The sequence below is a fragment of the Leptosomus discolor genome, chromosome 2, assembly GCF_034619465.1.
Source record: "Leptosomus discolor isolate bLepDis1 chromosome 2, bLepDis1.hap2, whole genome shotgun sequence".
In the NCBI taxonomy this organism is placed as follows: Eukaryota; Metazoa; Chordata; class Aves; order Leptosomiformes; family Leptosomidae; genus Leptosomus; species Leptosomus discolor.
The window spans coordinates 88,684,234-89,260,949 of NC_141392.1; the positions used below are offsets into that span (position 1 = coordinate 88,684,234).

Below are 576,716 nucleotides of genomic sequence, written 5' to 3' on the forward strand. Positions count from 1 at the left end.
GATCATAAGCAAAATTTTTTCTCTGATTCCAAATGGCTACTGTGAAACTGTCAGATGAGGTAAAGCATAAACCAGATGTTTAAAAGCTGTCTGATGGCAGATTCTTCTTTTGCCTAAATGAAGTGAGAGCAATAATTTTTGTAGTTGGTATTTCTCTTTTGAGAAATATAACACAGGGTGTGTAAGAACAAAAAAATAGAGGCTAAGTTTGTTGTCTAAAGCAGAAACATCCTCCATCACATTAGTAGTGACAAAGGACTAAGAGAACACAACATCAGCTTTATCTGTTTGATAAAGCATAAAAATTGGTTTCAACATCTACAGTAAAAGCAACAAAAGAAGAGGTGTCTTTGACCAATGACTCTTAATTGTCTCAGGGTTCTTTTCAGTACCTGCCCGAAATGAGAAAATGTCCTAGGGAGAAAGTGTGATTTAGTCATTAGAGAGCAAACTGAAACAGAGGTGTTGAAAGGATAAGGAGAAAATAATGACTAACAGCTGTTGTTCCCTTGCATATTTTCACACTATATGACTCTTCTTGGCTTTATAGTTTAGTAATGCAGTCCTGTTTATTGAGAGAAATACAAATGTCTGTCTTTGCAATAATAACTTACTATCATTGACACCATAAAAAAACCCCAAAAACCCAGATCCCTAACATTTTGCCGTCTTCACACTGACCTTGAAATATAGACTAGAAATCGTTAAATCAAGGCTAGAAAATTCTTTGTCATGGATGTCTTTTCTTCAGTTTGTGCATAGAGCAAGAATAACTGCGTTGGTAAGTTACTATCCAAGCCACAGTTTAATCATGCTAAAACCACTGTAGGCAGTAGCTACATGCAGCTGCTGAGCAAACGGTTGGTCAAATGAGAGTGATGGAACATGCTTAAAAATGTTTTTGGTTGGGTTTTTTTTTTTTTTTTATATAGTAGTGGAAAGCATAGTTCTGAATTCAGCGTAAAGTCTGATAGAGGCAGTCCCCTCATGCATTCTTGACTCATCTAATTAAATCGATGTTCTCCTTTCTGTGCCTTAGTTCCTGCTTTTTTGTATTTCAGCTTTTTAAAAAAAACTGTAACTCCTGAGCTGAAGGTTGTGGGTTGTATGTACATAACTTGGCTGCCTTTAGTAAAGCAAGGCTGGGAGTCTAATATAATCTAATCTAGATCTACACTGTGCTGTAAATATTATAGGGGAATGAAAATTGAAATATGATGTTATATGGTTATATTTACTGTCTTACAGGATAATAAAAATACCTAGGCATTCCATCAGTTCTCAGCTTCTTTAAAATTTCTCTCAAGATCATAGATATTTTTATTTCCTTATATCATTTTCCAAGTGGGTCATAGCTGGCAATTTACAGGTTTCAATTCTGTTTAGCCACAGTTTGATTTTTATAGGGATTTTTGTATAATTGCAATTGAACAATTTAAAATGCAGTACAAATAATTCTGGTTGTACAGTCACTCTGGTTTTTCAGCACTAGAACTAAAAACCCAATTTTGTTTTCTCAGAATGTATACGAAGTAGTATTTATCTAGAATTAAAGTAATTCACTTGGTTTGGTTTAAATTGATTAGAAGTGCTTTTGTGGCTTTCTGCAGTATGACATCTTGAAATGTAGTGTACTGTTAATAGGATACACAGAAGAGCAAACACAGAGGTCTGTGCAGATTTGAGTGTGCTACTATAAACAAAGAAGGTGTTCACAAATGGCTTAGAGCTACATTTGACAAGACAGTGCTAATCACACTTGGACATGGGAATATCTGGACAGAGCTGGCTTCACATTAGCCTCTCCAAAGGCAGTGATAGCTCTCACTTATTAGCAAAATAGGGATGTTGTATGATAATTACTGCATGAGTTGATATAGGGAGGGAATTGGCTTGATCTTGTTAGGACTTGTTTTTTTAGTGAGAAAGGCAAGGTCAAACATGCGGAACTCCTCCTCTGCTTGCTGAGACTGGAAACTGAGGAAACTGATCAACAGACAAAATTTGATCTTGAGTATTTTATAGCCTAACTTCATCGTGATGCTTTCAATTTTGGCAACACTTTAGGACTGCATTTTGGAAATTAAGTGTATGCCTGGTATTTGCATACAAATATTGACTGTACATGCGTATGTCATTTATTTACATGTTTGGTCTATTGGCTTGTAAGTGGGTCGGTTTTTGCCAGTAAATGCAAAGTTTGCGTAAGAGATTTATATGCACAGTTTTGGGAAATGTTCATCTGTGTGCAATTGTAATCACTTTCCTGGAAACTTTGCAGTAGTGTTTTATGAGGCATCAAGCATTTTTTTTTTTGATTTGTGATACGATATATAGGGCATTTTTTTCTGCTATAATTTGAAAGTAAAGCATCAGTTTGTAAAGAACAAAGAACAGCACAGATGGTTTTTCCAGCCTCTGTCCTCACCATTATTTGGTTTTGATACAGTATTTTCAACATCACTAATACCTGAAAGTCAGCTTGGTTCAACATTTCCACAAAATGGAATTTTTTGTCAGTAAATAATATGAGATACAAACTAGGTCCTAAGAAATAAAATAAATACAAATTAAGTTTTCATATTTAAAAAAAAAAAAAAAAAGGAACAGAACTTAATCAGCAGATTGGTCTATTATTCACATTACCAATGGCTATAAAACTATTGCTTGTCTAATAAAGACCATGTTCGTCCTATTGCTGTTGTGTATGTTTTCCATCTTATTCATATATAAAAACAGAGCACATATTAAAACAGCATAATTCCACTTAAGCCCAAGTCCCCAGCGTTTCCTACAGAGAGGTATGTTTGGAGGCCTGAAGATGGAACGCTTTTTCATGGAGGCATCCCTCCCAGTTCTCCCCATCTCTCTGGATTTTGACTCGGCTGTAACAGTATTAAACATCAATCTTTCATTTTATGGAGAAAATTATTCTTGCCCTTCCTTTATCCCACTGGACGTGAAGGGTTGCAGGAACGCTGTAGAGAAAACTTTGTGAAAAGGAGGGATGCATTTCCAGGAAAGCATATGTCTTTTCATCCTCTCAGTGCTATTGGGAACCTAGTTCCTGGTGACTTAGTGTTAGAGGATTCAGCAGCAAGTGGCCTCACTGGAAGGGGCACAGCTCTACAGTCCGCTCTGTCAATGAGACTGGAAACCTGCAACTTTCTCAGATTTATCCCAGCCCTGATGCTGTTATAAACTTTATGGTCACATGAGCATGTTTGGGTGATCATTGGTATCTGCTGGGGAATAAGCAATACATTTGTGTTTGTGTGTGTGGCACAGGCACACCTACTTGAGCCCCCCGTGTGCCCATGTGGCAAGGTGTGACTCCACACAGCAGGTTGGGCTTCCTCATTTCCCTCCCCCATTGCACTCTGCTCCCAGGCCCAGGCTGGCAAATGGTAAAGGATAATGTATCCACATGGGAAAGCAACACATAAGGGACTGCGAATGTGTAATGGGATAAGCCACCGGTTACAGGGATCTTTAAAAAAATCCAAATATAATTTGCTGTTGAGTTATGACACTATAAGTTCCATCCAGATAAGAAATGGAGACATTGGTGCTGAACACCAATCTTGTAACTTCTTTTAATAGAATGGGAGTCACTGAAACACTGATAACATCATTAATGCCAGGGCTCAGCAGAAGTGTCTGGCTCGCTCAGCGTAATGCAGCATACTGTCACAGCGTTTGCTGCAGCTGGAGCACGTGGTGCTGCAGTGTGGCACTGGCAGGGTTTGCCCTCTCGCCTCTAAAAAGAAGTGAGAAGCAGCCAAATGAAATGAAGTTACTCTAGCCCAACAGCTATTGACAGAAGAGATGAAGAAATAAGATAATCATCGGAATGTCCTGATCTGGCTCGTCTGGGGTAATACTGTCCCAGCAGTGTCATCTCTCCTCTCAGAATGTTCCATTCAATTAACTGTTTCTTCAGATTTATTGCTTTCCTGGCTACGAAGACAGTCATGGAAGCAGAGTGGTTGTTTTTCTATTTCCCCTGTATCTCTAAGACATCAGCACAGCATCAGCTCTCAAAAAGGGTGCATGTCACTAAGCTGGTGATGTGTATAATGCAGCATTTAACCTCTTGTCAGGAGGGAATGAATTGCAAGAAACAGTGCTGTGTGAGCCGTACCTCTGACAAACAAGCACCTGAGGAAGGCAACGTGAGTCCTAAAGATAGCAGTGCCAGCCCTGAGGAGTACACACAGTATCTTGTACTGCACTGCGGGGATGTCAGAGCTCTTACACAAGCGCCTGGAGATAAGCGCTGACAGAGATCCCCTAGCCCTGCGGTTCCTCCCTGGCTTCTGGTGACTGATGTTATGAGGCTGCAAATTCCATTGTGGCAGAATTTGAGTACTTCTTCAGTACTTAGTGATCCTTAACAGTAGCACTGAACACAGGGAAGAGAGAGCTCATTGTACACAGGCTGGTAGTCTGCCTGTCTTAATGAAGAGGCAGATAAATGGCAGAGGTACCAAAGGTAAATATTGGCATTACTTATTTTTAACACTGCCTCTCAGTACCCTTAAAAATCACAATTTCCATTGCTTATAACTTTCTGAATTTTATTTGGACTCTATTTTCCCATGGTAGGTTTATTCAGGCTTCGTTTGGGGGGAAACTGCAATCAAAACAAGACACTGCAAATCACTGAGCCATTTCCAAGATTGAGGGAGAAATGGTAGAAAGATCACCTTGCAACACAAAAAACATTCAGTACCTTTGGAGGGGGGGGTGAGGGGAGGGGGCGGGAGGAGTTTAACAAGTATAGGAGCTGTCACGGTTTGAGGCTGGGCCGGCCACTAATGAATGACAGACGCTCTCTACTAACCCCTCTCCCCTTCAAAAGGGAAAAGGAAAGAGAACGAGAGAGAGAGACTTTACGGTTTGGAAAAGAAAACTAAAACAGCTTTAATGAAACAATAACAATAAAAGAAAAGATAATAATAAGAATAAGGAAATAATGAAATCTATACAATATGTACAAATATATACAACACCAATACCGAACCCAACTCCCCCCACCCTGATGACGATACGTCACCACTACATCGCAGGGCTGGCACTGGGGCAGTCCCAGGCTGGACTCAGCAGCAGACAGGGACGGGATGCAGGAGCTGGACTCAGGCACTGGATTCAGGGATGCACGGATCGGGATCAACGACAGAAGAACAGACAGAGTCCTCCTCAGATGTCGGCCATCGAAGAAGAGAGGAAGAGAGCGAGACCCTCGTGATCTCTCATCTTTACACTGAATATGACAGCTATGGGATGGAATACTCTGTTGGTCAGGTTTGGGTCACCTGTCCAGTTCGCTCCTCCCTGTAGGTGCGACTCTTTTCACTTCTGGCACCCCAACACGGAGTACAAGATTTAGCAATGACCTTGGTCTCTATAAGAACAAGTATAAGCAAAGGCCTCTCTGCTCACCATTCCTTGGTATGAACTGTGAACATCAGGCCTTATCACTGCTGGGAGCAGTCCCTGTCTGGAAAAACAGGCTGCTGTTTCAGAAAATGCCGTTAGTTAGAGGAGACTTAACTGAAAAGTTTAAGCACTAAAACAGAATTAGTTCTGATTTAGCCCAAACCAGGACATTCCACCCCTTATTCCATACCATTTACGTCATACTCATTACTAGCTTATAATTTGTCTTTTTACATGAAAGTTCATTAGGTTTATTTAGTTCATGATTATGGGTTTCCATTCTTCCATAGTAGTCTCTCAGGGCAGGAAAGATGTCATGAAGTTCGTTGTGGTTCGTGCCCACAGTCTGCAAGTCCATCTTGAAGAAATTGTTGGACGTCACTCGATGAGGCTAGCTCCGATTATCCTGAAAGATAAATCCTGTCCCAAACCAGGACAGGAGCACTGCATGTTTTTCCCACCATGAAATTTGCCATCAGACCAGATATTTGCCTTCTGTTTTTCCTCTGAAAATCCATTCAGATTCAGCTGATTTCCAGGTCTATAAAAATGATAGTTTGAGTCGCTCACTAAAATGACTTTGAAGAATTACTTACTAAATTCCTTGAAGAATTAAATCTGCCTGGGGCTCATTATGTCCAGAATTGACCAGGACTCTCCTTGCAACCCATGCTTTGTGTTGCTGGAGGCTGGGATAGATCTTGAAGTGAGTTGTCCAGCTGGGAGGCACCTGCTTTTCTTCGGCTCTCCTCCACTTCCTTTGCATAGCCCAAACAGCCAGGCTGCAGCAAGAGGAGGGTGGCAGGAAGAGGAGGAGGAGGAGGGGAAGAAGTGGACAAATGCTTCAATGGCAGACACACATGGAGAAGTGTGGTTGAGGCTGGGGTTTGTGGGATACTGAGAATCAGGACTAGAACTTATGTTTAGGGGAGATGTGATAAGCTTAAGTCCTGGGGAGGCATCCTGGAGGAGTTGGCTCCAGTAGATGTGGGGAAGAGTAGCTTGAGGATGTGGGAAGAGCAGACCGTGTTTGGGCAAGGAGACTGGATCCAAATCCCCAATGAGCAGTGAAGAACAGGAGGAGGGAAGGGGCAGGACAAGTCACTGAGGAGCAAGGCTGCAGAAGCGAAGCAAGAATGGCTGAAACAGGAGCTGGCAAAAGAAAGCATTCAGCATGGGAAGGACAATTTGGACTGGAAAAGAGTAGTGTGGTGATATCAGACAGGAATAGGTTCTGTGTGAAGGGTGAAAGATGGATGGGAGGAGAAACTGGGAGAGAGAAATAGCACTAATAGGGTAAGAAGACTGAGGTGAAGGACTGAGGACAGGAAGAGCTCCAAGTGCTTACAAATGGGGAAAAGACTGGGAAAACAGTTGAAAGGCACAAGACAGGTTCTTCCTAGTGAAGGACATTGGGCCTGGATGTCTTGGTCCCAGAGGTGGTCTAGAGACAAGTCTGGAGGGTAGAATCTGGGATTGGTTAATAAGAAGTGAGATGAAGAGCCAAAATTGGGAAGACACGTGACTAAAATATTAGTACATTTTCGGGGAAGGGAGAGAGGAATCAAGTTTGGGAAAAAAATAGATATAGGAGTTGTGGGCCCAGTGTACACCTTCCCAAAGACTGGGATGGACCTTAGGAGACCCTACCCCAGCAAAGCCTGAAAAACCTGCTGGCAAGGTCCCATCACCTTCTAGGAAGGCTTCAAGTCAGTAACACTAAGAGTTATGCTGTTACTCAAGTAACAAGAGCTTGCATCATAGACCTGAAGTTTTCCTGTCCAGGTGCATTACCTGATGGGTTTTTTCACCCCAGTTTTTCCATTTGCATTTGTACAAACATAAGAATTTACCTCCAGACTGTGACGGGGAACACTTTTAACCCTGCAAAGTCAATCACTCAAAAATCCGGAAGCTTTTAGAAAAAATAAATTCTGTGAGGTTCACATGTGAGTTATGTCTCAACTAATTTAAGTGTTTACTGGTTAGTCATCTAAGTCTGAGGTGGTGAATTCAGGCTGCTGTTAGATAGGAACCTTCAGAGGACAACTCATTTCATCCTAAGATGAGATGTCTTAAGAAGTTTTAAATGTACAGATAAGATGACAAGCCCTCTGGCACAGTCTGTGTCTCTCTACTGACTAAAAGATGACTAGTTTAGCTTAGAAACATCTAGTTTAGCTTGAAAATAGCTTTTGGATGTCTCAAGGTAGGTCATGTGAATCCAAATTACACGTTTCTGTATTTGTGTGTCTGATATGAGAACCTGCAGTATGATTTGTAGAAATAAACATTTAAGTCCAGCCCTCCCAGGGTTTGTAAATGCAAATTCCCTCTTGCATTTGTGTGTCCTAAATAGCTTGGACACTCTGGCTCTGAGGCTCATGACTGCAGCTGAAATTAATGAGAGTCATGCCTTAAATGCAGGACTATGTAATTCAAGGCTAACAAAAAATGAGATCATAATTATCTCAAACTAGCCAGCCAAGTTTAAAGAGCCTTCTTAACATTAGTGTGTGTCCTTAGTTACCTATGTATAAAATGGCGGTGGTAGTAAGGCACCCACAATCCCTAAAGGCTCTGTGAAGTCCATTCATTAATTCCTGCAGCCACCACATTACTGGCACTGCAGAAAACTCATTACCATTTTGAAATCCTGTCTGTAAGTTTTCGCTATGCAAGAAAATCATCAGAGTGTGCAGGCTGTAGAGAGAACAAGTGATATATTGAATAGCAATTCACTACATTGTCGTTACTTATTCTGGGCACCGAGAGATGGAAGGGACTTATGAAAACAGAAGATGATGGTGCCATCGACTGCCATAATGCTTGTATGCACACAAACTGAATTTAAGTTGTGTAGACCACCATGATTCTGGCATTTTCCTAACTTTCTGGTGCTTGCTATGACAGTCTTAATAATGTTGTTTTGACACACGATTGTCTGGAAGTGTGAGGAAGATGAGTCTCTGGTTTATTCCATCTGGAGATTTTGCCTAAGATCCTCCCCTTTTTAATTTGCTTCTAAAGCTTCTGTGTATGTCTTTATATGCCCCACCTTCATATTCAAGACATTAGAGTATTCACTATAAAATATATCAAAATATTCAATGCATTTTATATTGGGTGATAAACTATGAGGTGCAATGTTTGGGTTTGAATGAATATATATACTTAGATTACTACTAGGAAAAATTTCCAAGTAGATGATAGCAAATTTTCTCTGATAGGCATAAATTTGTCATTTTTAAAGAACTCGAAGATCACTATCACAATGTTTTTAAAGCTGCATTCGCAATATTTTTATCAGCTTCCTCTGCTCAACCTTTTATTGATTTCTTTCCTCTTGGACCTGCAGCCACAGTCTCATTATCACATGTTGCGTTCTTGTACATCCTAGCATTCACAGTACGAAATACAGAATAGCAAATCAGTGTGATGTCAGTGTTACTGAAAATTTTCTTGTCTCATCTTTTAAATTTTCTCCTGACAGATTTTTTTTCATTAGAACGCTTTAAGAACGCCACAGATCACACTTTCCAAGTTACTGATGTGGCTTTACTCTGTGGAACAGAAGTCTCCAAATAATTAGCATTTTGTTAGTCAGCCAAGTGTCTCTCTGGCCTCCAGGCATTACTGCAGCATAAGTACAAAAAAAAAGTCTGAAATTTTTCCACTACATTTACCCTCTGTCTTCTTAAACTAGTTCTTTCTTCAGAACAACAGTTCGTATGATATGAAGATTTTTTGTTATTGAAATACTTTATGGCTATACTGGACACTGTAAATGCTTGCCATTTGTTTTTTCTTACCTTCACAGACTATTATATTTGTAATTGTATTCATATTTGTATTTGTACTTGTGTTTATGTTTATGTGGTGAAAATGTATTATATATAAAATATATATTATATAGAAGAATATATATATATATTCTTATGATCCCAAAATATATATATAACATATATATGGCATGAAAAAAAATATATGGCTATGTTTTTATATATATGAAATATATATTAAGTTAACTTTTACCTGAATATATATGACCTAGTTGGAAACTAGCACATAACAAATCTAAACCTCCTTGCCAAATATATCTTCCTAAGTACGTAAGTTTTGACATACATATATTTTTTAAAATAGTGCTGCTATTAAGAAAAGATAAGCTCTTAAGAAGAAATAATTTAAAATGCAAAGAATATTCATAGTCTTTTCCAGCTGAAATGCAGAGCTCATCATGAAAATTATTACAGTTCTCAGCACTGTAAGAGATCACTCATATTGTCCATGACATTAGCATTCAGCAAATACTCCAAAATAAAATACTGTTTGATAGGCGCACCAAGTAGCTTTTTGTTTGAAATAAATATTTTAAATACATTGAAACGTGTATATTTGATGGTGGCTTTATTTATTTACTGATTTATTTAGAGAGGATTCAGAGGACATGAATAAGGAGCGCTAGCTGTAATTTGTACAAATTTTAAGTAAGTGAACTGTCTCTTGAAGCAACTTTTATACATATACATTCTTAAGCACCTTGTTGAAACAAAGTCTTTTTCTTTGAATTTGGACCTGTGTTAGTAATGGATGAAAACCAGGGCTATGTAATAACTGCCAAATATGTGGAGGCTTCATTTCCTGCTGCATTTTTTTGCTTTTATCAGAAAAAACCCTCATGTTGACTGGCAGTACACTGGCAATCTAGAAGGGATTCAATGGCCTCAAAGGGAAATGCAGTTTTAAAGCCTGCCCTGGCTCCCTCTGAAACCTGCAGCCACTTTACTTTGAACTGCAAGGGAGTCGTATTGATTCTCAGCTGATGCCGCAGTGTCAATAATCACATTCCTGTTGGAGGGAGGGAAAGAAAGCGTTTTCTTGACACTGCAGGACCTGTGCCTGCTCAACCAGACAAAGAGAGAATACCAGCTTCTGAGGATCCATCCTTTCATTTCAATTCTTCAAAGAACTGTAGAGCTGAGATGCCCTTCACAAGATTGCTGATATCCATGAGCAAGGAGAAAGTGGAGGAGCTGTGCTTGTTTTTCACCACACTGAGACCAAGAAAAAAAATGTTTGAAGAAAAACTGATGGAGCTTTTCTAAAGAGTTTACTATTTTTCTTCCCTTTCTTGCTGCAGCCTTTGTTCTCTCTCATTGCTCTCTTTCCATGGCAGGAGAGCAGGTGCAAGGCAGACACTTTGGCAGATAAAGATGTTCTAGTACTATAATTATAATCAACATTTCTGTGTAAAATACCCAAGGGTTTCTGCATGCACAACACATATAGGAAGTTCCACAAGGAGTTTTCAGTTCCTTGCTCTCAGCCATCATATCATAAATTCTAATAGCTTTACTCTTCGGGAGAATTCCAGATTTTTTGCGTGGGTGGGAGGTAATATCCCTGGTAAGTACTGGCTTGACCAGGCTTAATCCTCCCTTGCATCCAAGATGCCCTTGATATAGTGGAATGAGAGAGGAAGCATTGGGAATACTCTGCAAAGGCTTAGATTTATGAATGGCATCAGTCTCAGCGTCCCCAGCACACCGTTTAGCTTTGTACATAAGGCTGATGGTGGAGAAAGAGCAGAGGCATGCGTGGCATAAGGCTTTGTTATTTTCATGGGCTTTACATGGGCACAGGATTCCTTCTCACAGGCAGGACAAATCTATATGGATCTCAAGGACAGAAAGCAGTGTCGGCATAAGCTTTCCGGGAACAGTCCCTGGAGGACAAGATGACAGGTGCAAGAGAGCACGCCAGTTGGAGTGACTCGTTATTGAAAGGGCAAAACCGAAAACACCCCACGTGCCTGAGAGAAACTGACAAAACCCAAAGATTTCCTATCCAAGATAGGAAACAACAAAGATTGGTGCAAACAATCCAAAGAAAATTGGGCATACAAAAAGGGATTAGATCAATATTCCATATAAAAAGTGCTCTGGGGGGCTGCGGGGAGTCTGATGTAGCTTAGTGAACTGGAACATTTAATTTTGAATGTTTGTAATAGTAGGCATCTGCTAGAATATAATCAGTAGGATACTGTAATACAGTAGAGTACAGATATATCTGAATAACAGAGAAGACTACACCATTAAAGGAGCAGTAGTCTTTGTTAAAAGAAAACTAAGTTTCAAATTGGTAACAGAATGAAGATGTGCTGTAAAATCAATTTGGGTTGAAATTCCCTGACTAAGAAGGAACAATAATCAAAAAAGAGTTGCCCTATATTTGGGGGTCAGACTGGCCTATCTAGAGGACAGCCCACCCCATCCCAAGGCAGGGTGCCAAATATGTGGAACCAGCCCCACTCTGCAAGTGCCTGTCCCTCTCTGCTGACGACAAGCTCAGGAGCCTGCCTGGTAAGCTCTGACAAACTGCTTACTTGGTCAAGGGGTAAAGTTCGTCGTGATAAACCCACCTGGTGATCGAGGCTGCACTGCTAGTGGAGTGGAGTGGAGTGGAGTGGAGTGGAGTGGAGTGGAGTGGAGTGGAGTGGAGTGGAGTGGAGTGGAGTGGAGTGGAAGGAGCAGTGACAACAGCTGCAAACCACCCTTAGATTAAAGGCTGCAAGGGTCAGTTAGGTGCAGTGGGAGACTTCAGCTGTCTGCAGGGGGATTAGGAAAAGTTCAGAACATGGTATTATTTGGAGATGACAGTTTTAGACAGTTTTACTTCTTAGCCCAACTGGTCAGATGATCCACAAGGGGAAAAGCCACTCTAGATTTAAACCTGAGTAGTTTGCAGGAGGCATTTCTACTTATAACTGTGGAGGAATAACTCTGTAGTGGTGAGTCCAAGGTATTCAAATCCAGTATCCTTGCAAAAATGGAAAAGGCACCAACATCCCAAGTTCAAGAAGGGAGCTGCTTACAAATGGTGAAGCTAGTCAAAAGTAAGCAAGAGTCGTAAAAGAATAAAATAAAGGTAGAAGTTTTATATGTGAGGGAGTAAGCATGGCATGTAAAGGTTGAAGTCACACTTCATCAATGTACTAGACATTGTTTAAGGTATCAACAACTCATTGAGGGCAGATATCAAAATGAAACAAAACCCATGGTTACACCACCCTGTAAGCCACTGGTGAAACTGTATCTTGAGTATTGCGTGGACTTTTGCTCCATTGATCCAGTATAGCTAGAAAAGGTACAGAAAGGCAGCAATTAGGATCAGATGCTGGAAACAGCATCTAGGCAAGGGGAGGAAACATTACAGGACTCTTCAGCTCAGAAGAAAGGTGACAAAGAATTTTAGTGGATATCTGTAAATCATTAATGATATAGCGATTGTAAACAGCTATTTCTCATAACCTAAGATCTGGAAGCATCATATAAAATTGCCATGTAGCAGACTTAAAATTAACAGAAGATGCTTTTTCATATAATGTGTAATTTAATTGAGAAACTCATTGCCACAGGGTGCCATATAGACCAAAAGTACAGAGAAGTTTTAGAAAGTGTCAGACATAGATAACGCAGATACATCCCAGCCTTTGCAGCATCCAGTGTCAGAGACTGAACTGGACAGGCACCCTGCCTAGCCAGGGGTAGCTGTTCTTACATTCTAACCAAAGTCATTGAAAAGTTGGAGGAAAAAAAGAGTTATTATCGTCTCCAATTCTACCGATAGATAATAACCTTTGATTATTGCAAACTGGGCTGGATTCCAAGTAATAATTTCAGGATTAACAGCTCCAGCTAAGTTACAATACCCTAGGGGCTCTCATTTGTAAATGGAAAATAAACATGAATACCTCAACTGAATGAAGCACAGCAGCCCCCTGTCTGGTTATTTCAATGAAGATAAACATCTTTAATTCATATGAAATATATACCTTTCAATGTGCAATGCAATTATTTCTACTTTCACATTCTTCTCTTATAGTGAGAATTTGGTAAGAAAAAAATGTGAAGTGATAGGGTTATTTTCAGACTGATATTTCCCCTCATTGCAGTTGGTTATTCAGAAAACATAGAAAATGAAGTTGTGCTTATCTGCCTTTTTCTGGTGGCTTGGTGCATTCTGTGACTTGTCTTGAGGCATCATGAGCCAGGAATGATAAATTTAATTAAGCTCCTTAAGCAACAGCGTTCTGACTCAGTAAACATTAACACTTCCCCTCATGCCTGAGCAAACACAAAGATCTGGTCTCGGCTTGGGAATAGTTCAAGAGTGCTAATACAAACAGCACAGCTTCAGCTATTTTTACAAATGGTCCTGAAGGGTTTTCTATCAAGTGTTGATCACACTTCTCACTGAAGAAAGTAATTTTAATGTTATTCTGTACCTTATGAGTGGAATCTCAGGTATGAATACATGAAATGATTTCTTTGGGATAAGGAGGGGGGAATCTGTGCTGAGTAGCCTCTAAATGGTCCTCCCACAGTTTAAAAATAATCAACAAAACCCAACCCCCCGAGTAACTAGTACTTAAATCTTCAGATATTCCCCAGTGACATGGAGTAGGCTGGATTTTTTACAGCCACTCCGCCCCAGGTCTGGAAAGGCTGGAGTTAGTTTTCTCCAAGTTTGTATCTGACCAATCTACATTTTACTCAGATGTGTAAGGCATGGGAACACAGGCACGTGTATGGTTATACGTGAGTTCGTATATCGATCAATAAGGGCCAACATTGGCATACCAGCATTCCCTAGAAATTTTGGGTGGCCCTATCAGCACAGGGATTGCATCTCTGTGCCAGACCAATCACTCGCTCACGCTGCCCCAGCAGACCTTTCTGCCCATCTGAGGGGCCATGTTAATGCTCCACTCTTCAGAATTCACTTTACTTACATGTTTTTTAAACTACTGACTGGTGTTTGAGGTGGGCGGGTGGGGATGCAGAGGAATTGTACAGGAGTTGTCCAACCTGATACTGTGGAAGCGCTGGATGATCGCACATGTTTGGAGCTTCTGGGTCTCTTGGAGAAGGAGGGCTTTGCTCAGGGCATACTCAGAAAGGAACAGCACTGAAGTCATTAACTCTTTAACTCATTCACAAGAAGAAGATTTGGGAGCAGCTATGTGGTAGAGCAATGGCATACCTGTGGCAGCATGGCTGAGATCCTGTGGGCATGCTGGAGGGTCTGTGATGCTTCCCTAGGGTTTTTGGGCAAGGCAGCTTTGGAGGACTGAGGGGATGTGTGCATTGCACCCTGGCCCAGTGATACATCAGAAATGCAGTAATTTTAACTTAGAGTTAATGAGACTGAGCAATGAAGTTGGATCTTGTTTCACATTTGAATTAAGACACTTTTAAAATCAGCAGTGAAAATATGGTAAAATGGGATTTTTATTGTTGTTTCTTATGCCTTTGATTGCAATGTAGAAAGAGGAAGCCGAAGGCATTTCGAAATTGTCAGTATTTGTGCAAAAGGAAACCAAAGCACCTGCATCCATTTGCGCTGGAAGGCATTTGGCCTCGGCCTGGTTACTTGCATTGATACTCTTTCCTATTTCTGTTTCATCCAAACTGGATGCAAAAAGAACAGATTCACTTGCTGAGTTTTTGTTTACTTGTTTTGTGTTCTACTGCTAAGTGTCAAATTTTGTGTTGCAAAATCTGAAAATAGGGAAGTGCTTGCATCCAAGATTATTTTTCATTTGAAATACAGGATAGGAATATTATTTAAATAAGTCTTTGAAGTTTTATGAGCAATTGACCCAATTAACGTTCCGTTCAGTCAACACATCATCTAGTCCTTACCCTTTTCCTGACTCCAAACTACGTCTTGTTTACAAATGCATACATGTTTAGCAATTAGCCTTTTTGGCCTGTGTGAATTTTGTGTCTTGTAGGTTCTGCAGGAAAGCCCTGAGTGGTTTAAAGGATCCCTATTATTTCACTATCTTTGTTTACAACTGTGTTTTGTTTCCTTTTAGGAGTCCCACTCTAATTCATCACAATTCTTTTGTTCTTTTTTATTACCAGGCTGTTGTCTCAGAGAACATGAGCTAAACACCAAACGCCCCTTTGTTAGTTAGTTGTCCTTATCGTTATCATCAGGATCAGTTCCCTTTACATTTTCACATCGGACCAGCCTTCCTGAAAGTAAAAAACATATTACAATTAGAAATGCCATAAACATAATGTGCACAGGAACTTCCTATTCATATCCACGGAGTTGTGTATCTTGAACTGAGCAGAAAAACAAATCACGGCATTTGGAGGGCTAAATTCAGGGATAAGGCAGAGTGGACCATGGACTGCTGTGGGATACATCCATTTTATCCGCCTTATGTATCAGCTGAAGAGGGGTTGGTGATTCTTATAAACTGTCTGGGAGATCTCAGCTGAGTCCTCCCAGGATATATCTGTTTAACTGTTTATCTCAGGCTGAAAAAAATTAAACTTAGGTCTCCAACTTCCCCAGAAAATGGCCTAATCAGGAGGCAAAAGGCCATCCTGATGCGAGAGGGAGAAGGTTTCTAACTCTCCTGAGGACAGTCATTCTGTTGTCCAGAAAGGTGTCTAGGATTCACTGGCCATAAGGTAGAGAAAAGCATCTTCTGAATCCACAGAGGTGAACAGATCACAAGAGAAGAGTAGAAGTCGAAGCCCTCTCAGTACGTCAGCTACATTGGCTAGGAAAATGGGTGTAAGGAGGGGGACACATGGAAAAACACCTAGAGGGGGTTGGGGGGAAAAGCGGCCAGACAGGGAACAGAGGCACTGGGCTGGCAGGAGGAGGACACAGCCATCGGGTGTGAGTGCCTTACTACCAAAACCTCTGCCTGCAGTCCACGTGAGGAGGTTGCTGTCAGATGCATAAATGTAATTTGTACCTGTCGGCATGATTATCCTGGGAGTAAGAAAGTCGCACTAGTCTCAAGATCCTCATTCACAGGTTAGGTAGTTAAAATGTATTTTGTAGCTTAAACATAGACGTTTATTTTTCCTTTGCTTTCAAAACTTCCTTATGCAGAAGCATTTCCAATGTCATCTTTTTTCCTCCTTGAGAACCTCCCTTGCCAACTGTGTCACTGATACAGTGGCTCTCAGAGCTGATTTTACCTTATTCTCCTGCTCATTCACCTTTCCTACATTCCGTGCAGGGTTTCTGAGTTCCAATTTTAACTCCGCCTGTCAGCAATTCAATATGAGAATGACCTGCCTTTTCTCCAGAGATCAGCGGAGAAAAGAAGCTGAATGTGTGCTGTCTGAATCTCTTCCCTCATTATCTCTGCTGCTAGTATGAAACCTTTCATTTTTTTCTTCCTTGCTGTAAACTTTGAGAGTGTATTTTGATATCCTTGGCAATTCTCTGTGCAAATCTGGCTGTACCTTCAATGGACTGAATGCACAAAACGAGGTGAGGAAAGTATAGGGTTTGCAGGTACGATTACTTGTAAGTATAGAGACTGCTTGTCCTTTCGTTAAGCAGCACCTATGGAGAGACTCCAAGTGAGCAGTCTTTGAGAGGATGATCCTTATATTCTCTCCTAACCCATGGAGATTTTGTGTAACATTCTTCTCAGGTTGGATATTTCCATCATGTAAAATAAAAATAGATTGAAAGTACATTCCTTGCTCCATGTGCACAAAAAGCAGTGGGAAATCTGCAGATCATTGTGTTGCACCCATTACCCTGTATATTGTTTCTCATATAACCTTTCCTTTCTGATATAGGTCCTCTGTGTCTGTAAGAGAAACTCTGTACAGTTATTGAGGTTTTGATTTCTTTCTTTCCAAATTTTTAATAGATCAAGATTAGATGCCAACATTCATAAGCTAAATTTCACTGCCTGTGCTAGTATTGATTTAACAAGAGGGCAGTGGAGGAAAACAGCAGTTGCATTGAATAAGGTCAAGACTTCTTCATGATGAAATTATATCAAAACTGGAGTCGCACCCTGACAAGAAAGCAAATGACATGAGGCTGGTCCTGGAGATTCGTTCAGTTCCCAGAGCATCCCTTCGCAATTGCCTTGAACCATGCTACACTATGCAGTGCTGGTGCCTCTCTGACTGAGGGATCCTGCTCCACTGCAGACCGCGTGCTTCTGCAGGACAATTTGCACAATCTCATGTAGAAAGCATAGAACCCGGGATGAAATCTTTGTTCACAATCTCTGTTTTTGTGTGTCTCAAGTCTGAAGAGCCTTACATAAGATATTTTAACACCTTGAGCCTGGTGAATAAACTAGCTTTCAGTAAGGGATGCTGCCACTTTTTAAAAAATGCATGACACAGAAAGAAATCAATTTGAGGTTATTTTTCTTACATTTAGAACATTCTGCTTTCTAATTATTTTCCTTATTTGAGAACTGAATGTTTTACTCTATCCCATTTGATACCTTAGGGCTGACCTTATACCGTATAAACTGAGGAAAGAGATTACACAATGTGGTTGCCTGTGTTCCTAAGTCAAAATGAATTTTGCCGTCAGTGAGAATGGCATCGTATCATAATTCCCACGACAGATTGTGATGACAAACAGGATTACAATCTGCAGTTTAGTATAGGAAAGAAATAGTGGAAGGAAACAAAGTCTTAAGAAACAAAGATCCTGTTTTCTTTCAGTTAGATTTAACAGCACAAAATAAGGCAATGTCCTGAGATTTTCAATTTGGGGTCCCCGACAGGCACTTTATCCTGAAGTGTTTCATCATCTCACATTTGTCCCAATCACTAAAGCATCAAAGTTGGAGTTTGCCGGCTGTGCAAGTACAACTGTATGTGTTACATTTCATGATATGGAGGAGGAGAAACAAGAAATCTGAGAAATGGAAACCTAATAACTGAATCTAAGGTAAAAGAAAAAACCCCAGGTCTTCCTATGATTAAATGTTCCCTAGTTAACTGCAGTGGAGACCAGGACTCACAGGGGTATTGAAGCATCTGAGACAACAAAAGCTGAAGGTCTGTAATGTTACAAATTAGGAGCCATCTTTTTAATTTCTCAGCCATGTAGAAAGCCTCAGAAATGCCCATTCAGCCTGTTCTAGTGCAGACATATTTACACTGGACACTTGATTAAAAAAGCTTTTTAATGGTAATGTTCCATTTGAGCATGTTCTATACTTTAATGCTTATTGTCTTTTCCTGCTCTACTAGCTTAGACATGTTAGAGAAGAAGATCTTTTTTCCAACTTAGTACAACCAAATCGTTAGTTCAGAACCAACTGCCAGTGAGGAATAACTCCTGAGTTACAGTCTGACATCTTTTAAGTAAAGCACTGCCCTTTAAATAAACTGTACCACATTATAGCTATAATTCCCAAATGGGTATCCCCTGAGAAGCATCATCAAAAAGCTATTATTCTTCCTGTGTTCAGATCAGCTCACTCAAAGCAACCGCCTTTGATTTCAGACTTGGCTGACCCATCACTCAAAGCATTCTTGGGGATTGCCGTTGTTTCAGGCTGAGGTGCCATGCAGACTGCAGAAGTCCCATGCCCTGTTAAAAGGATCTGGGGACAAAACCTCCCTACCAATTACCATCATTTGTGGCTCTGCTTGAGCACTGTAAGTTTTTGCACCCTCCATGCTACTCACAGAAGGAAGTAAGTGATGCTTTGGAAAGCTAATTGCGTTTCTAACAAGTAGCCAGGGAAATACACCTTCTCTTCTCCAACTATGAGGTGTTTCGTTTGATATTTTCATCATCCCTTCTCTGTCTCATTGGAGGAGGAGTGGAGGAACTCCCACAGAAAGCAAATGAATTTACAGATTTGCTTTATAATAAAAGCAATGCTTTCCCAGACGTACACTAACAGTTTTATTCCACTATGAATGCATGTGTGACTTGTGTTAATGTATCTTTTGAATCACTGCTTATCTAGGGAACCTGTAATTGTCGTGTGTAAAAAGCAGATTGATCTAAAAAGGCTCAGTTGTGATATTTAGTTGTTTTGATGCTATGCATCTTCGATACTTTAACAAAACCACAACTCAGCTGAAGGAAGCACCAGGCATGGAGGACCAGTAGCTGTTCTCAGACTGTGCATGGATCCAATGTCGGTGAGACTTACCAGGCTTTGCAGTTCCTTGGAGGACTGGCTTGGTTCATTTAGGATGAAAAATTCACCTTTAATTGTCTGTTTATGATTATGTTGCTTTTCAGCTGCTTCACATGCTTGTCCAACATAGGCCAGCGTTTAATCAACATATTTTAGAATTTCTCATCTGTACTTAGTGCTCTGGATCTGCTGTGTGCGTGATCCCGATGCAGAAGGGTTTGTTTTAACATCTACAACAGAAATATCCAGTTATTGGGGGAAAGACAGGGACACAGCTATTAATTATTAAAAATAGGTTCATATTTAATATTTCCCCTTAGTATTACATAACTTCCTTGAGAACTTGTCTCACTCAACAGGAGTGACAGGTTATATATGAATGCTGTAACATAGTAAGGATGAGTTAAGCTCACACATGTGCGCCTTGGAAAGGCATGTTAACTTAGGGAGATGCTATGACAATTTAAGTCCAAAATAGTATAATGCAATATTTAAGTATATCTGAGCATATCCCTTTCTCTTAGCTGGACATGATTTTGTCTACCTGCTTAGCTCTTGTGGACAATTTGGTTAAAGCATTACAAGTATTTTACAAAACCAACTGACAGCAGAAAGCCTTTAGGATTTATTTTAATATTTCAGTTAAAGTAGCTGGTGCTTAGGCTCTCATCCATAGTATGTGAGAACCAAACGAATTCCCAGCACTTTCACATCATGCTGTGAATTTTGTTCTTAAGCAAAGCTTTCTGAAGCTCCTAGAACAGCTTGCCTGGAAAGCAATGTCCCCATCCCTGGGAACATTCCAGGTCAGATTGGACAGGGCTCTGAGCAATCTGATCACTAGATGACCTTTAAAGGTCCCTTCCAGCCCAAACTATTCTACGATTCTATGAAGCAGCAAAATCTTTGTTGTGATTTTTCATTAGCAGTGATAGTCCAGAGAAAAAAAAAAACTACTGGCTGTCATTGTGCAACATGACAAGAAAAAAACAACTGAAGGTGGTTGTAGCTCATGTGGAACCTTCTGGAGTGCACTGAGCAATCCCAAACCACCCAGCAGTCGCCTGCTCAGGGTTACTGTGGCCACACTGTGATGTCTCCTAGAAATCCACTCCAGTGGCAGATGTAAGCTAGCTGTAGGAACGCCCCAGTAAAGGCAAAGTGATTTAAATAATCTACTCCCATTTATGCAATTTAAAATTCAATACACTAAAAATGGTAATTAGTATTTGGTGCAATCTGAGAGCAAATCACCCTACTGCAACAGAGAGGCAGAGTTCCCAAACCACAGTCATCAATAACATCAATATCAATTAGGCTCTTTAGGTGAAGGCCTGACATAGGTATCATAAGTAATAACTGTGGAGAGAAAACAGGACTGGTAATGCAATTACTGCCAAGATACACAGTAACTGCTTTGCTATCTGCTAAATTTTGTAGGGCTTAAATACACCCTGAAGATCAGAATTAAGTGTTGGAAAGAGAAAAGGTATAGAGCAGGTGGGGAGTAAAGGCACAGCGTATCATTAAACAGTGGTTAGAGTACTAAACCCAGAAATGCTGCTTACTTTGCAGCTCTCCGAATGCTTAGAAAAATCATCTGGTGAATCACATTGTACCTGATCAGGATGCAAATCCAAAACCTGCAAATTATGTAGCTGAAAGGGAATTCGATTTACAGCTGCTTCTCAAAAGGAAGCTGAAGATGAAATAGCCGTGAGTGTGCTGTGGGTGTCGGTAAATGTGGCAGGCATCACGGGATGTGCGGTACAGGGGACAACCCCGAACACCCACTGCTGTAGTGGCAGGGAGGGCTCCTCGAAGCCACTGACCAAGAGCCTTTGGGTGAAGTTCTCACACAAGGCTCAGATTTTCTCCATAGACGTCAGGGGTATGAAAGAACCAGCTCTCTGCTCAGCCTGTGTAGGGAAAAAGAAAAATACAAACCACAGAAACATTTTTTCAGCTGGCATAGAAGTTTTTAATTTTTATAAAATTAACACAGGAGAATGCGAACTGCTGCCTACTAAATTTAAACTTTTCAAATGTACAGGTCTAGAGATTTCGCACTGAGGACTTTAAAGGAAATATATGAAGAGATCTTGTAACCACTAGCACTAATATTTCAATGTATCGAAATATTTCAGTGTATTCATCTGCAATATTAAAAAGAGGGGGAAATATACAGAAGGTAACCTAATAGGCAAAACACTGGAGTGGTTTCTGTAAGACTGTAGCAGCAAAGGGGTAGAGGCTAAAAATGCAAGTAATAAGTGTCATGGTTTCGTGGAAGGTAGATCTTCTCAAATGAAATTTCATTGTCTGTAACTACAGTTGGGGCAATAGTGACAGTGTGTCAATACCATCTACTTGGGTTTCTGCAGAACATCGGTATAATTTTATATATATATATCTTTTAATATATTTATTTATATAGATCCAAAAGCTTTTATCTGGTGAAATTAAGATGGCAAGTGGTAAATCTGGACATTCACAGACAGGTCTCAATCTAGATGAGAATGGAGACCTCTGACAAACCGGGCTGATTTTGCTGGGTCTCCCAGCATTCAGTTTCTAGTCCCAGGCTATTCAGCACTTATGTTGATGATTCACAGGGTGAGTCACAAAGTCTTTACTGACAAGATTTTGGATCTCAGAAAACTGCATCAGTAACACGTACTAGGAATCAGCTGCTTAGTGCTCTGGATCCGCTGTGTACGTGGTCCTGATGCAGTAGAGTTTGTCCTAACACCTACAAAAGGAAGATCCAGTTATTGAGGGGAAAAGCTTATTTCCACTCATTTTCAGTGTGAGAGAATATATGATGGAAATGAGCAACTCTGAGGAGAAAGAAATGGGAAAGGGAAGACAAATCGTGAAGCATCACTGCTTCTGCAGCCGTAAGGAAGGAGAGGTCACCTCGGGATGATGGTAGTCTGTGAGCAAGGAAGCAAACCTGCCCCTGTGCAGCCCAGCTGGGAGAGTGCCACACTGCACAGGCCTTGAAAAGAGACCTAGAAACAATTCAGAAATTAGGAAAAAATGTTCACAAAAGGAAGCTAGGATGTGACTTGTTAACTGTGTCTCACATGGAGAAGCTGGGGTGGTTTCATCCTTGGAAACAGGAGCAAAATGTGGTCCAGGAATTATCAGCTGAGTTTAGGTGAAACAAAGCTTCCTTTGAACAGGAAGAGGAGTGAAAGACTGAACACTTTATCCAGGAAAGCAATAGATGCTGCTCATGTGTTTTCAGGTGAATTAGCTGTCTCCCTCCTACCTGTGGGTGTGGTAGGGAGAGATCTGTTTGTGTGTCTGCATGTGAAAGCTGGGGCTCACCCCATATACCCACATAGAGAAAAGGAAACTTGCTGCTGTGCTCTTAATGCTCATAAATTTTGCAGCTCTGCGATGGACAATGATTATAATCAAATCTCATGCTTCAAGGCTTCAGGGTCAGGAAAAAATAACACCCTCCATGCCACCACCAGTACATTCTCCGAATCCCTCTGGGACCTGACAGGAGAGTGTTTTTCTTTTTCCATGAGCTCCGGCATCCTGGGACCTTGGGAACTTTCTACCTGCCTGTGCATGTGGAGATGGTTTTACTGCCTGAGATCATACAAACCCACCGTCAGTGTTGCTAGGTTTATGAAAATGCTCAGCTTATCTAAAAAGCACCAGTTTGGTATTAGGTGTCCCGGGATCTGCAGGAAGGCAGATGAATTTATTTAGTATGCTGCTTTGGACTTAATTTATGTTAAGCAGATACTAGAAAATAAATTACAAACTGAAGGTGAAAATATTATTCTTTTTTTATACAAATATTAGTTCAGAGGGGGTAATTGGTAATACAGAAAAGCAATTCAGAAAAAAAAATGACTGAATGGCTAAAAGGAGTGGAAGGGCAAATGAAGTTCAGGGAAATCTATAAAATAAAATTGCTATTACATTATTAAACAAACAGAAAGAAGGACAGAAAGTGGTTGTTTAATTCCAGCAGGCTCAGATAAGGGTAGTGGCCTGTATAATTACCCCACCTCTTTTCCTGTAGCAAGCTGACATTAATCAACATTTCATTCTGTTTGATAGTTATGGAGAAATGTACTGTAAAGAAGAAAATATACAAATTACAGAAAACTTTTGAATATGGAATATAGCTATTATCTGGATGCATCACAGTAATCATGTATGACCAGTAGCAAGTACATTAGAAGGGGGATGCTTAGGATATTTTACTCTGTGCTAAGTGAGGGAAGAAGCTGTGATATCTGAGCTTGGGTATCAATTTATCTATTTTACATGTAATTCATGCATCTGCTCAACTAAATGTTGGTGTGTCGGAAGCCTTGGGACTACATTGGCTTTGGCACCACCACATGGTCAAAAGGAAAGGAACAGATGTCAAGGTCATGAAATGTCTAAGCATAAGCAACGAAAGCTGTTAGCCCTCACTTATTTAACAAGATGCAACTTCTCAAAGTGCATTTTTCTACAACGTTGAGATGAGTTGAGCATAAGCAGAACATGAACCAGAACAAGAGCCGGACTCCTGAAAACTGCAGGTGTAAAGCAGTATCCCTATATGTTCCCCCTGTTCTTTTGCCGTCTCCTAGGATGAAGACCCTATATGAATTTTTGAGCTGAGCCAATTGAGCCTTTTTTATATTCCAGTTCTGCACTTGTGTTCAATCTGTACTGAGGCAAAGCTCCCCATAGAATTATTATTGATTTCATAGCTAAATTGTGCCACAGAATTCACAACACAATCATTGATTTCTGGAGCTTATAATTTATCTTGAATGAGAGACCTGTGCTGAACAAAGTCTTAAAAACCTGAATTTGTGTTTGCAAAAAAAATTTGTCCATCCTGTTTCCGTATCCATGTGGTACTTTCCCCTTTTTAGTCCCAGAAGCATACACTCAGTATCAGTCAACGTTCATTGCCTAAAATGAAATGGAAATCTAATGAAAGGAAAGGAGTCCTCTCATATGTGATGTTGCATATCTGAGCTGAGGATTATGAAAGCAGACATTCAGACCCAGCAACATGCAAACTTCCCAGTCCCTGTTCTTAACTGAGGATACACAAAACTTCACTTCAGTGTATGCACTTAAGCTTGCAAAAAGAGCAGTAGAGCTGGACCAAAGTACAGCAGCTAAGCTTGGAGACAAATTGCCCACCTCTGGGTAGGTACCACAAATGAACCTCCAGTGTTGTCAGTACACCAGGTGGTTGTTTAATCTTACTCAGGCTCAGTTTCCTCTTTTTAAAATAAATGTTCTATTTCAGAGAGGAGAGGACCTCTGCAAAGTATTTAATAAGCCCTCCAGATGGAAAAAATATTAGCTCAACTGTACAAGGAAGTCGTGGTGAGGGGGGTTTCAAGGTGGCCATAGCTGAGGAGGAGGGAAGGAGAAGGAGGAATGGAGAATAACAGCACATTGTACTTGAAGGCCAGCAAATGATTTGAAGGAGGGTAGTCTGAGACATGCTGGAAGGTCACCACTGGTTTCCAGTTTAAAGGCCAAGTTTGGGGAGGTGCACACAGCTGCAGGACACCAGCGGATCAGGGGATCATCTGGCTAGCAAGCTGGAGGAGACTGATGACCCTAGCAGCAAGACTCCAGGACAACAGGTAATAGCTTGAAGTGAATTGAGAGAGGCCTTGACCTCACATGTGGTCCACAATGCCTATTTGCAAGCCTCCCTGGTATGGTCATAACAGGCAATGGCAGGATTCTCCAAAGCTAGTCAAGAGACACAGTCTACCCCAAGCCATCTGCATGCTGCTCAACCCCATTGCTCCTTCTCCCATCTCCTCACTTCTTTCCTCTTGTGTTTACTCCTTAATTATCTTTCCCCTAATCTTGAAGCCCTCCAGATGGCCCTCAGCAAGCTGATGTCTTTATAAGCCCTTTACCTGGGCTGTGATGCTCTAGCCTCAATAGCAGCCGGGCATTTTGTTGGGGGACAAGGAGGAAAAAGGGTATATCTTCAGGGTAGGGAGTTGAAGGCTAAAAGGGCACATGTCTTCCTCCCAGGCCTGTGACCACATGGCTGGGAGTCATGCAGTCTAATGGTCCTGATGGGAAGCTCTGTTGAGCAGGAAATACCAGGCAAGGAGAAGAACTATTTAAGCTAAAACACAATGTTGATATAGGAATGAAATATCCACAAACGAATCTAGGCTGGAAATTAAAATATTTCTGACCTTCAGAGGGGCACAGGAGCAAAACACCATCCTGATAGCTGTGGTAGGACTAAAACCCAGTAATTATGTTTTAAGATAAAGCTTCATCAGTTTATGAATAGGGCTACTTTGCCTAATTGCTTGCAAAAGCAAAAATTAGGCTTCATAACATACCATCCTATGCAACAGCCTATTCAGACTGCTGGGTCTTCAGAGTAGCAACAGTCCCTTCCCATGCTCTTTCAAAGTGCCAACACACTACATCCATGACTGTGGTAGAGCTTTTTTTGTACTGCTGTATTTAAAAAAAATAAAATAAAAAATTACCAGGGTGGAATTAAACAGGAAAAAATAATTGCGAGGCTTGGGAAGGCTATTTGATTTTGGGGGGATATACAGAATTGTGTCTTGGAAGAAGTTGTTTAGAAATTTCTAGAGTCTCATGGCAGACAGTCTGTTTGTCCGAGGGCGCAGCCACAAGCCAGCAGCAAGAAGGGATTGCTCCGCTTGTGGTCGTTTGGTGCCATCTACGGCCAGATACTCGTTCACACATCCTAGGATCATTTTAGGAATGCAAACACGCAGATGTGTTTTAATGAGATCAACAACTACACTGATACACAATGCATCTATAAATATACCTATGGATATTCATGTATCACTTCTCTGCCAGCTGTTGGATGCTACCAGTGAGCTCCTAAAGGCTGTTAGTAGCTTCTGGAGTTACTAAATACTTTTCAGATTGGCCTTCATAGCCAAACCATAGTATGTTAATTTTGGGTATAGAGTTAGGAAACTTTGCTGGAGAAAAGGAAAAGTGGTGCTGGAGAAGATACAACATTTGTTTTTCTACACAAACGATGTATTAATTACAGACATCAGATTTTGTGTCATCCCCTTCTTCCTCCCATGCATCTTCAAGGACAGGCAGCAGTCAGTCCCATGGCCAGAGGTCATTGTGTTGTTTCAGGAGATGCCGTCTGGCTGAAAAATTTTTACATCTCTCAGATGTAAAAACTACTGAGTGTCTAAGCAGAGGCCTCGGCAGCATTGTTCATCCCCAGCCACACTGCAGCATGTCTGTGTGTCCATCTCTTGGCAAGCCATTTTGGCAATGTTGCCTATTGACTCCCTCGCCAGCAGCAGATCCTCTGTTGGGGGCAGCCAGTGGTAGCAGTAAGTGCATGTGGGCAAACCCAGTGCTGCCCAGAGAGCTTCTCCGTCCTGAGGCAGAGGACTGTGTCTGCTCTCTCCCCCCTTTATGTTCAGTCCCACTGTCTGACTGTGTTTGTGGACAGCTGTGAGGCCTCCCAAAGTATCTCTGGAGAAATTTAGGGTGCACTAAGGCTAGGACCAACCCTGGGTATGCCTAAACAGGCTCTTGAAATAAGTCTCTCTCCTAGGCAACGTACAGGGAAGGATGCAAACACCTGCACATAGCATATCTAAGTCTACATGTTGGCCAGGCATCCAAACTCCCACCATCACTGAGAGAGGGCATGAGTGGGACGCAGTGCCTGTGCACAGGCACCTTGTGCCATGTGAGATGCCTTTGTGTATCTTATCTTCGCAGAGCTGCCACACGTGACAGTGGGACGTGCAGGAAACCCAAACCCTTCTGCAGCAGGAGGTGGTGGCCCAGCAGTACGCCCAAAGGATGTTCAAAAGGCTGTAGATGCCTGTGTGTGGGCAATGGTAGGCACTTAAATTCAGATGTGTTGACGTGGAGCTGAATCCCATTGACTGTATTGCTATCTTTCAGAGCTACTGACAACATGCGACCAGCTGGTGCGGTCTCTGTATAAAACAGACCTCAGAATTTCCTTCAATTACTCATAATATTGCACTAATAATTTCTACTGACATAATTAATGGTTGCAATGCCGTTAACAGCTGCAATGCTAGTTGATCTGTTCAGGTTGTGGAAACTTCTACTGAATTTAAAAGAATAATATTTTAGCTGGTTATTTAAATAGCCAAATAACTCTAAAATTGTCTACAAATCCCCGTCTATATTCCAAATCATCTGATGTTTGCTCATGGAGAGCATATTCTGATGTCAGTGAGGTTTCTGACATAATACTCAACTGAAGAAGGTGCGCATCTGCATGTGAGCCAGAGAGAGGGGGTGGGAGACACATTCCTGTATTTTGACTGGGATCAGCTGTTTCACATCGATAATAATGCTGCTGTAGAGTACACATGAGCCAGATTTTTACCACTCAGGGGTCTGAATGCTTAGAATTTGAAAGCCACTCACTATTTGTGACATTTACTTTGTCAATAGGCTGTAAATTACTTTGTCGGATTTTAGAAAAAAATAATACTTAGAAAGAGGTACTACTTCCAAGTATTCCATCATCTGTAGGAACCAAATGTAATGGATCAATCCTAGTTATCTAAACTATTTTATATATATATATATATATATAAATACGTATGTATATATATATAAAATAGAAAGCAATAAATGTAGCTGGGGAGTAGAAAAAAAAATCCACAGATGTTTATATCTGATATACAAAATATAGAAGAAATTAAAGAGAAACTGTCAATATATCAAAAGTGGGTGCAGGATCACTGAAAGAAAGGGTTTCATATGATGAAGTTGTCAAATAATAAAAATGGTGTAGTATCGGGACCTTTACTTCTCAAGGTGAATAGGTGCAACATTATAGCAGTCCTTATATGGAATTTTGATGGCTTTTGTAATATTGGAAGTACAAGAAACAGGATTCGACACGGTACTGTCAAGAGTGTCTGGATTTGGTCAGTGGTAGTAAAACTATTCCCTAATAGTCTAATAATCATAGCAATTTCTTAAGAGGTCTTTTATTCATTTATCCTCTTATTTTCCAGTTTAGGCTGGACGCAGAAGTAAGGCTGGACCAGGCAGACCTCTCTGACATGCTGTCATTCTCCTCCTGCCTGACAGAAAAGGATGAAACAGAAGAGGGAAAAACAAGGTACAATGAACTTTAGTAATACAGATATTTTCACTGAAGTGACTGTTGGTATGGCGCAACTGGCACTGTTTGTGGTTTGAGAGTATGGTGTGTAGAAGCCTTGAAGAGGTGTCTGGCTCTCTGACAGAGAACTAATGTTTTAAGCTTTACAAGTGCAATTACTTTAAGAGTAGTAAACATTGCATCAAGCCTCAGCAACACATACCTGAAATGATGGGTTTGATCTTCTTCAGACAACAGGATTGTTACACTGGCACTTAGAAGTGCATTTATTTCAGCAAGAGGGAAAACCTTTTTTGGTTTTGGCTAAGGAGATGAAGAAGAACTATGACTAAGTGAATCCTTTAGATCACAGGTCATGTCAGAAAAAGCGATGCAGAATTCATACATCCTGGGTCTAATTATCATGAAAAAACACAGCAATTTTATGCAAATCAAACATGTGAAAGTGAATGCAAATATATGGATGCTGAGTCGTCTTCCTTCCCGTTTGGATCTCAGCATATTCATACAATTTTTTTTACTAGGTTGCTCACTATAGTATAAACTGGTCCTAAATCCTTGTGATATATGTCCCAGAATTTCTTTTCTGGATTTATGGCTTGACATTTATATTCCTGTGATTAGATGATGAACTTTTTAGCCTAGCCGTTTATAAGAACTTTATAGTTTGTTTTGCATGAAGGTGTCCTAATCTGGGATTGGTAGCCCCAGCAGAGACTCACAGTAGATCATACGATGGTATAACATGTTGTCTCTTTCACAATATTGCTTTTAATGCAGCCTACCCTTCTTTTGACATTTTCACACAACAGACGTGTAAGACGATTCAGGAAAGTTTCTCGTGTTGCCTCAGTGCAGAGATTTAAGTTGGCTGTCTTGTCTTCCTAAAATCTGTCTCTGCTCAGCTGCATCAGACAGGCCCCAGCATCAGTCACTCCCAAGCAGAGGCCAAACTGAGACACTGTGGACCAGGTCCTAAAGGCTTCTGCCTCCTGAGAAAGACCAAGAGGACTAAGCTCTGCATTTGGATGGCTAGGGCAGAGGGGTATTCACTTAATCTTTGTTCCAAGATGAGGTTGTTACAAACTCAATTTGGAATTTAAGGGTTTTCTGAATGAGAAAGGCATATAACAGGCAGGGCTGACAACCTGGAACCCACTCATTTATGCATTTTTTTTCTCTCCATGCTCACAGGAGGAACTGGTATTTTCAAAGAGCTAAAGCATAAAATTAATAATTATCGTTTGACTATCCTGATAGCTTCAGCCTACATAATCACTATCAAAAATATTTGAAATATTTGATGTTGAAATCTTTTCGGGGGATACTTCACAGTCTTTCTGATCGATCGTACGTTTGTGGTTTTGCTTGTAGGTGTGCATTCATCTTGGACATATGTCCATATTCTACTGGATCATGTTCGTACCTTACAGGGACATCTTGCATTTCATGGTCCGGTGCCTCAAAATGCAAATCTAAATGAAAATGGGAAAATCAGAAGTATGCTTTCAGTATCTGCAGTGTTACCAGAGTATTTGCTGTACTTGACCTTTAAACCCAGAATATTTTTTATTATAGAAGATGTTCTAGCTCTTAATATGGAAGGGGTTAAATAACTGATCAGCCTTTTACGTGCCGGGTATGCTGCAGAGAGAAAGGAAAGAAGCATTTGCAGATTTGTAACATTTGAACACGTCTTTATTAAAAGAAACTAGTACATAGCCAGCAGCCTCACTTCTGGCAAGGCATCTAAATGCAGCTATACAAACAAGCCACTTTCTGAAGTTGAAGCAATAGTCAGCCCCGCTGAAGCAGAAGAATCTATCTTTTCTCTTGGCTCATTGACAGAGATGCAGTCATTTCCAAAGCCCAGAATTACCCACTACTGTTAATCCTGCTTCCCTTCACTGAGAACACAGATGACCTTCAATTTGCCCCATCTTTGACAACTTCACTGGCCTTCAATTACCAAAATTGCATCCATTCTTTCGGTGAAATCTGGATCACTAGGATCTCTGCTCTCATCTGCTGCCTTCCAAAGACTGTAATGCAGCCCTGGCTCCTGCTGTACACGGGGTTATGTCCCAGAGGTGTTCTATAATTAGAACTGACCACACAGATGTGCTTCAAGAGACTATGCAGCTGAAACACACAAAACAGTCATAAAAAAAAAAAAAAAAAAAAAAAAAGTTGGTTTCAACTTGCATCATTGCTGCTTTCTGTTGGCAGCTTTCCTCCATGGTATTGTGCATCACTCTGCCTCCGTTCACTTGAGCAGAGGTAATTAATACCTTTTCCATTATTAAAGACTTGGGAACAGAAGATGAAATCCTGCCTTCGTTAAAGTCAATAGCAGAACTCCTGTGAACTTCAGTTCCTTGTGTATCAGGCCAAAACAGATCATTAGATCGTCCTGTATATCATTGATATTGATGTTGTGTTGGACTACTGCCTGTCCTCCAGATGGCATCCAAGCTGTGAATCCAAAGGGACAGAAAATCCACCTCTATCCCTGGTGGTGACATGTTCCCATGATTAGTTACCATCCCAATTAAAAAAATCCTATCTTTTATCCTATTAAGCTTGCTCAGTTTAAAATTTCAGGCGCTGATTTTTTTATAGCTTTCCTTCCTGAATTGAAGACATTTATCCTACCTATCATATTTTCTCCAGAAAGATGCTGATTCACTGTAATTTAATCTCTTTTTAAAATTCTAACATCTTTAACTACTCCAAGTAACAACTGCAATTTCTGGCACTTTGCCGGCAAATATCTCGTTTCTGTGTCTTTTCATAGAATCATAGAATGGTTTGGGTTGGAAGGGACTTTAAAGATCATCTGGTTCCAACCCCCCTGCCATGGGCAGAGATACCTTCCACTAGACCAGGTTGCTCAAAGCCCCATCCAGCCTGGCCTTGAACACTTCCAGGGAGGGGGCAGCCACATCTTCTCTGGGCAACCTGTTCCACTGTCTCACCACACTCACAGAAAGAATTTCTTCCTAATATCTAATCTAAATCTACCCTCTCTCAGTTTAAAACAGATACCCCTCATCCTACCATTACACTCCCTGATTAAGAGTCCCTCCCCAACTTTCCTGTAGGCCCCCCTGAAGTACTGGAAGGCCGCTGTAAGATCTCCCTGGAGCCTTCCCTTCTCCAGGCTGAACAACCCCAACTCTCTCAGCCTGTCCTCACAGGGGAGGTGCTCCAGCCCCCTGGTCATCTTTGTGGCCCTCCTCTGGACCCACTCCAACAGATCCATGTCTTTCTTGTGCTGGGGGCCCCAGAGCTAGATGCAGCACTGCAGGTGGAGTGTCACCAGAGTGGAGTAGAGGGGGAAAATCACTTCCCTCGACCTGCGGACCACACTTCTCTTGGTGCAGGCCAGGATGTGATTTGCTTTCTGGGCTGCAAGCGCACACTGCTGGCTCATATTCAGATTTTTTTATCCACCAGCACCCCTGTGTCCTTCTTAGCAGGGCTGCTCTCATTGCCCAGCCTGTATCTGTGCTTGGGACTGCCTCGATCTAGGTGCAGGACCTTGCACTTGGCCTTGTCGAACTTCATGAGGTTGGCCTGGGCTCACCTCTCCAGCGTGTCACAGTCCCTCTGGATGGCATCCCTTCCCTCCAGTGTGTTGACTGCACCACACAGCTTGGTGTCATCAGCAAACTTGCTGAGGGTGCACTCAATCCCACTGTCTATGTCACCAACAAAGATGTTAAATAGCACTGGTCCCAATACAGGCCCCTGACGCATGCCACTCGTCACGGGTCTCCAATTGGACATCAAGCTGTTGATTCTTACCTTTTGACTGCACTTTTTTTCATTCTTCCTTACCTTCTAAAGATGTGTACAAAGGACTCTGTGTAGTGTAACAATATCCATCTCACCAGCTCCACTGGCAGCATTTTCTTCCCACACTTCTGCTGGTTGCAACCCCATCCAAGCACATCGTGTGTGGTGCTGGGTTCTTACCACGAGCTGCTGGTCTGTTGTGGTACTTACCTCCCGTCTTGGACACATCTCATAGAATCATAGCATCATAGAATCATTAGGTTGGAAAAGTCCAACTGTCAGCCCAACACCACCATGCCCACTAAACTGTGTCCTGAAGCACCACATCTACCCATTTTCTGTTGGTTTTGTTTGGTTGGTTGTTTGGTTTTTTTTCTTATATAGACATAGTTTGAGTATATCCTTCCCAGATGTATAAGACTGCTTTGGGCTATACTGAAATATATTTTGGTGTGGTCAGCCAAAGAGTTCAGATCTGTGTGTATGATAGCCCAGTCCTTATCATTACCATATTGCCAGTCCTTGTCCTCTGCAGACCAGAAGTGTTATAGATCTGTTATAGATCGCAGACAGCATTGTGTACACCACAGCCATGCACCCCATGTAGAGCTCCATTAGTAATATTCACATTTGATCCCAAGGATCATTCTGAAATGCTTCATTTAGATTTTTCACAATCCTGTTTAAATTTTCTTTACTGGCATTTTGCAGTTCTTAACCATACTTGGAAGGGTCTGGGACAACTCTGCATGGATGACTCTGCGCAGGGACAACCCTGCATAGTTTGGCAGATTTCACGGGTCCTTGGCACCATGCTGGTCCTCCTCGCTGCATGGCAAGCTCCGCAAAGCCCTTGAACATTGATGGGGGCTCTACATGGCACCATGGGGAGCCCCAAGTGCCTGGCAGCGAGCAGCCTCACAGAGCGGGGACTGCCTGCCATGTCTGCAGTGTGCATTACATTAGGGAGAGGAGGAGGGGGTGCACAGGCAGGGGGACAAGTGTGGGGGAGGTGGGGGGGAAGCAGTGGGGGGAGCAGCTCTAGGCACAGCTCTGGGCATGGGCGGGGATGCTGGCCACCTGAGCACTGCCTGGTGGAAGAGCCTGCCATTTTGTTTGCCTTGGCTTGGGTTTTTTTTCCCCTGCTTTTACGGGTGTGTTCTGTGGAGCTCGCCCTGCAGCAGGGAGGACCAACTGGGCGCCAAGGACCAGCAGAAGCTGCTGATCTTTGCAGAGTTGTCCCTGCGCAGAGTTGTCCCCATACAGAGTTGTCTGTACAGAGTTGTCCCGTTTCCTACTTAGAAAGCCAGGTAAATGTCCTTACAAAAGTCTCTCAGGTGGCAATCACATAGCTACATTTATCAACTAAAATTAGAGTCTCACAGAAAAGTGGAAAATGTGGGGCCAGGCTCCTATAACCAAGACTTCTACAAAGCTGACGAAGCTAAGGCTATAGCAGTAAATGGAAAAGGTAAAAAATTTGCTAGAAGCAGGGTACTACACTGTAGAAAACTACAGTGACATTCTGTTTGGACTCTGAGTCATCACAGTCAAAGGCAAGCTGTATGAATTTACTTGGTGTTCTAGGTAAACACAGCTCTCAAGCCAGGAAGTTATGCTGGACATTTTATACTAGCCATCAGAGCCTTTGTACCTAATCGTCACGGTCAGCGTAAGGAGAAAGAGTGATATTAATAAAAATGTCTTGTACAGCCAGTAGACAATTTCTAAAGGCTTATCTCCTAATACAATTATACCATTATTAGAATTTCATAACACCACCTTGTGTTTGACACTTCTATTGCAGCAAGCTATTGCATAATACTTCACACTTTCATAGCACATTCCAGCTGAGAATCTGACCCTCTACCAAGAATAATGAGTTGAGCTCCACAAAACTGGCCTGAAGCAGACCTTGTGCTAGTCCCAACCTCAAGATGATGAAAGGCAATGACAGCAAGGATAAGGAGTGCCCAAGGTCACTAAGAAAGTCTATGGCAGAACCAATTCTGGAACTAAATTTCCTATTTCCTTGCCTTAGGCTTTCACCGGAAGACCGTTCCTCTTCAGATCATAACACTGGAGAAAAAAAAAAAGAAAAAAAGACAAAGAAAAAGAAAAAGGAAAAGGCCTTTTATTAAGAAATCATTTCAATATTTTGCATGGAGATGCCCCCAGGATGTTAGTGTGTTGAAGTACTAGAGAAGGCTTAAGTAGCATGCAGTAAAAGAAAGCCGAGTTTGCAAAGTCAGACTCTCAATATCTGGGAAATGCTAGAATGAAAGCTCATGTGCAACTTGGTCTGTTTGCATTATGGTATTTTTCTGAAGATTGTTCTTCTCTGCACTGAATAAGTGGAAATAACTGGAAAAAAATCATATGCAATCATATAATTAAAGAGGGTTTCAGGGTCATGTAGCTAGTCTAGCTGTTGTCAGTGTGACTCCTGCTTCACTAGCTCCAGAAGTTATAAAATATGCAGTGAATGAGGCAGGGGACTGCAGGCAATTGAATGCTGCCCTGGAGAGATTGATGCTATCCCTGCCTCTGTCATTTTTAATTTTCTTGTGGCCCACCCGGAGACATCTGGGTCTAAATTAGAAAAGGGCTGAACATTCGCAGCTGCACTTAAAATTGCTAGCTGCGATTTCAACACATGGAAAAAATCAGGCTCTGAGCTTCTAAAATTGGGATCCCAAATTTAGATAATACTTGATAATTCTGGGTTTAACATATGTTCTTCAGGTCTCTTTGTCTCAGGTCCTTCGGCATAAAGTTGAGGGAAGAGTAACCTCAAAACAGAGCTGTAGGGATACATTAATTAATGTTGGTAAACAGTGATAATATTGCAAAGAGTTCATCATAGTAAATCTCATGAGGAGATTAATAATTCAATAAAGGATTTGAATAAGTGTGTTAACAATGTGTAAGCGAGGCTTGAGCTGACTGAAAGTGGAATATTTGATTAGCTTGCCCCTCAGTGAGGTCTGTCCATCCTCCAGACAAAATGAGGCAGGAGTGCTGTAGGAAAAGGATGTCACTGTGTCATTAGGTATGGTATTATTAACTGTGCTCACAAGTGAACTAAATTCAAGTTACTCTCCTAATTTTGTCACTCCTTAACTTTTAAGAGGCTGAATAGCTCTTTAAAACATTACCTCTGCATACTGAATTCTATGTATACTAATTTTTTTGTATAATTTGGGTGTAATTGCCATACACTCTGCTGCTCCTGAGAAGCTGGTGTATTTTCCACACGGAAAAATCTTTGGTCTCATGGTGGGAGCACAGGCTTTTACACACAACAAACCCTGCCTTCACTTACACAAGCACCTCCTTCACAGCGTTACAGAGCAATCTCCACAAGGTCCTTGACATCCCACTGGTGGGTTTTGTCAGACTGCACTCCAGGAGTGCCATACCAGGCATACATGCTGATTTTAAAGGGATTTTTGCTAACCGATGCATGGATATTATGTTTCAAAATATGTGTGGTGAAGGGATGCTAACAACTGCTAACGACCACTGCGCTGCTGTTCCTCTGCCCCAGGAAAAGTCCTCATAAGGCTTTACCACCACCAGCTTAATTTTGTCTCTCACACGGGCCCTCCCCATCATCAGGGAGAGTTCACTGGTAGTTTAGGGATGCAGAAATCCCATCCCACTGTCAGAAAGCGCCAGTATAATAAAGCTGGAATTTTTTTCACTGATAGTCACCAACCTACCTACTGCATCACCCTTCAGCTGCTGCTGGAAACCCAGGCTATGCAGACCTGTGGCCACAACACACCACTGGGTAATATATCGAAGGGACAATGTGGCTCAATGAAACACCACGAATCAGGTCTATCTTCTCTCTAGATAGCAAAATAATGCAAGCTCCAGTTGTTTCTTCTGATGCCACCAGCCAGCTCTCCTCAACTGCTTCCAGGTATTGGCAGTCCTCGCTTCAGTTTGGGAGCAGACCTCGCAGGCCGACTTCCACATCACTAGGAAATTGTGCTGGTACTTCTACTGATTTATGTCTACTCAAATATGAACAGGACTTTTTGCTTTTAAAAATCAGGTTTTTATCCACGTGCAAAATTACACAATGACAAAAACTAGAACCCTGTTATCTATTCCAACACCAAACCAGATACATAATATAGCTTAACTCTGGTGCCAACTTGTAATGAAATAATCTGTTTTATATTATTTCTCGACTAACTTCATACAACATATTTTAATGATTGGGTTTTTTTTACAGTATATGTTTTAATTTGGAAAGGAAGGACTTTTTCTTCTAGCTTCAGAGAACTTTTAAGGCAGTCAGCCAATATAGAAGGTGTATTTGGAAAATTTCCCTTTGTTCAATTAAGACAGCTGGGAGCAATCCAGATTCAATGTAATGCTTTCTTTAACCAGCTCTCATCAAATTTATTATTCATTTTTTTTAGCCTAGCTTTCAACTAAAACTGATGAGGATATTAAACTATGAAAAAATCCATTCAGATAAAGGGCTGACTTCCTTTCTCAAAAAGCAAGAGAGCCAAGGTTAAAACTGTCCCTACTAGGAGTCCTCTATCATATTGAAGAGATACAATGAGAGGAATCTAAAAGTGGTATTTCAGGATTAACTCCATTTTTGTGTGTGTATTTGCAGATTTGTTACAGAACCAACTCCTACTTATGCGAGGTGACTAATCTCATTGCAATGTAGTAACTCGCATAAGTGAGGCAAATAGGACTTTGCCTTTACTGACTGTTAGCCCACTGAATTAAATTATAGTTTATTTTAATAACTCTTTATATATATATACACCCTTATCTTAACAACTGCACTAATTTAGATTTTTGATATTTGGTCCTACCAATGACAGAATGAGTTGAATTTTAGAGGAAAAAATCAGGAAGAATAACTGTGTAAATCATGTTAAACAAGCATTGCTTGGCATGCTCTGAGCACTGCCATCACAAGTGAGACAGAAAGCAGGCATATAAAATCAATGTCGTATTTAACTCTGTTCCTTGGGCTCACAGATTTTTAATTTTTTAGAAAAAAAGATTAGCGTCTCCCATGTGTGCACATATTGGGCTGAATTCAAGGTTTAGAGTGGTGAATTGTTCCATGATTGGTTTTTAATAGTAGAATTAGTATTATGTCTAGTTGTGACTTCAAAAGCTGTAGCAAGAATGCTGGCTAGCTGGTGATCCAATACCCATTTGTTTTATTATAGAAACATGACATGGTAATCTGGAATGAATTATATACCTTATTGGTCATCTGTTAGTTAAAAAAAAAAAAAAAAAAAGTTTTGTTAGAAGGTAGAATAATATTTATTGAATTTTACATCCTGGCAGTGAAAGCGGTGCTTTTTTTTTGAACTAAAGAACTAAATACAAGAAATGTATGTATATTTGTCAGCAATCAAGTGCATCCTGAATTCACAGGAGGTACTGAATCGTAGAGAGAAACATTAAATGAAATGAAGACTATTTTCAGTTCTGAAAGATTATGCACCAGCTACTTGCTGCAAGACTGTTGGAGTAGTGTATGTTGTGATGATCTATGTCTGCCACTTCTATGCAAGTTAAAAAATTGGGGAACAGAAATTAAACTTATTCAGGATGCTCTCTTAGATTAGAAAATAAAACTTCTATTCACATCAAAGAATAATTTATTCCCTTCGTAGGCCCATAGTCAGCGCTCACCTTCCACAACAAGGGACTTTTCCGTAGATATACACAATGACCTGCATCTTTTCTAGCAGTTGCTTCCTTGGTGCTTACATATAAGCAAATTAAATTCTCTTCTCCTTAAATGAAAGATTTTTTTTTCCCAAGTTTACATGAGAATAGAAAAAGCAGCAAGGGCTACTGTGTGGGCACATCTTCATATACTTCCCATGTGTTGTGGTGCCTTCTTGTTCTGTTTGATTGCGATCTCTAAAGTCTCTATCGTGTTATGTGTGCTTGTTTGCACACTTGTGCACACGCACAGACACACAGAGTACCTCACTAAATTTTCTTCTGACAACCCCGCTAGCTAAAACGCACTAGTGCTGCCACTGGGTCTAAGTGTCATTGAACTGTACAACAGTACGGAGCATCTTTTCTAAATTTTGCAGTTTCTTCTCCTAAGATAAAATAACTCTGATTTACACTGCAGACCTTAGTGCTGTATTTCTAGTAAAATCTGTCAAATTGAACTCGACTTGCTGAGGGAATGGGATGGTAACAGTAAGGTAAAACCCTTTCACCCATCCTACACAGCTGCATGGACAGAGTGGGGATTAGCCTGTGAGGGGCCTGAGCAGTGCAAGAGGGAAGTCCCTGAAACAGCTATGTAGACAGATGAATAAATCATGGTAACTTTCTCTGCTCCAGTATTAGTGGGTCATGTAAGTAGCAGGAGATAAAAGGACATGGCACAAATAGGTCAGAAACCCTCCTGATGGTCTCTTCTAGGGAAGCAGCCACTACTGCAGCCTGCTGGAGGAGCAGATGTCCTGTTCCTCCTCCATCTGCGTCTGTGAAACAGAGGCAATTTTCCCTTCTCTTTCCCCACCTCTCCTACTCAGTTTCAAGGAAGAATATTAAAGCCCATTTACTCAGGATCTGTGGAAAGCTCTAATTTTGCCCCTTCTAAAATCTCTTTTCCTTTTAAAAGAGGACTACAAAGAAGGATGATCTGAAGTATTTTCAGCTGCTCAGCAGTTCTCAGGTTTTGTGACCTTTGATACAGCCTGGAGCCTTTATTATTACTGAAGACCAGGTGTTCATACTGCACTTCAGCAGCCTCTGAAATTGTCAGCTATAAGGAATCAGTGACACTCTTGAAATCCCTGGCAGAAGCATATGAAGACACTGGAGAAGTTCCAGTATGTTATGTGCTTTCCAGAGCTAATACTTGTCAAGTGTCCTACCCTGTTGTCTCAGCTTCTCATCATCCATTCAGGGATAACAGCAGTGTTAACAGGGACGTAAATGCCGGAGTTTAAATTAAATTGGTGAAGTCGCAACTAGGATTCATCTTAGGTCACTTTAGATGCCCGCAACATGGATATTTGTGAGGAAGCTCATTACCTGTCTTTCCTTTATTGTTAAGGGAGAGAAATACACAGGATTCATCTGGTCTTTTTGAAGACATCTATTTTATGATAATACGGATTGTACCTCAGAATTGCCACTTCTTGGCTAGAAAGCAGATAAATAGCTCAGATAAATATCCACATTTCAACAAATGAATCACATTCCTAGAGCTAGATCTCCATCTCTTCAAACTTGTGCTATTGGTAGAGCAATATACTCTGCTGTAATGGTGACAGGAGTGTAAATGAGAATTAACACCACACATAACTTTGAAGAAGGTTATAGAATATAGAAACAGCCAAAGAAAAGGACATCACCCTTTTGAGTGACAACTGGAGAGCAATGTTTCTGCAATGATCTCACATTTCCCCAGTTACAGGTGTCTAGCTTCTTTTCACTTTTTACCCTTTTTTTTTTTTTCCCAGTGATTATTTTTCTAAGAAACTTTCACATTGTTTACTCTTTCCAAGACAATACTTACATGTTAGGTGCTGTAAAAAACGGCACAAAAGCATTCCTTATTTAGGCAACCTCCTCTCAAGAAACTATCCCCAAAGTATCCTCAACTGATTTCAAGCTGAGTATGACTCAACTCATCTTTTTTAGATCATTAAATGTTAAGTAGCTGGTTTTTTACTTGTCCGAGTGGGTACTTGAAGCAGGTCCACTGCAGTTTTTATTATTATTTTAAGAATAGTCTGTTTTATTTTCTCTTTGCTGTGAATTTTTGTAATTTAGTTTTATCCTGTTGGGAGAACAGAAATATAACAACCCAAGCTGGAATATATCCAAAGCCACTCAAAACCATCCTCTAATTCTTTATTTGCTAATTCTTTATTTGCTATGTATGTTACATGGAGAAGAAAAGCTTACTTATCCTTGCTGTAAAAAGCCCACAACCTGAAGATGCATATGCACTTGAACAGACATCTCAGCTATGTAATTCTCCCCTAAAATACCAAAAGAAGTTTCTTGTTGCTGTGAATTGAACATGAGCCAGAACCAAGTTTATGAACTCACAGTGCTTAGCAATTGTGAAGAATGCACCTCATCCAATTCAAAATCAGCAAACTTCAGTGCAAAACTTAAAGACGGCTCAGTGAGTTTCAGAGAGCATTTTCATTTGTTTACAGCTTTGTGTGTGAGGTTTGACAGCACAGGTTACAACTAAACCTGACTCCAGAATCGTGAATAGAGAAATTTCTGAAAGTTTTGATAAACCTCTACAGCAATGTGAATGATAAAACCATAATTAAAAAACTATTATTGTATCTGGGTTCTTTGGATTCCTGCATTTGTGTGGAATTTTGCATCATAGAGAAAACCTGCTTGATTTTCATGAAGACTTCTGTCTGCCTTAACCCCACTCCAGCTCAGAAGAATCATGTCATTCTTACAGGGCCTTTGTGCAAAGTCTTACACTTACTGTAATTCAGACCACCGATTGTGAATGAAGCCTGTGAGATCCAGGTTCTTTTATACCTGCATCAAACACATACAGAAAATCTGTCAAATTTTAACATTCTATATTCTGTACTTTTATATACCCTCCTCTTACGTTCCGTGCTCTTATAAAGCATCTACATGAAAACTTTCTACAGGAATACTGGGCCAGAGCATGGCTGAATTGTAAAACAAGGCAATTGGACATTAACCCTTCAAGGCAACTAGTGCAGAGAACTGTAAGTGTGTGAGAGGTGCACAGGCAAGACTGCCTGTGTCTGATTTATTGGCTGAAGAGGTGTAACCTCATGATCTATTGCTGCCAGCAAACAAGAGAAAAGTAAGCTTGAAGAGTTCTGGTTCTGTTTTTCCCCATTTGTGAGCCAGTAATACAGGAGCAAACTTCTTTTTCTTTCTTTAGAATTTTTTGAGGCAGTTAATAACATTTCAAGGATGTCTGAGTGCAGTGAAGAACCAATACACTGAAAATCAGAGCAGGCAGGGGCATTCCTGAGTTGTCTCATATCATCCAAACAGTCTAAATGCTATGGTAAGCTCTAATAGTTTGAATTAACTCTACAAACTGCTCTGGCATTTTAAATAAAGGCTTACCACATAATTTAGGCCTAGCTTCATCAATATGGTTGAGCTATGGTCTATTTGAGGCATTGCACCAAATTCTCTTTGGTGCCCATTAAAATTCTCTTTGGTGCCTGATGCAGATTAGGAAAACCATGATGAAGGGCTGCAGTGTCCCCATTACTGTCATTCATGGTTGAGATTAGCCATCTTTCCTACCCAAGGGCTGGAAAGAGACAGCATGCCATCCATATATTGTTTTTATGCAAATAGAAATACTTGTGGGATGATCCTGGTAGGTTTCAAGACCCTTTGTAGGGCAGGAGTGGCATGAAAGGGTGGCAGCAGACTGGAAATCCAGCCCCACTATTCCACCCCGTTCTTTGTTTGCCAATGGAGATCGTCAACAGCTACTTTTAATCTTCATAAATGGGTGTTTTAAATTAATAATGATGTTGACAAGATGCAGTCTAAATGAGTTATTCCACTTCATTACATCTATTCCAAAGTCATTATTGGAGATCAGAATGACTATCAAACATTCTAGCTATCAGACTTCCATAATGCATTCAGTGAACCCTCCAATGTTACTCTTGAGAGAAAGAACAGTTCATCCCTATCGAAAAACTAATTTCTTTAATGATGATACTACTATTAATGTACATAAAATGCATACATTCCAGTTTTAAAGGAATAGTATGCACCTTCTGTCTTTTTCATGAGTAGTTATCAAATAGCTTTATAATTCCAGTGAAATTCAGTGTAAGTAAAAAGCAGTGTCTAACCCAGACATACAGAAAAAGCTGTTTATTCCTATGAATGCTCACCAAAGAGACATAAATGCGTATCATTAATTATTGAAAAGCTATATAAATACAAATATGTTAGCATTATGCAGTGGGCTAGCCTCCCTCTACAACAGTCCCACTCAAACTCATCAAGATGAAACACCCACAAATGCTGAGTATTCTGCCCTGATCTGCCAAGTCTGACACTGTAAAAGCAAAAAAGATGCAAAAGGATAAACTTCCATATTCTCAACTGCTAAGTACAGCTGTAAGCTCATTAACTGCCATTTACACAGCTGAAAGCCACACATATGCATTCATGTGCTTATTCATACTATACACCAATATAAATGGGATATAACATATGACATCCTTGCTGTGTCTTTTTAATTTTTTTTTTTCACCAGGCTGCATTTTCCTGTCCATTTTTAAACTTACTGCTTAGAGATTTACTATCAGAATTGTTTCACATTGAACAAAGATAGCCCTTTATTGGTTTTGTTCCTTAGGTTTCTTGTGCTGCAAACAGCTTAATATAGAAGGTGTCTAGCAGTGCCAGTAATGTGGTGTACACTTCCTCGACATAAAGAGAAGGCAGTCTCTGGGGGCAGTAATACTTACCTTCCGCACAGTGAAGGGGGGAGGTTAAATTAGCATTTGTGAAGTATTTGGAGTTCTTTGAATGGAGGATGCCATAGAAATTAAGGTTAAAGCAAAGTACATTGAGAAGCAAAAATGTCAACAATTAATGCTATTCAATAATGGCCATAATTTTACTATTAGCAACCCACAGAAATAAGACTCACGCTAGATCTGGATCAGTTATTATTTTAGACTGAAGTATTCCCTATAGGCACTTAATTATGTACCCAGGGACATGAATAAGTAGCCTACTAAATATAGTCAGATAGGCAATCCCTGTCCACATCTTGGTGTCGATCCACGTTTACTTCTAGAGGCTGTTCCTGTCTTTCAAGCGTAAGAATTTGTAATCGTCTTCAGCCTCCTGCTCTTGCAGGCCCTGCTATGCTTTCTTTTTCTAGCCTTGCCCTGGGAGAATCTGATTACCAAGCCACCTCCCTTATCACAGTTCCTCCTAGAGATCATTTCCACCATTCTGCCCATCAGAAGCAGCATTTCGTGATTAAACCATGCATGCTATGTATGTAAGTGTGCATGCTTAACAGCATCTCATTTCTAGTTCTAGCGCTGAATTCCCTACTTCACCCAAAATTTAGCATAATATTAGCTCCCACATACGTTATTTCTAATCTGAGGCAAGGTCAATAAGTTGCTTCTGTCAATCTTCAGATCTTAAAAAAACACCACCACTTTCCAGAGCTGCAAGATACTCATAGTACCACCACACTTCTAGAAAACAGGCTGGCTCATCAGATAGCTAAACAAACATTGAAAAATCTCAATAATGTTGGGCTTGTTCTTCGCACAGGCTGAACTCAACATGGCATCAGGAAATGTTTGGCTCTTTTTCTGAACACAAAGTAATTAACAGGTAATAGTTTTCCTCTTAGACTGAGTATTCTACAGCAGCAGGATAAAGACACTTTGCTTAGCTAAGGATGATGCTTAAACACCCCTTATCGTGTTTTGCATATTTTGAGCAGTCAACGTTGTGCTTACCCAAACTCAAGGACAAATTAACTTTGATGCATATTCTTTAAGTAGTAATTTAGTTTACTAACTAAGGTCAGGTCCTGCACCTCCTGTGGAAATTATGCTTTCTTGTGATAGCCTAACAGCGTAGTCTACAAGGAAACATTCCTACCTCAGTCTTCAGAATAAAATGAACTCATCTGTTTAGCCAGTGCCAAATCCATGACTCTGGTTTTTGTAGTCCTGATTTTCAAGAAGTTGAGGACTGCTTTTCTGGATTTGTCCAAGGATAAGCAGCTTTCATGAAATGAGAAAATCATCCCACAACCAGAAGATACAAGAAAAGAAATGGGGAATGCCCCGTAGGCAAGCAAACGTGGCCCCATTATGTGCACTGGATAGAACTGCTGAAGGAAGAGCAGCAGTGAGCATCAGGGTTGCACTGGGCAATGCCTGTGCCAAATACTTACCTGCATGGTGTGTGTGCAAACATAGGAGTGGCCAATTTTCCTCCTGTCCTGGAATGTTTTTTCCAAGTAAGCGGTCATTAGACTGCACAGTGAGATAAGGAATGGGCAGAGGAACTTATATTTGTCACTGTTCACTACAGTCCTCTGTGTCAGGACTAGAGATTGCAAACAGCCTAAGTACAGTCCTGCCCCTGTGATAGCCAGTGGAAAACTTCTCTTTTGGCTTGGAGGCAGCTTGAACCAACCATCCTGTGCAAAACAATGCATCTCTCTCTCTACAGAAATAGCAGCAACTGGGCAGAAAAAATGCCAGAAATAAAATCCTACCTGTTAAGGATGCTTCTGTCAAAGAAAATTATTTGTCCTCTTCTGCTTCCTCTTTTGTCAAATGATTTAGCTAATTTGGAGAAGTAGAAAAATTCTTCCCCTTTATGGGAAGTAGCCTACAGCCATAGTCCATATGTCTGCCATGAGGGGATACGGGGACCTGTCTATCAAGAGGACAGAAAAAGCCTCCTAATATTGTAGTACATTTTCTCAAAATTCTTTAAAGAGGACAAGAAAATCAGCAGTCTTGTAGAGCCAGTGTCATCCAGGCCGTACATAGAAATGAAAATCACACTCCGGTCCGGTTGGTGGCGTCTGATTACAAAGTCATAAGTCTGACCAGGTCCTTCCACAGAGCATCATACTGGAAGTTCAAGTATGTTGTTTGCCTGCTATGACCCCTAATCCTTTTTCAGAGTAAAAGCTTTCCAGCAAGTAATCTTACAGGATTTGCTTCTAGATATATGCACTTGACTGTATTACAGTATTGGTAATGATCCCAGTTTACCAAGCAATCCAAAATCAGAAGGGCTTAGTCCTTTAGATGGTTGTGACACAGTCAACATTGTGCAAGACCAATTAAATGTATAACGCATGAAGTCAAGAAGAGGGAGCTGACTGACTACATCACACTACTGAAATGGCCCTTAGGTTGCCACTGGAGGCCAGTACAATCAAAAGTGTCCTCCTGTGGGTGGACAGATTCTGTTAAAGAGCAACGTCAAGCTTGGAAGAGTAGGAAGTGAGAACATACCAAGCCATACCAGTCACGCTACTGCTTCAAAAGCATAGCTGAGGAATTTGGTCTTATATTAGCAGACTGAGCTTTATTCTCAGAGGCCTTAGCAAAATTATAATGTGCACTGAAAATACCAGACCTATTAAAAGATTAGGGATTAATTGTCACTAAAAACATAGGAAAAAATCCACATATCTGCATATATAAATTTTAGCATATGTTCATGTGTCTAATTGTCTAATCCAGCTTCTTTTCAAGTGAACAGAGGTCGGGTTTGGTCATAAGGTATTACAATTCATAATCTCCCTCCCCTATTAAATATGTGCTTATCTTTTTTTGCTTAACACTTATTCTACCTGCTGGGTTGGAAATTTTGTTTTTATTTGACATGTAACTGACATCTATTGAAGCTCTGCTGAACAAATCTGTCACTGAAATTATAACTTCAGAAATATCTTAGCAGACTTTGACAATACTTTGCTGTCACTTTACTGTACAGCTGTGTATTTCTGAGCTTAGAGCAGCACCAGACAGGACATGCGGTGTGTGGTTGAAAGCTCAGTCCTGAAGTTTGGTCACTTCCACTGACTGAGGAAAACGCATTATGCTGAACCCCAGCAACCTCCTCTTTGTAGTTCAGCTTCTTTCTACAATACACCAAGTTCTTATTTGGTTAAAACTTGCTTCCAGGATGCTGTCACCTGGCAGAGCTCTTGGACAGGAGGTGGGTCTTCCTTCCTGGCCTTGACTGAAGGCCCACTGCTTTAACAGCTTTTGCCTAACATTCTCTGTCCATCAGCTCCTGCAGAGACTGGACAACACGTAAAATAAAAACATGCTGTAAATCCATACCGAAAAGTATTCAGCATGCTAGTTACTGTTTAACAGCAGCCCCCCTTCTACAGAAATGGACAATTGGTCACCTAGATTTGCTGTCAAGAGACAGACAAATAGGTGACAGAGCAGGCTAGGCTTCAGGATGGCAGCAGTGCTTTACTAATTTGGCACAGCAAAGAAAGAGAATTGCCTCTCTCTACAGGGTTTTCTTTTTGCAAGAGTACAGAGAAGCTTTCTCCTTTGCAGATCATGGCTAACTGCCTCTCAGCCATAGTCTCAGCCACTTGTGCTGCTTCCCCTCAGTGTAAGCTACAGCAGCATAAGGCTTGCACTGGCAGAGCAGACAGAAGTTGGACAAGTGACAGTCGATGAAGCACCCCTGGCCATGATGGCAACAGCCAGAATATCACCACAATTGTATGAAAACACAGTCGTTACAATTGTACAATTATTGCAATTGTTAATGCAACAGCAATTCACCACTGACAGCAAAATGTTGGCATTTTCTCAAACAAAATAACACGCCTTCACCAAAAAAAATGTTTGGTTTGCTTGAACAGAAAAATTTAATGACCACAAAGCCAAGGTAGGCTAAATGTCTGTTGTCTGTTCCATGGATCATGGTTTCTTGTTAAATATGGCACATGGAAAAATGAAATTTGGACTTTTTTTCAGGCAGTGCCCTTCCCTCTTTGAGGAAACAATGCAGCTGTGATTCACGCCTTCAGTGTTACATCGTGTTCAAAGACAGGACTGTCAATTAGTTAATAAGTAATAAATTTTAAAAGTTAATTAGTAGCAAATTATGTGTTTCTGTGTACCCCTGCAAATCTGTTTCATGCTTATGTCTGTGAAGCCATGACTTCACCTAAATTGTTTGACAGATGTTCCCCTTCCTGCTATCAGCAGCTTCAACGAAATATTAAATATTTGTATTTAAGCTGACCTGCCGACTTTCTTAAATTAATTCTCACATCTGTCTAATATCAATATAAAGCTGCTATTTCTACATTGAATATATTAGAATACACATTACCTATACAGGCAGCAAGTTAGGTAGATTTTGGTACACAAATTTGTTTAAATAAATCTATAGATTAAGATTAGTGCTTGGGAAAAAAGAAAAGGTGAAAAAAAATCAAGCCTAGCTTGAGTCTGTTGTGTAGAAGTCCAATACACTTCATTACTCCAGACTTTTGCATTGGAGTCTCTACGAAGATTATGCAATTGATGACCAAAACCAATACCAAATAGTCAGGAGTTTCACAGGTACAGACTTTCATGGTCAGTGGACTTCTGTCCCATTTCTGATGTGTGTGTCCATCTCTCCCACTTCTGGTCTGTTAAGCTTGGAATCATTGCCAGACCCAATCCGAAAGCTACTCCAGCAGCAAACGTTATCCTTGTGATGTGGATGACTGGGATGACTGTGGATGACTAATGCATCAAACAACAGAGGTCTCTAAGATTATACAGATTTTAAGGTTGTCCTTGCGGGAACCAGGATGCTGGATAAGGGAAAGGAATATAGCTGGTTGCTCTGCACAGAACAGCAGAACAGCACAGCACACGCCAATTCCCACATTTCTGTAATCAGCAGCTCTGCAATATGCCAATCCCTCTGTATTCTGCAGAACATGACCTCGGTTTGACATGGCTTAGTGACCAATAAAAGAACCTGTTAGCTTATTTTTGTATAACTTTCTCTCTCATATCAATTCTCTCCCTTACCTAAATTATCTTATTCATTTTTGAAGTTTTTCAAAGACACAAAAAAGGCATTTCCTGTGGGGTGTAGAGTGTGTACTCACACCTCCTAGCCTGTACCCTTACCACTGTGTATTGTTATTCAGCAATTCAATTTGGTTCCCCAAAATGTAATGAATAGTCTACTTGGGATTTATGAGCACACCCAGGCTGTGTCCTTCTCGGGCCATCATTCTGACCGGAAAATTGACAGCCTCTAATTTCTCATTGATGGTTTTTGTCATGGTAACCAAAGGAACTTCTGGAACAGCTGCTACTAAGGAAGGCGAGTACAGAGGCTGAAAGAATTGTTGTGGACAGAAGCCGCACAAGACCAAGTGATGAGGTTATATTTAACAGCAGAAGCATGGAAACTCCTGGGTATTGTGTGATTTGGGTATCTACTGGTGTTCTGCAACTTCTGCTGCATGCACCATAAAGGGGGAATACTGCTACCTACTTGGCTCCATCAACCTGATGCAAAGTCAGGAGGATACTCCTCCTTTGAAAAGTCCTTCTCTCCCCCTTCTTAGAGCTAAACAGATTTGTTCAGGACTGCTGCTATCACTATGGTTACAGCCAGCCTCTCCAGGAGCTCTATTTGTACCATCGGCCCTAAGAGCAAGAGGGAGAAGCAAAGCAACAGTGCTGGGCTTGATGCAGGCTCAGGCATAAACAGGATGGGATCTGAACCTCTGCCTGGGCTGAGAAGACAGGAGGAAGAGGCATCGAAGTGGGTAAAAGAACTGGAAGACCTGAGAGGAAAAACTAGGAAACAAAAAAAAAAGCAGAAATATGGTGAGAAAATCCTAACTTGAAGTGCAGGAAATAGAGGTCTACATGCTTTACATCACCCGAGTCACGAGCATCTCTGGTGCAGAATTCAGGCGTGAGATGTGATGAATCAGCCTCTAGACATGTCTCCTTCCCTCCACGTGGGTGCCTGAACATGAGATTAACATAGACCGACTCTTTTTTCTCATTTCAAATTAAGTTAGGAATTATCTTTGAGCATTTGTCTCAAAATGGCTGTTCAGCTTGTCGTTAATATACAGTCTCTCTTTTAGGGTCTTCATTACGAAGTTGGAAGCACAGTCAAGAAAAAAAACCCCACAATTCTGGCTTATTCTTAACAGCAAGAACCCTTTCCAGCTGCTTATATGGTCCTCATCCAGACCTCCTGGTGCATGTCACCGGCCAAGCTGTGAACCTGGGTTTCACAGAGCCAGCACACCAGGCGACTTATCAGGACCAAATCTAAAACTACCTTGCCAAATGGTAGTTTAACCCAGTCTGTTTAGGTCTGGGCAGCTCCCTCCATTGTCTCTCCTTATTCAAGAGGGTTCCTATTTCCTGTGTGGCTTTTATTACAAATCTGACCTCCCGTTTTGTGGGGTTGTTGGGGATTTTTTTTGCGTGGTGGTGGTTGTTTTTAAATCCAAAAGCAATACACCTTCAGTAGATCACATCTCTCTACTCTGAATTTTAAGAGTACTGATGTTGTCTTCTTGTCTCACCCTCTTAAAGCATCTTAGGTTTTTGGAAAGATCATCATGTATCAAAAATTCAGACAACGTGCTTGTTGAGAATGAATTTTGTCTGAAATACCTCAAACATGCCAGGGTCAAGTGATGCTGGTTTTGCTCAACAAAAGCTCTGTTATGTGGTGGTCCATGGAGGTCCATCCACTGACTTTAAGAAGAAATAGAGGGCCCCCATGTAGAGCAGTACTGACCAAACACGATACAGATGTAAGACAGACACATTTTCATAGCAGTTTGTATTCATGACACTGGTTATTTGCTGCTGAATATGCAAGTAATGGGAGATAAATTAACATTTTACAAATGCTTCTGTAATTGTAATCTTGCAACGTGTTGTTCCTTTTGCATACTCCAGCTCATGACTTAGCAACCTGCTGGCTTATAACCAAAATACTGGAGGATTCCTTTATTCTTTGCATTTAAAATCAGTTTGCAATATATAAATTTTAACAAAATAGTACAAATTGTCTGACTTATCTTTTGCTCAAATATTTTGACAATATGAAGATACAAAATCAGCTGAGTATTAACAATCATAGTTTTTGGTGACACAGACAAGAATCTCAGTGACATAAATTGCTGATAACAATACAGACTAGTTCCAAAAGTATCTAGACCGTCACACTGAAGATGTACACTAGACATTAATAAAAAGTTACATTACTAATTAAATACTTTGCCTAGCATAATGTTGAAAACTATCTTGCTTGCAGCAAGTAAAGCTGCTCTAAATTTCTGCTGGGTGGAATTAGCAAAGTCTGAAACACTTTCTGTATTTTTTTTTCTTCTACAATATACCAGTTAAAAAGAAAAGTTCTGCCTTTTTTGAAACTCAAGCCATTCTAAACTCCTGTCAGTATTACCAAGAAGAGTTCAGAGTCACTCTTAATACTAGTAATGGCACATGAAGTATCTGTAGATCCCAATTGCTTCTTTCCTCTGAAATCAGTTGGCACTATGACCCCAATAACTGACCGTGATGAACAGTGGAAAAACTGTTTGTGTGCCTCTAAGACGTGGTTCTAGCTCCCCCAGATCACTCCATTAATGATGAATTTCTAGGAAAGGAAGCTAACATTTCTGTAGTAAATGAAATACAATTTCTAAATATTACTAAAATTAGTACTTGAACAGTAGACTGTAGTAATGCTAAAGAATACAATGTTATATTTTCCTGTGCAACTCCAGCATTTATTCATTTGCTACTCATTACTGAGCACAGCTGAGAAGCACAGACATGTTCTCAGTACTGGAATCTGAGAGTCTCACTTACCAGAACATTCAAAGTTTGCAGACCCCTAATGCTTATTGCTAGCAGTTAGCGATATACGCTTTACATCTTGAAATTAAATCTCTGCATTCAAACACCGCATTTGAATCTTGAAATCCAAACATCTGTACTTGCTCTGCAAAAATGAAGGAGAGTTAACCAACATCAAAAGCCTGAAAATTCAAACACGTTTCTTCAAAGGACACAGGCACCATTTGAACAGTTATTTTGGAAGAGATTTTCCATAGAAATGGTAACTTGAACTTTTGAGTATTGTTTTAACAGGATTCCCAAGCTTTCAGGCTATATAGGACTTGAAACATCTCTTGGTATTAGGTTAAAAAAAAAAAAAAAAAAAGTAGTAAAAAAGCTGCTGTTTCATACTGTCACAGACCACAATTCCTGTCAGTATTCTGCTCTTGGCATAATAAATGAAAATGGTGCCGTATGTCTTTGTATGCAACACAACCCAATTATCACTTCATATGCACAAATCTTCAATACTGACTGTACATACTGTTTTGTTCAGCTAATTAATAAAACACACTTCGTCTTCTGAAATTTGTTCTAACGGCAGCTCGAAGTAATTGCTATCAGTACCATTTCGTTTAGACCCCACCCACTTAAATCACTTCACTCCAAAACTAAGTTCAGCCAATTTATGGTAATATATGTACACCACATTTCTCAATACTCCAGAGATCACTCCATTGGGCTTCAATTCCACAATAAAGTTGTGGCAATATACCCTCTCTAGCGTAGCGCTGTGTCGTAACCAAGACTGTTAGGGTATCTTAGATAACAGAAAGAAAACCCTTCGGGGGACGTATTTCGGATATCTTTGATACCAACACCGGTTGTTTTGGCATCCCTCCGTGCCATCCCCTCAGTATCACAAGCGTTAACGACAGGACCACACTGCAGACAGGGGAAGCATCAGTGGCTTCGGCTCCCCCCGCCTCCCCCCAGCCTCCGTGCCCCGCGGATCCCCCCCGGGCTCCCCCAAACGGCACCCCCGTGGGGGTAGGTGGCAGCTCCGGCCGGCCGGCCGCCCCCGCCGCCAACCTCCGGGAAGCGGGAGGCGAGCGGGGCGGGGGGCAGCGGCCCGGGCCGCGCCTCGCCCCACGCTTCGCGGGCGGGCGGCGGGGCGCGGCGTCCCCTTTAAGAGGGGTGGCGCGGCGGGGCGGGGGGCTCTGCTCCACGGTACCGGGTGGCCCGGCTAGACCCGGCTGAGCCGAGCCGAGCCGCGGGGTCACCTGACTGCGCCGGGCCACCGACCTGCGGCGGCAACGGCAGCGCCGCTCCGCTCCGTCCCGCCCTCTGCACCGGGCTAGGGGGCGGCGCTGCTGCGGCAGTAGCGCGGGGATTAGGCTGCGGGAGGATTAAGCCGCCGGCTGGAAATAGCAGCGGCGGCTCCCGGGCGTGGACGCCCAGCGCATCCCCGGCGGCGGCGGCGGCGGCAGGAGGGGGCAGCCCGCCCCGCACCTGGGGCTACCGGGGCCGGGGGGAGGGAGGGAGGGAGGGACGGGGAGGCTGCTGCTGCTGTTGCGCCGCGGGGCGCCTGGCCGGCGGGCAGCGCGGCGGGCCGGGCCGGGGAGCGGTCGCGGCGGGAGGCGGCGGTGCCCTCCCCGGAGCGGCGGCAAGAGGACGGGAGGGAAGGACGCACTGACAGGTCGGCCGCTGGCGCGCTCGCTTCATCCTCTTCTTCCCCCCGCCGCGCCGCGCCGCCCCGGGTTGCTGCATGGCGCTGGGCGCCGCCGCAGCCAGCGGCGCCCCGTTTCCCGACGCGGGGTGTGTGTGTATGTGTGTGTGGGGGGGTTCCCCCATCGGGGCCGGGGGGTGGCGATGGGGGGAGGCACCGGGAGGGCATAACATGGCGCAATGGTGCCATAATCTCCCACCGGGGAGGCGGCGGGGCGGGCGCTGCGGCGGGGCCGGGGCGCGGCGGCGGCTCCTCCGCGGGCCGGCTCGGGGGGCGGGCGCTGCCGGGGCAGGTCGCGGGGGGGTGTGTGTGTGTGAAGGGTGTCCTTCCCCCTTCCCCCCCCGGGGTCTCGTACGTTATTTGTATGCAGCCTCCTTCTGCTACCATCATTATTTCCCCTTCATCCTCTCCCTGCAGCGTCTAAAATACCCTTTATTTTTGCCCCAGGTGGCTTCCAGTGAGGCAGAATCTTACACAACGGGGCGGGGGGGCTGCGCCTCGGGAGGGGCCGGGCTGCCTGAAAGACCATTGTGCGTGTGGCGTGGCTGTGTGTGTCCGTGTGCGTGTGGCTGTGCCGTGCTTCCCCTCATCCCCATCCCACCCCCCCTCCCCGCCTCCCCTCGGCGATAAACCCGGAATCTCCCCTTCCCCTCCCGTGTTTTCCGCCTCTGCAGAGCAGGCAGCAGCAGGCACGGCAGCCGAAGATGTCGGGTCAGACGCTGACAGATCGCATCGCAGCTGCTCAGTACAGCGTTACGGGATCAGCCGTAGCCAGAGCCGTCTGCAAAGCCACCACGCATGAAGTGATGGGGCCCAAGAAAAAGCACCTGGACTGTGAGCATCCCTTTTTTGTTTCCCCAGCGAAGGCCCGGGGCTGAGGAGGCTGCCCCCGGGGCTCTGTACTGTGCCTTTGGGCCGGCTGGCCATCGCGCTTGCTGTAATCCAGCTTGCAAACCGTAATGGTTATGAGAAATCTCCAGGAGAGGATGAGTTATTATTGCATTTCTTCTCTTATTGCATAATACTGCTCTTTCGGCCATATTTTTTTTTTTTTTTTAAATTTTTCCTCATGACCCTCTTGCCTTTTAGTCAGAAAGGCAGTGCAAAGTGTGCCTTGTGGAGAAGGGGCTCGGAAAGGGCGGGGGGGGAATTGGACACAGAGCAAAATGGACACGCGCTTGTCATTGCCTGCTTGGTCAGGATTAAGCTAGGCAGAGACTTAAATGCTACGCCAGGAGCTGGCCAAACACTGGTAGGAGTGTGGCCGTCTCCACAGCAGCATTCTGAAGAGGTTTAGATGGTGGCGTGCTTAAATGGCACAGCACTTGGATAATACTATGCTGTAGATCGGGACAGTCTTTGGAGAGTTTAAGGGCTGTTGCTGAGGTCCCAAATATCTGATGGCAACTTCATGAGCTGTCCAATAGTTTGCATCATGTTTTATTGAAGAGGGCTGGTAGCTTTGTCTCATGGATTTATGGTCTATGCTGGATTGGCATTAGCTAGTTAATGCATGAAACAAGGTTGCAGTCAAAACGTTTCTTAAAAAACAATGAGTTAGTGATGTTTTGTCTTGACAATTTTATTTCTGTTCAACCTACTCAACTGTCAGTCCCTGCTTGGAGACACCAAGGAGTAGAATGGTGAAAGAATTTTAATTGCGTGATGTTAGTTGGCCTTGTTTACCAGTATTAACTCTGTCCAGCATTGAACTCAGTAGATCAATAGCAGGTTTTAATGCCTGAAATTAAGTGTTTTTCCCTTTTTTTTTTTTTTTTTTGGACACGGTAAGAAATACTTTAAAATAGAAGATCGGCAGATTTTATACCAAGCAGTCTCTTGGCTGCTGGCCATTACTAAGTAATGCTGGTGCAGGTGTACGTAAGTACTATTCTGATGGTTGTGTGTTTCTTAAAAGGAGGTAGTATTACTTCTGGAAAAGAATTCCAGATTTCAGTTCTAAGCTAACCCTTAAAGTGGCAGACAGCATGCTGGTCTTCCGGTATATCTAAATACTCTTGTATGTGTCTAAGAGATGCTGATGTAAGCAGCATTGATTGAAGACTGACTTGAGTCTAAACCATTGTTTAAATAGATCAGTGATCTGGATATCATATATTCTCTTCTGTTTTCTTGTATATTTTAAGAAATCATCTTGGTTATTGTTGTCTCCTATGTTGCTGTTTGGTAGCTGTCAGCTCTTAATCTATACGTTGTGTCTGGACTGTCCTACTGTATCTGTAACTAGAAGCTTTAGCTTAAAAAAAAAAAAGCATAGTTTATGTATTTAAAAGCATGCTGTATGTCTGTGTGTGTATATATATATACACACGTATACATGCATGTATGTATAAAAATAAAATTACTGTCTATCTGGAATATGCAGGATTAAAGTGAGGTTGAAATAATTTACCAGTACTATATTAAGGTCTGGAAAGGGACTGTGTTTGGATATTGGTGCTAATATTACTACTTCAAAAAATGTGCATGGGGGAGACTGAAGCCGGTAGCATTCCATGTAATTTCATACCCACCTGCATGTAGGACACACAAGAGGAAGAGAAATGGTCATTTCCTGGGAAGACATATCCCTGTGGTTTTTGTTTGTTTGTTTTCCTTCTATTTTCCAAGCTGTATATAACAGTTGAGAGTTTAACTATCTGGTATCATTAAAGACAGACTCTTGTTGGTGGGAGATACACATATTCAAAATTGTGGACTATAAATGAAGATGAAGTTCATGTTTTCAAAGAAAAAAATCTTCTCAGGCCCTTAAACCTAAGGCATCTCCTCATAGCTATGAATTAATAGGCAATTCCTTGAACTCTGACATATATCTTGAGAACAAGTGTTAAAATGGGCTTTATATATTGTAATGAGAGAGTAAATTACAAGTTCATCCTCTGAAAGAGCAATGTCCCCATGCATGCAGGAGGTTCTACTAGGTGGAGATAGATCTGAGCCACGTAGCTGACTGCATTTCAAGTTAGATAAGCAGCATTTGAAGATGTGGAGAAAGGAATGAAAGGTAAAACTTGCCAATGCCTTAAAATAAGTTTTGAGCCAAGGTGTGAAGGATTTAGACAATTAAAACACCAGCTACCAGAGAGCGATGGAGTGATGCTCTTAAAGAGCTGTAATTCTAGTATTGGTGTGGGGGTTCTCTGTCCTTAGGGAACTCAATAATTTTATTTAGTGTCTTAGTGACCAGGTGTCATGTCACACAACCTATCTTCCATTGCCCTGCTTAGCAACTGAGCTTTGTAAATTAAATGCAGAGATCAGCTATTGAGCATGGGTTAAGTAGTCCTGTGAGGATGGGACATAATGATGCCTATCCTCTTAAGTTTTCTGCAGAAGATACTAGTTCCAGACAGTTATAGAAAGGTAGGTGACCAGGTGTGGGTTGATTTTTTTTTTTTTCTTTTCTTTTTTTCTTGTTCAGTTTAGGATTTTTTAGTGAGTACTACTTAGGGGGAGATTGCTCTGTTGAATAAAAAGCATGATTTGGATATGAGTGCATGTGTGTGAGGAAAGGAGAGGGGCATGAGTGTCTTCTGTGAACAAAAGCTGAGCTGCTAAGCATTTACCTTTGTGTGGTTTTATGTACTTGCATAGCTTTCAAATACAGGCTTTAATGTGGTTGCTGCATAGTGGCTGTCCTTTGGCATGGACTCTGGGTGTGGCACAGGCTTGTCAAGTAAAGAAGTACTGAAGTATGATTAGGTTGCTATTGTAAACTCATTAATTGGATTTACCATTTTCTTGAATTTCAGCTCTCCTACTAGTGGGTTTCCAGCAACTGCTGGAAGTAGTGCCAGATGGCATTAAATGTGTTTCCCAAGTCCCTGTGGGGAGAGAAGGAATGTAAATCTAGGATGCTCTGACGGCTTGGGGCAAGCCATTGCAGTTGGCGTGTTACAGTTCTGGCCCTTTTGGACTTACCAAACTGTTGTCATCTTAAAGTCACCAGAATGATACAGATTCGTCTCCCTCAGCTAACCATGTTGTTATAAACAAATTATGATTAGATACAGCAAATGAGGAAAGCATTCCCATGAAGAAGTGGGGATTACCATCTCGATTTTGCTGCAGTGAGAAGGGCCATTGCAGAGTAGTGAATATGTGGGCTACGTTGAGTGTATATATAAGCTGTGGTAACTGAAGTGGAATGGCAATCCTAGTACATAGCATAGAATTGTTCTGAAAGGCTTCACTGAGGGTTTAATTGTGTGGGGCAAGCAAAAGGCCGCTTCCAGCCTCAAATGGGGGTGACTGATGGTATCAACAGGGAGAAGCTTTGAAGAAGGGAAATAACTTGAGTTTCAAATGTTAAAACACACAACAGATGAGGGAAAATAGGTAGATCGGAACTTAGCTCCTTTTATAAAGGATGTCACTCAGACACAGACTGTCAAGTTTTCATTTAGGAAGTGAATTGGAAGCCAATGAGGTTATTTTGTCTGCAGTTGGTTGTAAAAAGTTCCCGTTTCTGAAAATGATCAAAATGGTTGGGGTTTTCCTTGACTTATTTAGAGTGAATTGTTTAGCAGTAGGAGGAAGTTCTGGAGTGTGTAGTCTAAAAAGACCATGTGGTGCCTCCTTACTTCTTCAAAATCATTCTTGTAAGGTAGAAGGCCTTTCTGGAGGCCTGAGCTAGGAGATTTCATGAAATGAGGAAACAAAGCAGGTGAAGATCAGGGCTGGATTTTCTGTGGCTGTGGAGATGACATGTATTTGTAGTAACATCTTTCCATCCCAAGTCTTGATTTTGCATATGTGTGTGTGCCTGGCAAACGAAGGCTCTAAAAGGAAATTTATAGTTTAATTCATGCTGGTAACTGAACTGCAGGGCTGAGATCAGTGTTTTGCTTATACTGACAATTTTATTCCTGCAGTGTTTTGCCTTTCTTCTGCAAAGGATGGGGATAACCTAACAAGTTTGAATCACTAGTGATGAAACAGAAGTGGCTGTTGACGAAAAGCACAGTGGGTTAAGCTTTTTTCCTAGGCTCAGTGAAGATAAAATTGCTAGATCCCACAGGTTGGTCTTAAAAACCTGTCTTGTTCCTGAGGAATATGTTTGTGTCTGTGTTTTGGGAGAAGTGGGGGGTCAGTGGAGCTGTCTTGAGTCACCAGACTTCAGTGACTGTAAAGGTTAACTTGGATGTGTATTTCAGTTGTTGTTTGCTGTTGAAGTGATTTGGGGAGTTTTCCAAGTCTGTTGGCACTTGAGGCCCTTTCCTAGCAGGAGTAGCGCAGATGTACAGGTACTGCATTGCTCTGCAGTCCAGGTGACCCTTTGGCTTTATGGCTGTGGAAGTACCTTTAAGAAAATTGCCAGGAACAAAGTCCCTGTACAAACTGGGCTTAATCCTTCACACTTCACTGACGAAATTACATTTGTATGTCTCACTGTATCTTGTATTGCAGTAATTTGTTGCAGTTCTCATGTATGAGAGAACTGACTTTGTTTAAAAGTTAGCGTTGAAGATCAGCTGTAATACGGTGTCTTGGTTTTTGTAGTCACAGCTGGGGTGTATTCTAAATTGTCAGGTCCTCCTTGTCACCCCGATGAATCTCGTTCACACCTGAAAAGAAAAAAAAATCTAAGCAAGCAATTCTTCTTTAAATCGTCAATGGATATTAGATTAGCACATTTATTTTTTTGGTGTGTGTGTAGGGACTTGTCATCAGTTTGTATGTTGAATAGCTCTCTGTTTCTTTGGGGTCCTCCCATGTCCTTTGCCAAAACAGCATTGAAGACTCACTTCATTTGGAGGTGTGTATATCACTGAATCGGAGTAGAAATATCTGTCATGTGTAAGGGGAGCCAATAAGGTGGCTTTTTGGATCAGTTGATCCTCAGTATTTCAATGGCATTAACTTTCACACCCCAACCCCCCCCCCGCCCCTTCCCCCGACCCCTTACTCTTTTAAGGTGCCAAGAGAAGGCTGCACTTTTAATTAACCTAAGATTTAACTAACTAATAATTTTTCAAAATATGTTTGAAGCTGGGTAGAAGTTTGAATTCATGTTAAGATACAGAGGTTGAAACATGGGCAGGATCACTTGATGTTGTGCATCAACTGTTCTGCGTTTAAGTCGTCTTACGGTACAATGCCTAAGGAAAGGCAAGGGAGGATGAGGCAACAGAGGAGTGGATAGACAGTGTAATACTAAACTTTCTTTCATCCCAACAGTGTAACTTGATAAAGCTAGATTGACTAGTCCTACCCTCCCTCCCCTTGTCTTTTCCTCAACTGAAGGCATGTATTCTTAGTCTGTTTTCAGTAGTCATTAAGATCCTCCTGTTAAACATGCTTCGTCAAGGTAATGAGTGACATATTCTGGGACAAGTCAGGTTATTCTGCTGTACCGACTTCCATTAGTAGACCTTGCTAATGGAGTAGCTGTGTCTGTCTTTGAGGCTTCTTGTTCATGAGATGGTCAGTATGACAGTGACCAGTCCATAGTTCTAATTGCTTCTATTTAGTAGTTGAAAATGTTTCATAGTAGTCTCATAGTGTTACTCCCTTAGATCCTGGGTGGCAGCAATTGAACTTTTTTTAAACAAACAAAAAAATATATCTGCAGTTTGATTTCCTGTGGTTTGATTCGGTCTGTGCCTCTGATTTCCCAGCCTGGCTCTTAAACTCTCCATCTTCTTACTTGGGCCTGTCCCACTAGTGAGGAATTCTGTGAAGTCTGCTCTGTTGGTGTGGTTGGTCCATGCTTCTGTGCCTGTGCCCTATGAAATGCTTAGAAGTAGACAACAATCAGGATAACTCTGAAGGACATATAGAACATTTTGGATGCTATTTGTCTTCCCTGCTTCTTGCTGGGTTGAGAAATTGGTAGCCAAAGAGGAGAACTTGCTGCCCTCTTAGTCCTCACTTCTGAAGCAATGGTAATATAGCAGAGGGACACCTGCTTCTAGTATTTATCTGCCTATGTTCAAGATACTCGAGAGTACTTTGCTCTTCCTACCCTACTTACCTTCCCGCCCCCCCGATACTGGGTGTCCATGGCAAGGTGTTGGCTGCAGGGGTGGCCTCTGAGAAGAGACCAGGGTGTGCTCCATGCATGAAAACACTGGGCATGCAGAGGAGGGAGGGAAAAAACGGGAAATGGCAGAGGGAACACCAAGGTCAGAGGTGAAGCAGGAGGTATCACCTGCAGCCTGTGGAAGAGACCCCTGTTCTCAGAGGTCACAGCTGCACCATCCTCCCCTGCTATCAAAACCTTGCCATGTGCACCCAATGTACCCCTCTATCCACGAAGAAAAGAAAGGGAGAGACCTTCCTTAGTCAGCTGTGGACATAAGATATTGCTGAAGGAGCTGGCTCCAGTGTTTCTGGAGGTGGGGAAAAATTGGGGGGGGCGGGAGGGATGACATGATATCCGTTCCCCTAGCCTTACTATAGTCTAAAGATGAGTCAGTGGTACCAAATGGTATCATTAAGTTAACATGCCTGGTTACTTTTTTACTTTTTTGGAGCTTCTTTTCTAGGCACAGATCAGGATGTGGGTAAGGGTGGAAAAGCACAATTTGTGGTGTGTGCCTAGAGGAAATACAGGTGTCACCAATGAGCGTAATAAAACAAATTTCCAAACTTCACCACACAGCATGCAGATTAGGAACAATATTCTGCCTGGCTTGGAAGGAGGGGTTTCAAATACCATGAAAACTGAAAAACGAAGAATAAAGCAAGCCAGGAAATCAGGGTCTGAATATCAGCAGAGGACATCTAGTGTGTTGAAAGAACGGGTCATCTAGCATGAGTCTGAACCCTGAACTCAGACTAAATGTAATGATAAAAAAAGCCTTCCTAGTAGCTTTGCAGGCAGTGATCTGTAGCATGGGATTTGCAGCAGTGCTTTGGTTCCCCTGAGTCAGCAGTACCAGCAAGATTGCAGTGTGAAGCTTCATTGGTAAGTTGATACTAGAGTATCGCACCCCATCAGACTCAGCACGGTTGCTTGATTTTCCTACTGGCCAAAGTTTTGCTTGGATGAGAGCTTGGTGGCTTAAATAAAACCTGAATAAACCAGATGTTGGCTGTTGCTAGAAGGCAATCAGAATACTTGGAAGAGGCTAGCTTGTCACTTTGGAGTATAGTTAAGTCTGCTTTTCTGGAGTCTTGCAAACTGCATGCTAGACCCTTAAACTGTTTTTAATACTTTTAATCTTGCTATTTTGATTGTGTTTACTTCTACAAAGCTGCTTGAAGACACTGGAAATCAATACAAAACAAGTTTTGCAAGGGTGGGTTCAGAGATATATTAGCAGTCACAGCTGGTAGCCAGTAAGTTGCTTGTACTCATAAAAAAATTCTTCTCTTCAGGTTGTGAAACACATTTGCCGAAGCAGTTGAGAGTTGTAGTCCACTAGGAGAGGGAATATACCAGCAATCTGGATTAGCGCCAGAAATGGTATTGGACATCAGCCTTGAAATGTCACTGTGAATGTAGGTGGAATGCTAGAACAGTGTTTTCTAGGCTGCTGGTAAGTGGTGCCTCCACTGAGTGTCTGAGGTTTGCAGCTTAGTTGTAGGCAGTGTATAGGAAATGGCAGTGCAATGTTACTGCCGACTTCCAGGCAAACCGACTCTAAATACTCTTCTGTTCCTCTTCCCTGCCCAGGATAATGCAATCTCATGCTTTGTTTTAGATTATATCTGTATCTCAACTTAGTTAAATGAAGGGAATTGGATGCTGAAAAGACCTGGTGTCATGCTAATGTTGTGCATTTATGTAATCTGTACTCTGGCCGTTTGAGCTGAGGCAGTGTGTCAGTTGATTGCCTTTCCTAGAGTCTGTTTTTTCTAGCTATTGATAAAGCTCACATGTGTTATGATACTTCCTGTAGAGGAGATTTTGCAGGTACATAGGCATGATCATGCTTGAAGGCCACCAGGAGAGCACACCCTGCCTCTCATGTACTGAGTACTGCAGGTTGCTGACAGGATGTGTCTGCAGCTTCGGTCTGACTTGTGGCAGTCAACTCTTTTCTTTGTCACATGCAAATATGCAAAATTACCACAGGTAGAAAGCAGGTTGGCAGGAACTCCTCTGTTGTAGTTGGGCCACAAGAGCTCCAACAGAACGGTTGAGCCATGTGTGTTTGCCAAGGTGGCTTTACTTTCTTGAAGTAATGAAAAAAAACCCCAATGTTCTTTGCTAGTTGTTTCTAGGTATTTGAGAGACTAGGTTATGGCTGAGATGTGAAACACCAGTTAAGGGTAGATCAGAGAGTTTGATGTCTACTTGAACTAAGATTGTTCTATCATATATTTAAAGGACCAAAGAATATGCCTTTTCAAGAAAGTGTCTTAAACTTTGTCCTAAAGAGGTGGGACAAGACTGTGGTTTGACTACTGACAGCATAGTCGATCACTTTGAACTGACTCTTGGCTTGGCACGAGCATGGATGACACAATGGCAGCGGGTGCTGCCATAGCAGATGGTCAGCAGTTAGCCTGCAGAGCCTGGCAAGCTCCTAGTGCCTCTGGCATAGTTTTGTTATATCTCTTAAGTCTCTCTGATAGTTTACAGAGTGTTCTAAAATGGTCCTCCATAGAAGTGAGAGAAAGATACGACTGCTCAAAGCATGAATAAAACATTCTGACTTGTCGCCCACATTCTTAAAATGTATGCAAGTTTACAAGCTTAGAGGAAAGCCCTCAAAATAAGGCAGTGATCAGTTATCTTGCCACAGTTGTGGGACTGCACTAGCTAGAGCATACATCTTTACATGTAACTGAAGAACCCACATAGATGCACTTAAGTGGGAGTTCAAACTGTTTTTAAAACGACTCTTCCTTTCACTTCTCATTTCAGAGAGTGTGGGACTTGCACGAAAGGAGGAAGCCAGCTGGCCTGTTTCCTGGCTCTGAAGGCTGCTGTTTCTCATTGTGCAGAGGTCAAATATAGATGAAAGCTTTAACATGTCATTGCATCAGTTCTTTAGCAACCCTGGAGTTTTAGAACCTAAACTTTTCAAATGGAGACTTGGGTTTGGATCTTGTTACGTGACTCTGGAATACAAAGTATGGTTATTGCGCCTGTAGCTCTTAATCATAAGTTTTATAACTTCATGTAAACCTATTTGTAGGAGAATGTACATTCTGCTAAGGGGCAGCAAGCCAAAGGAAGTCAGCATACATAGTGTGCCAGTGTTTTGAAAACATGTACATTTTATGATGAGTGTTTCGTTACTGGCATCTGCAATAGAACACTATTTTCATATGTGAACCTTTCCTGTGACTTTCTGATCTGATCTTTCATTCTAAGCCGTGTAGAGTCATTCTAGTTTTGCTAAGCTTGATTTAAACTTCAAATTGCTCTGTTATTTGTGAATGGCAAGAGTATTAACAGGCAGTTTGCTATGTGAGTTTAAAGAACTTTCTCTTGTTTGTCAGGAAGCTAGAAATTGCTTAGGCTGTATTATGAGAAACTACCTTTCAAAACTCACCTCCATATTGTGCTTAGGAGTTCGACACTTCTGCGTGTTCTGGTCTATAGATCTGACTCTGCGTGAAGCTTTGCCTGGATGTGAGACTGTGTGATGGATTCCAACTTCCCTGCTCATCAGTAGCTTGACAGGAGACTTCCACTGCCAGTGGCAAACACATCTTCCACAGGCATTGGTGACTTTGAACTGTTAGATAGCAACTTGCTACTGTCAGATTTTTTTAAAATGTTGGTAGACCTAACTGCATCTTCCATCTCTCAGGTGGATGTTCTGTTGAATTTAACAGATTTTTTTTTTTTCAACATCAAGAAATCTGCAGTGTAGGAGAGGCTGCAGGCTCATGTTGAAAAGTCTGCTGGTAGTTGATGTTAGGTTTTTCAAAACTTCTGAGACTTAAACTCACCTGTCTATGTGGCAGAAGCAAAGGATTCTCATTTAGAGGGGGGGAATGAACATAAAGGAATTTAATGTTTGGTTTCATATTCAATTTTTTCTTTTTAGCAAGGAGAAAGTAAAGCTCTGTCTAATTGTGAAGGACATCAGTCAATTTGTTAAAAAAAACAACAACAACAACAACAAAACCAAACAAAAAACCAAACCAAAACAAAAACCCCAACAAACAAACAAAACCCAACAAACAAACAAAAAACTTTAGGCACAGCATTCACATATGAGGCAGTGTCTGGTTTTAGGAGCTCTTATGGTCTCTCTGTTGCTTGTAGATACATAGATATAATACAAAATAGATTTAAATGACTGCACCCATATTATAAAGTACTCACTGTTTAGTTGCAACTGTTTTAGTGTGCCTCTAGGAGATCGTACTGTTGTGCCGACTGTATGGACAGGTTCGCATTACACTTCGTTTCTTTTTCCTACACATACATCTGTGTTTTCAAAAGGACTGTCTGCATAGTTGTGAGCATTTCATTCCCAGTTAAGAATTTCAACCCATGCTAAGCTTCTGGTGGCTTTTCAGCTTGACAGAGTGCATGGGCTCTCTGGCCTTGTTTGGTTATTTTTCAGGCTGACCCTGCTGAATTTGCATTGTCATGTGGCATCCACTGACAGAATAGCTGGACTCTCAGAAGAATCCCACTGAGCAAGTAGGAAAAACATGGACCGTGGTCTGGATGTTGGAAGCTGGATGTGTCAGCTGCTGAACCTGCCTACTCCACTGACCTGTTCCTAGCCTATAGGCTGTAGCTAATTAACATGTCACTGAAGCTGCTTGCACATTGTCTCATCCCCACCCTGCTTTTTGTGTGTTCCCAATGTGTTACAGCTAAGTAGTGCAGCTGAAACATCAGGCTGCTTCCAATATAGTTTCAGTCTCACTCAGATTTGTAGTGGATTATAAATTGCTGTTCTAGGCAGAGTTGGTAGGCTAGTGACAGCTTCACTTCTACAAGTTTATTGAAAAACAAATGTTTTTCTAAGGAAAGTAGATCATTTGGGGGTGAAAAGCACTAACCAGGCTTGATGCTTCTCAGAATAAAAATGACAGCAGCATGGCAACTCGAGTAGCTCATATACCATGCCTCAGTTGATGACCATTTTCTGCCAGATGTGGTTGGAGTGTAAGATCAGTCCAAGATGTAAAGGCTGATTAGAAAACAGTCTAGTGCAGAGATTACAGTAAATGACCCTATGCTGCTGTGGCAAACATGAAATCCTTACTTTTCTAGTGCTGTTCAAGATAAAAGTCACAGTTGATCCTGTTACTGATAGTCCAGTGAACAGCCAAATGATACGAGTTACGAGCTGATATAACCAACAGGTAATGTTAGGGGTTATTCACCCTCATGGACGGATAATCACAGGCTACAGCTGGAATCCTGGTAGCCAATTATAGTAGTCAATTAACTAGATCTTACTGACTTCTGTCCTTCTAAGCAATAATCGTGCAACAATATGCCACCTTTAGACTTGTTCTGTTGTTTGCAGCAAGACCTAGGATGCAACAGAACTGTTGGTTTTGTGCTTGCATGGATGGAGAGAACAATTCTACCCTTTAGAGGAAATTGAATAAATGTATTGAAACCTTGGCAGAAGATTGGCTGGTGGCAGCAGTTTCATATTTCTTCTCTAAATTAATGAGTATTTTGGTTAAGGCTTCCAGGTTTGAACTGCTGAAGGAAATGGCTTGTAGAATGAGGTCTGAGATTTGCCACGCAGGATAGAAGTTCCTTTTTCATGCAAAGTTATTGGTCAAATGCTTAACACAAATGCTACCTGTAATGTTACTAGGGTTTTTTCCATGTCCATTCCTCCCCTAGAGTTTGGCATCTGAGATGCCATATTACAATAGGATGGGGAATAGCATTTTTTCATGACAGTTGCTTTTATATTTGAACATTATAACCATCTGTTGGTGTCCACCAAATGCAAATGGCATTTTGTATATCTTGAACAATTGAGAGCTGTGCAAAAAAGGTAGTACAATGTTCATTTGTGGCTCAGCTATTTGCAGTAAGTCAGTAAAATAGAGAAGTGGCACATTTAGCTCCAGAATTACTTGATGTTTCATATTGACGTAAGCAGAAGTGATCAATTCTTGTCTTTGAGCAGAAAAATACACATTGCTGTTGAGCTAGTTGTGGAGCAGGATTTGGGTGGAGAGGGGGTCTGGAACGGAGTCTGTGGGTGATAGGAAGGGATCATTAGAGCAGTGATTTCTCTTCTTTCCCCCAATTTGCTAAGCTTGTATTCTTGCCTGAGATAAATTCAAAGTGACTGAATTCTGTACAAATGAGGTTCAAGACTGAGCTTCTTATTGCTTTGGACAGGGGAAAGATTCCATGCCTAGTAACTATGGCTTTTCCTATAGCGACACTGCTTGAGGAAGCTGCAGTAGCTGTGGTTGGGAAGAAACTAGGCAGGATTTTTGACCATGGGGCCTTTTTCCCTTTGCTCAGTGGTCTGGCTTCATGTATGTGAGGCTAAAAAGCTGCTTTCCTTAGTATGTTTGTGCTAGGGAGTTTGTGTAGCCCATTTTCTGTGTGACAGCTCTATTGTTTGAGATACTTAATTCCTGAGTAAAATTGAAGCTTTTATTCTTCTGAATAGTTGGATCATGGGTGTCAGTAAGGTCTCGGACTTCATCCATAAAATATATTAATCACTAATTAATTAGCAGTCTTAAAGACCATACTTGAAACCCCAATGACTGCTGCTTGAACTTAAGCTTCTGCAGCTGGCTTGAATGTCATTCTTCAGTTGTACTGCTCTCAAGGAGAGAACTCCAATGTAAATACTAAAGGTAATGCACATTATTCTCCCCCAGAGGCAATGGAGCTATAAATTCTGGGAATTTTTCTTTTGAGTAAAAAGTATTTGTAGCTCACGGAACTTGAAGGAGTTGCTTTATGGCAAGAATTTTTAACTCTTGTGTAGTCACACTTTTTCCCATTATTAGTATTTAGGGAGACAGCTGCCTTGGTTACACCCTTTCAGATCCAGTAGAGGACCACCTGATGGTTGGCTTTTCTTTTCCCCTTTCCAAGAGAGCTGCACTTGAACCTCTCAGGAGGAAAAGCAATATGTATAAATCAATAAGGACTAAAAGGGACACAAATCAAATGTAACTTGTTTAAAACTGCTAATGAGCTGGGGTGGTTTTTTGCAGATGACTTAAAGCCAAATATCGTGCCTTGATTTGGTGGGGAAGGAGGGGTGCAAACTGTATGAAAGTGTATTGGAATAAAATCCCGCTATGTATATGGGTAGTAGATTTTCAGCTTTGTTTTCAAAATAAGTGGTGCGCTGTTGTATTTAAAATGGAGTAGTGTGATAATAAGACGTTTCTAAGGCTAATTAAACTCTCAGTTTGAGAAATTGGAGGAAGCTCCAAGAGAAATTTGCTGGTACTCAAAGTCTTCTTCCCTGTCTCTCTGCAGACTCTTCATGTGATTGATAGGGAAGAAGAAACTCTTTTTCTCTTCTGCAAAACACTTAATACTGTGGGTAGTATGAGTATGCCTATGAGTAGGCAGAGAGGAAGACATTGTATATAAAAGGTTGTCTTGGTGTGGGATGCAGCTGAGCGGTTCAAAGACTGACTGCCATGACCTCTCAGACTTCAGGGTCTGCAGCAGATATTTGTCCTTGCAAGAGTCTGAGATATGTTCGGGAAGAAGGTCTATGAGTAAGGCTGGAGAGAGGAGGTGGCAGTCCCCCTAGTTATTTGTAGTCACAAGGACTGTAGCTGCATTACTGGGAAAGTGTAGCACGTGGAGAGCATGTGCTCTGTGGAAGATTGTGTTTAGGTTTGTTGAGTTCGCGTAGGCATGAAAGTGCATAGGCAAGATCTGGAAGATGCTGGGCTTGGATAAAGGGTAGGCTTGCTGGGGTCAAGAGGAGATGTAGTAACTCAAGGCAGAGTTTTGGGGAGGAAGGAGGAGACAGCACGAATTGCTGCTCTGCTTGGGGAGGTTATTACAATCCGGATGATGATGCGTGTTTGTGGAGACGGGGCAAGCTGGAGGTGAAAAGAGTAGATGGTAAACCTTAACCCCACAAACAAGAGTTTGAAATTTATCTGTGGAATTTGCTTGCTAGTCAAAGCCAACAACATCAAAATCATCTAATGTTCTCATGAGCAGTTATAGTATAAGCAGGAACTGGTAACTTTGTTCTGCCTTTCAGTACTGTTTTGTGATCAGTCTTCCGTAGACCTGGAAGTTCAGCTCTTGCATTGGTTAGCACAATGATGTAGTACCTTCCTGATACAGTTCTGTGTCTTGCAAGGGAGAACTTGTACTGTTACTTGCCTATTTAACTTTTTTTGGTTGGGGCTTGTAAACTCTTCCTTTAAGCCACTTCTTTGTTCTTGAGTAGCCTGGATTTGTAACAATCCCGCATTTCCTTTTCTATACGTTCAAGGCATTATTTAAATATTTAAATAAAATTAAATATAAAAACTTAACAATTATTTAAATAAGTATATTTAAATATAAGCAAGGAAAAAACCCACACCTATTGTAGTGTTCCGACACAATAGTGAGGAAGGTCTGTAAGGGGGTTACTGTCAGTGAGATTTGGCAAAGTTTAGGAACTGAGTGTATGACACAGCTCAGATGCTGAGGCAGCTCGCATGTTAATTCAGCCTGGAATGACAGCTGCTCTTAAGTTGGCACCAATATCCCTCTGAACAGAGAGGTCTTGTGCTCTGCTGCTGTTTTTCTGCATACTGAAATATAAATTGTGAATAATTAACTCTGAACTGGGGAATCCCAGGTCTGTTCATTAAAGAACTGACTTTAAAAAAAAACAACACCAAAACCCCACAACAAACCAGGAAGAAAACCCTGCCCAGATCCAGAATACAACCTGAAAAGGTAAAGGAATAAGAGATTCTTTAAAATATTGTATAATCTCTCTGATTAAAAAATAAAAAAAAAAAAAAAAATCCCTAAACCAGGAACTAGTTTTTAATGAGACTGAAGAAATCTGAAATTCTGAAGACTTTGAAACTTTTTTGCTGTTCTGTTTTTTGCCCTATGAGTTTAACAAACACCAAAACTAGTCACATCTTTTACTGATCTCTTTAAAAGGTCATGAAGAGCTAAGGTGTCCTAATTTCAGTCTTCCTCACTGAACCCTCTACTGGTCTTCCTCAGTTTGTCAGGTTTGCCTTTTTTTAATGAAGGTGCTAATCAGACTCTACCTTTTTGCTTCTCTTCCCTAATTAAGTTGCGAATGTCTTAAGATGGGGTCAAAAAGTTGGCTAGTCAAAGCGTTTAAAGACTGGTGTTGAGATTTAAGTCATGGTGTCAAAGAATTTACAACCATTTTTTTTTTCCTGCGTGCATTGGTTTTGCATCTCAAAACTTAACTAGGAGAAGTATATCAAAGTCCAAATTATAATTTAAACAAGGATCTCTGTGCTGAATAAGTATTCAAAATAACAGATCCCAAAATGTGAAGAGAGGAAATAGGAGAAATCATGTACTGTGATTTGGCAATTATAATTTAGTCCCATAGAAAACAAATGGATTCAAATGAAGGGTGTATAGGTCTTCATTCTCCAGCTGTTTTATTTCTGTGAAAGCTGCGATGAAAGCACTTGCTGCTACTGCTGTACAATTCCTGATTTCTTACTCTGCTTGGAATTTGTATTCGAGCTCAATTTCTGTGTTTGGGGATTAGCTGTCAGTGTACTTGACATGGATGCCTGCAGAGCAGAAACTTCGTCAGGAAGGTACCTTTTAATCCTTGTTTGTCCTACTTGTGTGTACCCCAAATGGAATCGACTTTGTAAGCTTGCTTCATATGGCTTCTGACGGGCTGTTCTTCATCTGATACTTCTTAATATTAGCTATTTTGTATTAACACGTCCACCTGTGGCTTGCTTGAAAGACTGAACTTCGTGGTCTCTTTTGAAAACTAAGCTTCTGTTCCACCAGTCAATATCTGAATACATACCTTGAAAATGTGGTTTCTATATTTTATTTTTCTCTTGTATGCATTTTCTTTTTCCTTGTGCTTCTTCTTCCCTACCACACTGAAGACAAATTAATTTCACCAAGTCTTATTTTAAAGTTTAGCTTAGCCACCAAACCTTGCTGTTCAGAATTGGTTCAAGTTAACCATGCTTGTGAATTGCTCTAGACGCTGATGATTGCTGATTAAGCTAAGGCTCTATGGTATTGGGGAAAGAAACCTAGGAACTTTGGCATGACCTAATGTGAAACAGCACTGCAAGAATTAACCCCCCCGTCTCCTTTTTTCCCCCCCTCAGATGATGAGTAAAATCTTTGTGTGGTTTAATTCTTTTTTGTGCACTGAAATTAGTAGGCTTAAATTTAATCATACCTCTCCACTCAGCACACTATAATTACTCGTGTCCTAAAACACTCAGAGCTGCAGACTGAGATGCTGTACCCTCCAGCATTTTGGAGAGGAGGCAGAAATGACGGAGTGACTTTAGAAGCAGTGCTATGGCAGTGTATAGGAGTAGTGCCTTGTAGCCTCCGTTGCCAATATTGCTGTGGGTGGACTCCTCTGAGCTGTCATTATCTAACATCCACGGACAGAATACATGATTTATAGCACCCCTTTTCCATAGTGAGCTATGTACTGAAACTTCAGACTGAAAGCTTGCAAATTTGATGCATGTTTCCTTATGCTAAGGACAAATACTGTCATCAGCAGTAAAACCTCTGAACCGGGTAAATGGTGAGCAAGCCACTTGTGACTTGCTTCTAGGCTTTTACAAACCACTGTCTTCCATAATGCATTAATCAGCAGTACAGATTATTGGCCTCTTTGTGCAAGATCAAGGAGAATTGTTGGAGCTCTGTGAGCTTGAACTGCTGTCATTCAATAGCATGGCTTTACTACTGTAATACTTTGCAGAACTGCCTCCTTCAAGGGTAGTATTACTGAAGTTATAAAAGTTAACTTTACATTTCAGAAGGTGTTCTCCAAAAAAACCCAACACCCACAGCCAAAACAAAAATCACCACGACAATAAACATTTTAAAGTCAAGTTAGGTGAACAGATCACAGAATTTTTGTCTTCTGTCTCATTATGGAAAATTGTTCTACTGACCTGAAACTGAAGACAACTTGCAGCTTTTTGGCCATAGGAAAGACAATTTTAAACACAAGCACTGCAGTTTCCACAAGCTTCTGACTGAGCTGTAGATTTCTTGTATCTTAAATGAGTCTGTTTAACAGAAGTAAAAAACCTGTAAAAAACCACTTGCTGTCAATTAAAAAAATGTAAAATTTACTCAACTTCTGAATGCTTCTGGTACAGCAGTGTGGGTTTCTGAACATACCAGGTGGTTCTCAATAGCTGATGCGAGTCATCGTCTGTTTAGACAGACCTGTCCTCTGGACTTTTCCTGCCCTGCAGAGGCAGAATCAGTAGTTTCACAGCAGTCTGAACCTTGACTTTCCTTTCTTAGCAGCATTAATGCCCTCCATTATATGGGGTTGTGTTGGGGAGGGAAAGCAAGTCTGCAAAGTGGTGACCCTGCTGCCCAGGTGAACTGAACTCCTATAGAATGTTTACAGCAGACTCATGTAGTTTAGGTGTGCAAGGATCAGTCACGGAATAGCCTGTCTGCTTCTAGGGTAGAATAATCTGTAATCACTGAATGACATGAGTGGCTGGGTGAACATTTCCAGTCTGGTGGGGGGTGTGTAGGTGGGAAGAAATACATGGAAAAATCATTAACAACGATTACTGTCCTTGGGGAAAGTAAAAGATGAGTATTTTTATTAGTAACACAGATAATACTTAGTCTAGTAGTTAAACTTTTTAATTTTTAACTTTTTCTACTTAGGTCTTCAAACTTTAAGCCTCAGCCCTACAGTTAGGTCTGTATTCTCTGCTCTGTGTTCCATGAAGTTGTCTTCTGCAGTCTTGCTAGGGCTGTGTCTGGCATCGTATGGGTTTTGGTCAAGCAGTTGCAGCATGCAGGTTCCAACTGTGTCTCAAAAATAGGTAATAGCTTGTAGAAGGTCGTTATTGGCTGCTTAGTAAGAATCTGTAGGTAATACATGATGTAGTAAATCAAAGATCCTATCAGTAGATGTGGGATATAGATGCTAGGGGAAAGCTTGTTGCCGTACAGTTTGAGATGTAAGTACTTATCTTAATTTCATGTACACTCCTGTGCAAGTCTACAGTTTCCTAATGCACGTGACACAAAGCTGTATTTTGGAACAAAGCTTGTTCCCTAAGACAGTCTAATGTCTTATTTCTTCTGGGTAAGGTGCAGTTGCTTGCAGAAGACTACTATTCTTCAGTATGAACTAATGTCTATCCTTGCCCTCTTTCCTACTGTTGAAGAGGTCTTAATGCGTGCCTAAATGCACTCTTCTGATGTCTAGGTCTGTAGAGACTCTAGGAGGTATGCTGTAGCATGCTGATGGAACTCTAACCTCTGAGATGTCTAGAGTATCTGTTTCTGGTGATACCTCTTTTTGCTGATGTGACTGAGTTCAGTGTGCTTGATGTATTACCTGTAAGTGAAGAATTCAGTAATACTTATTCTTCTAACCTGGAGGTAATGAACTGCCACAATTAACTTAAATGTGCAAGCGGTAAAGTTATGTGATGTTGCACACCCTAACTTCATTTGGGATGAAGATGGAGAAAGGCTGGAACATAGCTGAGGACGGAATTGTTGGAAGGCTAGTACTGGGGGATGAAAGAGTCAGACCAGTGTTGCTGTCAGCATGTACGAATATAATCTCAGGTTTTGGGGTTTTGTTTTATTTCAATGTACAATGTAAGTACCAAACTTGCTGTTTGTCACAACCATGGCCTGCAGCCTGGTGGTCTGAGAGCTTGGCTACGCTCCAGACTCTCATCTCATTTGTAGCACCTAACACCTTCCTTTTCTCTCTCTTACAGACTTGATCCAAGCAACTAATGAAACAAATGTGAATATTCCTCAGATGGCTGATACGCTTTTTGAACGAGCAACAAATAGTAGCTGGGTGGTTGTATTCAAAGCCTTAGTTACCACACATCATCTAATGGTTCATGGCAATGAGGTAAGTGTGATCAGCTTTCTCTTGAGACTGCACTGGCACTGAGCAGACTCCAAGCCAAAAAAATTAGTAGTGCAAAGGCATCTCTTCTGAACCAGTAAGGACCTGAGAACAAAGGGCAAGAATGGCTCTTGATGAGACGCAAACTTACCTTTAACAACATAGTTGGAGGCATGCCAGTCATGTCTCTTCATTTACAAAACTGTTGCATAAGAGCAATCAGCAGCCTGTTCCAGGATGTTGACAATTTATGTGCGCTCTGAAAACAGCTACGCAGTATTAAAGGCTACCTGGGACTTCTTGTCTGTAGCCAAAGTTGATGTTCTGGCACATGTATAATGCTGTCCAAATAGCTGCCTTCTCTGGATGAGTGTTAAAATCTTCCTAGAGCTCTAAATTCAACTTGATAGCCTTTTGGATTGCGTTTTCCTTGCCCTTGCTTTTTATTGACCTGTATAGACTGGTATGTCTGTTTAAAAACAAAAAGCATACTTAAAGAGCTTTAGTATGACTGCGAAACAATTCCTCCCTGGCTGTATATAAAGTGTTTTCATGCAATGAACTTTTCTAGTGTCACAGTGTAAATTTTTACTCCTGTCCTGTTTTTCCATTCTAAGTTTTGGCTGATATTCCTATTTGCTTTCTGTAACTGTTTCAGGCTGTTAGTCCATGTACTTGATGTGGGGCCTGCCTGTTTTTAAAACAGGCCCTCAACTTGGCTGAAACTGGGGGCTGCTGGATTGAAAAGTCTGGGACTAGCCTGGATGTGCTGCTTTGTAAGCAGATAAATCTCGTGCTTCCTCAGATCTCTTTGAGAATTAAGCATTTTTATTGCTTCTTCCACAATCTGGTTTGTATTTTGCACAGAATCTATTTTTTGTGTATACAGTAGGATATTTAGTAGAAAGTCAGGCTAAATGTAATTAATCTGAATGGATGAAAAAAGTTTTGAGGAAGGTATTGCAGGCTAAGACAAAAATCTGGGTTTTCAGTTATGTGTGCTGGAACTAGACTGGTAATCTTCCTGCTAGGAGGTACAAAGCCTTCAGATACGGACTGTGATAAGAAAATAACTTTATTTTGCAGAGATTTATTCAGTACCTGGCATCTAGAAACACATTGTTCAATCTCAGCAATTTTCTGGACAAAAGTGGATCTCATGGTAAGCCTACTCATATTTATAATCTTAATAAGATTCTGAATATCAAAGAATCATAGAATGGTTTGGGTTGGAAGGGACCTTAAAGATCATCCAGTTCCAGCCCTCCTGCCATGGCAGGGACACCTCCCACTAGACCAGGTGGCTCAAGGCTCCATCCAACCTGGCCTCGAACACTTCCAGGGATGGAGCATCCGCAACTTCCTTAGGCAACCTGTTCCAGTGTCTCACCACCTTCAGGGTGAAGAACTTCCTCCTTGTACCTAGTCTAAACCTGCCCTCTCCCAGCTTCCAACCGTTACCCCTCATCCTGTCACTGCAGGCCCTTGTAAAAAGTCCCTCCCTGTCCTTCCTGTAGCCCCCCTTCAGATATACAATAACATACTATTGTTAATTTGCTGCTTCATTCATAAGATGTAAATAATATAAAAAGGCTCCAGTAGCATGTTTTTATAAGTATTTTATGAATACAGGAGCTCAAGTGAGCTGCTGGACAACTTCAATACAATGTTTGTCAGTTCCTGGAAAATTTTTAACTCAAAAGATGGAACTGTACAACTCTCTTAGAAAGTGCTGGTTGAAATCAGGACCGGGTCAGCTAGCTCCTTGACTGTTATGGGAGTTAAGGATGAAATGGATAACTTTCCATTTAGTTTTTTGGTTTTTACTCAGTCTTAACTGGTAATTTGGTTGCTTGGAGACACAGTGCTTTTTAGGGATTGTCTATTAAGTGTTTAATTGTTGGGGAGGAGGCACCAAAAGAACTAGCTGGTTTTGATTTGAGTAGTGAATTTAGAAGAGTCTAGGCAGAAATTAAGGACTTCTCTCAAGCTTATAAAGTTTGCTTTTCTACTTTGACTCTGGAAGTTTTCCTGTTCCCTCACTTAAGAGGAAAAGCTTATTTCATGATACCTCTGTTAGAGAAGAGAGAATTCTGCAGCTGTCAGAATATTTGTAGACTGTATGCAGAATACAGGAATGCTACAATAATGGGCAAGATCGAAGCAATGCCATGTTACCTCGTCTCTGTATGGAGATGTGACACCAAGACTTGAGTATCTTAGAAATGGTGACACAAGTCAGGAACAAAGCCAAACAAATATTAAAACTGTGTTTGTCTAAGCAAAACATGCTATGGATGTTCAAAGATACTGGTATTTGGCAACAATGAATTCTGTTAAATACATGCTTTTGTGTTCTTTGCCACTTTCTTTAAACAAACTTAAATTGCTATTTCGTAGATAATACAACAATGTGTCATAGATGATGAGGCATCAGAGTTGGTAGTGTTAAGCCTGAGTTGGCAGAGATACTTAATGTTGAGAGATATTAAGGAAAAATACAGTCAATGACTAAGTTGAGGAGTGTGGATTTTAACAAAAGTAGCAAAAAGGGACTTGTATTGAAGAGGAGGATGACTTGCCATCTGCACACATTTCTGTAGCTTAAAGGAAGAAACTTTGTAAGACACACCTGAAGGATAGACTGTAACGCTAATTGTTCAGAAGTCTAATAGGCTTGAAGGTCACTGGGGTTTGAGGCTGCTTGTACAGTATCATGTGCCTTGAAGATCTCTGATGTACCACTTCAAAGAAGGCACTAATGTCTGTGAATGTCATCGTAATGTCTTTGTTCTGGTAAACCTAGTCAGGGGAATTTTGAAGGTCCATGTAAGAGCTGGAGTGATTGACATATGTAAAATAGCACGAGTGTTTGAAATTGATCTTTATCCTGGACATCATGTACCAGTTAAGTATAAACTTTTTGTTAAACTGGCATTTTTTCCCATTAGTAGAGGGGTAACTAATATTGCCATTAAGTAATGTTACCACATAACTGTGTAGGAGCCACTAGCAGTTTCCCCACAAACCATGTCACTGATGCATTGGATGAATGTGTTGGAAGCTGAGGATAGCGGTAAATTGTTTTGGTGCAGCACTACTGCTTTTTCTTGAGAAGATGGAAGATGTCTTGTGATGCTTGTTCTGTATGTGGAGTTGTATAGTGCAACAGAGATCACATAACCTTAGGATCTATTGACCATATATTATCGTTTACTAAAGTACCTCCAAACAGGCATGAAAATGAAGTGTAAAACATGTAACTGTTTTTTGCAGGTTATGACATGTCCACCTTTATAAGGCGTTATAGTAGGTACTTGAATGAAAAAGCATTTTCCTACAGACAAATGGCATTTGACTTTGCAAGAGTGAAGAAAGGGTAAGCAAATTGTAGATATGTAAAATGATAGGGTTGCCTGACCCATGAAAATCTTGTTTGTAGAATTACTCTTAATTTTATTGTCTCAGGGACTTCATTCTTATGTTCTTTATTTGGCCACAATGAAAGATTAAAATGGTTGGATTTCTTAAGTATTTATAATTGGTTAAAAATTGCACAAGGAGGAAAGGAAAAACTGTGGGTAGTAAGGCAAATACTGAAGACTAAAGTAAGGTGCCTTGCAGAACTGGAAGCTTTTACTGCTACGTGTTAAATCTGACTCTTATTAAATTGTGTTGCAGCGAGACTGTGTTTAGGATTTGGAGAAGGAAATGCTCTGAAACTATATTTAGGATATTTCTTACACTCCAGACACTTTCTTACAGAAAGATGACTGATTACAAAGGAAACCTGAAGTGAACACCTGAAGTTCTTAGGAGGCAATGAGCGAACAGTTATAAACTGTTCCTGGAAAGGCTTTCTATGCATGTTATTTCTGGTGCTCAAAACAAGGTGCTGCCTAGCAGTATAGCATAAAATAAGTAAGAATAGTGGTATGCAATTCCAGAGAGGAGTTGCTATACCTGTCCGCGTCCAGAATGGGGCAATACATAGTGGTTGTGCTGATCTGTGATATTCAGAGATAAAAATGGGTGTGCATGAAGACTGCTATACGACCATGGGCTGCAATTAAGGAACGCTAAACATCCATGACTGCTGTGTGATCCTATTGGAGTAATAGTTCAGGACTGATAAGGCAGGTCAAAGTCAATGGAAGTGTTAAGAAGGAGAATGGAATCAGTTAGTACCCAGGAATACTGAGGAAAGTGTCCTAGGGTAAGAAACTCTAAGCAAAGATTGCCCTGATTTAAATTGTCACTGAATTGACGTGCATATATTGTTGCACGTGATGGGGAAAAACCCCAGCAATCTATGGAGGTGTTTTGTCTTCAGTGACCATGGACACGTCATTAAAAAGGACTCTTAGCAATGAGTTGTCTTTAGTTACTCAAACAAAAAGTTAATGCACAAAGACTATCAGTTCTCAAAGTACTTCTTTGACAGTATTTCCTGTCAAGTTATTTAAACTGTCAGTGTCCTCTTTCCATAAAGAGATCAATCTCTTGCATTCATCACTCTTAATACAAAACCCTTCTTCACCTGCTGTCAGGGAGGGTGGCTGGATGAAGTATTTTCCATGACAGCTCCTGTGGTGTTGTGGGAAGCGGGAGAATCAGATAGTGCTCCAACTGTTTGAAATGGATTATAGCAGTTTTAAGCTTAAATTTAGACAACAGATCAGTTTGGGGAGAGAGGAAACACCATGGCTTCTAATCTGTGTTCTCTCTTGCAGGGCTGATGGTGTAATGAGAACAATGGCTCCTGAAAAGCTTCTAAAGAGTATGCCAATATTGCAGGAACAAATTGATGCACTACTTGAATTTGATGTATGTATTGAAGGTGACCCAGAATTAAGACTAGGCAGTGACTTATAAATGCTGCATTGTAATTAAAACATTTCACCTTGTAGGTAATGCTTTACTGATTATCACGTTTTGTGGACAAAAGATCCCCTTTTCCATAGCCTGCTGAGGTAGTGAGGTGAAGGATGGCCCTTTCCTATGTGTACAAAATGTGCAGATTCTACTTTTTTTTTTTGTGTAGAGAGGGTAGGGGAACAGCATGGGAAATGAGAGCTCTTGAGGAATGTGGACTTGGAGCTGGGAGATTCATCAGTGAGTGGAAGAAATGGACAAAGCAAGGAGACTGAAGAATTGTTTTTCTGTCTCTTGTCATTCTTATTTGGGGGAGAGAAAAAGCCATTTAAAATATCACATGTATATTGTCTGGCCTCCTCAATACTTTCATCAGGTTTTCAACTGTAAAATGGGTTGGATAAACTTTAAGCTAGACCATTCGTAGAAATAAGTGTCTACAATATATTTATGATGTAATAAGGTTATGAATGTTGGTGGGATTATTTATCTGCCTTAAGGATAAAAGCAGGAGTCAGTTGTTGTAGGAGGTACAGTGTAACATTGTAAAGAGATCTTTGAAGGAATCCACCTTGAAGTTCTGTTCTTGGTGGGCAGAAAGACATGCTCGCAGACGGAAGGCAGGGATCTTTTAATAAATAAGCATTTATTTTCTGCCCAACTTAATGTGAGAACTGGAAGGATCTTGACATCTTTAGCCCCACTGTATTACCTATAGACTACTAAGGTTTTGTTCAGCTCTGCTGTGAGCTGACATCTTTTGTCCAGTTTCATTAAAACTTTGTTAATAGCATCTCTGCCTTCCCCCTCTTTGGGATAGGTGGATGAGTCAAGACTAAGATGTTTACTGTTGATGGGGATACTCCTCTGCTGTAGTGGATTGTTTTGGAGTTGTGAAAAAAAACAGTGCTTGATCTGCTAACTGAAACAGAAACAGCTTTTGCTTGGTTTCTTTGTGTGAAAGCTTGTATTCAGTGCTTGATTCTGTCTATAACAGCGTCAGATACCTGGTGCAAGCTAAAACTTGATTGCATTCAATACATCTATTGTAAATAACTGGTATTTTATTTGTAGGTTCATCCAAATGAGCTGACAAATGGTGTCATAAATGCTGCGTTCATGCTTCTCTTTAAAGATCTTATCAAACTTTTTGCTTGCTACAATGATGGGGTTATTAACTTACTAGGTAAGTAACCTGGTGTCTGTATCTCACATACCATGAGCAACTGAAAAATTAGTTTCAGATCTGCTTCAGTGTTCTGTTTTTTTTTGTTTTTACTTAAATTTCTTTAAAACTTAATACATTTTTCTTGACTATTCTGTTCTGAAGTGAGAGAACACTTTAAGCCATAACCGCTTACATTAGTGTTCATCTGAGACTGGATTTTCATATGCCCTTAAAATTGTGCAGAAGTCTACTTAAAGATGGTGAGATTTGTGTGCCTAAAGAAATGTACAGTGCTGTGTGAGCTCCCGTAATATGTCCTGCAAGGTTAGAAAAGCAACTTTTGCTATTTGATTGCATTTTTAAGATGCCCAGGTTCTTCTCTTATATATGCTATGTGATAGCCTTATATGAAGTAATACACTCCTGAATAACATTCCTGATCTGTCTGAAAGCATGACTGGCAAAGCTGGATCTCCTCCAGAACCCTACCTACTGTCAGCCTACAAAGTCTATAGGAGGCTGTGAACGCATTCTGAAGCTCAGGCAGCTTGGCATGATCACCAGCATAACACACGTTAACCTGTCCCTGCAAAAGTCTTTGTTATGAAGTCTAAAACCAAGAGCTGCCCTAAACTGCAGGAAACATAACTGACCCTGTAGAAAATGAGCTTCAGCTATCCAAACTTGTGAGCACTTCAGCTGGTCTATACAGACAGCTGAAAAATGAGATTGCTTGGCCAGCATGACTGACGTAAAATTCTGCCTACAACTAGAATGGGAAGAAACAGAGAGGTTACAGAAACTGAACAGGCAAAATATGTTCCTGAGCTGTGAAGCTCAAACAATTTTTTTTTTTTTGTATTCATGTTGCAATGCTTTCTGGTGGTTTCATAAAAGTCCCAGGTGTTTTAACTGAAACGATAGGCATGGGAAGCTTATGGAGCAGATGCAAATGTGTTAGATATTGAGATTTTGCTGTCTACTGCTACTTAAAAGTGTAAGTTCAGGTTGAAATATGTGACAGTTGTGCTTGATAATGGACACAAACCAACTTTAGAGACCTACTCAAGTGGAAAAAGTACTATTCCTTGGAGTGAAGACAACTTGGGAGAGGACATTAATATATAGGTATCCTTAATTACTTTGAATTTTAAGTTTGGTAGCTACTTCACCTGCTTACTTTTTATCTTTAAAAAACTGGTTTACATCACACACAATGCTATGTCCAGTTGGGGTGCAATTTTCTGGTCTGTATAATTGTTTAGCAGCTCAGCAAGCCCAGCTTCTTAATTCTACTAAGGACTAAAAATGCCACTAGATTAGTGTCCGAGTAGGAAAATGTTAATGGAGTGCAATATTCTTGAAACGGGATTTTCCTGGAAACTGGAGTTGCTGATGAATGGAGACCTAATGTAAGATATCTTAACTGAAATTTGCCAAATTATTTCTCTAGAGAAATTTTTTGAAATGAAAAAGGGACAATGTAAAGATGCTCTTGAAATCTACAAACGGTTTCTTACTCGAATGACCAGAGTATCAGAGTTTCTTAAAGTTGCAGAGGTAAGTGACTTCCAGTGTTCTGGAGTCTGGCACTTAAGTATGTTGTGAATTTTTTAGCACCGATGTAGAGTATTAATTGCACTTGTTAAACATCTGACTCGCTGTGTGTAAATGTGAGGCAGTATGGAAGTTCCTGGATCTGCTTGTTCAGCACTTCTTGAAGTCATTAAGCCCTGCTTAGGACTTCCACATGTCTCTACTGTGCAGCTAACCTCAGCTTTCCTGGTAATGTAACAGTTGACGTGATTTCAAGCATATCAATGTTTCTTGGAAATGCTGTAATAAATGCATGCTTCTAGGACAGGGTTGAACATCAGAGAAAGATATAGCAATTAGGAATAAAAGCATAATGATTTTTTTAAGTCTTTGCAGCCAACTGTGAGTTAGCTGGGATGTGAGATTTTTCTGGTTTTGATCCTTATTATCATCCTTTTATGTGGATAATACAAATATTACATGGTTAATTAACTCTTTTGCTGGGCTCTCATTTGTGGTAGCTGGCTCCTTGGCACAAGATACACATTTTCCATGTTTCATGCTTCATTATAGTGGACAGCAGTAATGAGCTGAATAAAAAGCTTTTTCTTTGCTAGTTTAACTTAACTGTTTATGAAGGATCCTGCAAGACTCCCGAATGGCATGTAATGTCTGATATGAATGTTGAACTTGAGGCAGTAGAGTGCTTTATACCCCCTATAGGTCACATTTGCAGGACATGGATTATAGTGACTATACTTCAGGATTACTAGGTGCAGTGGAGATGCTTCTTCTGCAAAAGCTGAACCAACAGGCACTTTGGAGAGCCATAGTGAAGCAACAGGACAACTAATAGAAGACTGCAGACTTAGACCTCATCTTGCTGTACTTGAAATGCTAGGAGAGAAGGGTGGAACAGCAAAGTGACTTGAGCTTTAGCACTTTTTTCAGTGATGCCTTCTAGAGTTTGCTCACTGGTTGAATTTCAGAGAACTTCATTACGATAGCCAAGTATCTGGATAGTATATGTTCACTAATGCTGTCCTCTGAGACAACAGGGTATGACCAGAAAGCCTTGCCTGACTTGCAGTATGGAGTATGAACTTTACCTGAGTGGAATTGAACTCACCTTTTCTTTTTTAATGGATATTTAATTTGGAAAAAAAAACAAACCACCAACAAACTGCTACAGGTTGTTGAAGGTAGCTACTGTAAAGATGGGCATCTACCCTGGCTAACTTTGTAGTCTTTTTCTAGAGATAATGTGCATTATATGTTGTAGAGCGTACCACACTTCTAGTCAAAATTAGTGCCTGCTGCAGTAGAATAATGCGCTTACCTGTTACCTCTTTTATATCCACAGCAAGTTGGAATTGACAAAGGTGATATCCCTGATCTTACACAGGTAAGCTTCTCTTGTAGTCGTTTTGGATCTGTGTAATAACTAAAAGTTCTGTAATTAGGAAGCACACCAAGAGTGTAAATGTTGGTAGGAAATCATACCACCTAACATTTTAAAGCCCTCCCATTTTAAAGAACTGCCCAAAGCTATTTTTGAAGACTGATATAACTAACATAATGTATTTCACAATGATTTACAACCTATAGTTGAAGGGTAAACCGTTTCGCTCTTTCCTTGCTAAAGGACAGATTTTTCACAGGTTGTAGCTCAAGTTCATTTTTGGTGACACACTGCGTAGAGATTGTGGTGTGACTTGCTTCATAATCTCTCCCTGACACAGTCTTGGTCCAGAGATAAAGTTCAGAGAAGCAGCAGCACTACTGTCTTGGTCTGTGTACGGTGAACTTCAAGTTTAAATGCAGAAGTTATGATTTGATTGCTGAGCTTCTCTATAAGTGTGCATCCAAACTTTTAACATCAAAATTCATTTATGCTTTGGCTACTTAAATTCTATTGTGCTAGTCCATTTTCAATACCACTTGCAAGTTGGCCTGGGTTTCTGTCTTTGTCTAATGTGGAAAGGATATTTACTTGGAGGAAGAGGTCCATGCTGAAGAGGTCACTCATGGCAGTTTTGATGCTGGTAAAACTGGAATAGAGGAGCAGCCCAAACTGCTTAACACTTGTAAATCCTAAGTGTTCATATCCTGTGAATGTGTAGTTTTTGAAAGCCTGGTTTAAATCAGCATCAGAATAGTGGTTCTTTTGGTTAAAAAGCCAGTTAAAAATTCTGAAAGCGAGACATGATGTGAAGGTGGAGCATTTTAATCTTTATGGGTTTCAGATGCTACAGGGATATTGAGTCTGGCCACTCTTTCACCAGAGAATAGCTTAGACTTCTAGCAGGCTGTGGAATACCAAAGCCAATTCTGAAATAGCTGAAGTAGTATGTTCACCTAACTCTGTACCTCAGGGGCTCTTTTTTAACAAGGTCCAGTCAGTCATGAACTAAGTTCTTGAACCAGAAGAACTCTCCGTAAGCTCAGTTAATAAAATATGCTTTATAAATTCCTTTTTATCTGCTTCTGCTTGTGTTGCATCGGCCTGCTGGAAGGGCTGCCTGCTGGGACGGCACAAGCCCTGTTCTGCATCATCAGTCAGTGCTGCACTTGCTCAGTGGCACCTTAGTAACTGCCACCAGTAGGTCCCTTCCACCTCATTAACCAACAATTTAAAATATAGTAGAATAGTTGCTTTGGAAGGAAGGTATCTACAACAATCATACGATCCAACTGCCTGACCGCTTTGGTGGTCTTCTCAAGTAGTCACTTGCAGCTGTGTTGTCCCAAGACTGCTTGGGACTCACTTGCTTAAGGCTAATCTGCAACAAGCTGTAGATTGTATGTAAGACCTAGGCAGTGTATTTCAGGGAGAAATAAATAAAAGGTGAATAATAAAACTGATTTTCAGCTAATAAATAATATATAATTGTATATGGTCTCAATGGTATACCTAAATTCCTAAAGCAAGCAAGCCATGACAATAGTCAGTAATATTACGCCAGAAGTTGTTTGTGTTGACACTTGATGTGTGTATATACTCTGTAAATCCAAACAAGTGGTCACAGTACTCAAATGCAAGTTGATAGCAGTCATCTTTGGACTTTTTAGTTTGGCTCCAAGGTTTTGGAGGCTGAGGAGGCATCTTGGCAGCTAAAGAGCTTGGCTCATTTTTATTTATTAGTAGTTCTTAAAGTATGGCAGTCTTTCCCCAGATAGGTAGTAGGGAACCCATATCTAAGGTTCCACCGCCATGCTGACTGATAGATTAGTCCAATGGTGAAGCAGTATCTAGAAGAAATTAAGCAAACTTTAGTGTTGCAAATTGGATACCAGGCAATATTTAAGTTCCAAATTGTTGCATCAGGGTAGAAACTTTCCGAAGCTTCCTTGGAATTCAGTTGGTAGATGATTTTCATATTACCTTGTTGGCTTTTAAGAAACCTGTGAATAATATATTGGAAAGCTGTTTAAAGTGTGTAGAGGTAACTTGTAACAGGAAATAATGGATTTTTTTTTTGAAACATAGCTTTCTGCTTACATGTGTAAGTAGGCACAACTTGTATCTTATAGCATAGCCTTTTTGAATACATAGAAGTCTTTTTTTTGGTTGTTTTATTTTTAATCAACTGAGAGCCGTTGCTCATTGCTGCTGAAGAGTTCTTGTAACTAAGTCACTTGTGTTTAACTGAATTCTTTCTTGTGCTCAAATTAGTTGAAAATGAATAAATATGCCTATAAAAGCAGCAATGGTTAAGATATTTCTGCATTGCATATATGGGATATATTTAAACTCAAGCCATCATTTAAGGATTTTTTGAGTATTTTAAGCTTCGGTGTGTGTAGGATTACCTTAGTTCTCAGTTTAAATTATAAAATTAATATGCAGACACTGTAAGTACACTTAGCTGTGCATTGGTACTAGCAGGTACTAAGCATTCTGTAACATCTCGTTTAGCCAGCAAGATGGTTTTCAGCATACTGTACATAGAAGCAGTGGATAGTCTGTTTTGAAGCATTGCAGCTGACTTTTTTGATGCATATGTATACCCTGGAATTAAAGACATTATTTATGAAAAACACTGTAGGTATTGCTGTCAGGAATTATGGTTGATTTGAAAGAGACTGATAAAGAGAATTCCCCGTTTAAAGACTGTACCACTGATGAACCGGTAACCCTGATGAAATACTTGAATATGCTATTGTATCTCTCAAGGGTTTCCTCCTTGCTTGTTGATCTTGTAGGAATCCACTGATCTGGACTCTATTTTTACACTGGAGTAGCTAGGCACACTGTTGTTTGTATTTATGACTACTTTTCCTATCTACCATTGTAACAGCAAGTGCATGCCCAGGGGTATTGCCTGACCACAAAAAGGTTGCTTAAAATAAAACCTAAGATCAGGGAGGCTTGAAAAAGCTTAGTTTTTGTATGTGTCTAAAATAGTGATCTTCATGAATTTTGAGTTAGCTGCTGGGCTCAGTAACCTGTGCCTGGCTACCACTTTGAGAAGAAACAGCTATAAGGTTTTGCGATGTTGGGAGTCTTCAACCAAAGGTAGCTGCTTTGGGGGGCATTGGAAAGGACTTTTAGTTTGTTTTGTTTAGACTGCAAATACCTAACCCTCTGGTCATGAAAGAGGTGTTGGAGGTTTGACTAAAAACAAAACCGAAAGGATGACCTTGAACCTATTACTCTTAAAATTAACCCTATGGATGCCTGTGCTGTTGTCAATATTTAACACTGACTCAAAGCATGATGAGCAGCACATCCTGAATTTAGGCTTCAGGTGCTGCTTAGTAGAGGTAAATGTTTTATTTCTGCAAATTTGGACACAGTATTATCTTTCAAAATCTGTCTTTGCCTGAATGCTTCTAGAATGGAAATCCACTATTTTCAGTGGTGCAAATAAAATAACAGTATAAGCATGCACATGGTGGACTTTAGGGAAATTAGTGCTGGATTTCAAAGTATCATTAAGTCAATGCAATGTGTTTAGAAGTGTATCTTTCTCTTTGCTTTCAAGGCTCCTAGCAGTCTCATGGAGACCCTTGAGCAACACCTGAACTCACTGGAAGGAAAAAAACCTGGCAACAAGTAGGTGTATATGTTGTACCATGTATCAAGATGTACTAGTAACAATGTGAGATTAGCTGATGTTTAGGTTTGCCTCCCCCAACCTTCTTTTGTCACTTAGCTGGAAAATCAGCTGTAGCAAGACTGGGTTTTTCCTTTCCCTTACAAAGTCATCTTAATGGCAACATTTTTTCTTACTGGGGGGTGGGGGGGGAAAAACACACTGAACAACTAGATACTTTCCAAAATGAAGTAAAAATTTAACTGTGAAGACTCATAGAAGGAAGTGTTTTTTCTGCTGTTAAGGCTTTTATCATCAAAATTTGTTTTCTAATGGCTTTGCATCTTCTTACTAGATACTTGTCATGGCTAAGTCTAGGAAGGATTAAGCTAAACCTGTGTTTTCTCTTTTACTGTTGCTTTCCTTGCAATTTAGTGAAGGGTGAGTACATATGTTTACACATCACTTGCATGCAGACATGGTTATGTTTTTTAAGATGACTTGAACACTTAGAAATAGATGTCATCTTTAAATTGTACCTAAACTGTTGCTTGCTTTTGTATATCGTCATCCAATATTTTTCGTCATTTGTCGTAGCTCCAGGTCTCTAATCAGTTCTACAGCTTCTAGGACTTATCCAGTTCAAGTAACCTATAGGATGGATGCTAGTTCAATATTGGTGCAGTTTTAATTGGAACTCCTCCTTTTATCTCTTAGATAAAAGTAGCTCTAAATATCTGCAGCAGTGTCTTCATACCTCATAATGACAGTAAACAAATGCACTGATGTAAATTTTAACTTAGATTAAGGCTCTGTCAGTTAGTGCTACTGTGATTTTCTTGCATGTGGGAGTACTTTTTAGCTTGGACTTTCCAACTAACTGTTTCCATACTTTTAAATACTGTTATTTTAAAAGAAGTCTGACTTTCTTTAAAAGAAGAGTAGACTTTGAAGATTTGCTGACACAACCTCAGAAGACTTATGTTAGAGAACTGCTTCCATAATGGTGTTTCTGCTGCTATTGCATGATTTTATAGTATGGTGGCATCTTGCCCCAGTAACTTTTTCTTACTGGCTCCTGTAGGCCCCAAAGCAAGACATTTGCATGCATCTCTGCCTTTCCGCCATTTAGTAGAGCTTATTTAAAAGGCAGAATAATTCTGTGATACTAATTAGCTTAAAATATTAATTTAAGATTTGAAGTAAAAATTTGCATTCGTTGTTTGAAGTGGCACATGTGAGTTTGAGAAATGTGGGGGGCATGCACTTGTAGAGATCTTCAGAAAGCTGTCATGCATAGTTATTGGCCTTTTTCCAGGAGTTTTGATGACCAGAAGCATAGTTTCCAAAAGTGTACTTATCTGGAAAACCCACTTTTTTTTCTAGATCTGGGGCTCCTTCTCCTCTGAGCAAGGTAAATTCTGCCAATTGCTGTACTAGTTAATTCCTGTTCAGGTGATACACTTTAGAACATCTTAAGGGCACAAAGAGTTAAATTTCCATCTCCTAATATGCTTTTTAGACTTTGCCACCTAGGCTCTACCTAATTGACAAAATTGCATGTTTTAATGGCCTTGTAAATAATGGCTCCATAAAAGCACTTCTCTGATCTGAAGGGCTATGGTGTTTAGCCCAGTGCAGGTTGCTAAGCAGCTTTGCCAAGATGTGATGGTCATGCTTTGAAGTATATACATCTATCTTTATCTCAACTTTTTTTGTTGTTGTTGTTGTTTTTATTTTTTTTGTTCGTTTTCCCCTTAATCCTCATGCCAGTGAGAAAGTTACTCCGTATTGTTTCTCCTCTAAATTCTTCACTCAGTTTGCAACTTTTACTGAGGAAGTTCTGGCTCTTTTAAAACCATGTTTGTGTGAAAAGCCAGGAAGAAAACTTTCATCCAATATACCTACTTTCAGAGTTGACCTTATTAGTGAGACTATTCACTTTAAAGCAAGAGTTGCCAGTGAAACCATCTTGGTTTGAGTATCAGATAAACTAATGAGCTTTATAGTGTTAGTAATAGTAGTTCCTGGTATCCCTGAAGCATTGCTAGGTACCATAGTTCTGTGTCTAATAATGGGTATTGTGCAGGAAGAACTCAATGAAAAGTTCTGAATCTGAGAGAAACAATTCAATGGTTGATTCTAGTGAAAGTTCTTAAATTTCTTTCCCAAAAGCCCTTTTTAAAACCAACAAAAAGCGCTCTTGTTCAATACTATGACAGTTGGTGAGAACTACATGATGGCTCAGAAAGTGTTCTTACAACTTTAACCTCCTCTTCCTGATTTACATGAAGAATTTGGACCGCTCTAGTTTCAAACCTTAGTAAAGCCTTGAAGAGAGTCTAGAAAGCTTATATCCACCTCCTCTAGAGTTGTGATGTTGGGACAGCAGTAGCAGAACTCAAAATTGCTTCAAATTTGCTGTTCTTTTTCTTCCTTGAAAGTGGTTAGAATGGGAAACAGTACTTAACATAGGACTTGGGTTTTGTTCATTAAGAACAGGATCTCTCCAGTGTGTGAGATGCTGTAACAAAGCTCATAGTATCTTTGAGAATTAAATTGTTACTCTTCAAGGTAACTTGAGTCTTCAGGTGCACAGAAGGGTTGCAATATACTCTCCTGAGTGTTTGTCCTTGCCAGACTTAAAGTATCTTTATCCAGAATTGGAGGAGCCAATGAAGCAAAATCATAGGCTGAGCTGTCTTTTATATCTTCCCAAGGAGTTAACAGTTAGCACTGTTGATGGCTCTTCAAACTCTTCAGTCGGAAGGCTTATGCACATGCTTACCTTAGTTTCTAAGCATTTATCTTTGTGCACCATTTCTATGGTTAGAGTACTAAGGTGCTGTTGTGGATGAACACATAGCTTAGTGGTGGGCTTGGTAGTGTTAGGATAATGGTTGGACCTGATGATCTTAAAGGTCTTTTCCAACCAAAATGCTATTTCATTCTGTGGACAAAATTAAGGGTTTGACAAATGCAGAAACAAACCCATAAAAATACTTCTTCAGGGTGGTCTTGAAACCAAGAGGAGACAGTTTGATGGGGAGCAAATTATTTTCTTGGAACTTGCTGAGAATCCTTTGACACGTAGGAACTGTTAGTTACCCTAATCGATGATTTTTATTTTTTTTTTAAAAAAAAGGCAGATAAGGCAACTCTGGATTGCAAGCCTGAGTTAGTTGCCTAGATGTTGAGTGAGTCTTGAACCCAAAGGACTAAAGTTCATATGAGACTGGCCAGTGATGTCTGCAGGTACTTCGAATGCATGTAATAGGCATTTGCTCTTGAGCCAGGTGTTGCTAGGGAGAGTCACCTTGGAGTTTCTCAGCTGCACCACCCTCTGAAAACTTAGCCCAGTCTTCCTTAAATTCTTTGAAAGCAGGGAACAGCTCACAATAAGACGACCTGATGTCAAAATCAGATTTTTTTTTTTAAATATATGAATCTGTGCATGAGTTCATGGAGAAATTCTGGTATAATGAATGTATATTTAAAATATTTCTCCAGTCTTCTCCAGCCACAACTGTTACATCTCCTAGTTCTACTCCAGCAAAAACTATTGATACATCTCCTCCAGTTGACCTTTTTGCAACGTCATCTACAGCTGCTCCAGTCAGGTAAGTTAAAAAGCATATTTGAGTTACTGAGCTTGATACAGATGCCCAAGTCACACTTGTAACAGGAGGCTGGCCTGCAAGATTTTGCCTACTTTACAGGTAGTGTACATCAGTATTGAATGGGCTACATTATTCTACCAGTATAGATCACAAATGAGCTCTAACAGGAAAAAAAAAAGTAAATTGTGACTGCTCTTATTTGCTTTCAATGTAGTAGTGACATTGTAACATTCCGAAAATAAACTTTTAATTGAATAGACTGAAGTAATTTGCAAATCCAGAGTAGTCTTTGCTGACCTTCAGTATTCTGTTTCTAAAACTGCTGAATTAAGATTCCTTTTCCTTGCTGTTCAAATTAGCTAATGAAGCACAAAAATAATGAGCTTTTGGTGGTTAAAATAAAAAAACATTTGACCAATAAGAAAATCTAAACCTTGTTTTCAAGTCAAATCCAAAACAAACTCTTGCTGTTGCTTGTTGTAATGAGCAGAAATGAAAGAACTCTAGTCATGTAATGTTAAGCTTGAATCAAAAGCCTGAAGACTTGACTAACTTCAGGTAAATGCCAGATGAAGTATTTCGCTGAAGAAGGAGCTTCTATTGTTTATTTAAATGTTTTAAATGAACAAGACCTTGTTTCCTAAGCAAGTATCTAGCTGGCTTATGCCATAGAAGTTTTACCAACTCTGCCTAATGCCTATTTATTGCTTGGAAATGCATGTTTCTGATATGGCACAATGGAATACCAAAGTAGAATGGAGTTGTTTTCAGTCACAGCAGTTACTTTGCTCTGTTCTTACTGACCACTTGGGATTTTGGGGTTTGGGTTTTTTGTTTTGTTTTGCTTGTTTGATTTTTTTTGTTTGTTTTTTAGGGTTTTAAAAGTCTCCTAGATCTCTTAGCTTGTTGTTACCAAGTAATGGAAGTAATTAAGGTCCCATCCTGGGGTATAATGTGTTCTCGGTGTTACTGCAGTAGAGGTATTTATGGCCAGTGCTCTAATGTGAAGGCCTGAAAAAAAGTGTCTCTGAATATTTCATCAATCATCCAAACTAAGGGTATTTCCTACAATCTAGTCATGATTTGCTTTTGTAACTTGATTAAAATGGATGGATTCCTCCAGTATTTACTATTTCTATTCCTTTCCTTGGCAGCTCTTCCAAACCATCCAGTGATCTTCTGGATCTTCAGCCAGATTTTGCCGCTACTGGACAGGCGGCTCCAGCAGCCCCTGCTGGAGCCACTTCATGGGGAGGTAGAGAAACCTCACTGTCAGCGTCTTTTCTTGCAGTCTGTGTCATCTTGCCTGGCTGAACTGAAACCTGGCTCTTTCTCTTCTAGCACAGAATGTTCTCAGCTCACTCCCAGGCTTCTGCTGACCTGACAGTCAGGCATCCCTTTGTGGCACAAGGCTACTCCTTTTTCCAGGGATATGCATAATAATATAAGCTGCTTTTAAAGACCTGACTGCAAAGCTGGGGGGAGCCAGGATTATGTGGCTAAAAGTGAGCAGGAAGGGGGTGGCTGAAGGTGAACAGGCCGAGGGAGACACTTTAAAACAGAAGAACTAGAACTGCTCATGTGCTTATTGGCAGAAGGGCAGAAACCAACTCTTCTGTTCATAAAGCAAAACCCACAGATCAGTAGGGAAGGATCAAAAGTATATTTTACAACAAAAAATGCATCTAAAGCCAGTGATGGCAAATTAGTTCTGCTGCATGTGTGATTACCTCTGGCAACCCTTAACGTATTTTATTAAAATCTTAATTGTCTGCATAGAATAATAATATGAAAATAGAAGTAGAGAGCTAACTGCTTTCAAACAGGGATACCTAACCAGCTCTCTGAAATCTGAGCTCTGTGGTTAACTGAGCCTGTTGTTCGAGGCAGCACTAGCAGCTGGTGATCTGAAGAGGGCTGCAATAAATGTAGGCAACATTCACTTTGGTCCTGTGAAGACAAGGAATTAGGCCAGTAAATGTGGTTTAACTTACATAGTTATAAACCTACTGTGTTGTAATCTTAAGAGATCTTTACTTGTGTGGCAGCTTAATGAACTCATCAGCCCTCTCACGGCAGGAATGCTACACCGAGTCATGCTGACTCTGCTATGAATGCTAATACTGGGTACTAGTGGCTTCTGTATTCCCTGTTTCTGTTCTTAGCTTTAGTTCACTGAAGATGACATTGTATCTCAGCTGCTTTATTAGGAGAGGATAGCGGTGGCTGTCATGTACACCATGTTTTGTGTATTTCTATTTAATGCATTGAATTGATTTTTTTTTTTTTTCAGAAGTGTCAGTTTTATTAACTGAAATGTAATCTTACCCAGAAAGCAAGACCAAAGAGTCATCTATTCTAGGATGCCTGGGACTAATTATTCTGCAATTTTTTGATTGTGTCCTGTTTGTCTTGCTTAGTCATTGCCATGTACAGGCTTTTGAGATGTTTGAAAGAGCTCAGGCCTTTCAGCTAACTTTTTTAAGCAGTTGCTCATTTATGCAGAGTAAATAGCCATTAATATTGTAAAATACTGATTCACATTGCAATTGAAAGCTGATTTATTTGGTGTTTTGTTTTGCTGTTTTGGATAAAGCACCTGTAGTTTAGAACTTAGGTGTTTCTATTCATATGAATTACTGAAAACTTTTTTTTTCTTTTTTAAAGTCTTAAATAATTGCCAAGCACCATGTTAGACATGCATAAATTGAGAACTGGGATGGCTTTGTTATGAAAATACTGAAATTTCCATTAAAGATTCATCTGGTAATGAGAACATCTTTAAGCCTGTGTTAAGGGTTGAGGTTTTTTTATTTACTTATTTAAACTAAATCTGCAGGATGAAGCCAGTAGTCCTTATACATTGTATGGTCTCATAAGTCCTACAGAGCCTTCTAATTAGTGCAGGCAAGGCCACATCAGGAATACTGTGTCCAGTTCTGGGCTCCCCTGTTTAAGGGATAAGGGGGTGGCAGAAGGCTACCAGGACTCCAGGAATCTAAAGCACATCTCTGCGGTGAGAGATTGAGGGAGCTGGGCCTCTGTCATCTGGCAAAGAGGAGGCTAAAGAGGACTGTTAAAAGTGGCCTACACCACGTGAAGGGAAGTTACAGAGCAGAGCCAAAATTTTCTTGGAAATTATAGTTGATTATAACCAGGGGTAATAACAACAGATTGCAGCTTCAGAGGTTGATTGGACATGAGGAAAAAATTATTTCACTTGAAGGGCAGGGCAGTACTGGAGCAGATTGCCAATGTGAGCTAGTCTTGAAAAATCCCCATTCCTAGGGATTTTTCAAGACGTGACTAGACAAAGCTGTGACTGCCCTGATTTGGTGTTGGGTGTAATGTTGTTCTAAGCAGGAGGCTGAATAAGATGACCTTCCTTCCTCCCAGGACTTTTGGGAGGGTGTGTGATGGTGTCACCCTGCCACTTGAGCTTCTTCCTCATCTGCAAAACTCAACTGGCCCACAACAAGTTAACATGGGAACTCACAAGAGAAGTAGTAGGGGAGGAAGCTGCAAGAATCCTGCAGTTCAGAATAGCTAGGAAGATGTGAATTTCAAATACTTGAAGATACAGTATCAAACTGGCACTTTAGATGTCACATAAACCTCAGGAATACATGTCACCAGCAAATGACCCTGCTGTCTGTCTCGCTGGCAGTGTAGATTCTATGTATTCTGGCATATACTGTCTAGTTGGTACAGTAAACTATATATTTAGTGGTATATACAGTACACTGTATATTTTGTTGTATACCTCTAGTATATTTCTGAATACAATCTAAGTTATCTAGCAAATGAACTGTAACTTGTGAAAATCTACACTTCTGTGCTAACAGGAGAAGATCAGGGAAGGGTAATGCATTGCCTGCAGCATACTGCAAGGTGCATAGATAGGCATTTGGCAGGCAAACTAGACTGTTAGTATTACAAAAAATACAGTGGGTCAAATTCTGCATCCTCATGAGGTCTGACTCTTGGATATAAAACCAAATTTACTTGAATTTCTGCTCTGAACTACCTTGCAGTGTGCCTTAGAGCATGGGTTTGCTATTAGTATTGTTACTTTAATATTACTATAGAATAAAGTATTGGGGTTTTAATCCTTCCCATATTAAGAGTAAGTGTAGATTGCCATGCTGGATAATTGCAATTTCACTGTGTTGAGATCTGTAACATAACTGGATAACAAAAACACATTGAAGAATAAGCTAATAGAAGGCAAAAGTTTGCTAACAGTTGCTTATTTCAAGTCTAACTGTGAGACGTCCACCTGGTGTGCAGTAATGAGATACCAGAGTGCTGCATTTTTAATATACTGTTATGCTCTTTCAGAATGGTATTTTGACTTCCCTCAGCTTGTGCAGTCAGTCTCAAGTAGAGCTCTCCCAAGGAACCAATTACAGAAATAGCTACATGTGGCTTCTTGATGCCTTTTTAACAAGTGTGGTAAAATAAAGACAAACTTGTGAAGATGGAGCTGTGTTTGCTCAAAGCATTTTTACTTCCTACTTACTGACCAGTAAAGCTTGCTCTTCGGTGTGGATCAGACCCTGTTATGCGTACAATGAATCTAGAAGCAACACTGAGCTACTGGTTAGCAAATAAGTAGTTGTTGAGCTCAGACTATTCTAGTTGCAGTACAAAAATGTAATAGGCCAAACTGGTTAGTTTTCACAGGTTGTTATGGCTTCTAGTTGGTTTTTACGTAGGCAAAGCTTCCTCTGTCTTTGAGCTCAATGTGACTGATCTCAGAGGATATCAAATTGTAGGAAAGTCTGTCATTGAAGATGCTTCACTGGCTTCCAGAAACAGTTGACTAAGGAACCGAAATTGGAACAGAGACAACCTGTTTATGCTGTCAATCATTCATACTCCTCATAGCAAGTGTTGTTGGAGGTGGTTGTTTCTGCATAGTATGCTTGCTCTGTCACAAATGCAGGAAAAGCTTTCAAAGAGGAGCTGCTATTTTTTTCTCTTGCAGAATAGTAGGCTGAATTCTGTCTACATTTAATGACTATAGCGTTGATCTTGACTGATTTTGACTGCATTCTGACTACTTTGGTCCAGAAAATACTTACCACTGAGCAGAATTATCTTGAGATTCTCTTTGGTGTCTGGGTATGTTCTGCAAATAGCTCATTGATTTAAATAAGTTACAACTATGCTTGTTTCCTGTACTTATATGTGAGCACTGGAATTCGTTGGGGCTCACTCTTCCCATATACGGTTTTACCTGGTGAAAGCCTTGAATCATCTGTGTGCTGTTAGGCCCAGGAACTTGCATTTAAAATTTTCGTTGTTCTTGAGGGATGTTAGCTGTTCATAAACTTCAAAGTCTGCCTACTTCTGATGTTACTGTCACACTGCTAAGCCAAATGCAACAGAGAACTAGTTTAGTGGTGAACTGAGCTTCTGAAGAAGTGGTTCTTGGCTTTACCTTGGGGTACTGAAAGGTAGGAGACCTTCCTGTCAACCCTTACAGGCCACTACTTCGTGTTCTCTGTTACAGTGTAAGAAAAGAAAAACAGCTGTATGAAACAGAAGTAATAAATATTACCAGTGTTTGAACATGTTGCTGTTGGATGTTAAGGAACTTATCAAGTACGTGAAACATGTACTGGTTCTGTTTTGAATAGAGCTATTAAACAGAATGAGCTTTGTCGTGTAATGACAACTTCTTGAATGTTAGAAAATCAAGTGCAGAAATTATGTTTAACCTAGACATGTCACTTGGAGAATGAGCATATGGCTAATGAACATCTACAATCTGGCAGTTCTACTAATTGGTCTGTTTCTTTATTCTGCTGTCATTTTAATGGACAATCACTAGACCTCTTGGGAGAGGGTGAGTAATATTTTTGATTTCTAAGACTTGAATGTTAAGACTACTTATTAAAAGCTCCAACTTTCTGGAGATGAGTGATTGTGGTCTTTCTTCTTCTTCCCCTTACTTTTCCTGCTTGATCTTCATTATATGGTTGCATATAGATAATCTGGCTGCACTTTCCGGTGTTACCTCTGAGCCACAGATTTCAGATCCATTTGCCTCAGAGCCTAGTGCAACTACTGCTGCAACTACTGATACTACAACTACTTCAGCTGCTGCCGCTACAACTACAACTATTACTGCTGCCACTGCTGAAGTGGATCTCTTTGGAGGTTAGTTTGGTTGTTTTAGTGCTCTACTCCAGCTCGTAAGGTAGATGAAGCAATATTGGGTTCAGCTATTGTAACAAGGCCTCTAATTTAAGCAGCTATACCAGAGGTGCCTGCGTGTTGGGTGTTAGATGGAACAGGAAATGTAAACCATCCCACTATCTCTGTTTGCTGTGCTTTTAGCTAAAAGTCACCTCTGCATATATATGGAAATGGAGAACTGTATACACTTGAGACTGACTTACCTTATGGTGAAACAGCTAAGAATATTAGTTTTCAGGTCCACACTGGGATAAGCAGATATACTTTCCACATTATTCGATAACTATGCACTGTAGCACAATTTTTGGGAAAAGTAGTTATGCTTTCATAGTTGATAAGGATGGATGTGGCAGCTTCCTGCCTCTTCATAACATATTGTGCTTGAGTTGTATTGAGGGTTTTTTGACCTTTCTTGTAAATACAGTATTGAGCCAGCTGAAATGACTGTATTTCAGCATTCTTGAGTCTGGGTTTTCACTTTATCTTTAACAGTAAATTAAAGTGGCAATAAACTTGTACTTAATGCCAAATAAACAGCTAATGTATAGGAAGCATATAGTTTAGTTGCACTCTTTCAGTCTCTAATATTAGCTGCTAACCTCTTGAGGAAGAATAAATCTTCCTTTACATGTTGACAGTTTTCTTGTCACTCCCATGGAGCAAGAGGCTTCTCAACAGCAGGTCAGGTTGATGGAGAAATCTGCTGATTTACAAAATATTAACATGTTAAAGATTACCTGAGCATTGTATTTTTCTAGGTTTTTTCTTCCTCTCATGCATACTTCCAGCATGACAGTGGATGTCAGGAATTAGTAGTAACTTACTTGCTATCAAAACTGAATTCCAGTATGTTCTCTGTGGGGTGTGTTTATTGCTTCTAGAGACAGGAGTGCTGGAGAGGTCTCATACATAAAGAGTTTGACTACAAAGGTGTTTCCTAAAGACTGAAAGTTCCTGGTTAGTTTTTTACAACTGACTTCAAGAGACAGTTCGAAGATATCCCAAATAAAACTGTTGAGAAGCTGTAAGAAAGGAGTACAACTGCTACCTGCTATTTAACCCTTCCTTTTACAAAGGTGTATAATAGTCCAAGTGTCACAGGATCAGGCAGTTCAGAAGCAACTTTCAAATAGTCATGGGCAGTGGTTCTGGACACCACTAGGAGCAAGAGAAAGTCTGATCTTGGTTACTCACAGAAGCCTGTTGTAGAAGCCAAGGCCTGTGCTCATTAACACCCCTGCAGATGCATAGTGTGTGAAACATCTAGTGTGCAGACATTGGGAATGAGCCAGTGTTGGATACAGCACTTTCAAATTGTGTTATTAATTTAGCATACATATTACTTTAAAACAAACAAACAAAAAAGGTAATTAAATGTCTAGAAATCATTGTAAACTGGCAACAGGATTAGAAAAACACCTACCCTTGCCTGTTCTTCCAGTACTACAGTAGCAAGATGTACTTCTCTTTTTTTTCTACCTTTTCCACTATTCTGTGCCTGGAAAAATGGCTGCTACCAAATCATGTGTCTACTTCGATGTTTATAAAATGGCAACGAGCTGGATGCTTTTAGTTTCTAGAGATTTAATTGGTCATTAGATTACTTAGTGGCACATGTTAAGAAGTGGAGTTGCCTTCATCCTGCAGTGTGGAAAGAATTTTACTTTTGCAGCATCCAGACATCTGTGACTTGATCTCTTCTTTTAAAGAGAATGTATTTTGTTGCTCAAATACTATAAATCTCCAGTGGATTGTATATTAGATGAATACAGACTTTTTCCTGGAATGCTTCAGGACAAAGCAAGGTTTTATTATTTACAATAGCAGAAGACGTCTAGTTCCCAAGAAAAAAAAAGAAAAATCTCTAAACACAGTCAGCAGTACTTTGGCAGTGCCTTCAAGACACCCACAGGCCAGACCCCTTTAAGATCATGGAGTCCATATTGAACTTCCATCTCTCTACTCATGGGGGGTTTTGTTTCTGTTACGTTTTACTTTTTTTTTTTTTTTTTTTTTTTTTTTTTTTTCTGAAGCCTATGCTGTAAGTGATGTCCCATACTAACATTCCTTGTTACTTTAGGACTATGTAGTGCAAGAAGTGGTGGTTCTGGGGCAGATACTGGCTCTCTAGCTCTTGTGGTGCTAGGCATGCTTACACTTAATGAGTAGGTATTTGGCCTTTGAGGTCTGCTAGAGATGCAGTCTTCAAAGTCACCTTGACTTTTTGCAGCTTGCAAGTTCTTAGTTTCTTTACACTGTTACTTGCAGTGAGGTGCAGTAGAGGAAGGTACAGGAGCAGTGATCTCAGGAGAAAGAATGTAAAGAATCTTCAGGGAGTGGCTGGGTAGGTAAAGGAAGCTGAAAGCTGCAGGAGAAAGGCAGCCGAGTTGGTGGGAGAAGCAGAAGAGGAGACTGCAGGAATGACTGTTGGACTGTATCACTGGTACCTCAGCTTTAAGAGGAAAAGCAGTTCTGCATTATGTCTTCATCTCTAACATGGTCTTGGAAAGCAGATGAGAAATGCAGGATTGATCTGGCATAGCTTTTTTTTGAAAAATTCAGTCTGATGAATGGGCAAGCTTTCAGTTACCTGGGCCAACTTGAAGAATTCTTTATCTTGTTTCTAAAGATAAACAGGCTGTTTCCAAAGTGCAGCTGGAATCATTCCTGAGAGGGAGAAATGTAAAGGTAGAAGAAAGGTGAAATAACTTGAAAAGCCATGTATCTCAATAGAATTTGGACACCCTGTGTTTGGATGCTAGTAATATGCTCTTGAGTTATATTCTGTTGCGTGATTACACTGTACGCAGTGCAAATAACAGGTCATGGCAGGCCCTATACGAACGTCAGTTATTAGGCATTCAGATGACATGAATTGTAAGCAGTCAGGAACACTATGGTTTTCCCTTTAAAGAAACTAAAGGCAAAGTGATCAAAACTTCTTGGCACTTGAGGGCTAACGAATATCCCTTATGCTGTAACATGCTGGTTCAGCATACTAGGTCTTATTTTAAAAAACAAACAACAACAACAGAAAAATCCCGTAATTATGATGCTTTCCTAGCATGGAGCCTAGTGGAATATTTCTTGTTAGGTCAGGACAGGTTCTCCATGTCAAAAAGTAATGAAGGGTGACTGAAGAGGAAAAAAACCCTGTGGAAACAGAAAAAAAATTTTCACCTGTACACTTTAGTTCTATACTCTTTCCTATACTTGTGACTTTCCATAGGATTGTTTCATATGTTGCATAATACATGAAATTATTGTAAGTCAGCTGTATCATGTGTGAGTAACTTTTGTCATGTTTTTATGCCGCGGCATCAAATGAAGCCTAAATTTATGAAATTAAACACATCACTTCAGGAACACTTATTTTGTTGCAGACAAGATATACTGAAGCACTACTTTAGTGTTTCAGAACACTATCCTTGTTTGCATGTCATTTCAATAAGAACTATTTTTATTTAACAATTTAAGTGTTACATAATACATACTTATCACTCCTAATAGATGTTCCATACAGTGTGAACTTGCAAATGTTTTGGCAACATCTCTTTAAGTTTCTAGGCTGTGTATAAACCCAAGGGAGGATCATGTGCTACTTGATTCTAGAAGTCAAAAGCTAGATTCACTTTTGAAGCAGAAGATGCACAAATGTAAGGAAGTGGCATAAACTGAGTAAATATAGTAACAACTTTAAAGGGAGAAGATCACTTACAGTGCTGGATATGCAAATGTAGGGTTACTATGCCAATATGGAGGAACAAAAAAGAAAATAAACAGTGCAATACTTATTTGTATCCATTTCTGCATGTCATGCTAGATTTTAGCAGAGGGCATCTGTGCAGGTATAGCAGAGCCTTTTGAAAGGCTTCAAAGGACTTGATAAGCATTAACTGAAAAAACCAAACAACAAACCCCTGGTTTTAACTGTGAGTTGTAGGGTCACCTGTTCGGGTTGGCTTGTCTCTATGCTCATACAAGTTTCTTGAACTTCTCAGAGTAACTAATATGTCAGGTTCTTAATATGGCCATTTAGAAGTGGCAATAATTAATAAAGCTGGTGCCAAACTAGCTATTCTCTTCTATCTATGGGAGGGGAGGAATTTGTGCCCACCCAAATTTCTATGGCTCTTGCACATCGAACTTAAGTAGTCTACATCTGGACAGGAATAGGTATTACTCTTGAGGCTGAAGTGATCCCGACATAGAGCTAGTGAATAACTCTATGCATTCTGAAATCCCACTTTATATGACATCTGGAGTCTATCCATTCGTGCTGGGGAATAATAAGTAGTTTTGACCGACTTCTGTGCTGTTGGCCTACAAGCTTGTGTGGATAGAAATGCGCTCTTTTGAAAGAGAACCCAGGATGACCCTCCATCTGAAAACTGGCCATGTAGAGCAAAACCAAACACACATGACTATACACATAGCATATTCTCAATTAGTACGATTCAAAACTCTTCAGTCCAGTTCTGTGTTAAATTTCTTCTATGTGATGTATGCCAATGTCTGGTATACATACAATACTGTGATGTTTGACTAATTATCATTTTTTCTACATGGACAACTGCCATCCAGTTTTGTTGTCAAACCCTGTTATGTGAAAAATAGAATTGTATTTGAAATGGCTTATTAGCAGGCCTTTTTTTGCTACTAACTCATTTTAATTCTATTGTACAAGACTTTCATCTCTTGTGTTGAAGTTTCAATGCATGTCCTTTTGAGCTTTTTAGATTAACTGGCACAAACTTGTTTTTAAAATGGTTGTTTTCATTTTAAAATTGACACTCAAGTTAAAGCATGTTAAGCTCTTTCCTGTACTAGTTTGACAGTGCAATTGCAGTATTCCCCAGTAGATTATTTTTTTTAACTTGCTGACTTTGTAGCAGTAGAAAAGTGGCCTCTATGAGCATCTTGAAGTATTTATTCTTAATTGCACAATCTTTTTGTGAAGAAAACGCTTGCCTATGAGGATAGTCCAAATGGCGCTGTCCATTAGGACTACTTCATGGAATTAAGAGCTACAGATGGTGGTTTAAGCCTAGGAATAATGCTGTAAAATTTCAGAGCTTGAAGTTTAAACATACCACTTAGCAAGTGGCAAACAAAAAAACAGTCAAAGCAAACTCATGAGCAAGTCATTCCAAGACCCCAAAACAGTTGTTTTCCCTGACTTGACTGGTTGGCCTAGAGGTGATCCTAAAAGGGGAGACAAACTGAGGCTGGCCAGTAGTTAAGATGAACATTCTTGATCTGTCGGAAGCAAGCTGAATAAATATAACCTATGCATCAGGTTATGGCTTCAGAAAGATCCGATTGGAATACTGTTAATAAACAAGTAAGTTCAATTTCTCAGATGTTGCATGACTGACTTGGCTCAAAAACTAGAAACGGTAGATGCAGATCTCTACCAAAAAAAATAATTGGGTTATTATTCGTAACAGTGCTTAAGTTTGCAAAGCACTATGCAAGTAAATTCACAGTTGCAGATTAATGACGTGTATTACGGGCTTTGAGCATGCAAGTTTTTAGTATCTTTATTAATACCAACTTACTGCCATACCTCTGCTCTTTCTTCATTAGTTAATTTTGGGTAGTACCTGAGCATGCTGCTCTGAACCCTTATACAATGAGAATAATGCCTTCTTTTATAGTCACGCTACTTCCTGTGGGCAATCCAAGAAACTCCATCTTCAAACCCTGTCTAGAACCTGCTCATGTGGGGTTGGGGGAGAGACAAAGCGTTCTGCGCTGCATGACTGGTCTTGCTGTCAGAATAACAACATTCATGTTGTATAAGGGGATCTACCTGTGCAATTTAACTTGGTTCTTTTACTATATTTTTCTTCTCTTTATCCTTTTTCCTTTTAATTTCTGTTCTTAAACTGCACCCAAGATGCCTTTGCAGCTTCTCCTGGGGAAGCCCCTGCAGCAGCTGAAGGGGCAGCAGCACCAGCTACCCCAACCCCTGTAGCAGCAGCTCTTGATGCATGTTCAGGAAATGGTGGGTTTTATGTCATTAGATAGTATCTTATTTTGACTTTTTTTTTTTTGTTTAAACTACATGGCAGTGTGTTTTTCTGAAATTTTCGTAGTGTTTGCAATTGGTCAAAACAAACCTTAGACTGAAGAGCATGCTTAACAAAACTGCCTTTTTCCGAGTCTCAGTAACTTTGTGCTTATTTGGTAGTGCTAATAAACAATTCTGTCAGTGCTGAGTTTTGTAAGCAGTAACCTGCTAAACTGGATATTCTTTTGTCGTATTTCTGTCTTTTTTTGGCCTTGTCAAACAGCCTTTGAAAGTGTTCTCCTTTAACTAGACTGCTCAGCCTTTCAGATGGTCTTTATTTTGGAAAAACATAAGTAACATATCCATGTCTGGATAAGTAAGGTAGATGTTAGTGACCTCCTCTGTGTGTGTGGGTGTGTTTGCGGTATGTGCATTGCCTGTAGTTGCTTTGTTCTTGACTTCCTCCCTCACTGATCCTAAGTATGCATATACATATATTTCCCCTCTCCTTTTTACAAGACCCCTTTGCCCCATCTGAAGGTAGTGCAGAGGCTGCTCCTGAGCTGGACCTCTTTGCTATGAAGCCAACAGAGACTGCTGTTCCTGTAGTTACCCCTACAACTAGTGCAGCCACTCCAGTTCCTGCAACAACTCCTTCTCCAGCTGCTGCTGTTGCTGCTGCTGCTACTGCTACTACAGCTACCGCCACCACCACTACTGCCACCACTTCTGCTACCGCCACCACCTCCGCTCCTCCTGCTCTAGATATCTTTGGTGGTAAATTTGTTTTTAACTCTTTGATTCTGGTGGATTGATCTGTCAGGAGTACAGAACATACAAATCCTTGTTGCATGCATGCTGTGTGCTAGGCTTTCAGACCAGAGAGCCTATTAACTGCAATACGATGTGCAAAACTTGAAAGTTCTACTTTCAGTCCTGCCTTCCAAAAATGAGTTAAAGATGCGTTATGTTCTTGGCCTTAGATTTATTTGAGTCTGTTCCTGAAGTACCTGCAGCACCTAAACCAGATGCTACTCCTAGCATAGATCTCTTTGGTACAGGTAAAGAGAGAATTCTTCCAATACTGTGCTGATTTGATGCTGTGTAGTGGTGTAAACTGACTTAAGTGATACTTACTTCTCCTCGTTTTTTCTTTCATTTCTGGAAGATGCTTTTTCATCTCCACCGCATGGAGCTTCTCCTGTGCCTGAGAGTTCCCTCACTGCTGATCTCTTATCTGGTGAGTGCTTGTTTTCACAGGCCATCCTACAGACTTCCTGGTTGGATTTTTTTCCCAAGAGTGAAAAAAAAAAAAAAAAATATTATTGCCAGTTTACATCTTTAAGCTGAAATACTAAGTTGTGGGTTTGACGCTTTGGTCACAAGATGTGCAGTTGCTGAAGACGCAAACCATAAAGTGGCTGACACTGAAGTTGAGTGAGCAATGTGGTTGTTGAGAGAGTAAATCCTCCTCTAAGCATAAGAAAATTCTTAATAAGCAATGCTTTCTTTAAAATTCTGTGCTTTAGAGTTGCTGTGTGAGAAATGTAACACTTTCTGTTTGCAGTTCTGAAGACTGTTACCTGAATTTACCAACCCTGTGCTTCTAACTGGTGGAGCCCATGTGACTGAAATATTTAGCTATCATTGTTGCCATGCTGATACTAAATATTATTTATCCTATGCTTACTGCAGTGGATGCATTTGCAGCCCCCTCTCCTCTACCCACTGCCTCTCCAGCAAAGGTGGATTCTTCAGGTGTGATTGACCTATTTGGTGGTGGGTATTTTTCTTTCCTCACCACTTCAGAGTTGAATCACTTCGTTTCAGTTACCTTTGCGCTTTGCTGAAGCTGCGGGTTTTACCTTCTCACAGCTTTTCTGTGTAGCGTTACGGCTAAGGCTAGCATGTCCACTTCTTCATATTGCACAATAACGAACTGCAAATAAATTGTCATTGTGGTCATTTTGTTGTCATGACACTTGCCATTCTGTCTTCAGCCAATGCATGCATGGCTCTTCCTCAGAGGGCCAGTGGAAGTCTGTTGTGTTCTTTTTTTCTTTGCAACTCTCCATGGTCGCGTTGTCTTCTCTCAGTTCCGTTTCTCAAAGCAGCTAAAGTTTTGAGGGTGACTCCTCTCAAACTGGGTATCTGAATCACAGGATCATTGTTGGATTTGACAAGGTGGAAATTAGGATGGGCACAGCCAACTCTAGGAGTTCTGTAGAACAGGAATGTTGCTCAGAAGTAGTGAATTTTCAAACATTAGTGTAATATTCCTCTAGAAAGTCATAATGTGAGTCAGTAGGTACTGGATGGAGTTACTCCAAACTCTCATCCGATGCATTCATCTCCAGAGGACTTAACCCTCTTGTCTACGATGCTGTGGTTTTTATGGGTTTTCTGAGAAGAGCCCCAACTAAAAGAAAAGGTATTTCTTTCGAGTGCTGGTTTGTTGCACCTCCTTTTTTCCACCTGAACTTTGCGTCCATGGTACTGCTCTGCAATAAAGATGGCCAAGTGCTTTCGCTCTCTTCTGGTGAATGAAGTGGTTATCCTTTTGTCATCTTTTGTTTACAATAAGTGATTAATTGATGCATTTAATATTGAACTCTTTACCTTTTTTTGATGCTTCTGGAATTCCCTTTAGATGCTTTTGGAAGTAGTGCTCCTGAACCCCAGCCCACAACCCAGGCTGCTTCTAGTTCCTCAGCTTCTGCAGACCTACTTGCTGGTAATAATGAACTTCTAAAAACTTGTTATTTTAAGGCAAAACTAAGAAATGGTCTTTGAAATCTTTTAAGTTCCTTGGGTGCAAGTGGACTTTTGGAGTGGAATAAAATTCTTGTTCACAAGATTCCTTAGTACTTTAGATGTCTTAAATTAAAACTACAGTGATGTATAATGGAGGCACTATACTGAAGTACAAGTTAACTTCCTAGATTATCTTCTTTCCATGCTCTTCATTTTCCTATCTATATCTCCTACACAAGTTTTATTTTTCTGTACTGTTCACTCGGTAGGAGTGTATACATAAAGTTTGTTTGGCAGACTGTAGCAGTACTTAAGTTAAGCAGTATTGCAGGCTATGCTACTTGTTCCTTACTGCTAATTCATCTTCATTTCTTAGTTGGTTTAATTTAGGCAGGATACACACTTAATATGTTAAGAGCTTGAATGAGGGACTTGGTAGCAGTGTTACATTTGACCAAGGAGACTGGGGTAGTGAGAGCGTGCTTTTCTGAGCACAAGGGCATAGAAGTGATAGAGACCCTCTCCTTATACTGGATGAGATGAGGTCTCTGCTAGTGCTGAGTGTGGATCACTGTCACACCCTATTTCAAACACTGAATAACTGTATCATTGTAGTCTGCATCCTACAGATAAACAGCTTCAGCTGAGTTGTGTTGGTACCATTCTTTAAAATTCATGCTATACCATGTATTTTAATGGCTATAGTGATTGTGCTGAACAGTTGTGACTCTTCCCCTTGTCAATTTGAAGTCTTGAAGTTTGAAGTCAGTAGTGAACAAGATCCCAGCATGTTTTCCTCACTAATGCACTTCTAATGCATTTCTGGTTTGAGGAAGACTTGGCTTAGTTTCCCCCATGTTTCTGAAAGGTGAATTTGTCAGTAGAATTGATTGGTAGGTTATCCTTCATGAACTTCAAAGATGATTGTTAGCTTCATGTTGTACAGTTGTGGCTTTAATTCTGGGCTGGAGTGATAGTCTGCCCTTTATGTAGCTGCTAGCCACTCTAGGTATGGTGGGCCCTGACATCAGTTGCTGTCTGTATGTCTGAAGGTGTCTCATGCAAACTTATACTTTATCAGAAGTCCAATCCTTTGTATGTTTTACCTTTATATGCTCATGAGAGGTCCTCCGTTTAGTGAGGAACACACAAAGTAAGTGAGACACCTCAGTATGTCGTCTGCTCTAAGTGCTGTGAGTTGATACAAGCAGATGCTTGCATGCTGAAGCCATCTCAGAAGAGGACACACTTTCTAGTACCTGCTCTAAGTGTGGACATCACCTAGTAGTGCTGCAGGAAGGTAGAAGCAGTCTAGATAATAATAAAGTATAGGTCCGTTCTCAAACGGTTCCAGTGCTGGCAAGCCTGATACTTAAAGTGGAACATAAAGTGTAAATGCATGCTAAAGCTTTAGGCAGCTTCAGGATTTTAAGGTAGAAGACCACCTCTTGTTTTAATATTGCTTCAGTAGGTGTTTGATCAAGCTTTAACTAGTAGATTCTGAAACATACCAGTCATTTGTGATTGTGTGTGTTATCGAGGGGACTGGGTACAAAAATATTGTCAGGCAGAAGCTAATTCTGCTTATGCAAACATTACAATACAAAATGTTTTATGTCCTTATCTGTAACTAAGCTTAAATTCCAGTAGGAATTATGCTCCAGATGGCTTAAACTTCAGCAGTGTGCTCTGAGTCGCATAAAATCAAAACCTAAATTATAAAAGTGATGTTATAAGTCTAAATACTCAAGCAGACCTGAAGCAGTTGGGGTGAATAGATGACTTCTTAAGATTTTATTTTATTTTTTCTTTGAATATACATTCAAAAGGTATCTAAGTAGATTTGAATCTTTGTTTTTCAGCAGATAGAATCTGTAAATATCACAGCATATTGCTAAGCATTTGCTCACGCTAGATAATGGCAGATGTATAGCCTGCAGTGTAATCCAGTTTTAAATTTAAGAGTGTCCAGAGTTCATATGGTGGCTGACGACTTGTCCTTCATGGTTTATGAGTGTTTGGTTGTACTAAGTGTTTTTATGCATAACGTTACAAGTATACTTACTACACATTATTGTCTTAAGTGTTGTGTTGTCAAATAAATTTCTAGTCTCTTCTTGGCTCACTTAGAAAATATGGTAGAATTTTTTTCATACTCTTCTAAGCCTCTCAGCAGACAAGACTAGAACTGTGCTGATAAATGCAATAGTCTAGCCATTTTCCCTTCTAGATTTTTGTATCCAATTAAACTGTGTGCATGCGTATCCCTGTACACACTCTAATAGTGTGTTCTTAGAACAAATCTTATTTGAATGTGTAAGTAAAACCAACCTCAAAATTGGGCAGTTGGGGGTGTCCAGACAACACATCTCAGTTGCTGCCGTTTCTGCAGACTCACTCCAGGTCTTGTGCAAGCCCTAGACAACTAGAACTTAATCTGTTAAAGCATATTTATGGCTTCTGTGCCTCATGTTAAAGTTATATTGCAGAAGGCTAAAAGCTCTGGAATGAAGACCAATCATCACGCAATCTTCACCTGAAGCTAGGGAGAACTTTCTCTTCTGTAGCTGGAGAAGCAGACACTCTATGGGGCTTTGGAAAAGCTTACATAAATTTCTAAACAGAATCTTATAAATGGGTATTAAGATGTGTCCTGCTACCAAGCTCCTTGTTCTCACTCAGGAAATGGAAATGACCTAACTCAGCACAGGATCTTTAGATGGCTCCAGTACTTTAGAAGTTGCTGCTGTCAGCTGCCTTTGTCATCCCTGTATCCTGTCAACCTGCTTCCGGTCTACTTCTTTGGAGATTAGTACTTTTTTGGAGGTAGTTAAATGCATGGAGCTTTGCCTTTGGACAGGTGATGAACTAGGACAGAGCTTGTATTTAAAGATCAGAGGACAGGCCAGCATCACTGATGTTTTAGTAGGTGTTTGCTCCAGACCACCTGATCAAGAAGGTGCAGTAGAGGAAGCCTGTTGTAGGCAGCTGGAGAAAGAACTCACTGTCACAGTCTTTGGCACTCATGGGCAACTTTAGCCACCACAGTATGTGCTGGAAGGGCAATAGAGAATATGGCTGAGCACAGGTAATCCAGTGGACTTCTGGAATGTATTAGAGAATCTCTTGACATGGGTGATCAAGACATACCAGAGTGAGTTCCGTGGAGGGCCACCAAGATGGTGGCTGGTGCACATGACATCTGAGGAGAGGCTGAGAACTAGGTCCATTCAGCCTTAAGAAGAGAAGGCAAAAGAGAGGCCTTATAGGTGTCTAAACTACCTCACTGGAGGATACAGGGAAGACTATCCAGGTTCTTCTTGGAGGAGCATAACAATAGGAAAAATATGTGGGTGGGAAATTCCAGTTAAATGCTGGATATATATGTATTTTTTTTATTTTTACTATGAGGATGGTCAGATATGATAACAGGCCATGAAATCTCTCCTTTTGGAAGTGTCAAGACAAATCTCTGGACAACCTGATTCGATTAGACTGGCTTTGAGCGGGGTGCTGGGCTGGCTGCCCTCCAGAGGTTTCTTCCAACCTGAATAATCCTTTGACAAACCTGCTTCAAGAACAGACCTTGGAGAGCTGAGGGCAGATCTCTGATCCCAGTGTGCTTGTCCAGATTCAGAGTTAGTATCTTTGAGTGTGTGACTTGCTGTGGACTAGGATTTGGGTGATAAGGGCTTCTTGGAGCCAAAACCAAGGAGTAGGCCTGATAAACACAGGGAAGCTCACACAGGCCTTTGAAATGCTCTTTACTTCGGACTGCAGAAAGCGGGCTGCTCTGCTTCCCGCTTCTGCTTCCCTGGCTCCAGCCAGTGCCCTGGGTCAGTAGCATCTGAAGGGACCAATTTAAGTTATGAGCGAAGCATTTTCAGTCATTGCCTGCGATCCGGCAACCTTCAGCTGAAGGACATAATTTGAGGTGTTTCTAATCAGGTTGTGTTTTCCTGGCCCTGTAGCACAGAGTCAGGTTTGCTGTCCTCTCCCAGCTGTGTCTGGGGCCAATGTATTTGTTCATATAGGCCAGGCGTTCCACAAGTAAAGCCTGTCTGCTGGTGGTGCAGCAAGTTGCTGGCCTGGTGCCCAGGACCCAGTGATGGCACACCACTGTTATTTCTCTACTGAGGGTTTTGGTTTGAATACAGTTAGCTACTGCTAACAGTTGTTCTTCTAAAATATGCATCTGATGTGTAAATAAGTCTGATGCTTGCGTCAAGTGTGTGTATAAATTTCTCTTATTCTTTCAACATTTGTTAAGTGTTTGGTGTTTAGTCTTACTTTGTTCTCTGAGAAAGCAAAGTTTTTGGGGAGAATGTCTTGAGATATCACAGTAATGTGCTATAATGGATGCTCACAATTTAAGCACAAGCTCTTTATGTTGAGCTCTAGCCTGTCTCATAGTTAAATGCCTGGCAGATGCTTGCTTTCATAGCTGGGAAATGTGCTGTTGTCACTATTTGTAAGATGTCTGCATAATTTGCGGTAGTCAATATACCCTGTGACCATGGAAAGCAGTTTTGATAAAAAAGTGGTTAGAAAATCTTCAGAATTTTTTTTATTTTCCTGTTTTTAAAAAGCTGATTTCTCCACTGAACTGGTAGCGAAAGAAAGCTGAAGAAAGAAGAGGAAGAAAGGAATTAGTTGACTGCTTAGACAAGAGTGGTACAAACTATCTCAGTAAAAAGACAGAAGGCAATGATAAGAGTTTAATGTAAATAGATAATCTCTTCCAAATGGATAAGTTACTTAATTTCAACAATATGACTATTGGAGTACCACATGAAAAGATTTGTATATACTTTGGATGAGGTCTTTAAATGGTCTCTACAAATTCAAGATAATTATCTAAAGGAGAAATTTCAACTGAGTAAATGTTGAAGCTTCTGTCCATAGGCAGTGATGATTAGCGAGACAAATAAGGACAGTAGACTATAAGGTGGAACATTCCCTGAGAAGAAACTAAAGGTAGTGGTAGAGCACTGGCTTGCCATTGTCTTGTGCTCAGCTGTCGCAAAACAATATGCTTCCTACTCTGATACAGGGGGGAAAAGTACAGCCTGTAGCTTGTGCAGAGTGCTCTTTCTGCTGTATTTGTGTAGTCATGGTGGGAGCACTGAGCTCAGATCTGATCCTTTCTGTGCAAGGACACCTGGGAAAAAACAAGGCTGAGGGACTGAAGGTGTAGTATAGAGGTCTCAAACATCACTGTCAAGAAGAGATTAAATAAGAGGAATGGCTTGTAGACTGAAGAGAATTGAGAAAGTGTCATATATCCATTCTTGTTTTGACAGAGTCTTTGCGTATTTAATCAGTTTCCAGAACCTGCAGATAGTACAAATAAGCTTAAATTGCAAGGGGGATCAAATTATATAGAGGGCAAGGGAGGGATTTTAAGAATAGTCAAGCATGGGAGTGCCTTGCTTGTAGGCTAGAGAATCTCTGAGTGTGGTTTATTTATATAAATATAGGGTTTAATATACACATTAACCTTAATCATGGAGATTCTCCAGCCTGCATGCAGTTCACCTGATGCTGTTGATCCTGCTTTGGCATGGGAGCGGGGGGCAGGCAGCAGCTTGAAGACATCTTGATCAGGGAGACCAGGATGTTTTAAGATGGTTAGAGGGACTAAACTGGTTTAGTAAAACACTGCCTTGTGAACTGAGATTCCAAAGTAGCTGGTGGGTGATCATGTGCTTTTCTCAAGTTAGTCCTCTGTTTCTTTTTTTTCCAAACTCATTCTTGTTTGTTGCATTCTGCCTGTAAGATTACTTACCTAGAACGATAGCATGTAGTACTGGAAGAATTGTGTTCTCTACTCTGGTGGTCTGCCTCTGTAGGAACCTAAATAACAAACATTAAAGTTTTTATTGGTGAATCTCACAAAACCGTAAATTCACTGGGTTGTACCTGGCACTCCAAGGATGCTTGTGTAGTACTGAGTTATTTACAGTGGTCTAGTAAGAAATATCTGTGTAAGTCTGCCTTCTAAGGATTGAGCTTCTGTTAAACGCTGACCAACAAGACTGGCACTAATGTTCGCACCTCTCTTATATGGCTTCTTCAAGGCTTTGGAGGTTCTTTTATTGCTCCCTCTCCATCACCATCCCCAGTCACTCCAGCTCAAACCAGCTTACTACAGCCTAACTTTGATGCAGCTTTTGGGACAACAGCTCCAACAACTGGCAGTTCATTTGATGCATCAGGTGAGCCACAGAGTTTCTTGTGATTTTTCTAATGTGTGTTGTATGTTACATGAGTTAATGACACCATAATTAGGCTCTGAGTACAAGCGGTATCAGTGATTTCCCTGTTTCTTCTCTACTGGAAGAACTCAAGGTGGTGTTTAGGCTGATGTGTGCCCAAGAGCTCTCTGTACCCATTTTGTATTCTACCATGTTAGTTAAAATCAAACTAGTGTGAATATCATCCTTGCATGTGCTTTATTGCATGAATCAGGATTTATGCAAGGAAAACACTGTTCTGTTAACCAAGTATATAGGCAAGTCGTCTTGCTGCTCCTGCTGAAGCTGTTCTTGAGCTTGCATGGCACCTGAAGGTACACAAGAGAGAGACAGGTTGTGTTCTTTGCCTGACTATAAGCTTGAACTTTCATCACTGCTATCGTTTTGTTTGTATCTCTTCCATTCTATATTTTCCATGCTGGGTCCTTGCTACAAACTTAAAATTGGTGAGTTCTACAACTGTACAAGAAAAAAAAAAAAAAGGTTGAAGTAGTACTGCTGCGTGGTTGTTTGGTTGCTTGCCAGTGCACATGCTACCCCTTCCTGTTGACTTAACATTAGCATGTACCTCAAATGCAGATCAGAAGATAGAATGCTGGCATGAGAGGTACCAGGCGGTTTGACTTCCAGATCTAAAAAAATGAGCTTCTGAGTTAGATGGCTGGACTAAGGAGGCTAGCTCTATCAGTGTGGATGGTTCTGGTTCCTTCTGATCTCGTAGGTGGTTAGTAGGTTTTCCCGATTCCCTGCTGCTTGCAAGTGAATAGTTACATCTTGAGACTTTCAAATCTGTTTCCGTAAGATGTCAAGGTATAAGACTGCCTTTGCCACAGTAATTCTGACTGGTGTTTGCTGCAAGATGTTCATTTTAAAAACCTTTAAATGAATATCTCCTGACAAATGTGTGTACATATGTCATCTCTCTAAGGATGGCCATAAGAAAAAGTGTGATGTGGAAATCGTGCTGTATCTGTGTAGATTCACCTCTCCAATTAAAGTCCTTTTAGGCCTGTCTTCTCATATTAGTTCTTATTGGTATAGCTCTTTCAGGATTACTGTACATTCAGTGTCTAATAAAATGACATGCATGCCCTTGTTGGCATTACTTTTAATGTCAGTTGGTGTTTTGGTAAGACTTGTGACGTGGTTGTCTGTGCTATATTTGTAGGAGCAACAGCAAAGTGGCAGGTAGTGTTTTTCTTACCACAGCCACTGTTCTAACCCACTTTCCTTTCAATTCCAGTGTTTGATGGCTTAGGTGATCTTCTTATGCCAACTATGGTTCCTTCTGGTCAATCTATAGCACCTTCAGCCACAGCAACAGTCACTGCTTCAGCAGCAAGCAAAGGCCTCGGAAGTGATCTTGATTCATCTCTTGCAAACTTAGTAGGCAGTAAGTGACAATTTTTGCTTTTAAGTGGGGTGGTATACAACTATGTTACTTTTCCATGGAGCCAAATACCTGTCTATTTTAGCTTGCTTCAACTGAAGAGGCAAACAGTCTCTTCCCTCTTTCCCTGGGGAGACTGGAGAAGCTATAGGCAGGAATGAGGCCTCATTCAGATAGCTGGTAGTCTGGGTTCACAATTTTTCCCTCTTTGTGCCCAGGATCTGAGCCAAATAGCGGGATCTATTTAGTAGGTATGATTTGTAATGTGTGAATGTCTCGGGTACATTCAAGGGCACGTCAGACTCTTAATGGATGTGACCCTGTGTAATAACAGATGGAAATGTGAAAGTTGTCCAAGGCATCTGATAGCACTGTGGAGTTTAAGCAGAAAAGCTGGTGGACACAAATAGCTGACTTCTTGCTTAATGAGAGGAGTAGTAGTGGCGTGAGGAGCACACAACAGCCGAGAACAGACCTACTCTCAGACAGTGAACTTTCCAAATCATGTTCTAGAAAAGCTGAACTAAAAAAGTGTTCTCTTTCCTGTAATAGGAAGAGGGATAGGGCCTTTATAACTAGAGATGAGTAGCCCCTCAGAAAAGCCTAACAGAGGCCCACCTAAGCTAAGGTGTAATACTACTGAGGTTGTACTTTGGAAGGGCTCTAAAAATGGAATACTCTGTTAGTACATGTAAACACACCACAGCAAAGTGTTACAGAAGAGTCGGGGAAAACCCTCCTGCCGAGTCGCGAGGTTCAGACTGGACCCCCTTGCTTTCTAAACTTCCTGTCAGAGGTGAGTCTAGGTGTGGCTGGATCTAGTCTTAGCCCCTGACTATAAAGAAGAATTCAGACCCTAGGTTTTGCCACAGAGTTGGTTTATTTCAGCCTTGAACCGGGACCCTCTGAGAGGGACCCAGAGCAAAGAAATTCCTGGGCAATTATACTCACTTATTGTATAAGTTCCCCTCCTCTCACACAATGGTTCAGACCAATAGCAATATTTGGGTCTGGGGTCTTTGTTCTTCATTGGCTGCTTTTTCTGTTTTAATTCCCAACGCAAAGATATAACTGATCTTAAAATGCATACTCTTCTTTTAGGTGTTGGGGGCAACTACCATGCTTAAAGTCAGCAGGGCTCAATCACTTGAAACCTCTTCTGCAAGTCATTGGTACATCCAAGTTTGGGGGGGAAAATCAAACTTAGCGATTTGTGACTTGCAGGACTTGTACTGGTCGTGAGAAGAGTGTTCTTTAAAAATTGGCTTAAAACTTCTTCCAAAGAGTTATTAAGGAAACTACTTGGCGTTCCCATGAATGCTAGATCAGATAACAGTGCAAAACTTACAGGTAACACTCAGATTTGTGTATGAAAAATAACCTGTTATTTCCATATGTATGAGGAACAGAAACTAGTGTTGTCATTCATGGTGAGTACTTTGGTGCTCTTAAATAACTTAGCATTTTGTAGACTTAAATATATTATTACTTTGGTCTGCTTATGCAGAAAAAATGTCTTCCTTGAGTATAGGACATCTGCAGAGTTCCTTGAAGGTTTGTCCTGAAGAAGGGCTAGATATGGTCAGTCCTCTGATGCTGTCTAAATGAAAACAGACAAAGTTCTATTACCCTGTGTAAGCCCACGTGCAATGAAATGTGAGCTGTTACTTTGACATGCTTTAATTTACTGAACACATGACTTTTTTTTTTCCTTGCAATTTTCAGATCTTGGAATTTCTGGTACCACTTCAAAAAAGTAAGTTCAACTTTGTTTTTTTTTTTAAAAAAAAGGAAGTTTTCAACTCTGCTGTATAGTCTTACATCTATTTCAGTGTATATCAAGAATCAATGAATTGTTTATGTGCACCCTCCCCCCTCAAAAAAAATCAGTTCAGAAAAATTCTGGAAAAAACATTCTGTTCTGTACAGGTTCACTGAATAATTAAGGTTAAATGTTCCTGACATAGCTTTTAAACTTGCTGGGTTTAATCTGAGTCTTAGAAATTTTTTTTGTAAATTACTGTGTTCGGGTTAGATAGCTGATTTCTAAACAACTTAAAATAGACAAGTAGTCCAGATAATAAATTGTATAGCTCCCCTCAGTAAGCTAGGCTCATATGTAGTAGATTTGTTATCTTTTTGCAGGTGCTGGATGTGCTTATTGTGTAGGAATTGGAATACTTTTAAAATAGAAAAGAACTTCATTCTATACAGTGAAAAGCTTCTTTTCAAAGAGGAAATATTTGCAGCATTGCGTTTATTTTTTTAATGTATTACCTTAATCTAACTGATTGCTTACTTCTGTGCTGAGTATTCCTCTGTATGTGAGACCAGTTTGATGTGCATACTCCAAAATGTTTTGTGCCTCTGTGGAGATGATATGAGGGATATGTATAAACACATCATGACTTCTGTCCCCGAAACTTAGCTTCCTTCAATCTGCTTCATTGAAATGGTGCATCTTAGTCTGGATAGAGCAGCCTCTGACACAACCTGGTTTTGCAACAGCCCTTTTATTCTGTTGAATGATTTGTTTCTCTTGTATCTATCAACTTTTTTCAGAACTGAATGCTTTCCTCCTTCAGCTGTCTGAGCAAGACTTCCAGCAATGAAATGACCTTTCAAAGACTTCTAGCAGGCAGCTGCACTGCCTGGCCCCAGTAGAATAGGCAGTAGCAGTCCCTCTTCCTACTTTGCAAGGGTATATGTAATAATATGTTACCTTCAGTCAATACTAAGTAAAACTTCTTTTTAATTCTCACCACAAAGGCCATAACCATGGAACTGACTTCAGTATAGAGTGTATTGGTGTCTACCACTAACAACCCTTGAAACTGAGTGGCACTAAAAGTGTATCTTTCTGTTAACAACTTAAACTGCATACACCATAAACTAATGTAGCTGCAAGCCTAATGTTAATGTATACTGCAATTGGTTTTCATTTTCATTGTGGGGATATGTGAATAATAGCTCTGTCTCTTTACCTGTCTGTTAGGGGAGACCTTCAGTGGAATGCGGGAGAGAAAAAGTTAACAGGAGGAGCCAACTGGCAGCCAAAAGTAGCACCTGCAACATGGTCAACTGGTGGTGTCCCAAGTGGTCCATTGGTAGGTGGTTAATCCATTGCTACCACTGGTATCGAAACTTTGATGAGACTGTGCAAGCATATCTGTAGGCACTGCTCCTGTCTACTTCAGCTAAAGAGTTTGCTTCTGTATAAATGATATGATTTGTTTCAAGTCACATTTTTAAGACCAGATTTACAGCTGGCATAGGTAAATCCTTGAGTTCAGGTCAATGAAAATACACTAGCATATGTATTAAGACGTTGCTCTACAGCTACGCTTGATACTGGTGGACACTTCCAAGGGTGTGGTTAGCCAAATGAGTCTTGCCAGCACCAGGCCCAGGTCAATTGCCCAAAAGACATCAGTATTGATTCAAAGCTGAAGCGCTGCAAGGAGAGAAAATAAATAGGTTTTTCTCAAGCTTTCCTGAATAAAGTAGATCAAAAGACTACACAGTATTCATACTGATCAGGTGATTGATGTTAGGTTTGTTTAGCAGAGTAAAGCAGTCTGTTGGAAAAGTTAAGATTGCCCTGTAAAATGTATCAGAAGGCACTAACTTTGAGAGAAGAGGCTTGAATTGATCTAAAATTCTGAATTTGGCACAAGAGCAACTTGATCATGAGTAAGCTACAAGAGTAATCTAAAGTAGTATCTCATCAAAGTTGCACAGGACATAAACAGCCTCCATTTGAAAAAAGTTGGGTTGGGAAGGGAAGGGCTGTCAAGGGGGAATGTGACCCATTCAGTTCCATTCTGCCACAGCCAGATGTTAATGTGACTCTTGACCATGTTCCAGCTTGTTTCTTAACCTTAGGGAAGATACAAGAATTCCCTGAACTTGGTACTTCACTGACTGTATTAGTTGTAACATCAACTTTTTTTCTTAATAGAAAGGCTGGGCAATACTGTACAGTGTAAGTGGATTTTTTTCTTTATCTCTTATTATACTTACTAAACACGAAGATACTAACAGAACCTCATCTGCACTACAGTTATTACCGCTGGCTTAAAACTAGCTAGAAGCTACCTAACATGGCTCTTCTTGGACTGTCTGTCCAGCAGACAATTCTTGGGCAATATGGTAATAGTGATTAACCATTTCTGTGCTGTAAGCTTGAAAATAATGTCTTCAAACTGTCTTTGCTTTACTTGGATGTGAATTGATGACTTGTACTACCTGAAATTTCAAACTTATGTAACATCAGCCTGATTTTGTAATGGTTTTAGCATCTGATAAGTAACTAGCCTTTCTGGAAAGCTTGACGGTGTGATACCGTTTCATGAAACATGGGTGCTATATATATTTCTTCAAAATCATGTGCTTAGGAATTTTTTTAAATCAAAGAAAACCAAATCTGAAGGAAAAATAAATGTGGAGACCAAAATGAAGCTTTCCTTCACATCACTGTTGAGCCACTTAAGTTTTGGTCACTTCTTCCCTTCCTTATGAGTTTTCACCTTCTGGATTAAAATCAGCAGAATTTCATAAAAGCCCATTCCCTCGAGTGACCCTAGTGCTTTGAGGCAAAAGCAGATTCAGCTTGTGTGGCTGTTTTCTTGGCATCTGCCTAGCTGGATTTTGACCTATGATGTGTTCCTGTGGCTGCAGTCAGATCACTGCATCTGATGACATTAATCTATGGTTTTCTACTCCTTGCTTTCCATACTTGAGTGTCCAGACATTGGTTTTAGTTCAGGGACAATTGAAAAGCTGCTCAGAAAACTTTCAGACTGGAGAAGTAGGGTGTTTGCTGATTAATGGATCTGGAACAGGTTATCTTGACTTGTCTCCAGTTTCTTAACAAACTGGTATATTTTAGTCTGGAAGCAAGTATCAACCATGGACACTAGATGCAGCATTCACAGAAGTGGACTGTGCAGTGAGTAATTCTGACATATCTCCAGAGATGCACCGTCCTTTGAACTATATGTGTGCTAGCTGGTCTCCAAGTGTGGTGGGATATAACTGACTCAAGGTAGGCAGTAAGGATGTGGAGGCTCAGGCATCACCCTACAGCTTCTGTAATAGCTGGAGAAATTGTGCCAATATACTTAGGCCATATGACAGCAGTAATGAGATTCCTAAAAATCCTGCTACCATACTTATATCCCTTCCTCAAATGCTTCCAGCCTCTAATTTGGATTGTATATATTTTTGTGAAAAGGAGAGAACTGTATGCTTTCAAGGCCATAAGAAGACGCTGTGCCTGGGAAGTTACAGACAAGGGAATGAAAAGGGATGATGTGCAGGTTCTGCTAGCTAAGTGTGGTGGCCTTGTTCAAAGATGCTGTTGTGCTGTATATCCAGTTAGACTACTAAACTAACAGTTCTCTTTTCCTGAATCCTGGTGAAAGATCACCTTTTTTTTTCTTGTGTGATTTGAATGAAAATCACAAGTTAAGTATATGAATGAAAAACATAACAAGATAAACTCTCCTTAGTAAACTCTCCTTAGTAATGTATAGAATCAGTGGGTTGGAATAGACTTCTAAGATCATCAAGTCCAACCATTAACCTAACACCACCATGCCCGCTAAACCATGTCCCTAAGCACCACATCTACGCGTCTTTTGAACACCTCCAGGGATGGTGACTCCACCACCTCCCTGGGCAGCCTGTGCCAATGCCTGAGCACTCTTTCAGTAAAGAAATTTTTCCTAATATCCAATCTAAATCTCCCCTGGCGCAGCTTGAGGCCTTTTCCTCTTGTCGTGTCATTAGTTACTTGGGAGAAGAGACCAACACCGGCCTCACTACAACCTCCTTTCAGGTAGTTGTAGAGAGCGATAAGGTCTCCCCTCAGCCCCCTCTTCCCCCGACTAAACAACCCCAGTTCCCTCACCCGCTCCTCACAAGACCTGTTCTCCAAACCCTTCACCAGCTTCCTTGCCCTTCTCTGGACACGCTCCAGCACCTCAGTGTCTTTCTTGCAGTGAGGGGCCTAAAATACACACAGTGTTCGAGGTGCGGCCTCACCAGTGCTGAGTACAGGGGCACGATCACTTCCCTAATGTAGTGGTTGTGATTGTGGCTTAAGTGTGTGAACTTATTCTTTAACTTAAATGAATCTCACTGCATAAAAATACTATTTTTTTTAAATTTAATTGGAAACTAATTACAGCACTTATTTCCCTTAGCTTTACCATCTGCTTCAGCTTTTACTAAAATAGTGCCACACATGCTATAGTGTGTTGGCTATCAATTACAAATTTGGGATGCTTTCTTACACTATATAGAAGGAGGAGGAAAGTATATATCTTCTTGGGCCCATTTTGAATTGTATTCAGTAAATGGACTCTGTTCATGAAGAGAATGGAGTCTGTCACACTTGCTTTCTAATGAAGCAAACTGAGCATCAGCGTAAGGACTCATTCAACACTCATGCTTTGAAGCATTGTGGTTTTGAGGTTAGATATTATCTACTACATAAGTCCTACATTTCAGAACATTTTTGAGAATTCTGGAGACTCCGTGCAGTTTCCATATAGCTGGTGCTATAGAGATTCTCGCATTGTTTAATTTTTATAAAAAAAATTTTTTAGACAGGAGCTGTGCCTCCAGCAAGTCCTGTTCCTGCCACAGGAGGTACTCCACCTGTCCCACAGCCAGGAGCAGCATTTGGGATGGTGAGTCCCTTCTGTTACACTGCTCTCCTTTCTTCACCCAGAACCCTACTCACACTGCATTAATTTACAGCCCCCAGCAGGCGCAGGCGTACCCATGATGCCCCAGCAGCCAGTTATGTATGGGCAGCCTATGATGAGGCCACCATTTGGAGCTGCCACTGGCCCTGGTGTACAGGTGAGTGTTACTACTAGATAAATGTTTAATTGCTGTCCTTTTCTCTAGAAAGTAGCTTCTGTGTATGCATTATCTCAGTTGCAGCTATAGGTCTGTAAATGTGATTTCTTTAGTTTCAGCTGCCTGACTTGCAACAGATCACATGAACCACGTTGATTTTTTTTTTTTCAGTTCCCTTGTATGAGACCAAGGGAACAGGTTTGAAAAGTCTCCTACAGCTAACTACATGCGAGATCTGTTTTGGGGGGGATCTTTGAGTAAAGCTCAAAGTGGAGCTGATGGGCATTCCTATTCTGTTCAGAGCTTGTCAAAATTTACTAGAGCTGCACTCAGCATCTTCCCTTCCAGTCCACCAAGAGATTCTTCAGAAAACCACCCTTCTGCTTATGAACAAGCTAAGGTCTCCAGTTCTTGGATGACAGCTGTTTCTCAGTAAATACAACTCTATCTGTTTCAGGCTGATGGCTTGCTGGGTTTCTTTTGGTGCAAACCAGCTGCACTCGAGTATGAATTACCATAGAGTGTATAACACTGGAGTGCTCAGGATACACGCTTTTCACAGTAATGCACAAATTTAAACACTGAAGTTTTTCCTCTAACTTGCATTAAGGTGGAGGAATGCAAATGAATAATCTTAATCTTCAGTCACTCTATACTCTTTTGTAAGTGGGAGATACATGACACTGCTTCATTTTTCATGTTTTTAAACTGTATTTACCTTGTCTGATGTTGGCAATCACATATTTAGACATAAAGGGGACACAAGTTTAGCCACCTAAATGCAAAGCAAACCTATTCTTAATTCTATACTAACTAAAAATAATCAGGAAACATTGTGTCACAAGTTACTGGTTGCCAGGAGATGAGTCCTTTTTTTAATATGATGAAAAAATCTAATGGAGTAATCGATGATGAAGTAGGTTGAAAGAATGGAAACATCCTTCCTGTTGAACTGGGTGGTATCAGCTGCTTCTTGTAGTTTCCTAAGGATTCTTTTTAACTTGAAGCTAAAACCTGCAAGGCAGCACTCTACCCGCTCTGATGCAAAGCTTTTAGCTCATAGCTACTAGGTGATGCAACATAAGCCATGATACCAGTTTCAGGCGATTTTTTCAAAGTAGAATTTGGTTTGTAATAACTCTGAAAAGCCAAGGGCCCTTCCAGAGGAGAGGCAGGGAATGCTTAGCTGTAGTATTTTGCTTCTTTGTAAGTTGGAAGTCCATCTTGCCTTTCAAATAGGGTGGAAGTTGATGTTGCAGCTCTAAAATCTGACTTGTAACACTTCAAACCTCCCTTTTTTGCAAATACTAAGCATTCAACCTGTAGCAAACCACACTTTAAGTAGGGAAATATGTTCCCATTGAAGTTTGTCTGGGTTTTCTGTGTAGAGATGTGAAGAACTTGAAACTGCTCTAAGGAGGTAGGTTGTAGGTATTAGAGCTCTGCATTTCATATATAGCTACTTGGTCTTGCTTTTCCTCCCACTTTAACTGTCTCGGCACTTATATTATCAAGAATAATATGATGGAAGACAGTTTTTCCTTGGAGAGGGATAGTCATCAAGGTGCCAGGGCTACAAATAAAATAACTAGTGCCCTGAGTAAGGTAGGGATGGGGGGGGGGGGGTGTCATTTGGCTCCCTAGTGAGAAGAGTTGCATGGAATTTGAAAAACTGACATTTTCTGTGGATTAACTAATGATTTTTTTTATATCTACTAGAGGAGTAACAGAGTATAATATAGTCACGTCTCCAGTACACTTTGAACTCTTATTTCCATTACCAGTGTAGAACAACTTGTACTTAAATGCCAGTCGCTGGGGTTTTCAGACGTACTCTGCAGCAAACATTCTGCTTATTCTGCACCTTGGTGTTTAACATCTAACAATTGCTTAGCTTCTGTCTCAGTTGATGATCCTGGTGCCATTCTGTCTTAAAGGGAGAATGTGATTTGAAGCTACGCAAATTAGAATCTACGATGCCTATAGCCTTATCCATTAAACCAGCCAAACATTGTTAACCCTGTAGTAAGGATGGAGTCTAAACAATGCTTGAGCAAAATGGCAACATGTTGAACTTGCAGAAAAATGAGAACTCTGTATGCTTGCAATGTGCTTGTGCAAGAACCAGCTATATCTACCTAATGCTTGTATATCCTTGTCTGCTTTGTTTTTTTCTGCCTTCCTGGCTGGCGTCTGTTAGCTTTCTCCAAGCCCAACTCCTGCTACTCAGAGTCCCAAGAAACCTCCAACAAAGGACCCATTAGCGGATCTTAACATCAAGGATTTCTTGTAAACGAAAAGGTATTCTGTGGCTGCCTGCCTAAGCATGTTACGCTGTGGTACGTGTCTGGCACACAGATGTTGATTAGGCCAATGGATTGAATATGATTGTAGCTGCAGAGATAGTTAAAAACATGCACTGATAATGTGGTTTAAACAGAAAACCAAATTCCCTCTCCATACTCTTAATTTTAGCCTGCAAGCTTGACTTTTGGCTGCTTTTTTTTTTTTTGCCAAAAGTGACTTCCAGGAAAAGTTATCTTCAATCTAGAACTTCCACTTTTGCTTTGTTTCCATTCAATCCTAGAGTTCATGGTTGTTTGGTTTTTTTCTTTCCTGAACTTGATACTGAAACAAATAGAATCATAACAGGGTACAAATACTGGGAGAGAGACAGTGCTGTCCCAGTCTTGTAGGTGTAGAAACAGATTTGGTATCACAGGTGTGAAGGGATCAAAAGAGGAAAAGCTTTTGTATCCTCATTGTCAAGGGAAGGTCGGTTGCCTCTCAACTGCTGCCAGCTAATGTTCTTCCCCACCATACAATTTTCCAAGGCACTGCTTTTCTGAATGCTAAGGCGTGAAGTCCTGAGCAGCACTGTGTAGAGCAACAGTGGCGAAGATCAGAGGAGTAAATAAAAAGAAAAATGGAGGAGAAGCAAAAAAACAGTACTGTAGAATGGAAGGAAAAAGAAGTCAAAAACATTACTGTGAGGGTTTTGGAGAAGGATGTGAGGAGAGCGAAGTAGAAACATCAGATTGAACTGAACACTTAAGCTAATTGAAAAATAATAATGCAGAAGTAAGGTAGGCATTTTGTAATTGAGACTAGAATAATTTGCCAGGTGAGGACAATCATTACATATTTTTAAAGGCTTCTTCATAAGTCCCTTTTCTTTCTTCCTATAGCTTAATTCTAAGACTTGTTCTAAGCCCCCTGTGCACTGGAGTTAGCAGCAGTGGGTGGGATCAGGCTCCTCTTAGCAGGTACCGCCCAGTCCTGCTTCCTCCTTGTCCAAATTCCAGCCCCGGGGAGGTGTGCCTGGCACTTGGTAGAGATGGACGGGAGTGGAGATGCACCTTCATTGCTGGGACTCGCTGCTTTGAACTTGGGTTTACAGTAGGCAGATTCATATGTGTCTGTGGGAACAGAAGACTGCTGCTTCATTAAAAGCTGAGAATTTGTTTGAGGTGTGAAGCAGATTTGGTGCTCTTCCTAGAGTGTGCTTTATCTGAATCGTTATTCTGGTTTTGTCTAATACTTTTCTATATTCCCAGCTGCAATTTTTCTGACTGGATGATTAAAAACGTGAGTTTGGAGCCTACAAGCGGATGCTCAGAGTTTCAAAGTGAGCCACAAGTACCAAACCCAGCGCTTACTCAGACTTTCTCTTCCTCCTGAAACGTGTAGCACAGCTGTGAAAGTGAACATTAGGAATGTGTACTACCTTAGCTGTTATCCCTACTCTCGAAATTTGTGTACTTGGATTATTTGTGTTTTACAATTTAAACAATGGATGTATGTTTCTGATGCCTTCTAGTGCTTTTCTGAACCTATCCCACAGGGGCAGATTATGCAGCTGTTGTTTGGTGAGCCATTTGGAGCGATGTTTGTGGTTTTTGAAGGTTTCAATGTATATAACTTTTTGAGGACACCTAAAATTTCCCTAGGACTCAATTTCTCCTTTATCTGTTACAAAACATAGTGTGATAATACCAGATAGTAAGGAAAATACTTATGAAGTTGTGTGGAATACATTTTTTTTTCCAGTCACAGGAATCTCAATTGTTGTGAAAAAATGTTTTATTTTTGTGGCACTGTATAATGTTAAGATAATTTAAAGTAATATAAAGGTAAACTTCCATAACAAATACTTTTTTGATGATTTACCAATAATGAAAAATCGTATCTGAAAGAATACCATATTTATTACTGATTTAATTTTAAAATCTATTTTAATTATTTAAGTTTTCACATTTAAAATTGGCGTATTTATCAGTTCTTGCTAAATGCACTGAAAATAAGTAAAGGGTCAGTTTCTCTCCATGTAGTTGGAAAAAGCAACCATAGTTGTGCTGGCATTAAGGGATTTCAAATATGAGAGCACCCTTTGGTGTATCTGTAGTCAAAACATTACAAGTGATGTTTCTCATCTCTGTTCAGTTCTTATGTACATCTCTTAATTTAGTGCTTACCTGTGTATGCCTTAGGCTAGTGTTTTCTCCATTGCCCCGAATGCGCTGTGAGTAGCTTTTGTACTATTGGTGATTAGATTTAATTCTGATCCAGAGATCCATGCCCTTTACTGTACATACTGTGTTTCTTTGATTTTTTTTTTTTTTTAATTTGTTCTCATACTGTTTCTGCTGATGGCTTGGCGTAAGATCTTGACTCTTCAACGAGGTCACTGTTGATCAGTGTTACAAGTGGCTTGGCAGTTCTCTGTAAAAGCATATCGGGTTGGAAAGATATTCACCTAAAGTCTCTCAAATGAACTATTTAATCAATGTATGGTACCATTAAAAGTGGTTGTATCTGAATTTGCTGTGGGGATAACATACACAGTAATGGGAAAGTTCTATAAAAAAGTTAATTTCAAAATGGCTCTTCTTTGTATTTCAGTTTAAAACAAAAAAAAGAAACAAAAAACCCCAGTGCATGTGTGCCCTCTGAGATGCAATAAACACCTTGATCAAAGTAAATACCTTGTTGTTGCCAGTTTCATGATCACTGAGATGTTAAGCACAATAATACACTGGGGGGGTGCGAGCGGGGTGGGAAGTGTGTGTAGGTCCTGACACAGATTGCTGAGCCTGCTGCATCTGGTAATGACTTTTGCTGATCTTTAAGCAGTACAGGAGGGATCCATGCAAAGCCAGACTAAGCACAAAGCCTCAAGTAGAGTGGGGAGAAGGAGAGGAGAATTCTCTAGTTCAACCTGTAACAGTGCAGGAGGCTTCATTAAAGCTCTTCATCTAAACTAGGATAGTATTGGAATTGTGGAAGTTTATAATATGGGTCCTGACTTCTTTCCTATGAGGTATTCAACAGCTTACTGAGTGCTAGCACAGCTATGATGCTACAGGAATTGCTCGTGCTATGGCTCATCTGATGGCAGGATGGAAGGAGTAGAAAACATTTCATACAGTTTAGTATGTTAAAGTCTTCCTGGTATGAGATGAGTAACTAGAGACCTCCTTCATTTAGTTACAAAAATGATGAAGCAGTACTGAATGCCAGGGGCTGCTTCAAAGTACTTTATAAACAACATAACACAAATGACTCGATCACGCCTTGGTAAGGTTACGATCTTGAGTTGGATTTTGAAGACATTTCCGAGTTGTGCAACCAGTAGGGAAGTGCCATTGCTTAAGAGGTTTTTTTGGTTATTCATTTGGTTGTTTTTACTTGCTACTATGTTGATTTTCCAAATCTATCAAGTTTGGCCTTGGAAAAGTTGATTTCATACTTTGGCCTTAGGATGAGTGCCCTGCTGAGTTAGGGTGTTCTGGGCTCAGCAAATCATTGTGTTTTCTCCCTATTTGAGCACAAAAACCTGAACGAGGTCAGTAACTGCACCCCCAGAAAGGCTCCCCATGGCTTTGCCCATCCTTCTTATGTGCTATGTGTTGCCAAATGCAGGGAGTGCTCTGTAACTTAGCATGTTCTGCAGGTTTTCTCAAAGTAAAGACAGCATTTTCAGAGGACAGTCATAACCAAACGTAAATATTTGTAAATTTAGACCAGTTCATTAGTATCTCATTCAAATTAAGATGATGAACTGCTACTCACCGAGTTGCAAATGTATGTTTGCAATGTTAATGTTTCAAGGGGCCAAACCTCAGCGTGAGGGCTTTTTCTCTGCCAGGTACATGCCCCTGCCATGCAGTAATTTCCTTTCTGTATCAGCTTTGTCCATGTCCCCAGCCCTTGGTCCTTATTGTTGTTAGTAGACCTCTTGGCCAACAACTCTGTGCAAGCATGTGGTGTATGTGTGGCATTTGATATCCTGTGAGGAAATAGAAGCCTGGACAGAAAGCAAACTTGGTAGAAGAGCAAAAAGCTTGTGCACTGTGGGAAGCAAAACCAGTGTACTTCCCCGGTATGCTGAGTAAGGCTAGACAAAAGTGACTCTTAACTCCTTTGTGATGGGGAGAATGAATCTGGCTTGCAAGGAAAACAAGTGATTGTCTCCTGGCCTGTAGACAAGATCATGTTCTTGTCTACAACTCATGATGGAGTTTCATCATCCAGGCATGAACACATCTGTGTCCTGCTATGACTAACCACTTCTCAATACAAGCTATAGAGAAGAGTGGGTGGGGACAAGGGCTCCCATCTGTGGGAGGAAGAAACTCTCTCCTTCCCCTGCATTTTTCATGAGGGCAGAACAAGTTTGACAGCCAATATCTCCCTTACCCAAGCTTTTGCTATTCTGTATGCTGGCCGCTTTAGAAGCTGGTGCCTCTGGCCACATGAGATTTTGTAGCTCCCCATTAAGCCTTGGGTGCCTTAAGGGAGTGGTAAACACCTGGAGAACATGAACTCTGCTTACTGTGGAGGTTTGAAGAAAAAAAAACAACTTATTCCTCAGCACTGACTCCTTTTTTGAATGTTGGGGCTTAGTTACTCCCTTCCCCCGTTTGTCATTAAATTTAATTGGCTTTATTTGAGATTTTTAGCTGTGTTTTATAATGTATGCCTTTCAAAATGTACTGTGTGTTTCAAAATGTACTTGAGTTGAGGGTTTCTGGATTGATGCTGGTGAAAGGCTGGATGGTGAGAACTAAATTGTTGTTGTCTTCTAAGATCCTGGGGACCATCTTAGCATTTCAGGCTGATTGCAAAATCAGGCTGTTACCCAAACTTCCATTCTTAAGATTTAATAAAGCAACTGCGAAAGCTAGAGACTTGCCTTATAAAACAAGCAGGAAAGTCTAGAGCAGAAACTGTAGCTGGTGGGGGAGGCAAGGAAGATTTGCTTTGCCAAAATCTCAAATGCATTTACAATGTAAGGTGCTAATTACCGGTGGGTGACAGCATCTAGTTCATGAAATGTCCAGTAGCCACAGCTGGCATTGTTTTGACTTTTTGGAATGAATCCTGCCCCTCCTTCCCCATCTCTTACCCCAGAATAAGAGCTGGCTGCTCAGGTGACTTATTCTGCATGGGGGGAGAAGAGTCCCGAAACCTCTTAATGCCTAGAAGAGCCAACAGAAACTTCCTGTGCTAAAAGTAGTGACAGTGGCACAAATATGATACACTAAGTTAGTGATACAGCTTTTCCAGAACATGAAATATATCAGAAATTTTATTAGAAGAGAAAACCTTTTTCCATGTATTGTATATTGCTAGTGCTGTGAGCAGTGTGGGAAGTGGCAGACGCTGAGGGGTAACGAGGGGATGAGGTAAGAATTTCAGAGATGAGATTACAGAACGAGAGAGGCTAAACATATTTTAAAGCAGACAGCACTGCCATTTTTTCTGTTCCAGATCTTGGCTCCTAAAACTTCACCACCTCTTCCCCTTACCTTAATTAAACTCTGCAAACTATGTGGGTAGCAAAAGCCTGATGCTTGTTCTGTTGTCCAAGACATCTCTGACTGCAATTATGGGTGTAAGAATAGTTGCCTTTGGGAGTTAGCAAAGGTGGTAGAGTAGAAGCAGAAACTGAACCAAGTGAAAAAAATGTATGTTTGGGCGTGACATCCACTGCAAGTACTAAGGAGAGCAAACCTCTTCTCTGGTGGTGTAGGAGAACTTGTGACAGGTCTGATGAATGTCCGCCTTGCAACAGCACTGTAAAGCACCCACATCCGAAAGTTCATGGTTGAACCATGGTGAAGTGTGACCCGTATTTTCAAACTATAGTTTAGTATGGTAGAAGAGTTTTGTCAGTTTACCCCAATGCCATAAATACCTGAAGTAGCCGTCTCTTTTTGAAGGCCTTGCCAAAGTACTAACGCGCTCTGTGGGAAGCGGAGATTTCATACCGCTAAGCACAACAGCAGGTACATTGAAGCGACTGTACAGAGGCAAAGATCCAAGGAACTATGATCTCAGACAAGAGGGAAAGGTGAGTCAGTCTTTCAGAGTTAAACTGGTAGTTGGAGACAGGTTAGTTGTTATCAATGATAACTATGCAGAGGCTGGTGAGATCTCTGTCACATAAGGTAGGAGGGATCCTCACCTGCCCTCTTAAGAATGTCAGGTTGCTCCTTCCTGTCTTCCTTGTCTGTACTTTTGTCCACCCAGGCCTGGATAGAGGCTGCCTGTGTGAGAGTGGGGATAGTACTGCACTGAGGGAGGGCATGGGCGATGGAGCAGTGAGGGTACAGAGTGACCCCAGGAGCGGGCAGCTCTGTGCCCTCAGCCCTGTAAGCTGCTGCAGGCCTGCAGCTTGGGTGTGAAACATCAGCAAACAGAGCAAGGTACAGGTGCAACCAGACACCAGGCTTTAAAAGAAGCAGTATTTCATGCTCTGAGTGTGCCTGTGTAGAAATAAAGGGAATTTTTTTGAAACACTACTCAAAGGCAAGAGTAGGACATTAAATTCTAAAATTAATTGTAAGACTATACTTTATGTGTCTATGATGTGTCTATAATTATACCCTGTCAATCTGGGTTGATGACTCAAGAGGGTTTTTAGTGATTCTTCCTTACTGGAATAATCCCACACTGGCTTCAGCCAACTGAAAGAGCAGTTTCTTGGAACAGGTTGCCTAAGGAAGTTGTGGATGCTTCATCCCTGGAAGTGTTCAAGACCAGGCTGGATGGAGCCTTGAGCAACCTGGTCTAGTGGAAAGTGTTCATGGCAGGGAGGGTGGAACTAGATGATCTTTAAGGTCCCTTCCAACCCAAATCATTCTATGATTCTATGAAAACCTTGAAATTTGGCTTTATTTTGAAAAAATAAAGGAGGAGAATAGGTCACTTCTCTTTTGAAACATGGAAAAAACAAGTTAAGTAGATTAGCAAAGGAAGAAATGGGGAAAAAGATAGTCATATTGAAACCAGCTGTCCCGTCCCACTCAGTGGGTTTCGGGGTAGGTGAATCTTTTGTATCCTCCCTTTTAAAAGCGGTTTTCCTCTGCACAGCAGAGACTCTTTGCTCGGCAAAGGTAGCGAGTTAATAACCCTCTTATGTCAGTAGATTGGCAGCAATAACACACTTTATTAGTAATATTTCATCGATCAGATAAAGGTATGGCTTTCCCTAATTTTATCTAATAATATGGAGAGAGAAAAAAAAAAGTGAAAAAGAGAAAGAGAGCAAAAGAAAGATCACCACTCCTGGGGTCCAGCAACATCTTGCAAGTCCAGTCTGATCTTTGGTTCTTCAGTGGTGGGTGCACACTTGTGTCTTGATAATTAGTATTTTTATTGTCCCTGCTGTTATATTCATGAGTCCTGTTCACATTACCCCCTCCTCGCTTTTCATGCTAATTAGGACACAGGCGCAGTATACGATATTTTGGGGGCTCCAAGGGGGTTCTGTCCACTATAGACAGGTGAGTGGACCTTCTCAAGTCCAGTGTAAAACTGTAGATGAGGGAGTGGGCCTCCCCAAGTCTGGAAACACCCCTCTTCTGCAGGGTTTGTCCGTTTGGATAGGGGAGGTTGGGTAGCCGCTCCAACTGAAGGCCCCCTTTATCGATCACCCCAACTAAAGTTTCTGAAGAGCGGAACACTGCTCCACCCTCTTACCTCTGAGAAGAGAGCACTGCTCCAGCTTCACAGGGCTTGTTCCCACTGTGCAGCAGGCTGTACTGCAAAGCAGGCTGGTTTTAGGGCTAATCCGTAAAACTTGCACTGTAAAACAAGTTCGTTCAACACACATGCATAAAACCTGCAAAACAGGTTGTTTAAGGCAAAAAATCAGACTGTCCTTCATACCAGCATACTGTATAAATAAGATTGTCTTACTATACAAATTCTGGCTTAGGTACTAAAGCATCTTTGGACCTACTGATCTCTTTGCACAAACTATCTTCTGTTGTTCACAGGGCTTCAGCCACTTGGTGGTTTTGGTCTTTCTGCTTGTATAGGAGAACAAAATTTTAGGAGCTATTTCTGTGGGCATGCCTTTGGGATAGACCACACCATTTCCTTTGTGCTTGGAAGAAGAAGTTTCCAGCAGTGTATTGCAATCACCACTTCCCAGCTCACCTCCACCCCATCGTGAAAATATCTAGCACCTGTCTAGCATCCCTGCTGCTCAGGGATGAACAAACACACTAGGTCTTGCTCAGCCCTACACTTTGCAGGACATGAGCTGTCCTGAGTTTAAATATATGTTTAAATATACTAATAAATATGTATAGTTAAATATATATAAATCTGCAGGCAGCTAGCAACTTTGCCTTGCTGCCTGGGTCCTGTTCCACCAGCCTCACAATCTGCTTTGTGTTTCTTCCTGTGAACCTCTGCAGCAGCATGACTGAAACACTTTCCTGTAGCTCGATACAGCGCTCTCATTTCAGAAATGGCATTGATGGAAATCCGGCTGCTTACCTCATTATGCTTTCTTAAAGATCTGGTTGTGCAGAATTTGCTTATAGAGCCCTTGGATCCAAGGCAAGTCATGCTGGAAATTTGCTTCTCAAAATACTTGACCGCCTGCGATGCCTGTAGGATTGCTAAAATGGTTTTCTCTCTAAGGCATGGTCGGGGCCCAGAGAGGGAGATGGTCAAGGCAGCATTCAATACACAGTAGCTAATTTTTAATTGACACAAAAGCTCTGTTAATTCCAAGTGCAAACACATCACCCAGCGTTGCATCTGGTTTTGCATGAGCTGTTTTTAAGCATCCTCCTAAACTTATGTGAAATTAAATTAGGCTGGTTATTTGGCTAAGAGTTCATTCATTTTTTTCCCCTCTAAAACTCCCCTTTGTATTTTAAAATCCAAGATATGCAGATGAAGTCACTGTCTTATTACCATAGTCCTCGTACAGACTAGCGAGAGAGAGTTGATTCCCATTTATTAGCAAAAAGACCATACAAAAGATACTGTTCTTTTTCAAAGTAGTGTAAACAATTTGTGTAATGACAGTAGGCAGATTTTTCTAATAAATGCTCAGCTATTGTTTAGGACTGTAAGTAGTAATTACAAAACTAACGTGTGTGTGAGTGTATAAACCTGTAAAGCTCCTCACACTTTTTAGTCTGAGATACTACCAAATAAACCTATTTCTCCCGAGCATCTCTATAACCATGTTACTGGACGACAGCTAATACTTGTTTCCATGTTTGCTTAAGCCTTCCTGGTTTCTCCAGAACCTGGTGTCTTCAGTTGTCTAGAAAAAGTGCACCTTGTGGTTCCTAAGTGAAGTATTTATCTTCTGAAGATTTTAAAATATAGCCTGACAGATTATGTTCTTGATGGTTAGTAAGATGTAGCATTCGGTTTTGGTATATATATCTTGCGCATATGTAATCAGTACAGTTACATGTGATTTAGAAACATGTTACACTGTTCTGTCCACTCAAAATATAGTATTTTGTATCCAGGATTGTTTTCTCTAGGATTTCAGGTTCCTAGCAAACACATTGCAATAAAGTAGTTTATGTATCTGTTAAAATATTTTGCTTTTTTAGACATTTGGCTTTATCATCAATTTTTTAGACATTTGGCAATCATCAAGATCGACTCTAATCCTACTCTTGTCATTTGGCCTGGCTTGTGGATTTTTCAGACAACTCCTTGGGTTTTTTTTTTGCCAAGAGATGTTGAGGGCTGGATTTGGGCTGTTTGTGCTTTTAACAGCTTTTAGAAATACCTCAAAGAATTTGCTAACTTATCACAACCTCCATCTCTGTTTAGGTGAGGAGTATATACTGAGAAATGGGCAAATCATCTTATTCAAATGCAAATTTTAGAGGAAAAGAGAACTGCAAAAGACTTGCAAGCCCTGGGAGCTGCAGTGATACCTACGCCAGGCTGTATCCCACGGACGCTTTCTGTTCTTAGCAAGGAAAATCCCCCATCTCAAATGTGCAATGTTGTCTTTGCTGTACCTTTACACCTTTGGGGCTAATGTAGGAATAGCCCTCACTTACATTTTAAGTAAAACACTTTACACCAACGTGGTATTGCAAGTGGTTGGAAGTCTTAAAATGAAGTAGCTGGTCTCGTGTATTACTGTTTAGAGTCCAGTTCAGCACAGTCTGCATGAAGAGCCTGTTGTGGATGTGCTTCTGTCATTTAATGACCCTTAAACTAGCTGGCAGGCTTACAGAATATTATTCTTCTAATTGTATGTTCAGCTTGCCAGCCAGGCTTTACCATTTGAGACTGAACTTACAGTGGCTGGAAACTTTAACTGATAAGTCCAGTATTTTGATAGATCTGTCAGAGATGGAGGAGAGACGCAACTAAAATGAAATCACTTTCCCCTAGCCAAACTGAAGAACTGAACTGATTCAATCTACTCTGTGCTGGAACAGACTCTTGTGTGAAATACAATCTTCTTCTTTTGGCCGAAGCATTTTATTGCCTATATAAATGTTCTGTATAACTGTGCATGCTGTTTCACTTAAAAGTTGGCTTTCTGCTACAGATAAACAAGACCAACACAGCTTGCTGCACTCCACTGCAAAGGCAACACATTCAGAGCATTTGAAATTTCCACTTTAAGACTGCCGGGCAGGATCATAAGATAGAAATCACAGAAAATCGAAAGCAATCTACTCTATTCCCCTGCTCTAAAGCTGAAATTGTATAATTCCCAACAGATTTTTCTCAAAGACCTCCATCGCACCACATCCTTCCCAAATACCACTGTAGGACATCATCACCTTCACCCTGAGAAAGCTGCTGTTACTGTATTACCTGATTCTTCCTCACTGCGCGTTGAACTGCTATTTCTTCTGTCCGTGAGGATACTCCCTTTGTTCTTTGTCGCAGCAAAGATGATACTTGGACAGTTACCACAGTCATTCTTATGCCTTATGCCCTCTGCCTTCAATCTTTACTTGCCAGTCAAGTTTTCTAGATATTTGACCAATCTTGGTGTTCTCTGCACTCTCTTCAACTGGGTCCATGCCTCCTGTGAAGTGCAGCATGCAAAACAGGACACAGCAGCGGAGTGAAGGCACACCTGTGCTGTGTGTAACAGAAATACCACATCCCAAGGCTTGGGAGCCGGGCTCCCAGTTATAGATCCAAGTGTGGCATCTGCGCTTTCCCCAGCAGGATTGCCTTGTTGGGCCATGGTCAGCCGGCGCTCCTCTATGCTCTTAAAGCCCTTCCTGAAGTGCTGTGGTTTAAGTAATTGCCCTTCAGTGTACATTTGTGCTTAGTGTGTAGCCATTTGGGGGAAAAAAAAAAAGAAAAACAGGAATAAAAATTTAAAAGGGAATTAATTTTTGAAAGGAAGAAATTTTACAGTTTAAATAATTTCAGTATTGGGCATTGCTCTTTGTCTCTTTGTGAAGTTAATAAGACTCAGCACACTGCTAAATCTTTTCAGCAAGGAAATAAATTTGGGGAGGAGGAGGGAGGCCATGAGCTGAATGATTTTCCCCACCCTGCTTTTGAGCTGATTGGATCTCTGTGCGCATGGGGAGTTGTCCTGAGGCAGTTCAACATACAGCAAAGATGGCAGGGCAGAGCAGCTCTGTAGGAGATGGGACTGTCCATCCTCCCTCAGGCCTTTGAATGCAGGATCCTCAAACTGTTTCTCCCACATGCAGCTTGCTCAGGTGAGAGAGGAAAAAGCAGCAGCTGCAGGTCTCTGGAGGGTGATGGGAGAGATGAGGGAGAAGACAGGGAGTGTGTGGGCACAAGATCAGGGTCTCGGACACTGTGACAGCATTATTAGCTCCTCTTCAGATACTGCTTGAATATCACATTTACAATCACACTACTACGTATGTATTGTACATAGTTATATGTTCATATAGTGTATTCACTGAGGTACCATATATACGTATACATACACATACACATGATACACTTGATATCTATTTTTCAGCGGGGTCTCTGAAATCTGTAACTGTATGGTCTTCGTAACAAAGCTGCTTTGTGCAGGTTGGAAAATGTAAAATACCTTGTTTGGTAACCCTAGCTGGTTTTTGCCAGAGTAGTGATGATACATCAGCAGTTTCTCTGGATTGCAAGCCTGAGGTTGCCTCTGATAGAAAAGCATATGGAGCAGCACATTTGGTGTGAGATGTCCCACTGCGCAGGTAAGGGTCAGCAACAGGGCCCTCGCTTGTGGGGTGATGAATGTGCCCATCTGGGGGAATCTCCCAATTAATGTAATGATGCAAATAGCTAGAGACAGCAGAAGGGAGAATTTTAGGTGCCTCTTGAATAAGGATGGTGGTAGCTTTAACAGATCCAGAGCACAGGTTTCTTTTCCTTGCTAGCTGCGCTGCATTCGCATGCCATGAATGTGTAAGGGGCAATAAGGGGAGGCAGAATACAGCTAACAGCTGTAATCTGGCCATGACGCAGGTCTGAACTACTCTGATCTCATGGAACGTTTCATGGCTTTTAATGGCCATAATATCTAGGTATTGTTTAGATACCTGCGAAAACACTTATCAGTAGAAGGTTGATCTTTGCCACCAATGGGAGCTGCTGCTTTGGATTGCCCCAGGGCACGGAGCTCTACCTGCTGAACCCCTAATTCTGTCATTGGTGGAGCTGCCTAAAAAGCCCTCTGCTGAGAGAATGACTGGCAGCCCACTAAAACAAAAACAAAACAACCCCCCCAAAACCGCTAATTGCTTGAAAATTTTCTTTCCGTGCACTTAGTCAATAGGTAGCAGAAAAAAAAATCATGTCAAGTCTTCCTTTTCAGAATGGGTGTGAATTTTGCAGTTATTTTAGCAATTATCTGCTTCATAAGTAACCTTGTTTCCTACCAGTCTTGTATCTCTGAGCTGTGTCTTTGTCATGTAGAATTCTACCAAGATATACTTGGTTCCATGGTGACATTGCCAGACAGGCCTAAACATTTACAAAAAGTTTGCTTTCAAATTCGAAGGAGGGAACTGGCTTCTAGAAATGGGACTTTTTGTATGTCTAAAAATACTTGCCTTGAAGCTTAGCCTTTGGGGAATAAAAAAAGAGCTGCATTGTGGCCTGGAAAAGTATGTGGCTGCACCCGTCTGTCCCAGGACTGTGTAATTTTGGCTCTGTACACGGGCTCTAACTGATGTGGCAAGAGAGAGGCACACGAGGACCAGCATGGCCTCAGCAAACAGGCTGCATTTACAGCCCTGGCTCCACCTTGCACTTTAAAAAAGGGGCTGGTATAGGGATATAACAAATCATGGAGTTTCCTAAGTTCTATCCAATATCTACAGTGTTTTAAATTTATGCTGTTTAATGGTATTGAGCGGGGGAAAAAGCAGGAGCTCTTCACTGTACATGCTGGAATATGAAGGCTTTACCCTTTCTGTAAAGTTGTGATTTTCTCTTTTGCAAATTGTATGTAAAGGAATGCTGCAGATAAGACCTATCGACAACATCTATAGCTTTTATTTTCGAGGCTTAGTCCCTGGATTAGTCCTAGAAGGCTGTGCTGCTGCAACAGGACATTACCTTGGCAGCAGGCTTAAATAACTAGTGTGATAAACCTCACCCACAGCCAGCTACTGAGAAAGTCCCGGCTGAATTTCTCCAGGTGCTGAGCAGATGTGGATGCCACACAGGCACACGTCCCTGCCAGGGATCATTCACTTTTCACTTGAAACTGTTATTCCAGTGGATCTTGTGAGGCTGTGGGAGCCGTTTACAGCCCAGTTAGTATAACCTGATTAATAGCATCAAATTATTGTTATTTTTGCAGTCAGTTAAATCAATGAAATTAAATAAAGCTTCCCCTGGAGAGCAGGATGTGTCTAGGAGATTAAAGCTTGTGCTTGCTGCTGGGGTCCAGAGCCTGTGACCTCTCCCTCAGTCAGCATCTGTGGCAGGAGGAGCTGTCAGGGCAGCCTGGAGCTGTTTTCTGTTTTTTAAGGGACGTCACAAGATCGCTCCTTCAGCTGGCAGACTGCATTTATGTTGACCCAGAGCTTATGAAAGCATTTCTCAAGGCTGGCTCCAGATTCGATGTGTTATTTTGGAGCTATGAATGCTGGTTTGCTTGCAGTGATTTTGCCTTTAGTTCTCTGTTTGCAGCTGTTACCTTAATAGCACATTGAGAAAGCCAAGCCCCTCACTGTATAGCACCAGTGGTTGGGTATTATTTAGAATCATAGAATCATTCAGGTTGGAAAAGACCTTTGAGATCATCAAGTCCAACCATGACCCTGCTTTACCAGGTACACCCCTAAACCATATATCTCAGCATCACACCTAAACAACCTTTAACCACCTCCCTGGGCAGCCTATTCCAATGTCTGACAGTTTAATTTAATTTTAGGTGTTTGGTGTTTAAGTAGAAAATGAGGTGAAACCTCAAAGCGGGCACAACTGAAATTCTTTTTAAAAAAAAACAAAAACAAAAAATTAAAGGAGGAATTAGCAACAGAAAGAACCAAAGATGGGCAGGGAAGTGTGAGATAAAGTTGCAAACAGTGCATTAAAAATAGATCAAGTATGGCAAGAGAGACTAGCCCTGTACCAAAGGGCAGGACCCCAAGGAAGCACAGGCATAGTGGAACTGTGAAGATGCTCTGGTCAACTGAGGGGCTGAAGGAGAGACTGGAGCAAGCGGAGCCCTACAGGGAGCCCCCTCCCACTGGTGCTGCTCCTGGCTGGGCCCCTGGCTGGGCTCCTGGCTGGCAGCATCCCACTCAGTCGAGGGGCTTTCTTTCCTGGAGGGAGTTTGGGATGCGATGGGATGGGAGAGTGTGATGTGTATGGTGGGAGAGGCACAGCATAAGATTTACAGGACAAGGGATGTCTGAACCTGTACATCAGTGATGGGGATATTGGGAGGAGAGTGTCTGGGCACAGCCTGCCGGCATTTTCCCCAAGGTCTCTGCAGCAGAGCAGGGGACGGGTTCCCCAGTTGCCTTCATCCCTCAGCTGTGTGCATACCTGATGTAAAGCTGTTTGAAGACTAAGGAAAGCAGTCTGAAGCAGCACCCAGAAGCAACCAAGGAATCGATGGAGTTTGTTGCTTGTAGAACTGAGGCACATGCTTCCCAGCTGTCCAGGTGGGGAGCAGCAGCATCAAGTCCATACATTGCTGGGGCAGGGAAAGCCAGGACTTTTCCCCACTATAAAAATCATTGCCATAAGATAAGAGTCAAAGGCATGAAAAACAGTTCCTAGGGACAGGATCAAGGTGAAAAAAGCACATCAGCAAATTCGGAAGTGGCCTGTATGTAAACTTTCCAATATGAAACAAAAATCAAGAAAAGGTGCTTCATTAGCCTGATGATAAATGGGTAGCGCAGAGATTAGGGGCAAAATATATGTTGTTAATGTGAAGGATGCAAAGGTGAAGGCTGAACTGAGACGAAATACACAAATACTGTATGGTGTTTCTTTTATGCTTGTAGCTGGAGATAGCTAATGCAATCTCTGTGGAGCCTTCAAGCTGAAGATGATTTCACAGCTGCCCCTCCTTGAGTGTGTGCGTGTGGTGTACCATGGGTATGTACATCAAAATACTTGAGCAAAAACTGCTTCCAAAGTCATAACCCCATAGAGACAATTCTCTACCACTTTGAAGGTAATAAAATACAATTAGTGGCAGCTGTAATTTTTTTTTTTAAGCTTGTGAACACTGTTTTCACAGTATGGACAGAAAACTAACCTCACATCAGTCGTTGCACAGGTGCCTGATTTTATTTAGTCCCAACCGATAAGGAAAAATTCAATAAGCAAGAAGTGAAGGACTCAAGCATATCAGTCATATAAGCAGCATTACTTGATCACAGATCGCTGTTGTAACAGGTTCATTTACAAGCAGTAAAGTATCATAACTAAATTGAACACTCTCAAAGCTACTTTCCATTTCAAGTATTGGCTTCATTTTTATTTCTTTCTAAAAGAAATAAACCTTTTTACAGATCATAAATGCCCAGTGTATAACGCTCTATTACAAGTAAATACATATAATATGTGGTGAGTCAAATTCCCTCTAAGGTTCGCCATTGTAAATGAGAGGAGAACATGATGATTGTTTGTTTGGTTACTGGAGCTTACTGTTTCAACCCACCATTACTAAAAATAGCTTCATACATCTGCCACAGTTACATACAGTAAAATGTATAAAACCCTAAAATGTCAGTGCCCATGTGCCTGGAAGCCTCTGTTCACACCTACCATTTAAGAAGACCATGTCTGAGCCCAAACTCACAATAAGCAGCAAGAGTTTGGTAGCACAATAAACCTCTGCCCTGTGGGGAGGTGGCGGGATAGACAACCAGCAACCGGTTGTTGTTTTGCCATGTAACTCACCACAGCTCTGGAACGTATCCACATGCTGGACAGACGAGTGTGGCAGAAAAACCCGTACGCCACACATATCTATAAAGTCTCCGTTGCCTTTATGCATACATATTTTTCAAAATAGCTCTGTTGTATTTAATATGGTGCTTGTCTTAGAGATTACTTTTTAATTTTTTTTTTTCCTTCGCCTTACTAGTAAATCCCCTTTGGGGTAACTTAGCATTCTCTCTTTTCTTTTTTTTTCTATGTTGGGGAGAGGAAGCCCCTGCTGGCATTTGAGGGCTTGTTGTATCCCCACAAATGAGTGGTTTGGTCCACTCCTGTACAAAAGCCAACAATATTTAGCTGATGAGTTATGAGTTAATCATTCAAGAGAAGGCAAAGGAATGCAAAAACTAGCATTGCCTTTCACTGTAGGAAAAACAGAAATCATGTTTTCCTCCGTTCAGTAAGGCACTGTGTTTTTTTGCTGTCGATCACAGTCTTCACCTTCGCCTTCTCCTGTCCTCTTTTCCCTCTGGGGCCTGTCGTCCTTGAAAATGCCTGCAGAGAGGTATGGCCAGAAAGGGTCCTTTCCCATGTGCTGTCTCCTGGCTGCTTTTGTCTTTGATTAAGCAAAGCTGAAACCAGCATTTAATCCATAAATTTGGAAATTAAACTGGACGGGAGGGGTGGGAGAATGCTGCAACTGCAGCCAAAGGGCAGCTGAGTAATTTGTCTGAAAACCAGCCCAGCTTGGTTTCATCCAATGTTTTCAAACTCTTTCACATGGAAAAGAAGTAGAGCCATAGCAACTGCAATAACTACAGTGTGTACATAATTGCCAAGAGGCACAATCTTTCTAAAATATTTATGTAGCTTTTCCAGTATATTTGATCTTTTTTCTTAGAATTGCAGCTGAAGGGTAAGCCATTATCAAGGCTTGAAGACATACTCCAAGTACGAGGAATGAACAGTTTGTCAGGAATACCTGCATAATAACCGGTAGAAGATGCCTCTCCTTTGGTGGATTTGAGTTGCTGTTATTTGGTGAAGGACTTTTGAGCACTTTTTAAAGATGATGGGAACTGGAAATATGACAGGAAAATACCTGCACAAGGAACTGGGCTGTATCAGAACATTTTAGGGCTGAATAGATGTTTGGATAGGACTCTAGTTAAAGCCCCCTAGGGCCCATGGGAATGTGAGACCCACAGCACATCTTGGAATACATCTTCCACTGGAGCAACCACAGCCCTGCCAGTGGCTTGGGGGTGGCCTGTAGAGGGCACGGCTGTCAACCCCTGGCTCTCTGTTTGTGTTCCCTGGATAGGGGCCGAGAAACATTTCTTGGGCACCAAGACATTCTCCTAGAAGGTGGCAAAAAAAGTAGACTCCAGCAATGGAAAGATTTAGGTCCTCTTACCAGCCCCAAACGGACTTTGGTCCAGGTGACAAAGAAGTTGATCCTGTTTATTCCTCTGTGGCCCTTACTCCTCCCCAACATAAGGACCACCAGAGCTAGCAAGGAAGCCCTTGCCAGACCCCCGTTAAACATTGCTTGTATTAGACACACTGTTAATCACTGCTGTAATAATTTCTAAACTTTCTATTAAATATTTCCAGCAGCTCTCATCCTTGCCAAAAATCTGTCCTTTTACTGTCAGTGATCAAATCAGCACCAGTTTCAAGGGCACAGAGTTAAGATAACGCTGAGAACCAAGATTATATTTTACGCGCTTCTAATTTGGTCTTGTTCAACAGCTCTCTAGGGTACAAAATAAAATAGCTAATAGCAGAAACAGGACTAATTACTTATTTCAGAATTAATAAGTTCAGGCATAGTCTGTGACTCATTTCCTTGCTGAACCTTTTTTTTTTTTTTTACTCATCAAATTTGCTCATGGAGTAATGATCTTGAAGACAGGAGTAGACAGGGAGGTTTTTTTCCCAGAACAAATTTGAAGGGACATAAATATCTTGTAAGGCCATGTCCCAGATGATTCAGATGATTCACTGATAACTTCTTACAAGCATTTACAGAATGGAGTTTGTGTAACACCACTATAGCTAACGAACTACATCGTGACAGAGGAAAAGAAAAACAATAGAAAATATTTATTGACATAGTATATGCATCGTATAGTATCTTAACATAGCGAAGGTTTGCATTTATTTTCCCAAAGGAGTTGTCCTTTTGTCCAGTTAAAAATATTACAAAAACACATTTTTTGAAGCTTGCTGTCAGTCTTTAAAAAGTTAAGGATATTAAAGAATCATCAAAGCTACCTCTGGAGTTTTTTAACCTAAATGCTATCTCACACTTGGAGCAAAAGGCTGGTGCCACAGGGACTCAAATCTACTTCCAAATCCTTTGAGCTAAGTGTGGAATTTTAAGCTTTCAATTTAACAATATTCTTTTTTTTTTCCCCATTCATTCTTTAATCCAGGAATTTGCAGATGGAAGTATCTGCAATATTCTGTGCTTTAAAGTTAGAAGCAATTGATTAAATTCTTACAAAGACACCAAACACAAATAGGTATTTGAAAAAGATTTATTAGCTAGAATTTGTGGGCACATGCAAAAAATGGAGCCAACATTTAAACGCTTCAAGTCTGAGACTTTGTTTATTGGGGTTTTCTTTGTGTTTGTTTTTTTTTTCCTCCAATGGGGAACAGCCTTTACAGGAATCCCAACAAAATATCAGGTTTCAGAAATTTTCAAGTGAAAGAAAGTCCCTTTACTCACTACACTCTTGGTGCCCAGTGTGCTGGGACATTCATGCTGCCAAGTCTTTTGGCCAGAACATGGATCCGTTGCTTCCTTAGGGCCCTAAATGAGCAACAAGCATAATCTCAGTGACTTTGGGCAGCGATTGTAAATCAGGGTGAAAAACTGCTGCCTGCTGGTGGTCCCTGCCAGAACCTGAGCCCTCTCACAGCCTTTTCCTTGGTGCTGTTGGCTGGGAAGAGCAGTGAAAGGAAATTGTTCATATAACTTGTGATTTTTACATCTTAATTTATACTGTTATGCCTTTACCAGCCTCCTGCTCTTTCTTACAACAGGTCCCTCTGCTACCTCGCAGCCATTTCATCTATTACTTTTCACACTTGCTTTATCCCTTGCATACCATCTCCGTCTTCCTGGTCTTCCATACTTCCATCTACTTCTCTTGCTCTCTCTTTCTGTGCTAATTGCTATTTGCTGCCAGGTCATCCCTTATCAGCAGAACAGGAGGAACTCCCCAGCTGCTTCCCTCCTCCATATGTAGGTGAATTATTTTTTTACTTAAGCCATATTCTGTACTGATTCATACTCCATACAGACTCATAAATCTGTAAAATTTGGATGGTAGATTATAAACCAAGTCAAGGATTTTCTTTAAGCAATTTTTAAAGCATCGGGTACTCTATACCTCATGTAACAGAAATAATTTTGCTACCTAACATTTTTCTTTTAAGATAATACAAACTTAGACTTAATTCTTCACATTGCAGATAATTCCCTTGACTTCCATCGTATGTCTCAGGGCCCCACATTAAAAGCATGCACAGATGTCTTGCAGAAGCTGGTTTGGTTGTGTTAAGAGTTTGTCTATGAAGTTTATCTTTGGCCCAGGAAAAACTTTCTTGTTAACTTTACAAATTACCAGTAGGCCTCTAGCAGAAAAGGGATTTGACTGACTTTGTTTTTTTTCCTAAAGCCAGGAAATACATTTAAAGAAAAAGATCTACTATAACAATGCTTATGGAAAAGCATTAGTACTGATGAAAACAAATGATGTACAGCTCGGTTCTTGAAAGAGGGAGGGAATATTCCTTTGGGGAAATATCACAAAGGCTCTGTCCCCTTCTGGGCTGGGAACCCAGCCTTGATGCTGCTAAGAACACCCCCTCCTTGTATTTTCTCTTTGATAACTAGATATTAACTGTAGGGTTTTTAAGGAAATCCGAGATGATCATGTCTCAGAAATTTTTGTCCCATTTGCAGTGGCTGGTACCAAGAGCTCTACATGGGATATTGACCTCCTGTGGTTGTGTGTAAGCGTTCAAGTTATGAACTGATTCAGATGTCCCTGTACTAAGCAATCATAATACCTACATAAAGCGTTTCCTTCTCTATTAGGCCAAGTGGCAGACTGAAATGCTACTTGGCATGCAGAAACAACAGGAATAACATTTTGTCCATGTCTTCTTGTCCCTGCAATCCCTTGCCTGAAGGCGCTGACTCAGTCAAAATGGCACATGTTCTACAAGCCTGTATATTTGCATGTGTTTGTGCATGTGCACTCAGACACAGAGGCTTGAATATATAGACAGTTTTGATTAATTTTTATGTTGCTCTGGCCATCCTCTTTAATCTCTTAGTACCATAAAATGAGGCACTGAGCATCTAATATTTATCCTCTGAGGATATAAACATTTGTTATCAGCCTCATATGAGAACTTCAGGTCGTGGCTGAGGTATTTATAGTGGATGATTATTATAACAAAACCATTTGAAAGCTGTCATCAACATTTTTCATTCTTACCTTGTCCTTGATTCCCAAACTAATAAAGAAATAGATTCTATTTCTGCTCCTAAGGAGTACACCTAAATAAGGCTCACAAAAATGAGTAATTTACTAAGCCATCTTATCTTGATCAGTTTTGGACCCAAATGAACAATGAGAATGATTGTTAACAAAATCCGCGGACCTAGATTGATTTGTATTGGAGTAATGATGTGGTAACTTGTTTGTCACAGTAACTATGGAAAAGGCACTTAAGAAAAACATTACAGAGCTGACTAAAGAATATTGTAGGCCCATTGCATAGAGTGAGAGTATTAAATATTGGACTGAGGTGATTTAAAAATACTGTCAGTGAAGCCATATGTCTTAACAGAGATATTAACAACAATAAGAAATAATTAACCTTAAAGTCTTAGACATTAATTTCTAAACCATAAAAATTATTCGTTTTCTGCAAACAATCAGACAAAATGTAATAAAATAAAATAAAACAGAAAAGTTAAGTGTTCCCTGGAAAGGCTGACATTAAAAGAAATAGTTTATTTTAAAGTGGGATCTTTTCCAATTAATGAAATATTGTTAGAGTTATGGTGTGGAAGCATGTCTTAAATTTTTATGCTTTGGCAATAATATGACAAAGAAAGTTGCCTGCACATTCAAAGTGTCAGGATTTATACTTTCAATCATCTACAAAAAAGTGAGTTATTAAAAATTATCTTACTTCATCAAAAGATATTACAAGATATTAAAGATACCAACAAACAAATAGTATTTTAAAATCTTGTTTGTGGTTTGTTTTTTTTTTTTTCTTCTGCACAGGAAGAAAACGTATTTTGGTCAGAATAAACTTATGATCAAGAAAATGGTGGTGAATAATCTTAAAAGTATAGAAACCCAAAGGATATGATCAGAAATACACAGCATCATTTTATGTTATTAGGTTAACATAGCACCATAACAATCCTGTGCTCTTCAAAATCTTGATATAAAATAAAAGACATAGACTTGTGTAGCAATCAACAACAATTTTTAAAAAGGTGATTTGTGTTTAAAGATGTGAAAAAGTCACGCTCACATTGTATTTTCATTAAGTAAATGGTTCAGCAAACATAATGAACCAAATAATTTGCTAACTGCTACTGCTACCTAACCAAATATCTGTTATAATGTACAGGATAGTTCCGCCATTCAGAAGGTGGTATAATTTAGTTGGGAGAAATTTTTAGTTTAACCTTGTAACTCATGTTGAGGTGGAGTCTGAATATGACATTATTAAAACTATCCATTTTGCAAAACTGTATAAAGCCAAACTAAAATATTGCTTTCCAACTCCCAGACTAATACATACTATCCTATCTATAAAGCTGAACTCATATAAAAGTAATTTATAAAAACTGCAAAAATGGTTAGCACCCAAAAGATCTATCATCTGTGAAGCTCTAAATGATTGTCAAATAGCCACTTCAGAAGTCGTGACTTCTCCCAATGGTAAAGCTAAACATTTGACTAGAAACTAAACCTACAGCTCTCCAAATACTAATTGGAATGCAAATGCATGTGTTTAAGACTTCTGTAGCTTCTCAAAGAAGATTTAAAGGCATTGAATTAGGTCCTGATGTTTCTTCTTCTTCTAAACATGGAAACTTCTATGTTTGCTAATTTCTTTTTGCTATTTTTACTGAGCAATGAAGTGAAACTTGTCTTTAAGGTCTAATCCTCACTACGGAAATTCGGGTGTTCCACGGAATTGTTCCTGCAGCAACCAGAGGAGGAAATTTTCCAAACTAACAAGAATGAACTAGACTGCTGCTTCTCACATGGAGCTATGGTCTTTAGAGAATGCCAAAATAATGTCTTGGTCTCATGTAGTTCTCTGGATCATTCTGCACATACAGTAATGTGCTGTATGCAAAACTTGCATTTGAAGAATTGGAACAGAACCCTGAGAAAAGCAAATCCATTGGAAAAATAGATATTGTTTCATAATATCAGTTTGAGACGCATCAATCCTTCCCTTGGGGGAAAAAAACCCCAACAAACAGGTGTAGTAATTTTTTTTTCTGATGTGAATTATCTGAATTTGTCACAATTGCAAATATAAATATAGTTTGGGATTTTAAGTGCATATCTAGGGTTGATTACATTAGAGATATTTTGTTTGACAACTCTACCCATCCCCCAGCAATTCAGCATTCCTCAAGTCACTGTAACATTACTTGTGAGCTTTGAGTTCAAAAACATCCTGATGTGGAGCGATGTTCTTCCAGTAACTGCTGCAGCAGACTTTCACTCTATGACAATACGGGTGCTAAGCGAGTCAGGTTCAGCTCTCTTCAGCCTTGTGTGCAATTCTCATCATTACCATGTATCCAGAAGCAAATCTGGGCATATTTGAGAGGAGTAATTCTTACTGCTACATTGTAATCCTGCTGTTCACCGTTGACATCCACCCACTGATGGCCTGAGTAAACAGCGATGATCTTGCGTTTCCATTTCTTTTTGTTCGGCTCCTTAAGACGAAGATAGACACCAGATCCAGTGGAGCCAGGCTCAGCATCACAGTACTGATAAAAGAGATCATTGGACTCATCAGAAATGCTACAAAATCTATAGACCAGCTGCCCAGATCGATCATTGTCAAAACCTGAGAAGTGGATCATGCTCCCAGGCATCATTTTGATTGTTGGGCTGATTCCCAGCTCCATGTATTTCCTTTTGTGGGGACGCTTGAGCTCAAGAACAGCATAATCATAATCTAGGGCAATATCCGCAGAGACACCCTTAAACCAGCCTTTTGGGATGTGGGTACTCTTCACCCTGGTCCACTGGAAGGAGGGCATGCCATCCGAGGTCCCCTGCTTCCTCCCAGATCTCCTCTGCTTTCTCCCACCACCTTTGGATTGCCGCCTCAGTTCTGTGGCTGCTTCAGGATCCTCTTGGGCTGCAGAAACTTCTCTCTTACTTCTTTTAGCACCTTTGCGTTTCCTGCCATCGCCTCTGGATTTTGTCTTCATCAGGCCCACCCTCAGTCTTTTGCTGCCCTTAACATAATCCTTGCCATTGTGCAGACAGTGGGCAGCAGTTAGGACATGCTTGGGGGAAATGAGAATGCCACTACAGCCGGTGGAGATCTTCACAGCTGTGTTGAACGGAAAGTTGGTCATAAACCGCTTGTCATAGATGCTGAACCTACTGTCCGTTCCATATATCTGCCTCTTCTTTCTCGAAGACCTTCGTGTCGTTGTGTTTCCAGCTGGGTCAAGCACTAGTCCGAGGACATTCACTTCAGTCAGGGTCCGTGTGCCATTTTCAAAAACGGTCTCATAGGATAAGAGGTCCTTCAAGTCAGACAAGCTTGGCACCGGCAATTTTCTTTGACATTCAATTCCACATACACTGTTCAGCTCTAGTTTGGTTTTTGCTTCAAATTTAGGGCTCTCAAGGGAGAAAGTTCTTTCGCTCACAATCTGGGGAATCTTCTTTAAGTGCCAAGTAAAATCTTGTTCAGTTTCTGTTCCATTAGTGAGACCCAATATAGGTATGAAAAATATGAAGAGCAGTAACACACGCTCCATTTTGTTTATTTTTTCTCTAAAACAAGAAAAAGAGATTTGAAAATACACATTGGAAATACACACAGTTATCTTAGTATATTCAAACTATAATCATGCAATATTAGCACTGACATCAGTGGAACAGATTTTAACACTCTGCTCAAAATAGAAATGCCTCAGGTATTGCCTGTATTGCCTCTGACGCTTCCAAGAGTCTCTAGCAAGATGGGCGCAGATGAGCCAGCCAGCATCCATGCGGAGCTACGTACTGGAAGGTGGAGACAGCTGAGTTTTACCTGCTTTTCCCTCAGTGGGGCATTAGTCTGAGTCATTCTACTCTGTACAGCGCTCTGTTTTTATTTGTCCCATAGGAATGCAATTATGTTTTACACTTCTGCTTCTCTTTGCTATACTGCTGTTTGCAGGTAGAACATGGTTGAAAACCACCAATATATTCAAAAGTTGCATTCAAAAGTTGGGATCCAGGCAGAGGTGGACAGACAGACTACACTCATGAGATTCATGAATCCTTAGGAAACCAGATCAATTATTTTCTTTCATGTAATGGGCAAAACGTAGCAGCTTTAAGTGACCTAGAAGTCACCAATGGTTCTGCATTGTCCACCCGGCTAAGACCTGTCAATCTGCCTGCTATGGAAAATGACACTTTGCTAACTGCTCTCCCAAGGAACCAACTTAGAAAGACCTCCTTTCTCCTTTCAATGTTTATGTTTTTGGATGTGACAGATAGAGCAATTTGGGCACCTAAGCAAGGTGGCAAGGCCCATTTTAAATGCTTTCAGCTTCTGCTGCTCTGAAAGGCATGGGTCTCCTGCAGACCCTGTGCTGTATCTCACTGTGTGCCGTGGCCACCAAAACCTCATTCATTTCTTATGCATGGGTGTCTGAATCTCTCTCAGGATGTCAGAGAATTTCAAAATCCATGGTCGGAGGGGGCAAATGAATGAGGGAAGTAGAAGGTTGCTGGTCTAAAGGAGTCTCGTGGTTACACATGCAGGAAAGCCCAGCCAAGTAGGAGGGACAAGTGTGCGGACTCATCACATGCCTTTTTCCTGCAGGATTCCACAAAGGCTGCAGGAACTGTGCTGGCTGTGCCTTACGGTCACATGTGGAAAGCCCCACCTAGATGGGCTGATGCGCCACACAAAGACCTAATATTTTAAACGGGAAAGACAGAAAGCAGTATTATTCCCATCTGTAGTTGCGAAACATGTAGAAAGAATGTAAAATTGTTAGAAGTCTGTGGCAGAGCCAGAAACTGAACCAGAAGTTTTGATTCTGAGCTCAAAAGATTACTGAGAAGACCATTTTTCTCCTTTGGCAGCAGTGATATCAGTGGCATTAACCAACTACTGGCCGCTGCCATTGGGAAAGCTGCACTCTGTTCTCATATCCTTCATTCCAATTACATGGAAATCTCAGCTGTGCAGCAAAAAAGGGCCTATGATTAAACTTTAAAAGCCAAGCAATTCAAGGATATGTATGTGGTTAAGCTCTCCGGTTTACATTGTAATGGCAGTGTAAACCAGGGCAAAGATAACTGCTTTCCTTTTCTTGAGCTTGGTTTAGAATAATATGAGTACTGCTACCCAGTGAAACAGCCTGGTTACAAACTAGCTAAAGATGCAGCATGAAAAAAAGAGGAGCATGTGTGCAGCATGGAAAAAGAAGCGGTAGCATCACTTTGAAAGCTGCATAATGGACCAACGACTCCTATAATTCTGAGGCATCATTGCCATATAGACATAGTTCTTGTCTAAAAGATGTAACAAATATCACTTTTTAGCTAACTAAGCACTACGGTTCAAACACAGCTTGTTGCTTCTGATGCCAAATTCAGAGGGCGGTTTTGTTTTAGCATAATTTCTGACACTTTTCACCTCCACCTATGTGGAACACCAACTATAACCCAGAGTTTACTTACTAGGGTATACATAAAGCACATTTTACAATACAGTATCAAGATATCTATACTGGCTTTGAAGTAGCTAACTCAGGTTTTGGAGAAGATGTGTGGACTTTCATAAGATATCTAGAGATTACAGTGACTCACAGGCCTAGAGGTGTATGCAGTCATGCTAAAAGATATCTGAAGGTTTTGAAAGCAGAGCAGAGTCTCCCAGGGGCAAGATTTTGCAGAGACACCTCTCTGCAAATAGAGGTGTCTATTGTCTATTTGTTAACCATACAGTCTAGGTTACTGGTGTAGCAGTAATGCACATATTTAAACATTAACTTTTATATACAAAGTTATCTTCAAAGTATTGTTTTGGTTATTGCTCAGTTAGTACTAAATTTGAAGAGGAATGACAATTTTATGTATCTATGGATAAAGTGTCAAAATAAAGAAATACTACGATGAGAACATAAGAATAGCTTTCCTGGCCTGACCAAAGTTTCACCTTGCCTAAAATCCTGTTTCTGACACTGGCCAAATGCGGATGCCTACGGTAGAGCACAAGAATAGGGGAACTGTGTGTGTCCCTCCTCCCTCCTAGTCTCTTAGCTTACAACTAGTTGCACCTCATGGGCTTTAAACCAGAGGTAGTTTCTGTAGTATGAGGAAACCTCAATGGACTTCTCTTCCACAGCTGCCCAATCTTGAACCCATATAAAATTTTGTATCCACAATGTTCTGCATCCAGGAGTTCCGCAGCTTAACTACATGTTGTATGAGGAAGCATCTCCTTTTCTTTGTTTTCAGCCTATCACAAACTAGCATGGTTTGGTGATGAATAATATGATAATAATGTAGAAAAGCTGGCTTTAATTTGCTTTGCCCTAATATAGCTGCTGAACAGATACAAGGTATTAAGAAACCCAGTTCTTCTGTCAGGCTAGAGAATGCCTTTTGTATATTCTTTCCTCCAATAGTCCTCCCTTTCTCAGCCCTTCCTCAGAGTCTGGGTATTTGATATTTCTTTGTAGCTGAATTTTGTGAGCCCTAAGGAAAGTTCATTCACTAACTGCTAGTTCATATAGAAAGTCTTAGAGGTGCCTGGGTTGATGTCATTCCACTGCGATGGCTGAAGTCTTCCCAGCTGGACCCATAACTAACCACTTCATAGAGAGACTTTCTGCAAGCAAGTGGGTGGAGTAACATGGCTCACTTCTACCACTCTTTAAAAAGAAATAAACCAAAACACACAACCCTCAATAGATGCATTGGAGCCTCCTGTTTGTAATACTATACTCAAGTGCTCACAACTTACAAAGCAGTCTTGGAAGCCAAGTTTTTCATCATTTATAATGAACCACTTGTTGCTCATAATGAACTAACTGCACTTCAGTAGAACTGGAAGAAGTCCAAGCTGAGGAACTTAATGAAAACGGTAATTCTCATTACAGACCAGAGCAGTGGTCCTACTAGGCAGCATTGTCATTTACAGCCACGCACTTAAGCTCTGTTTACTAACCTGATCTCTGTTGTTTAAGCAAGGCCAACTTTGAGCATGGGCAATGTCAGCGGTTGCTATGGCCTGGTACAGGTTGCCGGCAAGTGGGGAACACAGGGGTTCCTCTTGCCAGACGGTGGGGACAGATATGTGTGGGCAGCTGCAAAGACACCTTTGCAGGGGGAGAGAAGGGGAGAGAGAATACAGAGTCCAGAGGAAGGAGGAAAGGACCTGAGAAGGCTGCAAGCTGGATGCGAGAAAAAACCCTCAACATCTTACTCACAATTTCTGCCACGCTGTTCTCCACTCTTCCTCCAAACCTCATGTCGCTCTGCCCTCTCCTTTCCCATACAAATTTTGGGTTGGCTTACAGTAATTAGAAGCCTTGAGTCAGCTCTGTCTTTATGATAGGATGAATTGCTTCAGAGAACACAGAAGATGATGGAAACTAGAAAGTGAGAAAGAGACCCCCACCTCCATGAAAATGTTGAAGTTCTTCCTCCAGTTTCCAAACTGAGCCGATAACGGTGAGGACTCCTTGTTTTGTGGCATTCCAGCTGCCAGGCATATGTATACAATCAAAAATATTTCCAGTTCTTCTCGCTTCTTGCTTCCAAGATCAAATCTTTCTGTATTTACAGGACAAAACTTATCCATGTCCTAACTTTTCAGGATATCCTTCAAATATTTTGTCAGTATAACCCCTCCTACTCCAGAAGAATGCATTTCGAATGTTCAGGGGAAGGCTTGCAGTTAAGCAGAACTAGAATATGTTTCTCTTCAGGCCACCCTAGAGTGAATTTACTCTAGGGTAAATTGTCAGTACAAATGTTGGTGTAGCTCAGACAGAAGGAAATTTGTGTCCAGCTACCTGGCAGCGTTTTACCTTGGTCTGTTCAGCACAGCCTCTGCTCTGGAGTTTCCTTCTTATTGTAGGAAAGTCAGTGCATTTCAAACTAAGCGTACATAATTTTACATGCAATTTTCAGACCATAAAATATTAGAGGCTGCTACACGAACCAGCTCTTTTAGCTGCTTTTGGCCTTATTCTTGAAATTACCTGAAAGTTGGAATTCACAGTTCTACTCTGACAGAGCAAAATAAAGAACAAATTTTGGAAATCACACACTCCCTGGAAGAAACCATTACCCTAACCTTATCCGCCACTGCCCCCTTCACTCCTCCGGGCGTGCTCACTCTATATATTGGTGCACAGGTGCCGCTCTCCACTCCAACTCACGCAGAAAGCCCCACTGCCACTCCTGCCCCTTACAAAATGTAAGCAGCTTCGGTAGGCGCAAGAAGAACTACTTTTACACGGCAGGCGGGACAGCTCATTTCTGAAATCACGCACGCAGGGGGAAATAGAGGAAGGGGGGGATGACCGGCGCTGGGGACAGAGGCTTCACCTCCGACGGGGTTCTCCCTTGCCCGGCCGCCCCCGCCGCGGCCGCGGGGTGGCGCGCCCGGACAGCCGGCGGCCGGCGCGGCGGCCGGCCCCGCTCAGCCCCCTCCCTCCTCCGCCTGCCGACCCCCGGGGCCCCGGCTGGCCCCACGGCAGCCCCCGCTCCTCCCAGCCCTTCTCCCCGCTCCGCCGGGTCGGGGGGAGGCGCGGGGGAGAGGCCGCGTCCCAGCCGCCGCTGAGCTCCGGGGGCGGGGGTCGAGCTCCCGGGACGGGAGCGGCCGGGCACCGGCCGGGGAGCAGCCGGAGGGACGGCGGGGATTTGCTGGGGTGGCTGCTTTCCCACTGCCCGCTCCGCTTCTGCCGGCCGCTCCTATGCATTAGCATGTTAAAGCCCAGGGTTTTCCTGGAAGAAGCCGAGGGTCTGGAGACGAAGGCTTTAACTCTACAGCTCTTTAGCCATCCCCTGGTCCTGCTTTCCGCGGGAGGCTCTGCTTTTCCGCGTCTGATCTAAAGGAGTTCCCTTTCTCCAGAGCCTGCAAGTCAAATACCTTGGCACGGCTTGTTTTGCCATTCCAAGATAAATCTGCTTCCAAGCAGTAACGAATCTGGATGAAATTAGTGTCAATTCCAGAAGAGCGCAGGGATGGTAGCGCGAATACTGAGAGGATGAATCAGAATTAAAGGAGAGGTTGTTTTGAAGGGTGAAGAGGCTCCTGCTCCCCGCGGAAGACACAGCACAGTGACAAATCCCTGAAAGGGCAGTAAGTATGCCCCTTGCTTCCGTGCCGTTAGCCGTCTTGTGAAATCAGCTTCAAATAATAATAATAATAATAAAAAAGGACTAAAGAAACGTGTCACGTTTTAGTACTATCAAAAATATAGGCTAAAGAGGCAGGAGCTTTATACAAAACCCTTCAGCTGCCAAGTCCAAGGTACTGACATCGCTCAGCCTCATCATTTTTTAAGACGACCCGTGTAGGAAGCACGACGTCGCAAAAAAAAAAAAAAAAAAAAAAAAGATCACCTTACGGACGTTATCTCGGACTGCCCCGTCCCCGACCCCGGGCAGCCACCCTGAGCCCCCATCCCCAGCTCCCAGCCTGCCCACCCAGCACTGCCCCCGACCAGGTCTCCCGGGACAGCCCCTCCACCCGCGGCCAGCGTTGGGAAAGGTTTCTTTCATACCTGGCACCCCGCAGGACGAACGGAGGGGAAGGCGGCCACAGCCCCGGGGCGCAGGCACCCCACCCCGCTCCGCTCCGCGCCGCCCGCCCGGCGCCCGCGGCTACTGAGAACGGGACGGGGGGAGCGGCCAGGTCTTCCCAGGCGGGGGAGGGGATGGAAAAAAGGAAAAAAAAAAAAAAAAAAAAAAGGAGGCGAGAGGGAGGAGGCCGGGAAGGCGAGAGGGGGAGGGCTGAGAGGGGAGCGGAGGCAGATCCTGGTATCTCCTCGGATGAGAAGGGAAGAAGGGGCTCTGCCCGCGGGGCGGGGAGGAGCGTCGCCCCGGGATAGCCTTCCTCTGGGCGCCGGCGGAGAGCCGGGGTGACCCGCGCAGGGACGGGGCGGGAGAGGCTGCCGGGCCGGAGGGGGGGGAGGGTGGAGACAAGCGGGGAGGCGGAGGGACCCCGTCCCGGGGGAATGGCGGGAGGGCGCCGCACCATCCGCACCGCGCCACCTGCGTGGGGCCGGGGCTGCCGGGCACGACGGGGCCGGACGGTGGCGGTGGCAGCGGCAGCGGCGGCGGGAAGGACTTCTCCGCCCTGACCCGCCGTCGGGCTCCTGGGGAAGGCGAGAGCGGCTGCCGGCTCCACAGGAGGCTCCTCGGGCCGTGATGGGGTTTGCGGCTGCGGGGAGCGGGGTCCTCAGGGACTCTCCTGGCCAGCTCCTCAGGGGCGCCCTTCTCCTTCCCAGACCCGCTCCTCAGGGCCTCAGAGGCCAGGTGAGAAGCGCCTCTCCTCCTTTTCTCATCACTCTTCACCCCTCTCTTGCTGCCTTCTCCTTCCCTTGGTGTCCCTTTCCTCTTCTCCCCCAAGGCAGAAAGCTTTGGGTAGTGGTCTCTGCCCTGTGGATCAGCCCCTTGCACTACAAGGTCCTCCCCAAAGCTTCGTGCTGCTACAGAGATGCGCAACGTGAAAAGCTCGTTCACTACACCCTTGTGCAAGTGCTTAACCTGAGTAGTTTCAGTGAGCTCATCTGCTGAAAACTCGCTCACGCTAGATGAGGGCCCACTGATTTGCCAAAACAGGCAGGAAATTTGTGGGGTTGCTAGAGATCAGACTGAGATCTCCAGAGTGCTGCTTCGTTGTCTTAATCCTAGGCATATCCTTTCCTTTAAAAGACCTCTGAAATTCAGTGGAACCAATTACATAAATAGGTTGGAAATAAAGACTTTGTCCAGCAACTACATCCTGAAGTTTCATTTTGAAGACTGAGGCTGATTTCTTCAAAATGTAAATTTCATTTGCAGTTCTGTTTTTTTGTTGTTGTTTGTCTGTACAACTTAAAACCAAAGTGTAGTAATAATTATTCATGTGCCTGAGAAAATGAGCTGAAGAATATCCAGTTTAATTAACAAGGCGAGACAGAAATGAGTGTAAGGTAGTCAGGTTTTGCAAGCAATTTCTTGAATATAAGATCTTCCATGCTGGGCCAATATCATAATGCATTAGTAAAGGGCAAGGTCATGCAATAGTCCTCTCCAGCATTTTCCCTGTCACCAATATTTCAAACTCAGAGATTTTCTGAGGCAGATGTAGCTTCTATGACCTTAGCAGCCGTCACTGGATTTCTCCATGAGGCACTTGCCCATCTTCGCTTAAACCTAAATGCATTTGTAGCATCTACAACCTGCTGTGATGACAAGTTCCACAGGTCAACCACGTGTTGTGCAAAAACCTGCCTCCTTTTGAGTATTTTCAACCTAGCTACTGCTAGCTTCATTTGATGCTCATTAGTTCTTTATCATATGCCCTGTAGCCTCTCTACCACCCTGAAGGATTCTAAGTTAGCAGTGCTTTACATAAAATACATTCCTGTTTTCCATCATACCGCTGATGTGCAGCGACCAGAACAGCATCCAAAGGATGGTGCGGTCAAACACTTCTTGTCAGTGGCAAGCAGAAAATAAGGAGCACCAGCTACTTGCATTGGGCAGCTGTGTTCGAGCAACAACAACTGCAGCTTGGGCGGTTCAGACCAGGCATTGGAAAAAATTTATTCACCAAAAGGAACATGCAACACTGGAACAAATTGCCCACGTGGGTTGTGGAATTGCCATCCTTGGTGGTTCCCAACACTCAGCTAGACAAAGACACAGCTGACTTGGTCTAGTGTTGGCAACAGTCCTGCTTCAAGTGGAAGGCTGGAGCGGGTGACCTGCAGAGGTCCCTCTCAACCAGTATTTCTATGATTCTTTACCTATTCAGAAGATGCAAGCAAAATACGGATTTCTGTGGCAGCAAAAAGATACTCTTTGTTTTGTTCTCTACTGATTTCTTAAGACTTCCTAGTATTTTTTATTTTTTGGCAGCTGTTGAGCACCAAGCTGTTCCCATGGAGCCATTTTCATAACTCCAGGACTGACTCTCCAGAGAAGTAGTGACCAGATCAGAACCTGCCTTTTCATACCTGAAGTAAGTAAGGACCATTTCCCCCCTTGTGTATCGTTTTGCACTTGCCTACATTGAACTCCATCTGCCATTTTATTGCTCAGTCACTCCCTTTCATAAACTTGTCTGCAGATCTTCAATGTTGTGTCATCCTTAACATGATAGCCTCATCAGACTTTGTGACCTGACTACTCGTCCCTTTTCCAGACCATTTACACAGCAGATTGTTGCTGGTAACCTCTCATCCCTACAAGAACCGATCCCTTAGTCCTGTACTTTGTTTCCCATTTTTTCAGAAAATTAGGCTAGCAGAGCCTTCTGTTTGTTGAACTCCAGGTGATGGGACCAGTCTCCTGCTGCATCACTTCACTCGCTCCTGCTTTCAGAATCTGGGCTGGGTTGTTTATTTCATGCTTTCTTTTTTTTTACCTGAAAGATGGGCTAATAATAATAATAGTGTTGACTCCTGCTTTCACACTCCTTTCTCTTTTCAGATAACAGTCATTGAAAGCTCTCAAGATAAATGAACATTGTGAAAAATTGTTTTAGAAAAATTAGAACACATTGATGACCATAACTTGTATTTATGTTTTTAAATTATTTTAAACAATTTTTTTCTTGAATCTGCTTTCATTACTAATATTTTATTTCTTGCCATAATAAGAGTATACCTTTTGGATTATTCTATGTAAAAATTCAGAGATTTTTAAAAATAATTATCACATAAAAATTTCATCAAAATACAGTTTGAAAAAAGACATGAGGAATATATATTTCAGAGTACTGATTCTTAGAAACACGCTGTAAAATATATATGGTAGGCCTGTAAAAATACAATTGTTGGAAAAGTTCTGACATGCTAATTTTATCCTTCAGAAGTAATTTTATCTCATTAGAAGATTAGTGAGTCTTTTTGGTATTTCTACAAGTTCCAAAAATAAGTTTGACATCATATACCAACTGAGAGATGTTCACTTGGAACTGAGCTATGACAGACTGATATATAAAATTAAAAAAAAAAAAAGTGTCAGAGAAAAAAATAAAAGAAAATCTGCATTAACATCAAGAATGTACTGACTTCTATCAAACTTCTTCCTGCATATCTACAAAGAGAAAAAAGGAAAAAAGCGCAAATGTTTACCATCAGATTTGTATCCTGGATTTGAGTGAATTCACAGAACTGTAGTATTCTTATCTTAGGGTAGATAACCCACAAAATGAGCTACAAAATGTGTCCAACTAAGATTCTCCCAGATTTTTTTTTTCAGGTACAAATTTGAGATAGGAGCTTCAACTTTCCCTGTTGGCAGGGCAACATACGCTGAGTGTGGGTGTACTGGCCAGGCAGCCGCTCCTGGAATGTCATCTGGCCCTACGACACTGGAGGAACACATTCTGCTCTCATGTGGGTCTGCAGACATGTGGAAAATGTTTGGTGGCAGCAACAACATGCCCTGTCTGCAGTCTCTGAATTGTATCCCATGTAGTGCATTATGCCTCAGCAGACAGATATACCTACCCACAAACTATTCTTTCACATATGACTTATGGGAAGAGAAAACAGGCAGGTGTAACTCAGGAAAACCAAAACAAGGTTCACAGGTGTCGAAAAGAATGCAAATGCCTATAACCAAATGAAAAGTTCAGTGGGTAGTCCTTAGCCATACGCACAAACAGTCAACTTTAATCTCTTCCTTCCTTCTCGTCAGTCTTTCCTGTATTCACATATACACGGACGCATGTACTTCATTCCAAACTAGTGATTACTTGAATAGTGCAGGTAGCTCCCTTTCCTTCACACTTTAATTCTCACTCTGCGTCTGGATATTCTTCCAGCTCAGCTGACATATGTTTCACTTTCTTTCTATTTTTCTTGTCCCAGGAAGACTCTCTTTTATGAGCTTTAACACTTTTCCAGTCCCCAAACACTAGGTGGGATAACTCATTGGCTGATGACGAATGGATGTGAGATAATTCCTACAGCTTTCAGAACAAAAGGATGTGAAATACAATGGCTCTTTCTTACAGGATCACAAATGGTCTCCATGGTAGTGTCTCTTCTGTGGCAGCTTGTTGCCACAGAAGCTCTTTTGTTTTGTGGACCAGTTGGGGTTGGTTATTGTACTGTTCAGAGGTTCCTGTGACACAATGCTGACCGGTTAGGCTAAACCTCTGAATGAAACAGACCTCTGTCAGAGATCCTGGCTTTGAGGCCTTGGAAAAGATGCAAGAACTGCAATAAATCACATCATTTTTTAAGAGTGCGCACAGTGAGGACAAAAAGGATGACAACAGCATTGCTATCTCGGGAGGATTTTTCATAGACCAATGGACTATCGCAGTACAGGCTGGTGAGGTATTTTAAGTTGGGTATAGGTGTACAAGGGATTACGGTGCCAGAAACAAGGATATGAGCAATGAGTGCAATGTCATCAACGCAAGAACTTACAGATGACAAAAAGAAGGAGCAATGGGAAACTTGAGGCGTCTAGTTGTGACCTGATTTTCACAATATGAGTTTATGAACTACGTATATGAGTAAAAAATAGACTTGAAAACAAAACCACTTTGCAGTACTACAAATGGATAAAGTCCCATTTCCGAGTTAAAACTATGTCAAGCTTGTGGTCGAATAAAGAGGATGCTTTTCTTCAGTGAGGCAGCAAGCAAAACCAAATGTGGATACGTCTAAGTATATGCCCCATAGGAGAGAGGCTTTTCTAACTGTGCAGAATGGAAGAAGTTAATAGCCCAGCCACGCCCCAAATCCTGCCTTTGGTCATTTTTGTCTCCCCCTAGCAGATGAAAATGAAGCTGACAGGCTTGTTGTCCTGACCTTCATGTATTTAGTAGAAAAGCAGAGTTGATTGTTCACTCATCATTGCTAAAAGAGCAAAACCTACAATTCTTACTTGATGTGTAGCATCACAGAGACTATATACATATATATAAGTGAGCATTTTCCTCAAGGAAAATTTCTACAAGGAGAGGTACTTCTGGAGATGTGTCAGATGGCAAATATTTTTACACACACAATGTGTTGGCAGGTTGCAAGCAGGTACTGCTAAGGAAAAAAACCCACACCATTTTTGCAAGCATACCATTTTGAAGGAAATGGTTTCCTCCAACTGGTGTTCCCGTTGTGCTCAGCACACCAGCAGCTTTACTGGAAAATCAGTGAACTGTAGATGGTAATACAGCATACTATGATGTGGATAAATGACATTTTGATGTGAGGAGAAAAGAAGTGCATGACCAGAGACTCTGAGAAGCTTTGGAAAAAACCCCGACTTTGTCTGGCTGAAGCTGAATATTCATTCCGTCCCCAAGCCTCTAAATTCCTATAATGGAAACAGCATACTGCAGGGGAAAGTTAATAGAGTGACATTGACATGTTAGATAAAATAAGATTTTAGCTACCATCAGCCTGATTGACCCACCAGAGGGGGAAGAGATTCCAGGGAAAGACAAACTGGCGAGGGACACTGTGCCTAATCTCACTATTCAAACCAGCAGAAGGTCAGTGACAGTGAATGCACATCTTAAGAAGTCTGAGAAATCGGAGGAATTAATAGCAATATGTTACCAGAGAAAATGTGACATTCAGCCTGTGGTACTTCCAAACAGAATATTGAAGCAATCTTCCTCTAGAAGTATGGACAAAGTAGGAAAAGGTGCAGTGACAGAAACTGCATTTTCAAGACCTCAAAAAAAAAAAAAAAGGTGAGGGTGGGTGTTTGCCTTAATCCATGCATAGTAAGGAATATTATCTTTATTGTCAGTGTTAACTGAAGGTGACCATAAACCATTTACTGCCATTGCAAACATGCCCAGGAGAGTACAAGATTAATTTTTCAGCTATAGCTGCATGACTTATAAATTGAATACAAACCTGAGGGAAAACCACACCTTAAAAGAACCATTTACTTAACCACATTCCGGAATAGTATTCCACCAAAAGGCAAATGTTTTTTTGTTTATTCTTAATAAACTGTAGCTATGAAGTCAGATCTGAAGAAAAACTGGTGATACCATTTTAAAATTCCATTCACAACCCTGAAATAGCTGGATGTTTCTGCTAAAATTATTAACAGCGTAATAGCTACTAATGTTGGAATTTTTAAGGTTTCGCTTTAGACTTCAAACTTAATATTCCACTGAAATGAACATAGGCATTTTATACCTCTCAGAACCATAATTACTATTAGGAAAACAACGTTATATTTATTGCCAAAACCCATGGTGAATACAGCGTCGGGGTTGCCAAGTATGCCTTGTTGCTGTCCAGAGAGCGTTCAGTGTACATTATCTTTAGGTCTCCAAAGCTGGCAGGAGAAACTAGGACCAAACACCATCCAGGACACATTTTTAATGCAATCTTCCATCTACTGTTTTGCACCCCACACAGCTCTCTCCTGTGTCTTCTGTTCGCGTGTTCTCACTGACCTCCACTGCATTAGGCAGGACTCAGTCATGGTGGTAACGAAGGGGAAGTACAGCTGCGGCTGAAGTAATGGGGGATCTTTTTTTTTGTGGGTGATATTATGCAGGAGATTGAAGTAAATACTCATAACTGTCCTTCTTGGCTCTCAAAGTCTCTGCATATTTCTAATAGTTTTAAAGCTGTCTGTAGATTTTCAGCTTGCTGCTGCAATCATTTCCACATGCTAACAACCCAGTGAACAGTTCAACAAGGAGAGAGAAGGCAGAAATGCTTCGCCCTAATCAGATGCCCCTTTGCACTTTCTCAACATTGATTTCTGCAGTAGTATTTGCACAGAAGCACATCTCCTGTCTGCTGTTCTGACTGTGCTAGTGCCCTAAGGATTTCTGAAGGTCTGGTATCGTTCTGAAGATGTTACATGCAGAAGCGTCCCCAAAGGGAACCCATAGATAAACATGAATAGATACTGAGGGGTGATTTACCTCTTTTTTTTTTTTTTTAAAGCTTGACTTAAATTTGACCTTTATCTTAGTAAAGATATGTCCTAAGACTGTCCAGCAGCCCATCCTCTTTCGCAGTCACTCGTTACACTCCCAGGTTCAAGCAAGGTGCATCCTTATACAGTCACAAAGAGACTCACTGGGGCCTCTCTCAGAGGAGCAGTACTGTGACAAAAGAAAGCCCCAAGAAGCAAGTCACAGCATGCATTTTTCCCCTGTGGCAGGCAAATTAACAAAATATGTTAATTGCCCTGCCAAAAAAGAAGACAGATACTAGAAAATAAGTTATTGTTGTCTTTTTCAGATGTTGTTTGGGAAAACTGTAAATCTGGGGGTAAGTCCAATTCCACATAAACATAAGGAAAAACTTTTTCACTGTGAGGGTGGCAGAGCACTGGAACAGGCTGCCCAGAGAGGCTGTGGAGTCTCCTTCTCTGGAGACATTCAAAACCCACCTGGATTTGTTCCTCATGACCTTCTCTAGGTGGTCTTGCTCTCGCAGGGGGCTTGGACTAGGTCTTTCGAGATCCCTTCCAACCCCTAACATTCTGTGATTCTCTGATGTCTGGAGGGTAATTGGAAAACAAGAGCTGAGTTAAGCATTTTTTGTACTTTTTTGACAGAAAGTTCTGCTCCTGTTCATTCCTGACTCAAAAGTCTCTAGCAGCTTGCCAAGCTATAACGCTCACAACAAAACATGCAATGCAAGCAGTGCAGAACGGGACACTAGTAACACTTGGAAGCAGTTTATATCAGACCAGTACTTTCAGAGGTATCAAATCAGCAGTAGTATATTGGTTTATTTATTATCCCAGATTATCTACACTTTTCATTTTGAATGACCTTTTGAATTAAATGTACTCCAGAGTCCATCTTTGGTGGAATCTTTCACAACTCTATGGATTATTTGATGTCAGTGTAATATTCATCCCTGTTGATTTATCTGGTCTGCTTGCTGGTACAACTGATAAGGTATGGGAGACAAACCCAAATCCCAGGCAGGACAGTGGAAAGGTTTTTTTCACTTCCGAGGCCTTTATATCAGGTCTCAAGAGAGAAAAATGATAGTGGAGATTCAATAACTACATAGATTCTCTTCCTCTACCCATTACAATTTGTGCTTCTGATTAACTCTCTAGCCCATAGTCTCCTTGCATAGTTTAACTGTATTAAAGCAAAACAGATGTGAGAAGATTGACTTCAGAATTAATCTCAACTAAGTTAAAATAAGTGGAATATTATAGCCTCAACTTGTAATGGAAAACTGATACTTTAATAATTATCACCCATCCACATACCTCTGCTCAGCCAAGATTTTTAAACTAACAACTGCACATGACTCAGTTACCAAATCCTCATTATCAGTATGTTTTGTCAAAACTCCCTGAGGTGGGGTTTGCCTGCCTCTCGTATTTGGACAAACCTCACTTCATTTTAAGCAGAGGCAAGCATTTATACACATTCAGATTATTACCAGAAGTTGTGGGACTACTCACTGGATAATCCTTCTCTATCACAGCAAGCATAAGCTATTTGTCTTCATCTGTGGCTTGTGCTTCCCCATTTCATTTTCATTAAGATACTGCTTATTATTATGGTGCCAACTCCTCTCGCTGCCTGTAACATTATCCAGTATTTTCCACTCCTTATGTGTTTGAGCAAACACCATCACGCTTTGCCTGCTTCTGGTGTTGGCTCTCTGCTCTCCATTTCACTTCAAAAGGACTTTCTCTTCTACTTCATGATGCCCCTTCAAATCTTTCCTTAAAGCTCTCCTTTTCTGTGACACCTAGAGAATAATTACCACATTTAGGCTATTCATGGGCAGAAACCAAGCACACAGACAATTATCATTTTATTATCTCTCTGTAGTCTTCTTTCTGTCTGTATCCCACTTACAATATGTATCAGCAGATGACTGTAGAGTCCTGGTTTAGGATGGAGATTCTATAAGCAATATTAACATGAATAATAAATGAATTTTTGCAGCACGGGATGAAATACATGTGCACATACATTACTTCACTTGCCACAGTACTGGTTTTAGAAGAAATCTGAATAGATGCAGTTGTTCTGCTTGTGCCAGTACCTATTCTGTTTTAATCACAATCACTGACATCACACCGTTGCAGCAACAGCTCTGCATTTCCATTTGAAAATCTTGGTTTTAGCAATTCATGAACTGCATCTAAAAATATATCCTTACTTGAAAATTGGCATTCAAGCTACAGTCTAGAAGCAGTTCCTGTTTAAACCTGTTTGGTTAGTTCAGCAGTTTTGTCTAAGAACACAAAAGATACCTTTGCTGTTCCAGAAAACATTCTTCCATTTTTCCATATTCAGAACTGACTTTGATGGCGTTGTTCTGCACTTCAATTAGCTCTAACATGAGCTTTTTTTTTAAAAAAAAAAAAAAAAAAATCATTTACCATATATCAGCTTTGTCCTTCCTTGCCCTTTGACAGTCAGTGCTGAGTAGCTCTAGGAAGCCACTGGCTGCAGTCACATAGATTAGAGAAAGAACTACAGAATGCCAAAAAGCATATGGAAATGCCCAGTCCTTCGATTTACTTTGGCAAATCCATGCTGAAGAATATGCCTAATTTACAGACTTACTACAGAACAAAATGGCATTGTCCTTCCAAGTTAAACATGCACCCAGCCAGGAGAAAGGCTTCCCAGTTACTAACAGCATAATAAAAGGGAGTCCTCCAGGACAATGTAAAGCTATTCAAGGGAATGAGGGTCCCAAGTCAATGAGATCCTCTCCCAGTTCGATGTAATTCCTTGTTTAAGTTTACTACCCTTTCTCAACCCCATAAAGGTCTTACAATGTGTAGACATTTACTCCAGCCTGTGATGGGCTGTATGAACTTCAGAGAGGCTGAGCAAAGCTACAGAGCTGTTAGCATCTCCATCAATTGTTCTACACTCTTCCTGCAAGATCTTTCAAATCACAGGGGAGGAGTTAAAAAGGAAAGACCCAGGCTGGTTGGCTTGGCATGGATTTAGCACATGACCAGAGACGGCTAGATGCCAAAATTTTCCACTGTTGGATACGTTTGGCTTAGGACTAATGTGTGTGCATTGCTACTTGGAACCTGCTGAAGATCTGAATGGGGATGTGGCAGCTAGCAATATTTAGAAAGGGCATCTGCCCTCTGTAAACCTCATAAATTTAATCCCTGTTGAGATTCATTCAGCAATTTATTCAAACTTTCCAAGCTGTGTGGTTACACAGGCCTAGAACAGGGTAACCACTGTCCTCGTGTCGGCATAACTATTCACAGATATGGAGCACTGCACAAAATACATATGTGTACATTTATAAGGAAGACCAAATAATGCAGGCATATGCTGTCTGTAAGAATGCCAAGTGCATAATCTAATTATTTGATTCATTTGAGTATCCCATGGCAAAAAAATGCATTATATACTTACTAACATGAGTGATGTAAAACTAAAGACGCAAATATAATGGGTCGAATTTCCAGACAAAATTCACTACACCTTCTGATTATTTTCAAATTCTGTGTACAAGCAGAGCCCATCACAAATGCAATTATGTGTGCAAACTGTTTGAGCAGAGGTCATACCAGCTTCTGCATAGGAAAATTCCCCTAGGGAGGTAGGCATCTCCTCCAGAGTATTCAGTGGGCTACAGGAAGCTGAGCTTTTTAAACAACACTTGTTAGCATTTTAATAATATAAGAATATGACTCTGAGGTTAAAAACTAAAGCACAGAAAATAAAATCCAAAGGGAATAAGATTAGACTAATGGGCAAATCCAATGGCTTTGCATTTTTGTTATGTGCTTTAGCGCAGTCATGCTTTGTCGACTTCAGCAAATTGCATTGCTGCTTAGTAGTATTATTACCTTAACTCTAAAATATTCAATTAAGATTTTATTGAATGAGATTCATTAGAAAAATGCGATGGTATTCCCAAAATATGATCCTGACTTCGTTTTTTGCTTCTTTATTCTTTCTCTTGCCAGAAAGATTTGGAAACACTGTATTCAGTTCCACTGACTCAGCTCTTTCTAGTAAAACATACAGAACGGCAACTCTTAGTCTCATTTATTAATTCTAGAATGGGCCTTTTTTGAGATGACTCCAGAAAAATTTCTTCGTTTATGAAATGTTCCTGTCTTCTTCAATAAAAGATTTGGTTTGACGTCTAACATATAATTCTAAAAAGAGATGTGATTAATGAATTACTGCCATGTCTTGTTTGTAGAGTGGGCCAAACTAATGGACCTCAACTAATTTATTGTTCAAGCCCATTCTAATACTTAAAGAATAAACCAGTTCTGCTAATATTTGCAAAAAGAAAATTCCGTTGCTTTGTAATAAGCAAACATTTCAAAACTGACAACATCGCTTAGGCATGAAGTACTAAAAATATCGGTAGCCTATGTCGGAATTAAGATAATTTCTTAAATCAAGGTTTAAACTGATATTGAATCAGAAGCTCAGTGGGTTAAAAATACTACATGGTTAAGTCATCATTTGGCCAGATCACCCAATTTAGAAAGGAGGCAATCAAATCACAGAAGTTAAAGGAAGAAAGAATTATTTATTAACCCTGTATTAGATGATCAAAGAAAATTAAATGGGTTTAACTGAAACCTTTTTATTCCTCTTTCATTCCCAGCATGTGACAGTGAAACTGAAATAGTTGGTAAAGGATCTTTCTACCCATGTTGTTGTCAGACCCTAACTACAAATGCTAACTAAACCAGTAAAATCAATTTAACTTAAATAATTTATTAAATTTTAAATTCAGTGCTTTTACACAATTGCAAAATTAAGCTTTGTGCTTTGTAGTTGTGCAGTCGATCTGATACGTCTTGCAGGATGGAGAACCCATAACGGAGCAAGTCTGCATGTTTCAGGCATTGCTGAAGAGAGTATTCAAGTCCTTATTTATGGGCAGAATAATTTCATAAAGGCCAGGTAGAGATTGTTGTTTGTCCTGAAGATAGAAAAGCAGTTAGAGAAAGTCCTGTTGAGGATGACTTCTGTGGGATGGTCATGACCGCAATCATATGGTGAAAAAGGCAAAAAGAGGGAGTCTAGGGCTGCCTTTACAGAAAAAGTCCTCTTATTTTCAATAAATAGGTGATAGACATACAATCTACACTGGGCAGTCATGTCTGGTTTGGGCCTTCACGAGCTCACAGAAATAGCTGCAAGCCTCATTGTTAAGTTTTTCATTCACCCCAAAATCATCTTATGTTCACCGAACTTATGGGAAATCAGCTGAACAAACCCACTATCAGTAGCCCCATCACAGCACCAGGCATAAAAGCTAAGGAAGAATGTATGGAGCCTCACTAATTTTTACAAGGTATGGTTTATTTATATCCAATTAATGAGAAAGAACTAATAGCCAAGATCCACTTTTACATTTTATCAACATAAGCACCATACAATATAAAACATTAAAGTATATGCTAAGGAAAAAATGCTCATTTGAGCTATTTCTCTCACAGGCCATTGTCATAGCTGTCAGTTTTTTGCAGTGCATTCTTTAGAAATGAAACTGCACATGGATTGACATCATAGTAGTTTTAGCATCAAAGAATAAGAGCCTATAGAATTAATATAGCTGCAGTGTTTCATAAACCTTTTTCCATAAAAAGATTAAAATAACTGAGCCAACACTATCATAATGAGTTTATTAAAAAAGAATATAATAAACTGTGTTCAGTGGCCTTCATTTAAAAATTAATGACAGATAACTCTCCCCATTTTGCTGACTGTTTTCATACCACTTTAACGCATTCAAAGTATCAATGTCAGTGCATGGGAATAAGCACTACCAGAATGAGACGCCTCATTGGTATTATTGTTCATTCCAGTCATTGTTCTCAGTCAACTATTTCAGTCCAAACTAAACCTTCAGCTTAAACCTGATATGTATCCATTTGTTTATTTATTTCAGCTAAGTCAGGACCACAACAAAGGAATTACAAACCAGTTTCTTCAGTATATTCCAGGTATTCAATTTGGATTTCTTCCTGAGAGACATAGACACAAGCTACTTCAAGACCGTCAATATCTCTGACACAAACTTTCTGTATCTTTCATTAAAAGAAGCTTCCTCCGGATTTTCTCCAGAAATTGTATTTAGCAATGGAGGAAAAAAAGCAACTCAGGCTACAAGCTGACAATATTCTGTAGCTTTGTCTACTCCATCTGTTTTAGGGTGAGATAGTTTTTGTCTCTAGGAGTTATCAAAGGAAACTTTATGACTACATTAAAGACAAGGAGGGCTATTAAGGCATGTCGGGGGAAGGAGAGGCATTTACTAAAGCTTTCAAGGGTCAATGCAGAGCAATTGGGCTTTTGGGCACTGAATCTGTAGAAAACCGTAGAGGGAGCCTAGAAAGATCTGCTTGAATGGCTGAAGTTACCTTTTTGGAATAGCTCACAGATGCCAAACTCTTAGGTGGCTAAATTTAGATGACGTAAATCCCATTCTGAGTATGGTGTCAGTTCAGTGGTGTACTTAATCATGAGCTATTTTATAGCAACTGTCTCCCACTGAGGAAAATTAGAGAAGAATATGATTTTTTTCTGGATCAGATTTATGAATAAGTATAATTGAGGATAATTTTAAAATGTACCTTCTTAAAAAACCCCCATCATTTTAGAACTAGAATATTTATTAAAGAATACATATTTTTGATAGATTTAAAGTAAAAAAAACAAGCAGCAAGGTAATGGTAATTTTTTAGATTGCTGATCCTTTAAGATACTTGTGGTCTTATGGGGAAATGAATCCCTAATTAAAGGATTAAAGTCCAAAGATTTTTGGAATAAAGTCTGAAAGCTCAGGTTTTGTGCTCCTAATGTCTCCTTTGTTATTTTTTAAGACACTTTAATGATGAAATATTTCTGTAAATGGGAACTGTAATTCAGATCTTTATGTAAAGTGAAATATGTCTCCATTATTTCGAGAGTTTTGTCTTTTATGGGAAGACTGGATCCACGTTGTTCTATCTTTTTCAAAATATGTAGCAGAGATTGTATCTTGAGACTAAATCTCTGCTGACTTTGGCTGGGACAGAGTTAATTTTCCTCATAGTAGCCAGTATGGGGCTGTATTTTGGATTTGTGCTGGAAACAGTGCTGGTAACCCAGGGATGTTTCCATTACTGCTAAGCAGCGCTTACACAGCATCAAGGCCTTTTATGCTTCTCACACTGCCCCAGCAGCGAGTAGGCTGGGGGTGCAGAAGAAGTTGGGAGGGGACACAGCCGGGACAGCTGACCCCGACTGACCAAAGGGATGTCCCAGACCATACCAAGTCATGTTCAGCATATAAAGCTGGGGGAAGAAGGAGGAAGGGGGAGATGTTCAGAGTTATGGTGTTTGTCTTCCCAAATAACCATTACGCGTGATGGAGCCCTGCTCTCCTGGACATGGCTGAACACCTGCCTGCTGATGGGAAGTGGTGAATGGATTCCTTGTTTTGCTTTACTCCTGCATGGCTTTTGCTTTAACAGTTAAACTGTCCTTATCTCCACCCACGAGTTTTCTCACCTTTACTCTTCCAATTCTCTCCCTCCATCCCACTGTGGGGGAGTGAGTGAGTGGCTGCGTGGTGCTTATTTGCTGGTTGGGGTTAAACCATGACAATCTCTTGCAATACATATACTAAAAACTGTATCATTCTGTTTTCTCATGCCACTGCTTTACATTTCGCTGTAAGAAAGAGCAGATTGAGAGCCGAAAAAAATCCAGTGCTAGACCTTTCTCCACTGCACTATATCAATTACAGAGAAAAGCGAGATATCGGTGTTCTGTGCTGTCATACTCCTTATCAAGCCATGTATCCAAATTCATTGCAAGAACACTGAATGCTGAGATTTCATATCTCCTAGCTTAGCAGAAATGGCAGGTTTTCTTTCTTTCCATCTTTTTTATCCAACACTTCTCATGCTAGTTTTGTATTTCTTTTGTTTCTTTCTGTTTCCCACTGTTCTGGAATTCCAGTACAAGATAATCCCATGCACAAAAGGAAAACAAAAGTAAGACTGCACATGATCTTGTAACTTTTGCAGATGTTACACTGTGAACTGTGAAAGGTCTATATAAACTTCAGAAATGTTATAATGTCCAGCTGCTAACAAAAAGAAAATTAAACTGCAATCTTTAGTTTATAGGCCTATCCCATCACCTCATGATTTTGGAGAATGCAAAAAATCCACATAAATGTTGCTCATGTTTGACCTGTTCTTATAGAAATGAGTGGTATAAGGACTAAATAAAGAAACCTGCAAGATATCCTACCTCAAATTCTACCCAGGGGAAAGAACTCTTCTTTTTTACCATTTCACCAATACTGACTTGACATAACTTTGATGTTTATGCTATAACAAGACACAAAATTAATATGTAAAGGGAATTTCATAAGCTGCTTTAGTCACATAAGTGTTTTACACAGTAACTGTTCCTTTACCTGTCTGTGGGGGTAAATACTTCCTGTCAAAATTAGACTTGTAATTCCAGGTTTCAAATGAAAAGAGCATTGGTTTTGATCTGAATTTGGAACACCTTCATATTCTTACTGTTTCTGACTATCAAATTCCTTCTCACATAATAATAAATTATTAGAAATTGTATCAAATACTTTCCTAATTAAAGGCAAAAGTAGAATACCGTAATATTTCAACATTTTTTATTTTAATGAACCAACCAAAATTCTGTTAATACCTATAGCAATTCTGGCAGAGACATCAATTATAGGAAAAAAATAAAAATACAGTAATTAAATAGACAAATGACATCAGCAAATTAAGACCCTTTACAGTTTTGCCAAGAAAAACTGTGGCTAGAGAAATTAGATACTGGATCAAGCACTGAATGCAGCACAGTTTAGCAGAAGGAAGCCAGAGAAAACTCATGAGTCTGGGAATCCGTGCCTGAGAACAGGACAGGATTAGTAAAGGCTAAAACCCACGAGGAAAGCCCATGCCTGCTTGAGAGGAAGAGGTAGGAAATCCCCCGTGGCTCCTGTCCCCAGAAGAGAGACAACTTCTAGTACTGGAAAACTTTGTCATACTGCTTAGGGTTAGAGGATGCAAGGCTCGACGGATAAGGGAGGAAGAGGTGTTAGGAATCAGCTTCTCTATACAAGGTCAGCATTAACTCCATGCCAGAAGGAGAAAGGGCTGAGGAAGCTGGTGCAGAGGGCAAGTAGGGAGTCAGGGAACCTGAATGCTGGTCGAAAAAGAAAGCACTTTAACACCCTCATGCCTGGTTGAGAGAAGGTGTCGTTCCCAAGGTTAACCACCGCATTTTGTAATTCGTTAAAGAAAACAGCCAAATTCCCATTTAATTTACTGAGAGCAAGTTTTGGTATATTATCTTTGTCTTTAGCTTTTTTATTTATCTACCCTGAACATTGCATTCTGCATTCTCAAGGCTAGGCATCTGGGAAAATAAATACTTTGTTTTCTCAGGGAATTTTTCTGAAGTTAGATCATAAAATTTCCTGGCAATTTAGCTCATGGAGATGATATATGAAGACTGATATATTAGATCTCTCTGACTGCAGAAGAGCTCCTATTACCTAGGGAATAAATGGGAAAGGTTACCACTGGTACCTAAGCATCCTCCTCTGAGCTTCGTGACGTCTTCTGTTTCTAAAAGTAGCCAAAGCCTAGCATGGAAGTGAAAGGAAGGGGAACATTTTCCTCCCATGACCAGGAGTTTCTTGAAAATTTCCTCTCTCAATACATCCTCTTTTTTCAAACTCTTACAAAATAAGCTAAAGCCAAGAAAGGCCTTAAAGAACAAAGTAAGTACCACAGACAATGTTTGCAGGTGTACTAAGCTAGTCACTGAAGTAAATTAAAAATGATGGCCATTATGAAGAACTGCAAAAGGTCCCCTCATCCAGGTCATTGATAAAAATATTAAACAAGACTGGCCCCAAAACTGAGCCCTGGGGAACACCACTTGTGACCACTTGCCAACTGGATTTAACCCCATTTTCCACAACTCTCTGGGCTTGGCCATCCAGCCAATTTCTAACACAGCAGAGAGTACACCTGTTCAGTTGAATCAGTGCTTATTTCTTGTGCTTCCTTTTGTTCACCTGCATGAGCTGCAGGAAACTGCTCACCATGTATTTAATGCGTTCAGTGTGCACATTTGGAGACAGTGTTTAGAGCTAAGTGGGTCTTTGGTTTGACCCAGTGCAGTTATTCTAATAGTCTTATTCATTTAAGTGCTTTCCTATGTGATAGGGTCCAGAGTCTTGAGTTAAAGGATTTGCTTCTCTTGCAATTCCACTTCAACTTCAAAAAACCTAGTGAGATTACATGATTTTTTAGTGAGTTTAGATCAAGCTGTAGATGGAAGAATCCTGCCCACTTAGGCCCACTTGAGCCCTCTTCTGCAGTACCTGAACTTGAAGGAACAAGTGGCCCTATTTGCAGCACAGTTTCGATACTCCAGCCCAGCTAGTCAAGCACTCTTGTGAGTCATGGAAGTTGTGAAAGACACCATGAAGCCATAAAGCCACCAGCCTGAGAAGGGTGGTGAGCCCAAGGCTCCCAATTACTTGGTAGCTGCTGTAATCACTAGGATATTATGTGGATGGGGAATATTGGCACCATTCAAAACAGTATCTACAATTGCAGTTTAGGAGCACCCAAACCTGTAAGTCTGAGTGGACGCAGAAGACTCGAGCAGAAGAATGGTTCATTGCATCCTCCCAAACTTCCCCTGACCACCCCCAGGGACAGAGAGGTGTAGTTCTGGGAGAGGTCAGAAACCAGCATGTGCCCTTTTCCAATGTAATGGGGAGCTTCTGCCAGTTTAGGCAAAAGCTGAATATGTGAGGGTAGAGTCAGACTGCAGATTAAGACCTTGTCCTTCCACAATTCATGTCTGCTTCTGATGATGAGTCTTTGATTAGCTGAAGTCCTTTGTCATGTTATCTTTTTTTTTTTTTTTTTTTTTTTTTTTTTAATAATGAGAATTATAAAGCAAAGATTAGGGAAATTAAAAAAAATAAATATACATCTCTCATGAGAAATTACCTGGCCAGTCTCTAGAGGTGTTCTTAGCTGGCCACTGCTCTTTTAACAAAAGAGGTGTTTCTGCTCCTTGCCAGAAATGCAGCTCCCAGCAGAGTCAAGGACTGCAAAGGGAAGTGCTACCTTCTTTAGGGAGCCATAACAAATACCATCATCAAGCCCCAAGGCCTGCAAAGAGAAGAAGATTCAGACCCTGTGTCTGCAGAGTGCCTCACTGAAGGAGATTAGCAGCAGGGCAGAGACTGTGTGTGCAATTTCTATGGAAAAATCATGGTTTGTTTATTTGTCAGATGAGATGAAGAGTTGACATACTTCCCATTTATATTGCCTTTCTGATAATCTGTATGTCTCTCCCATCTACTAAGAAGATACTTGAAAAAACTCCAGATATAGGGGTAACAGCCTCTATGCTGAAGAACTCAACAAAAAAGCCACATTGTCCTTAATGAAACTAGAAATGATTCAGTATTATTGGCTGCAAGGGTTATTATCTCTTTGACTTCCCACTTCAGTGTGGCCAGCAACCTAGCAATACCTTTTCTTCAGAGATCAGAATTCTAAATAAAATGTTTAGGAATGCCAAAACATACGGAACACAAACAATTAATATCTATGTGAAGTACATAATAGATATAGAATATATGAACACTTCATAACACTTGAACTCAACAACCTAAGCTAATGAATATCTACAGGCATAAATCCGCATAATTAGACTTTTTGGAATAGTTTCATTTCTTTACATTTGCAATGCTTCACATTGTGCTGTTGATCCTGTTGACACAGCAATATCATTATCAAATTAAAACAGACAGCAAGTGGCTTAAATTGGTCACCAGTAGGTGTTTCCTACACTACTGTGAAATAACAAATGTTGCCAATATAAACAAATTAAGAAAGCACAGTATTTCTAAAAATAGATGTCAACATTACTGTAGTATTATTGACAATAAACTGGAAAATACTAAAAGCTTGGCATTTGCAGCCCATCAGTTTCAAAACATCAATTAATTCTTTAATTCAATCTTTATATAATATAGCAATACAGTAGTCAATATAGGATGAATGGTCATGGCATGAATTTTTACTCACACTTCAGAAAGTCAGAATCTCGCTTCCTGTTTAAATTTAGACTTTTTTCTGTTGCAAAGACTCTTTGTTAAAAAGCTGTGAGAATTAAAAATGACCTTTCCAGCTTTTTCAGAAATTAATTTTGTTTTAAGTTTAAGGGAAAAAATCTGGTAAGTTGTTGGAACATGAAGAAGTGCTTTCACGCAACAGATCTTTTCTTTAATGGACTGTATCTCATGTGTTGTGCCCTCTCCATCCAAAACATCAAATATAGTTGAGGATTTTAGCAGCTATTATAACACAACTGAATTACAATGATCCCCTTGTACAAACCCCCAGGCTGGATACCACCAAATCATGCCCTGACTCCCAAGTATAGCATGCCTTTATAGCTTCCCTACCTGTGATTCCTTGGACTACTGACTGTCACCACTGGGTCCATCACAGGATGGACCTAGCACAACTGTGGAGTGAGGTAGAAGTCAGTCCCTGCATTCCTAGTGAGCTAGGTCTTAGCTATACCTCCTGGCATCGTTTTTACAGTTCTCAGACTAATTACTGTCTTCATTGCTTCTACAAAATATATTATGATCCAGGTGCTGCTATGTTCTGAAGTGTTTTTGTAAGTAGCTTTAGACACATTTGTCAAATAAATGAACCTGGCACATTCCTTAATACCTTTATTTTTTCTAACTAATTGTAAGCCATTCATCCTCAGTCAAATGTAATCCTTAATGCTCTGCTGGACTTTAATCAAGTAATAAAACTAGTGATACAGAAACTACAATAGGATTTCAAATCACTACAGATTATCGGGATAACATTACAAATGCTTTCTTGTCGCATGTCCAAAGATTGCACTTAACAAAATGTCTTCTTACTGGCTGCGGTGCGTTGACCCTGGCTGGACACCATGTGCCCACCCAGGCTCAGCTTCACTCCCCATTTCTCTACCTCCTCCCCTGTAGCAGCACAGGGGGATGGGGAATGGGGATTGTGGTCAGTTCATCATGCAGTATCTCTGCTGCTCCCTCCTCCTCACTATCTTGCCTTGCTCCAGTGTGGGGTCCCTCCCACAGGAGACAGTCCTCCATGAACTTCTCCAGCATGAGTCCTTCCCATGGGCTGCAGTTCTTCATGGACTGCTCCAGCGTGGGTCTCCCACAGGGTCACAAGTCCTGCCAGAAAACCTGCTCCAACATGAGCTCCTCTCTCCACAAATCCACGGGTCCTGCCAGGACCCTGCTCCAGCACGGGCTTCTCATGGGGTCACAGCCTCCTTTGGCTGCATCCACCTGCTCCGGTGTGGGGTCCTCCATGAACTGCAGGTGGATATCTGCTCCAGCAGTAACCTTCATGGGCTGCAGGGGGAGAGCCTGCCTCACCATGGTCTTCATCACGGGCTGCAGGGGAATCGCTGCTCCAGTGCCTGGAGCACCTCCTCCTCTTCTTTCTTCACTCATTTTGATGTCTGCAGAGTTGTTTCTCACATATTCTCACTCCTCTCTTCCGACTGCAATTGCTCCTGAGCAGTAACTTTTTTTTTCTGTTTCTTAAACACATTATCACAGAGGCGCAACCACTATTGCTGATTGGCCTGGCCTTGGCCAGCAGCGGATCCATGTTGGAGCTGGCTGCCATTGGCTGTATTGGACGTAGGGGAATCTTCTAGCAGCTTCTTACAGAAGCGACCCCTGTAGCCCCACCACTGTCAAAACCTTGCCATGCAAACCCAATACACTGGCTCTGTACCTTATTTCCCAATTGCACAACCAAAACGAAACTATATGTCTCTGAGCTGTCCCACTTAATTTAAGCTTGAAAGGATAAAGGGGTCAATGTGTAAAAATATGATTACAAGTTTGGAAGTTTCAGAAAGGAAAAAGTTACCCAAAAACCCTACCAAAATAATTTTGTGCCTCTGTTAGAGCTGCCTCCCCAAATACTCAACTGGCTTCACCCTACCTCAGCAGTTCTAAAAAACAAATAGCAAGTGCAGCATTATCAGACTTAATTTGTTATTGGATGCAAACAATATAGGACTTCTTAATTTTGTAGTGGTAAATGTAAGAGGTCACAGGAAAACTGAAATGAAAAGTCAAATTATTTAGGGGACAAGTGCCATCATCACAGAATAGTTAGTAAATAATATTTGCAACCAGCTACAAGCCACTTCCTGAGGAACAAAACGATATACAGCATGTTATGCCTTAATAACTTCAGTGCTTTTTGAATGTTTTTGCTTTTCATTCCAGCTCCTCTTGCCCATCTGGCTTTCCTCACATCAGTACTTTACAGACTTAAGAAACATACCTTTGAAACATGCTGTACAACAAGGGCTTTGCAGACAAAGTGGGACAGTCAGTAATTGCATGATCGCTCATGTCCACAGGCAGATTGTCTGACAGAAGGTCAAGTCCTTTTCAGAGTCTGAAATATAAGGGTCTTCTACCTAGAAAGGAGGTTTTAAATATTCATTTTTCCATTTACAGTGAAAACAAATTCACAGATTTCCACTGATAACTCAGGGACAAGTATATCACACAGTTTTTCAGTGCCACCACCAAATTAAGTTATTGCTGGCATTCCTCCACCCTAGCTTTTTTGCCTCACTACCGTGTGCTGGTATACAACTCTATGTAGGTCATACGAAGTGCAGATAATTACTCCAGTTAGCATAAATCCAGCGGAAAATAGCTAATTTTAATAAAATTGAGCTGCTGCTCCACTTTACCGTGTCTTCTGCACAAAAAGCTACAGCAGCACAGAGGTGCTGTGGAAGCAAGTGACTCGGGGTGGCACCACTGCACATCAAACCATGGCTTTAGTCACTATAGTCGTACTGCACACTGCTTTGTGTCCGTCCTTATTTAAGCATCTACTTAATAGATCACTTCTAGGTGTTACAAACAGGATGTAATGTTCATTCCCTCTCTTGAGGCTTGAGAAAGGACATCAGTGGTTTGTCTTGTAGTAACAATTTACAAGATGGCATGGCTGTGGAGAACAAATTCATTCTCTTGAGAGCAGCAACAGTAACACAATGGGTGCTGTAGTGAAAGCCAAGGTTTTCTGGTCGTCCTTAAGAAATCACTTAGAGACCCTGACTCGAGAGGAGAAGGAGCACAGATAAGAGGCTGCTCTTCCTCTTCACAGCTCGCCTGAAATGGCTCAGGCTTTAAACCTTTACTTCAGTTGGCTGAAGTGAGACAAGCCTTATGTATTATGTAAGGGCAGCCTCAGCACAAGAAAGGCATGGCCCTGTTGGAGTGGGTCCAGAAGAGGGCCACAAAAATGATCAAGGGGCTGCAGCACCTCCCCTATGAAGACAGGCTGAGAGAGTCAGGGTTGTTCAGCCTGGAGAAGGTTCTGGGGAGACCTTATTGCGGCCTTCCAGTACTCAAAGAGGGCCTATAAGAAAGATGGCGGCAATATTTTTAGCAGGCCCTGTTGCTATAGGACAATGAGTAATGGTTTTAAACTAAAAGAGAGTAGATTTAGACTAGATATAAGGAAGAAAGTTTTTACGATGAGGGTGGTGAGACACTGGAACAGGTTGCCCAGAGAGGTGGTAGAAGCCCCATCCTGGGAAACATTCCAGGTCAGGTTAGACGGGGCTCTAAGCAGCCTGATGCACTAAAGATGTCCCTGCTCACTGCAGGGGGGTTGGAATAGATGGTCTTTGAAGGTCCCTTCCAACTCAAACTGTTTTATGATGATATGACTGTATACATTAATGCTTTAAAAAAGAAGGCCACATTTAAAATTTATTTTCCTTTTTCACATTAAAATGCATGGTAAATATAAGTGCCATTTAGATGACCCAAAACATTTCCTTTCCTGAAGAACATACCTCCTGCACATTTGAAATTGTCTGCCGTTCTCCTTTCAGTTCACAGATTAAGTTGCTGTGTCAGTCCTAGCTCCAAGTTGTACCATCTTCCAAGAAAAGGTTTGCTTTTTATTGTTACACTAGTAACCATATACACGAATCATTCATTTCACTGCTTTTCTGTGCAGTCCATGTACTTCTATGTTCTTAATTTAAAAATATTTTAGGATTTATTAGCTATGTTTTTAGCATACTGGGCCAAATTCTCAGTTCATTATTGCTTGATGAAATAAGACGACAGTTAAAATGCGTTAGATTATTTTAGCTATTAATTATTTTTTGTTATTAATTTAACTTTTACACAGATATATACAGCTTATCATAATCTTAGCATAATTACAGAGCAAAGCAGATGGGATATTGTAAATTGAGCTAAGTTTAGGGTCATCAAGTCTAGTGTAATAGTCTCTCTCCCAATAGACAACCAAACCAGGATGAATAGATTAACTCCTTTATTTAGGACCCACTCTGTGACAGGAACAAAGAATGAATGATCCTTATTGGAGTAAAGCTTTATCCTGAAAAGTGTTAGACACTGATTTTAGTGCAGCAGCTAAGTATCTAAAGGATGAATGAGGGCCAGAGCTCTCAGCACCTCGCAGCAGGGAGTTAGTAGTGAGGCAGCCTCTGGGATCACTGCTCCTAGAAACAAGCAGGCTGCTACCATAGGTGGTTTAGTTAACAGGGAGGGAAAAAGTGCTGAATATAAAGGCAGATTTAAAGTCTCCACTTCACGCAGAGTCTTTTCAATATATCTTGAATCACATCTATGGTGCTTGGGAATCTGGATCACCATTTAAGAAAAAGTATTTTGAGATATCAAACAAATTTTTAGAAACTACAGGGAAGGCTCATCATGCTAAGATTGGTACGAATGCCACCTATAGGTGTAAAGGAGAAGATTCAGAAGCTAAACCTGAGACATGGTGTACCTTAGCCCCAAATGAAATAAATGACCTATTAAGGAGCTTGGGGTGGGAAGGGAAAGGGAGGACTGAGAGCCACTGTGAGGCTGGCAAGAGCTGCGGAGCATTCAGGTCTGATTAAGACAACTGCTAACAACTTTAGGCCATAAATAATACCTACCATGCCAAAGCCAGTATGAAGAGATTAATATCAGTAATCAGAAATAAATAATAAAGAAGAAATGTGAGATTTACAGTTGTAGCATGGAATCCGGGGACAAGAGAAAGGATATATACTTTATTCACAGTGTTTTTCTTATATAAAATATGACATAGCTTCTTAAAAATACATTACATGAAGAAAAATGTGGCCAAGGGAAGCAAATTAGGAAGTGAAGCCATGGCTGAGATAGCACTTCCATTTTATTTCTTTTAAACTTCAAAATTAAATTCTAGTATGAACTGTCTCAGGATTGCTTGATCACAAACCCCTTTATTTTCTTTAGAAATCCATGACTGAACACAAAAAGGGCTTCCCAGTTATTAAAGAAAGTGGGTCACTGGTTTGTGCATTCAGATACATTCAAATAATGTGGCTTTTTAAACTTTAAACATGTCTTATTGTATATAACCCTCAGTAAGGAATGTGCACTTTGGTGTGTATCAAAATATTGGTTGAGACACCAAGACGTTTGATATACTGCACATGCACCATTCATTAATTTTCCCTGACAATTTATATGCATAGCTCTTGGGTTATCCAAATATAAACTTGCACATACCCTGAGAGCTTAGAAGGTTCACACCCTTTTTAAATGCAGGCAACCTTTCTTTTCCTTGAATTCCCATTAGGCCTCTATAGTGCACTTGCCAGAAGGCTGAAGCTCAGCAGGTGTGGTCTTTCTGTAAATTTTTCCCGGTGGAATTTTAATGGGAAGCTCTCACACATATAAAAATATAATATTCACATAAATGTTTGCTGGATCAGGACCTCAGTTTTAAAACTCGTTGGGCAGGGACTATGTCTTTTTGTATATACTAGCACATCTTGACTCTAGATCAGGGTCCCACATGCCACAGAAAATTAAATAATAACTGAATAGTCATTAAAATAGCTGCTAAATAATTTAAAGGTACAGTTCTAGAAAAGCCATAGGCTCATTCTGGAAACCAAAAGAAATTCAGGGTGCTCAGCACTTTGTATGACGGGTGCTTATTTGCTCAGTATAATGTTTCGCAAATTGAATGTAAAAAAGTGCAGCTACATGTTTCCAGACAGGTGACATGAAGATTATTTGCTTGGTCTTTACAAAATAGTTTGGAGATTAAGTGTTGTGCAAAGGCTACGTGTTACTAAAACATGTGCTCTCATTGCATCTTTGTACTGTCATGCTCATTAGGACACAATAATTATAGTGGTGCTCTTCTGAGATGGAGGTTACATTTCTGACAGCTTCTGTTCCTGACCCAACCATAAAATGTCCTTATAGCTAAAACTGAACATAGCAACATCTGGCCTGAGAACAACCACTTTATACCATTTGGACTGATTTATTGTTTAAAGAGAAGTTAAAATCATCACTTTGTAATACAGGAAAGTTACCTTCCCCCTTTCAGCTTAACAATTTGTTCATAGCCCCAAGTCTGGACTCACTGCATGTCCCACGTAGCTGATTCTTAGAACAAATAATTCATTTGAGGATTCAGGTCTAAAACGCAGACTGGATTCTGACTCAGTTGAAATAAATATATTTCTAGCGGGGAAGAAATTAGCTCAGTTTTGAGGCACACATGATCAGAGAAGTTAAAGCAAGTATGCCGTATAACTTCATTACAAGGAAAATTCTATAGTCAGTTACAAGAATAAGAATTACAGAGAAAGATGCTGCCTACTCAGTTATCTATTTTATGAATGCACTGTGTGGACCATGACCTCCTACCTTCTGCAATATTCCTTTCCAGACCAACTGATTTTCACTAGTTAATGTTGTATCTACATCACATAGTGAAAAAAAAATAAAATTGGGACGCTTGCACTGGAATTAATTTTTTTTTTCATTAACAGTTATTCTGGTAACAAAAGGAAGAAAAGTCCACCACCTTTAGGTGCCTGTTTTAAGAGGTAGAATCTGTCACCTTATGATGGAGAAGCACTATTTCATGTGATCAAGAATACTGACATTTCCCTTTGACATATGTTAATATACCACCTATATCCCTTTTTGGTTTCTTCATGTCCAAATCCACCACCTGGCATCTGCAGTACCAAGGATAAGTACATACTAAACCTTATACCCATGGCACCTCAGCTATACTATGATTTCTGAGCACACAGCCCGCATTTATTGTGAGTAACTGGGCTTGCTTCGGGACCAGCCTGCATTGCACTGCCCTTCCTCATCTTTCATACAGGCGTATGTGAAGGTATTTGTCAAAGCCCTTCATGTTCAGTTTTCCATTTGCTTCTTTCGATTCCTACTGGGGTATAGACTAGTAACGGTTGTGATCTATTCCTGCTTATAAATTTATGGTGGAATAAGCACCTAGCGAGACCACAACATAGAAGGCTTGAAAATGATACCTATTTCTTCATGGCACAGTGGATAGTCTCAATAAATTCATAACTGGCCCTCTTGTAGACCAGTGCTTCTAATACAACAGAATGAGCATAATACAGTAGGATCACTGTTATGCCAATGTTAAATGACTAGTTGATTTGTAAGTGTCTGAGCAGCTGATTAGTGCAGAGGTAAGTTGCCACTGTGCTCCGAAGTATAACAATGTGCAAACTGTGTATGTCTCCTGCAATCCTGATTAGTGTTGGCCAATAAACCATTGAAACAGCTGTGGCAATGGAGGTTTTGTGGTTTGACCAAAGATTATGGGCATCAGAAATAGGACAATTTCTGGCTTTCAGAGAATGGGGAGCTCCCACTTTGTAGGGAACAAGGATAATACTTGAACCCATAGTTCAGTTACCACAAATAATGTCACCTGCAGCATTTGTTCACCATCAGGGCACGTTCATGAGAACCATTCCAAGAACTACAGAAAAGATGCATGATATCAGGATTTTGAGAAAGTCTTGGCTTTTCTGACTCATGAAACTACATCCCCATGTCAGAGAGCTTGGCAAGAGAAAGTCTGACTGTACACTCACAGCTTCAGGAGGGAGGTGGAGTAAGACACAGTTTCAAAAGTCCTTGCAATACCAAGTAAGCGGGTAACGAAATAGCAGATTATATTTAAACCAAACACTAAACACACACAATGGATTACTCTGATTTACTTAAGACCACTCAGGAAAGAGGCCATTGAGCCATTCTAAGTAATTCTCTGAAAACTGGCACAGAATGTTAGAGGCAGTAAAAAAAGTTCATATAATTTCAGAAACTACTTATACACAGAAACTGAAAATGAAAGACAAACTGTGACTCTGATGTTGTGTAAAGTCATACGTAGTACGCTTGCATCTTGGACACTGTCTGCATTAGTGGTCATCTCAACGCCAGAGTTTTAGCAAAAACCAGAAAAAGTATAGAGAATGGGCTGAGGTACAAAAGAAAGATTTTAACAGTTTAAGACTTCAGTTTGGAAAAGAAACGACTGCAGTGGGAGAAAACACAGTTGCCTATGTTTTGATGGTTGTGAGGAGTGTAAATAGGTAATGATCACTTATCCTTTCTCATACTACAAAAGTAGGGGTCATCCAACAAAACTATCAGACAAGAGCTGAGAACGTACACCACTATACATTTTGAAACAATACATTGCTAATTATGAAATATATCTCACCAGGTTGTTGTATAAACTAAACCATAGGGGTTCAAAAAAGAATCAGGGAAAATCTATGCTATTAAATATGGTGGCCTGCTTGTAAATTCTGTCTCATGAAGTCCCTAGTCCCTGCAAGTTATTGCCATGAACTGAGAGGGGATGCCAAGGAACACTATGTTTCTTATGATCTTTCCCAAAGAAGTCACTACCTTTTGCTCTTAAAAACAGGATATGGTGATAGATGGCCCTTTAGTCAGACGAAGTATGACAGTCCTCATAATTTATGCTTATGCATTAGACAAACTATATGTAAGATTTTACTGCCCACAGAATGATTTGGATACTGTTCAGTGTGGTTAATATCATCCATATGGTTGTGGCACACTGAACCCTACACTAGGCAAGGCTAATTATGGGTGGTTTTGCATGCTGTGGCTCTGTGGCTCCAGGCCTGATGTTATCATCCCAGTAGGCTAAGCCCAGGCAGTTAATCATGAAAAGATGCTTTCTGGGCTCACATTCTGGCAACACAGAGTGGTGGAGGACAAGATGATTCTTTAATGTTGACATACGATAGTGTGGGAGCTTAAAGGGCACTCTTAAAGGTGCTCTGTTTCAGCAGTACCTCTGCTGTTCTGTTTCCCCTAGCAGTGCCTTCCTGTGGAGGCATATCGCAGCACAGACTGCACGGGCTATATAGAGGTGGGATTTGCTGAAAATAAACAACATTCTGGTTTTAATGGAGATTTAGAGGTTTTGGCTAATGACATACGGGAAATCCATGGTGTGAACATTCCTTAAAGAGTTATGAGGACTCTACAAGCAGTAATGGTAGGACAGAGTAACAAGTAGTGGTATGTAGCTTTATTTAGATATACTGTTCTCTTCTGATAGGATTAAACCATTTTAGGGATTTTAATTTTTTTAAAATTTAGTTTACATAAACACTCTTAAACACGTTTTGGACAACGTTTTTCTTCAGGAATTCTCTTCTTGCTTCTTACAATACCGAATCAATAAAATGTCTTACAAACTTAAGCAAGAAGACATCTTGATTATTTGCCAGGTAAGACATCTAGTGCTGTATAGCAATGTTTTTATCAGTCTGCTCCATGTACTCCACCTAGAAGTCCCCATTTACTCATATTTCTCTCTAGAGCTTGTTTACAGTCCAAATTTATTTAATTTTTGATTAACATTTCCTGAAATAAATAAACCGTGTCCTTCAGCTGTCCCTTGCAGTTAATTACGTTAACTGGGACAGCTATTCTTTGGACATTTTATAAAACACTGAAACTCTCATCTGAACTAGGCCACTAACTAATTGCTATGCACGGGCAACAACGCCACATTATTTCTGAAACCCTGTCATCATTGTCCTGTAACTGAAAATCCACAGTAACAGTGAATTATCTTGTGCATGGCCACTTTAAATCAGAAAATTTGCTGCTTAAATAAAGTCTCTGTTATTTCCTTTCTTTGGCATGACACAAAATAGTAATAGATATTTTTACAAATTAAGTTTCAGAAGAAATAATCTTAACGCTGTAAAAAGACATAATGCTATTTGGAAAATATTGTCGAAATGTGAAATGACCAGGTTAGTTCACCTTCAGAATATTGTCTTAGAAATTTGGATTTTTGGTATGGCTAGTTATTGTTATCTGTGTAGGAACATATCTTTGTTTATCTTTGTTGGACACCTGTTGGCTCCATAGTAAGAATTGAGAGTATGCATAACCACTGCGTAAAAGCTATCCAGACCTCCGAAGGCCTCTATAAAGTTGTATAGAATGGCTCATTCAGATGAGAAGACAAGCAGATCTACCAGTGGATAAATTCATGGGACAATGACTGCTACTACCTGAGTAATCATGAGGTTGTGAATGACCTCAAAAGTGGCTGGAAAGAAATGCTTTTCTTTATCATCTAGAGAACTGTGAACTGGAAAGCATCATCTCTCGGGACTACTCATGAGTCCTTACTCAAGTGTCCTCTTTTAGGCGCTAAGCTTGGTAAAACGATAAATAATATTATTTTTCCCTTATGTTTTGTACTGATGCTTAAGCTGTCTGGGCCTTTTACAGATATTTACAAACCAGGCGTCATAGTCGTCAGTGTCCATCATTCCTTGTACCTAGTCTACAGATTCCTGTTAAAGCAGAGCGGTAGCAATTCATTATCTCAAAAACTTTTGCCTCATTCTTCTTCCCTGCTGATTTAAACTTTTAATTGGTCTTGTCTAAATGATTTGTAAATAAAAAACCTAAGCACGGCTGGAATCTCATGTGCTAAACCTCCTGTGCTTTGGCAAGTGAACTGCATGTAATGGACCCCACACAGATTCCTTCGCCTAAGGAAGGGTTTCTGATGAACTAGGAATTGTGCTTGAGCTTCTGCCAACATTTTTGTCAGAAGGTTTGTTTTTAACATTGCTAATGATTTGGAAAACAAAATGGAGTCTGTGGGACAATCTCCAAAATATTTATGGTAATTAGCACGTGGAAAAGAAAAAGCCCTTCACAGGCTCTCCAGATCATCTGCACTTGTACAGGAGATGAAGTAGTTAAAAGAGGAAAATTTCTGAGCATGCTTTGTCAGTTGCTAAACCATTAAAATTACTGTGCCAGACATAACCATGGAAGCAAACAATGGAAATGCACTGCTAATACTATTCCAAAATTATCCTAAAGGTGCTGAAGTTGTTTGGAATTATGTCTGCAACTGGCAGAGCTGAAAGAATTCACTCTATTTTTATAAACAATGGAAGGAGTCTAGCAGAGTTACCACTCTTATTGCTGGAACATACATCTGATACAGTAATTCAAGTAAAAATGCTGTTTGGGGCCTTTTCCTGAATCCTATTATTCCTAGCAACACAGTGAACTCCAGTATTAAGATACAAATCACACCACAAAGTCATAGTAATTTCATTTTGGCATTGAATAATCTTCAGCTCCAAATTCATTGTTAGAGGAACTAAAATGAAGCCAAGAAAAATTTGTTCCGGGACACTTAACCAAACAGTCTAAAAAATTTTAATTCTAGTAATCTGAACCATTCTTCCACATGTTATCGCTAAAATATCTGAGGTGGAAATATGTGTGCATATCTAAATTTCTAAAACTATTTTAAATTAAGGTATTTGCATTAGTGATGAAAAGATAGCACTAGTAAGATTTCCTGTCTTTCAGATAAGCAGGCTTTGGAATCTAGTAATATTTTACATTCCTCATCACCAGCCATTTCAGGAAATTAATTTTTAAAAGTATATTTCAAGAAAGATTTGCTTCAAGCATTTTGTATAGTTCGAAGAGAAGGAATGTGGTTTTCCATGCCTTTATGTAGGTCATTTAAGTTACTTCAGAGTGTCTGTATATTCAAAATAGAAGTATTTTAGATCATCTTTGCAAATCTATTACTGCTCACGTTAGATCTGTTCTTGTGTGATCAAGTGACAACTACAGCAGTGAATAGTTAGGCCCCTTCAGTTTCAATTTTTAATTTTTTTTTTGTAGAAGTGGGAAAATTCATAAGAAACTCTGTACTATTTGGACAAATACTGAAAAAAGTTTGGATGCTTACTTTGAGAGTTATTTAATCTCCTTGAATCATAAATTGGGCCAGAATATCTTCTGAGAACATGCTGCACTGTAGCATATATGTTTTATCTGTCTTGTGCTACATTTACTATAATAAGGACCTGGTCTACAAGTCAAAACAGTAACACTGGGATGTGGGAGAATTAAATTCTCATTCTACCCCAGGCATACTGTGCAGCACAAATGAATGGCTATATAGGCATGCACCTAATTCTATGTTTCTCTCCATAATTTACAGCTGTCTTGAGAGCTCATGGAAGTTGCTAATGGTACCATGTATGTACTTCAACACATCCAACAACATGTGTTGGCCAGGTACAGCTTTTTTCCTGCAACCCCTGGACTATGCAATGTCAACTAATTAAAGTTGCAAGAGGCGCTTTTACTGTTTTATTGTACTCATATATAGTACATGCATATGTTATACCTGAACGATTTTAGTATTTCTATGAAGCCGGTGTTGGATTTCAAAATTGTGGAGTCTTAAGATACTTACCACCAGTTGCTGAAGTTTAATTAGATTTAAGGCATGTAGGATAAAACCCTTGCAAGAAAAGCATGAGGGGTACAAAGACAGTTCTGGGTAAAAGTCCCACTGGTCAAACAGATATATAGCTAAGTAGAAAAAGAGACAGAAATAGAGAAGCAAGATCACAGAAAGTTGACAAATTCACAACGAGGAACAGCCTTTTGTGGCTGTGATGAAATTCCTGTAGAAATGCCTGCATGTTCAGAGAATTTGTCATTCTCAGCAGTGTACTGCCCACAGAATCACACAGCAGTCCAGGTTGGAAAGGATGTCTGAAGTTAATTTGGCCCAACCTCCTGTTCAAAACAAGCCGAACTTCAGAGCCAGACTGGGTTGCTCAGGGCCTTGTCTTGTCGTTTTGAAAATCTCCAGGCATGAAACTCTTTGACCTCTCTAGGCAGCCTGCTCTGGTGCTCACCATCCTTCTGGTGGAAAATGTCATGCTTAAGCCCGACTGGATGTTCTCCAGGTGCACCTTGCTACTGCTGCCTCTTGGCATTGCACTCATCGGTGACAAGAGCCTGGCTCTGCCTTCTCAGTCACTGTCTGCCATGCCAGGGCACGGTGGGGGCAAAGGGGCCTGAGGGCTTCCCATGTCGGCCAGCATGGCAGCGTCCCACCAGCCAGGGCTCATCCCGCCACCCTCAGTGAGGGAGGAGGGCAGGTGGGGAGCAGACAGGGCCAGCCCCGGCCCCCCCATCCCCCATCCAGGTCTGGTGCGGTGCTGAGGCCAGTCTGAGGTTGAGCTGGAACACGAAGAAGGGTCAGGCCCAGTGAGGGTAACTGGGGTCAGATACAGCCCCGTGATTGTTGAGTGAGTCCATAGTGACGAGGCTGGCTGGGGCCAGGCTGGGAAGTCAGCCTGCGGGTGGTCAGGGTCCAGGCCAGCAGGGCCTGTGGCCAGGCACAGGCGTCGCTGTGGTGGAGCTGGAGACTGGCACTGCTGTGGCATTGCTGGGGCAGGGACTGATGGCCCTAGGGGGCTGAAATGGAGTCCCGGGCCATGGGCAGGGTGGGGGGAGCCCTAGGAGTGTGGGCAGGGACAGGCTGGGCTGGTGGGGACCTCGGAGTGCTGGCACTTTGGGCATTTCAAAAATACCATTAGATTCCTCTCTTAATGTCAGGAGTGCACTGTCTAGTTTAAAGTAAAATTTTAAAAAACTGCACCTTTGAGTTACAAACAACACTTTTAGATACTAAAAAACCCCCATTAAATCAAACAATAACCTTGTACTGCTTATGCTGTTTAATTTTTGCTTCTCCTTCAGCTTAACTAACTAAAAACATGCTTCCCAATGATTAAAAAATGAACTTAATTTTCAAATTTCCAGGCACAAGTCAGGATGGCTAACGCTACTGTAAAATGTTTACGTAATAGATTTTAAAAATGCTTCAGTTCTATTTTTAAATCCTAATCAATTTACCTTTTTTAAAGCTAACCTTGTGTTTCTGCCAAATTTGACTTGGTATTGCCAACTCATTCAGCCTGCATCCCTGCAGGAAAGGACATGGGGTTATATCGGATCACAAACCCAGCACGAGTTAAGGGTGTTGCACTATTCCAAAAAAGCAAACATTGTGCTGAGAAGAATAAAGGGAATTGCCATCGGTAAGACACACATGACGGAAAGCTCTCAGTTGATTCAGTCTGGCGAGGTCTTGGCTGGAGTACCACAACCCATAGTGAGCACTCAGGTTACCATCAGTTGGCAATAGATTGACTACAGATCTTGATGGGGTAAGTCAGACATGAAATACAAGTACCACCCTAAAAATGTAGTTTATTGGATGTTTTCATCAAGATGTAGGAGATCCCTTTCTCTGCTTCCAAACCAGTAGCCCTGGAAGCTAACCCCTCCCCAGTGCCACAGCAGGATATGGAGATCCCAGACTCAACAGTGCTTCAAACAACCATTTGAGGGGGTCCAAATCCTCTCATCAGACATAGGGACATTTCTCAAGTTCCATTCTTAAATATTTAAACTGAGTCAGTCATCTTAATTAACTACCTCAGCAACTACAAAACATTTTCTTTCCTGTACTTATCTCCCCTTACTGTTGGATTGCCAAAGCAGATGGTGAAGTCTTATTTATTTGATCTTTTTAACACCAGGTTGAGATACAAAGGTACACTAGATGACCAATGTTCCTTCTAGTCTTTTTTTTTTTCTAGGACCGTTTCAAGTAGAGATTTTCATATATCCCTACTACAGCTGAGGAGACTTGAGAGAGACAAGGGAAGTGTAGGGGGTGGGAGGAAACCATAAGTATAGGTACTTCTGAAAAAACCCGAGTAGGAGTTTTAAAAGTGTACCATACAGAGACTGCTTGAGAAACAGAATTAGGTGCCTACCGGAAGGGCAAAGCCACTGTATTTTCTGTCAGAAACACCTTGACAATGTATAGTGCTCACTAATCATTTATCTGAATGTGGACTAACATTTGCAAAAATACCTGTATCGCGTACACAGCCATAACAAGGCAACTTGGCCACTTACAAAGGCTTTATTTATACTCTTGTAATACAGCTTTACTGTGCAATGCAGTCCTCTTTTGCAATAACCACCTCTGCAGATGTAACTGCTGAACATTACTCCTTTGGCCCATTTTGAACTGTTTTTACGGTTCAAATATTGTGAGGTCTTAGAAAAGTCACTCTAAAATTCACCTTGCTCATGAGCAAGATATTCTGCAAAGGAAATACAAAGGCATGACAAAGTTTGCAGGGGGTTATAAACACTAGCAAGGAAAGCAATCACTAGCAGCAGACTCTGACAAATCCCTACTAATCCCATTAAATGCCAAAATGTTTCAGGTCTCAAGTGGAAGACTTCTACAGGTGACAGGAGACACCACTTTTTCTTGTTTCTTTGGTCTTCTTTTTGAGCTGAAAAGGTCTGTTGCCATTCTTAAAACTCAGGGATACATTTATCCTAAGAAACTGTTACGATTTTGCTTGTATTAGTGTTTGAATATAACAAATAGAAATAAATTCTAAGACGTGGAGGAGTAAATTCGTACTTACACCACAGTAGTACATGCTTTCTGAAGTATGATTTCATTAAAAAAAAAATAGCCACATGAACTTCACCGGAATTAGCTGTTTCATTAAATGTGTTTTATAACTGGGGCAAGGCGAATCAGAAGTCCTTATCAGGGGTCAGATCTTAGAACAGGTACTCACAGTGGTTGCAGTGACTTTTGGCATAAATCAAAGAGGGTTTTTTTATAGACAGTGTTGCAACATGAAGATAAAAATTACATCAGTACACATTGCTCCCTCTTGGACAAAACCATCGCATTCAGGTGAGCATTCTATCAGAGTGATTTCAGTGCAGCCACAAAGAAAGGAAAAAGGATGTTTCTATGTTGCTCTTGTTTTTATTTCTATCATCACTCTACATTGCTTTCTATTTTTATCATGACTAAGACATGAAGTGCTACCCTCATATCCCTGATACCTGCTGAAGGTAATATTCAGGACTTGGGTAGGCAGATATTCAGCTATCCAGACAACTCCAAGGCAGGCTGGATAATTACTCGGATAATTACTCACAAGGACTCCAGGTTTAAAGTTTGTCCAAAACTTTTCATTAGTACTGCTTTCCATAATACTTTCTAAGATGGCGGAGTGAAGGAGAAGTTTATTTACTGAATTTTCTGCTGACTTGTTAACCAAGTTTCCAGAAATACAGACTTGGAACCCTTCCAACTTTCCTTTGTTAATTAACCCCAAACAAAGTTTTTGGAGCTACTTAATAGGAAATTCAGGAAAGGCCAGATTCTGTGGGAGCCTTTTTTTATAAAATACAAGGTAGTAGAATGGACACAAGGCCTACAGATTAAATGGGAAGAAATAAGCTTTAAAAAGCTGCAAAATTTTGATCTGTTTGTTGCTGCTTGACAACAGATAGCAAAACCTTCTATCCGTAAATATTTTTCTAGCCACATGTTTCAAGCTGTGCAATTTCTCTAGCAGGACTACGGTATCTGTATGGAAATTATTTCTGCTTACACACCTCAATTTAGAGGAATAAAGGCACAGCCATACAGTACGCAACCAATTTAAGAACATATCGCAAACAATCGTTAGGATAGCGGTACAGACCACTAAAGCCGGTACACTGCCCCACCCCCCCCTCCCAGCCCAGGGCTGGTTACATCAAACCCGTGCTCCTGACTGTACGAAGCTATGAAGCCCATCCCTTCGGGAAAGGCTGGGTTTCACAGCCATGCAGAAGGAGGAAAGTGGAACTTGGCTGTAACTGAGGTGCACAGGCCCAGCTCCTGCGTGTGGCCGAGCCCAGGGGATTCGGCTGGGGTGCAGGGTCCCACCCGAGTCCCTATGCGGGGGCTCGCAGGTCCGTGAGCTGCACCACAACGTGGTGCTCGTCAGCGTCGAGCCGTCGTGTTCCCTGCACTGGGTCACGTCAGGTCCCGCCTAAAACCCAGAGTGACGAGGAAGCTCCGCTGGTGCGATTTCCCCTCAGCAGGTGATCAGGGACCAGCCTGTTTCTGACGGGCACCGAGCGATGCAGGGGCCTCTCTGAACGGGCGAAAGGCAGGGTGGTCTAAACCCTTTGCAAACGCCGGGCCCGGGGCAAGGCTGCAGCGGCCGGGCCGGGCCGGGCCGAGCCAAGCCAAGCCTCACCGCCGAGGACTCCCGGGCGCGGGGAGGGAGGGCTGCAGGCCCGCAGCCCCGCTCGCTTCCCCCGTTTCGCACCTGGGCGCCCGCCGTGGGTGCGCGGAGCCGCCGGTGACTCAGCGGCGCCCCGGTGACCCCGCTCCCGGCAGCGGCGGCGCCTTGCCGCGGCTCTGCCCCCTCCCTCTCGGCAGGATCATCCCACCCCGCCGGGCGGTCACCTCAGCAGGAGGAGCCGCCGCTTTGCCTCCGCTCCCGCAGCGACCTGACGGCAGTGAGCCTCGCCTCGCCGCGCCATGCAAGCAGGGAAGGCAGCCGAGAGCCGGGGCGCCGGCCGGCCCCTGCAGGTCACCATGAAGAGGGGCTACGAGGTGCTCCGCGACCCCCACCTCAACAAGGTAGGGGCGGGCGGGGCAGGTGCGCCGGCGGCGGCCCGGCTCGCTGGGCGCCGAGGGCGGGAGCCCCATCCTCGCCCCCGCCGGCCTCCCGCCCGCCTGTCGGGGACGGAGCTTGCAGAGCCGGAGCCGGGCCCGAGGCGGCGGGGGCGCCGGGCGGCCTCCGGCAGCCGCCACCTGTCGCGGCGGAGCGCCTGGGAAGCGCCCGGCCCGCCCCCCCGCAGCGGCCGCCGGGCCGGGGCCGCCGGCGGGACGGCGGGCGCGGGGCAGCGGTACTTCCTGCGGGCCGGGCGGCGCTTCCTCTTCCTCCGGGGCGGCGGGGGGTCCGCGGGAGGCGGCGTGCGCCGTGCCGGGCCCCCAACTCGCTCCCTACCGGCCTCAGACCCGGGGCGCGGAGCCCGCCGCGGGCAACGGCGGCGTTCCCACTGGATCTGCCAGAGAGAAGCAGCGGCGGCCCGGGGAGGATGCTGCTGAAAGTTCTGCCGCTCTGATGCGAGTTCCCGCTGCCGTGGCTGTGTTTTCCCGGTACCCTCCTTCTTTTCCAGCTCTCTTTCCCACGGGTGCCCCACCTTGTTTCCTGCAGACAAGCCCGGCTGTTACTGCTGTCCTGCGTTTTATCCCCTGACAGGTGGAAAAGGCATTTTATCACCATTATTCCACTCGCAGCTGTAAAACTCCACTCCAGTCCGTCCGTCGTCCCCCCCCGCCCCCGCCCCGCTCTGCATCAGCAAATTCAGTCAGCTTTTAAGAGATGCTGTAGCACAGCAAACCCTTTTTGTCACATCTCCATACCTACTTAAGAATGGTAATTCAGCTTGATAAAACTTTGTAAACATGTAAAACTAATCTGGAAAAAAATAAAGGTGAATGAGTGTTTGCACAGCTCTGATAAAGACGCAAAGTTCAGATAGTAAAATACTTCATTGGCGTGACGGGCCCTGGATTTGCTGCCAAAATGAAAAACGGGTAAGGTCAAAGGTAGATGATAAACCACACCTAGCACGTGAAGCCTTGGTCAAGTCCTTAGCCCAAACTTTGTTCTTGCACACTACTTTTAACGGTACTCTGACTTGTACCTCTGCATTCGAATGTATATACAGTCACTTTACATATTGCTGAGTTGTATAAATTGACCTAAACTATGTCTCTAGTTTTACTGTATAGGTTGACTCATCAGTAAAAGCTCCATGTATTAGTTAGATGAATAGTGCTTTTGTTAGTGTCTTGGTGCTAGACCACAAAGTTTCCTCAGAGGCTGTCTTATGTCTCTGTGTGTGTAGGCCTGAGAAGGTCTCCTGAGGTCAGGTGAAAGGAAAATTAACCAAAATATAAAACTCCCAAGAAGAAACCAAGGAGAGCCTGTTTTGCTTGGGATTGCTTTTAAGCAGCTGCAGTATTCATGGAAAAAAGTCTGATTCAGAATAACCAGGAAAGACAACCAACAAAAAACCCGCCTTGTTTTAAGAAGTAAAATGGGGCTTATTCTAGAATGTGTTGAATAAAGGGCAGTCAGAGGCAAAGCAGGCTCATTGCTGCCTTTTTCCCCTCAAACATCATACGTCTTGCCTCTGAACAGCATACCTGGAGATGAGGTGCTAAAGAGGAAGGGTCTTGCTTGTTTTCCTGGCTTAGGCTGTATTCTTCCCTTCCCCCTCAGCTGTGATATAGCACATGTGTACTGTACAGCAGAGAAGCAGGAAAAAGTAGTTGTTCATTGCCAGCCATATCTACCCACCTAACACAGAGATTGGTGTTAGAAAACGTCAGCTGAAAAATCTGGCCTTTATGCCTGTGAGGAGAGTCTGGTCCTGGTCTGATGAAGGATGGGTAAGCCAGTTTTCTGACTAAGACAGGTGACTTTTGGTGGGTGTGGATGTATTGCACCCTACTATGTGTATACACACACATATAAACATGCACACCCCCTAATATACGTGTATATATTTTTGCCAAATATATATATATATATGGGCAATAAAATCAAATAGTTGAGGACTGCCAATACAGTTGCCAGTTTGATAGCTTGTGGCCTGCCTACATGCATGGGAGCTGGTACTCCCAGTTCACTTTCTATCGCCAAGGCTGTTAAACAACCATCAGATTGCAGAGAATTCAATGTGAAGTAGATAAAGTATCTCCTTTAATGATTCTAAAGTGCAGGGATTTTTTACAGTTCTGCAAAAGTGCCAGAACTTTCTGCTGTCTCCTGGGCCCTGTCTAAGAGCTGCAATTCCTCGGTATCAGCACTTTCTTCTGGATATGGTGCCAGTTTTAGTAGTCCTATTTGCATATACTTGGCAAAAGTAGACTGTAAGTACTGAGTAGTGGTATCAATCAGCAACTCGTAGGAAAATAAAACAAATTATGTTTTCAGGGTCTCTTAAGCCAAGGCAGCTGGCCTGTCAAGCAGGTAAAGGTGAAGTGTGCTGCAGTATGTGGAAGCTTGGGGCTTGTATCCTCAAATAATGCCTTCCTTTTCTCAGACAAGTTTAAAGGAAAATTTCATAGGGAACCATTTATATTTGGACATCTTGAAAAACAGATGTAAGAAGAAATAGGGAACTAGTTTGTTTTTTTTTTTAACGCCTGTCTCCATTTAGTGCCCCACTCATCGAACACAATAAAGCTAGATTTCTGCACACTCAGTACATACATCACTTTTTACACTTAACCTTGATGGCTGACAAGAGAAAGGGCTGTGGGAATGCCAGGGTAAACACCTAAATCTCCTCTTTTCCACTTGCCCTCTACTTCTACCTGGATGGCAAAATTTCTAGAACATGCTAAGCATTGAAGTATGTTGAAGCCCTAGGCAAATACATTCTTAAATCTTTTATGTTTCACTTTGTAAGTAATTCACAAACATGTACAAACTTCACTGAGGAAAAGCATAATAAAAATGTTTGGTGGGTTTGTGATTTTTTTTCCATGCTGGGGCATTTTGCCTACATATGAAACCATTGCTGCTTTTAGAAGGTCACTGAGTGATTTGCCCCATCTCAGCAGCAGTGATGTGTCAAAAATCAGGAGGAACAGCAGACCATAACACACTAAGTTTAATTACTTGAGGACACGTGTCCAAGTCTATAGACAATAATCATGATTCAGTTTATTGTCTGAGATTTTAGGTCCATAGTGTTTAAAAGTGTATTTAGAACCTTTTTGGTAATTGTCTTTTTTTTCCCCTCAGGCAACTAAACACATTGTAAATCGCAATTACAAGGAAAGCAAACACTTTCACTTCTTTTCACTGAAACAGATCGCATTAGAAACCTTTGGCTGGAAGTTGTATGCTCTTTAAGCTGATGAGTTACAGAAGTGTGAAAGTAATTTGCTCTACTACTATAAATCTAATTTATGCTTTATTCAATATACGAGTGTGCAATTTTAAATCACACAAATCATTTAACACTAAACTTTCATCTCATCTTTAATTTTTGTGACCTTTTAATAATGTTTAAGCAAATCATAGTTTCCTATAAGCTGCTTGTTTTCAGAATCTCGATGTGAAGATATGCAAACACGTATTTCAATACCAAGCTTTTCCAATAGCCTATATTGGTTGCCAAGTCTAAACACTTTCCTGATTGAGAAACTTTGCTGTTGGAGGAGTGCTTTGCTTCCAGGCTGCTTTCATATTCTTGCAGAGTGATTCAGTGAGCAAAATAAGTGATTCTATTCAACCTAAGTGCTGGAGGGCTTTCTCCACCCCCAGCTGCTTAATTTTAAATCCTCTCCCCTGACTGACTGCTGTCATCATTGCTGAGTGTAGCGCGCTTGTAAACTGTTCGTCCCTCCTTTTTCTTTCCCTTTATTCAAGTTCCACTAAAGCACTGGAAATTTCAGAACAGACTGACTGATGGGGCTGCTGAATATCCAAGAGCTCCCAATCTCAGTCCCACCTGCAACGGTGTTGGTGTTTTATCCTTACCACCTCCTGTATGTGATGCCCCTGGATCTTAGTACGTTCTCAGTTCAGTTAGTTGTTGGCTGAAGTTGGCTGTCAGTCCGTTAACATGCTATGGGATTTACTATACAAGAACCTTACTGGAACATTTATCCTAATGTCTTATTTCTGACAGTGGCCAAACTGGGATCCCTAAGGAGGAGCAGAAGAGCAAAGGACGCCTCTAGTAATATGCTTGCAGAATAATCAGTTCCAGGCTGAGGGAATGAGCAGTTTATTAGGGGGTTATTAAGATATGAATGCTTGTCTTTCTTATCAGGTTACACATGCCATGTGTACTAATTTACTAAAAAAAAAGTAAACTTTTTTAATTCAAGTGAAATTGTTATCTGAGCTAGAGAGAAGCGTGGACTTCCCATTTTGCCCCCATGTTTCAGACAGTGGGAGGAGAATCCTTGTGAAATACAGATATATTTTGTTCTGTATACAGCTATTTGCTTCACTAAATTCAAATTTGATTTTGAGAAAGTATAATCCTGTGTTTGCTGTGGGTGACATATAAAAAAGGTCTTACAACTCTGACAGTTGTTGGCGACCCTGTAATAGGCCTCAGAAAATCCAGACCTCATTAAAAAACCAGAAGCATTCCAGTGAGATTTTCTGTATCTGATGGGTGAAAGAGAAGAAACATTTAAGAACCTCCTCTAAATAAATCTATTCTTTTATCAAATACCAAGCATAGAAGTCTTTTTTCCTTCCATCGGTAATGTTCATATTTTCACATCTTAAACTTGTGTGTACTTTGGCAGAATCCTGTGGAGTGGCCAGTGCTCACTGAGTTGCTTTTGCCTTAGCTGTAGATAGATATTCTGGGAAGAAAACTGATGAAACTGGGGATGGAGGAGGAAAACATTCCTTGAAATGGCTTATTAGAAATATCTATTAATTTGTAAAACAGATTTTCTGGAGATTACTTCATATTGCAAGAGGTGATTTTATATTATGTAGTAGTAGGTATGATAGCATCTTTTAGATTGGGAGATGGTCATCTCCATGGGAAAGCAAAGGTATCATTAGAAGAAATTTTTTGGGGTATAGCTGCTGATCACTGTCACAGTCTTCTACCTCCTTTTTTCCTATAAACTTGTTGCTCTTTACAACTTTGTAGTTTTTAACAGTAGTATTTCCCAGTTCTTATCCCTATCAGATCACCTAGCAGAGCAGTTCTGATTTTGATAGGGATAAGCACATGCAATTTTTCTGGCCTTTGAGAAGAGTAAATAGTATAGTGGTTATGCTAGCACAAAAAGCAAAGCAATCTGGTCTTTGTCTGAAACCTTTTAGAGTGAACTTGTATCGATTTTGCCGGTGTGCTTGGCGAGCGTTGCGGTTTTAATCTGTTACTAGGGTCTCTGACACTGGAGTTGCTGTGTAAATTAGCAGGTTCTTCAAGTGTCAGGTTGGTTCATACCAGAGCTGTTCTCTCTTTAACCATCATGACCATGAGTTGCAAACTGGCAGAACTGCAGCTACCTTGTACGCTTGGGTTTTGGGCAAGGGCATGAGCTCAGCGATGGTACCAGTGGGTACCATAGGGCTGGGTGAGGAGGTTTTTACATTGCCAGCATGTTCTCCCTTCTTGGAATGACCTTGAGGTGTGAGGGAGGAGTTGTGATGCAGGATAGTTTTTGTATGAGTGCTTTTATTTACAGTATGTGTGAAGGGGCTTTACAAATTAATTCTGTGCTTTTTTCCACCTTTCTTAGTTTAAGGCAAGTTTGTCCTGCATACTATTAATAAGGAAAAAGTCTTGAGAAAAGCACAAAATATTTCAATCAGATTATTTTACCATCACCTTCCATTTTATGTATGCAGCTTGCAGCGTTCATTGCCTGCTACTACTTTTTTCCTGACCTAGTAGGTGAGATGCTGTGGTTGGTGTTATATTCTTTTCTTCCTATTGGCCTCCAGTTCTTTGCTTGCAGTTATGAAAAAGAGTGCTGAGACAGCGAGCTGGGAACAAAGTTCTGTGACCTGAATTAAAAGCAAATAAAATGAGGGAGAAGAAGTTATGTAGTAAGTACAGCAGTAATAGCAACTGAGTAGTGGTATGAGTTGTCACAAGAAGCTGAAACCTAGAATTATAATGCTGTTCAAGCATTAAAAACACTTTTCAGTTGTGTAATTTTCTTGTGAACTTCAGTAATTGAACACAAAGTTGACCTTTTTTCTTTAGACTGAGGAATCCTACGCCCACTGGTTATAAACGCTACTTGAATAGAAACATTAATCCTGGCACAGAGCACCTTGCAAACAGGATTTGTGTATTTAGAACGGGTTAAATGTGCTTTTCTACACCAGGTTTTGTATGCCGGCCACAGAACTTAGGTGTTGTTTTTTTAATCTTATTGGTGGATGCTGACAATAAGTAGGATAAGAGCTTGATGAGAAATTGTACTTCTGTCTAGGTAAAATAAACTGCAGAGAACATTTGTGCTTTCTGCAGAAAGCATATCTCAGGGTACAGAAATTCTTATTCTGCGTTCTTCACTTTATATGTCCAGTTCTGCTGAATCAGTCTCTTGTGTCGAGCTGTCTCTGGAAAAGAAAGAAAACGTGGCTGTAGCAGGCACAAGCTTCGCTCCCCCAGCCCAGCTTCCCCCTCTGAGAGGAGGAGGAAGTGAAATGTGTGTGACAGCTCTGTTTCTTACTAACCCGTGACCCCAGGTTAAAATGTGCCATCTTTGCCTTGTCATGCCTTTCCCTTCCTTCCTTGCCCGCTCAGGTGAGCTATGTGCTCGGTGCGTGACTCGCTGGTGGCTGCTGTAGCGCAGACCCGCAGGCCTTGATGCGGGGTTTCATGCCGAAGGTCTCATTGCTCCAGGCTCTGATGGCCAAGTGGCCCACTGCCATTGTGCTAAATATGTTACTGATGGAGGTCTGAAACAGAGTATCAATACCCTTCAATTAGGTCCTTCAGTTAGGTTTTTCCAGTTTATATCAGAGAATGTTACAGTGGAGCAGCTGTTTTGAAGAAGTGTCGAAACTGTCATTTGCTGGAGGACGTGGTTCTGAGATTTCAGCCACAGTAGCAAGTGGTTTGTGCTCCCTGCAAATCTGAAGAGCTCTTGTAAAGTGTCCTTCCCTGGCTGAAGCAAATGTACGGTGGTTGCCCAAGAGTTCTGTGGCCCGTCGTGGCTGGAAGAGTAGCATGGAAAAGGGGGAAAGAACAGAAATAAGAACATTGTTGGGTTCGTATGCCTGTGGAATGAGATGCACGGGGTAGTCTGTTCACTCCCATGTGCCTGAAACAAAGAAAGAATTGTCTTCTGTGAACATTAATAAGAGTGGGACATTTAACATATGCTGAAACTCCTAGGTTTCTTTATTTGGTTGGTTTTTGGTTTGGTTTGGTTTTTTCCCCTTAATGATACTGTTGGACAGGGTGGGATACTTTAAAAAAAAAAAAAAAAAAAAGAGCAGACTATTTCCATTCACTGTGTATAGGTGCAGTGTCAGGAAGGACCTGCTACCTGTTAAGTGCCGGCTGGGGAGTAGTGGATGTCCATTCATCTTTATGCATTCATTGTCTTCATTCGGCTCTGTTAATCCTGTCCCTCTGAGACAAGTACCTGTGGACTTCTGACCCAGAGATGCACATGCATGCCTGTCAGCGAGGCTTTAGTGCATGGAACTGAATTTGAAGAATTGTGTGTATTTTTCTTACATGGTTGCTGTGGTATCACGGTAGCACTGAGATGTTTAAAGCATTGGTTTACTAGATTAGATCATAAATGGGTATAAATTAAGGATCCCTTGGATTTGATGAATAGTGCTGTATTTGATCATGCTGTTATACACACGTGATCTTCTGTTAGAAAGATGGTGATTTGTGAACTTACTTTAAAAAGACTTTTCCAGTGAAGTTACCAAGGCCATTGTTGGAGGAAGGCTCAGTCTTACAGCTTCTGAGCATAAGGGATTGTCTGTCTTCAGCAGGAGCTTTTGTGAGCTCCAAAGCTATCGTCTAACTAGGAAAGGTGCCAGTTATGGGAACACACCCTGTGACTATCCACAGAGTTAGCTTCCGTAGAAGTGGGCGCAGAGGCTACGTCTCTACTAGCACAAACCAGATGTTGTAACACCTGGTGCTGTGTGCGTGCACTGGCCGGTGAGCTGCTGTGTTGCCGGGGCTCTGGCTGATGCTGCTACGCCTCTTCATCTTCTCTGAATTTTTCTAACTCCTTCCTTTGCCATGATTGAAAGTTTGACAGTAGTAGGCCATTAGTTAGTTGTTTGAATGTCCTCTTTCACGGAGCGGCTTTCTCTTTATTTTGTGCAGTGCAGGCCAGGCCTGTGACTGGGAACAGTTTTTCAGTAATTGTCTCCATTGGCTGGTGTAACACAACATCAAGGAGCTAAATCTGGTGTAGGAAAAAGGCAGTAAAATGTTGTAGGATTACCAATTCAGAATACATGGTAGCCATTTGTTATAGTTTTGTATAGTAAAGCTGCAGGCAAACTTGAAACAGTAGCCGTGTGACTGCAAAACTGGGAATAAACTTCCTAATGGACAGGAAGAAGTAGCAAGACTACACAGGAACTTGTCAGAGACCTGGGAAAGGCTTTGGTGCTTCAGTGTTTTACCTGGAATTCGAACCTTCATTTAAAGATGCTGATAGTTTCTAGTCAGAGGCAGAGTATGAATGTGGCTTGACACTAGACTGTTCTGCCTTATCATTCATGGAGAAGGGTATCATGCATAGTCAGCAGCACTGCTTCCTAGCAGGGCTTGCAGACATGAGAAATCTACTTTACCCAATCGATGTATTAAGAAGCGATATTTATTGTGGGGTCCTATTCTGAATAGCTAGAAATTGACTTGTGGTTCCAAAATTGCAGCTGTGCAAGCTCTCTGTATGTCTGTTCATCTTCAAAAAAAATTGAAGTCATGGATGAAGTCAAGCAAGGTAGGAGAAACCATGTAGTAGTTACTTCAAGAAAATGTCGAAATATAGTTGAAGTGTTTTTGTTAATAGTCACACCGTGTGTCCTGCATAGGTTGAACTTTTATGTCAGTCACTCTTTTCTCTACCTTCTCCCCCTCAATAGCAATTTTATAAGTAGTATTATACCTTTAATTGAGAATTAAATAACGTGTAGAAAGATAGCAGGAATTTTAAGACTGCCTCAAAGGATTGTCAGTATGATGCACATTACAGACACCTCTAGGATCCAGGACTGCTATGATACACAGCCATGGGGAATCGAGGTTGGACCATAATCACAAATAAGCTCATTGTTTTTATAAGAATGATAAATTTGTCTAGGGTGATATTAGAGAAAGAACTAAGGACCTGATTGTGATACTGGTTTTAGTAGTGTAAGCTCTGAGTGCCTTTAACCTCCACATACTTCTAAAATTTGTCTCCTAGTAGCCTGTTTAGAAGGAGAAGTTGAAATATTTGTTCAATGTGCAAGATAAATGTCTTTGGCTAGCCTGGCCTTTCTGAAACTAGTCTAATTTTATCTAAAATGATGAATATTATAGTATCTCAATTTTTTTATTAATTGAGATGACTTGAAATAGTCCCAACCTTTGGGTGATTTCAGAGAAGAGAATGGTGTGAAGAAAGCTAAATGTGTTTAAATATCTAAATCAATTTTGTATGAAAATTTTTTTATGCATATTCCTTGCTATAGGGTTTTTTTTTTAATTTAAAAAAACCCTGAACTCCATGCATAAGAAAACAAGTTTGTGTCTTATCAAAGCTTAAACTTTGCTAATGTGATTTGTTGCATAATTCAGGAAGCAAAAACCCTGACTTAGAAGGAGGAGGTCACAGGGCACCCTGGAGGCAGTTCTTGCAGGCCCTGTGTACTTTCTGTTGAAATCAGCGTCTGTAGTTTACTTGCATACTGTTAGTGTCTATTCCTGTGTGAAACACAATACTCTGTGCAGGACTTGAGGCTGTTTACAATGTAGAGGAAGCTGAGGAAGTGTGGAGTAAACACTTTTTATATACATGAAGAATACATAACGTAGAACTCAAAAAAAAGTATCATAATTATCTTATGCTTTGAATACTTGTGGCTTTCAGCCAAACATGTAGAAATACACCAGGATGTAGTCATCTGCTGTAAGAGTTCAGAAAGCAAATTCATTACTGGTTTGCTCTTAAAATATAAATGAGGCATAGAGCAGCCATGCATTTTATCATTGCATGTTTATGCTTAGGTTTTGACTTAATTTATTGTTCAAGTAGAAACTGTTACCTGTTTCTGGCTTAGAAAAACTGTGTTTTTTTTCTCTAATAACTAAATCTAATATTAAAACTAAAGTCACTGTTCTGCCTCTTCTTTTTGTGTATTCATAAAATAAATGTCCCCCCAAGTGGTATGAAAAATTACAAACACCTTTGGTTCAATGTAACTTTGCTTAAATAAACTCAGTCTTCAGTCTTGAGTTAGTATTTCAGATTTATCTGTCTTATTAATGAATTGCATGTATCTTTGGAACAGACTAGGTGCTATGGGATATGAAATGATTTTGGCATCTAGTTCAAATGGGATACCATAGTTTAGCTTTCTTCCTTTTGTCCCCCATGAGTGGTACACTTAAGTTTGCTTTTGGCATGGAGATTGCATAGTACAGAATCACTGCTTTGCAAGAGAAGACAAGAATTGTTATGAAATACATCATTCCTTTTTCCACAAAGGCAAAAATAATATTGGCTTTTACTAATGGCTTAAAAAAACCCCATCTTTGCCTTAAATCTGTCCTGGAGATGACTGGATAGTGGTGATTATGAAGAATGGTATAACATTTTCAGTACTAGTGTCTAGCTGACTTATTGGATTTACTTCCTCCAGATACCTGACTTTACAAAGCAGATTTACGTGTGGGGGTGTATTTACGAAAGAGGCAGTAAAGCCTCTTTACCTAAATAGTACAAAGGGGCTCAATGGTTACAGACAGAAGTCAGAGTAGAGAACACTGTATTGCTAAAGTAAAGTGAACACTTGAGTCTGTGAAGTGCTTAATGTTGGTTTGATTTGGCTTGAACCTCTTCAAGTCCTGTATGATGTTTTTTTGGAGGGGTTGGACAGGAGCAGCGGACCTGAAGCAGAGGAAGCCTGTTTATGTTGGTTGGTAGGTAGTTGCCTTTTTGAAGGTATTGATGATCCTCCTGCATCTTTGCTTCTTACACACACACTTCTCCACTCCGTCTTTGCTTAAGATCTGAGCAGACTACTATCTAGTTAATAAACTTAGGTTAAAAATGTGAGGTGTTAAAACACAGGACTTCATCAGCTGTTGGCTGATTTAAGTGTATGGTTCTAAAACTCTAAGAAGTACTTTTCAAGATTTTGTGGGTTCTTTTTGCCATTGTTAAAGGTGTTAAAATTACAACTGAGTTTCTTTATGTAAAGTAGAAGTGTGGTTAATAGCTGAAAAAACATTTTAAGATTCTTTAAAGTACAGAATATTGAACCCTAATGCTGACATGTTCAGCACTTTTAGTGTGTGATAAATACATGGAATAAAATCCTTGTTGGATTTCAAAATACTGACTATTGAAAGGTAAATTTATCTGCTGCTATTTATAGGCAAATGGAAGTTATTCTGAAAATACATTTCAAACTCTTGATTTTGTGCTGTAGCACAAGTAACTGCTTTTACTTAAGGTCCTTAGGTTTGCATAGCTTTGCTTTTGCCCAGGCATAAGTCATTGTTAAAAGTCATGTCCTAGGAGCAAGTGCTGGGGGAGGAATGGAGAGCCTTCTGCCAGGGATTTGGGATTCAGGCTTTTGGACCTTCTGCAGGAGTGAGATCTTGCAGCAGTTTGTTCCTCCTTCTGCCCAGGCTTTTGAGTCTTCCTCAGACCATACATTTTAGGTGACTGCTTGACATCTTCATTCTCGTGGTTTTTCTGAAATACTTACCTTGTTCTTGACTGGAGCCCAAGAGGGACAGTTGTACTTCTGATTCCAACAGAATTCCATCTTGGGATGTTTCAAGTCACCTCTATCCCGGGAGCGCTTTGAGACTCAGCGATGCCCCCTTTCCACCGCCTTTGCACGGGGGCCCTTGTGTTTTCAGGCTGCTGCTGAATGTAGATGTCATTTTACAGACTTCATCTAAAGCTTTCAGGCCTGGTGAAGGAGAGCTGGTTCCCCGCTATGCTTCAAAGCATTTCTCTGCACAGGGTATTCACTGAAGTTTTTTGAAAAAATTTACTAGAGTTTGTGTGTAACAAACATCTATTCATGAAGTCAATGAACTTTGGTGTATTATTTCTATGCATAGCTTATGTGTAACAACAAGCTTGAGGTAATATAATTTTTAACAGAGTTCTAGACATGAAGACATCCGCTGTTTGTCTTCTAAGGCATACAAATTTATGTCTTTAAGGCATACAATTTTTATAGTCTGAGGAGAACATAAAAGCAGTGTGGTTTATCTGTTTTGTGTTGTTGCTTTTTATTAAGATTTTGTGCCAAATTCTCTAAGGATGAGGCTTACCAATTGCATTACTTTCTCTAAATGAAGGCTGGATAAAGCCTCCCTCTTGCTCATGTGATAGGGGATTTGGCATGGCTGTCTATTATTAGGTCAGTCAAGGGTCAAGTAAAGAAATAAGGAATGGCCCTTAAAATAGCTTGGTAATTCTGATTTTTTTCTTTTTACTTTGCTTAAGCATACAAGTTCTTACATTTACAACACTGGAGTAATTGAACTAAATACATCGATTGTAGGTGAGAATAAATACATAAAAGTAGCTGAGCGTGTCTTACTCACTGTACTGCTTTTTTTCTGTATCAAAGGTGGCTTTCACCACACAGCCTCAGCAACAGCTTGAAAGTAACACTTTATCTAAGGTCAGGAAGAGCAGAACTTCTCACTTTGTATCTTATTTGGGGAAACATAACCAGTCCAGCTCTGTTTCGTAGCCACTGGCCTTGTGTTTGCCAGAAGAGCAAAAGTGTTCCAGGTCAGGAGTCTGCCTGAAACTGGAGCCTCTGCCCTCCTGCCAGGCTGTTTGAGGTACTGAGCCCTCGTGCTTCTTGGAGTACATGGATAAACTCAAAGTAGAAAATAAAAAGCGAGTGGTTCCTTCTGAGGTGTAATTCTTAGGAAAAAAGAATAAGCCATAGGATAAAGAAACACACCCTTCAGACTAACGTTATTTCCTAAACGTCTTAATTTCGTGTAGTTTATGGCAAGAAATAACTTTCTTCTGGTTCTGTAGTTACTGAGTCCTCTAACTTTATTCTGAAATGAGGACGTAGTGGGTAAAACACAGGTAAGAAGAATAGATGAATATAGGAAAGTACAGTTGTCATAATGTTCTACTGGCAATTTAAACAGGCTGTGTGACTAGCACACACCCTTTCTGGTTTGTTTTGAGGTACACTTCACAAATCTTTAAACATATGACTGAAGCTTTTTTTGTCTTACTTCAGAACTATGAAATGGGTGTGAGTACACACATTTTTCCCCCCTGTAATTAGTGAGCTCTACTTCAGCAAGAGAGACAAAATATTGTAGTAGATTGGGTACTGGAGTGGAAACTGGGTCATGCACTTGTGATTATTAAATCTTAGTCATTTAGTTTTCTCATCTGAAAAGGCAAGCAGCATTTGAGAAATTTTGAGGATGAAAACTAGTATAAAGTACTTGGTCTCGTGTAATTAGTCTCTTTAGATAATGTTTTGCTATGTTGTCTTTGTACTGCTATAATCTAGTTTCTATTTACAATTTTCTTTACTTGGTGGGGAGAATCATCTTCTATTTTTTGCAGTAATCAGTTAGCAGGCTGCTATTTCTTTTAAAGCCACATCTAAGTAGACCCATGTCTAATCTGTATAGTCCTGACGTATTTTTTCCATGTCTTACCTTCTGCCGTATTGCAATTACAAGTAGAGAGAGTATTAGGGGATGTGCAGTCTCCTGCATGTACAGTTTCCCAGATCCATGAAAATCCATTAGACAGGACTGCAAACCATGGCCGGTACTGAATGCTGGGGGGGGGGGGGAGGAAGATCTGAATAGACAGGAAGAAATCATCCATCTGTGTAGCTAAACCTCCTCCTGGCTTCAGGCCATGCTGTGCCACATGCAGATTAGTTCCAATTAGATGAAGTGGTAGCTGACCCTTGGCTGCCTCCTCTAAGCCTCCTGGTCCTGGGCAGCACTGGTAAGAGTTGCATCCATTCCAGCTGAGTGGGGAGAAGAGGTGAGAAAGCGTTCAGTATTTATCAGCTGAATGCCTGAGGAAGCTCAGGTCCGTGCTTCCTGCAAAAAAAGGCATTTCAGCCTTCCGCTAACTATTACTCAGTAGTTTTTAACTCAGAGAAACTTCATTTCTTCAAGAAACTAGAATTCGTGTCTCCAGGACTTATATTTGTGTGATGATGTGAATGAAGGCTGACTTTCTAAGGGTGTATTTAGCTATCTGAAGACTTTGCTAGCTATTTGACAGTCAGAGGTGATACAAATTTGAAATAAACTCTTTTCCCGCAGTTAGGATTCTGATGTTGATTCCCTAGAGAAAATGTGCTGCACAGAAAATGTCTAAAGGCTGAATAAAACTCTTACCATACCTTGTGTTGTGGAGGTGACTATTGCCCTCAAACATATCTTTTTAAAATTTTTCTTTTCTTTTCTAAAGTATGCTAAAAACAATGCACGTGTATGTCCTCTGAACAGAAGGACCTGCATACATTTTCTTTACATATGAATTGTTATGGCATTCTTAGAAATTGTGCTTCTCTAGTTTAAATACCCATCAAAATAAGATTTTCTTTGAAAGATAACTTGATGAAGGTTTAACAATTAGCAAAAATGAATCTATTTTCATGTCAAAATATTGAATTATATCTTAATCCTCCCATACTTTGTAATAATTTGTTATTTCGAAGTAGATTCTTGTTTTCTATTACGAGATTTCAGCAGAGACCAGAAAACCTACATGACAAATTAATATCTGTGAACCTAATCCTGAAAATATGTAATTATATAAGTAGCTTCAGAAGAGTAATGCTTGTCTGGCTGTGCTCCAAATTGCCAGCAGTGCAACTCTCAAAGTATACAATCATAAGCATTTTTTGGCCCTGAAAATACTTACACACATCTATTTACTAAAATACATAGCAATAACCTTTCAGATACTATGAGGAAACATGGCACTTGCATAAAAGCTGCATTTATTTTGTACTGGCCTCTTACTTCCACTTCATTACTTTACATGGGCGAAGCTGCTATGTGGAGATCAGAGCAATAATGCAGTAGTTAGACATACAGCTGTTGAAAACTGAAGCTGGATCTGTATGGTGAATCTGCTCCGCATCCTGTGAATCTGTTATGCTCAGCAAATTTAATAATAATAATAATCATCCCTCATTAATCTCATTTTGGTGCGGTGGGTGTTGGAATCCAAGTACTAACACTGTGAGAAATCCAGCTTGGGTTGAAGGTGGTATGACTTAAACAGGAATTTTCCCTACCTGTCCTGTCCTTTCTTCAGTTGACAGTGTATGTTCTTATAGGCAAATGAATTTCTGTTTATGACATCAAATACATGTTTGCAGGAGCAGAACCTGTTCTGTCTGGAAACTCTTCTTTTGAGTCACAGCATGAAGAGAGCCTCAGCCTCTCTAGATCATGTGTGCTGCTATTTCACTCTGCCTTCAAATGAGTAGTTAAAGGAAGTTAACGATTGAGTGGTTTTGTCAGATGTGGCATATGGGACAGAAGTATTTGAAATAATCACAACAGCATGTCCCGGGTTTAAAAAGAGTACCTTCTAAACAAAATTACTCCCCCTCCTGTAGTTTTCCATGCTAAGGAACTTGCAAAGAGAGTATTTTTATAAGCCTTTTCGATGACTTAACCTATCCAATTTAGTCTGTGCTCTGACATTTTGTCTGTCTGGTAAGTTTTGTCAGAGCATGTTAGTTTAGTTTTGGGGAACAATTTTTTTTGGTGTATGTTTATTGCACTGCAATTGGCCTATCTCACTAGGGCTTTCCAATGCTTTGGCCCAGATTCAGCTGGCTTACACAGATGCATGAAACCAACCTGAGTCTGTTTAATTTTTTCCCCTGCCTGACTGAAAGAGTAACATCAGCAACAATAATAACACAAACCCATTGAAATGAAAGTACCTGGCATTCCTCAACATGAAGTTAATTATTTCCAGTGTCTGGTGCTAAAAACTGTGATGCTTCTTGAAATGATCCTTTTTTCCTGAAACTGTGAAGATCACTGTTTGACTGCTGCTTTTAGTAGAAGGAGCTTGAGGGAATCCTGGGGAACACGAGTGGAATATAATTATAAAACCATAGGGTAGTTCCTGTCAGAAGGGAACTCAGGAGGTCTCTAGTCCAACCTCCTAATCAAAGCAGGATCATACGGAGAGAGAACAGGTTGCTCAGGGCTGTATCCTGTCAGGTCTTGAAAACCTCTAAGGACAGAGACTGTACAGCTTTTCTGCGCAACCTATATATATGTTTGTCCTCATGGGGGGAATTTTTTTTTTTTTCCTTATATGCAGTCTGAGCCTCTCTCGTTTTGTCTTATGCCTGTTGTCTCTTGTCCTTCTCTGGCATGTACTGCCCTGGAGAGCCTGGCTTTCTCTTCTAGGTAGTCTCAGCACAGGAGCTGGAAGGCTGCTGTTAGGTCCCCCTAAAACCTTCTCTTCTCTAGGCTGAACAAGCCCAGTTCCCTAATAGGAGATGTGCTTCAGCCCCTGATCATCTTGGTGGACCTTTACTGAACTCACTCTAGTTTATTGATGTCTGTCTTGTATTTGCGACACAAAGTTGAACTCTATCATAAATTCAGTCTAATGAGTGCCAAGTAAAGTGGTATGACCATTTCCCTCAGTCTATGCTCCTGTTAGTATGCTGCTGCTAATATAGCCCAGGACACTGTTGGCTGCCATTGTTACCTGTGCACACTTGTGGCTTCTGCTCACTTTGCCGTCTACTGGGTCCTTTTTGACAGACCTGCTGCTCCTCAGCCAGTCTGTTGCCAGCCTGCATCGTTGCAGCCTGTATCATTTCCTTTTCAGGTTGCAGCACTTTGCATTTGTCCTTGTCAAATTTGATAGTGCTCCTGTCATCCCATTCCTCCAGGGTAAGTTCCTTTGGATGGCAGCCCTGCTCTTGGGTATATCCATAGTTGCCCTTATTTGGTGTCATCTGCAAACCTGATGATAGTATGCTCCATTGCCTTCTCCAGGTCGTTGACAAAGATGCTAAACAGGACTAGTCCCCTTACAGATTCCTGCAGCACTCTACTTCTCGATGGCCTGCAGGTAGAGTGTAACCCATTAACTGTCTCCTTCTGAGCTCCATCATCCAACAACAGTTTTTTACCCAGCTGGTTGTCCACCCATCTAGACTGTAATATTCGAACTGTGGTGCAAGGATTTTTTGGGAGCCAGTTTTGAAAGCCTTTCTTAAGGTGAGATAAATGACATCTTCTGTCTCCCCTTGTCCATAAATCCTGTCATTGTACCATAGAAGGCAATCAGGTTGATCAGGGATGGTTTACCCTTGGCTTAATTCCAGTCTGTAATGTTCTACTTGCCTTCCCTTTAGGATGTTGAGCTGTACTAGTCCATGGTCACTTCACCCAAGGCTGGCATTGATTATTGTATCCCTAGTCAGGTCTTTCTTACCTATGAAGAATCACCCCTGGCTGGCTCACCCAGTATCTCCTGTATCATCCCTGACACTTTCCAGTAATCTGGATTGTTTGTGTCCTGTTGTGTTGCTCTCCCAGCAGAAGTGAAGGAGATAAAGTCTACCGTAAGAAGAGGGGCCTGTGATCTGGGGGACCCACCTTGTAGGTGCTCAAGGAACAAGTACAGTTTGTCAGCCTGATACTTGGTTTCGATTGTTGGTATCTACTGCAGTTAGAGATTTCTGTTATTCAGCTAAGCGTTTAAGTTCTCCCTATATAAATAGCAGGAGGAGGAAGAAACATCTGCATACACATAGCACATGTGCATGACTTCTCTGTCAAATTCATAAATTCTCTTGAATGAATACAATTCTCTTGGCAATATCGTACAAGCTTTGTAATACTATAAAAAAAGAGAAGCTATTGTAACTCTGATTCCTCTGCTGCTATCTGTGGAATTTTCAAAGAGCTAGCAACACTTCTATAAAGGAAATACAGTGCAACTAGAGGAGCTCCTTGAGAAGCTGGGAAATATTTATTCAGGCAAACCCAAGGCAGTGCTTTCTCTTTAGACCTTCATTCTGTTTGCATAAGTAGCTGTTGCAGGGGAAAGTTCTAGCAGAACCCTGTAGTTGTATCCCATCCTGCTCTGTCTGGCCTGAGAGAAGGACCCTCTGGGCCTGTTTCTAAAGCAAAATTGTTAATATAAATTTCAAGGAATTGTAATAACTGCTAAGTGGACAATGCCATCATCACTAAAGAAATTTAATTCTCAGGTTGAAAACATTCTGGCTGGGTCTACAGAGGAAATCAGCTGTGATAATTTATTTTTTTTTCTCCCTATACTCCAGTTGTTTTCACTTTCCTCAGCTCATTTAGATCTCTCTGAGGTTTTGGTACATGGAAATTAAACTGCAAACCACAGTCCAAGTGTGCTGCAGCGGAGACATGTAAATGAAAGATTTGAAAAGCCTCCACACCAACTGTTTCAAGATGTCATCTGCTCTAGTAGAGTGAATTGTTAAAGTAGGTCCTACCTCTGTTACTAAATAAACTAATATGAAAGCTAGCAAAGGCAACTTGAAACTACTGTCTAGCTACCTATATATAGGTTGCTGTAGTTGAGAGTTCAAGCCAGATAGAAAGGATGGTTTGTCTTGCTGTCATAACTGAATTCGCTCACCTGGGAAAGAAGGCAATTCATATTGATCTTGCTAGATTTCTGTCTCTGATTTTTGGAATCTTTTGTTCTCCTTTTTTTCCTATCCATTTTCAGCTGTCAGCTGTTCCCATGTCAGTTACCTTTCTTAAAGTTGTTTTACAGTTTTTGAGGTATGTTTGGATTCTCAGTGGTTTCTGGATGCCCTAACAGTAGCCTAGAAACTGAGACCCGGAATCACAGAATAATTTAAGTTGGAAGGGACCCCTGGATCTTATCTGGTCCAGCTTTTTGCTCAAAGCAGGGACAACTTCAAAATACTGCGAAGTGTGTGAATGGAATTAAATCAGATCAAATGGAGTCTGGTGGACCTATACCTTCTAGTAAATAGGGATGCCTATGTGCTTTTACCTTTGGGTTCCTGAGAAAAACTTGCCCCTTTGCACTGAAGCCTTGCTGAATGTGCTGTCTACTTCAAAGAAGGTTTAAAGCAACCTCCATGGTATTGACTAGCTGACTGACCACCTTATTTGTTGTGGTCTTAGCCTCTCAAACAAGCTGGAGCTCTCCAGTCTCTGTAATCTTGGCAACTGGAGAAGAAACTCATTTTCTAGAGCTAGGCTAGCTATGGAGCTTGCAGGAGATAAGAATAAACTATAAAGTTTGGCTAACGATAAAGAAGACATATTGGGGTTGCACTTAACCTAATCAATGATAATGGAGTAGAAATAGCACAGAACATCTTGGTGAGTCAGAATCTCCACTGACCAGGAACCTCTTTGTAGGGAGAAAGCCAAAATCTGCCGCTGTTGCTCCTCTTGGAGTATAGGCTGGTTTTTTCAATTTGCAGTTGTTCTGAGTCATGTGTAATTCTTTATGACTGCGCAATTCAGAATAATTTGATCATATTATTCTTGCTTATGTTAACGTGTCAGTAGAAATATAACAAGTACACCGTAAAAAAGAATGTGATGTTTTTCTCTTCTGTATTCTTTTGAAGAGAAAAACAGAACACTTGCAGTATCCCATGCTCGTGTTAGAATAGTTCCCACACCGATCTCTTATATATTAATCAATGTGCTTACATATATAGATTTGCAAACTATATGCAAGTAGTAAACATTCTGCCCTTTATGGCCTGTGTTTTCAATAGCAAATAGTGTTTCTCAGATGCTCACAGTATACAGTGTCAAGGATTTTTTTAGGAGAGTCTGAGGCTTGGAGCTATTTAAAAATTTATTTTGATTTTTTTGGGGGGGGAGGTGGATTTTGGGGTTTTTTTAATCTGGATTTTCTTTTTCTTGTGTGGGGTTTTGTTGTTGTTTTTTTTTTTTACTTTTGAGCTCGCCGTAGTCTGATCCTATGGACTGAATGCCTGCTTACAGCTCAGGCATATTAGGTGAACTCCTGGAACGTATCTTCTAATTACTTTTTATCCAAAATGAATTCACTTCAAGTGCTCTGAGATTGTTCCACAGTATGAGCCAAATACAGTGAGTAGTGACAATCAGGAAACTTGATTCAAAAACATGCATCCCATTCAAACAAAAACCTTAATGTGTGTGCATCTAATATATATCATTAAGAAATAAAGGATCCAAAACCTTTAGTTGTCAGAGCTTAAGCACTTCTATAGGTCCCAACAGCTTTTAGTGCAGTAAAAATGTTTCATAGGGTGCTTTAAATGTATATAGATGTATGCTTTGGTTTAAATACATGCAAGAGAAGACAATAGCCTTTCTGAGAATTTCACTTGTTTATCAGACCCAATATATGAAGTTGCTGTGGCTCAAAGTTAGTGCTGATTTACTGGTTTATTTCCTCTTGAGCAACCATCCTTCTCATAATGAAGAAGTGAGAGAATTTTGCCTATAAATAAATAAGATCTCTGAGATTAGACATGTACCAAATGCAGGCAGCACTTCCCTGGGAGTGTCCTGTCGTTTCTCATTCGGGCTGTCATCTGCTTCAGTTGAACATATTGTTAAAGCTAGCAAAGGCAACTTAAAATGCTACTGGCTAGCTACCTAGAGAGAGTTTGCTGTAGTTGAGAGAAATAGGTTATTCATAGAATGAATAGTGAAAGAGTGAAAAAATTGACATGTAGACCTGCCTGTGTACAACGTGCTTTCGTGTCTTTCTGCTGCACTGGCTTTATCTGATGTTCTAAAAATTAAGTGAGATCCAGTGCATAGATACGTTGAATCCTGTGAATCCAGAACTGGTTTAGAGATTGATGGTGCCAGCAATCCCTCCTGTGTTTCTTCTCAACCTCAAGAAAAGCAGGGCTGGCTTGTTCTGTTTCCTTCCTGACAAAAGTTTTTGTGTGCTATGTGTATTAAACCCTTAGCAAGCATATTTTCAGCTTCCTTTCGTTGGCTATTATTTAATCACTTTGGATGGACAGTCTTTGGGTCAGTGTGGTTTTGTGTGTTTACTCCAACCACATTTGGAATGAAAAAAAACGAAGTAGAAGTACATATAGTAACGAAGCCTATGGCTGAAATTCCTGCGGCTGTTCCTACTGTTGGATGGCTACTGCTATCTTCCTGTGTAACATCTTAATAAAGTACTATTTTATATCAGCTATTAAAAAGAATAATACAGCTGACAGCCTTTATCCTCTTAAGCTAGTTGTACCTTGTTACAAGGTCTCTTGCTATTGCTTAGAGCTGATTAAGATGCCAACAGTTGCATCTGAACTCGGGTTCAAATGGGGGAGATTCTCCCAGCCTCACTCACCCGTTGCTGACCTGCTGTCAGGATGCTAGTCTGTCTGCAGTTCCTCATGCGGGCAGGCACATAATTCATTAAATTTCCAAACTCCATTGGCTTTGAAAAAAGTTTACAGCCCCTCCCATTTATACATTTTTCTGCATATTCATTCAAGGCACAAAACCCATAAAACAAATTAATAAAGGGCTCATTAGAGCTTGTTTTAGCACAATGTGGGCATGAGAAACAAAGGACCAGCTTTTTAGGTAAAGCATCTTCTGATAGCCTGTGAGGCCATCCGCAGGCCAGCTTTTCCATGATTTCTCCTAGAAAGTATTGGAAAGAACATGCAATAGTATTTGTATTCGTTAATATCAGTAATGTATCCCCTGATTTTTATTTTGGTTCACTGATGTGTGTATACCTAAGCAGAAAACTCCTTGCAGAGTTAAAAAATCCTATATAGGGATATCACCTGGAAAATTGGTTTTGAACAGTTATGTATATCTTTGTGATGGCTAGACATGAATCCTTGACAAAATTAAAAAGGTTCACTTGTAGGATGTACAGCAGGTCTGGATAGGGGTTTTGAGGCAGATTTCAAAAACAAGGCAGAATACAAATCGTGTACTTCAGCATTCCTGATGTGTGACAGCCTGGAAGGGTTCCAGAAAGTTTGCGAGAGTAGTTATGTTTTCTCTTCTATTTCTACAAGAGAAAGTTGATGAAGTGCATGCAGGAATCACCTCATTCAAGGAGCTGGAATGCTTCAGGTTTTGTAAATATGTTCTACTTGGAAAGTGTCCTGACTGATGATCCATTTCCCCTTCTCTGCTTCAGAAGTGACCTGTGTGACCTTGCTATCTGCTTTCCCTCAGCAAGGAGAATAACAGTGTTTTTAATTTCAGTGTGGTACTGCATTAACCAGGGTTATGTATTAGTTTCCATTTAATTTGGTCAAATCTTATTACAAATGAGTGACCAGTTTGAAGCAGTTTTTGGTGTGTGTGGGTGTTTAAAGGGCTGCTTGCACACGCTGTTCAGCCGAAACAAGTTACACACACCAAAATTAGTTAACCAGACATGCTTTTTTTAATGGCAATGATGTAAAGAGTTGCTCTTAAAGGCTCTCTCGGGGTGGGATGGGCAGTGATTTTGTGGAGGGCTGAGCAGAGCCTCTGTCGATGCAGCCATGTCAGTAGAGCCCTCTCATGTTTGCCTGCAGGAGGGTGTCTTGTCAGCATAGCTTTGCTACTGTCTCAGGCAACATGAACTGATCTTCCAAAAACGTTCTGCTGGCGCGTACGTCAGGGTTATTGCTCACATAGCTACTGGCTAGTGTTTGTGACTTCCTCCACACGATCCAGCCTGGCACAACTATCTCTGTTGGCTTAATGTGGACTGGTCCTATGTTGGACAACAGCATGCATAGAGGCCCTCCAGGTCTTGTTATCTGCAGAGCTTAAGCTGAAACAATGTGAGAGAGAGGGTTCTCTCTCTCCTCCCATTGCTGAAACTTTTTACTGTCTGTAGTGCTTAAAATTTTTTTTGATCTGAGTTCCTTTTCTGTATGTGGATGAAAATGATCCCTTCTGGAATTCATCTCTTTAGTGTACCTTGGAAATGTATTAATCAATTCACAGATATTGTAGGGAATTATTCTTGAACTGTGAAAAATCCAGCTGTTCAACAATAGAATGTTTGTGGTTTTGATGATCCTCTTAGAATTAGTGTACTTTAATGTTGCTGCAATGTCCCACTGGCTTTTTTGGTGTTTCTTTTTTTTAGTAAGAACAGTGCAAGGGTGAGAATTGACCTAAAAATTCCCTCCAGCAATGTCTTTCTTGACAAGGTTGGATTTTAGATTTTGTTTCTAAATTGCCAGATAGCGTAAGATGGGTAAACACAGTAGAAATAATGATAAATTTTTTTTTTTCTGTCTCTGATTGTCTGTGCTATGCTGAAACAAGAAAGTCACATTGGTGCTATAAATATTTCTATGATCTTGCTTAGAAGCAATATTAACTGTGGGACAGTCCAAAGAAAAAGAGGTGACTGTCTTTCAGCCATTAGTCATTCGCATGAAACCACAGATAAAATGAGGTTGTTAATTAGAGAAAATGAGATTAGATTAATCTCCCTGCCTTTCATAATCTCAACTAAAAGTTTCCCCATGGAAAACCAGTAGATTCTACTACAAAAATTGGCCTTGAAAAATTTTGGTTCAAGTAAACACAGAAAAGCTGCTAGTACATTAGCAGATATTTATTATGCTTTCTTTTGTGGCAAAGGGTGTTTTCACCTTGAACAGAGAAACAAATTAGCTGCTAGATTCTGTCCAGAAAAGGATGAAGTTAGAAGAGGAAGCATTTGTTAGAACCTCTTACTCATTTTCTAAAATGGAAATGTGAAAAAAATTCTTACAGTTGTCTTCGGATAAATATTTCTGCAACATTTTTGTTTGCCTTTTTGAAGAATTATTGTAAACTGATCCTTTAAATTTCTAAAAACCTGTATTTAGAAAAAACACAAACCCAAACCACGACACCCACCCCTCATCCCAAATGTCCTGTCAAGGACCACGGGGGAGTAGAGGCTGAAGGAAGGACAGACCAAGTCCAGGGAAGATAAGGAGAGAAAACAGGTCTCAACAAAATGAGAAAAGCCTACAAAGAGGAAGTGAAAATTATCCCTTTTCTCATGTATTATTAGATAAAATAAAGAGTAAACAACTAGTGTGGGAGAGCACATAGATTTTGAGAAACTAAATGAACACTCAAAACCCAAACCAAAAAAGAGGCAGCATTATAAGTCAGACTGTGTAGTAATTTGGTTTTCTAAAGAACAAGTTACTAATAATATAAAAATACTTTGCTATTGGATGGAGAACTGGTAATACTTATTTCCTAGTGCAAGAAAATGTAAGCTATAATGGTTTCACAGGGTTCCCAGCTGAAAATATTATAATACTTGCTGGTGATCATGGGTGAGATGCTTACCTGAGTATTGCAATGAAGTAAATTCCACATAGCTTGTTCTGACTTTTGCTTATATGAGAGGAGACCACATTATAAAATTTTGTTCTTCTAAAATCAAGTCCAGTTAACCATTTTCCTGTATTTTTAAAAAAACTTTGCTCAAATTGCTTCATAGTACTGACATCTGACTTCTAGGGAGCTATGAAAACTGATTTAAATGAGTTAGCTGTGCACTTGCTGGTTTTATGAGTGAGAGCATAGGACTGTAAATTGTCTGGTTAAAACCAACCTCTCTTTTTCGCTTTGATACAGCCGAAGTGACATATATGTGCAGGGTTAGATGCTACAAGAGGAAATTAACCCCAGAAGCACCAGAGATTTTTTCTTGTCACTTGCCCTGCCTTTCATCTGCTGACCCAATAGTGTATTTCTGTCTGTTTTTACAAGTGTTATTGAAGGACTAGTTTAGTCATCCATGGTTTTATGTCTCTCATGGACATTTTATCAACTTGAGGACAAAAAGTTTTTCTAAATCAGACACTTTAGAAGTGAAGTTAATAATTGCTTTACTGTGGACTTAAGCTGCCAGAAAAATATTTAGTTCTGTGAGAGTTCATTACAACTACAAATTCTAACTAAAGTGCTCTTGCCAAAGGGGGAAGCAAGGTTTTGGGTTTTTTTTCAGTTAATATATATGCCTGTAAGAACAAGCATATGCAGGACATGTGAACTGTGGCCCCTTAAAACTGGCTAACATTGGCATATGGGCTTTTTGGCATCCAATTTTGAAGAAAGCTTGGGATGTATTTTAGTGGTTTCCTCTCTTTAGAAGGAAAAAAAAAGAAAACTCGAACAATAGAAACCAGTCTAGACCTGCTCCCTCTCCAGTGATGATTATCTATCAAATAGTGCTAACCTAAGCAGATATTATCAATTTGTGGTCTGCCATTTCAGAGCCCAGCATGTGGTTGGGTTTGTGGAGGGGGAGAAGGGGGCTTTTATAATCATGTGACTTCTGTTACTTGGATGCTGTTTTATCCAGGCTGCCTGCAGTATTATTCATGGAATTTACCAATCCATTTCTTATTTAAAAAAACGTCTAAAGTCAGACCATACATCTAAAATCAGCGCAAGTGCTTGGGAAGCATATGGAAAACAAAGAGCAGAAAGAAATAAGCATTGTTTTTTAAACTGAATAAACAATGGTGACTTTTATAGTAATGTTGTGTATTTGCCTGTAGTGAGGTGTGTGAAAAGATACCTAATTATCTAGATAAAAGTTTTGCTTTAATGGGTTAGAAAGTATGCTGAAATCTTTCGAATTTCGTTGGTATACTTCTGCCAATGCTGTATATTTTCATACAGCATTCATCTGAAACAAACAAAAATATTTTATTTCTGAGAGACATTGAATTTCCTGTAATGTGGAATTCCTCTTAGAAGGAGACGAGTTGACTGCTTTTTAGTTTTGAATAGGCAGATTTCACTAACAGTGTACCTAATGGCAAAGAATGAAAAGGCATTCAAATTTGACACAACTGAGTACGAGATCCACTGGGAAAGAAAATGGGAAGAAGAAAGATAGAGCTACATGAGCCCAGCCAAGAGGTTCTCCTGACCTACTTTTAGGTAACAGTTCATAAACTTGGCTGTCACTGACCCTTCAGACATTAGATACCATAGTGTCGTAGATCATAACCCAAACAAAGGCTTTGGGATTTAATTACTTTTACTTTAAAATTACATTTTCCTTTTTTTGTTTGTATTAGAAGATGTTTCTTCTTTGGCAAATTGTGTAGCCTATGGAGGAAGTTCCCTAGTTCGTCAAGAATATGTTTGTATGTGTAATAGGATAAATGTGGATTTTGTGCACACAAATCCAGAATTTTCTGATTATCCATGTTGCATATGTACCTTTCACAACTTGTGTCCTTACTTTAGAATATAAAAGGTTAGAAATCTCTAAATGCTGCTCATTCTCCCACATGTGGGAGAAATTAGAGTATCTACTAGGGGTTTTTTATTTTTTTCTATACTACTACTAATAATAGACTTGTTTAAGCCGTTAAACAAAAGCATTCATTTTGCAGAGGACTAGTAAATAGTTCTGGTTCAACACAGTAATTTAAAGATACCAACTTTAAAAACTTGCCAATCTGGAACGTGCTTTCCCAGTGGATTATGTGTTTTGGGTACCTGCTTTGTTTGAGGGACCCTTGTATTCCCCTCTAAGTGTGTGATTTGTAATTCCCTCTGAAAGCCAACTGGGATTCAGGATTCATCCTTGTGAACTTCCAGTGGGATAGTGCAACACATGAGAATCGTTTCTGCGGTACCTTTTCAGAAAGTAGTTGCTTTTTCCGTGTTGATAAATCAGGGATGTTGCTCTTGGGCCTGGAGTCAGTAGATGTGCTTTGTGCTGCCCAGTGGAATGGGCATCATTAAATTGTTGTTTCAGTTCTTTATAACGGAGAGTCAACCTGGAAGGGTGCACGTAGGTGTAAAATGGAAGTTGTACATGAATATTTGGCTTGTCAAGATATATGACAAAAGTTTGAAGATGGTGATATTGGTGAACTTAGAGCTTAGATAGTGATGGTAGGAACAAGTAACTTGGCCAAGACCATAAATTCCAGTACTAGTTCATGACCATAAGTGCTCATTCACCAGGTTATAGTTTTTTAGTACTGCTGGAAAGCCCTCCCTCACTCTGTAGTGCAGTGCCCATCCCCTGTGCTGTTGAGGCTGCCCACCCCTGCCTGGGAAAGGAAGTGCTACCTTTTGCAGTGTGATTTAAGCTTTCCATACAGGCAAAATTAAGAGCAAACAGCAAAGTAAGGTGCTTTGTGTGTGTGCGTTATGAAGCAGGTTGCAGCAGCCCAAAGCTCTTCGGGTGCGATTACTTGCAGCACCTGTTTTTTCGTTCTTGTATTCTTCTGAGCTCAGTGTCTTCAGCCTTCACATTTGTATTCACGCCTGTTCCCTGATCTTAGTGTTTCCATGCATAGGTTGGACTTGCTGCATGTTATCCATGACTCCTACCTTTGAGCTCTCCTTCAATTATCCATAGAAAATAAATCCTATTACTGTTTCACTTGCGTAGCTGGCTTTTCATTCCCCATCTGCTTGGCCCTTCTGCTTAACTTTCCCATTTCCATTGCATTCAGTCACATCATTTCTGTTCTGGACTCTTTCTTTGCTTTCTTTTGTGGTCTTTCAGCAGCTCCCAGCAATTCCTTATTGTATGCCTTTCCTGGTTTTACTTTTTAGAAAAGTCAGCTACTTATTTTGGCCGCTGTGAGAGGCAGATAGACATGACTAAATTGCATTTGTGTCCCCAGGAAGGCTAGTGACTTTGCAGTATTAAAGACTGTTTCCTGTGAGCAGTGAGAAGAGGTTTTTTTGCTATAAGGAAACCAGTTTTTCTCATGAATCCTGTAAACGGATCCTAAAATTCAATCTATGTAAATCACATTTTCTACTAGAAAAATAAGCTGTCATTGGAAAATTTTGCATATTATAGCTTAGACATATGGTCTTATTTTGAGTGCCAGTACTGATGAAAGAAATCTGTTCCTTTCAAGGATTGGTTTGCTATGCAGAGAAACTTAAAACTGATGCTTCTGTAGAACACCAGAAACTACTTTTGAGACCAGTCCTTTTGGAGAAGCAAAGCCAGACTAGTCCCTCTCAAAACCAACCATGCTGATTTGAAAGATTGCCACTCCCACTTCATGCAGCAAGCAGTGGTACGTTTGGCAAAACAGTCAGGACCAACAGTGAAAAACCAAAAAATTTTTAGATTACCATCAAGCTCCCGGTCCGTAGTCATCAGGAGTGATTGTGAACATCTGAAGGCTCCTGTGCCTTCATGTGAAATGGTCTGACTAGTGTCTGGCAGTATTACTACAGTGTTGGTAGTCAAGGTACAGACAACCACCATGGATGTGGTCTGCTTTTCCATTTAAAGTTTCTACCATAAGCTGTCTAAAACCCCAAAACCGCAGTTTGGGTGACTGAACCCAAAGAGCAGGTTTTTATGCTCTTTGAAACACTTTTGGTTCAATTCATTTTGCTGTTTGAGTTGAGAAAACAAATATGTGTACTTGGTTGTTTAATTTTCTGAGCCTTTTTGTTGTGGTCTTTGCATCTTTTGGAGGAAAATCTTGACACTTAGAAAAGGAAAATTTTGCCTTGATGTCAAGATGTGTCTATGTTGGTTTTTTTGTTTTTTTCTTTTCTTATCTCCCTATTTCTTGCCCTTGAAGACAGTGCTGATCCTTAACATACTCATGTGGGAGTTCCCATCAAATTTGAAGATTATCTACTGCCAGACTGGAAATAAGGTATACTCTCAAATATGTGTAGAAATAGTAAAACTAGCAAATCAAAATCCCCAGTAATGGCTTCAGCTACCCTGCATGCACTAGATGAACTAGAAGTACAGTGTACTTCTGTACTATGCTTTCCTTTTCTTCATCATCTTGTCTTCCAACCATTGAGTACCTTCTGAACATTAAACTTTGTTTAGTAAGAACAGCAAAGAGGCTGCACTTTTCGTGTCAAACACCCAAACCCCAAAAAGTTTTGCATAACAATGTCCAGAAAGGTAATGCTCCCCGAAGGAAGTTTCCCTTTGGTGTTCAGGGAGGCTAAGGTTAGAAGTGATGGTTGCTCAAGTCCTGTGGATCCACTGCATCATGGATTTCAGCTAGGACTTTGGTGGAGAGGATTTGGGTTTTTTTATATAGCCCTCGTTATTTGTGGGCCTTTTTGCTTGTTTCCATCTTCTGTAATGAGTAATGAGAATATGCCGTTTGAACTTTAGGAACTAATAAAATAAGTTTAGTATGCTAATTGGTAATGTGGAGGTTAATAAACAAATAGAACACAAGTATCTTTCTGAGTTGACTTTGTTACTGTATTTTTTGTTCAATTTTGCTTGAAAGGGGGTTAATTTTGGTGTTACTGGTCTGGTTCATATTACTGTGGATTGTTGAAAAGTTTCAAGAAGTGGATAGACATTTTTGTAGTTAACTTGTTATGCAACTGATGAAAATTGATGATCCTTCATCTTTCTTAGCCTGAGTAGATCTCTCACTGTTATCTGAAATATGTTGCAAATAGGTATCTTAAGCTTAAGGACCCCATGTAAGACTTAAAATAACAGTTAGGAGTATTTCCTTAGATCTGTCAGTCTTATACTTTGCCTTCATTGCATAAATGTTTTTTGGTTTTTTTGAAATGCCTTAGCTATTAGCCTGAAAATGCTGTGTTTTGCCAATTTATCTCAAAACTCTGTCTTAATGATTGCTCCATACTATATTGTGTCGACGCTGTGTTTATAGGTCTGCTAGGTCAGTGTGTCCGGAACAAGCTTACATCACAGGCAGTGGTTAATGCCCACTCCAGATTAATCAGGTTTAAACAAGATATTGGTTCTCATACAATAGATGGATCTGGCACCACAGTTTCTTTTAGGAAAGTGGCAGTTATGTGGCTAGAAAAAGCTTCTAATGGGGCTGCATAATTAGATGCTAGAAAATGTGAAAAGTGAGACTGGAGGGGCAGCATTTCCTTCAGGTTCAAATATGCTTGTGTTTAGTATTTAATGCCAGAATATGTTTTTCAATATCAGCATAGGAAATTATTTTCTTAAGATAATTTTGTTTTGTTTTGTTTTTGTTTTCATGTTGTTTTAGACTTGAATTTCTGTGAGTGGCACAGATGGATAAAAGGGCGAGTAAATCCTTGGTTTGTTTTGAAAATGGTAGCAGCTTGAAATGAATCGGGTCTGCTGGGAGGGGATTCTTGGCATTTTTTCACCTTCATGAAGTTTCTTTCAGGTAGAACTCTTGTGTGCCTGATAGCAAATTCAGATGGTTTTATATTGGCTGGTTTCCTTAACTACCATTCGGATTTTATTTCCGTAACATTCATTTTTCTTTAATCTAGTATTTGCTTTGATGAGCCTAGCTCTTTGGAGAGCAGTCAAATAAAAAGAAAAGCGATATAACCCATTTTATCGCAGGTTTTTCCATGATTTATTGCAGTCTGATCTTTTCTATGCAGATTCTAAGCAGCTACAACTGATATACAGGTTGTATCTTGGCAAAAGCAAAGCTGTATGAATCCACCTGGTACAGCAGTTTTAAATGGAATTGTTCTGCCGTTAGTAGAAATCTTCCTTTGATCAACTAACTTTTTCCATTCTCTGGAAGCTGTTGCATGACTTTGCTTTCTCTTTGTAACTGGTTAAATGACAGCTTCAGGTAGCAAAATCAGAGCTCACAGTAAGATTCTGGGCTCACTGTATCTTATTTTTCCTGCTGAGTTTGTTTTAAGAGTTACCCAGATGTGACAGGAAAGATTCATAGCTTAGGTAGAAGTGATGTTCTGCACAAAATCAAGAAGTCCCCGAGAACTGCACACACTCAGGTGTGGTATTATGAAGGAGACAGTCATGCGATTTCTCATTACCCTACTCTGATTTTGTTGGTAATAAATTAAATTAATTTTTCCCCAAGTTGAGTCTGTTTTGCCTGTGACGGTAATTACTGAGTGATCTCTCCCGGCACTTATCTCGACCCATGAGCCTTTTGTTTTATTTTCTCTCCCCTGTCCAGCTGAGGAGGGGAGTGACAGAGCAGCTTTGGTGGGCACCTGGCATCCAGCCAGGGTCAACCCACCACACCCTAAGTTTTGATAGTACTGGCAATGGAGCATGCAAATGTGCTACCAACTGACAAACAGAATAGAGAGATTTTCTTTTTATATTTGTGTTGGCTGTACCTATAGAATTATATGAATTTCTTGCTTCAAAGCAGGATTGTTTTGTTAGTGATGGCTTTGATTTATGCATGTTCAGAATCTTGTAAGGCCCTTGATGATGTATCTTTTCAGAGATGTTAGGGATGAGTCCATTATCTGAAGAAATTATTTTTTCTTAATATTTGAGTTCTTTACAAAAGCCATCTGCTTTTATACTTATACTATATTCCATTTTGTAAAGGAAGAAGAGCGGTAGGATAGACCCCAAAATTTAATAAAGCTCTCAAGGATTCACTGTTTGGCACAGGTTTATAGTAAAGTTTAGGGTTGGATTATTTATTTATTTATTTATTTTTGGTTTTCATTAAATAGGATAGAAACATTCACAACTAATGTTCATGTAGCTTTCTTTTTCACATTCTTGAATAGCCATCTAATGTAATATGGAAAATAAGGATTGAGGCCATGGAAATCAAGTGACAGTCTAGGTAATGTAAGTCTGTCTAGCATAGTTTATCAGATAGTAAAGTATAATGACCTGGTAATATAATCTTTCACCATATTTTTTATTAGTTCTATATTAAGCCAATTAAGTTGTCTGACATTTCTACTTAATTAATGAAGCAAGCAGTGCAATTTATTGTTTGCAGTTATTGGTTATATGATACTACCTTTAAGAAGAGAGAAATTAATGGCTGCATAATGCTGATCCAAAAATAGCTGGTTAGACTGTAAGCCCAGAGTTTCTTCTGCAGGTTGCAAGTCCTGGTTGGTTGCTCAGACTTAGGATATCAGGGTAATGTAAATCAACTGTACTAGTAGGGTGGTTCACTACTACAGCTGCTATATATTTATTTATACTATATTTTTAATCTCTTACATTCTTTCCAAGATTATTCAGTGTATCATCATATGCTTGTCTCTCATTTCTGTGTGTCTTAATTACAAGTTTTGTTTCTCTCTTCCCAGTTACAACACAAAGCTGTTTTCAGCTGGGGAGGCCTGAGAAGGAGGGAGGAAAAAGTTGCTTTTCAGAGTGGCAGCTTCAATAAGTTCTGGGGACACTGAATAGGAAGTGAAAGATTGGTGATTACAGTTTCAAGGAAAGGTCTGCAACTCTGCTCTGCATATGCACTTCTGTATTTTCTTGGGGTAGAAATTGCAATGTTCTTGATGTCCCTGTGCATTTCCCAATACTGATAAATAGGCATTGTCAGTAAGAGAAGTACATCTTTCTGTGGATGGTTCTTTTAGAGATGAAGATACTTTGTTTACTTAAGAGCTATTCCCTCTTGTTCCTAGTCTGCAAGGCTGCACTGCTTGCTTACAATTTATTTGCATTTTTAAGGTAAGTGATGTTGTGCTGATGCATATACCAGAAATCAGTTGTACATACACTTTTTTAGTTTTTTGGGATTTGATGTTAGCTTTCCACGTGTGTGTCACTGGAGCCAGCCATTTCTGCTAGTGAGTTGCGTATCCTGGATATGACCAGGAGACATGTTTCACATGAGGGAAGTTCCAGCAAGAAAACATCAGTGTTGCACCCAGTTCAGTCCAATTCACTACTGGTATTAGTAAAATAAGTCATCTGGCTTATATAGAAAACAGGCCTTACTTTAAGAGGCTTGGTACCAGTTTGATGAGACTTTTATAGAAAGCATGGTTACAAAATATGTAATTGGATAATAAAGGTAAAACATGTGTTGGCACTACCCCATAATTTTTACTGCAAGAATAAATCAGTTTAAAGAAAAGCTGACAACTTTACTTTGCTGTAAGTAAGAATTTGGCATTGGATATGTTGGGAAGATTCTTAGTAGAGTCTGGGATCTGTTATTGACTAGAAATAATGTAGGCTAGGATTCTGTTTACAGATCAAGACATCTAAACTTTGGTATATGAATAGGAACTTAGATAATTAGTCACCCTGTAGATTATAAAGCCATTTTAGATACTCTAAGGTATCTGAGAAATCTTCATGGAGCTGACACACATGACACAGGACCTGTGTTTCTGGACTGGTGGCTGGAGGCCAGAAAGGATACCCTTGTGGCATCTCAAATGTATTGCAGCACTGTCCCCTACATGCCTATACTTCAAAGTGAGCTAAATCAGAGTAGTTAAGCTCAATTGATTTTTATTGCCTCAATTTCAGAATCACAGAATCACAGAATGGTAGGGGTTGGTAGGGACCTCTGGAGATCATCTAGTCCAACCCCTCTGCTAAAGCAGGTTCACCTAGAGGTGAACCTAGAGGTTACGCAGGACTGCGTCCAGACGGGATTTGAATATCTCCAGGGAAGGAGAATCCACAACCTCCCTGGGCAGCCTGTTCCAGTGCTCTGGCACCCTCAATGTAAAGAAGTTTTTTCTCATGTTGAAGTGGAACTTCCTGTGCTCCGGTTTGTGCCCATTGCCCCTTGTCCTGTCACTGGGCACCACTGAAAAGAGCCTGGCCCCATCCTCTTCGTACCCGCCCTTTAGGTATTTGTAAGTGTCGATAAGGTCCCCTCTCAGTCTTTTCTTCTCAAGGCTAAAGAGCCCCAGGTCTCTCAGCCTTTCCTCATAACAGAGACGCTTCAGTCCCCTCATCATCTTTGTAGCCCTCCACTGGGCTCTCTCCAGTAGTTCCCTGTCCCTTTTGAACTATGGAGTGCCCAGAACTGGACACAGTTCTTCAGGTGTGGCCTCACCAGGGCAGAGTTGCAGGGGTTGAGAACCTCCCTCGACCTACTGGCCACGCTCTTCTTAATGCACCCCAGGACACCATTGGCCTTCTTGGCCACAAGGGCACATTACTGGCTCATGGTCAACTTGTTGTCTACCACAACTCCCAGGTCCTTCTCAGCAGAGCTGCTCTCCAACAGGTCGACCCCCAGCCTGTTCTGGTTTGTGGGGTTGTTCCTCCTCAAGTGCAGAACCTTACACTTGCCCTTATGGAACCTCATCATGTTCCTCTCTGCCCAGCTCTCCAGCCTGTCCAGGTCTCACTGAATGGCAGCACAGCCTTCTGGCGTGTCAGCCACCCCTCTCAGCTTAGTATCATCAGCAAACTTACTGAGGGTGCACTCTGTCCATTCATCCCGGTCATTGATGAATATGCTGAATAGGGCCGGACCCAGCACTGACCCCTGAGGGACAATTTCCCTTGACTATAATGGATGGGAGCTTAGATACCTTAGATCTTCTGTAGACACCTCAACTTAGGTGTCTGAATCTGGGAGCTGCATCTTAACCATTAACATTGGTAACACCAGTTATGTGGAATGAAACTGTTAGAAATGTTGGCTTGTTTTAACATCTGAAAACTTATGTCTATAACCGTGACAGGATAGTTATCTAGATTATGTCTTCTTGACTAGTGCTTTTTGTTACAGCTAAACGTAAACCATATATCTGAAAGCTCAAGGGAACATAGAAATTCAGGGAATTTTCTGTAAAAGCTCCGCTTTGAGGTGATGGTACAGGAAGCAGTTATCATCCCTGGAGGCTGAAGAACACTGGATAGAAAGTAGTAGGGTTATTTGTATACAAAATGCCAGTGAGGACATTACCAGAGCATACAGGTCTTCTGTTGCTATCTGTTGTCTTCTGTCTTCTATTGGAATAGATTTTGGTTTTCCAACTTTAAGCATATACATAATTTCATTCACACGAACAATTACATTAACCTGAATAGGAAGGACTTACTTATGTACAGAGGAGAATGTATCAGAGTCCTTACAAAAACCACACTGGATAAACTTGAAGAAAAGCTAGATGTCTTGTATTTGTTCCACTCATTTACTTCTTGCTGTGTTTGATTTCTTGCTTTAAGTGTTAACAAGGCGGCCTCAATTCCCTGGAATGCTCAATGAACTTTTAACAGATATAAAGACAAGTTTTGATTTGATATTTCAGATTTTAGGACTGTGCTGCATTATGTGATGGGCAAGACCCTTATAGCTTTAAAAAGTGAGAATTATTGGAAATTAAGATGTTTAAGTAGACATGTCTGCATTTATTCTAGGTGTCTAAACTCCCATATGGTCAAAGTGATTAATGACAAAAATCTAATAGCTGGTCAGTTGAATTTCTGAGAACAGTACAGTCAACAGCACAATAAATGTAAATGAAGTGTAGATATATCTGTGTAGACGCCTAACTTTAGACACAAAACTCAAAATGACCCTTACCATAAAATGTAAGTTTGAGTTGTTACATTTTACTATGGCCAGAATTGTCTTTTTCTGATAATGCTGGGATGGAACTACCTTCTAAAACAAACCACACTTGGAAGAAGAAGGTGGAAGAAGAGGATTGGCTAGCTTAAATGACCTCTAAAGTATGACATCTCTTTGCTTACTAGAGTGTAATGTAATCATAAGACAGTCTAAACTCTTGAGCAGTTACTGAACTTTATGTGTAATGCTCTTCTACTGAAGAGGAAAGTGTGTAATCATGTCTCATTATCTATCTGAGAAGGGAAAGACCAGTTAGTTTCTTTTCAATTTAGCTCATTAGGAAGCAGGTAAAAAGTCAAAATGGGCAATATCCCACAAAAGGACTGCATTAGTTCTTACTTTGATATCATTTATGCTTCTTAACATTTGTGCTGTCCTACCTGTCTCAGCCGCCTTATACACCACCTCTGTGCTTCCCAGTTCATCCCAGTCCCATTTGTGGAGCTGGAAGGGGAGGAGTGCTGCTTGCCTAGCCTCTCTGCTCAGACACTGGGGAGTGGGAAGATCAGGAATTGCAAATGAATTACACCTTAATCCCAGTCACAAGAGAAAATTAAGAGTTCAAGTGTACTCTATTTCTGTAGCACGATAGTTTTCTTGAGCCCGACTCATTGAACTGCATTATTTTAATGCTAATCAAGGCATTGAAAAATCAAGTAAGGAAAATAAGTATATGGTCAGGATTGTCTCATTAAAGATACCTTTCTGTCTAAGGCATGTAGCAGCTACTTCTGAGTAGTTCTTCTGTTTCAACATGCAAACCTACATTCAGGTTTGACCAAGAAACTATAGCAGATGTTGGTGGGATATCGTGATGTACCCGTGCTCTTGCAAAACTTCATGGTACATAAAATAAAGACACTAACTTGGGTTAAAGTCTGACATACTGGAAACAAATTCTACTGAAAACAGAATTTTAAAACAGGGATTTTTTTTTTTTTTTTTTGTATTCTGCCAAAAACAATTAAGTATTTCTGTTAATTCTTACCGTGACACTTTTAGAGAATAGAACTACAGCTGAAACCCCTGGTTAACATCTTCTGAAGCAAATGCTGTGCATTCACCTGATAATAACTATGCCTCTGTCCTAAAGCATGTTCAGTTATTTTGTTTGGAAAAATGGCTGTAAACAGAGTAATAAGCCATTCCGATGCACAACTTTAAATGCTTACTTTGGGATTAAAGACTAGGATCTGTTGCTATCCTCTGGTCTACTTAACCAAGTTGTAAATTGGCTTAAGTCCCTTTTTTCGTGATAATATGAGTTTTCAGTGACTTTTCACCAAGAAGGAAAAGACGTTTACTTACAGGATGATGTTGCAAGTAGGATACTTATTATTCAGCAAAAATGGAACAAATATCTACCTGTTGGATAGCAGTTAAGGCTGTGCTTATAAGATCAGGTGCATTCAGAGTATAAATGTTGCATGTTTCTTTAATTTGGTTTTAATCTACTGCCAAATTCTGAGAACAACTGCCCAGGTTGGATGAAGCAAGCTCCCCAGCCAAGGTTGGAGGAAGCAAGCTCCCCAAACAAACGCTTTGATATTCTCATGTATACATGTACTACCAACTCTTGGACTGAGATGATAAAAGGAAAGGTAAGTTGCAGTCTGTAGAATGGGAAATGATCGATAGGTATGCACTATATGCTATGACTGCATATGACCAAAAGACTTACAGGTGATAGACTGTGGTAATAGGAATCCTGGGTTACCTATGACAATGGAAAGTATTCATCTAATGCATTTAGTATGAAATAGTTGTTGACATTACGTCATAGTCCAAAAAAAAGAAAGAGGTACCTCCTAGAGTCCCACTCGGTCTCTCTCCATAGTCTGTGGAAAGTGTCCAGAGGTCTAATTTTGAATAGACACATAGCTTTTAGACACAGTAGAACAATATGCTACCCATTAGTAATCTGATAATCTGAGACTGGTATCAGCACATTTGAGTGCCCTCATCTCTCAGGTCAAGTCTGTATAGTTCATCAGGCTGGCCAGTCTCCCTGTCACCACATTGTTGCAATAGAAAGAATCCTCCCAAGCTGGTGATGCTGGTACTGTTGTAGGTGTGGAGGCAGCTGTTCCAATGCAGTCATCTTTCAGTTTGAGGGCCCTGTGGGTAGGAGCAGCTGTGGGTCCAGGCAAAGCGCCTAGCCAGGATGAAACTGGGAGGGAAGGAATACATAGATGTCAGGCATCTGTGTGTCAGCAACTGCAGGCCAAGTAGGCACTTAGTAGCTTGCTCATCCGAGGCAAGATTCACTTTGAGTTGCCGTAATTAGGAAGATGCTTAAAAATACAATTTTAAGATACGCTAATCTAAGCTTTTTCTTTTTAATTGCCTGCTAAACAAACTTCAAGTTTGCACCTTCTTTGCAGTAATTCTGCAGAACACCATTTCTTTCTGCTGTCATCCTTTTGTGTTGCATTATCTTAGGCTGTTTCTTTAGATTTCATTTATACCATTATACCATTGTAGTACTAGAAGAGAAGACCATAGTATTGAAATTGGCCTCTGCCTTCTTCTAAGCAACTCGGTGTTACAGTATTTAAAATATTTATTTGTGTTAATTATTTATCTTGGTAGTGAAGAGAAATTTGTTGCTTAGTCCTATCAGAAGCCCAGAATACAGTAGTTGGTAATCTGTTTAGTCTTTGAAAGGCAACAATAAAATCTGTTAAGCATATCAGGTTATCCCCTCAGGATTTCAGGGCTTACTAACCTGTATTTGGTTAAGTACTTATTTTAGACAGATGGAATTTTTGGCAGTGACTGAAATTCCTCTTCAACCTACATGGAAATCATGACTGACTCTCAAATAATATCTGATTTTGCAAATGTAAATACTGCATATTGGAGACTGCATACTTGAAGACTGTACTTTATTTGTAAAATCATTACAGTTAGTGAGCTTTTATTTGGCATTTTATTTGGAATCATTCTGGTTAGCAATATATTTCATGTCAGCTGATATTATCCTCATCTAAATTCCCTTCATAAATAGAGATTCCATATTAGTTATTCGACTGATAGCATTGCAGGCATCCTTGATTAGAGTTATACCAGTACTGACTCACAACATCTACTATACAAGTGAATTAATTTCTTAAGTAGAATTTCAGATATGGTCTAGTAAATCTTAGTGACATCTAAATAAAATTATTTTTAAAAAAAATCACTGTCATGCATTAAATTTTTAATTCCTGTGGCTATCAATTACATATCTAAACATAGATCTGCACATTGGTACATCTGTAGAAAACAGACAGTATTGACAAAGAGAGTAATTAACAAGATTAATTTTACCAGGAATCATCCAGGGGATTAGAGCTCTGAAGTGGCCTACAACCAGTGTTTTTAGTCTGTAGTATAGGCAAGCTGTGTTGAAAATTGGCATCTGTCATAAGAACATGCTCAACAAGTTTGAAAGTGATATTGTAAACTGCTGTATCTCTTTCCAGAATGGTTTTCATAGCCAGAGCTACATCTTTGAGGGTCAATACATCCCAAGGGAGTTTTAAACTAATAAAAATGGCTCAGAAATAGCCAGGGACAAAAACCCTCTTGAATATTTGTTCAGCTTCTTTGGCTTTACAGTTTAAGCTGTGTTTCATGCTGCTGTTTGGTCTTGTCTGGTAGCAGCAACCAAGAGAGCTGAGACAGGTCTCTCTACACTGCTGTGATGTCCCTGCTGGGGGATCAAGTCAGGGGAGACACAGATCACAACCAGTATTTGTTAGTAAGTTTCTTACTAATTTAGCTGTTATTACTAACAGAATCAAGCTGTTGCTGTTAATAGCAGATAACTATGCCCGTTAAGCCAGCTCACAGTTTTCTCATGCAGACATTTGTTGTAGGTGGGAGCAGCAGGGAGGGCAGCCTCCCTCTTTGCTGGGAAGCAGAGGCTTGTACTGATGCAGCATTGAGCTGGGTGTTCAGAAGGTCCCTCGAGGCCCCTTGTTTGTCAGGTATTTCTCTGCAGTCCTTGTCTGCACGCAGCAGCCACCGCCTTTCTGGATGTGGTCTGAGTTGTGCAACTTGAGGGGAGCATGTGCTGGGGGCCTCGTGCAGAGCTGATGCCTCTGGGTGTGATGAGTTTATCAGTTCTCGTGGAGTCAGCAGCACGACCAGTCTCTGGAGCTTTGCATATCTTGGGAGACTTCACACACTGCCTCTCGGCTGGCACAGCCTCGCCCCCTGTGTTCTGGAAACTATTTCTCCATCCATGGACATGAGGACCTGTGGAGCACATTCGCACCAGCTCACGTCTGCTAAACTGCAGAATTGTTATTCTTACATGAAAAGTGAGAGGTGAGGCATCTCAGCAGACCTTACTCTAACACAGCTTTCGCTGAACATCTTAATCATTTCAGCTGCAGGTGCTGTAAGACGTATGGGTTGGTGAGTTTGGGAGGTGGGGTGCTGGGCGTTTCTGTCCCCGTGTGTGTTACACTTTGTAAATGATTTTATGGCTTTAAAATTACATGAAATCTGCTGTTAAGACAACCAGCTCTGAGTAAAAGCATACAAATGCAGCTCTAGCAATTTTTTGGTTGCTTTGAGATTAAAAATTCCTGTAATAATATGAAGGAGTCGGGCTAAGACGATTTTTAATGGGACTCGTGAATTGGAGGTGAAAGGACCATCGCAGCTTGATGTCGCAGCCCACATGTAGGCAACTAGTGCCCCTTGAGGTACAGAGGAGGATTGTGCCTGGCTTTCATCTGTTGCTGTGCAAGTCTCCTATGCAGTTGATTGATGGTTGATATCATTGCCATAATGAGCTATGCTATGTTGATTTCTTCAATACCCTCGAGCCCCCCAGGTGACAGTAGGTGCTTATGTGTGCAAATCTGAATTTGGTCTATAGCCTATATAGTCATTGGAGCAAGTTTGTTTACCGGCTGCCAGGTATCTGAAGCTAAAGTTGTCCCTGCTCACTGCAGGGGGTTTGGACTAGAAGACCTTTAAAGGTCCCTTCCAACCCAAACTATTCTATGATTCTGTGATTCTGTGATCTATTCTAGAGTGAGCTGGATCTTTCTTTAGGCTTTTTGTTTTAATCAATACAGTATATCCGATAATTATCATGGGAGGATAGGTACCTAGATTGCATGTGAACACCTAAATTTAGTGTCTAACTAGACTCAGTCCCATCCTACATTATACCACAGCATTCAATGTATTTCTATATATTATTGTCTTGGTGACTTTTTTTACCGTTCAGCTTGTTATTTTCTGCTGTTTGTGTAATACAGAGATCACAAACTTAAGGTGAGGAGAGGTTATGCAATGCAAAAAGATTTTACTGTGTGTATGCATAATCAAACAAATATATACAAAAAGTTTCTTAAAATAGGTTTGCTTGCTTACTTTCAGATAATTGCTTACAGTAGGTTAAAGGAAGATTGCTAAAATAAGAATGCTGTGATGTGTCATTTCTAATGTGCTGGTCTGAATCATGCTTGTATGCAATCACGGTATCAGCTCACTGCAAGGCTGCCAAGCTGCCCACACTTTCCCATGATGAACTTGCCAAGAGAAGCCTGATCTCCTTCTGGCCATCTGCATTTGTTTTGAGTCATAAGTCCCTGGGTGTGTTTATTAGCTACTGTATGTATTTGTCCTTTATTTGTTGGAAGCTGGTTTTGACTTTTGTTTCCATTTCCCCTGTTGACTTTTTAAGTTTGCCCTTGAAAATCCTATGGACTTAAAATTGGGCTGTGAATATACCTCAGTTCTTTCAGCTTTCCTGAAAACTATAAAAAATTGTTCCTTCAACATGCTGCAGCAGATCTATCATGACTCTAGAAAAGCAACTTTGAAATTATAGATGCCAAATGTCAGGATATAGTTCTTCAACTTAAATGCTTGTTAAAAAGCTGTGTTTAAAAAAATGTGCATTAAAAAAATCCTGTGCCTTTTGGCATTTTATAACTGAAACTAGGACACTTCCTTCTCTTCTTGTATGGTCAGTGCTGTGCCATCAACTCTAGTATATTTTTTCATTTACCTTCAGCGTTCCTCTCACTCTCACAAGTCCTGATGCATGGCTGTGCACAGGGGCTTATCAAAAGGAGCACAAGTGCTTTATCTAAACTGGGTTCTGCTGCTTACACTTCATCAGTCCTCCCTTTCTGGCTTTCTCTTTCCTCATCCCAGGCAGGCTAGTTACACGTATGTGGCTGGTTTCGAACTCCAGTGCAGGGACTTAGTAGCAGGATTCACTACTATTTTTAGGGGTCTTAGCTCTAGGCAAAGGTATCTGTGTGCTCGCTGCTGTGTAAAGACAGCAAATTCACAGTTCCTCTGCCAAAGAAGCTAATGGATTGTTAATCGCCAATTTGTATACTGATTTTAAAGCCTTAATCCAAAATACATAATCCAGAGCTAACCGATGTGCCTCACTAAATGCCCAAATGGGGATCTGAGCATATTTTTTGGGGAAGATAACTGTACTTTTTTGAAAGATGGCAGTTCTGTCTCGCCAGTGTATTTACTGCTTGCAGTCTAATAATACCTTGGATAATGTTTGCATTACAAATGGTTACTGATCTTCTTTGCTTCTGAAAATTTGTTGAGCTTTTTTCTGTGTGGGTTGCCAGAGGGTTGCAACAGAAAGTTTGTATTTTCATATTCAGTTTTCATTTCTTAACTCAGTGCTTCACATCTTCCAACTGTGGTAACTTTCTGCTGGTGATCATATCCTTTCCTGTTAACAACTTGTAATTGTATTTGTCATCTTCCTCCCTTGTCTTCATGAGTACCATTTAAAAGGATTTTTTTTCTCTAAGATTTTAATAATCCTGGTTTTTTAAATCAAAATTGGATTCTGCTATTCAAGCCCTTCTTTTACATGTAGGTTTTACAACAGATCATTCCTAAGAAGAAACGTAGGGCTCTATGTTAATGTAATTTACAGTTTGCAGGGCTATTTTTTTCCTCAGGTCCAAAAAAAGACCCCTGATGACAGAAAACTATGTGTAAATTTGCATAATTAAAAAAATTACTCCCTCTCCTTACCTGCAGGGGTACTTTGTGTGACCAGTCTGGCCTAAAGCGCTTGCAGAAGAGATGTTCATCCAGATAGCTGCATTAGTTGCCTCTGCTTGTAATATTTTTTGGCAGTCATGACAAGAACAGGTAGAGAAACTATCACTAACATCTTTAGCCATATGCAGTGCTCCAACCTCAGTGCCTTGCCATGGACCACACTTGTTTTCAGCAGAATGAGTTTATTATGCAGCATGTGCTCAGATTAGTTAGTCTAACTATTTCCTGGGGTGTTGTACCTTGAAATGAATGTTGGACATGGAGTATTTATAGTATTTATCTGTTTTCCCAGAAGTCATGTTTGGGTAATAAAAATGCCCAATGGAGGGGAAATGCTTGTAAAACTTCATTTTTGCCTGTTAGTAAGGTGATTTTTTAAAAATACGAATTATATAAAATATCTCAAAGGGTTTTGTAGATCATTAAACTCCTAAATGTATCTTAAAACACTTGAAAATTCATGTGGGCCATTTTTTGGAGAGATTTTAGAAAAAATTCTTTGAACAGGTAAAATTTTGCAGGTTGTGTTTTATTTTGTTTTGTTTTTAAATATTCTGATCTTCAAGGGTCTTATGATATTTTAGGCACCTGAAACTGTTTCCATGTAGCTCATACCTAGCAGGACTATGCGTACATTTTGTTGCTTCCTCAGCCTAAGAGGTGTTCATTAAAATAAAGCAAAAGAAAATTGGTTTATTAATTCTGACTTGGATTCCTCCTTAACAGTACTAGCGTAGTCTGAGAATCCAAAATTACTGAAGGCAAAAGCTTGACCAGCAAACAAATTGCTTGCAAACAGTTACACATACCAAAGTTCATGTTTTCTTAAGGACTGTGTCTAGTTCTGCAGTTGAATTCCTCTTGGAGACAATCTTGGGCATAAAATGGTGTGAGCAGTATGGGCTGATGGGTGACTGGCAACTAGTAGTGATGCCACTGATTTTTCATGTGGGACATCTTGGTGAAAAAAAGCTCTCCTCCAGTAACTGGAGAATGTTTTTGGTCTTTCAGCCAAAAGTATTCTTTTTTTTTCTCTTTTTTTTTTTTTTCCTTAAGAATATGCAATTGCAGGGTTCTGCAAGTCCAGTTGTTCAAAGAATTGATTCAGATCTGGAGCAGACTTGTATTTCAGGCAGCAGTGGGATTCTTTCAGAGCTTTGTCTGGCAGAGCGCTTCCCAGCCTCTTTTGCTTTGCTCAGGGTTAGTGACTGCTGTGGAGAGAGGCTGCAAGAGGTGGCACAGAGCCAGCTATCCTCCTTCCAGCCACAGCAGCAGATGTTGTACATATCTGAGTCCCTCGGATTTGGGTGGTTCTTTCACTATATCATTGAAATTGGTTCACTGCACTTTTATGATTTAGATCTATAGAATGAATTTTTAATGGAGAGGTTTTTTTACTTTTTGATGGACTCTGCGGTAATGAACCTACTTGTCTGTTGTCTCCAAAATACTTTAGAGGCTGTTTTTTCTCTCATAGTATCTTAGATCAGCAACCCAAAGATTTCTTTCTTGTAGAATAGATGATACTTCCAGATGCGCTTTCTTACAACGCCTTTTTACCTTCCTCTTCATCCTCTTCGCTTCTTCCTTTCCCCCTCCATAGATCCAGTCAGCTGAAATATACATGTGGGTACTTGAGCTTGGATGTTGGTGTTGATGGTTGTCTCCTGAGTCCCAGGGATGACCTGAAGTCTTACGGGTCTTGATCTTCTCCTGCCAGAGGCTGAAGAAAGAGTCACCGAGTTAGAGAACCTTGGATATGGACATGGTTTCCTCTTCTAAGCCAGCCTCCTTCTGCATGCTGACAAGATAACGGCTTTGTGGCATACCTGCAGTGAGGCCAGCAGAAGGAAATAAGCTTTTTTCTAAATGAGTAGGAGTTTCTAAAAATGGAAATTTTGGCCTACTAGAACAAAAGACAGCTAGGTCTTGAAAGAAATTTCAGGAGGATCCCTGCAATGAATACGGTTTGGAGATGGTTCTGGCTACCCTTTAGTGAAGCTGAATCTCATTAGCACATAGACAGGATGCACACATTACTTTGGTGCACTCTTTTTCTTGAGAAGTTTATGTAAACTTAGCAATTAGATGAGCTTCAGATATGCTATCTGAACAAAAACTATGTCAATGCAATCTAATTTATATTAAGAGATGAGACTTGTCTCTGCTGACTGTGAACAGAGGCTGGTAGCTCTTGAAATATTTTGAATGTGCGGTTTGTCTTCTCAAGCAGTGCTTGAGAATTCAGTCAAAAGCCAGTGCAAAAAGCTATCTGATACAAGATGATGTCATGCTGTTTATTTTGTTTTATGTCTTTTCAGTACTGCAACTGAACAAGAGAATTGATGTATATGTAATTGCACTAAAACAACCTTGTAGTTGAGGGAGTTTGGGAGAAAAGAGAGAGGCTGGGCAGAGGATGTATGGTTAAGAGCAGAGTTGATAAACCGATAGAGATTAAATAATGAAGGCATTCTGAGCAATATGCAGTGATAGCAATCACTGCTACAATTACAATTGGAGAGATGAATTCAGAATTAAATGTATTTGCAATAAGGAACTTCTTCAAAATGAAAAAAAACAACCAAAAATCAAAAACATACTCAGAGAGCTTTCTGTAAAATTGAGAATACAGGAGAGCATTTGTATCAAAGGAGCAATAAAAAACGCAACCCAACAGTTCCACCAAAATGTTTGTGAGAAAGGAGGATAATGAGGTGGCTGAAGAACAACTTAGTTTTACCAAAAGCAGAGCATAAAAAGAAGTATATGAAACACAACCCTTAAAGAATGGCAAACTCTTACCTGAGAGGCTTAATAATAACTATACGTTTCATCTCTATGATGTATATGTTATCTTTTGAAGGCATAAACCATTGAAAAAATCAAGACAAATTAGGCAAAGGTTAATACTTACGGTTGCGGTCTCTTGCCCTTGTGCTGCTTTTAGATTATCACACTGTTGTTTTTCTTGGACAATTGACTTGTAATACAGAGTGCAAAATAAAAATGTCCACATCTTTTATTATAGTTGGGCTGCACTGTAGGTGATGGAAGTCTGTCCCATCCAGGTGTGCACAAAATGCGGCTCTCAGAAGGAGTGTGTAGACCAAGCTGGACCTAGAGCCCTCTCTGCTGGATGACTGCGAAACAACACTTCAAACAGGAAGAAATAAGAATTCTGATGTAGAAAAGAAAATCTGAGAAGCTAGTGCAAGGAATCTAGACATAAACCACAAAACTTAGGTAGTTGATCTCTTCCTATTATAAGCAGATGAAAAACCATACATTTATTGCATAAAATGGCCTTCTTATTAAATCATCAGGCGATGTCTTTTAATGATATTTCTTTTCTTTTGAGCACATACAGTATCAGAGGGGAAAAAAGGATCTAACATTCTATCTTAGAAATTTGAAAAATTCATAATGTCTGTGCCAAAGAACACTGTGCAAGTAAAGAATTTTAAAACCGTGTATAGCATAGGAGGTGTAAATGGGTACTGTATTTTTGTAGTAATGCCCCAAAGAAATTAACACTTACTGTAGGACCTGTAGCAATACGTGGAAAACATGCTGTTCCAAGACAAAAGGACTTTTTAAAAAAAGACACTTGTATCAACCTTTTGTGTGTCTGTTTTAAAATAAAATATATTTTCCAGTAAAAGAGGAAACCCTATCACAGTAATTAAAGTCCATATCTTACTCCTAAAGTGAAGGCAAACACAGACTTCTTGAATTTTTTTCTTTGAAAAAATTTGACTAATAGAAACCGGGGAAAGGAGAGATGCAGACAATAATTGGATTGCCCCTTCATTGCCAGCACTGAGAGATCCACTAAAACTGTGCAGCTCCCTGAAGTCCAACTGTTTGGAACTGGTGCTGAAGTGTGTATGTGTGAGCACACATGCACAGCTTTCATGTGGTTTTTTTTAAGCCAAAATAAGTCCACTGGAGATAAGAGGGATCAACTGTGAATAAACTCATGAGGAGTGTTTTCTCTACCTTCTTCCATGGTCTTTTAAAATGTGATAGCAGCTGAAGACACTCATGACTTATCTGGCCACAGAAAATTCATGTAGGGACAAGAAAAAACAAGGTTTGTGTACACTTTTGGAAACCTTTGGAATCTTGCATGCATGGAAAACTATAGCAAACCAGTTGTTGAACCTCTATTAAACTTGGTTTCCCTCCATTTCTATGTGTGGGAGAAAGATGTTCTGGAAATGTTTGATGTTCTGTAAAGTGCTCATTATGAAATTTTTCTTTTCCTTTTTTTTTTTTTTTTGAGTCATCAATTCACTTAACAGTAACAACTTGATTAATGGCATTTTAGTGGAGACGGTGTGGTGGGATTGCCTTAGCATTTTTTTCCTACTTTTTTCCAAGCAACAATGACATAACCACTTGAAAATTGTTTAGATTAAAAGTGGTGTAAGAAGTGTAGAGTAGTAAGAGACAGAAGATTTTATGGCATATTTTTGTTCTGTAAGAATAAGTCCTGTGAGGTATTTCTGGAAAAAAAAAAAAAATTAAGCCTGTCCAGGTAATCAAACTAACCAGTATGAATTTATCATGTTGTATCACTCACTAGGTGTTGTGCAAGGCAGTAACAGCATTGTGTAAAGGACTGTGAATCTGTTCTCTTGAAAAGGCAGGAACAATGCAAATGTACTCTGAAGGATGCCTTTTGAATTTGTGCTCTTGCTTTACCTGTTTTTTCCCGTCATCTGTTGACCCAGCTAATTCTAATGGTAGCATAAACAAAGAAATTTTAAAAGTATATTTATAGAGGTAGTTGTGAAACTATCTTGGTAGTATTTATTTTCCACAGGAGAGTAAATGCAAAAACATTACATTGCCATTTTTTCCTCTTTCATATCTCTCAAGGTGTTTTCTTAAATATTTTTTAATAAGAAACAAAGTATTTTGTATATAGTTCTACAATAGAATATTAGGCTGTAGAATGTTAGGCAACTGTCTAATGGCTTGTTTATATACACATATATCTTCTTAATAGAGTGATAAATGTTATCTAACCTGTAGTATCACAGAATCACAGAATGGTAGGAGTTGGAAGGGCCCTCTGGAGATCATCTAATCCAACCCCCTGCTAAAGCAGATTAACCCAGAGCAGGTCACACAGGACTGCATCCAGACGGGTTTTGATTATCTCCAGGGAAGGAGAATCCACAACCTCCCTGGGCAGCCTGTTCCAGTGCTCTGTCACCCTAAAAGTAAAGAAGTTTTTTGCTCATGTTGAGGCGGAACTTCCTGTGCTCCAGTTTGTGCCCATTGCCCCTTGTCCTGTCACTGGGCACCACTGAAAAGGGCCTGGCCCCATCCTCTTGACACCCGCCCTTTAGATATTTATAAGTGTTGATAAGGTCCCCTCTCAGTTTTCTCTTCTCCAGGCTAAAGAGCCCCAGGTCTCTCAGCCTTTCCTCATAAGAGAGATGCTCCAGTCCCCTCATTATCTTCGTAGTCCTCCACTGGTCTCTTTCCAGTAGTTCCCTGTCTCTCTTGAACTGGGGTGCCCAGAACTGGATACAGTACTCCAGATGTGGCCTCACTAGGGCAGAGTAGAGGTGGAGGAGAACCTCCCTCAACCTGCTGGCCTCACTCACTTTTGAATAAGTATGTTCACTTTTGAATATGTTTAAGGTACATGATAAGCATATTGTGAAGACTATAGAAATTTTTGGTGTTAACCTGAGAGAGACCTCAAAGACATTTGGAGATCTGTCAGCATTGATGGTGGAGTGGAAGCAGTGCAGGTGTGATGCTAAAGGAGAGCTGTAACATCTCTGTGGAGTCACCATCCAGTGGCTGTAGTGTGAAACAGATGTATGGATTTCATAGGTCATCTATGGAAGAGGCTCCTCTGACATTCCTTTTTTTCCCTATACAACTATCAAAGGTCTGATCCTGACCATCAGTCCTGCCTGATTGTAGCTACCACAGCGAAGTGAAACTTCAGCAGCCAGAGTGCTTGATATTAGTGTGCTAAAACCCTGGAGCCCTGATCATGTTTCTTCTGTAAAGGCATCCTCTTTCTTACAATAGCATGGGTAATGTCTGAAGATGTTTTAGACAGACAGACCTCAATGAGAAGCAGCTATTTGTCAGTCTCTGCCAATCCACAAACTGGATTGAAGTGTTAAGCATTCTGTGACTGTCCACATGACATACTAAATACTTTTAAATGTCTTTTCTGGATGCAATAAGGAAATGCAGTAAGTCTGTACAGATTTTTCGAACTGTAACTGAATGTGAGTTTGAAAAAGAAAATAAGTTGCATTGAACTTGCTACAACCATGTTTCTATTGACTGACTACATTAGGTGCTTGACCAGGCTGTTTGACTATAAAAGGATAGCGATGACTTTATTGCACCACGGAGTTCTGTTAAAAATTCACATGAACATCTGACATAACCAAGATCTTGAAAAATTTCCAGATATTAAAAAAGCGTATTTGCACTGAAAATGAACATTATCCATGCTTTGTGTTTAGAAGACAGCCAGACAAATAAGTGAATGAGAATATACTTACTGCTGCTCTCTTCTTTAGTTGTAACTTAATAATTTTGCAGGTAATACTCTTGCAGTGTTAGAAGGCCATAACCCATTCTGTGCTGGGACAGAGTTGTTGTACTATACAGGCCTGTTCTCTTATGACTCAATAAAAACTTTTTCCAAAATCATTCCATAATTGTTAATTCTGTTTAATATTAAACAGTTTTTCTGATACTGACTTTACCTGTGCTATATTTTGCTGCACAATTTTCTTAAAAGGAGTATCTCTCATATATATGTATACATGTTTGTTTTTTTTTTTTTTTTCAGGGCATGGCTTTTACGTTGGAGGAGAGGCAACAGTTGAATATTCATGGATTGTTGCCACCTTGCTTTCTTGGTCAAGATGCCCAGGTTTATAGTGTTCTTAAGAATTTTGAAAGGCTGACATCTGATCTAGACAGGTAAAGTATGGCTATGAAACTTTATCCTAGTTATCAAACCATGAATCCCTTATTTGGTTTTTTTTTTTTTTTTTTTGATTTGGTGTTTTGTTTGTTTGTTTGGTTTTTTTTATGGTAGTTCAGTTTAAATTTTGTGGGTTTTTTTGGAGCTGTGGTGGTTGATGATGGGAAATCATTAAGCTAAATAAGTACTTTTGCTAGAATGCTTTCTTCAAAAAATCAACTCCCAATTTTAAATTGTAGTTTTCCAGTGCTGTTCACATGAACTTAATATTTCAATAACCGAATGATACATAGGTCATCAGAAGCAAATGAACTGGTGTGAATCTAAAAGTTAGTAATGTCTTTACATGAATATAGATACATATGCATTAAACCAAATATATAAAATTTATAAAATATTATAAAATTAATATGTAATATAGTTTTTTTAAAAATAAAAAAGCTGGGGAGGGCTTTGAACATTTATGAATACTCAAATGTTGTTGTTTTCTTTTTTTCTCTAGGTGTATTATAGGCCCTAGAACAAAACACTATTCCTTTATTTTTCCCGCTGTGCCTTGTTTTTCTCTGTCGTGGGTTGTCTTGTTATTTGTATGTAAGACATGGCTTTCAGATACCTGCCTGTTGGTGGCAAGGCTTTTTTCTAATTTAAAACAGCCACAATCTTTGTTTTTTATGGAGGCAGAATAGGATGAGCACAGCCTTCCTTGTAAGTGAAGAGCGTGTGATGGTGGTGTCTTTTCCAGGTTAACTGTCCTCCAGTGCTCTCGGGGAGGGCATTATCAGTTATCACAGAGCAGTAGCTTCCCAGGCTAGAATGTTTTAGTCTGAGTCTCTCTGCAAGTAGCAAAGTGTCAAACTTCATGGAGACCCCTGCTTCAGCCACTGATGTTACCATAGGAGAAAACCTTCTGTCCCCATCTCCTACTGCCTTGACGTAGTCCCTTCATGATACAGCTCCTTGTTTCATGTTTCTATTTAAGGCTGCTTCATTTTTTTTTTGTTTCTACTTGAATTGGTGGGATTTCTATTCACCTGTAACTTAAAAGCAGGAAGAAAAAAGGCCTTTTACGCTGTTGTTGTGTGTCTTAACTTTTACTCCTACTTCAGGTCATAGGAGAAAAGCACCTGTGTTTCTCTAAACACCACGAATTGAAAGTTAGGTGTCTAGCTATGTGAAATTCAAGAGGAGAATTAGCAGTATTTCCAAATCTTAATTCTTTAATTTTTTTAGTAAAAAATTGTGGATATTTAAATGTCTCTTTGCCAAAATGAAAAATTTCTGTAGGAAAGGAAAAAAGATATAATCTATCAATATTAGAAGTCTGAATGCTGTGACATTTGAACCACAGTAAAAACACCATATACTGAAGTTTTGATCACAATGTGAATCATCAAATAAAAATAACTGTCTCCAAGTATTGTGGGAATACTTTGCAGAAAACCTGCTTTATCATGTTAAAAGAAAGAAAAGAAAAATCTGTCTTGAGGGTGGGGGAGGAAAGGAACTTTTTAAAAAAAATAATACACAAGTATAAATAAATATAAATATGTTTACAAATAAATGTAAATAAAAGGTTTTCCAGAAGCCATTTGCTTCAGATATTTTTCTCCAAATCTATCCCTGTTAAGCTTAATGTCTGTATATAAGTAATTAAACAAAACCTCAATATCATTATTACACACCTATGAATCTTCTTTTGCATTTTTTCTTTTCCAAATAAATAGTTGGGTAATGAATAAATTTGTTTCCTGCTCCTGTGACCAGACATTCTTAAAACAGAAGCACAAACATTATAGTATTACATCCATGTGTCTTAAGCATTAGACTGTATCTTGCTATTTTATACCATAAAGCCAGTTTTTAGTATGATGCCTTTTTTAGTATAAAAGTTATATGGTACTGTGCAGCTTTGCAGTACAAATTTGTTGTTGTTTTTTAATGACGTATTTCAACTGAAAAAACTAGTAAGTCTTTGGTTCATAAAAATAACTTGAAACTATTAAAAGTTAGGCTTTTTTCTCACTAACGTGATCATTAGTCAAAATACTTCAATTAAGAATTTAGTAATTAACATAAGAAAAAAATTTAGCTGCGTTTACTTCCCAGTCTTAGTCGTGGCATATGGCAGTGGTATTTTCTCAACCATAATTTTTGGTCCAGGTATTTGCATTTCTTCCCCTTATAGTCTGAATAAACTGCGTGGCTCCATTTATAATGCTAGAGAAGCTGGGCTGGAGTCTCCGTCCTTGGAGATACTCAAAACCTGACTGAACAAGGTCCTGGGCATCCTGCTTTAGCTGCCTCTGCTTTGAGCAGGGGGGTGTATGAGGTGATCTCCAGAAGTCCCTTCCAACCTTAGCTAGCCTGTGATTTCATAACGCAGGCCCATAGCAGTTAAGAAATAAGCTTTCAGGGGTAATCTGGGATCAGTGCAAATTTGTGTAAATTAAATCAGTTTGGCCCTTAAGCACTTAAAATGATATAAAACCACAAATATCCCCCCCCAATGAAACTGTTTCTTTAAGAAATCATATTTGTATTCTGTGTGAACACCCAGCAGGCCTAAATTGACTATTCATGTCATGCTGTGCTTTGACAAAATGTATTTTCATCATATATTAGCGGGGCATTATATTGCTGTGGTGTTTTCTCCAGTTTTTAGCAAAAAAAAATAATTTGTGCGTTACTTGTGTAGGTTTACATTTAAGACCACTGATTGAAAGACTTGATAATATTTGCATGAAGAAGATGCTTCCTTTGGAGACCATCAACGATGACATCTTAGGCTCCTTTGCAGAGATAAAACATTTGTGTGAACTGAGTGTGCAAAAACTTGTACATGCAAAATGCAATTTACAGCTGTGTTTATAAGTGTCTGACAATTTTATTGAAGTATGTCAATAGAGATCCTTCTCTGAGAACATGCGCATTTCATGTGTGTGAGCTCAGTCCCTCAAGGCAATATGTGAACTCTCCTGTATTTATACTTGTATCAAAGCATTTTAAAGGGAAGAATGACTGTGATCATGCTGCAGTCACTCCTTGAATACCTTCACTGATGGAGAATGCCGGAAGACATCGACAATTTTAGCTGGAACTTGAAAGAAAATCTCAAGTGGTCCCTGGACAGTCAGGTGCTCAATGACAACCTTGCATAAGAGCATGCAGCCTTCTACTGAATGAAATGTACTTATTCTAGAATAAACCCCATTTCTTCCAGTATGTATCTGGCATAGTCTTTGCTCCCATAGAAGCAGTTATTCAAAAGAGATGAAGGGAAGCTGTTGTTTTTCTCCTAGAGCTTGGATTTGATAGTGGGTGTATGCCTGTGCGTTTTATGTCCAAGTACAAAAGATTAAGCATTTGAACGTTGCAGAGGTGGAAGCTGTTAAGTACGTGAGGCAGAAAGGTATTGTCTGATGAAACATTAATGCTGTGTATGACAGCATCTTACACTAGCAGGATTGCAGCTTGCCCTGGTTTTGATTGGAAAGAGGGTGTGTGTAAATTCATAAAGCTAAGCTGGTAGTACCATGGCATGACATGTTTTGGCATGGCTGAAACTCCTTTGCTGACTTGCAGCGTGGAATTGGTGTGCTCTGAAATACCAAGAGCTCATACATGAAATGAATATGAAACAGCAGCAAATATATTGCCTGGTATGCTTGGCAAAAAAGGAAGCCAATAACAATAACAAATAATTCTATTCCTCTGACTTAATTTGGAAAAGCTGCGATGGATTCTGCAAGTAATTTAATCTTTTTTTTTTTTCTCCCCTGTATGTTCTTAATTATCTGTCTTCTTGCTCTGTATTGACACTGAAATCATTGCCCCTGACACAGCCTCATCTTCTGTCTGGGCTTTTCTTTCTTCAAAGAGTCACCCTGGTAAAATGTTATAATGGATGTATGATGATGTGTGATGTGTGATTAGAAAAGGTGCCACCAAATCACTTTTCCTGAGAATGCTGTGTTACTTTGTTTTTTCTTAAAGTTCTCTGTCTTTAATAGCATTTCTGATAGATACTGATAATGCAAAGTAATGGAGCTAAGTATCTTACACAGGTTAAAAAGAATAGCATTTCCTTGCACTTTCCTTTATTTGCTCTCGTGTTTTGCAAGATAAGAGCAAATAATCTTTGCATTTGTTTTGTTTTGGTTTTTTTTACCATTCCATTTCACCTTGTAACTTGCATGCCAGTGATAGTAGGGCCATTTATCCTAAGCAATCACCAGTAATTTTCTGGTAGTTATATCAGGGTTTTTTGGGGGTTTTGGACAATATTTGGTTTATATCCTTTTGTTGCTACTGTATTTCATATTCTAGCAGACTAGCATGAAAAGTTCTTAGGTGATGTAAAGGAAAGGGAGAAAAGTGACATACTGAAATTTGGATGCTTGGCAATCCTCTCTGTCTTATTTGCCAGGCCTTGGTGTTCATCCTCTGAAACTCTTCCCTGAAATCTTCATTCAAGACTCCTTGTCTGAGGACAGATGATATTTGTCTCCCTTTTTATAGCACAAATGATTGTTCTCAGTGTTTTATTACTTGTTTTCACTATGTTTTCAATTACATGTGGGCTTCAGTAAAAGATTCCATTAAATTTTAAATATATTTTTCTTTAAAACACAATGCTGGGAAACGCTTTATGCTTTTAGTTGTGTTTACTTGGATGTTGCTAGAAGATGCAAACTTGTCTAATGCGTTATAAGCAACACCACTTTGAAGATGAAGCATTTTTGTTTTTTTCCTTAAGAAAGAATTTTTGAGAAAGTTGATACCCCTAAACAAGTTACTATGCCAAGAAAGAAGAGCTATTTTTTACATGCCACTGGAAAGTAGCCTTCTGATCAAAACTGCACTTCTCTAGAAATATTTTTCACTTTATAATAATATTTCTTATGCTGATTTGGATGTAGTAAAGTATGTAATATTTGAAAATATGCATAAGTAGTATGCAGTTATTATCTTTGCAATTTCTTTAGCATATCCTGTATATACAAGTGGCATGATAAATGCAAATAGGAAAATAAAACTCCAATTTAATGCTACAGTACAGTATAAACAAAAGGGAGAGTTTTAGCAAATTGTTTTTTGATTTGAAGCCCTTGAGGAAGCCTTTTGCTAAACTTTTAATTTCTTTTGTAAAAGATTTCTTTACCCCATTTAAAATGCAGGCTTGGTCTGAGTAATAAGAAAGGGAGATGAAAAGGTATTTTAAAGTCTTAAGTAGCCACATCTCATTTTAAATGAAAGTGATAAAAAGAAAAAAACCCCATGCTGGCAGCTCCTTCAAAACATAGGGATGCGGCTTGTGTGAATGCGTGCAGTCTCCAGTATGGAGCAGGCCAGAGTACACATAATATTCTCTAACACCACTTTCAGGATCCTCTGGAAACAAAATGAATGTCTTCAAATGTATTTACAGCTATAGGTGAATGAGCTTGTGTTTCAGTGTAAATGTTGGGATAATCATCCTCAGGAGAAAGGTTTTAATAAAGAAAATTCTTTAAGAATTAAAGGACATTGAAAAATATGCTGTATCACAATGAAATACTGGGAGAATGGAAGGTTAGTAGGGAAACGTAATAATATGAAAGAAAATTAATATGTATGTATGTTTGTAGCTGAGAACTACAAGTGCTGGATATAATTTAGCCTTGGAGAACTTTCAAAACTAATATGTGTGATGGAAGGTGGTTCAGGATGCCTCATGGTGATGGTATTTCTTCAACTCTGTGTTTTCTAGATCTTTGTCTGTTTAGGGTCTAAAGTACCCATAGGGACACAGGGGGAGGGACACGGTTTTGCTCCACTTCTGTCACTTCGTGACAGTCACCGGCTGCCAAACTGGCCACGCTAGCCTTCCTTATAGGGCTTGTTAGAGGTTTATATAGTGGATTACAAAAGAAATGCTTCCCTGATATACAAGGATATAGAAGCTGAACTTGAGTGAAACAAATGCAGATTTACTAAACTGTTCGTTGTTAGATAATTACCTGACTATATTTGTGTCTTCCTAAAGTATGAATTAGATTTTATTGGTGCATGCGATGCATGAGTATGCTGCAGAAAAGTTCATGTAAATAGTACTTAAGCACACAAGCCTCCAGCCTTTTGGAATGAATGTGTTGTATACATTTCTTCAAGACTTGTATAATAAAATGATGGGCATATTAAACATTTTTAGTATAAGTAATTAATAATCCATTGTAAAATTAAAAAACCCTTACATAAATTGTAGACATAAGTTAAAGTTTTTATGTGAACCTATTGGTATAGTAATACTTAACGTTACTAAAACTAGTGAATAAAGGTGTGGTATTTAGGATCATCAAATTCCTAAACATTAAGTGTTCACGAAGTGGCCAGACTCATACCCGTGTGAACTAGTATAACTCGAAGTCACTCGTAGACTTACATAATCTGTCATACTCAGCACTGAAATTTGGCTTCCTGGTTGGGATCTTGAAGCAGTAGTGTATTTATTCAACATTAGGCTGATGGTAGTCAAAAGTAGATCAAGCTAAGCATGAACTTTTTTTTCACTCTCATTTCTCTGATTTTTTTTTTTTTTTCCTCATTGGTTTTATTTTTAAATAAATATAAAAATTCTTCAAATACAATCAAAAATTCATTTCCATTAGGAGATAAACCACTGCAGATTTCATTACAAACAGACTTCAGGGATGAAAGGCCATATGTTTATGCTTTGTTTTTGAAAGCTTTGTCCTACAGTGTTCAGGTGTAGTATTTATTTGAAGTATTAATTCAGATTTAAGTTAAATTTCTATTGAGGCAAGAGCAGCAAAAGCTAACATTTTAGTTTCATTTTTTTAGGCAAGAGAGTAAGCTTGTTTAAGCTTTATTTAATGATGGTCTCACTTCAAGTGGAACAACTAATGTGTATGGATTAGGTTCTGACAGGCCAAATACTCAGTTGTAGCATAGTGTTTATACCTGAGAGAGATTAGCTTCTATGAAGAGTTTGTCAACTTTGTGATGGTTTCAGCTTCTCTCTGTCTCAGTCCATTTGTTATTCTTTGTGTTGGAACCGTATGTGCTACTAATAAGACAAGGAGTAATTTAAATACTCTCAACAAGAAAGTTGCTGCTATAGAACAAACATAGCTTTAGTTAATTATGTAAACACCTTTGAATTTCTAAATTTACTTTATATGTTCACTTGATGTCTGTCTAATTATATGTAATTCTCCACAGATATATTCTACTAATGAGTCTTCAGGATCGAAATGAAAAGCTTTTCTATAAAGTGCTGACTTCTGACATTGAAAGGTTCATGCCTATTGTTTATACTCCCACTGTGGGACTGGCTTGCCAACAATATGGTTTAGCATTTCGGAGGCCAAGGTATGTAAGTTTATACTTCAAATACAAGTAATTGTATCATATTTTCCTTTTGGCAGATTTCTGCAGAGGTTTTCTAACATAGCTGAACGTGAGCCAAAACTGCAATAATTGAGATAATTCAACTTACACTTTTGGTCTATGTTAAACAATAATTTGTATTGCATTAAGACAGCAAATGGTTGTTTTAATGTATTAAAACATGAGCACATTTTTATTCACATTAACTGACTTTTTTGGAGTCCTAGCTGTGTCTTACAAGACCAGAGAAGAATGGACCCGTAGTCTTAGATTTGTCTTAGCCAGCTGAAGAGCATAGACTTTAACTTATATAAATATTTACATTATAGGTATTTTATACATACATATATAAAAATAATAAGTATACAAACTCACGATACATTATATATGTACCTACAGACATCTTAAAAATAGTCAGTAGTCATCAAAGCACCTGTCTCAATGCTTATTAATTTGTTGTTTCATAGGTTGGTTATGGAAGTGCTTTTATTCTGGAGACAGTATCTGTATTTCTAGAGTGATGAGGAAGTGGCATGAAAGAAGGATAGATGCTTCTGTTTCACTGTGCCCGTTGAACATCAGCCCACAAAGTCTGAGATTTATGGTGGTTGCTGTTTGAAAACCTTGTGTATACCAGTGCCTTCAAGTGCAAACTGGAACAACACTTTGGAGCCTTCTGTACAATTTTCTGACAAAGGGAGAGATAAATGAGTTGTACGTGCATAGCTCTGTTAACAGAAATAGGTTTTTTACAGTCAAGGCATTGATTGAGAGTCAGAAGCTTGCAAGATTAAAGGGAATATATGACTGACTGCTCACATAGTCTGCAGCAGGAGGTATTTGAGGGAGAAGACTTATGGCTTCAAGGTTTTGTTGTTGTTAATGTAAAAATAATTTTGCCCTTGTGACTGACAGAATGAGTCAGGACCATCTGGCCAACTGCAGAAAACAAGAATTCCCACTCCTATACACATTAAAAAGTTCAAAAAGACCTCAAGAATGCTTACTTAAACCTGTTTAATGATCTGTGGCTTTTAGGTGCCTCCCCTAGCAAGAGAAGTCATCTTCTTTTTTCCCCTCAGCATTACCACCATGGTGATTTTATTGGCCTTCCAGGAAGTGCTAAATGTGTCTGGAAATTAAGTCTTTTCATAAGCTGATCTCATTGCTGCTTGTTTTAATATCCATTGGCGTGTAAGATATTGCACAAGGAGCACCTCTGCCCAGGCATGCACTTCTCACTTTCTTCCCAGACCTGTGGGGCACCTGTGGAGAAAAAAAACCCTGTTAAATTAGACAACAGTTCATCTGAACGTCAGACTGCAACTGGTGAGACACAGCTTGCAACAGCAATTGAAGCAACCCACCCGCTCCCTTTAGAGATTTTCAGACTCCTGAATTCCATTCTTCAGTTTGTTCCTAAGCACACTCAAGACATGGGGAAAAAACTGATTTGGGAGGTGGGGACAGGGAAAGGAAACATTTTGACTTTTTGCCCCCCCCCCCTTTTTTTTTTAGTTTGGTGGAATTTTTATCTGCAGAGGACTTTAGAAAGATGCCCTAAATCTTTCTGTTCTAGATATTAAGACTGAAGTCCTAGATAAAATGATGGGTCTGTATAGTTAACTTGAAACAAATTATGCTGTCGACATGCGGTTAGCACAGATATACTGGGAAACAGAGACTTCTGAGTTCTCCACTGTGCAACTAAGCCTCTCTTTAGCCTCTCCAGTGAAGAGAATTGAGTAGACTGTAAAACTTAATGGATTTGTTAGAACTGTTAATGTATGTCGCCACAAGCTTACATTCTATTTTCCTTTTAGTTTCAAACATGATACAAAAAGCTTTCAAAGCCAAGGCATAATAGCAGTAATACATACATTGTGCAGGGTTTGGAATAGCAAGTGGAACTTTCTCAACTCAGCAAATGACTGCAGTGTAAAACTTTAAGTGCATATAAATAACATTGTCCTAACTTCCTGTATTCCCTGTGGATTTTCCTCTGTTCTACTTTAAAAAGCTTGTTATTCTGGCACATGGATAGTGAACTTCCTTTCTGATGATATATTTAGCTATTCTGAACAGTGACAGTGATGATCCAAGTGCTCATTGAGCATCCTGATATTTGTGTGTTCTTAAAAGTGTGATTTGATTTACCAATATTGCACTGAAGTCTGATTTTTTTTTCTTCCAAAAAAAGAGTTCCTTATTGAAAATAAGCAAATTCAAGGCAGATTATACTACTTAGATAATTTCTTTCCCTTATCATTTAACTTAAAAAATATATAGCTTTATCAGACGTTCCGTAATTTGATATTTCACACTATGTTTTTTACTGCAGTTGAGCTGCTAATGAATGAATGATGTTTCAAATGATATTCAATCATGTTTTAACTGATGTGTCTTTTGGTATTCTGTTGTATTCTTGAGCTACTGAAGTCAGCCTTGGCTCTTCAGCTCTCTGCTGCTTCCCCAGCTACATGAGTGCTTTCTATTCGTGACTGACTTGCTGGGGAGATGTACAAGACATTTATAAAAGTCTGTTTTATTTCTAGTCCTGCAGAATTGCCTCACGACTTTCAAATAAGTATTTCAATGACTCATTTAAGTAAAGATTGCTGAAAACCATGTATAACCTTCTTCTGCCTAATAAGGATCTCACAAATATTTTTTTCTTAAGAACAAAATATCATCTGCAAAGTCAGATGTTTATTATTCCCCGTAAAATTCCCAACTGTTATGTTCATGTTATCTCACTACCTGCTCTAATTTTCCCATGACACCCAGCTGATGCCAGTGTTCATTAGAGGTCTCAGAGGAAAGAACAGTTGCCAGATTCTTAGCTGCTTAAGAAATACCTATACTTTGTGATCTTCCACTGCGCATTGTGTTACAGAGATGTGTTTTTTTTTGAAAGAAAACCTTTTCTAAATTATTCCAAAACGAACTGTACAAAGCAGTCAACTTAATTTGGTTTGAAATTATATTCTAGAGTGTGACTCATTTAGTATTAAGCATTATATACCACCATCACCTGTAAGTGTCATCCTCCGCGTGCTGAACTCGCAAGGGAGAAAAAAAAACCCATTTAATTTAATATACAGAAAGAGAAAAGGACTGAAAGTTTTAAAATTTAGTCCAGTCTATACACCCTCATGTTTTTTATTAGTTGATTTTGTCAACTGTTTGAATTGTTACAATTAAAAAAAAAAGGTCTGATATCATACCTTAAAAAAAAGGTCTTATCTGTAGGAACTGTGTGTATGTGTTTTATGCTGACTCCTATCTAAATGGTGTCTTTAATTATACATGAATGTTTCAGTATGTTTTTTACTTCAGAATATTTTTATTATTGTCTCTTCCCACAGCTTAGAAAATGTTTGATATTACATAGGTAAACAAAGATCATATTAGAAACAGAATTGTTTATATACATAAATAAGTTAAAAATTGCCCAATTACTGCAGATCATATTTATCACACTGGAAGTTGCCAGGCGATGTCTTATTATTCATTTTAAATCTGTAAGGTTTTTTTATATTCAGTTACCTTTCCTTGTGTTGTGAAGTGACTCTGAAGCCTCTGGCTCACAAGTTATGTCTTCAGGCAAGGAATAATAGAAATTAATTTAAAGTTTAAAAAATAGGTGTCTCGTGGGATCATTAAGTGAGATCATCTTCTGAGACTCCCTTACATGTTTTTAGAAGACTATATGGGCTCACATGATGTGCTTACAGTTATAGAAGGACACTGTGGCTCAGGCGAGATATTTTTCATCCTGAAGCAGTATTTTGCAATTATAGAATAAACATTCATGGCTGACCAGCTGACTGTCTAATTAAGCAACGTTTCTCAAGAGAACCAGCTGCAAAGTAACTTGACTCATTGATTCGAAGCTCATCTGGATAGTTGACATTTGTTTGTAAAATTAGAACTCAAAATTGCATTGCTTGCTTAAAATCCACCAGTTTAATGACTAAGAGTGTTGTTCTAGAAAAAAACAATAAAGATCTGATAGGAGATTCCTTTGCTCGTGTAACATACACCTACCCACACCGCATAGTTACAGAAACATAATTTAGACTACCAGTCTCTCTGGTCTTTCTCCCAAGAATTGAGGAGGATGAGGGAAGAAAGGCTTCTCCAGGGGGTAGGTCAGAGAAGGAATTTGGACCTGTACAGATAAAAACTTTAAAGGCTTATGCTGCGAATGCAATGGAGTTGCAGTTTTATTGCAGTGATTATGCTATCATTAAAAGCATTGTTTCAGAATCTCTACAAGGTTACTTTCTGGTGCAGGGTTTCTATCCATCATTTAAAAATAAATTCCTAAAGTAAAACATTCTTCAGTTGCACAAAGCGTGTACATACATATGACAAGTTTTGCTGACTGACCAAGAAACAATCTCTTTCTATCAATAGATTTCTGAAATACAACAGTTCTTTCAGTTGCTTTGTTCATCCAAAAAGAATAAATATGGGAAAGCTCAATGGAAATATCCTCTAAGAATCCAAAATCAACTTTTTACATCGTATAGAGAACACCCAGGAGTTTAAGGTTCTTGTATAAACACAGCGTTCAGAGAGAGGAGGAAAAATTGCCAAGTATTCCTCTGCTGAAGACTTTGGACGTTGTTGAAATGTTAGGTGACTGTTTATGTATTTCCATTCCTAGAAGGAAAAGCCGTTTCAGACAGAATATGAACAGAGCAAGCCCTGGTGACTCTTGCAGCCACACAAGCATGGCGAAGTTCCTCCGAAATAACTTCCTGATGCAGTCACAAGCTGTCCAGCTGACTAGGAACCATTTTTAAAACAGCTGTGTTGAATGTGGTGCTGCATATTGAAGATACAAATGCAGTCTCTTAAAAGGCAAAGTATGTCAACCTTAGCTTTGAAGATCTTTTTCTTTTTTCTTTATTTTTTATTATATTTAGAAGCAGATCTTTTTCAGCAAACTGTTCTCACAGAAGTTTTCTTCTGTAATAATTCTCTCAACTATCTTTTTTTTTCTTATTTTCCTTCCTCAGAAATGACTAGACGTAGCATATGTAGAGGTCTCTTACTTGCCCCAAGTTTAAGCAAAATTACATTTTGAATTGGCTTTTAATAAGGGTTTTGAAAATGTGTTTGGTTTAGCTTTTAAAATATTTTTAGAGAGCACTTGGAATGTTGTTAACAGTCTTTAGTACCAGCTTTTCAGAAGGAAATTTATCATGCTAAATACTCAGTTTGCAAGTGCTAGTATTATACCAGATTGCCTCCTCATTGAAGTGCATGGCTGTGACTCAGCACGTACAAATTTGAGATCAGTTCCTTTGCTCATATTCCTCAAATTCCTCAAAGGGAATATATTTGTTTACATTTATTGTATGTGTTTACATTTACAGTGATTCAGATGCACTGTACTGAATGCAGGCGCTACAAGTGCAAGTTCTTTTTTTGTTGACATAGTAATGTTTGCATGTTGAGATTGTCAGCTGCAAGATAGCATCACATTTTTATAAAGAAAATGAATTAGAGAATAGGGAAACATTTATTTCCTCTGACAGACTTACATAATGTTAGACCTTGGCAGCAGAAGTTGCAGTCTGTTTGCCAGCACAACGTTGATCCTGTGGTACATTTCATAATTTTTTTGGTGGTTTTTAATGAAGGTTTCATTGGAGTCTGGGTTTTTCTTTTTCTTTATTCCAATGGATGCTTTTGGCATCTAAGTCTCTTCAGAAACCAGATTTGGCTTACAGGAGGCCAAAAACTTGTCACATACTCCTGGATCTCATGAACCAAGAAAGTTCAGTTCCTGGTGCTTCTTTGTGACTGTCTCACCCTCAGATACGTGGTACTTTCATGATCCAGAAGGTCTGGATTCATTTGACCTAATTTCTTCACCAGTATAACTGGCCCCTTAGATTTTTTTCAGCACATCTTAATGGTTTTTTCAAAAGCCTGGCGATGATGGCAGGTGCAGCCCCTCACCAAGCACTTTTGAAATAGATGTAGGTTTGTCATTTTCACTCTTGTCTCTTGTGAAGATGACAACAGTTGACGCTTTCCAGGCAGCTTTTTGTCTTGTTTTTTGTATAGCCTTTCCATTGGATTTGAGCACCATGAATCTCATGCACCCAGTAATTTTACTCTTTGGCATGATTCTGATCTGCTCTGTTACCTTCATCAAGGTAAAACTTAGCTTATCATGCTGTTGCTTCCTTGGCTTGAAAGTAAGGCTAATAGATTCTCCTAGCATAACATTTGCCCTGCTCTGAAAAATAGAAAAGGAGAATTGGCACAGCATGAGAGTCATGAAGTCCTCTCATCTCCTAGACTGTCTTCTAAAAACACACTACACTGGGTTGTGCCCAAGGTGTATTCAACTTGGTCTATCAGCAGCCATTAATGCTGCTGCAGGGAAAAGTGTGAGGGTCTTGCATAGATGTCAGTTGGACTCATTTTGGTCTTAGAGTACTCTGTAAATGTTCCAATTTCTTATTCTAAGAAATAGTTGAATGAAAAAAAGTTCTCTCTTGATTTTTGAAAACATTAGGATATTCTTTAGGTTATGTGGACATAGTCATCTGGTCTCTCGATCTTGAACTGTGTTAAATTCATGGCTTTTGGTAATATTTTGGCAATAGGTTTCACCATTTAGTTATAGTGTAAATTTTTCTTTTTATTTAACTTGCACCTTAGAATAAAATCATGAATGACTAGTCTCTGCTAAAATAAGAATGCATAGTTCTGACCTAGCACTTTGAAATATAATGTCCTCCATGGGGCGTTATTTTTTGCATGTACTTGCTTCTTGCATGTAGATATTGCATACAGCAATAGTGGAAGGGGATAGTATTTGCTCATGTCATGACCAGAAATCATACTTTGAGCTATTCTTTCATTTAGTCTTGTCTGAGTTGGTGCTTTACCTATTACTAGCCTCCTACTCCTCCCATGAGCTGCATACATGATTTCTTATGCAGGTAATCTTCTAGGGGCTTTTCATCATGGTCATAAAAACTTTGTCCTAAAACACATCACAAGCATGGAATTTCTGGTTTTCAGCCCTAAGTTTGTACCTCCTGATGGTACATTACTCTGTTTTTTCAGGAGGGAGTACATCTGGGCTGTGAGCAGGAGGAAATGAGGCCATCCCTACTCAAAACATGACTCTCAAAATGTTTGGCAGCAGTCAATGTTTGGCCATTTTCTTCCCCCTCTTAGCACAGTCTTCTCAGGAAGACAGCTAGCAAGCCTCAGGGCTCTTCTACAGATATCTTTGGTGGTTTCTGTGCAAGAGTGACAAAACTAAAAGTACTGACCATGCCTGTCTCCGTTTCCCTATCCATTTCCTTCACACAGTCCTGGGTATTTCCAGAGTATCCCTGTCCTCGTTTGGTTTCTACCGTTACTTTTCATACATTTCCACTGTCTCTTGTGTGAGGTTAGAAGAGAAAGCTCTCGCTCCTCCATAAATTTGGAGGACTCAAATTCGTCTTTTCAAGGGCATTTGCACTCTGAGCCAATGGGAACTTGGATGTGCTTTGGGATATGATCATTATCTTCCTCATGGTGCGTCCTACTGACAGTCTTCTGAAACAAAGACATTTCTTACTGGTGCCTTTCACCACATGGGAAGGACAGTTTTTGTGAATGTTATTGATGCAGCGCTTATTAGACCCTTCTTGTTTGGTTTGTTAAAAAAGTCGTCTTGTGGATCTACGTGCAGAAGACTGGACAGAAAGTACATGATCCCAAGTTAAATGTCTTTACTCTGACTAATCTTTTCTCTATTGCCAATACCACATAAAAGGTAGGCTATATCCTTTTTCACAAATAAACTATATAACTGCTTTTTTAAAACATCAGTATTCTTTTGGCAAGTTATAGTTTCATATCAATAATTAGGACTTATACCAATATATAACCACATTACTCTTCAATGTCTTCCTTTTTTCCTGAATTTTTAGAGAGATTTTTGACTCTATGCCAGCCCACAGTATTGCCTTCTGGTACAAGATTCCAGATTTCCTGAAGTAGTACATTCCTTATTGAAATATACTTTAAGGGCAGAGATTTTATTTAGTTTTCACACCTCAACTCGGCCAAAGGCTTGTGAGTAACACTAAATTATCAGGTAATATAGTATGAGAGAGGTCTACTCATTGGCTCTGTCCTACTCTATTCAAGCAATGTTTATCTACCAAAATTTTCCCCTCATGAAACAGCCTCTGTCAACCTGCCAGATTTATACAGGTCCCCTGGCTTTGGGGGCCAGTTGTCAACATCATTTGGCCCCCAAAGCAAACCTTTTAAGAGTCACTTGCTTCAATAAGAGTGCCATGACTTTTCTTAGGTCAACACCTTTTCGAGGGCAGATTATCAAATCCCACACAATGTCTGCAAGTGGATGTTACTTCATCTTTACCTCTTGTGCAAAATGATAGATATAGTTGCCTCCCTTCTGGACTGAGTGTCTTAGGACAGCCCTGAGGTTGCAGCCAGCAGTGGGCAGTAGTTTGCACATTACATCCGTTCCAGTGGACTCTAATTCTGCACCATCCTAGCACTCATTTAGGACACCACAGATAAGTGACAGCTTGTGCCACATGAACAAACAGGATGGTCCAAGATTTTTTCAGATGAGTCTCATCAACCTTTGGAACAGGAACTTGAATTTTCATATTCTGTTACGTTACCCAGAGAGTGTGAATTCCTCTGTGGATGATCCTAGTAATGTCAGATCCACTCCTCTAAGACAGTGTTCAAAGTAAAGCAAGAGAGAGCACTGATGCTGATGGCTCCAGCATAAAGCAGGTAATAATTTTGGTTTTAAGATCTGAATCCCTTGTCTTGGAGACTGGAACTTTTTTGCAGTTGGTGGTCTTAAGTGTATTGATGTCGGCTTTGCACCAAAGTGTCTCAAACTCTCAGTGTTTGGAGTGGCTTTCAGGGAAAGGATAGATCCATTTTAATCTTTAAGAGCATACTGAGCGATAATAAATATGTTTCTGCTGTCAGTCTCAGTTATCCCATATTTTGCTCTAGGGCTTTGGCCACCACATCACTGCCTATGACATATATGCTAGTTTATTCTTAAGCTTCTCCCTAGAGCAATGCAAATGATTTGCTGCAGGAGGTGAGGTAAATCTTTCAGTGCAGCCAAATGCAGCCAGAAACTGTAAAGGTAGAAACTACTTTGTGGAGAGCAAATGAGTCTGGCTTTTGGTGAAAACAGATTAGGAATGGAGGAGAAGCCACAGCTTATTTATCGAGGCTGTTGTGCACACCTTCAGTGTCAGGCATGCTTTTAGGCTGACAATAAAAGGTCATTTTAGAAGACTTACATATTATCTTGTGGTGTGCTGAGACATCCAAGGGAGTGTCAAAGAGGGGGACAGCAATTGCATGGGTGCTGTGAAGTAGTTAAAATGAAACCGCTTTTTATCAGTAGGTGTTGTTCACTGTGCGATTGGAGTCAGCTGATGGTTCTCAACTTAAGCAGCAGCTGTGACTTCTTTGCTGAGTGTTTCTGCACTAAACCTCAGTGCTAATGGCTACTTAACATTTATGTTGAACTTGCTGTTGCTGAGGAGTTACAGATATGTTTGCGTTTTGGATGGTAGTCCTTCAGTTTTTACAGAAGTGCTTATTCTGAAACCATCCTAGAGGAGGTAAAGCTCCCTAGGGTGAGCACTGCAGGGATTGCTTAGTAGGGTGTATTTACATCTGGAGGAGCACTTAAAGGAAGAAGACCTGCTACTTTTCTGTAGCTGTTAGCTGTTCTCAGACATGTGAAGTGTGTGTACTCACAGGCTATCCTCTCACCCTCCCATGTGCTATTTAAACTTGCAATTCATTGCTTGGGAAGTACTAAGAAAAAAGTGCGTACTGTGGAAGGGAAAGGGCTAACTTCCAGACAAGAATGTGATAAAAAGAAATGGTATTAATGCTGTGTTTACAAATAGGTTATCACTAGCAGTAGGGAAGTGGCATTGGCAACACGAGCATGTAGCAAAGAACTGTTACAGGTGTTAAGCATTTAGTGTTGTTTTTTGGTTTTTGGGGTGTTTTTAATAATATTAAATCTTAGAGATAGAGGAATCCTACTCCCTTCCTCTATGCAGCGAGTTTTTTCCAAGTCCCCAGTAATTCCCGTTGCTATCTCCTGATATTGCAAAACGAGGTACCAGTAGTATTTCAGATGAGACCCCAGTGACTTAGAAACATTGCAATGCTTTATTAGCTCATTCTGTGTATATCCCAGCCCATGCCCAGAGGATGTTTTCCTTTAGGAGTGTGCTTACTCTGGAATTTCTCCAGCTCTCATTTTCTGTACATTTGTTGCACGTCCTTTGGCACCACCCAAATCCCCTGCATACGCATTCAGCAGCTTCTCTGTTCAAAATACTCTCATTACTCAGCAGTCCAACATTGTCTCATTGTTGCATTTCCAATACAAGATGTAGGAGCTTTAAAAAAAATGCGAGTTATTCCTGTAACTGTATTTGGTGAAGTCCAAAAGAGGAAGGAAAAACCCCAGTGAAATCACTCTAACTTTGCAGTAGCTTGGATATTCTAACATCATAGTTTTCTGTCTCTGTCTAGAAGCTTTCTGAATAGATAGGGTAAAGACTCAGGTCTTAAAATGGAAAATTGAAAGTGAAGAGAAGGCATAAAGATTTTCAGCTTTTAAGAGCATAACGATGGGATGATTGTGTGTTTTAATATATCTTGTGTTTCTCTACATGGCTATAGCTCTATAAAAGCTAGATGCTTTTGGCCTGGGATGTTTTTACACACTGCTTTTGAGACAGCCATACACTGTTGCTGATACAAGGCTTCTGAAAAACGCAAGAGACAAAAGTTTTGGGATAGAAATGAACCCCTTTGTTTCTTGCATGGCCTTTTAATCCTTTTTTTATAACTTTATACAACTGTTTTCTTATGTGCATTGTTCAGTAAAAAGTGTCAGCAGTGTGAATTATAATAAGCTTAAAACAAACAGTGAAAGACCAGGTCATAATAGCTTTACCAGAACTAGCATTACCATAGTGTAATTTGCAATTGCATTATAGAGTACCATTAACATAGTGTGATTTGCAGTTGGGTGGAGAAAGATTAGTGAGGCATCTGTCATCCTGACCACTGCTCTCTGAGTTAAGTGGTGGCATTGCGAGTCGTTTCTGCTTTCTGTAAGGACCTTCTTCTGCTAATGGGCATTAAGTGGTTAAACCACATGCAGGAAAACCAGTAGTTTTTAGAAAACACCTGTAAGCGTACCAGAGACTGCTGGGAGCATAGATGAAATAATAGACAAAATGGTAAGAATGCGTATAAACCGAACAAAGCAAGTGATTCTTGTAAGAAAAGCAAGGACTTCTAGCCAGAGGCAGTCGTTGATAGGGAAGGAATAAATCAATTGGCAGAAATAAGGGATGGATTCCAGGGGGCTATTTACTGAGAAATAAAAAAAAGGAAAGCAAACTTCACCTTGTGCTGAATGAGAACCTATGCCTTTGGCAGAAAGATGATCAAAAGCCAGCTTTCATTTTTGCCTTTTTATTCCCAAAGCACCTACATTTAGCTTGAATTTCTGTTTAGTCTTAAGGAAAAAGGGAATTTAGGAGACCTCACAACTTTTTTTTTTAGTATAGTCTAGGATAAGGAAATTTTGGGCTTTTTGGTGGAGTGTTCCATCTAAGGGAATAGCTTACTGTTGCTGAGATGAAGCTCTAATGTAGTTTACAGAGATACAGCAGCACATTTCCATTCACAGAAGTTCACTGTATTGTGGCAGCTTTCTTAAATTGGGATGGGTTTTTTTGATTGTTTTAACTTTTCTTCTGGAGTTCTTTAGAGTAAATGTAAGCCCATACGAATGTACAGGTTTGCTGCGCTGTATGTTGAGTGTCAGGTTGTTCACGCTGCCTATTTTAGGCAACAGTATGTCTTTGAGAGTGTTCCTTAGCCATCCAGAACAAGCTCCTTAAACATGACATGTAGGTGTTTGCTTCTGAAAATGAAAACACAGAACATGGTTTGCTTTCTGTTCAATGAATTAATGGTTTTTTTCACAAACAACTAGAATATGAGCATGGGAGATTTGGGATTCTCAAGTAAACAGCATAACTAAAAAGATTTCAATTCTGCCTGTTTCCATTTACTGCAAGAAATGTACCTATTTCTATTTTCAGTTTGCCATTTCACGTAGAATGTAAAAATACTCCAGTGCACACACTGAGATGAAGTTGTTTTTGAGGATAGTCGTAACCTCAGTCATTTGATAAGTGGTTGGTACGTTGCATTCAAGCTTTACAGTGAAACAAATGTCATCTTTGATGAAAATTGAAAGGTGACTTAAAACACGGCCTATAGACTTTCAATGGCAATGTCCTCAGAAAAGCCTGTGGCTTTTTTTGACGTGGATTTGAGCCTTGGAGTCCCTTGAACAGGTAGGAAGCTCACAAATAACGTTTTAGAAACACTTCTACTGTGATTGCTAGATGGTGCTTTTTGAATGCCTCCATCACCCCGTGAGACTGCCTCCAAGACTCCTCACTATGTCCATGCCGTATCCTGTGCGACTTTGTTTCATGTAGGTATATAGCAAAGGCTAGCAATAATATTAGCCATTTGTGTTAGCCAACATCATTGCATGCTGCTTTTTTCCACAAAATGTTGATACTGACTTTATGAAATGAAAACCTTTACGTGGGGTGATGACTGAATTTATATAAGAAGGAGGGAAAGTATAAGACTGTTTGCCTCTAATGGATGAGGTTAATTTTTATGACAGTAGGCCAGATACATTCCAGATGTTTAATGCTTAAAATGTTACCTTGGGATTCCATCTAGTATAATTTTTTTCCCAAATTTTACGACAAAGGCTTCTGGTAATTTTTAATTGAGTCAGAAAATCACTAGTTTATTCTTAAATATATTAAATTCCCTCTAATTAAAAACACATTATATACATAATATAAATATACATTTCCTGGGGTTTGCTGGTAAAATTTTAATACTCACTTTTTCCGTGAGTGTATTTCAGAGGAGGAGTGGTATGTTGGAACTTTGTTAGCATCAGATAACATAGTCTTAAAAATAATCATGTATGCTTCTTGGGTTCTCTGTCTGAGATAGAGCTGCATATAGAGCGTTTTTCCAATGTTAAAAGCTGTTGTTGGATACAGTCCTATAAATCTTGTCTGTCTTGTACATTCCTGAATGCTGTAAATTTGACAGGGAATAAGAGCAGTAATAGTGCTGCTGATCAGGTTGTTTGCATTTTTTTTAATTTTTAAGGCTTATATTATTGAAAATGGAAAATATGGACTTAAAATGATGGAAATTATTATAGTTTTGCTATAGATGCAGTAATTGTAACAAATTGGTTAAACTGAGAGGCCAAAAGAAAACAATAAAAATTGTGTGTGGGATGGAAGTGCAGCTGAACCCTTTTTACTCTCAGGACCAACTGCCACAGCACTTTTTTGGAGTTCAAACTAAATTGATCTATATTTTGACCAATTCTTGTAACAGTCCATTGAATTTTCTTAAACATTTTAGCTTAAAATCTGTGTTTAAGAATTATTCAGATTTTAACTGAGACTCTAACCTAGGAGATTTCTATTAGAAAGGTTATTATATGCTTTTTAAAGATGAGTGTCTCAGTAAATCAAACATTTTGATTTGGAATGTGGTCACGCTTAGTTTTTATGGATATGTGTAGCCTAATTAAAACATTATTGTTAAAGCTACTTCAGTTTTCAAGTTCCATAAGAAATCTGTCAAATGATGTTATCAAGCTATTCAATGATCCCAACTGCTAAAATAAGAACAAAAGGGAAATTAGCCAGTTAAAAAAATCATAATGACTAGCTTCTTATTGTGAGAATAATGCGATATTCCAAACATTTGGAATGTAAGTTTAGTGCAAAACTAGTCACATTGTCACTAGACAATGATTTCTATATTTTGCATGTGAATTTATGAACAATAATCTTATCTTTTTGTGTGGTGAAAAAAATTTGCTAACCTGAGATGTCAGTTCTGTGATAGGGTTACCTGTTAGCAAAGCAACTTTGTGTTACTTTGAAGCACTAACTCAGGCCTGAAATTCTCCCTCTGCTGTTAAAGCTTCTTGTGTTTCCCAGTGATCATCAAAGCTCAGCTTGTTGGTAATAAGGGCAGAACAACAGAATAAATTTTCATGCACAAATGGAATAGTTTTTGTAGTTAGTGAGCATTGAATGAATGGCATTTAAATGCCATTTTAAGAAGTGGACACTTTTTGTTTAGGATCAGAAGTAGACTGTGCCTGTTCTCTCTCCGTGTTGCTTATTATAGTAGAAGGAAAAAGATTATAGTCGACACAACACAGTGTTTATTTGAAAATTAATTTTGTCACCTTTTTACAAGAAATATTTTGCTTTCAAATGCTCATCCTTTGTGCAAATAACTATCTTAAAGCTTCATGCTATATTTCTTGCTCAAATTTCCCGTAATTTATCACAATAAACTGAAAATTCGTATTTTCTTGTGGCCGAGATATGTGTAATGTAGAAGCAGGTGAGCAGCTGGATGAAAGCATGAAGAAGGAGGGTTTGTGCAGATGCGTACACCCTTGCATCCTTCAAAATGGGTGCAAGTGCCCCAGTGTGGCAGGCCTTGTGCTCTTGGGGTGTGGGAAGCTGAACAAAATGACATCTGATGCAAACTCTCTTCTCTCTCCTCAGAATGCCATTTTGCAGCACTTTACGTTCCCAGGCCATTCAGCAGCAGCTCAGGTGGCAGGCCCAAAACAGGGTAGGGGCGGAACAGGAGGTGGACGTGTAGGGACTTTGCTGGGATCTTCCCACTGTCTTCCTGGCACCTGATCCTGGGATCAGTGCTGCACTTAGGCAGTTTGATCGGTGTTGATGGACTCATCTGTTCAAAGTAGCACTTCATTTCAGACCCAAGTGGTTTTAGAACACCAGTGCAGGTACCCTTCGTGCCTCCAGCTGCGGCTCTCTCTCGGGCCTTACCTTTCCTGCCGGTCTCTCTGCACTGCACCTGCCCTTACCCTGTATAATGGTGAGTTGAGGCACATGTAAACCAACCATATTAATCACGGCAACAAATAACTTGCAGGAATATTGAAAACAGTGTGAAGGTATGAGAATCCAATCATATGGATTATTTTGCATTAGCAAGACTTCATGCTTCTCTCTCAGGTGATGCTCTGAGAGGTCACTGAGATCCCAAGGAAGGTGCTGTATGCTCTAGCAGGCAATAAACTCGAGTCCACCATTTATTTTGTTTGAATAAGAAGTCTGTAACTGAGTCAAATATTAAAATTAATGTTTAAGCAGAAAACAATTTGAATGTAATTTCTGTGAATGGTAGGAGAATAGTCTATGAAATAACTGAGGCTGAATAATTGCTTGCTTTTCAACTCAAATTGCATTATTTTTAATCTCTTCTACTATATTAGAAATTGTAGGGTACGATAACCCTGCTATACCTATATTCAATTATATTAAAAGTAAGAGTTTCTGAGGAAGAAAACGTCCATTTTGTAAGGATTTAAAAATGATTGCAGTGACTTCTTTGCTGTTTCTTTGTTACTTCTCTCGCTCAGAGTAATGCTTGTGATGTGAAAGACTGTTTGGTTTTGTCCTAAGATTAAATAGTTTGAGTTTATCTTAAAATATGCAGGTGGTGAATTTAGATCTGTACTTTTTCAGAGTGTTGTGCCCACATTTATGTGCTGAAATACAGGGGATTTTTTTTCAGTTGCTATCTGCTGATAGAATTTCCACTGAAAGCAGGAACAGGTTTCTGCATATGTTTGGAGTGGAGCACCCTCCAAAAAGCATTTGATCTTAGGAACAGCAAACTGCTAGAACAGCTGTTTTCTTTTTACTGCTAACACTCCTTACTACAAACTAAAAAAATTCATGGTCCATATCAGAATTTTACCTCAGGGGAAGCCAAGGCAATATGACTGCTCTAGCTCACCCTACTTGGGAAGGGGACTTGGACTGGGTGATCTCCAGTGGTCCCAGATAACCTTGACAATACCGTGATCTCTGTACCCTTGGGATGCCAGTCTCAGTGATGTCACCAAATGCCGTGTGCAGACAGCTTAAGCCTGGGTGAAAGAGCTCTGCTATGTGCCCAGATGCTCGCTGGCAATCTTGTACAACAAGCTTAACCCAGATGCTTTCACATCGGCCTGCCTGCCTTCTGACTTGTTACCTCTTAGCACTGCAGCTCCTTGCGGTATGAATTGCTGTGTCTCTGTGACATAATTTGAGCTGTTTCCTTGGTTTCTTTTCAGCAGATAAGGTCAGCTCTACAAATGGAAGATAGGGTCTCTTTTCAGAAATGACTTCTTCATTAAAGTGGAAGTTGAGTAGGATATGCTGTAAGAAGAAGCGTTTTTAATAAGTCTTCAGTTTTGTCCTTGTTAGTGGCTATTGAGAGCAGATGATGGTGATTTAAAGGTCAATGAAAACTGGCTTAAATGGCACTATTGTCTAAATATTGGAAATTTTCCATGTTCCAATGAGCCAGGGCAGGACAAGTTGTTGAAGTAAATAGGACAGCGATCTCACTTGTTTGAGTACTTCACAGTTTAAATAACATTTCAAAGTTCTTTTAATAAAAAATCATTAGCATTGCAAGATTCCTAGTAGATACATGATTGATGCTTTTTGTTGATAGTTCTTTATGGAGTTAATATTAGCATAAAATAATACAAACATGATAGCTATTGAAGCAGAACAGTGGGTTACTTTTTGTCCTAAAAATGAATGGGTCTGGCTCTGGTAAACCATTCTCTCATTCACAATCTTCAAATAGTTCTGTTTGTGTCTATTAGAGTGTAAGTAATTAAGTTATTTATTGAGCAACTGTCGGAAGAATTTAAGTAGCTTCTGGAGCAAAACAGATCTGTCTCTTAAAACACAGTATTTCTCAAAGTCTGCATTTGCCTTTTCAAACAAACACATCCCATTGAATTGCCATTATGTGGTTAAGCAACAATACATAAAAGCTGATTGTCTACATACTTTAGGAATATAGTTAAATCAACAAACTCATGTTTTAAGAAGTGAATATAAATAAAGATAGGATTCCATCCACTCTGTTGCTATATGAAAAAGATGAATCATTACAGTCTGAATATTTAGATCACAAAATGCTGTGCTATTTGTAAGTAAAGGAGGTGAGTGACTAATTAAAAATATATGGTTTCCAAAATAAAGGAGAGACTTTTGGATTATTAGCAAAGCGACAATTGCTTTATGTACCACATAAAACTGGTTTTAAAGTTTTGCTGAGTAAGGCTTGTAATGTTTTACTCAGATTATTTTAACAGTGTGACATTTATTGTGTTGAATGAGAGCAGTTGAGCAATTACTTCATTAGTTTGGTTTTTATTGTACAAAGGTCTGAGGTCTTTGTCCAGTTCTGGAACCTGAGTTTACATGATTGGCATTCTGACAAAGTGAAAGCAGAATGTTTCAAGCAAAAAAGGTTCCTTTTGCAAAAGTCTTTAAATACTCAGAGTAGCAGTATAGAGGTTACATGCTTTGGTGGTAAGAATCAGGCTTTCAGAGAGCTCTGAGAGTCCAGACTTGTTGGAGAAAAGTAATAGGACAGCACCCATGTGCAGGTTTTTTTTTCTTTTCCTTTTTCATTGGCCTTCAGTCTGTATGGCAATGGGAAATTTGACTCTTTTTTTTACTTTCACCCTCTCTGTTGTGTTACAATTTGTAAAATACATGCTGTATGCAAGTTCTGGAGCCTATTTCAGACACAGAAGGGCAGATGGGGCAATGTGATGTGATCTGTCCCCTGCCCGGAGACAGCTCAGGAGTGTTATGGCTCGGTGTGTTGCAAGTTATTGAACAGCACCTCCTGGTTCCTCACTTCCCTAGTCCTAAATTGGGTGGAACAGTGAATGTGCTGAGACCTGGAGTCAGGTCTCTGGGCAGCTCTGGCTGTAGTTGAAAATTCCCCCAGTCGAACAATGTTGTGACATTTTGCCAACTAATATTGCTGGAAGTTGTTTAAGGTGTGGGCGAAAGGAGTCCGTCTGGGAGTTCCTGCAACCCATGGGGTTGTTTGAATCAGCTCTTCCGACTATGGTGCTACCTGGATGAGGTTCTTTGAAGTGCATAATGTCCATCGTCAAAGAGACAGGGCAGAGCCATGGACTCTAATTAAAGCTCTTGGGCAGGCCTGAGCATAGTGCAGGTACTGTATTTACTTTTGTTCTTGGATGTGCAGCATCGGGAGCACTGCAGCTTGCTGAGGCTTGCACCAGAAAAGTTATAATCTTAAGTAGCTACCTATCCTAGTTGTCTTTTTTTAATTTTTATTACTAACATCATTATTTTTAAATAATGTTTTAGCATCTATACTAAAAGATCCTACAGCATCTGAATCTTTGTGTCACTAGAGTTATGTGCCTTTTACTCCTCCAAATCCTATACTTTCTTTTCTGAAACGTCATTCACCTGAGGTTGTATTTTCAAATGCCAGGCTTGCAGCTGCTGTCTTTCAGGTTAGTTTCATCACTTTTCTGCTCTTAAGGCTAATTCTCGTTGTAGACTGTACTGTTCTGTAAGTGCCCTGAACTTCCTTGTGTCTGTTGTGTAGATGTTATTTTTAACTGTAGTAACTGTTAAAGCACTGCACTTATTAATAGGGCTTGATAAGCAGCTTTGATGGAATTTGTGCTACACAGAGTGCTGACACTGGAAAAAAAGTGTCATGAAACAGCATTTTCAGAAGGGAATCTTGAAATAAGACTAAATGGTGGTTTGCTCCTGTAGCTGAAAATTGACTGTTCAGACTCCTCGGCATTAGCATTTCCCATTTACAGTGATTATGAACGGAGTATTTTTCTCTGTTTTAATTATTTCCCTACACTTCTGTGCCAAATTGGGCTTTTGAGTCACTACAAAAATTTGTAATGAGGCTTCCATTATTCTTTTAAGTTGGCAGATGTTAGCATCTGTATTCCAGAATACTTGAAGTCACTTTCTTCTAAAAAATAACTATTTATAATCAATCATTTAGGAAACCAAATGCCAAGCATGAAATAATATGTAATGCTTATAAACTTTTATGTCTTTTCTGGGTTGATATCTTATTCTCCATTGTCTTTCATATGCTGCTAGTACTTACCTCTTTTATGAACTATATCTTACTCATGTACAGCTCGAGGCTTTCAGAGGTGTTAACAGTACAGACTGTTCTCTTAGTACTCCTGTCCTATTTTTGATGCTGGTTTTTGATTTAATCTGCATTTTGCTTCTTACAAACTTTTCTGTTTAAATACAGTTTGAGTATGCAACACCTAGAAAATGTAAACCCCTAGTTTCTTTAATACTGATAAATTCGGGATGAAGGTCAGTAGCAGCTGCAATTTCAGCATCAACTGTTTTATTTATTGAAAGGAATACCTGTGCATTGTAAAGTAATGAAATTCACCCCTGTACGGAGGGAAAGGTAAAACCAAAATAATCTGTGAACAGCTGCATTTCTTAAGTCAGCCCATCAGTTGTATTTATTAGGCCTCAGAGGTCTTGGTTACTACACAAAGGAGCCTGGTAAAGTAAGATGTAATTAAAAGTTTTAAGTGCATTTTATATGATGACGGGAGACCATATTGAACAGTTACAATGGGAAATATTATTTCTTGGTTTAAAGAGAGCAAAATGTTCTTTGGAGGGATATAGGTACTCTTAGTTTCTAGTACAATGTTTGTATTGTACCACTTAACAAAAATAGGAGGGAATTTCAACAGGGACTAGAAAAGTAGTTTACCTCTTTCTTGCAAAGTGCAGGAGTTTGGGAAAGTCTATGCTCAGAAATAAGATGAGGCTGGTCCCTGAGTTGTTTTATTATTATTATTAAGCTTGTTGATTCAGGCTGACTGGGGAAGTGAAGTCACCTCTACTATAATTCTATGTACAGTTCATAATTCAAATAACGGTTTTGAACATGTAGGGTTGTGAGAAAAGTTTGAACTTTTTTCATTAAAAAATGTTTGGCATTTTCTGAGACATGTTAGGTTGCCTACTGTTATTGTAAGAGGAGGAAAGAAAGGATTATTGTGTTACTATGACACATTTTTCTAAACTGTTCTTTAATAGAAAATAGACAAATACATTGCTGGTGGAACATTACTTCCTTGAAGCATAATAAACAAATACTCCATTTAATTCTGTTTACTTTGTTCTCATAGATCGGAGTTCTAATAAAACAGAGCCAAATTATGTGATGTAGAACAACCTCTACATAACTGGTAAAATCTCCTACACTGTAGTGAGCTCAGTGACCCGAAATAGATCCACCCTTTGAGCGGATCCCAATGTCCTAGCATGAGTTCCCCCCCTTCACTCTTCAGACCTCTGGTCTTACTGGTGGTGTGACAAGATGAAAGGAGGCATAGTTACTTCTTTGCGTAATTATTCCTCTGCTGTAGTTTTGTATATCATCTGGCTATCTGAAGTGGGCGTAAGTAGAAGTGATCCCTTTGGCTAGACTGGTATAAACCAGTGCTGAACTGAAGGCTAACTGGGGCCAAAGTGACTGAAGATGAGTCCTTCTGCATACATGCTCAGACAAGTTCCACGTAGATCTGAATTGTGCCAGGTTCACCGTGAACACATTAATTTGAAGACTAATCTGCTGCTGCAACCTCTAAGTCGGTTTTAAGTCACAGTTTTGCTTATTGGCCTTTTAAACCTCGGCAGGTGTCAATTTGTTGCCTTGCGAGTCAAGATAATATGTGTAACTGAGACAGTAGTTCAAATAGGAAGGACCATACTGTGTCGTAAAACCTACACTTGCTTTTACAGTGAGCTTGCCAACCTGGGCTGCTCTAAAAGTGCCTACAGGAGAACTTCAGCCTCCTTCCCTGTGAGATGCTTGCGTCGCCATCTCCCACTTGCAAATAACCATATGCTGTTGATGCTTTTCCTGGACGTAGCATGACCTCACGGAAAAGACAAATTATGTAGCGCTGCCTTTTGGTGGTTGCCTGCAGGTAGAATTACCCGCGAGTTCAGTCCCAGTTGCGCAGGCTCAATATTCTTGTGGCTGACACCGTTGCAAGATGGGGTTCCTCTTGCAACCTGGTGTAGCTTCTTGCAGAGAACACCTCAAAGGAAAAAAGTGCTTTAACTAAAGAAATGAATGATGAGGAAAACAGATCCATATAAAAGAATAAAAGATTATCTCTTATTCTGTGCTCTTAAATCTAGGGGTATCTTCTCAGTCAGGCTGATGTTTTACTAATCTACAGAAAGAATGGAGGGAAGGGGAGAAGGAGGGGAGTGAAATGCTTTCGACATGACTCTGTTTACACTTCAGCCCCTATTTTCCATTGTTGTTTGAATGTGATCCCGCTTGGACAGATTTCTGAAATACGCTCTCAATACTTATTCAAAGGTCCTTACAAATGTTCTAACAAAATTCCTTCTGGAGCAGCCGCCCTGCCTTTATGTTCCTCTGCTGGGGAATTTATTCCATGGAGACCTCTCTCCCTAGCTGGCAAGGAAGAGGTCATTTAACCACACTGGGCTGGGCTCCTGCTCTTTAGAAAATCAATACAAAATCTTGCTTCATTTAACATGAATCTATGAGGTTGGTGTAAATTGGAGGGCGGGGCGAAGGAGAGGGGGGATGCCTCTAGATGGCTTTCCTCCTGCACTCTTCCTTTTCTTTCACATGCTCATAGCTCTGATTGACTGTCTCCGAGGCTAGCGTTTTTGATAAATGGTATTTTATGATTTAACGGCTTACACAGTGTTTTATAAAATGCCTCACTGTACAATACATCAGAAAGGAAGCATCCGCATTCTGCTTTCCTGCTTTAGGGAGTTTCGCTGTTAGGGACATCTTTTTTCGGGTAGCTGGCTCACAAACAGAAATGCTTGTATGCTGAATTACCACAATTTTTGCGAAGTGCTGTAATTATTAACCCTCCTGCCCCTGTGGACTGTTGCTTCCACTGCGATGGAGGAATTGAGCTGCCGACAGGCATTACTTGTTAAGAAACAACCGATAGACATAATCATCCAGCCTGGTGTATTTGTTCTGAGCATGGGAAATGGACGTGGAATGGGAATTAATTGGGAATACCAGGATCAGAGAATTCCCAGTTCTAGGGGGAAATGTGTAAAATTAAAAGCAGTTAAAAGTGCCTAACCAGAAATGGCTGATTGTTTTTTTCCTTTATGCAGTGCATATATATTTTTCTTTTCGAACATGATGAAAACATGTTTTTTTTATTTAATTGGCTACTTAAGGTTGTAGTTTCTGTTTCTGTATCATTAGCTTTAAGATTAAGAAATACTTTTGTTGATTGCAGTGTGTCTTACACTGCCTTTTGTCCAAAATAGTACACAGTTTCAGTTTTATATTTTTGACATCAAAGAGGGAAGAAGACCTTTAAATCTGAAATGAAATATAAAATTCAATATAAAAATATAGATCACATGAGAAATGATATATTAAAATATATATAATCTAATATGTATGAAATATATAAACATAAAATGAAATATAATGTTTGGACTCATTTTGGTGTCTTGCCTAATATACTTTTTCCACTGCAGGAAATGTTTTGTTTGACTTTGAATTCTTGCAGTCGTATCTGACAACTGTTTCCCTGAGTTACAATTTTTATATTTTTAATTTATAAATATATATATATATATTTATATATATATTTACACCCACATGGGTGTGTACCCATTTCTATGAATATGGAGATATTCTAGTAGACAGATTTAAATTATTTTGCAATACTCTTCTCCAATTTTTACTTTATAATTGTTATAATAGGTGGATGAAATGCTTTGGAATAATTTCAGAAGACAACTCCTTACACTTGCTAATGTAGAGTTTAATTTCAAGAAGGCATCTTTGGCATGTACTTCTTTGTTGATGTTTTCTTCATGTTTTTTGAGAGATTGAATTTAGTGGGAGAACTTTTTCCCAGTATCTCACATGAGAAAAATAGATAAGAAATGGAATTAAATTAAGTCTCGATGGACTAGGATTTATGTCTGCATGTCAAGCAAAATAAATGAAGAATAAAATGCTGAGGAGTAGGATAAGATACTGTATTGATTTTGCTTCTACAGTAAATAAAAAATCAAATTAGAATTACATTTTTCTGTCATTTTATTTTGTACTCTTCTGTATTGGTGGAACTAAAGGTCAGTTTAGAAACTCTTCAAAGTAAAAATTTGGTATGCTTTCAAATTAAAGAGATTTTTGTATAGAGAGGATAATTTTCCACTTTTGTAAGTGTCAGAGGGGCAATCTCATTAAATAGGCAGACTGATTTCTAAACACATAACTGAATTCTCTTGAATGATTTTATGTAATGATAATATATGGCTTATTTTGGATTTTGTTTATAGATTAAAGCTTTAGCCTATTCTTGTCTGTAAGCATTAGGACTGCTGGTGCACAAGTGGTCACTGTCATATGATGAACATGTTTTGTGGTCTGGGACAATGAACAATTGAATTTGAAGAGATCAAGTGCTCAGTGAGCTTTAAAATCAAACTTAGCAATTTTTAGAAATGGCTCCCACAGGTTCTCACTGCTCAGTGAAGCTTTACTGACATACATGATCCCTGACTTCTACTAAATGCAGACATTTAATTTACTCATTCCTATAAAGTTGGGCACTTATTACTGAACTGAATCTATGTATGTTGGAAACATTTGCATAGAGTTAGTCTATTATTTAATGGATTTTATACTGAAATATTTAACTGCTCGTTTGTATGAGAGGTATTTTTTTATTTGCAGAGGTCTTTTTATCACTATCCATGACCGGGGACACATCGCTACAATGCTTAAATCCTGGCCAGAAAATACTGTCAAGGTAAGTTGAGTTTTAGTTGCACAGCGAAGCTGACACTGTTTTGCACCCAAGGTGACTTGGTTAAGATATTTTTATAAGGTTTTTATCAATTTGATTTCAGTGATTTCTTAGCTCATTTTTTAAATAGAAACAATGCTGTCACAGACAAAGTTTGAGTCTTTTAAACCCTCGCTTGTTTAGCTATAAGCATCCTAAGCATCCTTTACTGATTAATTGGTCAATTACATGGAATATCATGCATCAAAAAAAATGTGAATGCTTTTTGTGCATTTCAGGAAATCACAGAGTGGTTGAGGTAGGAAGGCATCTCTGGAGATCATCTAGTCCATCCTCCTGCTCCAGCATGGTCAGCCAGGGCAGGTTACTCAGGGCTGTGTCCAGCCTGTGGGTTTTGAGTATCTCCAAGGGTGGAGACTCCACAAGATCTCTTGACAACCTGTTCTAGTGTTTGGGGTAACGGTTCTCCACGTACGATACCCGATGAGCTCTCTCACAAATAATAGTAGATTTCCGACTGAAATGGCTTGTCACAATTTGACAAGGAAATTATGTGTTGTTGGCTGCTTACCACACTGAACTCTTCTGTCCTTTACTATGAAAAATCTTCCTTTTCTGTGGAGACAGTTTCGTGGGGTTTACTGAGTTGTTGTACTTCCATCAATGAAAACACATACTTCCATATGTATAAGTATGATGGAGTGTGTTTTTTGCTCAAGGCAAGAAGAAATACATCTTTGAAGGGTAAGAACCAGGTGGCTGCAGACAGCCCTGTCAAAGGCCAGCAGGAGTGGCTGGCTGTGGTTCTGCTGACAGCCATAACAAAACCCAGGAGTCTGGGGTTCTTTTTTTTTTTGTGGATAACTTCCTTTGCCTTCATATTCTGCTTTCATACTGTTGACAGAAAAACGTAAGAGGGAACAATGCCAGTTCCCTTGTAATGTAATACTAAATTTCTCTCTAGTGTATTCTTAAAAGTTTTATATGAAAGTCCTGTTTACAGTGAAGCAAGAGTCTAAAATAGTGTAACAAAACCACAGTGAAATACAATAAAACAGTTCTGGGCCTTTGTTGTCCTATTGGTTTGGTTTTACATGAAAATTAAAAGATGATGGTGAGAAGATAATGGAATACTTGGCACATACAAGCAAAGAAGTGATTTTGACAGTGCTTTTATTCCTTCCTCCAGGCTATTGTGGTGACAGACGGAGAACGTATTCTTGGTCTTGGAGACCTTGGCTGTTATGGAATGGGCATTCCAATTGGTAAACTGGCACTTTATACGGCATGTGGAGGAGTAAAACCTCATGAATGTCTACCAGTGATGTTGGATGTGGGAACAGATAATGAGGTAAATACTTTTCTGAGGTGTAGTGAGTATTAGCTGTTTGAACGGAACTATATAAAAGTTGAATTGTATGTTGTTTTTCTTTGCTATGATAGTGGCTTTGATTATGTGCAAACTAAAAAGTCCTGTGGAAAAAGTCTCATCCTAACACACAGTGTAGTTATACGCATCCTAATGCACAGTGTAGACTTTTTGTACGGCTCAAGTAATTAAGGATCCTGTTACCTGTAAAAATGTGCTGCATACATAGTACATGTCAAAAAGTGGTATGGGAAATTAAATCTCAAGAAGAGCAGGATGATAGAGTTAAAAATACAATTTAAGGCAGCATTCATTCTCCAATTCAGCTGCAGAATTCCTCTGCAGTGATTTCAGATGTGAATTCTCACTGTGCCCTTCGTTTTGAACAGCTTGAAGCTATAGCCTGATCTGCTGGGAATGCACGTCTACACACTTCAGTTGTACATTGACTTTAGCTATAGAAAGCACTGTAATGCTATGAATTTTCCCAAAATGAGATTCTTGTGTTTCAAGTATGTGGACCTTGCCCTCTTTAACTTGGCTTCCCATTTGTGTGAAGTGCAGAGATTTAGAGTTGTTGAAAATTGGCTCTGTTATTTCCAGGGCTCCTGGGATTGCTAGTTAATTACTTGGCCCTTATTCTTCCTTCTTTTTTTCTGAAAGAATACTTGAAACAGTGACTCTCAATGATGTCAAATTAAATATCACCAGCAAAATCATTATGCTTTAGTAGAAGTAAACAAATGTTATACTATAAATGATGCAAGTGTTAGACTTTATGGATGATAAATGTATCAGAGATTTATGTGTATTAGAGCTAAATAAAGCATTCCTGTACCAGGAAATTTAGCTGGGGTTTCTAGATTGTGGGGTTGGGTGTGTGCATCTTCAGCTTTATACATGCACACCTCCACCCCTGCCCCACTGGGATAATTTAGACAATACATCGTGAAAGAATTACTGAACTGAGAAATAGCCTGCTACCCTCTCTCTCTGTCCCCCAAGAACCTCTTTCTGAAAGTGGACAGACGTACTTGTGAGATGTATCTGAACACTGTAGCACATAGCCATATCAAATCACATACAGATTGCATTAGCTATAAAATGTTTTTATTCGTGGTTTGAGCAGCTGGGCCAGTTATCTAATCTATTATTGTGTGTTTCTAGGTAGGTAGTTGCAACAGCTACTTCTGATACTGCAGTAGGCTTTACATTTTGCTTTGATGCTTGAGTTTCATTGTAACTTTTAATTTTTTGTAGTGTCTTATTTTCTTGAAAGATATCAAACATATGTATATATACACACAAATAGCAGAACAAGCTTACCGATACCAATAGCTCAACTTTCATGTCACTGTTCTTGTGACTAAACAATGAGTTTAATGTGTATGAAAGAGTGGCAAACCTAAAGTATTACAAGATGCATAAAAATTGTGTGAGCTGGGGTTTGTTGATGCTCTGAAATATCCACCTTCTGATCAGGAGGATGCCTTTTGCTGTTTCATTTTGGAAGATGGCTTCTTATTTTAGGGCCGTATTATGATCTGCTTCAGTATAGTCGTAGAGTGCAATTAGAGGCTGAGCCTGTTTCAGTCCCCAGCGGTTGGTTAGCAGTGTAGGACAGGACTTCTTTTGTCCAGATGCTTTTCATTCCTGCCCAGGTGTATATCAAGCTCAGACATGCACATGCAACCCGACAGTCTAAAATTCCCATCTAAAATTACTGGTACAAGAGACCTTAAACTAAATTTGAATGGATGGGAGGTTGAGTAAAACTATTTTTGTTGGCTTTTTTCAGTGCTGTAGCAGATGCAAAGAAATAATATTAGCTTACAGATCAGTGCCGTTTGTGTTCATCTGGGTTTTTGCAGGGGTGAGGAGAAGTCAGCAGCATGAGGGAAGTCAAAGCTGTGAATCATGGTTGGGTTATGGTCATCTCTCTAAAGGCAGTACAATTGTTCTTTCAGGGTTGTGCTAGACTACACTTCAAAATGTGGATGTTTGGTGGCTTTTTCTATTGTGGACTGGTTGCTCAGATGTTTAAGCATTTATCCAACAGCTGTAACTGGGAGTAGAACCTCTGAATTCTGCTGTTGGCTTATGAACAGGTGGGACTTCAGTGCTGTACCCCTTGACTGAAGAGACTACGTGGGCCTGATAACAGTTTTTAACGGGAACTTGGGTGTACTTCCCTGGCTACTTTAGTCAAAGTCAGGGACCCTGGGACACCAGCTGCCTTAATTTCTTCCCTCTAACACCCTCTCTGTCCCCCAAGCACAGCCCTGTTCCCTCCCTAATGCTGCTGTTCGTGTAACCAGGTGGTGTGCCACTGCAAAGAACTGACATGACTGAAAAGTGATCACATTTTGCTGGCTAAGCTGGTTATAGTAGGTCAAGCTGCTGCGAAATTGCACTGCAATTCCTTATCTTAAAATCTAAACCTCTTGGACATATAACTGCATTTTTATGCTATATTTTCTTACCCTAGCCAGGATTTTCCATAATAAGACACAATAGAAATCACTCTCATAACTTGAGCACATATAAATAATAAGTATGCTGAACATGTTTTTTGAAATGTGCAGATGTTTTCCATTTAGATTAGTTCCTTTTCCCTTTCTGTGGGGACCTCAGCACTTTAAAATAAGTTTTAAAATATGTATTTTTGGCAACTGTAATGAAGTTGTGCACAACCTGCAAATTCTCCAGAAAGATTAAATCTTACTCTAAAACAGATTCCAAGAAAAACTTCACAAATTCTCATCCTGTATTATTTTGTTGTGTACAGGACCCAAACCAGTAACTCTGAGGACCAACTCATGCAATTTCTCATGATTATTAAAAGCCTTATTACTGTTAGCTTTAGCAGAGGTATTTTTATCTGGGATATTATCCTGCTACTCATAAAACCAAGGAAGGAGAAGAAAGGCAAATAAAGCATTTTTATACAAATGCCTAGATAATAAGCAAGAGAAATGGAAACTGCTTACTTATGAGTAAAAATTGACCTAGTAGAAAGACTTGTGTGACCAAACTAGTAAATTACTGTGTGTAATCAGTGTGGGACTGAATATCCAAAAGAAGTGATGTTGACCACTGCCAAAAATAATATGCCTGTTTCATAAGTCATTGACAAATTGGAAGCAAGTAGTTGCTGACAAGGCATTTTTGTCCAAAGCATTTAAAATATTATTTGGAGTATTAGTTATTTACTACAGACCATGACAATCTCACTGAAAGTTTTGCCTTACCCAGTAGCCATGTATTTTTCAGGTGGGATTTCAATCCCAGTAAAACATACTTAGGCACAAGTCTGAGTACTGATATGAAAGTGATACTGGAAATCCTGAGGTGGTGCCATCTCTGGGCATTCATCTAATGTTATAGTGGTATATGTTAATCACTTTGAAATGATTAAAGAAACAGGTTGCAGAAGAAAAATGAATGGTTGTCAAGGTACAAGCAACTACAACTTAATGGAGACCTATCTGAAAGTAGGAGTGGGATGCACTGAAAGTAGGAGTGGGATGCACTGTAAGTGGGATGGTTTAAGGATGATAGAAATATCCAAGCTAAGCTAAATCAAGGGAAAACATTAAACATTAAAATACGAATAAAAATATGAAAATACGATTTTTTGCTACTGAAAACATGTTATTAAATTCGTACAAAATCAACAATGTTGAGGGAAGCCTGTTGGTTAAAAATCAGCCTGGCTTACAGGGATGTGGAAACTGGCATTTTGAAAAAAAAGCAAATAGCAAAACCCAATAATAGAAACCAATTTCAAAAACTGGGTTTATAGGCAATAAAAAAGCAAAAGACACTAAAGAAAAGAAATTTAATCCATATTAATTACAAACAGTCAGAATGAGATTCAATGTTGCTCCTGATGCTTTACCTTAATGGTGATACTTGTGGAAGTATTAGATTGTCAGTAAAATATGGTAGTTATTTTTTAAATGTCAGTTTTATCTATCTTCGTGAGAAGTCTTATTTTCCATTTTATAGCAGCAAATGAATATGTTAAACAAAAGCTTTAAAAATTTGTCAAGATCCTTAAATCAGAATATCCAAATAATGCTTTGGACAGTTCTTTTTAAAAACTCTGGTAAAACTTTCTGGTCCATGATGAGCTGAGTGGGGAGGAAGTAATGGGTCTTTTAATTGTATCAGGGATGAATTGAGGAGTTCAGGAAGACTGGATTAAAGTTAAGGCTCTTATTTAAAATCCAAAGGTCTTGGTTGCTGTAACCTTAGATAAGGAGTTGAGTAAAGTCAGTAACTTTGACTAATCGAGAATTGAGTGTAAAATAACTATTGCTGATTAGCATGGCTTATTAAAAACAAATGTAATTTAATGTTAAAATGAGTTTACAGATTTTTGGTTGACTCTTATTGTTTACCTTCAGTAACACGTTTGAATTCATGCCGTTCCTTTTAAGAAACTGGGCCAACGGAAAAACAAAGCAGGCTGCCTTTTTTACTAGAGAAAGTGATTTAAAACATATTTCTGTGAGAAATAATAAAATAGTTGTGGTTTTTTGGTATTTCAGGGTTTTTTTTCAGCTCTACAACGTTTAATATCTTCATCAATGACTTGGAGACAATATTTTTAGTTTCAAGGATCATAGATGAGACATGGTCTGGTTAAAATACTATTATCCAGCCAGAGTGGGAATGAAATCTAGGAAGACTGATGGCTTGAGTTATATAGAAGTCAAACCAGTGGTGAAATGGTTTCTTCTGACCATAAAATCTTAATCTAATAATGGATGCTTAACAGAGGAATGAGAATTTGGTTTATTTGGTACCTTACAAGAGAAACTCAGACAAGTTCAGAGCTGCCAGAGCAATTGTGGACTGATGCATGTGTGAATTCAATACTGGCAATGGCCAGTTGTGGGAGCTTTGGAAAGATTAATTGTGTGTTAGCATTTAAACAAACCATTTACCATCAATTTCAGCTTAGGTAGAAAGCGTTCAACTCTTTTAAATAGTACTTCCACACAATGTGGAAAAGCCAAGACAGCTGGTATTGGAAGAAATTTTTACAGAGGCAGTTTCTAGCAGGAGGCATCTTGGTGTCCCAGAGCCAGTTATTTGAGAGCTGGGACAGTGGCCACAGGCCAGCCATCAGGATTGCTCAGGTGTCAGAAGTCACTCCAGCTGCAGATGTGATGGCTTTAGAAGCTGGATATGCAAACCTTTTCTTGCTCTGGGCAGACATAGTTAAGTAGCTGTCTGGACATATATCTATACTGTTAACGTGCAGCTGAATCATGACAGCCGGTTCACTTTTTGCAGATGTGTATCTGAAGCTGTTCTTTATTTGTATAACTGTCAAATACAGACATTTAAATACTGAATAGTGCACTACAGAGAGAGAAACATGAGGGGCAGCTGCTAGGGCAGCTACTACTCCTTCATCTGCCACACTTCAGGGACTTGTGTGCTGCTGTTTCAAGTTATTTCCTTCATGCTTGCTTTGGAATATTTTTTCCTTTAACTTACTACAAATATGTAAATGCAGGAATGTGGCAGTTCTCACAGTTGCCCTAAATAGGTCAGTGAGCATGACTGGGCTGGCAGTTCTGACTCCGCTGGAGGAATGACAGGCATTCATGGTGGAAGACTGAATCCAGAAGAACTGAGGTGCAAATTCAAGCTCAGTTCTTCAACTTATGCTGGTTAGCTTTCTGCATTTCCCCAAATTACTTCTGATTGTCATAAGAACTGGTACCAGCCTTCCCAGATTCATGTTCTTGAAAAATACCTACCTATGAATGTGCAAATGGAAACTGTTGAGAGAACAGAAACAAACCTGCTTTTATTGTTCATATTCCAACCAAAATAGAAAGCTGGATAGAAGCAAGCTGAGTATAGAGGAAACCTGCAATTTCAGGTCTTATCAATGTAAAGTTATAAACATATCAAACAAATCATGTAAATTTTGTACAGGTGTAGGGATTTCTAAATAAAAGACAGTCAAAATTTACATCCATGTGTAGATGAGTGGCACTTTTATGCAGTTGTTTGTGTAGTAAATGTATTATGGGATGGTTATGCTCTCTGAATTTAAAAAGGTCCTTTTGCCTTCCCCTTGAATGATGGTTGTTAGAACTAGAGGCACATCAATTTCAGTGATAGCTTTACTGTAAAATAGTAGTAACATTTCCTGAACTCTGTGAAAAGAGATTTCTCCTATCTATATAAATAGGATCTACTTTTGTATCTGGTACATATATGAGAATCTCGTTTCTAGGTTATATTCTCCAGTGCGTTCCCTAGTAGTTTTGAGTATTTCTGAAATACAGATGACACTATGAGTGATCAAAACAGGAGGTTTCTAGATATACACAGCTTTTCATTTAGCGATGTTAAAGTGTCACTGATCAAATTAACGTGGTTGGTGGAGAGAGGCTTTTTTCCATCTTTCACAAAAAAGAAAGGCCAGAGAAGGCGCTCAAAGGTAATGCTGTAGCCTTATGGTACTGAGTTCCAGGCATGAAAGTCTGTAAAACTATTCATGGAGTAAATCTTCTGTGTTTTCTTTCACCATTTGCCTACTGCCTGCCTATGCCATTCTGGTAGTAGATAATTACACTCTCCTTCCCAAATTAAGTTCCATTTCACAAGTAGAATTTTTTTTTTTCCCATTAGGTCTTGCTGCTAGTTCCTCCCCTCGTAGTACACTGCCAGCACTTGAATAAAGGCAAAAATACATTAATATTCCTTTTTCTTCCTCTTTCCCCACTTCCAGCTGGCAAGAAAATATTGTGGTAGGATATAACATTTCCTAGAGTCAATGTCTTGAGTCATTTTTTCTGTTCTCTTTTCAGTGTTCAGAAACACTGAAAAGTAAAGTGGTTTCTGGATTACAATTCTATCTAGCCCGTTGTGCACAAGAAAAAAAGAGCACATTTTCAAAATTTATGTGAATTGGTAGTATCATTTTAAATCTATTCAGTTATTTCGAGTGGACTAAATATGCATTAGAAGAGAGAATGCACAAGTACAATCTGTTTTTATAGATGCATGTCCTAAAATTGAAGGGGGTTAAAGTCATCTTTCCAGTGTGTTTCAGAAGATTCCACCCCTAAAATAAATATGGTGTTGCCCATTGCTCCTAAGCATGCTTTATTTAAAGAACAGGGACACCTGAAGCTCTGCAAACGTCTGTATTACACTTGCAAACCTAAAGAATGCGCTGGGGAAGGGATGGTATTCAATGGGAGCCATCATCTCCCCTCAGTGCAGGGACCGTTGGGTGATGCGCTTGAGTGGATCACAAGTATCCAATGTTTGTCAGTAATTTTTTTGAGAGCTTTCCTTTTCTTGCTCTTTTTCCTCTTTCTTGCTTTTGGTGAATAGTTACAGCATGTCTGGTAATACATTCACAACTTGAAAGTTTCAAATGTTATTTTGACTCAGTATTTTAATCCAGACATGTCGAGAATTTGTAAATGTAATAATATATCTAAATTTACCATTTGAATATGTTTCTGCCGTATGCTGCTGATTTGTTATTGACATATGTAAAACTCAGGCTTTTGAATAAGTTGTAGCGTGCTTTTTCTGTCCAAATGTATTATTTGACATTAGTCTGTTCCACAGATTCCTAGCTTTATGTTTCTCAGGTATTGAGTCTTGTTAGCTTGCCAGGTTGAATTGTCAGTAGAGACATTGAAAGTAATAAAACAGATGAGGAAGAGTAAATGAAATCACAGGCTTTAGGCAACAGACAAGAAATTGTATTAAATAAGCTTCCTTCAAGGGAAGCTTGAAATAAATTGAAAAGTAAAGGTTTATGCACATGGTTTTCTGATGTATTGTATATCGAAATCAGTAGCTTGACAAGTCTAGCCTACTCTTAGAAGAAAATATTGATTAAAGTTGTCAAATTTTATCGGAACAAGAGGATAATTTGCACAGGTTTTTGTACGTGCTATTGAACATACAGTTATTTTAAAATTAGTGTAATATGGTGACAAAAAATATTTACTATTTATCATGAAGCATCTGCTTTTTAATATGAAAGTTCAATTGCTGCCAAAACAGCTCCAGATTCTGGGTAATAGTTTTTGGGTGGCATATACAGTGAAGGACATAGTTAATCATGCAATCATGAAGTATACAAACTGGAAATGAAAAACTGAAGAAAAACACCTGTATTATATTTAAGTAATCAAATGCAGTGGCATTTTTATTATTACAGAGGAGTTTTAACTAAGTACTAGTGTTTTATCTGTGGCACATTAGAAGCATATCATTGGTGGATGCTAACATCCCTCAAGTCGTCTTTGGGCTTTCATACATATCATAATTTTTGTATTTTCTTAATGTGTATTTAAAATTTCATTTTGGCCTTTGTAAGCTGGTTTTGTCTGATTAATATTTTCATAACCCAAACAGTTTTCTCTTCGTTGTAGACATGAGGTGAGTACTTCACAGGATACAATAACCTATTTTTTCCTTAGAGTAACTTGTCAAATATGTTCCCTCTGTTACAATCCACTACAAAATTGAGCCCAAACCTCCTGTACTCCAAGGATTCACATCTATGGGGCGTTCTAAAACCACTGATAAATAGCATGATAGACTGGTTTTGGGGTTTACTTTATATATTTGTTGGAGAGGGATTGTAATTTAAATCCTAAAGCTGATTCCAACACTTCATTTTGGATGTCTTGTGCCTCAGTATTTTCTCTCTGTAGATCAGGAGTTTACGCCTGAATGTGTTTCCTATGAATCTTCATGGACCCTGTCTTGCTGAGCTGGTGAGCTATAGCCTGGGATGTGTGAACTGGCATGGAGCCTTATGTAAAGATTAATATAGTAAGCAAGTGGAGTCATGGGCGTATTTAACAACAATTACAGTTTTCCAACAGATTTTATTTGGAAATTTAATATTTCAAAATACATGATTTGCTGTCAACTGAAGTAAGGAAGAAACCAAAACATGCAAATATCCATCAGAACTTCCTTTTAGGTAGTTGTAGAGAGCAGTAAAGTCTCCTCTCAGCCTCCTCTTCACTAGGCTAAACCATCCCAGTTCCCTCAGCCGCTCCTCATAAGACCTGTTCTCCAGACCCCTCACCAGCTTCGTTGCCCTTCTTTGGACCCACTCCAGAACCTCAATGTCTTATACTGTGGCACCCAGAACTGGACACAGTACCTTGCCTGCTCCTTTTGAAGACATTATAGCCATCCATTGCAGCACACCAGTCATGGGAGTCATCCCACCATGCTTCTGTGATGGCAACTAAGTCATAGCTGTCGTGCTGCACAATGGCTTCTAGCTCCTCCTGTTTGTTGCCCATGCTGTGTGCATTGGTGTAGATGCATTTGAGCCGTGCTAACGATTTCACTCCCAACAGTGGCCTGCCACTCTTAGGCTCAACTCTGTCGAGCCCAGTTTTATCCCCTTCCCCCTTCAGACCTAGTTTAATTATGTTGCACTGCACAAATTTAGGTAGTATTTCTTGAGTAACTTGCTGTTATGACATGATGAGAGGAGGAATGAAGTACTACAGAATTTATTCATATTTCAGTAATCGCAGTAAATGCTAGTTATTCCCATCTCAGTCTGACCATAGGTGCATATTCAGACTTGGCATTCATTTATGTGGAAGTGTTTGTGCACACATAGGTATGTCCATTACATCATACATAGAATTAATATATCTAGGCTGTTAGAAAATTCTGTATTTTCACAGGACTGCCATCAGCAGAAATGGTAAATTGTTACTGGATAGAGAGGCCTTTATTGCACAGAATATTCCATATTTTGGAATACTGTGCTTTATTTGGAAACCACATTTCCTGTTTTAATCTTGTTAAATGTGTTAGTCTGCTTGGTAGCTTGCATCTGACTTTTGTCTGTGCTTTTTTTTCTCCATATGTTTCTTTACCTTCTGTCCAGATTTATTCTGAGAGCTATAATCAATTTTCACAGACTGTTTTTTTCCCCAGACATATCCAATGTGATGTGTGCAGGCATGCTTACTGACAAGATGCATCAAGCAATGCTCATGGAGAGTAACAGATAATAACTGCAAGACAGAAAAAAGAGAAAAGGACATAAAAGCATACTAGACAAACAGTTGCTATACTTAGTCTTAGGAAAGGAAAATGGCTCATTCTTTGCTGTTGGCTTTTCTCCTTGAGCCAGTAAGAGCTCAAAGCCCTGCTGAGGTGGACCTCAGCTTTGAGTAATTGCCAAGAAAACCTATGTTAGCAGTTAACGTTATCTGTTAGGTAGCCTTAAAAATACAGTTCAGTAACATTCAAAGAGACCTCTTGCATTATGATTTTCTTGCAAGAAATCAGAAAGTAAATTGCTGATGCTGTGTTTTACACAGTTATTTTCATTCATTTTAATAGTGGGTGTTGCTATATTTCAGGATTCAATTCTGCAATTAAAAATCTAAGAATCAAATGATAATTTTTTACTGAATACTCAAATAATAAATTTCCTAATTTAAACTTTCAAGTATATCCTCAAAACTTCATATGGCTTTAGTCAGGAAGGTTTTTTGCCCTCCATGGCCTAAAACCCTTGCCTGAAGTGACTGCAGCCTGTTGTTGAGTTGGGGTTCCAGGGAGGCAATTCTGAGAGTCTAAATTTACCCAAGATACTGAGGTTTCCAATGGGTTTCAGTCTTTTGAAGACTGCCTTTTGAAGAATTTTTGTGTTTGTGTTCTATTTTGTTGATAGTCTTCTGCATTTAGAAATAAAATTTATTTTTTTTAGTTGCTATTTCTTCTGTATCTTCTACCTTAATATATATTTCCTTGGTTGTATTAAACTTTCAGTAGAAAACTGTATGAACATCTTGGGCTTACTAAGGAATGCATTCTATTAATAATTTATTAAGAGAGCTGGAATACAAAACATTGCCTACCCGTTTTATGAAATAATTGTGTACAATTTATGAAATAATGTGTAGAAATGGGAAAAGAGTTTCCCACCATATTTAGAGCTGTTAACTGTTTTGACTTATTTGCAAATATATACTAGAAAAGTCTAGATTTGGGCTTAGTACACAGGCAATATAGAATGGCTGTAACCATCTAGCCTTTCTATGTTGTCTGTGTACTAAACCCAAATCTAGACTTTTCTAGTGTACCCACATAGGCAGCAATATTTTTGCATGTCCTCTTTTATCCTTCCCATACTTCAGATTCAATAGAATGGACATTTATAATCTTGTGTTTGGATTATTAGTATTGAGAATATGGGGCCCCATCATCAAACTAGGTAAGCTCAGAATGACTGAGAAAGAGATGCAGGGCTTGAGAGTCCTCTGAACCTGAGCTAATCATCCTAGGCTAATTCTATGAAAAGAAGCAGATGCTTCTTGTAGAGTAGCTGTCTCAAATTGATCAGATGAATTGTATTTTAAAGCTATCTTTTTTTGTCTGTTGACTATAAAAAGAGCTTAGACTAGCTGAGTTATTGAAATATCCAGTATAGGTTCTTATTTTAGATAACATGATATTATACCCAGTTTGCATTTCACTTGCCTTGCTCTGCATCTGACATGTTGTTGCTTTGTAACTCAGGAGGCTTCTACAGAGACTAAAAGTTTTTGAACTTGTGTCAAAGTCTTATTAAACAAACTCTTTGTATCTTTGAGAAAGGCCATTCTAATACTTAGTGCATGAGAAGATCTCAGCGATTGTCTGATACTTTTGATCCATTGTCATCCTTTAAACTTTGCCACTTTGGCTATTCTTTTTCTGATACTGTTCCTTTATTTTACTGAAATACTCTGTTTATGAAATTTCTTTGTGAAATATTCTGTTTCATTAGACCATGGAAAATGTGACAAAGCCAGGTTGTGCTTCAGATTTTCACATTTACTGAACAGCATATAGGCAATGATTTTTAAGACCCGAGAAGTTGAAGAAGGGAGGTCTGTAGCAGAAAGAACATAAATGGTGACATGGTATTTAAGTCTCAGTTTCAGCTGACATTACAAAGAATGAGCTGTGTACCAATGTTACTGGCAGTTCTGTCAGTCCATTTAATTTCATCTTACTTCACTTTACAGCACAAGGGAATCTATAAAAGAGGGCAGAAATGAATATCTGGAAATGCTTATTTTGGATAGCATGCATGAATATGCATAGACCAAACTGATGGCAGACTTTATTTCAAGATACATTAGACATTTCCAACTCTTCATACTCAGAAGACAGCAACAGATAGTGTTTATTTTGGTTGGATTCCATTCTCACTGAAATAGTAACTGCTAGCTATCTCCCTCCTCAGCAAGCAATAGAGAAGACAAGAGAGGGAATGAGCCATAAATACAGCTATTATCACAAAAGGTAGAGTAAGATGCATCCACGGAAGTCGGCCTAGTGTCTGGAACAAAACGTATTACCTGTTGACTGTAAAGATGCTCTTACAGATGTTGACCTTGCACTAGCAGGTCTGCTTTGTGCACAGAACTACTTTTCCCTTTTTTTCTTCTGGTGCTAGGACAGATATATTGTCAACAGCTGAGATGCCAGCGCCAAAATAATATCACCGGACTTGTTTAATAATTGCCAGTCAGTCAAAGGAACATTGTTGATGTGACTTGTTTATGTAGGAAGAGGCTCAACCCATTTGGCTCTGGTAAAGTAAATGGCTGAGTGTCAGCACAGGAGACACAGATGTCTGTGTCAAAGACATTTTGAAGAACCATGTGGGAGTAGCTTGAATGAAATAAATAGACATAATTTAATAGAACTGAGAAGAGGCTGCAACAAGTGGTGGAGATTTATAGTGACATATGAATGAAAAAAGAAATCAAAACAAAATATCAGAACTGTTGATATAGAAATGAGATGTACTGATAACATAGAACAAGATTATCAGTTTTGTAAATGGTGTATCTGTTGATATGTTAAAATTCTGTTCAGTTAACTGTGATGGACTCAAGATACACTTTGTGTGCTGTCGAACTGCGTAAGCTCATACAATATTAGCAAAATCCTTTTTATTAATAGAATATTAAAGAGGAGTGAAAATGAGATTTTTAGACTTTTGAATATTACTAATAGCAATATTAGTAATACTCAAAATACTAATAGCAAAACTTTACTGATGTCATCTTAAAAAGAATAAGTGGTGATTTCTCATTTAATTTTTTATTTTTCTCATTTTTTTGTCTGCTTTCAAAAGCTGGATGACTCCTTGCATTCAGACATTCCAGCTGCCGGTCCCAAACAAAATTTGGAAGTGTAAGTGGATGAAAATAAAGGGAGTGATATGGGTTTGTTACTTTGCAAAAATGGTGTAGGAAAGTTTGATGTATTCAAAGTGTTTGAGCCACCTCAAGAAGCTATAGATTGTCATACTCCCTTAAGCTGAAGACAATTTATTAAGATAGCTACACTACTAGTAACTTTGCAGGAAAAAAGAAAAGAAAAATATCTCCAACTACTATAAGAAGCTTCACTGAGACAAGACATGTTTTTAGGGTACTATGTAGGCCACTGTGGGTACTATTTTGGTCCTTCTTAAATATTATTGTTTGGCCACCTTCAGTGACTTATTATTAAGTATCAAGTAGGGTCTAGCACTTCCTCCCTCATGTTTTTTGAGAGCAATAAACTTCAAAAGTTTGTTTGTGGTAATCTATTTCTATAGCTTCCAGTTCCTGTTACCCATCAGCTGTATTTCAAAATGTAACATCGAAGGTACTGTTAAATGTTTCTTGATGTGTGACAGGTCATGCAGATTGAGATTCTAGCCATGTAGCTGCTGGGGTTCATGAAGAAGAAATGATAGTGGATAATTGTTTGGGGGCTGTTGAAGGTCAGTTGTGTAGAGGCCTTAATGGTTGGTCTGAGCCTTTTCTGGGATTCAGTAAAAGCTTCTATAGAAAGTAGATCACAGAATGACAAAATGGTAGGGGTTGGAAGGGACCTCTGGAGATCATCTACTCCAACCTCCCTGCTAAAGCAGGTTCACCTACAGCAGGTTACACAAGACTGCATCCAGGCAGATATTTAATATCTTTAGGGAAGGAGACTCCACAGCCTCCCTGGGCAGCCTGTTTCAGTGCTCTGGCACCCTCAAGTCAAGAAGTTTTTCCTCATGTTGGGATGGAACTTCCTGTGCTCCAGTTTGTGTCCGTTGCCCCTTGTCGTGTCACTGGGCACCACTGAAAAGAGCCTGGCCCCATCCTCTTGGCACCCACCCTTTAGATATTTATAAGTGTTGATAAAATCCCCTCTCAGTCTTCTCTTCTCGAGGCTAAAGAGCCCCAGGTCTGTCAGCATTTCCTTGTAGGAGAGATGCTCCGGTCGCCTCATCATCTTTGTAGCCCTCTGCTGGGCTCTCTCCAGTAGTTCCCTGTCCCTCTTGAACTATGGGGTGCACAAAACTGGACACAGTACTTCAGGTGTGGCCTCACCAGGGCAGAGTTGCAGGGGAGGAGAACCTCCCTCAACCTGCTGGCCATGCTCTTCTTAATGCACCCCAGGACACCATTGGCCTTCTTGGCCACAAGGGCACATTGCTGGCTCATGGTCAACTTGCTGTCCACCAGACCTCCCAGATCCTTCTCAGCAGAGCTGCTCTCCAGCAGGTTGACCCCCAACCTGTACTGGTGTGTGGGGTTGTTCCTCCCTAGGTGCAGGACCCTACACTTGCCCTTATGGAACCTCATCATGTTCCCCTCTGCCGAACTCTCCAGCCTGTCCAGGTCTCACTGAATGGCAGCACAGCCTTCTGACGTGTCAGCCACCCCTCCCATTTCTGTATCATCAGCAAACTTGCTGAGGGTGCACTCTGTCCCTTCATCCAGGTCGTTGATGAATATGCTGAATAGGACTGGAGCCAGTACTGACCCCTGGGGAACACCGCTAGTTACAGGCCTGCAGCTGGACTCAGCACCACTGATCACAACTCTCTGAGCTCTGCCCTTCAGCCAGTTGTCGATCCACCTCACTGTCCACTTGTCTATGCCACACTTCCTAAGCTTACCTATGAGGATGTGATGGGAGACTGTCAACAGCGTTGCTGATGTCAAGGTGGACAACATCCACTGCTCTCCCTTCAGCCAGCCAGCCAGTCATGTCATCATAGAAGGCTATCAGGTTGGTCAGCATGATTTCCGCTTGGTGAATCTATGCTGACTACTCCTGATAATCATCTTTTCCTCCGCATGCTTAGAGGTGATACCCAGCATGAGCTGTTCCATCATCTTTCCAGGGATGGAGGTGAGGCTTATTGGTCTGTAGTTTCCTGGGTCCTCCTTCTTGCCTTTTTTTGAAGACTGGAGTGACATTTGTTTTCCTCCAGTCCTCAGTCATCTCTCCCGTTTGCCTTGACCTGTTAAAGATGATGGAGGGTGGCTTAGCAATAACATCTGCCAGCTCCCTCAGCACTCATTACTGCATCCCATTGGGGCCCATGGATTTTTGAGTGTCCAGTCCAGCTAAAAGATTCCTAACCCAATCCTCGACTAAGGGGCACTCTTCCTTCCTCCAGACTTCCTAGCCTACTTCCAAGGTCTGGGATTCCTGAGGACCAGCCTTAGCAGCAAAGACTGAGGCAAAGAAGGCACTCAGTAACTCTGCCTTCTCCATATTCTCAGCCACCAGCGCACCTGCCTTGTTCAGCAGGGGGCCCACATTTTCCTTGGTCTTCCTTTTTTATCAATGTATTTGAAGAAGCCCTTCTTATTGTCTGTGACATCCCTAGCCAGACTTAATTCCAAGTGGGCCTTAGCCTTCCTCATTGCATCCCTGCATACTCTGACAATATTCCTACATTCTTCCCAAGTGGCGAGGAGAGGAGATGTCAGGAGGTGTAAGAGATTTTTTTTTTTAGGTGGTCTGAAAATTATGATTAAGAAAGATGAATAAAAAAATGAATAAGATACAAGAGACTTATATTTCTTTGCTTTCTGATTATTATTTCTATGGTAAAATATTAAGGATTATATGCAGCATAATCTGCTGAAGTTGTACATGATGTCAGATTCTTCAGGACTATTGTTTTCTCAATAAGCAAATGATTTAAGTTTTTCAAGAAATGCCATTGGCATGCAGACAACCATTTGTTTTCAGTTTAAAAGAGTTTCAGTATAAAAGAGTTATGCATCCTAAAATTGTGTCTGATGAAATGTTGCTCTGAGACCATGGTTCTGAGCGTCTTCCAAGTTCCAACTCTAATTACAGGCATTTGTGCAATTGGCATCGTCCCTATCCTTGCAGACAGATGGTAACATCATGAGAGTTCTCTGAGACTGTTAAACTGACTGTTGCTGTTTATTTTTCTTAAAATACACAATGAATTAGGCCTCTCTGATTTCCTTACTAACTCTGCTAGATATGGTTCTGTCAGCAGATCATACGATGCATGCTAGCCTGAATTAGTGCAACAGTACCACCTTAGACATTGTCGTGATGCTTTTTTTGTTGCAAAATCATTTGTAGCCTCCTGAGGAAGAGGCAGAAAGCAGTATTCAATAGGACTAATGTGTTATGTCTAAGGAAGGGAGAAAAATTTATATGGAGAGGAGCAGGCTGTTTTCTGAGCTCTATCAGTGGGAATCTGCATTTTTCAGGGCTTGTCAGAGTTGCCCCAAATGGAGTTTTCTCAGGGCTGGTTGGGACTAGTGACTCCTTCTAAGGGCTTCCTCTGCCCAGGGAATCCTTCAGACAGTCTGGACTTTATCCTGTTACATGAGAGATGAAAGTTTTTTGCGTTTTTGCTCTTACTTCAGAAGTTAAGCTGGTTGAAAGCGTCAACATAAGCTGTTTTACCTGAAAAAAGTTCCAATGCCATTTAAATTTCAGGGAAAGACCATTATTTTTTGCTTTATCTGTTGGCTAGCAAAGATGCAGTCTGGGGTATGCTTCACAGCTCAGCTGTATTCCCAGGTCTTTCCTAATTGGAAACTGCCATAAAGAACAGGGTGTGCAGAGCAGTTTTTGCTAGATTCTCCAAATAATTTTACTGCAAGAAGTTTTTAATAGCAATGGAAACTTGCTGGAAAAGCTTTATTAGTTTTGCGTGAATCTCTTATACTCTGTACTGGAAAGGTGAGCAGGTGGAACAAAAGCCTAATTGCTCTGAAAAAGATATAATTAATCTGATGTCTGATGTATTATTGCCTTTAAAAATATTTTTTCATATTCAATATAAAGTATAGCAAAATATACAGTTAGCTATACTGTGTATTACTTGTAATTTTCACAGCCAATCCAGAAGAGGAGTTCAGGTGTCCTGGTTGTTGGGAATAGAAAAGCCAGTCTAGAAAGGAACTTCCTTAGGCACCTGGCTGTAACTAGTATTGTGAGTTTCTAGTGCTTGGGAATCTTAAAAATCCTGAGATAAACTTTTGATTTCTAAAAAGTATTTTATAATTTCCACTAATTTGGAGGTAAGCTAAGAGAGTCACTCAGATGTACCTAATGGACTCAAATGAGAAGGCAACACTAGTACTTGCCCCTGTGCCAACAGCCCTTGAGATTTTCGCCCATCAGCTGATTCCACAAAGTGGCTCGTGGACAGAAACACCAATGCATTGCCTGTCTTGAAGAGCAGACAGCACAACAGTCTCTTGAAAAATCAAATACATCTCACCTCTTGCTGCAGCAACTTTATCTCTTTGGATTTTGCACTTGGTGCTCCCTTGCTAACAATGGCTCACATAGCTTGTGCTATTTTGTCTATTTTATGTATGCTTGTAAATGTTACCCTTCGGGGGATAAATGGTCTTTAGCTTTGCATGCTCCTGCAAGGGAATGCATTTGACTTCCTGGGAGAGCCCTTCTGGTACCCATGCCAAGGGAAGGAGGGATGCAGATGGAGCGTGCCATACGAGAGGGCTGGAGGGATGGCGCCCGCTCGGCACACAGCCCACCGTCTGCCCACAGCCCCCGCACACTGGGGCCTTTATTTGGTGCCATGTACACGTGCCGGAAGCAGCCCACAGAATGTCCTTGGCACAGCCTGGCTTTGTGCAGTCCCTTGCTTGGGGACAGGCTGTGGGAATTTCCTAGTGTGTTACAAGATTCCTGCATGAAGCATTCTTTCCAGCCATTAGAGTGATTTTTTAATTTATTTTGTTGTTAAATTAAAGTTTGCTGGAGCTGACAGTTCTTCAGCTGGGTAAAACTGTCTCTGCATGCATGGGAAGTAACTAGAATATAAGCAATGGGGTTAAGTGTGCACTCAAAGCTGCAACTGGTAATTCCTCTTCAGGTTAAGAAATGAGTAAGCTTCCTGACCAGAAGGCAAGCAAAGGGTGTAAAGGTCAGATTGACAGGTAAACAACCTTATGAAAGGAAAGAACAAGTTGAACTGGATAAATCAAGCCCATCTTTAAGGAGAAATAACTGAAAATATTTAGTATAGCTGTGCAAAACTACAGGTTCAGTACACATGCGTGGAAGACAACATATTCTCTATAATTTTTAGCACAATCTTAAATTATTTTAAACAGAATTTGAAATACTTATTTTCTCTTACATTAGGATATTGCTTCATCAGAGTATTAATAGATATTTATATTTTGAACTACCTCAAAAATGTTTAATATTCTTTGCTATTATTTTTTTCCACAGAAATTGTTCCCTTCAAGCATGGTATTTAAGATTGATGTCAAAGGAACATTATGAATGTATTGTCTTTTAAATTCTTGACTATCGCATGTCTACAGTTTTGTAGACAAGGGACAGTTTTCAGTGATGTCTTTGGGATTACAGATGGGAAGATGTTAATTATAGTAAAAATGTCTGCATACACAATATCTTTGTCTCTCAAATACTGGCAGCCACTTGGGTTTGGCGGGTCTAGCACAGTTTGGCTCAACTTTTTAAACTCATGTCCAATTTATACCTAGAATGATCTGTCGTGTTACCCATTTTTTGACCTCCTGTTTTGGGATCTTTTGTGACATCCTGTCCTACAGGGGATCCCCTGGAGGAAACTGAGGTGTGCCAGTACCTGTCTGTTGGGGATGTCCAGATAAAGTGTTAGCTGAGACTCCCAAAGATGAGCCTTTGTTCTTTTGGAGAGAAACAGAGGATAAGGCCCCTTTTTTCTTGTGCAAGACGCCCCTTGCAGTTTGCAAATGAGTTGACAAAGGTCTAGTCTTTAGATAGGAGGGGCCATGAGCTCTTCTTAGTAATGGGGCCAGTGTAGTTCAAAGAAAACAATTTTTTTTAAAAAAATCTTTAGCTGTCTGATAATGAAACTTCTTTTTGCAAAGTATTCTACACCCTCAAACCCAATTAGTGTCAATGTTACTTGCAGCGTTCAGCACATCTGAATTTTAGTTAGCATTTGGAAACACAGAATCTGTAAAACGTTTTAAGGGCATCATCCTGTATTTCAGACTTCAAAATAAGCTTACTCAAAGAAAAAAAGGCTTCCTACTCTAATATAAATTGAAATCTTATACATTCTTCCTAATGCCATAAAAAACACTTTGCAGCTGTAAGTAGTTCTTGCTGGACAGAAAATTGTGATTCAGCATGTTAGTGCTTACAAACCAAAAAGTTAAATGAACGCAGATTGATTCCTGGGTAATTAGTATTGATAGAAGCTGAAGTTAAGTCCAAAATGTTGACGTTGACATTGTTTCTGACTGGCTAACTCTTATTGGAAAAAGTTTCACATCGAGTGAAATTTCAATCTTACGGAACCAAAAAAAGTTTGAAATGTCCAACTTTCCTGGAGAACAGAAATTCCCCTGTGCTCACCAGCCTTTCCCCAACCTGTGAAAACTGAGACAAGAAGGAGTTTACAGAAAGAATTTACAGTGTATTAATGTAAAAAATATTAACACTTGAAAAAGCAGCAGCGTTTCTCCAGTTTTCTTGGTAACTGTGTGCCCTGTTAGACCAATCATACTCTGAAATGTGGTTAATTTCTGGCATGTGGCATGTCTTTGTCCCAAAGCTTCTGATGTCCCATGCAAATGAAGTTCTCCTTTAATTTTATAACTGTGGCTTTAATGCAAATCATCTCCCAATGTAGAACTGCTGAAGGGTTTTGACATTTTAAGGGCACGGGGAAGGTTGCTGGTCTGAAGCGTTACCACACACCAAACACTTTCTAGGTGGCACTGAGAGGTTCTGGATGCTCTCTGCTGCCATCTTTGTGAGTGGAAAGGCTCAGTGTCTTGCAGTTCTTCACCTCCAATTTTCCATGAATCTGTTCACTAAGATATGTATCTGTTCCAAAGAAATGTATCAGTGCCAGGTTTGAGAATAGATGACATTTCAGCATGTTTGTTCTCAACTGATGAAATACATAAGTGTGCAATTTTCTGTTTCGCGCTGGTTTGGATTTCGTAGCTAAATTAGAGCCAGGTGCACAGCTCAGGCCTTGCTTGACCTTTGATGGTTTGCTGATCTCTTTACTATAAGTGTGCGTAAGTAAGATGGTATAAACGGCTTGCCTTTTTCTCAAAACCCTGAAGGTCATTACAGTTTTAATATGCTCAGGTGGTGCTTCAAAGAACTCTTTGTTATTTTACACAGCTAATTCTAAGTAGATCGACATGATATTTCCAGTACTAGAACCTCAATTAAGCCCTTTATTCTTGTAAAACCTTATTTCTGTTAAAGCTTGACAGTCCCACATTGCTAAACCTGAATGTTTTGGAACTTTTTTTTTTAGCCTTAGAGTAAGTGTGTCTAAAAATAAACTGGCATCAACTTTTTTGGTATCATTTAATATGCACAACAAACCCACTAACCTGAAAAAAGCAGAGTTATGTTTTGAAGGAGATTTGACTTCCAAAAAAACAAAGCAAAGTTTAAGCTTTGACAACAAGCTGGGAAACAAAAGAAACCCAAGTCATTGAGGAAAAGTACCTAATCATCATGTCAGCTTGACGTACTCGATTGTAGGATGGAACTTTCTTTTCTGTAATCTGTTTTGAAAGCCATGAAATAGTTGATAGCAAATGTTAATCTCTCAAGATGTGTGAACCCTCTAAAAAAAACAAGCACCACAGACCCGGTTTGCATGGTGTTGACCTGAATAAGGGGATAATGTGCTTAAGCAGCTTATTCATTCTTCAGTGCCCTTTGGAAAGGGAGCGGCTCCACAATGGTTTGCCACTCAGGGCTCAGACGTGACCACTGTTCTTTTCACTTGCTGAATGTTTCATTCTTTTGTCTCCGCCCTGGGTTTCTTCATAGGTTGTTCCAAACAGGAATATAAAGGAACTTTTTGGGGCTATTTCTTGTCGAACTGTAACGTTTGTGAAGCAGAATGCATTGAGCTGTAAAGGAATTTTGAACTCTGGATATATAGCTGGTCAAGCTTTTCATCAGAGATGTGTCACTGAATTAATTGTCTCTGCTTTCAAGACTTCCCAGGCTGGAAGTTTAAACATACCCCAGAAACATTGTATTAATTGTTTAAATATTACACGTTAAATTTCAGTGTCAGAGATATGTGAATAAATTCATGTAGCGGAGCTGTTTCAGAGTTCTGAGTTTTACCATTGCCTATAGATTTAAATGCTCGCAAACACAGAAGAAGGAAAAGTGGCAAAAAGAGCCTATGTTTCAAGGCAGACCCATGGCTTGTTTAGCACTTTTTAAGCAGCATAACTGCAAATGCCTGTTTCTCTTGAACTTTCACAGAATCACTGCCCAACTTAAGCTGGCTTCTTGAAGGAATCAGCATGACTCAGTCTGGCCACAAAGTTTTTTGGAAACGTGTCTTCAGAATTAAAAAAATAAAGGGACCAAAGATTTTTATTTTTTTTTTTCATTTTGAGCATTGTTTTACAAAATGAAAAAAGAGACATTGTTTAATAAAAAGCTTGTGGAAGTAAAGCTGAGTTGGACCATGGAGCATGCGATATGCTTGCACAGAACACAGAGTAGCAGAAGCCTACTGGCATGGAAAGCTGCAGCCATGGGATTTTAGAAATGGGATTGCTGTTTCTGAATCCTACCACGATGTTCCTGACAGAGGCTCCTGCTGCTCGGCAGCTCTGCTTTCCAACCTTGCGTGCTCAGTTTGGTGGGAAGCTCGAGGCAACTCCCACGAGGTTTCCAAACTTGTCTTAAGATTTCACATTGCTAAACAGTTCATCAAAATTTATGTCCCAGACAAATAAAATTATCCTTGATTTGTCATATTTTCCTGACGTCTTTTTAAATAACTAGGCAAACTCAAACTGGAAATGAAAAAATAATTCCAGAAATAGTTCTTGACTACAAAATTGAAAATGGTTGTATAAAAATTAAAGAAGAGCATACAAAAGAGAAAATTGCTTTGGAAAGTACCTGTCATCAAGCTCTTGCCAGTTTTTCCTGCGGTATTTGGAATAGGTACAGAATTAAGATTTTTATTTTGCTGCTAGAATACCTAGAATAATGTAAATACACAGGTAAAATTACTTCAGCCAAAGAATGTGCTACTTAAACATGAGTGCTACATAGAATTGGTGAAGGGTAGAAATAGAATGCTTACAATGTAATGACTTCACTTTCATTTACAAAGTAATTTTTAACTTTGAGCTTTATTTGTTCTCCAGTACAAACATGTGAACTAACAGCTCCTGAAATTCTGTGAGTAATATTTTAGAAATAGTTTGTTTTGAAGTGGTGGTCAATTTAACAACAATTTTAGAAAAATCAGCTTTTAATCCTGCTGAATTTTTACACTGATTTTTTTAAAACATTCTAATCTGATATCTTTAATATTTTGTGGAAGTGGAGAGAAAAGTGAGGAAGAGACAAACATCTCTATCTGTAGGTCTGTGTCAGAATGCTCCCAGAGGATGCAGAATACCACTAAAGGTTTTAAGTTTCTTAATGATTCAAATCAGTCTCCAGCTGGGGCTTGTGACCCAAAGGATTTTTCAGTTCTACAACACAGAAAAGCTGTGAGGGGAATTTAGGCATTTTTCTAAAATACAGGAATCAGATTTCTGATTCCCAACGTGAAGCAGGCTTAGCAAGCTGTCCAGCTTTCTTACTTTGTGTTGTACATTGAAGGCTCTCTCCTGGAAGGAGAGGCATTGGTCTGTATTTTTCTTCAGGATATTTTCCTAATTGAAGCTGTTGTACAACTTTCTGTAGCCATGTTGGTTTTGCAAATTGGTTTTGGATGAAAAATGTTTAGTCAAGCTCCTGACGAATTCTGCAAGCTGTTTGGGCATGTGTGGGAGGATTGCACACTAGATACAAAGGAGAAACAAACTTACTCATTTTCAGAGGTCTGTGAGAAATAACAGCAAAGAGTGTCTTTATATGAGAGTTCGTGGGAGAGCTAGTGAGTGTTGAGACTAGGGAATTGCTGTAGCTGAAGTGAATTATCAAAAGTGATTGCAAAACACTTTGAACACATTTAGTATTTTCTAAGTTATAATTTGGTAATACATCAGACCAAAACAAGACCTTCTAGTAGCTTGGAAGGAAAAGGTCAAAGGCTTGTTTATGTTTTGGCATATTGAATTTTAGAAAGCAGCACATTTTCTGAATATCAGCTCATCACACAGTTGAAATGATGGACGCTGGGAGAGATTTGTGAAACATGATGATAAAAGCAAAGAAAATGGCTTTTTTAAAATGGCAGAGCACTGTCAGGATGTCAAGGAAAGAGAGAAAAGTACTGACTAAAGCTTTAAAAGATACTTTTGAAACCTGACTTCCCAGAATAAACTTTTAGTTTTTCACTTAGAAACAATAAGCTTCCTTTGAGACGAGAGTATCCCTTTTCCTTGATACAAAAGGGTGTTTCTTTAATCTCTTTGTTGCGTTTCTTCAGTCTTTATACAGAGGTGGATAAATGGATATGTACTTCATATGCTTGGGTTAATCCTCAAACACTGTATTGTTGTCCCCTTCTTATTAACTTAGAGTGTACTAGTGTAACTTGCTCATGTAATAGTTCAAACTTTTTTTTTTTTAACAGGCGCTGCTGAAAGATCCTTTGTATATTGGGCTGAGGCACAAGAGAATCAGAGGTCAAGCGTACGATGATCTTCTTGATGAATTCATGGAAGCTGTGACCTCAAGGTATGTGATATATCTGTGCTATTCATTGGTGAATTCCACTGTGAACTTCATCTTTGGAGAAGTAAAGGTCAGTAGCTTATGAAAGGAAGACAGAGTTGTTATGTTCCTGATCATTTTTATTTTGATCATAGTATTGTGTAAGTTTATTACTGCCTGAACTACTTGCCTTTAATATTGCAGTTTTATGAATTCACTGCATGAGTGGTAAAGCTCATCTTGAGATGAATGAACTAGTTTTTCAACCTTTTTTTTTTTGAGATTTGGATTGTTAAGTATTTGCCTAATAATTTTCTATGCCTAGCGCTATGCCTACGTGATTTTCTCTGCCTCTGTGATTTCATGTGTGAGATGTCAGCGGCTTGAAAGAAACTATGGTACTTGGCAACGCCTACCACTGCCCCCACCAAAACCACGACAGGACTAAGCTTTCAATGTTTTGGTTTTAAATGTCATGGTATGGACCTATACCAAGTCAACTCTTTCTCTTCCTTCTTTTTTTCCTATATGGAAAGTAGTTAAATTTATTATTAGAACATGATGCATGAAATAGTTCTTCTCACATGTCAAATAACACGTTTGCTCATATTTTCCTTGTTTGTTAAAGTATTTGGAGTTCTAGCCTTACATTCAGTGTGTATACCTAAAATAGCCTAAGTGCCAGGATCCTTAGCAGAATGTGTTTTCTGCATCTGCATCTCAAAGCTGGGGCTGAGCTGGGGGACCTGGAAATAGTTTCCAGCTCCTCAGTCTTGACTTGTACCCCATCTGCATTTTGACTCTATGCTGGGACCTTAGCTGGATGTGCACAACCTCTATTCTATCTGCCCTAGTTCCTGTGCAAAAGAAACGTGGACAAGCAGGTAGTATTAATTTTCATGCCTGAAGCACATGTTTCTTCATATATTTCTATACTCTTCCCCATTACCCCCACTTGACTGACACTCCCTTGTTTGTAATCTTGCTATGGAAGTTCCTGATTTGTCTCTACCGTGTAATGTACTCTTCTGACTATTCCCTTTTAGATAAAATTGATGTATTTTCACATCATTATTTCCTAATAGAAAGTTCAGAGCATTAGAAATTGCTCTGTATACCACATTTTGAGAATCTCCAACTTAATGCATTCCCTAACTCACCCTTTCATTAAAATGAACCACAGTTGTTCGTACTGAAGGAAATCATCAGAGTCAAATGAGATTATCTTAATAATATTTGAAGGTCTGGTTGACATGCTCTTTTTACTTGAACATCTTTAAAACTCTGTAATTTTGAGCAATTTTGAGCAATTTGTGTTTGCTTGACCTTGTGAAAGATCACTTTGTTCTCAGCTAAATCTGTCGTGGTCTACAATGGTGTAATTTATTCCATGTTTAAAGTGGAGCACTTACAAATTATAATTCAAACTTTGTGTGGCTTACTTGTGAATTGTTTTGGCTGTAGTGTGACATCTATATTGATACTTAGTTGCTAAGGTGAAGGGAAAAGCGATGTAGTTAAGTGTCCTGGTTTGGCTGGGACAGAATCCCAGCCCAGCCATGCTAGGCAGGCTATTAGCAGTTTTGAGTCAGCCAGGGCAGCTGCCCTGAGTGAGCTACAGGGGTAGCCCACACCATAATGTCATGGTCATTGTAAAGGGGGAAGATGGTATTCTACCTGTGGGGTTCCTGCTGGTCTTCCTTTGGCTTGTCCCAAGGACTGCTCTCTGGTTAATTGTGATGACTGGATATTCATTTGGCTGAGTACAACTCTGTATATCTCTGTTGGTATTGATGTTGTTTCACTTCTACCCACGGGTACGCTCTCCTTTTTCCTGATTCCCCTTCCTGGCTGCTGAGGAGTCATAGGGTGATAGAGCGGCTGTTACAATTTAGCCTTAGGTACAGGCTAAATGTAGATATTAAGTTGAAATCAAGTCTATTTGCTCAATTTCGTATGTTCCTAAATTCAAATTTGTGTTTAGCATGCTGCTGGCAGATTCAGCACTTGCAGCTGATACTGGTGTGGTGGGTCTGACTGTTAAAGATGCAGGTCATCATTTGCTTTATTGTGTATTACTTTCCCTTTCCAGCCATTGTGGTGATCTGGGTAGCTGTATGCTTTGGTTAAATGCTGGTTATCTTTTCCTTGTGAAAGTTTCTCTTATGTTTTTTATCTTTTCACTTTTGTTAGCTGCTGGCTGTTTCAGAGAGAGTATTTTCATTGCTAATCTTAGATGCATGTTTGGTCTCTTACATTTTAGGTTAGTCATATTTATTGTTAGTTGTTGCCATGGTAATCCAGAAGAGGCTTTCTTATTTAGTATTGCCTAATCAATTCTGAGAATGGGAGAAGTTCTGGGGAAGTCTGTTGTGATTTCGGTACCATGGAGTATTCATTTCCAAGACATACCTAACTATGAACATTGTAAAGCATGAGGCTGTCCTGTATTTATAGTAAGGCAAATTTAAAAACAGGCTTTTAATGTGATGACAAATATTTTCAAGTTGGAAAACCACATTAAATACCTATTTATAGATCTCTTTCACCTTCGTAATTCTCCAGAGAAGCCAAATGATAATAGAAGCGAGAGCCCCATTTTAGCAGCACCGCCTGGGAACAAGCTGTACAGGCAGTGCACTTGTGCAGGCTCTTCATTGGCTTCCAGGGTATCTTCCTAGGCGTGCACATCACCTTGATTGATAAATTTTGAAAAACTAGGGATTTTTATAACCTGGTGCAGCATCATTTATAGTGTTTCATGTTGAAATGTCACATTTATAGTGTGTTGCCATGCGTAATAAAGAATATGCTTTATAAAAACCTGTGTCATATGAACTTTCATTAACTGCAATACTTTCCTTTGCTCAGCCTCCACTTCTGTTCACCCCCAAAAAGTTCTTATGAAAGAAAATCATTTATGAAAGAGCCAGGATTTTTTAAAAAGCAAACAAACCAACCAGAACTTAAACCAACCATTATTAAAAGATTTTGGTAGAGTATCCAGTGTGCTATCATGGCAGAATGGAACTAGTACAATGTGATTTTTACCAGATGTGGGAAGGCAGAAGCATATGGAAAGTATCTGGATTTCTGTTGACATAAATCCAGTGAACAGCTTTTATTTATTTACATGTGTATACATTCATCTGTTTATTACCAGTACCAGCAGCTGCCCTCTCTGAGGACAGGTGCTATAATATCTCTGGAAATTACCAGGTGTTTCTTGCTTTTGTGTTGGTGCGGTAATTTAGGGGAACAGGAATATTCTAATTGGAACGAATGTTTTATAACATGGGAAAATAATGGACAGTTATCTTCATCAATTAAGAGCATAAATCAAACAGGAATTCAGAAATGTTTGTTAAGTTTCTGCCCTATGGAGGAATGGGTCGTAAAACATTTTACACAGAGAAGTAAACTTTTCCAAATGACAATTTGTTTGTAAATATCTATGTTTACAGGGGAAACCCTAGAGGGAGGGATTGCTAAGCAAGACTTTGGTAGGTGGGATTGCAGAATGACAGAATGGAAGGAGTTGGAAGGGACCTCTGAAGATCATCTAGTCCAACCCCCCTGCTAAAGTAGGTTTGCCTAGAGCAGGTCGCACAGCTTTGCGTCCAAGTGAATTCTGAGTATCTCCAGAGAAGGAGACTCCACAGCCTCCCTGGGCAGCCTGTTCCAGTGCTCTGCAGCCCTCAAAGTCAAGAAGTTGTTCCTCATGTTGAGGTGGAACTTCCTGTGCTCCAGTTTGTGTCCGTTGCCCCTTGTCCTGTCACTGGGCACCACTGAAAAGAGCCTGGCCCCATCCTCTTCGTACCCGCCCTTTAGGTATTTGTAAGTGTCGATAAGGTCCCCTCTCAGTCTTTTCTTCTCAAGGCTAAAGAGCCCCAGGTCTCTCAGCCTTTCCTCGTAACAGAGATGCTCCAGTCCCCTCATCATCTTTGTAGCCCTCCGCTGGACTCTCTCCAGTAGTTCCCTGTCCCTTTTGAACTATGGGGTGCACAAAATTGGACACAGTACTTCAGGTGTGGCCTCACCAGGGCAGAGTTGCAGGGGAGGAGAACCTCCCTCAACCTGCTGGCCACGCTCTTCTTAATGCACCCCAGGACACCATTGTCCTTCTTGGCCACAAGGGCACATTACTGGCTCATGGTCAACTTGCTGTCCACCAGACCTCCCAGATCCTTCTCAGCAGAGCTGCTCTCCAGCAGGTTGACCCCCAACCTGTACTGGTGTGTGGGGTTGTTCCTCCCTAGGTGCAGGACCCTACACTTGCCCTTATGGAACCTCATCATGTTCCCCTCTGCCGAACTCTCCAGCCTGTCCAGGTCTCACTGAATGGCAGCACAGCCTTCTGACGTGTCAGCCACCCCTCCCATTTCTGTATCATCAGCAAACTTACTGAGGGTGCACTCTGTCCCTTCATCCAGGTTGTTGATGAACATGTTGAATAGGACTGCTGATGTTGCTGATGTCAAGGTGGACAACATCCACTGCTCTCCCTTCAGCCAGCCAGCCAGTCGTGTCATCATAGAAGGCTATCAGGTTGGTCAGCATGATTTCCGCTTGGTGAATCTATGCTGACTACTCCCGATAATCATCTTTTCCTCCACATGCTTAGAGGTGATACCCAGCATGAGCTGTTCCATCATCTTTCCAGGGATGGAGGTGAGGCTTATTGGTCTGTAGTTTTCTGGGTCCTCCTTCTTGCCCTTTTTTGAAGACTGGAGTGACTTTTGTTTTCTTCCAGTCCTCAGGCACCTCTCTTGTCCTCCATGACCTTTCAAAGATGTTGGAGAGCAGCTTGGGTCGATCCACCAAGGCTTCCTGTGTAACCAGAGGAAATAACTCTTTTTATTCCAGATCCTATTTCTTCCCTAGTTGCCTGCAAAGAGAAATACATCAATGGCCAAGAGGTATTCATGTACAACGGTGAAGGTATTATGGAAACACTTGAGGGGAAAATATGTGGAATGGAGATGGAACAAGAAATGAAGGCAGAGGGAAAAAGCACATTTTTAAATAACAGGAGCTTGAGTTTCCTTGTCTAATGCAAAAAGTAGATTTAAAGGGTCTGGAAATTTTTCCCTTATTTTGGAGGACATTTCATTTTCACAAATGTGGTAAAGTGAACTCCTTCCTGAACCCCTCCAAAAAATGCCAGAGGAGAGAAGCACAGCATCCTACCATCCTGCTGCTTTCTGCAGCAGATCATCGCCAATGGAAGGCACTGTATACTGGGTAGGGACAATACTGACTTGCACCTCTGATCTATGAACACATAGGGAACTTTTGGAAAATGAAAGAATCTGGTGTAATTCCCACAGGTTATTTCCTTGCCCACTTACCACAACCCCAAGGAATTAGACGAAATTATTATTCTGCTATAAGCTAAACCCCATGGTTTTGTGATGTGTAAAAGCAACCCTGTATCACTGAAATTGTCTTTCTGTGCGCACATGATGGTGAGTTTTCAGTTTCACTTTAAGATGCAAAAAAATAGTGGTGGACCTTGAAAAGTAGTGTCATGTGTCATTTATGTTCTCTTCTGTAATCGTATTTTAATTAAACCCTTCTCCACTCTTTATATGCTGTGCTTTTCTCAAGTTTGTAAGCTATAAACCAAGCTGCTGACAATTGCAATTCAGTATGTTCTGTCCTAAATTACCATGATGTAGTCATTATTCCTCATTTGCCTGATTACATTATACACAGATGGTAGCAGGGTTTCATTTGACATGTGTTACTTTAAAACAGTGTTTTATAGTAAGTATGGTTTATCTAACTTGGAGAACAACTGTAAAAGTAATACATCCACAAAACAAAAATACACAAATATTTTAATAGATGTTTTCATTTAGTAGATTACATTGGGATGTAATTAATTTTGTAAATAACAATTAGTTCAAACAGCCCTTACTTTTGGCAAGAGAATGTACTGGCAAGAAGTCAACATACAAGGTGCTTATAGTTGTGCATCGTTAAGGAAGTGGTTGCACCACACAATGTTTCTGACAGTATGTTCAAGCACAGATTGTGAGTACAAGAACATTCATGCCTCTGTCCTCTTGTGCACTTGTGGAAGGCCAAGACTTATATCATGCCTCTGTATTCCTGTATTGTTAAGTTAAAGCGACTGTCAGAAAGTGTGCAGGAAGAAATACTGCTGCAACAACTCCCTCCTATGGCAGACATGGTGAAGATCTTTCTCTTTAGAGATTTTTTTCCCTCAGTGGGACTTAGGCCCTTTGAGGCAATTTTGCAAGTCTCTGACAACCTATTCCTTCCACCGCTCAGTGAACATTACCTTCCTAGTGAAGACCACGGTGGACAGCAGGGTGGGAGAAAGGTGGATCCGTAGACAAAAGACCATACGCAGCCTTGACTACAGTTAGTTGCTCTTTGAACCTACCCTCAGTTACTTCCTGTGGTTGTCTGAAGTTCATTTCCAGTCATTGATGGGTTTGTGTTCTTCCTACAACTGCTTGGACCCAGGGCTCAGGCTTCCTTGCCCATCTAGACTCCCAGGTGGACTTTACTTTTATACTGATAGGGTAAAACCATTCAAGAGCATCCTTAGATTGTTCGCCTATTAAAAAGGCCCTCAAACTCAAAAACATTGTGTTTTTGAAACAGGGACTATTGCTTTGGATAGTGGAGAGTGTTGTGTAAGAGGAAAACTCAGTTTGATAAGCTGGGTTTATTTTTGTCCTGATTCAAGCAGCTGTGATGGTTCACCTGAGGAAAATCTTCAAATTTTGTGGCTAACCATGATGCCTTTTAACTATTATCATGTGCAACATTTAAATTCTCAATGGATGATACTTCTAGGAAGTTTGTTAAGGAACTCATCACCCATCCTCAGGCTGTGGTGTTTAGTTGGGGTACTCTGTTTGGAGTTGTTCTCACCTACATTTCTAGGGGAAAAGGAGAAGTAACTTGGCTGTAGTATGTTTGAGATGGAATGCTTGTGTGCACATTTGCTGCTCCTTCAGTTGTGAAATCCAGGGGACTCTGAGGTGGAAGAAAGAAGACTGGTTGGAAGGTACCTACTTCCACATGTTCCATTAGGGAAGGGGGAACAGATTAATTAATTTACCCCCAGTATGTATATCCTTATAAACAATACATCACAGAAAGAACATAGGCAAGCAAGCAATCTTTTTGTTATTTGGTGCCTTGTACCCCTCTTCTTCCTTTTCCTGTTGGTTCATTTGCTGGCTGTATTAAATCTGATTGCTGGAAATGTTACAAATAAATGCTTTATGAACTTTTCAGACGCAGTAAGTGGCATAAGGAAAAGCGAATTGCTCAGTGAAGCAAAATCATAGCCAGATAGACAGACTCTGACCACATGAAGTTTATTTGTAGAAAGAGTCCTATTATTGTTTGTAAAGTGAAACCTTAAAGAAATTCTTAGCAAAAATCAGCAGAGGAGCCTTGGAGAAATAAAGCTTCATTCATTTCTTAAAGAAAACAGAGTAATGAAATCCTCAAACACAGTACTGGGGGGGAAAGCTATTGTTTTGATTTTGTGGGACAAGATAGAGAGAATGGGGGAATTTTTTTAGTATTTTTAATATGCCTCTTGTACCAAAACTGATTCTGGAGCTCAGAATTGGATGTATCCGTGTTCTAATAATGCTCAGCTATGTCCCAGAGTTGCTGCAGTCATTCAAAACCCAACAAGTGAAGAACATGCTGTTCTCAGGCTTTTCTTCTCCGAACTATTTTAAGAAGGGATTTTTCAAATGGAAAAGGCCTGGATAATCTCAGTTACTTCCCTTCCTCTTTTATAGCTCCAGCAAATGATGGGGAGGATTCTCAACAGAAGTTAGCTGGTGCAACTGTATTGTAAATGGAGTGAATGTTGATTTATTTGAATAATTTGTGCTAGTGTAATATTTTAACAAGGCTTATATTGTTGTTACAGAAGCATAGTAGTTTTCCAGGCCATCGGAAGCAGCAGTTTCTTAATTTATTTTTTCCTTTGGAAACTCTAGTGAAGTAAAATATCAAATTTTTGGCTTCAGCTCACATCAGAATGTAATAAGATATCTGTCCCTCCTATCCCAGCTCTGTTTCTCTCCCATTACAAGTCAAAAATTATTTCTACCTAGATTTAATCTCTAAGGAAAACTTACATTCACTGTCAGTCTGGCTAATGGGATTGAGTACCTCAGTGCTTCATCCCTCCCTGGTACTTTACCCCTACCAGACAGTGACATTGCCGTGCTTTACTCAGCATATCCCACCCCAAACTGCACCTGCTCCCACCTGAGATTCCTGATCTGTGGCAGCAGATCAGCCTGTGCTTGTGGGTGCCTCTGCTCTGCAGCTTGGGCTGGGGCTGCAGGACACCAAGAGTGGCAGGACTTTGGTAGCCTGACATTTGCTGGAAAATAAAGCCCCACTGCAGGAGGGCAGAAGGCAGCAGATACTGCTGAGGCCAGGGGCAATGGTATCCTTTCTCCAGGCCTGACCTAGGTGTCCTCACCTACCCAAACCAATCCTGCCCTGCATGAGAGGGCCCAGACTACCCAAAGGCCGTGGTCATCTCCCACCTAGGAAAGACTTAGATCTCTCCTTTCCCTGCACCCTCTGAGGCATATGTGCCAGTTACAAGGGATTTTACTGCTTGTTGACCACCCTGGGTAGATGACATAGATCAAACAGGTGGTGGTTTGAATTTCCTGATCTCCTGCATGAGTATGACTTTTAGAGTTAAATCTGCTTGTTACTGTCACAGAATAAGTGTCGCAGGGGTAAGAAGGAAACTTGGGTGTTGTAATCCTGCCCGGCCTCCTGAGACTGCAGATAGTTTTCTCCATTGTACTTCACAATAAAAAAAATTTTCAGGCAGTGCAGTTTCTGTAATGCAAAACATTGATGTCACAGGGTCTAGGTCAGTTCTCCTTTTAAAGGGAACAGCATTTATCAGATTGAATGCAAACCATAGAACACAAAATATTTAAGAGGATGTAGGGGATATAGCAGAGTCATTGCTGCAGACCCAGAGACTGGTGGGGCCACTGCATTTTAGTTAAGCACAACTGATCCACTGCTCAGGTCTCATGACGACCAGATGCAGAATGTTTAAAAGATTACCTGTAAGTTTGGTGGAACCTAAAAGACACCATCACCCAAGTGTTGGTTATTGTCTGGAGCAATGAAATTGTGGCATGTATCGTAAGAGTAATTACCTTGTTTTATGTCTGCTATGGATTATAAACAATGTTGTTGCCTGGTTGCCTACAAATAATAAGCCATTAATAAATATCACTGATAAAACCTATTAGTCATTTGGATGTTATTAATTGTTTTGCCTCTGGCTGATTTAACAATAAACCAGAATTTTTATTTTCAGTTATTAACACATCACTCTGTTAAATTATTTGACTGGACCAAGCTAAAAACGTAATAATTCATACACCTGAGAGAATTTGGAACAAGTCTATGAGTGTGGTAGAAGGAAGTTATTAGAGGTCACAGGCAGATTAAATGCTTTAAAGACTATCATAATGTATAGTGCATATATGCTCATAACAAATATTTGTTTCGGTCTAAGTTGCATTTGTTACCTTGCCCATCATGGCTCACGGTTTAGTATGTCACATACTTGCAAATTACTGTATAACTGTATTTTTATAGTTGTAGTTGTATCCTTTTTAAACACAATCTAGCGTGAGAGAATAGATATGTGGCCATGGATCTTCAGTGGATATCCTAGAACTGAAGTAAATTATTTTAGACCTTTTCATACCTGGGTATTGAAAGTTTTTTCTTGTAAGCATTTTCATCACTGTATTGAAAATCGATAGTGACATTAGATAAACAACTGTACTCCCAGATTAGACAAGCCACAGTATTCTGAGAATTTAATTATCCATGCTCCCTGAGATTGTTGTGAGACAGAGAACTTGTATGGGACCCTTGATTCTAGCAAGTCTTTGCAGGAAGTTGCGATGGAAACTTCAGTGGCTTCCCTGTCCATCCTAGAATCTGCAGTAGTTATCCATGTCCTTACATAGCAATATAGCCTACTGAAGTGTGGACATATGGGGCTTCTGAAGATCAAGATACTTCTTTTGTGGTGTTTAACTGTGGATTTAAATGCTGACTTGTAAAATGCAAGTATTTAACCATATCCCGAGATTATGGCCATCTTAGTCTTTCAGCTGTGCAAAGCTGGTGATACGAACTGTCTGCCAGAGATTTGGGACTAGGATCCGAAAGCGTGTCAGAACTTAATTTTGGGGTTGTATACATCATCAGTAAGTATGATCCATTTAAAAATAATATAAAATACCTTGAAGAAGTATCTTGTATGTCAAGAACATCCTACTTATGGACTTTTTCTGTGTCTTTTCAGTACAATAAACATATCCAGTGTCTATTATTGCATTCTCCATCAATCTGGCCTCTTTATAGTCCTTAAAGCTGTTGCAGAGTAAAATTTTTCCCCTTTTATACGTGGGAACTAGAGCAGTATATGAGAAAATTGGATTTAGTTGTCCTCTTGGGCACAATCAGATTGCCTAAACATATAGGGGTCCAGTGTCATACCCTATCTGGCCTCCAGGTGCCTTAGTTGTCCCACACGTCCACAGTCATTTCTGCCAGGTCTCTGTGGGTGCTGTGAGTGTCTTGGAAGGCACTAGGTTCCTGTGTTTGAACATCAAGCCCCAATGTTTATCTCTATCTCTAGGTGCCTGAACATTTTCAAACACTGGCTCTGAGTGACCTTCCTAGTGTTGCACAGGAAGACCATAGCAAATAGAGGAGAACCCTAAATATCTTTTGGGGGTGGCCTTCCACCTATACAGATATCCCTGACAACTTCTCATATGGATATAGTTTTGGTAAAATTAGAGGTTGTGTGCAGATTTTGCACTTGACTTGTTTTGGATGCTTAGAATTGCCTCTCTCCTTCTAATCCTGCAGTCTCTATACGAATTTCATGCCCATAAGGCATACTGAGGAGCTACAGAATGCTGCTTTTAATTGCAAGATTGTGCAATTGATTTATTTTACTTATTGTCTTTTTGTTTCATCTAGAGGTAAGGAGACAGTATTTGGTATCTGTAGAATTTTTGATACTTTTTGGAAATTCCAGATACACATCTTATTTCTGCATTAGCAATCACTAGTGTTTATACATCACTGTAAAAAATATTAGCCTGGAAATGGCTGAAAAATGCAATATGACACTTCAGACCCACTGCCATGTGTAGGTGCAGTTAAGTTTCACTTCACTGACACCCACAGTGGTGCCAGTGCTAATGTCTGAATGAATTATGTAATCTGTTTAGCTAATGTGTTTGTTTAGTTTCAAAAACTCTTTGCTATTTTATAAATGAGTTTATTTGAATAACTGGATTTCTGGAGTCCCCAGAATCAGATAATGGTTAGCTGGTAGGTCATCTTTATATAACTGGGGTGTATATGAGAAAAAAAAGGGACACATTTTGAAAAATAGACTGGGGTTTCAGTGATTTAAAGATCTTTTTGTCCTAATCCCTTACTTTCTTAGATCTTGCTAATAATTAGGGGGAAGAATTTCTGCTGCTGTCTCTGCATTGGCTCATGTAGAAGGAAATTCTCTATTATTTTATCTCCAGTACAGCATTACTTTGATATTTCTCCTTCTAAAAATGGGATTTAGCTTAGTACAAAACCAGAAAGTTATCTGTTTCAAACATTACACTTTGGAAATGGTGAGAAAAGTATCACTTAATTGGCTAACTTTATTTCAGAATTTGGTGGATTTTACCATCAAAGTCAATCATTCATCTACTTGCTGGTCTGTAGCAAGTCTAGATGGCTACTGGAAAGAGTTGCTGGCAGGGCTTGCTGAAAATGAACTATGCAGATTTTATTAAAATTGAAGTTAAATACTGTTAGGAAAAGTTAAACCTTCTTTCTAGAATCATGGAAGATATTATTTCTGCAAATATTTAGTTAAATGATACTATAAAATTAATTATAAATGCTTTGTGATTAATTCCTACTGCTAAAAGGAAATTCCTTTTTTTTTTTTTTTGTTTCCCTTTTTTTAAAGATATGAATGGAATAGCAATTTGGATTCATTGTTCTTGCTCGGGATAGAGCTCAGATGTAGAAAACGTGCACAGAGTTATTTTTTCTTTTACAGAACATGAGTAGGAGCAAGCTTATTTGTGTCTGTTAGCTAAACTGAAATGTTGCTCTGATAGTTACTAATAGAAGACTGCAAATCTGAAAGCATATTGAGAAAAAAAATGCAGGAAATAATAGTGCTTTTTTACTAAGGCATTAGCTGCCACATATAATTAAACTTATTGCATTAATTTTAGGTTCAGTGCAAGCCTTGAAAATGTTTAAGCAGATTATTTTTTGCCTAGATGTCATCTGGGTTTGTGGTTCTGTACTTGAGGATAGAAAAGGCTTGTGGTGCAAGTCTCTGAAATGCCACAATTCTCACAGTAATCTTGTCTCTCACGTGCTTTAACGATGAGAATCTTCAAATTTAGCAATAATACTGAAGTCCACTTGCTTACATATACTTTGGTCCTGCACCATTAAAATTAATGGATTTTTAATTTTTAAAATTTTTTTTGTTTTAGCTTCTTTCAATAGATGCAGATTAGAAAGCCTGCCTTCTTACAGGTTTTGCATTTGTCAGCGCTGGAGTCATCTGAAAACCTATGGAGGCAATTTATGTGGCCAGGCATAATGGTCCAGACATTTAGAGATCTCTTTACAGTATCGAGTTTTTATTAAAAAGGCTTTGATTAATCTTTTCTTCTGAAAAATTGATGATGATCTGAGCATGTGTTTGACTTCTGGAATACTATATTTCTTCAGCTGTGGGACTGCAGTGATTCTGCTGAATTTATGCTGGAAAAAAGGCTTGTTAAATCATTGATCCTTCACATTTATACCAGCTAATTTAATAATGTCATAACAGTTACAAAGAAGTGCTCTATTAAATTTGTTAATGACTCTAAATTTGTATTAAAGTGATTTTTCAGCTTAAATCAGACTACACAGTGTTAGGGTTTGTTTTCTTTTCTTCACCAGAGAAGTATAGAAGCTGTAAATTATATATGGAAAATATTTTTAAAGAACAGTATTTTCAGGATAAGAGAACTGAGTGCAGCTGGTTTGGTGTATTTTCCAAATCAGATTTCAAAATGGGAACCAGCTGCTCATTTGTTGCTCTTAGCTAAAATGCCAGCATATGCTGGTTGTTGCATGATGTCCTTTTTTGAAATAATACACGTGAGGAATACTGGGTATGATCTTGATGTCAGATTCAGTTGCAAGGTATCCTCACCTGGTCGCAGCACCATCTTCAAATGCTGCAAGCCCCTATCCTAAAGATGTTTGACTTGTTCGCTAAAAATCCAGAATAAAACTGAGGGAATTGTGACATAGAGCATCCCCTGTGTGTTTTCAACAAGCTTTCTACCTGAATTCATCAGTTACTTGCATCTGTGCTGTTGGATTGCTTTAGCAGACACCTCCATCTGAGCAGGCAGCTCCTGTGGGTGGGTCTCTGGATGTAAGAACTGGCACCACTCTGCTTTTGTCCCAGGTGCCTTCTCCTTTAAGCTCGCCGGGCAGGATGCTTTGATGCTGGTCTTTGGCACAGGAAGGAAAACTGAGGTGAAGGCAGGAAGAGGAGGGCTACGTGGCTGTGGTGGTCTTATTGGTAGTTCTCTGGGAGTGTGGGACACATGTTTATTAAGCAAGACCTGCCTTGGCAGCAGAGGTGCTGATGAACAAATTGAGAAATCTAAATTGGACTGTTAATAGAAGTCAAACACAGGGCTGCAGTGAACAGTGTGTTCCTAAGGCCTTTGGTTTGGACTTGGGGCCAAGTTTGTTTGGTCTGAATACAATTTTCATGTTTAGTAAGTGTCACCGTGTTTTTGTAGGGCTAAATATTATTTCATAGTTTTTCCTTAATATTAAACACAAACTGATAAATCAGGAAATTTTAAAAGGTAGATTTGATCAATATCAAAATACGCCATACCATTTCTTACTTGTTTTATTTTAAAAAATATTTAAAAAAATAACTTATTTTAAAAAAATAATTAAGTATTAAAGAGACAGACACAATTTTGTACATGAAGAATAGCAACATTACAGCATGTATAAAAGAGGTTTGCTTAGAATCATTTTGAGTTTGCCCAAGTCTGCAGAGTACCCTAGTTTAGCTTTTATGTAGACTTCCAAGAGTTTTGTTTTGGTTTAGCTTTTTTTTTTTTTTCTACAGGAAAGAAATTGCTATACTTTGTCCTGGAATTATATTCAACAATATTGCTGTTACAGTGACTTTGTAAAGACAATCTTGTCATTCTTTCCTTAGAGTCAATCCCCATATGCCCTCATTGAACTCAAGGCGCCTTCTGCAAATATTCAGCATTGGTGGAAAACCTTCTTCCACAGGATGTGTTGTAGCCATCATTCTGCTTCTCTGGGCTTTTGTTGAATTTCAAAATACCAGAATAGAAGAGTCTGTAATTGCAGCTATTGGTATAACAGCATGTTACAGTGAAAACTTGAGAGTAGAAGACAAGGAAATGGCTGCATTTCCTAGGCCTTAAGTATCTGCACAACATATTTTTGCTTTAGAATTAGGTGCTAAAACAGGTTTTTCTACTCTGTGTTTCGGGGCAGGAGGTCAGATGGTTGAGAACAAGGAGTTAATATGCACTTAAGTAGTTGAAAAGGTTACTGGGGCTATAGTGTTTTCTCAGTTGAGGCTTGTTGGCAGCAGGTTTAGCTTAAGGAGCAGAGGCAATGTCAAATAACCATTTCACAGAACATGGGACAAAATGTATTCCTGACAAAGAACATAACCTGTGCTCCAAAGAAAACCACTAAACTAGTTTCAGCTTCAGTAAGTACTGCCACACTGTACTATGTAACAGTTTTTGAATGTTATCTCATTTTTGTCACCTTGCCTTCTTTCTTTGTTAGAAATCCTACTGTGATTGGACAAAAAAAAAAGGGAAAATCCACCTAAGTTACTTAAACATAGCGATGTAGCTCATGGGGCTGGGGTTTTAATTACTGTGCTGTGCCTTAGTATTTGTGTTATTGAAACTATTGTTTGCATATAGGTGTTTTAATGGGGTTTTAGGTGTGTAATGTAACTCCATTGATATAAACTAAGAAAGGTGATAAATGATCAAAATTTGAGGAGACTTTTAAACAAATGCCCAGATAAAACTTTAGAGGAGGCAGAAAAAAAGCGCTTCATTCTATCCACTTGTCAGTTATAAGGCAAGACAGTGCTATAAACTAATTTTGAAGTTTTGAGCAGTGCTGATGATATGAAAATAAACCTGGCTTAGCTTGCTTTTATCATTGTGAAATGTCATTCAGTTTATGGCAGTCAAACTTAATTACCACTTATGCTAGGAACACTCATCATTTCCAGTGCCTGAAGCTTGGATTTAGATTGTGCCTGTGGTTGAAGACTTTGTTTAAATATCACATTTACAGGAATCTGTGTTCCTTCATTTACAAGCTTAATGTTTGGGGTTTTTTTTTCTTATTTAGTTATTATGTAATTAAGTCCAGCATTGTGCTGCTCAGAGGTGTCACTCTGAGACTCTAACGCAGGCATGACTGTTATATCCTTGAAAGGAGAGGAGATAGTCCTCTCCTGGGCAAAATTTGCTGTTTCGTTTTTCTATGCTTTGCTTTTCAGTGGGCTGTGTGAGAGGACCACTGGTGGGTTATACTTTCTGTGCTATCAAATGATAGCTGAAATTCCTGACTGTAGCGACCACTGCAAGTGAATGAGCCCCACCACCACTAAATGACTGCAACTTCTGTCACAGTAGTGCTGGGGATTAAGAATAGTGAAGGCATCAAAAAAAAAAAAGTAAATCACCGGATTTTGTGGATTCAAGCATTCCTGATTGAGCAGCTGATGGCAAAATGACCAATTGCATAATTTTTCCCCTAATATGGTATAGACCTTAGTTAGGTTTTGAATGTCACGGCACAATTATTTGTGGTCTGAATTTTTCCTTCCCCGGGGAGGGTAGAAGCTGTTAAAAACAATAACCTTGTTTGGTGTGATGTGGCTTGGGCATTCTTTGCTTAACACAACGGCACTCTACCTCACCGGTAAATGAGAAAATGATCCCTCGTGCTGTCTGCAGCAGAACATCTACTGCAGCTGGTTAGCACAAAATATTGTGCAGATTTGCAGTCTGAGCAATGCCTGAACTTTAAGTCGGCATGGAAATCAGACCTAAGTGTTCTGAAATGCTTGCTTGCATGTAGTAAGTCTGCAACTTTTCATTGACTCACTTATTCCACATTTTTTGTCTATTTACATTTCTGTTTTTGCTTACCTCCTATAGCTGCCTTCTACCAGTGGTATCTCATCCTGGTACCTTTTCTCCCTGATTGACTTTTTAAGTTCCAGTTCTGCTTCCTCCTTTATTGCCCCCTTCTCTCTGGAGACATTTGTTCAGTTCTAATCTCGCATGTGTTCTTACCTGTAATTATCTCTAATTGTTCTATGTCACAGCTGTTCCCTCCTTCATATCCTTCTGGATTGTTAATTCATGATTCTGAGCCTGAGGTTTTCTAAAAGCATTGGTTTCGTTATTTAGTTACTTCATTTCATGATGTCCTAACTTCTGCTGTCACTGTCATGCTCTTGCTGGCTGTGATATGCCCCACAGCCTTGGTTCTTTGGCTGGCTCTGTCACAGAGCAGCACAGGTCCCGCCCTTCCCGGTCTCTTTACAAGGGGTAAACAGATGCTAAGCAACAAGTACTGCTTTTCAGCTTATTTCCTACTTCCTTGCTATCACTGTCCCCACAAAAAGTAAGGAAGGAATGTCATAACATAACTCAATTGTGTTCGTTCTTGTCCCGGTTTGGCTGGGACAGAATCCCAGCCCAGCCATGCCAGGCAGGCCGTCAGCAGTTTTGAGTCAGCCAGGGCAGCTGCCCTGAGTGAGCTGCAGCGGTAGCCCACACCATAATGTCATGGTCATTGTAAAGGGGGAAGGTTTGCTGAGGAAGGAAGCTCCTGTTTGTGTTCCTGCTGGGGTTTCTCCTGCTCCTCCCCTGGCTTCTCCCTGCTCCTGAGTACCACTCTCCTGTTGATTGTGACTGCTGCATATTCATTTGGCTGAGTATAACTCTGTGTACCTGTGTTAGTGCTGTTTCATTACATCTGTTTTCACGTCAGCCCATGGGCCTCCTCTTCTTTTCTTGATTCTCCTTTCTGGCTGGTGAGGGGTTGTTGGGTGATAGAGCAACTGTTACTGTTTAGCTCCAGGTACGGGTTAAATGTAGATAATTCTTTCTCAAACTAATTTCCTTGTATATTCAGTCTCAGGAAGGGCATGGTTTCTTTTCTTTAGGCCCGTAGCCCTTGAAGGCAGAGATTCTGCCTTCTGCCACCATCCAGCCTGGTGAGGCATCAGTTCCTTTTGTCAGCCTTGAGAGTATAAATATTTAAATAGTTTTTATAACTGTTTTTATAGATCACGGAAGCATCTCAAATTTTGCTTCTTAAGCTTTGTCCCAAATGGGATGTAAATGAAGTATTTGGTAACCTTGCTAAGTACTAAGGACTCAGCAAGATATTATCTTTATAGTCTTATTTTAGAATGGTTAATACATTGTATGTAGGAAAGGGGAGACAGTTTCTTTCCACAAACATCTGTTTATGATTTAAACTCTGCAAAATATCCAAAAAAAGATTGTGTGGTGAATACTCACTTAGGACTTTCGCCACGTATCCTACTGTCCTGAGTACTGCTCCTACACTACTATTAATTTTGCTGGTACAGTTCCAAATCTGTCATACTTAGTTTTAAAATATTTTTCATCACATACCCTACTACAAAACAAAAATAAAAGTTAAAGCCTGGGGAGCATTTATATAGCTGATACATAATATTACTTGATGCTCCAACATTAAATCATGGTCAAAAGCATATGGTCATTATCAGTGAGTTGTGCTGTAAATAAATGTGAATGTATTTGAGAAAGTCAGCTTTGTTCCACATGCCTTTTTTCCTCCTTTTGTATGTGTAGCTTGCTCCTGTCCAGTGATAGATCTCACCTGTTTTCCATGTCACAACCATCTGGTCTTAATGTCTGGGAGGCAGCCCCCTTTTTCACAGCTTGCTATGTCTCTCCCAGTTAGGTCTGCTCTGGTCAAGTAATGACATGCAGAGCTAATGTGTTTGATGCAGCCTTACTTCTGTGCTAACATGCTTCTTTTTCTTTCCTAGCTGTCCCTTGGACCAAAGAGAAATACATTACATTGGTGTTTAAGAAGCTTTTGGGTAATGCCCTTAATAATATGCCTTGACTTTTGGTCAGCCCTGAGGTGGTCAGTTGGACTAGATGATTGTTATAGGTCCCTTCCAACTGGAACTGTTTTATTCTCTGTGAGCTTTAGCTTTGTTGAGAGACATACTTTGTATGGTGCAATGTGGTGAGGCATTCCCAGTGTTAATGTAAGCATGGATTCTATAGTTTGTAGTGTTGCAGTTTGAAAAAATTGTTATTTTTTTCAGGCATCAGGTGTGGTCTAGATAGTCCTGGTTAGGGTATAGCCTGTACTTCTAGGAGAACAAATTGTTTCTTGGAACAAAGATAAAGCTTGTCCCCTACAGCAACACTTAGTGGATTGATGTTCAAATTTGTATCAAGCAAACAGTGCAAGAATATCAGGAAAAATATGACATTCCCGCATTTAAAAACGTCTTTGATCTATTAAGAAGTTCTTTAAAGTACTTTGAAACCTCAAAAAGGGCAGTAGAGATTTTCTTGGACTAGAGATGAAAGCTGAGAGCTAATGAGAGGATTTTTATAGGACAGTGAAAGCCACAGTGTCACTCTTCCTCATAGAGAGAAGATTCCTTTGGAGCTCAGGTCATGGCATTATTGCTTATGACTTCTGGAGTCTTCTTGAATTTTTGCTGAAGACTTGAGCCAAGCTTTGAAAAAGTTTAGCTGTTGAGTGCTATACTTAAGAGCTCAACTCTGGGCACGTTCGACTAGTGCATGCTAGCTTTCATGATGCTTCTAGCCTTTGTTGACGCTTGAAGGGTAAGAAACACCATCTGGAAGTTGACAAATGGAATTCCAGAGCTGTTATTTGCAGTGTTTCTCTGTGTGGGGATTGTTAGTCTTTATACTACTCGGTAGCTCGTATTTGCTAGCCATTGTATGCTGGCTTTGAGTGCATAAGCTGAGTTCTGTTCGCTGTGTTTGAATGGTGTAGCTGTTTTCACAGCACCATCCACACTCTCAACCAGGAATCTAGAGACAGTTTCTTCTCACTCTTCTGAGCTGTTATCCCAGAAATGATATCGTATTTCTGAGTTTGCAAAATCTTAATGCACCTTTTTTTCTTAATAGCTGAAACAAAGGGGAAGCAACGGAAAATATTTTGGGACAGACCTATAAATATTTGGATATGGGTGGGGACTTGGTTATTTAGCTGAATTTTGTCAAGGTTAGAAGCACTAACTGTCTACATTGAATGCCAGGAAATGTAGACATTTTAAAAGATACATATGTGTATCTATGTATAAATTTATAAAACAAAAATAATTCCAGAAGTATAAAATTGGCTGTAGTCCTAGTTTTTCAGTTAAAAATAATAGTACTGTAGATATTGAGTGGAATCTCATGGCATTAAAACTGTTTTACCAGATCATTTCTAGATGCTTTTCTTATTTAGTAGACTTTAAACATTTCCAAGAGCTCATTATTCTCATCTCTAGGGAAGAGACTTTGCAGACAACTACAGTTATTGTACATCTTTCCTGGCCTTCTTGAGGGAAGTGCGGGGAGGGAAGCAGTGTAATGGATATGTGTTTTCCTGACCGAAAATCCATCTTAGTGTCAATGTCTTTTGAGCATTCGGATGAGAAATTGAATAAATTTAACAAAAAGGCCCCCTGATTAGAGTAGCTAATGGCTTGGTCCAGATGATCTGGCTTCCTAAATCATATAGGGAAGAGATACAGAATGAGGGGAGACTTTCTTGTGCTAGTGTTGTCAAATTGTGAGAAGTTTACTGAACTAATCTCAGTTCACCATCTGATCCTAATTTTCAGTTGAGTTCAGTTTATCATTGCCTGACAGAGCCCTGAAAGAAATGAAAACCAAAAGAAATTGGCTGGGTTTCTGTGTAAGAGGAAATTTTCCTGAGTTCTGGAGGAGTTTCCCTCAGTATCCTCAAGGAGGATGTTCAGTAGTGGTGTGATCCCCTACTGACAGCAGTCTCCGTGTTCGGTGGTCATCCTTTCACTAAGTGGTTAGGGTGAGATGGCAGCTTTCCCAAAGCTTTAGAAAAATAAATTTTGCAATTTATAATTTTCATTAATATAAATCGCATAAATTGTAGTTTTTGCTGATTATTCCAGCTCACAAAAATAAATTATGAAAATATATGGTACTAATAGTAGGATAGTTGGACAGTCTGGTATTCCTGACCATTTGCTCCTGTATGAGCTTCCCTTTTAATCTATTAAATGGAACATTGCAATTGTAAGCAAATAGGCAGTTTCAAAGCGTAACGCTTATTCTGTGTTGTGCCATTCTTACTTTTTAGTCAGCCGCTTCTTTCATAGCTTCTTGAGGTAGAAGCAGTCGTCTCTTCATTACCTTTTGCGTTGCTTGAGCACATGATTGAATATGATACATGGTTCTGAAACAGTTTTGGCTAGCTTATTGGCAGTGAGTAGAGACATTTACTATTTATTTTTTAAATCTTAATGTACAGATGATCCTGCCAGTGTGAACAAATCTCATGATGTAATAACTCCAACCGGTTTTATATTTTTAGCTACTAAAGCCTACCAGCAAATAAAAACAGTAGTCAAACCAAGTTTTATCTCTGTCTTTTAACTCACAAAGATACAGAATTTGGAGACCCAGTGACCAAGGAGAAATATCGATGCCAAGCTCTAAGCTATCTCATGTAAGAAAAAAGTGATCAATAAGTAATTTTTCATTCAGGGGATCCAGATGAGTTCCTTTAATAGTACATGACAGCTTACGTAAGAATAGCATTTGATAGCGTAATTCTGATTACAGTCAGTATGCTATAGTTCGTATGCGTCCCTTGAACTGCAACGAGCAAGTGAGGGGTGGCTTTTGGGGGGCCACCTCAGATGCTACAGTAAATGTTTAATGTGTGCATTTAGATATTTGCCTGATACTGTACAAGTTGGAAGCATTATTATTTAACCTATTAACTCACATTTCTTCATAAAACTTCTTTCCATGTAAACATTTCTTCCCAGAACGGTCCATATGTGTATTTGCTTCTCCACGACTGGAAGAAATATGATTGTAGCATCTTCCATCTAATTCCTCCCTGTCTTTCTGCAAAAATAAGTAATTTAAGAGTTATCCAGTGTTGTTGCTGAAGATGGAGTAGGGTGAGCAGGTTCATTTACAGTCACCTATTAGGGTGTTGGGTCACACAGTGCTTTTGTGGGTGTTCTGCGCTTGCCGTCATCTCAGCATGTAATGGGTTGATAACCTTTAAAAAGGTCATGTGTATTAGGTGAGTGACAGGGAAAATAGCTTTCAGACAGGTAATTGGAAGAAATAAATAAAATTATTATTATAGAATAAGCATAATTCACCTTTGGATACTTTTTTAGACTATGTAATCTAATACTATGAATATGTTATCAGACCTCTTTCAGAAAACAATCATGGAAAGTACCCAGACAATTCAGATGTTCCGCTTTATGCTGTGTAATAATAATTGTTGCTATGCTAAGGAAGCTCAAGCTGAACTTGTTTATTCTCCAGAAGACACTACAGAAAGTAAAAAAAAACCCAAAACAAACAAAGACAATACAACCACCACCACCCCACCCCCCCAAAACCCCAAACCTTTAACTTTGATTTCCTTTGTTATGGGCTTGATTACATGGTGTAGACATTGCACAGGAGTAGAATACTTTGTCATTTTTCCCACGTCCATGTATTTTTTCTGCAAAACCTATTAAATACCTTTCCCTTACTACAGAAGTTAAGTTTCTGGCGGCTTGAGCTGACAGGATGGTTCATCTATGCAAGCAAAATTCTTTGATTTCTTCTGCTTTAAGATGCTCCTTTTTTGGGATGCACGGTACTGTTAGGAGTCTGGAGAATCCAACTCTAGTTTTGTGAATGAATAACTGTAAAGAAGAGTAAGTTGTATTAACTGGCATTCTTAAACTGCTCCAATATGACCAATCTCAGTAGATGCTACACTCTTCTGCATATAACACACTCAAATAATGATTACTGAAGTAGACCAAGTAATTGTGACTGTGAGTGTGAACGCTTTAATACTGATGAAGACAACAAAGAACAGAAGTCAGATTGGTGGGTAGTGAAAAGGAATATTAACTAATCTTAAAGGTGGATAGGTCTCTGCTCAATAAATCGTGAACAGGGGACTTAAACTTACTGAAGTAACTGAGATGTATTTTTTTTAGGCAATGTATCTTGAACATGCCTATTAAAACAATCCAGTTCTCTAAAGTCATTGGAATACATATGGATTAGTAACTTTGAGTTATTAGTCATAGAATTTATCGGTAATTACAAGTAACAGAAAGGGGTTTGCTTCAAACACCAAAATAAGAGAAAGTGGAATTAGTATAAATTTCTTTCCTTCATGATTTCCCTCAGTCCTTCCAAAAACGTGTGGCCTGGGTCTAGTTTCAGAAATACTGTGCATCTTGAACAGTGATTGAATCCAGTAATAATTCCAGCAGCTCATCTCTGAAAAACTGATTTATCAAGTCCACTATATATGAAGCATTTTTGTTGGATTAATATTCAGAAATCCAAGGAATAAGTAAGTTATATGCAAAAAAGCAAATAATATAGGTAGAATTTAGAAAGAACATTTAAAAATACTCTTTTAAACTATTTGGTACAACCTGCTTTCTCAGTACACCGAAGTTAGTATCTGAGCCAGCTAATTTGAAGTGCATGTATGCTCTTTAAAGTCCGTATGCTACACTCGTATCCAAGGATTCAAGTGTAGATTTATCAATAGTTTCTAAACAGCTTGAATTAAAATCAGAGAAAAACTGCATCTCATTTGCACACAAGAGCAGTGTGCTGCCTCTATAATCTAAAATAACAGGTTAAACATCAATTTCTTTCTTCACTCTGTGCCAGAAATTGGGAGACCATTTAGTACACATCTGAGGTTCCCTGAGGAAGACCTAAATACTACTATGAAAAGGATAGATAGCATTGGGCTTAGCAGAGGGTTGTAAACAGTTCTGAGGAGTGTGCAGCCACTTCCTGTTCTCACCTAGTCCCCAATTACAAGAGCTATAATTTTATACATTACTGTTTTGAGATCACCGATATAATTCCCAGGATCCTGAATATTTGAGGAAGAACCATCTAAAACTTCTAACCACCTGTTTAAAATGTTAAAATAGATTTAGAACACTTCTGGGACCTTAATTTAGTCTCCAATTAACCTTTTTTCCAGTCATTGTTAATAAATATTTGAATATAAATTTACCAGTGAGACAGTTTGGACTGAAAAGTTTGAACTTGCTTCAAAGGCAATTTTTAAGAAAACGAAATTCATGATGTTAAAACGCAACCATTGCCACTAACACAGGCTGCGATAATACATCCAGTGTAGGTCAGCCGAAAGTGCCACCAGTTTTTCAGTGTAAAATACAATGTTCATACTTTCCTTTTCTCTCTATGGATTTTAGAAAGCTTCTGTTTCTCCAATGAAAGCAAGAATGGTTATTATTTCTTTATGATGACTTCTGGAAAAAACATTACTCTTGTGAATATACCATTTTATTGAGTTTGAGTATTCCACTTCTATGGCAAAGTTTATAAACATTCCTCCAATTTTTCCCAAGTATAAATCCGATTAGGGGTGATTTTGAAGTTAATACGTGACTTAATTTAAATATTAATAATGGTGGCAACAGTAAGGAGACATGAAAAGGGGTTTTGTTAGACTTTGAAGGTTTACTCTTTGTGTGGAGCTTTGAACATTGTGACGTATATAAACCATATTAGTAAAGTTGTAGAAAAATGCTTTTGGTTGGTAGTAATAAAACATGAGTTTCCCTTAAATTCTGGCTAATGTTTTCAAAACAGTTAATTACCTGAATTTTACTTTAGGGTAAAGTATTCTCTCAGTTTTGTTTTCTTTCTTACCTTTAAACATGTAATACTGAATTTTCTCAGTACAAAGGTTCATTTAAAAATTTGTGATACATTTCTGATCTAATTTTCCATGGTCACTGGTCTAAGAATTCCTGCACACACACACTCCCTGCGAGCTCCTCCTTTCCTGGTCCAGAATAACCAGAGTCATCCATCACATGTGAAATTGGAGAGCAACCAAGCAGTTGCAACCTGGTTTTGTGATGTCGATGTGATTGGTCAGAACGCCACATGTGCTAAGGGAGATGCAAAATGCTCCGTACCTGAGTGGGAAGTGCTCCGGTTTTAGGCCAACTGTCACAAGTCTAGGAGAGATTTTCTTAAAGGCAACTAGGTAAAGCCTGTGGAGGCCTTCTGAACTTTTATTAATTTCTGTCTTCTTCTGAAAGATAATGATTTACTTTAGCTTGCTGGTGCCAGCTGCTGCAGATATACATTAAATGTATATTTATTAACTTGCGTTGCTGTTTCACTTGCAGAGCTGATTGGAAAAGCTTTTTATTCATACGGAATAGTAATCTTCTGACATGACCCAAAAGTGTCTGGTGCATTTATCTTTAGAGAATCTCTGATCCTCTTACAATAAGGCATGCTATGGAAGCTATAATCCAGATTCTCACTGCTTTATATAACTGCCCAGGGAAGGGCAGAAAGAAGGGAGGATGCTGTCTGAGGAAAGGCAGGTCACCATTCTCAGAAACTAAAGAGTTTGTCTGAACACATACTTACATTTGGTTCTTACGATGTTTTCTGGTTTGGGGTATCTTTGGTGTGATTTTTATTGCTTTTAATTTCTGCTGAGTAGCATTGAGCTGGAAAACTAATTTGCACTAGCAGTGCTACTCAAACAGAGTGCACCCAGCCACTGCAAGGGAAGTAACAGTGCTCTCCATTTTGCCAGGATGTGTAAAATTAATCTGGTGTCTTTCCCTGGGCATAGTTCTTCTCTATGCTTATCTTTTGTTAAAGATTTCAAAACATTTAGAGTCTTGGATAATGTCCCTTGTGGATGACAGTAATTTCTGGCCCTCGTGATACACACCTGGTTTCCTTCCAGGTGGTCCAAATGCTGCTGCCAAACTCTTCTTCCTCTCCTGTGCTTTGTTCACACCTCCTGTTTAGATAATGTCCTCATTGGCTGTGCATTGCTTTACTACACCAAAATAGCTTCTGTTCTTTCATGGTTCTACACAGCTTTATTGCTACCTCTATCTCATCTCTGCTTTAGTTACACAGCTCTGCTACCCACCACATCGTTGAGATTTTTTCATTTTTTTCTTACAAGGAATTCTTTTTCATCTTTAATGTGGAGCCTTCCCCTGTTATAACTGCCATACAAGTTTTTTTCCGCTTCCTTCAGGTTGCTGTTCAATACTTACATTTTGTAAGTCCTTTCAACCATCCTGTAGAGCCCTAAGTGTGTTGACATAACTGAATGTTTGGAATTGTATGTTATTTAAGCATTCTTCTAGCCATAAAGCCAGAAAACATTTTTATGAACTGGTTAGACCTTCTGTGTAAAATGGGGCATTTGGTTAGAGACAGTTGGTTTTGGTATTTGATTCTTTAATTATAGACATCAGAAATGGTCAGAGTACTACATACTGGTTATACTATACCAAATATAAACGGGAGTTTACTCCATCTATATTTGATAATGCCTTATCTATACAGCCATTATTTATGTTAATCTTTTCAGCTGTGATATTTGCTGAGCAATGGTATATGTCTGTTACCTATAGCTTTCTTTGAAATATATCTTTCCAGAACAGAGTTCTTCACTTTTGGTACTTGCTTTATAAATTTACATTTGGCCATATTGAAATAAATATATTTCTTCCTTTGCCCAGCCTACAAGATAGCACCAGGTTTCCTAATTTATGACAACCTCATTCTTTGTGTCATGTGTAAACTTTGTTAGTAATGATTCTAATTTTTTCCCCACATTTGTATTATTATTAATACTTAATTATGTTGTGCCTAAGCATTAATTCCTGTAGGGCTCACTGGAGGGATGAATGCTTCTTTCTCTTTCTTTTTCTTCCTCCCCATCTCCTCTTATTTAGTTGCCCCTGGACCTGTCTTCCCATGATTCTTAGATTGTATGTAATGGAGAGCAGAGATTTAGTCATATAGTTTAATCGTCTGAACAATCTTAAAATGCAGATAGAGTGGAATGGAGAAAAGATCAAATGCTTCAGTTACATTGCAGAAAAACATCATAGAGCCTATGTAGATGGTGGTCTTGGAAAAGAGTCAAAAGAGAAATTGGAAGTTAGTTGGCCTTTGGGCCTGTATCTGACATAAGATTTAGACTGCAGAAGAGTTGTGACACACTGATCTACTGTTTTCCAGACTAATGCCATCGCTAATGACAGTGAGATTCACTTCAGGCAATTGCAAATATCAAGGTTATGTCTTCATACATGAAAAATCTCTGACCAGGATGGTGGCAGAAACTGCATCATCACAGCATGATTATGAAGAATTTTAAAATCACACAGGATAAGATCAAGATTTTGCCTGGGCAAACTTCTTTTTCCTATGCATTGCTGGGCATAGAACACAAACTATCTTGATACCGATGTAGCAGATAGTCCATGCTTCTTTCTTTCTTCTTGGGGTCGGAGTGGAACTGAAGAGTTGCCTGGAATAGGTAATCTTCCATTCCTCTTTAGGATCAGAAAACCTAAAGTTCACTGTGCTCAAGAACATACAACTTGCTGATTTTCCGTAGGAAGACTTGAATCCCACATTTCTGGCTCTAGTCTTTGAGACTGCTGACCTGCGTACTGGGGAAGCTGGTAAACCACAGCCATGGAGATTTTGCCAGTTTCCTGACATTTGGTCCTTTAACATCTCCTCTAAAAGTGATGACTAAAAGCTGAGGTTCCCCTTCTTTGTAAGGCTCTGAGAGGGTATTCTGTTAGGCAGGCATCCTATAGACTGACTTTGGAAGGAAAGGGTATCACAAGAGACCAGGCTGTCATATTTCTGTCCAAAATACAGAAGTCCATACAACCACAACTAGCGTCTGAAGATACTGCTGATTTTCTCTCTGTGTGTATGCTTGCAAGAGCATTCATTCCACAATGCCTAAGGCTATGGTATAGACCCCAGGCATAAGATGCAATTCTGTCCCAGGGTGCTTAAGATGAGATGTGACGCTTCCATTCAACCCTTGTCCATCTTCTCTACTGAAGTGTCACTTAGATCTCAATGCATGGATTTACCCATCTAGGAAGATTATTTTATATGCCTAAGTGTTGTCTTGTGAGTCAGCAAGGTTTGACTGAAGGGATTCCAAATTAATTTAGACCTTTTTTTTTTACTTCCCAGTTTTGAAATGGCTGCATACTAAACCCGGTTTCTAGCATAAATTATCATTGCTAGAATACATCTGCTACCAATGGCTGGGGTGGGATATATTACAGAACTCAGTGGTTGCCAGGGCACTCAGAACTCCTGGCTCTCCTTCCTGGATGCATAAGATAAACTTCTGTTACATGCTTCTCTTCTGTCCAAGAAATGCGAAAGGAAAATAAGGATTGACTGAAGGAATATACCATGCTATCCAGTTAGGGGTGTAGAATAATTTTCACATAGGTAAATGGTGATTGTTAATGCCATGAGCTGTTTTGGAAAAAAACCTCTGATGTGTCCAAGGTAGACTGCAATTTTTCGTATTTTCAATTGTAGAAACTTGAAATTAAAATCTGTATTTGTAAAATCTACAAAAATTCTCTTGCAACCTACTTTCTTGCAGTCTTGTGGAGATAAGAGAAAGGACTTAAAGAATCAATTTCTTTACCATCAAATACCATGAGAGTATCTAGTCCCAAATGGCTTCTCAAATATCCTTCCTGAAGTCCCAGGATTTTGTCTGATCCTGGCAATTCTCCATTGAAGTTGATCCTGGAATAAATGTACTAAAGGTGAATCTTTTCTACACAGTGGAATAATAGCTCCGTTGTGAAGTATTTCCAGTTCAAGGTTTCATACATAATTGAGATTACAGTGCAAAGGCAAAACAGCATGCCATGTTCACTGTGGAACCATTGTGGAAGAAGGAAGTCTGTTCTTCAGATCCAACCCTGTGACATATCAGGGACCTCCAACCTGAGGCATCTGTGAGATTTGAAAGCGCTCGCCCCCTCACAGTTAGTGCAGTGTAGAGAGCCAATGAAGCTGTAATCCAGAAGAGGGGAAAGATGAAGAATGCTTTAGAAATGTGATTGTCCTGGCTTATATGTGTACAGAAGAAATGCCTTTTTCCCCTCCTTCAGTCAGTGATGTTGAGTGAAGACCAGCATCAAGTCTAGGAATAATGGAGTTACTGATTTTTGTGTACAGTAAAGTGCTTTCTTCATAATTATAGTACCGATCACCTAGACCTAGTTCTAAAGATAATAATGTAAATGGAAGTGGTTTTGGCACTGAACAGCTAGCCAAATACTATCCTATCTTGTCCTACCCTCACTTTCATGATCTCTCATTATTTACGTGAAATTATTTGTCACACTGCAAAATTTGCCTTGTCTAATGGCAGAAGAAATAGGTCTCTGTATTATGCCAAATAATTAATGCTCTACACAGTATATGGTTAGTTAGATTTTTATCATCCATATTCATCTGAAGTGCTCTATGCAGTTCTGGCTTCCCCAGTACAGAAGAGACATACTGGAGAATGACTAGTGAAGGGCCACTAAGATAATGCACTGGAGCATTTTTCCTGTGAGGAGAGACCAAGAGCTGGGGCTGTTTAGCCCAGAGAAGCAGCAGCTCAGAGGGATCTCATCAGTGTGTACAAATATTGGAAGGGGTGGTGTAAAGAGAACAGAGCCAAGTGGTTTAGAAGTAACACCCAGTGACAGGACGAGAGAATAGACACAAGTGTTCTGCTTAAATGGAAGAGAAGTCTAAGCTTAAGAAAAAAACTTTTTACTGTGAGGATGACCGAGCATTCGCATAGGTTTCCCAGAGACGTTGAGGAGTCTGTCCCTGAAGATATCCAAAAGCTGTCTGGACATGGTCCTGCACAGCCTGCTTTAGCTGGCACTGCTTGAGTGGGGAGGTGGATGAGATGGTCTCCAGAGGTGTCTGCCAGCCTCCACAATTCTGTGATATTCTGACTGTAATAGTCACAGTCCCTCAAGTCAGTCAGCATGCTGTCTAAATAATGCTTTGAAAACAGTAAGTTCCTCCTTCCTTAAATTTTACATTCTCCATTTCATTGGTCTAGCATCCAATATGCTGCTTTTCCCAAGTGTAATTTGTGTTGCAGGTACATAAGATGTTTTAATGCATTATAAACACCATTGAGTATTTGAGGAGGGAGAGGTGTGTTTCATAAATGATCGAACAATACAAAGATTATAGAATATATTTAATCTATCAGAAATACTTTAATTATTCCCGTTACCAGCCTCCTTTTGACATTTCTGAAAGGTCATTACTTAGTTGCCTTTTAACAGTCAAGGTGAAGGCTGTCAGTGGTGGAAGCGAGATTGCCATCTGTTCATTATACCTTAAGTAGCAGGGAAAAAGAGCAGATGTGCTGCCCCAGGCTTTGTACTAATTTGGCTATCCAACTGCATCTTTTGTTTTAGGGAAAACATATATAACTCATACAAATGTAATCAAATATGTAAGCAAACGTAGGCATCTTGTTTTAACCTCCTAAATCTGCTTGGCAAGCTTTAGGATCTGGCAAAAGACACAATACCTTTTCCAAAAAGGCATTGTATTTGCTATGAATCACTCAGACCTGATTCAGTAAGGCATCAAAGCATGCACTTAAGTTAAAGCAAAGGAATAATCCTGTTGACCCAAGCTGGAATTCTCATGTATTTAAGTAAAGACCTTAATAAATAAGCCTTTATCAAAGTAATATTTTTAAATGCTATTAGATGCAGTTAAATAAATACAATTGAAAAACTATTATGAAACTTTCTGGTGTAGAATTACCAGCCAAGGATCTCTCTCTCTTTTTGTTGCTGTAATGCAAACCCTTCCACCTTTTTTGGAAGGTGGGGAAAATTAGGGTCTGGGCAGTGAATATATGAAGGTTCATTCTCAAGAAAATAAGATGCAGCTTGTATAAGCAAAATGCCACCTTAAAGTACACCCAGTCTGTGAAAATCTGATTTGTGCAGCCAAATGGGAACCTTTACCTTTTCCAAGTGCAGCTCTCATTTTAATACAGAAATCTGAGAACTTGCCCAGAGAAACAGTTCTTGTCCGCATTTAGGAATCCAGGCTTCTTGGAATAGATGGTTCCACTAATGAGTGTAATTATGAATAGTCATATATATATAACATAGTATCTTTCATCCTAGAAGATCTATGGAGTACTTTCCCGTGACACAGCCCTATGCTATTGTTGACCACTGTTCAAGTGCTGCTGTACCTATTTCTTTTTGATAATTTTTGTCGAAATTTAGGACATTAAAGATCTTATTTGTGAAAAATGTGCAGGTGCATGCCAACACAGGGGAAACCTCAGAACTGTGGGTTTCTGATGCTTTTCTTGGCACAGTAAAATTCATGAAAATCTAAAACAGACAGTAATAATCATTGACTTTTTAACAAACGTTTAAAGATTGCCGTCATAAAGTGACCAGGAAACACCCATTTGAAACCATATTCAAATGATTTAAGCTGTGTAGGATGACTTAATCATACAGTTTAATGTATTTTATATGGTCTTTTTTTTTTTTTTTTGATAATGACAGTTCTCTTGTAGTGTAAAGCCATTTAATTAAAATAAAAGTGTAAGCTTGAAGGGCTTACTGAGGACCACTTTATATTTTGGGAGGGCAAGATGTGACACACACCTTTAGCTTCAGCTAAAGGTTCGTGAGGAATCAAACTACTCACTGTTTCCAGCTGAAATGGATTTCTTTCTTGATTCTCTGTTTTTCTGATTTAGCCTGCTCAGACACTTGACCAATCCGTCTGTTCAGTACCCTTCCTCCCTCAGCCAAAAGTGTCACAGTGCCAAGTCTCTAAAGAAGAAGTGAAGAGGCTGAAAAGAAGAAAAAAAAAAAATAAAAAAAATCTCAGATCATCTGTCTCAAATCTGTACTCATCTCTTTTAAGTGAATATAAAACTGAAGGTAATTTGAGATTGTTCTTTGGTCTAAGTCACAGCTGAAGCAGCTAAGTGGTAACACTGGAAAAAGCAATAGAATAGCTAGGAGAGGTAGAATTACATTTTCAGGCTCCTGGAGTTTTACTTTTGAGGTCAGGATCAGGTAGCAAGTGATCCAATACAAATTCATGAGAAAACATCACAGTAATTCAATTTGCTGTTTACCTCAAATCCACATGGAATGTTTTGGGTTTTTTTTTAAGGAGGAAGACTACTAAAATTTACAATATAGTTTTCTTCCTCTTCAGATTTAATCCGAGCATTAGCCAAGCCCACATACCTCTGCATTCGTGGAAGCTTGGTATGTTTTCTCATGGCAGTCATCTAATCTGCTGGTGCTGATGTTTGTGTATGTCAAGAACTGAGTGTAAGTTTGTCTCATGAATTTTCAAAAGTGTAATTTATTTGTGTAATATGCATTATACCATATCTCAGTACTGTATCATCCAGCCACCTTCCTGCTGAGGGGACAGTTTCACAGTGGAGAGGAGGCAGCTTGACACAGTCCACTGTAGGAAATTAATTTGACAGCACTCAGTGCAAGAGCTTATGGAAGAGAGAGGTGGTTTTATGTTACAAAATCTCTAAACAAGTTGATTTTACTCAGTCAGTCTCACACCTGTGTACTCAAAGCATCAGGATGTATGTGTTCACGTGGTCTGGCCAGGATTGCTCATGGACAACACTGAAGGCAAAAGGGCCCTGGCTGTCAAGTCCTGAGTGTTTTTATGGGCTACTGGTGATGACTGGTGATAAACTTGATTTTATACAGGTCTCTGACGCCTTTAGGATCCAACAGCTATGCTGGCATGGTTGTTTTGCTTCAGGATTTTGCTTACTTCAGCCTACATAAATTTTAGGCAAGTCTGCTGTCTGTTTGTCTGTGTGTCCTCATGGTGAATTTCTTTGGGCTGTAATATGAGTTTTTGCTGTGCCCATAGTATAAGGAGTGGCATATGTGATGTGCTGTAACAGCAAATGGCTCTTGTTTCTCTTCTGCTGTTGTCAAGGTGCAGGGTCCTGGTCCATGAGTTGGCTGTGCTGTGGTCTTACCAGAGGTCAATCTGCTTGTCTTGATGTAAATGAGGCATTTTTAATTTTCCTGCAGTCAGTTTTGTCCTTTGTTGTCAGTGTGTGCCACTGTTTTCACCTTTGTTTTGCTGCTGCTTCCATTAGTGCCTACATTTCCAGTCATACTTCATTCTTAACAGCCTTTGTATTTCTGTTACAACTCTATACATGTGCACTGGAAAAGTCAAAGTTATGATCAAGCTCAGTTCCTGACAACATTGTTGTGTGAAGTACTTTAGAACAAATAATCTAAATCCAAAATAAAATGTGCAACAAGAAGAAACGAACCTTTATAACAATGGTAACTGATGTTTAATTATTTCACAGCCTCTATATTTCACAGCCCTGAGACATCTGATAGTTAATTCAATCAGCTATTGAAGTAGAAGAAATCTAGTTTAGGCTCTCTAGTAACCGTCAATATTGATCTTTTAACAGCACTTTGAAAATGCACAAATATTTTGACAGGGTATGTTTAGAAGCATTTTCAACTTAATGTTTCAGTAGGATGGCCTTCTAAGACTTCGATTTAAAGAGCAAGTAGTCCTCGCTACAGAGTGTGATGCAACCAAGCTGATGAAATATTAACTTAAAAAACCAGACCATCTTTTTCTTGTAATAATTGTTTATGTTAGTGTAACACAAAAGCTTTCAATTTAGTTACCTTTTTGCAGAAGAGAAGCCCTTTGTGTAAATAGTGCCTGACTCTGGACAAAGAATCTGGTTTTGCTTCTCTGCAACAAGTTCTAGGGCCACCGACCACAAGACCTTCTTAATTCAGCACTGCTCTGCTCCTGAGCCTTGCTATTTCCAAGGCTTGCGAAGTCCACACATGTAGTAGTGCTGTGGGCTGGGGGGAAAAGAACGGGGAAATTACGAGCCATCTCCAGGCCATTCTTCTCACTGTTCCTGGGATAGAAGGGCCACAGAGATGAACACCACGTCTGTTCTACAGAGGAAAGGAGCAAGCAGAGGAGTGTTAGAAGCACTGGCACAAAGCAGGGCTACACCGTGGACACTAGCGCTGTGATCATGCCAGGGAATAGTAACATGGGAAGTTTTTGTAGAATTATATTTCCTTAAGGAGAAGGTGAATGAAACAAGTGTCTGCTGCTGGTACTAGGGTGGGTACTAAACGCTGTTGTCTCCCATGCCTTGTTTGGGTATGTACTGAGCTCACTGGGGCAAGGATTGGTTTGGAAACAGAAAATGGCTGAGAAAAGTACTCCTAAGAAAGAAAATGCTTTCTGCAGATAAAATAAAAACAATGTCTGCCTGCAGGAAAGAAAAAAAAAATAAAATTAAATGGGGTCATTCATGTGTAAAGCGGAGATGCTTTAATAGCAGTTGCTATTAAGTTCTTTAGAAAATCTCTTCCTGTGAAGAATGTCCTGTCTCTGACTTGCTGGTCCAATTCAGGACAGAGAGAGAAAGTTATCTGTAATTTAGTGATAGCTCTTCTGGGAGGGTATTTGCATTTCAGCACTGGCTAGGGCTGCGTACACCTTCGGCAGATTTCTGTTCTGTGCAGCTGCCGCACATCAGGCTGTTAGGCAACATGAGTAGCTGTGGTGCTTGCTGGAGCATTTCTCGTCTTGGCCACCTTTTCCCACAGAACATATACGTAGCAATTATTGTGGAAAACTCTATCGCCCTTGGTCAGATTTGGTTCAGTTTAACCAGCAGGTTAAAATTGTAGTGGAAGAGGTGCTAGGATGGAGGGATGACCTCATTGTAGCAGTTTAGTTGCCTTATAAAATGAAATTAAAGATAGCTTGGGGGAGAGCAGGAAGAGAAGGCATCCAGGTCGTAAGAGCTGTCAGGAGGGAAGGTGGGAAGGCATCGTTTCACGAAAGCCCTGGCACAAAGAGGAGTTTATAGCAGTGGCCATAATGCTTTAAATCTGTTTTGAGCAGTGGAATATATGGAAATGAACATGCTTACAGCGTTTGGAGTGGGGAGGAAGGAGATGATTTCCACATTGTCCTCGTGCACTATAAATGGTTCTGGCTGGCGGAGCAGCTGCATGACGCACGAGGCAAGGGAGAGAATGCCAATGTTGCTATCATTTTGGTTTTGCTCCTTCTTAGGAATGGGTGGCAGCAACCACTTCTGATCGTTTCTAAGGCTTTTTCAGTTCCAGTCCCCTATGAACAAAGAAAATAGTCAAATAGGATTTTGGAAGCTCTGAAAACCTAAAAAGCAACCGCTTGTTCCTTTAGGAAGGTTTCCAAAACAATGGCTGGCAGTAAGAACAAATGATCCAAATATATTTCCAGAAAAATTTCTTAGCTGTAGAAGTAAGCATGTATTTTACTGATCATATGGTTTGAATTCAGAATAATGCCCAAACTTTTATAGCTCCCGCTGGATACTTGAGGGTTTTCCCTGTTTGAGGTTCTTAAGAGCATCGGGTTGCCAAAATGCTAGTACTGTATATTTGGGATGGTTAAAGAGCTGTGGACATTTTTCTCCAGCCCATTACATAAAGATATAATCTGTAAAATTATTTGAAAGATTAACGTTGTTGTCGCAGACAATTGAATGTAAATTTATGTATAAATGGGGAAAACTAAGCTAAGACTGTCACACAAAATATGTTGTAAATTGGGAGAAGTATTGGAAACAGTGTTTTCTGGCAACAATGTATTATTCAGTGGGATGATTCTTTTTAGTCTATCATCCAGTGTTCGCCTCCCATAATTGATGACAAACCTGACGTTGCATGCTTGCCACCACTCTTGTCCGTATCTTCTGTCCATAACAGAAAAGGAAAGATAGCTTTGAACTTCTGACTAGTTGGATCCTGATTCAGACTGCCTGTATGCCTTGGAGCAGGAGACTAAGATCCAAGTACACAAAAAGATGTGGATGACAAAACAGGATTTACAAGGTGCAACGGTTGTCTGGATTATCACTTTCTAGGGATGATTTATATATGTTTAATCAGCTACCACAGTGACAAATCCCAGACAGGCAGAAGAGAGGAACTCACAGCTACTTGCCTTCAAGAATCCTGCCATCCTAGCCAGGCTACTCAAGCCAAGCTATTGCTATCAGAGAAGTGTTTTCCAGAGCAAGAAAATAGTTAAGAATTCACTAGGGCATTTGTTAGGATTGCACATTGAGGAGGAATTTTTCCCAGATTTTAATTTATTTTCTTAGTTTTCGTAGTCTAGGACTAGATCTGTCACTTCTTCAAGTGTTCTGGTTAAAACAGTTACGTCCACTGCATAGGTTCTCTCTTCCATTTATTTGTACCATTTTCAATACGAACATGCATGATAGTTATGTTTTTGTCCATTTCCCCAGTTATACCGTTTGTATCCCTGGGTCAAGAGTAATGATAGCTGGAGAAATGTTGTCTCTGTTTTGGGCAAGCAATAAGGCATGATATGTTGTATGTGACTCATGTTTGCTGTGTTGTAACCACATACAACATCCCCTTACTCCCGTGACTCTGTTCTTGGTGACACATTCAAATTAAAAGGATTTCAGTTACATTTTAAATGTGTATGCCTTAAAATTTCAAATAGGAGAATTCCACCCTCCTAAGGAATATGATGATCAAGTTTAGCTACTTAGATAAGCAGTACACAGGTAAACACCCTTATTTCACACTACAACGATATGTAGTCCACCGCTTTTAAAATATGAAGAAATATCTATTGCAGCATTTTCTATCACGACAGTTCCTTGTAACTTTGCCTCCTAATCTTGTCCTGCAGAGCTGCTGGCACTCAACTGCAGGCTTTTTGCTTTTGACATGCCTTCTGTAACAGTCAACCACAACCGTTCAATGGTGTTTTTAAATACGATCTCATTTGTAGCGAATATCAGTTACTTTTTTCTGGACCTACCTGTGTCATCAGAGGAAACTTATTGAAGTCAATCTGTGTAAAGTATTGGTGATAGATGTTAAGATTGTCACATTTTAGGATAGCTGTATGCTTTGTTTTCTCTTTCCGTAATGGAAAGCTGATATGAATTACAGCACTGTAGTGGCCCGCAGTTGCTGGAATTAGAGTGGTTTGGAAGGATTTGATGACTGCACATGGGCAAGCAATAAAGGTCTTGGTTCCCTCCTCCTCCAGCAGTCACTTGTCTACTATACTCACTTATGAAGAGATGCAGTTCCAAACCGAAAATTTGCGATGACCATAGGGTGTGAGGTGCAAACAGAGAGGACATGCTCTGCTTTCATGAGGGTTGATACAAACAGTTTCCCTTTATAGTGGAGAAACTACAACCTAAAACTGTCCGTCAGAGTGCGATGGGGGTGGAAGATTATTGCAGAGTGATACAGGAAGGGAAGTGGAACTGACCTGTTGTCTGTGAGAATTATTTTATGTTTCAGCTCAACTTTCTGCTGTTAGTGATGGCGATAGTAAGATGTGGAAGTCATAGAAGAATTGATGGCTGTTTTGATATGGTCACCGCTACCGGAGCAGTGTGGCATGTTTGTAGCCAATGTATTATTGTGAGGAGATTTTCTGGAATGCCAGAGATTACTGCTTTGTATTGCTTTATCTGTATGTCTTATCTGTTAGTGGTTTTGAGAACAGGAGTACTCCAAACAGAGAAACACTGTGTTGCTTTCTTGTCTATCAGGGGTACCCAGTAACTGGGTTTGATTAGACTTTTTTTGAGGACATAAACCTCATGAATCTCATGAGGTACTACTGGTCATAGGCAGCACTGAATTCTCAGGTTTTTACCTGGTTGCCATGTATGACACTTGCAATGAATAAGAATGCTGCTTAGAGATTTTTCTGCTATAATACCAAAATCTCAGCGACCCAGAATAGGACTGCCTGCATTTTTTTCCATTTTAATTAAACAGCCATGATATCTTGCTCAGAAAATTAGTATGGACAGTGTGCCCAGTATAGGATGAGTGTTTTCAGCAGGGACACTGATTTAATGTAATTCACAGGGAGTTTTGATCCATGTCTACAAAGGCAGTGGGTAAGAAAATGGAGAAAAATCAAATGCAGATGAGAAAATGGAATGTTATATATGGTAAAATAAAGAAACAGACATTGGCTTAATGAAATCTAAGAAACATTTCTAACCAAGCTCCAGGATTCCAGAGTGTTAATCTCGTTAGTTTCATATTATTATCCAACTGTCAGCTCCTAGATCCATATGAAATCACAGAAATTCATGTCAGACACTGATCAGGTTAGAAATTTAAATTAATTATTGAAAAGTAGCTCCAGTTTCTTCTTTGAACTCGGTTGTGATTTACTGTACTGAATTACTCACTCGCCAGATTCTCTTTTAAACAGTTGCCTGTCATTATGGTGTTGAAGAAGTCCAGGTTTTTCCATAAAACCTGAAGATTTATTTTCAGCAGGGATTACCATTTCTGCCAGTGGAATCCCAATAGTTTTGGCTAATTTTAATATGGTTGTAAATATGTGATTTCCATGGAAATTAATTTAGTCGCAGGAATTTTTGTTCTTTTCTTTCTTTTAATATATTAATGGCTTTGCTTAACATCGTTGCCAAACACATGTATGGTTTAAAGAAAAGCTCGATTAACATTAGAGTAGATTATTTATACTGAACAGCTCAGTATACATACATATTGCTTTTCTGGATGAAGCAGGAACTGCTTGACTCTCTCTCTTGGATTTGTGCTGTTAGCAGATAAGAAAAAAACCTCCTTTAGCTCAAACAGAATGTGTGCTGTTGAGATCTTGTCCTGTTAGACTCTAGTGGTAATAAATTTCATAGCAACACCTTAATGCAATATTTTTTTTAAAGTTTTAATGAAATGGTTCCTTAGTCTGTGCAAATTGCCATTAGGTTTATTTAAGTTTTAAATACTTTTTATTTAAAGAACTTTTCTTGTAGTATTATTCCAGGGTGGGATAATGTTTGTGATATTTCCAGATCCGAACTTGTACAGACAGTTTTTGTACTAACCCTGTATTTTAAACTTTTTGTGTTTTACTTTTTTTTTTTTTTTCCCATATGAGATTGACAGTATTCAAGTTATGGGTTGTTTTTTTTTTTTTTTCCCCTTGCCAATGTGGTGGAGCTTGAATTCAGTCTTTACACAGTGTTTGTCTAGAAATGTCTTTGGTGTTTTTTTTATTTTTGTGGAGTTTAGTTTGGTTTTGGAATTTTTTTTGTTTCAAGAAAGTATTTGAAAATGCCATATGGGAATGTTAAGCAAGGAATCCAGAGACAGTACTGCTATGAAATGCATGTAAGGACTGGAAGATGTATAGTAGTAATATTAAATTGATTTAATTTATTATTAATTTTCATTATAGGAGTAAACTTACCAGCCCACCAGGGCAATTTTTTACTTGATGGGTATTGGTGTACGAGTCTGGTACAAAGAGTCTGGAGTTTACTTATTTTTTAAAAATAAAATACTCCTGTGTTCCTCTCTTCAATAGTTTTTAGATGTATTTGAAATGCCTTATGCCTGTTGAAGTCAACACAGACACCTACCTATGCTACAAAAATGCTGCGGTTTGCTCCCTGTTGCAGCCTTGGTATGCAATTGGTCCAAGGCAGCAAGGTAACACAGTGAATTGTTTCCAAGAAATGTAGTGATTGGCATTAACTTTGAGACTGTTACCACAAGGTTCATCAAAAGTTACTTGCTGTTGAACTGACTTAGGTAGTCATACCAGCTAAATGATAGAAAATGTTCATCTGATGCAACTACGTACTGTATTTTCAAAATGTAATATATAGAGATTTCCTATATTGCTATAGGAGATGTCAGTTTGAATTGTTTCATTAGCTACAGGGATGAGAAAACATTGAAATGGATGATAACATATCTTCTTAGCATACTGTTTAAGAAATGTCTGTTATTCATATCAGAAAATCAATTTTTACAATCCAGCGAAACAGTAGATGTAAGAAATGTAGATAACCTTGGTTTTATGTCTATACCCAAAGTTTTAGTGTGTTAGCCAAGTGTAACTCAATTCCAATTTGCAGCTATCTCTTTCCTTCCTTAAGGAGTTCTCACATGTTTATCATTTGTCTGGATTAGCCCTGTTTCTGATCAATACCTCTTTTATAAGACTGGTCAAGCATTGCGTTGTGAGTCGTGTCATGCTGCTGACCTGCATGATGACAATAAAATCAAATCCATGTTCTGAATATGTTACCTTTTTACTGCCTTCCTTATGGGGCCATTTTTTAAATTTTTTTTTTTTTGCTGATTGCTCAGCAAGGACTTCTGTTGCGATGTCTGCAGAGATGAAAGCTTCTTCCTATGATCTTTTATTCCTAACTTAGAACTGAGTAAAGCATATTAGTAGTCTAATTGTGCCTTCTAGATTATTTCTATAAATGTAAAGATACAGAATACAACAGAAGCAAATTAGTAGGTTTATAAATCATACTTATTAAAAATCTGACTGCAAATGTTAATAGCTTTTTAATATACAATTATGTATTATTTTTAATGTAATGCACAATTTTTTGTCTTTCTAGGTATGGCATGAACTGCCTCATTCAATTTGAGGATTTTGCTAATGCTAATGCATTCCGCCTCCTGCATAAGTACCGTAACAAGTATTGCACTTTCAATGATGACATTCAAGGTAACAGACTCGTTTTTTTTCCTTCTCTTCACTCTTGTGATGCGCACGAGCCAGAAAAATTAGTCTTAATTGATGTAGCAAAGGGCAAAAAAATGTATCAGATTTCCTGTGATATTTGAAGATGTTCGGTACAGGTCACGCTTTACCTTGAGTTTCCTCAGCATGGGTTTCTGGTGAGCTGTCTTTGTTCTTAACATTTCCCCTCTCATTTATACCTCATGTTACATTTAGACATTCATTCTTCAGGGTTTTCTTTAATAGTTTAGTGTGTGAATGATTTTCCCATATAAATTATTAACTTCAGATCTTTAGGCAAATGTCAAAGCTCGTCTGGACTGTACTTCCCTCAGTCTTTCTGTCACTGCAGTGACAGCTACTCCACTGTTCCTTCATGCGACAGAGCTTGCTTGATAAATGTCAAACTGCATTTCAGTTCTTAAACTGACAACTCAGTTAAATATCCTAATTTTCCTTGCAGTCTCAGGGCTGCCGTCAATTTTTAGAGAGAAATTATCCCCCTGACTCTGCTTTCCCATCTGAATCATTTGCAGCAGCTGGCAAAAGGAAAAGATCTAGGATGGGAAACATCAGCAAGGGGGATTCCCCCAGTGCTCCATCTAGACGGGCATCTTGTCTCTTCCCTCCTGACCAGAAAGACAAGCAGAGCTGAAGTGGCAGATGCTGCTGCTTGGGTTCCCTTATTTTCTGTCAGGAAAAGAGCACTGGAAAATAACTTTCTGTAGGGCACTGTCTCCCATTCTTGCAGGGAGATTGAAGTCAGGCAAACTGCAATGTAACTGTCTTCGTTTCAGTTTGCAGTGACATTTTAAGCCGAGCATTAGGACCTTGAGTTTTCCAGTTATTCTTGAGTCGTTCTTGGAACCTAGGTCTTATTTCAGGGACTCAACGTGTAGTGGTGGATTCAAATAGCCCTTGTCTTTCTGTCCTTGGCTAGCCACAGGAACTATGCTTCTGTTACAAGCCTGGCTGAGTTTTACTCCTCCATCTGAAAGAGATTATGGAGGACAAGCTCCCAGATGGGAAATAAACTAATTATAAAATGTCATTTCCCTTTGTAAGAAGCATGGCACTTCTTACCCTGCAGGGTCTGAGTGTAGCCATGGCTACGGCAGTCCAGCAGACCAAACAGCATCTGGAAGCTTCCCTAGCTGTTTGGAGACCCAGCTCCCACAGGGCATTCCCTTTCCTTGCAGGACAAAGGTCCTCACTCCAAATCAGAAAGAGACTCAACTAGAATGTAGTTTTAAAGAAATGAAAGGGAAGCTTTTCAGCAAAAGTGTACCAAATATGGGTAAACTAAGCTGAGAAAGTCTTCGATGTCTCCAGATGCATTTTTAAAACCATTGCGTTCTTTCTGGTGCACCTTGGGAAGAGGTGTCTTCACATTCAAAACTGTTGGAAAGTGTCCATTTGGCTTTTGACCTGAGCTCCGTAGCAGCTGTTGGTCTTCCTCAGAAGTGTAGCCACGTGCAGTCTTTTGATTTATTCAGTTTCTGCAATCTAATTTGTGTTTGTAGGTCCTTTGATACCTTCATAACCAGCATCTGAGACTTTTGAGTGATCTCCATCCTTAATGCTTGTATGGCTTCCAAGAGGTGAAAGCGGATGCATTTAGCCTGCTCTGATCTCTGTCATTTGTCACCATATCCCCATAAATACCTTCAGTATCTTTTTTTGTAGGATATTATCTTCCCTTATAATGTGGCAGTGGACTCACAACAGCCTAAATATAGATCCAGTAATCTTTTGTCCTTTTTTCTATTCCAACTCTATAAACCCTAAGGATCTGTCACCTGACAACTTAAATGAGGATAGATGGTGCTAACTTCTTTAACAATCCTTAGAGAGTTTCAGTTTCTAAATGGCATGTTTTTTTCCCGGTCACTTGAAAGAGTGGCCTTCTCTGTATGCAAGTTTTATTTTCTACCCCTAGAGCAGTAAAGCTGACAAGTAGCATCAGGCCAATAAAAGCAAACAAACACAACATTACATCTGATGTGCCATCATCTTCTGAAGATAGTGTTTAGATGATATTTTAAACATAGTTCCTCCTAGTCCAAATATTTGTCAGGCCAAAGCTGCTTTAAGACTGGAAAGAAATGTTTAATATGTTTCATGGAAGGGCTTGAGGCTTTTTTTGCTGCCATAGGATGTCCGGACAAAGGATTCCTATATATCTTAGTGATGGAAAGAGGACCTTTAAGTCCCTCAAATCTAAAAAAAACTAATATATGGTCTTGACTTCTGCCAGACACTATAAAAGATAAAGAAAATATGGCAAGATGAATACTGATTTGCAAGTAGTAACTCAGGGCAAATGCAGTTGCCTTCTGTTAGCTCGCAGCTATTTACAGGCTGTCAGCCTGCCCCTAACTGATGCCATTGCAGAACACTTGGAAAAAAGTGTCTGCCGAAACACTGTTCTTATAAAAACACTAAAGAGTGACCATTAAGGGTTACCTATAGATATATTTAAGAATTTCTGGGACTAGTTTTGTCTCCATCCATGCTACAGCACTGTCACCTCTTTTACTTTGGAAAAAGCTTTGTAACTTTTACTGCATCCCTGCTCTGTACTCAAGGAGTTGGGAACGAAGGTGAACAGATTTCTGCCTAACTGCTATAAATCTGTATTGGAATAATAAAATTGCTCTTATTTTATTATTCTAGAAAGGATTGTGGGTTTAGGATGGGAGGTGAATATTTTCCCTCTGCAATTATGATCATTTATTCATATTTATATTTTCAAAATATTTTTTTTTTTACTAACACAATAGCAATAATGTTGCTTTAGGGAGAAAATACTCGCTTTTTTCCTTGGATTCTTGTTTGGTTTTATTCTGACTACGAATTAGCTTGCTGCTTTTTATTTTGCTCTCTGAAAGATAGAGAATATGATTTTTTGAAATGAAAATCAGTGAAAACCTTGGATTCAAAACAAATACTTTTGTCTGATTCTCTCTTAACTATTAGAGAGCATTTTCCAAAACTGTGGGGTTTTTTGATCATGATTTCCTATATGGGAGAAAGATTAATTAATACTGTAATGTCAAGCTTCACAACATTTAGAAATACCTGAATTAGATCAGGTTGCTGGCTTTGCTCATCTCCAGTATATTTAAGAAGGAGGAGTCATAAGGAGAGGGTGGAATTTTCTTTAAGACATGAGATGTGTTGGATTTTTTTTTTTTTTTTTTGCTCTCCAACCCCTGCCCTGGGAATGGACCAATGTCAGAAGAATAACTGAGACTTGTGTTGCCAAAGCTGTTTGTCGGGGTGGAAGATGTTCTCTGCTTGACCTTGATCACCCCTGGAAGGAGGCAGGGTTGGGATTCATGGTTTAGGAGGTTGAAAATCCCTTTGGAGAAACTAACCTGTTCCATTCCCTGCTGTGGGGATGTTGAACAAATCTCTTAAGATTGGTTAAAGAAGTCCTGGGTACAAGTCCAGCATTACAGCATCTGAAAGCTTGCTCACGGGTGGGATCGGTTTGGGCCTTACCTGCCTGCCCCTTGTCACACCCAGCTGGGCAAAGCAGGGTGCTGTAGCGCTCCCTTTCCACGCCCGTCTTGGTTTTTGTTTGTTGAATGAGATTTTGCTGTTAGAGCACAGTCAGTGGTTTAGGGCACGTTTCCATGTCTTAGAAGCTGTGCGTTTGTTTTACATGGGTCTTTCAAAGATTATCACATGGCAGCTGATTGTAGTCATTGCTGACATGGATAAGTTTGAAACAGTGGCATAAATTTCTCTAGCCTTGCTGCCGCTATGGAGGCCAATTATTTCAGTTGTTTGGATTTTTTCCCCACCCCTGTTCTTTAAAACTGTCTCAATGGAAAATGAAAACTTCTGCAACATAAGCCAATCTACATAAAATAAGTACTTCTCTATGCAGTATAATACTGCATAGAGAAGTACTTATTTTTATTCAAGTGTTATAGCTCTATTTCTCTGTGCCCACAGTTGCAATGCTCTCGCCCATTATGGGAACAGAGCCTGTATTTTATGCCAACAAAAATATTTACAAAGAGAGATTGCACTGGACTGGAATTAACTTTGGTATCCATCATGACCTTGGATGTCATTAGTTTTTAACAGCTGTGCTGTTTAATTGCATCAAAATTTTGTGAAAAGAAGCAGACCTAAAATAAAAACATAGATCACATATAATTTAAGATTCTTATTCCATCATATGTATGTGGTTTGATTTAAAATATATGCTAAATGGTCAGCCGGCTGCCATTTGACTAATTAGGAAAATTATACCTGGAAGTTGTGCTATGACCAATTTAATGTTAAATCAGTGCGGTTCTCAGAAATTAGAATTTCTCTGTCACAAGAGTTCTCCTTTTTAAGATTTAATTCTTTTTAACATTAACATTGGAAATTATACATTTGGTACCTAAAAATCCCAGTTCTTGAAATCAAATTGTAAAGAAGGTTTGGGGTTTGTTTTTGTGGTTGTGATGGGCCTGGAGCTTGCAGTTCATGCTCTGACCAAGAATTTGGAAAATGCAAAGTTGAATGACATACAATAGCTATTATGTTGATATCATATAGCTCAAATTTTGATATTATGTGCAAACTATACATCAGCTTTTTCATAATGTGAAGTGCCATTTGCTTCCAGGTGAAACAAACATTGGGATTTTTAAAATAAAATAATAAACCAATCCTATTAAGACATATACTGTAGGGTTCTGTGAAGTATATTTTTCTTCCAGTATATTCAGGATATCAACTCCTTGTTACTTGGTGGTAAATTTACATTGAAATCAGTATGCTTTCAAGTAAATCCCCCACTGTAGCTTTTGTATACTTTTTCCATGTGTATATACAGTGTGTGTATGTACAAGTATTCTTCTGTTTCTTTTTTTGCTTATTATGGATTAAAAAAAAAAATCCATTCTCATTATGTTCCCAGCAACTGGCTCCAGGTGGCCCTGCTTGAGCAGGGGGGTTGCACCAGATGACCTCCCAGCATCAGCCACCCTGTGCTTCTGGGCCTCTGTATCCCTTTTCGAATACACCAAACAGTTGCTCTTTTAAAAAGCCTCCGTTTCTCTTTCACTAGAGCCTTTCCCCTCTTTGCACTGCCTGCCTGCTGCAGCTGCAGAGCGGGGCAGGGCGCATACAAAGTGCTGAAAAGCCAGTTCATGGCAAAGAGAAGGAGCTGCCATCTCTTAAGAGGGTCCTTTTGAACTACCCACAGCCAGAGCATTTGCCTGACTAGCAACTGAGGTCACACCTTTCAGATAGGATCTTTCCTCTCACCTTTTTTCACAGTAAGTGTAGGAGAGGGATTATTTTTTTTTTTTCCTGGCACTCTGCAGTGTTATTTGGAAGACTGGCCATGGTAACATGTGATTTCTATTATGCTGTGTATTGAGAAATATGAATTTTACTTTTACCACTTCCTAATCTCTTAGTCCAAAATGAATAGCTCAGATTTTAGGATGTGCTGCAGATATTCCTCCCCTCTTCTTGTTTGCTAGCTTTTTAGGATGATGTAGGGAAAATGACATAAAGGCAGCTACTAATACTTAATTACAGGTTTTATTTTTTTAAGCTTTAAATAATGGACAAATGCTTCAGTGCTATAAGCTGTTTCTCGCTAATTTAAATTAAACAACATCCCATAAAAATGAAGCTCTCATTACTCATGTTTTGGGGCTTCTACCCCCTTTTTTCTTTAATCATTGCATCTGCTGAAAGAAGACTTTGTGCTCAAAAGTATTTATAATGTGCCAACCCCAAAAGGCCATGGTCTCTAGGATTTCCTTTGACATATTCGCGCTTAGTTGTACAGTTTGCAGTAACAAGTAAGGATAAAGAATCCTGGACAGAAAACAAAGACTTGATAAAGAATAGTGTTCTTTGAAATTTCACATCTACTATATTTTTACAAGATATGACTCACCTTCCTAGAAAACTGTAACGAAGCGTTTGCTGTCACAGCAGCCGACACTGCTTTAGAAAAATATCCTCTGTTAAACTTGCTCTGGTTATTCTTCTAGAAATTTGGGGGAAATAGAACTGGTTTTCAAAATCATATCCGTGAACAATGTCTGTCTTATTCTGCACACAAGGGATTTAACCTGTGCTCTGTGGGAGAGGACGGCGAAGTCTGTAGCAATGACAGTCGGAAAACCAGCAAAATTCTGTTTCTGTTTCATAATGTCTGTGAGAAGTGGTTAGGCTTTGGCAGATGGATGTGAATCGCATTTTGATTCTTTTCGAAAACTTGAGTCACTATTCAGGGTGAAATTTAAGGTCATGCTGTCAGTCAGAGCAGTTCCGGTTAAACAGATCTGCTATTCACGCTGACGGTGCCCCCCTTTCAATAGGAAGGAATAAGGGAAGCTGCTGACGAGGAGCGATGACAGCCACTGCCAACAGCAGTGATAGTGGGTCCAGTAATCCAATAAACTGGGTTATTATGCTTTTTAGAGTCAAATGGCTGAATAAAGTACTTTTAAAATACCATTTTTAGAGCAGTTCTGTGCAAATTGTGATTTGTGAGAAGTGCAGTATTTAAGCCTTTATATATCGCTCTTATAGCCTTTGTTGTGAATCACTGTCATAATAAACACACAGGTAATGATAACTCGCATCGTGTGTAAATAATCAATGCAAAATGTTACTGACATTCAGTGTAGTATTTTATTCATGTTTCATATCTCTTTCTTTTTCCTTAAAACATGTAATAGAGTTTGTAAAAGTGTCCCAAGTGGTAATGCTTGATTGTAGTCCATTTTTCTGCCTAACAAACTTAGCAACAGTACATCAGCCATGAAGATAAGCAGGATCCCAGCATTCCTGTTCATTATAAATTTACGATGTTTCATTTTGTCTCTGTCACCAGAAAGTAGCTTGAAGAGCAACTTTCCCAGCTCTCAGAAGTCCTCTGATGAGGGCAGGGTCCTGTGGTGGCCATAACTTTTGTCTTCAAGGGCTGGAAATAGGCCCTTACCAGTGCTTCAGCTCGGCTTTCCTCTTCAGGAGACCAGATTGATGGTCTTAGGAATGAGCCACGTTATGTAGGCTTCCTCCTCCTCCTCCCCTGCAAGCACAGCTGTGTAATATAAAACAGAAGAAAGAATTTGGCATCCAACAAGAGGATGGGATTTTTTTATTGCCGGTTATAAGAATTGTTTGGTAGAGTACCAAGGGAAACCGAGAGCGCACTCTGACTTCTCTCTTTTGCCGTTTTTGGTCTTTGCCAGTTTGGCACTCACCAGAGGAAGACTTAATTTCATCTGGGAAAGAAACAAGCTAGCTCTTGGATACTGTGGGGTGGAAGTGTCTCAGCCCGACGGTTGTTCCCAAAGCTGTGCCCCAGTGGAACCATTCTTTAGATTTTTTTTTTTTTAATTATTATTATTATTTAGAAATGAGGGAGAAGAGAGTAAGTTATCTCAGCTCTCAGAACAAGTCATAAAAATGGCTAAATAACTAAAAATGACAAATTTGTATGGTCTAAACGTTAAGTGGGTTCAGAACAAGGTGTCCTGTATTTCTGGTGCTTGAAGGGAAAAGTCGTAATTAAAAGCACGTAACAAACTTTTTAGTTCTAAAGGCACATGGTTTTGAACCGTTCATGTGGGTTTACTTCACAAAGTGACTTTCTAAGGGACCTTCTAACTTTAAAATGTATTCTTAAATTTTACTAGGGGTTACCTTTTATTTTTGAAAAAATAACCATTCATGAAACTCAGATGATCCTACCCATAAACCACAGATTCAAACCCAGCCTTCAACACCCAAATGGTGTCTTTTAAAGAGAGCTGTACCCAGTACCGGGCTTCATACTGCTTCTGGTTTTAGTTCCTTAGCTACATGTGTTTGAAACTTAATGGTCTGTGTGCCTGCAATGTGAATACCTGTTTTGAGCATCTCCCCGAGTTTAATGCAGAGATTGCAGCTATCTCAGCTTTATACGTAACTTTTTCAGAAAGAGTAGAAGAAATGGGAGGCAGGTTGGGACACTTAGTCTTTGTATCTTGTTGCAAAGAGAGAAGAACAGGTTTTCCATTGGTAGGTAAGAGGCCAAAATAGAAGAAGCAGTACCAGAAGAAGAAACATTTCAATTTGAAATTTTCAATGAAAAGCATGTCAAAGCACTGGAATATCTTGCCGAGGAGATCATAGGATCATATTTGAAAGATGTTAGGAACCAGTTAGACAAAGAGCTGTCAGAAATCACAAAGGTATGGTTGATCCTGCCATTGTGAACAGGTTTGTGTTAGATGCCTGCTTGACCTCCCTTTATTGCCCTACTTTTTATTAATAGGTGTTTCTCATGATGAGGACCAAAATCTTTCCATTCAAAGACTGACAGGTATCTCATTCGTTGTGGTTCTGATCTGGAGAAGAAAGGCCTCCACAGGCTAAATCCTAAAACTAAATGTTAGCCTTTTTCCCTGTGTGACATAACTCAAAGATAGATTTAAAAGATAATTCCAATGGTTTAGATGTTAGTAAGCTGGAGTCCCTTTCACAGTGGGCTGGAGTCCTGAGGGCTTTCAGATGCAGTAGGACAGACGGTGTCTTAAATAAGCTGGCCTTACTCTTTCAGCTAGCTTAGCTTCTCTGTAAATGTTCAGTTTGCTCTTCAACTCTGACAACCTCCCCATGAGAAATAAGGTTTTATTTTAGTCTTGTATTTTACTGTATTTGAAGTATATCTGTTTGAAGAATGACACCAGTATCTTAATTTTCAGTATCTGGAGTCCTTCAAAATACTTTTGTTGGGGCTCTCATACCATTTCCTTCTGAAAAAGGTCATAACCAAAATATTTTGTAATAGTTCGAATGCCCCAGCCATTATGGCCATCCAGTAGAATCAATCAATTATATTTTATTTAATGTTATTCTGAAGATGTTCCCACTAACATTCAACTTTCATGAGAATAAAGCAGAGCAAATGTCAGTTCCACTAATTTTTGTTACTGCCCTAAGTACTTGTGTCTTTTAGCCAAAAGATGCTGTGGAATTACTGAAAATATAATGCTTTGTAATTATTTCTAGAATAACCAAATTTTTTTTTTTTTTTTTTTTGATTTCAGGAACTGCATCTGTGGCTGTTGCAGGTCTTCTTGCAGCTCTGCGTATCACCAAGAACAGGTTATCAGATCACACGGTGTTGTTCCAGGGAGCTGGAGAGGTATATATTTTTATACATCAGGAAAAATTGTACTGTGAAGTTTTTTCTTAATATTTAATCAAGTTACATGTATTCGGTTAACAAGATTGAATAGGTAGAATGATCACTAACACCTGCTGAATGTTGGCTCTTGATTCAAATGTAAACCTACAGAAAAATCTCTGATCATCTGGTCCAGCCTCATCTTTCATAAGATTTTGTGGAGATCTGTTCTCTTTTTAAAACTTCAAGTTTTAGCTCTTTGGCTGTAAATTATTGAACTGTTCTCAATATAAACAGCAAAACTTTTTAGAAATATGAGGAAATATATCAGGCCACCAAAGAGAAATTAAATAAAATGTGTTTACCTGAGTCAGTGTTATTTAGTAAGAAGCAGTGCCCCTTTGAGTTTTCCTGTCATTAAACGTAGTTTTTCAGTATTCTGCCTGTCGAGATCATCCATTTCTGAAGATTTTTATGCACATTATTTTTTATACTAATTTTTCATTATAAATTTCTAAGCTGTTGACACACAAGCGAAAGTTGTACTTATCTACAGTGTGACTAGCTGTCATCTCTTGTATGAAGTCTACCACCCCATGCAGGATTCTGAAAAATATTATTCACGATCACCAAACCCCACTATAGGTGCAAGATACTAATCCAGCTTTGTGTAGTCCAGATATCTTTAATTTGATTCAGTATTTGGTGCTACTGTAGTTTTCAGAACTACTTGCATCCGTGTCTGACATGTCAACGCCTTTGTACAGCAAGACTGCCCGTCCCTCTGAAGTTCCTTCCCGTGGTTTTGCTCCATGTTCAACAGAGAGATGAATCCATGATCTAATGTTTATTTTTTTCGTTAGCATTGTCAGTGTGCCTGTTGCTGCAAAGAGGTAATGGTAGATATCATCCCTGCTGCGGGAGCTCATTCCTAATAGAACTACTTACTTCTTAACTAAAAAAGGGGAATCTCACTTGATTCTCAGTGAAACTGCATAATAAAGAACAAGTAACAGAATCAAACCTGTAAATACGTGTATGAGTAATGGTAATCAGAAATACCGAGTGGACAGTTGGCTCATTTTGTTGCCTGGTTTTCAATCTGTGCCTGTATGACACTTGATCTGTTGGATGAAATGTTATAAAATCCAGTAAGAATGGTACATGTTTCAGCAAAATGTTGATAACTGAATTTTTCTTGCCCGTGCTTTCACTGGGAGCACAGCCAAGTCCTAGAATTACAAAACAAATGAGTAGCAGGTAAAGGGAGACTTACCTTCTTGGTGGACATTGTAAAAAAAAAAAAAAAAAAAAAAAAAACCACACACAAAAAAAACAAAACAAAAAAACCCCCAACAACAACAAAAAAACCACAACAAAAAAACTTTTAGGGTTTGTTTTTGCTTTCTGGCATGCAGAGTGTGGTTTCCTTTGGCTTAAATTACAAAAAATAAAATAATCTAATGAACAAAAAATTCTAAAGAAGAAAAAATATTTAATGTATTCTGAGATGATCGTGTGGAATGAATGCTAGTTTTAGCATTTCTCATTAGAGTTTAAACATTTATTATGCTCTCCACACTGCAAATGCCATCCTGAGATCTATCTATACTATGACTTATCTGTATGGTTAAAGATTTGTCTATACTATTTATCTACATTATGGTTTCGAACTACCAAGTGGTAGCAACAGTTCATTGGTGTTTATGAAAAAATAAGAATTCAGTTTGACTGTCAAATAAAACTAAGAAACTTATCTAAAATAGTGGGTAGAGGAAACAAGTAGGCAGGGGATTTCTTTCATTTCCAGCTTTGTATACTACTTTTCTTCTCTTTCCTTCAGGCCGCACTGGGGATAGCAAACCTCATCATTATGGCTATGGAAAAAGAAGGGGTGTCTAAAGATGCAGCTGTCAAAAGGATATGGATGGTTGACTCAAAAGGATTAATAGTAAAGGTAATAAAATTTTCCTGTTCCTTTAAATATCATGATAGTTATTTGCAGTCTGTGGATAACGGCAAGAACATATTCTTTGTGAAAGCAGGTACCCAATTTATCTCTCTTAACATAGCAAGCTGTTTTTCTTTTCGGAAGTGCATTGCATGAATGAGACTCCCGTGTTACTTGGGAGGCAGGGCGGGGGGGCATGTTTATGCTTGAAGTTCCTGCTCTATTTCTATTAGGGATGAGCTCATAATGAAGAGATTTTTTCAACAGATCATTAAAAAACATGTAAGGAAAGAAATGTTCAACTTGTGGGATTAGTATTTCCCATGTTAATGCTACTATTATTTGTTAGCACAACCTTGCACTAAGGTGTGTAGATAGCATTATTAGGGTAGCATTCAAGGATTTTTATAAAAGGAACAAAAATATTTTTGAAGAGAATATTTTCCCCGTATTGCAAGCAAGTCATCCTTCTGCAAGAGCTGAGATATATTGCATCAAATAGCTTCTATGCACAGTGATATAGCTCATGTTGCAGATGTTGTGGTCTGCAGTGCTATCAACACCCGTCAGAATTCGAAGCTGCTGAGAGACTTCATCAGTCACCCTTACCTCATTCCTTCCATGTGCCAAAATAAAGAAACATATGAATTCCATGTGCCAGAATAAAGAAACTGGTATGTTTTAAAAGGTGGTTATGTATTTAATAGTTCGTGAGCTACTTAAAAGAAATGGATGAGAGGCCAGCTGGCTTTGCTCTTTCACCTTGCCTGTTGGTTAGCAGTGTTTATGGTCATCTTTGTTGGTACTGCACTCTTGCACAGTGTTCTTCAGCTGTCTAATATTTAAGATCTTTAGTAGATCACATATCTTTGTATCAGGAGCATGCATTCTGCAGTCGGTATCTGTGTTGGTTCACTGAACAGCATCACAGCACCTTTCATTCATACTGCTAAAGGGAGAATAGCAGGATCATAGACATTGAGATGGGAGAGTATTACTAAGGTCATCTTGGACATCCCTTGCCAGAAAGCTCAAAAGTAGCCTGACCAAGTACAGAAGAATGCTGGTATTTGCTGCTATCTAAGACGCAGATATTTTTCTGGTGTGTGTTTGTTTGTTTGAATGTTTTTAGTCCTTTTGGTTTTCATCTACTAAACTTAAAGTGTTTTTTTGTCCAAACACATATGACTGAAGGCCTGTGTGTCTTCTGTGGCTGCTGAAACCTAGAGGTTGCCTAGAAAGAATGGTGTGTTGCACAGTTTCCTCCACCATAGAGACTGGGATTATCAAATAATACAGTTGAACTAAAATCATCTCCTGGTGGTGTTAAGGGAACAAACTGACAGGGGCAGAAGTATAGGAACTTCACAGCCCTAAAGCAATAAAACAGGTCTTGGCTGTGTGTCCATCCAGCCAAGGTGGTTAACCAGCCTTTCTTCTCTCCTGCTCATTTCTTCTTCCTGCTTCTTTTACACCTCTCACTGCTAATTTGCTAGTTAGCCGAGAAGCTGGGTTGTTGCTCTTGGTACGCAGTGACTAATTCCTTTCACAGTTTCTAAATTTTTAGTGTCTCGGTGACTGTATACTTTCCTCACCACCTTCTAGCTTCAGCACTCTCAAGCAGTGCCAAAACCAATCAGCGTCTCACACAGCCTCGAAGTTCTTTTCCTCTGCTTATTCTTCTTGGTGGGGCTTTAATTTGGGTTTTGTCCAAAAAGCAGCCCACTGAATTTCATGTCCTGCCTGGAGTATATTTGTGAACTGTTTGTGATAGCCAGACATAACAGCTGTCTGAGATAGATTAGGGCTGAATTTGTGGCCAGATGTTGACTCAAGCAGCAGGAGCCGACGGTGCACTTTTCAGGTCATTGCTGGTGTTCCTGGAAACCTGGTAGCACCAGTCTTCCCGTCTGCAGTCGTGGGGGGCTTGAGAACGGGTGGGTGCTTGCCACTGCATTGTGTCTCAGTGCAGATCTTAAAAATGTTTAAAATCTTTGAAATCTTCTTGAAAATGAGATAAGAGAAGTAAAGAGAGGAAGATTTCTGAGAAAACTGCAATGGGAAGGACTCTATTGTTAGAAACATTTTCGTTATTGCAAAGATAAGATTTGCCATGCCACAGTTAACCAATTAACCAACTTTTGCATAAACTAAACTGACTTTTATTTCTTACTACTAATCATAGAACCACAGAATGGTTTGAGTTGGAAGGAACATTAAATATCACCCAGTTCCAACCCCCTGCCATGGGCAGGGACACCTTCCACCAGACCAGGTTGCTCAAAGCCCCATCCAGCCTGGCCTTGAACACTGCCAGGGAGGGGGCAGCCACAGCTTCTCTGGGCAACCTGTGCCAGTGTCTCACCACCCTCACAGTAAATAACTTCTTCCTAATATCTAATCTAAATCTTCCCTCTTCCAGTTTGAAACGGTTACCTCTCATCCTATCACTGCCCTCCCTGATCAAGAGTCCCTCCCCAGCTTTCCTGTAGGCCCCCTTTAGGTACTGGCAGGCCGCTGTAAGGTCTCTCCGGAGTCTTCTCTTCTCCAGGCTGAACAACCCCAACTCTCACAGCCTGTCCTCACAGGGGAGGTGCTCCAGCCCCTGATCATCTTTGTGGCCCTCCTCTGGACCCACTCAAGCAGGTCCATGTCATTCTTATGTTGGGGGGCCCCAGAGCTGGACGCAGCACTGCAGGTGGGGTCTCAACAGAGTGGAGCAGAGGGGCAGAATCCCCTCCATTGACCTGCTGGCCACACTTCTCTTGATGCAGCCCAGGATACAGTTGGACTTCATGGCTGCGAATGCACATTGATGGCTCATATTCAGATTTTTTTTTTTATCCCCCAGCACCCCCAAGTCCTTCTCCACAGGGCTGCTCTCAATCCACTCATTGCCCGGCCTGTATCTGTGCTTGGGATTGCTTCGACACAGGTTCAGGACCTTGTGCTTGACCTACTGAGGATTTGTATCAATGGAAACCTGTTCAACAAGAGTCCCTTAAAATTTGTGTCACCAAAAACTGCTTGAACAAAAGAGTTTTACTTGAAGCAGGGAGACCTTTTCATTCCTAGAAATATTTTGATCTATTCCTTTAGCAGTGTGAGAAATAACAGAATCTCTGAAGACTCAGCGATTACTTTGTCCAACTAAACTTAATTTTTACAGAATTTTTATTCTATGCTGTCCTTTGATCATTAATTTTGCAATGCTTTATTTTAGATTTAAACATTGTTTCTCCTTTCATCTAATTTCTGTGGTATTTCAACCAGTGCAAAACAAAGAAAAATGACCTTGGAATTTTTGCTGACCCGTCTGCAAACTGTTTCCACCTTTTTCTTCTTCCCCTGCCCCCAAAAACTGCCACGAAGTCACTTATCAGGCTTTTGTATTTTATTTTTCCTTCGTGGCTTTTTACTTTTTTCAAGTGCAGCTGTGTTTTCGTTTTCCTGTCAATATTCCCCCACCCCCCCGGGAACAGTCTTTTTTCATTAAACCAAGTTTGATGACCAACTTTTCTGCTATGTTGTGGTGAAAGAGATGGCGATGAAGGCTATGCTTGCTGTATTTCTATAGTTGTGTTCGCTGCTTCATTCTAGAGGCCTTAAAATGCTGTTCATATCAGTTTGGGGTTGTTGGGAGGGTTTTTTTAGTTTGTTCAGTGTGCTTTCACCTTTCAAAACTATTTTTCCTCCAAAGGTGGATGAGGAAGTTTTGCAGATCATAGTATCGCAGTGATTTTGCCACTTGAACAATATGACTTTTTGAAATGGATACTATTCCTATTGAAATGCCTGTCTTAAGTCTCCCAGTGCACTCAGATGGAAGTTTTAATGTTTAATTAAAAGACTCTTTTAAAGTTGCTTTTGCACTCTTGTGTACCTGGAGATTATGCATAAGCACTTGGGACTTGTCTTTAATTCTGGATTTCTGAGTTCTGTCACACTGTCACATTCTGTCTGACTGATGAATATATATTTACCTATATGAACACACTGACGGGTAATGTCTCCCACATTCCTTTTCTTTCCTATATTCTTAGTGATCCTTTTTTTTTCTGTTAATCATGCAAATGTATGTGTGATGTGTGGTGAACACATTTTGTGTCATCTTTAAAGCTGCCTTAGTGTCATGCTTAGCTATATTAGAGGCTGAATTATTCACCTGTGAACTTCAAAGACAGTAAATTATTTTGTGTCAAGTAGGTGAGAAGAGGCAGAAAGAGATAAACAATATTAGGATGTTCATGAGGTTCACCATTGAGCATTTTAGTAATGTGCTGCAAATGCTTCTTTTTTTTCTTTCTTCCTCTTTTTTTTAAGGCAATACCAAGATCAGGGTAGAGCAATAGGCAAGATGGGTCTTGGAACTGCCTAGGAATACAGTGCAAATAATAAGGCATTTTTAATATTTAAAGGGGACTCATTAGAAACCCCTTGCCCACTGCCAAGGGTGGATGCTCCTCTGCCGAGGATGGACAGGCAGTGGATATGACCCTGATTAAAGTTCATGGTCTGGTCAAAGCTGGATACGTACATAGTTCAGTCTTTGCTTAGAGAATGGTGGAAGAGAAAGGGGGACATTTGGGACCGACACCAGAATTTCAGTGCCATGCAGGTGTGGTTGCTCCTGTTACAGTCAGTAAAGTTCATATAACGTGTGAAAGAGTCTTTAGAGCTCACAGTTGAGTACCTTAATATTGAACTGAATCCCATCCAGACTGTCTGATTGTTACTGAGTTTTCTTATATTTTAGCAATAGTCACTTTTTTTAAAAGTTTGGGTTTCATTCTAGATACTAATTTGATAATGATTTTAATGTTAACTTTTATATAGCACTTAATATTTATGTCTGCTTCTTCTGCTAACTTTTAATTATTTCCAGCTTTCTTTTTATCAACAGTCAGTTATTCTGACTCTCTTGTCCTTGATCAGTGCATTTATGGCTGACTGCAACTGGGTTTTGAGCCAAAAAATGAATTGGTGTCTTACCCAAGACACTGCATCTTTGCTATCTCCAAGGTGCCACAATCACTTAAAGCAGTTCCTGCCTTATTTTACTCATGCACTATCCCAATGAAGCAATCCTTGTTTGCATTGTCAGTGGTTCTGATGTCTGGAGGAATTAATCTGTGTGGTTTCATCTTGCATTCATCTTGTTCTATATGAAGTATAAGTTTTGCAGAAAGGAAACACATTAATTTGTCTTTGAATGCTCACGGCATTACTCATACTCAGTCAGTAATATGTGAAAACAAGTGAGGACAAGGCAAAAGGATGATTGATGGGCTATGCTCAAGGAATACCCACATTATTTTCTGTAAAAGAGACACTACCAAAAATTCGGGTGTCAAATCTGTTCGCATGTAACTGTTTCCTCTTTGACATCATGTGCATTAGATGTACTGATGAGATGGTGACCTAATTTGGATGGTTTGTGATTTCTTTTCCTCGCACTGTCATTGAAATGAATGATTGTTTTGCTCAGTTTTATTTCTGTTGTTCTGTTGGTTCCTGACGTGCTCTGCTTCTCAGATCTTATCTTCTTGAAATAATTGTCTTTATAAATTTTGTCCTGCCTCTTAGCCATGTGCACTTATTTACATGGCGAGGGTATTTTGTAAATTAAATAAACAATTCTAATCTTCTAACAATGAGTTTTATAGTCAACACCAAAATTATATTTCTTACCTAAATAATATATTTCACTGCCAACCATTATGACATTATCTCCTTAAAACGTTACGGTTTTTCACATAGTTGGCAACAAACGGTTTATTAATTCTGTGTCCAAGTTGCCTTGTCTGCTTTTAATCTGCTTCCTTCATCTTTAGGTGTTAGGTGATGGGCCTGATCAGGAAGCACTGTCCCTTTATAATTAGGGCCTTGGTATAGGGAGTCAGGAGAGTGTGTATGTCTCTGCTTTTTGTTCCTAAATGAGATAGCACAGGAGTACCTGTCACCTGCAAGCCCTTGGGCTTCAGTAACACTGACCAGAGAGTCCATATCTATACCTCTACCTTTTTGTTCCCCCCATCCCCCATTTTGCGACTCCTCGTAACTGATACTGTCCTGGAGTTCTGGCTAGGGAGGGCGGCCTGTCCTGTCTCTGTGCCTCTCCTGTCCCTTCCCTTTCATGCTTCTTGGAGACTCCACAGAGAGCTCCCTCAGCTCCCAGCGCTGTCTCCAGTCCCTACATATTGCCCTCCAGATGGTTCATCAACAACCTTTAGACCATGGATTTACTTGTGATGAAAGAGGTAAGAAGCCACGTAGGGATCATCTCCCAAGAGGGAGATGTTTCACCGCCTTCTCCCATGACTTTTAACCACATCTTCTCCCCTCCCTCCCTTCTTTCTTAATGCTTTAACAACTGCTTTTTTGCTTGTTTTGCTCTTAACTCTGTAACAGGGAACTCACAGAAAAAATGCAAGTAAAAACCAAAACATATGCAGTTGGAAATACTGATGGACTGCTTTGCTCTTTGGTCTACGGTTCTCATGTCTTTTGTGGTTCTCATGTCTTCAGTATTTAAGAACCTCAGATAAATTAACTAATTTATCTGTGTACTGATCTCTGCTCTCTTGTTTAAATAAGCCGCAGTTGACACAGTCAAATGGAGGCAAGTATTTATATAAATAGATTTGTGCCTCCCTGGTTGTGAGACGGGATGAGTGCCAGCACCGCCTCTCATGTGGGACAGTGCAGTCATCAGGGTGCTCTGGCTTATTCTCAGCTGCCTCCCAGCTGATGGAAAGAGCAAATCTTGGAGAGCTTCCAGCCCTGTCTCTCTCGCTTTGCTGACATAAAGCCACTCTCATCTTCAGCCCTGGTTCGTGGGGCAGCCCCGGCAGGACCAGCTCAAACAGGCCATGGCATTAGACTTCACATTGGTGGTATTTGTAAGATGTGCCTCCGGTTTTGTAATATCCCACATAGATGTCTGCTGTGCAGTCTGGTCTCCTGTTTTTACAGCTGGTTTTTATAAATTTTCTCAGGGTTTTATTGATGGGTCATTTTTGTTTATCTGAGCCTCAATTTGGTTCTATAGTATGATGATATGAGTAACTTTCTGTGGAAACTGGTGTACATTTGCTTGAAGACCGATTCCAGTATCTCCTTTGCTTTTTGTGCTGTTAATCAGCCACTGAAATTAAAAACTTAAGAACCCTCCCTAAAACTAAGAACTGCTTTCAGTCCAAATGCAAAATACCAGCAGTTTTTCGTAAAACTGTTAACTACTGAGTCTTGTTGCTTCCTTTTGCTCCTTGAATTGAAAGGTCCTGGTGTCCAAGTGACCATGTTTTACTATTTGTAATAATCATAGAATCATAGAATCGTAAGGTAGGAATAGACCTCTGAGATCATCAAGTCCTCTAATAGCATATAATACCAATGACTCTCATCCATTAGAGAGTATAGACATTTTAGGATTGCCAAGATCTTTCGTACATAATGTCACCATCAGAGAATGCTGCTATTGTTTCTTTATCTCTGTACTGTGACTTAACACAGTCCACATTGTAACTTATTTGCTAATAAAGAATTTAGCTCATATTACTTTCCATCTGAGATACCACAGTGACTTCCAATATAGCAACATATCTGTTTTCATGTTGCTTAGTTCTCTTTTGTTCAAATGCAAAATATTCCATAGTTTTCTTGGTACAAAATGATACTGTGGTAGAGGCAATATTTTTCCCCTTCAAAGTAATTTCTGACATACTCACTGAGTAAGGTTTGTTAATCTTTTTGAGTGTTTTTAATACTCTTCACCTTCAGCATTCTAGTGAAGGTGTATTGTATAGTTTATTCAGGCAGCCTGAGTATGTGTTAAAGATGCTGTAGTTGTCTTCCTGGTCCTTTAGTATGTAGGGGTGGGGGTGGGGTTTGTTTTTATTCAGGTAAACTTATTATAATGCCCCTAGCAAATTACTTACTCTATAAAAAATAAGGAAATAGTACAAGAACACATAGCATTGCGAAAAGTTATATAATGAAACGGTGCTTTTTTTCTTTCTTTCTTGGGACGCTAAATACATTTGGGACGTTAAAGCAAGGGGATATATAGCCTTTTTTTTTTTTCTAACTCTACCTTCATCCTTCTATTGAAAGAGATTGCGAGTTTGTATCTCTGCCTCTGAATAGCTGCACAGAACGTTAGGGGTTGGAAGGGACCTTGAAAGGTCATCTAGTCCAACCCCCCTGCCAGAGCAGGACCACCTACAGTAGGTCACACAGGAACGCGTCCAGGTGGGTTTTGAGTGTCTCCAGAGAAGGAGACTCCACAACCTCTCTGGGCAGCCTCTTCCAGTGCTCTGTCACCCTCACAGTGAAAAAGTTTTTCCTTATGTTAATGTGGAACCTCCTGTGCTCCAGCTTGCACCTGTTGCTCCTTGTCCTGTCATTGGCCATCACCGAGAAGAGCCCGGATCCATCCTCCTGACACTTGCCCTTTATGTATTTATAAACATTGATAAGGTCACCCCTCAGTCTCCTCTTCTCCAAGCTAAAGAGACCCAGCTCCCTCAGCCTTTCGTCATAAGGGAGATGTTCCACCCCCTTCATCATCTGTGTGGCTCTGTGCTGGACTCTTTCAAGCAGTTCCCTGTCCTTCCTGAACTGAGGGGCCCAGAACTGGACACACTATTCCAGATGGGGTCTCACCAGGGCAGAGTAGAGGGGGAGGAGAACCTCTCTCGACCTACTGACCACAGCCCTTCTAATACACCCCAGGGTGCCATTGGCCTTCTTGGCCACGAGGGCACCTTGCTGGCTCATGGCCATCCTGCTGTCCACCAGGACCCCCAGGTCCCTTTCCCCTGCGCTACTCTCTAACAGCTCAGCCCCCAACCCATACTGGTCCATGGGGTTGTTCTTTCATGTCAAGTCTGTTAGTTCATCTGTGGTTTCCCTGTGAAAGACCTTGTATTTAGAGAGTGTCACTTGATGCAGGAAAGATGCTTGTCATACATCATGGAAAACATATTACAACCTAAGACAGCTGCTGTTGGGCCTAGATGAGCCTTGATACTGCTATTTGAACAATGGTGCAATAACATCCTTTGGTAGGAACCCCTGGAAAAATTCCTCCCCTGCGTGGCAAGCATTGAAGTCCTTCAGTGAAACAGCGAGACTGTTGAGGCTTGGAGTACTGAAAGGGGCAAGTCTCTAGATTGCTGATTCTTCTGAACCCTTTTAATTGAACGAAGGAATTCTCAATAATGCTAAAAGAACAAGACAGCAGACATAATAATAAATAAATAAATAATAATGTTACTGAAGATGATGTTTCTGCTTAAAATACTAAGAGCTTCGTACACAGAACCCCAGAGCTCATTCAAGTTCTTTCTTAGTGTGGAGTATTTTAAATTTTTCCTTTTCCTGTTAGAAGAAGGGAAAGAAAAAAGGGAGCTCTGTGCTATGTTAGTGTCTTAGGATTACGGAGACGCTAGCAGACCAGAGCAGTTTCTGATTTCTGCTGCATTGTGTTGATCCTCTACAGCTCCTTTCCTAGCAGCAGATAGCCAGAGCACAAAAGCTGACTATGCCAGGGCTGGAAATGGAAATGGCAGAAGACGGGCTCTGCGCTTCTGGAAGATCTTTCAGTCAGAGCAGCTCTGCACTGACAGGTCAATCCACTTTGCATCTCTCCAGTGTCAGGAGGGAGACCAGACAGAAAACCACACAAATCCAGAACTGAGACTTCTGCATTTTGGCTCCATCCTCTTCTTTCTGCTGACTGACAAAAACTCTGTGATTTCTTGTTCCGGCTATAGGCACTTCAGGGGCGGATGTCTGGAAGCTTGTACTAAATGGACTGGCAACCCCTTAGTTTGAGGTTAAGCATGCACAAAACTGAATTGTTTCTTCCTTCCTGCAAGTCATTGCTTGCCCTGTTGGCAGGGCACAGAGGAATGCTCGCCACGCTCTTGCTGCCGCCTCTCTACTTTGTGGAAAACAGAACTTAAGAACTTGCCAATTTGGGCAGAAAAAAGTACTATCTAAAGCACTGACCTCGAAATTATTGGAGTTCTGTAACAAAATCAAATGGCTGGTCTTGAAATCTTGGACACAGTTTTTAGGGAAGTGTTATGTAGCTCCTTTGAGATCACCAAATTAACAATTAAAATAAATTTCTGACAATCTATTTAAAAATATATATTTAAAAAAAAACCCTAGCCATTGAAAGTCTTTTTATACACATTTTCCAAGCAAAAAATCTATGTACATAGCTGTTGTTATTTTTGCTAAGCCACGGAATTTAATATTTCATTCTTTGTTAATATACTATAAAAATATTTACTTGGAGACATGATTCATTCTGACTAATGGTATCAAGCTAATTTAGACCAAAGCTGAATTAAGAAATGAAATTGTTTGGGATTTAGTTTTGGCTTGTTGGGGTTTTTTTTGTTGTGGGTTTTTTTTGTTTTTTGGTTTTTTTGTTTTTTTTTTTTTAAGAATGGTAGACTGCCCTGTGGGAAATCAAGGGCAGATAGAAATTAAGATAGGGCAGAAATGAATCTGACCTACACTGACCCATCTGACTAGTGGTAGTCTCACTAGCCAGTGGCCTGGAAAGGGTCCCATCCAGCTTACTGCTTGAGTACTCCTTTGTAAATAAAATAAGAAAGAATCATCAATATCAGTAGGAAATGGGGCTTCAAATCCTTAGTGTTGCATCAATAAGTGTTTTAACAGCTCTGCCATTATCTTAATTTTAAAATGTTGAAGTACCTCCTCAAAAACCAATCAAGAGTAAAACTATAAAGAAGTAACTGTTTTGTCCGGGATTTTGGTTATTTGTTTTGATTGAAAATGAAAGAATATCAACATTTTTCTCCATGAAGATGTTAGCCTGGACTCTAGCTGTTCTGCACTGTGGAAAAAATCAGAGGTCACTTTTCCCAAGAGATCTGCCCAGATCTGCAGATCCTGGAGGTGCTTAGAGCTACCAGCCTGCCACAGCCTGAAGAATGAGCTGGTCACAGCTCTTAGAGGTGATTTCTTCTTTCTTGGTAGTCCAGAGCAGTCTCCTGGAGGCTGGATTTTAAGACCAGATCAAAAACCGGCTTCCTCAACAGCAGCCTGATAAGTTGTTAAGAAATCAACTGAAGAAGCATCATGGGATTGGATGGTTGCCCACAGCACCCACTCCTGGCTCCCCAGAAAACCTGCCTCCCGGTTGGGCTCTGTGAAGCATTTTGATTTCAACCAACCAGCTGATCAGAATGAAAAGTGACTTTTATTACAGTATTTTGAGTTATTCCTAGCAACGAGTTTTTGGCCTGGAAGTCATAAATGCATTTTTTTCTTTGGTGACTGAAGAGAAAACTTCATATTTTTCCCCTGAAAACGTCAAGGAAGATTCCTGCTTTAAAATGAGATGCCTCTAAACTGTGCGTGTAGACTGTGGGGACATCTGCTGGGGTGCTGGGAAATGGCAGACTTTAGAATGGGTATTGATGGTGGAATAATTTGAGCATGTATACGCTAAAAATTGTTAATATTGTGGCATTCTCTCGAGGCTGAGGATTTCACATTTTACCTGCAAAGGAAACCAGGTGCCCATCACACAGTATTTCCATGCTAATCGCTCTAGAAGAACACTTAAGACCCATATAAGCACATCCAGACATAACCCTCGTAATTTAAAAACTCTACATTTTGGTCGTGTAAAAAAACATCTGTAGGAAAGGAGAAATCTCTGGAAGTTCCTTGTAGTCACGGGTGAGCCAAGAGAAGCTGCCGTCCTGTGAGGCAGACCAGCTCAGTCAGCCCCGACCACATAACAGCCTTCTGCGGCTTCCTGTGGTACCCTCGGGATGGAAACGCTTTTCTTGCAGCTGGAAAAGAGAAAGGGCCTTCCCCCCTGTCTACCAGCTCTTGCGGTGGCCGTCCGAGGACCAACAGAGGAGCTTTGGTGACGGGACTGGCACAGCCACTCATTGCCACATCGCAGAGTCGTGGTCTGAAATGCAGCGTTGGATTTCTCGTTTTTGTTAAAATTAAGCGGAAATGCTATTAAAAAACTAACCCTGGCTTGAATCTGATCATATACACAGCCTTAAATTGAGCCAGAATTGTCAGATTCATAGACTTTGGTGGAACTGTGGAATGAATTCTGTTCCAATACTCCAGTAGAGTCTTAATTAGCTTGATAAGTTTAAGGAAAGTTTCATCGTATCAGTTGGAAAAGATGTGGCTGGGGAGGTGATACATATCTGTCCTGGCTGTTTAGTCGTAATTACATGTAACGTTCCATTTTCCTCGTGTACTTCCCCATGTGTCTGTGTAATCTGCTGCTTGCTGTCTGAAGTTGTAAGATGTTTGAGGGGCTGGCACCGTCTCCCAGGTTCGTGTTTGAAAAGTGCCTTTGCAGTGATGTTTTCATAGAATCATCATTTTCTGCAGGCATGAGAATGAAACGAGGGGTGGAGGCGTCTGCATTTTAAACTCTTCTGCTGAAATTTGCACATGCCTGTGCACAGACAGAGGTCCACGTATTTAGACAACTAATATAATCTTCACAAATCCTGGCTCCTTCTTGCCCCGCACTCTGTGTTAGTTACACTGAGCCCAAATCCTCTTTGCAGGCCAGTCAATGTCAACAAAACTCTCTACCCCTTTTCCCTGCACCTCTCATGCTCCGCTTGGAAACCTTGTTGGGCAGCGACGGGTGGAAATTGCTGGTATAGATCAGGGTGAATGTTGTTTCGTAGCTGAGTCAATTTTGTTAACGCAAAAACAGTGCACCAGACATCTGGTTAGATTTATTTTTATTTTGTCCTTAAGAATGAATGAATGACTTAAATATGAAAAATGTGGAGCAAAACATAGGCTCCCCTACAGTCTATATAACACCACACCCCCCCCCCATGTAGCCTCTATGCTTTCAGAGCAAAGCTGAAAAAGCGAGGAGAAATTGGTTTTGTTTTGCTAAGTTAGGAATCCCCCCCGCCCTGGCGCGTCGGTACTGTTTGCTGTATAAATACATTCGTGCTTTATCATTAGTAACTTTAAGAGTTTGACCAAATGTTAACAGGTAAAACAGCTTCGAGAATGCTTCAAAGCAGAAATAGAGTGGTGTTCTACAGCTGTCATGAAGTTAAAGTATTGAATTTAATTTACCTACTGCTTAAAGAAACAGATTAGCCCTAAATTGTCCTGTGTTCGCTGTACACCGTGTAGCTTTGTCTAATGTGGTATTTGGTGATAGATGCAAAAGTAGAAATTAAGACATGTTAAACCAGATCCTTTGTAAACTGATCATCCCAGGATATTAGGTTCCATTAAACTTACAATAAATACCTTTTTCTTTTTTTCCTTACTCAGGGGCGTGCCTCGTTAACATCTGAGAAGCAACGTTTTGCCCATGAACATGGTGAAATGAAAAATCTAGAAGATATTGTTAAAGATATAAAACCATCTGTGCTAATAGGTAATTCCTTTTACTTTAAAGCAATGACCTTATTCTGTGTTGGTAAAAAATGGGGCTGTGGCTTTGTCTGAAGACAAGATCAAGTTCCTCTGAACAGCTTACCTTTGTGTGTTTTTAGAAAACACTAGGTGCACAATGGACTCTATTAAGCAACTGAACAAATAGTAACTATCCAAGCATGTAACACTGCTTTCACTCCAAGCCATCCATTTTACAGGGGGAATAATCCGAGTTGGTTTAAACATCTGACGGAGAATCTTATCGCCTTCCTAAATTACTTCTGATTTAATGTGGCTGGTCTAATGCAAATAACCTCAACCTTAGACTGAGAAAACTGAGCTAAGTGCATGTAAAGCTGTGCAAACGTGAGCATGCTGTAGCTGAGTCTTCTTTTCCCTCCTATTTAGGTCCTTAGCCGCCAGACCTTTGTGCAGACCAAAACACAGATTTTACACAGACTTTTTCTTTCATAAAAGCTGCAGGATTTGGGATCTCAGTAAAGGGTTGCTCAGCTCTCTGCAGTTTGCTTGTTGTATTTCAGTGACGGTTTAAGGAATGAACCGCAAGTACACTTAAATAAGTTTTGTAATATATAGGACTTGAAAATTCATCTATGCAGCTAGTAAAATCGTTCATCGGATGCTGGGAAATCTGAAATGCCACAGTGAAAGTGGTACATTTTAAGAACTACCTTTTTGACTATGCCTAGATGACAGGGTCCTTGTTCAGTAAAATCTGCTTTTTGACAATGATAATGAATGAGGTAAATGAAGCTTATCTTTTTCTATGCTCTATAAAGATATGACTGCAAGGCAGAGACCCAGTAGCGTAGAGAATTTATTTAGTAGAATATAAGGCTGAGAAAGTGAAAAAGCGAGTGGAACAGAAGAATACACTGAATGATGTGTGATATTTATCTAGGTAAAGGTGTGTTGGATGGATGCTCAGGGAACTTTTGCTGTCATGAAATATGGATGTTTACTACCTGTCATTTTTACACATAAATCTATGCATCACTTTCTCCTATCCATGCTGCATAATGAAGGCTCTTCCAACAGAAACAGCAATGAAAATTAATACTGGGGGGTTTTTTTGTTTGGAGGACTAGTCATTCAGTATCTTCCCCTGGGCAGCAGGAGTCATACCCCTTCTCCCAATGTTTTACTTAACTCTGTCTCAGCAGATCCTCACATACATGTCATCGCCTGCGACAGCTCAAGGAAAAACCTTCGTTTAGGTTGACAAAATGTAAGACATTGCAATTTTAAAACGAAAACCAAAAAAATAAATAGTCAGTGAAATTGTTCAGGGCATTTTGTTTTAATTTGGTATCTGAAGGTAATTGTCGTTCTTACTATTGGCTGTCCAGAAGCAGCTTTAGAAGACATTAAACAGCTGGCAACTGCAGACTTAACCAGAAACTAAGGTGTATGGCAGGCTCTTGTACACGTGGGTCAAAATCATGACTGCCATAACTGTCCACCAAACGTACAGTGGCCCAGCTGGTCTAACAGAGCTTTTGCATCTAAGCCTCCTTGTCCATTCATAGAAGGTGAAGTATGGAGAGCTTAGATTTGCAAAAATTAGTACTATGTGACAGAAAACTTTGAGCAAGAGATGTTTAAACTTTGAGAGAAGTCACCAATTTGCATCAATAGAGGGGTTGCCTCTTTTGTTACCAAGGGATCAGAATAAAGGAGATTTGGCCAGACGCAACACCAAATGGGTCTTAGACATTATTGGGCCCACCTTAAGCACCTAAAGGGCACCTACAGAGCCTGTCGTAGGGTGCCTGGGCTTTTGGTAGACCTCTTGGGAAAGCTCAGTTTAAAACAGTTCAGGGAATCTCAGTGGGGCACCCACCTGTCCCTCCTGAGGGCGTAGGCTGTGCTTGAAGATGTCTCTGTAAGATGATACCATGTTTTGTGTAGAAGCAGTCAGAAAATGCTCTGAGAGACCTTTAAGAAATGGTAGTCCTGGAGCATGTATCACCTTCTAGGCATCTCTGGGAGGGCAGGAGCCTTACAACTCCCTCCAAGTGCCTTGTGCTCTCCTCGGGCAGACACCAAGCTGTCCTTTTAGAGTGGGTGATGTTGGGGTGTTCATTTGTGCACGAGTGATGAGAAGTTAGAGTGCTGATCCAGCCTGGCCTGGGTTTGAATCCTTCAAGAGAGGGAACCACAGGGGTTTTGCTGCTGTTGAAGCTCGGACGCTCTGTGGAAAGCAGAGCAGGGAGCCAGGCACTGGGGGCTCTGAGCAAGAAGGAGGCTTACTCCTTATGGCCCTTAGAGAAGTGTGCTGCTTTCTCTACAAGCCAAGTGACAGAGGCCTCCCTGGACATAAAGATCTTTAGGTTTACTCCAAGGTCTGTTTATCTGTTTTTCACTGAAGGCACAGAGAGCAAGGACTGATCCTTGGATTCCCAACTCTTGTAGGTTAGGCAGAAATACAGGTGTATCGGCACCTCAAAAACATCACACACACCCCTTTTCAGTTGTGAGTACAGTATGGAGAATAGAAAAGCATCTCTGGTGGGGTAGAAAGGGATGTATTAAAAGAAATTGTTGCTGTCAGGGAAGCCTTCGACTCAAAATTGGGATTATTCATCAGCTGAGGCTGGAGATGACAGAATGATCAGCCGCAGAAGGCAGAGACTTTACTCATCATGTCTGAAAAAAATTGAAAACTGACACACTGGATTTGGGAGAAACTATCCAGTCTGTTGTGTGAGCTTTAGCAGACGGAGTTGTACCCTGCTACTCCTTATTGGACTTCCCTGCAGGTTAGGTGATATATTTCTATTTTATATAAAGGGACTGAGAAAAGTGAAGTGAGAAATCCACCAATCTGTACAGGGCTGAATAGGTTCTGCCTTATTTAGGGATAATACCGAAGTTTCGACGTTGCAAAATCTTTTATAAAAAACTTTATTTTAACGTGTTGGGAAAAAAGTTGAACTCCATTTTAATGAGGGAGGTATGCAGTAGAAGGAGCTCTGTTCTTTTAAAAGCAGCATACATGTCTTACCTTGAACTGATTGCATTTGTCTGTGTGTTATGTCTGTGTTTTTCTTTAGGAGTTGCTGCAATCGGTGGTGCTTTTACTGAACAAATTCTTCAGGATATGGCTGCTTTAAACAAACGCCCTATTATTTTTGCTCTCAGCAATCCTACCAGCAAAGCAGAATGCACTGCTGAGCAGTGCTACAAATATACAGAGGTAACCAAAGAGTAACGTCTCTCTAGTGTACGTAGTGAAAAGTAAATCGGAGATTAAATTTAGCATGGGAGGAAGGCAGAGGGTGGACTAGCAAGTACTAATTATGTCTCTGTCTGTAGGTAAAATGACTTAAATTAAGTAACGGGTTTTTCAGATTTTATCAAGACAATTTCACTGAAGTCAATACATGCTCGCACCCTCATAAAAACATTTAATATCTTTTACTCGTGTCAGGCACCAGTCACAGTCTTTATTATAGCCAAAGCATCAGTAACCGTCAGTCATTCAAGCTTTATGCTTGTTTTTGAACTGCACCACATTGCATAATGTATACACACAGTGGTATGCTTTTAATTTGAGATTTTATAAAATATACTCTTTAGGCTGAGAAAATACTTCAGTACAGAAAACAGAATCTTTAAAGTAATTCCTTATTAAGAACTGGGGTAATTGACTCCTTTTACAAAGATTTCTGTTATGGAAACATAGGTGAATATTAAGAGAGCTGTGCTTGCTTATTTATTATTGTATTATAGAAGTGCTAATAAACACATTATCCTGTAATTCCGTCTAGAATTTGAAATGTATGAGTAGTTGACTGTATGTGTCATAGTGAATGGTGTTTGGATTTCTTGTCAAATACAGGGCAGTCAGAATGACAGTTTCACAGTGTTAAAAGCCAATTTTAGCATGCCTGTTCCCCACTGCACAGTACACAATTACAGCACAATGTGAGAGCCAGGGACACGGCCTGCATGAAGTGTTGGTTATAGTGAGCAACGACATCTGGTAGGCCGAGCAAAATACACACTGAAGTATTTGATCTGTCACCAGAACGTATAATAAGCCAGCCATGATAATGCTGAATGACACCAAACCAAACAGAATGTTCTTCTAAAGGGCAGAACAGCAACAGTGGCGTATTTTAAAATGCACGTTTCCAGTTCTCTGAAATAGGCATAGATATTTCTGATACAAAGTGCCTCTGAAGTATTTAACAGTGACATTTATCACTTCAGCAGTGCTAGCATAAATATAGGCTGGCTTTTCTTCCCCGCCTAAATTTACTGCTTAAATTCAAGGGTGCTCCCTCCCCAGCAAGGCCAGAGCCAGGGGCCTTTGGGCTGCGGACGCAGACCCTGTGCAATGTCACTCCCCTCATTAGTCCAAAACTGCATTGCCTGCTGTAGAAATTACTTCTCTCTCCCTGTGTATCAGGAACGATCTGGGGAGAACCTTGATAGTAGTGCTGCAGGTGAGTCACTTCTGAGGTGCCTCTTCTGCCACCCTTGAACGGCACTCGACGGTGCCAGCATCTGCCCCCCTCGGGGTGTTCCTCATCCCAGGGCGACAGTAAGACTCCGTCAGACTTGCAGCTCCCTCCCAGCCCATCTCTGGGCACTCCAGTGGTGTCACATCTCTGACGGTGCACGCTACTGAATGACACCAGGCCCAAGACTCCTCTGAGCCGATGTTAAGCTGGTAGCAACGTGAGCCCTGTCGCCACGCCTGGGCCACCCCACAGGCTTCCGTTCCTCCCCACAGCTGCCTGATGTGCGCTGTGTGCCAGCGCCTGCGTTTGGGGTCCTGGGAAGAGATTCAGAGGTCCCGAGTGAACGCAACATAAAATGGGTTGGAGCCAGTTCTCTTGCCCTCTGACAAGTGATACGGCGTAACTCGTATCTGCACAGCTAAATTCTCTAATCCCCCAGAACAGGCTGGCTCTTCTGTACTGCCTGCTGGGACCACTCTGTGCATGGTGCCTGCGTCCTGGTGGCAACGGTGCTACTTGGCACTACCCAAAAACCTGCTGGGAAACATCCTAGTGGTTTATCAGTATTGGGTGATCTCACGCCAGCGCCTGAGGTGGTGCCCTCACCCTGCTTAGTGTATTACAATGAGGAGAGCCACAAGGTCCCAGAAGATGAGGTCTCATCACCAACTTGTGCTATAGGTTGCACCATGGGATGACGTCCCTGGGACAGAGCTTGCACGTCTGTCATTCTATTGAGCTGTGGAGTGGGTGCAGGGCCCTGAGGAGGGGAGATTGGGAGGAGCAGAGAGCTCTGCCTGTCCCACAGCTCCTCAGAAATTGCCACATCCCAATGTGCAACATTTGGTGGCCTTAGTGTAATTTTTGTGGATGATTTGCTGCTGGGAAAAAATCCAGCAGCATCACCCGTTGTTACCATGACAGTATTGTCCGTGTTGAGTTTTACAGCTCCAGGCGTATGCCTTCTTCCCAGGTGCCCTTCTTCCAGCATGGACGCACAAAGTGAATAACGAGTGCTGGCTTTCACTTTCCCCTCCTCTAAATTGTGCTGATAGCTCTTATCTGAATAAGGCAGCGGTTACTCTCTGACATCAGACAGTCACAGAGCAGAGAACTGCCAGTGATCTCTAGGATCAGCATCCTGCTTCTCTTGAGACATACTCAGTTAAGCAGTTCCAATACCCTCCCAGAAGAGATATTAAATAGATGTAACCCAGCTTCCACAGTGGTGGGTATTTAAAGGGATGTGTGAAATACTCCAACAGCATCCTCGCAAATAACGTGCTTTCTTTGGCTTTCTTGTTACAATTTAGGGACGTGGCATTTTTGCCAGTGGAAGCCCTTTTGATCCTGTCACTCTTCCAAGCGGACAAACTCTCTATCCTGGACAGGGTAACAATTCCTATGTGTTCCCGGGAGTTGCCCTTGGTGTTATTTCGTGTGGACTGAAACATATTGGCGAGGACGTGTTCCTCACAACTGCTGAGGTATTGTATCAAAAATTCCTTAATTTATTAACTTGGGAGTAACGAACAATTAAACAGAAAGAGTTAAAACATTATCTTTTAAATTGGAAAAAGAGTGCTTTCTGTGTAAAGTTTTTATGTGCAAGGTGTGTTGATTTTTATAAATTCTATTTGAACAAGTATTTCTAAAAAGTTAATCCTCGGTCCAAAGGTCGTCTGACATAAACTTCACCTTCTGTGGGCAAGGAAAAAATAAAAAAGAGTAGTGTGTTGTCACAGGTGAATGCGCATATGTACAGTTTGCATACACGTAGGTTTGATTTTAGATTGAAAGGAACTGTATTTTGATATTGGTGACTTTGGGGTGACTTTTGCAGGTGTTTTACTTGCTAAAATTATTTTCATTTCTTTTAGCTTTTTAGCTTCTTGCAATTTTTGAGTAGACCTGTTGGCATCATTTTTTGTGGACCTCCCTTGTCAAGAGCAGGTGAAAGTGCTCCATTGCCTTGACACAATTTCTGTGTTATTCTTCCCATTTTCTTTCTTTTCGTTTTCTGCATTGGTTCTTTTTTTTTCTTCAGGCAGTTTTTTGATCTTTGTTCTGACATTGTCCAACATACGTTCTCTCCTCCTTTATCTCCACTCGGTGGGCAAGAGATGACCAGAGAGCAAACACTTTTGGTTCTAGGAGCCATTCACCACCTACTTCCAGTGATTGTTCAAAATCTGACATCCACTGTCTTACAGCAGGACATCATAAATGCACAGGACTGTATCTTCAACACGTGTCAGAGAAGAATCTGGCCTTTATTATTGTAGAATCTCTTAATCAAACAAAATAAGTTACCAGCAGTGGTTGAAATCAAATGCTTAACATGGCGGGGGGGGGGGGGGGGGTGTTAAATTTTTTGTTTACAGAACAGTAAGTCAGTCTTTCTGTCGCTGTTTCTCACTTAAGAAAATTGTAACTTTCTGGGCTTTTCTGGGTCCAGCATCTTTGCTCCACATCCACTGTAGTGTTACAGCACCCTTAGCACTCCTTCCTTAGCTGACCCTTTCCATCTCACTCCCTTCCTGCCCTGTCCTGGAGTTCCTGTCTTCTCCATTGCCTCTGTTGGTTCTGCTCTTGGCTGGCACCAAGGGCAACGTAATGAGCCTCACAGGACTCCGCTTCCTTCTACTGAGAGATGCTCCAGCTCCTGGCTGTGCTGCTCCCGGGAATGTGCTTCCAAGCTCATCCTGCTCAGAGGGCGCCCAGGCTCAGTACAGACAGTGATGAGCGAGCCCTAAGCAGTGCATGATGGTCTGACCGTGTCCGTGCCGAGTCATTAAAAACCTGATGCTTTGGGGATTTTTTAAAGGGTATGGAAATCAGGAAGGCGGCTAGCCTCAGTTCACCAAGTTAACTCTAATTAACCGAGATGCACTCCAGTGGCAATTTCTCCCCAGTCTAGGTCCTATAAATTACATTCCACAGAATTTCATGAAAGTGCAGCCTCCTAATCTTTGAAGAAGCTGTGTACGCTTGGAAATACATGGGTAGCATAGGTAGCACACAGCGGAAACCTCAAAACAATGCAATTAGCAACTATTATGGAACAATTAAAAAAAAAAAAAGTTGCCCCAATTAGCAGAAGTGAGAATGCCTGACTCAACTCTTGCAGCTTCTCTAAGGATTCTTGCTCCTTGTCCTCTTCATGGATTAAAGGGGAAAAAAAGTGCCCTTTGCTATCACTCGGAGGCAACTGACAGGCAACGTGACCCTGTGACTGGCAGTATGTGGTATGAAGCTTTCTGAAAGGGTGGGCACTTGCACGCTGCCCTTGCTGGATTTCTGAAGGCTGTTTTTAAGGTCCATACTGTGGCATCTTTAAAAAAGCTTGCCAGTAGCTTGCCCTCTGTAAAAAGATATTCACAATTTCCCTCTTTAAAATTAGTCAAAAGCCCAGACTGTCTCCACTGGCTTTAACCATCTTAGGAGGGCAATGATCCATCTCGTAAGTCTTTGGATAATTATATCCTCCCTTTAAATCCTTCCCTGTAATTTCAGTTGGATACAGTGATCCTCACTTGCTGGTCTAAACTGCTGTGTTAAACAGTTGTCTTGTTTCATTCTAGAAGTTGCTTCATTTTGGTTTGGGTGAAATGGTTCCTATATATAGAGTGCTGATGGGTGGAAGGTGACACGTGTGGATTGAACGATGTTTCAAGTGGCAGTCGACTAAGTCAGAAAAAAAATCTGTTCTGAACAAAGAAACGTAACAGGGAAGTAATCAGAAACTGCGAGGAAGCTTTTAACTTCTGTCTTGAGGTAGAGGTTCTGTTCTGACTCCTGTTGGTAAAGGTTTTGCTACGTAATTGCCATCGTCTAGTAAAATCCCTAGAAAAGTTTGACATGTAAAAATGTCTAATTTTTTCTTGCATAAAAAGTCTCTGTTGGCAGCAAGATCAATGGATAGCTACTCGCCTTATGGCCAGAGCTAAGAGCAGTCCCATCTGCTCTCCCAGTGAGACGCAGCGTGTGACTGGGGCTTGGGTGAGCTGCAGCCAGTTACTGAGCAAGGCGGCAACTGGTGGGTTTCAGAGGAGCCTTTGCCAGAAGAGTTGTCAGGGGTGTGAGGGCTGCGTAGGCCCTTGGCTGAAATTACAGTACAAAGCAAAGACAAAAGTGCTTTTTGTTTTGTTTTCTTGGCTTTTTTTAGTGGAAGGATAAAATCAAAATAGTTTCATACGGGTTTTAGAACAGTGGTTAGGATTCTCCATTTTAAATGGAAGCACCCAAGGTGCTGCAAAATTTAAAGCACCAAACCCGTGCGTTTTAGACAAAGGGACCTTCTCAGACTGTAAACTTTTCAGCTTACCTGAAAAAAGCATAAAAAATAAGCAGCCCAGGCTGCATGCCTGCACCTCCTGTCTTCTTGCTTTGCCACCTCTCCAATTAAATCTGATACAAGTCACAAATAGCTTATTGTAACTACAACAAATTCTGCTTTCAGTGTTCTTTTCTTCCTGCCAAGTAAAACAGAATGTAACTTTGATTTTGGGCGATAAATCTAGGGTACTGTAAGCTGTAGTACCTCTTAATTGCAGGCAATTGCTCTGTGATGACAAGGGACATTACCTATTCTTCTAAGTCCCACCAAACACTAGAAAAGGGACAGAGAATTAGGAACTAATGAAATATTCTTGGCACATGTGACCTACAGTTAAGTTACTTCAGAAATAATCCTATTAAATCCGTTCATTATAGAGACTATGTCCCCCAAAAGCCAAGATGCCCTTACTTGCTTTGTGCCATTTGTCCTGTCTTGGCTACCTTTCATTTAGGTACTGCAGTTAGATAAATTCTGTATTAAAAACCTGAATTAATTAAAAATTTAAAACATGAAAATTGCAATACTGGGTTGGATCTAAGATCCAAACAGCTCAGTATCTTCCTGGGAAAGAAATCAGTAGCAGGAGCTGAGGAAAAGAGGATAAATACGGGGAAAACAGAAAGTGATCCTTCTGCTGAAGTGGCTTCTCAGCTTCTGGCAGCCTGTGCTATATCCTTCCTGCGCTGGAAGTTTTACCCCTGTGTGGACTTCCCTTCCATAAGTGAGCCCAGCGGCCTTTTAAACATGCTTATACATTTGAACATCTTTTGGCAATTAGTGTCAGAAGTTAATTATGAGTTCTGTGGAAAAAAGAAACTCTCTTCTTATGATTTCCTGCTGTCTGATGATTTGGGTTCCCTACAGTGCCATGAGAAGCGTTCACCTACAGTTGTCTTGCGTATTTTCTGTCAGTCTTCTCTTTTTTTTCTCCCAAGTCTATTTTATTATTTTTTGTCTCCTCGCACAAAAAAAAACCCAAACCTTTTCATCATCCTTGTTGTTCTTTATACCACTCCTGATTCTGCCTTTCTTGTTTGAAGTAGGTGGAGGAAAACTGCACGCTGCTCGAAGCGGTGTTACATTGGGGGTTTATACATTGGTATAATTGCAGTTTCTGTGTTGCCTGTTATTTCCTTAATAATTCCAAATGTTGATGCATCATTTTTTTCCTCTGCCACTGAACTGATGTTCTCAAAGAGCGTTCTTCAGAGGCCACATGAAGGAGGTGTCATTCTCTTGAAAATGCTTGTTTCTGTGTTTTTGCACAGGTTTTAATGCTATTGCAGGGGTACGTCAGAAGGAATAGCACGGCATCTATATAGTTAAGCTTGCTACCTTTCCCTTGAGCACGCCCAGAGGTTTTGTGACTTGCTTTCTATCAACTCCACCACAGAACAGAAGCATTCTACTCCTGAAGCTTTTATTTTTTTTTTCAGTGATGCATTACACTAACAGCTACTTGCTGCTGATTTCTTCAGATTTCATCTTTCCTGTAGAGCCTCGTTAAACTGTTAACAACAGAAATCTCATGATGTGAGCTCCTCTTTACATGTGCAGATGCACACCTTGTTTTATCGAAGGGCTGCGTATAATTTTTAAATTACCCAGTTGCTATTATGGAAAGGAAAATCTAGATTTTACATTGTCTAGCTCCCTCTAGTGGGTTTTTATCTCTGCTGTATTTCTCAATATCAGATTAAAATGTAAAGAAATAATTTTCCTTTACTCATTATATTGAACAAGAGTATAATCGCTTGCTGCTCTTGTTAGCATTTCCACTCCAAATGGAAAAAGGTACCACGCTGCACCTACCAGCGTGCTGGGTAGACTGCAGAAGAGAACATTGTTTCTCTTTGAGAGCGCTGTTACTAAGCATTTGCTCTTTTTTTTTTGTCTGAGTGAGGAAAGGGCATAACTCCCTACATTTCTAGCTCTTGTGTAGCTACTCCTGATGATAAGGCTGGTTGTAAAAAACACTGCCTCGGTGGATCAAGCAGTGTCTGCGTGACTTGCCAAAGCGGAACCATTTCTTTGCTTAAGACTAGGTGACTGTAATAAAGCTACGGGTGCATCTGCGTTCCAAGTTAAACGTGTCTGCTTTATTTCTAGGTAATAGCTGAGCAAGTTTCAGAGGAGAATTTACAGGAGGGTCGTCTGTACCCTCCCTTAGTCACTATTCAGCAAGTGTCGCTGAAAATTGCTGTGAGGGTAAGTCATTTCAGTCTTTTGTGGCTTCTTTTCTTCCCGCGCTCTCTGCATAATTGATCATTCGATTCGATCCACGCGCACACCTTCACACAAGTTGAAGTTGGTTTACACCGATCAATCTTGGACAAGCAGCAGTTTCAAAATCAAATATAAATTCATAGATGTAAATGTAATCCAAATACAAGAAGGAAAGATGGGAAACTATAGCAAGTGTTTCTGTCTGTAGAGCCCAAACTGTGCTGTCCACCAGTTCGGAGCAGGTCCCCGGGCTTACAGTCACGTGAGCGGCACAGCCGAAGGCTTTTGGCCCTTCGTGATTATCAGTTGCCTGTCAAGAGAGTAAATGTCACCCTGTGTCCAGGCACGATTCCCTTTTGTTCCCATCCTTGCTCTGGCCTGTCAAAATAACTAACTACAGAGGATGCTTTTTGTGTGTGGCTCAGGTTTGGGCCAGGGTCGTTCAGTTGGTTGGTTTTTATGGGCAAATACGGAGCTCATGCAGATCAGAAACTGACCTAAACCCACCGTTTCCTAGTAAATTTGGTTGCCTGGAGAGGAGAGGAGGCAGCTTTCAAATAATGTATTTACCCCAGTTACTCCCTCGTTCTGTTTTTCAAGTTGTTTGTTTTTTTTTTTTAGTATTTTAGGAGGTTATTTTGCTGGTCTTCTGTGACCTTTTTTGCTGCAATGATTGTTTTCTCTCTTGGTCACCTTACTGTGAATAATTCTACTTACTGCATATTCTTTTGAAAGAATAACATGGAGTCCTCGTGCATGAAACTGATCCCCTAGCTTCATGAATTCTGTATATTTAAAAGAAAAACACATCCCTCACACAGTTCGTGTCTTCTTAGGCAACTAATAACTCTGTTCTCTAGATGTCAAAATGTTACCTAGATGCCTTAGGCGAAATCAAACTGTGTGTCTGTTTGGCAGAAACATAGTGATAGAAATTCCTCCTCTACTTGTGTGTGTTGTATAAAATACAGAAAGGGAAAATGTCACCAAATTCTTCTCTCTGCCTGATCTCTGTGGAAACTTTATTCCTGCAAATACCTGCTCAGGCTCGTACAGCCCAAGAGGTTTGGCGATGGCCTCTCCCTTTTCCAGGGGAGGAACACTGTCACAGTTTTTTGGAAGGGGGTATACATTCAGACGTCATTCATCTGTGACAATTATGCGCACAGACCTGAGGATGGACTCTTATGTGAACACCCGATGTGCTTCTCAGTCAAATCAGGTTGGGCTTCAGGTTAGCCCTAGAAAGGGAGTCTAAATACAGTAACTTGGGGTCTCAGCTTCTCGCCAAGCTAAAACATTTACGTTTTAAAGGGAGAGCTCAGGCGAGCAGGAAGGAGACCCTCTCGCTGTTATTCAAAGTAGGAGCATTTGTCTGTTTGCCAAATACAGTTTGAGGCAGGTCTTCAAACAAAGATCGCTGCGGCGTAAAACCAGTCCGTCACACTTCTTTTGTTTCATAAATGAATGTCGAGTCAAATGATACGTATTTCTCAAGTGGGTGTTCTTCAGACATGAGAGGTTACTTTGATGTGTTGAGTGGGCTCCAACACCTTCTAAACTTCATTTTTCTTGCAGCTATACTTGTGATGCAGAATTGATTCGCTTAGGTAAGGGCTGGGCGAGGGTAATGCAAGCAAACGTTTCTATTTCCCCCAACCATCCCCAGAATTAAACCCAAGCACTGTGTAGGACTAATTTTTTAACATGAGTTGACCTTTAAGAAATATATTATGAAACTATGGCAAATAATAAACTTCTCTGCTATGCAGGGGGCATGAAAGCTTTAAACAAAACACACTTTTCTTACAGTGATTTGGAGATGTAAAGCAGGGTAACCTGATGATGAAAGAGAAATAATTGTATCTCAGTGCCTGGGGTTTGTGTAGGAATATTTTATCCACCACTGCCCAATGAAAGCTCAGGTATTACCAGACGAGGAGGAGGAGCACTGTATTGCAGCAAAGACACGTAATCCTGTTCAACAGTAGCATGAGTCAGCTCGCTTGAATGCAAACATCATCCTGCTGCTCATCTTACCGGCTGTAGAGTAGCCCAGATCCAGTGTGAGTACAGGTGACTGTCAGCACCGGACAGGATGAAGCCTTACCTTGATTTGAACTAAAACCTACTTTTAAATCCTGTTAAAGGTACTCAAATAATTAGGATTTTAATGCATCTTTCTAGATCGCAGAAGAAGCCTATAGGAATAACACTGCCTCCACCTATCCTCAGCCCAAGGACCTAGAAGCCTTCATCCGCTCTCAGGTTTACAGCACCGATTACAGCAGCTTTGCAGCTGACTCCTATACCTGGCCTGAAGAAGCCATGAAAGTGAAACTGTAAATATTTAATGAAGAATGAACAAACTAGCAGCACTTAAAAAGCATTAAAATATTCAGAATATTTCTGCCTAGGAAGCGCAAGAACAGCTAATTTTTTAAGATGCAGAAAAATTTTTCTAAATTGTAATATTTGGTTAGAAATGCCAATCAAGAAACTGTATTAATTATACATCAGAAAATAAAAATTAATCTGAGAAATATATTTGTGTTGTTTGGTTATTTTGATTCTTATTTTGAGAGATCCTACGCTATGGTTGTTATTGAACTAAGTGGTGGTTGTATTGTGAGAGTTCTGTCACAGGTGTCAATGAGAACTTCAGCAGACAAATGGTACCACGGAGAATTAAGAAACGCATACAATGACTGTTTATTCCATTTCAGGTCACACTGTAATTTCCATAAATTTTCAAGCTATTATTTTTTAAAAAAACCCCAAAACTTAAAACAACAGCAGGTTAGAATATTTTCCTGCAAATAAAAGCCTTATTGGTCACTCCTGTGTGGAGTAATGAAAATTTTCTGACAAGAACTGAACCTGCAGAACCTTTTGTTCCATCTAACTAGAATATTTTCACATTACTTGGCTAAGCTAAAGTCCTGTAAATGGTCAAAGATTTCATTGATTCATTCATTCGTCCCTATCAGGACCAAGATAACTGCTGTCCTGATAGGCTGCAATTGTCTGGCCTAAAGTTCATGGGAGTGCTTGGACTCCATGGTCTTGACAAAACCACAGTATCCAAATGTTGTGAACATGCGTCTTTTTGACTAATGATTTTCTTACAAACATCAGTTACCTGGCTAGTAGTGGGTTTTTATTAAACCTAATGAATTCCTGTAGCGTGTGAGACCAAGGTGTTTTTAAACACACATAATATGTGATCAAGTATTATTCTTTGTAACAAACTCCCAAATCACCCAGCTGAGGTCTGCTAAAGGAATAATTATTATGGGGAAGAGAGTCCCTCATTATGGGAGGAGCAAACACATTTTATTAATTCTTTGGTATTTACTGATTATTTCTGTCACTTACTACTGTTTGAATGATCTGGTTAGCTCAATTTCTTCAGTATGGTCTTTAAAATAGTTTTTACACCTTCATTGATAATTCAGCATGCTGAATATGTTAATCTACAGATGAATTTCAACTAAAGATATATCCTTACTTTATTTTAACTTTTCTTACCTGCCAACCAGTTATCAAAAGTGATTCCTGGCAGTGACCCCTGTTCTTCTACAAAAAGATGATACCCTCTGCAAACCCCACTGGAAGCATTGAGAGACACTACTCCTGACCTGCATTATTCTGAATTCATAATAAGCATTTCCAGAAATAAAGGTCATGAGTCTGTGGGTTTCCTTAGAGGATACACGATTGGATCGTACTATCAGTGGTTTCCTCCTTCAGAAAAAATGAACAAAGCAAGCTCGCGCTTGGAATAAAGCCCTAAGCAGCTCTAACTCTGAGTTGTTTGACCACCCTGCGCCAGGCACACCCACCCTGATGAACGTCAAAACTTCCTGACCGCTGAAAGGAAAGAGTTCAAACGTGAAGCTGAGGTTTGGGGGATGGTGGTCAGGGATAGGTAAGGCAAGGCCCGTGGTTGACAGACAAGGCCCTCAGCCAATGAAAAGTCTTGGTCAAGAGAAGTTTCTAGACTGCTGACCATGTATGACCACAGATCAGGCTCGACTAGGGTATAAATGGAACCTGCCAGAGGGCGAATGGAGTCAGTCCTCCTCGGGGCAGCGGGTCTGCAGTTGGGGACTGTCCCCTTGGGTCAAGACGTCGCCCAAGGGAACTCCTCTGAAAGCTGAGCGCCTTGTCTTTTAGGTGAGTGATACACGCATTTTGGGTCACCATCGCTAGAATTTAAGCTTAAGAAAGCTGTGTAGTATTAGTTCTGTTAAGCAGCCATCCAAATCTGGAGTTTACTAATGTTTGTTGGAGAGCTAAACAATTTCAATTAGAATAAATCTCATTTTTTGAGTACCTGCCTCATCTATTTTGAGAGACTCCATGGCACGTCCTCCTGCACAGACCTTCTGACCTACACCAGTGCTGCCTTTCCTGTTTCCTTCTGGTTGAAATCTCATGGATAAGACTCATTTCTAAACCGGTTTGTTTTGCTACTTTAAAGGAAAAAGTTCATAATTTGGCAACTTCCCAACAGGACTGAATACAAATTGGTTTGTTGTTTTTGAGTCATGATCATGTGGAATCTGTGCTCATACATCAATGTTCTAAAAAAAAACCCCAAAGAATTATTAGTTGTTATAGAATTACCACTCCAAGAACAATGTAACATACTTTCTGTACAGTTCTGGAAACAAAGCGTACTTGAACACTTTTTCTGCTGTCGTGCTATAGAGATTATCTCTGCAAAGCCTAGAACTAACCTTGTTTGTCCAGCCCCTCAGCTCTGTCACAGCTGCAGACCACAGGTCCTGAGTTCACAAGGAGGAGAGGCACTTTCTCCCTCATTGCATCATGGCACCCTGTAAACACCTTTTGCCTTGCTGTGCTTTCGGCCAGCAGTATGATCATACGGAACGCACGTTAATAATCATTCTGAACAACCAGAAATACTGCTGTCCTCTGTATTGCGATGTATTGCTGTTATGGGAAAGGTATTGGAACACTTCCTCGTGTTTTATTTGAAATAAAGTATTATCTGTTATTTTTGTAGTCGTCAGCAGAGTGTACTGAAACGCAGTCTGAGTCTTCAAACAGCTGCTGACAAAATGGCCTGGCCTGTAACAGCCGAACCTCTACAGCCCAACAGTCGGTCTGCTTTTACTGCTCGGTATCGGTTTTCACATCCTGGTGCTCAGTGACAAAGCGGAAGGCGGTAAGCTGGTCGTTCTTTAACGCACAGCTACTGGGCACTTTTCAGTAGCATGCTTCACCTACATATTATATTGATGACATTTAAATTATGATAATCCATTCTAAATTGGAAGACTGAGCTGCAAGTCACTATCTAAATACACGGTCAGCACACTAAGCACTGCCTAATGACCCCCATTAATATCCTTTCCTGTGCAAGCTGCTGGAAAATTGTCTCTCAGTACTGACTTGTCATAGAAAATATTGGTAAAGTTATATGTTTTTTTCTAAAATATATATATATATATAGTTTTTTTCATTTTTCTATATTTCACATGTATTTCCTTATGTAACGTAGGGGAAAAACAGAGAAAACACTAAACTTTGTCTCATCTGACACATTTTCATTTCCAAGGTGCTTGGCCTAACAACGTAAATATAAAACGCCATGAGTTGAGCAGCTGAAAAACAACTATTAACGTAACCAGACCCTACTGAGATGACAGGAAGAGGATTGTGAAAATGGTGGTACCAGCAATATAATTGTACAGGTACGACCCAAAGCACACAACGGATGGGGTGATGTGGGCTTCTTTCTCCTTTCCCCCACCCTTTATTTAAAAGCAAAACTTGGTCCTGCAGTTGGACACAAGCCTCTGCATTTCACGGGTTAGTTGACTGAAGGGAGAGCAGCCGCTTTGTGGAGCAGTAGAAGACATGGCATGCACTAACTCATCAGTGTGGCTGTGAGATTTCCTTGAGCTGGGTGTGCTGTTGTACTGGAAACCACATCAGTCTGTGCCTGCAGTCACTTTGGTGTCCCACAGCTGTACGTAGAAATGAACCACAGGTCTGCACAGCAGCTTGGTAACATACAGCACAGTGTCGATGAGGAGACAAAAGCCTGTAATTCAGGACACTGCAGAGTGTATGTTTATGTCCTTGCGAGCACTCTGAGGCATGACTCACAGTGACAAATGCCAGTTTTAGGGTCTCGAAAAATAGGTAAACACTTCGGAAAAAATTCAGAACAGAAGCTAAGATTAACTACTTGAACCATTCTTCTTGGATGTTAAACAGTTTCCCTTTTCACAGCAACTATAAGGCACAATACTTCAATGGTACCATCATCTCTTGCTGTTTAAAATCAGAACTCCCTGCACAGTTTCTCTTATTTGTCTGAAAGTTTGCCTTCGACACCAAATAAAATCTGAAAAATATGTCCACTTTGATGTTGCTTCAGGAATTCTAGGAACTGGCCAAGATCCATGTGATAGTCATTCCTCAGGCCATAATCACCATGTGCCTGAAACTGTAGGTCTTCAAAAGTATGAAAGAGACGAACATTATCGATGCTTCCCTCCGTTTCTATATTCTCCACGTGCTTGCATGAAATATGCTTCCAGTTGGGATACCTAATAACACGCCAGAACTCTTCACAGTTTTCTCGGAGTCCCTCCACACAGATGACACCAGGTTTCCCTGTGAGACAGAAGCCAGTCAGGTTTAACTTCTTTGCACAGTCAAAAATCTTTTTCCTCAGTTCCTGCCTGTATATATGATGGCTGTAGATCCACATGCGATGCAGTGTTTCTTTAACTACGACTTCTTCCGAAGCACTTTCAGAAGAGATCTTACTGCTTTCCAGGTAAGGCAAGCTGTTGTCTTTCACCCACAGCACAGCTTCATATACACACAGATCACCTGAATCCAGAGAGCTGATGTGAGAAGCGAGACGAGTGTTGAGCTGCAGCTGTTGCTGTCTGTGCAGCGCATTTGATCTTGCAAAAAGCTGAGGAGCTACGTGAGGATACGTATGAGGCAGCAGTACCTGCAATTCCACTTTTACCTAAAAAAACACACACAAAACAATTCTGCAGCTACTGAAAGACACACTAGATTCTTCTTCCCTGCTAAAGGCAGATTATGAGGAGATGTAATTAAGATTGCCACTAAGACTGGAAGATTCCTGAAGACTGGAATTGGTTCCGCTTTCCTTTTGCCCCCCTATGCCATTCTTTTGTCTACTCCTTTTCCTTTGTTGCACCATGCTGTCACTTCCCCAATACATCTAATGTTATCAATTATGTTATCAATTATGTTATCAATACTGCTGCTCCCTCCTGCTGTTCACAGAACTAACGCTGAGTCTTGAAAGAAGTTACCCTCTAGGGAGCTTTCTAGTGCCTGTTCTCAGTGCGTGCTCAGTGTTGCTACAGCGATAAACCACAAATCTGTCAGTCAAGAGGCAAGTGGCTTTTGAGAATCTTGTCCTTTACCAAATGCACAGCTGATCAATGAACTCAGCCCAGCTTCTGGATCTACCCCAGAAAAACAAGGCCAAGAGTTTATGATTGTACATATTGTATATAGAGGCACATGGCAGGGGGGGTTGGAACCAGATGATCTTTAAGGTCCCTTCCGACCCAAACCATTCTATGATTCCATACATTATTATTATGTTAAGCAAGTATTCATCCTAACAGAGGAAGCATTCTTGGGATTATAGGAGATAAAAAGATTTAGATGCATTTTAGGCCAGGGAAACCTCTAGGTTATCTTGCCTGATCTCCTACAAACCACGGGCTGTTGAATTTCTCTTGATTATTCCTACAGTGTCTTAAAATGGAGAACCTCATGTTCTTTGGAAACTGAACCCTTCCTCTGGTCCAAGAGCAGGAGAGGATTCATGTGTCCTCGGTGCTTGAGGCTCCTGTATACCATTAGGGGACTTTTACTACAGTACGCAATCATATGATAAGGCCTGCAGAGAGAAGTGAATCGTGAAACAACTAATTATCTTTCCAATTTCCTTGACAGTCTGCCACAGGAAAAAAAAAAAAAAATTCCTGCACAAGCTGTCCTTACAGTTTGTAAAACTTCTCTCTGAAGGCTGGTGAAACAGTGCATTTTAGAAAGCTACCTAAGCTTGTACCCACGTTTCCAAATAATCATGAGGCCACCTCGCTACCCAGTAAATTGTTCTAATGTTTAATTACCCTTATTCTGAGGAAAATGGCTTCTAGGTTGAGTTTGTCTTTTCTCAACTTCCAGTCATTGCATCATTATGCACTCAGACCTACGTTCTCTATGCCAGTGTTTACATCACTTAGTCATCAAATGTAACCTTTTCTTCAATCGGATGAACTATTGGAACTCCTTATGCTGTTAGTTTTGTTTCCCCGTTCATAGGCTGGGTTTGGTTTAGTGTTTTTGTGACTCTTCTCAATAATATTCTGCTGTTTGGGGCTATTTTTACCTTACCGTATTTCAAATACAGATTAATGAATGTTAGTACATGTGGCAAAGGGTGGACAAGAGAAATAATAGGTTGATTTTGCTAGAATAACATAAAGTCTAATATATGTATTCCCATACAGGGAGCGCTGCCATTTTAACACACAACTCTTTGTAAACCAAACTAACAACTCTCATACAAGTACAACCCTAGCTAAGCTCTTGAGAATGCCGTGTGTGCCACTGATGTCGGTTGTCCATTCCTACCAGTGATTCCATTCGCCTTTCTTGCCCAAATCAAGGCTCAAATAAATAATGAAGAACAAGAGGTTTTGTTACTCTTGACTTTTGAAATAGCAAGCAGAAATTAGGGGCGGAGGGGGAGGTAGTTTCCCCCCTTTCTTCCAGTGCAGAGTTTTTAAGTGCTGCGCTAGGAGTAAAGAAAACACCACACACGAACACATCTGTGGAATTTCTCACCTTTGCCTCCCCTACATCAATAGCGATTGAAAATTCAAGCTGTGGGGGCAGCACTCCATCAGTGTTTCTCAGGTAGCGCTGCACGCTGGGCACAGCGTCCTCATCCAGATTTATTTCACCTTTTCCGGGAAACATTGAAAGGAGCATTTCCACTTCCACCAGCTGGAGCTCCAGGCATTCTTTCACGGTGACAGCCATCGCACTGCCCTCCACACACACCTGGAACAAGAGGCCTGGAGTCAAACCCTGGGGTTTAACACCCAGCGAGGTTTAGCACGGCCAAGCCAGAGAAGGGAACGGGATGCGGCACGGCGGCCACCGAGCCGCCGCCACCAGCGCCCGGCCGCGCATGCGCGCCGGCAGCCTCACCTAGGCCGCACGGGTTTGAACCGCCGCGGAGGGGAGGCGATACGGCTCTTCGTGCCGCCGCCTCCCCGGTGGCGGGGCCGCTGAGGCGAAGAAGCAACGTGAAATCCTCCACCGAGCGCCGCCAGCGCCGATGCCGCCCTCAGCGCCAGCGTTGAGCATCCACCGCGCGAGCCGCGGGCGGGAGGGGGCGCGCATGCGCACTCTGCGGGGCGGGAAGGGACAGGCGAGCAGGGGAGAGGCGCGGTCTGCACCGGCAATGAGGGGGTTTGGGGGGAGCCGGGGGCGCCCGCCATTCGCCGCCGCTAGCCACCCGCTGCCAGCTCAGCTCCCTCAGCGGAGCTTCTCCCGAAAGCCTGTCAGGGAAACCCATCCCGCGTCTGCCTCGGGAGGGGCGGGCGTCATTGAGGTGAGGAATACGATCATGGCGGGCCTCCCTCTGAGGGAGGTGCTGTTCAGCTGCCTCTGAGGGCGCTGGATGCAGGATGGCTCGGGGCCGGGGACCGGGCCGGGGCTAAGACCCGGCCCGGTCTCCCGGCCCCCACCCCAGCCCCGACCCCGGCCCCGACAGTGACCGACGAGTGGGCGTGGCCCTGGTGCCACTCAGCGGATGCGTGCCCGCCCACCGCGCTGCCATTGGGCGGACGCGCCTTGGGGGCGTGGCCGTATTCGTTCCGGAAGGGGAGCGTGGCGGCAGCTGTGGCGGGTGGGCGGTGAGCGGCTACGGCGGGCGGCGGGGAGGGTCCGGAGGGGCTCCTGGGTGGTCTCGAGTGGTCCCGAGTGGCGGTGCTGGGTGGGCCCCGAGGCCCTCAGCTGTGCGGGGAGGTGGTTGTGGTGATGTGAGTCCGGTTGGCCCTGCCCGGCTCAACGGAACGCTGGGCGGGGTGGGAAACGTGGCGTTGGCACCGGGGCTGGCGCGGTGGGTCCCTACGGAGCACCTCAGCAGAGCGGCGATCCCAGTGAAACAGTCAGGTGACACTGCTGGGGGTGTCCGTGTGGCTGGGAGAGAGAGGACGGGCTGCTTTTGAACTCGAGAGTTAATGTATGGAGTCGTGGCCGAGTGCACCGAGTGGCTGGTGTTACACAGAGGAATGGGCAGCCCTTTGCAGTGACTTTGTTAGGACACCTGCACCCAACCGGTTGAGAATTGTGCCGCTCCTCATCTGAATCGTGTCGTTTCTTCGTGACCTGGTGAAATTTGGTCGAGCTCTGTTTATCTAGTGCTGGACTGGGAATGCAGAGGCTCCTTCATGGATTGCCCTGGTAGTGGTCCCCCTCGCAGTCCCACCAAGGGGTTTAAGACATCTGTGGGCTTCAAAATTAAATAAAGTGCAAAATGTGAAACTTAATTATAATGACTTCTCTCACTTTCATCTGCGTTACTTCCTTCTCTAGCAATGGATTCTGAAGCCCTTAAAAAATACTCAGCATTACATCCTAAACCTGCTGGACTTACTCTTCAGTATGGCACCGCTGGATTTCGCACCAAGGCCGAGCAGCTTGATCACGTCATGTTCCGCATGGGCTTGCTGGCAGTTCTCAGGTCCAAAGCCATGGTATCTACTATTGGCATCATGGTTACAGCATCGCACAATCCTGAAGTAAGAACAACCTTTTCTTTAAAAAGAAGCAGATGTCATCAGTCAGGTGGAATCAAAGCTTGTCATGCTACCAAGACACCAGATCCTGCAGGCAGTTGGACCTGCTTGAAGCGTGTGTTTGTTGGGCCTGCTCCCTGTAGTGGGATCTCCAGCGTGTCTGACGTTACTTTTCCCTGTATGCACAAGCATTGTTTTCTCTCGTGGAAATGCTGTAGTGTAGGAAATTTGTAACGTTGGCAAGCTAGGAGTACCCTTGAGAAGAGATGAACCTTTGAGCAAAATCTGCAGGTTTTAAAAATAAAGAGATGCAGCAATTACAAACCAGGCGTTTAGACTTCTGCTGCTCTGGAGAATTCCAGGTTATTGGAATCTCCCCTTCTGTCATTTTAATGTCAAATGAGTTTCATACCAAAGAAAAAGTCTGTTAATTAATATGCTGCTTGCATTACTTTTTTGGGCTTGTTGGAGGTTTGAATGAACATCTAAGCTATGTCTTCCCAGAAGTACTCTGTGTTTAAAGAAGCAATGTGATTGAACCATGGGTCGTCTGTCTTCAAAGAGATCTTATGAAGTTTCCCACTTTTAGGCTTACTATCGTTTGTTCTTTTTTCTTCTAAGGAAGATAACGGCGTAAAGCTGGTTGATCCTCTTGGAGAAATGCTGCACCCTTCCTGGGAAGAGTATGCCACGCAACTAGCGAATGCAGAGGATCAGGAATTACAGAACATAATAGCTGAGATCTGCCAAAAAGCAGCAGTGAACCAGCACAAAGATGCTTCAGTTTTTCTTGGTAGAGACACCAGGTAATGACAAAGTGCCGTAGATGCGTGCTGCTTTTATGGAAGCACCAACGTTTTGTTCATGGCTGCATTTGGATCTTTAGCCCTCTGCAGCCAAATTATGCTTTTTTTTTCGTGCCTAGTCTGCTACCTGTTAATTCATGATTAAAGCAATAAACAGAAGTTTTCCAGTGCTGTTCCTTTATTAGCTTCCCTGATAGTTAGGAGAACTTCTAGCACTGTTTCTGAGCAGGAAGCTTTATTGTGGGTTTGGTTTGGTTTTTTGGGGTTTTTTTTTGTGGGTACTGTGTGACATCCACGTGTGTTCAGCAGTTTACTTGTCTTTGCAATTCTCTGGGGTGGTGGCTTTCCAACTTCTTTATTGGGAGGCACCTACAATAGAAAAAGGTATGGATTTTTTCGTATCGAATCCAAGCCTACTGGCAGGAAGCTTGTAGAGTCGTCTTCCACACGTGCTTCCTTCCCAAGTCCGTACAGAACCTTTGCAGAAGACATTTATCAGTTGTATTTGCTGTTTCCAGGCCAAGCAGCGAGAAACTTTCACAGTCAGTAATAGATGGTATCTCCGTCCTGGGTGGTCAGTACCACGGTACGTTAAACTTTTGCAATTCTACTTTGATTTCAGGTTTTTATGTAAACGTGACTCTGTTATGTACACCTAAAGCAGCAGCCCAGACGCCATTTCCATTTTTGCTTGTGACGATCTTCTTTCAGGGCAGTTGCCTGGCTTTAATGCAAGGGTGGTGTTCATCTTTTCATAACAGAACTTGGAAACTTTCATATGTGTTTCCTGCACTGTACTTGTCTGTTTATTGTAGAATAGCGAATACTTCACAGCTTTTAAGGAGGAATTAATTTAGTATTCTATTTCTGAATGTTGTGCCTTTCATTTTATGTTAGATTATGGTCTGGTGACAACGCCACAGCTACATTACATGGTCTGCTGTCGAAACACCCAAGGGCAGTATGGGGAAGCAACGCTGGAAGGTTATTACAAAAAAATATCCAAAGCTTTTACAGAACTGATAAAACAGGTGAGTACTGGGTGTTGTCTTCTTCATGTGAATATACAAGATGAGTATCTTCTATTTGTTAGCCTGTTTGGGTCTGAAGTTTTGAATTCAGCATCCCTCTTGGCATGGTTTCACTAGGGTATGAGTTCACTTTGCCCCTTCTTCCCTTGTACTAAGTCTCCCAGCCCTGGAGAGAGTCAGAGGCACCTGAAGATTGACTGTGCCAATGGAATAGGAGCCCTCAAACTATCAGAAATGGAGCCCTACTTTCCAAAGGAGGTTTTAATTCACCTATATAATGATGGAACCAAGGAGAAACTCAATCACTTATGTGGTGCAGATTTTGTGAAAGTTCACCAGAAACCACCTAGAGGTACGTAGTCAGTGATTTTATATCCTCCTGCCTCCTCTGCAGATCTGAAAGCGCAGGGTCTAGTAATGGCCTATCATCTTCAGATAAGCTGAGCTCCCTGTTTCCTGCTAAGTGACTGCATGAATCGTTCTGCTTGCGCAATGGAAAGAGGGAACTGTACGGCGGGGTTGGGCACATCCCTGGTTCATGTTAGGCTAAATTGTTCAGAGCAGTGCCGTGTGTCTCCAACTGGCTGAAACACGTTTGACAGTCCGGTCTGAATATTAAGCTGGTGGAGTCCAAAGATCAGTCAGGACTGGCTTACTGTTATACTGCCCTTTGTGTTATCAGGAAACACTTGCATTGTGGGCTGGGGTTGCAGACACTTTTCTGGGTTCCCGAGGAAGAGCTGGGATAATTAACAGCATCGTGCCAGCAGGCGGACTGATTGACATAAACCCGTGAGGGTGCAAAGTGCATAAATCCCTGAACTGGGGGAGCAGGCTGGTTTGGATGTTAGGTTATTTGAGGCTGAACTGGGTGCTCCATTTGACAGCTGCACCCTCACTGCAACTGCTGACCAAATCTGAACAGCAAGGTACGGTGTCGTTTCCCCCTTGCCATGCTGCTTGCCTGCTGGGGAAACGTGGAAAGGGGAGCAGCGCAGCAGCAGTCCCTGCCAGGGGTGGATGCTTGCGTGTCACATCTGGATCCCAGCTTGAACTGGGACTGAGGGGAGACTCCTTGGTCATTTCCATGCAGGGATGTGCTCTGAAGAGAAAATGTGGTTTCCTGATCATTCACTGAAATAAATGATCTGATTTCTGTGAAGCGTTAAGCGGTAACAGCTTCGTCTTTGAAGTCATAGGGAGCCTCAACCCGTTAAATGTTGCAGTTGCCATTACCTCATGCTTTAGCTCGAGGACCTCAATGGCAGCGGGATGTATTGTCCTGTGTCACTGTAGGCATGCACGTGAAGAAACAGGCAAGTTTTGGGGTATAGTTTCCTGAGCTCTGAAGGACGAGGTGCCTTCAGAGGGCACTGCGCGGGTCAGTTTTCCTGTCTGCTTGTGCACTAAAATGCTCTTTCCCAAGAAGGGGTTACAGGGTGCCACGTGTCCTTTGGAGCTAGTGCCTCTGAAATCAGCCTAGGAAATGGCCTCCTGCAGTTTCTAAGAAGTGGCCTCTGAGGTTAATGTGGCTGGCATCTTAAAGAAAAGCAAGATATACCTTATAAAAGAGCAGGTCATTTTTTTATGTGGCATTCCTGTGTCAGGAGGTGACTGTTTCCTGGCTATTTCTCTGTTGGCTTTAAGCCTGGAAAGTTTTTGAGGCAGGTGCTCCTTATGCATTAGATACATTGTTGTTTAAATATGAATATCAAGCAAACTAAACGTGAGGCGGTTTATAGCCAGCAGACCTGCTTGTGTGTTTTCTGTACAGCTCTGAGGAATCTTGGTGACGGTGGCTTTGGAGCGGGGCTGTTTTTTCCATGGTAGGATTTACGTGCCACCTCCTGTTGTAACTGCGCTTCAGCCATGGCTCTGCCGGCACGGGAGTGCGCGCTTGGCTTGCGTGAGGAAAGGGTCTCCTGTGTGAAAGGAAGCAAAGGGGAGGTGCGGGTCTGTCAAGTGGGAATGGAGTGAAATTAGTCAGGCCTGAAATATTTCCTGAAGAAAAGCATTTTTGATGCAAGGGGTAAACAGTTCATTCCCGTGTGTCTTGGAGGGTGAAGTACGTTGTAGTGTTATACCAAGAGCGCGCAGTGGATCGGCCATGTGCCAGGAAATGCAGGTGACGTGGCTCTGGAGCCTTCCTCACCCCAAGCAGTACGGTCAGGGAGGGCTGGGCGAGCGCTCCGGGCCCGCCCGAGGTCAGCCAGCGGCCACTCGCTGCTTCGGGCTCCTGCCCGGGTGTGAGGCAGGCCCCCCGGGTGTCCCTCTGCCAACGGGTGTCCCTCTGCCAACGCTGGCTTGCTTCGCTGCGCAGCGGGGGATGGCAAGTCGCCTCAAGTCGCCTCCCTCTGCGATCGAGCGGCTCGGGTGTGCTGTGGGGTGATGGGTGGGTGGGGAAAGGGGCGGGTGTTCCTCTGTGCAAGGTTTTTAACCTTGTGCCGTAACTGAAGTTCTGCGCTGATTTCCAAAATTTAGAGGTATGACTACACAGAGTAGTTCTGGGACTGATTTTCATGGACATCTGGGGAGAAGGTGTAGCATAATGAACCTGCATTTATATTAGTGGTTATATTTTGGATCTGAGTATGCACTTTTCAGTCACCATTCCATACAGCTTCCCTGTTGCAAGTCTCTTAGTCAAAGCAGCGTTTGTTCAGAGCCCTGGTTTTGTTTGTGTGTCCTCGCAGAGCTCATTTCCTTGCGGAGTAATTGAAACATTTTGTATCTTTTTCTGTCTCTTTGTAACCCTGTGTGCCTCAGGGCTGGACATGAAGCCCAATGAGAGATGCTGCTCATTTGATGGCGATGCAGATAGAATTGTTTATTACTATAAGGACGCAACTGGCCATTTTCACCTAATCGATGGAGATAAAATAGCAACTTTGATTAGTGTCTTCCTTAAAGAGCTTCTCACCAAGGTAACTCCAACACGTGAAATGAATGCGGACACTTTAATTTGTAAAGTGTAAAATAGCCTAAGGGAGCTGTGTTAGTTTGAAGGTATGCAGTCTCTCTACATCTACTTAAAGTGAACCCGGTTTAAAAAGAGGTCTGTCCTGTGCCTCACTGGTATGGCCAAAATGTTGGGTTTACAAGGGTGTGACTACCACGCTCCAAATAAAAATCCAAGCACCAATGTTTTAACCTGGAACCTTTTCTTAGTGGAGAGAACTTTTCCAGTTTCAGCGTACAAAGGACTGGTAACTCCACTCTTTGTTTCAGTATCTTCCGTTAATTTTTCATTAATTTTGGGTTCAGTCCTTCCCTCAGCACTTCTGTGAAGCTTTCTGAAGGCTGGGCAGTCCATTTGCATGAGAACGTGGTTGTGGCAGTCAAGGGGTTTGTATGTCTTTGTTCCAGACCCACCATCTGCCACACAGCATCCTCCCCGCGCAGGGGAGAGAGAGAAAAAGCTTTTCCTTTTCCAAAGTCCTCTGGTGTCTGTGATACTCCACAGAGACAAGGTATCCTGGGTTTGTTTTCTTAGAGACCAGCTCATTTCTTGCGCTGTGGCCAGCGAGGAGAGCGTGTGCTGGCCACCAGCCTTTGCGTGCTTTCCACTGGGCGCTTTGCCTTCACTGCTTGTGTGTACGGCCTCATGTAAAGCCCCGGGTCTGGGCAGCGCACCCAGCCTGCTGAGGCTGAAATGGGTGCCTGGAAAGCCTGAGCTCGGAGAGCTGCTTCAGGCCAGCCACAACGTATGTGACATACAAAGACCTGAACACAACTGCTACGTTAAACATATGGAACATAAAGCTGGTGCCTTCCTCTGATGCCCAGGAGTTTCAGGTGTCCGTAGGAGAACGTGTGTTTAGTAATTCTGGTTGTCCTTCCATTTGTAGCCGCTCACCCAGCGATGTGCCTGCCGGGCAGTAAAGCACTTTTTGCTTCTTGGTTTGCTCAGGTGGGACACACCTTAAAGATGGCCGTGGTACAAACAGCTTATGCCAATGGAAGTTCGACACGCTACCTGGAGGAAACACTGAAGGTATTCTTGTTTTTTTTTTTCTGGTAGTTTTCTGCAAATGTTGTTTGCTTCCAAATTGTTTGCTTTTAATGCTACTGTAATATGATTGCTAGGAGGACTTAAACTAGACTAAAACAAATGACTCTTTCAAGCCTGTGGTAGTGACTAAATTGTTCGTGGCAAAGGAGATTCAAGAGAGCAAATCTGAAAAAGTTCTAGTTGGCTTTTACTAGTTTAACAAAAACTGGCAAAAGCTAAACAAAATCCCTTGTTACTTCTGGAACAAGCTGAGGACTTCATGGCTTTGCAACGAAGTGAATCAGTAAAGGCTCCATGATACTTTGACACTGGTGGTTTCATTTTCTGCAACAGGCTGAATGTTTTTCTCTATGGAAATTGAGCTACGGTTTGCATAGAAATCTGATATGTTCCCTGAAACTATAAAATGAATTGGGTTTTTCTTGGTTTGGATTTTGTTTATTTATATATTAAAAAAAAAATCAGCCTCTATTTCCACTTGAATAAATGAAATCATCCTTTTAACTGGGTCTGCAGAAATAGTGGATAGTTTTAGCTCTGGGGAATCAGTGGTTGTGAAACACAGGTTAGTTTGTAACAGTCTGCCCAGTGGGTGCTGGGTTCCTGGCACTTCACCTGCAGTTCCCGCCTGCTGCGGAGGGTCTGTAACACTGTTCTCCTTCTCTGTGTATCCTTGGGCTGCAGGTACCTGTGCACTGTGTCAAAACAGGAGTGAAACACTTGCATCACAAGGCCCAGGAGTTTGATGTTGGTGTTTATTTTGAGGCAAATGGACACGGTACAGTAAGTATGAGTATGTAATGCGCAAGATCAGCTAATAGCTACAAGAGGTCAGTTGGGTTAGCTGGAGAAGCCGGTCTTTTCACTTTCCTTGTTTGAGAACAGACTTGTTTCCCCCTTCTGTCCTTATCATTGCATTGCCACCCACTCATCTAGAGGTTTTATGTGGGGATGGGAATTCGTGGTAGCAAATATTGATGATGGGTATGTGGGCTTAAAGGGTAAAAGTTTTTTCCTCATTGCTGCACGTGTCCTAGTTCATGATGTGGGCCGATCTTGACAAGCTCTCATCTTTTTATTCTAGGTATTATTTAGTAAAGCTGCTGAAACTAAAATAAGACAACTGGCAAAAGAGGAGAAAGATGATGGAAAAAGAGAAGCAGCGAAGGTGCTCGAAAACATGATTGACTTGATTAATCAGGTAAAAACTGAGAGAAACAAATCCCTGTGTTGACATCATGGGGCTCACCCTGTTTGTGAGTACTGCCAGGGACTGCTGGAGCAGGAAGTAGGGTGCCGTGACGGAGGGGGCCAAGAAGAAAAGGGCAGGAGCAGCCCCCTTCACAAAGGTGTCGGGCTTTCTCACGAGTGGATGCAGAGCGCTTTCATCTGGTGCAGTCTTCGGGCGTCGGGACCCAAAGCGGGAGCGGGACAGCGTGGGAATCTAGTGACAGGCTGTGACTTCTTCATGATGCCGCAGCCACTAACCTTTCAGCTGGTGTTTTTTGCCACCTTATGCGGTACGGGAGGATGGGGGTGGGGGGGAGTCCGGTGCCCATGTCCACACAGGCCCGGGACTCCCCGGCTCAGCACAGATGTGCTCCTCTGGGGTAGTGCCAAGTCATGCTGCACACACCAGCTTTTTAGCACCCTGACCCCAGAACAAAGGCGACGTGCCAGCCCTCCTTCGGAGCGGCGAGAACTAGCCCTTGCCCTTGGCAGAGCCGTACAAGTGTGCTGCTGCTCTTACCGCCGCGCCAGCGTGGTCAGGAGGAAAAACCAAAACACCACCATACCCCCCAAGACAGACAAACCGACTGACCTCACCTACCCGGGCTGAGGCAGGTCAGCCTGGCTGCACATCTCCTCTCCACCAGGGAGCTTACTGATCAAGTCCTACCTTCGTTTCGTCACTGTTGACCACTCCAGCATTTCTTCCCTTCCCATTAACAGACAGTGGGTGACGCCATCTCAGACATGCTGGTGATTGAAGCAGTCCTGGCTTTGAAGGGCCTGACGGCGCAGCAGTGGGATGCCCTCTACACTGACCTCCCGAATCGGCTGCTCAAAGTTCAGGTGAGTTGCACCCCACGCTGCCTCGGGCTACAGCAGGCTCCTGGGGCCCTGCTGTGAGCGTCTCCTGCCTGCGTGTATTTAGGTAAGCTTTATTTTAGAGCTCAAACAAACAGCCCACTGAAGGGCAGAAGTAGGCCAACCCAGCTATTAAGAGAAAGGACAGAATTTCCCTTAGGCTAAAATAAAAATATGATTTATACAAATGGTGACATAATAGCCGACTATGTTAAATGGAAAAACCTGACCAAAACTGTTCAAATTTTAACTTAGGATTTCTTTCTTAACTTTCAAATTAGAAAAATCATTCTGGGCAGGTGGATTTCTCTTGCTGTGTTGCTTTGTATAACTTGAATAGTCCAGCTCTTACTTCTCTGTCTTCTCCAATATTCAGACGAAGAGCTTGAGCAGAACAGGCTCCCACCTGGCAGCATTCTGTTAGACACAGTGAGGGAGCTCTGGGCTCTGAATAAGCCAGAGGAAAGAGTTTAAGCTTTCTAAGGTACCAGGAGAAGCTACGGCTTCAGTTCTGAGGCTGACCAAGAAGGCGTGTTCAGAACTGACCCTTCTTCCAAACCAGGCAGCTGACTCCTCTCAGGCCTCGGTTAACATGTGCTGAGCAGGGATCCCAGAGCATTTGAGTTAAGCAGGGAACTCCCACACCGAGCCTTCTTCAGGCAGCGCAACACCCTAAACCCCAAAGTTCCCATGTCCTCTTTCATTCTGCTCACATCACACAGCTCCAGCACACAAATAAATCTGCTGTTTCCGATGCTGCAGGTTGCAGACAGGCGAGTCATTGACACCACGGATGCAGAAAGGCGCACGGTTACACCTCCGGGACTGCAGGAGAAAATTGATGCGCTGGTGAAGAAGTACAAATTGGCACGAGCCTTCGTCCGTCCATCCGGAACAGAAGATGTCGTTAGAATATACGCTGAAGCAGACACGCAGGTCAGAGCTTAGACAACTTGTGCGTGAACTGCATTTGCTTATATTAAACAATCTTCTGCTTAGCATTGGGCGATGGAGGGAGAAGTATGTTTACTGAATTATCATTTAATCACACTTAACAGGTGCTAAGTTTGGGAAAAAATCCTTAGTGAACACAAAAAGTGTCTTTGGCTTCTATTTATAAAAGTGATGTTTAATGTTCTCCATGTTTATCTTTAAAAGTTAGATGTTTATAAAGGCAGATTTGACACTAGATGATTTTGAAAAGAAAATCAGCCTTCTGAGAACTCTAGGTTAAGAAGGTGGTTACCCAAGCAGCTTGTATCTGCATGATTTCCTAAGAGGCAAAATAGAATAAATAAAAAAAAAATGGTGGCTGCTGTTAAGAATTAGTCCACCTGTGAACTTAAGAGCTGACACACAAGCCGTGGTCCTGCTCTTCCCCCTTCCCCTGCTCGCTTCCTCCTGCCAGCATGAGCGCAGCGGCAGAAGATACCTTGGGCTGCCAGAGCAGTAGGGGAACACAGCAGTTGCAGGGAAACATCTCGCATGGTTGCTTGACCCTTCTCGTGCTGACTCCAGAGTAACTCACTTTTAAAACCCTCCCCAGGAGAACGCGGATGCCCTCGCCCATGAAGTAAGCCTGGCCGTTTACCACCTCGCTGGTGGGAAAGGAGCACCGCCCCAGCCTGTCTAACGGACCGTACAACTGCAGTGGAAGTTCAGAACTTGACTTGGTTTTTTAATATGACTTTCTTTATCATTTGCTAGCGTGGACATACCCAGCCCCCCTGAGAGCAGCGAGGATTAACCAGATTAAACTGAGGGGAACATTAGCCTGCTTACTCTTGACCTCTGTTAGCAACTTACCTCTTAGTGAGATGCTCTTGCTGCTGAAAGTTCCCTCACCAAGTCTGACTTCATGCTGACTCACTTCTGGACAGGCAGTGGCCTGCTCATGCCCAGAAGGAATTCTGCCCCCCACCCAGCTCATTTCATCGGTTCCTGTCACCGCTGCCATAGCCCAGCTCCCACAGCCTGAGGGCACTTGTGGCAGCTGCCTGTGACTCCACCTGTGTTGTGACCTGGCTCGCAGTAGCTGCAGCCCAGCAGGCTGCTGCGGAAGCCTCACCCCCACCTTCCCACAGCGACCGAATCGGCTGTGGGCAAACAGTGTATGGCAGAGGCTGGTCTTGAGCTTCACTTCACCTCGGTTCAAGGTGGAAACAGTATCATGGAAGAGAGCATTTGCAAATAATAACGGATTACTACAATATCATCATCATTAGACAGAAAGCAATTTGCAGTAATAGTATTTATGATCACTTTTAAGAGGGAAGGGACAGAGACTTCTGTGGTCTTACTTGTGTGTCATGTCTTCTGTGGCACTTACTACTTCCCCACAGCGTGAAGGGATGTAATGTTGTAAAAGCACAGGTGACCTCCTTGGCCTAGTTCTGTTCAGGGCATCGACCTCTGACAGACTTTCATTGTAGTCCTGTATTAACTCCTGGCTTAATGGCATTTTCCAGATGGCTCCATAAGCACAAGTTCTAATCAATCAATCAAAAAAAAGGACAAAAATAAACTGGAAGCAAATTGAAAAAATGTGCACCTTGTATTTTTTTTTAGGATTTTTTTTTAAAGACAGAACTCAAGACAACAAAACATGTACTGTAAATAGTAGGCACCATAATCAATATGAGCCACCAATATTTAAACTTGATTCAGGCCACATCCAGAACTTTTCTCTTATTTACAAATATTTAACTTAAATACAACATTAAGTATTTCATTACATACAAAGTAAGAAAAGAATACTATACAACTGGGAAAGGTACAGTGTCTCATTTAAATAGTTACACTACATATATGCTGTGTAGTACCAGTTTGGTTCATGTTTTTATGACACCTTCAAGAAAATCCTTCTCAACCATTTCTTCTATCTTTTGTCGTGCTTTGCTGGAGAAGGTCTTGAGGTTCTCCATTTTTATGTCCTTACTCGGAAAACAGTTGGGGTAAAGGACAGGGCTCCCTGAGTGTCCAACGCATCTGCTTGTGACTTTGCTGTTAAAAACTTGGCTGAGCACATTGAAGAAAGGCAAAAGCTGCTCAATGCTGCGAACAGTGTAGATGGTTAAAAGCAAGTGACCCGGTTCCCAACTTAGTGGTTTCCCTGAGCTGTCCTCCTCTGGGTTTTTCTGTGAATACAGAGAAATGGGAAATAACACAGGACAAAACAGAAAAAGTACAGGTAAAAATAAGCCTAATACCCAATGACATTATTTTTCCACGTTCCACAAATACTTATCCTACCCACAAAATACACACATGCTGGAGTGCAGCTTTCGAGGCCGACCTCCTGCCTCTCCTCCCCTCCCCACCGTAGAGGCTGGCAGCCGGTCGGCTGACGCCAGCAAGAAAGCTGCGGTGGGCGCTGGAGCCCACCGCCTCCACGCAGGCTGCCCCAGAGCAAGGCGGCACCCAGCAGAGCCGCCCCGGTGCGGCCCAGCCGGGTAAGCCGCGTGCGGCCTCAGCTGCTTCCCACAGCGGGCTGGTCTCTGGGAACGCTCGCGCTTTGCCCTACGGCCAGCATTGGTGACAATGAGCCCCAGAGGAAGTTAAAATAAAAACAAAGTATTTTCACTTTGAAGCTGGAGTTTGGGGTTTTTGGGAAGAGCAAAAGCATTTCTGATACTAAAACCAGCACTAACACACGCAGAGGCTCTGAGCAAACACCTGAAGATGTCCTCAAAGGAAAACGGCTCAGTCACTCATGGCGTGTTCTCAGAAGACCTTGGTTATGCACCTTCCACTTCACAGGCGGAATTTCAAGGGAGAGAATTTCAGGAACCCCACCAGCCAAGGCAGCAGTCACACACCAGATGCTCACAGGCAGTCTCAGTACCCTGCTGTAGCCCTGTTTAGGGCTGCCTTAAGTACCTGCATACTAAAATAGCTGAGCACTAACATCCAGCTGCTTATACGGTATTCTTCACTCATTTCCTTTTTTCCTTTGAGTCAAAAAACATAATCCAAATCTAGGCAATAAGGTACTATCACCGCCATGTTCGGACAGTTACTGACAAACCAGTATGGAAGAGCTGCTACCGTGAAGCAGAGTTCCAGCAATACTGGTTTTTACTCTGTGAGGAAGGAGAAAAGCAGCACAAAGGCCACATCAAGGAGAGCCACCTCCCGATCCGCCTCGGACCAGCGCCTCCCTCCCGCTGCCCTGGCAGTGCTCCTGCGAGGCAGGGGTCTGAGACCCTGCAGGCAGCACAGCTCCTGAAGAGCAGGCATGGTACTGAGAGTGAGGGGAAGGAAAGGCAGTGGGAGCAGAAGGCAAGGCAAGCGTTACTGACTGCACAGCCTCCGAGCAAAGAGATTTTCTCCAAGGAGACTACGCTTCAGCAAATATGGTTTTTGCCATTCAAAGGAAGCAACATTCAGGAGCCTACACGACATCTGTTTCACAAAAACCAACTGGGTTAAATTAAATATGGACGTATTTAGTATATTCATCTGGTGGTTTGGCTCCCAGTCACAGGAGAGGCTATTCTAGCTTTACAAGTCTCGAGAAAAGAAAGGCCCGTAATGAACTTGAACAAAGGGAAGACTGAATTCCAACACAGAAAGAGTTGTTAAAGCCTCCTACTTTTAATGAAGCTACTGGGTTTTAAAGTGTCTCCTCTACAAACTTCACCTTGGATTCACAGGAGAGAGGCTTTTCAGTCCTGGTTCTCTACCACGTTAGTATTACCCAGCGGTGAGCACCGACGGCCTCCAGCTCGCAGCAAGGGTCAGCGTTACATGGCAGCCACCCAAACGGGGTGCATGTGCAAATACTAGCTCTCTCTCCCACCACTGAAATATGCTCCACCCAAGCCCTTTCCTGACAGCAGCATCTGCGAAGCAAACCCCACTAATTCCTCAGATGCTTAGAACAACAGGTGATTTGACCGATGGGGGGTTTGCGTGTTTCACACCTGCCGTTTGGCAAAAGTTATTTTATTGTTTAATTTTGTAATGATTTGTGATCATAATTCTTCTTAGAACTTACATTAACTTTTTGTAATCTATTGCATGTAGGAAACCAACTTAAATTTTTAAGTTATCTATAAAAATAAAGGCCATCATGATTCTTTCACTTCAAAAATCTCTCAACTTTGGCCTCTAACGAGACTGATCTCTCTCAGTTCTTACTGAAAGCTAAATGCTGCCCAGGGCCTTGAAGTGATATTATGGCGAGCTTGTTTTTTCACCACTCAAGCATCAAAGGCCACCCTCACCTGATGCTTGGCCATCTCCATTCCCTCCAAAACCACCGTCTTAAAGTCCTCCTGTTTGTCCTGTGGAAGGAAAGAGGAGAACTTTCAGACTGCATTTCATAGATCAAAATCATACTCTGCCATGAAGGCCATGCAGTTGCTTGGTCGGGTGCTGGGCTTCAGCTAGAAAAATCACCCGCCCCAACGAGTCCATGGTCCAGAAATGGCAGACTCTGGAGCTGGCGCGGCCAAGACACTATGAGACAACAGCAGCACTGCCCGTTTGCTCTTCTGTTTATGGCCAGTAGTGACAAAGGAGGTTTTAAGCATGTTTCCTTCAGACAACAGAGCCTGAACAACACCACGCCACAGGAATCTGAGCATTAGCCAGAGTGCCCTGAAGGGAAATTAAGATGCACTGGAACATTTTGTTCAGAAACAGTTATTTTCTAAGAAAACACCACAGCTATACACAACGCTATCCTCCTCTGCACAAAGAAGAAGCGGCCCGGAAGTCAATATTCATTACCTCATGTTTATCTCATCATCATACCCCTAGCTATGGTTCACAGTGTGCAACTGCTGCCGTGACTAGGGGGTTCCAGAAATTCCAGGAAGTTTTCTATATTCTTGGAGCATACTGTGGAAACTGTGACTTCAGGCATCCATCTCAACACGCGGTACTTACCAGCATGTGTATTTTATACATCATATGCAATTCTAATTCATGGAGAGAGATTATCTGGAGTGCGACAACGTTCTAACAGGTATCGCACGCTACACTGAACATTGGGGTTAGAGGCTACGCCTGATCAGCAGTCAGTTATTTCTCTACACATGCGAGAAATTTAGTCTCATCTTCATGGTTCAAAAAGAATAAAGTGAAGAATGCAGATGTGCTTCAGATACTTGTTTTATCCCCTACAGCTGTGAGTCATGCCTGAATAGCTCAGATCTGTCTGCAGCTAAGTTGTCCCTAAATTTTACGCAGCACTTGTATCTCAGCAGTGGTTTCTTTACTCAGTGAAAACATTCATTAGAGCCTGTAAGTGCAGCAGCTGCAGCAAGCTGCCAGTGTCACAGCCCTGACAATGCCATCTATTTGGAAGGAAACCCAAGAACCAAACTTCAAAGCTTTCTCCTATATGGCTTTGAGCTTCCTCCCTGCCTCCCTGGCCCACCCAGCAACCTTTCCCAGGGAAGTGCCTGGCCAGGGGGGCTCTGGCCTCACAGCAGAGCAGCAAAGTATCTGACACCAACATATGACAACCCTAATTCTGCTCCCACACTACAAACTGTGAAGCCAAGATTTCCCCAGAACTGTTTCTACTGCTCCCTGCCTTCTTCCGTTCAACGTAACTGCTTCAGGGAAGAAACCCAGCCCACCCTGGCTCTGCAGTCACAAAACGCTTGGTTCTGTCATTTTTAGGAATGTGACACTTTTCTAAATATTTAAATGCCATTAATAGTAACAAAATGCTTTTCTGCTTCAAAAGGTACTTGGTTATACTAGTATCTACATATATGACTGGCTATCTGAAAGGGATCTTATGTCAAAATATGTTGGACACCAAAGTATATTTTACTTCTTACTCAAATACTACAAATAATACTTTTAGCTGGAAACTCCAAAGTCACTGACCATAGTCTTTTTTTGACCATATCAGGTTTGTTGTGGGTTTTTTGTTTGGTCGGTTTGGTTTAGGTTTGGGGTTGTTTGGGGTTCTTTTGCTTGTTTTGGGTTTTTTTTGGTTTTTATACCTACATATGGTTTTTGCCTGATGCTGACTTGAGATTACTCCTGCGGGAACCTCCCCTACCAGGTAAATTCCTTTCCATTCTTCATGGTTAAAAAAAAAAAAAAAAAATCCAAAACAAACCAGTGCTGTAAGTTACCGTACATGAAGGTTTTCAATTAAAAGCAAAGCTGGAAGAAAATGACATACCTTCGCTTTTTTTCGCAGCAGTTTTGCTAGACGCACCACATACGGTTTGAATTCCCTCTGATGTGTACCCTGTCTTCGTACTTCCAAGCCTGAATCATCTGATGCTTCTGGAATAAAAGCCCAGCGATACCTGTCATGAGATAACACAAGCAGACATTATCCTTACTGAACATGCATGCTGTTCTGCTAGACCCAAAAGTATGAGTGGATGAGGAAATCTAGTTAAGTATCAAAGAAAATGGGTGGAAAAAACATCGGTCTTCACTAAGAAAGAATAGGAAAGGCACATTCTGAAAAGCAGGAGGTAACATGGCCGAGAACGCAGCATTGCCTTTTTCCTTCGGAGTTTCTTACAGCCAAGAGCAAGATAGGGCAGAGAAGCTAAAAATAGTATTATTCACATCTTCATTGCCTGCAAGAGAACTGAAAGCAAGTACCAATTATAAAATACATCAGTTACTTAAAACATTTTGGTGCACATTTGCAATGCTTACTAGAACACACAAAACATTCTCAGTATAGCACGCTGATAACAAACTCATTTATTTTACATATCCACAGGCCAACGAGACCAAGTGGACCTCGCCCTCACCTCGCTGCACTGCAAGGACTGGCTACTTGCATTGTAAACTATGAAGGAAATCAAAGTTTCTGTCCTTAAAGCTTCAATCCGAGCCTCCACAAGAACACCATAAAAGACTCTGATTCAGCATGACTATTGCCTTTCCAGAAATGCACAGTAACGACCTAAATAAAACTAGGTTGGCTAATAATGGGCATTAGGACAGCCTGGAGAACTGAAGAAGAATTATGAGCCAAATCCCCAGAAGATAAAATAAATGAAGGAACCTTCAAGATTAGCTTTAGATTTATAAATACTACAGGGCACAAACTGATACAGTGTGTGCAAGTCCTTCCACCCTCCAGCCCACATGAGCATCTTTTGAGGAACAGGATAATCAGAGGTGACCAAATGCCTGCAAAGCCGTGCCAGAGCAGCAGCTCTCACACGGTCACCACTGTGCAGTGTAAAGGAAGAGACGAGATTCTTTTGTCCTTGGTGGCCTCTCATTTCTAGAGTCTTCAGCAAGTGCCACTTGTTTTACATTCATTTTTTTCCAACAGAACAGGACTGCAGAGGCCCCGAGGAAGCAGTCTGCAGACATGAATGCTACTGACCAAGAAAAACCTACGGGGTCCCCTTCACAAGCAGGTTTCTTGCAGCATCTCCCAGACAGATCACGCAGGAGTAACTTAAGTGAGTCATGCTGAGATGACATACAGTCGTCTGATCTAATGCATTAGTCACTGAGATGTGTGGGTGTATTTTGAGTTCTTGGACATTACTGCAATTAAATACTTTAAAAATAAAACATTGAATAAATCACTATTAGTGATTAGCTCACAAGCGTGGAGAATCTCTTGCCACAGGCTAAATCAAACCAGCTTGAACTCATTTGGTGTGTAGTATCATCTGTTTTGGGGGCCACTCTGACACTGGGAGAGAATGACCTGTGGGCTGCCCTGGGTGAAGGCCAGGAAAGGAAAGGAAATAGGAAAACAAAGATTGTTATAGACTAGAATTTTACCAAGAGGCATCGATAAACATTCAAAAACTTAAATGACAGTGTCTTCTACTCACATCTGAAACTGAGGCAGGTTTTCAGAGGGTAAAGCTAGGGCCAAGTCCAGAAATTTGCAAGCGGACAAGTACAGGTTCAACCACCTCTGGCTGTTGTAGGACGTGGAGAAACCATTGCCCCCTGTGTACGTCGTCTCCAGACCAGCAACAGATGGGCCAGAAGTTCTAAAATAAATTACAGCATGCAGGTGAGTCATAACAGCCTTCTGCCATGATGGGAACATCATCTTCCTTACTTGCCTTTGCAAACACACAACTCTCTATGTACCAGCTTAATCCTGAAGCCAGAATATTGCAAGTCTGTGCTACAGGTAGAGTTCTGTATGTTTTTTATATACGTATAGATATATGATAAAATGTTTATATAACAAACATGCTGTATCTCATTCCCATCAGACATCCAAATTAAGAGAAAGTTTACAATTGCCAGTCATGTCAATACTACTTAGTTTTACGGAAAAATTCTTCTAAAGAACAAAACGAATCTAGAAAAGAAAGGAAAAACAAGACTTGGGCAAATAACTCCTCCTGTTATTTTGAAAAATCTGCCTCTGCTGCCAGCACTGACTGAAACTGGATCATATTGTGCAGAAGGTAGATGGCATAGAAATGGCCAATGAAACAAGAAAAAACTATCTACATCATCTTTATGTCTTTCTAACATAGAAAAAAACCCCACATTTTTATTTAGGAAAAAAAAAAAGTGCATCAGTCTTACTCTAAATAAGTGTGTCATACAGAAAAGCTAAATAGTCATGCCATGCATATTTCAATTGCAAAAGCAGTGTCATTTTAGCCAGGAAGACACTGTAAGAACTAATATACTTGTATGGCGTAATTTACCTTACTGGTTTATGAGCAATCTGACAGTGCGATATTTATTTTTTTTTTTTTTTTTGTCCTCAACAGGTACGTCCCTGGTACTGCAGTCAGATTGAACTGCCCTTTACTTGTCCTTCTCATTTGAGCTTGACAATTCTTTCTAAAGATAAATTATTCTAAAGAATGACTCAACTGCCCAGCAGTGTACCAGGAGACTGTTATAAAATTAAACAAGCGGCAAGTTCATAGGTTTACCTGGAAATGTCTTCATCAGCAGTGAGCTCCTGTTCCATCAGTAAAAACACTTGTACCTGAAGATCAAATGCCACATTTTAATACCATTTTTTATGGACTGTGACTCAGGAAAATGCTGTAGGGACGCTTGAGTAATAAGCCTTAGAGGAACTGTTTGGGGCTTTATTTCCATTCCTGGATGATGAAATAACCCCCTGAACTATGAGCAAACACTGGCACTCTAAAGCTCTTTCATCTCTTACATATAGCCTGAGTAGCACAAAGGCCATAAGAAACTGGCTCTTTTATGTCCAGGAAAGCTCTGAGGCTAATCCCCTCTGCTACTCAAAGGACCTAAAGGAAATGGGAATAAAAATGACGTAACGGAGCAGCTAAGCTCAGGTGTGAATTCCCAGAAGTAACACAGTCCTGTCCACTGAACGTAGTTTCAGGACTGTGGTAACTTGTGTAAAGGCTTGCGGACAGCACAGGAATCAGGGCACCACACTGAGTAGAATGGGTTTCCTCATATTTATACTATTGACAGGCTCAAACTTAAATGCACCTATTGCTAAAACAATGCACTTGATCTTTAAAATACTTTATATAGCTTTTCTCCTTCTATTGCTTAGCTCTGTGGTTAACTAAGGGCTAGGTTAGGTGCCTAGAGATACAAAAACCATCACAGCAGTGATTCTGATTTGCTATCTGTGTTAGCCAGTCCCTTGGGAACTCCTTGGCTAACAGACTAAACAGACTAAACAGACCACAGGATGCACCAACCACACTCCTCCACTCCCATCGCCAAAGATGCAACCCAAAAGCGGGTGTCAGACAGCCAACACTAGAGACTCCACAGGTAGCAGCTCTGGAAACAGAGGTTTATCCTTTCTTGTTATGCTGAGTAAAACAAAAGAAAGCAGCAAGCTGAGTCGAGCCTTGTGTAAATCTAGTTACAAAATTTCAGCCACAACGTGACCTGAATCACCATCAACTGCAATACAACCTGGATTCTGACTCCTTTATGTGGCTTCTCATCCTCATTGCTGGAGGAAGAAGGCTGAATTACCAGGAAAGTAAAAACAGGGAACACTGAGCAGAGCAGGATTGGAAATGGTGTAGAGGGTACACACACGTAGGCAGAAACTCATATAAGAGTCAGTAGAGAGCAATGAGGGCAAATGCAAATTTAATTCAGGAGATATCTGAACAGCTTAAATAGCATGAGCCAAGAGATGTTCTATTTATTTGCAAAAAATAGACATCAGGACTATGAAAATATGTCAGCTTTCAATTTGTGTCCACTGTACATTTACACGCACAATACCTAGAAGAGATTTTCTTAAAAATGTTAAGGAGGAATGAGGTTGTGTCTCAGATTTGCACCAGTCTTCCAAATCTTGAACGCTAACTGCAACTCACCAGTTCAGTGATCATGGTTGGCCAAAGCGAGGTAAGGTGCTGTGGAGACATTCTTAAGAGCAATACTCGGAAAAACAGGAACACTTGGGAATGAAGGGTGGGCACCTGTGGCAAACGGAGACTTTCTACCAGCCTTTCTGAAACAAAAAGCAAGAAGATTTCCTCAGTTCAGAATAATTCCAACTAGCATCTCCTTCCCTCACTTACCCTCAATTATTACTTTTTTTAATTATCTACCACATTGCTGTTTCAGTACTTTGCTACAGTTTTATTCTGTCGAGATACAAAAATAATGATTTTCATCAAGCAAAAACGAACAGCAAGAAACCTCGAAACAGTGCAGTTGCATATTTGGATTAAAGTTCCCCACATAAATGCGATAGTGCATCTGGGAGTTTTGTTCATCTTATGCAGAGTTTCACCCATTACAAAAAGAGGAGTTAACAGATTCCAAACAATGTAACAACAGCCTGAACAGCTAGGATATATAATTATTATTATTATTAAAAGGCTACAACATCATAGTACATGGGATATTACACAGGGACGATAGGCTCTTATTTAACCATAACCACCTCTAAGCATTCAACGTATACAGAGGCAGACACAAAGAATTTTTTCAGTCAACCCACACATGCACTTTGCAGTTCAGACCAGTAAAACCACCTGTTACCTTGAACATAGTAAAACCAGCTACTGACTTGACTGGGGAAAAAAAAAACCAAAAAAAACCCCACACAACACAATTTCGAAGAGTAAATCCTGGAACAAATGAAACAAGAAAGATGATGCAATTTACTTTTCATATGGAGGAACAGGCCAAAGTGTCCACCTTGGTAGCACTAAAAGACAACATATCTAGAAGCTATTGCTGTAACTATTCGCATCATCTTAGATTAAAAGCAAGCAGCTCCCATTCAATCACTTAATGTAAAAGGTCACTGGAAGAGATATTCTTCAGTGATAAATAGGACAGATAAACAGAACAGCAGAAAAAACAGCTAGAGAAGTCAAGAATTCAAAACCTCTTCAAGGTCAGCCTTTCCATTTACACCTAGTTGACAGGTGTTTATCTCTCGGATATTCATGTCAAAACACACATTTGCCATCAACATATAAGATGACAGATCAGTGAAACAATCTGCATAGAAGTCACCTGTTAATCACAAAGACTGTGTAGTTTGTACTTATTTAGGGCTGAAACCATTCTAACCAAAATCTGCAGAAACTTTGCATTCAGCCATGGAAATGGTACCGCACACCGATATCCCAGGGTGCACATTTACCTGCTGTTACCCTTTCATACAAATATTCCTCAGTCAACATCACAGTCCGCAAGTCCACCAAGTGATACATTTTTACTGACCTTGTATGTCTGGAAGGTATTTCTGGTATTGGTCTATCTCACTACTAAAAATTGCAAAAGCCAGTCTCTTCAGGAGCATAGCACGCTGTTCCAGCTCTGCATCTCGGTTAGCAAACAGGTTGAGTGAACTGCTCTGAGCCACAGCCACTCGTGCTGAAAGACAGAATGCACAGTGCACAGACAAACTTCAAAATCTCTGTTCTGTTTCACTTTAAGGCACAAGTAACACTGTAACTGCAGTAATGCAGTTCAAAAGTAGATGTCAAGACGCATGGTCTGCAATTCCTATCTTTAACCACAGTGATTTAAAACACATGTTGAAAGAAAACTTGCAAGTATAGACAAGAGTACCTGGGTTTGGGGGCTTTTGGGAGGGAGTTTAGCCTTTTTTTTTTTTTAAAACACAATTTGCAGGTATAGATGCTCAGAAGCTTGGAAGGTGCAGAATCAGTTTTTCCTTAAGCAGAGTTACTATTAGATCTTAAAAAAACCCAAACCCAAATCCACAAACAAACCAAGAAAAACCCCAACAAAAACCACCCCCACCCGCTCTGCTTAATCAACTTTGCCATACGGGAAAAATTCACTGTGTGCCGGGATGGTCTCAAATTGTCTCACTTCCAGTTATCTTATTTATGGATCTCCAGAAACAAGTAGTTGAAGAAAACATGAAAAGCATTGAAAAAAATCAAAAAGATTGGAATAAATGTTTTCTTCATGATGTTTGTTTCCCTTTTTTTAATGTTTCTTTTGGAGAAAAGTCACTACTACATCAATACTTACTCATTAAATCTCTGAATGTGGTTTTGTCATGTGTCATCAAATTATCCATAATAGCTCTCCAACTAAAAGAGGAAGATTGTACAGAACTCAGAAAAGCAAGAAAAAAACAGGAATTTACAGGAATATTTACAGAGCTTTTTGTGCTCTTTTAATTCAGGGTAAGAATTCTAATCTAAGTTCTTCACTGTGAGGGTGATGAGGCACTGGAGCGCGTTGCCCAGAGAAGCTGTGGCTGCCCCCGCCCTGGCAGTGTTCAAGGCCAGGCCGGATGGGGCTTTGAGCAACCTGGTCTGGTGGAAGGTGTCCCTGCCCATGGCAGGGGGGTTGGAACTAGATGGTCTTTAAGGTCCCTTCCAACCCAAACCATTCAATCAGTCTATAAAACGTTAGCCACTTTTTCCTCATAGAAATTAAATAATCTTGAAATTGAAAAGAGTAGACTTGTGCATAGAAATATACCTTAGGTGAGCAAGTTTCTAAAACACAGACCATCCCTCTATCTCTCTCAACAGATTTCTGTCAGGAGATTTTGGTCCACATTATACATACTCTTGTATAATGGTATATACAAAATTTGTAACAGCCATTGATATGAGTAGGAAAAAGAAAGTCTTACTGGTTAACACACGAAGCATCCATCTGGAAGAAACTAGAATCCATAAAGAGGTCAAATGCTTCCTTTTTCCATGCTCTCCTTGTATACTGATACCCACTAAGACTGCTTAATAACTGGACACAGGCTCGATAGCTGGATGCATTGTGAGCACTACACAAAAAAGGCAACATGACACAATTTTGAATTTTTGCTTTATAGAAAGTTTGATAGACAGCTAATGCTTATCATGCCTCTTTCAACTTAGGTGCCACCCACTAAATTTCAACTGGCTGTAGATCTCTAAGTCAACTCAATAAACTGTAAAGATACCTGTGATTACGGAGGTAGGGAACAACATAGTGCATAATATTTACAAGCAAAGGAATAACCCTCTCTTTTTCATCACTGTAGAAAACCATATCCAAGAGGTGAGCCAAAACCTATAAAAGGAGAGGAAGATATGTCATCATGCACTCTCAAATTGCCTTTTAACTACTATTCAGCATTTTTTTGTATAATGTCCTTTGCTGAATATTCAAGTTTATGATACAAGCAATCAAATTTCAGGTACTACACAAAATCCAGAGTACAAAGATCCCATCACTTTTTAAACAAACTAAGGTAAATGCACAGAAGCATAAGCTCCTCAGCAAAGCAATCTATAGAAGAAATCTATCAAAAAAAAAAATCAAATATTAACTGCAATTATCAACAGTAAATAACATACCAGTAGTAACACACTCAGTTTGCCACCAGAAGTTTCCTAGTTTCCTATACACCCCTGAAAAGTCATGCTTTATGCCTCATCTGTCTCACAGGGTTAGTAACTAAGTTTTATATAGCATTATATGACAGGACCCAGAATTCATTTGCATCAGAGTTTCCTGTCTATCTCTTCCCCCAAGCTTCTAGTCCAAAGCTTTTCACAATATAAAAGTTTATTATAAGACAGTATTCATTACATCTGAGGAGATACTTACCTCAGAAAGTAAGGTCAATGCATGGACACTATAAACAGATGGAGTTATGTTTGAAGTTTCCATTGCTGGAGATAACATATCTAAATGAGGAGATCATAAAAAATGCTCAAAGTTAGTTTTCTTAAGCCATTATTTACCTTACAAGCATATTTTAATAGCATATATTCTGAAGACATACAGACTTTGACAGATACACTGTGTAAGATACTAATGCCTGAAAAATACTGGAGCATTTTTAATATACTAAAGTTCTCCTCTGTGATCATTTTGGCCTGATAATTAATGCTTTGTTTAAAATAAAGATGAAAATTAAAATACCTTCAATATCTGATTCTAAGTTGTTTCCATCAACCATAATCTTAGGGGAAGGCTTAACCTCTAAGTTTCGTCTTAGCCACGTAGTCTGTTCCAAGGAAGAACCAGCAATTGCCCCAATGGCGTCCACTATCTTGTGCGTTACGTCCTGGTAGGAAAAAAACCAAGCATTTTAAGAATTTTGTGCAGAAGGGCTGCATTTGTCATCCTGATGTGTTTTTTGTAGAAAATCTATACAACAAATTATGTATAGAATTGCTTTCCAGTCACTACTGTTCCATATTATTGGTGATCAAGTCCACAGAAAAGGAGATCCTTTTCCAAAGATATAAATAGTACTAAGTCGAAGATACTAAAGAGCCATTTCAGACTACAGAGCTGATACATTAGATAATTCTAGTACATTCAAGCATTTATTGTTCAGTACTTTCAAGAGAGGCATACCTACAACAAATTTCTTACCTGGAGATCCCTTTGATCTTTCTTATTCTCCAGGCTTGGGTTTTTCATAATGAACTCATTAAGAACACTGCAAAAATATAAAAGTAGACATGGATTTTGTTCTCACGATACATAATTGAATAATTTTAAGAGCTAGGACAAATCTGAAGAAATTTATGTGCACGATACTTTTTTACTAAACCTTCAGTCATTGCTATATATCAATATTCTAGGAAACATCCCTTCAAGTTTCTTCAGTTAATTTTAATCATACCAAAATAGCTTAGTAAGAACACATTGTACTAGACTATACACAAAAGTGTCTTTGGAGATGACTTACAAGGGATGATAAATTCCAGAAATTCAAGAAAATCACAGAATGGTTTGGGTTGGAAGGGACCTTAAAGATTATCTAGTTCAACCTCCCTGCCATGGGCAGGGACACCTTCCACCAGACCAGGTTGCTCAAAGCCCCATCCGGCCTGGCCTTGAACACTGCCAGGGAGGGGGCAGCCACAGCTTCTCTGGGCAACCTGTTCCACTGTCTCACCACACTCACAGTGGACAACTGCTTCCTAGTGCCTAACCTAAATCTCCCCTCTTTCATTTTTCAACCATTACCCCTCATCCTATCACTACACCCCCTGACAAAGAGTCCCTCCCCACCTTTCCTGTAGGCCCCCTTGAAGTACTGGAAGGCCGCTGTAAGGTCTCCCCGGAGCCTTCTCCAGGCTGAACAACCCCAACTCTCATAGCCTGTCCTCATGGGGGAGGTGCTCCAGCCCCTGCTCATCTTTGTGGCCCTGAAGCTTTATACAGAAAATCATATTCAACATTTTATTTCTAACACTCTACAAACAGCTTTTACGCTGGGAGCGAATCCTTTCTAGTGGGCTGCAAATTTACATATAACTACGAAACAATCATTGTAGTTATCTTCTAAGGAAAATCAGAAACAAACTTTGAGCCTGAACTGCTCAAATAATCAGTAAGGTAAGATCGTGGCTTACATTATCATATTACAATATAAAATTTAATGTACATAACCATTCCTCAGAGAAGAAACTAATTTGATAAAACCCACAGAACTCAGGCAATAGCTCTATCACTCAAAAGTAAGTGATAGAGATTTGACAACACTAACACTTCAGTATGATTTCACATACTCACATTTCAGCCTATTTGGAAACTACAAATATCAGGAGCACTTACCCAAGTATGAGGAATTGTCCTGGAGCTGGAAGACCAACCTGGATGGAATCTTTCAACAGAAGTAGCAGTGCTGCCCAGCTATCTACTAAGCTGGTCACTGGAATCCTAAGAGAGAGAGAGCAGTGATGGCACTGAAAACAGCATTATTTCCCTCAGGTATTCCTCATTTTCCTTCTACCTCACAATTCTACTGTCAGATACTGTGAATCAGCATTCATGCAGATTCTTTAGGTTTTGGTTTAATATTAGGTGGCTACATCAAGTCATTAAGAAAAGGAGGAAGGCAGAAGAACAGTGTACTCTAAAAATATGCTTTTCAGTCCAAGGTTGGAGTGATACCAATGAGTCACGACACTATTAAGATCACCTTATCCTTGGGCAGGAGGCAGATTTCCTGCAGGATTTTTAGGTGGGGAAGAAAGGTAATGCAGAATTAGGGAACACACAAAATAAATCCTTTTTTTCTTTTTTCATGACACCTAACGTTCAACCATTCTTTCTTCATGATTTATATTACACAGGCTATTTCTCATCCTCAGGATGTAAAATATTCAAACTGTCCATCTGCTTCTTGATGACAGAAAAAATTTTAACTTCTTGTCTTACCTTTGAGTATACGCATAGAAAAACTGCAACATGCAGACTTCCAGTGACAGATGTTTCTAGAAAAAGATATGAGACTTGTGTCACTTGCCAGGATAAAACTGACAATGCTATAATGTTACTGCAGTGTCTGTCTATAAAGTTGTTATTATCTTTTTTTTTTTTATTCCCCTCTTTTCCCCACTTCCCTTTCCCACCTGAAAAAAAAAAAAAAATCGACCTGATGCTACAGTACGCACCTGTTTCCCTAATGTAAGCAGCCTATCCCCACAAAGCATGGTCTTGTACAGAAGCAGAAAAGATTCTGGAGTTGTTCAGTAAATGGTAATGATTTAAGGGAGTATGACTTCCCTCCAAAAGTTCATTCATCTATTAGAGATTGTAAAAATTATCACACTGTACCGCTCAGCTTTGTGAATAAAGTATCCATACCACCAGTGTTCTAAGTTTCAGTAAGAAGACATTAAATAAATCAACAGCATCTCTACAGTTTTCATACCTTGTCCTTTGCTATGGCTGGAGGCTGCTTCAAAACTTCTTTCACTGTTTGTATAACGGTCTCCGTTCTCATAACACTGATAGAGCGAACTAGCTCGACCAGTAGAAGTTGTTCTTCACCTGCTGTAGGAATAACCTGAAAGAATCCAAAGTATGTCACAGACTATCATCGCAGACAATGCCTATGCCAAAATTAAGGCAGCTGGACTCATGGGATTGAAATATTAGTAACTAACAGCCCATCTAGAGATTTGGAGTCACTTACTCTTTTCCTGAAATTTCAGGAAGACTATCCCATTCTAAAATAAGTTGGTAGCTCCCTGACAGTACAGTTGCTAATTAGAAACATAAATAGTCTCCACAATTCATAATATGCGTTTTTTTCACTGGAATGTCTGAATTTTCTCCTTAGTGCTTCTAAAACACTTAAAGCTATTACCACTACTTGAAGTGATCACTGCAACATAGACATACCTTTGTCCTAGAAGTATTTTTATTTTGCCTCCTTTCATTCCATACAAACGCAATAGCAGCCATGAAGTGAACACCATGATTCATTGAAATTGGACCCAAAAGTTCGAGAATCTGCTGCCTCAAATTCTGAAATGTGGAAGCAGAACACATACACCTTTAGGGAAGCACCTCAGCATTATGTTCAAAACAGCTAGCTATAAAGCCATACTTGGACAGTAACTATCAGTAGCTTTTATAAAAATGGAACAATGCACTCAGAGGGTTCATAAAGCTCTATCCTGCACTTGGTACTCTTCAATCATTTTATTCATGTCTAAGACAAGGGAAAATAAAATACACTGGCTAAATTTGCAAATGGTAATGAAGTGGGAAGCAACTGATAGAAAGGTACGGCACTAAAAGTGATCTGACAAACTCAAAAAGCATCCTGAAAAAAGGTGAGCTGCAATAAAGCAGCTTGATCTTTGCACGCAAAGGAAGGAATAAACAACTTCAGTGATTCAGGATGAGAAACTATTTAGATAGCAGTGCTACGGAAAAAAAATCTTGGGATTGTAGTGGATCACAAACTTACCATAATGACTTTACTAAGAAGGGGAAAAGAGCGTTCATAAATAGTAATACTTCATGAAAGACATTAAATATTTCCTGAAAGAAGACACCACATACCACGTCCAGTTTTGGACACCTTGCTTCAAGAAACGTACCACAACTGACAGAACTCAAAACTATAGAAGAAACATTAGTGCTACGGAATATGACCTACAAGAAGGGACAGAAATAGGTTTGTATATAGTCAGGAGAAAAACATGTAAGTGGAGATATAACAGTTATCAAATGTAGTGTGTACAAGGTAATCAGGAAGAAGAAAGGAAGATAAAAGGAAGACAACGTTCATACCTGTCACTGGTAAGCACTGTCACAAATAGTGACGGACTTGCTTTGCAGCAAGTGAGATAAACAGTAAGAAGTAAGGGTGGTGGGGAAATCCTAAAAGGGAGAACATGCTACTCTAGGACAGTGAAATATTCACTGTTGAAACTCTTAATAATGTGGTTTTTAAGCATGTCAGAAGCTACTGAGGCACACTTGGGTCAGGAAACTTATTTCCTGAGCTGTCTTCATCTGTTTTCTGTGACAGGAAGATTTAGGACAAAAATGCACTTTCTACCTGTTTTCTGAAAGCCATTTTTACCTTGGTCAGAGATACTTCAGTGGGAATTGTCTAAGCTTGCAGGAAACCGCTACATACAATCCCAGAGCTTGACTTAGGCACTTGCCAAGAGTGAGGCTGCCAAAGCCCAATCTAGCTGTATTGAAGCTTGAAAAGCCTCTTTACACTTTAGAAACACAATTCTGTAGAGTTCCACTGTTCTGTGTGTTTTTAACCACATCCACCAACCCCAAGGCAGCTACAAAAGCATCACCCGAAAGCAATGAGGTGTAAAAGTAAAATAACCTGTCCTGATACTACATGGAACAAGCTGAATTCAAACTGGATTTTTCATATACAGGACATGTTGAACGTTCTTTTGAATACTACAGCTTGGGGCAAATTAAAGAAAAGCTGGGATGTACAGAAGAGGTAATGTTTAACAGAGTACAACAGTTTATCCTTTTTTCACAGAAGCAGCATTATATCATAGACCATCAACAAGTACAGACCCGCTTCCTTTCAGTGAGCAGGAAACCCTATGGGCAGCACAAATATGACTATGGATGCTGTCTGTGCAAAGACATGGTGTCTTAGATAAGCTATTTTTTATTCCTTCAATCTGAATGACAAAGGTCAAAAAGGATGTAACAGCATCATCACAAATGGTATCCGATAGTATTCAAATTAACTGAGGAAATCTTATTTTAAAACATTTCAAATTTAAACAATTTCCTGTTTAATAAATGTGAAGTATAGGAAGTTTGAATTGCTTCCAATAAGATGTCTAGGCAGCCTACTCAGTATAGTCCTATTTGACCCCTTCTCAGGTTCTCTTCTTTACAATCACTAGCTCACTATCTGCTATGACATTTCCCCATGTGCAGTGACATCACTGTACGGCAATTGAATGAATAAAGGAACCAGTTCATAAGTGTCCAGTAAGTGTTGAGTACCAGACATTTTAAGAGGAGAGCTCTCTTTCGTTCAGATTCCACATTAATACTTTATATCTTTTGAGACACAAGAGTGAGGCTTAATTTTTTTTCAGGATAGATTTAATTTTCTTTGTAGAAAGCAGAGAGGTGAGACTTTGTTGTTTTGAGTTTATACACTCAAGTTTAAAAGCAGATTCAATACCCATTTATGAAAGCCTTGTTTGTGGGGTGGGCGAGTAGATGAGGACAAAGGTATTAATACACAATCTACATTTAAGGGAATGGAATTGGATTCAGTTTGACAAAGTTATTATTGAACAGCTCAAAGGATAACATATCCCTGGTATTCTGACCTTTGTTGACCCAAGATTAATAGTGGTAATGGATGCAGCAGCAGCAGCAGTAGTTTTCTCTGAAGAATCTGCAAGGTGAAGGATGCTCCACAGCAAGGTCACGGAAGACATGATCATATGCAAGATAGACAGGATCCCATTGCGTGCTTCAATCAAGTGCTTCTGATCTACATTCACCAAAAGCTAGTGGATTTGAAGGGGAGAGAGGAGGAAGAGCATTGAATATCTACATAAATAGCATAAGTAAAATAGTATAAATTGAGACTTAATAGACATGGAAGCTTTCAACCTTAACTCTTTTTCAAAATAGTTTTTCAATAATTGTTATTGTATGTACAAGTTTTGAGTCTACTAAAAATAATAAAGAAACTTTTGACTCAGTTGCACAATATCAAAAGTATTCCAAACACATGAAGCCCCATGTCTACAGAAATTGATTTTGAATCATCTGCCTACACCTTTGCAAAACAATTATTTCAGAATTTTAAGTGTAACTAATACTCTAGGCAAAATTATTTACTTGCATAGACAACATACTTTTCAGGTACTTTTAAACAAATGGAAGACAAAAGGGTTTAAAAAAAAAAAAAAGCAACAAGATTGCAGAAAGAGCAGGACAAAAATTTTCTTGCAGAATCTGGGCCAAATTCTTACCAGGGACTATGCTCAGAGTATCAGATCTAAAAATATGGCTTGACTAAAAAGACAATTTGTGAATATACAGAAGGAGCAGAACGGAATGTTTTGACATATTGCAGATGAACACAGTCCAGCCAGAAAGTAACACGATAAGCATCAGTCTGGGAAGTTCCCCAAACAAAGCCAGCTCTAAAAGTGTCATTTTAGAGGTCTGAAAGTTAAGGAATTCCTACTTCAGTTATTTCAGGGTAACAAAAAACAAACCACAACCCCCAAAACCCAAAAAAACAAACCAAACAAAACAAATAAAAAAACGCCTAAGAGTATTCTCTTAAAAGTATAATTAGTAGGAAATTGTTTTTCTGTTGAAGATGTGTATGTTATCAATAAAAAACTAAGACAATATATTTGGTATTTTTGCCACTCAGATCTTCATATCTGCTAATATAATCATAGTCCTAAAAAACATGTTACTGCACGGGAAACTCTCAAGACACCCAGAGTTTACCTGATGATACTGCGTAGATGGATCCAGGAGGCAGTAATGAATTATTGTTGTGATCCCTTCTAATAAAGTAAGAACCATATCTGGGGGAGTAACTGATGCCATCCAGAGAGGCCTAAAACAAGAGATTTTCTTGAATGGGTTAATCCGCTTGTAAAGTAATTCAACACAACCAAATCTGCTTAAAAAGATTATACACCTCTACATACACATACCTAATATCAGATAATCCTGTTTCATATTTATACTGCTGAATTAAGTTATCCAAGTTCCTGCAGAGCTGAAGAGTCACTGAAACAACCACCCTTTGAAGAACTTTCCCCATGTAAGGCAACGTAGAAGTGATAAGGCCAATCCACTGGGGATGCATTTTACAGGCACAGTGCTGGTGTAAAGCTCGTATCACTGCGCAGAGAAACATGCCTTGGCAGGTTATTGGCTGGGAATGTAAATACTGAAGCGAAGTCATCGGCTGCTGGGGTCCAATGTGCTCCAAGTCCGTTACGACAAAGTCAAAGCCTGTTTCATTTTCCTCAGGCACAGTCATTACTCTGTGTTCCAGCACAATCAGCCGTTGAAGTACTTTCAAAAGCTGTGACTGCAGAGTACTACCATTGTCAAATTCATCTTCAGAAAAATTTATAAGGCTGTCTTCAGAGAAACCTTCTTCTACAGCAATTATGTTTTTTCCAGCCATCTTTTCACTGTGCCATTTCTGTGCACTGAAGATAGAAGATAGCAGACAATGCAGGATCACCTTCTGAACCTTGCACTTGGACAACATGTCCGAAATAAAACTAGGGAAGCCCTTTGCAGAGCTTTCTATCACTTTTGCCAACTCAGCAAAGAGAAGTGTCAGAATTTCTATACTCATCATTTGCATATTACGGTTTCCTATTAGATCTTGTGAGGTTACTTTAACGTGAGTTGGATAGTGGCTCCGCATATAGTATAAACACAAGGAGATAAGAATTTCTATGTACATAGAGCTCCGGAAGTTATGGTTAGAATCAACTGGGATGTGACTATAGAAATCCTTGCCCATAACAGATATTCGATGCCTGGCTAGGAGGTTCTGGAGCAGTGAAAGCTGAGGAGTGTATGCATTGTTGACACTGGTAGTGGAGATAGCACTTACAAAAGCTGAAGGATTTGTTTTCAGAATTGCTTTAATTGCAGAAAAAGCATACAATGTTCTTGAAGAGTCATACAGCTGGAGATAAAGCAGCACGTGTTGATACAATGGATGGATATTAAAGTTGGGAGATTTTCGCATTCCTGGGGAGCCCACATCACTTTCTATTTCTGAAATTTCTCCTTCTCCACAACTGTACCAGTTTTCTAAATCAAGACCATCACTAAAGAAGACGTTTGTTTGTTTAAGCTTTTCTGTTTGTGCTTTCTTCTTCTCTTCATCCTTCTTTTTGGCTATTTTCACCTTAGGTTTTGCACCTGGTTGCTTACCAGCCTCTTTAACAATTGTTTCTTTTTCTGACAATTTTTCTGGTAGCTTTCCTTTAAAGCTGAACTGAATACTACTGTGGCTTCGCTTTCTGGACTTTGATTCAATGGAAGCAAGAGTAAGATCAGAGAGGGACTGCTGGCTTTCTGCAATACAGGGTGAAGAGTTATTTCTTGACATTTCATCTCTTAAGCTCTCAAGGCCAGCCTCAGTTGAGGCCGATAGCAGTTGGGAGCTGTCATTACTAAGCAAACTACTCTGGCTACTTTGAATATTTTGATCTTCATTTTTTGTCACCTCTACAGAGTTCTCCAAAGGACTGAAACTACATGAAGTATCCTCAGACTGTAGGCTATGTTTAACGGGTTCAGCCTCTTCTCCAAGACCGCTTACAACTTTGCATATGAGATCTGTAACCACTTGTTGCACAATTTCATCAGGTGAGTCTTCTCTCAGAGTCTGAGAGCTATCTTGAGCACTCAGGCTTTCTGTTTCCACTTCATAACTGATGTTGTCTCCAGTAGATGACTGAGAACAGCCAGAATCAGAACTCTGCAATATTTCAACCTGATGGTCAGGGAGGTCAAAATCAGACACAACCATTGGTATTGTCTCACTACTGGTACTTAGTAAGGAAAGCCTGTCACTCAGAGGGTTGACAGTCAAGCTGAAGTTCTCCATTTCATCCATAGCAAGTTGTTTTTCATTGCCTTCTTTAGGTATAATAAGTTGTCCTTGGCTTACAGGCACATGGGAAAATGCTTAAAGAAAAACACAAAAAAAAAATTAGTATTTCGTTTTTCAGAATAAGAATTTAGAATTAAAATTTAGAATTTAAACTATTATCGAGACTTCAAATTATAAAGGTATAGTCAATAGTGTCTCTCCACTTCACAGCAGAAAAAAAATGTGAATATGCAAATAACACATTCACATAACCAAAGCAAGATTAATTTAGCAGTAGACCTTAGCAAAACAAAATTGTCCCAGGAAACCTTATGCAGTCTCATCTGCTTGTGTTTTCATAGAAAAGAATTATCAGTATGTTACTAAAAATACATAATACATGCAAACAGCTTCAAACCTTATCAGTATGTTTGCAGCCAGCCCCACACCAGCGGTCCTAATTCATAAAAGCATTTAATTTCTTGGTTAAGCATCAAGCCATATTCTTAAGTTCTACTGAAGTTCAGTAAGACATAAGAAAATGCTCCGCATCAAAATACCTGCCTATCATCTTAATTTCAGAACAATAAAACTTCAATGACGCTTGGGATACCCGAACTTGAACTAGAAGAAACATGCACAAATGCACACGTAAGCAGCAGCTAATCCAGCTTTCTGTTTTGCGAGTTACCTTTCAAAAATTTCTACTACATTTTATATGTTGCATGCAAAAAAACAAACAAGAAATTAAATAAGAAACTTCCTACAGTCGCCTTGTGTACATACCATCAGTACAGCTAAACTTCGGCGTAAAGTGCTTTTCACTTTCTTCTTCAGGCTGATAGGGAGATTTAGTCCAGTAACATTCAGCCTGTACGCGCTGAACAGAAACTCGTTGAGTTTTTGGATGGAGAAGCAGTAGGAGCAAAGGTTCAAGAACCCTTGCAATATCATGTCTTTGAAGCACTTGATTTAACCAGGCTTGTCCCACTGACCATGTAGAACCATCCAAGCTATTAAGGCTGTCCAGCATGATAAACAAAGATCTAGAATAGAAAGAAGAATGAACCCAGCACAATTTCTACACTACTCACAGAATAATCCCATTTTAATCTGATATATGATAAATTCCAACATGACAGTACATACTGCAGTGTCTTCTCCATATAAAACAGTGTTTTCTTTGGAATCCAAACTTTGCAACCTGAAGTTTTATATTTTAGTCTAGCCTAATGATGAAACGGCCAGGAAGAGCTAGTAAAAAAGTCAGTCATTTAAGATAGCTGCTCTAATAGTAGCAGCTGTATAGTCAGTTACAGCATTTTTACAGCTACTAGCATGACAAGCTTTGGTTGCCTACTAAGGCTAGCACAGTACAAAAAGATAAAACTTTAAAAGCCGCACAGAAACATGGGAAGGAGAAGAAAACCTATTCAAAGACCTTTTCTTCAAGAACAGAGAGGAGAAATACACTCAATTCAGCACTTCCTACTGTCACTATTTTCTTCTTTTAATAGTTTTAGCCTTTAGAATCCTTTCCACGCTTGGGCTCTGAATTTTAGCAACTGTTTTATATTCTCCAGTAGTACATGTTCATAAGCTCTTAGCTGTATGTACAGAACTTACCACCACTTCTGCAATGAATGTCAGTATCAATCCAAAGAAACCACCTTTTTACTCCAATTCCTACAGCTAAGTATACATTAGGAAATTTAAATAAGCGCTTTTCCCCAACATTTGTGCTAGCTGAAGAAGACAAGACTAGTTCAGAGTCTGGATCACTCATTTTTTTCTAAGAAGGTAGTCTGATATCAGAACACAAAACAGAAATCCTCTGCTGCTTGCCATACATGACATCTTACACAAAACACAGATTCAACAAAAGAACTTTCGTATCTTAGTGCTTACTTGTAATTTTGGTGTTTAGTTTTCTTAGCTTTACTGTCACTTTCCATTTTCATATAATCCACTTCTGGGTTGATTTCTCTCTCCTGCTTTTGTTTTTACCAAATTACAGCAAGAACTCAGATACTATGTTTAATATGCACAAATATACTCCACTCTGCTCTTTTGAGACCCCACCTGGAGTACTGTGTTCAGCTCTGGAACCTCAGCACAAGACAGACATGGACCTGCTAAAGCGGGTCCAGAGGAGGCAATGAAGATGATCAGGGGGCTGGAGCACCTCCCCCATGAGGACAGGCTGAGAGAGTTGGGGTGGTTCAGCCTGGAGAAGGCTCCAAGAAGACCTTACAGCAGCCTTCCAGTACTTCAAGGGGGGCTACAGGAAAGGTGGGAGGGTCTCTTTATTAGGGAGTATAATGGTAGGATGAGGGGTAACTGTTTCAAACAGAGAGGGCAGATTTAGATTAGATATTAGGAAGCAGTTCTCCACTGCGAGGGTGGAGCTTCTCAGTGCCCAGAGAAGCTGCAGCTGCCCCCTCCCTGGCAGTGTTCAAGGCCAGGCCGGATGGGGCTTTGAGCAACCTGGTCTGGTGGAAGGTGTCCCTGCCCATGGCTGGCGGGGCTGGAACTAGATTTTTAAGGTCCCTTCCAGCCCAAACCATTCTGTGATTCTGTGAAATATTTTAACCACAGTGACAGTCAATGAATCATATGACTATTCCTGTCCTACTCTTTACAGCTACCAGAAAAATTTACAGCGTACATAACCATCATTGTGAAAACAATTTTGTCTAACACAAATTCATTTCTTGTCCTCCTTCCTTGCTCTCACTGTTACACCGTAGTTCTCCAACATCTAAACACTCTAAGCTACCAGTATAAAGTAATTAAAGAATCTGAAGCATAATTATTTCAACCAAATCGTGCTTGCAATCACCAACCTGTCAAAGGTGCGGCCAAAGGAAGACGACTTGTTAATATGAAGGTCACGGGTGAGATGCCATAGCACTGCAAACTTTGCATGAGCTTCCATTCTTACTTTCTGTGGACCAAATTATAAGTTAGATCTATCACAATACAACAGCCTCTGATAAGAACTGGGAAAAAAAGAAATATGTATACAGCAGCTTAAAAGATATAATGAAATTATTAAAATTAACTTTTTTGACTATGTATTCAAGTTCTATTTTATAACATTAAAATCAGTAATTAGGCAACAACAGGTCTCTGCAAACAATTTAGTAGCATGAAAGGATCTTGGCTGCCTTAGTTTCAAAGTTCATCTTGAAAAAGTTTTAAATACTTAATGTGATAGCTTGAGCAATACTTGTTTTACTCTCACAAGTTGCACAGCTCTGTTTTCAGTGAGTTTATCTATACATATCAAGGGACTAGAAGAGATCATGAAGAGCGAGCAGGAAGAAACACTCAAGCTTTTCAATATGAAAACTCAAGCCTACAGAGGCAGAGAAAGAAGAGAAATTTTTAGAAAACGTGTCTGGAATGATGGGATTAAACACAGTATCCATGGAAATAAGGGAATGAAAGTAAATTGGCTAGAAAGAGACGTAAGAATTTTCTAGCTAGATATGATATAGATAGAATTCATCACTAACATGCCAAATTTAGCTCTGGAACTTAAGAGTTTTATTTGGATAAACAAGCCATGCTTACTGCCCAAACGACTTCTAATGACTAATAATAGTATGCAGAATATTTAATGGTGAAAACGGCATTAAAGTAACAATTTTTATGCCTTTATTTCTTTACCATGCCTGCTCAAGGGAAAGTTATTCCAGCAAGGCTGTAAACAATAGTAAATGCTATGCTAGGATATGAATACGTGGGTACATATATTAAAACCAGCTTTACTCAAGAGACAAGGAAGCTACTAAGCAGTTGTAAGGGTGAATAAACAAAGCACAGCAATCAGGACAGTTCTACTGAACAAAACACAAAAATTACTTTCAAATAAAATCAGGGCTTAAACTAAATTACTAGATGATAAGCAGAGACAAGAGAACCAGGATTTTCACTTGTTTATTCTTAAAATATATGCTTACAGGGAATGAACAGTAGGTATATTTGCCCCTAAGCAAAATGAGGCCAAACTAAAAACCGCTGATAGCACTGTGACAATCTGGCATACTTCTAGACTTAATTTACAACATACAGCTTAAGAAGCTTTGCAACAGCTAATACAATCAATATCTGCCACAATAACGAAAATTTTAAGTAAAAGCTACAAAAACTGAAAATTACAGAAAGGACACGTACAGATCACATCAGAAACAAAAAAACAGCCACAAGAGAAATGGCAGCATTCTGGAAAGTAAAGCAAGCATCACATGTATTTAGAAAAAATATGCTTCTCCCAGGAAAAAACACACCCACAACACTGCTGCAAAATATATACACTTACACAAAACAATTCACCAACACCTGCTGAATAAAGAGTGAAATTACTAATTCTCAAACACATACAGATGACTCCATGTAAGCCCTTGCAATCCATGCTGGGAAGATGCAAGAAATCACTGTTTTCACAGTAAGGTTGGCAGAAATGAATGAGTGCCACATCCACAGTCACAGCAGTTCATAGACCAGCCTAATAAGTGAAACTATAAATCATCGGTAGTTTTATCAATATGCCAAGCTGTGAGCTGCAGCGATTGACAGATGGGCTCACATTCACTTTTGTGGACCTGGTTACTCTCTGGTAGAAAGGCAAAAAAGGTAACTGCTTCTGAAGTCACACAACCATGAGTTGCCAGAGCACGTAAGCAAGTAATTCCCTACCATTCATTCTGTTGTGGCTGTGAAAACAGTTCATGCATCTAAAAACTAAACCACTAGAAACGCCTCAGCTCAAATGTCAAATTGACAGCCTCTATCTGAAACAAATTCCTAGAGGAGGAAAAAAAAAAAGTAAAAAAAGATAGTGTCATGACAAGTAGAACTCCTACTAAGAACTCTAAAAGCTAAGCATGTGCTTTATATATCGTGAAGCAGAGCATAACTTTTGATAAGAGGTAAAGTCTCCTACATAAGTCTGGTCCTGAATGCTGAAAAGCTCCCTTTGTCTAGCATGAGACTATAGAGGCTTATTACAGACTTAAAGGAAACACCATTTGTCAACAATCTGAATATCTGCCAGCTTCAAAAGATTTTGAAAATACTACTTCATTTGCATTAGCTAAACTGATAGCAAAACAGAAGTAATCAATAGGATAGCCAAGATCACTTCTAAAAAAAGCCAGCAGTGAGATAAGAGACCTTTGAGCAGCAATAAAGAATGGGATAAATCCACCAACTTGGGTCATAAGCAAACATTATAACCTGTGGTAGAAGAACAGGAGACAGGACAAGTGACAAAGTCTTAACAAGAAACCAAACAGCTTTATCAGAGGCAAAGAAGTGGCTCTGATCACTCGAGAGATTCTGCTCAACAAATAGTCCATGGCTTTTGACATGAGACAGAGATGGAACGTAAAGGCCCTCACAAAAAGTGTAGTAGCCTCAGCAGCATACTGCAAAGAAATAAATACACAGACAACTCACAACCCAACTGCATGTCAGTCTGAGCAGAGTAGGGAAGCACTTTTCCCACAAAGACACAGATACACAGAAAACGGGCAATTACTGTTACAGCAGTTTATTAGTTGCCCTCTGGAACTGGCAAACATGGCAGAAACAGTCAGAATTCAAATATTTTAAGGACAACTAGACAAGAGAGGGGGCACATGAGATTGAAGAGGCTTCTATACAATGCTTCTCCATCCAAAGTATCTAGTTATTGCCAGTCCTTCACTGCCCAATAAGGAAAAAGAATCTCACAGAAACACTTCAGCTGGAAATAATTAACTGAGACAAGTGTCAGAAGATGGAGCTCAGAAATATAAAGCACAGCTCTTGGGACCTAGAAATAAAATAAAACCTTATAAATTGCAAGCTGGTCTTTTGTCTTATATTTATATCACCTCTTATAAAAAGAGCCAGAATCAGATAATATATAAAAATAGTCAGAAAGGAAAAAAAAACAACCCAATTCACAGTTGCTTAAAAAAGAAAGGGAATTAAGGCTGAAGCAGCAAACGAATGGTATCAAATGCAACAGAATCATAGGGATGTGTCTCGCAGAATTGAAAACAGATATCAAACTATAAAAAGAAGGTGGTGACACAAACAGAAAGGCAGCTGAGAGAGAGAAAAGAGAAAGCAAAAGGATAGAAAGATAAAGAGGACTACACATGACTGTCTTAGAAAGAAGCAATCTAACCCCACTATCACATCAAGAAAAGCAACAGAGACACGGTGACAACAATAACCTGGCTGTTGCTCCTTCTGCAAGTTCTGTGGAGGACGAGAAGCAGAAAGCCTAGATGCCATATCAGGAGAAATTATTAGACAAGATATAAGAATCAGATGAAATAGGAGGGAGCACACCAGAGGACTGAACTACAGTTGGTTAGAACACAGCAAAAAAAGTGTGCTTAAATTTGATGGGGCTGTACAGGGAAAGACAAGTGGTTACAACAACTGGAATGGAATCTAGAAAAATCTATATTCAATTACTACCATTACAAACACTTTTCATAGATTTGCGAAACAGCAAGATGTCATGAAAACGGAGCTCGACTACTAGGTTGAAGTTTCTTGTGAGTGGGAATATAGGAAAGAGGGTGGCAGCGTCAGAGGGAGGACAAACCTGATGTTCTGCATGCCAGTAGGAGATAAGAGTATTTTTGATGTTTGAAACAATCAACGTAAGGCAATTTTTTTTCAATATTGAAGTTATTTCAGCCCTCCTCTGAGGCACCAAGACCTTCTTCTAAAGTTATATACTTAACTCTTCTTTTAGTAAATACATGAACGACTTGCCTTGTCTCTGTGAGTCAGCTGCTGACTAATAACATCTTCACAAATGCTAGAAGATGGAACGAGGTTGTGCAGCTGGTAGAAGAGCTCCACACTCTTCTGATGATGCTGAGGAGTTCCATCACCCAACTGGTCCCAAAGAGTTAAAGCTATATGCTTTGTACATGAAAATAAAAGTTACAAGTGAATGGGTATCATGCCTTGTTTTGCTCTAGACTACGTTGAGCTCTACGCAATGATAGGAGACATTACATCTGGTGACACCATATGACCAATCTATAAAACTGTTCTTTTTTGTTCATATGAACCTAAGGAACTGTTTGAAACAGTGCAGTGAGTTGCTACATTAAAAATTCCTGTTAGGAGCGAGAACTCACAGGAATCTCCAGAAATAAATTTTCATTGAAATTAGCTACACAATATACCTTGCTGCTGATTACCTTTTCTAAATGATTTCTTACCTGAATTACACAAATGCAGAGATGGTGGTTTACCAGAATCCTACATTATGCACATCTCAGTTTCATACCTTTGCTAATTAATGATGCTACTCAATCAGGTTTTAGTAGTATTTTAAAAATATTCATTCAAACAAGGATTTTTCACCCAAGCAGTAAGACAATCACAGTGGGAAAACTTACTATGTATTTTCATTTGGAGCCTAACACAGGTTACGATTGTTATCAAAATACTCAGCAAGAAAATTTCGTTCACCATACCAAGAATAGTAAGTAGTCAAGACTGTCAGTCCTCCCCTGCCAGGAAAAGTAGTCTAGAGAAAAATACAGCAATGACACAGGGCATTGTACCTTGAAGAAATCTGTCTTTTCAGCCATATATCTCAGATTGCCTTGAGTAAGAGGAGGTCTGATGACCACAGCCACTCTTCCCTGGTTAGGGCTAAGGGGCTGAGCAGTTTCCACACTGTTCAGATTTTCTCCAGTAACGAGAGCAACAGATTGAGTCAATCCAACCAAGTCCATCACAAGGGAAATAGCAACACACTGAACACTGAAATCACTTGCTTGCTTGCAAGCATTCATTAAAGTCTGTAGCCACTGTGGAGGCTGTACTTGTTCATAGTCTGAAATAAAAATCACAGATGACACATTCATTTAACAATTTTAAATACAACGAATTTTTCCTCTTATATCCCATAACTATATGCATAATTGTACTTTCTCTTTCATATTTCAACCTGCCCATCGTATGGGTTTAGGAAAACATAGGCTGGAGAAAGATACTTCTTGATATATCTCTATCTTTAAAATAATCTAATTAAGAATGCAAACCTGTATCACTTCAAACACGTAGTAACCAAAAATACGAAAATTTTAACAAGGAAGAGAAAAATAAATTTTATGGAAATGCATCCACATGATTTCATGCTTTAGACAAAACTGGACTTTTAGTAGTGTGCACATCCTTTCATTGACTTTCCTCCTTCAGGAAATTCTTGACCAGCAATCAAGTCTTAACATCATAGTTTGTAGTCTGGAGTAATTCTGTAGTGTGTGTGTATATATACATATATACACACCCCCCCCCAATATCATATATTTTATATGTTACATAGATATTATAATGCACATACATACAGAATTATTTACATGTGTTATTTATATATAGATATATATAAACTAAGTTTACAGTGACAAAACCCAGAGATTTTCCTGGCAACACTTTAAAAGTAAAGAGTGTCTGAAAATTGATGTTTTGGGTGGCAGAAGCTTGACCCTATTAGATCATACTCTGCTTTCACTGTAGGCAGTTATCTTCCCCTCAGTTAATACCATACACTGCCCTGATAATGCAAGTGCCTTTCTCTGAAGTCCACAATCAACTTTCCAAATGAATAATGCATCCTTTTATTTTAGAGGTACCAAAGTAATTTTTCTTCAAATGTCAAAAGGACTCTATTGATCATGTTCCTGAAATAGGCAAATGCTTCTAGAATCAGACACAAGTGAAGTGTTATTTAATAAGAACAAATACAGCATCTATTTAGAATTAAGAGGACTACTCCACTTTTAATTTATAGCCACAATAATTAACTTTGTAATGTAAATTGGAGCCTAAATATACCTAACAATTCCACATAATGTTCTAGAGTTTACAGATTTAAACATTATTTTGATCGTAACTCAGTTCCCTTTTCAATTTCTTCAATTAAAAATAGCGTGCATTTATCTGAGAAATTAAGCACACAGCAAAATTTATGCACAATTATGTTCTATCAAGATCAGATTAATTTGGCTCCTTCAAATAAACAGACTGATGTCTCTCACCGTTGATTAAAGGCAACTGGGTCACATCACTAACACAACCCAACAAAAATATGTTCCAAAGTTAGAAACCCTTCAATAAAAACAGCCTCTTCTCAGTAGAAAAATGTATCAATAGATGAAGCAAAGGTTGGTGTGCGAACTATGGCAACTACCTTCTCCCATTCTCCGTTCTCTGTTCCACCGGCATTCTCTGTGACAGGAAGCAGGACTCCCGGGACAGCTAGGCAGCCCCGTTCCCATCACTATTCGCGTCCGCCCTGCCATTCTGAAACAAAATCCTTCCCGGTGATTTCACCCACCTACAATTTATGCTTAATTCCCCAAAGTCACATTGTTTAATAGACTGCAAATGCAACATCAGAAATGGGAAGGTTCAGATGATGAATAAGCAATGCAAATCCAAGACATTTAACAAAGTGAGAAAGATTCCTAGAATCACTGCCTTCACACAGGCACATACTACTCAAGCTCTACAGGCTTTCTGCTTTAGAGTACAAGGCAGCAATAATCAAAAGTGCTATATATATATATATATAGTGTCTGGAAAAAAAATAAATAAATGAAAATCCACATTTTCCCAGGTCATGCTATAGAAGCACAAATAACCTTCGCTGCATCTTTTACAAAAGGTAGCACCCCTTTAGGATTGCAATATCCTTAATAAACAGCTGTAACCAAGTTGCCTTCAACTGACATAAATATTTAGTATGTCTGGACCTCACAAAGTCAAAGATATGTTCTACACCTGGCTGTACAATGAAGACATACACAACACATTTTAAAGACAACAGAAACAGAAGAAGTCGTCACGTTAAATTAACATGCTTTTTTCCAAAAGTCAAAAAAACTATTCATCTCCAAGCAGCGCCCACCGCTTAGTCATTAATAGATTTTGAAAGTTGTGTATAAGAACAAAAAGCTGCAACCGTCAAGTTTCCTAGAAAAAAATGAAATCACAGATGACTGTGACAGTAGTCAAAATTATTGTAACTATTTCTTGCATGCTCCAAGCATATCCATCATGATATCATTTTAAGGCAGCAACTCTCCAGCTACAAAGACCAGAGGTAAAACCAAAATCAGAACCTTAAATTGAAGACTTAAACTGTAAACAGGATTGTCTAAAATGTCACATTTTACAGTAATCCAGAACTGACAACATTTTAACCATATTTCTGTATCTGCGTGTGTTCAGATACGTGAATAAACCAGAAATAAAATAGAAAACAAAACAGAAATTTCTATTTTGTTTTCTAATGCAACTAGCTAGAAGAATTGTTTGCACAAACTGTTCCTTTAACAGGAGCAAAGCAAAATTAATTAATTTCTTATCTGGTATGATTTTTATTGGATAGAAGCCTGTAATTTCCATGTATTGCACAAAGTGATCAATGTGCACATCAATCCAAAATTGCTAAACTGAAGCTAAAAACACTTCATTTCAGCTGTGGCTACTACAAAGTATGACAAAAAAATTCATGAATCAACACAGTAAAGAGTAACATCTGAAAACCCAGATTCTACTCTCAGGGTTCAGTTTGCATAATTTATATTGTCATCCCAATATTAATTAGTGTCAAAAGCCATGCCAGCAATATTCTTAAAATCTGTGAGAAAATATTTCAGCTTCCAAAAAGCAAACCAATTGATACAGAAGGAAAGTTACATTTCTGAGAGAAACAGCAAACAGCAACATGCACAAAGCATGAATATAATTAATCTAAAAAAATAAAATTAAAAGCAAAGAACAAAGAAGAGTGCAGCTTACCAACTTCAGGCTTCCCAGGATGTAATTCCGAGGTACGGTTTCCTTCAGCAATGTAAACGGGAAAGCTTGAACATTCAAGATACAGCTGACAAGCAGCAATAAAGGCAGGAAGGTATTCTTTCGGTGGTTTTTTCTTATTTGTTTTCTTCACCTTAGTATCAACTTGTGATTCTCTGTCCCATTTTGTGGTCTGTCCTTGCTCTCTAGTGGGGTCTACTGGAAGCTCTACCCCTAAGGACTGAGACAAGGAATTATTCTGAATGACATACAGGTTGATAAATCTGGTTAAAAACTGTTGGACATACTCCAAACAGCACTGCATTGCAGTCTTTTGGATCGTTTTCCCACTTCGAGTTGCTGTCCCCTGTGTCATTATGGAAGGGGGCTGTACAATGGTTTCCTCAGATCCCACAGTTGATGCTGTCTCAGTCTCTGAGGATGTGCTACCAATAATAGGAATGCCAGGCACACCGTGACCTTCATTCAGCGCTCTATCAATGTCATCGGTTGTATCTGCCTGGTATTGTACAAACTCAGTGAATCCACTTTCTGATGATCGACTGCTTGGAGGATTTTCACCATCTTCAAACACATCATTAGAATTTTCAAGTGAAACTGATGGCACCTGAGTAAGATAAGAGTTTAATGATTGTTCAGAATGGGTTATTGAAATCCTAGTGAGAAAATATTTATTTGCTTCTCCATTTGAAAGCAACGATTTTATTCCACAGTTTTAAATCTATTCATATAAATACCTTTTATGCAAAATTATGTTTGGTGTTTCAGTAAGCTGGCTAGACCATTCTAACTATATATAAAAAAAGCGCACTGTTTATCAGGTAAAATACTTTAAATATTATTGCTTTTAACATTTTCTTCATATCATAATCATGTCTATTTTTTACGAAAGAATGCTGAAATGCACAGGCACAGATACCGTTAATTTGTACCACATCATAAACCAAAATATTGATACATCAAAGTTAACCCGTCACTTCCAGCAAGAAGCAGGACATTGAACTATGTTGCTTACGGTCACTCGAGCTAGCAAGATTTTTTTAATACTTTAGATTTTAGCATGTGCTATAAAAGGACAAGATGTTTGTCTGTCAATCAGAAACTGCTGCAGTCATAAAGGAGCAAAAAAATGCCTGCAGGCAAAGGAGACAAAAAAAGAACAGGAAGACTTGAGAAAGTGGGGAAAAAGTATACACTTCTCTGATCACGCTTTTGAAATACCCGCTGTACAAATAATCACATTAGAAATGAAATTATTTTAACCTTACAACTGTCTAGATATACTACTGATAAAAAACCCACAACTATTAAAGTTTTGTCTCATTAGGAAGGCAGGATCAGTGTGATTTAACATTACAACCATAAGTTGTCAAAACACCTTAAAAAAAGTGAGCAGTGGAGCTGTAAATGAAGAATAAACTCTTTCATAACCTAAAAACCATTTTTCCCACTTCCAGATTTATACTTATAAAGCCAGCTCAATTTTTCAGTAAAATTTATGCTCTCTGACTTAAGAAATTGTCTATTAAATGCGGATGGAATCTTAATTCATAGATGTATATATGGTATAACTTTAACTAGCATCTTTTTTTATATATACCAATCCTGAGATTCAGAAGTTGGGGACTTCTTTCAAATACAAAGTTATAATTATAAAAGATGAAATAAACTTTCATTTTCCAACTACTAACCATTTGTATCTAGAAAGAAAAAAAAAAAACATCTCCTAGAAACAAGAAAGAAGGGTTGCTCCAGCAACAACAGTTCTTCATGACTCATTGCGTACTTTAATTCCTCATTAGTTCAGAATATGCACAAATCTGATGAATTATTTCTACTTGAAAAGAACCCATAGAGGCTTTCTGGGCTGCTCTACCCCCCTATAGTCTTGTTGGTAACTGGTAGCACTGTCTCTGCTTCCTAGTGAGAATGTGAGGTGAACAGGGAAGCAGCTTAAACAGAAATGCATGTATCAGTGGCACTAAATGCAGGTAAAGAACATGCCCACACACTTCCCATCTAGCTATTGTACCGGTGATGGCAGAAGTTGCTAGCGATTTAACAGGCCCGGAAGTTGTCTGGCTGTCTGACATCCTAATCACTAGCCATCTTAAATACAGAGTTTGAGCATAATCTAAAAATCTTAGTAAACTTTTCACAAATAAATAAAAACAGAGACATCATTATATATGGTGAATTACATCTTGCTCTACCAGAGACAGAGTTAAGAATAAAAATTTGTTTGAGATAGCTTTTGTTTTCTCCTGTGTTAATATGCACTAAAAAGCTTGGAAAGACACAAACGGTGTCCCTGTCTTATAAAACACAATGTAAAAGAGATCAGAAACATGTTAATTAATTTCACTCTATCTTTTAACAGAAGCCATGGCCACATATGACTTGGTTGTAACTGAAAGAAAAAGGCCCTTGAAGGTTCAAAGGGCAACATTGTTCAATCAAAGCAGGTTTTAAAAAAAAAAATTTAAAAAAAAAGGCAAAAGAACAAAACCAGGCAAGTATCAGCTGGCTAGAAAGAATAAGGATAGGATCTTCCATAAAGGATGTTAGAGTCCTAATGGAAAGGTGAACATGAGCCAGCAGTGGACCCTTCTGGTGAAGAAGGCCAACCACATACAGGATTGTATTAGCAAAAGCATAGCCAGCAAGTCAAGAGAAGTGATTACTCTGCTCAGCAGTTCTAAGACCACATCTGGAATACTGTGTCCAAGTTTGCACTCATTAGCACAAAACAAACATTGATGTACTGAGTAAGCCCAGTGGAGGGCCACCACAGGAGCACCTGACATAGGAGGAAAGCTCACAGAGTTGGATTTGCTCAGTCTTAAGAAAAAGAATGCTAAGAGTGGTGGAGGGGGAGAAGATGTCTACTGCTGTTTGTGATTTCTCATTAGGTTGTTGAAAAGATGGAGGTACCCTCAGAAATCCACAGTGAAAGAACAAGAGACAACGAACACAAGCTGCAACATTGGAAATTCTGATTAAATAACACTGCAAACAAGCTGTACAGAGAAGTTGTGGAACCTTCACCCTTGGGAGATATTCAAAACTAAGCTGGATATGATCCTGAGTGACCTGACCTGCCTTTAAAGTAGAATCTAACGTTGAAATCAGCCCTGCTTTGAGCAGTGACCTACAACTGTCACTTCCAACCCAAATTATTCTGTGATGTTCCTCTAGTTTCTTCAGCTGGAGAACAAGGACTTCAGCGCATGTCACTTAACATACCTTACAGAGCCATGATTACGTAGACTGAACTAGACAATGCTAAAAGAGGAAGAGCTGCTGGCTGGTTTGTTTCTCCTGTTTCTTTATTAAATGATTCTCAGAACTTAACAGTGACAGTAAAACAACTGACGGGTATTAATCTGATGCACATAAACTGGGTGAGAGGAGAATTTACATATGTCTGATATGGAGAACTCTTTTGGGTCCAGTTGCTGTACATGATCAGACTCTTGAAGTGCATCACAACTTCAAACCTTGACTAGTTCATTCTTAGGCCCTGATTCTAAAGTTATTTATACATGCGTAATACTAAACCTAGATAAAAACCCTTAAGAATCAAGACCTTTTACTACAATGAAGCGCACAATTATAATTTCTTTTGATGATCCAAGTTTCATACGTATTGATTAGATTTAGTTCAATATACAAAGCCTTGTAGTTGGTTCAGCACAGACTTAAAAAGTCCACTTTTTCTTTTCACATAAAAAGTATTTTTCCAAGATGCCGCAAAACATAATCAGTTACCTTTTTATTTTCCCATTCTTTGATGGAGCTGCTGTGCCCACTAGGAAGCTGCAGGATACCATCTGTACCAGCAGATAGCAACGGAGGTTGAACCTTACTAAGGATCTTCGAACAGAGTCTGAGAGAATCAGTAAGCTCGGACAAGTGCAAAGTATGAAGATGGCTCGTCAACGCAGAAATCATCCTGAGCAACAGCTGAGGCAAGTGTTCTGTCTGTATTTCAATGTAAGTCTCCTAACAAAGTAACAGTAAAACTCATTAACACCAAATTCCACCCTGAAAGTTATCTTCTATAACAGTGATACCTATCATTCGTGTGCTAAACATACGGAACGTGGAAAAAGGAAGATTACTATCTTAACATTCAAGAATAAGAAATACATGCTTTACTTAAAAAAAAATTACAAAATTAACTTTACAGTTGGGTAACCAACAAATAGAAATATATTTAGCTCTTTTTCAGAATTTTGCATCTTGTTCCTTACACAACAAACACATTACAAAACGTAACAATAAGACTAAAGAATGCTACTACTATTATTTTAGTAACCTTAATACAAATGTTTAAGAATGAAAGATAAACAAGTTATTAAGAACTAAAGGGAAAATAGGCTGATTGCCATACCTGACACAGCACTCTCATACTTCTAGTAGGCTTTGAAATGAGAAAGCAAAGAATTGAGGAAAGACAGGTACAGAAAAAAACAGTTCCAACAGTCTTTGCTACATTAAGCAATGCCAACAGAAAAAGAAGATACATGTTGTCATGACATTTCAAAGAGCCTTAAAAGAAAGCTGCAGACCTAAACTAGGATATCAAACTGTGAAAGACTATACTTGTAATGAATACAATGTAGTTTTAGAGAAAAGAAATTGAGGACAGACAAAAGTTTTCAGGTATAAGCATCATAAAAACAACTTTGGTTATGTTATATCCAACCAGTCCATCAAGAATCATACAGTGAACCCAAAATTTCTTCTAAAGTTGTCCACCAATTCATGGCAATTATATTTTCAGGAAAAACAACTAATAAAGCAGATACAGTATTTCTGTAGACTATAAATATACAGAATCCCAGTATTAGCAATGATTAAAGCAATTCTTACCAAAGAAACTATATCCAACAAAAAATCCACTAACAAGCAGAAATTGGTCAGGGGTAACTCAGATTGCTCACTACCACCTCCAGGCCCAGTCTGAAGTCTGGCATGTAATGTCCTCCTGCAAAATTCAAATAGAGTTTCACGACATTTTTCCCCTCCCCCTTACATTAACCATGTTTCGGTAACAATGTAAAGCTGTATGCATCAGGGATAATCCCTGTGACAGTAAAATAAAAGATTGCTTATTTGTTTAAGCAGCTCATTTGGCCCCATTGCATGCTTTAAGAAAAAGCAGCAACCAGCCTTCCACTGTAAACCAGTCTTCATTCATAAGGAAATTCAGGCTGCAGAAAATTGTGTTTGGCTCCACCATATGCAGCAGTATTCACTAGTATGAGCACGGGCACCAATAATAGAATTAAGGGATAGCGTTACTGGAAGCACGATAATTTTGAAGAGATTTAAATTCAAGGCATTAAGTACTTGAGATAAAAGACAACCAAAAGTGAAACAAAAGGCCTACGAAGCTTTAAAGCTATGCAAGAGGAAAACAAACCAAGCTCTTCTAAATGTCCACTTCAACTTCAGCTGACCTCACTGTTTTGCTATTGAGAAGGACTCATAATCTTATGAGTTTTATTACTGAGTGAAGTAAGATGGAACACAAATACCCTGCGAAATCAGGTTGCAGCCTGACAATATAAGCAAAGGATATGAAACAGAAATAATATTTTATTTCTCCAACTAATTTATTCTGCTGGGGGTAGTGGTGAGGGCAGTGCCGCATTTTCAGCAACAGTTATGCTAATCCTTTCCCTCTGTTTTGGAAGGGATCATAAACATATATGCCAGGGCTGAAAGAAGGATTTATTTGAAATAATAGAAGCATTACAGAAACCAAGTCTGAAACAGTGACAGTAGCTATTTATTAAACAATTTTTAAAAGATTTTTAAAATCGTATTTAAATTGCATTCTGACAGTAACCTACATTTGAAAAGCAGCACTCCACTTAACCCACACCTCCATCAGGTTACTGTATCTCTCTAACAGCAGATAATTCTCTTCTTAAAACTAGCAGCCTGTTTTACACAAAGGGACCATTTCACTGAACTGTAAGTCATAACAAATTCTTTTCCACATTCTGTGTTCCTACCCAAAAAGCTACCATTTCATAAATTACTCACAGATTTGTTCAACTGTAATACCTCATAAAGGATGACTTGAATTCAACACACTGAGCCCCTTTATCAAAAATAGCTTTGAGAGAAGGCTCAACAGCAGTGAGCAATACTTAAGATTGGAGAAAACGGTAGATACAAGAAGTCCTATTTTTAATTTTTAGTGGAGGAATATCATAAGAAAAAGCCTAAGACAAATTCAGAGGAATATCTAAATCACTTTGAAAGTAATAACTGTGATTTAGCAATCAGACTAGATGATATAAAGATAACTTACAAATTCACGGTTTAAAATCAGCTAGTTATGTTTTCACTTAATGGTGTATCTTTTTAAACAGGAAGACAGTAACTTACATAACACAGCAGCTTAGGTAGAAAAAAAGCCAAAAACCATTCTCCAGATACCATTTATTTATCAATAAGGCAACCTGCTATCCAGGCTTACATTAGCATCTACTTACATGTAGAGAAATTCTCACCTGCTTGTTACTTGGTTGTAGACTGCTTTCTTTACTTTAGCAATTCAGTCCAATACACACAAATTAAGTCACAGACATGTTGGAAGGGATTTCATCTAGTCCAACCTCTCATGCTGAGCAGGACTTCTTACAATGCTAGATAAATTCATCCACAGTTTTGCCTAGCAGAGTCGTGGAAATCTCTCAAGGAAGCTCCACAGCCTTCCTGGTAACCTATTCCACTGCCGCACTATGTTCCCAGCAAAGCTTTTCCCAAAGTCCAACTTCAACCCCTGAGCCAACACTCCTTGCTGCTATCCCTTGGTTTTACCGTCAGCCATTACCAAAAGTACGGCTGTATCAACTTCATAAACGCCCTTCAGGAAGTCATAGGCTGCTGTTTAAGTCCCGTCTTTGCCAGGCTAAACCAAGCTCAACTACCTCTACCTCCCATGACTCTGATCATCTTAGCAGTCCTCTACCAGAGCTTCTTCAGTTTCTCAACACTCCTTCTCAAGCAGGGTGCCCGAAGCTGGACATGACATTCCACATGTGACCTCAGAAATAGTAAGTGAAAGGAAAAATAACTTCCTTTCAACTGCTGACCATGCTCCCCCTAATGTATCTCAAGACACAGCTTGCTTTACTTATAGCAGTACACTGGTGGCTCACAGGTAACTTAGTGTTCAGATATCTTAATACATTATTAAACTATTCCATAAACAATGAAAAAAAGTTTCTACAAATTTCATTTGAAATCCCTACATCATCTATCCCTCCCCACAGCAACAACTCCTGTTCTCCTGTAGTCCCTTGGTCCTCCTCCCTCACACTAATATTTTCAGTTCTCCCTTATTTACTGGGTACCCTCCCATAGCTCTCCTTGACACATACAGGACTCTCATACTTTTTCTTCCCTAGAAGAGCAGGGCAAAAGATAACACAGTGCACAAGTCACTCTTAGTAAATGTGATGGAGTTGCTAGACACCCAATGAGTAATCCTGTACTGGACAGACTGAACAAAACAAACTGGCTTTCAGATCAGTCTGGAGTCTTCCCTTCAGCAGAGGTGCCAATTCTGTCTCCTGATTTTACCCAGACATTGAGTTTGTGAGAACACATTGCTGAGACTACCAATCACATCTGATTGAAACTGGCCAAAAAGATAGAAGTTAAAGTGATGGGGAAGAAAAAGACTTACAAACTGAATGATCATATTAGACTAACTTCTTTGAAGGAAAAAAGCTTACAGAAGTCAGCTTCAACTTTACACATACAGAGATTAAGTATTATGACTTACCTACAACATTCTTCAAACCAACGAGCAATGTAATCCCACATATAATAAGGCTCAAAGGAATTAAAAAGAAGATTGGCAGTTTTAATCAATTCTGCTGTTTTCTTGTTCTCCCTCAGTTTGCTGAAAGAAATTAAAATGAACATTTTGTATTTTTACACTTCATTTCTGAGTTATGTAATTACAGATCACTGTGAGTTTACTCACTGCCAGTTAACATTGACAAATTATCCTCCCCTCATTCCTACAGTGGTTGTTGCTCTAGGGCTCAGTATACTGGCAGGCTTCTCATATCAAAAACTGTCTTTTCACAGTTGCCAGTTTTCTGCTCTATCCTTTCTTTAGTATTTGTCTTCCAACCACATTTTTAATAGATCTGTTTTCCTTTGATCCTTCCTACAGTTGTTTCTCCTCTCCAGCTTTGCAATTCCCTCTTCTTTTCACCTTTTAAGATATTTAACTCAAATCTTGAAACTCTTTTTATTCCCCTCTCTGTCTTGTAGCATTCTTCATTTTCACTTAACAAGAAAGTCCACTTTTTTTTTTTAAGAACAAAGATGTAAAGAATACCACAACTAAACTATACCATTGATATACTGACTTCCAGCTGTATCAAGCAAGCATTTTTGTCATGGATGAAGAACAAAATGTATGCTTAATAATAATAATAATGCCATAGCCCTTCAGACCTCTGCATTGAACAAAGAAGTTGCAACTAGTATCAGTGGATCCTGTATCACAAAGAAACCAGGTCACAGTCCCACAGGCTTCACATCATGGTGTCGGCAGCAAAAAGATATGTTACTTAACACAAAATACATTATACTCATTGTTCATTATTCACCTGCTTAGCTGTGTGTGATCTTTGTTGAAAGAAGGTTCTGCCTGAAGTTCCAGTTCTGCTTTGCACTGTGTATATAATGTTCGAAACACTTCGATCAATACATCCTCTAGGATGGCAGGGCCTAGGGAGAAATATCAGCAATCACAGTCTTACGCAGTATAGCACCGCTAACAGTCCGCGTCTGAAAACTATCCAAATCATTAGCTAGCTTTGGTCACTGAAACTGTAAAATTCCTTTTGTCCAATTTCATAAACTACCTCAATTTGAGAAGTTTTTTTGCATTCCAGAAACACACAGGCAACTGTAATGCCTGGGAGTATACAAAGCACAAGAGGAATTTTTTCCCATACAATGTGTGTTCCATGACGGCTGGATACAAACACACCTAGTTCAAAAGCTATGCAGTCACATCAGTATAGCCCATGTTCAAGGCAACACACCTTCTCTGAGGGATTATCAGTCCAGCTCAGTAACAGGCAAATGTGACTGCACGGACTTCTGATCAAAGGTAGCTTTCAACCAGTTTCAAATACCTACCCATAACCTAGCTCATGCTGTTATCATATGGAAAATATACTCAAATATTTAAATACAAATATGAGGTAAAATATTTTGAGCATTCTCCTTCTTTTTCATTTGAGACAGGTTTTCTTTAACTGCAGAGATAGTCTGCAGGATACTTTTCAAAACAGCGCCTCCTCAGATTTGAGCTAAATCTCAAGTTGGAGGAAAAAAATCCCAGGTTATCTTGAAAGGAGTTCACAAAGTGATCCTGCGTGAAACATCCTTTGCTTTTTCATGCTTTCTCCTAGCCTCACTGAGCTGCCTTCAGTGAGAGTACACTCACCGAGTTAAGCAGAAATTAGAAATTCCATTAGCTTCTTCCATCTCAGTTTGCTGAAAGAATCCTCACAGCTCTGCTTACTTCAAGAAATCTTAACATACACATTGCCTCTGAAAATTTAAACTGACCTCAGAAACCACAAACTGCCAGGAAGATGACAAATCCTTATTAGATATTTTGTTCTTTGTGGTCTATCTTAAACATTTCCTTTCAAGTTGTACTCTAATTTTTGTATTTTTATGCTGTTATTATTCTGCCCTCAAATCTTAAGATAGACTTCAAAAAACATTTTGATTTCTTTCAGTCATCTCCAAAACTGTTATTCCAAAGAAAAAAGCAAGATATCCAACACTTAATTGTCTTAAGTACTTTTACCCCATCTAGTTTTGTCCCATAGCCTTCTGCACTCACCTGCTAAAAAGTGCACTTAAACACTTTAAACAGGGCAAAGGAAAATAAAAAATGAAACAAACCTAAAAAAACCCCGAACAAACTACCCACAAAATAATAATTAAAAAAAAACACCCAAAAAAAACCCCTTGCTTCCTTTGGATAAATTATTCTGAAAAAAAAAAATTGTTTTCTTGTTAATAAAGAAAGAGCAGATTATTCCCAAAAGCAACAGCTGAGATTTAAAATAGTGAAAGTCACTGATTAAAGAAACAGAAAAGATCCAATATGCATTTCTTCCAACATGCAGACAGTTCTATGATTTTAACTTAGTATCTCCTGTGTCGAAAGTAGAAGAAATTGCATTTGCTAAAAGGTAAATCTAATGAATATATTGAATTATTAGCTTGGAAAATCTAAGAAATCTAGCTAACCTGCCAGTACTAAGAATACAGCTTTTTTCAATTTGACCAACAAGAAAGAAAAATTCTCAAAGTCATGTAAATAAAAGTTAAAGACTAGAAGTAATATGAATTACTATGAAGAAGTAATATGAAGTAATATGAAAATTACCTAGTTCAGGCTTATCCAGCAAACTGATGAGAATTCGAAAAGGCTTTAAGTCTTGCATTAAGGTGCTTTCTTCTCCATGCCCATTAACCTGTAATATTCCAATCATTGCCTACAAAGAGCAAAAGCATATCAGGAAAACAAAAACAAAACCAGAAAACATTTTTTGAAAGAAAGATGCAATAAAAGCTGCATACAAAGGGAAAATTCTCAGTAGTGAAGACCACTGTTTCATCTCACTGCAGCTCATTCTCTCCACGCATAAGCATTCTCTCAACTTTTCCCAAGACAGTATTTCTGTGGAACAGAACTTGATAACTTGTATATACTTGAAGTCAAAAAAATACTGACTCAAAATTTCTTAAGAATAAAAGAGAAGACACGAAAAGCAGTGAAGAAACTGTTGTAGAAGGTCAGGCATGTAGATATTATGGGGTTAACAAATAACAATATGTCCATCTAGGATATAGCCATCTATGTGACAGAAAACTTTCTTGACTAAGTTGACTAGATAGCAATGACAACTTCAAAACAAATGGGAAAACTGAGTTTCTATACTGAAGCAGTTTAGGGAACGAGCTGCAGAATTAAAAAAAGCCCAACAAAACTGCCACAGATTTTGCATCTTTTTCTCTCTGTGGGTGGCTTCGCTGTCTGAGGCAAAACTAGTTTGTTTTTACAGCTTCTAAAAAAGGAGGGCAAAGAAGAGAGATGGGAAAGAAGAGCGGCAGGAAAACAGGTTCGACCTTGCTATCCGCTATAAACCAAGTATTATCAGCCACTATCCTGAAAGAAAAGTCTTCTGTACTTGAATAAGCCTTTAGAAGGTCAGAATGTTCAGTACATTATATCAATGAATAAGATGGGGGCGGACTAGATAAAAGAACACAAAGAGACTGCTAGGGAAGAAGGCAGAAAGAAGCAATGCTTCTGAAGTCTTTCAAAAGACAGCAAATGGTTTTAGAAGGCATATGCAATCTGTATTATGTAGAGCAAGCCACTGATTTTAATGTCCATAAAAAATTTTAAAGCATATAAACGAATTATCTCTGTTATAAAGATGGCCACTCTCCATTGCTTCTGTAGCAGCAGTCCTTGCTACCAAAAAAAATAAAATTAAATTTAAAAAAAATAAAATAAAATGGATTGTATCAACTCTACACTGTTAAGTCTTTTCAGACAGAGAAGCTTTAATGACATCAACGAGGTTAGAAAGATGGACAGATTTAAAAGGAAGATCACAACCTATTAATAAATGCCTAAATGTTAAAAGCTCACCACATTTTGTATAGAAGGTACATGCAAAACTGTATCTCATTCAGGCCTCTCCTGTACATTTGGGTTAATTTCTGAATCATCTGCCACGGGAGGCAGAAGGGAGACAAGAGAAGTGTGAGAAAGTGCCAACGAAGTCCTTCCTGCACTAGAATTCTGAGGTCTCTTCCTGATCAGCAGAACAGCAGATCTCATTACCTTCAGATAAAGCTGAAAGTGCTAGCTCTGTGCTGGGTATCAGCTTCAAGTTGTGATGAGCCAAATACTCTTGTGTCAGCTACTGATACTGGAATCCCCACTCTCATTTCCATATATGGCACTGCAATTCTGACTGAGTATCAGAAAAATCCTGACCTTATCAATTCGCCTCAATGATGAAACGTCTTCCTGATTTCAAGATCAGACTCACAGCACCTTGAAGGACATCTATAAATTTTAATTACTCCAAGAGAAGGAGCACAGTTCTTGATGCCACGTGATCTCATCTCATTTAGCAGAGCTTTAAGGGTCAAACAGTTTGACTGCCAATGAACAGCAGAAAAGACACTCCCCTTCCCTCGAGGTGAGGAAGCCCCTTCTTACTCAGACCTTCTGAGTACTATCCGACCAAATTTTTCCAGTTCCCAAGACACAGAGGAGTTTCTGTAGCTACAAAAGTAGAAGAGAATTCTCCAATTCCATTTTATGAAAGAACAGGCTCCAGAGTGCTGGGCTCATAATCAAATACCTTCCATGTATGCCACATTCATTGTGGAAGAGGAGAGAGGGAAATCTAGTATTTGTCCTGTTCGTACTGTTAATCTAAAACACATTATCCCATTTCTTCATTTTTCCACTGAGAAGGTTTTAGAAGAATAGGACACAACACCACAAAAAGACAGAAATTACATGGTCACATTGAAATGTCAAGTCAAAAGATAAAGATGCAGCAACTTTGATCAGCATTCCTTTATGAAGATATATGCACAATAAAACATCGTATAGCTACCTGGACTAACATCTCCTTAGAGAAGGTGTTGAAATAATAAGTGGCATGCTCCTCGGGGTTGCTGTGCCTTGTACTTCTGGGTCCTATAAGGGCACCATTGTTATCAAAACCTTCAAGCAAACAAAAGACAAGACAAATAAGTATTTGTCTCAGAGTATGTTGCCAATTTCTTTAAATCAACACACTAGCACTGATAACTTACCAAAGTGAAGTCCAAGTAATGTTGGCAAGAGAAAGATGATTTTATAGAGTTTAATACAGGAAACTAAGTGATACTTCCATGCAAGCAGTTTGCACACAAACGACAAACTTTAGTTTTATGCAACAGTATTATCCAAATCACTTCTTGTACAAAAGAAACAAATGTTCACAAACACTGCACGAACCACATAGTCCTAAGGTTTCTTCCAAAATTTGGTAGAAGAAAAAGTGTGCATCCTACCATCGATCAATTTTCACCTCAGAAAGGCACTGAAATAATGTTCTAGTTGCACGGAGAACAGAAATGATTGGTGATTTGTTAATTGAACCATGCAAATAGCTAATGAAGTTTAAAGTTTGCATACTCAAGCCCCCATCAATGCAATACCAACATTTTTGCACATTCTTTTTATTTCCATCCCTTCTATGCTGTTGTGTTCCAACTTCCATTTACACTTTCTAATGCCTGTTCTGTTTTTTCCATTTTATGTTTTTAAGGAGACAAAAGCTGCCTTTCAATGTCTATTTACACCAGCCTAGTGCACCAGGCTCTACCCCTGAATGTGGCCCATAATTGCCACTATAGGAAAATGTACCAACAATTTACGTAACAAGAAAGAATGACATTCTTCATCTTTTATGTTCATGGAAAGACAGTGCCTTTCTTCCTTATGATAAAAATAAGTATTTCATTTTTACAAGAATCTTTCTCTGCAATATGGCAAAATACTGTTGATAAACATACAATCCTTCCTCCACTTTTAGTGAACAATGAAACAAAATACAAACCTACCTAGGAGCCACGCATAAAGCCTTCGGTTGAGTGACATATCCCTGCGCAGTACTACATGAAGGGCTGCTGACAGAATTCTGATCATGTCTGGACGCGTTGCCTGAAGAAGTTATAAATAAGAGTAAATTTAACTATGAAAAGTAACACTTGTTCTATGCTAGCAGCTTAATGTGCACCATGTTCTGACTTTTCTGAATTCCGAATAGTACAAGAAAACGTAATCTTGCTCTTAGGAAAGCAAAATATGATTACTTGGAACAGACACTTTGTAATAGTATGCACCCTTTATGAAGGGCAAAAATACTTGACTCCATTGACAGCTTATTTTTGTAACAGGACACTTCATTTTGCTTATTAGGCAAAAGCCTTGGAAGCAAATTCAACTAAAATCCAGTGGGGGAAAAAAAAAAATCACTGAAGAATTTTAAATACCCTTCCATCTCTTACTACTTTAAATGTTTGTGTAAATCTTAATATTAAAAGAAAATGTTGTATTAATAATTTCACCATTCTAGCATCTGAACAGAGACACTCCAAATATTCCTATAGTAACTGCTAAATGTGAAAGAACCACTTCCACAAGCAAGAACAAAGTTCTTTTTACAGGAAGTGCAGGTTTTCCATAATTTCTAACAAGGTGACAATCAACCTTCTGTAAGTTTCCCTCCAGGAGTAAAATAAAACAAGGACCATTTAAAGACAGAAAGTGACTAACAATAAATGCAGTCCAAAAAAAAAAAAAACTTACGTAGAAGTCTTACACCTGCTACTGCTAGGGGTAACTACTCACCCAAAACCAATAATCATTTTCAACTCTCTAGCATTCTGAATTAGTTATGGTAAGAGGATTAACTTTTGCTGCGTTTGAACACTGACAATTGGAAACTCGTACATGAACAGATAATTTTTTTTCTCATCAAGTTAGAGCAAATTAAAAGCTTCTGCATAGATAAAACATCATAATTTATATTGGGTTTGCATATATAGAAGTTAAAGTTAACTTCAGAGTTAACACTTCAAGTTAAAAAGCAGAAGGACAGAGATCACGACATGAGAATAGCCAAACCTATCAGAGAAACTCTTACATATGACTCTTGTTCAAGCATGGAGAAAGTCATTAACAAAGACCAACTAAATACTGCTGCTGACTTCAGCAGTGGAGTACATCTAGGAGTTTGCCAATTCATGTCTTATGTTAGTAACCTACCTGGCTCATGTGGAAAGGAAAACAAAAAAGGATAAGGTCCAACGTGCTCCTCTGTACTAAAACACTGGTATCTTGCACCGATGTGCTTACTGCTTCCACCTGAAGTAATAGCAGACCCCCCCAAAATAGTTATTTCCCGTATTATTTTAAGAAGGTAGATATATAAGAACAAATATAAGAACAGTTGTTTATAAATAGCGATATGTACAAAATGACGTTATTTTAAAGTTTTGAATTACAAAACAAGATAAAACAGGAAAATAAAAAGTTTCGGCACTGAGAAAACAGATTCCTGGAACTATACAAGTGTTAAGCTTCTGATTTTTTATATTACCAATTAATATCTTAAGTTTAAAAAGACAAAATAATACTCTATATATTTTAAAAAAATACAACAAAACTCAACCACTTTTAACTGAAGTGTGTCATGAATGGAAAGTTTTATACAAAACCTAACAGTTCTAAAACATTAACTCAGCTTCGCAACACTTTTAACATGCACAAAAACGTCAGCTTAACTGGAGCTATAATAAATAAACATGCAGTTTTAGCCCTTCAAAGGCTATGCTCAAACATAGAGATCTAAACCCCCAGGAAGTTTATTATTATGTAAGTAAATAACACCCATGTCTTCATTGTTCCAACAAAACATTACCATTAATTCAATGTCACTGCCAATTATGTAGAGTTGATCCTCCATTGAAAGCTTCCTGTTCAAATGGGAGAGGACATAGGTGATCCCAGGCAAGCGAACTGCAGGGCTTGTGAGGAGGCTACCCCATAGAGCACTGTAGAATGCCGACTGATCCACAGCCGAGGCAACCTTCTCCAGCAGTGTGTTTGTTCTGCAGTAAAATCAAGTCAGCTGAATTAGGGCGTGTATCACAGCCCTTGCCCCTGCCCCCAGTTTTAATAAACATAAAAATAAATCGTTAAAGGAAGGTCAAAATTTTCTTTTGAGAGGCCAAGAGAAGCCCAAATTATACATTGAACCTTACGATGCAGCCTGAACAGTGATTCAACTAGCAAGCCTGCGAGCGAACCTGGCTTGCAAAATGCTTCTGCCTGCCCACAGCTCCTCCTTATGTACTCCCTATGTTCAAAGAGCCAAATAACTCCCTCATCTGCTACTTAAAGCCAAGTGCTGCTACAGACAGAGAAGGTTCAGAGAGACAGCAGGAAAGCATAGCTACTGAAGAAAAGAATCAAGCAAATGGCTTTTGCCTTCTCATTCCTTGCACTGAGCACTTCTGACAATAACAGGGCATAAAAATATGACAATTCTTTGAGCATGAACAATCCCTTTCCCTGTCCTCATTTCTCCCCATTCACGTAGCAGCACCTCTACACCCTACGGCTGGCCCTGGGAGGCAAGCTGAGTAGCCCTTGCTCCCTGCTGTAGCAATGCCAACTACACTGCGTGTAGCCACCTACACAGAAATAGAAGACAACATTAAATTGCTCTTCACATACAAGTTTTGAAAACTGCAGCTTCTGAAGTTGGAAATATCAAGAATACGCGTGTGAACAATTCTAAGAACTCAAAGCCTTGGAGTGTAACTTCATCCTTTAATATGTTAAGATTTTACCCTAGCACCCCAGACACCACGGTCCAGATAACTCAACCAGGGCTTAGGCTTGCTTGATAAGATCTGTTACCTCCCAGGCCACTCTGCTAGGAATAGAGTAATAACCTATAAAGACAGGTGGATTATTGCTTCTCTTACATAGGTGGTTTAATGACAATTTAGATATTATAATGAGTAAATCTTAATGATGGAAGCTTTGTTTGTTATCTTAAATTCAGTTAAGGTATGTATTTTAGACTAGGAACAATATGCTAGTACTACCTTAGAGGAAACCCATGGAAAAGAAAGAAGCAGCATGTGTCTCTAACAATCCATAACAAAAACCATAGAACCCTAGAATCATTTAGGTTGGAAGAAACCCTTAAGATCATCAAGTCCAACCATTAACCCAGCACTGCCAAGTCCACCACTAAACTGTGTCCCAAAGCACCACATCTACACGTCTTTTAAATACCTCCAGGGATGGTGACTCAACCACTTCCCTGGGCAGCCTGTTCCAATGCTATAGATAACCCTTTCAGTGAAGACTTTTTTCTTAATATCCAATTTAAATCTCCCCTTATGAAACCTGAGGCCATGTTCTCTTGTCCTATCACTTGTTACTTCGGAGGAGAGACCAACACATATGACTAAGTCTACTTGATGTCAATTCCCTTTCAATGACAGGAACAACCAACAGTTAATTTGTCATAATTAACGTTAAGAATCTTCTACCATACTATTCCATTGCAATTAATATGACTGGATGACATTAAATACCACCTATCTTTAAAAAAAAATAAATCCACATACAAGTATTTAATGAAAAGTTGCAGCAAACAAAGCCAAACCAAGCATATCACCTTATTAGCATATCTATCCTTACCTTTCATAATACTCTGACCCCTCCTCTAACCCAGGCAGAATCCCAGTTAACAGTCCTTGCAGTCCTGGTTTCAATGTTTTCCCCAAAGGGAGGTAATAAATCTCATACAGACTCAATAATGTTGGCTTGACAGACATAGCAGCATTGGCAAGCAGTGGAAATAGTCCAGAACTGTGAAAAATAAAATTTATCATTTTTTAGGAAGCTTCTCATGTAAGACAATTTCATTTATATGTTAAGACCGTTACAGGCATGTCTGGTGTAGTTGTAAGTAACAGGTTTTTATCTTAGAATTTTGTACAGGCGTAGACCACCACAAAATAAGACCGCCTTCCAGATTGACAGGTTGGTATGTCAAGATTAATATTATGAGTTTTATTAGTATTATGATAGCAAGCACTGAAGGCCCAAAGATGACTGTGTCTGTCACCAGTGAAACAAGTATGATACACCAGAGGCATCTCTGCCAGACAAAATGTTAATTTTGCCCATGCTGAACTACATCACAATGGAAAATGTATTTAAAAATACATTGTCTTTGCACTTATAAATAAAAAGCAAAATGGATGAGAACATTTGAGAAAATATATAGAAATACTTTTCTGTAAGAAAAGAAAAATAATGTTTTCCTTCATCAAGTAACCTAAAGATAAATTTTAAGGCATTTATACTGTTAAGTAGCAACAAAGTATGTATTTACTTCAGAAATTCAGTCTGAAAACAGATTCTCAAACTCACAATAAACCCACTGTTCATGATGTAGCATTTAAAGAATTAAAAACATTGGAAGTATGTTTCGAGTTTACTATGAATCTAAGTTCATCAAAGGTACAAACGTTATCAGCTAAGGGGAAGTTAACTACATACTAAAACCATTTTCTATTACTACTAAATTTCATAAATTATTATGAACAGTACCAATAATCAAAGAGAACACAACTGCAATTTTCAAAATCACTGAGGACTCAGGTCAGAAGATGCCTGACACATGAAGAAGAAAGTGAAAGAACAGTAAAAATAAGTTTGAGACAAAGTTCTTAAAATACACAACTACAAATTAAAAAAAAAAAACATATATATCTTTGTGGATACAATGTTATCCATGTTACAGGGGGTAAAAAAAAAAAAAATCTTTCCAAAGTACAAAAACGTTTGTAACTAGAAGAACTACTGTTTTGTCACTGTCAATTGGTTTCTTTTTTCTGCAGAAAATGTCTTTTTGTTCAATAACCAGCACACTATCCCACAGTCTTTCTTTGTAAGGCTACTTCTCATCCTTCAAGATTTGATGTTCAGACACTGCCATTCTGCTTTCATGAAAAATACTGGAATCTCTGATAATGCCTTGATGTGAACGTCAGTCTTCTCCCAAGCATCAGTAACAATGGCTTTCAGTTGCATTACACGAGGTAATTTCACTATTCTAGAACTTTCTGTTAACAAGACATTGCAGCTACTGAATCACTGCAGAAGTAAAAAACATGAGCTATGAGTTCACAGTATCTCTAAAAACATGTGGAAACACAGATACTGCCCTCCCCCCCTCACCAAATGTAACTATATATAGATATCCTGAAACGCAAGACAAAATAGCTGCTGCTAAAGCATACAATTTATTTCCAAGCATTAATACACACCTTTGCTACCTGAACAGAATTCAATTTTATTCCACTGTTTCTCAAACTGACAAAATTTTAATCTCCAGGGATAGCTAAAGATTAAAAATAATATGTGACTGTGTGTTTACACATATGCACACATTCCTCTATGCATTACATAATGAATAGCTTGATGTCTTGCCCACCCCACCCAATCCTACTGGAGGTTCAGGAATCAGTATATTTTCACTACACTTACTTTTCAAGGTTATCATCCTTCTTTTTCATTATCATCAGTTCTAGAGACTGACACTGAGGAAAATGTTGTACTTGACCTTCATTCTAACAAAACAATCTTTCTGTTCTGTTTCTTTGATTGCTTGGAAGAGAAAGTTTCTTGCAAAAAAACTATACTCAAATTCTTCTCCAATACCACTTAACTTAAAACCGAAAAATGTAATGTGAAGACATTGAAATAAGCATTAACACTTCAATTACCATACATGCTGTACACACACGCACAAAACTTTGCTTATTTCAAAGAAGAAATAATAAATTCCAGGTTTTCTAGAACCAAAGTTGGTTCCTAACCAAAGTTTATATGATCTGTTTACCTTCTGAGATACAATATTAGGGATTGATTGAGTCTTGCTGTATAATAAAGCAGTATTATTAACATAAAATGCAGGAAACCAAAAGAATCTCAACTATGCATTTGGAATGGAGCTGTTTAAACTATTGTACCTGTAGAGAAAGAGATCTTTGGCCAGACGCTTGGGTCCAATGATTTTGAAAATGATCTCATATGTTTCAAGTGCCTTCCGATGAACCCCTCCTGGCAAAGCTGGATGAAGACATTGCGCTAAGCGCTTGCCTATAGTCAGTTTCTTCGGTACTACCTGGTACTTTGCATTGTTCTGTAGTACCTGATAAATCAACACATTCAGAAACACAGAACAAAACAAGTTAAAACAACAAATGCACATTTTATAAGTAAGTTCCTGAACAAGGTCAATAAGTCACAACACATACCTCTGTTACAACACAAACGCCCCCCCAAATTTCTAAGATGTACTGTGGAGCTTTTTCTTTGCAAGGGCTTTCACTTGTACACTTGCTATAGATGGAATTACCAGGGCATTTAAAACTTCACTTGCAATGGGCTCCTTACTCACAGCTTGTCCATTTCATTTTACTCATCCTTTTGAGGACGAAAATTACTATCTCCATTTGCTAAAGTCAATTGCCAGTAGCTTAAAGAGAACTATCAAACTGTGGATGGTGTTTGGGACAACGTTAAGAAACCATCGTAGAGTGAGACAACATACAAAACTTTACCACTGCTTGAAACTATATAATCACTTTAGGACTGGAACACAGAGTTCTATTTACATCTTTAGATTTTTCTTTCCTAATATCATAGCCTTCACTTTGTATACACGTGCAGAAAGAACTTGTCAATCAAAAAAAAAAATGAAAGACACGGGAGTTTTATACAAATAAATTGCGCCACTGGCACTGCCAGCTGTACTGTACTCTTTAAAGTTTAAAGAGTAGAATGTAAATGCTTCACATCTGTAATTTTGTATGCTGAATTCTGCAAAGCTTCACATTGGTAAAATGTGCGCATGTAAAGGGAGCTCTACGACCCTGAGTGGAGATCCCTAGAAACACATAGGACTGACTAGAACAAGATTTTTACAGCTATCAGGATCTGTATTAATTTGTAAACTGCTGTTAAAGATGACAATGGTATTACACATTCAACTTATTAACTGTTAAATCAGAACGATAAGATTCTCTGGTCAAGGAGTGATTTGAGTCCCATTTTATAACCCATGCTTCACAAGAATACTGCTGATATTTATACTAACTACCATCTTTCACACTATTTCAATAACACTGAATGACACTAGAAGTAAATGTTAGTAATAAAAAAAAAAGATGTTGCATTTATTTCCACTAGAAACGTAAATAACTTTTCCCTTTACTTACAATTACAAAGGGTTCAACTGTTAAGTCTTAGAAAGGCATTTGTCTGATTCGTTTCCCCTTGCACACACCCAACATTTGTCTCATTCTGGCAAATATTTTAGCAGTCTACTACGCTGCTAGAACCTTGCACTTTTGTATTTTTACACAAGCACCCTTTGGCAGTTGCTGAATCTTTTCCAGGAGCACCTGCCAGGCGTACCTTGTTCAGCTTTCCAAGTGCCGATATTAAATCTGCCCATTCACTGGAATATTCAAAGTTCTTCAGCGCTTTGTCAACAGCTGCTACGTAGTTTCTGTACTTGGAATCAGTCAGTAGCTCCAGCTCCTCCGTGTTCATCCTCCCACAGTGTCCCCACTAGAGACTAGCTTGCAATTCATGTACAGACATTACCTGTTCAAAATAAAAGATAAAAAAACCTGAAACCATTGTTTGCAGAGACAAATTATTAAACCAATTTTTATAAAGAGCACTACATTTTCCCCAAAGACATTATGAAATAGCAAGCTGAAATCAGTTTACAGCAAGTCTCAAAGGTTAACACATTGTACACTAGCATTTAACACATGTCCAAAAGAGTGTATTTTTAATCAAGTCCTGTTTAAAAACAAAACAAACACAACCCCCTCACCCCAAAACAAAAAAAAATAGAAAATTAATGCCCTATCCCTCCCAAAAAGCACTGTTTATGCTAACAATTCAACAAAGGGATTTTTTGTTTTCTTTTTTTTTTCCTCCTCTCTGTCCATCATGAGAAAAACCCACCTTTCCACAAACCATGCCTTCTGACAACAGAAGACACCAATCTTTCTGAATCGCTCTCAGGCAGAACACAAGAATGAAGGACACATACAACAGTCACACACTATTCACGAGTACTTTCATGCATCAACACTTCCTTTTACAAGACCTGGTATTCTAATTCAGTGATGCAACTCTATTTTGTTTTATATTGTCATCATCCACACACAACAAAAGTATATGTTTACTAGTGTTCTGTAATCAGAGGCTTTTGCAACTTGCTCTATATATTTTCATCAACTGGCAGTCTGCACCAAGTAATTAAGATATTCTTGTTCCAGAAACACCACCTCATACTTTTATAGGCCGTACACTATCTATTTAATGAAATTCAATCACTATTAAAAAGAAATATGTTTTTAAAGCTACTTTAATGCCAAGTAATTACAACTCATAATGGGAAATCCTATTGTAGCATGTCTGTGAAGAAGGCAGCTTTTGTGCCCCTTTTAATTGGGATCTTTTCAGAGTTCTCGCTGGTACTCAGCTTCAGAAGAGACTTCACATGCAACAGATGCTGCTCTCTTCTGTCTTGATTAAAGGAAGGCGGGAAGAAAATTGTGTGCAGAAGCACAGGCTGAAGCACGGTAGACCAAAAAAACCAAATAAACCACAGAACAGGTATAAAGGATCTGTGTTCATCAGACTGTCTACCAGGTATGACAAATAGAGTCACGCTGAAAACAGTGGCTTCAGTGAGCCCTTTCAAAACAACTGGAGAACAGGCCTCGTTGGCCCCTATTCACGGTGAGCAGCAATATGACAAAATACAAGGACTGTTTGAAATGAAAAATGCCTATGAAACAATAGAGCAAAAGAGTTAGCAGAAATAAATGTGACATTCTGATTCCTGGTGGTTCTACAGTTGATGGAGATAATAAAAACACCTTTAAATTCTGCTCAGGAAAAAGTTTAAGTGTTTGTTAGTCTTTTCTGATTGGTCTAAAATCCAACTTGTATTATTTCATGTAATAAACACAATCCAGTTGTGCAAGACGCATCAAAACCATGAACACTTTTCTGTCTTTTATCATACAGAATCAATTTAAAATGTTTTATATGGACACAAAGACCTTTATTTGATTCGTACTATATCCATCCCTCCCTTCAGATAATGTTCTCCCCAAAATGGCTATGAAGCTGCTATCCAATAACTTTGTCAAGAGTTCTCATAAGAAGCTACCACTGACTGAACATAACAAAACCCTAGGACTGTTTTTTCAGCTACCTGGAACCTTGCCATGTTCTTGAAACAACCCCAAAACCTACAAACCACATCACTATTAGTACTGTTTTACCTTTTCAGCACTCCAAAAGGTAAAATGAAGAAAGCTGTATGCCAACATTTCCTAATTAAGACAGCAGTAAATAAGTTTCGGAATTTCATGATTGTAATCTCATCAAGTTTATCACAAAGTGCCCTGGCAGATTTTTGCTCCCTCCTTTTTGTTCCTTTAATTAGCAGGTGCTTCTGAAGATAAACTGATAAGAACCCACCTTTAATCCCCTCAAACTTCTTTTTTTTTAGTGCTAGAAGAACATTAAAGAAGTGTTGCTTCAGTCAGAGTCAGTACACCACCACTCTGGGTTGCGGAGAGGGACCTTTGAGAATCCTCTCCCCCCTAACCTTTCGTGCATGGGCAGATGTAAGGTGCCAGACAAGCCTCTCTACTGTTGTCATCACATTTATCTTTCCTTCTACAGAACCAGCAAAATTCCACATCAACCATTTCTTTAGCCTTATTACTATCTTCCTCCTCACATTGCTTATCTGGTTTCTCAGCATTGTAAAGAAAGTTGCAAGAAAAAAGAAAAACAAGAAGGGGACAGACAAAAGATAGAAAAAGAGCTGGGATATCAGGAGTGAATAAAAAGGCCAAGAATTACAAATCTTTTGCACTCTTGATTCTGATGGCAGGCCAATAATGACAGATTGTCTCCAAGGCAGAACAGAAATATAATCCACTACTTAAAAAACCATATTCTGGGTGCCAAATTGATAGATTTTGTGATATCCCACTGGCATAAAACACTCAGATCTCAGGGTTTTTTTGGTTTTTTTTTTTAAAAAAAAAAGGTATTTCATGTGATTTTATAATAACCACCTTTCTTTGGATTAAGACCAGAAAGAGATCAGGTTTGCTTTGAAAAAGCTGTAGAACGCCAACAAATTTCTCAAAGACACAGTTGCGCAACCGCCAATGTCTGATCTCCAAAAGTAAAACAAAGTATTAACGCTAAAAAGAAGAAAGGACCAACATACAAAAGCAGCACAATTCTCATTTTTAGAGGCACAAAGAATGAAGAAAGAACTTGACACAGTGAATAATGCTTTCTGAGTGAAGAAAGCATCAGCATCCTTTTTTTTTTTTATCCAGCTAAAGCATAAATGCAGTCACTTATGGCTGAGTGGAAAACAGGGCTCTGTCTTCCTCAAGTGCTTGAAAAACCTGCAAGCTGAGAGTGGACTGATTCAGGATTATCAAAGGCTAGACAAACCCGGCAGGAACACAGGATTAAAACAGGTGGCTTTTTTATCAGACCTACTAACTGATCAGAATATTCTCTTCCTTTTAAAAACAAACAAAAAAAATAACTTTGACTGAATAACCTACACTTCTTGACAAGTCTATTACACACCAGCTGACACTAATGAACTTACTCTAGTCATGCAATCGATATTTACATTTATCCATATGCTACCAGTGAATGTAATCATTATGAAGTTGTGTATAGAGAAGGAAAAAAACATCCTGTTTTCTTACTACTCCATGGTCATGGTCTCATTTTTCCTTCTTAAAAGAAAAAATATGTTTATACAGTTTGAGGTCACAGGGAGAGAAAGAATTTCTTGTAATTTTTTTCCCACAATGAAGAATCTCTGTTTTAAACAATGTATCTTCCAAACCATATCAGTAGCCACCCTAAGCCAGAGATGCAGAGAAGACACTATGTAGATAGGATGCATTATTTTTATAAACCTGGCACTATTTTTATGAAGATCATTGAAAGTACAGGAATGCCCATTTTTATTAGCTCTCATACATAAAAATATATTTGTCCTACTAGGTTTACTTTTTGGTTAGCCTGAAGATATTCCAGAATACAGTTTTTAATCTTTTCTTGTTTCTACCATGTATTCTTACTAATACTTCTGTGTTCTCTTCATTTAAAAAAAACCCTGAGGATTTAACAACATTTCATTTTACAGCACTGCTATTTCAATACAATGTTAAAGTTTAATAATGTCTACCTCCTTGTAATTATCACACCCTTATGCTTTCATGGTTTACTACTTTGAAAAATAAGATAAATAATAAAATTTGATAGATCACAATTCTGGAAAAATAGCAGTGTCTGCCACACTATCAAACAGCCCAAAGGATAAACCATTTATCTTGCTATTCCATAATCACCATTTAGCTTGAGGGTCAACTTTCCTTGGAATATTTCTTTCTCTTTTTTAAACAAAGGTATGAAGAGTACCATCCTTTGCTTTTGTTGTTTCTTTCCCTTTTAGCATACCTAATGAGATAAGACGAGCTTCTCAGATTGAAGGTTCAGCCAGTCTCATGAATCTGGACATAGGTAATCATTGACCTGTCAGATGACCATGCCTCCTTTAATGGATGACGAAAAGCAAATGGGGGTGTTTGAGCAGAAGGCTTATTATCAATGAGGAAGAAACTACCCAAGAAGTGCTATACATAGTTTCATAAAACCATATTTAAATCATAAGTGATTGCAGAAGTAGGTCTTGACACTTACTACCTTCCACTTCACCTTCTCACGGGGATTAAAAAACAGACAGTGCACAATTCTGGACATACCTGGATGCCTGTACAGCCTTCGAGCATGACTTTGACCAGGAAAGCAGTTACCTGGGGCTGTGGATCTCCTTTTGCTGGAGGTTGTGTATAGCTCTTTCACAAAGCAGCCTTCAATTCCCTTCAGCAGTGAGCTGGTATTGGTTTTCCTCCGAGTCCTGTTAAGGTGATACTGCTACAGCTGTGTTTTCCACAGCAAATGCTCATCCTTCACAACTCATGTGCCTAAGAGCCTTCCATTGCACATCAACACAAACTATTAACCTGTTTAAGACGTTCTAAATGGTTTTCATTGAAGCTAAAAAAACTTGATTAAGTACAACAGCTTCACCAACACTTATTCAATAAAAGCAGCTTTCATATAGATTCCGTCTCAATTTAACCACAAGGTTGTAAGAATTCCCAATGATTCATAAGCTCTCCAGTATCTGTTGTATCCCAAAGCTCCTCTTTAGGTTTGATTTGCTACTGTTCTACTTGTACAGCTTTTAAGCCTCACAGAATCGCTCTTATTTGTCTGCTTCACACCAACCTGCAATACTGAGATGGTCACTTTCTGGTACAGGTCAAGGGGTTGATAGCTGTGGAGCACAAATCTGCGTACATCACATCACTTCAAGAATTCTTAAGATTTGTCTCAAGTACTGTAAGAACCTGAGCTCACAAACTTGCTCCCTTTGAATTCCTCAGAGTTTCAGTTTTGCAATATTTCAAGGCTTTTCTAAAATTGTTTACCGTTTCAAGCATGGCTATGGGATGTACAGTAAAAGAACTAATAGATAATTAAAAGGCAGATGAGAAAAATTTCAAATTTCACAGTATTGAGCTATTGCTTTTTAAGCTGTGTAGAGTGCCCACATACCAAGCTGGTAACTGCAGGAACACATTTTTATTTCAATAGACTTAATCCAAACACAGATTTGCATACATGGAAAACAGGATCCTTGTCATTTGGCAATTTATTACGCTTTGCTTCCTCTCAGAAGCATTTAAAAGCATGAATAGCAAAATAAATACTGCAAATCCCAGGCTAGTCTCTTAAGATACACATCAAATGTTGGAAACGCATATATTCTTCTACCACCAAAGACAAAGATTTTCCAATTACAGCTAATTACTCTATATCTAAATTGACTTTCTACAGAGTCCTTTTATTTCAGAACTTTTCAAAGAGGCACCTCTAATGTCTTCTGAAGACTAAGAACCATTTGAGCTTGCTATTTTGGCCAACTGCTATTCAGTACAGTAATGAAAGATGCAAAAAACCCGCATATTACCCAAATAAACAAAACAAAACCCCACCAAACTGCATAATTAACTATAATTATCCATGATCTCACTAGTATGCTGCAACAGTATAAAGCACTTAGTAAGATTTAATATTGTGATTAATAACTTCCCTGTACACTTTTCTACCCAGTCAAAATTCACAAGTGGAAACAGCTTATTACAGGTTTCCACAGAAAAAAAACAACACTGCTTTAGGTGTTCAAATTCCTTCCCGTGAAAAAAATTAAATTAAAATCAGCATAATAATCTGTGTACTACCCATACTGGCAACTTCTAAATCAACACGAAATGTTTTCCTGAGAGTGACTGTCATTCCAACAAGAATCAAATGAGGGAAAACCTATGGTTTGTACTACAGAGGTTAGATTAGGTACTCAACTGGATGTGCTCCCTCCTGGCTTTAGAATCTACAATACATGTTTATTATTATGCAAAAAACAAATTGTCAGTAAAAAGAAACTAAGTGCATTTTTTCTTCTTTTGCATATACAGGAAGTGACAGAAGAAAGACTACTGGAATAAGGCTCTAAGTCTACCACCGAGCATAGTGTGATGGAAAGACATAAGGTACATAAAATGTTCTTTCTGCTATTGCTGTTTTATGGTATTCCAAAGTCTGCCTTACACCAGACATGAGTGCATAAAAAGGAACAAGTCACAAGCTTAACAATTCATACGGAATGTACAACAAGCCTTCCCAGTAATCAGCTTCTCTACTCATCATTTACGAAATTATATTATACATTCTTACATTACGAAATATAATTATGAACAATCTCTATGTGAAGGTATTTGCTTTAGAACATAATGTTTCAGAAGTAAAAAAGTATCACACCTATGTCTATCTGTTTATCGGAGGGGAGAAGAAAGTGACCAAAGACTTCTCACTCTCTTTGGTAAATACACGTCTCTTCCAATTGCCTCTTAAAAACAGAGTTTAGGGTGACATTTTAACCCCTCTCTCGCTATTTTATTTAAACTTTTCAATATATAATAGGTGAACTACAAATCAGTTTGATATACTAGACTGAAATTTTCATTTTGATTCCAGACCCACCAACAGACACCACTGATTCCTCTTCTTCTGGCCCTTGTTCACCGTGCTTGCATACTACTTGGGACTGTCTTACTGTTTGTGGCAAAGTACGAGGAAAAAAGCAGCCCTGTTCACTACAGGGTTCTCCAAGCACTGCTGCAATAAAGCAATAAAAGGTTTCCTCTGTTAAAACAATCTTTGACTTAATGCCAAATAATTATTTTAACCACATCTAACAAAAATTAATTCAAAAAATGTGAGGAAAGAAAACTAAATACATACTAACCAGTGAAAGCTTTGTAGTGGCACATAACAGATGCTCAAGTGACAATGTGATATTCAGTATAACAGATATCATTCCTAGAGTTAAGTCCTCTTGCACTACACAAATGCTGACATCTTACTTACGCCAAAGTTTCTACTTTTAAAATATTATATTCTGTATTCTTCTTAAGATCAAACCAAACAGATTTGAAATCTTCAGATCATGAAGATTTGAAATCACAGATCAGAACTTAGGCCACTCAGTAAATGGAAGATGATCATTTGCATCTTCTTCATTGTAACTCAGGTCAACCACTGACTGAAAATACTTTCTTCTTCCCCAAAATAATATTTTCCCATGTTTTTTGCCTTTCTAGCAATAAATGATTCCTGAGTTGTTTATCTACGATAATTTAATCAGCATGCATTTCACATGTAAAATCAACAAAACTCCAGATATCCGCACTTTTCTTTACATTATGCAAAATATCTAACATATCTCACTAAAAAACAGATGGCAATTTAAATCAGAATAACACAACAGAGAGGAAAATGGGGAAATGCTTCCTTGAATTTGTGGTTATCCTTCAATGCTCACTTACAAGTACTTTCTTTGTCCACTTCTTCCCTTTGTTGACCACTGTATTTGAACAACCAATATTTCAGCCTAGATCTAGAACTGGCCGCTATTGTACTACACTTTCTTTTAAAGGAGAGTTTGCCAACTTCCGTATACTTTTCAGCTTGGCAGACAAAAAAAGGACTTAACATGAGTTTCACTGGCTTACATTATGCTTGCAGCACCCTTCTGAAAGAGAAGCCTTGCTTCCAGGGTAATGCTGTGCCTTCACATTATGACATCTCTTTAAATATCGTGATAGACAGTTTAACACAGAATCTACCAACTTAAAAAAAAAAAATAAAAATCACCAAACATGGTGACCTGACAGTTTATTCATTTATTCTTTGCTTACAACAACTTTAAAATTGAAGATTTAGACTAATATTTTATTCATCCATACTCATCATTCTATTAATACGTAGCTTCATTCCGTCTCCAAACAACTCTGATATTTCTTTTCACAAAAAGATGCCAGGAGGTCTCATATCCTTATTGTTGTCTTATTTGGGTAACCTTTTAATGCAATGCTTTTGGTCCAGACTTTGTCCAACTTCCTTTTTTATTATACCTCAAGATATTATTAATTCATTCACTTCAAATTTCAACTAATTTCTATCCTTTTTTTATGGTTTTAATTCTGAAATAGTGTCCTATGCCATATGTATACCTACACGTTATCTAGACTGTGGTTGTATTTTGCAATGCATCTGATTTCACACATTCTGCAGATGGATTTCAGAGGAATTTGTTAAGTACAATCCTTTTCTGACAGTTCTGAAAATGGTGGCTGGGCCAAAAGTTGTTCGCTTTCCTTATCCTCAGAAGTAAGCCAGCAAAGACATAAATATAAGGCTAAATTCCCTTTGATTTTTGCAAAGGATAGTAGAAAACAAATTACACAAAGCACCATTGGCTTTACATGATTTTTATGCTTATATTGAATAATAAGCTTATGATAAAAATAGGGATGTGTTGAGTAGTGAAATAGTATACTGAGTCTCTCTGGTGCTTTTGTCTCTTTTCTTGTTTCAGTTATTGGGGAAAAACGATTGATCCTGCAGTGTTTCTGCTCCCCAAGCTCTGAGAGGAAAACATATCACTTACTGTTTCTATTTGTCATTCAACTTCTTTTCAGCTACAAGTCATGGCAACATGATTATTAATTTGAAAGACAATTTATGTGCCTACAAATAAATTACTTCCATTTTTCTATTTCATGCTTTAGCAAGTACCATTTAGTTTAGTCTCTTTTCTACCTAGTCTCTTTTCTACCTATTTTTCTCAACAACATTCAAACCAGATTTGGGTTTTTTTTGTGGGTTTTTTTTGGGTTTTTTTTGGTTTTTTTTTTTTTACACACATACTTCATACCTCTTCTTTGTTCTCTTCCACACGCTGCATATTTAATATAATATAGCTCCACCAAAGTAACAAAGAAAAAAAGTAGAATAGTAATAAGCATTTTCAGTCATCCCAGCCCAAGCAGCCATTCCCAGCTAAGCGAGAAGACATTAAACATGGACAGCAGTAACTGGTCAAGAGAACTAAGCCAGCGATGGACACATGGCAGCATCCTCCCCTTACTCAGAGAACACAGCAGAAGAATGCAGGCTGAGCCCACTTACACCAGACAGACTGCTTTCTTACCCGTGTAGCTTGCTGTGCGTGCCATGAGTATTCCTAGTGGTCAGTGTAGCATGCCAGTATTTTTTACACAAGAAAAGCACTACCAGTATAAACATGGCCTAACTTGTGAACACAACCAGCCACTCGAATGCCCAGCCACTCCCCTAATGGAAGACGTAGGATAACATGCCTTTGCAAGATGTTGTTTACACACCTACTGTCACAGGTGCTACCAACAAGCTGGGAAAGCAAGACACTCAGTAAGGTAGAATTGCAGTCTCTCCTTCCCCAGCTCTCATTTATACAGGCTGCCTAGTTTCCAAAAGCACCTATTCTTATTTCAAATCAAACCAGGAATTACACTGTTGACATTCCACCTGTTTCCAAAGTGACATTCCTCCACATGCCGTTCAGCCATGCTCTACTAAAAATGACTGTACGTTTTGGATAATCACAATATTTAGACATCACACTATTATTAGACCTGCAAAAGGTATACTGAATTTCAGCCTCTTTTTGAAAAATTAGCAATATTTAAAACAACAACAACAAAAAAAGCAAATCTGACAGCCAGGCCAGTGTAAGTATTTAACACAGATAGAGCAAGGCTTGGCAACAAAATGAAAGACTATGGTCTCAGCCTTATATTATGCTCCCTTATTTCCTGTCAGCATCTAGCCCATTCTACTGAAAAGTCTTCCCACCACTTCACACTCCTATAGCGGGAATTCAGGTACCAAATTATGCAGTCACACCAAAAGCCATAACAGGTTCACTATTACTGCATACAGAAAGAAGATCCAGGAGCGCAAGGGCTCTTGCTGACCAGCAATGAAAATACAACGGTTGAGTCACACAGAAGGAGCTCATCAAAACCCCATATCCAGCACATTTTAGGATACTTAAAGAGATTAATTGTTTAGGCTTTTCTGGTTATTATTACAGGTATGCAAATGCTATTTCTGAAAAACATTTAACACCACAAGCTGCCACATACTTACGCTTTTCAAGTGGGCACCACAAGATTTAAGGCCATCCCCGCATCAACAGTTGAAATTTAACCCTGCACTACACAAACTACAGATGGTCATACACCCGGCATATCCTTCCAAACATCACACGCCAACAACTGAAGCAGCCGACCCAGGCAGCCAGGAATCTGACCCAAAGAGAGGCCCACACCCTTCTATGCTCAAGGTCAAAGCGGGACGGCTCTGGCAGCCCAATGCCGAGCTTGTGCCCGGACGGGAGGAGGTCCCCTGAGGAAGCCCCTCCACCAAGGGCGAAACCAGGCCCCGCCGGCAGCGCCCGCCGCAGGTGCCGGGGTGGGGAGGGGTAGGGAGAGGCTCTGCAGCTTCGAAACCCATCCGGGCCCGCTTTGCACTACGGGGGACAGCACCGGGGGGCGGAGGGCAGACCACGGAGCGGCAGTCGGGCGAGGCAGGTACCGCGGGGTAATTGATGCAGAGCAATTAACACACTAACCGCTCTCCCCAGGCTCCTCGGCACCTGCCCCCCAACCCCAGGCCACCTCGGGCCCGTCTCTCGTCCTCTCCGACGGTGCCCGCGGCCCGGTACGGGGAGGGGAGGCGAGGGCCGGCCCGGCTCCAGGGGCGGACCCCGCTCGGCTGCGGCGCCCTCCCCAACACAGGCGCAGCGACGGGGAGGGAGGAGGGGAGCGACCGCCGCCAGGCCCCGCAGCCTACCCGCGCCGGGGGGAGGAGGAGGAGGAGGAGGAGGAGGGAGAGGAGAGGAGAGGGCGCCGGGGCGAGCAGCGTTACCTGAGCGACCCGAGCCGGAAGAGCCTGACCGCCGCCGGCAGCCCCGCGCCGCCCTGACAGCTCCCGGCATGCACTGCGGAGCGGCGCGCCTCACCCCCCCCACCCCCCCCCCCCCGGCCCGCACCGCGCCGCCGCGCCGCACCACGCCCCCTGGCGGGCTGCCGCCGGAAAGGCGCGCGGGCGCGGAGCGGGGGGGTGTGCGGCCGCGGGAGCGCGCAGCGGAAAGCCGCGCGTGAGGCGCGGGCGGCCGCGCGCTGGGGCGGGAGGCGCCTGCCCTGCGCTGACGGCAGGTTGTGCGGAGGAACCGCGGGATCACTTTGGTTGGAAAAGGCCTTTAAAATCATCAGGTCCAACCATCATCCTAACACCGCCAAGCCCACTGTTAAACCATGTCCCTAAGCACCACATCTACGCGTCCTTTGAACACCTCCAGGGATGGTGACTCCACCACCTCCCTGGGCAGCCTGGTCCAATGCCTGAGCACTCTTTCAGTAAAGAAATTTTTCCTAATCTCCAATCTAAATCTCCCCTGGTGCAGCTTGAGGCCATTTCCTCTTGTCGTGTCATTAGTTACTTGGGAGAAGAGACCCAACACCGGCCTCACTACAACCTCCTTTCAGGTAGTTGTAGAGAGCGATAAGGTCTCCCCTCAGCCCCCTCTTCCCCCGACTAAACAACCCCAGCTCCCTCAGCCGCTCCTCACAAGACCTGTTCTCCAGACCCTTCACCAGCTTCCTTGCCCTTCTCTGGACACGCTCCAGCACCTCAATGTCCTTCTTGCAGTGAGGGGCCCAAAACCGCACACAATATTCGGGGTGCGGCCTCACCAGTGCCGAGTACAGGGGCACAATCATCTCCCTGCTCCTGCTGGCCACACTATCTCTGAAACAGGCCAGGACGCTGGTGGCCTTCTTGGCCACCTGGGCACACTGCTGGCTCATCTTCAGCCGGCTGTCGACCAGCACCGCCGGGTCCTTTCCAGCCACTCCTCCCCAAGCCTGTAGCGCTGCATGGGGTTGTTGTGACCCAAGTGCAGGACCCAGCACTTGGCCTTGTTAAACCTCATACAATTGGCCTCAGCCCATTGATCCAGCCTGTCCAGATCCCTCTGCAGAGCCTTCCTACCCTCGAGCAGATCAACACTCCCACCCAATTTAGTGTCATCTGCAAATTTACTGAGGGAGCACTCAATCCCCTCATCCAGATCATTAATAAAGATGTTAAACAAGACCAGCAGAAGAGGTGGCTTGGAATTGCCGTGAGGGAGCTGCTGCTTGGGCCTTGTCGGTGCTGTCGTCGTGGTGCTGTGCATGGGGAAAACGTGCCAAGGGGGCACACATGCACTGGTGGAAATAAAAATAAGGGGTGTGTATATACGTATGTGTGTTTATTTTGCCTAATTTTCCCAAAGTTCACCAAAGATCGATGAAAGAAAATATTATTGATAATATTAGTAGTTGTAATTACAATTTTCTCAAATTAGCTGTGATTAGTGTGCTTGAGGCCGCATTACCCGGAAGGGTGGGGGGTGCCCATGCGGGTGGTACGTGGGGGGGATTTTTTACGGCAAGAGTGATTGTCAAGCAACCGGTTCCACCATATGAAGGGTGCAGTTCTTCGACTGCTGTCTGTTTGTTTCAAAGTCATCATTACGGTTCTCAAATTCAAGCAGGCTTTGTAATAGCAAACAGTTATTCTGGTTATGAATTACTTAAGTAACAGGGAAAATGGTGTTATATAATAAATCTTTTAGACTTTGACTGAAGACAAGTAAATATTTCTAAAATATTTCCAGGGGCAAATCTCATAACATTTATAAATCTTCTACTTGGTGACTTATGTTATCAGACAACATTTTATGAAGTCTAATTTTATTCTCCAGTCTTGGGATAGTAATACAAAACACGATTCCTTTTGTCATTAAACTATTCCAGGATTCAGTAGATGAGAACCAGTTCCTTTTTGGAAAGCTAGCAATTCCTGCTGGCTGGCTGAGGCATTGAGTAGGACCTTACAGGTCATGTTTTTCCCATTAAAGTGGTGCATTTACATTTATTTTTCTCTGAAGATAGTGACAAATCCAATTGAGATTTAACCCCTTAACAAGGGTTGGTGGTGCTTTTGGAGCTATTTAGAAGTGGTGATTGTCACAGAGGTGGTGGGACTTTACCTAACGACATGACGTCACACGCTTCTGCACTGTGAAGCAGTTAGATTGCTGAACATGCCTTATGCTGGGTTTAGTAGCGGCAGTTACAACTCAGAGCTCTCGAACTGAAATTGCCTCATCAACTTTGTGTGCAGTGGCAATGAGGAAAACACCACAAAACATTGCGTGCTACTGGGAAGAATTGAGAACAAGCTAGGGGTAGGTGTTTGGCTTCCGTATGAATCCCTGGCGCAGGCTCAGATTGATCACTGCATCACTTCTTGTCTTCCTGGCTCAAGAAGGATGTAGAGGAGTCGGGGAAGGCATGGAGGAGGGATGGCACCTCTGCCTTACAGCGAGAGCAGCAATGGCTGGGACTGTTCGATATGGAGAGAGAAAGGGCAGGGGAGAGGCTTGATCAAGGTTTGCAAAAGCATGAAAGATATAAAGTTGTTCTTCATCAAATCTCACAGTGTGAGATAAGGAGGTGCCTCTTGAAAACAGTGGGTTAAGGTTTGAGGCTGGGCCGGCCACTAATGAATGACAGATGCTCTCTATTAACCCCTCTCCCCTCCCAGAAGGGGAAGGGAAAGAGAACAAGGGAGAGAAACTTGTGGGTTGGAAAAAAAAAAAACAATTTTAATGAAACCGTAACAATAAAAGAAAAGATAAGAATAAAAATAAGAAAATAATTAAATATATACAAAGATATACAACACCAATACCAAACCAAACTCCCCCCAACCTGATGACGATACGTCACCACCGACGCTGCAGGGCTGGCACTGGGGCAGTCCCAGGCTGGACTTGGCAGCAGATGGGAACCGGAGGCAGGAGCTGGGCTCAGGCCTCACGCACTGGATTCAGGGATGCACGGATTGGGATGGATGACAGAAGAACAGACAGAGTCCTCCTCAGATGTCGGCCGTCGAAGAAGAGAGAGAGACCCTCACGATCCCTCAGCTTTACACTGAATATGGCATCTGTGGGATGGAACACTCTGTTGATCAGGTTTGGGTCACCTGTCCGGTTCGCTCCTCCCTGCAGGTGCGACCTTTTTACGTGCTTGCGACCCTTTTCACTCCTGGCACCCCAACACGAGTACAAGGTTTAGCAGTGACCTTGGTTGCTATAGGAGCAAGTATAACCAAGGGCCTCTCTGCATCCCATTCCTTGGTACGGACTGTAAACTGCGCTGTCACTACTAGAAGCAGTTACTGTCTGGAAAAACATGGTGTTGATTTCAGAAAGTGCAGTTAGTTAGAAAAGAGTTAATTGAAAAGTAAAATCACTGAGCAGAATTAGCTTTGTTTTAGCTCAAACCAGGACACAGTGGAAGATAATTTTTGAGACATGTAAAGAAAATGCTCTTCTGCAAAGCAGATTGTAAACTTCTAGAACGTGTTGCTGCCAGAGATCGGGGACTTGGGCACCATCCACAGGTTCAAGGAGGCATTATTCATACTGATGGCAAACACATCCGTAAGTGAAGGAAATAGGCAGAGATGTGCCCTCCAGCATCCCCAATACAGTGAGAGATGCAGGGGAAGTACCGGGAAGTGGCCACACTAAGGAGCTCTTCCTCAATCGTTTCTCTTTTTACCGACGTTGGAGTCAAAATTCTGGGCTAGACGCACGGCTGACACTAGGTGCACTTGCTCTGTAGGACATTTACCTTAATTTCTGTGTAATTATTTCACTGCAGAAATGATGAGAAACCTGTAATAGACAATTTCAAATAAATGCAGGTCACGCCCTACGAATACTTGAGATTATTCATAACTTTGCAGCCTGGTATAAGCCTTTGTAAATTCAGGGCCCAAGGCCTTTTTACTAATCCTAGGAGGTGATTCTCCTATAATTACGTGGATTTTATGTTTGACGTGTGACCTGCTTGCTCCGAACAATTTTATCTGCAATATGTACATTGGTTTTTGATGTGGAAATGAAAGCCACCATTTGGACTAAGTATTTTCTTCCTTAAAAACCCAAACAAACAACAACAAAATCACAAAACATCACCCTCAGAATGGCATGTAGAGAGTATAGTCTGTGTCTTAGAATACTTGAATAAATTCATGCTTTGTAAAAATAAAAACTTGGTTAAGACAGTTTAGCTGACTAGTGTCTCAATATTTTTCTCACAAAATCTAACCTTACTCCACTTACTTCTTTGAGACTCTTCTAAGACATCTACTTGGTTTTGCCAGCTCCACGGACTAAGCTTACTTCAAAGTAATCATGTCTTAGATAATAAATTGCTATAAAATCAAGATGTGCAAATCTGCCTTTTTGTTTGCAGCTTTGCAGATCGTGTTTTCAAATGACTCTCTGCAATCACAGAAGGTCTTGTGAGTTCCATAGAAAGCAAACACTTAACATTGCAAAAGACTATTTTTTTCCAAAGCAGAAGCTTCTTTCCTTCGTGTCCTTGAATACAAACCAGCAACAGCCTCTTACATACTGTGAGGGTGGCGTGCTGGATGAAGCGTGCAGTGGAGACAGTGCTCATGAGCTAAGGGGCAATCACACAGAGGTGTCAAGGTGGGCTTACAGTCTCTTATCTGATAAAAAACCTCGTGAGAGGCAGTCGGAAGCCTCACCTCAGAGCAGCAGAGCCTGTGCCGAGCGTCCGTTTGCTATAAGCGCAATGTGACATGGGTTGGGAGGAATTCAGGACTTGTAATGTTGCAAGAAAGGGTGGAGAGGGGGTTGTTCACAAGGCAGGGGGTAGGTGGTGGTGCAGTGACATGCCCCAGGACACAGGCCCCAGCACTGACTGGGGAGCCTGCCCCAGGCTCAGCAGAGACCTCTGCTCAGAGAGAGCTTTGTGGGCAGGGTGGGATGACCCCGGCTGTTCAAGGAGATAAATCACTTGACACAAATGTGGGTAACTCTAGGTTTGCTTTATTAACAACTCAGAGTTGGGCCAACACCTCAAGTGTGTGGCAACTGAATTCCAAGTCCTTGCAGGTTTTATACCTTTTCTTTATCAATACACAGAGTCCAAAGTCTTTGTAAATTTTCACTCAACTTTTCAGTTCTTCATAGTCATCCCTTACTAAGTCCGCTAACAATCCCCTTATTCAGGTGGGTTTGTCTTTCCTGGTTCCAATTCTTGTTTTCAGTTTCGGGTCATCTCTGGGTCATCGTCTACAAAATTATGTTTTCTACTAGTCCTATATGGCTACAATTCTGAGAACTTCTTACATCAAGTACTTATAAGGCACAAAGTTATTTAAGACTTAAGCAATAAGTAAAACTCAAACAATCCTAATTCTAATCTTATTTCCCTATGCTCAGCACACCTGTTATTAATTAATCACTGTTATTTTCTTTTATTTTCCTACATGATCTGCACGACTGGGTTGGGAAGGTCTATACAAAGGACAAGGCTAAGAACATTTTCTTGGCCTTTAGAGCAGCTTATTCAACTGTAAAGTTTTGCTACACCAGCCAGCTGCTCGCTCACTGCTCCGTGGGGGGAAAACCAGCAGAGCAAAAGCAAGGCAAGTTGTGGGTCAAGACAATTATGGTTTAGTAAGTGAAGGAAAGAGGGGGAAAAAAACAACGTACAATCACTCACCACCTCCCACAAACAGACCACTGATGCCTTGGCACTCTCCGAGCAACGGCTACTTTGGAAAGACTACACCCCCAGGTTTTATTGCTGAGCGTGACTTTCTGTGCTATGGAATATCTCTCCAGTCAATTCAAGTCAGCTGTCCTGCCTCTGCACCCCCTCCAGCCTCTTTCCCATCTCCAGCCTCCCTTGGGGGACAGTGAGACACTGAGAAGGCCTTGACAGTGTGCAGATACTGTTCAGCAATAGCTAAAACATTGATGTCTTATCAACACTGTTTTGGTCACACGTCCTAAGCACAGCACCATACAGGCTGATGTGAGGAAACTCCATCCCAGCCAGACGTAGGATGGGGGGCTGCAGGAATCACCCTGCAGAGATGGTGCCTTTGCTTGCTGGATGTGTGCAGTGGTGGAGAGCTGCTACCAATCTGAGGAGCTTGAGGAGCCCAGCAGACTGTGCAGTATGAGAGAAGATGAAAAAGAGTTTGACAGGGTCTTCCCAAAGACACTGCAGAAGTGAGAGCCCAAACTGCACAGAAGGAGGGGCAGCTAGAGATTATGGTCATGGAGGGTTTCCCATGACAGGGAAGGATGGAAGCTTGTGACTTCCAGCAACAGGAGGACAGCTCCTTCTCCACCTGCAGATCTGCAGTTGGAGAGTAAGCTCCATGGCCTGGTAGCCCATGATGGGGAGAAAGGCTTATCTGGAGAAGCACCAGAGCTGTCCAAGTCTGAGCAACACAGCAGCACTATCAGGAGAAAGTAGTGGATGACAGCAGCAGGAAACTTACAGTTGCAGAGACACTGCTGAGGCTAGCCCGATTTTCGACCTACTATTGCCAACTCTTATCCAGAGGGTCACCAATGATACTGCCCTCTGTGAAGCAGCATCTTGGGTATGTGGAGTTCTTGTATGGGCTGGGCAATGGGCTGGGTGAGAGCTTGCACATTGGGATCAGAAGAGGGGCCAGTGAGGATGGCACCTTGAGAGGATGATACCCTGGTGGGAGCGTGTTACAGACTACCCAATCAGGATGGTGAAGTGGATGAAGTCCTTTGAAGCGTCCCAAGGAAATCTCTGTGACACAAAGTCTAGTTATCATGGGTACTGGCTGCCCCTGGGAAGGGCAAGCCCTGGGCACCAGTAGAGACCAGGAGCACCTGACTAGGGAGCAGCTCTTGTGGGGAAGGCCCTGGGGCCCCAGTGGGTGGCAAGCTGAGCTGTCACTGGCAGCAGCGAGGGCCAACAGCAACCTGGAACAGAGCCCGTATATCAAAAATACTGATTATCCGCCATTTCTTGGCACTTGATAGACCACACCTAGGAGATAGTGCCCACTTTTTGCCCCGTGCCCCTTGGAGGGAAGGCATATGTAAACAGGACAGAGTTTGATGGACACCACCAGGACCGCTGGGGCTGGAGCACTGTGAGGTGAGATGGCCTCTGCAGTGGGTGCCCAGCCACAGCCCCCAGTGCCTGTAGGGAGATGTCAGAGAAGACAGACCCAGGCTCCTCACAGCAGTGGTGCGGCAGGAGGACAGGAGACGTCAGGCAGGTATTGTCACGCAAGAGGTTCAGGCTGGACATAAGAAAACACTGTGAGGCCAGCCGAGACCTGGAGCGCTGCCCGAGCAGATTGTGCAGGCCTCGACCTCGGGGCTTCGGGACTCGACGGGACCCAGCCCTGGCCACCCAGGCCCGACCCCACAGCCGACCGCAGGGCGAGAGGGGGGGCCGGCGGCACCCCCGCGGTGCGCCCTCCCGCCGCTGCCACCCGGGGCGTCGCCGGCGCCGAGCTGTAGGGGGCGCTGTGGCGGGCGGCCGCACCCCGCCTGCGCCGGCCGGAAGAGCGATCGCTTCCTGGGCGGGCCGCCGGCGCCGTCCCAGTCCCAGCATGGCGGGAGGGTTTCTGCTGGAGATCAGGCGGGGAACGCAGAGCGCCTTGCTGGTTATCCGGTAGTGCGGGGGCGCTGCCTGCCTCCCGCCGCTCGGGCCGTGCGGAGCGGCTGGTGCCGGCGGGGGAGGCGCTCGGGCGGCGGGTCTGGGTTTTAGCGTCCTTGGCCTCAAACGGGGAGGGGGAACCCGGGTTATGTAGCGGGGCCTCCCCCTGCCCTTCCCTTCCCTTCTTGTGCCGCTCGGCCAAGCCTGAGTTACTCTGCAAATAAATGCTTCATGAGAGCGGTGGTTTATTTCCCTCGATTGCTCCTCTTCCCCACGGGAGACCCCGGTTTGCCCCGCGGGAACCGGGGCGCGACTGGGCCGCGGGGGAGCTACAAGGCGGCCGCGGGCTGCCCGCGAGGCGTCCCGCGCTCCCTCCGCATCGCGGCTTCCCCCGCCTCTGAGCTTCGATGCGAGCCGCGGCCCCGCTCCGGTGCTGCCCCGCCCTCTGTGGTCTCCATGTGTAAAGCGGCAGCTCGCCCTGACACCGCCTTTCTGAGGTAAACCCGTTGCTTTGCGTCCCCAGCCAGGCGGACCTCCCGAGCTCTCCGGTGGACGTCTCGGTGGCCGCGGACCGCCTGGAAGTGAGCAGCGGCGGCGGGGGCTGCGAGGCGGCGGCGCTGCCGGCAGAGGTCAGGCTGGCCCCGTCCTCCTGCCGCGGCCTGCACCGCCTCCCCGGCGACGGCCTGCACCTGCGCATGCGCCTGCGCCGCCCGCCGCCCAGCGCCGGTAAGGCCGGGGCGGGGCCCGCGTTGCCGCCCGTTCGGCGCTGGGCGGGGGAGGGCCGGCCCTCGCGTGGGAAAGGCGGCTCTGCTTAGGGTTAGCTGAAACCGAGCTGCTTTAAGTGACGTGCAAGCGGAGAGTTTAACGTGTCGATTCTGCAGGACAACACCCCCCTACCCCCAGGCCCCCCCCCCCCCCCAGCCAGCTGGAGTTCGCGCCTTGCGTTGTGCAGGTGCTGTCGCTTTCCCTAAAAGGCTCTCTAAAGAGCTCTGGGCTGAAGGTTTAAACAGGAAATGATAAAATCTAATAAAATTGTCAGCTTTAAAAATCGAAAGTGCAAAAAGTGGCGTAATGAAAGGGAAGCATGGTTGCTCAGTGGGTATTTTGTGGAGGAGTTTGAGAACTGCTCTCTGTTCCTCCCCCGTGGTTTCCCTTATTACTTTAAAGTTATTTTCTTATCCTCCTATTTCGTGCTTGGTAGCTGAAAATGCGGTAACGTGATTCATCCAGGCTATTGCACTGAGGTTGTCGCTGACCACTTAGCCATAAAGGACTGTGATTTTGTGTTGGGGCTTGTTCTGACAGCCTAAGTTTGCAGGGGTTAACGTTGCAGGTAATATCTGCAAAGTTCCCTTCTTTATTTCATGCTGCTAGTTCAGGTCTAGGATGTGACTGCGTAAGTAGAAAGCTGGTGCTTTCTTTCATTCTAGCATCTAAGCTCAATGCGTTTAGATTCATTTAATAGGATGAGAGACAGATGTATTAAATAACACAACATTGTCATTCTGATTTTTTTAAAGCAGAAATGACCTATAAAATATGTGATGTACAATAATGGTTTCAGCACCAGAAGCACGCAGGAATGCTCTGTTGATTTTGTGATATGCTGAGGTTGCTTCTGTATGTTGACCTGTAATTATGCATGTGCTTTGACAATTCAATTATACAAAAATTATTTAGTGTGTCTTATTAGTGAGGCACGCTTCAAAAGATCAAAGATGAAGTTTTAAAAATTTACCTTTGAAAGTTGTACCAGTGAAAAACCAGATGGTAATCAACGTATATATTGGATAACCTTAGTTAGACTTTAATGTTTTATATTAGTATGCAAAACTAGTTGTCTCTTATATGAAACTCTTTTAAAGTACTTTTCATTTGTGGTTGCAACCTAAATCTTAAATGCTGAATGCCAGTGCTGAGAATATACTTTGATTCTTCAGTTTGAGGAAGTGGGCAGTGCAAAACATATTCGCACATAGAGCTAGGCTTGCAGTTTTACTTTTCTTCCACCTAATGTTATTTGATAATTTGTGGAGGCTTTTATAGCTCCTTTAATTTGGAAAAGTTGCCTGAGCTGGCTTTTGTTAGACTGTTTTTGCTTTGCTGGCCTGCAGAGGGTATTGCTCACTATCTGTTCCTTGAGTGAGTACCACAGTGGCTGGTATCTTACCTGCCTGAAAATTTAAAACTAGTGGGCCCCCCCCAGCCTGGACTATTTTTGTTACATATTGGGATGTACTTTCATATTGCAGAGGCACTGATTAGCAGAAATATCATTACAAAAGGGTGGCATTGAATTTTAATTTATACAATCTCCCTAATGATACCAATATCTCAGCTCCCCCTGTGAAGAGGATTTGCACCTTTAAAATAATTGTTTATGTATACAATTCTTGCTCAGCAATATAGGGCATAAGGTGGAGATGGCGAGTTTCTCCTAAAACTAAATTCTAATACTTGCTTCTATAGGTAAATAAATCAAGATTGTGTTTAAAATGTCAGCATTTTGCTTTGTTTGTTAGATTCTTATCATCTGTTTGTTTGTTTGTTTGAGGTATTTGGCAGGATTTTTCTGTACAAGTAACAGAAACTTTTACACAATTTTGAAGATTAATATGTCTTCTTCTATCTATAGATTTGTTTTTTACTTTGAGGGAAAGCCTGAAACCCCAGAAGAATTATGTCTTTTACTGTCAATCCTGTGGTGACGTCATAGTAAAAGACCGGTGAGTACTGCACTGTTTTGTGTTTGTAGCGATAAATGCCATAGTGATTGGTATTCTTATTTTATTTTCTTATTTTTGTGTACTTGGAGAGACAGGTAAAAGGTATTTATTTGACATTGATAGCAGAGAACACTTGAAGCACATTGGGTGACCAAAATTACCTGAAACAGTTTTTCACTGTTTATTCATTTACTTCTTGATTTCATTCTGGCTGGAAAGTAAAAGTACCTTACAAAGGGAGTTTGGTGTATTGCCCTGGAAGCTGGGAAATCTGGATTCTTTTCCTGCTTGTCTGCTATGCTTTGAGCAAGACGTTTCCTCTTGTAACTGGACCTCCCTATGTGTAAAATTTCTGCTTTGAGATCTGTGCTTTTTATTCATACAGAATCTGTTTGCACTCATCATAGCAACTTCTGGTTTTGCCACACAGACAAAAGGCCGTAACATTTTGTCCTGGAAATATTGCAGATGTTCATAGTTTTCATTGATTTAAAAAATACTCATAGTGTGTTAGTAGCTGACATCTCTGCTATGTTGAAGGGAATAAAATTGAAAATTTGAGCCTAGAATTCTTTCTTCCTCTGCACTTCAGGGATCCTCTTCAGTTCTGCTCAGTCACTTATAAATTCCCTTCAGTCATCGTGCTGTAGCTATAGAGTGGCTGCTCAGGATAGGGATGTTAAGTGAACATTCTATCTGCTCTATCTGTTAAGCGAAGCCAGCCTCCACATAGTTCAGGGATGCTGAATTCAGGAAACAGAGGAGCTGTTTCTTAGCTATATGACTCGGCCTTATCTCTGTTTCTTACAAAATCTGCAGAGTGAATGAGAATTGTAATAAAAAGCTGCTGCATTTTCCGGTTCTTCTGATGAACAATTTTGACAGCTTCAGCTGGATATGTAAGAATCATTAGAGATGTATTTGCAGCCTTTTATGATCTGTGTCACTTCTGATACTCAGAATGGTAATACAAACGTGATATAGTCTGTAAACTCCTGTTACTTTCTTGTCATACATACAGATTTATGTCTGGCTTGAGTGTAACTGAATGAGGATTTCCTGGCTTTCTCTTCTGAAATGTCTCATCGGAAAGTCTAGTAATAACTCTTATTTTGATACATTTGTGGAGTAATGAAACTTCTAATTTCTAGTCAGTAACATTTGTTTTGAAAAGATACGGCTTTTCTATATTTTCATCTCTGAGTAGGCGTTTTCCTGAATTTCAGTGCATCAAATTCATATGCATGGAGTTTACATCTTTTGGTTCTGCATCCAACAATGTGACGCAGTCAAAATTTCTGAGAAAGGAAAAAGAAGGCATGTTCATGGCTCTTTGCTTGGCATTTCTCCTCGCAGGGAACTGCTGAGTCCCTCAAATGTTATCACTAAAAAGATACTGATTAAGACAAGGGTAGGAGAGTGGAGCTACCAGTGTATCCAACACCTTCTGTTCCAGCACTTCCAAAAGGAAGACAGTAGCGTAGTCAGTACTTTTAGCTACAGGATTCACGTGTTGGCCTCTCCAGGGAGAGTGAGTATGACAACGGCAGCACAGGTGGTGGGATTGCAGGGAAGTTACAGAAATATGTGAGGGGGAATTCATTACAGTGTGAATTACTAGGGAAGGGTCTCTAATAAGAAAAGCCTGAGATCTAGAAAATTATACCTTTGAGAAGAAATTGAAATAAATAGGATTTAGTTTAGATAAGGCTGTGGAGAAGATGTAAGCTCTTCCAATATGTAAGAAGTTGCTGCAAAGAAGGTGGCAGTAGTCATCAGTTGAAGCAAGAGGAATTTAGGTTAAAATTTAAAAAAAAAAAAAAAAAGCAAGTGTCAACCCTGTTCTAAAGCTTATTTTTTACTGTTAGAGACTGCATAGGAAGCCATGATTTTGAAGATTAAATTAGAGAAATATGGTAGGAATGGTTTAAATATCAGTGATCCTTCCTTGATGCAAGAAAATGAACTCTATACATTTTCTGAAATCCCCTGGCTTAGTCTGTTTCCTTCCATGAATCTGACAGCTCTTCAGAGGTTAGGGTTTTGCTCTCTGACTCTTCTCCATTACACTCACATTACCCACATTAGAGGAAGTGATTAGATTTTTTTTTTTTCTTCCATGATTTAAGAGCTGCAAAGAATTTGGGATACTTTCTTTTTTCTTTCTCTCCGTCTATGTAGGCTAAGTGTAGCTCAAATATAAAATAATTCTTTAGGGCTTTATTTCTGTCATGAAGAAATTCTAAAAGGCTGAATGTTGGGAAAAGTAAATTTCATAAATTGGCTGTTAAGCAGTAAACCTTTTCCTTAGTCCAAATGTTAAGAATTTGTACTATGTAAGTATTCTATTGCCAAAAATGGTGGCAGGGGAAATCTTCTAATTACACATTTCCTACATAAATAACTTTAAGCATGACAATTAACTGTGAAGCTGGGCTGTCCCAAGATATTTTAGTTAGTAAGTAAGGAAGACTGACTACTGAACAGAAGGGTTATATGTTTGAAAGTCTAAAGTCCATTTTATTTCCAGGTTTTTGAATTTTCAGTAGTTAGGATGATATAACTGGGTTCTTGGATATTTGATAGTAGTGGTGTTAGAGATTCTTTTTCTTAGTCCAGTTTTATAAGGATCTCTACGGTCAAATAGTTAACTTATCATGGCAGCCCACCTAAGAATTACACCCTTATGGCACGGCTCTTTTAGACTAGTGCCTAACTTCTAGCTTTTTAAAATTAAGTTAGTTACCTAGGCCTCTGTTTGGAGGCAGAGAAGTATCTCCAGGAGATTCAGCCTGACTATATTAGACACTTTCAGAATGAGAAAGTTTCTCTTAAATGTCCCAACCTAAGGACTGTTTGTCGTGCTCTGACTGTGAAGGCAGTCTAGGTGGCTACTTTAAAGTAGAAGAAACTCGGTTGTTATTAGCAGCAAGTTTGGAGCTATAAGTCCCCCTGTTAGCTAGGTTTTGTCACTGTATTTAGCAGACTCAAATTAGTCAGTACCCAGTTAACTTCAAGTTTCTTTTTATTTTGTTTTTCTGGAAAGCTACATTTGTATTACTGTTAAATTTTTCCAGTTGTAGTGATTCAGAATATGGCTTCCTGCCTATGAATGACAAAAGCCTAAAATATAGTGGAAATGCTACATTTTCTGCATAGCTCAAAGTTAGGAGGAGTCTGTTTAGGAAAGTCCTAATGGTTGGAGCAACAGCTTTTGTTGGGCAACGATTCAAGATCTTGATGCTCTAAACCTTGAGGGTAAAGAAAGGGTAATGTAGTGAAACTGGACAGCATTAGTCTGCAGCTTAAGGTGATTGCTGTCTTTTTTTTTTTTTTTTTTCCCCGGTATGTAACACTTGAAAAAACATTGCTGAGCAATACCAGCCTTTTGTTGCTGTAGCGTAAAGAGCGATACATGGGAATGAAGACTTCCTTTCTTCAGCGTGAGCCCAGGCATTGGAACTAATTGTAAAAGGCTGACGAATAATCAGTCATTAGGCCAATGACAGAATTAAGGTGCCACCATGGCAGAACTGTGGTTGTATCTCGGGCAATATATGAAGACAGTGATGGGTAGTGCCGAGAGGTGATCTTATTTAGTTATGGTAAAGCTGGGTCCGAGGACAAATTATTCCAACTTTAATCTGAAGGTGGGGCAAGCACAGTTTAAAATGTATTGTTGAGCTAGAAAGAAGGAAGTTTTCATAAAAGATTTTACTTTCACCCACCCAACAATACCAAAGGCACAAGAAACTATAATGGGAAGAACTGGCATTTTCAGAAAAGAATAGTCTATGAAGTGCAAGAAAGGCAGCGTGTCTTAACTGTTGGCTTAGCGGCTGTGTGGGTATTTGTGAAGTAGCACCATAAGCAAAGTTGCATTTGCAACTTTAAGTAAGGAGTAGAATCAAGAAACTACGCAAAGGTTTCAGGCAACAGTGGAAGAAATAACAAAAGGGAAACAAGAACAAAAGGAAAGCATTCAAGGAAACTAGGCAGAGCAGAAAGCACAGCTCTGCAACAAACAGTACATCTCGAAAACTGTTGCAGAGGTGCAAACTGTTACAACCCTTGCCCTTTATTTTGGTAAAGGGGCTGAATTTCTTCCCAGTGCAGTAGTTTTCTAGAAAACACATGTTAAAAGAAGTGTAAATATGTGGACAGTATCCATCAGTACTTCTACATTCTCAAGAAAAACACATGTGGTGGGACCACAGAATGGCTACAGGAACTGTAGACAGGAAAGTATGGACCACTCACTCATAATGACTGAGCTGGTATTTATAGCCACATGTATATATTCTAGCTCTAAGAGTATATTTTACAACTTGAAGCAGTGATTCCAAACCTTGGCTTATAAAATCCTCTGGCACTGTGTGTAACCAAAGAAAATAAGTTAAAAACAGCACTGGTAATGAAAGAAAAGTCTTGTATTGCGTGGAGTAGCCTCCTTAGTCCTTACAGCTGCCCAGGAGAAAAGGATTTGGGTTTTTTTGTATGTGACTTCTGAAAGTTGAATTTGAATCTAAATCAAGATTGCATCATCCTTTTTTTTTTTTTTTCTTTTTTTTTCCCTTTTAAATGAAGATATACTGTGGTATTTTTGTCAGGATTTCACTTTTTCAAAGTCTGTTACCTGACTTTGAGGGGCTTCAAAGGCCGTGCTCTCTCTTGCAGTGACAGCTTTCAGCTTTCTGTTTCTGTTGTTTTTATAGCAACATTTGGTGCAAGGGGACTGTACAAGAAGTAATAATAAATATAATTGCAAAATGCTCATTGTTGTATTTTTTTTCATGACTGGGTAGAACTGTTTTATTTTTGCTATGTGATTCGTTTCATGACAGGATTATGCCAAGTTCTGTCTTATAATCTTTGGAGATTCACCCTTGGGAAATGCTTCATCACAGACTTGGCAGGAAACACTCAGCCATTGTTTCCTCAGAATTCATCCGAAGAAAGTGCCTTTAACTGCGAGGAAAGTCAAGCGCTTCAATTTGGGAAAATGCCATACTTCCTCCCTGCCCCCTGCAATTTTGTAAGGAGTCTAAGCGCTCTTTTAGTGTCTTAGAAAAGAATATGATATATTGAAATATTTTTTCTTTTTCCCTCTTAGGAAATTTCTCAGAGTTCTTCCTCTACCAAGTGAAAACTGGAGTGCTTTAGTTGAAGAATGGTGTTGTCACCCTAACCCCTTTGCCAGAAGCACTTTGCACCCTCAGCATGATGACTGTTTTCTTGGAGACACTTTTTTTCTGTTGAATTCAGGAAATGAATTACATATGCCTGAGTCTCCCATGTGCTGCTCAGAGACTGAACACTGTACTTCTCAGAGTGGCTCCAATTTGGTAAAGTATTTTGTGTGAATATTTCTTAAGTAAACGTATTTAGACGTTTTTTCGTTGTGAAACACTTTTTTGCAGCTGGTTTATTTAACTTGTATGTATTACAGAGCTGTTTTGAAGGTCATGGGGAGTTGTTGACATTCAGTTGTACAGAAGCCAGAAAATATTCTAAGCTGTGACTTACATTTTCTAAAGCATGCACCATGGTCTTGATATTGACCTAGATATACAAGCAGAACTTCTTCCTGTAAACTGAATTAGAAACTGTAATTGTGTAGTTCTAAACCCAAATGTTTCCCCCAAAAAAATATCCTGAGTGAAGGATATCAACATTTAGTAAGATAATAACTGTAAAGGGTTAGATGTTTGTCAAAGGGTAGTGAAGTGAAGAATGAGGAGGAAACTGGAGTAAGAATGCTTTTTCTTCTTATTCAATGACTGGATGCATAACCACAAGTATGATCAAAGGAAGGTGTGATTTTTTTTTTTTTTTTCCTTTCTTTTTTTTTAGCTTTAGAAATATTTGGAAAAATTAAAATTGTTTTGGGTTCAGATGTGGCTGTTTTACAGTCTTAGAATATAGTAAGGAAATTGAGTTTGTTTGACTGCTCTGTCTAGTGAAAGGGACTTGCCACCCCAGGTTATAACTCTTCATGTTGATGTTTCTGAGGTGTTGCAGGAGGGGATTCACCCATCAGATGAGCCTCTAGGAAGAAGGCTATCATTTGGCTTAGAAACATCGAAATTTGTTGTTGCCCAGGAAAAAGACCATTTGTAGGCATACTGATGGTGGGATAAAACCCATGAAGAAAGAAAATTCAGTGCTTTACTCACCTTGGAAATCTAGCACTTGTATAAAAGTTCAAGCAGTAATCTTTTCTTCTACTAGAAGAACATCCAGGAACTAAGTTCACTAAAGCCTACATTTCCATAAAGCCTTTTCTGTTAATCTACTACTGTCTGTATTTGTGCTGACAAAGGCTGGGCCTGCAGATACCATCGTTTCTTCCAATGCCATGGATTAAACCTAATTACTGAAATCATTTGACAATTAATGGGAACCATTGCTGCCTTGGCAACTTGTGTCTATAACAGCTGATGACTTGCTATGTACAGATTTCCAACATGAAACTTATAATGTGTTGAGAAGGAACACAAGAGACCCTGATTCCTGCCTGCTACTTATCGTCATTATGGATTTGTATTATCCCCAGTTAAATCACTGGGATTCTCGCAGTTCAACGGTTGCCGGCGCAATGGATCCAAGCGAGCTATCTGCTTGGGGAGCAGTTCTGCTCTACAGTATCTGCAAGTCTTGCAGCTGTGGTCCCTTTGGTTTCTTGTTCCATTTTTCTTTGAAAAGCAGAATATGAGGAGGGAAAAATAAGAACTGATACCCTGAAAGGATATCATCATGGGATAAACAGATTAATTTGGATTAACTCTGTGGCGGTTATAGTTACATCTTCTAACTATCCTTAAGAAGGAGGCCGGGCAGAAGATTCCAAATTTCCAAGAGGAAAATGCTTTCTGCCAGAGGTCCCCAAAATGAATTATCTCACATTTTGGTAGTCTCAAAAGAGATCTAGAACAATGGAAACGAAGATGGGAAGAGGCAGGGTGCATGGAGTCCATACTGCAGCCCAAAGGCAGGGGAGCAGTTCTCCCAACACACATTTTCAATCAATCAAAGAGAATGTTTGCCAGAAAAGGGTTGTTTTTGAGGCAGAAACATGATAAAAGGATGTGGGAGAAAGATGCTACTGAGATGTGGGTCAAACCAGGACAACAGCAGAACTTTTGAATGAAAGAGGAGGCTATTTTCTGTCAAAGGCATACAATAGTAGTTTAGTGTCATGAATTTTCATGTTTGATTCCTTAAGCTTGCATTGAAGTTAAGGATTCTTTCCTTGTGTGAAATGTCTTTCTACATCTTCCGCAGTTGCAATGAATTCTCATTTCTGTGTTTGCTTATTTCCAGCATCGCTCAGTTGCCAAGCAAATGAGCAAAACTGTAACATCCAGCAGAAACTGGACTAATAAGGAAAAAAACCCCTCATACTGAAAAGGAAAATTCTTCCATAATACGAATAATAGAAAGTTACAGGCAAGATAGATTGCTATTGGCATAAATGTTCTCATTTCAGAGAATATTGTTGCAGTCTGCCCCCGTATGAAAGTTCTTTTTTAATTGCATTGCAGTTCTTTGGAAAGTGTTTGCCTATGACCAAAATAGTAGCAGGAATGTACCAAAGATGCTTAAACAATCTTTTCCAGCCTCCAGTGGGACCAAGACAGCATCCGTCCATTGCAAACATATTTTTCACGTCTATTAGTCTTCCAGTGTAACATAGTTTTTAAATGTCACATGGTCTTGCAGCATCCTAATAGTATCTCTTGGGGAAAATATTTTCCGTGACACCGTATCAGGGATCCTTAGGAATAGAAACAGAAAATATTAGGCTGGTGATCCACCTCCATCTGCAGATTGCCAGCAGCTGCAAGTTGTCAGATAGATATATTGATTTAATTAGTCTAGCTAAAACTATCGCTTTTTCCATTGAAGCATGATACTGCACAATTCTTAGCTAGCACCTGTAACTGTAGTCAGAAAAAAACATTCAAGTTATAGCTTTCAAGGAAGTACTGTATGTTATATACTTGCACTGTGCAATATTTGTTCCAACCTCAAATACTGTTTTTCACAAAACCCTATCTACTTACCCTCACTCTTCACATTATGCAAGTAATTTTACTGTATATGTTTGAGAGAAGTAGCAAGGTAGGAACTGGGAAAGCGGATAACTGTGTATATATGTACCAGATGTTTTTTCTGATTTGCATAACAAGGGGGCTCTCATAACAAGTCAGCTCTCTGAAGCTTTAACAGAGCCTGTTGGGCTCTCCCTGGAGCTTTTAGTTTGATTCCTGGTTTGTGAGGAGCAAGCAGGACTTTGTGATCATAAGTTCAGATTCCATGTGGGATGCCTTCTGGTTTTTGTGGAGCTAGAGTGGTCCTCTCTGTTAATTTTACTATTTGCGTAGTACAGATCAGTGAACTCTGTTAGGTATTTTCAGCATCAATTCCATCAGTTCTGTCTGAGCTATAGGTTCGAGAAAGATGTTCAGTATTGATTTAGTACTGTAAATGATGGAAGCTTTATCACGTTCTTTGGTAAGCTGTTTCAGTGGTTAATTATCCTGACTCTTGCTGCCTTCTTATTAAATTAAGCACACTAAGAGTTGCGATTGTGAATCTCTTTTTATCTCTGAGGTGTATTTACTTTCTAGAAAATATTTTTGTAGCAGTTTTCCAAACCATTTCCCAAATTTTTAACATGCTTTATAGATCCGTTTTTGCAGTAATCATCTCACTAATTCTGAAGATGTTATATTTTTCTGTTTGTTTGTGTCAACTATTCAGTCGTTCATGCATTCAGAGGTCATATTTGCCCCTTCTTTGTAGCATCTCATTAGTAGTTTTGGTTTGATTAGCTACCATCATCTAAATTCTTTTGATTTTTGCTATCTTCCACTATTTATTCCTTTATTTTATCATCACTGGCTTTGTTTTTCCTGTTGTTCCTGAATATATGATTTGGCATTTGGCTGTATTTTAGTGCAGATTGTTAGACTAAGCACAGCCTACTTAATGATCCAGACTGATGTGTATAGCTCCTCTCTCCCCCTTGTTTACTCCTTCTCTATCATTGCAGCAGGAAGTACTTACGCTTTTCTGTAGAGTAACTGAAAAAATTGGCCCAGCATGTTTGACTCGTCTATAATCTCTTTCATTACTCGTCTAATCACAGACCACTTGTCCTTCAGGGCACCTCAATTAGAATAAATCAATTGATAAAGAGTTATTTTGGTTGCGATAATTGTGCTTGGAAACCTGTGTAGTCTGAAAGTCCACAATCCAGGTTCTGAAGACAACCTGTAATGGACATACCTCAAAACTTACCTTTGTAAGACAAAAAGTGTACCTGACATAGCTAGGGCTGTTTGGATTTACTTCATGCTGCTCTTTTTTTCTTTTTTTTCTTTCTTTTTTTTTTTTTTTTTTTTAAATAATTTTGTGATATGGTAGGCCACAGAGCACCACTTTTTGTTCTGGACATCAGTCTGACACACCATCATCATACATTTTAAAATTTGAATACTAAGGAGTATGGTAGTGGTGATGAAGAAAAACTGTGCTCCCCAAAGAGCGCATGTGTGTTCGCTCCAGTTGGAATCCATGGGAATTGTCGCCATCTTTTACAAAGGTTACAGAAAAAGATAAATTTGGAGGTTTTTTCCCTCAAGTAGTTTATTTATGCTAAATTTATGCTAAATTTATATATTATTTTTGTAGACATGTGCTGCAATATGATTTCTCAAGTTGTTAGTGACTTGTTTGGGCTTATAAACCAAGCCAATAGAACAGCAGTTGTTTAATTATGCATGGATATTTTTATTCACTGTACACTGTATGAACAATTAATTATAATTGTGGTTGTACAAAGACCATGTGTAAAATCCAATTTAGGTTTCTTCTTATTCCATTCTGAGGATTTCTAGCTCCAGAAGGGTTTATTAACTCAGGAGCATCATTGTGGTTGTATATACATACTGCTTCCAGACCAGGGCTGTACTGTGCTACACTGAGGTTAATAAGCCCACACAGAGTCAGTTCTGGAGTTTAGGCTTCGGATTAAAATAGGAGTTGCGCTTACTTGTATCTTTATACAGATAGTGAATTTAAATATTAACACTGGAATTAGTAGGAGTGCTACTAGAGCAGATCACAGGTTCATCCAGAAATGAGAACTTTTTCAATGGGCGGTAATGGATGCATAAGAGTAAGGCAAGTATTTAGTGATGTTTTGGGCAGTGTAGAGACTTCTTGAACTAGATGTTGTTATCCACATTTTTTGTTTTTAATAAGCTCTTGATGAACATTGATTCCCCTGAGTTTCTGAAGACTTTTTGAATTTATTTATATTTTTAATATGAAAAATACTTCCCCGTAGTGAGTACCAAACTATATTATACATTGTGTGAGAAATAACTTCCTTTTCTTTGATATAAACCAGGTTAATATTTCATAGCATGAGCTGTGAGAGTAAATGTTTTTTTTTCCTCTCCAGCTTTTCCAAAACATTCGTGATTTTATATATCTCAATGATACCTCTTATTTTTCTTTCATGCTTTCTACCATTTCTTGCCACATATGGAAACTGTTTTGCACCTCTGACAGTTATTGTTATTCTTTGTCAATTCCTTTTCTGTTTATATATATTGTATATATACAAATACTTATTTTGTATATGTGTATATACTGTATATATTTTGGAATGCTTCTTTTCATGTGCCTTATTTTGCCCATATACAAATCGAATTTACCTTGTCATTTTATCATCCGGTCACTCAATATGAGAAGATTCTCTTGTTAGCTATTACAGGTTGTGGTGTGTGGTCAGTATATATTGTCAGAATTTAAAACTAGTATGAAATTTGCAAGCCAGTTGAAGTGTAGAAAGCTGAAGTAGTGAATGCAAATCTGTGTGTATATAAACATAAAAGAACAGAAACAAGTACAAAGTTCACTGTCTACTCTGGAGAGTATGTTAAAATTATACATTCCTTTTTTTTCAGAATAACTGAGTGATATTTAAATGACGTTTCTTTGTCCTACAGAAATCAAAGGAAAATACCAGAGTAATTTGTAAGCGCTGCAAGACAATGCTGGGAGAAACAGTATCATCAGGTATGGGATGTACAAACCAGACTTCACTGTATCAGCCATTGAGCACTGGGGATTAAAAACTGGAGGAAAGTAGTTCATCAGTAAGGTGCAGGGCTGATTCCTGTGTGTTTGTCTCATTCCCTTCTGGGACAGATCACAGAATCACAGAATGGTAGGCGTTGGAAGAGATGTCTGGAGATCATCTAGTCCAACCCTCCTGCTAAAGCAGGTTCACCCAGAGCAGGTTGCACAGGACTGCATCCAGGTGGGTTTTGAATATCTTCAGGGAAGGAGACTCTACAACCTCCCTGGGCAGCCTGTTCCAGTGCTCTGTCACCCTCAAGTCAAGAAGTTTTTGCTCATGTTGAGGCGGAACTTCTGTGCTCCAGTTTGTGCCCGTTGCCCCTTGTCCTGTCACTGGGCACCACTGAGAAGAGCCTGGCCCCATCCTCTTGACACCCACCCTTTAGATATTTGTAAGTGTTGATAAGGTCCCCTCTCAGTCTTCTCCAGGCTAAAGAGCTGCAGGTCTCTCAGCATTTCCTCATAAGAGAGGTGCTCCAGACTCCTAATCATCTTTGTGGCCCTCCGCTGGACTGTCTCCAGTGGTTTCCTGTCTCTCTCTTGAACTGGGGAGCCCAGAACTGGGCACACTACTCCAGATGTGGCCTCACCAGGGCAGAGTAGAGGGGGAGGATAACCTCCCTCGACCTGCTGGCCACACTCTTCTTAATGCACCCCAGGACACCATTGGCCTTCTTGGCCACAAGGGCACATTGCTGGCTCATGGTCAACTTGTTGTCTACCAGAACTCTCAGGTCCTTCTCAGCAGAGCTGCTCTCCAGCAGGTCGACCCCCAGCCTGTTCTGGTGCGTGGGATTGTTCCTCCCCAAATGCAGCACCCTACACTTGCCCTTATTTAACCTCATCAGGTTCCTCTCTGCCCAGCTCTCCAGCCTGTCCGGGTCTTGCTGAGTGGCAGCACAGCCTTCTGGCGTGTCAGCCACCCCTCCCAGTTTTGTATCTTCAGCAAACTTGCTGAGGGTGCGCTCTGTCCCTTCATCCAGGTCATTGATGAATATATTGAATAAGACTGGAGCCAGTACTGACCCCTGGGGAACACCACTAGTTACAGGCCTGCAGCTGGACTCAGCACCGCTGGTCACAACTCTCTGAGCTCTGTCCTTCAGCCAGTTCTCAGTCCACCTCACTGTTCAGATGAGGTTGTTGTTTCCACTCTTACACCTTGAAAGTGTCTTACGACAGGGATTTTCCTCATCCATGTTTCTGTGGTGTATTTGGCTAATTCCAAAGCTTTGGAAGACTCAGTGGATGATTCCAGTTTACTAGGAATCTCAGTAAAAAAGGAGAAATTACAGGTTGTTTATTTTGCCATCAGTCCTACAGAGTAATGGAAAAGTTGATTCAGAACTTGATCAATACAGAACTAGAAGCTAAAGATATGATAGGTAACAGCCAGCCTGGTTTCATGGAAAGGAATCCTTGTCAAAGAAATAGGTTATCTCTCATCATCATGCGATGATGAGATGATGAGATTATTGGTTTAAAAGCTGTCGTTATATTGAATCAGCAGGGTTTACCTGAAGCAGTGTAAAGATGAGTCTCTGGTGGTTTTTAAAATGCAGTTATTAACAGGAGAGAAGCAATGATAAGACTGTTACTAGCAGGGTTCATTCTTTCATTCTCCCTCTACTCCACTGCAATAGTCAGTGTGAGCCTGTCTCAGTTCAGAGATCTGGAGAATATAAAAACTTCTCAGAAGATGCAAAGCCTGTTTAAGAAGTAAGTCATGAGGAGACACAAGACAGAAGGTTCCCATTGTCCTGTACAGGGATCTGTACAGTACAGGCTTTAATAAAACCAAATTTAAGGTAAGATGTTTGAAAGCCCACAAAGCAAATTGTGACTTAGGGAAAGCAGTGGTTGGAAAAGAGCTTCACAGGACATCGTGAATAATGGATGCCTTAATCTAAGCCTTCAGATGGTTGTAGCAACCGTTAATTGATGTGATCAGTGGCTATAGATACTGTATACATGTGCTATAAATACTGTATAGATGTGCAGCGATTTGGTCTGGATTCTGTACATGGCTGAATTTAGATAGCATGTCCTTTGTTTTGGCCATGTTTCTTCAGTGCTGTAGGAAGTTTACATAAAGTTCAAATAACAGACAAAAAAACTAACCAGAGGTGTATGGTTTAAGTCAAGACAGAACCATCTCTGTGAAAAGAGACTAGAGAGCGGACTTGACTGTCATGCATTAGTGCTTCCTCATCAGCAGATGACAGTGCCTTGAAGATAAAGCTGGATTAGAGTGGCATAGTTGTGGAGGCCAGATTTGGCTTGAAACTCCTCTGTCGACTATTCCTTCCCCCAACTCTGTCCCCATATACTTATACAATTTTTTCTGGGGAAATCCCACCTTCTGTCTCTCTGCAAGGAAACATCTCCTTAATTCCCAATGCCCTCACAGCAGTAGCACCAGTTCCTTACTGAGGGTAACAGCTGGGGAGCTAGAATGACTGAACTGGCTTATTTTCCTCCTGTCTCCCAGGACTAGGCACAGCGTGGAGCAGACTAAAATTAAACTTAGAGGTAAAATATGATTTCCTAACAGTGAGGATAATTTAAAAAGTGTAGTACTTACCCGGAGAAGGGATGGCATTACCAAGCCTTTGGAATCTTTAAAGGTTAAGAGTCTCCTGAAATCACAGAATCTTGCTTTCATCCAGTTTTAATGGTGTATGTGGACAGAGATCAGATGAGACAATCCCTTCCATCATTAAAATTTATGGAACTGATGAATCTTTGCTGCTGTTCACATGCTAAGGCTTAGTGGAATGAGTATGTTACTCTATATGCATAACCTGTTCTGCTGGCCCTCTGGTTAGGCTGTGTTTGTCGCGTAAACCTAGAGCTTCAGTATGATCATCTTTGATCTGACTTTATTGATGGGGATTAAATTCTGTACTCAAAACACTTCCATTTAGTGTTAAAGGCTGCCTTAGTGGAGCTTTTCGGAAACAGTTACACTGAAACTTGGAATGTATGCAGTTTTAGTGTTGAGTTAGTGAGATTTTTGGAAAGTTCTATTCTGCTCTTTGAGCAAAGAAGAAAATTATTCCCCTGTGTGTGGTGTTATTAAAACTGTCTCTTGTGATTCACTGCAGCATTACTGAGCAGCAGAGGGTACTAAAATACTTATGTAAGCTATGCTGATCTCAGTGCTTTAGGAAAGTTCTTTCAATTCATCTTTCAGGTTTGGCTTGAGTTCTTGCTTTGTTTCAAGATGATTGTTCCCAGCTTTAAACAAGGATCAATATGAATGACAAATTGCTGATCATGTAATTAGCTCAGAGCAGTTGTCTTCTGGCAATGTATGTTTTCTGTTATTAGTTGCTTCTCCTGCCACAAGCCAAAGCAGAATTTGACTGTCTGCTGCACCTCTTAATTGAGTGCTGAACAAAAGTTTAATTAGTATAGTGATATGGTGACTTACAGTCTACTCTTAACAAGTAGGTTGTTTTGTTGTACTTGAAAAATGTTTTTGTCATTTTAGATACCATTAAATATTATGTCACCGAGGTGATTATTCAACCATCTGAGGGAAGTTTCAGCCCAACACCAAGGTAACAAATAAAAATAATAAAAGAACCCAGATAATTTGCTCAGGTTTATGTTTTAGAAAGGAGGCTAAAAATGCACTAGCATTTTAGTTTCTTGAATAATTACATATAATAACAAAATGCTGTCAATTTTTATGTAATCATCAGAGAATTAAGCATTGTAAAGGTGTTGTAGTCTGAATTCACTTGTACAGTTTTGTTTGCTTGTCTTTGTGTGTGTTTGTGTGTGACGCAGGAGAGAGATTTTGTATCGTTTGTCACAAGCATAGTGTCTTTGTATAGTGTCTCATTATTCAGGTGATAAGCCAAAATACAATACTTACTTATTTTGAACTATTTAAATTTGCATGATGTCTGATGACTAATTATGGAAATTGAAGGTTACATTATGTAAAGTTAAATTAAGTAAAGCCTGGAACGTTTAATTGGAAGTGAGATTTTTTGAATTTTCAGGTAATTCGGTTTGAAGCTAAGACTAAGTTGAACCAGAACTTGGTCTAGCTCTCTTGTATCATGTACTATGTGTTAGTCACAGCTATTTCCTTTTTATATTTGAAATATATGCATCATTCTGAACTTTGTGTTCATATGTGTAAAACAGAGTAAGGAGAAGCTTTTATTCAGCATTTGACATTTGGTGTTGGTCAAAATAAAGGATGTGAAGTGATTGAGACTGCTGATCTATAAAAAAATTCCTGTTGCAGAAAATAGAAAGCCCTCTAATTTTGAGGGAAAGAAAGATAAAGCCGCATCTCTCAGTAAAAAGCGGTTGTAGGATATAGTGGAATTGGCAGTGTGGAGGTACTCATATACTTGTACTGCATCGATATGAATGACTTTGCCCATGTGGTTGTTATGAAAACATATAATTCGTGGTTAATTCTTAAACAGGTCTCAGTTCGTACAGAGCATCATTGCTCAGTGTCTTATGGAATTGTCCTCTGCTAAAAGCACATTTAGATTCACTGTAAAAGGGGATGATGGAAAAATCTATATTCTGGTAAGTTGTTTTTTTGTGGTTTTTTTTTGTTTTTTTTTTAAATCTTTATCCTGCTGAAAAAGTTTAACTTATGAATCTCAGCTCCTAAAATGTATTATTTATGCTGTTTATGATTGTATGTATAAAGAAAATTAACAAATTCAAATTCTTGAAGTAGTTTAGAAGAGTTCTGTTCAAGTAAGACATTTCCCTCCAATTTTTAATCTAAGCAGATGTACACATAGAAATTTTCTCTATTAATATAGTAATGAAAGTACTATAGATGCATGACAAGTAGCACAGAAATAACACTGTGTTTTGTATTCAGGAAATATGGAAAGCCTAAGTTTTGACTTTATAATATATATCTCATCTTCTTGCTCCAGTGCTTCTTATCTTTAATCACCGGAAGTTCATCAAATTGTATAACATCTTTCACAAATACTGTCTTAAGTCATCAGAGACTGCTAACTTAGTCAGTACATTGCATTGCAAAGTGAAGTGCAAACAAAAATAAAATTGCCTATTATACTTAATGTTCTAATGCTGTTAAACTTGGTTAAGCTTGATATTTAAATAGTGACAGCTAAATTCCTCAAACCTTTAAGACGGATGGGAATTCGGATCTGGAATTATCTTAATACTATACAATTGGTATAACCAGGGATGTTTTCTTCTATTCATGAACTAAATATAGGCACAGAATTTGTCATTTTGCAGTTTGTACAAGTAATTCATAGACACAAAGATAAAGAAATACATGATTGTAGATTCCTGCCCTGGATAAACTTATAGATGCCCTTTGTTGAGGTAGGCAATCTAATTAAATAAACAAACTCTTTATCTGTATGTTGTTCAAGTTCGATAATTTCTGAATATCTAGATGCTGAGGTAAGTGTATATCTCTTGCTTTTAAATAAATTTTAGTGCCAAGATAACATTTATGCAACCACTGAGAAATATTTCTGTGATGATAAAATAACGTCTCATGAGCAAACACATAATTGTTGTTATGTATAATCTAATTGAGGAGTCATTAAAAATTGTTATGATTTTTTCCATGTAGCTTATGTGTTTCCAAGTTACCTAATAGCCTGATGCTTAAGTCTAGTAGCTTATATAGAATGAACTGGTTATTTTCTAATAGAAAAATTGCCTTATTTAGCAGATTGCCATTGCTCTTAGCTCTGAGTTGCGTTCTTGCCAATGTATTGATTAGAGGATCAGACTGAATTAGCATAGGGGCTGACTTCTGATTGGCACGCCCTCGTTTTTGTGAGTTATTAGGGGGTTTTTGTGTTTAACATCGGAAAGCCCTTACCTATGTCGAGGGTGAGGTTCTAGGTACTGTATACACACCAACAGGTCTTCTGGAGTCACGGGTTAAGTCTTAGGACTCGGAGACCTTGTGGACATGAGTGTGATGTAAGCACTGTTTACATTTGTGATTGCAAACAGCTAAAGGTGCTTGAGGCTGAGAGTACACAGCCAAGTTAGACAAGTGGTCTCATCACTGGTGCATCATGGACCAGCTGTCCCACTTGTGTGTTTTGACAACGAGCCAAAGATTCTCATTCACAGTGTTTATGCGTACGTACGTGCATGCACACAGCTTAGGCTGTGTACGTGATAGTTAAGGTCTCTCACAAGTCTTTTAATGTTAAATGCAAATATTATGTATACTCATTTTCCTTATTTCCTCTGCATGTATCACTTAATATTACCGCTTACGTTATTTGCAGATGATATAATATGAGTTTCTGCTGTTTGTGATAAGCAAGTTCCTGAAAGCATTATAGTACTTTTGGTTTGGTTTGGTTTGGTTTTTTTTGGGTTGTGGTTGTTTTTATTTTTTAAGGATGACAATAAATAAAAGTCTCTTTGTGTCAGGAAAAAAAAAAAAAGTCAGTGTATACAGATTTCCTTATTTATCCTAACTACACCTCTGCCCCCTTCACATTCTCTGTAAGATGGATCACTTGCCTCCTGGTTTTGCTGCACTGTTGAAGAGTTTCCTACCTTGAATTCTCATGGCTTACAAGCTAAGAATAAGATGAGAACAGCAAATGGATGGTGAGATAGGAGAACTCAAGCAAAATGGCCAGCGCAGCAGGATCTTAATGGGTGTCTTTTTTTTCTGAACTATAAAAATATAGGTTTGAAACACATAAGTAAGCAGTTTTGTGGATAGATACAGGGAATTCATCCCATGGATGGGATCAACCTGATAAAACCCAAAAAGATACATCTGTGAAAAGCAAAAGGTGTGTGGTAGAGTTTGGAGTGTTTGAATACTAACTCCAGTCTTTCAGTACTGAATGAAAGATGGTTTTTGGAGTGGGGTTGGGCTGTAATGTGCTTTGAAAGAAAGGCAGCTTGTATTTCGGGCGAGTGGAGAGGGAGTGGGAAGATATCCCAAGAAAATAAATATGTAACAGAATAGGAGAGACCTGTCAATCAGGTACTGATTCTTTGACCATTTCTTGGAGGGCATGAGCAGAACAAGTTTACATTTGTCAAGGTTGGAAAGGGTGTCTTCGCAGTGATCAAGATGTGAGATAATGACTTGAAACCTTATTGAGACTTAGCTACCCAGCTCTTAGACAGCTTTATTCTTTGTGAAGTATGAGGAAACCACATCTTTATCTGAACAGTCTGAATGTGGGGACAAAGAAGCTGGAATAAAAGATGTTTGCACTACTGACCTGTGTAATGATGAAAGTAACGGTAATGTCTGCAATAACTGAGAAAGAACTAACAAGGAAGAACAACAGGGTTTTTTAGCCATGTTGAATTTGAATTGGTGCCTAATTGTCCACAATTTGATGCTGGTGACATAGGCTGAGATTTCAGGAAACTGATCACAGAACATCAGTTGTGGTATTTCACCTGTTTGGATCAGTTCCTGCAAAGTATAACTGAGATTTGTTGCAGCTTTTCTCCTAAGAACATCTTTGAAGCCTATCGACAAGGTGATTTAAAAACCAAAATAAAGCAAAAAACAAACAAAAACCCCACCAAACACTTCCTTCTGATGCTGTCATTTGAGAAAAGGTCATCAGTCCTGTGAGGACAGGCTGAGAGTTGGGGTTGTTCAGCCTGGAGAAGAGAAGGCTCCAGGGAGACCTTATTGCGGCCTTCCAGTACTTAAAGGGGGCTTATAAGAAAGATGGGGGCAATCTTTTTAGCAGGGCCTGTTGCGATAGGACAATGAGTGATTGTTTTAGACTAAAAGAGGGTGGATTTAGAGTAGATATAAGGAAGACATTTTTTATGATGAGAGTGGTGAAACCCTGGAACAGGCTGCCCAGAGAGGTGGTAGAAGCCCCATCCCTGGAAACATTCCAGGTCAGGTTGGACGGGGCTCTGAGCAGCCTGATCCAGGTAAAGATGTCCCTGCTCACTCTAGGGGGTTGGACTGGATGGTCTTTGAAGGTCCCTTCCAGCCCAAATTATTCTGTGATTCTATGACACTATAAATCTGCACTATGAATGAATTCTAAGGTTCTTTTCTTACTGGAGTTAATATGAAAGGAATTCTGTTGTGCAGGCTCTGTTGTACAAAGTGGTAGAGAGGAAGGAAGATTGTACACTGTGATAACATAGTTGAAACCACAGATCAAAATTTGAAACTGTGTTAGCCAGAAATAACATGTATAAACTGCTTTGAGTCAACAACACCGAGTCTTGGTGAGTGATTGCTCATTCAGAACAAAAGTAAGATCAAAAAATAATTCATGCATAGGTAAAAGAAGGAAATTATTGCCTGAAGAAGCAAGTGTAGTTCAGAAGTTGATTTTCTCATGGCAAAGTGTCCTTCCACCTGCAAAGATTCATCTGCTTTCTCTGTTTTGTGTGCTAAATTATTAATACAGATCTGTTACGTTGCTGTTGAGACAAAGTCATACTCTGAACAAGTGGCAGAGTGTTATTATCAGACGCTACATATCAACACTTGTCGTAGAAGGAAGTACTTTTCAGAAGGACCATGTTGCAAATTAATGGTCGCTTTCTCTAAAGCAGAAGGATTCTGAAAGGAGCAGACAGCTATTGCTGCATTGTTCCCTAGACTAGTTTGAAGGATATTCCCCTTCTGAAAATTATCCCAGGAGGCTCCTTCACAGGGAAGTGTTAGTAATTTCGAAAGGAAGGAACTCTGTTTAGTTAAAGCTAAGCATGTTGGCAATGGCCTGTATGTATAGGATGCTTCTCTCTTTTCCCATTTTCTCCAACACCTCTTTCAACACTTGGCTTAAACCACCGTGTGTAATGGTCCTAGCTAATGAGGTATATTTTGCAGTTTAGTCTATGAATGTGTGTAGTGAGTTACCAGAGCAAAACTGATGAACAGCCACTTGCTAAGCCAAGTGCAGTTGCTTGTCATCATTTATGTGCATATGCTAAAGTGATTCTCCTCCTCCCATCCCCTCCCAAGACATCTTTATCAATATACCTCATTCCTCCTTTAGGAAACTTCCACTGTAACGTTCTGAGCCTTGGGCTCTGATAAATTGTGACTGTCACATTCGATTATGACAGGTACTATGTGTCCTGTTAACGGGGGCTTTCTCCCTCCACAGGGAATATCGTATGTCTGCTACATAACATCATGTAACTTGTTTTACTTGAAGCTGATTAGGTCATGAGAGGCAGAAGATTACTCTCTAGTGAGCAGCAGTGCATAAATCCTGTTTTCTATGATAAATATTTCATATATAAACCTTTAATACAGGCTGTGGACTTGTAGAAATTGATTTCCATTGGTAACTTGGATCACTTCACTACTGCAGGCTGTGAATAAAGGAAAAGCCCGAGTGTTTTTGTACAGTGTTTAGCATGAAAGCCCTGAATCCAAGTTGTAACACTGGTGCACAATCACACAAAGAGTAAATGAGATCCATAATGGGATGCGAAAAGTTCATATTTCTCAAAGCTGTCCCTGATAAGTATCCCGTGAATTGCTGTGAGCAAGTAGTGCTGAAGAATGCCAGTCCCATTATCAAATTGATAAAACTTATTTTCCAGGTAAGGGTCTGCTACAGCAATTTGGAAATCCCAGTCTTCCTTTTAGATCACATTAATTGTTGTCTTTTTCCTTGCTTGTCTTAGCTCCATCCAGTCATAACTATCATTCTTTTTCTAAAAAAATCCTTGATTTTTGGCACTTCTGGTGAGCATTTTTTTCAGTTCTGTCTTTAGCCCTCAGTTGTTCAACACCATAGGCTTGACTAATCCCTAAAAAACTATGAAATCAGAGAAATTAATCCATTTGGTACTGAAACAGGTGATTTTTGGACTGTTTCTTTTGTTACTATCAAAGGGAATGTGCTGCAGCCACAGAAGCAGCTTCATAGAAATAATGAGCTTAAGAGTGACTGATAAATCACACATCAGTTTATTGTATTAACCCATTTTTCTCCACTAGAGGCTTTGCAGACTGTGCTGAATAATAAAATGTCAATTTATGTCTGTTAACATTTTGTTAGAAACTTTGTACGGAATGTGGCTTTAGTATCAGCTGATTTAGGATCAGAGCAAAGGAACAAATTGAAATTGATGTAATCTACAGTAAAATAAATTATTTCTTCATTTATAGATATGGCTTTTAAATTCTGACACATTGCTGGTGGAGTCTTTGGGAAGTTCCTCCTCCTACAGTGTTTTTACACTGTTTGGAGATATTTTCATGCCTAGCCCTGGACCAGTGGGGACCTGGAATGCTGTCAAAGTCCTTTACCAGCCATGCATTAAAAGCAGGAATAAGGAGTAAGTACAGCTTTTTCTGACCTCAGGTTCTGATCTTTGATTTGTTTTGCATTTCAGGGCAGCAATCTTTCTTTGAGGTTCTTTGGACAGTCCATTAATCTTAGGGATATAGGTCTTTGTAATTCCATACCATTTTTAATTTTTTAATTTTCTTTTTTTTTTTTTTTTTTTTTTTTTTATTTAAGGAAAGTGCCAGAGGAATAGTATTTGGTTTCTGTTACAGCCAGAGAGAATCTGGTTGTTAATTTTTTTCATTTATGCATTTTTTTCCCCTATGTTAACTCACTGCATTTTTAGAGCTTGGTCATTTTTCCAGCTCTGTTGGCAAAAGCTGGAACGATGGTGGTGCCATGAATCCCACGGAGTGTCAGTGAGTTCCATCTGTATGGTCTCAGAACATGCTGTTCTGCAGCTGTAGCTCCAGGGGATGTAATGCAGGGAGGAGGAAAAATTGAGGGGGACTAAGTAGAATGGGCTGACTCCTGAATGATGCATAAGTTTAGCCAGATCTCCCTCTTTGCCTTCAATTTCTGTTTTGTGTGTGAAAATTTGATCTGATCTGTCAAGTTATTTATGGGAGTAACCCTCTCTGCACTCCCACAGTAAAGAATTTGGACCTTATTGGTACAGCTGAAACCAAGAGGGTAGAGGTGAGCAGTTACTAGTTTAGCAAATTATACCTGCCTGTTCCAGCTTCAGTCTTGACCTTTTTTGTTTTAAAATTATGCTTGGTTTTGCAAGAGAAAGAGCTGTTCACAGGACAGCTGTCTGTTTAAGCGAAGTTATCTTCAGTACTACAGGTGTTGTCTGGTGGTCACAATAAATTAGTGTAATGATCATCTCTGTATATACAGACATCTAACAGTGTCCATGTTAAAAAGATACTTGTGCATGTAGCCTAGCAGAGTAATATGAATAATGCTGTATCAGTATAGCATACTCTCAGCATATAGCATGTTCTCAGAAGCAAAGTCCTTTCTAGATACAATTTAGAAGTTCATTGAGTTATCTAATTAGCCTCTCTGTGTTTAACGTCAACTGGCGTTCAGCCCAGTGGTGGCATTATTTCAAAAAGAAATGGAGCCATGAGAGAAGGGGAAAGAGAAGAAGCAAGGAAGGTGGTTGAGTATAATGCCATACAAATGTTTTTCTTGAATGTGTCCAAGTCTACTGGAGCCCTCAAAAAGGAAACATTTGATTTCAGCAGGCTTTGAAGTCCACATTATGAAAAATATGCACTGCCTAACATGTTAAAACCATTATCTGTTGGAGAGCAATGATAAGAGAGTATTGATTCAGCAGTGGCTCCAGTGTTTGCAGGTGATACAGTATGATTTTAGCATAATTTTCTGCTTTTGTTTCTGCAGTGATAGAAGAGAAAGCATTGGCTTTGTATGGGTCACACTTAAATAGTGGTTTGGTTTTGTCATTTTACCTTTAAACTCCTGGAAACTAGATGAGAGATTTAAAGAAGTATGGATGTATTTAACATTTAGAAGACATTCCCTCCAGACTCAGTCAGTACACAACTTATTTATCACCGAAGACCTCATAAAAATACAACAAAAGTGGTGTCTCACACAGACAAGCAAACATGTGCATATGAATTTAAACATTTTCATAGGAGAAATAGACACCTTACAAGAATGTGTGATTCATCATAATGTTTATGCTGAATGTTGCCATTTATTTTTCAAACAGATCCAATACTGAATAGCTGAAATAAACTCTGACATAGGAAGAGAATGCAAAATTCTAATGTTTAGAATAAAGGTGATGCTACATTATTAATATTATTCATGTAAGGGAAAAAAATTACGTTTATTAATATAGTAGCTTCAGAAGTTGGCACTGGAAAACCTCTGTGATCTAAATATTATTTAGTGATGCAAAATACATCTTAAAGAATTATCATTTAAACTGCTTATTCTTAGAATGGGAGATATTGCAAGAACCACTACCTGCTCTAACATGAAAGATACTTCACTTACCGCTCTTAAGTTTTACAGAAGTGTAACTTACAGTTTTGCTTTTCAAGTTTCAATTATTTGTCACTGAGAAGATTTAGTTACCTTAACACACATTTAGTTACTTTGACATATTATTGAGATAAAGTCATATCTACTTAATCCCTTACCTACCATTCACAAATGCTTTTGTTGAATGGAGTTCTCAGTGGCAGAATTTTATGGTGAGATTATATTCAGTTCTCTCCATTTCCGTGGATAGACTTGTTACAAATCACTTGTTTCTGGAGATTACTTTGTATTTATCTTTGGGATTTTGCAGTGAGCAGAAGGCACAGCTGATGGTTTAATTCTCCTCTGACAGTAATTGACATCTTCACTATCTAGTCCCTGGACAAATGCAAAAATAGAAGAGAAAGAATAGAAGGTTCTTTTTAAGATTCGGAAACCAAAGTAACTATTTATTTAGTATAGTTTTCCCATTTTTATATTTCTAGTAAAAAACAGTAAAAAGGACGTTAGCGCTTCAATCTGTTTCCGCTAACTCATTTACCAGTTGGCTTGAAGTACTGCCTGGATCTGTGCAGTAAGACTGAAGTCTTTCTATGTTGAACAAGAATGTAAACACAGCAGAAGCAAAAATACCAAAACCAGTACAACTTACTTAGTGCCATGTGTTTGCATTTAGATCTCAAGTATTATTTCAAGAATTCTGAACAAAGTTTCTGATTTCTTGAATAGTGCAAGTTCCAAATGTTTTAAATGCCCACATTCTGATAATAGTTATAATACTTACCTTGCTTGTTTCTGCGTACACACCTGCCCTTGAAATAATGCAAAGGTTTCAGAGTCCATGGTCCGCCCGCCCCCCCCCGTCAGTGAGGAGTAAGCAGAGATACATCCTGTGTAGGAAGCAGTCAGCAGGAGGTCTGCTTGTGACCTAGATCCAAACAGCTGCAAGGGGTAAGTGTGCACTAATATCCTGTGGCGTGTCAGGGAGCCTCTTCAGCTGTTGCGAGTCACTGTGTACACTTGGGTCCTGTCTGTTTCCAGCAGTGCCAGAATCTGATCTGTGCCATGGGAGGGGAAGTACCTTTCTTACCTGTGGACACTGCAGAGTCTGTGCTGGGTAGCTTGGCCATAGGTTAAGCCAGATTAAGGTAAATGAGAAATATAAGCATTTTTTGGTAATATCTAAATATAATAACGTAATCATGCATTTGTAAAATATGGATGAAGTAATGAAAGGAAATCTGTACTTAGTCTACTTCAACAAGCATATATCTACTTACTCTGATATAAATACATAGTTCTATGGTAACGTTCAAAGTCTTGGGCTTTCTGAAATTGTCCTGTATTAAGCTACCTCTGCTAGAGAGAATCTAACTGGGATTGTCTAATAATACACATTGAAGCACCCCCTTTTTGAAGCAACGCTTAGATTCAGATTCCTTGGGATGCACTTGAATATTTCTCTTTGGGGGAGTGTAGTAGCTTTTATGCATGATCTTTCTTTTCAAGACTTCTGGGATGTCAGGAGATATTTACGATCTCACTCCAAAACTCATTTTATTCCTTTATTCAGAGCACAGTTTTGCAATTCTTCATAATTAACATAATGCTTATTTTTCTTCCTCAGATATAGAAGTATTTTTTTTCCCCTAAAACTAGGCATTATGTCCTGTGAACACCACCGTGCTTCAGTGAGCAACAGAACTCCTTCTTTCTTCCAGTAAATCACTGGCATATCTATCACTATACCTTACATTCAGTATTACTCTAAATGTTAACAATGCAAAGGAAACAAACATTTGTGTAGGATAAATGTTTGTGGTTCATTACTGGCTGCTGAGTGATGCCAGCCGCAATGTTAATTAACCCATTTGGAGCGATAGCTCTTTGGGGGTGGCTGATCCCTAAAGCCTGCTGTACCAAAACTGTGTTCTGAGTTAGGCTGAACATTGCTGAGAAGGTGATTACACCTGTATGGCATCTACCTTTTTATTGACAATGTGCTGAATCATGTTGAATTTGTTGATCTGTGTTGACCATCAGATCCTTTCCAATAGGTTGCAGTCTAATAAGCAGCCTTCCTCTCTGTTTTTGTGCAGTCGTCCTTTGTCAATTTTCATCCTAATTTTGTTCAGAACCTTTTTATCTGTTGGCCGTGGCAATTTTGATTTTCAACATGTGGCATTCTGACTGCCCTTCCCAGCTTCATGTCATTTGTGAATGAAAGAAGCTTCTCTCTTGTTCCAGTCTCTGGGAAAGCAACTGAGATATTGAACAGGACCAAACTAGGAACATGTCATGTGGAGCCTCTCTCTGTATACCTTTGTTTTGGCAGTGAGTTATTAACAGTTGTGCTCTGGGTATTCTCTTTATGTTAGACTGCTTTGCGTAAGAACATTCAGTAGCTTTTAAGGCATTGTGAAGTTAAGACATGGTTAGGTATATCCAGACATGCTATTTATGGTATAACTCTTGTCGTTTCTCCTTGCAGAGCTCTTTATCTCTGATCTTCCTGAGGGTAGCCTTTAACTGTTGTATTGATTTGTATCTTCCTCCTTCAGCTGTTAAACAGGGCTAGAAACACTTAGATGTGTCTTCTGTGTGTTATCATGAGTTCTGGGTAGGTCTGTCTACCCTTAGGCTTCCAGCCATTGTGGGAATTTTATGAGCAATCCTACAACAAATTAGTTGAACTTACATAGCATGGTTTGGGTTGGAAGGGACCTTAAAGATCTTCTAGTTCCAACCCCCCTGCCATGGGCAGGGTCACTTTCCACTAGACCAGGTTGCTCAAAGCCCCATCCAGCCTGGCCTTGAACGCTGCCAGGGAGGGGGCAGCCACAGCTTCTCTGGGCAACCTGTTTCAGTGTTTCACCACTCTCACATATGCTGTCATTTTTTCTTCACCTGTGAAAAAAAATGTGTTATGAGTGTAGCTGAATCCTATCAGAGAAGGATGCCTCGCACGTTTTCTGTTTCATTCTTATGTGGATATTTATGGATGATGGGTACGTGATTATGTTCGTTCCCTCCACTTTCAGCAAGGCTTCTTTGCTCCACCTACAAATCTGCTGTGCAGACAGAAGAGGTCTTCCTTTCAAGTAACACGTTCTTGGCAAATAACACCTTATGCTAACAATCTTGACTGCTGGGAGTGATAATGGTAGATACTGCTGAAGTGTGAGTGTTGTAAAAATGTATGAAGAAAATTGAAAATACAGTTACATGGCAATTCGACCATAACTTGATCTCAGAAAATATATGTGAAGGTATGGTTAGACGAAAATTACACTTCTCTCTTTATAGTAGTGTGCTAGGCAAAGCTTTATCAAGAAGTCATTGATAGCTTTTTATTTCTCATATGCATCTAGAGTCTCTCTGAATGGTTTACAGGTTTTGCAGAAGTCTTCTTCTATGTAAGAATTTGCTGCCTTATCATTTAAGAATTTAAAAATTACTTCCAGAAGTTGTTAATTTTATTAGCTTTAGAGGGACAGAATAAGCTAGAAAACTGAGTTTGTGGATGAAAACCTAGAGTTTTTGAGTCCCAATGCTTTTATTACAGTCCATATGTAGTGTTTATGAAGCTGTTACTGATGTATTCCAGAATGTTTTTTATTTGTCCCAAGAATGGCTTTCATTCTGTAGATGACTCTAGAGTAATTCAGCTCTCATAAAGGCACCAAACTGTGTCCTATCTCACTGATTTTTGTATGTCTGAAATAGAATGCCTTTTCTTAATGTTTCAGTAACTCTTGCCAGTAGAAAACACATGGGAGCACACAGACAAGGGTTGACTGACAGAGGAGTGACCAATGTTTTGCTGTTCTGTGCTCTCTTTTGGTGATTTCTGTAGTATAATAAACTTCTTGAGCTATATCTGGAAAGAGTAAATGAGTGGGTGTGATTGTAAATGGAGCGTGAAGGATCTGTTTTGTTTCAGATAATTTTTTTCTGTTCCCTTCTTGAATTCTTTCATGGTATCAACTTAAGAGAACTGACACTACAGGTGGGGTGGGTTGCCTTAAAAGAGCTGACTGAGCAGTCAGGCGAAGGTTTTTGAAAGATGCAGTCTGATGCCAGTCAGGGTTTTGGGACAGGAGGGAAAAAAATACTTTTCAGAGTTTGATAGACAAGTGGAAGTTATAAGCCTCCTGAACTTTGAATGCTTGGGCTGAAACTTGGAGGAAAAGATGAGAGCTCCATCTGAGAACTACTATTTTTAGCTAGAGATTGTTCTTCAGAAGAAAGAACTGTTCTTCAGTACTGGTAACATCCTTTCCCACCACTAGGAAAAGCTCTATACAACTTTTAAGTATAATTTTCAGGAGAAAGCCTGGTTTTCTTGTTTATTGAAGCTGGACCCACCATCTGCAGCATCCTGTTATGGTAGTTACTTAAGAGTTTCATTCTTATTCCTAATAACAGGTCTGATATATCCTTCCAACTCTTTGGAGCTGTCATATTTTTGATATCTTTCCAATTTTATATTTCCAATTTTAAATAGTCTTAGAAGTACTAGTTGAAGTAGAGAAAAATGTTGGAATAACCACTTTGTCTACCAAATAAGGTCTCTTGTATTTTTGCTTAAAAATTTTGCTCATGCTATCACTCCAGCTGAGCTTGTTGCTTAGGTTGCCTTTTCTGTTCATCTTTTGAAATTTAGCATCGAAGTTAGAGGAGGTAGGGTTCTGAACGTTTTTTTTAAAAGCAAATTTGCAAGCCATTTGTTAATAATCTGATCAATAGCCTGCCTTTCTTCTTGTGTAGCATGAAAGATGCTGATGTGTCACTGCTCATCTTGCAGGGTACTGCTGTTGTACTCTGCATTAGAAATGTTAAATGCTATACACATAGTAACTGGCAACGGAAAAATAAGAAATTGACTGTAAGTGCTATTGCTTAGCTACTTCTTACGGTCTAATTTTTTAGAAGAAATAGATAAATATGCTATTAAGTTCTCCTATCACATTTAATACACTTTTAAATCAGGTTTTGTGATTCTGTAATACGGTAGAACAAAAAATACAATTCAGGCTTGTATTTTTTTCCGTATTATTCTTCATATTTATTTGTGAAACACTAATTCAGGTAAGCACAATTTTGGTAGTTCTCATGTCTGTGGTTCATATTGCTGTAGCTCAGCTCTTTTGGGAATCTCAGGATTGTCAATTAGAGAGTTGGATGGGAAAAAATATGACTTAAAAGCAGCAAGACTATCTGAAACTAATTTAAAATTTATAGTCTGAAACAACTGCATTGACAGGTAGTTAATTCCAATTTTATAGGACGATAAGAATGTAAGAAAAGCCATGCTGGGCCAGAGCAGTGTACCATCTAGCCCAGTATCCTCCCTTCAACATCCAGAGGTGTTCATTAGAGTAGCATGTGAGCCTCAGCACTTCCTTGTACTCCTCAGCTCTGTAGTTGTTGTACTAGGATGTTAGAGGGTACAGCCCTGCCTATTTCCTTTACTATCTGTTCATGCATCTTTTGACCACCTGTTTGAATAAGCACTTTTTGAGCTTACTGGTGCTGTCTGCCTCCGCAGTCTCTTGTAACAGCAAGTTCCAGAAGTTCACTACTGCTAGGTAGTACTCCTTTGACCTCTTCTAAACTGATCTCCTGCTAGTTTCAGTGAGTTGCCTCTAGATCCAGGACTGGGGATTTAGCAAACAACAATTTTGCATTCATACTGGCAAAACGGACATGGGGATCCTAAACTTTACACTGGGATTACAGCATGTGGTGTTCTTGCTGATTATGTAGGAGTTAGATATAATGGCAAGCTTGCTTGGAGAGACAGCAATGCCACTTCTATTCAAGCCTTACTATAAGACGTATATATATATATATATATAGCTATTATATTCATTTTGCTTTCCTTGTAATGCTCATTTTTTGAAAGCCAGAGAGCCTAAATGCAGTAGTGATGATCCGTTGAGGATAATTTTATAATCGTACGTCAAACTATAGTGGCTTTCCACTTAGAGGCTTACAGTTTGTTTCTCATGGACTTATAAAGACTGTTGGGTGCACTTGGGAACTGTAAGTACTCAGCTCCTGTAATGCCTTTTAAATGACAGGATCCATTTGAGCAGGCAGGAATCCTATAACAAGCCAAGAGTGAAAAAATAAAACTTATAAAAGCCTGTTGGACAGATTGCTGACAAGAACTGCTTAAACCTCAAACCTTGATTTACTGAATTCTAGGAACTTGAGCTGCTTTAAATTAAGTAGTATTTGTTGTTTCTATTGTGTTTCTCCATGACAGGCTGTGTAAACTAACAATAGTTAGATTGACAAAATGATTTAGGCTGCTAATTTTTCTTGCAATAACTTTTAAAATTGGTAAGGCTAAAGCAAACTGGGAGTGTATGACTTGAGACCAAGGAAGGCTAATTTGTGAGGTTGTCCAGGATATTTCCATTTGTGTGTGGCAACAATAGGATATTGCTGTTGGTTGCTTATTCTGAATGCTGGAGCATCAGAACAGAACAAGCATTTCTCATGCTGGCTCCTCCGAATACTGGCCTTAAAGCTATAAATGAAATAATTTTTGTAGCTAATAGGTGTATTAAGTGATACCTATGTGGATATGAATGTTTGAGGAAGAAGAGGAGGAGATCTGACTGGAAAGGTGGTTGGTGGTGTTGCAGGGAATAAAATTGCGGCGGAATTTTAGCATTTCAGTCAAATAATTGCCGAAGCAGGACTGTTAGATCTACTCAGAAGCAAGCTGTTGGATTGATTGTGCCCATTTTCTCCTCTGTGTATGGCTAAAAGAGTATTAAATTTGGTTTACATTCTTCTCAGAGTGTATGCATTACTGTAATACCTAAGCCTTCAAGTTTTTCCTTACTTCACAGCAACAATTACAGGATTCTGATATTATGGAGTTCTCCATAGTCCCGAAGGCAGGAATACAGAAATCACTTCAGTGCTCCTGTGGGCCCTGATTTTGCTGGCTTTCCTGGAGAAAACAAAATTGTAATGTCTCGTTGAAGATGGGTCTTCAGCGAAATGACTACAGGCATGTCTGTCAACTGAATGTCCATGTCTCCAGTGCTGCAGCTGGCGCTTTTCAGCCGGTACTGATGGGCAGCTGCATAGTATCAGTAGTAGAACTGGTTAGAAGTTGGGTTTTAAACTAAGCACAATTTTTTCTTTCCCCAGTAGATGTTGATTTTTCTGAACCCTCAAACCTGTTTATTTGAGTTTGGATATGTTGTTGAGGTAGTTGCACTTTTGTATGTACTTCTTTTTCCTTATTGGCTGGCTTCCCAACCGTCCTGTGTCTCTCTCAAAGCAATATGGTTGAGTAATATAATGTTGTAATGGGTCTGCGTGGCAAGGTTTTGGTAGTGAGGGGGTTACAGGGATGGCTTCTGTATGAAGTTGTTAGAAGTTTCCTCATGTCCGATACAGCCAATGCCAGCCGGCTTTAAGACGGACCCGCCGCTGGCCAAGGCCGAGCCAATCAGCGACAGCATTTTTCGCCTCTGTTATAACGTATTTAAAGGAGTGAAAAAAGTTGTTGGGCAGCAGCAATTGCAGCGAGTGAGAGGAGTGAGAATAGGTGAGAGAAACGTCCTGCAGACACCAAGGTCAATGAAGGAGGGGGAGGAGGTGCTCCAGGTGCCGGAGCAGCGATTCCCCTGCGGCCTGTGGTGAAGACCATGGTGAGGCAGGCTATCCCCTCCAGAAGTTGAGGAATACTTTATAATTGGGATAGAAAAAAAAAAAAAAATCCAGCATACTTTTGACCAGCCGGAATTAATGCTGGTAATGCAGAGAATCTTCTGAAAAAGGGACTTAAAGGGGTTCTAAGAAGACCTATTAGATATTTAATGATTTTGTGTATTTTGAATCCAATATTGTTACCAAATGTGAGATTTATTGGTTGTAGTCATACCTAAAAAAATTGTCCGTTAATATTTTCTACTTCCTGTTTTCAGCTGTTTTGCATATTACTGCTGCTGTTCAGCTGTTGTATTTCAAACAGAAGCAGCTGTATGTCATTAATATTACTAAGACTTTTAGTTTTTCAAGCATGTCATGATGATTAAGAAATACAAACTCTTGTCTGAGTTGAGAGATTTTATTGAAAACTTTGTTTTGTTTTTCTGAAAGTGATGAAAATCTCACTGGCTACTGCAAGAAGAAATGGTTTGCTGAGCAACTGTTTTTTTGCCCCTCAACATAGCAATTCTGCAGACACTTTTAGCACCTCTGCAGCTCTCCTTTATGTTTAGGACCACTGAATTTAAGACAGTTGTCCAGGTGAGTTTCTCGTATCACCAGTTATGTCTGAAGCAAGTCTAACTCAGCAAATTGCTTCAACAACATAGTGTAATAGGGGGTACCAGATAACTGTAGTGCTTATTGATTGCCTTTAGTAGAAATTGGAGAGAACATGCAGATATAGTTGACTATGAAAAAGTTTAGACTGGAGATTGGAAGCTTTCTAAAATCAGAGTAGTGAGGTTCCTGCAGAGCTTTCTAGTAGGAATAATATTGTCAAGGAACAGAATTTCTTTTAAGATGAAGTATGATAAGATTATTTCAACACAGTGCCTGTTCTTGCAGGGAGATGAGCTTTTTGAGTGGCAGATGCCTTCTAGTCCAGTTTTACAACTCTGTCACTGGCCTGTTGAAAGACTTGCAAGTTCTCCTTCACCATATCTCTTTTGCTTTGTGGAAGCTCTTCGGATGATGAGTTTGCATGTGTGTGTGAACAGCCACGCTGGTACCATGGTCTTGATTGGCCTGCTATTAAACAATTTAGTTATTATAAGATGTGGCATGTTTTCTTTATCTATGGTGTGTTCTCCTACATCTGAATTCCGTTCTAATTAATTTTATTTGCAAAGGATTTACAGTACTTTATCTGCAGCTGTCTTACTTTCAGATGTTGCATCTCTCCTTTGAACGAGGTCATCTACTCAAAGGCTTCTCTTCTCACTGAGCTGGTGTCTGTGACTCAGTCTTTCTAAACCTACTTTACTTCCTTTCATCAAAGCCATGTTTTAGTCTCTAATATCAACTCCGGCATCAGCATTGACTTAACTTGGCTAAACCTAGATTTAATCTTCTGTTTAAATGCCCTCTCTCTGTTCTTGCTCATGTCCATAACTCAGCTGTCAGGCTGTAGGTCTCCCCTTCTTGTTCCTCATACTTCCGAGCTGAGACTAGGTTTCCCTGTTTCTTGATCCATTTTTAATAAAGCTCATAAAACTACAGTAAAGAGCCAAAATAGTCTGCATTCACTGATCTGACTGTCAGAAGGTATGTGTGTGTGCATAATGCGCCCCCCACAGTGCTATCTCAGAAGGGTGGCTGATGGCCTGTGTGATTCCTCCAGCTCTGCTTCATGTCTGCAGCAGGACTCTGGACAGCTGCATAAATCCTGTGGAGGGCTCCATCAACATAAACACGGTTTATACAGACACTGTTAAATCTCTGCCATAACAGAAGGGGAAAGCTTCAGAATAGTTGAAAGGGAAAACTTGGGAATTAGCTTTGAGGAGAGGAGGTGTTAAAACTAGGGAAAGTTTTGTGAAGGATGGAGAAGTTATTTGTGGAAGAGTATTTCCATGCACGGAGGAAACCTGACAGACGTGTGAGGACACATACTGGCTGAGGACAGGGAAAAGGGGCTAGTGGAAAGTTCATCTTTCCAGATTGGGAGTTAGTCTGCTGTGAATTTTCAAAGTGAACTGTGAGATGTAGTAAAACCGGGTAGTTGGCATTTGGGACCTATGTCAAAAAAGTTGCTATGCCAGTTTATGGTTTTGAATTAAATGTAAGGTTATTTTTAGGAAAGAAAGCTGTGTTCTTGACTGCTGGTTCTATTTATTTATTTATTTAGGATTTAGCTGCTTGTTAATTTTGACTTGTAGCCACACTTAATATTTTAGTGTCAGTGGTGTGTCATTCCTGCATAGGGTGATTTTTTTTTTTGTTACGATCGTAACAGTGAAGAGGGAAAATGATGATAAAAATAAACTGTTCCAGTAAAATTATGATTTCAGTGAGAAAGGGAAAATATGGCATATGTGAAGTTCTAACTTTAGAAATTAGGCTTTTGTTTGGCAATGGTTTGGTTTGAATGAGTGGAAATAATGAATTTTGCTGTCAGCAGATTCTCAGGATCAACCAATTCTGTGATTTGTGGTACTCCTTAATTTGCTGCAGGTTCATGTAATTACATCTTGAAATACTGAATTTCCTTCTCTTCTGAAGTCAGTAGATTGGAAAAGAAAAATTTAAAGCAGGAAGCTGAGGGCTTTTTGTGAACAGTGATTACAGCTTTTATTTGTACAGCAGGATAACTTCTCCCTTTGGATTCAGGCATAATGTTCTGGAGTGCCTGGTATTTGTGAATACATCTATGTGGAATATCAGCAGCACTGTGGAAGTGATTTAGTTTTACCCAAAGGTTTAAAAATCAGAGGCCAGAAAACATTTTCATCTTTATATTGTTCTGAAAATTCATTTCAACTTCAGAAATGGCCTTCTGCTTGGTATAATAGGTCTTAAAAAGGGAATTAAGGTTTATGGAGCATATGCAAATCTTCATGTGGCTCAGCTGGTAGGAATAATCTGCATGGGAACATCCAGGGAAGTGCTTTATGCTGTGGCCAGGGAATCCAGGGCTTTAGGTACAGGGCAAAAGGAGCACTGTGCCATCACCGATCATACAGACCGTGGTTCATTCAACTTTGATTTCGTTTGATCTTTTTTTTTTTAAATAATTTTTCTTTGCCATTTGCTTGGTTGATTACGCTAAGGAAATAAGTGTTACTGTTTGTTGCTGGTCTAGGGCCCTGAATGCACACCTATTTCAATACTGTTAGGGTATCAAAGACACCATCCCGCTGGTATAGGTGCTGGGGTTGAGACTGCTGGTACATCTGACAGCGGTGGTGAAGAGCAGTGGGAGGTCGGCAGTCAGAGAGATGTGGTGGGAAGATAATGGCATCTAACATGAGCACAGTTCGCATCATTTTTGTAGAAGTTTCAACAGGCAGCTCTGCCCTAGTAAGTGATAGATCAGCCGTGCACTCTGTGGTTATGGGCCGTATTTTCTACTTAGTGCCTACAAGTGCTGTGCTCCCTTGGTTCATGGTTAGAGCCTTTACTGGGGACTGTGTTGTGACCGCTAGGAACAAGACAAGGGAATTGCTTACTGGGTTTGCTGCCTGCCCGTGGGTCATACCACCTCTCTGATGCTCTCCCTGCACTGCCTAGATGAGGAGCTTAGTCTCATTTAAGCCAAGCCTGCTGTTCAGTCATGATCTTAGCTGAGGTTACTGTACCAACTGTTCGCCCTGCTTTTGCATCACAGACGTCTGAGCCACTTGATAGTCAAGTCCTCAACTACTGCAGTTTAGAGCACACAGTTGAAGGTAAATTGTTGCCAGTTTTGGATTGCTTAAAGACACTGCACCATGAACCATGGCACTTTAGGAACTGAATGATGAGCAGTTCAGATATCCAGGCAGGGTCAACAGATGGTACCAGTATCTTCGTCAGCTATCTCTTCCCCGTTCATGAATCAGGTCACTGAGTACCTAAAACTGAGTGATGCAAATACCTCCCAGTATGCTCACAGCGCACAGAACCAACAGGTAACACCAGCTTTACAGCATTTAAGCATTGGTTCTGCATGTCTTCTATTTTCAGCTGTAACTAATAATATTTTTTTAAAATTAATCATTACTTAATAAACCTGTGCTGATTTATTGTAATTGCACCTATAAATCCATTTCTAATGGCTAGACACATGAATTTCATCTGTCCCTTCCCTAAGGCCACATTAGTCAGCATGAGCTCAAACTGATATGTAGACAACTTTTTTTTTTTTTTCAACATAAGGAAGTGTAAAAAATTTATGATGTTGCTTTAACAAGGCCCACTGGGATTTGGGATTATTTATCTGAGCCCTTATTAAAGACAAAAAGTTTTCTATGTTTAGCCATGCAGAGCAAAGCTGCTCTTCAGACAGTCCAGTGCACTTATTCTCTTAATTTTTAATTTGATAAACATTAGAACGGAAATCATGGAGAGAAGTATGAAGGATCTTTCCTCTATATCCCTTTACCACAAAGCCAAAGTTACTATTAACCACTAATATGAAAAGAAAAATGGAGTGCAGCACCTCTTGAATTTTAAGGCCATTTCACTGTACTAGGAACCAGAAGTGGAAAACTTCTGTCATTGTTAGAAGGAAACTACTTGCGACACTGAAGAAAAAAACAGAAGATGAAAAAGATGTGCCTTATTCCCTAGCAGGAGGATTAATTCTCCTGTACAATTAATCTAATTTCTTAATCTCATTCTTTAGCACCCAAATCTCTATTCTTTCTCTGTGAGGTAATTGTTACTCCTGTATACCTCTGTTGGGACCTCAGTTAAGCTTCTTCCTACTACCTTCTCCTAGGAAGCTCTAGAAGGAGAATTAAATGGAATGTATTTCATGAGATAATTTATGTTAGACTCCCTCTTGTTTTCTCTGAGTAATTAGGAAATGAAAGTGTTTCTAAGGGCTTGGAAATGAAAAATCTGATGTAAAATGAGACCATTTAACTAAATTACAAAAATGGAACTTAATCTTTTAGGAAAAATATTTTACGAGAGGTCATAGTGTGGCTTTAAGTTACACACTTTCAAAGCAACAGAATTGCTTTAGACATTTTCACTCCTTTTGTAAATCTGAGCAGTCTGTGTATCCAGAAACTCAAATGCATTCCTTGTCTCTCTCAAGAAATTTGCCATTTCTCCTTTCGTGAGGGTTATACATTGAGAAATACCTACACTGTTTCATTCAGTCTTCCTTTGGGTAAATTTCTGTGATGTTCGTTTTCAGTGTTCGCTGTTTTGAGTTACGCTTTGCTTCTGACTTCCTATTACCAAATCTGTAAGAGTGCTCCTTTACCAGCATTTCAGAGTTAGTATGTGATTTCCATTCTGTAGATCAGTCAGAGGCACAACTGAAGCATCAGACACAATGATGTTGCAATCTCATGAAACAGAGTTCGCTGCTTCTGCAGGCATGTCCTGGTCATATTGTATAGGGTATTCTGTCGTCAGACTTAAATTTTCACACACCGCAAGAAAAATCCATAACACTTCATATTTGCTGTAATGCCTTAAGGGTATAAGTTACTATAGTAAAGGTGAATTTTATGTCACCAGTGTCAGAAACCTTATTTAGAACTGTGACTGGGAAAACATACTTCCTCTTGTTTGTAAAGGTCATTTATCAAGGCTTTCTGATAACTAGCTCTGAAAAGCTGTTCAGTGAGGTTCCTCTGAAAGAATTTACATTCACTGACAGTCCATACAGGGAAGTCTATGGGTAAGTGGGCTGCACAATCCCAAAAAAGCATTAAAGAAAAAACACAAGCCTGGATGTAGCTGGGGCTGGTATTGCCGTTTTTGCAAGCAGTGACGCTGAATATTGTATGAAAGGATGCAGATGCATAGAAGTTCTAGATTATTGATTAAGCTACAGGTGCTGACCGTTAAGCAGCATGTGCATGTATTTTTACACTGTGTAGATGCAACAGGAATATGTAATCTCTCCCATGCCCCACATAATAACTAGGTTTTGTTTCAATAAGTGATGGGAACATTGTCTTGGAACGTCATTGTGTTCACCTTGCTTAATATAGAATGATTAAGTCTGGATACAGAATTCTGCTTTTTTGGATGCAGAATTGGTAAAATAATCTTTAAATCTGATGAAGCTCCAAACCATTATCTTTCCTCTCTTGAATTGTTCGGGGTTTCTTTTTTTTTTCTGCAGCATCTGTGAGATTTGAGATTTTGTCGATAATGGGTATTGAAACTGGACACATATGACACAGTTGCTGCTATGCTGTAAATATTTTAATCAGATTTACCAATTTGGAAATCACCTGATAGCTGTTTTGGGCAAGTGAACCAAGTATTTTTGGACTGACCTCAGTAATGTCTCGGTGAGCAAAGGAGGACTTCAAACAGATGAAACTGGAAAACACGTCAGTCACAGATGAAACTAGGAGCTGAAATAAAATAATTCTTGAACTTGCAGTTGTGGTGTGTAGAATTATTATAAGAAGTCGAGAATGGTAAGTATGGTTGTCTTTAAATCTTGGACATTGTATACTAGTTTCTTTTGAAGTAGATACACTAATAAAATTCCTTGCTAAGGTGGTGCAGCTTGGTTCACTGCCCCTATTTTCATTTTGAGAAGTTCTACTCTTTGAAAGCTAAGTTGTCTTTACTGTCTTCAGCTTTAAACTTTTCTTATGCATTTGCTATTTGAACAATTTGCTCATCTGAGAATTGATTGGGTGAACTGAAGTGACTTAAATGTCATTCCAAATGAGGTGGGTCTTCTCTTTCTTAAGCATCTGACCCTCAACAAGTCCAGGCTGACTGCTCGTGAGTTTTTTGGAACCTTTCATACCGGACTAGTTCAAAAATTTAACTTTTGTTAAATGGTACAAAATAATTCTCAGATACTGAACCTAGCATTTGTAAATAGGGAAACTTTCTGTCGAGGTAAAGGGCTCTTGTATTTGTGATAGGATACTTGACACCATGTGTTTTATGTTCTGCAATATGACATCTCATTTTGATAATTTCTAAATTAAGGTTATTGTTTCATGAAGAGTTGTAAAGGCACCTCAGGAGAGTAGTGCTATTGATAGCATCTGGGCATTCGAAATTCAAGACCTCTCAATATTGATAAATATGTCTTCTTTCTGAGTCTTCCTCCTTTTTTTTGATTGGAGATTCCAACCTGTGGAAGGAAAAGGAGGGAGGAAAGAGTCTGTGAAATCGTTCCTGTATGAGAGTGTGGTGGAAGTGTAGCCCAGGAGAGAGCAGAGACATTTTGTATTTTCTTTGGGGCTTCTGCCTATTATCATGGTGCCTGGAGGGGCTGAGAGACAGCCTGTTGTCTCACCCTCTGGGTGGAAAGGCAGGCTGCATACAGGAGATGCTGGCTAATGTGCACAGAAGTAGGAGGAGGTCCCCTGCATTTACGGTGCACCACTAGAGGGTGAGAATGAATAGAGGTAACCAGGAGAGTTGTCCTTTGATAAGATTCTGTAAGTTCTTGAGGTTGGTTTGTGGAAAAAATACACTGAGGCAAATCTGTGTTATTTCTCTGGGGAAATGGAAGTGTGTGAGACAGTATTTTCTGTCTGCCTCACCACCCTTCTTCTCCTGTCCCTGACTTTTAAGCATATTGGACGATTTTGGAGATAAATGGTCTGAATGACACTTCTCCCACAATTTCTGTAGAACAGTTGGCTATATAGAGGAGAGCATCGTTGTTAATGCCCCTAATGAGAAAAAAAAACCCTATAGATTGAAAACAACAATTACAAGAAGAATCTGCTGAGGAAGGCAGCCAGCCCACTGGATATCACTAGTCCCATGAGCAGGTGGAAATGATTCCTTGAAATTACATGAATCTTTCAAAAGGTGAGCTATCTGGAATTACTTTGCATTTGCTGTAACCATATTGATGGTCAGCAGTTGCCACAATGGAGCTTTTACATAGTACTTTGTCTTTCGACAGCCCTACCGTGCACTTCTACCCTTCAGGAAATGGGAGTTATTGGGGGAGGCTTACTCCCATTTGTCAGGGCAGTGGCCCTTACTTTTCTACATACCTGAAGTGTTGGAAGGTTTTAAAAAAAAAAAAAAAAAAGGAAAAGGTTGTAACCTCGGAATCAGAATTTGAGTACTTGGTTGATACATGCTGGGAGGGGAGGCTTTTTAGGTCAGTGGTGCTGCTGCTCACATTTGATATTCCCTGTAAGTAAGGTGGCACCAGTCAGGCTTTTAGCTATAGGTTGATAGCACGCTGCTCTGTGTCCTTTGCATCCATCCCAAGCACAGTAGACTACAGTTATTGCCATACATTAGAGTAATTATGAGCCATCTGTTCTAATTTAGAGTAAGATGTATCCAGGAAGGAATGAAGAGGTGCTAAAGGTGAAGGAAAGTATTTTAAGGAACAGGCGAAGCCATCCCTTTATTCTGAGCTGTAGGCATATCTAGGAAAACTGCAGTCTGGAGGCATAGTAGAGTGTTGCTAGTCAAGATGTTGATGACCATCAGCAGTGCCATCCTGCACTATGGTGTGCAGGAGTGATCTGGCTACAGCAATCTGATCTTCATTGTTTTCAGAAAAATTATGTGAATTCTTTACACCTGGGATGCAGTAAGACGTTCAAAAACTGCAGCTTAAAACCTTAACACAACCATTAAAGTGAAGAAACACATTCTAAAGCATTGGCCATGCAGTTTTTACGAGAGTAATTTGCTTCTCCTTTTAGTGGGGCCACGTTGCTTTGCTGCTGAGAAGTCTGCAATTACATTGTGCTTTGGAGCTGTGCCAGCAATTCTGCATTGCATGGGTGTTCAGGAGCAGTCACAGCAGATTTTAGGCAATGCCAGCGAGAGATGAGCTCCTCTGCTTTTCTTGGTTATGTAGGAGAACTTCTAAATTAACGTCTGAGTTCTGCTCTTGCACCCAGCTAGGTAAAAATGATGTACAGAATTTTGAAAAGTAGTTTCAAGGAAATACATTGTGAATCTGTTGAATTCTGTCTGCCATGTTTTCTTCCTGTTATGTCTATATATGTTTGAGCATCACGAGCCCAGCAGGAGCTGTTTTCTCCCTGAGCTTGTATTCCTCAGTCAGATGCTCTAAAGCAGAACTTCATTGTAACTGATGAAAATTTGCTGCAGTTTTCTACTTTTACAGCAGATGAATGAAGAAAGAATTTCTCTCCCCCTAAGCAGTTACTATTATGGCTTGGCTGTGTGGATATAGCTGCTGCTGCACCTTTATGCACTGTGATTTTGGTGGTAGGACATATCCTGGGAAATACCTGGCAGGCTTGGGATTTTATATCCAAGGTCAGTTCCCACAAAATTAAAAATCCTTTTTCTCTTCATTCTATGACCACCTCATTTTTGCTTACCTATTTAGTACTGAAACTAAATAATAATAAATGTCTTAGTAACGCTTACTGACAATCTGTGCGTGATTTGAGTACCGTCATGAATTTTAAGTTTAGTACATTTGCAAGTGTTCGTTGTCCCACGCATCTAGGTGTCCCTTTGAACGTAAGTCTGCCTTAGAGATTGTTGCTTGATTTATCTAAAATGAATGCATGAAAAGCTATTATTACTTAAAGGTTGCAGAATAGATGAACTCATGCTAATCCTCCCCTGTGATGTTTAAGCTTTATTTCAGTGATTTTTGCAGATTCTTGCATTCTGTTTTGTCTTCTGCAGAGACTGTACAGTTGGTGCTGTTTTGCAGTGGAATGAAAATATTTTATGGGTGATAGGGTTTGCGACTTAGAAGTAATGCTTTTGAAATTACGTAGCAGCCAGCTGGAGGAGGGAAGGCAATACAGAAAAGCAGTTGGTGAGCACCCAAAAATCTTTAGTCTAGAGAAGTATGTTGAGCATTTGAAATTACATGCACCAAGGCAAAGTTACTCCTGAACAGGATTAAAATCTCAAGATTTATTTCCGTGCAAAAAGTTGCATTATGTTGAGATAGCTTTCTGTGCTTCAGAGGAATAATCTACTTGTAAACAATTTTGTCTGTCTTGGCACAATGTACTAACACAGTTGTTTGGTTTCTAGTTTTGCCCTTTACCACTTTGAGAAAAAAAAAAAAAATTCTGTGGGCTATACACAGGCTTTATTTATACTAATAGGATTTTTTAATAACTGTACCAAAAGCAATGTAGTTACATTTAAGTTAATATAGGATGGTTGAGTCTAATAAAAATGTGAAATAAAAGAAAGAATTTGGCCTGTACTTTCCAGGTTGAGATAGGCAACTTTTACTTCTCCTACTTCCATTAAATAGTTTAAAATAATCAAAGCATGTCAAGAAGTAGTAAAATAATTTAAAATACATAAAATTAATGTAGTTGAGATTCATATGCAGTTGTCTAATGCAAACAAAATCATTTAATCTACTGTCTTTTAATGTACCTTTTAGCATGAGTTATTTAATCTATGCTACATATTGGAATTAGAAATGAGAAAACTGCATGTGGAATATCTATTTTAAATCACAAAAGCATTCACTGGAGCAAATAGCATAATTTTACTTAAAAGGCCCTTTGAAAAATGCAAGAACATTTGATACTTCTTATGTCAGCCCTTCTGAAAAATATTGTGGCAATCGGCAGACAATACTCTGGTGAGGTTAAATTTGAATTTTCATTATAAGCTTTTCTTATTAGTATTAAATAACTTGTCCTTTTCAAATGGTGACACACTGAAAGTTCAAGAAGGACTTAAATTTTGTAGGATAAGGTATTTTAAACCTGCTGAATTGATTTTTTGTTGTAGTGGATGTCTAGATAACTTCTTTTTGACGAGACTCTAGAAGTGCATAGTTTTTCCATTCAACATATACATTACTCAGAAAAAAGACAGAAGGCTGTTAATAGTGGTCATGAGTTGGTGTCTACAACTATTATTTATATTTATATTAATTTATAGAAATAGACATAATTGTATAATAACATATTAATTTATGTATAATTAATATATAATTACATATTCTATATTAAAGTATATGTACTGTATTTGATGTAACTTTATTATAAGGGTTATATATTAGTAATGTTCTTGTAAGAATACTTTACATGAAAGAGTATTTAAGACTGCTTGAAAGTATAGAAGTTCAGTTAAATAAACCTTCATCCTGTCTCTATAGTGATGCACTGAAAAAAATTAAGGTTTAAAACTAGAGATGGCGCTTCCATTGTTCGCCACTATAGTCCATTGCAATAAATCTAAAAAAATGCCTCCTCTTGTGGGTCACTGAATCACTACTCTGTGTTCTTACTTCCCTTGCTATGTTCCTCTTCTCTTGCTCATTTCCTTACAGGGACACTAGTGGATTAAATTTCTGTTCTTCCCTTTGTTGTCTCTTGTGGGAGATTTAATACCTGTTGGTTTGGGATACCATGCAACTAGTAAAGATCCCAGGGAACATTTGCTCAAAGACCACACTTGACACTGCCAGCTATCGAGGCTGACTAATGAACAGCATTGGAACAAGACTGCAGGTGTTTGTTTTAGGAGGGAAGCAGTGATTCTGTAAAGAAAGGGTTTTTTTCCAAAGGAATTTGCTGTAGGCTGTGGAAGCACTGCACTTCTTAGTGTTCCATATTATTTAAATTTTGGCAAGAGTTTAGTAGCTAATGAGCATGCATTGATTTTTATGTCATTTTTAGATCTCTGCAAGGATAATTAAAAGTATAAATAACTTAGCCTCCTGGTATATTAAGTATATAGACACATCATCAACCATAATTTAGAATTGGTTTTAGATTAAATAATTTTTACAAATAGTTATTTAATTTAGCAGGTTGTCCTTTGAGTCGGTAAAGTCATCTGTAATTTATATCAGAGCTGTAGCTCGTGGGAAGGGCAGTTTTAACAACGTTCAGTGAACTCTCAGAGTCAGGGCTGAGCTTCTGTTGGCTTTTATATTGGATTCTTCAGCACAACCTTGGTTCAGCAAAACACTGAATCCATAGCTAACATAGTAATCTCCTTCAAGGGTTTCTCAGCTTTTGGAGCTCTCAACGCAGAGAACTTTCACCTAGATCATAACTAGTCAAGTCAAGTTAATCCAGTGCCTTGGTAGCAACACTGAGTAGCGCTCCGAGTAAGAGCTTTTTCATTTTTCAGTTTCAATCTCTGTAAACTACCATAGGTTAATGTATTTATAGAAGTAGCCTGGTAAATCAGAGGTGGTGACGAGTGCTCTGGAAAGGAAAAAAAGGGCTTTTCTGTTCCTCTTCAAAGTCAGACTTATTTTGTCTGTTGCTGGGACAGTTGCGTTTTGAAGTGAATCTTGTGCACGGTGGAGGGTGATTACTAAATGGCCTTGGCACTGATGGCAGAGGCTTGTTTTGAAAGAAATGCAATCTAGTGAGATGTCTGGTCCAGTTTTTCAAACTTTTCCGAGAAACCTTATCATTTTTTCCTGGTTTTGAGAGACAAAGATTTCTCTTGCTTCACTGACATGTCTTGAATATTGTGTTTTTCATGAAGACAGGACATTATGGACAGGTTCCACAACCTGATGGATGACTGTTTGTTTGCTAGTACTTACATCAAGAAATTATGAAATAAATGTATTTCATTATTTAAAATGAAAATTTAAAAGACCATTTAAAATGTTTTAAAGCAAGGTTTAAAAAAACCCCTTGCTTTTAAGGAAACAATTTTCACATGTTACTCTGACTTATGTAGGCATTTTAGCAATTCGTTGGGATCAATTCCATAATGAGCAGTGGAGAAATACCATTCTCTGACGCACAATGAATCAAATGTGCTTATCTGAAAACATTATGATCAATTACTTCCACTGGAGAAATAATTGCCTTATCTTTAGTCTTATCTGAGTAGTTGTTTTCAAGTTTGGCTCACCTCTGCTTTCAGAATTAATTGGTTGAATTTCAGATAACATTTGCTGATTTTTATTTTTTTTTTAGAGAAATCCAAATTTCCCTGGATTTCCCATTATTAACAGCTAAACAGCTTTGAAAATACTACTTCATTTTTTAAAACATCGTTCACATATTACTATAGGACTTTTATTTTCCTAGCTGTATTTCTTTGACTGGTTATGGGAACATGACAAGCATACCATGCTCTAAATTTCTCCTTCAAACAACCCATTCCTTAGAGAAAGCATTGAAAAAGACAAGGGGGAAGATAGTCTTAGCCTTTCATCTTTTGTTTCTTGCTTGTTTGAGTGCACCATTCTGACAGTTTAGCACATAGCCCGTAGATGTTTCGTATCACCATCTAGCACAGTAGCTATGTATCTTCCCCCTTGAGTAGAATTTTAGTCTGTTCACTTTATGTAATAAACTTCAGTTCTGAAATGTATGCCAGAAATATATTAAACAGTTTGATTAGCATTCATCATAGGCAGTTCTTTCTCAAAATGAAAGTCATATGAAGGTTTCAATTATATCTTTTAATCTTACACCTGTTTATTGTGTTTTCATGGATGAGACTAATGTGTATCTTGTGGGTGGAACAGAAGGAGTGAGTTTGAGGTATCACTTTGTTCTGTAGAGGCTGCATATCAAGTTTGGTTAAGAGGGAAGAGCTCTGACTCTTTTACTGGGGATCAGTTCCATTATCACCAACCCTTCTTCCTGACCCAAAACTTAAGAGGTTTTCTTTTCCAGTTGTCCTGAACCTGCAAAGTTGAGTGCACTTAAGTAAAAGCACCAAGTCTCTCAATTTGGCTTACTCACTAGGGAGTATGGTAGGCTGTGAAGAACGTGTTTACTTTTACATGGTTTTGCTAGATAGAAATGTCATATTATTGAGTTTATGCTATTATTGTCCCAGGTAAACATCACTTCATTCTCATAGAATCATAGAATAGTTTGGGTTGGAAGGGACCTTTAAAGGTCGTCTAGTCCAACCCCCCTGTGGTGAGCAGGGACATGTTTAGCTGGATGAGGTTGCTCAGAGTCTCGTCCAACCTGGCCTTGAACGCTTCCAGGGATGGGGCTTCTGCCACTTCTCTGGACAACCAGTTGCAGTGTTTCACCACCCGCATCATGAAACAGTTCTTCCTTATATCTACTCTAAATCTTCTCTCTTTTAGTTTAAAACCATTACCCCTTGTCCTATTGCAGCAGGCCCTGCTGAAAAGATTGCACCTGTCTTTCCTGTAGGCCCCCTTTTAAGTACTGGAAGGCCACTCTAAGGTCCCCCCCGGAGCCTTCTCTTCTCCAGGCTGAACAACCTCAACTCTCTCAGCCTGTCCTCATAGGGGAGGTGCACCAGCCCCTTCATCATCTTTGTGACCCTTCTCTGGACCCACTCCAGTGGGTTGATGTCTTTCTTGTGCTGAGGACTCCAGAGCTGGACACAGTGCTCAAGGTGGGGTGTCACCAGAGCAGAGTAGAGGGGGCAGAATCAAACTGCTGGCCACACTTCTTTTGTTGCAGCCTAGGTAGGATACAGTTGGACTTCTGGGCTGTGGGTGCATATTGCCAGCTCATGTCAGCTTTTAATCAGCCAGTACCCCCAAGTCTTCTCAGCAGGGCTGCTCTCAATCCCTTCATCCCCCAGCCTGTATTGATACTGAAAGTTACCCCAACCCATGTGCAGGACCTTGCACTTGGCCTTGTTGAACCTCATGAGGTTCACACAAGCCCATTTATCAAGCTTGTCCAGGTCCTTCTGGATGGCATCCTGTCCCTCAGGTGTATCAAGCACACCACTCAGCTTGGTGGTGTCTGCAGATTTGCTGAGAGTGCACTCGATCCCACTATGTCATAGATAATAATACTAAACAGCGCTGGTCCCAGTACAGACCCCTGAAGGATGCCACTTGTCACTGATCCCCATCTGGACGTTGAGCCACTGGCCATTACTCTCTGGATGCGATCATCCAACCAATTCCTCACCCACCAAACAGTCCACCCATCAAATCCACATCTCTCCAATTTAGAGCTAAGGATGTTGTGGGGGACCGTGTCAAAGGCCTTGAAGAAGTCCAGATAGACGACATCCGTAGCTCTTCCCTTGTCCACTGATGCAGTCATTCCATCATAGAAGGCCACTAGGTTAGTCAGGCAGGACTTGCCCCTGTTGAAACCAGGTATATCTTGAATCGTTTCCCTGTCCTCCATGTGGCTTAGCATAGCTTCTAGGAGGATCTCTTCCATGGTCTTCCCAGGCACAGATGTGAGGTTGTCAGGTTGGTAGTTCCCAGGGTCCTCCTTTCTACCCTTTTTAAAAATGGGTGCAATATTTCCCTTTTTCCAGTTGCCAGGGCCTGCCTATATTTGACTTTGCAAATATTTGGTATATATATTGCTGAGGTCCATCAGCAGCTTTTCTCTGTAACTAATGTTGATTTCTCCTCAGTACTCGGACACTGATTTTCACAAAAACATGAAACTTCCCCAAACCTAATATGTTTGAGATCTTTTTAAAGAAAATTTGGTTGAAATAGGCTAAGAGATTTAAAGGTTCTGGGAAAGGGAGGTGATAAAGAAAAGGAGAAAATGGGAAGGATGGAGTGACAGACAGGATGCTTAGAATGATTTGGAATTTCCTGTTGGTGAGATCACAGGAGGATGATCGTGGTTTACAGAGGTGGATTTAATGTCCTGTGAAAAAATCCAATCTGACGCGTCCTTTTCTTAACTCAGACCATGCTCCTAGTTTGGACCCTTTTACTGAGTATATTTTACCTACATCTTATTGTTTGAAGTGTGGTTTCTAAACCTGACTCATATCTCCCTGAAACACTGTCAAGGTCAATATGTAGTGGTGAGATTTTTACCTGTCATAAATTCAGTATGAAGTAGGTGCAGTCTTGTGCCCTGCGATAACTTAGGGAATTTGTGTAGAATGTATGAGTTTTATTTGATACTGAGGGTCTTTTTTTTTTTTTTTTTTTTTGTCAGACTGGGAAGCCCAGAATCTCAAGGCTTCTTTGCAGTGTAGAAAAGTTAAATGTTTGCAGGAGGAAGAACATGAAATAGCATTATGTCTCTAGTTAACCTCACCTTACTCCAGCTAATCTGACTTACCTCCCCCTTATTCCTTTCAGCCAGCATAGCAAGCTGTGCTGTGCTCTCTGGGAATTATGCTGGCTCTTGCATTTACTGACAGAAGGAGCAAGCTTGGCCCAGCCTGCTTTCTCTCAAGGGAAGCTTAGAAGCAAGAGTTCATTGCTGAGTAAAGGTATTAAGGAGAAGGGGGAGAGAGAGCAATGCATGCAAAGTCCTGTCTACATGCAAAGTTACCATGGGCATGTCTGAGTCCTACTGGTTTCTTTCTCATCTTCTTCCTCAGCCCTCCCAAAACCTCCTTCTGACAATTTGCCCTATCTCAATGTCAATTTGAATTATTTTTTTTTTTTAAGATCAGGAGAGCAAAATAGTTTTGTTTATATGGCTGAGGAGCTCTCAGCCAGCTCAGACTGTTGGCGTTTGGGATTGGTCTGGGAGGAAGCACTGAGCTGATGGGCTCAGTTGTCCTCTGCGGATGTTTGCTCTCCTGAGGAGCACTATCAGCCGATATGCTTGTTTCAGTAAACAGAAAGCAAGCAGTCTCCTCTCCTGTACTGGAAGTGAGACAGCTCTCCTTAGACAGAAAGGTTCTGTGAAACTAAGGTGAAAAAATGAGGGGTTGTGTTTTGGTTTGCTTTTGTTTTAAGCATAGACATTTTTCTCCTTCCTCTACAATGAATATCATGGAAAAATACTCCCAAGAGTAACAGGGGTAAAGAAGAACAAAAAGACATGGTCTAATAAAGCAGTGACTTCCCACGACCACTTGTGTTAAATGCTGCAAAAGGACAAGTCGTAAAGACTAATTCCTAACGTAAGTGTTCCTGGAGCAGTAAGTGCTAGGACACACATGGTTTGTTTTTAATAAGGGAATACACTGGAATCGTTTCAGGAAATACTAATAACTGAGCCATTAATAAATTGTAATATAATTAGGCTAGATGTCTTTATGCAAATAATTGTTCCCCCAAATAAAACAACAGCCACCAAAAAAAAAAAACTCTAGTAGTGCAGTGTCAGGGCTGTAAGAGTTGGACTTTAAAATGAGGAGGGAGCTCCAAAAAATTCTCTAGTCAAAACACAAGAATAGAATCAGGATACTGAAGTAAGTTGTGATATTTTGCATATTGCTTGGACTTCTGAAAAATTTCTTTGCAGAGAGAGTGTTGATCTGTGGAAACACCTCCCCAGGACCCAGAACCTTTGCATGTCACCTTCAGTATCCATACTCTAGCTGTGTTTTAAGGTGCCTGCAGAGTGCTTTGATTAGACTTGCTGATTTCTGAAAAATTGAAAGCCTCAATTTTGCTAGCTTCACCTAAATTTGCCTGTATCGCCAGACAAGATTGTAAAAAATGTAGGACAAAGACCTCGTAAGGAACATATAAAGGTATGTTTCTAATTATATGTGGAAATGGACATTACCATTTATAATGAAGTGTAAAACTTGGTTCTGGATTACAATTAACAAGACTCCTTGGTTACTGGCTGCTCAATGATCATCATCTAGAGCAAGATGTTCCTCCTGGAGCGTTTACAGAATCTCTGGACCAGTCAGGCCTGCCTGTTCTCGGCTTGGCTACTTGCACAGTCTTTTAAAAGAATCCTGCTTCCTTTCGATATTTGGATTTAGCTGGAGGCTTGTACCTTTCAATAGTGAAAATACTCCAGGGTGCGCTCCAAGCTGCTCACCTTCTTGTCCTAGCAGACAGGGTTTTTTTTTTTTGTGGTAGCTTTAAACAGCTTTTTCAGATCCATCTGGCGCAGTGTAAGTGTCCTGTGACATACTGCGTTTTATGAAGGCTGTTAATGTGTGGTAGGTTGTGGCCTCTGTCCTTCGATATGGTTTCAGCCACGTGTGGAGACCTTAAGTGATGTGCTGCCGTTAGAGGCGCCAGAGGGTGCCTAGCCCAGACTGCCTCCCTCCTTCTTCTTTCCATGTTTAGACCTCCTTATGTCAAAGTGACTCACTCATTTTGTTGAGGGTTGAGAAAAGACATGGTACATTTGGTAATTTAGAAGTGATATAATTCCATTTGTCTTTTATTGTGGATTTTAAAAAAAAAAAAAAAAAAGAGTGAAAGAGAGCACTTCTTTTTTACGGAGATGGAAGCCCTGCTGACCTTGTGTGCATTATGGGCCTTGCTTCTGTGTATTGAGGCAGAAGTGGATTCTTACATACCCACAGATAAAGGAGGAAGGAGGAAAACCCGTGAAGATTAGAAAAGGAAAAAAACCAAACAGTTAAAATTCAAGAGGCCAGTTTCAGACAAATGGAGGTAAGAAAGTGAAAATACACCCATTCTTTGAAGAGAGATGTGTAAATTATGCTAAGTAGAATATCTTCTAGAAGAGCTAAGAAGGTGCTAGGATGAGTTACTAATGGAATCATATGCACAGAAAGTTTATCTGCAATCCTGTATCTAAGAAGCAGGACTTTACAGAGGATCGGTGGGCTTGGGAGACTTGAGAGAATGAGAAGCATCCAGAAGGACACAGATACTGTGAAGAGAGTGTTTGCTCAGTTTTCACCATGCTGAATGTTGGAGTGATGCCTTTTCTTTTAGGTACTTAAAAAAATGCAACTATTTCTAGATAGGACATTAAAACAAGCTGATATGTTGATGAGCAGTGGTTCAGTCACAGTAGTATATTTCCAGAAGAGCTGGAGGAATTTAAAAGTGAAAGCTGATGCTAAAACTATTTATTGGAATCTTGGAAGTAAGGTCTTGGACATGGAAGGGTAGCAAGCTTTGTATTCCAAAGTGATGCTCTCAGATCTGATGAGAATAATTGGTGTCCATCTTGCTCTGGAGTATCTGATACTAGCTGCTCAGATAAAATTACTAAACTGGATCACTGATCTGTCTGACAATTTGTGCATTAAGGAAGAAACAAGCCTGAACAATAGGAAGTGGAATGTTCTTGTGTTTTGAGTTAATCTTATTGAACTAATCTTGTTTTTCATGTGATAGCAGGAACAGTTTACAGAAATGTGCTTTCAGAATGTTGTTTTTATGACTAGCTCTAGAAATCTTAGTTCTTTTAATACATCTAAAGCAGAAAGCTGTAAAAAATGAACTGGTGTTGAGTTTTTGCTTGGTATAGACTGTTAGTAAGGTTCCAGTGAGAGCATCAGAAACTTCAATGTTGAAAGTCACACCTGACCTCCTGTCTTTTTAAAAGTGAAAGGACATTTTTCTTTCTAGAAGCAAACTAAAAAGTGGAGGCATTACGTTCTATGTAGAATACTCTATATGTAAATACACTATATGACAGGAAATTGCCAGTGGCAGATGAAATTTGGTTCAGAAACAATAAAAGTTTGAGTCAGAAACATAAGCAGATTGCTCTAATGTACGCTAGGTTTTGCTTTCATATTTCGGATTTTGTAAGATTTGTGTTATGGATAAGGTATTCTAAATGCACCTTGTATTTCTGGTAAAACACACTTATCTGTGACTTAAGGGAAAATGTGAAGAGACTCCTTTATCACAATATTATAACACGTTCTAATATTTATATGAAACTTGGGGTTTAGATGTATTTTAAGAGAATGTAACAGTTTTTTCTTTTTGTTTTTTGTTTTTTAACTTTATAGCCTTGCTGATGCATGGGAAAATGATATGGGAGTTCATCCTTTAAAGTTTCCATCAGAAACCTGTTTGGAATTACTCCTGATACTGGGTTTGAGTACTACCTCTCTACCACCTTCACTTCGATGCATGAACTCTTTTCAGGTAAGGAACAGCTGCTATTTCAGTATAAAGATGTTACTTCTATGAAAAAGATATCCCTGGGGCCCATAAACCCTTTCAGAATAAAGGTTTATCTTCTGTAGTTGCATAACTCTCCGTTATATTAAATAGAGCAATAGAGAACTTCTTGCAGTGCTCAGTTTCTTCCAATTGTATTAAATGTAGACCAAGGCAGGGAATGTCACTGGATTTTTGAACAGTGAATCACTATTTAAATTAAATTAGATGTTTAATCATCAAACTTAGACTGGAGTAGCTAGAATCATTATATGAAATCTTCTTAGCTTCAAAAAAAAAAAAAAATCCTCATCTGAAAATAAAAGTTTCCAGTGGTGAAAACCTGTAAAATTAGGAGTGTAGCATTCACAGTTTTGTCCAGTGTTCTTCTGTATGTTACTGCTCAAGTTCTCAGCAGTCATAGAAATACTGTTGCAGGCATGTTAAATTGTGATTTGTATTTATCATGTGTCTGAAGATGTACAGTTTTTTAGAAATGAAATACGCAGACATCTCAGTTCATGAAGATGCAACATAACAACTCAGCCTTTTTATGATGCTTCTGTCTTCCGATGTAGTTACGTAGGCTGTCAGTTGTGTATTGATGCAAATGAAAAGTAACCAGCTGTTGAGCAGTAAGCATGCCTGAATCTGTGTTTGTTTTGACAGCTATAGAAGAATCATCATCTCAGTGGGACTGAGTGTCCTAAAGTTTATAGCATGAAATCCAGTAGCTTCTGTTTGACCATACTCCCAGTTTGTAGTTAAGGTATATTTAGTGTTCCTGAGTTATGTTTATGGAATAATAAATAATCTTATTGTAGATTTTTGAAGCCAGAAAGAACATGGTCATGAATCAAAATCAAGTAATTGATTTTAATAGTTACACTGATGTACGACTCCTGAAAACACATCTATATGTTAAGAAATCAGTATGCACCTGCATTGTGTGCTGCTTTTGCATCTTGTGAGCTTGGAAACAGGGATCTGTGTACGGTGAACTCTCAGGTACAGCAGCAGACACTGATCATTTCAACACGGTATTTTAATATCCAAGGTCAGAATTGTTAGTGGGTTGTATGTTTGGAGGCCATAAAATTGAAGAATCTGCCGGATGCTGGCAGAGTGAGATTACAAAAATTACGAGTTTTAAGGACTGGCCAATACTAATTTTCCATGCAGTTGAATAGTCCATGTTTCCTATTAAGAAGTGAACATTTTGGTTGTCTAATGCATGAGGGTGTATTCCTTGTCCGTTACCTTGCCTGTAATTTGTGGTAAAGTATTCTCTGCTTTACCCGTGATAGGTTGAATAGGAGTCTCTTGTATGCTGAGGCTGTGTGTCCTCTCTTGTTTCTGTGGATACTCAGTCCCAGGTTGTGCATTTAGGATTTCTTTTGATTTGTGTATTGCATAGAGATAGGAAGTGATAAATGACTGTCAACTGGTGCAGGTATGAATCGGTAAAGTCAGGAAGGGTTTTTACCTCAGAGTACACAAAACACCAGACTTTTCTTTTGGCTTGTCAGACTCTCCATGATTGTGTGCTCCTGGATAATTCTGTCTTCATGAGGCTGTCTCTGGAAATTAACTGTTGCCCTAGAGGCTTGCCATGCGTGGCCTGGAAGCAATTCAGGGGTAGGGTTGTGTCAGCTATGGGGCGGGAAGGCCCCGTGCATCCCCTGGAGACCCTCTGACCATGGCCTTTCAGACTCAAATTTTGAGTCTGAAAGCAAACATTGCAGCGCATTGCTGAACTGAAGTGCTGTGAGGGATGGCATCTTCCAGCTCTGGCCTGCACAGATCTTACTTTGCCCGCCTGTGTGCCAAAGTAGTGATGTGATAGTGTCCAGTTTTGTTTGCGAACATGATTTCAGGCTGAAAATACTATCTTTTGAGCTGATTCACCGTATCTGTGCTTTCATAGCAAAACAAAAGGCAAAAAGTCATAGTTTTGAAGAGCCTAAGTTCTGAAACCCCTGTGCTAAGATAATGTTACATTTTGCTAAGTGGGAGGAAAGGAAAATGGCTGTTTTGATAAACTTCTGGCTCCAGCATTCACTCTACTTGCCAGACAGTCAGTGTCACCAAGTGTTTGTCTTGGAGGGCAAACACTGCCCAGGAAAATATTGTTTTATTTATTTTTATCCTTTCGAACCTTGTTTGGATCTCAGTTTGTGAATCCATGAAGCAGAAGCAAAGTTTGCCCAAGCTTCTCACTGATACTTTACAATGGGCTGTCAGCCTTATTGGGGTTTTTTCTGGCTTTCTTCTTTATACTCATGTTCACTTTTTGTACAACAAATATTAGAATTACATGTCCTAGTTTTTCCTAATTTTTCTTGGAAAAAGTTGGCAAGATCTGTGGAGAGCTTGACTAATGATAGTAAATTGTGCTTTTGCCTGAGGATAAGATCCCTCTGCATCCAAAACAGTGAAGATTGCAGGTCAAGCAGGGAATAATAAAAGGGCAGTAATTGAAAACTAGTATTTTGTGTGTCTTAATGGACTAACAGCAAAATGACAAAAACTAGTCTTGCTTTATTTTGTGGTAGACCTAGACCTGGCAGTAGTTAGGTCTAGAAAAAAAAATTAATTCTGTATTACAGTAATGCTTGTATTTGAACTGAAAAAAATTGCAATTTCCTGTTATCCACACGTGGCAGTCTTGTTCAACAGGAGGCCAGGCTCTTGCGGCTGAACATCTGAATGCCAGGGCAGTTAGAAGGGAAACAACCCCAGAAAGTGTCAGCTTTCTCATTTCATAAGTGTTCCCACTGTTGGACACATGACATGGAACTGAACGGACCACTAGTTTCCACTGATGTTTTTCTTTATGTTTTGATATAGTATTTGAAAATGCATCTAACAGGCAACTGTATATATAGTGATCTAAAAATTACAGTTTCACTCCTGATATCATGTCAGTATAGCTTTAAAAAATTCAATTTTTTTTAATTACGTAGCCAAAAATTATCTTGCCCTCTACTCTGCCCTGGTGAGACCGCATCTGGAATAACGTGTCCAGTTCTGGGCCCCTCAGTTCAGGAAGGACAGGGAACTGCTTGAAAGAGTCCAGCGCAGAGCCACACAGATGATGAAGGGGGTGGAACATCTCTCTTGTGATGAAAGGCTGAGAGAGCTGGGTCTCTTTAGCTTGGAGAAGAGGAAACTGAGGGGTGACCTCATCAATGTTTGTAAATACGTAAAGGGTGAGTGTCAGGAGGATGGAGCCGGGCTCTTCTTGGTGATGGCCAGTGACAGGACAAGGGGCAATGGGTGCAAGCTGGAGCACAGGGGGTTCCACCTCAACATAAGGAAAAACTTTTTCACTGTGAGGGTGACAGAACACTGGAAGAGGCTGCCCAGAGAGGTTGTGGAGTCTCCTTCTCTGGAGACATTCAAAACCCTCCTGGACGCGTTCCTGTGTGACCTACTCTGGGTGGTCCTGCTCTGGCAGGGAGGTTGGACTAGATGATCTTTCAAGGTCCCTTCCAACCCCTAACATTCTGTGATTCTGTGATTTTGTATTGTTTGAGACTGTATTTTACCCTCTCTCCCTATTATATTGCAATATTGCAGTGTTGACAAGCCAAGTTTTAGTTGGTATACATATGCATTGAATGATGTTTAGGTTGTAAAAAGCACACGAAGGAAATGTGCTTAGTTGCTAATCATCTCTGTAATAAACTCTGTTCTGTGCTGTGCTCTAGAAGTGCTTTCTGGGACTAGCTTAGCAGACTCTGTATCTGTGCTGAGACATAAATTATGTTTTATTTTCCAATAGTGTGCTACTGCTTAGTAACATAATATTTGAAATCAGCTTTCAATTCCGTGTTGACCCTGTGAAGATCTTCCAGTGTGATTTATGTTGCTGGAGGAGCCTGGAAGAGAGGAGCAGCAGCAGACTGTGTTACATAGCTCTGCTGAGTTTCAGGTGCTTGCTACAGCCAGTTCTTACGCTTCCCAGGCTGTTGATCCGAGGTACTAGATTGTTTTTGGCTCATCTCTCATTTTACCTCTATTACATTTACCTGAGTTACATTGACGTTCTGGTGGACTGTAAAGAGTTAAATCTTAAGAAGCTTGAGCCTGGAAACACTGAGGGACCAAGGTGGGTAGACTAGTTCTTGTTGGTTGATGGCTGCCCCGAGGTTTACTGGAGAACATGAATTTACAGCCCAGACTTGCACCTCTCAGGCTTGTAATCCCTCACCCACACTAAGGATGTCTCAGATCAAGGGAATAGTTTTGACTGAACGCACTTGATATTTATCTTGGTGTCCTGGTTTCAGTTGGGATAGAGTTAATTTTCTTCTCAGTAGCTGGTACGGCGCTGTGTTTTGGATTTACTGTGAGAATGATGTTGGTAACACACTGAAGTTTTAGTTGTTGCTAAGTAGCACTTACCCTAAGTCAAGGATTTTTCAGTTTCCCGTGGTCTGCCAGCAAGCAGGAGCGCAAGAAGCTGGGTGGGAGCGTGGCCAGGACCTGAACTAGCCGAAGGACTGTTCCATACCATGGGATATCATGCTCAGCATATAAACTGTGAGGAGTTGGCAGCAAGGGGTAGATCATTGCTTGGGCATTGGTTGGTCAGCGGGTGGTGGGCAACTGCATTGTGCCTCACTTGGGTTTTGTTTCTCCCTCTTTTTGTTATCTTCTATTATTGTTGTTGTTGTTTTATTTTAGTTTAGTTATTAAACTGTTCTTATCTCAACCCACAAGCTTTACTTTTTTTCGATTCTCCTCCCAGTCCCAGTGGGACTGGGGAGGAGTGAGCAAGTGGCTCTGTGGTGCTTAGTTCCTGGCTGGGATTAAACCACAACACCTGGAGCAGTGCAGAAAGCAGTAGTAAGGGAGAGAGGAGTTCACTACTAGAAAAGAATAAAATATTTTTTTAGCTTGCTTTTGCTCTGAGTATTGTTTTGCCGCTCTCTTTTCGGGTACATTACGCTGTACGGAAAGCTGTGTAACCTTATGACACTCTTGATCTCTCTGGCTTTCCACCCACCTGAGCTGTCAGCCCTTTGTTTAGGAATGATTGGGCTTCACTTTATGTATTATTCTTAATACTTGCAAGCGCTTGTATCTAGCACCCACTTGAGTTATTGTGTACTTTATCACTGAACTGTTCAACTGCTACTCCTCAGTGCTGTCTGGGAGGATATGCTGGTACTTCAGAGCCTGCAACACAAAACCGTTAACACAGGGAGATGCTTTAAAGTGACAAGTAATCTCTGCTGTGTTTTGCTAACCTTATCTTGTCTTCCTCTGAATTCAAGCACAGTGAACAGAAAATGTCCTGGATATTGAATTCTTATGATGATATATGGGGCTGTTCAGCACCTTCTCTCTCACTGCTGTTATTGTGGGAAACCAGGCGTTTTACTTCCCATATCAAGGCACTATTCATAAGGCCACAGACTGTAACAAGAGTTCTTAGAGTTTTTATTTTTACTTTTACAGTTGTATGAAACTGAAAGAAGATTGTGATTAAGAACTGCCAAGCAGGTTCAAAATTTCATTTGAAATAGCCCTTGATATTCTTTGGTGCTGCACTCAGTGCCACTGGTAGCTTATCAGTGCTCTGCCTGCTTTGATTAAGAAAAGTAGAGTCAGTGTTTAAGAAAAAAACAAAAAGTGTTCATTCTGTTGTTGCAGTAAGCATTCCTAGAGGTGCATCTGAAGGAAAAACTCACTTGCAGTTACTTTGCTTCCAAAAAAAGGAGGGGAAAAAAGTTTCTTATAGAGCAGCCTGTCAAGTTCTCTGTCATATAAAGTCTTTGGATAAAGTGCATAAAACATCCTAAAAGCGACAGGTTTAGAGATATGAAGTAGCAAGTTGCTTAGAAAACATAAGAATGAATACATATAGTATACATTATATTTTAATGACTCTAATATGTGAGTATCAAAAGTACTCAAAAGACTTATGGAAGGCAAAATGCAAAATTGCTGCTATCTCTCAGGTCTACATATGGTCTAAACTAAAGTGTGCCTTGATATTCAGTGTTTTTTAATATTGATACTTTTATTTTTTATGTGTGTGTGCATATATATATATAAAATCACTTTCAAACTTGTTTCACAAAAAGAAGTTAGCTGAAGATAGAAGACACTTGCAGATGCATCTGTGTTTTCTGACAATCCTTTTTGAAGCAAACAGCTGAGTAAAATTTAGAAAAATCTGCTCAGCTCCTCCTTTTGTTCTGTTCTGGGCATTTGGAGCTGGAGAAGTTGCACGGATTCTTTTAAATTGGACTCCACTCCTTTGGGGCACTGTCAAACAGCAGTGAAGACAGGACAAGGAGCTACTCTGCTTGCAAATTATTTTGCAAATAGTGATGTAAGAAATTAAAATATGAAGAGGGAAGGAATGGCTTTCAAAATATTGTACCTTTTATTAACTGTCCCAGAAAGAAAAAATAACTAAGTCTGTTTATGCAGTAAAATAGCTTATTATCTTTTTAACCATTTTTTAAAATTATGCTCTGTATTACTTGCTTACTAGGGATCTCCTAGAAAATGGATTATAGATTTGAATATATATATTCTGTAATATTTTGCAGACAACGGCTGAGTTCCTAAATTCAGTACTTTTTTTTTTTTTTTTACAATTATGAGTTGTTTGTTTAATATTTCTCTGAAGCTTGCGAACTGCTTACGTTTCTGAAACTTCTGAATGAACATTGACAGTAATATGGAGAAACCACTGCAAATACATTGGAGTCTCTGTTGTAATACGGTCATTTTTCTTTCCCTTAACTGACTGGTTTTACAAAATGTAAGCTACAGTGAGGTAATGGAGTGTAGTTACTGTCAGCCTCTTTTGACTGCTCCTTTTTCCCCCCAAACAAAAGGTGGTTTGATTTTTGCAGATTAGTATAAAAATGCCTGCTATGTGCTTTTTCTAATTTTGACTAACTCAGATAGGTTGCCAGGATGACATAGGATGGATTCATTTTCTGTTTTATTTTGATGGTTATGTGGAATTTTTTAGTTTTGATTTCAAACAATTTATTTTAAATAGGAAATAAGTACCCAAGCCTTTTATAGGAAAGCAGATGTAGTTTTATAAAATATGCATACAAATATTTCATTTCATTTCATAAAATAAGTTAAAATATGTGTGTATTTGGTGGTTTTGTTTGTGTTTGTCTGCATTTAATAAAAGCCATAATAAATCTGTTGAAAGACTGTGGAATAATTTGGAAAAAAAAATTACAAAATTATATTGAACAAATGCTGACAAGAGCAAATGATATTAAGAGAGTGTTTCAAAGACAAATCTAAATACTTCTTTTCAGAATGATACAGGTTTCTAGGTTCAATTAAGAGATTATTGTCTAGTTTTTCTTGTCTGCTACTTAATTGTCCTATATTAAGTTTATTTTTATTATGCAACTCTGGTAATCTTACTTGGTGTTCACTGTAAGCTATCTTTTAAAAGTATCTCTAGAGTGTTGAGTTGAACACTGAGACTATCCACTTCTTTTAATGTTAGTTCTTGGGGCCTCAAGCTGAAATAGAACAATTTTTTTATTGAGCTGTAATTAGTATTTTTAAGTGTTTGTTGAACCTGTATCAAAAATGTTTCGTATTACTGATTCTGCATGAACTATATTAAAACAGAATATCTCCTAGCTGAGAACTGTTCATCTCCGCCTATGCAGGAGCATATTAAGCAATGTCCTATACCTCCTTATGTGTCCTATATATGACTCATTCATATCTGCAGCACAGGTTCTCATTTCTAGGCTATGGTTTTGTGATTATCTGATGCTTCTTTGGAGATGCTGATGGGAAGGTGTTATCTCACTTACGTAATATGTGGCATGGGTACATTTCTTCTAATGGAAAGGAGCTGCCCATTTATATCGGCTCGAAACAGGACAAAATCAATGACATGTAAACCTAAACAAGCTATGAATGGGAAAAATGCAGACTGAGCTTACTTTTGGGAGCGTAAAATTTTATGATTACTTCAGTGCTCAGTGATGGAGAGGCAGGACCTATCAAGCAGTGGTCCTAAACTGAGATTCAAAACTTGTCATCAGTTTCTCAGAAGAGCTAAATGCTTCTTTTCTTCTGAGACAGTTTCCAATAGAGAAGAAATCAGAGACTGAACCTGGTCATATCCTAAACAGAAGTAATTTAGTTACAGAAAACCCATGAGCTCCCAGTGAGAAGCAGCTCCATTGTAGCACACAGGCAAGTGCCTCCTTTGCAAATACAGTCCCCTGCTGCTTGACAGGGAAGATCTGCTGGAGGGACCAACTCATCTATGTGCAGTTCCCTCTGCCTAGAATCTGGCAACAGCCACCTGTAACATCAGCATCTGGTAAAACATTTTAGAGCAGTTTTCTTAGAAAACATGCTCAAATATGGCATTGTGGTGGGTTGACCCTGGCTGGATGCCAGGTGCCCACCAAAGCTGCTCTGTTACTCCCCTCCTTAACTGGACAGGGGAGAGGAAATACAACAAAAGGCTCGTGGGTTGAGATAAGGGCAGGGAGATCTCTCAGCAGTTACTGTCATGGGCAAAACAGACTCGACTTGGGGAGAATTAGTTTAATTTATTAGCAATCAGATCAGAGTAGGGTAATGAGAAATAAAAACTAAACCCTAAAACACCTTCCCCCTACCCCTCCCTTCTTCCCAGACTCGATGTCACTCCCAGTTTCTCTACCTCCTCCCCGCCAGCAGCACAGGGGGACAGGGAATTGGGGTTGTGGTCAGTTCATTGCACGTTGTTTCTGCCACTCCTTTCTCCTCAGGGGGGGGACTTGTCATGCTTTTCCCCTGCTCCAGTGTGGGGGCCCTCCCACAGGAGACAGTCCTCCATGAACTTCTCCAACATGGGTCCTTCCCACAGGCTGTGGTTCTTCACGAACTGCTCCAGCATGGGTCTCTTCTGTGGGGTGCGTCCCTTCAGGAACAGACTGCTCCAGCATGGGTCCCCCGTGGGGTCACAAGTCCTGCCAGCAAACCTGCTCCAGTGTGGGCTTCTCTCTGCACGAGTCCATAGGTTCTGCCAGGAGTCTGCTCCAGCGTAGGCTTCCCATGGGATTACAGCCTCCTTCAGGCACCTGCCTGCTCCGGCGTGGGGTCCTTCATGGGCTGCAGGTGGATATCTGCTCCACTGTTAACCTCCATGGGCTGCAGGGGGACAGCCTGCCTCACCATGGTCTTCACCATGGGCTGCAGGGGAATCTCTACTCTAGCTCCTGGAGCACCTCCGCCCCCTCCTTCTTCACTGTCAGCATCTACAGAGTTGTTTCTTTCAGATATTTCCACTCCTTTCTTCTAACAGCCTTTGTGCAGCAGTTTTTTCTGCTTCTTAAATATGTTATCACAGAGGTGCTGCCACCACTGCTGATCCGCTTGGCCTTGGCCACTCCTGTAACACCACCGCTATCAAAACCTGGCTATGCAAAGCCAATACAGTCATTTACCATTTAGGTGAATGTACAATTGATTGCAGAAATCCAGTTCAGATCGTCTGGCATAGCCCGTGTTATCAGCTGCTTGAAAGGGGTGAAGACAGAACTAATTAGGAATGAAAATGCCTGATTGATACTACTGATTTTATTTCCTGTTTGCTTCTATTGAATGTTCTGCTTTTCCCAAGTAATTTTGAAACCTAAAAGTGTAGCTGTTGCATCCTAATTATCCAGTACTTGTGTCCATAATGTGCTTTTAAATAGAAACTGAGAGTTTGCGTTCTTTATCAACAGGCACCAAACTCTTGTTCTTCATGAGCAGGCACCACACTGTTAGTGTGTTATGGAAAGAGACCAGACAAATACCCACATTTTATGTACCTGAATATATACATAAGGAAGAGTCTTACAGGTGGCCTGAAATACTTTTAGAACATCCATTTCTTTTTATTAACTGAGGCTGTTGCCTTTGTGACTGAGAAACAGGCTCTGCTCAAAAGAAATACGTAGGCTATGCACAACCAAATAATGCTGTACATATTCAGCGTGATTTGCAGGTAGTTTATCTCTTTAGGGCTGCATCCCTCCAAAACCTTTGTTTCTCTAAGTTAGTCTTAGATCTATCCAGGTCATAATTAATAGATTGTCTTATGTGAGGAGTAAGTTTCAACCTCCTAGCCAACAAGGTACAGAAATCTGGTTATCAGCTGCATAGAGCTAGATAGCCAGCTTTTGCGTTGAAAATAATGAGTAATTGGGTAGGAATGATTCTGAAATTGAATTTTTTTTCTTAAAATTTCATGTTGTTATGTTGTGCGCTTTGTGAATGAGTGTTGTTATGGAAAGCTACAATGCTGTTCGTTTCCATTACGAGTCTGGATGGAAGCTTTGAAGCTACTTAGGAAGTCCAGAAAGCTCTACAGAAAAAAAAAAGTTGTCTTTATAAGTGTGCTTCTTAGTAGGTTTACAGGTGCTTCAAAAATAGATGGATTCAACCCTATTGGATTTCAGCTGTAGGCTGGAATGGGTATAATCACAGCTTACAAAATTTTGAGGGATCCTGAAGGAGGACGTCACTGAATTCTAGCATTGTATTAGCAGACGGGGCAGCTTGCCAAAGCACTCAGAGCAGCTCAAGAGTGTTATGTGTTAAAGAGTTGGAAACGGTAATGATGTCTTCAAGGAGACAAATGGACAAATATACAGAAGTCTGCAAAGCCAGAGCATAATAATTGAATCAATGACTTGACTATGATGAAGTACATGGTGGATGAAAAGGAAGAGGGTTGTTAAGTTCTCCTTTTTTTATCGTCAGTTGAAAATGAGTCTGGAATGGATCTTTTGGTGAAGAAGTCAGTAATGTCTCCAGTGAGAAACATACAGTTTGCCTTCCCTCAGAAGCAGAAGTCCATCATTCTGTTGCAATGTCAGTAAAGAGAGCAGTGTGCTCTAAATCTCTGTGCTTAAATCATAGGTCTTTCATGTGGGGGTGGTGGCTGCTGACAAATGGTAGTGCTTGAAAGCTCTTGCTTGTTAAGGAAGAAAACCTTAGGTTTGGATTTTAGGAAAGCTAGAATGGGCAGAAACATGGTGTGAGGAAACAGGTCGGGTCACTGTCTGTCCAGAGGCAGGGAAGGACCTGAAGGGAAGTGTAAGAGAAGATGGACCAGCTGCTCTTTCAGTAGGCTGGTGCTGTTCGCATTGACATACACACTAGCACAGTTCTGAGTGACCATAAAGAGGGCAGAATTATTTCCATCATCTCTAAATTGCTTGCTGCTTTGACCAGTAAAAAAGATCAGTTGTGCTAATATTCATTTGTACTATAGCTCCACTACTTTTGAATTAAAGGAAGCTGTTCTACACATGGGTGTGTGAGGAGGTATCTCAGCGTATGCATTTTATAGTGGTCCTAAAATAAGATTTGTAATACTCCTACAGGAAGAAGAAAGAGAAGGGCAAAAGGATGTGTAAGCATTAACACAATCTACTGCAATAAGGAGACCATTCAGCCTTCAACAGAAAGCTGTTATGCCTTGAGGTGAAACCTGGCAATCATTTAACAATATGTAGAAAAATTTGCAGGAATCTGAAGATGCTGTAGCAGAGTGAGATCACAGGGAGTGTTGGGTGGGCAGAACGTGATTGCCATTTGGACTTTTGCCAGGTGTTCTGGTTGATGTTTTTTTATCTGTTTCCCAGCAGCTTGACAAGTAAAATAGGAAGTGATTATTCTGCCTTATGGAAAAAAAAAAAAAAAAAATTCCCATGTCACTAATGTAAACTACAAGAGCATAGTCTATAGAGAAACAGACTATTTTAAAATACTGGTTCCCAGTCTTCATTATTTTTGTGGGCTGTGGCATTTGAATTGATGAAACAAATTGGAGTTATATTCCTTCTGTGGCTTTTAGTGAGCTTGAATTTTATAAGGGAAATTGAAGAAAAAGTGAGTATTAAGCACCTTGGCTACATGAAAAAGGATCTTGCCTGCAAACTTGTGCAAGTGAAGGTGTTATTTTGATCTTAGTGAATATTTTGGCTGCTCAGTCCACTTCCAAGTTCTTCCAGAATGCCTGGAATATGATCCTGAAAATGTCTGAACATTGTACGGTATAGATATTCTCACTTTTTTTGACTAGTACCACTGACCCTCATTCTGGTTCTTATCAATAACTATTTGCCTGCATAATTCAGTTTTAGATAGAAGTTTTTCTTGCTGTTGATGCCTCAGTCTTTGACAGATTTTCTGGTTTCAAACATAAGTACCCCACCGAATTTAAAAAAAATGGTTATCATTGTGTAATGGGGGTGACCAGCTAACACATTTCTTTTTTAACTGACCAGAGAGCCTACTGCTTACTCTTTATTTCATGTTTTCATACAAACTCTATTCCATTCATCATCTGCCAGCTTTTCAGAAATTAAATTCTAGGACTGCCTTGTTTTCCTCTTTGTTGAGCACTTTGGGTTTTCTGCACTGATGAGTTTCCATGTTACTTTCTCATTTCTATTAGATGCCAATTTACTTTGTTTCCCGTACCATTTATGAGCAGACAGCCCTGTAAGTCTCTTACACCTTTACAGGTAATGTGGAAAAACTGAGGCTGGAAGGGAAACAACAGGGCTGTTTTCTTTGTAGTCTTCTTTGTAATGAAGTAGAATCAACTTTACTTCTTATGTAGAAGAAGAAAAAAAAGTCTGCTGAACACATAGAAACCTTCATATTTCAGGTTGCATTCTCTGCTTCCACAGAAAGAAATGCATTTTCAGCTGTATTTTTATAGAGCAGTAGCTGGTGACTAGTTAAATTAATCAGAACTGTCTCTTCTGCGTGGTTATCCTGGGGATATATTCCATTAAGTGACTGCTTTTTCTATTTTAAGGTGGTATTTAGAATGTGACAAAAATACTGCCTGGAAAACTTACTGTATTCCGTTCTGTAAGCCTCTACTCACCTTTTCTACTCTTTATTCTCTACCTAGTTTTGCCCTCTTGTGTAGTGTTCTTTCTAAAATCTGGACTTAATCCTGGTACCAGTGAACAAGGTTAAGATTTTTTTTCGGTTTGAATTATTCGACATAGAATTGTTTGAGAAGAAATTTAACAGCAAATAAAATTAAATTCATATGACATTCCATGTAGCTAACAAATACTCAGGGATTGAAATTTAGCCGTATAAGTAAATACGAATTTCAGATCAAGTTTTCTCTGCTCACGTGCTGTTGCTATTGGAGAACTGGAATTTGAGAAGTACTCCACTGCTCCAGCAGTGTACTGCTGCTCTGCACTCTGCCAGAAAGAGCCAGGTTGCTGGGGAGGCCAAAATGTGACAAGATTTGAAATGAAATGGAATTTTGATATGTGCGAATAAGAAATGGTGAGCCTTTGCTTACTGGTGGCTTAATGCTAACATCTATTTTGAAAGAGCTACTGAATCCTGTTCTATGTTTTTTCAAGCCACTCCTGTGTGAGGAGACCATTCTCCCATTTGCCTGGGTTTTGGACTGAGGACTCGAGCAGTCAACAGCTTTGTATCTACCACACTAGATTTAGATGAATCAGAGCTCCAATTCCACCTGGAAATTACTGTGCACCTGTGCTTTAGTTAAAATGAATTATCAGAAGTGAGATGCTGTTTACATGTTTTTAAGTGTAGCTCAGAAGCCAAAGAAAACCCTGCTGACACTTACTAGCTAATCATTTTATGTCAGTCTTGCCTGTCAAGGCAAAGCATGCATTCCTAATACAAAATAATGCAGAAGTGAAGTGTGGCTCTTTTACAACACCACTGGTACTGGTTGAAGTACTGATACTTATTAAAGTGCGAATACTAACACCTGAAAATGTTGCTGTTGGATTATATTCCTTTCCCAGCCTACATTCAGGTAATTTACAAAACAGCTGAGTGCCTGATTAAATCTTCCAAAATAATTCTCAAAACAATCCATAATGTTTTTTTACAACAAGGTAATCATCTTGAAGAAGATGGAAAAACAATTTCATGTAAAGACATTATCTTAGTCGCATATGCTGCTTTGTTTATGCTAAAGTGACTTCCCAGTCCATTTTTGGCCATTCCAATGAAAATTGCCAGTACTTTGGATTACCTAGAGTTCTCGTTCAAATGAACAGATACTGAGTTGTTTTGAAAGTCAGGCAATCTATTTAGGGTGTCCACCTGAACTTCTAGGAGCCTGTTTCTTATCTCACAAGCTTGAAAATGCTAGAGATGGTCTCTTAGTAGTAGTAGCTTTGCTTTAGTTATTTTGTGTCGTGTTATAGAAATGCACCTGAAGCGTTTGTGATGGTAGCGCCACATTGGAGGCAAGGACCTGAACCTATTGAAGTTAATGTCAAAACTCTCTTTGGCTTCAGTGATGCAGAACTGGACTGCAAATGAATAAACCAGCCAGCTGGATATATTGTAGAGAAATAATTATTGCAGACTCTCTGAAAGTTCCTCATTAACACTATTGCATGTGAACTTTGCAAGCAAATGCTTGGAGCTAGTCTCTGATAGCTATTGCTTAGACAAGTGAATTAATAACTGTGTCTGCCGGTTCATGCAGAGGGTTTTCTGTTATTTTTTGTCATTCTTTGAAGACTTCAAACAGTATAATAGATTTAAAGGCTTCACTCCACTAGATGGGGAAAAAGATGCTTATAGTGTACTTGCTTACATTCTGCAGTTATTGATGTGATGTAATAGTTTTATGCTTGGGTAAGTATAGATTTTGAATGAAAGAATTTAATTAATAGTGAATAAATGTTCCTTATAAGGGGAGAGTTCTCTAGTTCTGTTTCATTAATGCTTTATGCTTCCAGCAGTTAACTAATTTAATTTTACTCCTGGTGTTCAAGGTCTGTGCTTTTCTTTCCTTCTGTCTTTCAGTCTGTCTCTCTTCTAAACAGACTTTATTTGAGCTTTATAGTTGGGGAGAGAAGATCATCCAGAGAAATAAAACAAAAGGAAAAGTGCAAAGCATATTTTTTCTTTACTTGGACTTTGTGTAATACACAGTGGACATGTATCTGTGTGCGTAAAATGTATGTAATGTGAAAGGTAATTTAATGATCTCTGAGATTTAAAGACTCGAAAGCGTATTTTTAAAAGTCAGCTAAAGGAAAATTAATTATTTTAAATAATTAAAAGTAGGTAGGATCAGTCACATGCAAACAACCGTGCTCATTTGATTTGGCTCACTAAGGAGTAAGCATTTTGGGGATCAAAATGCCTTTTGGGATTAGTCTTTTTTGAGTTTGTCTATGCAGTACAATAGGATTTTTGTATAAAATTCTTGAATTTAGGATACAAAATGGGTGAAATGTGACAAATATTCAAAGTGAATAAAAGATACCTGTTCAAATTGTCTGTCAAGCAGTAAAGGTTTTAGTGTGAGCAGTCCAGGAGAATGATTGTTTTTAAAGTCTGAGGCAAACATTTTTCAGTTTTCTTCACTAACTGTGTACAATTGAATTAAAGGTTTTCATGCAGAAATGTTAAGTGCCTGGTTTCAGTCTTTTTAATTCTTGGTGTTGATCTTGCAAAGCTGGTAAAATTTTAAGCAACTTCAGGTTATTTCAGTCAGACCGTAAAGTTGTGCTATGATCCTCAACTTTGGATCTTGCACATTTCTAACTATGTTCTTGATTATCATCTGTCTACATTTCTGCTAACTTATGCTATTTTTCATTCATTAAATTGCGAAGTGCTACGTTTTTTTGATAATGCAGGTGATTAGGTTTTAACAGCATATTTTTTAGTGGCTTTGCTCTAAGGAAGGAGTTTTAAACAGTATTTCGGAAGTCTTAGAGCAGACCAATGCGCTGTTATAATTATACTTCAATAATCCAGAGTGATACCTCAAGGGAACTATGACTCCAGTGTATAATTTGTTCATATATACTTGTCCTTGATGGTAAAATTGAATTAAAAGAATAAGAAAAAAAAATACAAGGAAAGAAGCTGGAAAATTGATTCTCTTGAAGGTCATTAATGTTTTCTAAAAATAATAGAAAAAATGTACATGAAAATCTCATTGTTAAAGAAATTGTGCTAGCTTTGTTTTGAATAATAAGATTTTTATCAGTACAAGAAAAGGTCTCGTAGTAATATACCTAATTGTTATTTTCATCTGAAACTGGAAAGTATTCAATGGCTGAAAAACAGCCGAAGAAAAAGAGGGGGGAAAAAAGAAGCTTGAAGAGAACAATATGGATTGCATAGAACTGCGAGCTGAAGGACAGATTCATACTATATTGTAATATAAATAAAAGACAGTGTGAAGGAGGGGAGGAGAAGAGGCGGTGAGTCAACTGAAACCGCAAGATAGTGTTTAATTCAGAAATATTTTCTGTCCAGTATTTGACTAAAGTATCTTTCAAGTGAATGAAAGAAGCTGATATATAAAAGGAAACTTAGGGAGCAAACTGAAGAGGGAAAGGAAATTTGCTTGGTATCTAAGCCCCCCAAAATAGAGCAGAGTAGAAAATGTCCAGTTTGGAGGTTTTACAAAACATTGGAATGGCTTGTCTTGAAGGATGCCTTAATGACCAGTCTTTGTAAGTGAACTTGTTCACTTCAAAAATGTGTGCAACAGAAATATATTTAGAGCCACAGATTCATTGAGGTTGGAAGTGACCTCTTGTTATCATCTAGTCCAACCCCTTGGTTGCCTGGGACCATGTCCAGTTGGGTTTTAAATATCTCCAAGGATAGAGACTCCACAGCAACAACTGGGCAACCTGTGCCAGTGTTCTACCATCCTCACAGTATAAAAGTATTTTCTTGTGTTCGGAAGGAATTTCATGCTCTTTAATTTGTGCTCATTGCCTCTTATCCTATTGGTGGGCACTACTAGGAAGAATCTGACTCTCTCATCTTGACTCCCTGATAGAAAGGTATTTGTACACATTGATATGACCCCCCTAGACCTTCTCTTCTCCAGGCTGAACAGTCCCAGCTCTCAGCCTCTCCTCATGTGAAAGATGCTCCAGTCTCTTTAGTCATCTTCGTGGCCCCATGTTAGCCCTTTGTTAGCTTTTACCTCACTTCAGTAAGTCCATATCTTTCTTGTACTGGGGAGCCCAGACCTGCACCTAGCACTCCAGATGTGACCTTATCAGTGCTGAGTTGAGTTGAAGGATCACCTCCCTCAACTTGCTAGCAACACTTTTCCTGATGCAGGTCTATGTATACTTTAAGTGTTCCATAACCTAGTCCTCCTTCACCAAGGGTAAGTCTTCTTGTTCCAAACTTGCCCACTGGTCTCAGGGGCCTGGGAATCCTGCAGACTAGTAATACCAGTAAAGACTGAGGCAAAGAGGACATGGAGTATCTCGGCCTTTCTGTGTCCTTTGTCAGCAGGGCCCCTGGAGACATACAGGCTAATGCTGTGCTACCTTACTGCTTGTGTCTCATTGAGAATTTGGAAAGAACCACCTCCTGGCTCACTTGGTTCTCATCCTCTGCTAGAATAGTTGACTGTTCATGGTGATAAATGGCAAATATTTGTCATGAATGCAGCAAGACTTTTTGCTGTTGCTGTAATATAGGTAGTATCAAAATGCATGGACTTTGAGTTGCCTGTATCCTGAGGCAATAGTCTCTAAATAATCTCGTTATCCCAGCCCACTGAGACATGCAGTCCCTAAATATCTCGTACATGTGTGTATATGTGTAACTGCAGTTAATGTATTTTACTGGCACTAGTGTTTTAGCATCTATTTTATTTTGAAATGCGTCTCATTTCAGCCAGTTAGCCAGGGTGCTGCCAAAGGCCACGTGTGAGCTGTGCTTTGCAGTGATAAATGAGTACAACTTGTCTCCAAATCCATTTGGTTTTTTTTGCTTGGATCCCTTTTCAGAATATGATGGGTGGCCTACTTTTGTGGGGATGAAAAATTATTTTCATGTTCCTTTGTGACATTATGGGTCTTGTAAACTGTTGCACAGTCTTTTGGAGTAGGTGGCATTATTAGGATGGGTATTAATTGTTTTCAGGCTGCTGATACATCACCTCTGCATGATCTATATTTGTCTCTTGAATGTTTCTCATCTTTTCTAATTATAGGTGGTCTTGAGGGAACTGGCTTCCTAAGTTAAATAGACTAGTGTATCACACAGATTGTTTTTGAAGTGTGTTCAAGTGAGAGTTGATTCATGTCATCTATTTGCATGTTCACAACCTCCCAGATTTTTTCACAGTTCTGGGGTGGGCATATGCTAATGCTGCTACCCACCCTCCCGTTTGGGAGCAAGCTTCCCAAATCCCCATGCCCTGAAAGCATGTAAATTCCTTTCTCTTCTGTTTCCAGGTTGCCGAGCAAACTGGTTATTTTGTTTCTGCTTTGAGAAATGTCAAATTTTTGGTCTTTTGCTACCCATTAATATTTTTCCTCTGTTCTATCAGTTACATTTTTTCAAAACCAGATTTAAGCTCTTCAGCAGATTTTGCAATTACAGTTACATCGGTCATCTGAAACTGAGAAGGGAAAGAGCTTGTGCAGGTTTTTTTTCTGGTTGTCTATTTTGCTTATCTAAAAAAGTATCTCTCCATCTTTTTTTCCTTCCTTTCTATTCTCTTCCACCCACCTGCTGGCCCTTGAAAATTGGAAACATGAGAGACCTTGTCTGAGCATTGGATTAAGATCCAGGAAATCCTGACTCTTTCCATGACTCATTGTGTGTGTCCTTGAGCAATCTGTTACTATTACAGACAAAAGCTGTGCATAGCACTTGGCTGAAAAATTAAAAGCATAGTGCATGATCCAAGGAGATTATTTTCAAATTGAAATCAAAGCATGGCAAAAGTGGACAGGAAAGAGAGGCTGCAGAAGGTGAATACTGGAGGAGCACTTTGTGAACTGTATAAGTTGTCTGTGAAGGGAGATGGCTATTGCTCACAGTGATTTCCTTCTTGTTGAGGCCTTTGGTTCCATCACAGTGCAAGTATATGCTGTGGTAGATGATGGACACACAGCCCTCAGTTTCAGAGATGTTATGTTCTTAATTGAAATGAAGTAGATAAGTAAGAATGATGGAAGAAGAGAGGGTGCACCATTGCATAGATGAACCTGCATTGAACTTCATAAATCAAACCCTCTTGGGAGATGGATTTGGTGGTTTTGATTAAATGTATGTAAATGCCTAAGGTTTTTTATGTTTGTTTGCTTTGCTTATTTTTTACATTTCACATCTTGAAGGATGTGAATTCTTCCTCACAGTTTAGAAGAACTAACAGAGATCTTTGGAGAGAGCGAAGGTCTCGGGTTTCTAGGCAGTGTCGCTTGGAGGTCAGGGAAGACAAATAGGATAGTTTACCTATATTTTCCATAATAAATCAGACAGGAAAGTGTCTTCCAAAAGTAGCAGAATGTGATATAACAGAGAAAGCTTCCTTCTGTATTGCTTATGTGACTTGTTTGCATGAGGCTGAATGACATGAAAAGCTGTCTACGGGACACGCTGCTTTCAGAGTGTGTTTCTGGACATTTTAATGCCATGTCCGTTTAGCGTGCATTCACATGACATTGCCTGTAGCTTTATTTTGACTGTTTTAACAGCCTGTACATTAGCGCCCATTGCTGTGGTATTCAGGGTGGTAGTGGTAGTTTTATATTCAGCAGCGACCTATTTGATCTGGTTTAAGGTAGCCCTTCCATCACCCCTGGCCTCTTGTTCATGTCACCTTGTCTCTTCCCTCTGCTCCTTCCGACTTATCCAGTGACTATGCAACTATGCTAGCACAGCAGGGGGAGGGAAGTTTGCAAGAGCACCTGCTTATTGCTTAAACTGCCACCAAAGAAATGTATACTTCTCCTTTGTATAATCTTTGACATTTCATTTGGTGAGAAAAAAAAACCTGTGCTTGAAATGAGGGGTTTGGTTTCAATTTATTAAATGGCTATGTATTTTTTTTTCCTGTTTTTGATAGTGGTGGCTTATTGAGAGGAAAGATATCAGGGTTCCGAGACTCAGAATCTTCTGGTGATACTAGGGTAGGTAAAAGGTCATTGTCTCAATGTCCTGCATCTGCAGTGGAGGTTACTGTCCTGGTGCCCTGGAGAGTGGGGTCCGTCTGACCTCTGCTTGCAGAGCAATAACTTACATTTCCTACTGTTGCTGCCCTGTTGACAGGCTGGGATGGGAATCTGATTAAAAGACACTTTTTTTTTAGCTCTGGATTCTATGCTGCCAGATGTTTCTCCTAGCTTTTGTGATCAGTTGTCCTAGCTTTTGTGATCAGTTTTTATGCCATAGACTTGCAGTAATTGATGTTGTTTGTAGCTAGGACCATGTGGAACTCTTGCATTTCATTAAATTTTGTCCCCTGCTATTGAAGATAATGTCATGTATCATCAATTAGTCAAGCTCCATCTTAAAATCTCTTTGGTTCCTTGTACAACCCTTCCTTTTGGAAGGCTAATTTGTTTTCTTCCAGTGGCTTCAGAAGTGATCATTAACTGATGCATTCATCAAAATTTTCCAGTTCTGTCCCAACAGAGAATAAGTATTTAGAGTTATCTGATGCCTGTAAGGGGCAGGGATCCATTTATGAGTCTAGATTTGACTCCCATAAGCACTTCACCACATGAATAATTGCCTCCCTTGAACAATTGTGTTAAATGGAGCTGCTCAGAGCTGTTCAGATGTGTGTGCAGGATCAATGATACAGGGCTAAGTTCAGCTTCTGAATAACCATGTTCTTGTTGATGAAGTCATTAGAATCAAAAGGACACGTGAATTTGTCTCCGGTCAAAGTTGTTTTCTTCAGTATTGTTTTCAAAGAGATAATTCTCTGTTGTCAGTCATTTTAAAACCTTCCTTACTGTCTTGCTAATTTAACAGACATTCTCTCATGGGTGACTACTGACAAGAGATACTTAGAAAGGATGCACCTTAAATGTACTGAATTGTATTAAACCTTCTTAAAATGCAAAAATCATTTAATACCAGCAAAATAAACATCTAGCATGCAGAAACTACGTTACTGCATTCTTCCACAGTTGTTCCACAGGCTACAGGAAAGCTTTTTCATAGTGAAAAACTTAAAGGATTTCAATATAGTCTAGACAACCATTTTAGTTTCTTACGACATTCTCAGTCTAACTTTTGACTTTTGGGAGTCAACCATGCTGGGACTTCCCACATCTGAGCACCCATGCTGCATGTAAAGAGTCTTGCCTGTATCTCCATAGTTAAATTTTATTTATTTTGTACACTATGTCCTACTCTTATAAGAAACTGTCATGGAGTATGGCAGTAAACAAAGTAATAATAAACATACATCTTGCAACACCTTTTCCTCCACAAACCTTTGCTTTTAAAAAGCATTGCTTTATTTGCTTTTACTATTGTTTGAAGTTAAAAGTATGTCTTGATGCAAACAGGTTTAATTTGCAGGATTGGGATTTGAGCACAGTCTGCTTTCAAAAAACCACTTGAAAGCTTTTATCTTCAATTATTGTTGAGGGAAAGATATTCTAAAAATGGTGAATATTGTATTTTCTTATGAAGCTTCAAGGTCAGTAACTCTTCTTTTTACTAAGAAAACATCTACTTTCATGAGTTTGAGCCTTGAAACGGCTGGTTTCAGCTTTTCTTCTGACTGTAGCTGGCAAAAGTATGTGCTCAATCCTTAGAAATAAAAATGTTTGACCTAGTAATGGCTGTGCAGATCTTGTAGGACAGGAATCCAAACTTTAAAAATACCTGATATAATTTAGGAGCCCAAATCTTACTGACAGGGGCCTTAAACTCCTACATGCTTTTGAGACTTTGAAAATGTTTTCTTATCCAACCGGCATTAAGCAGTGAAACTGTTATTTATTGAATGCCTGGCTTTTTAACAGGTATAATTAGATATTAGATTAGATTAGATTAGCTATTAGGAAGAAGTTCTTCACTGTGAGGGTGGCGAGACAGTGGAACAGGTTGCCCAGAGAAGCTGTGGCTGCCCCCTCCCTGGCAGTGTTCAAGGCCAGGCTGGATGGGGCTTTGAGCAACCTGGTCTGGTGGAAGGTGTCCCTGCCCATGGCAGGGGGGTTGGACTAGATGGTCTTTAAGGTCCCTTCCAACCCAAATCATTTTATGATTCTATGATCATGAGATTGTACAAGAACAGGATGACCCGGAACTAAAGGATAGCCCTGCTCAGACTGTGTCCCCCTGGGAATGAATCACAGTAGGCAAAGATATTTTCCTAATTATCCCTTAGTTGTGTTTTCTTTTGGTGTCTCTCTATTTCACAGTATACAAATGAATGCCATATTCAAATTCTCTCCCTTCATCTTCTTGGGTTAGCAATTTTATTACCACTGTATCATCTTCCAAACACCTGTTCCCATTTTAACTCAATCTTAATCTCTTGCCAAAAGATGAACTCGGGTAGGAATGCAGTAGTCCCAATAAGATGTTAAAAATAAAATAGTAGTTGATACTTAAATACCCATTTATATACACAAACAAATTAATCCTCATACCTCATGCAGGGAGGTATTTATTCTCATTCCACTTTTAACTGCCAGGAAGCAAAGAGAGAATTTAAGCAGCTAATTTTTCAATCTTACTTTTTTCCATGAAGTTTTCAGAAGATAACCCAATGAAGACACCTGTTCAAACTGTCTAGTTTAAAAGTGTTGCTTAACAGTGCTACATTCTCCTTTAATTTCCTCTACCTCGTTCTTTTGAGTTATGGTTGATTGACTGCACCATATTAATTGCATGTAAATGTGAGCACATGTCCAAATAGCTCTCTTTAAAAGATATCATTTATTTCTGTCGTTGTCTAATGCATCCATTCTATGTTATGCTCCCTCTGCCTCCTCCCCCCATCTTCTTGGTATTTCAAGTGGTACTTCAGGTCGTGTTTGGGTTTTGTATATTCAGCAATGGATGTGCACACAGGGGATGGCCATGTCTTACACTGTGGCAACATTGCATAGATGTATATATGTATATGATATACCAGCAGTTTCAACATGACATCGCAGTGTGCTCTGCTTGTGTAGCATTTGCTAAGGGAGACTCTTACAAACCCAGTTTGTGTCTGTGTACTGGTTTCTGTGGGTATCGCTAACTCTAAATGTTGCAAGAAACGAAGATAACAGACCATTTCCTAGCTTTCAGATTTTGTCAGACTTTCTTTTTGGATATAAATGAAACATAGTTTGGAGATGAAAGCAAAAATAGCCTGGAACTTCTCCTGCCAGGCCATCAGCAGGTAGAGTATTAACCAGAAGTGGTTGGCTTGTTTCTTTGTTGCCTCTTCGTTTTTAAAGCACTTTACCACAACAGTTTTTAATACAGCTTTTCCTGACAGTTTGAAGACAGAGCAGGTAACCTCTAGTTCTGCTCCATAGTTTCTCGTGTCAGTTTTACCTGTCTGTTGGGTTTCCTATAGCATCTTGGTGTAAGAGATGAGAAGGTTGTCTTACGAGTGGCCTCATACAGACTCTTAACAGGTAGCTAAATTTGGACAAAGAGAGAAAGATTGATTTTCATTAAATTAAAATTCAAAAAATGCATTGACCTGCAACATCAATATCTAATGGCTCCGGTGTTTTGCCAGCGCTGAATCCTGCAGATAACTATTGCTGTTACACTGAGAGTTTTGGAGAGCATGAGGGAAACCCAGATCATTTTTTTAGTTGGTACTTGTGTGATAGCGTTGATAATGCACCACACCAATTACATGTCTGTTTTATTTAGTGCGAATGCTTGTCTACACTTCACGTTTTAGCAAGAGATACTGCTTTCTCCTCCTTTCTCCTTATGTTTCCAGTTCAGTTCCTTGTTTTCTTTAGTTTCCACTGTGTTGCTTCTAAAGTTGAAATAATCTTAGCCTGCTATTTTTTCTCCTGTTAAGGGCAGGGGAGAGGGAGAGAAAAAAGACAAGAAACACAAGCAAGAGACATGCATCTCCAGCCAGGCCGTGAAGGGGATTCTGTCATGAAGATTTTACCTGCTGCAAAAAATAATTCTTTTTTGTAGTAATCTTGCTTTTGCTGGGGAAACTGTGTGAGCAAGACTGCGTGGGGACTTTGTCTCCTGCTGTAGCATATGAGCCATAGGACAGGCTGGAGGTAAATCCTGACTGTGTGTATTGTGTGGGTTTAGGGGAGAAGAATCGATTGGTGTGAGGAGAATAATGTTATAGGTAGTGGTTAAAAATAGGAGAAGGAAGATTTGAGTTAGCGGTGAGTGGTTCAATATTAGGGAATAATAGAGAAAATGTTAGTTTATGGTGAAGGGATCATTTGAGCTGGAAAAATAAGCTGGTAATAGAAGACTGTATTATTCATTTTTCTGGTTTGGATGATGCAACACTTGAAAGTTACCTTCCTGCTTTAGAGTTTGCTACAATACTTCATGGCTAAAGGGACAGAAGAAGAAGAGGGAGGAACGAGATATTTGCCAGCTTAGAATCCAACTGACTGTGTTACTGAGTAGTGAAGACCTGAAACCAGTGCTTCTGTTTCACATTTGTTAACACTTCCCTCTCTTTAAGTCATAATAGGATTGGAATACAGTAACAGGGTATTTTGCTGAGATAGGGCACTTCATAAGTTATGTTGCAGAGAATACCACTAAAGAACATCTAATTGAGAGCAACAGCCATGCAAATAACCAGAACATCACACATCTAGGTAAGCCAGCATCTCATCAAAGAAGTAAGTGCATAGTATGCTGACTGATCTCTGATTTCACACCTAACATGCACCGTACCTTATCAGCTTACTTTTAAGAGAAGCGATTTGATGATACTGTTGAAGAGAGATTATGTTGGCCCTATTTATTGGAATTAGGTATGATTTACCTGTTTTGTGGTCAGCAAAATAAATCCATATATCTCTCTATCTAGACCTTTCCTTTAAAAGACATCAGACTATGCATAGTGCCTTGTTCAGGGCTCTTTCCATTCTTTTCCTCATTGCTAAAATACTGTAAGAGGTGCAGTTGCTGTTTACTACAGCAGAAGCAGTCTGTCATTCCTTACCCTTTCTGGGGAAGATACAGCCATGCTTGAGTATTCTTGATGCTGCTCAGTTGAAACAGATTTCCAAAGAGTGCAAAGAAATCTAGTGGTACAAGAACTGCAAAACCACAACAGAGCCTTAGACTGACATGGCTTTCAGGAAATCAGCCTGGAGCAAATCCTGCTGTAACAGCAGGCTGTGTGTGTGGAAGTGTGAAATGGTGAGCAGTATGTTGGAGTGCAGGTCTTTGAAAGGGTCACAAACACGACTTCCTTTAATTCAGTCTTGTGCAACACCTTTCGTCGAGACTGAAAAAGTTTTTAGGAGCTGCATTGTTTGTTCCAGTTTGGTGTGCCAAGGATTAATTTCTGCACGTGCTTCTAGCTTTAGGATGTTGATAGCGTTCTGTAAATTGACATAGCAGCTTGCAGTGCCTTGGTTTTTTAGGTTAACATGTGTCTCCCAACTGGCCATACATGTGTGTGCTTAAACAAACGTCTTTTCTACAGCAGTTTAAAACCACTTGATGCAGAAAAATATGTGCTGCTCAGATTGTCTGATCAGTGTGAAATTTGGCATGGTAATTACTACAGTAAAAACCAAACATCATCTGGTGCTGATAAAGAAAATCTTAAATTCTGTGAGTTTTGTAGCCCAGTTCACTTTGGACCAGTAATTCCAATGCAACGTTAGTACTAAGTTCCATCCCCCACTGTGGTTTGCATTCATGAGAGAAACTGTGTTTAAGAGTAACAAAGGTAAATAATTCTGCTGTTTCTGTGCCTGTTTTAATCATGGCTGCCACAAGGAGTAACGTCTGCAGTAGAAATAAAAGTAGTATAGGCTAATGTTGAAGGCTTGGCAAAAGGCAAAATAAAGCCATGAAGTCTTGGGCTTCTTGTATCTAGATGTGAACAAACAAAGGATTAATAGCATTCTTAATTTAACCTGAAAAAAAAAAAAAAAACAACCCAAAAATCCTATTTCTTTTTTTCACATAAAGAACTTCCTGGTCTAAAATAAAACTAAAAAAAAAAAAAGTATTATTTTCACATAAAATAAAAACATGCAGAGATTTATTTTCTGCTGGTTTTGCAGCTGCTTGTAGTTTTCCCTCTAAAGCTTGGGCAAGCTTCAGCATGCAACTGTTACATTAGCAGAGAGATAGCTTGCAGTACATGTGCACAGCCTGGGACTTCGGAGGGATCTCTTGCTTTTGGTTGTTTATCTCTGTCACATTTCAAATCCAGCTTCATTCTTATAAGAAGTTAATACTTTTAGGAAGGATTAGTTGAAAGAATGCATGCTGATTTATAGATGGGTTTATTTTGTTAATCCTGAAGGGGCATTACCAGATTGAGAAATCATATTTAAAAAAATAAATCCTTGCTTTAGTTACAATTAATTCCACTAGCAATTGAATGAAAGGAATCTAATTCTCTTTCGGCTTGGTTGTTTTCGTTATATTTTATTTCTTCCCCAGCTTGGACAGAAGAAGAAAGTGATTTATCAGAGTGACATTCTCCTAATAAGTTTCTTCCTGCAATAAAAACTCGAAAGCCCACAGATCCACAGTGCCTTTCACATTGTACGGGAGAGGACTTGCCTTTCCCCAGCCTTCTCGTAGAAGTGCTGGGGAATTTGGCTGTTTAAATGATAGGTCTTCTGAAGCCAAGTTCTCCCCACCTTTCATGGCCACCTGTGTTCCTCTGCTTCTGTGGTAGTGTAGCACTGACCAAAAATGTTTCCTGGAAGACCTTAGAGCTGCTTGAAACAGCTTCTCTTTAAGATGGGAAATTCCTTGCAGGCACATATGCTAAAGAATGACCTTGACCTCCTGTGGAATGAGTGAGGTAAGAGTCCTTCACAAAATGTCCTCTCCTCCACACCCAAATCTGAGCCCTGTAGGGGTTAGTCAAATTGCAAAGCAGCCGTTCCACATATCCTTATTCTTCACCCAGTTTGCAAGGTTTTGTCTTGTCAGGATAACACAGTTCCACAACCTGCGCTTCTGTTGACTTCATTATTGCTGTCACCACATAGTCCTGTACAGCACAGTGCTGCCGTGTTTGGCTGTGAGAGTGTACTGGATTAGTTCACTCTCCATTGGAATTCAAGCATGATAGTAATAGTCATGAAGGCTTTTATACCGAGCCTAGATTTTAGCTTCTTATTTGATTAAATATTTGAGTCTCAGCTTGCCCAACTGTATCTGTTCATTCGATCTGTAGTATTGCAGTATTGTTTTAGTGACCTTTTCAAGGGACTCATATTCCTCTAGTGACATTTTTGTTTGAAATTGTTTTAGATAGTAAAGTATTTAAGACTTAACAGCCTAGTGGTGTGAAGTTCCGCTGCTGTGAGCACAGGCTGGTGGTTCCTTAGTTTGCTTAGTCAAAAAATGCCAAGGAAGGCTAATTATATAAAACACTTTTTCATGTTTTGATGCATACTCAAAACCAGACTTCTCACTACATGGCATTTAAAGCATGTTGGGAAACTTTCCCTATCTGAGAGAACCTGAAACAATTATTTTTGACATGTTGTGATAAGTGGCTGCCATTGATTGGCTGTGGAGAGGATATTAGAGCAGCCAAGTCTACTTACAGGACATCTGTGGCATAGGGGAAACAGGCACACAGTGACATAACCTTCAGCTATCATCCCAAGAGCCTGGAATGTAGAAAAAAGAGAATTTAACATCCGTGTAATGGGGGGCAACTTTGCAGCTAGGGTACAGCCAGGGAGTTTGCAGACTACTAGGAGGCCATCTTAAAGCAAGTAATTCCTACGCTGTCAAGGTAGGGACATCTCTGTCTCCTTTCATTCTTCTAGTAGTGAATATGCTGCCTTCTTCAATTTCCTCTAAAAATGCCTTTGTGCTTCCCAGGAGCAGCCTCAGAGATGTGGGGTAATACGCAACAGCTTGATAACATTCAGTCTGGAAAAGACAGATGCTTTTTTATGGGTCTCTGGATTCAGTGGGGGCAATTGTAAATATAGCAGTTAATGTTCTCTCACGTCTCTGCTCATCTGATGCCATCTGCTTTGTGTCCATTCATTCACACTGGTGCCAAAATGTATTTCTGGAACAGGTTATTTGTGCATCAGTGGACTTGGTCCCTGGCTGTTAGGTGAGAGCGAATATGTAAACTGTGCGGTATGGGTAGGCAGGCGAACTCCTTAAGTTTTAATATGGCTGTTTCTAATTGGCCATTGCCAATAGTTGCTAATCCACAGGGTAAAGGTAACAGCTATAAGATATCACTACTTCTGGTGGTGGTGCAGGAAAGGGAAGAGCACTGTTGCACCTCAGAGAAGGCAGTATTCCCTTGGCTCCTCCATCCCTTGTCAGCAGCTGTGGGAACACCAAACTTCAAGCAGAGCTGGGACCTAGATGTGGTGCAGATGCTTTAATCCTCCCATTCCTTGATATGTCTTTATTTTATGGGAGTAGGAAATGTAGCAGGCAGGATTATGGCTTTCTCTATGTGTTTATGGGCGTTGTCGCTGTAGTTGTACCAGTGCATTATTAAATATGGGGTGGGGTTTACATGTAAGCTCAGTTATACTCACACAAACATGTTTATAGTGCTTTCTCTGATTTTTTTTATTTGAAGTAGAGGTGTATTCTATATGTACAGGGCATCTTGACTGCACTATAATTACAACCACAAAAGCAGTTGTACTAGCTGTATATATTAAGGCTTAAAACACAACACTTAGCACTAGCCATAGCTTTTGTGGCAATACAAATCTGTATGTGAAGTAGACTTTAGTCTGAGGCTTCGAGTGTACGTTATCTTCCAAATCCAGCTGTACATGTGGAAAAAAACACTATTCTCAGCTTTTCACTCTTGTTTCCTAGTCTTTCCCCTGTGATCTGCCAGCAGAATTGTTTGTGCAAGCCCTCCCTTTCTTGTTTCTAGGATAAATCAATCCGATTAATGCAGACCAGAGTTTAGCGTACCAGTCTGGTTTCACCAGACACTAGGTAGAAAGCTTGAACTGGTGTTTTGTGGGGAGAGAGGCCCAGTAACTTGTGGTGTAGGGATACCATTGAGCCTGTGAAGTGGATGTCTTCCACCAGCGCAGCTGGATCTAGGAGCAGAGGTCTGCCCACATCTGTCCATGTCTTTTTGGGAAGGTTATTCTCTCGCTGCGCACATGGATGGCATGGCATTGCTTGATTACCTGTCAGCCTTGAGTGGCAATGAATACAGCATTTGACATTGATTGTAGGCTGTAGCTTCCTTGGCGTATAATCAATGTTTCCTCTGCAGTCATTCAATCACACCTGATTTCACACTAGCACACGTGCAGGATTAAAGCATGAGTATCTGTTGATGTACAGATTGTCTGCTTGCAGTAGATACAATTTAAGATAGCTGTGTAAGTTGTGTTCTTCTAGAGCACAATGTAGCATTGTGGACTCTGTGTGGTAGTGTTTAAAAATTCGTCTAATGTTCAAAGACGACAACAGTAAAATGTCCTTTAGGTGTTTAAGCTTCAGTTTTGAGCCTGGTGGTGGAGTTTTGTTCTTTGTTGTGCAATGGAAAAGGAAACCAGAGCAGTCATATTTCAGGAAGCATTTGTACGTTTAATTGGTTCATTTTCTTCTGCTGAGACTGAAGCATATGTAACTACTTTCAACCCACTATTTTCCTTTATAATTATGCAGGAGTAAACAGAAGTACAACTCCCTCTCTAATACTGAAGAGAAATTCTGTAGTATATCTTCTACCTTTTGTTTAGCTCTTGGGAAAGAAGTATTAGAAATTCTATGTCCTCAGCTTTGAGAGACATACAGAGAGATCTTTATTTATGTACAATTCACTTGGTCTCCTTTAAAGAGAATACAAACACAAGAACAGTTTAAAAGTTTGTGTTAGAAGCATGGGAATGCATCTTTTGGCATACAAGTTGTTTTTCTGTTTTGTTGAAATAAGGATCCAGCTTCTTTTCTGGTTCTTGTAGCTGGTTGAAAAATTGAACTGCTTTTCCTTTGCCTAGCTGAGAAAATAATTTTCTCTTAGTGCTACATTTCCTCTGTCTGTTGTCATCTCCGCAAGACAGATTGTATGCACTGGATTTGCAGATTGCATTTCTTTAAAATACATTGTTTAGCTGCCTCTAGTCATGCTTTTGCTTCTCTTACAGCAGCCATCCGCTCTGCCCGCTCACCCGGTGTTACCACTTGGGTAGAAGAGACTTCTTTCCAGCAGCTTTTGCCATCTGGAGCTGCCTTCTTTTATCTCCCTAGTTCGTTAGGTCTCCATAGCTTTTAAAATGTTTTCTGAAATTGCAACATTTTTCTTTTCTGTGACTGGATGCCTAATTCAGTAAGAAATGCCCTTACCCCGCTGTTTTCTGTGAGATTTTTATCATATTATCATATCATTCCTTTTTTCAGTTAGGAAAATGCTTTGAGGCATAGATTGATGGAACCACAGAGCCACGCAGACAGAACCACAGAATGGTTTGGGTTGGAAGGGACCTTTAAAGATATCTGGTCCAACCCCCCTGCCATCGGCAGGGACATATTTCCCTGGATCAGGTTGCTCAATGCCCTGTCCGACCTGGCCTTGAACACTTACAATGATAAGGCACCCTCAGCCATCTCTGGGCAACCTGTGCCAGTGTCTCACCACCCTCATCATAAAGAAATCTCTTCCTTATGTCCAGTCTAAACCAGTATTCTCTAAAATAAATTGTTACTGCAAAGTTTCAGGAAGACTGAAACCTATAACCCTATCACTACCTTCTCTCCCTACTGAGGAAAGAATATTGCCAGCCTCTGTTTTTCTAGCTTGTAGTAAAAAATTTCCACCAGCCTAGTGCTGGTGTTTTACTTGCCTGTGTGTGTACGTACAAAATTGTCACAGAGTTGCAGAATGGCTGAGGCTGGAGGGCACCTCTGGGGACTGGCCCGTCCAACCCCACTTGCTCATCAGGGTCAGCCAGAGCCATATGCCTTGGGCTGTCTCCCGTTGGGTTTGGAATACACAAAAGACAGGTTGAGATTTCACAACTTGTCTGGGCAACTTGTTGCTAAATTCGACCACATAAGTATACTCTTCCTCGGGATGCTTTTCTTAATCCTCAGTACTGTTCCCCTGTAGTCTGGAGTATGCTTAACAGTTTGACACTTTGCATTTTCCCGTTTTCCTGATAAGCTAAGAGAGCACATCTTCTAGAATTGGACATCACTGGATTTCTTAACTTGCCCTGGCTCCAAAAGCTTTAAACAAAGTTGTTTCTGCTTTATAGTTTACAGAAAAAGTGATTTTGTAAGATATATCGTTTGAATGTCTGTGGTGCTCTGCTGCTCCCTCTATATTGATATCTCTTAAAATGCTTGAAAATGTGGAGTTTATGTTTGTTCATTATCCAGAAGTCTTAGCAGCTTCTGGCTCTGTGGAAACTAATGGGATGGAGTGCTGAGATGCACTTGATACTCTGAGACAGAATAAGATTATCATCTTCAGAAATAATTGAGAGATGAAAACACAATGTCTCCTGTCATAGAAGTAAGGATGCAAAGAGTACAAAAATCAGTTCTTTACAATGAATTAATATTAGCTATCCTGAGTACTTTAAGAAGGGGACAACATGCTGAGGGAAGGTCAATAAAAATCCTTCAATAAACTGATTAGAGAACTGACCTTTATTCTGAATTTAGTGATAAACCTTAGTTTGTAGATCAGATAGCTGTTCGGCACATTGTTTTTCTTTCAAAGTGCACTAGTAGTGGTGAAATACTGGATTTGCAGACTTTGCTGAAGACCGGGAAGGGGCCAATAGTTGTTTGTCTTGCAGAGAAAATACCCTAATAGATGGAGAACTGGGAGAGAACCACTTAGTCCGAATTTCCCAATCTATAGTAATTAATTTATTATGTAGAACATATGGTTTACTGCTGCTTAGAGATCCAAGGGCATCTAGGGCATCTACAGTAACAGTTATGATAAAGAAGTATTTTATGTGCTTCATATTGAACTTTGGATAAGGTGGAAATTTGTGAGTGGTTTAGTTTCAGTTCATCAAACATCTTCATGTGTTGTAGGTGTTTTTTAAACAGCTTATGTGTTATCCCTTTTTTTATTGGCTGTGTCATCTGTAGGGGTGATCTAATGTGTTCTCTTCATTCACATTGGTAGTAAATATAAATACAGACAGTGATAAATAATTCCTTTTGAAGTTTTTCAATTTATTGGGTAGTAGGGGAGCCTGGCAGTCTAGGGAAACATTATGTTGAAAATAATCCTCTCAAAGGAGTGAAAAAGTATATTTCATGCATTATAAAATATAGCAAGTAGTCAAATTCTAAACAAATGTATCCACTCTAATGATACCTCGAAACTGTGTGTCAAAGGAGCCTGCAATCTTGGGTAGAAAGATCTGCTTAAGATTTTGAATCTTGTGTATTGCTTTTCTTGATTTTTCTTTTTCTTCCTTGCGATGCAAGGACAAATTTCTCACCTTGTTGAAGTCAACGTGAGTTTTGTCTTTGACTTAATGGATGCCAGGTTTTCATCCCTAGCCTGTGTTACTTATGACTCTTCCATGTAGGTAAGATTTTACATTTGCCATTAATTGTGCATCTGTAGCTATTCGTCTGAGTGACTAAATAATAAGAAAGATGACAGGCATGTTGATTTTCATTTCATTTTATGTCTTTGAGGGTGGGAGTCTTTGGCCTAGTGGATAGATTTCCCTACATGATGAGTAGTCTGTAGCTTTTACAACACCCCTTGGTTGAGCTAACAGAAATATCAGCTGATGTAGCAATTTACTGTTGGAAAATGCTGATTTAACTGAATGAAAACACTCAATGGAAATAAGTCAGTGTGATGAGATTTTCATGGGAAAGAGGGCAGACTTCCACCCTGGGCAGCCGGCTATTTGCTGGCCAGCTTTTCCTACCTAGAGGTTTCTGAAAAATTGTGTTCTGCGTGAAAATTCTTGTTTCCGAATTTTGGTTCCATTTTGGAAGCAGAAAAGAATGATTCAGAAATGTGGAAACTTTTGGGGATCTCACTTGTCTCATCTGTACAAACCCTTCCATGTAGTAACACTACAGCTTTCTAACAGGTCGCTGCTGTTAGTGTTGGAGTAGCAAAAGAGATATTGAGGAAGTGAGATCACTTGGTTTTTTCCATTCTTAACCAAGAATTGCCATTGTCATGTCCATTCGTGCTTCATAATCATGTTGTTTTAGACATGAATCCTTTGTACAAATTATTTTCTGAGAAGCCTCTTAGACATGTCAAAATTTGCTTAGTTTTTTGCATCTTCTATAGCAGGCATGAATCATTGATTCATTTTGGTTGGAAAAGACCTTTAAGATCATAGAGTCCAACCATTATCCTAACACCACCAAGCCCACCACTAAACCATGTCTCTAGGCACCACATCTATACGTCTTTTGAACACCTCCAGGGATGGTGACTCCACCACCTCCCCGGGCAGCCTGTGCCAACACCTAACCACTCTTTAAGTAAAGAAATTTTTCCTAATATCCAATCTAAATCTCCCCTGGAACAGCTTGAGGCCATTACCTCTTGTCCTGGCATTAGTTACTTGGGAGAAGAGACCAACACCAGCCTCACTACAACCTCCTTTCAGGTAGCTGTAGAGAACAATGTCTCCTCTCAGCCTGCTCTTCACTAGGCTAAACAACCCCAGTTCCCTCAGGTACTGCTCATAAGACAAGTTTTCCAGACCCCTCACCAGTTTCGTTGCCCTTCTCTGGACCCTCTCCAGGACCAAAACATCATTCCTGTATTGTGGTGCCCAAAAGTGGCACAGTACTCAAGATGTGGTCTCACCAGTGCTGAGTACAGGCGCACAATCACTTCTCTAATATAACTCTCTCTTAAACATTCTTTGGGCATAGAATCCAAATTAAATGTTTTTACTCTGTTTTGTCCCCTGTTCTGAACACTCAGTGATATTTTATGCTTTAATTCGGTTCATTCTGGTTGATCATGCTTCATGCATTCTTTAGTCACAGTATTAAGTAGAGTGGTGATTGAGGGTCAGCTCTGAAAATCCAAAGTGGTAATTGATGGTAATTTGAATCTTCACTTAAGTGACTGTTGAAAGGTCTTGGAGAGGAAAAAAGTGTATGTCTCAAACGTTTTTTCTTGCTTTTCTCATGGGCTAGGAGAAACAGGTTATATTTTCAGTTGGGTCACCTGGTAGTCTTTTTTTTCTTTTCTTTTTTCTTTTTTCTTTTTCCTTTTTTTTTTTTTTTTTTTTTTTTTTTTTTTTGGTCCTTCTGTTGTGGCATCTGTCCTTCTTGTGATCAGCAAAGCTCCCAGTTGAATATCTGAAGCAATCTCCTTGGCAGATGAGAATCTGGACATGTGAATGTGTTTTCAGCCAGCTAACTTAACTTTCTGAGTTAGTACCCTGCAGGTTCTGAAGAAGGCTAAACAAAACCAAAATCATGCAGGGGGAACTGCTTCATGCATGTGACCAGGAACAAATGAGTTAGGACATCAGAAATCCTATAGTCCTCTTGTATTTGATAGATCACCTTCCCTCTAAATAGCTCTTAGACATGACAGTTTTAGTGCACTAAAAAGAAGAGGTACATCATTTGCTATCTTCTGATCATGTACAAGTATTTGTCTTCTCCCCTAGTGTAGGATTTTGGTTCCTGGTCATTTTAAAATGTAAGGCATTTTTTCGTTATGACTTTGAACTTTTCATCCTGACTTTGAAATCAGGATTTCACTTATAGCAACAGCACTGTTCAAACAAGCTAATATTTGGGCAAAACAGGGAATGTATCAAAGATTTAATCTAAGCTAGTTTCAAAATACTATCAAATAGCCTTTTAAGTTAGGTAAGATGAACACATTGTGCTTTGTTATTCTGTGAAAAAAAGGGGTTTGATGTGTACTTCAGCAACACGTGCAGTGCAGTGCTTGAGCAAAAAGAGTAAGCTTGGGAATTCTTAGGATATTAGTTAAGTGGTCAGAAAGTAACACTTCTCTCAAATATAGCCTCTGCTCTCTCGCTACATTAGTATGGGTTTTTTTTAAGTGACAAGATGATTACAGTATGTAATTTCTGTTAATACAGTAAACCATCTTTGTTTTACCTGTGGTGGTGACACTAATCTCAGTATTGTTTTTGCTTCCTTTTACAGGTTGCCTTTTTGAAGATATGAAGAACGTGGATACCTGTGTTTAAAACTGTTCTCAAATTATTTTCAGCAGAAATGAACGGATAACTTCCAATGGTGTGACTTCTAGAAAAAAAATCCACTGGCGATACAAAGCAAAATGGAAGTGTGGTGTGTTATTCTTCATATCTGGATGTGTTTCAAAACCAAAGACACAGAGAGTTAACCTTTGCATCCAGTACGTTCTTCGATGTCATTGTAAGAGTGACTTACCTGTCACTCCTGTCACATCCAGCTGGGATGACTGTTATGATCTCTTCATTGCCAAAAAGAAATTATCTATATATCTTCATACTACCTTTATCAGACAGTGTTTTGATAGTGACTTATGTGTCTTGAGGAAAATTCACAACTAGTAGCAAAAAGAGGTTTTAAAATATTTAACATCATGGACACTAACGTAAGTTCTTTGCTTTCTTTGTTCTCATAAAGTTAGCGGTCTGACTTTGACAAAAACCAGATTTTATATTTCAAACTCCTATGTTTATTGTGTATTGTTGCCACATTAAGTTTTACCTTCCTTCTTGAGAGAGAAGGAAGAGAGTTTCTGTATTCCTACAGCTCATGTAGAATTTTTTTAAATTGGTAAAGTTTTGGAGAATCAAGGTTTTATGGTTACTTGCAAAAAAGAGCTGTGTGTGAAGGCTGGCCTTGCAGAAACTGCTGGAGGTCAAAGATACTAGTAGCAAGTCAATACAGCTAATCTAAATTGTCGTTCTCTGTTGTGAATGCTCAGTTGCCTTCCACTGGAGCAACAGTGCATTTCTGTGGAACACAGAAGCTGTTACCATTTTCGGTTTTGGCGTGGATTGCTCGCTTAGTTGGCAGCAATTTTTGCCTTCCCTTGTCCAGGGGAACAGGATGGTCTAAGTGCATAGGCTAAGAAGGAGAAAAGATGCCTCCTGGCATTTCTGCCTCAGTTCCTGCTCTTGAGCTAGAAGGAGGTGATTGATCCTTTAATATCAGCTATCTCTCTTGGACCCCTTATCCCTCTAGGGTCTTATCCCATATCTGCCTCGCTTACCTGCAGTTTGCCTTAAACAACTACTCTTGGCAAGTCAGTCAGGTACTGGAGTGGTTCATCTGACCTAGTGTGATAATTCTTGTGTTCTCAAAATGTATACAAAAAGGTATCCAAACAGAAGAAAAAAAAAAGAGTCTGTTTACGTAGTCTGGCTTTTTCAAAGTCCATCTTTAAACTTTTAAAATAAAAAGATGCTACTTTGTTGGGAAACATTTTGGGAGAATGGAATCTGGAGGGAATGTTCTTGTTAGAGTTCTTTGAAAATTCCTGAATATCAAGGAAAGTTAACATGCCCTTTACTCATGAAATGATCATACTTTAGGAAGTGACCCTGCAAAGTGTTGGACACCTTCTTTGAGTTTTGCACATCCAGAGACAAGTGGTTGAGGCTTCCCACCTGGTCTGGGTATCATCTTATTTTTCTGTTATTATTTTAGCTTTCAGTATTGAAGGAAGAACACAAATATTCTGAGTTTTGTATTCAGGGACTAAATTATCTAGCTCCAAGATATTTTGTCTATGCACCAATGTTTAGTCATTTTATGAATAAAATATATTTTCTAAATCAGTTTACTGTTTGTTCTGCTTAATTTCTGTGACAGTTTCAGCTTCCTAAAATACAACTGAGCAATTTGCAGATGGAAGACATTCATATCACACAGACATACTCCAACTTTAAAATCTTTTCCAACCTATTTAAACAACCCCTGTTACGGTTTTGCATGTATGAAGCAATCTTAGCTCAGAGAATAGTTATGCTTTTGAGGTTCAGTCTCTGTTATGTCCTGCCTCATTTGGCATTGTGGCCATAAAGAGTTAATTTGCCTTTGGTAACATACATGGGTCCAGAATGATGGAGTATTTTCTGAGGGAAAAGCACCTTCCAGAGTTGAAAAACACCTCCATCCTGCCTGGTCTGTTGCTCACCTGGAGGAGCTAATGGCTCCAGTCATGCTACTACGATGTCAATGCTGCAGCGGCTTAGGGAGCAAATCCTGAGAGAGTGCTAAGCCCAGTGTGTATGCTTAAAAAATTAAACTTTTTAGGAGCTTGCACTTTGCCTACAAATGCTTAAAGCTTTTGCTTGTTCTTTTTTACCCTGTACATTGGTGAACTGAGTCTGGCTAGGGTGGAGTTAGCATTCTTCATAGCAGCCTGTATGGTGCTGTGGTTTGGATTTGTGGCTCCAACAGTGCTGGTAGCACACCGACGTTTTGACTGTAGCTGAACTTTCTCTTTTATTTCCCACTCTGCCCCCACCTCCCCACAGTGAATAGGCTGAGGGCGGGCAAGAAGTTAGGAGGTGGGGACACAGCAGGGACAGCTGACCTGAATTGGCCAAGAAAAAGAATAAATCTTTCCGTTCCAGCTGCCTTCCCGTGTGGGGACATTTTCTTTCCCCAGGTTCCCAGTGGCCACAATTGCCTGACTGTGTCTATATGAGGGGCAGGGCAATTTGACGCGCTTACTGTCATGTTTCCCTTTCCTTGGTTGTAGCTCTGAGACCTCCATTAACATTTAACCATTGACATTATCTGGAAAATATCAGGCCACATATGATAATATATAAATGCCTTGGATGGGTTTCCATTTGAAAATAGATTTCTTTGGTCATGTTCACCAAAAAAAAAAATGGTTTGATACTTTCTCAGGTACCAGGCAATACATCATTCAGAACTCCTGTTTCTGAAGACAACTTTCTTGGTGTTTATTTTTTGACCCTCCTGTTTCTTATGTGATCTTTCCTACTGAGCCAGTAGTGGATTTGAGGTGTGACGGCTTCATTTGACACTTTCTTGCATTCTAGCTGGCCCTTTTTTTCAGGATTATTTTAGCAGTGAACAATGGACTCTCATAAACAATGGTTCAGAAAATCTGTTGAGCTCACCTCAAGGCTCCTTTCTTGACCTTTGGCTGTCACTGCTCTTGCCTCCATTTCTCTGTCTGTGGAACAGCATGATGCCGTTTGCTTGTCGGCATCAGCATTTTGAAAAGCTGTGTGAGTATAAAGTAGAATTAGTTACTGTGTTATCCTCTTAGCATCCAGAGTTAGTGGTACATTTTAGTCTAGTCTAAATACCATGTTTGGACACATGCATAGAATCATAGAATCATTAGGTTGGAATAGACCTTTGAGATCATCAAGTCCAACTGTTGACCTAACACCACCGTGCCCACTAAACCATGTCCTGAAGTGTCCTATCTACATGTTTTCTGAACACCTCCAGGGACGGTGACTCCACCACTTCCCCGGGCAGCCTGTTTCAATGCCTGAGCACTCTTTCAGTGAAGAAATTTTTCCTAATATCCAATCTAAACTTCCCCTGGTGCAACTTGAGGCCATTTCCTCTTGTCCTATCACTTGTTACTTGGGAGAAGAAACTGACCCCCACCTCACTACAACCTCCTTTCAGGTAGTTGTGAAGAGCGATGAGATCTCCCCTCAGCCTCCTCTTCTCCAGGCTAAACAAGCACAGAAACAGAAAATCCATAACAGAAAGCTTGTTTAGTTTTGAAGTGTGCAGACATTATCTCCGTGTGGATGGAAAAGCATGCACCAAGATAGGACTTGGCCTAGAAGCTGTGCTTAGAAAATGTTTGGTCCTTCTCATCACTTGCCCTCTCTCCCCAGCGTTTTGTATCTGTTACAGTCTGCATTTTTCACTGCAGAAAATGTCTTAATTTTTCTTTCTCTTGTGCCAAGCACAGTGTTAGTCTTAAAGTAATAATAATAAATCAGCAATGACGTTAAGATGTCCCCAACTCACATTAACTGAGATAGATGTGCATCCTTTCCTAACGTGCAGTTTCCAAATAGTGTATGGCAACAAGAAGATATTAAAAATGTCAGCTTTAATTCTAATATGCTACCGGGTTATGAAGATAGCTACTGGTGTGGTGCCGAAAACATGCTTATCTGTTAGACCGGTACTGTTCTCTCCATTAGCAGCAACAGACAACAATGTTGTTTCTGTCATTAACGGGTCACAGGGTGATGATATGTAGGGTGTGTTAATTCTTTTAAACAATTTTGACCATTTAACTGGGGTAGTTAAATTGGCATACCAAATTGAGTCCCAATGGGGTTATTTTAATTCCAAAATTAGGCTGGCTTTCTAGCTTAGTTTAAATCCTTGCTAGAATAGGTTAGGATAAACAAATGAGTTGATCAGGGAGCTGTACTGGTATTACCCCGTGAGTTGAAGGACAAGTTTAGCATACCTCAGTTTTACTTTTCTATGTAGAGAAACTTTCGTTTATAAGGAGCAACTTTAGTTAAAATTTACAATAGATGTTTCTGCACTCAAACATTCTGCGTTTGAATGCAAATGCTTTTCAGTAATTTTCTTTCTGTTTTGTTGCATTCATTTTCATTCCTCCAGAAAATCACTTTGTGATTTCAATTGTAGACTTTGCATCCTTTCATTTTTCTCCTAGTCAACTGTGCTCCATTATAAATGACAGGTAACTTGTCTGAGGTACTGCGTTAGATCATCAGCCTCATTCCTTTTGGTTTTCCTCCACAGGCTTTCTCACTACCATTGTATCACTGTCATAGGAGCACTGCAAAATCTGCAGATGGACAAATTATAGAAACATTTAGCAACTCTGTCTTTACAGGACTTCTTCAATTTATTCTTTTGGAGTAGGCTGAATTGCCTCATAGGGGGCACTGTGGAACATTAGGCAATGTTCACAGAATATCAGGAATTTTGCAGGTCCGCATGCTAATGGCCCAGTAACAACATACGTGTCATCCGATATCTGATTGTGACATTAAAGTGTGACATTTTTCTTACAGCAACTGCTTTGTTCAGATCCCATGGTTCTGTGGTCCAGTATGTTCAGATGGTGTTCTCTTAGACATGGCAGTGATGTTATGGTCTCACTGCTGTACTGTGTCTGGTGGCATATGCTTCATTCCCATCCGGTCGCCTTACACATGGATTGTGGAGCTTTGTGTACTCTGTCCTTAGTAATAGATGCTTCTTCTACCTGCTTGTATTCAGTGATGATATAAACGCGTATCCATTTATCATTGTAAACAATAGAAAACTGTTTATTTCAAAATATGAAATGTCATTTTGAGTTATGTGGTTTTAATCTCTTCCTCAAGATTGCAAAACATTTCATTTTATTATTTATCTTTTTCTGCGATAGCTGGATTTTCTGTAGTGCGGCAGGAAGGTGGAGCTGCAGATGGGCTTTACTATGTGTTTGTATCACTGGCAGCTCCACCAGCTCGGGCCTTGTGAAACAGGTTTTACACCTTCATTATTGACACCAGTTAATCACAAGCCCAACTGGCTGGCCGTCTTGTCTTTTACCTACATGTATTTCTTCACTTTTAAAACTATGACTGTATCATAACGGCCACGACTCTCCTATCAGGGACAAGGTTGTTTCCCTAGCAGTGCAGCTGGGAAAAAGGTCCCTGTGTGGCCATAAACTGGATTATACAGACAGAGGGCAGACCGTCAAGTACGATAAAGCTGCTGTAGTTGTCCTGACCTTCATGAAGCCACTGCCAATTTACGTCAGCCAACGATATGCAGTGTGGACAGGAGGGAGATGAAGTCTCTTGTCTTCCCCTGTCAGTCCCACTTCTAAGTATAGGATTAAGTTGGCAAACACGTATAGCAACGGGGCCTTCTATATCTGAGAAAGGCCTGAGACCAAGTCTGGACAGACATGTAGTCAGTTGTCATCGTTGTGCCATCATAACGGGAGGGCTCAGCACAGCTCACAAGTGAAAATGCAGTAGAAGGACATCAGCTGTAAAACAAGAAGAGGGGAGAAAGAAACTCAGTCGGTGCTCTATCAGCTCCACATGATGTAGTCCTAGATTAATAGGCTTATTGAGTATATCCATGATGCAAAGGCTCTGCTCCCAACTTCTTTGTAAATTTTGTCAGAAGTTTCTGTCTGTGACTAATGGGAAGCATGACATGTAACAATCCGATCGTATAGTTAGTGTAGGCTGTTTGCTCAGATTACTAGACTTGCCCTTTACCAGGCTTTGATTTATGTGGACCTAATAAGAGAAGGGCAAGAACAGTCCTTTGTTTGAGCTTTGAAAGAAAACGGAGGTATGGGACAATTTACAGCTTGTGCTTTGTTGCTGAAAAGGGCTTTTGAAAATTTGTTCAATAAATATTCTCAAACACGTGAAGCAAAATGAAAATGCACTAAATTAAGTGTGCCTTGTAAGTTAATGGCTATTGAGAAGAAGATAGGAGTTGTTGTTTTAGTTGATTCACAGTAATTATTAAGATCATATTTTGTAGTTGAGATGCACAAACACAGCTTGACTGTCGCAACCTCTTATCTCGAGAGTACAAAGAGCAGTGTCTGTTCCGATCCAGCAAACACAGCTGTGGCAGCTCTGACAGTTATCTGTGAAGGTAAGTAAACAAGGCATCAGCAAGCCCAGCAGAAGACAGGGAGCATAGCACGACAGAGGGCTCTGTAAGATGCTTAGTGGGAAAATATATTAACAACGTGCCTGAAGGAAATCTTTTCCTGTCCTTAAAAGTGTTTTTTTAGATTGCTGCAGGCATATGAAGAAACATCTTGGTGGCTTGGGGATTTTGGAGTTGTCATCATAATTTGCAAATGAAAACATATTTCCTAGCCTGCTGTTTTTTTCCAACGATCACATGAACTCAGGAGAACGTCTTGTTGTAAGGCTGATTTATATTACAAATATGTCTAATTACCTCTGGATTTACTAGGGTATGTGTTACAATCTGTACCTTCCTCCTCTTCTAGATTTTGGCACTTGCTCAGCAAGAGTCACCACTTACACAGGAGTATATTAGCAATCACCAAATTTTGGAAATTTTTGTTAAAAGTAGAAACTAGTGGCAATTTGTTGTTATAGTTACTGGAAGACTAGTAAGTAAAAAAGACCTCACATGAGCTATTTGTTGTGTATCATGTCACATTTTAAAGTGGATTTTTGTCTCTTACTCTACTAGGCAAATATTCTATTGTTATTGTTAATCTTTTTATTTGGGACATAGAATATGATTTTAAATCATTTTTGAAAGAGCTGGAATTCAGAACCTGTACAACTTTTCCATTCCTTAAGCCCAAGCTCCTGTTACAGCTGGCACTCCTCCACATGGTTCTGTCTTGTATGACTCCTTTCATATCCTGATTCACCCTAAATTTAATCAGGTGAGGATTTTTTTTTTGTCCTGCTGTCCTCACTGGAAACCTGACCCAGAGCCTCACTCTTCTGATAGGAATCTTCTGATTTCTGAGGTAAAGTATATCCCTGACTAATTTACACCCAATTGTTGTTGTGCCAACAGCGTTCTTTAATGTAGGTAGGTAGTTTTCTTCCTGGGTCCTTAAATCTCGTTCCATGTTTAGGGAACAATCTTGTCTCCTTGGAGCTCATTTTATTAATAACTTTTTTTTTTTTCCAAAGATAGACTTTGTGTTCTATCATATTCTGTGTCTATTCTGCTCTGAATTAATCTCCCTTGTGCAGGAATGAACAAATTGTGCACAAGGTTTGTATTTTAGCAAAGTGACATTAATGCTTCTTTATTTCTTTTGGGAACAGTTCACTTCATGCATTAGCGAGTGCTTCTCTCTTTTTTTCACATCTGCAGCATACTGGTGGTTCATAGCGAACACCCCAGCTCTTTTTCCTTTCCATGGAGACCCAAAGAATGCCATTATTCTCTGGCAGAAAAATCCAATTATTTCATAAGTGCATGACCCTGTGCTTTGTATATTTGATCCTTTCCCTAGGTTTCCTGATCCTCTTTACTTGTGATGCTTCTAACTGTCACATAAAACATTGCTAGTGGACCATGCCAGTGTGCTGTGGTCACTAGTGAAAATATTTAATAAGTTAGGTTCATAGACAGAACTACCATTCGTTCTGGCCTGTTACTACTCTTTCTGGTTTCCACTGAGAGGCTGAACCTTGGGGATTCAATTCATACCTCAGCAGGAGTCAGGATCTCAATGCCGTCATCCCGAGCCCTACACCAGACCTGATCCACCAAGCAGAATCAGCCTGTCAGCTGTCATTGACACTCACTGGAGATTCCTGGCCATACATGCAAGTTGCATGCTCAAGTGAATGGAGTCCCCCTGCCTGCAGTAGAGAGGTGTCGGTGTTTTACATATTTCAGCTACTAGGTAAAGGTTGCAGATCGTATTGTTCTTATTTAGGCTGCCCAGGGAGGTGGTTGAGTCACTATCCCTTAATGTATTTAAAGGTCTTTTAGATGTAGTTCTTGAAGATACGGTTTAGGGGTGTACTCTTGGTAGGGTAGGGTTGATGATTGGACTCTATGATCTCAAAGATCTTTTCCAACCTGAATGATTCTATGATTCCATGATTCTATTTAGTGCTCTCTTGCTGATTCATTAGGGTTGGTTTTGTTTTGTTTTTTTTTTTTTTAGTTCTCCATAGTGAATTCTGGAGCAGTGCAAAGAGAATATCGTACCAGTGACCAAATGCTTCTGTAAAACACAGTGTTATATCCCGTCCCTTCTGCTGTGAATATCAAACACAGCCTGTTGATAACTTGAGACCAAAGTAGAGTAGTGGGAGCAAGACATGGGTCAAATTCCAGCAGTCGCTAGTGGAAAACATTGCTGCTCTGAGCTTGGATGCTTGATGTTTTAGCCTTGATATCTTTGTGGCTATAGGCAGGACCTGGGACATTCATACTTTTCCTGACTGAGTGTATAAACTTTCAAAGAGGCATTTGACAGACCTCTGACAGATCTGTGCTTTAGTTTTTCCATGTGAAATGTTATTTATATTCCAGGCTAATAATAATGCACTATATCCTCTACAAGCTTTTTTTAACTACGGACTCATCCGATCTGCCATTCTGCGTGGTGTGAGTTTGTCATCGCTGTCGTATTGGAGCAGCTTTGTGCATTGCGTAACACAGGTAGCACCTCTCAAGTGTGAGTTACCCTTCCTCGCTGCAGCGGGGATGTGCAATATGCCTGTTGTTTTGATCTGGTGGGCTGAGCAGGGAGCGGCTGCTTGCTTGTGTTAAATGTACGCCCTGCTTGGTGGAGAGTGATGGAAGCGTGCCTTGGAGGAGAAGGTGTTTGGGTTTGTAATGCTCCAGAGTTTCTGTGTGAGGTCCCCCCATAACTGGAGAGGCCACCGTGAAAAGTTTTTCTCTTGTGGAAAGTGTGACAGCTTTCCTGAGCCCAGGTTTTCTGGTATCTTAAAGACAGGACTTTGGGATCAAGGACTTGATTCAAAGCTCCATGAGACAGCAGCACAGACAGCAGGTGCCAGGTCATTGACACATTTTATTGAAACTTAGCTGGAAGGAATGCTTTTGTCAACAAGCTATGTTAAAAATATTGTCTGTTGAGTACAGATTGCATGGTATTTGCCCTGTCACAAGTAGTGTTTCTAAAATGCAGACTGTGTGGACCAGCCAAAGGCTTGTTGGTCTGTCATCATGATGGCAGGTTTTGTATTCCTCTGCCTACCACCCAAACTAGAGGTGTTTTGTCTTGTTTAAGTTCAGTTTCAAGTAATTCGTGTCAAACTAACATTGTTCAAATAGCAGGCCACTAATGGGAGTGGCCTGGCTTTCTGAAGTGAAGGATGGAGCAATGAGCAGAGTTTCTGCAGGAATCTTTGTTTGATTAGCAGTGTGTTTTGTATATTAAGACATATCATGGACTTTATTACTCTAACGCACACACAACAAATGCACAGGAATGCCATATGTATCCACAGCTGCAGAAGATAACCCAGGGTATTATTAGTTATTAATTTAATACGATCCTCTAATCAAAGATGATACAGTAATGCACAAAAGGACACATGCAACTTACAGTTGGTATTTTCTACCTTGAAGTTTTTTGTCATATAAACCAAGCATGGGTTTAAATTATTAATAATGTGTATGAAAAGGTTTTTGATTGTTTGGGGGAAAGCATTAAGGAATTCTGAGCTTGTCGTGTTTAGACACAACCTCCCATACAGCTTCAGGGACTGGACTTGCTCCTTCAAATAATAGTACCTTGTACATCTGATTTAATGAAGAATTCAAGATTAAGGGGCACATATGAGCAGCTTTCATACTGAGATAGTTTGTTGATAATAAAGCACAATTTTGACTTCTTATCCTTCTAATGAAATGGTGTTGCACACATCACATTGCAAAACTCTGGTAATTTCATTTTACAGTAATTCATAAAAAGGAGAATAGGCAAGCAGCAATGCACTGGGGTGTTTTATTAGGATATTGAGGGCCATCTTCACTATTTTTTCCAGGTAGCTTTTCTCCTTCCCTCTGTGTTGTTGTTTTTCAGAATTGCATTGCTTTGGTACTATCTCACTTCTGCAAAAGGCAATTTTGTTAAATGTATTCCCGAATGCACTGATGAAGTTATAACTGGTTGGCAAAGGCTTGGAGACAAAGATTCTGCCATGAAAAATGAGCCTTGTCAACAGAAAACTGATTTGTGACCACAAAATGTGGACAACATGGTCAATGTTGTATTATCTGTTTGTCTCCCACTTTCAGGTGCATCCACTATCCCAAGGGAGTTGTTATATGTCAGGAGCATCTATGGACTCTGTCAACTCTTCTTCACTTCAAATTAGATCGGAGCAGAGACTTTTTTCATCTCTCGGTGCTATGGCTTTTGTCCAGCGTTACTGGATATCCTTGGGCTTTGTGGCTGGTACTCTGGGATTTGGGCACCCACTTCTTTTTTGTGCATCTGTACCTGTCTCTAGCTATGTCATCCGTGCTTGCAAAATGGGAGAAAAGCAGAGCCTAGACTTGAATGAGATGTTGTGAGGAGAAATGTCTTAAAGACTGGGGTAAGCTGTCAAGGATTTAATAGATAAAAGTATGAATGTACTCTGGACTGTTTGTAAAAGGTGTATCTTGTTCTATACTAATAGTTGCATGGCATTTTGGCACATACGTGAAAAGCCATTGCTCTCAGTGTCTGCTAGGAGATCATATTCTTTCCTTCTCTTAACTCATAATCCGTTTACCCTGCCTGTGATTTATGTAGCCAGGAACAAGAACTGAAGCATTTACACAGGGGAGAGGATGGGTTCCTTGTATGCCAGAGCTGTTAAAAGCTAAATCTTCAGATCTTTAACCCATAGGATATTATTTCTAAAGAGGATACCTTAAACCTATTTGTATTTATTTATTAGTTTCACTACTGTGTTATTTGTACACTATTTAACAGCAGCTGATATCTTCCCATATTTTTCAAGATGCCAGGTTGTTTATTGTAGTTGCAGTCGTTCCTTTGTTGAGATCAGTAGAGTAGCTGGGCTTCTACGGCAAACAGAGACTGCAGATCTATTGTAGCCAATGAGCCATTAGTTTATGCTAGTCTAGGAAATTCTGCTTTCTGTTAAACTACAGCAGCTTATTTATACTCTCACAGAATTTGCATTAACAGTATCCAGTCTTCTTAAAATGTGCACTGTCTCTCATACAGATAGTATCAGACAAAATTTCACGTATTTACTAATGTTCCCTTACTACTTGAGTATCCTGCAAGAGAAACACCTGAAGAATAAGGCGGAGTCCTAAAGCAAATATTACATTAAACAGGCTAGAATGCTAAAGGCTGAACTCTTCCAGTAAGCCCTGATGACTGCCTGCATTCTCATTAAAAAACTACTAGCCAGGCTTTTTGCCTTCATGTTATTAATGCATCACGCAAATGCTCCTCTGTCTGTGCAACCTGTATCTGTAGGAATGTAGCCCTCTGACCTCTGAAAGTAACACCAGCTTCCCTGGGCAATTGTGTTGGCCGTTTTGTGCTAGAAATGGTCCTTTAGTACTGTGCTAACTTTAAAAAAAATATGCCTTTAATTTACGCCAAAGGAAACTTTTAAAACTTTAAAAGGTAACGAGCAGAGGTGAAGGGGATAAAGGGAGAAGAAACAGAACTGTATTAAGACTTCCGCTCTCTATGTTCTGTACGTAATGGAGACAAAACAACGTAAAACTCCCTTCACTCTGTAGCAGAAAACATCCTTTGGACTGGCTCTCCTGTGCAGCCACTGTAAAGGAGGTTTAAATATGGCAGAAATTGACTTACTGAAAAGTTTCGAGCAGGCTCTGATTTCCAACATCCTTGTTCAACTCTGAGCCATCCGAAATGTGCGCAAGCAGATGTCACCGCAGCCGAGTCCAACCCCGTGTTGATGGTCACTTGGGGAGGTGTTAGTGCTGAACTCTTTCCCGCCCCCTGAAATGCAGGAGGGCTTTTGTTTCACAAAGTTTTTGCAGTCTAGCTGAGGTTCCCCTCGTCAAGGGGTCATGCGATCAGGGGTGAAGCTGTGCTTCCAGGCCAGCACGTAGAGAGTGTGGAAGCTGTGTGCTCCTGGGGGGTGCCTTTCTAATTCTTCCTGGTGGGAAGGTGGATGAGGAAATTAATAAGCATGGATCCTCTTATGCCTTTTTAAAAATAGGAGTTTCAATTAAAGAAATACAAGTTTAGGAAAGCATAACAGCTCCATGCATTGCTTAAAACCTGAAACAAATATAAGCACTTGCAAAACACTTTTCACAAGCTTGGTAATTCATAAAATGAAAAAGAAAATGGCATTAAAAACTTAATTAAAGAAAAAAATAAATTCACACTAAGGTAAGGAAATTCCAATTAGAAAAATACGCAGTGTCGAGGGGCAGCACTGAATGCTGTAGGATATATGAGCCCCCAGCTGGCAGTTTCTAATTTAGGGCCAGATTAAGCTCTCATTTATGCTGGCACGTATCCCCAGGAACTCTTTTCACTTTGTCAGGGTACTTGAGTCTTACCCCTATGTAGCTGAGATCGTAAATGAGCCCGTAAGAAGCTTTTTGCTACTGAGAATTCTTTTGGAGCCTTATCATTATTTAAGTTCTTTCTTGAATAATGAGCAGGCAGGGGCAATAGGAGAAAAGAGTGGCAGGCATGAACCTGCCATTACAAAACAATAAAATGTCCTGAAACTTGAGGATTCTGACTTTGTTACAGATACCACTATTTAAGTAAGTCGTTATTGTTTACCTCTGACACTTAAATCCACTAAACATTGGGAATCCAGAAACTCAGGTAATTAAGGGGACGAACGGACCCGATTACAACATAAAGCACCATGATATTCATATGGAGGCTTTTCAAAATTGTCTTTCAATAACTTCTTTCCAAGTCTAAGTAAAACAGATCTCTACAGCTGAACATTTGTGTAGCATAGTAGGTATGTTATATATGAGTGTGACCTTCCAACGCTAGCTTTTATGAGCACGTCTCTTGTGGCTAGCATGATAAATGATGTTACACTGGCTAATTAGATCAATATATCTTGCAGTTTCTGAGTTTGTTGTCACTCTTCAGTCCTGTGGATCACCTCCCATGTCTGCTTTTCTCAGATCAACATGCAGTTTTTTCCCCTCTTCTTTCTCTACAGAGATACAGCAATTCTGGTACTCTCCATCTGAAAGTATTTGAGAAGTGAACTTAGTACACCCAATAAGAGAACAGTTGAAAAGTAACCTTTCAGTGGGTGCTCCTCCCACTTCCCCATTAAATTTATTTTCACCATTTCACAAATGGGGGCCCTTCTGTGTCTTTTGGATGTAAGTTACAAACTAAATGATGGCAATAACATTTTCTTGGTTGAAAGTGTTGTGAATTGTGTTAATGGAGGGAAAGAATGGGTGCTGAGAAGTGTTCCATGAAAGAATGTAAAAAATCCTACAAGGATTTTCACTCTCTTGTAGCACTGACAAGGATCTGAGCGAGGAATATGGCAAACAATATTGTTCCTATGCCTATTGTGAGTCTATCGCTGTGCTTCCACATAAGAGAAAGACTTTTCTGTTGCCTTCTTGACTTCTGCTATGTATTAAATGCCTAATAAAAGAGGTTTAAAACCTTTCCACAAAAAAACATTTTTCCCACAAAGATAGTAGCCTAAATAGCTCTTGGAATATGTTAATTCTCTTGGATATTTTTCACTTTTTCTTCCAGTAAATCATGTTTTCAATACCACCTCAGAACAGAAACAAAAATATTGGTGTTTTGGGGGTTTGTGTGCTTTTTAATTTTTTTTTCCCTTCCTACTTCTTTTAAATCCTTATTTACAAGTTTTTTTCACAGACAATGGAAGGGAAGACAAGGGAAGAAATTTTTCTACAGTTAAGCATTTCTCTGGAAAAACTTGGAAAAAGCAGTTTTCTACAACAGCTAACCAACCAAGATCAGACAAAAAAGAGCAACTGCCAGTGTTTTAGACAAGCCTAGCAACAGCCCATGTCTGGATAGCTTGTTATGATTCAAGTGTATGCTTTAATAGGTGAAAAACAATGTTGGTTTGAATGCGCTGAATACCAGTAATTCCCAAACACAGAGCTTCCCAGCTGTAGGCAAACACCACCTCTGGCTTAGATGCTGTGATATGAGTGCATTTGATCATCACACACAGTAATATCTTTACATACGGATCTGCCCCCATCCCTGCAGCATGCCAGCATGTAGGAACACAGCCTGGCCCCTCCCTGGGAGTCCTGTTCTTGCCTTTCTAATGAGAGAACAGAAAGCTCCTGGAGTAGAAATTGAGACAACAACCCTCTCGGCACCCGTACAGCCACTAACTCCGGTCCCCTGAGCTGTGGTGCAAGTGAGAAGGGACAGGTGAGGAATAAGCAACCTGACCTGTAGACGTGTTAGGATGGAGTGCTGCTGGGGGAAAACATTGGCATGATTACACCCACAGCATCTTGCTCAAAGGCTTGTCTGGGAAGCCTTTTGCAGGTAGCTGAGATCTGCTTTCTGTTGAGTCTAGAGCTCTTATGCAGGACTTTTCCTACCTTGCAGAGCACATAGCAGGTATGTTAGCAAAAGCCCTGGACATAAAAGAAGTACTGAGGTTGTGTTGCTTCATCTACCACTAACCTGTCACATCGGGGCTTGTCCTGCAAGAATCTGGGCTCCATTAAGAAATCCAGCTCATTATCCAGAGGTGATATAACGCAGCTTTCACCCATCCTGTTTCTGCAGCTAATAGAGCTGTCAGCTCTGCTGTCATTCACTTGTTGTCCCATCCAGAAACATATAGAAAGCCTTAAAGGAAACATGTCATCCCGAGAGCAGTCTCTTGAAATAAAAGTGACCCTTATTCAAATGTACATGCAGAATAGCTTGGACTTTTCCCTTTGCTCGTTATTTGTACTGGATTTGCCTTTCGTTCCATAGAGAGTTACTGTGGGTTGAAAATACGACATTTTTTCAGGAAAATATCTGTTATAGGTGCCAAAGTCTGTTCTGTTGTCAATGCTTTGTGATATTTTCACAGCATATTTTGAAGAAAACTTTTTCCTCTTTGTCTCCTTCAGTTGCCTAAAGCCCAGCATTACCATTTCATTCAAGGGATGATAATGACTGTCTTCACTTGTTGCATTAGATGTTCGTGCCAAGGGTGTTTGTGAATGTTCTAGCTGATTTTAAATACAAACTTCGGTGCCTGGAGACACCCTCACATTAAAAGCAATTGAGTCACCATAGCAGGGAAGGAGAAGTTCAGCAGGTAAAGCAGCACTCAGTCAAGAAGGTGCCTGTTGGCTAGTAAAGTACAGGGGATGACAGCCGGTCTGACATTTGCATCTCCTGAGAAGTGAGACTTTCTTAATTTAACTGGAGAAGTGTCAAGATCATCTGCTGAGTAAGTTAGAAGGAAGTAAGTTTCAGATGGAAAGAAAGTTTCAAGAGAAAAAATTTAAATCTGCTCAGAGCCCCTGGAAAGGAGACTAGTTATAGATGGTGGTGTGGAGGATAGGTTTTTCTCTAGCAAATGCAGCCTGTGATACATGACACACAGGGAGGCAGCATCCCTGGCACGTCAGGAGAGTGCCTGCAGCAAATGGGCAGGATGCTGAATAAAAAGGACCTTTAATACTTTCTCTTGTAAGCAGGCTGAGTATAGCCTTCTTTCTTATGCCTTAAAACCCATTTGTTACTGTATTGTCTGTTTTGGATGCTGTAAATGCTGCTGCTTGGATTTTGCTTTAACCCAGCTGGAGTCAAAGTACGTGTTTAAAAACAAGATGTTCCTTGCCAAAGGCTGCTGCAGCCCTAATAGGCATCTGGGGAGATGGTCTCCTAGGGGTGAGGCGGGGAAGTCACCTCTTCCCACAGTGAGGGATTGCTAAGGAGGCTCTTAACAGGCTGCTGGTGAGCATACCTGAATCTCAGAGGTCCTGAGGGAATTTGTCACCTCACACTGGAGTCATGCTGTGTTTTTATTCCACTCTGAAAGAGTGAACCTCTGTGTTAAGGGCGAGCTTATCTTTCCCCATTTCTTTCTTTGTTCACGAGCAGCTCCTGGTCTGCTGGGGATGCAAGTACTTTACCAGCAGTCCTGTCAGAAGGTTTGTTAGCATCATACTCCCACTTTTAAGTCATAAAGCAGCAAAGGGAATAATTGCTGCCATCTCTTAAGCAAGGCAACAAAGGCATAGATGTAATAACACACATCCCTAAGTATTTACCCAGTTCTTTTCACATTCCTCTTTTTGTTTTCCCAAGCAAAAAGCAGCACTCCCTAGCAACCACTTTGAGGCTGATGGCACGCTGAAGGCGAGAGCTTGACAAATGAAAGTGAGATGCCGCGGCATGTGGGACTAGTGGAGCAGCCCAGTGGAATTATCAAGCCCACACTGGGCACAGCCACACTGGGCCGCATCTCGGGGATCACAGGGACAGGAAAAATGCAAGCAGCCGCCTAAGCAAGTGAGTGGGAGGTGCTCAGGGGACAGGTTCCTTCATCTTGCCCCTCTAGCCGAGAGACAGGGGCCAGGAGCAAAATGTCCCTCGCACAATCCAGGAGGAGATGGTCAGTGACCTGCTGCTCCACATCGATGTACATAAATCTGTGGGGCCGGATGGCGTACATCTTAGAGTGCTGAGAGAACTGGCAGGGGTGCTCACCAAGCCACTGTCCGCCATTTATCAGCAGTCCGGGCTGACTGGGGAGGTCCCAGCAGATTGGAAGTCAGCCAATGTAACACCCATATATAAGAAGGGACAGAAGGATGATCTGGGAAATTACAGGCCTCTCAGTTTGACTTCAGTGCCAGGGAAGCTGATGGAGCAGATCATCCTGAGTTCCATTATGCAGCACATGCAGGACAACCAGGTGATCAGGCCCGGTCAGCATGGGTATATGAAGGGCAGGCCCTGTTTAAAAAACCTGATCTCCTTCTATGACAGGGTGACCTGCTTGTTGCATGAGGGACAAGCTGTGAATGTCATCTACCTCACTTTTAGTGAGGCATTTGACAGTTTCCCACGGTGTTCTCCTAGAGAAATTGACTGCCCTTGGCTTGGATGGACATATGCCTTGCTGGATGAAAAAGTGGTTGGATGGCCGAGTCCAGAGAGTTGTGGTCAATGGAGTTCAATCCAGTTGGCAGCCGGTCACGAGTGGTGTCTTTCAGGGCTCAGTACTGGAGCCACTCCTATTTAACATCTTTATCAATGATTTGGACGAGGGGATGGAGTGCAGATTTAGTAAGTTTGCAGATGACACCAAGCTGGGTGGAAGTGTCGATCTGCTTGAGGGTAGGGAAGCTCTACAGAGGGGTCTGGATAGACTGGATTGCTGGGCCAAGGCCAATTCCATGAGTTTCAATAAGGCCAAGTGCTGGGTCCTCCACAACAACCCCCAGCAGCGCTACAGGCTTGGGGATGAGTGGCTGGAGAGCTGCCAGGCAGAGAGGGACCTGGGGGTGCTGGTCGACAGCCAGCTGAACATGAGCCAGCAGCGTGCCCAGGTGGCCAAGGCGGCCAACAGCATCCTGGCCTGTATCAGGAATAGCATTGTCAGCAGGAGCAGGGAGGGGATTGTGCCCCTGTACTCAGCTTTGGTGAGGCCGCACCTCAAGTACTGTGTCCAGCTTTGGGCCCCTCTCTTCAAGAAGGACACTGAGGTGCTGGAGAGGGTACAGAGGCAGGCTACCAAGCTAGTAAAGGATTTGGAGCATGTCTCATATGAGGAACGGCTGAGGAATCTGGGGCTGTTTAGCCTGGAGAAGAGAAGGCTCAGGGGAGACCTTATTGCTCTCTACAACCACCTGAAGGTCTGTTCTCTCTAGTAACAAGCAATAGAACAAGGGGAAATGGCCTTAAGCTGCACCAGGGGAGGTTCAGACTGGATATTAAGAAGAATTTATTTACTGAAAGGGTTGTCAGGCATTGGAACAGCCTGCCCAGGGAGGTGGTGGAGTCACCATCCCTGGAGGTGTTTAAGAGACAGGTAGATGTTGTACTCGGGTTCATGGTTTTGTGGTGCTGGTAGAGCTAGGACAGAGGTTGGACTCGATGGTCTTGAAGATCTCTTCCAATCGAAACTGTTCTATGATTCTATGATCTTAACAACTCTGAACCCTTTCCCTGAGTTAAGTGCTATATTGTTTATTTTTATGGGGGAAAAAAAAAAAAGAAAAAGAAAAAGAAAGGATGGTGAATATTAGGCTTCCTTTTTAACAGGAGAGGAGAAGTGAAAGACCCAGTTTTAAGTGCTGACCAAGTGGGCAGAGCACTTACCTGGGCTGTAGAAGGCATAGATTCAGATCCCACCTTTGCCTGAGGAGATCTGACCATCAGTATACGATGAATAACCTCATCACCAGGACATGGGGTATTGAAGACAGGACTCTTGCCAGATATGGGTCTGGCTCAGCAGTATCACCTAATGGCTTAGTGGCAGGCGTGGCTCTGCTGTGCTAGCCATGTAGTCCTGCCCTCTTCTTCATGCCAGCTCTGGTGGCTTTCTGACCACACAGCACACTGATACGATTGACTAAGCAGAAGACATTCACCTTGGTTTAGTTGATTTAGTTTCTCCTGGAAGGACAGAAAAGAGGAAGACAAAGGTGCTGAAGAGCAGGAGCTCCGTACTTGAGCAACAATGACTGACTGGACTGACCCAGCTGTACCACTTATGTTCCCATCTGTTAAAGCTGCTCAGCATCTCATGGAACTCTAAAATATTCCCTGAGCTCAAGAAAGACTATTTAGCCCAAAATTGAGGTGCTCATCTAGGAAAGATGAGGCATGAACTTTTTTCTTTTGCCATGTATTTCCCACTGAGCTCATTTCAGTTGTATACCTGTCATATACAGTAAGATTGAGATTCTGCAGTCTAAGAGAATTGGCTAGGTCTTTCAAGAAGACAAATAGAGGATTGATTGTGTTTTGATTCACATTGTATAATCTTCAGTTAGTAAATAAACTAAGAAAGCTGAGTGTTCCCTTCCAAACTCAATAACATGTACAATTTTGAGAGACTTCAGCAAATGTCCTGATTACCTGCCTCTGGCATGTCTCCCTGTATCACTTATGACTACTGAGCTGGATAACTGGAAGTCTTCATGTTCTCATCTGTCACTTTGTGCTCCAATGGGTTCTGCTTGCAACAAATGCTGCTGAAATGAATCAGCCCTTGGAGGAGATGAATAGGAAAATAATAAGGCGAGGTAGGTGTCAAATGTCTAGCCAAGAAGATATTACTACCAATCCCCACTGAATAAAGTGTCAAACCTGTCAGTATGACCATCAGGCAGAGAAGTTAAAAGGTGACCAAGCAATCAGTGTAGTTGATTTTTAGATATATCTCCCAATCTTATCAAGCATGCTTGTCATCATTCTTGGGAATCTTTATAATAAAAAATAAAGAGGCTATATAAATGCTGGACTTTTTCTTCGGAGATTTTTTAATGCCAGGGGAAAATTGCTGTGGCCCAGATTCATTAGTGCTGGTAGAGACCGCACATTCGAGAACCATGCACTGTTCAGAAACTCTGTGACTGAATCAGAGCATCCACTGTCTGATGTCCCTGGTCTTGACTTATTAGATAGGCAATGACTAAAGTAATTTCAGTGTCCATGACAGCCATCCATAGCAGGATGTTTGAACTCAGCCCTAAATCTCTTTGGTAGCTTTGAAATCCTTACAGGACACCCAGTTTGTCACTTTTTTGAATTGAAAAAAAATATTTTAAAGTTTTATGCAAAGACAAATATGATATGACTATGAGGAACATCTTTTAGTTATCTGGTCACTGAGCCCCAAAACATTTGTATACACAAGGGTAATAAATGTTACCAAGCTGCTTTACTCTGAAAATGGTGACTGAGCCCATTGAGAGTTTGGTCCTCTTGATTCCAGTTACCTTGTTTCTTACGTTTACTGGACTTATTCATATCAGTTTTGTCCAAATTGACATGGTAGCACCCAGATATTCCACTTTTTTTCTTGATCGCGGTTGCCTATTCTCCATCAAGGCACAGTCCTGTTTTGTTATTACGTCAGTGCTTATTGTATTTCCTCGTTGTTTGTTCTGTTTCTTTTAAGGTTCCTCAATCAAACCAATAATATTCTATTAGGGCTGGCATTAAGGGGAAATTACTAGCTCTAAAATTATCAGTTACTGAAGCAGTATAAACTCTCCTGCTTCAGGACATTTATCTTGGGTTGGAGCAAATAAGTTCCTCTATAACAGTCAAATTTAGGATTTTGGGAACTTCGTTTTGAAGCAGCTTGCTCTGGCTACTGTTGGAAACAAGACAGATGGCAGTTCTCATGCAACATAAGAAAGTTTGTGTTCCTTAACAAAAAGAGCTCACTCTCCAAAATAAATTTTGGCCAAGGAAACTTAGGGACTCCATGTATTCTGCACTTGCTTCTCTACAGCTTAGCATACATAAAACTATGCAAGTATTACATAGTAGGTTTCATTCATCTGAGGTAGTGAGACATCAGCTGATATTGCCCGTATATTTAGATTTAAAGTATGTATTAGAAATACAGACAGTCTGGAGCATAATAGAGTCAAGTTCTGTTTATTTTTGGTAAGGTGACTCCAAATCATATTAGAAGCTGGTGAAACATCATCAGCTCCTGAGGCAGTCACAATAACGATAGCTTTATCAGCACTCATTCACCATTTTAAAGAACAAAGGTTAATAAACAGGAGATAGAATATTTATTCTAATATAGGTCCCCGGGGTACTAAGTCATCTTTAATGAGAAATGAGGTAATTACCAGTTCTGTCACCTTTTGTCTCTCAAATACACTTGAAACTGTTTGGTCAATGGAAAATAAAGACTTAGAAATTATTGTAAAGCATCCCAATATCACTATATTAATGTAGAGACAGTGAAGCCTGATTATCAGAGTATATATTTAAAGGTGATTTGAACATTTTTCTTAAATCAGAATGGAATGAGATGTCAGGACAAGAAAATACATCCATTGTCCTGGTCTGACATCACCTAGTCTTTACAGACTACTCAGGTCCTCAAACTAGAGATATTTTGAGTTTGAAATGGAAAACGTAGTGAAAGAATTGGACTGTGACAAATTTTGGAAGGACAAATTTCTAAATTTGCATCACCTGCCTTATATCCAGAAAGCTTGTGGAGAGTGATATGAGATCAGCCAGGATGAAAGAAAACAAAATCACAAAGGTAATGCTCACGAAGAAAGAACAAGGAGCGGCTACCGCAATTAAAGAAAATACATGCAGTCAGACTCCTGGAAGGCTGTAAGCCTCATTTTCCTTTGCTTTGCTGTATTTGCTGGATCAAACATTCTTGAAGTGAATTTAACTGCCTAACCCTTTTGCAATGTCAGAATGGAGGAAAGGAGACATGATGTAGATGAGAACCACGTTCTGCAGAATTAGGTTACGGAAAGATAATTACACAAACAGCCTTCATCCACATGCTGTGCAGTGCAGGCAGGATTTAAATGGTTCAAGTGACGCAGGGTGAAGTAAATAGTCACTATCAGGTCACTTGTGGGCCAAGGACATGGCCTTCTAGAGGACAATCTCCTCCAGCCATCTCTGTGCCAGGAATGCCACTTGGAGAGAGCCTCAGCAGCAGTGAGGGACAGGTTTGCTGGTGCCTGGCTGCTCCCCATAGCAGACCTGGGGAGTGAGGGTCCAGGCCAGACCCCAGCTTTGGCTGCAGTCATGGGCTTCCCCTGCAGGTAAGGTGGGTCGGGGGGGTGAAGATGACACCAAACTGGGAGGAGTGGCTGATATGCCAGATGTTTGTGCTGCTGTTTGGAGGAACATGAAGAGGCTGGAGAAATGAGCTGGCAGGAACCTCATGAAGTTCCACATACAGAAGCGCAAAGCCCTGCCCTTGGGGAGGAACAACCCCAGGCACCAGGCTGGGCTGAGGCCATCCAGCTGGAAAACAGCTTGGCAGGAAACGACCTGGGAGTCCTTGTGGACACTAAGTTGACCATGAGCCAGCAATGTGCCCTTACCACAAGAAGGCTAATGGTATCCTGGGCTGCATTAGGAAGGGCATTGCCAGCAGGTTGAGGGAGGTTATCCTTCTGCTTTACTCAGCACTAGTGAGGCCACACCTGGTGCATGTGTCCAGTTCTGGGCTCCTCAGCACAAGAGAGACATGGAACCACCAGAGAGAGCCCAGCAAATGGCCATGAAGATGATGAAGGGAAAAGAGCATCTCACTGGAGCTGGGAATGTTCAGCCTGGAGAAGAGAAGGCTCAGGGGGATCTTATTGGTATATATAAATACCTGCAGGGAGAGTGCAAAGAGGACAGAGCCAGGCTATTTTCAGTGGTGCCTGGTGACAGGAGAGGTGACAGGCATAAATTGAAATGTAGAAGATTCTGTATGAACCTTAAGAAATACTTTTTTACTGTGAGGGTGGCTGAGCACTGGCACAGGTTGCCCAGGGAGGCTGTCGAGATATTCAGAAGCCATCTGGACACAGTCATGGGCAACTGGCTCTAGGATGAGAAGACTTCCAGAGGTCCCTTCTAACCTCAAACACTCTGTGATTCTGTGAGGATAGCCCATTACTGTTGGAGTAACAGCATTGGTGGCATTTACCTCACAGGCAAAGCCAGGAGAACTCTTCGCTTTGAAGACATTACGCTCAACAGGACAAACCCTTTGTGGCTGTGTTTGCTCAGACTGTAAAATGCCAGAGGCAGAGAGGCCCAAAGTGGAGTGCAGAGGCAAGGGTGTTAATAGGATGGCAGATGGGCTGCAGAAGGCTGAAGAGGACGGGGAGAAACAGGACAAATAACATCCAGATGAGGAAGGGCTGAGTTCAAGTGGCTGTTTGGCTGAAGATTTGGGGAAAGGGCAACTAGCAGGGTCATGGAAGAGGTGTAAACATGGCTGTGACAAGAAGTTGTGAAAATATCCTGGGCGGCAACACCAGGAGCCAGGTCTGGTGGCCCTGCTGTAGCCCGTCACTGGTTGGCACTGCCCTTTTTGAAAAGGTGTCATGGGGATCAGTAGCTTTCCAGGCCCTCAAGTCTACTTCTGGCCCCAGGGTAGGAGACTTGAAAAGGGAACAATGGGGACAGAGAGGTCTTTGAAAATTCAGATGTATATTCACAAAGAAGTTGCATGCACTTCCACCCTTCCCTGCCTTGCTCCGTGTAAACATTTATTTAGCTTTAAAAAATCACTGGCAAATGGCTGATGGTGTTGTTCTCAGATTATAGTTACTAAACCAGCTCCAGGCTTTGTTCATTACAGAGTAATGATGGCTTTGCATCTTCTTGTTTGCTATTCAATAATTGTCCTCTTGAGTGAGAGTGGCTATTGACCTGAACAAAATATAATTGTGTCTCCCTTCATATTTCAATTTTTAAAAAAGCGTTTCTCTGTTGATCTGGCATTCTCCAATAATGATTGTATTTGTTACAGATTTCCCTGGCAACATAACACTATAGAAATAAGCATTTGTACTAATCCTTTCCACTTTAGTTCTAATATGCAATGGTCATTTTTACATCAACAGTCACAGTCTAGCTTTCCCTTCAGTGTAAAGGTGAAAGAGCTTCTCAGCATCACTAGTGTAAATGATGTGTCTCAGCTTCTCTGACTCATAGCTTCTCAGTAGTTCCTTGTTCCCATTTACTAAAAAGGGATAAATAGCATCTCCTTTCCTCTGCAGGTGCTGAGGAATCTGCAGTGGGTTGGCACCTACTTTCAGTCTCATCCATGAAGACAGTTTTCAGAAATGCTAGCACTGGTAAATCCACTTAAAGACACCAAGAACTTGCAAACTCTAATAAATTGCCCCACTTTTCTTTCCCATTTGAAGGTTTGGCAAGCTCCCAACCCATGGAAAGTTTGGGAGCATATCACTCCTTCCCTACTCGTGGTGCACTATCTATGGAGTAATCGAGGACTTCACTTCCAGGTGGCAAGGGAAATGCCACAGCAAACTCTCAGCTAACT

The 576,716-nt window shown here is 40.2% G+C and overlaps 7 protein-coding genes across 41 annotated transcripts; 4 read left to right on the top strand and 3 right to left on the bottom strand.

Moving 5' to 3' along the window:
• The first annotated feature begins 53,206 nt into the window (after window positions 1-53,206).
• SNAP91 (synaptosome associated protein 91) lies at window positions 53,207-120,521 on the top strand. Of its 28 annotated transcripts, none has more exons than XM_086461407.1 (28): window positions 53,207-53,336; window positions 72,354-72,496; window positions 73,580-73,655; window positions 75,770-75,872; window positions 77,227-77,320; window positions 78,443-78,554; window positions 79,990-80,096; window positions 81,436-81,477; window positions 85,061-85,131; window positions 85,547-85,552; window positions 86,498-86,525; window positions 88,622-88,731; window positions 89,886-89,986; window positions 94,571-94,585; window positions 94,729-94,899; window positions 100,841-100,948; window positions 101,474-101,731; window positions 101,938-102,015; window positions 102,123-102,194; window positions 102,650-102,733; window positions 103,605-103,688; window positions 109,789-109,926; window positions 111,209-111,358; window positions 113,081-113,111; window positions 114,351-114,462; window positions 117,970-118,053; window positions 118,124-118,228; window positions 120,429-120,521. In XM_086461407.1, exons 1-28 carry the CDS (start codon window positions 53,207-53,209, stop codon window positions 120,519-120,521), a joined length of 2,706 nt encoding a protein of 901 aa, XP_086317533.1. The 28 variants fall into 28 exon arrangements, with proteins under 28 accessions (XP_086317533.1, XP_086317538.1, XP_086317530.1 ...); XM_086461412.1 differs by having other exon boundaries at window positions 111,224-111,358; XM_086461404.1 differs by lacking the exon at window positions 85,547-85,552 and adding an exon at window positions 115,317-115,340.
• A 23,175-nt stretch (window positions 120,522-143,696) lies between these two features.
• Window positions 143,697-144,944, bottom strand: PRSS35 (serine protease 35). The gene has a single exon (XM_009949162.2). It carries the CDS (start codon window positions 144,936-144,938, stop codon window positions 143,697-143,699), a length of 1,242 nt encoding a protein of 413 aa, XP_009947464.1. The 5' UTR covers window positions 144,939-144,944.
• A 43,120-nt stretch (window positions 144,945-188,064) lies between these two features.
• Window positions 188,065-372,293, top strand: ME1 (malic enzyme 1). Its single transcript, XM_086461433.1, has 14 exons — window positions 188,065-188,166; window positions 237,519-237,652; window positions 244,881-245,030; window positions 268,875-268,950; window positions 270,137-270,298; window positions 294,222-294,325; window positions 334,217-334,326; window positions 343,413-343,510; window positions 345,336-345,449; window positions 358,782-358,887; window positions 361,964-362,106; window positions 364,693-364,866; window positions 369,831-369,929; window positions 372,135-372,293. Exons 1-14 carry the CDS (start codon window positions 188,065-188,067, stop codon window positions 372,291-372,293), a joined length of 1,731 nt encoding a protein of 576 aa, XP_086317559.1.
• A 4,000-nt stretch (window positions 372,294-376,293) lies between these two features.
• RWDD2A (RWD domain containing 2A) lies at window positions 376,294-379,037 on the bottom strand. Of its 2 annotated transcripts, none has more exons than XM_009951364.2 (2): window positions 378,840-379,037; window positions 376,294-376,971 (listed from the first exon to the last, which is right to left on the bottom strand). In XM_009951364.2, the coding sequence occupies exons 1-2, from the start codon at window positions 379,035-379,037 to the stop codon at window positions 376,294-376,296; spliced, it is 876 nt and encodes a 291-aa protein (XP_009949666.1). The 2 variants fall into 2 exon arrangements, with proteins under 2 accessions (XP_009949666.1, XP_086317560.1); XM_086461434.1 differs by having other exon boundaries at window positions 378,816-379,037.
• A 1,565-nt stretch (window positions 379,038-380,602) lies between these two features.
• On the top strand, window positions 380,603-390,535 carry PGM3 (phosphoglucomutase 3). The gene is made up of 12 exons (XM_086461436.1): window positions 380,603-380,806; window positions 381,425-381,609; window positions 382,128-382,195; window positions 382,507-382,640; window positions 382,797-382,992; window positions 385,407-385,564; window positions 386,551-386,634; window positions 387,337-387,435; window positions 387,737-387,853; window positions 388,606-388,728; window positions 389,506-389,679; window positions 390,290-390,535. Exons 1-12 carry the CDS (start codon window positions 380,603-380,605, stop codon window positions 390,374-390,376), a joined length of 1,629 nt encoding a protein of 542 aa, XP_086317562.1. The 3' UTR covers window positions 390,377-390,535.
• A 743-nt stretch (window positions 390,536-391,278) lies between these two features.
• On the bottom strand, window positions 391,279-445,163 carry DOP1A (DOP1 leucine zipper like protein A). 7 transcript variants are annotated; one of them, XM_009961460.2, is made up of 38 exons: window positions 445,026-445,163; window positions 443,576-443,757; window positions 441,234-441,404; window positions 439,435-439,624; window positions 438,780-438,878; window positions 437,573-437,672; window positions 436,579-436,661; window positions 434,319-434,427; window positions 432,511-432,631; window positions 431,670-431,789; window positions 428,735-428,849; window positions 428,253-428,282; window positions 427,628-427,861; window positions 423,839-424,463; window positions 420,592-420,866; window positions 419,786-419,938; window positions 415,846-415,946; window positions 413,782-414,045; window positions 411,087-413,072; window positions 410,875-410,986; window positions 409,728-409,910; window positions 407,284-407,409; window positions 406,811-406,945; window positions 406,315-406,370; window positions 405,709-405,813; window positions 404,518-404,584; window positions 404,059-404,203; window positions 403,741-403,820; window positions 403,091-403,200; window positions 402,782-402,931; window positions 402,166-402,227; window positions 401,383-401,535; window positions 400,017-400,153; window positions 398,616-398,671; window positions 397,539-397,703; window positions 395,897-396,026; window positions 393,972-394,031; window positions 391,279-391,880 (listed from the first exon to the last, which is right to left on the bottom strand). In XM_009961460.2, exons 1-38 carry the CDS (start codon window positions 445,161-445,163, stop codon window positions 391,575-391,577), a joined length of 7,434 nt encoding a protein of 2,477 aa, XP_009959762.1. In that variant the 3' UTR covers window positions 391,279-391,574. The 7 variants fall into 7 exon arrangements, with proteins under 7 accessions (XP_009959762.1, XP_086338604.1, XP_086338606.1 ...); XM_086482478.1 differs by having other exon boundaries at window positions 411,087-413,094; window positions 413,786-414,045; window positions 436,579-436,688; XM_086482480.1 differs by lacking the exon at window positions 393,972-394,031.
• Window positions 445,164-463,700: 18,537 nt separating this feature from the next.
• UBE3D (ubiquitin protein ligase E3D) lies at window positions 463,701-523,542 on the top strand. The gene is made up of 10 exons (XM_086460464.1): window positions 463,701-463,762; window positions 464,271-464,473; window positions 466,383-466,473; window positions 471,587-471,818; window positions 477,498-477,567; window positions 481,127-481,196; window positions 482,085-482,193; window positions 487,769-487,938; window positions 517,131-517,269; window positions 523,516-523,542. Exons 1-10 carry the CDS (start codon window positions 463,701-463,703, stop codon window positions 523,540-523,542), a joined length of 1,173 nt encoding a protein of 390 aa, XP_086316590.1.
• Window positions 523,543-576,716: the final 53,174 nt, after the last annotated feature.

Coding starts and splice junctions, on each gene's coding strand:
- PRSS35 (XM_009949162.2), bottom strand. CDS start 144,938: ATGGAGCGTGTGTTACTGCTCTTCATATTTTTCATACCTATATTGGGT.
- PGM3 (XM_086461436.1), top strand. CDS start 380,603: ATGGATTCTGAAGCCCTTAAAAAATACTCAGCATTACATCCTAAACCT. Junction 385,565..386,550: donor TTAAAGAGCTTCTCACCAAG/GTAACTCCAACA, acceptor TGGTTTGCTCAG/GTGGGACACACCTTAAAGAT. Junction 387,436..387,736: donor AGGCAAATGGACACGGTACA/GTAAGTATGAGT, acceptor TTTTTATTCTAG/GTATTATTTAGTAAAGCTGC.
- ME1 (XM_086461433.1), top strand. CDS start 188,065: ATGCAAGCAGGGAAGGCAGCCGAGAGCCGGGGCGCCGGCCGGCCCCTG. Junction 188,167..237,518: donor GCGACCCCCACCTCAACAAG/GTAGGGGCGGGC, acceptor TTTTTTTTTCAG/GGCATGGCTTTTACGTTGGA. Junction 270,299..294,221: donor ATGTGGGAACAGATAATGAG/GTAAATACTTTT, acceptor TTTTTTTAACAG/GCGCTGCTGAAAGATCCTTT.
- DOP1A (XM_086482478.1), bottom strand. CDS start 445,163: ATGAACACGGAGGAGCTGGAGCTACTGACTGATTCCAAGTACAGAAAC. Junction 437,673..438,779: donor TTCCTTTCCACATGAGCCAG/GTAGGTTACTAA, acceptor TAACTTCTTCAG/GCAACGCGTCCAGACATGAT. Junction 397,704..398,615: donor GCTGATGAAGACATTTCCAG/GTAAACCTATGA, acceptor AATTTATTTTAG/AACTTCTGGCCCATCTGTTG.
- RWDD2A (XM_086461434.1), bottom strand. CDS start 379,037: ATGGCTGTCACCGTGAAAGAATGCCTGGAGCTCCAGCTGGTGGAAGTG. Junction 376,972..378,815: donor GAAATTCCACAGATGTGTTC/GTGTGTGGTGTT, acceptor GTGTTTTTTTAG/GTAAAAGTGGAATTGCAGGT.
- SNAP91 (XM_086461404.1), top strand. CDS start 53,207: ATGTCGGGTCAGACGCTGACAGATCGCATCGCAGCTGCTCAGTACAGC. Junction 100,949..101,473: donor TGATGCATGTTCAGGAAATG/GTGGGTTTTATG, acceptor CCTTTTTACAAG/ACCCCTTTGCCCCATCTGAA. Junction 114,463..115,316: donor GTGTCCCAAGTGGTCCATTG/GTAGGTGGTTAA, acceptor TTTTCTTAATAG/AAAGGCTGGGCAATACTGTA.
- UBE3D (XM_086460464.1), top strand. CDS start 463,701: ATGGCGGGAGGGTTTCTGCTGGAGATCAGGCGGGGAACGCAGAGCGCC. Junction 466,474..471,586: donor GACGTCATAGTAAAAGACCG/GTGAGTACTGCA, acceptor TTTCCCTCTTAG/GAAATTTCTCAGAGTTCTTC. Junction 471,819..477,497: donor CTCAGAGTGGCTCCAATTTG/GTAAAGTATTTT, acceptor TTTGTCCTACAG/AAATCAAAGGAAAATACCAG.